The sequence below is a fragment of the Dunckerocampus dactyliophorus genome, chromosome 10 (genome assembly GCF_027744805.1).
Source record: "Dunckerocampus dactyliophorus isolate RoL2022-P2 chromosome 10, RoL_Ddac_1.1, whole genome shotgun sequence".
Taxonomy (NCBI): domain Eukaryota; kingdom Metazoa; phylum Chordata; class Actinopteri; order Syngnathiformes; family Syngnathidae; genus Dunckerocampus; species Dunckerocampus dactyliophorus.
The window spans coordinates 13,246,698-13,823,413 of NC_072828.1; the positions used below are offsets into that span (position 1 = coordinate 13,246,698).

Consider the following 576,716-nt stretch of genomic DNA (forward strand, 5'->3'; position numbering starts at 1 on the left):
AAACGTATTTCTGACTATTCATTTATTTGTGTTGCTGAAAATGGTACGAACACAGCAGTAATTGTCCACTCACCCAGTGGGTGTTTTGGGTTGCATTTTACTGTACTTCTCGGTGTGAACAGTTATGCGTTCAAAGTACTACGTGTAAGTGCGGAAGTGTACGAAATTGCATGGAATCTCTCTCAAATAATTCTCAAACTGTGGTACAAGTACCATTGGTGGTACGTGGGCTCCATCTAGTGGTACGCAGGAACGGCATGTTGAAAAAAAAAGAAGAAAATAATGTTAAAACTACATAGTATGTGAAACAGGTCTGAAATACATCAAAGATTTGCATTTTATTAAAACTCTCCTACTATGCCACAAGCCAATTACCTGCAAGTGTAATTGTACCATTTATGTTCAAAACTACATGTGATTGCAAGCGGAGGAAGCAAAAAACTGGTACTTGCAATACCAAAAAAATGTTTCAGAGGTGGTACTTGGGGTAAAAAGAACCACTGCTTCATAGCATGTGAGGAACTCCAAAAACTGCAGTACAGTACACATAATATAAAATAACTATAACACTTTACCAGAGCATCATTTTACAGATATTTTAAATTGCATTTATTGATTTTTTTGGGGTCATCTTTTAATGAATTGTCTCTTATGCAATAAAAAAGTAGTCTGTTCTTGTATGACGTACTGTATATAGTAAAGACTATAGGAATTTTTGTAATACAAAGCAGAGTTAATGAAATTGCGACAAAGGTTTCACTTTCATTGTAAAAAGAATTTTATTACATTCTTAAATCCACAAAGCATATCACCATTGTGCAATAACACTTTCTTGTGTTAATAACCTCTCAGGCTCTTTTTTTAAAATCCATGACGTGTCATAAATTAGTTCTCACTTAAGTCTAGAATGATTCAATAATAATAATAATAATAACAATAATAATCTTAAAATAGAATGAACATATCATGAACAGAAGGATCATGACAAAAGAGAAACTTTTAGGGAGACATGTTTAAAAACGCTCTTTAAAAAAAAATAGAATTACATCTCTCCAAAAAGACAAAAAAGAACACTAAACCGATGAGGAAAATATCATAGTACATATCAGGGCAAAATTGAAGATCACAACAAAACCAAGACAAGAATCAGAGATTATAATTAATCTTTTATACATTTTTTTTGTTTTTTTTTTAAACATTTTCTTGTATGAATATCCTATTTAGTCTATGAAGTCAAAAAGTCTTGAAATAGCAATATTGAAAAGGGTAAAATCTTTGATACTTTCTGTAATCATTCACAAGAACATGTACTGTACACAGTGATGAAGGTTTGAAGGTCTTCTACAGTTAGTAGGTGCCTTGTGGACACAGCGGGACATAGGACAGAGAGCCAAGCTATCTCCCTGAGGAACGTGAGTGCCGGGCTTCCAGACTGCTCTTTCATCCCGATAAACTGCGTAGTGAATGACTGGAACTATTGAAAAGCGGCGTGCTAAACATTCTAAGACAAAGTATTGCACCTTGTTACAATCTGGCCGACCCTGTGGAGCAGTCGGCCTTGAGTTTGTTAAATTCGAGAATCACCTGTTGATACCCTTAACTAAATCTATGCTACTTAAAATGGGAAAGACAATATTGCACAATCCCACCGTGCCATTAAGTACCCGACAAGGGCGGCACCCCTTTTTGCGCTACGTGAGATCATACTGTACGCTGTGTGGCCATCAGCACTGTCCCAGCAGTGCGGTCTCAAATATGAACATCCATAATATCCTTGTGATTGTCTCCATATGCTACAATAAAACAAAACATATATATTTTTTAAGAATACTGGCAGCATGAAAAGAGGAAATCTATGTAGGCCTTCCACAATAGCATTCCAGCGACAATAGAAGCAGCCATTTTTGTCCTCTGTACAAGTGCCATTACAATATAGTTATAATAATGTAGCAGAAGCTCTTCGGCATGATGCTAATATGAGCTCGACAGTTCTGTTTGCTGCACCGTGTGTGGCGTTTGAGAGGGGTGAGGTAGTGAGGGAGAGAGACGGACGAGCAGGTTCTCGAAATCAGGACCTCTTTAGGTAGTGAGAGTCGGCGCGGGTAATAAATCCCACTCTAACTGATGTCTATGGAGCTTAAGTAACACGGCGGCCCATCTGTCCACTCGTAATCCTTCAGCCTCAGGACTGGTTCCACCATTCCAAACATGCAGTGGGCAAATTTGTACTTCTCAGGTCATTACTATTTTACCTCTCGCTGTAAAGATGAGGTGCGGAGGTGTGACAGGTCCAGGCTGTTCACACAGCTGGGTTCTTCAGCAGACGTTCTGCAGAATGGGGGCGTCAAAGATGGCAGCCTAAGTGCGAACCCGCAAAAAAATGAGTGCCAGCAGTTGGTTTTGGAGCCCAAAAGAGGCTCATGTATAAGTGCTAATTATCTCCTATACAATCAAAGTATGGGTGCATTCACACTTGTGGTTTGGTACTCTGTTCTGTTCTTGGCATGCAGTTTAGTGCGGCTCGCTTAGCGTTCACACTTTATATTTTTGTCATGTGACCAAAAGCTGTGCAGTAAACACACACACACAAAGTAAGAACTTGATTGGGCATCTTTTCTGGCATGTGTCATAACTCAAATATTACAAACCAAAATGTCATCGGCTGGGTTGAATGTGAAGGTTATTGTGATATTTACCAGCTTAGATTTCACAAAAAGCTCTTAAAATATACTTTTAAAGAGCACCACACACAAAAGAAGAAAGCAGAGCAGAGACAACACTTCAGACATATTTGCTCTTACTTATTTGTCATTTCTGCATGCAGTAATTTGCTGTCATTTCAACACTGGTCCGCGTCTTTGGTCTGTGCAGTGTTCACATTTGAACTGAGCTGCACCAGAGTTCACTCGGTAGCGGACCGAGACCCATCTTTCAAACAGTCTCGGTCCGCATACCTGGGTTCAAATGATCACATTCACACTTGACCAAACGACCCAGGAAAAAGCACCAGAGCTCCTTTAAAGCAAACCAAACCAAACATGACAAGTGTGATCGCACCCTGAGAGACATTTGTCTCCTTCGTACAGCCATATAGGTGCTATAAATCTTTATATATATAATATAATTGTCACAATATCACTGTGACTTCTCTCTAAGTGGCATATGCAAAGGGAAAGGGCACTGGGACTGAGGTAATGACTGCATTAAAAAAAGAGCCCACTTATATCAGTGTTTTCAGGGCATGCTAGTAAAGAAAAAATATATAATATTTATATATCTAAAAAACCCTGGTTGTGAAATTGATTTGATCATGGTCCCTTTGAACGCTTTGTTCACATGCAGCAAAACTGCAAAAAAGCGGGCACTGCTAGATAGATATGCTAGAAGATAGTGAGTGAAAAATGGTGGATTTTTACCAGACTCACAACTGAAGCATTTCGATAAGAAAAAAAACACTTTGAGGTAAGTAAGGATTGTTAAGTGTGTACATTCGGAATTGGGCCTACAGGCTGTGCTGAACCTTTAAGCAGTGTGGGCGGGGATACATTCAACCGTAGCTTACAGGATCTGTGAGAGGTGTCGTCGTAGAAAGAACTTATAAAAATAAATTTGGACAATACAAATCGTTGAGGCCACTCTTTAGTGTCTTGGAGAAGAGAGCTACCGAGCATCCTTCCCGCGCTGGTAAAACTGAGCGGCCCGAGGGGCACTGTGAGCGACTCCACAAGGGTGGGAGAGGGGCGTTCAGAGGTGAGAGAGGAGTGTGTCCTAAAGTGTAGCGTGCAGGATTGTCAATGAGCGGCTGCTTCGCCTTCGCCTCATCTTGTTGCCACATGTTTTATCTCTCCCTCTGCCTATGCCTCGCAAATTCTCGGCAGAAATCTCTGTATTTTTTTGTTTTATTTTTTTTTGGGTAACGTCGCTTAGCCCTCTGTAGAGTCTGGGAAAGTGATTTCGCTGCCAAACACCTCCCTGTACAGCGGCGGGAAGGTGTACGCAGTCTCGGGGTGGACCAGACGGAAAAACTCCAGTTTGTCAATGTGAAGCTTGCAAATGGACTTCATTATGGGAAGTTTGGAGACCATCTGGAGGAGGAGCCGAAAACATGAATTCATTAGTCGTCATTCATTCATTCATTAGGCGGGACATTAATGTGTCAGTCACATCTGCTGCCTTACCTTTGCAAGTTTCTCCTCTGATGAGCCCCCTTTTTGTAGGCAGCGCTGGAGGGCGACGTACAGCTTCTCCTGCAACTTCTGGATCTGCTGCACATCCGTTAGCCATGGTCGGTCTGAGAGGAACAGAAGTGGTAATGGTTTAATTTATTTTGAACATACATACAAGTTACATTGGAATACATCACACAGTACAATTCACAGTTCTACAGGTCCAAAAAGTGGGGAAACAGTTTCAAGGATGTCCAAAGTGTATGTTGGACATTTTTATTGGCCCACGGCGCATTCTAAAAATATATAATAAAAGAAAAGGAAAAAACAAAAAACAAACAGCAAAAATGGAAAAATCAGCAGTAATTTTACAAGAATGAAGTCAAAATATTAAGAGAAAAAAAATTGTAATCTAGTGAGAAAAAGTCATAATTTTACGAGAATCACGTCATAATATTATGAGGAAAAATAACATCTTTTTCAGCATAAAACTGAAATATTAAAGAAAGACGTTATTTTTAAAAAGTCAGAATACTATGAGAAACAAACAAAACAACAAATAAACTAAAAACATTCTGGGAATAAATGTATAATTACGAGAAGAAAATCTACAAGAAGGAATTGGAAATAGTTGGAATTTATAATTTTTTTTTTTTTTTTTAAAACAGATGTAATTTTTATGAGACTAAAGTAAAAATACTATGAGAAAAAAAGTCGTATTCTAACAAGAAAAAAGGCGCAATTTTGCAAAAATAAACTTGTAATATTATGAGGAAAAATTGTCATTTTAGTAGCATAGAGTTGAAATATTAAAGAAAAAATGCCATAATATTATGAGAAACAAACAAAATAAAATAAAGTTGTGATTTTTTTATTATTAGGTTGGGGAAAAATGGGAATAAAGTCATAATATTACAAGATGAAAATTTACAAAGATTATTTAAGTAGAAAGTTGAAATATTTGGAAATTTAAAAAAAAAAAACAGCGAATATTTGGAAAAAAAAGAGGAACGACTGAAGTTCATACTAATAATGTCCTTTTTCACGTACGGTATCTCACAAAGCTGAAATTCAGTTTTAATAATATATTTTAATAATATATAACCTCTTAGCACAGGGGTCACCAACGTTTTTCCTTGTGAGAGCTACTTTTACAAAATGAAAATGGCCAAGACCTACTCATTTTTGTCACATTTATTTTCAGAGCTTATTTTAAACCCAAACAAAGCGAATATGCTTGTTTTACCAGAACATTAACAAAATGCTGGTGTCCACAACTCACATTTTGTATTTCAAAATTCATTTATTTCTACTGTTCTTTCATTATTAACTGAAAACCTGAATGAAAAGCAGGCTTGCGGGCACCTCATGTGGTCGTGGGGGGCTACCTGGTGCCCGCGGGCACCACGTTGGTGACCCCCGTCTTAGCATATCTACAAAATATCAACTTAGCCCTTGCATCCTTTCATTTTTAAGTATGTGGCCCCTGGTGGAAAACGTTTGGACACCCCTGGTCTATTTAATACCAATGCACTGACCGTTTCCAGTCAGATACAGGTACATACTGTAAATAAATATTCTCAGGGTGTCTGGTAGTATTTCAATTCAGGGGGTGTGTGAAAATTCTGTCCCCACTGGCATATAGCAATTAGAACATCACCTGGTGAGAGGAGTACAGCAGCAGTGAAGAGGGCCATCTCTTCGTCAGACATCTGGATACGACTCAAGCTTTTGGCCAAGTCAAACACCGCAGCCACAAGGTCATCACAGCCTGGAAAGGAAATACAGGGTCGTCATGGATCGCCTGTGACTTTACTGCAACAAGACGCATCATAAAGCGATAATAGAGAAAGAAGGAGCGAGGAAAGAAGATGCCACTCACCAAGTGCTTTAAAAAAGTGAGCAGGGGCAAACCTTCCATCAAAGAGCAAAGTGTTATTGATGGGGTTGTATGCCCGACACATTCGAATCAGAAGAACGTCCATGCAGCCTGGGGATACAAGACAAAAGAAAAACCTATTAATACAGCGCTACTGTTATCAATTTATAACTAATGCCAAACCTTAAATTATTCAGTCGTGGAAAAAATGGCATGAGTGTAAATGACATTTGTGGGTTGTGGTGAAAATGCTTTGGAAGACATTCTACCATATACTGTATATGTAAAACAGATATTGTCAAAGTTTTATAACCATTAGATAAATGGCAATGACTGGTGGGCAATTAGTTGCCAAGTCCTGTCCACGTCCATGCACAGCCATGTTTTTAAACTAATCTTGCTCAAATTGTACACACATGTGCTTGTCAGTCCTCTAAAGGTGTGTACCAAATTTTGTGACGATCCAGATGAACACTGTAAGTTACAGTGGGTGTTATGTAGAGCTTTGTCCAAAATTTAATGTCAATGCGACTCAGAAGTGTTTAATACAAGCGCCACCGTGCGGTGTATTTGTCATGAAAACAATAGCACAGGCAACACAGCAGAGGTGCATGTTTTGCCATCTTTTAATCCTTTTGTGTGGAGTGGCTCAGGAGAAAAGAGTTATACAATTTTTTCAAATGCCAATTTTGAAGTTAAAGGGATAGTTTGGGTTTTTTGACATTAAGTTGTATGACACCCCCATCAGCAGTGTAGTACATCAACAGTGACTTATCCCCGCATTTGGTCCCACGAGTCCAGTGCTGGTCGGATTTCCGTGATGAGGTAGTTCCGCTTAGTTGCTGTGTCATTTAAGTAAAGAGTTTGGCTTCTCAAAACAATACTGTATGTGTTCAAAACAGTAATACTTTTGCACCATAAAAATTCCCCTCAAAAAAAAAAAAAAAAAGAGACCTCACAAATCGCTCAGTGTTATATTTGTCTCCCGCTGTATCCCTGCGCACTGTCGCCTCTCCATTCTTGTGCATGTGATGAAGACACTGGCATCTTCTTCCGCGACGGAGCGCCACATCCATCTTGTTTACGTGTGTGTTCCACAGCAGAAGATGTGAGCATCTTCGTCACATACGAACGAATGCACGGGCGAAGGTGCGCAGGTATACGGCGGGAGACAAATATAACACCAAGTGGTTTGTGAGGTCTGATTTTTTTGAGGAGGCGTTTTTGTGAAGCCAAACTCTTTACTGAAATGGCCCAACAACTAAGCGGAACTATGTGCTTCGTCCAGAACCAGACTCACAAGACCTATTGGGGGAGTAAGTCACTGTTGATGTACTACACTGCTGATGCGGATGTCATAAAACTATCCCTTTAAAGAGAGGTTTTGGATATGTTTTTGTTGGAAATTACCCATGGCACAATGTGTTACACGATAGTATTTAATTAATTTTTAAAAAATTTGGTAAATAAAAATTGGGTTTCCTCAATTTGCCTTTAACATTAAAAGGTATCAATATTTTTCAAAATGTAAAAAAAAAAAAAAAAAAAAGAAAACGCTCAATATTTTTAAATTATGACCACTTTAGCAGTATGTGTAAATATGTTCGCGTGCATTCATCTTCAAACAGGGAGTGGTGCAAAGTTGTGGTTTGACTGGTTTGCAGTAGAAGTAAATCTAAACAAAGAGATCACACATAATGTAAAACATTCTTCACAACATGAGGGTTGACCGCACAAGGCCCACCATTCTTCAGACAGAGAGCAGATGTGCACTTTGAGTCACTCCAGATGCATGTGATTGTCGAACTCCTGTGAAGTCAGCCACCCCTCGAGGCTAATATACCGCGCATGCACTTCCATGTGACAATAACGATTGCTATCACAACTAAGAGGCTGAGAAGCAATAAACACGCACGCCAAGGGTGTCAGCGATATCCCCAGAGGCCCATTTCTTTGCGACAACATCCCCCAGCTGTACTGTGGCTAAACACAAGATGTACAAGCGATTTATTTTTATGTTTGAAGGTTACTGACCTGCTTTGAGGAGGATAATCTGATCGTTCTGACACAGGTCCATGAACCCAGAGATGCGCTTGGCAAACTCCACCACATACTGGATGACGTTGGTGATGTGAATGGCACACTGTTGCCACATTACCTCAGCTGACTGAGAGAAGTAAAAAAACAGAAAAGACTTAGTTGCATAAGCAGGGAAGAATAATGCAGATTGTGTTTGCACTCATCTGTTGATTGTGTTCATTGGCAATCAATGCTTTTCTGCTGGTTGGATTTTCACCAAAGACACACTGACCTACATTCTGGCTGGTAGATTAACACAACTATTTTGATCCTCTTGTTATTTATTTGTTATTAAGATCCCTTGACATCATGAAGGAAAAACCTAATTCTTTATGGACATGACACCACTTTTGACCCACCCCGAGCTCGATGAGCCCGCCCTGTGTATACGCCCACCACTTCACAGAAGATGGCTTTGTAAAAAAAAAAAAAAAAAAAAAGAAAAAAAGGCTTTGCTACACATCTTAAAATAAAGCATGGCACTCAGTCAGCTACAAACGTATGAGCTGTTAGTTTGATCATGTTTTTTTTGTCAAAGAATAGGCTAACCTAGCATAATAATGAGACTTAAAATTGCTGAAAAATCGTATAAGGGAGCTTTACTTTAAATACAGTACTAAGTGAGCGTAACACGGTTAGCTCCCCCTACAACTGTGTAAATGACAGTATTGCTTTCACTTTTTACTACTAGCAGATACTGTATTTTACACTTGTATGACAGTAAAGACTGCTCTGATGTTACTGTAAAATAGTCTGCACAGTTAATAAAGGTATTATGACCCTAAAATGCAATATTTGTATTTCTAAAAAAAAAAATGGACCCAATCAGCATCCTGGGACGCATTTGGCTGAGTAACAGACATACCTTGGTTTGATACATGCGAGTCTCTTCCAGGCCGTACGTGGACCACGCCATTCTCTTCAGCTCCTCTGTAGTGTACTGGCATGTCTCTATATGGGACTTCACCACACACTGTGTTATGTGCTCTGAGTAAGAAAGAATATTGGATTTAAGATGATTGCCATTCCCAGGACTGATGCATTCACGTGTTACCAAAGTCGCACCTACCAAGCTCAAGCAGGGAGCATCCGTCGGGCAGTGGGTTGAGGATAGCATGCGAAAAAAGCCCAGAGTCGTGCAACAGCTGGTACTCGTGCTTAATGCTGTGGTTGCCATCTACAAAGTCCAAGTTGGTCTGTTCCGGTGAACTTTGCGAGGATGAGGTGCTGCCTGCGCTGCCGGCCAGCATGTCCAGGTTCCTGTATTCGCCCCCTGCATCCTCCGGAGTCAGCGGCAGGTCGAAGAGTAGGCCTTCAGGCAGCGTGGTGAAGTCATCCAGATCGCTAAGTGCTGTGCTGGACACTCTTCTGTAGGTGCGGCTGTGGTCACCCATGTTGCCGCTCTCTTCCCGGGCTACAAACCCAGCGCACTCCTGAGACTGCTGGTGCTTCTGGACCTCTGCGTACAGGCTGTCGCGCTGCTTCTTGGACATGCGACCAAACTTCACCGCTGTAGCAACAGCAAATGTACATTTATTACATAACATAATAATGGAATTCAAATTATTTTGATCGCTGATGTTAGAAAACTGCTGCTTGACTTCCTAACTAATTCTGTTCCGTAATTTTACTCCACATATTGATTTGCTAAAAGCTGTATAACCAGTGTGTACTACAACACATTTTGGCACCTCTGGGTTATGGGTCAGACTGATACCATTTGGTGGAAACCTGGTATAACCGAATGCTTGGACTCACCGTCACGGCTCATGCCCAGAGCGAGACATTTCTGCAGCCGGCAGTGCTGACAGCGGTTTCGATTGGTCCGATCAATCAGGCAGTTTCTCTGTCGTGAGCAGGAGTACATAGCATTGTTCTGCTGGCTACGTCGGAAGAAACCCTACAGGCGGAAAGAATGTAAAAAGACGGGTGGGCTTTAAAAAAAAAAATACTTGCAGACTTATACGGACTGAGATTAATGACATAACACATCATAAACGTACATTTTTTCTCTACATGCCAACTCCTTTACGAAGCATGAGAAGAGAGCTCACCTTGCAGCCTTCACATGTGATGACGCCGTAGTGAATCCCTGATGATTTGTCCCCGCAAATTTTACAGGGTATGACTTCTATTTGAGCTGCAGAAAGAGAAAAAATGCAAAAAGACATGAAATACAGACAAATGGGTATTATTTATACAACAATGAGTCAGTGTGACTGGAAGAAGTGAAACATCAGATATCGTTCCAGTCAGGAACACAGCTGCTCATTTTCTGAGGGGCATATACAAGTAGACGCATTACAGGTGACCCCCAGGGCCTAATGTTTTTCTTATTTTTTTTAATGTTTACCTGTATGAATCTTATTTATTCATGAACTTATAAAATGTAAGACTTATTACAGACTTTTATTTGAAGTGACATATTCATAGCAGGCGATCAACTCAATCAAAAACAAAAAATAACGTAGAAATTATAAATTAATTAATCACTGAACATACACTAATATTAGAATTACAATTAAATACAGAAAATGCTGACTGTGTACGTTCGTGGAAATGCATTTGCTTTTTGGGCAGTCCTTATTTGACATAGTTATGCATGCGTTTCTAAATTGACCTGGACTATAATCTGTCAATATTTATCCAGCAATAGTTGTGCAACCAAAATGATGTCAAGGCATGCCAAGTGCCACGCTGCGGGTATTAAAAAACCCCTCCAAAAAACAGGTACAATCGCATCCCAAGAACTGCAGATTACCTCATGTCAGTTTCAATGTATTTGAAGCACAATATCGGAAACCAAAGCATCCTGTGATTGACATAGGAGCTGGTCGATACATTATGCACCTTGGTCTCATTGTGGCAGCCTGAGCCTTCTTACCAAGGAACAGCATGTTCTTTTCATTATGTTGTTTATCTAAGAAGCTGGGCCTCCTCGGGCCCAGAATAGCAGGTCAATTGCATTAGCTGAAGCCTAAGGTTATAAAGTTTCATGGCTGCCCCTCCTTCTCCCTCCTCCATGAAGAAGAATATGCCTGCAGGCTGGATCCAGGAAAACAACCATATTAAACTTCTGAGGATCTCGAATAAGAAAACGACAATAGATAAAAGTGACTGCGACTGTGCTGACTGAGTGCTCGATTCCATTCTGTCACAATTCCTCATAGCTAGGTCATGCAGGTAAGGTTGGAGAATGGCGGCTTCTTTGGGGAATGTATCCGTCTTGTAAATGTTCTTTTATATAATATTTGTAATTGACCACACATGCTGCCTTGCATGGGGAGAGAGCTGCGTCACACACTCAACCAAAAAATTTGTGTGAGTGGAGTGACTACATCCTCTACACTTTCTGTGCAGTACAGGTGACATATTGTATTAAGTGTCTACGCTGACCAGCGAAACGCATCAGAAGGATATAAATAAATAAAGGGCAGTGGAAAAAAAAAAAGAAGTCCCTTTCTCCTTCTCTCTCTCCTCTCCAAGGCCTCCTGCCCCTCCCGTCAGCCTGTTATATAACTGTAGTCTGGCCGCATTCCACAAACGCAGGCATTCAAAGGTGGTTGTCCCGGCAACCAGCATGTGACACTCCTCCCTCTCTCGCTTCCAGCCGCTCCCATTGGCTGCCACCAGAGTAACTTTTGTGTTCCAACTCGGCAACTCACCTGCCAGTCAGCTGAGCGGCAAAGTCAGGCCCATGGAGCAGAAGCTGCTCCACTGACACACTTTCCCATTTAAGCAAAAAGGAGGAGGCGCCTGTTGCTTTTTGCTCGCAAGCTTTTAGGTGGATCCCGGTTTGACTAAAGACTCCGTAAACCGAGGCGAAGGGTGGAGTGCAACCTTTGCTTTGGAAGCAAAACATAATATACGGCAGATGACAGATTTACTGTAGCTTGGCAAAGGCCCAACAGCAGCCGGTGGTTGTTTCCAAACATGTTTAACATCTGGATATATTAAAAACGTCAAGTACAGTAACCCCTCCACCACCTCGCTCGGCCCCCCACTGGTAATAACAGCTGTAGCTAATAGTGGCTCCCGACTTGTTGCAGCACGTCGAGCATTTGAGTGAAATTTCAGCTGCGTTGAAGCGAGACCATAAATCTATTTTTGCTGTGCTTGCAGCCAGCGGGGCCACAAATAAATGTGTCTTTAATGATCACATACAAGCAATAAGAGCACACTTATTAGTGTAAATAGCTATTTATGACAATGCTCTCACGCAGATTAATTTTTTTTTTATTATTACACAAAACTGATTCCCATAAACTTTGTGGTAAAGTTGAGCATGGAGATTGGGAGAAATTTAAAAATTTTATGCAGATTATGAAAAATGTGCAAACACAGTTTCTTTGAATTTCTGTTTATTTTCTTGAGGGTATACTGCATCTGTATGAACCTTAGGAGTACAATTACAGGGCAACCAGCCCGTCTTTACACAGGACTTAGAAACTAACCGTCCATAAGACGTTGACTATTTTTGTAATCATTATAAAACTTTGAGAATATCTGTACTCCATGTATGCGAGTGTGTCTTCCCATGTTTTTCCATCACAACCCAGAGGGGCTGCCACAAATGACATGACTGTATGTTACAAGGTACGGAAGACGTCTTTGTGGCTTACCTTCCTATAAGTATTCTTTACAAAACAAACTAGTTGATTAGCTCTTAACAATCAAGTATTGCATTCCATTTTCAGTTGTTGGAGACAAAATTACCAAACAATTCCAGATCACTGACAGATCACTGACAGATAATCAACATGCCCATCCGTAGTTTTACCTGTCAAGTGGCTTGGTGACAGCCTTTGCATATCACACTGTTTTCTAGAGATATCATAGTGTGGAAAGACATAAAACAATGCATCACTGCGTCACTGCATCAGTCTGTGTCGCTCAGCACTTTTTCTCGCCGTAAAAGCTCATTTGCTCAGACTTTGCCCTCTCATCCCAGCTAATCAAACAGTCCAAGGTCCTGTTTACCTGCACTTTACATTTACCTGACATACTGTACTTAACCTACTTTCTGGCTGAAAGGATATACAATTTATTGCTGGATAATTATTATATATTACAGCACACATATTTAAAATGCTAGAATTTCTCACTCTCAGTAGTTCCCAATGATTCGGGGGCCTCGAGTGACACCTATCTATAAAAGTACTCAGCGTTTTTAAGGCCTCTCGAGCTACATTGAAAAGTGAAAAATGGCCTGACACTCACCGACCATTAAAAAATGCAAGCAATTACTCTGCAGATGCAACCGCCAAGGAATGAGAGGTTAATATACAACCAGCCCATTGCAGCATCCTGCAAAATGCCTTAACTGTAGGGATGCCTTACAAGCATTAAAAAAAAGAGAGACATTGCGGAGGAATTTTGACATTTACAGCCTTGTTTTGCCGTGAAAAGAGACTCGATAGGGCTTGCTGGGATATGCATGTACAGTATACATCATTTACAAGGAGGCCAAATCAGACACAAGATCGTCTTACATGTGTGGCAGAGAATGTTTCCATACGAGTCTAATCTGACTGTGGTCACAACACACTGCTGCCGACCACAAAAAGGCTAAAAACTATATTTCCATCAGCACACATTCTAAAAAGAAGTGTTGTATATTTATATGCTAAGAATTCTATGACTAAAAAAAGTAACACAAAAAACAAACCCATCAACATAATGAAATCATGTAAGAAATCAGCAAAGTTGCACAAGATTTCAACAAATCTCAAACAGTGACAAAAGTGGTAGACTGTCCTGGCGACAGTACAATCTGGTCAAAGCAATAATGAGCTCACAATAACAATAAGGCGCTCCAAAGTTAAGGAACGCAGGGCCAAGTCGATTGAATCTACAGTATCTTATTTAAATTAGCCAGTTTGTAGCTCGGCATATGAGTCTCTGTCTAGGCTGCTCAGCACAGTACGGCTGACTTAATGACAATTCAACAATAATAAGAAAAGACTTGATGCACAGCTACTTCTCAAAGGATGAATACACATATTGTTTCTATGTTTTAACAGCTGTTAGCGTCTTTTTACACTTGACATTTGATCATGTTAAAACTGTTAAAGCGTTCGGTTTACAGTTAAAACAGGTTTTATGGTTGACTCTGGACCGGATTAATTTAATTGACATTCTCTATGGGAAAATATAGTTTTGAAACAGAACAAATTGTCTTGGAACACCTTATTTAGACCTTATAGGTTCCACTTCTGAATTTTGTTACACATAAGCGTTCTCCATTTGTACCACAACACACCACCAGGCCTGATGCGCTTTCTCTTCATGGCGTTCATTTTAAACGCAAAGCGGGCCTGTGCCACACAAGAAAAACCAGACTGAGGAATTCGGTTCAGCAGCATCAACTTTGCACACTCTCCGAGCTCTCGCACACAAATGAAAGACATTTTCACAGCAATCACAGTCGCCTTGAGTTTTAAATCTCATTTACGTCTGTTTAGATGTCATTTATCCGTCTGCAAAAGCGGGACAAGCAGCAGATATTGGCTATCAGGCCACCTCAAGATACTGCTGAGTCCAAATAAAGCAAAATATTATTTTTGAGTCTCTCTTTGTGTACATTTGTGCTCTCACAAATTGATATATAGGTTTATAATAAGCAAAAGCGGGGAGCCATGCAGGCGCTATTCACACACTCAAGGCGAAGAATTGAAGCTGGAGAGTTAATGGTGGCATGGAATCTTTGCGTGCAGTTGAGAAAGGGCACCTTGACACATACTGAGGCTCGCTGTGAACTTCTCCAAGGCTGTACATTTAACAGATAGCGGCTTTGAGCCCAAGCTCCACACAGCGGGCGACCTTTCTACTTTATAGCTTTCGGACCTTTTGATCTTCAGTTAGGTGAGACCTCCGATTTGCTGATTCCACTGCTGTGCACGCAAGTCGGTAAAAAGAGTGCAGCGGTTGTGATTTGACTGAAAATAACTTTTGATACAAAGTGCAACAATACCTCCACATTTGAATGTACATGTTCATTTTTCCCAAATTACCCGCAAAAAGACATACATAGAGGCGTTTCTATCACGAAATACAAAAACTAAATACAGTCAAACCTCAGTTTTTGAGCACCTCAGTTTTCGACAAAAAAAATTGACTTGGTTCTCGTAAACTCTTTTGGATATCGTAAAACAGTGCCCATAACAAACTATTGTATTTTACACCTTGGCACTCACAGCATGTCTTGTTTATTCAGCCATCGGGGATCACACACCCACCCGCAATACTTAGTTTACACAATACTACGGTATCCTGTAAGGCACACTCATTTGACAAACTCAAAAGAGAATGTTAAATGTTAACTAGTCTGTGTGCTGCATCATCAACAAGGTCCAGCCTGGCAATGAAGTATGAAATCAAGAAAGCTAATGTTATGAAAGAAGTAAAGGTGTCAAGAAAACAGATCATAAGCGATGGAAGGTGTTGAGAAGTTATTGGTGCGTATACCTTCCCCTCCTCGCCGTCTTCCCCAACAAGAGTCTTCAATAAAAGGTAAAAGTGATGTTTAAACGTTTGTTTATTACTTACATTCATTTCTAATTATTTAAACATTGTTTCTACATGCAAAACTATAATTATTCTCAATAAAAAAAATTCTGTTTGTGTCTGTAACAATGCAATTGGATTTACATGACTTCTTATGGGCAAAATTGCTTTGATTTCTGTACGTTTCGTTTAGCTTTTGTCAAACCTTTTGGATTTAATTAATTACAAAAACCAAAATACCACTGTTAATCCAACTGTCCAGTCAGGCCCTGAGTGGCATTGCCTCTTGTTGATGTCAGTAACCCAAGCTGACAGAGGAAACTGAGCTTAACCGAAGCCTGCTGTGCCTCATGGTTAAATGTGGGCTTGCTGTGCCCATATCCGGCTTTGTCACAGCGGTGCTGCACGCTGACATCATAACAGTTACGTCTGCACAATGTATACACTTATATGTATGCAAAATAGCTGACAACACAGAAACAAAATCTCAAATGCATTTTTGTTTGCATTACTTCTACTTTGTTTGGTTAGTTTATGTTTGTGCAAGTTACTGGTGTTCCAAAGTACATTTAAAGTACAAAGAATGTCAAAGATGAGCTTTACCCCTTAAAGGGTGATTTCAACAAAAGATTACAGAGCGCGCGCGCACACACACACACACACACACACACAATAATCGCACTCAATGACAGAAGTAGGTCAATGGAGCACCTCCTATCGCTCTCCCCCTCACCCCCACATAACACACCACTGTCCGCCATAATGCGAAAAAAACACCACACTTGACAAAGCAACAAAAAGCAAAACAAATAATGCAAAAAAAACTGTCATTTTTAACAGGTTAGCAAATAACAACGTCTTTGCACACGTTTATAGTACTTCACACATTATTTATAGTGCTTCTTGTTGGCTCTCTGCAAGGCAAAGTGTCAAAAAATATTATTCTTCTAAAGGAAATCGTAAAAAAACGACATTTTCTCCAACACCAAGTGTTTTTTCATAACGTTTGAATCAGCCTGCTCGCTCCCTCCCTTCCTTCCTTCCCTCGCTCTTACATAACTGCAGCCAGTCAGCCGAAGGGCACCAACGCACTGCTCTCCTTAGTAGAAAAATAAAACCCATAATAATGCACAACATAACACGTTACTATTGGTGTGTTTATAGAAGTCGATGTAAATATTCAACGTACAGGTTCTGCAAATAATACAACACTTTTGACTGTTTTATCAAAACTTGTGCTTATTTATTAGATTAAAATATTTATAGAGGAATACATTTTGTAGTTGTTAATATTTGTCATTTCCTACAGTTTACCCATTGATGCGTTCAAATTCTCACCGAAAAACTTCGGACTTTGGACGCTACTTCGTCACGCGACTGCCAACTTTTGTTTTAATTGCAAAAAAACACACACAAGTAAACTCACCTCTCATGTCGGCGGTTGAGTCTAGCCAATTCTTCTTTTAGTCATACAATTCCGTGTAGAAATGAAATGGAACCGAGCAAGAAGCGAAGGCGTGCGTACTTTCTCCGAGCTGTCAAACAGCAACTCCTCATATGTCTTGTCGAGCTCCTCTTCCCACGTAAAGACGGACAATAATGGCGACACGGTGCCGGTGTTGGGCTACTTTCTATCGGCTTCCCTGCGGGTTTGGGGACGCTGTTTTGGCTGCGGTGCAGGTGACAGAACAAGAAGCGCTGTACCCACGCGTGGTGTCCGCTCCTTCCTGCTCTGCTGCTCTTGCTAACCTACTTTCGGCGCATGGACTACACATGATCTCACCAGAGGCCCGCCCGCCGCGTGGCGCGCGCTTAAGGAGGCTCTCACGCGTGCGTGAGAAAGTGTGGCAGTGTGTCAGTGCACGACGGCGGTCACACAGCGTGGGAACTACAAGTATTACATGCGGCAAGCATAACTATCTTAATGTCTATCTATCTGTCTGTCTGCCTGTCGTAAGAGATTAGGAAAAAACATTTGGTCTGATCGCAGTTCCGTGGTTGACTATGGCCTATTATTAGTGAAAAATATTGAAAGGTAAGTTATATCTACAAGTTATATATAGTGTTCTAGTCACTAGTCGTCGGTAAGGTTACATCGATGAGACATGACATTCTCCTCAATGTTCTCCTCCCAGTCCATGTGGAAGTGGTATGTTTTTGGCTCTGTTTGAAACCCTTTCTTAAGGAGGCTAACTAGTTAGCTTGGTAGCATGCTGTGTTTAAAACAGCGGCTGTCTTTTATGTCCCTGCAGTGATCCCGTAGCCTGCGCATTGCAAATGGGCAATGTGGTGCAAACAAATAATAATAGGAGTGGAGGCCTGTCACGATAACAAATTTAGTTGTACGATAATTATCTTACAAATGAGTCAATAATCAATCAATAATCAATATTATTGACAACATTTTTTGAGACCTTTTTTCCATTTATTATATGGCATAATAATGCGAGTACGTCATATCAAAAGCAATAAACATTAATTTCTCAAGCGTATTTAAGATTGTTATTGGAATGTCAAGAGCTTTTAAATAAAATTGCAAATGCAATTGCAATAGCTTTATTAATGAAAGCTATTTTATGACACCCTTACTTAATTACCACTATTAGACAGGATGTGCGCCACTCTTATTTGGAAGGCCGGATGTGTGATGAAAATGTGTTTTCACTATAGCTAAGTGAGATAGCCATCGAGTGTCTCTTGAAGCCGTGGCTGTTGTCCCTATTTCACACACAACTTGCACAAAGTCAGCGGCCAATTTAAAATGCTGGGTTAGATTAACAAGCACTAAAGCACAACTCATTCAGCCTGAGTGGCACACACAGCTGCATTAGCATGCTCCTCTAAACCAAGCTACCCAGTTAGCTTAAACTGACTATTGCTGTATGTGAGCTTATGCTCCCGTTCAGTGGCTAGTATGAAAGTTTTTTCGCTGACTTAGCCGATGTTGCCGCCTCGACATGTTTAGTTCATGACAGGACTGGTTAGTGTTTCTGACGACATGCTGCTGTGAATGAGCGGTTGGCTGGGGAAATAATTCCACACTCTGTTGCTGTGGTGCTGAAAAGCCAACTGCCAAAGTGAAATTTAAGACGAATATCAAACATCCAACATCCAACATGAAACTAACGTCACGAATGTGCAGAGTGGACCCTCTTGTCATCCAGCCTGTGTGGTAAAGAGAGAGGAAATAGAGGAAAACAAACACACATGCACATGTCAATTTATCGAGGCCAAAAAAAATGACCAATGTTTTTTTGTTTTTTTTTATTGTTGGATTTATCGATTTTTGTGACAGGCCTATAGGAGTGTAAAGATAACTATTGGGGTGTTACAGGGCTCTAATAATGGTAAGAAAAAATCTTATTTAGAAAGTCATAAACAGGTTTTCTGTGCTCAAACAACAAAACAATTTCTATTTATTCATATTGAATGCTACTTTTCGAAAATTCACAAACGTATTAAGAAAAAGTACAAATCAGCTAAATGTAAACAAGACTGCATCAGGCAAGGTGTTGTGCAGTATAATGTGCTTTCAGCATTTTGGCATTTTACCTAATTTAATGCCGTTCGATGCACTGTGTCATTAAATAGCATGAGCAAGAGTAGCAAGAGTAATCTGTGGTACTGTCAGCCAGCAATGTTCCATGAGAGATTATGATGTGTATTATTTAGCATTATTTACTTTTTTTTTTTTAAGTAAGACAATCACATAATGATACAATAGCCCTGCTGACTTTAATGGGTTTACAGAGGCATCCATACATACATGCGCTGGAACCCAATATATGGGGAAAGATAGAAATCAAATTAAATCGTTAATCAAATATAAATTAATTCAATAAAATGTGGAGCAATACATTAAATTTTCCATGATTACATTTTCCATGAATTAATCCAAATGTGAAAACCTTTCATTATTTATTTCATGACCTTTTTAATGAATATTTTCTTGAATGACATTTTATTTCCTGATGTGAAACACAAAACACAACTACCGGTAAATTTATTTTTAGTGGACGCAACAATGAAGGAAGTCGATTATATCACCGGATTAACAGACTCTAATCTCGGTTGAGGAATTATGTGAGGCAACAGGCTGTTGTGTTGTGTTGTTTTGAGAACTTGTAAACATATAGATTTTCTCTATCATCATGCTCATTTTTTTTTCTAACACAGTGTGATGGAACATCTTGCTAGTTTGAAATAAATGCATTTCTTATGTTTTTCCCATGTGCAGTTACACTGTGTACTGCAAACACAGCAAAAGAGTATGAGCAAAAAATAGACCAAAATGCAATCATTATTAATAACAATGAACGAATAATTGATTGGCTGACGTGAGGACGATGACGAGCATATCATGTAATTTGGGCACAGTTATGAAATGAGGAGAGAGATTATGGTACTTGTAAGTAGGTTAGTGGAGCAACGCTGAGCTTGGATGGCCCTCCCTCCATTCTCGGACGCTCATGCGCACTGAGACTGTGTTAAAGTCGCTGCCTTTTTACAAATTGCATGTTACCGAAATAAAAGTGTTCCTCTATGCTCTCAAGCACGTAGGTTCCTTTATTTTGCATGCGTGTTTACTTTCTATACAGTATGTGCCATCTGTGGTTTTGTGCAAAGCATGTGAGACGTTCCCCTTTCTTGTTTAGAAGCACACAATGATGGGAAATGGTGCTGTTTGCTTTATTCTATTCTCCCTCCCGCGGTAAACTTCCACTTCCTCCCCCGTCTCGTGTTTCCTTCCTGATCTTCATCTTCCATGTTACTGGGATTATATTATGTCGCTACAAAGCAGCGACACAACCATCCGGTGTTTGCTTGCCGTGTTGCTGACCCCCTGATCCTGAAACTTATGTAACCATGGCGATGCCTGAAATGGAACATGGAAAAAGGGCAGTGCGGTACAAGACGAGTTGCCTTCAACCGTGCAGATTAAGTCTCCATCCTTTTGCAGGCTGTTCATGATCACGTTTAATACCCACAACATTGTTGAGCATGCTGGGGTGTCCAAAGTCTGTCCAAAAGTCACTTTGTAGTGGCCTTCAGTATATTCTCAACATAAAATGGAGCAAACAGTGAACCCGCTTAACTGGATAACCTGTCTTTGTCGACCAACTCATTTAAGTACTGGTCCATCGTGTTCTTAAAACGAAAAAGAGTTATTGTCATTGTCATCAAGACATGCAATGAAACTTGCGCAGCACCTTTAGGATTGCCATAAATTCAAAAATCCTTTAATATTGCCTATTCTCCTTATGTCTCACAAGTAAATGTGCAAGCAATGGCTAGTTTCGATTTTGGTTATGTCGACAATCGCTTATGCTGCTTATGTCAGCCGCCCAGTCTGATAGTCAACATAAACCGGTTCCACTGTACGAACTATTTGCGTTGTCACGTCTAACACAAAGCTGATACATAGCTTTTTCTTTAATGATGTTTAATTGCAAAACAGTGCATATCTATGCATTTTTTGGACTGAAGTAAACATGAAGAATATCACATAAGTGGAGCTCACATCAATTTTTCTGTATTTAACCCTCGGTGGAATAAGTTTGGACACCCCTGACATACAGTACATGATGTGTGCATGTGCACATTAATGGCACATGTTAATACGCAAAACCTAGCTAAAGCCCGCTATACGGAGAGGATTATTTTGGGATCCAGGCACCATAATCCTCTCTTCTTTCCCTCATCCGACTAAATCCCTCTCTCCCTTCTCCTCTTTCAAATGCCTGCTAAACTCTCTCACTTCGGCTCTATATGCTGTAATCTGGTTTGCACCGCTCTATACTTCACCTGCACAAAGGTTCAATAGGTCAGTGTGCCGCAGGCCTGCAGGCACAATGTGTTTCTTCCTCCTCTTGGTCGTCGTCATGTACACACATGTTGCTATCGTAAATATTGTCTGGATGTCTTTTCCCTGTATCATTTTGCATTGAATTACTGCTGGTGATGTTTGCGTGTTTGTGGAAGGTGGAGTCAGTCAGTCTAAAGCAGGGCATGATTGTTCATGTGTGGTCACATGCGAGCGTGCTCCGTAACCGCGTCATAGAATGAATGAATGTATAATCGCACTTAGTAACCGACACATTTCATGACAAATGCACGATAATTATCGGCCCGATAATTATTATGACATCATACGCATCATACCAATAAATCTGATAACATTAACAAATACCTACGATTACCATTAAAAAAAACTTCAAGGAGGCGAGATTAGGTGGTTAGTGTGAGCAAATCAAGGGCTCCTTTTCTGTGACATGCGAGAGAATCTGACGGTATGATAACCTTGGTCAAAAATATCACAGTTTGACAGTTTCATGGTATATAACAAAACAAAACAAAATAACTGAATTATTTTCAAATAAATAAAATGCAGTTCTCAATGCAGTCTATTGTGGCTAATTCTGCAACTCAAGTCACAACACAATATTTCCTTAAATATAAAAAAAACTGAGACATTGTCAAGGGGTTGTTGCTCGTTGTTCAGTGGAGAGTAGACAGTTTATACCACTTACCCTCGACTCCTATCTCGTTCGGAATCACATCTAAGTATAAAAGTATTTGCGCCCTTCCTGATTTCTTATTTTTTTGCATGTTTGTCACACTTAAATGTTTCAGATCCATCCATGTATGCTGGAGCCTATCCCAGCTGACTTCGGGCGACAGGCGGGTTACACCCTGGACTGGTCGCCAGCCAATCGCACGCCACATATAGACAAACAACCATTCACACTCACATTCATACCTATGGTCAATTTAGAGTCACCAATTAACCTACAGTAACATGTTCTTGGAATGTGGGAGGAAACCGGAGTACCCGGAGAAAACCCACGCACGTACGGGGAGAACATTCAAACTCCACACCGAGATGCCCTTCCTGATCTCCAGACTGTGTGGCCAACATGCTAACCACTCGGCCACCGTCATCGTCAAAGTTCTTGTCACCGTAAATAATTTACAGTCAAACTTGTCTATAGCGGCCACTAGAGGGAGTCTGCAAAAGTGGCCACTATAGACAGGTGGCCTCTATAGACAGGTTGGCGTCCAGTTTGAATGTTGACCAGTAGAGGGAAAAAAAAGAAAAAAAAGGGAAAAAAAATAATAATAATATTGTTGACCAGTAGAGGGCACTGCGGATAAAAGTTGTACAGCACTACTAGGCTTGTTATTATCATGGTTCATGGTTCATGGTTTTAATTCATCCTGAACATGCATATGAGTCAAACAGTAGCACATCACATAGTACAATTCACAATTTTGCATGTCCAAAAAGGAGTAGGAAGAAGCAAAGCTTATTTAATCCTACCCCTCATCAGTTTCACATCAGTTGCAATACATTTATTCACCTCTTGTTCTTCCAAGTGTACTTTGTAGGTCTACATGACAATGTAGTGCAATCATAGCCAAGGTTTTTACTTACTAAAAGGAAGCTAGAGGCTTAATAATAACTGATAGAATATATCCACGACCCACAGAACAAAGCTGTGCTAGTAATGTCTTACGCTTGTTTTTAATATTTTACTTTTTATGCGGCAGAGTTGTCATTACAGCTTTAGTTCATCAGGAAGTGACGGGAAGTTACGGTGGGCGTCCCGAGCAGGAGAGCTAGGCTCAGCGCTAGCTGTGAGTTTCGAGAGAGTTGGGAAGTGTGTTTATGTTGGCGTGGATGTAAAGTCCTGCAGTGTTCTCCGCTATTAATAAAGCCATTAAAGTGCATCGGCGACGTGAGTCTCTCCTTCCCCACAACAAGCGGCATTACAGTATTGACCGGTGCACACCAGGAAATAAACGGTGTCATTTCTTACAGGCATTGGCTGGACAGCTATGTAGTGGGGCTTGTTTAACCTTTGCCTTGTGGGCAAGCAGGAAGGAGAGACGATGCTGAGAGATGTGTGTGTGTTCTGAGCTGCTGTCTGGTGGCCGCGTTCAGTAAATAAAGTTGGCAGAAGCAACAGGAGAAGTTTCCTTCTTTGCTTCAGAGCTGAATAACACTGACAAGTTAACAGACTAGTAGCGAACGGAAAAGAAGACGGCTTTTTTTTGTGTCGAATACAGAAGATGAGGACTTTGATGGATTTGTGGATGAGGTTGATGAAAAATAACGTGAGTACATTCTAAAATACTTCAATTAAGTACAACCGAATTCATTTTTGCTCCCGCTGCCGCATGCATGCTCGCGTATGTTTTTTTATTATTGTAGCGTCGCTGGGAGCACGTCCTGTTCCCACTTTACTTTGCGGTAATGTTTTGGTGCAAATGCTCTTAAAGTTACATGTTTGACCAGGAAATAGCAAGCTCAAAAGAAGACGGCTTTTTTGTGTGGAACAACTGACAGTTTGTGTGGATCTTGTGAATGATTGTGACTGAGCTAGGACTCAGTAATTAAAGTCTACACACGACGGCTTCATTGATTGAAAAACGAAACTTTTTCGTGCATGAAGCTTCGACTTGAGTTGGTAATTTGGCCGCTATATGCAGTCAGATATTGACCAAGGGAGACAAAATGGGTGGCCGCAGGCTGCGTTAGACAGGTGACTGCTATAGACAGGGTCTATAACATGTAAATTTGCTGGGGGGGGATTTTTCAGTGGCTGCTATAGGGAGGTGGCTGTTCTATAAAGGTGGCCGCTAAGACAGGTTTGACTGTATATAAGCACCGCTCAATGCTAAAAAGGTAGCCATTGCCATGTGTGCCAAACTTTAGGCAATACAGCACACACGTGTGGTTTCAACACATCAAACCCCAGTTCCGACTGCGAGGAGCAACAGTTATCATTCAAAACTTGAAAGGAGCAATCGCAACACAGTCATTCTATGTATCGGCTACGTTGCGCGCGTGCATTCGTACTGTGCCCTGTGCCCACCTAGTCCTAATTGTGCGAAAAGAAGGGGAAGTGTACCAATCTTGACCATGGATCAGGGCACTCACACTAGCCAAAAGTGCCATGCTTTAAGCCTGGATTATGCTTCCAACGCCATCTTGATCCTTTTATAACTCTTCGCCAGGGTTGAGTGTGTGATGTGCAATTGTGCGCCAAAATGCTAGGATTGGTATTTTCCAGAGAGTAAACTCAGTGAGCAACCACTTGTCAACGATTCAGCTTGTTAGCTTCCTTCATCGTGAGTGAAAAATGGCAAGTGAGACGGGGAGTGTTACTGGGGCTGGAACTGGAACTAATCGATGTGTTACAACTAGGAGTGTCTTAGAATAGTCGACTATTCGACGATTCGATTCAGAGGAGTCTGATTCGACTATCAATCTCGTAGTCGAATCATTTGAATGAAAATATTGTGATCAATATTTTAGCATTCTGACTACATGCGGGTGCCCAAGGCTGCTACTGAGCGTACATTTTTACATAGAATGTCTTTGTTTTTGTTATAAATAGCATATTTTGATACAAATTCAGCCTCATTTGTTTTAATAAAGAAGTGAAAATTACATGTGTGTTTAACAGAAGACCTACTGTATATATACACAAGATGGCGGCGCATACACACAGTGAGGCCCAGCGTGTCTTCCAGATTTGCAATTTTTCAGTTATTATGTTGCTCATATCGGGTCTGGTTTAACATCTTACACTCAACATGAGCTTTTGGTTTTATCACTGATCTTCAACTTGTCCCTGAGATGTCCAGAGTGCCGTGGTCTACACACACCACTGAGATGGACGGAACTTGGGTTCTGCAACAGGACAATGATCCAAGACACACCAGCAAGTCCACCTCTGAATGTTGAGTTGGTCGTCATTGATTACTTGGGAGAGGAGGGATCACATAAATGAAATGACACATCTTTATAGCACACATGAATGTAGTCGTGGGTGGGTGAGCAATCTGTGGGTTTTGACTTGTGGATGATTTTGAGTCTATTCATTTCTGTAATGAAATATGTTGGTTATCATTGAGTACTTTTGAGGAGTGATCGCATTCCAAATATACACCCTCTTCTGTTGGTTTGTCACCTCTATCCTGTAATTAAGGTCACTTATAGCGAAGGTGATTTTAAATATGACTCATCCAATGAGGCAAACAAACTAACCTTCAGTTCACTTTTAACTGTGTGAGTGCGTGTGTGTGTGTGTGTGTGTGTTTTTGTGTCTTGCTACCACACCAGCTGTTGATACCAGAGATGGGTGGATGGATGAAGTATAAACCCCCGCCCCCCCAACGCCCATATGTCACTGTTTGCCATATTTAAATGACCGTGCCTCCAATTAAAGTTGACATTTACTGTATCATAGGGGTCTCAAACTCAATTTCACTGGGGGCCACTGGGGGTAGAGTCTGGGTGAGGCTGGGCCACATCAAGTATTGGGAATAGGGCTGGCAATCTCAGGGTACCGCATGATACGATACAATTCACATTACACGACTCAGCGAAAGGGTGACACAAAAAAATAAAGGAATAATTTCATATTTTGTATTTTGCTGCATTTAGCTGCGATATGCTCCAGTTTACCCACGACCCGGTGATAAAAAAAATGGATGGAATTTTTACAGCATTTAACCAGAATACAAGCAGCAATGCTGCAAAAGAATGAGATCGTTTTAGTGCAACATAAGTGGAAACAGGATTTTAGTATTCTGCTAGGCGAGTTTAGTCTGTTAGCGAGCTGTGTTGAGTGGGAAGCCGGACTTGACTGTTCAGCGAAGATACAGTAGTTCTCTTTTAAAGCAGCTGTATCACTATGGAAACTTAGGATAAACTCATAACCTGGTACTGACCAGGTTATGTTCAGACTTTGAGCTTAAAATCGGCTATGAAAGCGCCGCTGTTTGACTGCGTAACTCATTTGGAGATAGCGTCACCATTTATTGAGAACTCGGTCACTTACCTGTCAGTGTGTCAGAGCGTGTGATGGTCAAGTAGTCCTAACTACAAGATAAAAGGTGGAGACTGGAAATCCGGATGTAATTATTACACTGTCTAGACTTTGGGAGGCGCTAGCCAAGATAAAATATTAAAATTATTTCATTTCGATGAAGTGATGGCCAATTTTAAATTAACAAACTAAGGATCAAGTTTATTTGTAGTTGTAAACATAATTAAGGTGTTTTTACTCACTTTTTTGTCTCTCCTACGAGGTTCTGCTTTTTTCCTACAATCGGTTACAACATCATATGCAAATAATATGCGAATAACCGATGATGTCATCTAAAGACCTCTGGCGACTTCTAGGACCGCCAATAGCTCCTTTTCTTACTGAGGAATTGGCAATAGTGGTTGGTGTTTACTTGCCCTTGTAAGTAACACTGAACTTGCCCGGATGTCGCGGGTTGCAATTACACTACTCTTTGATGTCAAGTCGCGGGCCGCAAGGTGTAATTCGGCATGCCGTGAGTTTGAGACACCTGGACATTTGTTTCCCAAAGAACAGTAATCTACTCAGCCACCCAAAAGCGATTAAGTAAACTGAAAAACGTGACATATTAAATCAGAGTCTATAAAATAAGAGTGCCTCATTTTTATCTGAGTAGAATGATATAATGTATTCAGCGTAATACACCTGCAGAAATCATGGCTTTTATGCTATTCTCCACCTCCATAAACAGCCACTAATATACTCCAACAACAACTGTAAAGCTGGGGTGATAATTACCTTGCGTTGTGTACACTTTCCATCTGCTGTTTTTCCCCTTCATAGTTAATTAAGTGCTAATCCTGTCGCCGTGTCCTCATGACACATGCTGCAATAATGGAGTCATCATTCCATTGAACACAGAAAAAGAAGAAGTAAATAAGGCGTCAATAGAAGGATTTTTACGTTAAACCCAAGTGTCAGTTCTTATGAACCACACAATGGTCGCCTTAAATCCTGCAAGGTTTTGTTGCGCTATGAGAAAATAGATGTGGTAAAAACAAAGACCAATGGAAAAACTATGTCAGGTCCGAGCATATACAATGTGTGTGTGTGCATACTCTGGTGTGTTTATTCAATGCAGATTGTTATACTTGCAAGCAGGAGCATGTTGAATCAGACAGTCCATTGTGGAGTTCTTTTGAAAGACGACCTCACAAGTAAAAAAAAGTTTTGTTTGTTCTAGTCCAGGGCAGGACTATTCAACTGGCGGCTGGCGGGCTACCTGCAGCCCGTGAATGGCATCAGAGCGGCCAGCGACTTCAGCTCAAAGCATTTTTGCAGCAGATTCCTAAAAGCATCACAGCGCTCCTGTCATACAGAGCCTAGGTTCCCAAAGTGCTTACCCCCAGGGGTGCACTAATTGTAATAGGGGGTACGTGAATAAAAATAAAGAGCAAATAGCATCTAACACAATTATGAGTGCGCCAGAAGCATGAAGTTGTTCATTGTTCTGTTTGCATCATATGAACAAAGTAAGTTTGATGATCATTTTGTGCATTAAGAGTGTTTAATCTTAAATATTTCATTTATTTATTTATTTATTTACAGTATTAGTGTTCCAATCCCTGCACGGCCCAGCGGTGAACACCTGTCACTGTGAGTGGGGATTCCTCAAAAAATTAGGCTGCATCGTTGGTTGCATGAATTTTTGTACTTCGGATACTGCTTTATTGTGGTTGTTAAACCTTCCCCGTCAATTTGGTATTAAATGAATATTTAGACTTAAACCATAGCCATTGTAAGTGGACAAAAAAGTGAAGCACAAATTCAACCCATTCAAGTGGAAGGATGCCAACATCAGACTGGAATAAAATATATGTAGGATGATTACTTATGTATTTATCAGTGCTAATGTGAAACCTTATAAAAATGTCACCGTGCAAAATACATATTTTTGACCTAGAATTACGATAAAGTTAATTACACAATTAATTAATTAAGATAAAAAAGTGTAGTTTTCCTTTAACAATGTTTACTGCCAGTTATTAAAGATAACCACCCCCTGACATAACAAAAGTAAACAAAAGGACAAACATAATACAGAGCACTGATCCAGTTGTCTTCAGTAAATTTGGTCCATTGGGCCTGGTGGACATCCATCCATTTTCTATACCGCTTGTTCTCATTAGGGTATGCTGGAGCCTATTCCAGCTGTTTTAGGGTGAGAGGCGGAGTACACCCTGGACTGTTGCCAGCCAATCGCAGGGCAGATATAGACAAACAACTATTCACACTCCCATTCATACCTATGGACAAGTTAGAACCCACGCATGGGGAGAACATACAACCTCCTCACAGATGTTCCAACGAAGTTACAAACCATGATCTCCCGACTATGAGGCCAGCCACTTGGGCTCACGGCCCCTATGGGGCAGTTATGACTGAGCCCGATGAACTAAGCAGAGCAACAAGTGTCAGAGAAAGAAACAGAGCTATATTCTGTTGATGCACATCGCCGTGCCTTTGCTAAATAGCTAAAATGTCATTATAGCTGTACAGAATACATGTACTGTAAATATCCAAGTAAAAGAGACTTGGAGTGAAATACGAACAAGTGGAAAGCCAAGTGGATGTCTCAACAATCTGAAGATGATACTGAAAGCAGATCTGCTGTTTCCAGCTCTCGCTTCCATGACAACAGCGATGCAGGGCCCCTGACCCTGTCGCTTGTCTGCAATGAATCATCAGGCCGGAGGGTGAGGTAACACCCACAAACGCACGCATATACGCATCCAAACACACACATACATTATACGGGCACACACACAGTCTTGTCACGTCAGGCTGTTTACCGCACAGTCTTGTTTACATGAAGAGGATTGTTTTTCAAGGGCCGGCTGATTGATGACCTATCTACCGAACACTTATTTACAACCACACCTGGAAACCGTTCGTGTGTCAACATATGCAACATGTGCATACACACATATATATGCACAAAAAAATGTGTGACCTATTTGATCTTGACAGCTGGGAGATTGAGTGCGTGCGACGACAGTCAATCGCACCTCTCGAGCCGCAGCAGGAAGACACAACCAGGCGCTTGTGTTACATTTACAACATGTTGCGCCTTTGCATTTGATTTTTTTTTCTTGACATGTGTTTTGGTGGGTGAGTTGACCCAAATGAAAGTTTTCATATGTCATTCATACATGGAAAATTTTACATCATACCCATAAATGACAAAAAAATGACCAAAAAAATCTTAGAAATACACTACATCTGACGCCAAGGGTTGCGTAAGACCACATCAAGCAGCTCATTTCAATTTTAACCAGGATGAAGAAAATTGAACAAATAGCTTCAACAATGCCAGCTCATTGTTTTTGTGTTATCTACTTGTCTTTGTCTATTTACGTCAGGGCTGTCCAGCTGTCCTTTGATATTTATAATAAAGCATTTATCATTAAAAAAAACATTATAAATATATTTAAAGACAAATCTTTGTGTTTTTATGAGTTATTAGTAGCATCATTTTACCTTTTTGTAGTTACATTATGCCTTTTTGCTGTATTTTTCCACTTTTTCTGGGTTTTTGTTTATTTTATTTCTGCATTGAGCCACGTTCCACAGATGACCCCTGCGCCACACTTTGGACACCCATGCATGTTTCCCCAGGAAGGCGAGGTGTTGCCAGGCAACGGGGGAGTCTGTCCAAGCCCTGCCTTTTTGACTCTCTATCGCCTGTCCATTGTTGTGTATGTGATGAAGATGGCTGCGACGCCATCTTGTTTACGGATGTGTTTCACAGCGGATGAAGATGCGAGCGTCGTAGCCATCTTCATCACATACACAACAATGGACAGGTGATTGCATGCATTGATATGAACGGAGAGAAAGTAACGCCAAGCGATTTGTGAGTTCTGATTTTTTCGAGGAGGCATTTTTGTGATGCAAATGTATTACTCTTTTGAACTCATATTGTTTTGAGAAGAGAAACTCTTTACTTAAGTGGCCCCAGCAACTAATCGGAACTTCCTCATCGCAGAAATCCAACCAGAACTCGGCTCACGGGACCAAGTGGGGGGTAAGTCACTGTTGATGCACTACATTGCTGATGGGGATGTCATACAACTTCATGTCAAAAAATCCAAACTATCCCTTTCAGTATCTTTGATCAAATGTATAACTACTACAGCTGTTCAACAATGATGGAAAATACAGCGACACGTCATTCGCTGACGCTGGGAACACCGTTTTAAATCGCATAAATCGCATAAATCACTTAATGTGCGGTTCCAATCGTGCCTCGCACACTGCCACTGTCCTGTTCTTGCGAGACAACTGTCTCCAAATGAAAAATCTCATCAAGTTTTAATTTCACAATAACAATAAATTCCTGTATTTGCACCTTTATCCAGATTTTCGACTATGTTGCGTTTAGCTGTATGCTAGTACACCCTTGCTGTTATTTACATCAACATTTAAGCAACAGTGACCAAACGACAACACAAGACACAGACGCACACACACAAAGTGTGCCCGTGTCCTAAATTCTCCTTTGTGTTGTCAACAACATGCAGCGAGAGGAGCGGGCGCAGCAGCTTGCATATCGGGCGCCACCATGCTGTTGAGGATTTACTCATCGCAGATGAATCAGCATGATACGCTGCATGCTTGTGACCTACTTAGCCTGGTGTGACCCATGTAGTGTACTGTATACAAGCTCGGTACTGTGCACGCACTAAAAAAAAATCAAAGCACGGCCTCACCTTCGCCGCTGCCATCAGGAGAGTCTCACATATGTCAACACTGCATAAGTGCTCGATCAAATTATGTTTTTTTTCTTCTGCGGAATAAAACCTAAAATGTTTGAGACATTATTGGATTATTTTACTTGGAAACATTGTGTCTCTCACAACAGGAGAAATGTGCTTTTGGTTATGGACTGTCTGCTTCTTCCTTCACTGGGTTTAGTTGAGTCATGCGGTGGTGAGTATGATTGTTCACACACATAGGCTTCAGGGAAACTACACCCCCTGCTGGTGAGACGTGTGAAGGCACGTAAAGTTCTTATGTAATGGACGTAAATGAGAACACACACTGTGTAGGTAATGGTAACCTGAGGATTCTATCAAGGCTCAGCTGTTTAGTAGTAATTATGAAATGATAATTCAAGTTAAGTCAATGAGTTAGTGCAGTGACATTAAGACCATAGCTAAAAAAACCTGAAATCCCCCCTAAAATGTTAAATAAAAAAAGGACTCAGTAATGAGTAGCTGCGCCATTTTTGTGAATCACCTCAAAATTTGGTTTGGGCATGCTTGATGCTAGTGTTTCCTGGAGGCTGGTGGAAATGTTGCTCCATCCTTGCCATCCATCCCCAAATGTTCTCAGTTGGATTTAGATCAGGGGAAGAGTGAGGTTCCTCTGGAAGAAGTCCTTTTTCAGGTGGACATTATGAATTTCAGAGTTGTCCTGTTGAAAAAGCCAATCATTACCACACAGATGAGGGTCTTCAGTCATGAGGGATGCCCAATGCAACATCTCCACATAGCCAGCTGCCGTTTGACACCCCTCCACAACCTGAAGCAGCATTGATCCATTGAAGGAAAAAGCATCCCAGATCATGGTGGTGCCCCCTCCACTGTTCCGTGTGGGATCTCCTTGTCATGCCAGTAACGTTGGAAGCCCCTCAAGGTTACATTATTTCTCATCAGAGAATAAAACTTTCTTCCATCTTTCAATATCCCATGTTTGGTGCTCTCATGCAAATTCCAAACAGGCAATTTTGCGTTGTTGAAGGAGACGAGGCCCTTGAAGATGTTTTTTGTTCTTAAAAATCTTCTCTCGTAGATGCCGGCTGATGACTATTGGACTGCACTCGGCACCAGTAACAACCTTCATTTTGGCCGAGGATCGTCCCGTGTCTATCGGATGCTCCGGCTAAGGGCTGGTGACATTTTCTTGGGTCTACCACTTGACTTTTTTGTTCCATAACTTTCAGAATCTTTTAAAAAGTTTAAAATGACTAACCTCAGGAGAAATGGGGCTCTGCGAGAGGCATGCAGCTCAACAATCCCACTGCGTTCAAAGAGAGAAAGCTTTTTTGCCTTTGCCATCAAAATATCACGACAGTGTGAATACCTGACAGAAAATGACATTGAATCCACATTTTTGCCAAGATTTTGGCTTTTAAAGTTTTAAACTTTTGCGAGATAACGCATCTTATTTCACTTGACTGGTTGGTTGCGAAAAAAAATTGCTTACTGACATTTTTTTTTGTCTCACTCCCATTTCTTCTTTTGCATTTTGAAGTTAGAACCTCCTTAAGCTCAAACAGTGGGAACTGAATTCATGCAATTTTTCAACTGTTCTTAAAATTATGATCAGGTTATGATCAGGAGTGTGTCACATACAAGAACATAACATTAAGGAGAGGGGCACAAATGTTAGCAACACTAGCATAGCTATGTTAGCTACAGTGCGAACATTATATATCTCATTTTAACAACAACATCATGGGCTAGGTTAGCCCATTCGCTGAAGAAAAATAAAAGACCAATTTTACAGCTCCCACATCTGTAGTTGACTGGCAGTTGGCAAAGCTCCAGGTGTCATTTTAAGATGTGTAGTGAAGCTTGGATTTGATTTAATTAATTTTTTTACAGTTGACAGACTCGAGGCCTCCTACCGGTCTGATGTGCCATTAACACCTCCCCAGGGAGGCGTCCAGGAGGCATCCTGACCAAACCACCTCATCTGGCTTCTCTCGATGCAGAGGAACAGCAGTTCTACGTCAAGGTTCTCCTGGATGACAGTGCTTCTCACCCTATCTCTAAGGCAGTACCCACAATCTTATCCTTTCAGTCACTACCCAAAGGTCATGACCATAGGTGAGGGTAGGAACGTAGATCTACCGGTAAATTGAGAGCTTTGCCTTTCGGCTCAGCTTCCTCTTCACCACAACGGACCGATGCAGAGTCCGCATCACTGCAAACGCCGCATCAATCCGCCTGTCAATCTTGCGTTCCATCCTTCCCTCACTTGTGAAGAAGACCCCAAGGTACTTAAACTCCTCCACTTGGGGCAGGATCTCATCCCCGACCTAGAGATGGCACGCCACCCTTTTCCGGACGAGCACCATGAACTCACACTTGGAGGTGCTGATTCTCATCCCAGCTGCTTCACACTCAGCTGTGCATAAACCACCATTTGTCACCATTCATTTATTATGAACAACAAATAAGCAGCACAGTTGATTTGTCAAATAAATTGGATTAGCTGGACAATTTGGAATTCATTATTCCTGTCTTGCCCCCACACATCTATTCAGTGTGATGCCCACTGGTTCTAATTTCATCTAGGAGCCACATTTAATACATCTTACAGCAAATGAGATCAGTACGGCCACTCTTTATGGAGTTTTACTTCATCTAGGTTATCTTTAATGCTGCAGCTCTCAGCACTATTTCCTATTAGACAATGCCACTTTCGTTATTGTCGGAATACTGACAAAAAAACGGAAATACTCTGAAGTTCGCATTGTGTGTCAATGCAGACGTCAGCTCATTTGCATATACACTTCCTTGGTTGACTTTTAGCATCATTGTGTGTGGAATATGTTGTTTACGTTTAATGAGGTACAGTATAACATCTTGTTGGAGTTTGGTCAAAGTGCATGTTTTGGATGCAGCAAAATGCGTTTGGTGCACAATGCGGAAATCATGGCAGCTGAAATGTAAGTTCCACCGTTTTGTAATATCTATTTGTCTTTGTCACAAAAGCAAAAAAGTGTGTGCACTCGCCAGCGGCCCGTCTCTCCCCACTCAGACAAAGAGACTGAATGACTGAGGGCTCACTCACTCCGTTCATTCCACTATCGAACCAGCGTGCCAGGTTGTTGAGATACTGCAGATGCAGAGTGAACCCTCTTGTCAACCTGCCCATTTGGCAGAGAGAGAGGAGGAAAACAAACATGCATGCATATGTCAGTATATCAAGGACAGCAAAATTATCCACTTTGTTTTTATTTAATTGATTGATTTATTGAGCAAGACAGAGTAACAATGAGATATTTTATAGTCCAATTATCACTTTAATCCAAAACACCATTTTCTGCTGTGTTAAAGGAGGGCTAGTTTCAATTGAGCCCATTTGCAGAGGAAAAGAAAGAGAAAGAAAAAAGAAGAAGAGTTTGTGTAAAGTGATGTCAGGAATGAAGACACAGACAAGACAGTCCTGTTCTGCCCACATACATGCACACACTGTGATGCTTGCGCATCTTGTGATCGCTTGCGCAAAAACTGCAGATAAAAGCAGTCAATGGATTAGGGACGCTCACAGGAATGAGTGTGTGTCAGTGCTTTGAGATTTGTCATTATATAATTCTATATTTGTTGCTGTTTGATGAGCAACAATGTGCACTCAGTAACACTGAGAATTTAGCACGTTTTAATCTGTCCTATCATGCTTCATTGCATTATGATCATTTTTTAAATTTGACTGGCTGGAACTTTCAGATTAGAACGTTCAGAAAAACAATGCTTTTGTACTGCACACGGCATATCCTATATTATATCACACAGACAAGCAGCCACCTATCTGCTAATCCGTTGGCATGGTGATAGGTGTGGCTCAGGGAGAACATGGCCTCTCTTTTTTCATCTAGCCTATGTGAACAAAAGCATTGGAAATGAGGTAACACTATGTTCACTCATCTTCAGCTGTGGCAGGGAAAATAGACAAATATAATAGAAAATATAAATAAAATAATAGAAAAATAAATAAATAAAATAAAATACCGTTATTATATACAGTCCTGGAAAACATGATTAGACCACCCTGGTTTCTTCAGTTTCTTGTTCATTTTAATGTCTGATACAACTAAAGGTACCTTTGTTTGGACAAATATAACGATGAGAACAAAAATAGCTCATAAGAGTTACATTGTTTGGCAGTGCAATGCTATAGCTATCATGTAAGAACTTAAGTGATTTTGGTTATCATCAAGAAAACCATGGAAGTTTCTAGATATCAGCTCTTCAATTCAACTCTTATGAGCTATATTTGTTATCATCATTATATTTGTCCAAACAAATGTACCTTTAGTTGTACCAGGCATTCAAATGCATCCATAAACTGAAGAAACAAGGGTGGTCATCATTTTTCCCATGACTGCACATTGCGGCCTTCTTTTAGCTTTTCCGCTGAGAGGGTCGGAATGGGTCCTCTTGATGACGTGCTTGTGCAGAGACGCTGAACAGAAGCTGGCGTGGTGCAGGTTTAAGCTTATTAATGGTAATGGTTTAATTTATTTTGAACATGCATACAAGTTACATGAGAATACATTGCAATTCACAGTTGTACATGTCCACAAAAGAGTAGGAAGAGGCTGAGTTTATTTAATCCTACCCCCCCCCCCCGCATCCGTTTCATATCAACTGCAATACATTTGTCCACTTCCTGTATTTCAAATGTACTCTTTGGCAATTTCAATACATAGGAAAATGGTAAGGTAGTACAACATTGTGATAAATAATCATGATAAATGATGATAAATATATAATAATGATAGTTGATGAAAGGTTAATAGTTGACAGAAACGTAGAAGCTTTAATAATGATCAGACCAAACCGGGATAGCAAACAGATACTTTGCATGTGAAGCTGATGGCTGCAGCAGTGTAAGGAAATGTGGCAATGTGAATGTAAATGTGGAACAAAACACTCGACAAAAATGACAGCTTCCCAGCTCTTCTCCTTTCTCCCGGAACGAGCACATGTGCGTCATTTATGGCTTCCGTGTACGTAAGCATGCACACCCACCTGTGCCCATGAGACCACGCCCCTCTACACCCGTGCAGCCTAAACACACAAACTCATAACCTGTCTCCTACACACCAGCTCCTAATTAACTAGACGTTTTTTTCTTCAGGTCACCATGGCCGAATAATGCAAAGTCAACTGAGACAAAAAAAACTGTCCCAATATAATAAAGGAAAAAGGGAAAAATATGGAGGCCAGCAACGTCCTCATGTTGCCTCAAGGGTAGTAGTAGTAGTATAGTAGTAGTAGTATAGTAGTAGTACAGTATCGTAGTAGTAAGGGAAAAGGTAATATTACCAATGATATAGGTACTACATGTACGTGTATACATATATACAGTATATGTGTATGTATGTAAATATGAGTTTGGATGCAGTAGTAATATTAAACGAGGATAATTAATGAAAAAAACAATAATAAAAGTGATATAATAATACGTAATGATAAATGTTATTTACCTTAGAAGAGGAGTGGTCCAGCATACTTCGTTGTGGTGGAGTTGGAGGCGGAGTTATTGGAAAAAAGGACAAATGGTCGTCGTCGTTAGACTCTTCTAAAAGAGGTAGTGTTCTATGGGTGGTGTAGAATTATTAATTAACTCTATTAACTCATTATAAACTTTAATCACACGCTCTGTCCGTGTTGTACAATTTAGCTTTCCATTTAGCTTTACACTGTATCTCCCCAGCGTCTAACTCTTCCTCTGTTGGTCTCATTAGCTCTAAGGCTGCATTAGCAGTGTCACAGTGCCCTCTACTGGTCAAGCATGTACAGTAGCAGTATAAATACTGATTGAGCGACTGACTACAAGGTGAAATAAAATAAAATATAGACCAGTCCACTTGTGTTCGTATCCGCGAATGTTCGCTAGTCGGGTGTTCGTAAGTTGGGGACCTAGTGTATATCGAGGACGGCAAAATGATTGAGTTCGTTTTTATTTGATTGATTGATTTATTGATTTATTGGCAGGCCTAGGCACCAGTGAAGTTCAAAGAGGAAACGTGATGATAATCATAGAACTGGAATTGAACATTGTCCTGTTCTCCAGCCCCTGTAAGATTACTTGTTGTCCACAGATGCAATGTTTTGGTCTGATCAGAATTATCTACAGTGTCTTTGTGTAGAACGTTTGGGTGCTTCAAGCTGCACTTGTTCATCCTGTAGGTTCTGTGCGTTGGGTGAGAAAGGCACTGGAGGATGCTCTGAATTACTGCACAATTGGGTGCTTGGTCTGAATGCTCATTTATTGGGTTTGAGTTTTCCTTTATCCACACCTTGACATATTCCATATTCCATATTACTGTAGTCCATAATGATTATGAACCATTCCTCTTGCTTTTCCATTTCATCATCAGGGAGGTATTAGACTTCGAGGTATTAATTCACTGTGCAGGTCATTGGCATTTTTACACAATGAAACAATGTCATCCAGCAGTGAGGATATTTCAGGAGCATTTTCCTTTGATTTCATGTGCACTTTTATTTGTAGAATGAGCGCTTTGTTCTTATTGACGGCATTTTTGCGTTCTCGCTGTAACTGTGCAATCTTATTTTCCAAGGCTGTAGCTGTCAATTTAACGTAACTTTTTCCTGTTTCCATGTTGAACATTGAACATCACAGATGTTCGCAATGCACATCGGATAATCAGAAAAAACCCCAACATGCCATATTCATACATCAGTGCTGCGGCCTGTAGCGGCCCTACCACCAAGTCACACCAGCAAGTACACTGCTCCAAAAAATTAAAGGAACACTTGGAAAACACATCAGATCTAAACTGGGGGAAAAATGATCTTGAATATCTTTCCTGATAATAAGTGGGTGATGTATTAGTAACAAAACGATGCCACATAATTTGATAGAAATGAAAATGATCACCCTATAGAGGGGGGAAATCAAAGACACCCCAAAAATGAAAGTGAAAAAATGACGCAGCAGACTGGTCCATTTTGCTAAAATGTCATTGTAGCAACTCAAAATGATTCTCAGTAGTTTGTGAAGCTTTGTGAAATGGGGTATAAAATCAATAACCATTTGCAGATATTCAACGTCTCTCTAGTCCAAGCAGTCATCCCGTACTGCCTGAAATCAGCCACCATCATTCCAGTACCGAAAAATCTCTCATAACCAGCCTCAATGATTATCGTCCCGCGGCCCCAACTGTGGAAACCATGAAGTGTGGAGGGAATGGTGCTCCAATATGGGTATTGGGATTTTTCCCCATAATGAAAGTCGATAGCAAACATAATGCTGTATATAGGCCTATGGGCTACCGTATTTTCCAGCGCGCAAATGACCTCATCAAACCGCCTCTCAAGCATGTCAACAAGCGTGGGTGGCTAGTAGCAAACTGGCTCGCTCCATCCATTCCTATGCCACATATCCTCACTAGTAGGAATGTTACAATTCCCAGAAGTAAGCGACGGTAAAATCTGACAGCGTGTGTGCTGGATTAGGAGAGTCAGTGGAAATGCTGCTTTTTCGTATGATATCGGGTGTATTTTCATTCGTATACACTTTTGTTAGGTAGATTACTTCTTCCTCTTCAATTTTGTTGTTGGACCACCTCGACTCATACGACAGCTTTGAATGCTAAGCCCAACTTTAAGCCTTTCAAACTCATGGATCGGAGCTTCAGGACAAGATCAATGGTATGTAGGATAGAATTTGACTTAAATATCTATCTACAGATGAAATTTCATTCAAATCTGATGGTGCCAAATGTGTTCATTTTGACCTGGAATTACTGTGTACATGCAATTTGTAGTGTGGCGTGGAAACGAATACAGCGTGCCGCTGCACGAGAGTGCTCGGCATACATGAAAATTGTGACACATGATTTTCTTCCCTGGACTTTTTGATGATGATGATGATTGAAAATGTGAATAGTTACTCAGTTGACTTTTTAAACAAATGTCACAGCCTCAGCCTAATAGCAAGTATTTCTCAGATGTCTTACAATGTTGTACAAGGTTGTTTACAGCCACGTTGAGAAGCTAATTGCTGATGTTGTATCAATTAGCTTCACAACAAATGTGTGTTAATTCCACGACAGGAGATATGTGTGTTACACATATCGCTAGATATCGGTATCGGAAATTGAGAATTTGACAATATCGGCATATCGGATATCGGCAAAAAAGCAGATATCGGACATCCGTAATATTATATCTCTAATTGACCTTTATTTTAGTTATTCAATCAATGTATATTTGAAATTTGAAAGCGTTTAAGTACAACCACCGTGGACCAAAGTGCTGTACACAATAATGCCACAAACCACAATTAAAACAGATAAAAATGAAATTTAAAACTAAACTAAACTAAATAAAATACAATCAATAACATCAACTCAAATAGTGTGAGGACCAGATAAAAGAAATTGGGATTAAGCAAAACCAGAGAAGGAAGAGGCTTGTTTAATATTAAGGGCATTTTGTCTCAAAGTGCTTTATTATATATAAACCTGTAAACACAGGAAGAAATAAAGCTAAAGCGTGGAATAAGTTAGCTTCCTTACGATGATATCATACTGATCCCAATATCACACTGCCCATATTTTTCAAGACGTGTTTTTGGAAAAATCTAAAACAAAGAAAGACAAAATGAATCTGTTTTGTAAAATTGTGTCTTCAACAACCAATAGGTTGCAAAAAAACAATTTTTTAGCAGCTCAACGGTTGTTGACGCTGCAATCGCCATTATCTTAAAATGAGCATCATGACTCCTCCTCTGTTGTTTGCTAACTTGCTAACAACCTTTGGGACACTTCCAGCTGGTCTCGCTTATGTCATGGCTGAATCTGTCCAGGTCACAAGAAGAAAAGATCAGCGTGACCTTGGGGAGAAGTGGTTTCCCGCCATTTATTGGTTTGCATGTATAAATACTGTATCCAGACAAGACGTTTATTGTGGTTAATTGGTTACAGATCTGACCGTGATAAGTGAATTTCAGCAAAGTAGGATTCCTTATTTAAAAAGAAATATTTTTGTAGTTTGTGCATAGAAAACCTGTTTGGCCTTCTAAATACAGTTTTTAACATGATTAGAGCCCCCATAACATAACATAACATCCTATAGTCACCCCCATAGTCACCTTTACACATGTACGGCCCCATATAGTAGACATAATAGTAAAAGATAAGACATAATATAGACTCACACATGTTAGCATTGGGATAGCATTGTTGCAGTTCCTTTTTTTTGGCACAGTCCTGCCTACCTGGCTGTACTCTCATCAATGTAACGTGACTGACACCTAGTGCCCAGTGTAGAATACTACATATCACGTCTTTGAATGTGTCTTCTGAATGCCTTATCCTGTATTTGTATTTGTCGTTTTTATACTTGCTTAATTTAAGCCAGAAATACGTAGGGTTTGCTGAAATATGAATATTTTTGTAACAGGCCGTGGTCAACAACAAAACAGCGATTATTTATTAATATACTATGAAAAGGCGTGATAGAGTGAAGCCGTGAAATTCAGAGCGTGATGTGGCAAGGGATTATTGGATTGGATCAACTTTTTCAGACTTTTTCTGGGGGAAAAAGGACAAAAAAGAGCTGTGTTTGGATGTTTTGTTGGTGTAAGACAAATGATTGAGTGGCTTAAAAAGAGTGAATTATACTTCACAGTTGTAGGGGGCGCCCTTGAGCACAGACAAACGCTTCTTCCCGCAGGAAGATAAAAATGGAGCCGTCGTGTTTGTGTCTCTTTTCTTAATTTGCTTCCAGGAAGATTGTCTTTAATAGGATGAGGAAACAACACATCACGGACATTACGGACTCAACTATGAGTCTCCTCACGTCGCATCAATTTACAGAATTTTTTACATCCTGGCGGCAGAACATGTCGGAAATATATTAACCTTTGAAACGCGTTGCCTAGGTAACGCCTAGTTCCTGCAACAAAGTGCTCAGCTGGACAATGGTGGTGGCAGATGTAATTGGGTCTCACACAATGCAGACAAACACTTTTGTGTGCAGAGGGAACACACAAAAATGAGGACATTTAGCGGAGAAAATAATGGCGGATGGGACAAAAGGATTCGTAACAGTGTGCTGCTCCACTGCCCTGATAAACTCTGACATCTACAAGTATGGCGGCTTTGTTGCGTGAAGCTGGAGCCTACCTCAGCTAACTTTCACACCACCACTCACGCCCATGGACTATTTGGAGTCTCCGGTCGGAAACTAGTAGAACATGCAAAGTCCACACAGAGAGCTGAGATTTAACCCTGAACTTTTCTGTCGTCAAACAACAAGTCTCTTTTAGAGTACGTTGTGAACATGCACACGACCACATGTCGCCGTGAATTTTAAACAGCTGAGGTCAACGTAATGTTTGGCAGGCAAAGGAGAACAACATGTAATAGCTTGGGAGCGTTCACTCTGCATCTGTCTGTGCGTGTTGGTGCTCCAGTGGAACGAACAGAGAGAGCGAACCCTCCTCTCAGCTATCTGTGAGATATGAGCCTTGTCCAGGTACGTGGCGGTGGGGCCAGCTTTGCTAGCATACGCTAACATTAATTAAGGCACAAACGTGGTAGTTTCTGAGGCGAATGTCACAGCCCCAGAGCGGGAATATTTCGGTTTTAAACAGAATGAACAAGTTGAGTGCATGAACACCGACGAACCGATATGTCGCGTTTGTTCTACAGTAGTGACGAGGAAAAAGAGGAATACGACAAGTGCAGCGGAGCTTTGTCCCGACAGTCAATGCTGACTGAGGCGTTTGCCTGGGAGAACGTACAGTACAGTACATGTCACAAACAGCAATTCCTGAACTGGATAACTAAGTGAAAGAAAACGTGTTAAAGGACATCAGAAACATTGCATTTTACTCCGCCACCACACATATGTGGTCCAGCTCAAATACGACTCCTTACATTAGTTTAACAATACACTGTATAACTGCGCGTGTGGGTTTTATTGGAGTGTTTTTTTTCTTAACTGAGACAGAGCCCATTTTATTTTCAGAGATTTTTTTTGTCTTTTTTTGTTTGTTTAATTTATTATGTTGTTTGTTTGTTTACTTTATTTAACATCTCTTGACGTTCCAGTTACAATGTTAAATACTCTTGAGAAATTGAAGTCCATTGCTTTTGATAGCATGTACTCTCGTTATGAATGCCATATAATTAATGACAAAAATGATCTCAAATAATGTTTTCAATGATATCGATTATCGACAATAATTTGAAAGACAATTATCTTCCAGCAAAATTTGTTATTGGGATGGGCCTACTTCCCACTTATTAAAGATGACCTCCACCTCGGATAATAACAAAGAACAGAAAGACTCAAAATAATACACAAAGTCAAAGCCTGTGATATGCTCGTTCACGGTGGTAAACTCTATCAAAGCACTGACTGACATTTTCAACTTCAATTCTCGTGTTTGTTCCATGAAATTGTATTATTTTATTCCTAACAGTCTATTATCTTCATTTAGTAGCATGTCTTTTGGCTGCACTGCTTCCAGTAGCGTATGTGTATATTAGATTTTTTTGACCAATCACATTTCAGCCTCTATGTGTTGCCATATCAATGTAATCTGCCCAGGGCCAGGAATCAGGAGAGCTGGCCCATGTCACGTACCTCTCAGGGCCACAGACATATCCTATAATTAATGCTCCTCTCGCTCATTAATGAAAACTGCCACCGTGCATGATAGAAATAAACAGAAAGACTCAAAACAATGGACAGAGTCAAAGCCCATAAAATGCTCGCCCACAAACGATAGGATGAATCCACGAGTAGGAAGAAACTAGAACAAAACAACGACGGTAAAGCTAAACAACAAGCAGAGCTTACTGGATAGCAAGCATAGAAAGACTAAAGGCTGGGAGGAAAAATACTCTGACAAACACGAGAGGGAGTGAAGCCACTAAATAGTGCGAGTCTGATTATAAAAATGGCAACAGCTGCTGATCGTGGCTCCGCCCAGAGCCCGACTCCCTCAGGTCTGCGGGCACAGAGAAAACAGGAAGTAGCAGGAACGTACCCGCACGCAAATGAAAGGATACAGATCTTGATGTAACACCTCTCGACGGTAATAAATGATAACCACCACCTTGCACAATAGTAATAAACAGAACAGCTTGAATAAAAATCCACACAGTCAAAGCCTACGATGTGCATGCATGGAAAGTAAACATGTCATATCATTTATTATATCTTTCCTCCTGCCAGTTATTAATTCAACCGCCACTTTGCAGAATAGAAATAAGATGAAAAACCCACAACATCAAAGCCTGTGATATGCTTGCTCCCAGCAATCACTCCTGCCAGTTATTAATGATAACCGCCAACTTCCATCCGTTCAATTTTCTATGCCACTTATCCTCATTAGGGTTGCGGGTATGCTGGACTTCGGGTGACAGGCGGGGTACACCCTGGACTGGTCGCCAGCCAATCGCAGGGCACATATAGACAAACAACCATTCACACTCACATTCATACCTATGGACAATTTAGAGTCGCCCGTTAACCTAACATGCATGTTTTTGGAATGTGGGAGTACCCGGAGAAAACCCACGCACGCACGGGAGAGAACATGCAAACTCCACAAAGAGATGCCCAACGGAGATTCTTCCCGATCTCCTGACTGTGTGGCCCACATGCTAACCACTAGGCCACCGTGCGGCCTATAACCGCCAACTTGCGCAATAGAAATAAACAGAAAAACTGGAAATAATCCACAAAGTAAGGAAAGTTGCACTATTACGGTGTTGTGTAGCACTAAAGTATTGTAGGTGTAATGCGTCCCAACATTTTAGTCCACAAAGCGTACCTGTTATGTCACTGTTCTTATAAGTACATCCTGATCATTTGCCAATTAGAGCCTACACATTGCCTTGGCCCATCCTGCTGATTATCCCAAGTACACCTCCGCAGCCAAGACAAGCTGCTGGCAGATGAATCAGACACACGCTCGCTCCCTGCAAAGCACAGATGTGCTCGTCGTGTACTGTAACTGCTCAGGACCTCATAATGTGGACAGATGCCACTTAGACTTCAATAAAATGTGGACAGATGTAGTAACTAGACATTCAGTACATTCTGTAGCAGACGGAGATGCACTGATGAGACACTTCATGAGGGGCACAATCTAATAATACCTTAATAATATGTCAGAACTCCTTAAAATGTACATTCTAAAGCATTACGGCCCCACTGTGAGTATCTTATCTTACCCTCAGTGATGATGTATGCAGCAGCTGCAGGGCTTCACACATCATATGACCTCCACCTAGAGGTGCCAGCTGGATGTTTTCCCAAAATATGACTTGTTTTCTTACACAATCACCAGCATGCAACAAAAAGACAGGCTGCTTGTCCCCAGTCCATCTGCACGATATCAGCATGTATATATTCGTTTTACACACCTCCAACCTGCATGGTGCAACAGCTTGGAGGCCTATTTTCTGTATTGTATTTTATGATGTGAGGACTGCAGATGGAAATTAGCTCTGAGCTAAATCTGGTGCAGACATCTTTTTAATGAAACTGCACACTGTCCTTAATAAACTAAACTAAACTAAACTAAACTAAAAGCTTGCATCTAGCATATACTGTACAATAAATGACCTGTGCCGTTTCTATTTTTGCCCACAAGAGGGCGCAAAACATCTACCATTCAATATGTTTACTTTCTCCTTTCAGAATTCACGTGTAACTACGTGTAAAGAACACATCAGAGCAGTATTAAAACAAGACATACATGCGTAAAAATAAATAAATAAATAAATAAATCAATGTATAAAACTGACCTCGCAGAGACCAACTGGAAAATAAACAGGACAGTGTCTACACTGGCACGTGTTTAAAATTGGTATTGTAGCACATTAGTTTTCACACTTGTTTATGAAAACAGACAACATAGGCTAACTCGTCACAGTAAATCAGTTGTCGTGCTGCAATTGCCAAAGTTAGATATATACATATATTTTCCATGTTTATTAGTTATGTCAAGGCGTGTGACGAGCTCCCTCTCGTGGATATTGGTCGTATTACAACGGCAGCTGGAGGACGAAATACATTGATGGTTTTCCCTACATTTCTAAAAATGCAGTATGATAATGCTGAATGATCTGCAATAAAGCAGAAGTTTTTACACTGACACTTGCTTTGACCGTTTCATGGAATATAATCCAACAAATGTGCAGTCGTATCTCGTGTTTTGGAAGTTGAAGGATGACAACTGAAAGGTTAACGTTTGAGTGATTTATTTAGAATAAAAAAAAGTGACACAGCAAGGTCTCCATGCGGAGTGGTGGCTGGCAGAGCTCGCAACAATGTGGACAATGGTACACAAAATGTGTGTGACCGTAGTGTAGTGTGGCATACTGTAGTACTACTGTATAGTGTAACGCTGTAGTGTAGTAAAGTGTAATGTAGCCTAGTGTAGTGACATGTCAAATAGTGTAATTAACGTCACGTGGCGCAGTATGACGTAATGTAGTGTTATTTAATGCAATGCAATGTAGTGTACTGCGAAGTGATGTGATGCAGTGTTATGTAATGCAGTGTACTGTAATTTGATGTAGTTTCAAGTAATGTAATGTAGTGTAGTGTAGTGTAATGTAATGTGAAGTGTTGTAATGTAATGTAGTGTAATGTAATGTAAAGTATTGTGCTTGAAGGCGAGATCGATGGGTGGATTGGTGTGGCCTCTGCAGACTCTGCATCGGTCCGTTGTGGTGAAGAGGGAGCTTAGGTGAAAGGGAAAGCTCTCAGTTTACTGGTCACTCTACGTTCCTACCCTCACCTATGGTCATGAGCTTTGGTTAGTGACCGAAAGGACAAGATCGCCAGTACGAGCGGCCGAAATGAGTTTTCTTCGTAGGGTGGCTGGGCTATACCTTAGAGATAAGGTGAGAAGCACTGTCATCCGGGGGAAACTCGGAGTAGAACCGCTACTCCTCCACATTGAGAGGAGCCAGATGAGGTGGCTTGGGCATCTGGTCAGGATGCCTCCCGGACGCCTCCCTGGGGAGGTGTTCAGGGCACGTCCGACCTGTAGGAGGCCTCGGGGAAGACTCAGGACACGTTGGAGAGACTACGTCTCTCAACTAGCCTGGGAACGCCTCAGGATGCGCCGGGAGGGGCTGGACGAAGTGGCTGGGGAGAGGGAAGTCTGGGCTTCCCTGCTTAGGCTGCTGCCCCCGCGACTCGACCTTGGATAAGCGATAGAAGATGGATGGATGTATTGTACTGTAGTTTAGTGTAATGTATTGTAATGTAATATAATGTCATGTAATGTAGTATGTGTGAAGTGATGTAATGTAGTGTCGTGTACTATACTGTAGTGTAATGTCATTAAGTGAAGTGTAAGCGTGCACGGTGCAATTGTGGTGGATGGTGCATGCACGTGTGGCTTTTGCGAACACAAGCACGCACTTACATGTACTGTACAATTTGTACGCAGTGTACAAATTCACATGTGGCTACATCTGTACACACACACACACACACACACACACGCACACGCACACCCACACAAACAGGTCGTGTGGTCATGCAGCTACTGCACATAAGTTACACAAAAGAATCAAGGTTATGTACATGTCATTGTCATGTGACTGTAAAGGTCACGGCGGTCACCACCTTTCACAGTAGCAGGACACCAACCTCTTTTTGGAGGAGTCCGTCTTTGATGCTCAGTCTGTGGGAGTTCATCCATCAGTGCTGTCACAGCGTAACATGATAGTCTTCACCTTCATTGTCGACCATAATAATAACAAAATATCACAACAGTTCACAAACCATAGAAAAGCAAACATGACAAAAAAGGGGACCATTGCTGACTAAATACAACTTCACATGAAAAAAATGCCAATTTCAATCTCACCTCGCTCATGTGCTTTAACGCCTCTCCTGTAGACTAACCCTTTTTTTTGGATGCTGGGGCAGAGAACACGCATACTGGCAAGCGCCGCGATGCCGAAATGGCCACGCACACGGCGAAAACAACCCCAACACGCTGCACACACACACTAGCACACGATGACAACGCAGACAAGACACGGTGGGTCAAGACCACAATGTTTGTTTTTTTTCGAAGGACATCGCACGGGCGACACACAAGAAGAACATTCTTGTATGTGCACAATGCAATACAAGCAAAGCAATTTAGCACACAAAAGGCTATGAACACGCCTGACATTTTGTCAGAGAGGTGAATGAAAATGCTTTATTTTGTGGTGAATGTTTGGGATGTACAGTTTTATCGACAAATGATTGGATAAGAGTGGACTTATTGTGGGTGTGCAATACAGGTGGCGGCAGGGGAATAATATTAAACAGGAAGTGGGTGGGGGAAGAGGAAGTATGATGTTTTTTCTAACTACATGAAATGTGAAAAATGAAACGATGATCGGTTTTCTAAATAGACTTCCTTGAAAAAATAGAAAAGAAAATAGATTTAAAAAATGAATTGTATTTTTTAAAAATAAAAAATGTTTTGATGAATTTTTCAGGTGGTTACAGCGGAACGAGGACAAACAGGAAGAAGGGGGGAAATACGAATTGTTTTTTTTTGTATTTTTTTTTTTTAAAACACATTTAAAGTACATAAGACTACAATTTAAGTTGTAAGTAACTTTGACGTCTAAAATGTAAATAACCTAAAACAAAGAATAGAAAAATATAATTCAAAATATTTTTTTTAACAAATTGAAATATTCTTTTAGGTTTTTATATATAATTAAATATAATTTTCATGCTGGGAGCGGTTTGTAATATTTTGTGTAATATTTTGTTCCTCTGATGTAATCTAAACATGAGAAACAGCTGTCATAATATGACACACAGCTCTACATTGCTATAAACACAAATGAAACACAAACATTAACATGATGGATTTAATTGAATGAAATTAGCTTGTAGAACGAACCTAATTCCTAAGATACACACCTCCTGTAATGTATGCAAGCGTGATTTGCTATGTATTAAAATGTATGCATTATTGCTGAGAAATTCTGAGTATTATGAATCTGGACAAAGATTTTGTATTTTTCCCTTCGCCCTCAAAAAATCAGCTGAGTTGTTTTTTTGAGTAATCCTGCCATCAAACAAACAAACAGAACTGAAAATGTAACATTATCTTTGTAAAGGCAGAATTCTTTTGTGTACCTATTGTGCATCTTAAAGTGCAGCAGCAGAACCTTTCCTTGAGTCAGCCACTGCTGACCTGTTTGTCTCTTTGTGTCATCTTAATTTAATGGCATCCTGAATTTGGTTAAAGGGCTTCTATATATAACAAGTGTGTGTGTTTTGTCACTCGTGCCCGCCTGGTGTCTCGGTGGGGGGTTGACGTGTCTCTAGTGATCGTCTCAGAGGCTCATCAGGCCATTAGAGGGCCTCGCCATGATGTACTTTGAGCTAATTGAGCATGTTTTAGTGGCGATGTGGTGCCAGGACACGGCTGGCTGAGCACGCCTCATTCACACTCAGGCCACGCTGGCATGAGACGCAGAGAGCTCAATGCTAATGACCTGTTTCGGGGCCGAGAACACTAATGTGGCGACTTAAACATTCTCGCAAAGCCTGACCTCCTCCTTCTCTGTCCTTGCTTTCATGAAACTCAGACAGCACCGCCGGCTATGGCTGCTGAACTTTGAGACATCTTTGTACGTGAGAAAAATAGCATTTATTTTAAAATAAATAACCAAATACACGGGTGTATCACAAGAGGCTAAAATAAAACCAGAACATACATAATATATTTAATTTGTGGCAATTTTGAGAGATTTGTTTTAATAGAGTTTAATATAAAAAAAAAAATCATGTGCCATTCTTGCCTATCGTTGTATGGCTCTTATGTGTATTTTGGGAATGAAAAGTATAGATAAAATATCATTTTTGGCTGTACTTTAAAAAAATATTTTAAAAAAAATTAAATAATTTATTGTATTTTTATTATTTCACAAATATATTCAACAAAAACATCTATTTTGCTTTTCTTTGTTCCATGTTATTGCTTGCAAAAGTTGGCCTATGAATGTGTTTTGTATGAATGAAATTATATTATTCTTCTTAAATTATTATATTATAAAATAAGTTTTCTTCAATTTTTGTCACAAAAAATATGAAATTTCATTTTTCTGTGTTTCAAAGATTGTTTTAATGCTATTAATTTACCCAAGTGACCACTAGGGGCACCATCTCCCTTGCTTATGTTACAAGAAGGTGTCTGAAGTCAGTCAGTTGGTTGGTTTTTATTTTGAATTTTAGGACCCTTTTTTGACACAACAAACTTTTTTACAGTCAGAAGAGAATCTCTCGCTTGTTGCCGGGGGAAGCATTTGGCAAAGAAGGAAGTCACGCCTCGATAATAATTAATAATAGATCTGATATCAGATAGCAGGGCTTTGTGTTGCACAGCATTGAATAGTGAAGAAAATGGGACGAGTTACGCTGCTTCCTGCGCACACCAACAAAGAAAGTCACATAACATCGTGACCCAAATGAACTGAAGCTATGTGTGGATGCAAACAAAACATCAGGGAGCAGCAAAAAAGCCCCCATTGTTGTGGGGAGAGGACAGTATGAGTGCTAAAGCCACACGGGGTGACACACTTAGCAGCGACCTCCTGCGTTGGCAAACCAGTGAATCACCAGAGTGGATGAAGCATACGCCGGCCGGGCCGGGTGAGGTCTTATCAGCCGTGATGGATGGAGCTGCTGTCCTCCTCATTGACATTCAGCGAGGCTTGTCTCCCTGACTCTTAGCTGCTATTTGTTAGCCGCACAAAGAGGCTCAGTGTTGTCAACAAGTGGCCTGCATGGAGCTCGGACCAGCACGGCTCACGTTTCCTCCTATAGGGTGGACGTCGAGGCATTTAGGGTCAGACCAGACAAGGAAAGGATGGAGGGGAAAGAGGGGCTTTGTTCCTTCAGCGTCAGCTTGTTGATAAAACAGTGAAATGGGAAAATAAAGTTGTCTTTATTCCCCGTTTTATTCTTGTTCATTATTGCTCTGTTTTTCTCACGTCCACCGGTCGGCCATGTAAAGCTCACACTTTAAACATGCGTGATGAATTTCTTTGAACTTCTCATAAACAGCGAACACAATAATCCCTTTCACGCGGTCCTTAAAATACGGTACATTCACTGCTTATTTTTTGCCACAGTGTTCCTCTCTGTGTGAACAACACTGTGACGAACTGGGAGGGATTACAGTCAAACCGGCAATTTCCCGGCTTCCGAGGTAGTATCAGAACCGAAACAGAGGCGCCTCAGCACCTGTGTGAAAAAGGAGCGTAGCTTGACTCACTTCTCCCGCCCTGTTGCGTTGAAAGCGCAAAGTGTTTTATACACGCCACGAGCTGGCGCTAAACGTCGTTACGCATCTAATTATCCGGTAGCTGGATTCGTTGTTGCTTTTTCACACAGTTACAGCAGGGCCCTGCTTCGCTGTGTGGAATGCACGGACAAATACTGCTGTTACGGCTCTGATGCTGCAAAGTTGCGGTTAATGTGTCCTACTTTCTTCATTGGGTGGGCTTGGGCGCTGCCTGTTGCTGATTGCGTCTTGTAGCTATTGTCAAAACGGAGTACACTACTTGGCTGCGACCAGCACAGGTGCTGTTAAATTCAGTCTCAACGGTCTAAGGATGCGACCTCAGGACTAATTTGCCCAGTACACTCGCATGGAAACAGGAGTTCAGAAGAGTCTGAGAAATTCGCCAAGTCCATGAAAAAAATTTAGTCGATTTAATATTAATTTTCCTCTTTGTTGAGATGTGGCCTAATGCCCATCCCTAAGTCCTTCCTTTTAAGGAAACTTCATGATATAGGGACACTTCACAGTTAAGACAGGACACTTGTTAGGGTTGTTAAGGCCATTCTCACACACACACACACACACACACACACACACACACACACACACACACACACACACACACACACACACATTTACCCCATGATGCACTGCTCTCTGGAACAGCTACAACAATTAGCCAAAAAGGGAGTGAGGAGGCAAGGAAAGCACAAAAATCAGAAGTAAATTGTCCACTTGAAGTAAATCCAAGATGTCCAAAGTCAGTGTGGTGAAGGAGGCCTCACTTTGGCCAAGTGAAATAGTCTTTCATTGTCTTCACGCTGTCATTGTCTTCACCTTTGCTGTCTGCACTGTGCTCTGTGGATTGCACCACTAAAGCCAGGGGGGGTGCACCAAACAGGACAGGAGTGGGCACATTTTTTTTTTCTGAACCGCCCCTTGCTTCTCGTCTCTCTCTGAATGACGTCAGGACATTGAATGACGGTGAGAGAGGACATTCGGGGTAAGCAGGACTGTCTAAATGGATGCATTGGTTTATTCCAGTTCACTGTTGGAGAGCACTTCACCTCACTGGCCACTAGGGGTTCTCTCTCCCATGTTCTTTACCAAAAGGTGGCTAAAGTCGGCCAGCTGTCCGAGCCCCCGAGGCGGGTGCATTTCGGGCCTGATGAGGCCCTGGCGCTGGGGGTGGTACGACACACCGTTGTTGCCGTTGTAGCTGTTGAGGGCCTCGTGGCTCCAGCGAGACTCCCCATAGTCCATGTAGGGTGTGGGGGCAGAGACCACCTGCCGCCGGTCGGGAGAGTCCTGCGGTGTGGCGGGGTAGATGTAGTCTCCCGCTGAGTTCCTCATGGTGCCCGCGGGACGGCTGCTGCCGTGCTCCCCCCGTTGGGTGGAAAGGATCAGGTAACGCTGCCGCTCTGCATGCGGGGGCAGCAGAACCTCGCCTGGCTCATCTATTCGGACCATCCCGCCTCCTCCACCGCCCTGCAGGAACTTGGAGCTCAGGTAGATGACGGAGTTGTTTGGGCAAGGGGTCCCCACGGCTGTGAGGAAGGTCTGGCTCTGGTCCCAGTCGGTGTCAGGCAGACGCATAAGCCGCTTTTGCTGGAGCGGGGTCTGCTCAGGTGTGGGTAGCAAGCCGGGGTCCATGTCTCCTTTGGGCCACCCATTGACTGTGACGAACGGATTGTCCACTTGTGAGTTGCGACGCTCACCGCCGCTGGTTCTCGTTACGCTCATGACCGAGCCGCTGCGGCCTTGGCCCAGCATGTTCTGCTCCTTGTCGCTTTTGCGGCGGGCCCCCTTGGTGCCGGCTCCTCGGGCGTGGCGGTGCCGGTGGCTCATGATCCAACAGACGGCGAGGCCGGAGAAGAGGGCACCTGTCGCGAAAGCAGACACGGCAGACACGACAAGGAGGTTGACCGACACCAGGCCATCTGGCTCCTTGATGAATGTCTCTTGAAGCAATCCTAGCGACACACAAAAAAGGTCATCAGTTAACTTATTCGGTCATGTAGTTAACTCTGCTGCACACTAAAGGGTGAACATTTGTCAAAATATGCACCCTCACTGTTTTGCATGTGTTATTATCTGTGTGACAAGTACACCGCATGATAGTGCTGTTATAAATTCAGAACAGAATCGGTGACAAAGGGCACCCTCGGTGGAGGCCAACGTTCACCGGACACAGACTCGACTTATTGCTGGCAATGTGGACCAGGCTCCTGCTCCGGTTGTACAAGGACCGAATGGCACGTAGTAGCACGCCACCAATCCCGTACTCCCGGAGCACGTCCCCACAGGACACCGCGAGGGACACGGTCCAAGACCACAAAGCACATGTAGACCGGTTGGACAAACTCCCATGTGCCCTCCAGTACTCTTGCAAGGGTTTAGAGCTGGTCCAGTGTTACACAACCGGGATGAGAACCACATTTCACCTCCTGTAGCCGAGGTCGTACCCTTCTCTCCAGCACCCTGGAATAGACTTTCCCAGGAAGGCTGAGGAATGTGATCCCCCAGTGGCAACTGATGTATTGTACCAAAAAATGTAAGAATTTTTGCATTGAATTAATTGACATTTTATTCACTAACCCTAAAAGCACACACTCTATGCTGCTAAAATAAGTGTAAAGGATAAAAAAAAAATAATTAAAAGAACTTCAAACGGAAAACACAGAATTTGGAAAAAATAAAACAGATTTCATAGGACCCTACTAATGTCATTTCCAGTCAAAAATGATGACACTCCATATTTGGTCAATAGAAGCATCCCAATGGCATCATTGCCTGCATTTGTCACACCGCTCTGTGGGTGGGGGTGGTTGCATCCTGTCCAGCCAAGGCAACGCTAGTTAATGACCTTCATTACGTAAAGTGGAGAGTGATTCTAATAGCCACTATAACCGTCTTCCTGATTGAGAGTCGCTGTTTACATTAAGCCGTGTTTCACAACATTAGCTTTATAAGGCGCACACAGAATTGTGGCATTAATTGGTAGTACCACGTTTTCCTACTTTATGTCAATATAAAAAAAACTTCTAGGATAAACAGAAGGCTCTCTGTTCTGAGATGAATAACACTGTTGTATACAACGTGGAGCTGAATCCCCCCTGATAATTATTGAAGATAAATGAATAAAAATGCCACCGCAGGACAGTATGCCTAGGATCAATTACGAACATGCCTGAAGAGAAGAACTCGTGGGACTGAGAATAACATCAACAATAATAAAATTGCGCCAAAGGAAGCAGAAGTCCCAGACGAAAGTTGCCGGAAGAACATTTAAACACATGAGGCCTTCGACAAACACATTAATAGTTGTTGGATTACTTGACAAAACACAGGAAGAGAAACAAAACGCCGATTACAAAAATGCCATTTTTGATCCCACATTTATCTTAACTAATGCGTTCCTTTCTGTTAAGATTTGAATTTGGCTTTCAATTTTTTGTTGTATGTTTGTCCAACAGATGTTTCCCATTCAAAGCATTCAGCAAAATGTCTCATCTTTTACTGTCTCCTGCAATAGTGCCTTGTTACTGAAGTTGCGTTTCACTGACAAAGAACAACTCATTTGGAATGGAAAAAAAATATATATACATTTTTTATAGCAGTTTTTGGGAAGCTGACAACATTGTTTTGTCCTCAGTGTCAAATGTGTGAACAAATTAAAGGACCTCTTAAGGCAGAGGTGTCCAAACCTTTTCCAGCAAGGGCTGCATACTGAAGAATCAAACAATGCACGTGGCCAATGCGATACATTCACAATATATATTTTAGACAAAGCATTGTTTTATTTTCTCCTTTTTGCCATTTTTGCTGGGTTTTTTTCATGTTATATTTTATCAGTTTGTTATTTTAAAAAATGAGCTGTGGTTTACAAATGGCCTCCATGCCGCACTTTGGACACCCCTGTTTTAATTAAGGGTTAAATGTATGTATATATCGTATATTCATTGTGCCGTTTCCTCTAATAAAAATAGACACACTGCTGCATAAGCAACATTTGGTACGAATTTGCCAATTGAGTGAAACAGCCTTAAAAAATGTATAATATTACAGTGGAACCTTGGTTAGCGTAATTAATTAGTTCCAGAAGGCTTTAACCAAAACGTATGCTAACCAAATACATTTTTCCCATAAGAAATAATGTAAATCCAATTAATCCTTTCCAAAAAAACAAAACAAAAACACAGTTTTACAGTTATATTTTTACATACAGAAAACTATTCAAAATCCATATCAATCCATATAAATGATGAATGAAAGGGATAAATGAACATTTAAGGTTACCTTCACTGAAGACATGATCGTTAAATACACGATGTGGCAGTGATGTCAACACAGACACCACCTTCGTGTTATTTCTTGAATTCAATTTCTCACCAAGTCTCTGATTTTCTTTTGATCACAGCAAAATAACCCAAAATGAAGCCAAAGAAAGCTTCAAGTGCCAGAATTTTGATGAAGAAGGTGAGAAATCTTATTTTATTGAAGAAATAACTCTTGGCAAAACACGAAGGTTGTGTCTGTGTTGATCTCGCTGCCACATGTCTTTGTCAATACCATCACATCTTCAATGAAGGTAAAAGTAACCTTAAATGTTCATTTAACCTTTTCATTCCTCATTTATATGCATTTATGCAACTGTTTTACACTTTTAAAACGCTGAAAATGTTTTGTATTAACACTTTTGAGACTTGTGCCGTACAGTAACTGTGTTAGTTAGCAAAGAACTACAGGATCACCAGCTGATGACATCATTGACGGCTGACGGAGCTGATTTCTGGTTCCTGTTTCCATATATTAGCAAGCTGCTAACAAGGACATTTTGTGATAAGAATACATTAAGAACTTTCAGCCATATTCCATTGGACAGCTCTGTCAATATGGGTCCACGACACTTCTGACGCTGCCAGTCTCTATCGACCACATTGTCAAATAATCAAATGCCCTAGTTCGTCAATCAATGTTCTCTTGTGCTTTAATTAACAACTCAGTGGAGCCCAGTGACACATGTGGGCGCAGTCAGAGTCCATTGTTGTGACATGCACATGTCAATGGACGTCATTATTACGCTTTCCAAGTTTTTGCAAATTATTTTACTTTTGTCACTTTTTCTGCATGCGTCCCTCTTTGAAAAGTTTAATAATGTTTGGACACCTAAGGAGAAGACAAATGGGACCAGGAATTACCTTTGCATTACATCTTTGTTGTTATTTAAGACTGACTTTTTCAAAATTATTGATAGTAAAAGTGGTTAACTTCTTTAGACACTTGTATGGCAGTTCTTTTTTTTAATAAAGGCTTTACGAATTATTTCTCATTATATAATTTGTGGCGCCCCCTATGGGTTCCGGTCAAAATGATTTGGAAGACAGGCTGGTATACATGTAATATATCCTCAAACTTTTATCATCATTAGACAAATGGTCAATGATAATAATTTGCTACAAGTCCCATCCACCTCCACCATGCAAAGACATTTTTCTTGATGGCGGCCATCTTGCTCAAATGTTACACACTTGTGCTTCTCAGTCCCCAAAAGGTGTGTACCAAATTTTGCGCTGACTTGGATAAAGATCCTACAGTTACAGTGGGTCAAGTCCATTTCACTTTAAGGGTCTAATAACAGCGCTACCATGTGGTGTATTTGTGAGAAAAATAATAGCACAGGCAACACAGTAGGGGTGCATGTTTTGACAAATGTTCACCCTTTTGTGTGTAGTGGTACAGGAGTAGAAGAGTGTTAAAAAGTAAAAGATGAAGGTGGTTTCCCTGTATTCTACGTGCAGTGTGGCAGTGAAGGCAGCAGGTTGCACTCTCCTCCCTCCTTCAACTAACTCTCCTAGCCTTGTCCGACAATGAGAGGAGAGGAAGTTTAGATTGTGAATGTAGAGAAGATAATCCTCTTTTGTTAGGCATTAATCCTCTCTCTCTCTTTCCACGTGGCCTTTATTAACCACCCCTGCTTTGATCAGCAGCGTGACGAAGGCGGTAATGGCTTATCATTTCTAAAAGAAAGGGAAACTTGTGTACACCTTTAAAGCAAGCAATAGCTGTGGTGGAGTTATGGTTTTCTTCCCGTTGTGTCCTCCGTCGGAAATTAAACGGAAAGGCCCACAAGCACATTTTTGCTGCTTATTTAACATTCTTGCTGGTGTTGAGGGCAGACGGAAAACTGCTGTCTGCAGTTTGTCTGCATGAGATGGAAGGATGATACTGAATCAGTAAAATGTAGATGTATACTATCAGCATACGGTGTTTACAAGCCATATGGAAGAAGAAGGCTGAAAACCATACCATTCATTCATCTATGATTATTAAATAAATCATAAGACTTTATTGCAGTCTACAGTAATCCCTTGTTGTGAATTTCCACAAAGTAGGATTCCTTATTTATAAATGGGATATTTTTGTACAAAACCTGTTTACAACCTTGCAAATACGGCCCTCTAGCCGTGAAATAACACCCCTATAATCACGTTTACACTCATATTACCCAATATAGTAGATTATTCTAAGAGTAAATGAGCCATTTAAGAATAAATAACACTCATTCTTGTGTGTGTTGCTATAAATGTGTTCCAATTTGGGATAGATGAGTGGTGGGCAGACAGGAAGTGACGTCGGGGGTTCAGAGTTGAGTTTCAGCTTGGTGTGGGTTACAGCTGCAACAGTAGCCCAACTTTTTTTTATTAGAGATTTTTTATTATGAATTATTGTGCCTGTTGTGAGATAATTCAAATCTGCAATAAAAGCCTGATGTTTTGGTGATCAAGGTGTGTGTGTCTCATCCACCATTATAGTAACATTACTGAGACCTAATGACTAGTGTAGAATACTACATATTATTCACAATGTTCTTGAATATGTCTTCTGAATGCCGTATATTTTTATTTTAGTTAATTTAGCCATTTTTTTGCTTGCAAATGCTAAAAGGGGACCTATTATACTAATTGTGGGGCCTTTGTATTGAGTTCTGGATTCCTATAGACCAGCTACACACGGTAACCCGCACAGAAAGCTTTCTAGATCTTCCAGACTCTGCACCTCCTCCTGCAGTGTTTCCTGCCTCCCGCCCCAACAGTTTGTGTAATTTACTCCACCGCCGGCCCTCCTCCAGGTACACCTCCCGCAGAGCCTATTGCGCTGTGATTGGTCATACTCCCACACCATGCAATTTACTTCTGATTTGAAGCGTGGTGAGGGATTTCTTTATATCCTGCATTTATTTATACATATTTTACACCTGTATTTATTTCTTTAATATCTTTATTTCAATCTATTTTCTATTTGTGTAGTATATCTTAATGTAACCATTATATACTAGGGGTTTCACGAGACACTCAGTTCACGAGATGAGGCGATATACAACATTGGGTCTACGAGAACAAGACGAGACAAGATTTTAACTTTACTCTTAAGAAAAGTACAATGAAAAAATATACAAATATGACAATATATTGCAACCTACTCATTTCATTTCTACTACGTTACACTCTTTTGCACTCTGTGTGTATGCTACCGGCCAAGCCTCCACTCACCAAGACAAAGAGACTGTATGACTGACAAAAGGGCTCACTCCATTCATGCCGTTGTTCTGTGAAAGAAATGCGCCAAGGTGCTGAAAAAAAATGTGGATCCTCTTCTTGCCTGTTTGGAGGCGGGAGATGAGGAAAACAGACAAACATGCACATGGCAGGCTTTTTGCCCATTTTTCTGAACAAGAATTGTTGTCACTTTTTCTTTGTTCTTTTTTCATTTTTCTTCCATCACTGCATAAGCTATCTACTGTTACACATTATCTTTTCTTTTATTAGAAATTGAGAAAACTCTACAATATATTTCTACAAGAAAATGTTGAATGGTCCAAGTGTAAACCTATGATGTTCCTTAAATTGTTACGCATGTCCAAACCCATGACCACACATAGAAAATACAGAAAACCGATAAAATCCCTCCTTTTTGTGGGCCAATTTTCTCAAACTGAATTTGAGTCTATTTTTCAAATAGATAAGCTCCTTCAAAGTAAAATACTTGGGGGTACGTTTGAAAGTGAGCCGATGTTGGTAATAATCTGGCTTTTGTAAAAGGAAACCAGTATGATTGGTCCAAATTAACAGTGGGTGCATTCATACCGGGGAAAATAATGTCACAGCAGGGTGTCCAACACAGTGCTGATGGGCGTCAAAGACCATTTGAAAGCAATTTCCTGACTACTGAGATGCTGCTAAACTGCCTCCAGAATAGATCCTTTTATGGAAGACAGCCATTACTGGAAAACTTGATGTCTTATTATGGAACTTCTTGGAATAAGCGCCTCCTTGGAGGTGGTATGAGGCTGCATTGCACTGCAGGCAATGTCAAACCCAGATTTAGTTAATATTGTTTTTGACGGCTATTTACATGTATGTCAACGTGATCAATATCTGATATCTGTGCGTTTACATTTAGCAAATGTAACATATAAAGACCATAATTCATAGTCTGTAATCACTGCAGTTTTCATTTATCACAGGTGTTTATTTACTGTGAGTATGTCGTGTGGCTCACATAAAGTATATCACATATACTGTATTTGTCAGTTTATCCTGCTGTTGCTTTGACGGATTTTTGATCTGTTATATGTAAGACCTTATTCCTATCTGACGATGTCGTATTCCAAGTGTACTTATTTTTTTATGCTAACATATCCAAACTGTGCCACGTGAGAAAAAAAATGTGTTACTTTAAACTCGAGTGACACTTTAAGGGATAGTTTGGATTTGTTGACATAAAGTTGTATGACATCTCCATCAGCAGTGTAGTGCATCAAATGTGACTTACCCCCCACTTTGTCCTGTGAGCAGAGTTCTGGTTGATTTTTGGTTTTTAAGAAAGTAGTTCCGGCTAGTTGGTGGGGTCACTAAATTAAAGCATGTTGCTTTAGCCGCTACATAACATAACATTATATGATGACTGTTATTATTATAGTCAGCTACGTGGAGGTGTGGTCGTCCATGTTTCTATGAGTATGTTTCCAATCACGTTACATAGCTGAATGTGAGTTTCTAAAAAAACAAAAAAACAGACATAGATGTCCAGTGTCATCAGGAAAAAAGTCAAAAGAAGATGGAAACAAGTGAGTATAGATATAGTCTACTCACAGCTTACAGCTGTGGGTCCAGCTTCAGCACTTTCCGTTCCTCCTCTGTCTCGCTTTCTCTCTGCTTGTTCTAAATCCATCTGACGAAGTTCGGCATCAGTGTATTCCGGTTCATAAAGGTACCCCTTTGGACTTGTTCTAAAAAGAATGTCGCCATCACTGGTTTCATAGTTAGATATGTTTTCTTTCACTATCCCAGCAATAAACACTGTGAAACAGGTGATGGAAATGTGCAGTTGACAGCTGGCGGCAACGCACAGTGATACGAAGGGAGAGGAAATAAAGCAGATCAATTGCAAGGTCTGACGTTTTTGTGGACAACGGTTTTGTCATGCAAATGTCTTTTGAACGCATATTGTTTTGAGAAGAACGCTTTACTTTAGTTCCCCCTCCATCTAGCCGGAACTACTTTCTTCAACACCAAAAACTGACCAGAACTCGTCTCATGTAAAAAATCCGAACTATTCCTTTAAGAATGCCATATTGGGAAATAACTGTCAAAAACTGAAATCTAAACAAGATGAAATTTTACAATCAAAGTCAAAAATACTTATTTTTCTTACCAGGCACTTTTCTACGCCAGACCAATTTGCTTATTTTACCTAATGTGCGGTAAAATCTGAGCTACACATTCGTGCCTCGCCACTTTGTGCTTAGAATTTTGCGGTTTCACTATAACAGCTTTTAAAATAAATATATGAATTACGGTATGAATCATGGCAAGGCGAGGCAAGTTTAAGTATAGAGCACAATTTGTACACAAGGTAATTCAAAGTAATTTACAGAAAAGGATACAATTACTTCATAAAACAAACCATTCATTCCATAAAACGTAAAAGTAAAAATCTACTAAAAAGTGAAGAGTGCAGATAAAATAGTTTCAGTTGTCATATGCACAGTTGAATGGAAGTGTTTACAGTCTGGATTTGAACTTTGCCAAAGTTGAGGATTGCATCGCACATCTTCTGGAAGACCGTTGTGGATTTTGGCAGCATAAAATTTCAACGCAGCCTCAACGTGTTTAGTCCTGACTATGGACACCCGCAGGAGACCAATCCCTGGGCTTCTCAGAGTCTGAGATGGTTCTTGTGGCTCTGACAGGTCAGCAATGCACTTTGGCAAATGACCATGAAAAGATTTGTACACAAGCAGAGCTGTTCAAAAGTCTATTCTCGGAGCAACAGGAAGCCAGTGCGGAGACCTGAGCAGTGGAGCATCATATTGTTTCGTGGTTTAATACTTAGCATTGTCAGGCAAAAATGGCTACATGAAGTAAAATATAGTAAATAAGGCATTGAAAAGATGCCTTCAAAGACGTTGTTGAAATGTAGTATTCTACAATCGTCACTAGATGTCAATAGTGTTACTGTAATGTTCGGTGAGAGACACAAGGAGCCGGAACTTTTATTGCAGGTTTGAATAATCTCACAACAGGTACAATCATCCCCAATAAAAAACTGGCTACTTTTGCGGGTGTGACCCACGCAAAGCTAAAACTAAACTCTGAACCCTCTACATCACTTCCTGTCTGCTTTCCTTTCAGGTCTCCTAGGGAACGTTTTTATAGCACCACACACGAGTCTTTTTTATTTCTTAAGTGGTTTATTTATTTGTAATTTGTCTACTATATTGGTCATTACGAACGTAAAGCTGACTCTAGGGGTGTTACTTTCATGTCGAGAGGGCTCTAATAATATTAAAAAAACGTATTTAGAAGGTCGTGAACACGTTTTCTATGCTCTAACTACAAAAATATTCCATTGATAAATTGGGAATCCTACTTTGCTTGGTTGTGTCTGGAACCAATTGTAGGGATTATTGTACTTTTTAAAATAATGAACAACACAAGAAAAATGACTCACCAACATGCCGTTTTACTTCTGTTTCAAGCGTTTTATAGAGTCAATTCATTTTTAATTCTACGTAATACAGCAAATCAGATTTTCGTACATATTAAGAAAAGCAAACATCGTAAAAGAAACTATCTTGTTAGTAAAAAAGAAATACTTTTCACCTTGATTTTTGTTTTGTGTTCTTTTTTTGCAGTGCACTTACCGCATGAATCACAGTTTACTAAAAACTACTACAATACTATGTGCCGAGTGAGAACAGAGTACATTTCAATAAGGATCTGACTAAAGATATGGATACTAAAATTGATGTTCACTTTTTGCTGTTGCAGTCCACTTGCATGGGGGGCAAGAGGTGCAACGACAAAACCAATCAAGCAAATATAGGCTTGCACATCACTATTTTTAAGTGTATTTGTATATTTTGTGCTATATCTCTATTATGTGGTATATGCTCTGCGGTATAATGTATGCTATAAAAAGAAAGTGTTATTTATTTGTTACATTTATGTTGCATTACCAGTAAAAACTTGACTCATTTTAAGTTATGTACATACTGTGACATATCTTATGCTTTCCTCCCCCCCAACATATCAATTATTGCATTGTATTGTGATACGATTGCCATTGTTGCCAACATATCAGGATGATATCATCTTCTTTTGTATTATTCTGTGATGTCCACCCCTATTATTAATACAGAGCAGAGAAATGTGGACACCTCAGCAGCTGAAAGATTCATCAGGTGTGCAGCTGGCAGACTCACCGTGTGCACTGAATGCAGACACCTGTGATCCCGAAATGAATATTTCAACAACAGTACTGACAACCACACAGGACACAGGGAATTAACTTGGCAAGTACGACTCTATAATTTCTAAAGCGAGCCAAGGCTCAGCCTGTAACAGGCTGATTGCTGAAAAACTAGCCAAAAATATTTTTCCTCTTCCTTCCTTTTTAAAATAAAACTGTAATAGCAGCGTCGTCATGTCAGTGGATCCAAACTCATTAAAAAAACAAAATGTGCATCTAGTTCTGGAAACCTATTCTGAGCCTCAAAAACAAATAAGTTGTAAAATAGAGGGTTTTTTTCTGTAAAGAGGTCAGAACCTCAGAGCCTCAAAGCACTTACTAAGCATCCAGTCAGACTGTACCTACGATGCTCACACGAGACACGAGAGGGCATATGTGCATGGTACCAGTGGACTTCCATGATATGCTATGAACACGCAATCAGCATGCAAAGGCATCACCATTTCACAACAAATTCAAACCCATTCAAAGACAAAATGTCAGGCTTGTTCGGGATTTGTTCACTGCAATTTTTCCCACGCCACAAACACTTATTGATCCTGGAATATTTAATCTTTTCTGGAAGAAGATCAAATACAGTGGATACTCGCACAGTCGCTGATTTTTGGTTAAAAAGAAATATTATCTTTTTTTTCTCTGAAAATTGGCTGTTTTTTTTCACAGAAACACCTAATTCACCCCAAGACTGATTAGACTGAATCTAAAAGTGTAACAATAATATCTAACGTCAATGTTAAACTACAAGAGGAGGGTTTGGAGGTGGGATGAGCAGAGTGTTAAAAATTTTTTATGGGCGTCTCAATTACGCACAGATTTTGTCATTCGCTGGTTGTCCTAGAAGGTAACCCCTGTGAAAAGTAGGGATCTACTGTATTAGATCAAGACCACACAAGCAATGATATAATATGATAGAAGCAATGATGACCATAGCACATAACAGATCAATTAGATTGTCCCAATGCTGCTTATTTGCATGGTATATTTGCATTCATTGCTTTTAAATGCATTTAGACATAACATTGCAGCTTTGAGTTGTTATTATGAATGTTTAAAATCTCATTAATCTCTCAACAAATTCAAAATCAATCAAAAACAAAATGACCGGTTCATTCAAGACGAGTGTGCTATTATTTTTCCCAGGCCACATCACTTATTGGTCCCAAAATATTGGGCATTTTCTATAAGAAGATCAAAGATTAGACCAAGGCCACACAAACAATGATGCTAGTACTAAACGTGCAATCAAGATGTTCTGATGCCGCATATGCTGTATTTTCATGGCTTCTGGTGATTGCTATAATATGCTGCGATACATTAGCATTACAGTCCTCAATAGTTGCATTCATGCCTTTTCAGCATTATCAGCCTTGGTTGGCAACATCTAAGGGAATTGCAAAAGAAAAGTGCTGCTTGTCTGGATGTATTTGCAATTTTAATGTTACACTTTGGGAACTGTTTGTAGCTGACTGGAGTAAAAAAAAAAAAAAACTCTTCATTAAAAAGCTGAAAAACAGCAACTTTTATGCACTGTGAGGATTGTGTTTCATGTTTCAAGACATATGTGGACATCAAAACCACACCAAAGGAGGCTTGGAAGCTTCCCAGAGGAGGTGGCGATGTCACACACTCCTCAGCTTGATGGGTTATGACTGTGTCAGCGTACCGACAGTGATCTGAGGAGCTTTTCATCCCCACCAGAACCCCCTGGTTCCTCTGCATGTTAATGTGTTTACACAAATGCATGTGGAAATGCATGTGCACCCTGATAAAAAATTACATACTGTGTGACTTGCTATGCCCATGGATCAGTGATTTTTGGTCGTTATTCTCCTTTCCTGCACTATGGACTATTTGTGGACTATTTGTGTCTTGTTTCAAGCACATTCGTATTTTTTTTTTTAAACCATTACTTCCTTGAGAACATACTGTGGCTGTATAAGGAAGACAACTAGTTAAAAAAAAGTATCAATGCAGTAATTCTCCTTACTTGGACTAAAACTTCCTCAGCCTCGTAAAGCGTGTTTACCCTCAGGACGGCTGTAAAATCTTTACAGCCTCTCCCCGACAGGCTTTCTCAGAGTGTTCTGGATCTCTCCGAGAGATAGTGTGTATATAGAATGAAAATAAAACCGACCTCCGCTGCACAGGGCCAGTCGGATGTGGCTGATTTGCTGACCGAGTGATTGAACTGTTAAAACATTTATGCGCACCAACCGCATGTTTGCAATTAAAAGTCCATAAAAACCACCACCAAAAAAATATGCTGAATAATTACTACTCTCATGAAGTCAATGCATAATTCTCTTCCCAATCTTACCCTTGAGCGAGCCTCATTTGAAAGGTTTACACCACAACAATCTACCAATAATTTTTCCTTTGGATTACAGCAACAATCATAGAAAAAAACAACAGAAAATGTAGTAGTATCCATGCCATGCCAGTGGCTGGACCCTCTGCACCAACTGCACCAGCAAGCATTGTATTACATCTTCTCAAGTGACAACACTATAGAAATTAAACTTGGATATACTTTAGAGTAGTCTGCGTACAGCTTGTATCGCAGTATAGATTTACTATCCACTGAAAAAGAGTCAACACACAGCCATTATTGACTAAATAGCTAGTAGCACAAGTGAGTACAACTCACAATAAACATGTCCAATGTGAAACTGTTTAGTGTGAGTACCATTGTTATCTTGCACAGCCTTAATCCTCTTGTACAATAGAATTCACCAGAGCTACACAGGTTGTTGCCATGATGACATCACTGGTGGAGCCGGTGGATGTTAGACACCTTGCACTCCTCCACCCATCTTCCTTCAGTTTGAGGTTGCTCAAGTGGGTTCAGGTCTGGAGGAGACATACTTGGCCACTCCATCACCTTCAGCTTCCTCAGCAAGGCACTTGTCATTCTGGAGGTGTGTTTAGGCTCCTTATCATGCCATGGAGGGGATCATGGTCTTCAGAATGTTGGAATTCATGTTTCCCGTCAATGAAACGCAGGTCCTCCAGTGCTGGCAGCACTCGTGCAGCCCCAGACCATGATGCTGCCACCATGCTTGACTGTAGACAACACACAATTATCTTGCTACTCACATGCGTTGCCAGCTACTTAAACAATGTGTTGACTCATTATTACATGATTATGTAATTAGTAATGCCTTTCATTGTGAGTTACTGTAATGGCGTAACTCCCTACACTGTGTGTCAGCGCTCACTTAACAAATCAATTCAGCAGATGTAGTATTGGTGCGTCACCCAGATGGAAAACAGCTCTCTTCTGCATGAAGCGTACTTTCCTATTTTTCCACAGCACATCAATAAAGCTGCACTCTCTCTCTGCATCTCAATCTTCCTTGTCACTTATCTATGGCTGCTCCCTCCATTTTCACTTCTCACCCTTCAATTTCACCATACAATTTCTCACGTTTTGTTGTCGGATATGGCTCGTCCGTTCTTTCACCGTCTGGTGCCTCCATATTGATCGATTCGTGCTCTCTCGTCCGCCTGCTGCCAATGCAGGCGATCTTTCCACTTGGGGACATGGCCCAGGCCTCCCCTCCACCTACAGGGGGCAGCATGGCCCGTCCTCACGGCGGAGACATTTCATTAAGGGGGAGGTCTGTGAATTGCCACAACAGGTGTGCTGCTGCTACGAGTATAGGGGGTGTGGAGGGGTAAGGCCTGTCTCAATCATCTACACAGATGGCGTCCAATCCCGACAGGCGGCCTGATGGTTTAATCATTCCGTTTTACCTTCCGATATGTCTACTGGGAACTAACCCAACACTTCAGTGTCGGGGGTGTTAACATAGAAATTGGCATGTGTTTTCAGCTGGTGGGCGTGATGTGATATATGGATCTGGCCTGTTAGAAGGATTAAGACCATCGATTTGGTGGATGAAGAGATGAACCTTCTGGCAGATTGCTTTATAGCCTATGACATGTTTGTCTATATTACTACTCTACACACATGCATGTATGGACTCCCTACTGAAGTATACACTACCCTGTCAAAGTACCTAGCTTTAAGTGCAAGTAATTAGATAAATAGCCCAGGTGATCAACAGGTGATGGTAAACAGATAATAAATAAAGTGCAGGATATTGTCATGTCCCGCAGGAGCGGAGCGAGTACTTCCTGTCCTGTGCCCTTATTGTGGCGATCTGTGCTTCCGGCATGGTGGATGGGACAGCTGCTCCACGCCTGGTGGCCGCATAGCTGCGGACAATCTTCATTAGCGGCAGTTAAAAGACCAGCGCCGTCGAATGCGCGGCGCTGGTTCATTGTTATGGTCGGCTTTGCACTCTTGGCCGCACAGCTGCTTCCGGAGCTGGTTGAAGGCATGACAGTTCGCCAGACCGAGGTCAGGTCACCTCCGGTGCCTGCTATCCTTCCACGCGCGGCCGAGGTTGGATCACCTCTGGTTCTGGCTCCACCTGCGGCCGAGAGTAAGTCTCCATCCTACGCAGCTGTCCCTCCAGCTGAGAGCAGCGCGCCATTCGCCGCAGCCCTTCCTCCAGCCGAGAGCAAGCCGCCAGTCGCCTCAACTCTTCTGTCGGCCAAGAGCAAGCCTTCGACCGCCGCAAGCCTTCCCTCGGCCGAGAGCGAGCCACTACTCTCCGCAGTCCTTCTGTCTGCCGGGACCAAACAGTCACCCGGACCCGGTCACCCCTGCCGCCTACCATGCCGTCGCCGCGGACCCGGCTGCTCCATTCGCCACTCACGGGGCAACCTTGTCTGCCACGCTCGCCGGCGGCACCGTTGAGCGACCCTCCGTCGCCACCTGACACCTTCTCACCGGCGGTGGGGGATGCTGGTGCGACATCACCGGTCGTCAGGTGGTGGGGGGCGTGCAAGGCCGGCGACCCTCCGCCAATCCTCCCTCCACCCACCCTGGAAGGCATGGACTTATGGAACGTCTGGTATCCGTTCCATGGGGGGACGTACTGTCATGTTCTGTAGGACAGGAGCGAGTACTTCCTGTCCTGCGCCCTTATTCTGGCGATCTGTGCTTCCGGCGTGGTGGATGGGACAGCCGCTCCACGCCTGGTGGCCGCACAGCTGCGGACAATCTTCATTAGCAGCAATAAAAAGACCAGCGCCGTCGAATGCGCGGCGCTGGTTCATTGTTATTGTGACTGTTGATGGACCTCGTTACTTGACCGGTGCCGTCACCTGAGGAAATAGACTTACCTGTTTAGAGCACTCTGGTATTAGTTTTTCACAGAGCCTTTCCTCTGTCACTGTTGTTTTTTGTTCTCTGGTGATTACATGCATCTGTGCAATAAAGAGACCTTTATTTGCACTTCACCGCCTCATCTCTGCATACCGGGGGTCAAGCCTTCGACAGCAATACCCAATCGTGACAGATATATAATAAACATCACCTTAATTACACAACAAATGAATACAGAATAAATAATGAGTAAATAAGTGAAAACTGACAGAAGCATTGTGTAATGAAGTAGAAGTAAGGCCATTTGCACCACACTTTGCCAATAGAACTCATAACATAGTGATTAAACAGCTGCATAGCCTTAAACGACACCAAACAAACACCAAATGGAGAAGTAAGGCTTCAATTTGTTAATGAGTGTAACAATTGTATCCTGGAACAATGGAAAAAGGATCATGTGGTCTGATGTGACGTACCCTGATGATGGGCTCGTATGCCAAGATACCGATTAGCTAACATTTGTCCAATTCTGCCACTGTTGATATAAAATCTTAAAAGGTGCTAACTGTCATGGTTAGGTACTGCAATGAGGCTGCTAGCGTTCAAACGCACTATATCCCGCCCTTTTCCTGCTCAGACATGACTGCTAATTGTCAATAGATTCTCTGAGACTGCATGTACTGTCCAGTACAGAGTGCTAGCAAGCACCTTTAAAATAAACCACTTTTTCCCATAATTAAAATTAGAGTGTGTGACTTCTTTCTTTGGCTGTCTTGTGCATACTGTTGCATTGTTTGGATAGGATACAGGCACAGATTTGCCCTCCATAATCTGCTTTTCACTACAGGTCGACTGGATTTGCAGGAAAACAAAGTCTCTAGTCATAATTGAATCCGTAAAATTAATTGGGAACATTCTTGACAGCAACACGCGTGCACAGGCTGCGAGAATAAACTATTCATGGAGGAAGCCAAACAAAGCTTCTGATTACATGGCAGCAGGAAGGAGTGGAGTGGCGCTGATTTTAACACACAGTTTCCCCTCTTCTCTCCCCTATTGCTAATCTGGACTTGTTCACTTGTCAAGCAGAGAAAAGTGCACGTTTGAAAATTCAGTAGATGTTTTTTTAAAACGTTGTTTTTCCTGTATACAATATGTGACAAATTAGTACACTCCCTACAGTGTATTTCTCAAAAGGTATTACAATAGAAGTGAAACTTGGATATACTTTATAGAGTAGTCAGCGTACAGCTTGTGTAGCAGAACAGATTTACTATCGACTGAAAATGAGTCAACAAACAGCCATTATTGTCTAAATAGCTAGCAACACAAGTGAGTACCAAGATAATTGTGCCTGGCCTACAGTCAAACATGGTGGTGGTAGCATCATGGTCTGGGGTTGCACGAGTGCTGCCAGCACTAGGGAGATGTGTTTCATAGAGGGAAGCATGAATTCCAACATTTACTGTGACATTCTGAAGAAGAACATGACCCCCTCGCATGGCAATGATTTCAAACACAACTCCAAGGTGACACACAAAGTCATTATTCTCTAAATAGGGGTGGTAGCATCATAGTCTGGGGCTGAATGATTGCACCAGCACCTAGGAAGTGAGGTTCTTTGAGGAGGAACATGTACTGTGATCCCCTCACTTGGAAAACTGGGCCATATGACAGTTTTCCAACATGATAAGAAGCCTTTAAGCAACTGTGTGGCATCCTCAAGCAGAAGCTCCACCAGTGATGTCATCACGGAAGAGTGGAAGAGGAAGAATACCATTGCCCAAGAGGATTAAGGCAGTGCTGACACTAAATATTGATACTTTGGACAATGTGAGGTGGACTCACTTGTGTTGGAATTCATGTTTCCCTCTATGAATCACAGCTGGACTATGGGTGAAGCACAATTATCTTACTACTCACTTGTGTTGCCAGATGTTTAGAAAATAAGTGTGTGTTGACTTATGTGAAAGTGGAGACTGTGTTACATTAACTGACTATTTTTATCCCTCCTGTCTGGTTTTCTGTTCGTGTCTGTTGTGAGCAACATATTCATCATGAGCGGACGTGAGACCCTCTGTGTGAGCCAGCCATCATCAATATACTGTAAAAGCACATTGTCGCCTTTATGGGGCCTCGCTCTGTCAGGCTTGCCTCCAAAAACCGCAGCCATTAAAAGTGGAATTAGACCGCAACTGTAAATTTGTCAACAAATTTTCCCTTTCCTGCGCAAAAAAAGCTGCATGCAGCCAAACGAGAAAAAAACAAGGAATCTCCCATCTCCACTGCGTCTTCCTCAATTAGGCAAGTGATTGCATCCCACTGTTGCAGCAGTCAAAACACTGTGGCCTTTCGTCAGGAAATATTTTCACGGCGTCCTTAATTGTTCCCATATGCAGGCGCGCTGTGGCAACACTTAGCCAGTCATTGCGGCTGAAAGGTTACAGCGTGATGGGTGAGCGCTTTGGGAGGCTAGCTTCCACGTTTCCAGAGCAGTGTGTGTGATAAAGCGGCTCATAGTAGTACATTGCTTTTCAGTCTCTACTCAGTTTGTTACATAATTTTTACTTTTTAATGTTTTAAATTACATTTTGTCCTCCTCTCTTGTTGAAAAAATGTTCTACATTATCAAGGAGCAGGTTGTTATATGCTTTGTGCATGATTTTAGCTGTTTGAAAATTTACCAGTAATGTTCAGTATTTTCCATTTTAGTAATAGAGGGCCTCTATTACAGTCATAAGTAGGGGTGGGAATCCACTGTGGACTACTAAAACAAAGCATATTTGTAATGAGCCACAATTGAAATAAACATAAAACATTTAATTTACTTCCATTATCTTTTAAAAATTGGAAGGTCACATCTACGAACATATTTCCCATTGCAGTGCACCAGTGGCAGCATGTATAAAACTAACAAACTTCAGCATATTCTGAGTGTTCACAAATAAATAATAGACTTCTGAATTCAACAACAACCGAATACGACCACAAATCGTTTGCAATAAAAGTGTTTCAAGCAGAAACACTTTTCCGAGTTGGGTGGAAAATTAGTTACCACCTGCTTGATGGCAACAACTTTAGCTGGCTGTTGTTCGGGTGGAAACATGCTATGTGGTTTCTCATATTTGTCATGTTCCCAAAATATTTTAATCCTGTATGACAAAGCTTGCATATTTTCTGGCTCTTGTCCAGCTCATTTTTACCTTCAACTGCGTGAAAGCCAAAGTGCTTCCAGACGCTCACTTTAAATCCATCGGGTGCGGGTCGGAGTTTACGCTTAGCCATTCTGGTAGTGTCTTTCACTTAGATGCACCACCATAAACTGTCCGGGCGGCACTTCCGCTTTCCGTCTTTTTGTTCTGTTTTTTTTGTTACGTCAGCATCGATTATTGACATTTATGAATCGATTAATAATCGTCAATGTCTGCATCGCGATGCATCTCAGAATTTATTATTTACCCCACCCCTAGTCATAAAGTATTATTCTAATTACTGTTTTGCAGTATAGTTAGTGATTGTAGTGTACTTGTATAATTATTCCCCCATATCTTATAAAACAACACACGCTTAGCCAAAATATAGCCCACCTTCTTGATTCTAATTGCAGGCTGCTTTAACAGCTGATGAAATGTCTGTGCTAACACAACATGCTTCATTTCCCCCCAAAAGACACACAAGCATCTGAGCCAGACGGATACCGATGAAAATTCCCGGTGGCAGATTGAAAGCGTGGAGCTGAAGGCTTCATTGAGCAAGTTTACGCCAGAACTGATATGTATGTCAGCTAAGGGTCATGACCAGGCCGATCGTCACCTGGCGACAACCTGCCCTAAGTGGAGCCGACGTCTCGTAGCATCTGTCCACGGCTGAGTCAAATCGGAGTCATTACGCTTGCTTGCGCGGGCGGTTTTGTGTTACACACAGAAAAACAGATGCCTCGGACAAACAGAAAAACAGCAGTTGGGAGTCAATCAGTCAACTCAAACATCATTATAGTACATTTTGTCAGGGTTTGGCAGGAACGGGACGGTTGTCCACTGCCAGGACTGGCTGCTAATAGAGGGCAAACACACACGCACCCACGAACACACACACACACACACACACACACACACACACACACACACACACACTTGGTACTGCAATTAAAACCCAAATGAGGCTCATATAACAACACTTGCGCAACCTAATGAGATTCAAAACAGGAGCTGGACCACAAATTCTGCCTTTACAAAGATAATAATGCTGCACATTATCATAAAGCTATTCATAACATTTTAATTATTGGTTTCTTATAACCTTTCAGAGTGCGTTCACACTTTTATTTAGTTAAAAGGAACTCTGGTGCATTTACTCTGCTATTATGGTTTGCTTGGTCAAGTGTGAATGCCATCACTTGAACCCTGATGTGCACCAAACAACTGGACCAAGATTGCTTGAGAAATGGGTCTCGGTCACCTTGCAAGTGAACTTTGGTATGGTTCCGTTCACTCAAATCTGAACAGAACACCGACCAAAGACACGGGCTAGTGTTGAAAAGGCCGCAGTATGCAGAAATGACAAATATGTAAGAGAAAATGTGTTGGAAGTGCTATCTCTCTACTCTGCTCTCTCCCTCTGTGTGTATGACACCTGTGCGCTTGAAAAGTATATTTTCGAAGCTTTGTGAAATCTAATATGGCAAATATAGCAGAATACAAAAATAACCTTTGTATTCCACCCAGCAGATGGCATTTTAGTTTGGAATATTTGAGTTATGCCACTTAATATGACATGAAAGCTCATTTCATGCACAGCCTTTGGTCACATGACAAAAATTCCAGTGTGAACCACAGTCGGCACCAAGTATTTTTGGTTTTTGAAATTTTGTGGTCTGTAGTAACAAACGCCAAGTGTGAACGCAGCCTCAGTTCAGTGTTGCCCTAATCCTCCTAAGTAAATACAATTTTTACAAATGGGCCAATAAAAAAACTAATTGAGTTCCATTAACAGAACCGGTGCTGGACTTTGAACACCGCTGTAATTAGAAGGTAAATGTATGGTGGAAGTCAAGTGCCCCCGTGGTCATACAATTCATAAGTTGTGCAAAACTTCAAAGCGCCATCATGTATGACATCACGTGACATGTCGGCCAATCACAAGAGATTTCAGCAACTCAGTTCAGCAAGCATTAAAGGATGGACTCAAGTCTGTTTTGTTTTAGACTCACATTCAAAGTAGCACGACGACAACATCACCGCATCAGTCATGACTTCTTCTGTTATGTTGCATGTTACGATTAATAGTGGTTATCTTCTTTTTACACTTTTATGATACTTGCTTTTTTATGCTGTTTTATGATGGCAACAGTTATGACTCTGGAACGTATTTTTTCTGTTTCTGTAATTTTTTTTTTTCCCAAATGGGAAACATTGAAACTAAGCCGGTGTTTTCACATTTTGCAGTTCTTATACGTGTTCTTATACATGTTAAAGTGTGCATTGATCCTTTATCATTAAAGCTACTAACTGTAGGTCTTTTTAAAAAAAATGTTTACTTCTTTTTGTATAAGAATGTTAAAACGTGACTTGTACAGTTAAAAAAAGGGTTTAGAATGACAACATATGGTACTTGTACACTTGTTGTCAAAGTTTAGACAGTCTTACTTCACACTTGTATGACAGTTAAGAATGTGACTTAAAACATTGCCAGGAGTTCTCATGGCAACAATTTGACTCTGGAACAGATTTTTTATTATTTCGTTATTTCCAGTGAGGAAAGACAGATAGAATGGAATGTTTTTGTGATAAAAATTACTTTTTGAAAAGCCAAAAATTACACAAAAATTATTATACTATAACATTTGGCAAGGTTTGATTACTTGGATACTGTTTTACACAGGATTGTGTTTTTCTAATATACAGCATTACTTTTGTAGTCAAATTTGTATCTGTGCAGGTCCAAGAGTGTCTTATGATGTTGATGATTTACACACACAAACACACACGCACACACACACAGACAATCACACACACACACACACACACACACACACACACACACATAGTTGGAGTGAGATACTTTTCTGGCCTCATTTCTTTCATCCAAGTGTCCCTCCTACAAAGCTGAGCTCCCCCTCTGCTTTGATCAGGAGAATTTTAGTAGAACGCTGCATGTCTCGTCTGTTTGAAGTGTGTGTGAGGGCATGCACAATCTTTATTTTAATATACACCAAGAGAACCCAGCAGGGTCATATTTTTTAAAAAGCTTAGGACCTCGAGCGGGACTTCTTCCTTCACTATTATTCTTTTTTTTGGCATATAAAGTCAACATAAGGCTTTGCCATGTCTCAAAACTTTTATGTCACCACATGGTCATCACAAATAAAGTCAAATTTAAACATAAGCACTCTTTAATGTTAGAAAGATCCTCTATATGACAGGAGCGCACTGCTGTTTTTGAAAACCTACTGCAAAAAACACTGAACAAAACTAGGGAATAGCAGAAGTCAAAGCGCAAAAGCTAGCCCCCTCCTAAAATAGCATTTTACAGTATATCCTCTCTTTGCAAAGTAGGAAATTATGCCAGCTTTGGTTTTGTCAGCTTTTCATCAAGTCATTTACTGAAGTTCTTTACTGCTCTCTATAGCTGCACTGTGTCTCTTTAAAGCCTTTTCAGTCCAGACTAGAATGACTCCAGCTCCTTCTTGTCATGACAACTCAAAGGGAGATGGATATGACCTCCCTTAGAGGCCCCGGATAACTGCCTCCCCTCTTCCTCCATGGCCAGAAAGAAAAAGCATGGGCTGGAAGGAGAATCAATTTTCATCTGGTCCTCTGGCCTATGGTGGTTAAATTGATATCAAGGGTGATTCCGCTCGAAGGAGAGAGGAACGTGGAGGGTGGAGGCTTGGTAAATCACATCACGAAGCAAAGCGCCAGAAAGAATGAACGAGAGATCACAAGAACAGGGCCAACTTTGAGGATGTGAAGGGTGAAAGGGTTGTTGAGATCAGACGCGTGGAGTCATGAGGGTGAATGTGGATGTAGGAGAAAAAGAAAGTGGAGGGATCAAACAGGAAGCTGAGAAGAAATCCAGTACCACCCTTTTCATATATCATCATCTCATATGCCGACCTTTTTTTTCTTTCCATCTTACAGAACCCGACAAAAAAACTTAAAACAATTTCATTTTGGGTGAAAGAAGGCAGGGTGTGGGTGTGTTTATTATTACCTTTTGAATCTGATGGCTTCTCTCTGTGTTTATTACAACAAATCCACATCCACACACACACTTCAAATACTCGTATGTAGAGACATGCAGTGCCGTACTAAAACCCTGCTGCCCACAGCAGAAGGTCTGCTCCTGTTATATAAAGTTTCTTTAAAGAAAAAAATTAAATGAACAGTAATAAAATAGAATGAAATCAAAGTTATATATTAATTTGTATTTGATTGGATAAAATAAATACTTTATCCCAATGCACAACGTGGCTTATTATTTGGTGGAGAAACCCTTGTTGGCCAGCACAGAGGTTGTAGCTTGTCACCATGGGTGAACACATCTAAGGAGGGACCCTTCACAGAGAAGCAGCCTCAAAGCAGCCTCAAAGCAGAATGTTTTCACCTCCATGTTGGACAGTAAAGATGGTGTTGTTGGGCTCATATTGAGCATTTCATTGAGTTGATGCCAAAGAGCCCAATCACATTCTTCCAGGTCTGGTCTAAGTCATTCAGGTTCAATGGCAAACCTCAGACGGGCGTGCACTCTCCATGTGTCCATCTTCTCCATTGTAATTCTGGGCTGGTCCCTCATCTTTCTCATCACATCAGATCATCTTTACCCCAAAAGGTGAAATCTTGCGACTGACTGTGATCTTGTATTTCTTTCATTTATGAATTATTGTGCCACTAATTGTCTCTTTTTCACCAAGCATCTTGCTGATGGGTTTGTAGTCTATTCCAGTCTTGTGCAGGTCTACAGTCTTGCCCTTGACGTCCTATGACAGCTCTTTGGTCTTGCCCATGACAGTGGAGAGGTTTGAATGAAAAGTGTTTCGGTGACAGTAGTATTTTTTTCCCCACATACAGAGTTGAGTTTAGGAATACTTCCCTAAAGGGACAGGACTAATATGTGTCCTTCATGGGCTCATAACCGGTCTGTGGGAGTCAGAATGTTTGCTGGTTAGTAGGTGATGAAATACTTATTTCTGTCAATCAAAAACAAATTAATTCATAATAGTATCTAATGTTTATTTTTTTATTTTTCGTTACATTCTGTCTCTACATGTTACAATAAACCTATGATAAAAATGTAACTATTCGAGTCTGTGTAAGGGGCTAAACTTACAAAATCAGCAGGCTATCAAATGCTTATTTTCCCACCTGACCTTTGGCTTGAATTTTTGTAGTAGGTCCTTAAAAACAGAAGACGCTTCTGTCATATAGAGGATCTTTGCCAAGCATTTTTGCAGCAGATCGTAAAACAGCAGAGCGTTCCTGTCCTAAGGGTATTGACTAGCTTTTTAGCTATAGATTCTAAAAACAGCAGAGCACTTCTTTCATGTAAAAGATCTTTGACTAGCATTTTTGAAGGAGGTTCTTCAAAACAGCAGAGCGCTCCTGGCAAATAGAGGATCTTTGAGTAGCGTTTATGCAGTAGATCCTTAAAAACAGCAAAGCGCTCCTGTCATGTACAGGATCTGTCACAAGTATTCTCTACTTTCTCTTCTCAGAACATTCTTTTCTTCCTTTTTGGAGGAAGCTAATTCCCCACTGGCTACAATAATCAACAGTCAAGAACAAACAAGTATATTTTTAATGACAAAACACTGCCTATGAAAACAGCGCTTCAGGTTAAGGTTAAATAAGGACCATCAGTATGAAAAAACCTCAAAAAGTAACACATCTTATTAAAGGCAGAGTGGGTGTCATTATTTAGAAACTGCTAGAAAGTAATTATTTTCTTCACCTCCAGCACTTAAGGCATTTTTAATAAAGTAGGCCATCTACTTTGTACCCCATTTGACCAACTGACCTCTGTGTGAGCACTACTTGTATATTTAAACATTCAGCAACTTCAGAATAAATTCAATGTTTTTGTTTGCTTTTTATGGCTTGTTTCATTTCTCCAAAATAAGTAGCTTGGTAGAAAGGTGTTTATATCAACTATGTCTCAACACTCATCTTTGGATCCACATTTTCCCATGGTCTTTAATTAAGTTGTAATACACCGCTCTGACTAAGCAGCTCATACCACGCCCCAGGTGTTGTATTTTTGGGTGTTTTTTGTGGAGCTATACCATACATAAATGTAATTTCTATCTCTTTAAGTGCAATCCAATGAAATTCATTTCAGGTTTTTTAAAAAATTATACTGGATCCCAGTGGGACACAATAGTACAATTATTTGAATAAAACATTCCATAAATCTCAAGTTGTGTACAGGGCAAATGGCAAATGCTCAGATTTGGGAGCTCCCTCCCTCAACCACACCTACTTTGTTGTGATTGGTCAGGGATCGAGGGTCAGCTCTAGCCCCCACAGCTCCACCTCTGCTCAGAGCTGCCGAGAGACATGCCCCCCCTCGAGCGGTTATGTGCTACCGGTTATCAGAAAACAGTATAAAGAGTTGGACGTTGGATATAACTGGATCAATGTTGGCGAATCTATGCTTTGTTCACAGAACAGCTCTCTGTGAAGTGGAGAGAAGCAGTGACTGTGCGGTAGATCTTTAGTTCCCCCAAAACAAAAAATCTTCCCATTGCTGGCTTACTGCAGTTTCCTTGGGCCCATGGAAAAACACACAATTCTTACACTCGAAAAAAACGGCAAAATGCAACAAAATGGAGTGCAGTGAAGCATACAAGCATATTTAAGAGTCAAATTGCATGCCGAGTATGACAATTTCACACATGTCGGCTGGTATACATACACCATCCACATGATATAGCATAGCCACATGTACAACAATGCAGAGTACAACATTTAAACAAATACATAAGTTTGAAAAGTTGGAAATGTAGGATAGGTTTTAAGAACCTACTGCTACCAATCCGAGCTAAATTGGAAGTTCTTAAAATCCTAACATTGCCAGTGACCGTTTGTCATAACGATTGTCATCCTTTGACTGTCTTATAGCCAGAGACACTTTGAAAGCTAAAACAGGAAGCAGCGGATAGTCAAATAAAGACATCAAAAAGACAGATGATGAAAAGGCAGCAGCAAAAGTCGATCAGATAATGAAGACAAAACAAAATGCTGTCTACGCGTTTGATGGCTGGGCTTCCTGCCACACCAAGCCATTGATAAAAGCCAAAAAACAATCTTTGGTGACAGGGCAGAAACTAAGGCAAACATGGACATGTCCATCAAACCAAGTGGACAGCACAGTAGACAGCGAGTCACCGGAGGGTTACGACTTCCATCAGTGTGACGTTGAACTGTGTGATGAGTGCAACTCTGTCATTGTGTGTCAAAGTCAATATGACCAACAGCACGTCAGGTAGCAAGCCATGCGGTATTTCAGTAACGTCCTCTGCTGCTCTGATGCACTGAAAGATACTCAGGCACAATACTCTAAATGCACAACATTGAAACAATTGTTTTTTATAAATCCTTTAGGGCACACTCACACTGCTCTACAGCAGGGGTACAGTTGCGTACCCCTTCAGACATTTGACTTGAAGCCATGTACTCCCTACTGCTGCACACTTAAAAAACATAAAACAATTTTACATTTCATTAAATTGAAATATTAAACATGATTAATCGGTTAATTAATTTTATAGTAAGTAATTCTGGTTCAAAAATTTGTATTGTGCATGGTCAAATTTTGATAAAGGTTTCCATGATCATTGATACAAAGACAAGATGTGAATTTCTCTTGGTGATGAACGAAGTATCTAAGAATTCGTCCTACACATCTTTTATTTTAGCCAAATGTTGGGATCCTTTCCTCTTTGAACTTGAGCTTCACTTTTGTCCGCATGCAATCGCTATGATTTAAATCTGCATACTCATTTGATACCAAATTGAAAGGGAAAGTTGAACAAATATGATAAAGCAGCATCCAAAGTACAAAAATACATACAAGCAGCGGTAAAAACCTCATTTTCAGGGGAATCACCACTCTCTCATCCTGACACGCACATACATTGACAGGTTTTCACAGTGCGGGGACTGGAACACCAATATAAATTAAACCTTCAAGATTAAACACTCTTAATACACAACATAATCATCAAACTTACTTACTTATTCATATAACTCACACAGAGCAATGCAGAACTTCATGCTGTGTCTCCTTCCTTCTTTCTGCTATGACGGTGCGCTCTGCGCTATGAGGCCTACAGGTGCACTCGTAATTGCGAGTGTTAGGCACTAATTGTTTTTCATTTTTATTCACGTACCCCCAATGACAATTGGCGTACCCTGGGGCTACAAGTACCCCACTTTGGGAAGCATTCAGCCTTTGGGGTGTTAATGTGTGTCATCACTTCATTATACAACATGCTATCACTGCAACTTTGTTGACTTTGTGGCTTATTGTGAGTTGTTCAATTTATTTTTAGTATGCAAGGTGGCGGTTATGTTTAATAACTGGTTGGAGAGGCGATTCCATTAATTATACGGGCGGGTAGGCATGTCACTGTGCATGAGTCTGTGGATTATTTAAAATCTTTCCATTCATTTTTATTATGCTCGGTGGCAGCTATCAGTAATAATTGGTGGGTTTATGTTTATGTGGCCCGGTTGTCCAGGCCCACCAATTCCAAGTCTGCTGGGGTCAGGGCGCGTACGGTGCTTGAGTACATATGAGATTGGAGCACTCACATTTGTCAAATGAACTGGACTTCTGTCAAGTGTGCCTTGTGTGGTCTTCCCACCAATTATCAATGATAACTGCCAAATTAACAACTTCACATAACAGAAATAAACAGAACAGCTCAAAATAATACCCAAACTCAAAGCCCATAATATGTTCAATCATTCACGGGCATGCACACGATGTAGAGATGTCATACAATCAATGCAATTGCTCCTCCCGCCAGTTATCAATGATAATCTCCAACCTGCATAATACAAATCAATAGAAAAACTTGAAATAATCAACAAAGTCAAGGCCCGCATTAGCCTCGCTCATGCGCAGGCATGCAGACATATCATACAATTAATGTGGTCACTCCTCCACCTTTTATTAATGATCATCACCACCACCTTGCATAATAGAAATAAGCAAAAAGACTAAAAATATTACACAAACTCAAAACCCGAGGTACAAGCATGGGATATGTATGCACAACATACGTGTCATATAATTACACTCACACTAACTTTGCCAGTTATTAATGATAGCCTCCAATTTGCATAATATAAATAAATACAAAGACAGGAAAGTGCTAATGTAAAATTATGAATTGTAAAAATATGACCACAACTATTTTTAATACTGCTACTTTCTATTATGTCGCCATTGTGGATTGACATTTCAATCCTTGGGTTTTCCCATTTGGCTAGAATTAAGAGCAGGATTGTAGGTTTCTATTTGTAGTAACTTGCCAAAATGGTCTAATAAAGTGCCACATGTAATTAGAAGTGCTTTGCTTTACTCTGTGGAATACATATTAAGCATTGGCCATCCCCTGGAGGGCCCCTGGGAGTTTTTAGAGCAATCTGAAGACATGAAGATGAGATGAGAGTGTAACATCAAACAGGGTGCTGATCTCCAACAGGATTTTGTGTGGTGATTATGCAATATTTATCTTTTATTTTCACGGGGAGCACGGCACATGAACTTGGGCAACTTTTCAGAAGCAAGGATTAATTTGCACGCACTGGAATTAGCACTTACATGAAAGAGGAGGAAAAGAGGGGGGTGTCATGGGAGTATCCAAAAAAAAATAAAAAATTGTGCACATCTTAATGTTACGTCCACCCACTTCTATTTCCATAAGTTAGATGAAAAAAGTTCACATGAAGGGGAAAAGTGGAGCCTGAGGAGAAGATAATTATCCACAAGTTGATGGAACAAAAGCTAGCAGAGCAAAAGCAAAGAGAGCGTACAAGTAAGGACGGAGTAAACAGCCAGAAGAAGAAAGTCAGCTAAAACACACACTGGGAATCTGCTGCCAGCTGACAAAATGAGACGAGAAGCCAGTCTTTGTGCCGGATCACGGCGTTGACTCTCATGAGAGGAGTGGAAGGGAGAAATACTGAGGGATGCTTCGCTGTGTTTATTTGCGCATTTGATCGGTATGAAATGGAGACTAGCAAACGCTTCCTAGCTTTTGCTGTGTTTGCTTTGGTGCAACAAAGACAATAGCGATATTAGCTTCAGCAGCTTGTGGAAAAGATGCAAATGCACAAAATGACACAATTAAGACACCTCCCACCAATTATTCATGATAACTGTCACTTTGTACAATAGAAATGAACAGAACAACTAAAAATAATCCACAAAGTCAAAGCTCTCTGTATGCTCGCACACGCACGGGCATGCACACAGTGTTGACGTGTCATATAAGTAATGTCGCAGCAGGTGATACGCTGGCTCACACACGAGAAATAAGAACATAGAAATAGAACACAGAAATAACATAGAAATAAGTGCACTGACCATCGCAGTCGCCCAAGTGAGCCACGTTTCCCTGCTCGACATCTTGCTCAAATGGCAGTCTGGAGAGAGAAAACAAAAACCCAACAATTGTTAAATACAGTAATTGTATTTATCAATGTCCCTTTTTTTGTATTTTTGCATACATACACAAAAAAATGCATATTTGTATTTGTAACTGCGTATATTGCACATTTTTATAAATTGGATATGTATTTTTATTTAATTTTATACTTTTATACTTAATTTAAATTTATTAAATTATTGACACCGGTAAATACTAAAATACTAAAGAAAAATATCTCTTGCAAAAGGTAATTATATTCCAACAAGCATCCTAAAAAAGTCGATTTTTTTTTAAAGTGAGTCTAAATAAGCAAGTCTAAATAATAGGATAGTGAAGCCTGAAGCTCAGCACTAAACCTCCTTACACAAACAAGTAACAGCAGCCAGCAGTCAGTCCATTATCTAAAAAGGATGCAGTAGGCATCTTAACCACACTGTAGAACCACATTCCATTCACCATTCTTTATTATACTTAATGTGTAAACATCCATTTATTCATTTTATAATTAGGGTTGCGGGGGGTATGCTGGAGCCTATCCCAGCTAACTTCGGGCGAGAGGCGGGGTACACCCTGGACTGCTCGCCAACCAATCGCGGGGCACGTACTGTATAAACAAACAACCATTCACACTCACATTCATACCTATGGACAATTTAGTGTCTCCAATTAACCTAACATGCATGTTTGTTTTTTTAGAATGTGGGAGGAAACCGGAGCACTCGGAGAAAACCGACGCAGGCACGGGGAGAACATGCAAACTCCAAGCGGAGATTTGAACTCAGGTCTTCCCAATCTCCTGACTGTGTGGCCAACATTGCTAACCACTCGGCCCCCGTGCGGCCGAAGGTGCAAACAGTATTGGTATGTTAACAACAGACCCATAGGTGGTCAACTAGGTTTAGGTCTGAAAGAAGACTCAGCTTCCTCAGCCAGACACTTATCATCGTGGCGCTGCAGCTCCCCGTGCTGGCAGCACTCATGCAGCCCCAGACCATGACATTACCACCACCATGCTTGACTGTAGTGTAGGCAAGACACAATCATCTTGCTACTCACTTATGGTGCTGTTGCCAGCTAATTAGACAACAAATACTGTGTAATTAAGTAATTTTCAGTGGCTAGTAAATCTAAACTGTACACTGACTACTGTAAAGTATATCCATGTTTCATTTCTATTGCATTGCCACTGTGAAGATAGACAAAATGCTTGCTGAAACGTGACACTTTTGTTCTAATGTTGTATATTATGACAAGGCCTTCTTCTGGTGTTGCTTTGCATCATGCTGCCAAGAGGAAATCCACGGTAACGCGATGCGGAATTGATTGGCGACTCGAGCACCCTCGGTAAATCAAATCAGGCCTGACACAAAGCCTCTAAGAGCGTACACCTGAGGTGGTCTTTAAAGGCTGGGTGTTGTGTGTTTTCTTGGCTCTACGTCTGTGTTTTTGGAGCTCTAATTCAATGAGCTTCCCGACTTTAAGGGAGATGCGATCTGAACGCTGGAGGTGAGCGAGGAGTGGAGCACACACAGTGGTAAGTGAAAGAAGATGGTATTGTGAGGCAGTAGCAGCAGACATCTTGAAGCAATAATAAACTGTGACAGGCCACTTAGACAGCGCACACATGTTCCTCGCAGGCCTCCTTCAAAGCAGATAAATGAGAAATGGACTTGCAGGTGCTACACCAGAAAATAAACTTGACAAAGACAGAAAAGAAAATAATCCCCAATGACGCAGAGTGGCGTGGGGAGTCATTTTACCTGGTCCCTGGTCGCAGGAAAGAGCAGGTGCTTCCTCTGGTCCAGCCACAGTATGGGTCCCTGGAGGCAATGCAGTTCCTGCAGAAAAAACAAAGAGGAAAAAAAAAAGAAATCACAAAAGTACACCCAAAAGTTGGATTATACTAATAGACTTGCTTTTATAGCTGGTGAGTGTTTTAGCTTCATTATCCTTTTCCAAGCATGAAATGAATTTTTGGACTGATTTCCTGCTTCATGGGAATTTGTACTCTTTTCTTTTAACACCTGCACAGTTCTGACACTCACCTTAAGCTACGGTTAGAATACAAATGTCAGCCAACGCAGTTTAAATAATTAATGGAAACAATTATTATTTCAAAGGTGCTCCTTTTCTTTATTTATATATATAAAAAAACAATATCAAGCAAAAATATTGGCCCAAATAAATATGTGCTTGTTTAAGTGAATTTAGATTCACACTTCATCCTGCAAGAACAAAAACATAATTTACTTGTTTAATTTTGCACGTCCATGACTATATCAGTCCAGTATTCAAAAGTTGTCTGATGGGCAAAGGTTGAACCACAGATATATATTATAAACAATATATCTAAATAAATTTGGTGTCCAAGTTGCAGGGGTCTCCAACTTTCATCAACTGTCAACTATTGTGTTTTATTTATGACTGGCAACATTTAAATTGTACACTACTTTATTTACCAAGCAGATGTCCACTCAAACAGGGTGGCCATCGTCTTTATGCTGTTTAGTGCTCATTTGTCATCATATAAAGGCATAAAATTTGAATTATTTGACAGTTTTAAGAAAAAAACCTACTAAGAGTTACCATAAGAAAAGATAAGCTATGTCTTTATTAGTCCAACAAGGGAAAATTTCAGGTTTACAGCAATGAAAGTACAAGAGCACACAAGAGCAGATAAAGTGCAAAAAACAGGGTAATACAAATCAGAGGTTATATACACTATATACAGTACAGCTATATACATGTTGACCAAGTCACAGGTTTACAGCATTTCACGATTATTGCACTTGTTTATTGCATGGTTAATTAATGGAGTCAAAATCACCTGGCGAGATAAGAGACCCCTGTGATAGTATCACCATCATAAGGCTGGACACACTATGTGTTTATGTTCATTAAACAACCACATACAAATAGTGTTTTGAGGACATGACCAAATTAGTTTAACAACAAGATAATAGTAAAGTTGTTCAGTGACACTTGGAAAAGTTAGTACGTACCCGATGAATGTGATATCCACTTCCCCATGGGGCAAAAACAAGCTCCAAATTAATCACATTGCTCGTTTGTTTTAAAAACTAAATGTCACTGTGGTAAAAAGTCACATTTGGAGTCCAAATACCAGACGCTAGGCGGATAACTCTAGCTAGGTTGCTAGCTAGCTAGCAGCCCCCAAGCAAAGTACAGCCAGTGACAGCTAGGCAAAGCGTGTAAACAAAGATGCAAGAAGAAGGTCACCAACGTTTTTTCTTGTGAGAGCTACTTTTAGAAAATGAAAATGGCCACGAGCTACTCATTTTTGTAGAAATGATTTTCATACCTTATTTCAACCCAAACAAAGCAAATATGCTTGTTTTACCAAAACATTCACAAAATGCTGGTACCCACAACTCACATTTGATGTTTCAGAATACCTTTCTTTCTAGTGTTCTCACATTATTAACTGAAAGCCTGAATGAAGCAGGCTTGCGGGCACCTCATGTGGTCGTGGGGGGCTACCTGGTGCCCGTGGGCACTGTGTTGGTGACCCCTGGTGTAGCCTGTGTCAAGCTCAATACATGAGGCATCATTTTGTTGGCAACCCCATGTGACACAGCAGACATGTAAGATTTGCGGCTGCACGCCAATCATTTTTTTGTGATCGGCTTTGAAAGGCGTTTATCGGCAAACGCCCATTACACGTTTTTTACAGAAACCAGCCGATATTGATCGGTGGCCGATCAGTCGGAGCATACCATAAAGCATTGCCTCTGTCAAGGATGGTGACAGTTTGACCCTGGAAATGATGATATAAAGAATATGGTATAGACTTACTTCATGCAGCGTGAGTAGAGGTGACATCGCGCCACTGGGATTCGGACCACGCAGGAGGGGAATGCAAGGATGAGAGTGTGGCTGGCCCGGTCCAGAGTCAGGGACAAAAGCTGTCTGGCTTGCGGAAAGTCTCCGGCACACCTGCAACAATAAAACACACAGTGCAAAAATATGCATTAGGTAATGTCAGTTAGTGAGAGTTAAACCTTTGACCTCAACATGCGCATTAGTGAGGAGTAAAAACACATTACCCAAGAGTCCATTGACAAAAATACTGCACTAATGAGCAGCTGGTTACATGTGCATTATGCTGAGAGGAGAAGAGCATAATGTCACTTAACTGCTCTTATGTACATTTGTATTATATGCTATTTAAAGTTAATAACAGGGCCAATAGTCATGAGGAGGAGATCTTTTCATTCTGCCCAGGCCGACATGAGGAAAAAGGCAAGCGAGAGGATGTTATTTGCTATGCTCCCTAATAATAAGAAGGCTAATCATGCTTGTAAATGTAAAGTGAGGCTACAGTGAAAAGGACGACCTGGCCAGTAAGAAATGATGTTATTATCGGCTGCAACAACTACAATTTTGTTGGAAATTGTAAGAAAAAGTTAAACATTACAGAAATAGACTATTTTCCCCCAACTCATGCAACATGCCATAAAGTTCCAATTAACACCTCTATTCAGTTGATCGCAGAGTCTACTATAGACACAGACAACACACAAAAATTGCACACACACACACAAAAAAAAAAACAGCGAAACAGCGAGTCCGCAAAAGGTGAATCGCGATGGAGCGAGGGAACACTGCACTGACCTCCTGCAATTTCCAATGGGTTGACAAGCTCGTTGTGAGTTTTTCATAGCTCATGATTGGCTCCTGTCAAATAAAGAGCTGCCTGTGCCGCACGGACTAATGCGTGCCACAATATGTCATTTTATGATGTGGACATGTGCAGCTTACAGTCTGGTGTGGATTATATGTACATTATATGTACATATCTGTTTTTTCCTCTAAATTTAGTGGGTGTGGCTTATACACCGGTGTTGTTTATAAACCGGAAATTACGGTATATAATACAGTGTCAGGGGTAACGTAACAAAGTTTTACTTTTCTGGGTTGAAGCCCTCCAGTTCCTCCAAAAAGGTGTTGCTGCTGCTGACTGTGTTGTCCTGGTTGGGCATGATGAGGAACTTGAGGATGGTCCCCCTGCTGGAGCCCAGGAAGAGGACGGTGCGGTTCTTATGCGGCCCGGCCTCCGAATCCACCACAATCTTATTCAGCTGGTACCTGACAATAAACAATCAGCAGTTCCATGTTTTTTTACTTCTTCAATAACTTTTTATTAGTGACAAGCTTTGTAACGTACCTTGTTTTTAAACCTACATCCAGTGTTGCACCTCTAAGGAAAATAAAAGGAAGAGTAATAATTTGAGTTCAATGCTTGTAATGCATCCTAACAAGACGTTGTAAATGCTTGGTAGAGTTGCTTTTAGGGAATGTTAGCGATGCTACACCAATATGTAGTTGAAGTGCTATTCACATAAACAAAGTAATGGTAGTTACGGAGTACCATGCAAAAGTCAGAGGCCATCCTTAGTTTTGCCGTTTTACTGATGTTTTTGACATAATACAGGATTGCAGTATTGCACTAAAATAGCAAAACATATTTCCTTAAATGTTTGCAGACGGTTGGTGATGGGCCAAGCGAGAACCCAATAAATTATGGCGATGATCTGGATAAAGGTGCAGATACAAGTTTGCAAATACCACCCAGGTACAACCTATCTCTTTGTCACGCTCCATGAACCAGGAAGTAGCCTGCTAACCAACAAATAAAGCTCACTTTTTTGCCTTGGTGGAGTCCTGCGCTCAATTGAGTGACATTCAGTATCTCAAAGTACCAACCCATTTAAAAAAAAAAATCTTAAACCTTTTGAAGGTGCAATACAAAAACTCAATTGAGCTGAACGTTGGAATTGGAAGGTAAATGTTACCCCTCAATAAACCGAGCTCCCACAGTCCCGGCAGCACTTGTGCAGCCCCAGACCTTGTGCGACAACCACCATGCTTTACAGTCGGTAATTATCTTGCTACTTGCTGTATCTGGCTACTGTGCTGCCAGCCATTTAGACAACAATGGCTGTGTGTAGACTCATTTTCAGTGGATAGTAAATCTATACTGCTGTACGAGCTTTACCCTAACTACTCTAAAGCATATTCAAGTTTTACTTTGAAGTTTACTGAAGTGTAAGCAGGCATACTCACAAACCTACAGAGATGTTTACAAGGATCTTCTATTCTATGTACATTTTGAAATTGTTAGCTGTAGGTGAAATAAAAATTCCATGACTATAATTGTTATATTATTGAGGGATAGTGATGATAAAATAAATCCAATAACAATAGTTACTTTTTGTGTCCACCACAATCACACGGGTTTATTGGGGTGGCAAGCACCTTGAACGCCTTCTGTGTCTTTTGTCCTTTGTTTGTAACAGCAGCAAAACTAGGATCTCGGCGATAGTTATTGGGCCAAATTACTTCACATGATATCTTAAAATCATGTTTCCAGTCATCACGATTGTCATCAATGACATGAATGTTTTGTGAGTGCAAAGTTTTATTGATCACTATTTCCAGTTCCATGAACTTTGTGCAGTTATTTTTTACATGTTTTTTTGAGATGTTGCGGTGACTGAACACTGAAAATAATAAGTTTGGAGTGCACCTCAACTTTGAATTTTGACTCCTTTGTCAGGTTTTTAGTCAGCAGGTTTGGCGAACGTGTCATATATGTTTACAGTCTCAGTACAACAACACATCTAAAGAGAGGGCACTCTAATCTCACCTGATCATGGTCTTGACGATCCACGGTCTTTGCCCAAGCGACGGCACAGCCTCGTCCATCAAGGGATGAGTCTTGACAAAGTTCAGCATCTCATCAGGGAAAGAGGTGGAGGAATTGAACCTGGAACCCTGAATGGCACAACCTCCGGGCCTGAGGGATCAGAGGATTTTATCATGTGACAGCTGATGTTGGATAAAAAATATAAATCTCACTTTATTATGAATGCTACTGGTTGACATATGTGTAATGTGCACTTATTAATTTCAGCTGTGTGCACCTGGGCTTGGGGATGACCTCATCGGGGACAGGCGTCCAAATGGACTCCGGTGATTTCTGCTCTTTGAACCTGCCATCGAACACGGACGCCAACTGCTCCATGTCGAAGGCGCACACCGCAGAGCCCGGGATGCTGCACAGAAAGATGTTGGACATGTCATATGATTGTGTGGGTGAATGAGCGACAGAAAATAAAACTACTGAAGGAAAGTAGAATTTCCAACCTAGAAATTGGCTCATGTGCAGAATAAAAAGGACAGAAACCATGCAAAAGGAGACAAATTGGATTTCGGCTTTTCATATTTTTACCGTGCTTGAAAACAAAAGAAAATCATTACAAAGAGCAAAAGAATGACAGCCAAAAGAACGAAGCTGTCAAGTCTGTGGCTGATGAAAAGAAACGGATGCAATAGCCAGATTAGACTTAGCTTGGAGGAAGAAAAAAAAAAATGATGTAAATTTCTGGAAAATAAAAATGAGTCACTAATTTCATGAAGTGGGGAAGTAAATGATGCATACAACTGTGTTCTGGTAAAAATTAAAAAAAAAAAAAAAAAAAGACCCGCTGCATAATGGGGGCGGTTTAACTGACGGTGAACCCTGCCATGGGGGAGCAGGAACATCTGCTCAGTTCTGAGAAGTCAGTGTCCACAGCCCACACACACACACGCATAGCAAACACATGAAGCACTACAGACCACCAGAGACAACAAGTAGTGAAAGTTAGACCACCTTGTGTGAGGGATAACGTACGGAACAGAGATACTGATAATTAACTCCAACTGTGTCCTCTCAGATGACTAATGGTGTATGCGTGGTGTGGCTTTCGGTGACTAAGTGCCAAAAGCACAATGATACAGTACAAAAACATGCCAGGCTGAGTCACCTGCAACCTGTCACTACCCACACAACCTCCATGCCTTGTTTAAGATATTTGCCAGTGGTGAAACGATATGGCATAATCACGGCTCAATACATATCTTAGTTCTAAGTTCACAATTTGGTTAATTGTTAGAACAGTAAAAGAACAAATGCATAACATAAAACTGCTTAGCTTTTGCGTAAACAGCTTTAATGATTTCGACCAGTGAGAGGGCTTGGGGAAGACCCAGGACACCTTTGAGAAACTACAGTATGTCTCTCAACTGGCCTGGGAACGCCTCAGGATCCACTGAGAGGAACTAGACAAAGCAGCCAGAGAGAAATCTGGGCTTCTCATTTTAGGCTACTGCCCCCGCGATCTGACCTCAGATAAGCAGAAGATGGATGGATGGAAAATATAAGCATTTACACCATTTGTTATTACGAAAGTGCAAGTGCAACAGTTTGAACAGTCCACCGTAAATTCCCATATAAGCCACTACTTTTTTCTTAAACTTTGAATCCTGCGGCTTATACAGCGGTGAGGCTAATCTATGGCCAAATTCTAATCTCGTGACATCTCCTTTACTTCAGAACAACTACTAATTGTTGCCTCAGCAACTGCCAAAGCCGTAGACCGCTTGGCCTACTGATACCCGTCACCTGCAAGTTGAAAAAGGAGTCCCACGAGCCAATAAGGCCCGATGGGACCCTCCTCCAGGTCTGGCTCCCGAGGGGGGCCCCGGTGACCCACATCTGGGCAAGGGAAAACGTGGTCCAATGGCTTGTTTCATCACACGGGTCTATTGAACCACTCTTTGACTGGTCCCTGACCTAGGACCTGTTTGTCGTGGGTGACCCAACCAGGGGCATAAAACCCCCCGACAACTTAGCTCCTAGGATCATCGGGACATGCAAACTCCTCAATCCACGATAAGGTGGTAGTTCAGGGAGGAGACACTCAAAAGATATACCTGAGTAATACACAAATGTGTACCAATATGAGTTTAGAATAAAAAAATAACTCTTTTAAAGTTTTCCCGTAATGCATTGCGTCTGAGCAGCGCATTCATTGGGGTGATGCAATGGCGTCAGCTTCCCTCTGGGCTGCTCTGGCTCCCTCTGGTGGACAGAGGCAGGATTGCAGTGTCATCCATCCGTTTTCTCTGTTGCTTGTCCTCCAATGAACTGCTTTTTGGCAGCAATGGATTATGGGTAGATGGTAAAATAGCTGCTGTTTGTTGTAGGGAATATTTCCTAGGTACCTTTTGAGTGTTAAGTTGCTGTGTGATGATTTTAGTGTTCTGTGTGAGATGAACCCGTGAGTCAGACTGTTATATTGAGTAATGATCTCCTGCAATTTCAATGGGTTGGCAAACTCATGAGTTTCATAGCTCATGATTGGCTCCTGTCAAATAAAGAGCTGCCTAGTCCTCACTGACTTGTGTGTGCCACAATATGTCATTTTATGACATGGACACGTGCTGCTTACACACTGTTGCAGCTTATATGTCAACAAATCTGTTTTTCCTTTAATTTAGTGGGTGAGGTTTATACACCGGTGTGGCTTATACACCAGAATTTACGGTGAATTATTATGTTTTTTTTTTTATTATTAAAGTGCCTTTGGTGCACTAGTTCCAGCTTATAGCATACTACTTTCGTCTTGTCCACTTGTCTTTGTCCATTTACATGTTTCACCAGTCAAGGCCAAGTGTTCCAAAACAGGAGATTTTAATGACAGGATAGGGTTTTTCAAGCTCTGGCTTCTCCTTGGCACACTCTCTATCCATGACTCACCATTAGCTAAAGGCTGGCTGGGCTGCACTGTATTTGTTTACGGCAGGGGTGTTTACGGCAGCCATTTTCAGGGCTCATTTTTGGCCCGCAGCTAGTTTTGAATGCGGTTGCATTGTTGAGGTGCATAAGCACGGCCTCTCACAGCGCAACATTGCTGCTGAGGTTGTACACAGTGCGACAGTCATTTTAAACTTCTTAAAAGATCCTGAGGGTTGTGGAACAAAAAAGTCAAGTGGTAGACCCAAAAAAATGCCTTTTATAATGTTACCACTTTTGAACATAGTCGGCATACTGGCTCATTCGTGTGGATGGGCTCACCTTGCTCATTAACATTCCAGCATTGTTCCTCACGAGGCTCCACTCTTTTTCTGTGTTTATGCTAGTGGCCCCACCTCCCTCATAGAGACAAAGAGACTGTATGACTGACAAGTGACCATTGCTTTGTGAAGCCTGCGGGTCAGGGGTCTCAAACACAATTTACCTGGGGGCCGCTGGAGGTAGAGTTTGAGTGAGGCTGAGCCGCATGAAGTATTGGGAGTAGGGATGGGAATCTCAGGGTACCTCACAATACGACACACGATACATGGCTCACAATAACAATAATATCTTGATACAGTAATAGGGTGAATCAAATAAATAAATAATTTCACAGTTTATATTTTGCTGCATTCAGCTAGGATAGGCTCCAGCTTACCCGTGACCCTAATGAAGACAAGCGGTATAGAAAATGGGTGGAATTTAGGCTGTATTACAGTAATCTTTGAGTGTCCTGCGGTAGGTGCTGAACCAATGCACAGTATGAAAACTCTTTCTGTGTGTTTGGAGGCGAGAGACATAGAAAACAGACACGCAAGCACATGACAATATATGGTTGCCGGCAAAATCTTCATTTATGTAATGATTAATTAATTTAGATAATTTTTTTCTCTGAACAAGAAATCTGGTCATGTTTTTATCTCATTACATGACACACTTAGTAATAAATACTTTTGTACCAATAAAGTGAAATTGGATAATTTCTCTGATTAATTACAAGTATTATCTCTCAAATATGCGGAGACACAGTGGTTGGAATTCATTGATTTACAACAATGCGATATTTTTAACTTCCAAATCTTTCCATCCACTGTCATCAAGGCTATCAGATTAACTAACAATACCATCCTTTTTATGGCATGGCTACTATAGCATACATGACATTCACATTTTACGTGACATTGATGCACCCTACCATGATACCCTGTTCTCCACCCGCTCCTTGCTCTCCTCTGCTGTGTTTTCACACAGAGACATCACGCTGCCTGACCTGGTCACATGGTATTCTATGGCCCCGCATGCAAACATGGCCTAGCATTCTTAGGGCGCAGCAGAATTTGCTTTGTTTTGTTGTGTTTTTTGTGTTCCTTTACATCACAGCACGGCTCCATCGAGCTTCACACAAGCATTTAGTTCACTTTCAGCTGAGCAAACATTAGTAAAGAAATAACAACAGTGGTCTGTTTTCACTACTGCTGCCATCCTCAGACTTCTTTGACCTCCTTGCATCAGAACTTTTATTTGAAGCGTTCAGTAAGACCCTCAGTAATCTTTTCCTCCATAATGCATGCTTGTTTGTAATTGAGAGTGGCATCTTGTAGCATGTGTGCAGCTGGTCTACACCGTACTGTAAATGTTTTTTATCTGGAATCCATTGTAAGTGTGTTGAAAGCGTTTGTGTGCGTGTGTGCGCCTCTGTAGGCAGCAATAGCGCTTCTTAAGCAGGAGATAAGATGCAGCTGATGAAACACTTTTCCTAGAGCTTGGGAAGCATGTGTTGTCCATTATTGACTTCCTTGTCCTTGACTTACTCAGCCGTCTCCAAACAAACCCCCTAATCACCAAACCTTCTTCACTGTAGTTTCCTTACTCTCTTCTTCGCTTTGTGCATGTTGCTGACACTGCCGCAAAAACTACAAATTCCTAGAACTTTAGATCACTAGATCACTTTTCTTGCATACGCAATATTATCCAACATCTACAAACACACGTTTATCATTTCAGCAGTAAGGCACCCTTTGCGGAAAACAGTAAAAAGCATACATTTTGCTGCGTACTTTGACTGGGAAAAAGTAGTAACATCTAGTGGACAAATCCACAAATTATTACAAATACACAAAAAATACACAAAGGCAGTACAGTAATCCCTCATTTATCGCGGTTAATTGGTTCCAAACCCGACTGCAGTCCAAAGTGAAACTTTAACAAGTGTGACTTTTTGCATTCAAGTATATGAAAAAAATCAAATGGCCACAGCATTAGGTACACCTGCAAAACAGAAGTGGTTTGCAGTGGTGTAGAACTGCACCGCCTCATACTGAGGAATGTTTCTAATATTTTGGTTACCTTATTGAACTACATGAATGAGGAAAACATGCATGCGACCGAGCCCATGTCTTACCTGTTAGGCGGCGTTGAGAACACCCCCAGGATTATGTCCCGACCGTGCATGTTGATTACGGGACTGGTGGAGTGCAGCAGATTGAAATAGAAGTGTGAATCTCCCGGAACTGAGCAGTTGAGACGTGCCTTCAGGAAGGAAGTCCACTGCTTCTCCAGGACTCGTTGGGATCCGCCCTGGTCCCGTTTGCACACCCGTGCCACACGAGACACCACCACCTGATGTTAAAAAAGAAAAAGATGCATCGGTGCATAGTGCGCATAGTGTGCATACACACACTTTCATACTTTTGTTATATACAAGCCCTGTTTTGTCATCGTTTCCCTAAGCTAACATCAATACATGAAGTTCATGAATTCACCAAACTTCCTCTTTCAACACACGATGTGCATTTTCCATTCAATCTCAATGGGCTTTACAGATGCCAATATTTCATTGAAGCCGCATCAGTGCAAGAGAAACTCAGGTAATATTAAACAAGGATTTTCCTCCAGAGTTGTTTACTCAAACAGTGATTTGTTCAATGAGATGCGTACAAAACATTCAATAAGATGAAAGGTCAGTTTGGCTGTCGGGGGAAAATAATGGGCAACGTTCATCAATAATTCTTTGGAATTAACGATACTGAATCATTTTTATGCACTTTTTTTTTTTAAACTTCTGTAGTGTTTACAGTTTACAAATAGAATTTTATTTTTTAAATATATTTTCAAATAGGTTGCCAAATCTGTTGCATTTCATTTTATTTCAATTTTTTTTTTCAAATTTCTCGCAGTTAGTTAGGAACACTCAACATATTACACTCTCATCCAATGATTCAGCAAGATAATTCTCACAGACCTCACTGTCACCACGATGTACCACCTCCTACTCATGATATGATATGATAATATTACATTGTCTTTACCTTCTCCAGGTAGTTAAACTCCATGGCTATCTCTCTGAAGAAGAAGTAGATGTGAGGCCCCCACTCCACAGCGCTGACAAAATAAGGCTCTGCGTCGGGTACAAAAATGAAGAAGAAAATAAAGAAGGTGTGTATGAACGGCAAAGAAGAACCTTAAGAGAACCATGAGAAAGCATGGAACCTTTCCAAATTCACCATTCAGGCGTGGGCTGAGCGTGGAAAAGACATAGCCCATGTGGAGCGTGTAACAACGCACTGATGTTTTACTAGATTTATGCTGGTGCTGTTCTACCTGCTAGGAGCCTGATAGCATGTCTTTTTACTGTCTTATCATGCAAGTGATGTGGGAAGGGAGGCGCTTGTCTAGTAAAGGGAGCATAAAGTTGTCAGGCTGGGACATGGTGGTTGGCCAGTATTCAGAATATCATGATTCGTCGTGAAATTACACTCAACATTGATTCACATTCGCTCACACTCCCAATTTACCACAGACCTTTTACCACCTTTTTTCAGCACCATTTCTCTTGTATTGGTCTCAATTTCTCACATCTTTGGGTCATGCTGTACTTGCCGACCATCCGGATTGACCTGAGAGATTTCCATATTTTTTTTCCAGGATCAGATATCTCCTGTATTCCTCCTGATTTTGGGAGTTGCCACTGGCAACTGACACGGCTACAGTAACTCAAAATCACGTAATCCCGGAAGCACGCACCACATATACTTCCTGCGGTACTTGCCAACCCTTCTGATTTCCCCAGGAGAGTCCTGTATTTCACTGCCCTCTCCCGTCGTTCTCGTTTTGTGAGTTGCCAATAGTTTCTTCAATGCTACTATTTCCATCCAGAAAACAAACAAATAGTTGGACGAGATAGGTCACATAGTCTCGAAAGAGCATACTCATACTGTACTTGCCGATCCTTGCGATTTCCCTGGGGGACTCCATTATTTACCACTTCATTGGGTCATGGCAACCCTCCCAATTTCCCCGCAAGGTTTGCTGTATTTAAATTTCCTCTCCTGTCGTTATCCCAAGTTCACATTTCTCCCGATTTTGAGAGCTTCCACTGGTTTCTTAATGGCACTATTTCCACCCAGAAAAAAGACTGTTGGACCAGGTACAACACATAATCCCGGATGGGTACACTACACCATCTCTTTGTGTTGTACCCCATTTGCCAACCCTTCTGATTCCACCAGGAGACTCCCACATTGTTCTCCCTTCTCACGGCATTCTTCGACAGCACTCCTACTCCTTCTCATAAAATTTTCCTGCTTATTTTGAAGTGTTATGGTTGCCAAGTATGCTTTGGCTTACCTCGGAACCACTTGGAGTCATGCTTGATGGTGCGAAGAGCTGGACTGTCCCCAAGGCTGCGGTAGATGACCGCGTCAATGGCCAGAAAGTCTGTCACTGTGGCTGTGAACAGATTGCCCCCTGACACACACACACACGCAGACAGAAGACACACAGGTTAGTTATTTGGTGTACACACTGAAGCATGATGCAGAAAACGGTGCATGTTTTACCTGCAAAGAGAGCTACGTTGGCATGTTTGGGGTCGTACGGGCATCTGGCCATGCCACTGACTTGGTCTCCAGCCATCTCTAGAGTGTCACCCTGTTACACACACACACACACACACACACACACACACACACACACACACACACGCACACGCACACACGCACACAGACAAACAAACACATTAAAGTCTTCAATCAGTACCAGTGCCAACAATATGAATGCATCCACCATCACATTATGAAAACAAGTCACTGGAGAACGACAATTAGGGAGTGTTAGCGTAAGTGCAAACTAATGATTCACTGGTGGCAATTAGGCGCAGTAACAACACAACAAGAGATTCGCACGCTCATGCATGAATAACGGACTGACACACACACGCACGGACACAAGCACACACACACACACCCCTGCACGAACACAAAGAAAACACTTCATTTTGATTTCCAATGTTTTCCAAATATTTATATGGTTGCTGCCTTGCGACTACTTCACAAGTCCAATTTAGTGACGATCATATGTAATTCTCCATACTATTGTACACATTCTGTCACTTTGTAGCTGAATAACAAAAAAAAAAGAAGACTTTTTCATGCGTAAAAATATATGCACATGCTGACAATAAAAAGGGGCATTCTGATTAGTAAATCTCATGTATTAGATGCCTGTAATTTGTACAGTCATGCTGACTTCCCAGGAGCCTCTGGGTTAAATTGTGAGGATTGATATCAATGTAACTATACTATGTTGCGTTTAGAACAGTATCGCCACTGGTTGCAAAAAGTGCCCATCAAACATGAAACGCCAGTAGAGGGTAGAGTTTTGCGTGGGAGAACGAAGAGTAAGGATAATGTTGATTAAGAGACTACAAATTCTTTCTATTGTATGCATTTGATTGATGAGTAATCATGTCCTGAAGCAACTGAGTCAAAGTGGAGTGTACTACTTGGCTACAACCTGTATATGCAGTTGATTTGGTCTAAACCGGTGTGCTGCCTAAAGAAGCTCAACATGACGTCAGCTATGGGAACTATTCCTGTTCACCTCTAAATAACCCCAGGATCACAACAGGAGTTCAGAATGTTCTCCCATCCCTTTAAAATTAATATTTAAAAACACAATTATTCAACACATTGATCTGTAATTCTTCATATAGTTCATCAAAGAAATGTAGTCAAGTGCCCATCCCTAGCGACAGAATGATAAAAACAGGAACTGATTACATTGTTTTAGTATTTTGAGTTGATGACTGACATTAAATGTGAAATAAATGACACAGAATGTGTTGTTTCATTAAGACACAGAAATAAGGCGATAATGAACTCATCCAACACTTAATGTTCCCACAGAACAACATTAAATCATTCATATTTATGTCTTGTTTCTTTCCACCGGTTTGAAGCAGCAATTGAGCGGAGCAAGAGGTGGCTTTGGGAGAAGGGGAGTGAATTCAGCAACACAGTGATGGATTGAGCGTTGCCATTGCAGCTTCTGTTGTAAGGTGAACTGTGGAGTGTTTGACAAATGGCCAGAGAAGGAAATAATTAAAGGCCAAATTGGTGGAGTCAGGTCAGTCAACGCTTGTTAGCTGGAACCTTTGTTGACTTTTTATGTTTTTTCTCTCCCAGTGATAAATGATTTTGCTTTCTTAACACAGAGAGGTACAAATGAACCTCATCTTCACTCTTGCAGAGTGACATGTTTCATTCTTCAACACCCTTTTGTGTTTTTTTGTCATTTCTCTCCCAACACGGGTGACAGACTGCAAAGGTTAAAGCAATAATATGTAGTAATTCCACCTATTAAAAAAATAACAAGATTGTTAGGCAACTGGGAATAAGGAGAATAGCATCTCTTGTTGGTGGTGACCCCATATCACATCATTTTGTTTTTTCTAATACATAGCCAGGACACATTTCATGTTGTGTTAACACAAGACACAAATTTAAAACACAGACTAATTTGGTGTAAGCATGGTATAAATGAGACATAAAAATGACCAATTTGTGATCTTTACAATGTGGAATCTCAAAGGGATGGACCTAATTATTGAGACATGCATCGTTGTGCTGAATTGATTGTTGAAGCAGTCGATTTAGTCTCAAACTACGCTGATAGACGTGAATAGTGCAATAATAATAGTGAATGCAGTGCAAAGTGGAGTGTGTACCCAGGTTGGGGAAGTTAGTGCATTGGATATGTCAAATGTTACTGCGCATTTTCTGCTCCAACATTTTGCTTTCTTCTTAGAATAACTATTGTTTTTTAAGCATCAAAACTCAAAATTGAAATAAAAATACTATTATATTGACTACTTACCAACGATTGATCAAGTTAATTTATTCAAAATAAATTTCCTGAGAATGGTGTAGTAGTACCCAATGTTAATTTGTATTTATGACAGTGCTGTCAAAAATAGATCGTTAACTAATTTATTTTATTAATTACGTTACATTTTTTTTGCGTTATTAACGCATATGTGTCATGGCAAGCCACGGCTGTTATGACAACAGACGGCGGCACATTGTAGCTGCCCCCAGAGTCACGCAGAGTCTGACACTCGTTTATAACTTTATTCTGACCTGAACACATCAACAGCAGTGCAGTTCTAACACCATATATTAGGGATGCTCCGATCAGGGTTTTATGCTTCCGATACCGATCATCCATGAGTGAAATTGGCCGATACCAATCACATAGCTTAAGTGTATACATTATTAAATTTACTATTGGCTACGTGAGGGGTCACCAACGTTTTTTCTTGTCAGAGCTACTTTTACAACAGCTACTCCTTTTTGTAACATTTATTTTCATAGCTTATTTCAGCACAAACAAGGACGCGGCAGTTTCATTGATCGACCAATGGACAGGATGCTTATCAGTACGCTCTCGCCAGTAAACATGGATTAATACTTGCCCTGTCAGATTTCCCGGAGCTAGTTGACATTTCTAAAAAAAGAATATAGTGATATTATTTGCATTAAAGTATGCTTGGAAATCCCAGAAAATTCACTCATGTGATTTAACTTAAATTGTTCATAATAACACAGTTAAGGCTGATTCAAATATTCTGCTATTAAAGAAAGCAGTGTTAGGTAAATACATTTTCAGACATGTGTGCCATCTCTTAACTTGATTTAAATTTTCAGTTAATTTGGTGCTGTTAATACATACAAAAATATATGTAATCATGACCTGTCATTTATCTTTCTTTCAATAAAATATAGTAAAAATGGGCATATTTCAGACAGTGGGACATTGTGATTAATCATGATTAATTCATTTGAAAACCATGATTAATCTGATTACAAATTTTAATCATTTGACAGCCGTAATTTATGATAGTGGTTTAGAGGTCAGTTATACTGTACAAAAGTAGGGGGTGCCCGGGAGCCCATAAGCCAAAATACAACTTATACTTTGAACATGATGGGTGTACTTTCAGAACACACTCTACCGGAACTGCCTGACAGCTACGACGATTAAAAACTAACTCTCAGGGAAGAAGAATATCACTGTTGCCACAGGCACTGCACAAACGATGTGCATTTTCAACTGAGCAAGCCTACTAATTGTGTCTTGGAAGCGCGGGAAGAATAGATTTATCAACAAACATCAAAGCCACACGCTCATACAGGTGTTTAGACTTACAGTGTAGTTGGCGCAGAGCGGGTTGAAGGCGTTGGTGCCGCACACAAACAGGCCGCCATGCCTGCTGAGAAGCACCTTCATGAAATTGCGGCATTCATCCTGCAGGCGGAAGACAAAACAAAACAAAAAATACTTGATCGTCAACTGTGGTGACAGAGTGAAAAAGCTTTCGTTTTTGCAGAGTGATTATCTAAACAGCTCGGTGAAATGAAGCTTTTCACTCGCCTGATGTGTGGAATTATTTCACCATTAAAGCTGTCAGTCAAACTTAGAGAGTCTGAATGCGGCCTGTCGAGACTTAAAGTGTGTATTAACACATTCACAAACACACAGACAAATGCAAACACGCATGCAGCAGCAGTTGATTGACAGACCGTAATCTAAACCAGCCTGGGGATCTTAAAACAAACGGCACATTGAGGGCTAATTTCTTCGCCGTGACACTTCAAAGTAGATCAAGTCAGGCGACAAAAATGGAGCGTGCTTTTGAAATGAAAAGTCAAGCGTGTGTGCTGCAGCACAAGGCTCACGCAGTGCCGCAATAGTCAACAGTACCTAATGGAGACGAATGACTGCCAGCATGTTCGTATTACAGAGTGCTAAACCTACGCAACGTCTGGAATGCAATCTGCATTTTGATGTACCAACAAACACATCGTTACAATGCAGGATGTCATTACTAGAAGGCACCAGTGGATGTTGGACTCATGTACTGAGGAATATTAAACCAGTGAATAACCAATTCAACTTGCAGCATTTTCACTTCCAAATGGTTGAACGCACAACCACAAAAACCTTACTTTTCTGCATGTTGGCAAATATTTTGAAAGAATTTAATTCAAGTGGAGACTCACAGCAAAGTGGAGACTGTGGAGCATACCACTGGAGCACCTTAAGGTAAGGCACAAGGTAAGGTAATATTACTGTGATTGCTTATTTTTTATCATTTCTAGCTGTGTATACTCACAAGTAAAAATTAGGCGAAATTCACTCTCAAGGACCTTGAGTGCAGCAAGAAAAAGGGGCTGCTGCAGCAAAGATGTGTCTGTGGCAAATAACACTGCAGCGTCCACAGCTAATGCATATCAACAGGGTAAGCTCATGTATTATATGTTTTCAAGAGGAGCGTGAGGGCAGCAAGAAAACGGGCCACTGGAGCAAAGTGTAGAGTACAATACTGCAGCGTCCAGGGCTGAAGCACAGCAACAACATAAGCCAAAGTTAGCATGGGTGTGTATTTTTATTATTTCTATCTGTGTATCCTTAATGTTCTAACGTTAATGTTACAATGAGGAGACTGAGGGCTGCGAGACAGCAAACTACTGCAGCAAACTGGTCACAGTGTTAATACTGCAGCGTCAACAACAATGGCACAGCAACAAACTTTGAACACTGAGGCCGATTGTGAGGCGGTCTGTAAAAAGGTAAAAAAATCGTCTCAGGAAACTGGCTGTTTTTAACACTGACAGGAGTCTTATGACTATGTTTAATCACACTTTTATTGAATCACTTTATGAAACCACTCTCAATCAGATCATCAAATGATCTGGCAAGCGGATTGGACACTCACAAATGAGCTTGGAGTCACTTTACACCAAGCAGCTGCAGAGACTTAGCGCTAGCATTATGCAGGACCCTCTGCACCCCTTGAAACACCTCTTCCAGTATCTGCCATCGGGACAGAGACTGGTGGTCCCAAAATGCAGAAGCAAGAGATACAATACAGTTTTATCCCAGCAGCGATTGTCTTTCTTAACAGCATGCCCCGTCGTTAATAAGGACAACGGACTCACACCTTTTAATGTTTTATCTTTATTTATGAATTTTAACTGTGTGTTGTATGTGTGCCGTTGATATGATGCCCCTCTTGCACTGCACACTCATTTACCTATGGGTGAAGAAACCTGACCTGACAAGGGTAAGCTAATGTTAAAGTGTTATTTATTTTTGTCATTTCAAGCCGTGTACCCTCAAAACTTACAACAATATCACACATATGGTATCAACTCAGCTGCCCCCCCAAAATAGTACCTTGTAGTGCCTGCTTTTCATTACAGTAAACATCTTCAACAACAATGAAGTTCAACTGCTTTGCATTCAGCCATCATATATTATTATTACCTCAATGGCTAAGAATCTCCAGGTCAACATAATATTTTTCCATAAATTTCCATTTTTTTCCCTCAACAATCTTTAAAGCTAAATTCCAGCCATGACCTTTAACTTACAGGCAACAGTAATGCGTTTGTGCAGTGTGAGTGTTGTACACTAAATCACTGGAGGACAACACCCTGCCCCCCCCTTGCCTCCCAGTCTGGATGGCACCAGCCTTCGAACACGCTCATGCACACATCCGTTGATGACCACCCTCAGTGATGAGGGTGGTCATACTGAGGACCCCCCCACACCAGTGGGGGGGATAAAAGGGGGAAATTGTAGCAAGCAGATTGCTCCTGCCTTCAGTACTGACATCAACCCACGCTCCCACCCCTAAACTTCTTTCTTCACTCCCGTCGAGGGTTCTCGTTTTCAACAGTAAAAAAAAAAAAAAAAGTGTGAGCAATGTGTGCGATGCCGGTGTGCGGTGTGAATGGAGAAGTGTAAGTTACACAAGTGACACATTGAGGAGTGACAGCGATGTGATACGCCCCCGCGCCCCTCTGTTAACACACACTGCATGTTTTCCTGTTTTAACGTCTTTAACTGAAAATGCATGTGTCATTTCAGCAATAGCTTTACAGAAGAATGACGCTGTAGAGACTCAAAATGCTTGAAAATGCATCTCAAAGTGAAAGTTCTCATAAATCCAAAGCTACGCATGGTTCACCCAACTTCGGGGACAATCACACTGGGCTCACCTGCCCAACGGATTTTCAAATGGCAGTTAGATAAGAATCCCAATTCTGACTAATTAAACTGGAGTCTGTTGGTTGGAAACCCATAGATGGACCTCAACACCAATGATTTAAGCTCTTTTGCACTGGCCAATTGCCACAATCATGCTTGCATTTTTTGCCTCAGACATTGCAAGGGTCAATAAGAGAGGGCTCACCTGCCCAAGGGTCCTTTAAATTGGCAGTTAGTGGATCCCACTTCTTACACCATTTCTCCCACACTTAACCAAGATTTAAACCAGAGTCTGCTGGGTTGAAACCTGTTTCCTGAGCATAACCATCAATCTCTTTGGCATAAGCAGCGCGTCGACACAACAGAATGACTTCCTCCAACTTCACACATGTGCCACAATCTGAGTCTACACTAGTGCATCACACAGAGGCCTCATCTGCCTAATAGCTGTTTGAATTGGCAGTTAGAAGTGTAACTTGTAACATTTCTGCACACCTAGATTTAAACCCAATAGAAATACATTTCCTGGGTCAATCGCACAAGGGGTCAACTGCTATTAATGTCTTTTAAAGTGGGTACCTCATGGAGGGCCTTAATATTAAAGATCCCACTTCTGACACCATTTGTGATAGAACTCTAAGCCACAGGTTGGACTGATATTACAGTTTTTTCAGTCATTTCTCAGGTCTGTGTGAACAGGCACGATTTTGACACTAATGTGTAAAAGTGTAAAAGTAAAAGAAGTGGGTTTTTGATGGTTCATTTTGCACAAAATAAAGGATGAAAATACAGGTTGGGGTCCTTTATGGAATACAGCAACAGGATTTTTTGATTTACATTTGCCCTTTATGGAGCTCGGCAAAAATCATCTGCTGCTGCTGCATGAATTTATTTCATTAACTAGCATTCATCTATTCCGGGAAGCAATTTGGCACTTGCACGTGTGAGCTTTATTCAAAGACAAATTAAGTCAGGAGGATTAGCGTTTCACTGGGGTTTATGCCTAAAAACACATATACACACACACGCACACACACACAGAGCAGATGATCAAGCCATGAACGACTGAATGATAAAATGTATATAGATCAAAATGTTTATTATACTTATGCCTCATCCTCCCTTCTGTGTCTGCTCTCTGCTCCTTCCCTGTCTTTTACTGGGCTGCGTCCAGACAAAAACGCCACCTGTGCTGGCTGGCAAGCCTTTCCTGATACCCAGACGACGGCAAAAAAAAAAACAAAAAAACCCTCCTCCTCTCCACCAACCCCCGCGTCCTCCTGCTCTTCAAACGGACACTGGCAGTGCTGCAAGGCCTCTGAAAAATTAATATCCTATATTCAGATGAAGCTCACAGGAGCAGGTGGCGCAGTGCAAATATTACCACGTAGTTGTGAATGAGAAGGGGAGAGTTGAACAGGGATAGATGTTATGCATCATATGCATACACAAATGTACAGGAAGCTTTTCAAATGACAATTGGTTTTCTCCACAACAAAATAGCACATGATATATAATGTTGGGTTGCTTGTTGAATTTTCCTTCGGAATGGAGGTCCAAAGATGCTGCATGTAACGTAAATGATAGAGTTACAATTGAAAACAGGTGATTGGCTGTTATGTCAATAATGTGAAACAATATAAATATAAATATAAACATAAATATATTGAAAAATATAACAAATGTTGCAATTTTGTAATTATTTGGAATGCAGGGAAAGTGAAAAGGAAAACGTCGCTCTCTTTGACCACATGGTCATTCATTAACAATTACATTCCTTGTACACAGCACGGCAGCAACAGAACCAATGTTGCAACTGCAGTAAGGAGCAAACTGCTCAGACATAATACCGCTGATGACCTCATTGTAAACAATAGTATGGCAAGTATAACATGTTTGAGCTAAGTAGTGCAATCAGCATTTTAAGCGCATACAGAGGTAGATAAAGCTGCTGGACGCTTGCGATACTTCAAATGCACAACTACCATCTTGTGGAGTGAATAAAAACCACATCAGGAGGTTGCCTACAGCTACAGCTTTTAATGGCAATGTTTTTTGACCTGGGGCTCGTTGCACAAAAGTAGGATTCAGATTTCCAGGATAAATGACTGAGCTGAGCTCACACACCCCAAAACAAGAGTGTCTGGGATTAATTGGTTGCACAAAACCCAAGCCAGGCTGAGTAGACACTGATTAATCAAGCCAGGTAAAACCAATCCCGAATCAGTGTGCGTACGCGGCTACCTTTCGCACTTTCCCTCGACGGAAGCGGAAATCCTCATGGAGGCTTACAAGGACACAAAAGAACAATTTAAAAAAAAGGCAACAACGCCACAGTCATAAACCAAAGACAGAAAGCGTGGCAAAGTATTGCAGAGGCGATTTGCAATACTTTGTGCATAAGTAGTGCACACGTACACACTCACCACTCCGCTGAAACCATCATAATTAAAATGCAAATAGTTAATTAATGTTGTTTGCTGCTTGTTTAACAAGTCAAGAACAGTAATATGAACTCTTTATTCGCACATCACGTCACCATTATTCGCTCGTAGCTTCAACAGCGTGTAAACTTCCGGTTTCCGCTCGAGCGCTAAGGCTTTTGAGGACTGCACTACACATTCACATTAACCAACACAATTAACATCTCCGAAAAGACAGTCGCACTGTGATTATGAATACGCTGAAATTGTTGGTGACTGCAGATGTGAGTGACATTGTGTAAATGTAACTCCATCAAACTGTATAACTCTTTTATCTTGTAGATGTGTATTTCTATTTATATAGGATGTGTATTTTATATATAGTATGTGTAAATTATCTAATAAATGATCTAATGATTGCAACATTATCTAACATCCTTTATGTACAATGATTGAAATGAATGGTGACAAATGTTGAAATAATGACAGTGGGTGTAGTTGAATGTGATAATGTGTAGTGGGCAGTGGAATAATTATTGTTTTCCATTTATGGTGACTACTAATCAAGACAAGGGATGAGATTAATTAGATCCTGGACCTTAGCCTGGTCTTGATGCAGGCTACCTCCACAGAATAAATGGTAATTTATGTCAGAACATAGTCCACTTTCCACTATCGCACTTTTGTACAACCGGTTCATGGATAAGTTGAGAAAGGACAACCAAGAAATCCCGGCTTAATCTCTTATCCTAGTTTTGGTGCGAATCAGTGGCGTTTAACATTTGTGTTTTATTTTAATTTTTTTTATTAGGGACAATGCCTATTAATGAACATCTGCAACCAATACAGACGTAAATATGCCAGATTATAGCACAACTGCTACTTTCCATCTGTAGTCCCCAGGCAGGTAACAGAGAAATAACAATAAACAATATAATAACACACAATAAACAATAAAAGACAAAAATAAACACAGAACAGCTAAAAAAAGGCTAAAAGTGGTCACAGATGTGGTTTCGTTTCATCCACTTTTTGAGATTGGTTTTGAAGATTGTGTATGTCTGAGAATCTCTTCTTGTTAATGGTGGGCTGTTCCAATATTTTGTTCCTTTTACTGTCCGAAAGTGGTACCTCACAGTCCACACGAGCTGTGGCCCTAGTTCCAATCCCGCTCATGGCCTTCACTTTAATAAAATTCCGTAAGGGTGGTGGGGCAAGTCCATGCAAAACTTAAAAACAAAACATGCATTTTTTAAATTAACAAAGTTATGAAAGTTAAAAAATGTACGTTTTTTTGTGCAGTGATAAAAATGGCTTTTTAAGCAAAAACTTTAACTCATTCAATACCAAAGATGTAGTTACAGACATGGAAAAAATGATTAGATTGTTTCTTCAGTTTCTTATTCATTTTAATGCCATTTTAACGCAACTCTCCACTCATGCATTCCACTTCAGAGCAATTTTAAGCCATAAAAACCACCCACAAGGTGGCAGAAGTGCATTTGATAAGAGCACGCCAGCGATCAATTGGACGGTAAAAACACACATGACAGGAAGGAGGAAGTGAGAAAGCGTGGAGGAGTGCAGCGTGAAGAAGGTTACGCACTGTCGGGAAACTTCAACGCATGCAGACGCAAACACACGCGCACACGCACGTTTGTGCACACGCGCGCACACACATAGTTCAGTTGCCAAATGTGAAAATTAGAAACAGTTTATGTTGTTATATTCGTAAATAGTTATTTTGATATGAAACAACACCGTTTTGTGTTATTTATGTTGGTATAGTTGTTCAGATACTGTATTTCAGCTGTCACAAAAGCAAAAAATATTTGTATCAAAGTGAAGTTATGATTGAAATATATCTTTTCACGAAAAGCTGGTTTTCTCCCTTTTCTAGTCAGGAACTGATATTTTCCAGAAACTTACCTATGTTCTACTGCTGATTACTACAGAACGGAAAAAGGTAGAAACAAACATTTTTTTTCTGATGAAAGATGTCTAATCTTTCTTTTGGTAGGTTCCATGTTTATATAGCCATACAACACTATATTCTGTGTGCCTTGAAAAATCAGTCAAAATCATCTAAAATGGCCGGTATTGAAGGGGTTGGCTTTTTAAAAATGGCTGGGATTGAATGAGTCAATAGTCTTAAAAAAAAAAAAAACATTCTATGGATTTAATTGTTGTGCCAGCAGTTTCACGCCGGTTCAAGGGACTGTATGCAACGAGCTCAGGGCTACATTTTTTTCAAGCAAAAAATATCAATAGTGCTTTAAAAGAACATACTCTGCAAATAAATGTCCATAATTTTCACAATTACAAGTTAAGCTGCATAAAAATGGTCGTAAATTTCCGTCCAGCACAGATAACATAATGGCTGTCGATGGCTGTCACTCATGGCTGTCTGGTATTCATGTAAATGTCTTATCGCATACACTCACATACACGAGCAGTCTCAGAGAGGTGACCAACAATTTACATTCATGTTGTTGTCGGGGTATGCATTCAATGATAGCTAAACGTTACCAAATCACTATAATTTGCTGACAATAAATATAACTAATGTGCGTGGGTGTATTCAAAGCATGAAGAGGATGGAACATAATGCTTGCAGAACGTTTCTATGTTGGCGCCCTCTAGGCAGCCAGGAATCCTGTTGCATATAGTCCCTTTAATTGAATACAGGTGATAAATTGAACAATTATGGCATGAAATAATGAAAACTGCATCCAAAAACAAAAAAATTAAAGTTGCATAAGACATGTTTTTCATTAAGAAGATATAATGAATTATGATTTCATGGATATTGTCTCTTTTGTCTTTGAATTAGTTCTGAAAGATACTTTTCTGAAAACGTGTCTTGAAAAAAAGGGGTCATCTAGTATTCGGGTCAATACGGCCATTTTTGAGTACAAAAACAAGCTAAAACGCAACCTACTTCCTTGTAGGTGGTAGCAAAACATACTAATTACAGTGCATTACGTTTTGTATAAAATCGTGCTAAATTCTCGTGAGAACAGGATCTTAATAAAAACGCCAAACAATCATGGAGCAGTAAAAGCGATGAGTCGCCATCTTCTGCATCTGTTTCCCATCACCACAAATGATAAACAAGCTTTTCATGAGGCTTTATGTCCGAATGAACGCCAAAAATGTTTTACCTTCCGGCTACAATCAACATTCCTCGCTCGGATGACAACACAAAACAAGCCGGTGCCGTCGTAAACTCTCCCTGCTAGGGTCCCGCTTTAGGGGCAGCCTTATCGTGATTCATGCGCTCGTAAAATATTGGTTATCACCCGGTGCGACCCGCTATGTTCATGTTGGGTTCAATAGCCATGTAAGGCAGCAGTATGTCTTTAGCAAAGCTGCTCCTCTAAATCTCCAAAGTTTCCATTACTTGCCTGGCTGTCTTCCTGATGCTAGCGACCAGGGACAAGCTTCAACACACACACCTACACGAACAAGGATATGTTAAAAAACAAACAAACATACACACGCACATTTTCCACACTCTGGTGTAAAAAAAAAAAAATCTCCATCCACCGAGTGGCATTTTAAAACAAATCTCTGTCCACATAAACAGATGGTCATTTATTAACAAGTACAGTATATTGCACTACACAGCAGCAACATAACCAAGCTGCTCATCTGGCATTAAAAGCTGAAGGTTGATAAAAGTTGAATGAATTGTAAACAACAGCTTGGCAAAAGTAGGTGTAGGAGTTGAGTACAACAACCAACACCAGGCAGAAAGGCAGAAAAAACAACAGCTGACTTGGTCGTGCATTATAACACCTCTGCTGGTCAAGATGGTGATATATTAGATGTACAATGACATGTAGTCTTTGTTTCTTTTTTAAATGCACGTTATAAGTGTTATTCACTGCACGAAATGAAATCAGCTCAAGTCAACAATGTTTGTTAATTAATTGTTAATTGTTAATTAGGGTTTAAATACATTCAAATACATTAAATTGGGGTGTCCAAACATTTTCCACCAACTGGCAATTCAAAGAATGCCATTTATTGATGTATTTAATTTTGTAAAAAATTTTTTTTAAAAAGACGTGATATCCATTCTTTGCGTCAGCTTGATCAGCATACATAGCTTTTTCTCTTTACATTAAGCCTTTTTGTTCTTCCCCCCACACATTTGCTTTTGTTTTTATGTTCTTTTTTTTTTTAAAGTTGTATTTCTACAATGTGTCGCGGGCCAATAAAAAACAAACTGCAGCCCACTAATGGCCCCGAGGACACACTTTGGACACCCCTGCATTAGCCAATGTTGCACATTTCTTATGACATAAGCTAAAAAAAGCTCTGTTTTACCCATCCATACGCAAACGCAGAAGTTGTCTTTTTTCTCCGGCAAGCCCACTTCTCAACTAATTAACAAAAGCCCCAAAAGAAGAATCCCTGACGCACAATTTGGACTGATCCATGACAGGATGAAAGGGTGTGGATGTTAGCGCGCATGTGGGAGGGGGATTAATTCACAGCAGCACCAAAAGCAGCACTAGCATGTTAAAACTAATCCACATCCCTCCGGCTTGCAACTCTTCATCTCAGCTTTGATGGTAATTGTCACTGAGCACACACCACAGGACACAAACAAATTAGAGAGAAGTAGCTAGATTGAGGACAAATAATACAGTATTTCAGGGTGAAATGACTGTCGGTGGTGTACATAAACATATGTACCTAGCATACTGAACTGGGCCATACCATTTGGTGGAAACATGAACGCACCACTGCGGTTAGTACACAAAAAGGATGTCAAAAAGTGGCAACAATCCAAACATTACTTCAGAAACTGTAAGTTGAGTTTTACATAAAAAAAAAAAATGGAATCGTGTTTGAATAGTCATGAAAACGCTACATTTTTAGGGCACGCTGTATTACATTCCATTTATGTGCAATAGCTCCATTAACCCAAATACAGTGGAACCTGTTTTGTCGACACCCTTCGGACTGACTGACTCACGTCAACATAAGCGGTTGTCGATGTAGCTGAAATTAAAACCGAAACTAGTCATTGCTTACACATTTACTTGTGACTTTGGCCAGAAAAATGGGCGGACAATAAATGATTTCTGAACCTACCTTACAACATTTGCATTATAACATAATGGAAATGTTCCAGAAAAATAGGGAAAATGAGGGAAAATAAAAGATATTCCAGAAGAATTTCCACCTGCACCAACCCCCCAGTTTTCATAAAAATGACCCTTTGGGTCTCAAGCCTTATGTCAACAAAAGCACTGGACCACGTATGTCGACATCGACTTAAGCAGGCACTTTTTAGTAATAAGAACACGATGGGCCAGCAGGTGGTGTGCTGGTCGACGTAGACGGGTTGACGAGAAAGGCGGGATCAGATTAAGCAGGTCCCATTTTATGGACAATATTTTCTCCGCTAGGGAAACAGAGAAGCCATCTTATACTTAATATCTACAGATTTATACATGCAAACAAACAGGTGGCGTCATACGACTTCCAAGCCCAAGTGAGTCAGCGCTTTTCTCCTCATCACTCACACACCAGTAACACAGAGACCTGCTGTAATTAAAAAAAAAAAGTGTCTCACAGATGGTTAGCAAGTTATCAAACAACATGAGGCTATTTTTAGATAATGGTGATCAATGAAAAAAGTCATCAAACGACTGTTCAGCGGGTAAGGTAGGGAGGATTGCTACATACATACAGCTGCACATACACCAGGCATTCACATCATAAAACACACAAAATGTCGAAATTTGCTTTCCCTAACTTCAAATAAAGAGAACAGAAGGCCACACATTTGCCTGAGGAATCACCATCACCATCTGGGCTAATTTTACTGACTCATTAATCATAAATCATTGCCTAGACGTCCTTATTTGTGCAATTCTGAGGACACAACTAAGAGGACACCTGGCTATTATAACGTCAGGGAGTGAAAATGACAGAAAAAGGATGGTCCTTCCACGATCTAGTTTCTCCCAAAAGAGACGAGGTTGAGATCGGACTATGTTTAAGTTCTTCTACACCAAACGTACGTGTGCCATCATTACAAGGGCCTTCCATTTACGATTGTTATAAAGTAACTTAACATTGAAATTCCAATGTAATTCTTGTAATTTAAGACTCAACAACAGATTTGATTTATTCTTGAAAAATTAAGCTTCTCAAATTAATACAACTGAATGCAACTTTATTCTCATTTATTCTCATGACTTTTTCTAGAAATAAAAATACTCTAATCTCTTAAGATTATGGCTTTTTCTTGAAAATACTGACTTCTTTTCACTTATGACTTCACTTAAAAATACAGTTTTATTTTTAAAATATGTTTACAGGGCCACACGGTGGCCGAGTGGTTAGCATGTTGGCCACACAGTCAGGAGATGGGAAGACCTGGGTTTGAATCTCCGCTTGGGCATCTCTTTGTGGCGTTTGCATGTTCTCCCTGTGCGTGCGTGGGTTTTCTCCGGGTACTCCGGTTTCCTCCCACATTCCAAAAAAAAAACCCATGCAAGTTAATTGGAGTTAATTGGAGACTTTAAATTGTATGAATAGGTGTGAATGGTTGTTTGTTTATGTGTCCTGCGATTGGCTGGTGAACAGTCCAGGGTGTACCCCGCCTCTCCTTTGGGGCTAGGTTCCAGCATACCCCCTAATTAGGATAAGCAGCATAGACAATGGATGAATGGACGTATGTTTACCATGAAAAGTATGACTTTGTTTATCACAAAATACATTTTACTACTTTTAATCGTGTTCTAGTACCATTAAAACTTTATTCTCTTGCGGTTACATTTTTTTCTTGAATAAAATGCAACTTTATTCATGTTAGATTACAACTTTATTCTCATTATATCACAACTTTTTCTAAAAAAACAAAACAAACATTGCTGCCATGAATTGGACTGGTGAGCATTGCGCTTTCACTGTGGAAACGTTTATCAAAACAAACGAATCTGTAACTGCAACACAACAAGCGTTCCGTTTGCACTTCAATCTTGGTAGACATGATCCCGTACCAGCTCGAAACACCATCTTGTTATGGGTTACCAACTTCAGAGCTACTGGATCTGCATTGAGTGTGTGGACAATAATGGATCCCATTTGATTGATTTAATTTTTAAAACATAATGAAACAGAATGGCAATATATGTACTTTTCAAAAATAAAAACACTTTCTTGTTTCTTTACTTTATTTGCCTTTTATTTAACCTACAAATGTGTCAGATCATTTTGCCTGACCCTGTATATATACAATTTTATTCCCATTAGACAACCACTTTTTTTTCTCAAAAAAAAAAAAACAAACTTTGACTTTCAACTTGTAGCACTATGACTTGATTGGGGGAAAATGTCCTTGAAATATGTCTTTTTTTTCTTTTAAAAAAAACAAACAAACCCTGACTTAACTCTCAAAATATTATGAATGAATTATTGTATAATCAAATAAAGGCTTCAACTATAATGAATACTTTACCCCCAAAAGATGCCTGGACCTCTCTGCAGTTGAGTAAATAAACACCCAATATGACACAATGCGGTAATGTCAATATTTTCACAAAGAGTAGTTGTTTCACCATATGTTGAGAAGAAGCCAATAAGAAGCCAACAATCACTGTGCAATTTACTAAATGGTTTATTTGTACTAAGAGGGCCCCCAGGGTCCAGTCCAGCCAAACAAGAAGATGCAAAGTAGACTATGAGTTTGGATGAGGCTAAATCAAAGTGAGTCCACATGTGGTTATTCAAAGAGATTTAATAAGAGCTGTGAAACCACATCTTATGGAAAAGCCCGCGCTCCTCAGAGAGCTCAATCAACGCAATATTGATCAAACAATTTCGCTAAGTGACCCCCCGCCATCACCAGCCTCTGCTCTTGTAAAGTGCTCGATGTGGAATGGCCTGTTTGCACCATCATGTGATGCTGCCTGATGATGCTGGCACACGGCCACCTCCTCATCCTCCTTCTCTTCCTCCTCTTTTTTAATAAGAGGAGTTAAGGCGAGCCGAAAGAGTGACAGAACAATACAACAAAGAGACGGTGACGAGCAAAGGACAAAGGCAACCATGACGGGGAATATGCAAATTGCGTGGCCTGTCACTGTCCTCAACAATGGTTTGGACAGCACCAGGGGAAAGAAAACGAGGCAAAAATCAGGATATTGAATTTTCAGCCTAATTAGGGAGGAATACTGTGTCCTTTGTGATCAACCAGGCGGAAACATTTAATTACAAAACCAATTATAAGGTGGCAAATGTATCACATCTGACACATTCTCACCACCCCCACCCCAAGCGGAACATTTGCGGGAGGCGAAGAGTGTGCTGCGATGTAGGAGTGTTTGCTTGAGATTTTCCTTGTTAATTGCATTGGTCGTTAATGCATGTGTGGGAGCCAAACAAAGAGACTGCAGGTAAAAGAAAAAAAATCATTTCTAGTCAGGTTCCTTTAGTTAAGTGTCAACGTCATCCGAACCCTGGTCCGCTTTCAAGTGAACTGGTAAACTCTGGCGCGGTTTGGTTCACTGTAGCTCAAATGCTTCACGGACCAAAGACCCCATCAGTGTTAAAATGACAGCTAAAAGGATGTAGGAATGTGAGACATTATCTCACGAGCTGTCCAATCAAGCTCTTTCATTATGCATATGTTCTTTACTGTGCAGCCATAAATACCAGTGTGAACGCTCAGCAAACCATATCAAGTATCTTTTTCTTAAATTATTTTCGGTCCGGACCATAGTAGAGAACCACAAGTGTGGATGCAACCTAAAAAAACATACTGATTATCAGCTAACAATAGCATAAAAAGAAACGCATTAACTTTTGTTTCCCCTCCAATACTAAATCTCTCATCTTATGTCCCCCACTTTAGATCAAAATTTGCATTTTTACAAGATCACCACCCTCCTATCATGATATTAAAAGTATGAGGGTCTAAGAGGAACCATTATTAAAAAGAGGAAAGTGCTTGTTTCGCCCGTTCAGCATCGTAACAAACCTCGTGACAAAACAAAGGGAACAGCATGGACAAGGTCACAAAGAACCTATTAGTTGTATTACGAATGTGTATTATTTATATAAAAAATACAGCTGGCACATTCCTAAACTGTGATGTAAGTCAAGCTTTAGTTGGAACTTATACCTAAGCATAAGTACACAGAACACATGAAAGACATAAAATAGCGTACTAAAGATGAAATACAAGAATGAAATGAACCAGTAATAAAAAGAGAACAACTGCGTACTTTATCCCTGTGGTTGTCCTACCTTCTTAAAATATTATAATGTCCCTTGCTAGTCTGGAAAGATAACCTTTTCTTCTCCCAGATCTCCTTGTAACAGCAAACGGAATCCATGACCCCTATAGTATTCATTAGCATTCAATAATCTTTTATCCTTAATGATGGTCCAGACAGTCAAGCAGTTGGAACCAAAAGAGCGGCCAATATTGTTTTCTCCTCTCTCTCAGCTTTTTATGATGTTCATTTTCATTTCCATGGTGATGGCTTTCTTTTTCTTTCACGCACTTGAGAGACATAATGAAGTCCAAAAAGTTACCTAATACGCAACATTATTCTTCCTGAGTGTGGCTACGCAGGCACACACTGTATTCTTCTGCCGGCTAAGTAGTTCTCGAGCCAGTCTAGTGTTTACTAGAGGTTTCACGAGACACCCAACTCACAAGACGATACATGAGATTGGGTCCACGAGAACCAGACAGGAGAATTTAAAATAAATTTTAAGAAAAGTATAATGGAAACAAACGTCTTTATCGAACTGCATCACAAAACAATGCCGGTGCATTTTGAAATGTTTATTGTCCCACAAATGTCAACATTTTTGGAGACCACTATTATATAATATATAATAAATAATAATAATATAATCATAAAACTGCAATATTTCCTTTAGATGTCACCTTTCACAATTGTAAAATTGTGGAATTGCCGTTTGTGACATGTATTTTCTCACACGCAATTCGTACTGTCTAACGTTTGCAGCATTTCTTGAAATGCTGGCTTTTCAACTGTATTAAAGAGCAGTATTCCTTTTGCGATAACTTTCTGTTAAAACACAACATTCTGTGCTGTTCCAGGTGTTTACATTGTCGACCAAACGTCTCAGTGAGTGATGACTGTCGGGACGAAGTGCTTTGCATCTTGACGTGTAGTTTTTTTCACAGAAGGGAAAACTGGATCGGGTGGACAAGTTTGAGGCAAGTTGGTTTTGTTGGCTTTCATGTTGCTACCACTTTCAAATAAATTCGGCATACTGGCTCATTCATGTTGATGAGCTCACCTTGCTCATTATTACTATTCCCACACTGGGAGCTGTGGCATTTGGCTTTGCAATGATGGCACCCTCCTAACCACTACTACAAACCTTGTATTGCTCCTCAAGAAGCTCCACTCTTTTGAACCAATGCACAGAGTGAGCACTCTTAGGACTCCTATGAAATCTTTATTTATTTATTATCACAAGAAAGATTTTTTCTGAACGACAAATCTTGTCACGTTTTAATCTTGCGAGATCCTGTGACACAGGCTCTTGTGACATCCCTTGTATTTACAGACCAAAATTAAGTTGTTAATTGGGAGCTAGTTGTAACACGGAACATCGTAAACTGAAGACTACCTGTATTTTGAAAAAGATGCCTGGAACAAGAGTGTAGCAAAAAAATGGTTAGCTTTTTTTTTTGTATGAATATTCTTAACAAATGGCAAAGTGTTCTTAAAGGTCCCCTATTATGCAAACATGACTTTTTAATGATGATCTAACATTAATGTGTCCCTAGAGCCTGTTTATGAGAAACAAACATGAAAAAAGCTACCATCTCCCTCACTTGTTTGCTCCACTTTTGAGAGAAGAGGCACTCAAAGAGGCTGCTTTAGAAGGTTTTGAAGCAGGCTTCACTACACATCTTAAAACACAATCTGGTGCTCTTCCAACTATATGTCAGTCAGCTACAGACATGGGAGCTGTAAGTTTGATCATTAAATTTTTCTCCAAATGTTGCATAAATTCCTGTATTGGCATGTTTATCCAAATCCTCATCAATATGTAATGACTTTTTCCTAGGTCCATGTATAGACCCTTGAGAAAAATGTTTGTATTTTTGGTATTAAGTGTAAAAGCATTTGTTCTACTATTTATCAAAATGATTGCTGTGAAAAAAGGGACTGAACTGAGCTTCGAAAATACATCGAAAATAAAAGGGGCTGTATGGTTCATGTTTGGATTTGGCAGAAACAACCCTTTATAATCCTTCATAATTTGCCTTTTAGCAAGAAATGATTATATGTGACAATGTACCTATACTGTACATGATATGTTACTTTTTATTGCGTGTGAATTTCAGTGACGTCTACATTTTATGAGTAAGTTTTATATCTTTTTGTCCCTAAAAAAATAAATACATATAATAATAAAACAAAATTTTGGATGAAATACTACAAACTATCATTATTGTTTTTTATTATGCTTATCTGCTAATAAAACAATATAAAATCTTTTTAAAAATTGCTGCTATTTGGCGGTCAAGAGATGTTTTCCATTCCACTGTAGCAGAATACCAGTCATGTTTAAATTGACCTGTATTCATCTTTTTTGTTTTGAAATGTCTCTGAAAGTACTTTAAAATTATGTGAGAAAGAGACAATTTAACCGTTTGCATTAGGGGTATCCAAAGTGCGGCCCGGCACAGAGCCAATTTTTCTTTTGGCCCTGGGCATATTCTAAAAATAAAATTAATGATATATATTATTACATGTTACACTGCTTTGCTTCATCATTTATAAACACAAAGCTAAAATGTTTTGGCTGCTATTTACCGACATCGGATTGGTTTTAGCATCTTTAATGCATAATAAAATTTTTCTGCATGCAGCCCTTGGTGGAAAAAGAGGGACACCCGTGGTTAAAGTAGAAGGTCTTACCTCATGTTTGCCCTTCATCCTGCAGATCCTGATGTCGTTCTTGTTTGACTCCCATGTTCTCTTCTACACACACACACACACACACACACACACATACACACACAAACATACACATACGCACACAGTAGGTAACAATTTAACACATTGACAACACGATAAGGTCATAAGACAAGTTGAAATTCCTGGGAGGTCCACGTAGGACGCTGCAGCCACAGGCCAGGAGGATGCTCACCTTGCTGTAGAACATCTCATCTCCGGCCACGATGTCCAGCTCCACACGGTAAAGGTCATCCCTGCAGAGAAGGAGAAGCAGCAGCAGTGTGGCAGTCAGCCAAGCAAACAAAGTCAAAGATAAAGAAGCAATGAGTTGAGTACAACTTGCATTTTATTGCTGGCTTGAGACAACGTAAGCCGCTAAAGTTTTTGTTTTTGGATGATGTCCAGGCAGCTCACTTATTACACCCAACCTTTCCTGAATATATTTATTTTAAACTGAATGGTTTTAGCCCACACAGCTATGTAATACATATTAAAAAAAACTTGAACACACATTATTGGAAACAGCTTTTCCATATGCCCAAATATATATATTGTATAGAGGACCCTTGAGTTTTGCTGTAGGTTCTTAAAAACAGGAGACACACCTGAGTCATTAATACAGCTGCACAAGCTAATTAGAGCCAATACAAGAGTTGTATTGAAAATTGGGCCGTTTTAAAGTAAAAAAGGTACTAAATCAACAACATATTTCATATTGTTGTTGTCGGAATATTTTGACAAGGTAACAGAAAAACAGAATTAGAAGCACCTCTCAGTATGACATAGCACAGTTTTAAACAACCACAATAACAAGTAATTGGTTTCAATTCACACGCTGTCTTTGCAAAGGCCTATTTTTTTAGTCCAGGTCTTGTATTGCCTCTCATTAGATGGTGCAGCTGTATCGAATGTAGAGCTCGGTGTTGTCTCACATATCTTCTGCTCTTATTAAACTCAATTGGCTGCTTTAAAATTCCCTTCATGGCCCAAAGATTCTGTGAGTTTTATTTTAAAAGAAGAAATGAAAAAGGAAAACAAATTGAATTAATGATGGTTAAATCAAGTTGTTATGCTGATAATTGCACACTCCCACACACGCTGCCTACATACCTTCATTGTTATGCTACTTTTCCCCGAATGGCTAATCTTCAGCTAATTCAGTGGTAACCTTGGATATTCCCGTGAAAATGCAAGATGCTGATGTTTGCATAAAGATGAAGGGCTTGATAGCCACCCAGGATGGCTCCGACAGGGCGATGGGTCGAGATCCGAATTTGCTAATGTGTGAATCAGTATGTTATTGGAGCAGTACTGATCCCATCTTTGAGCTGGCTTCAAGCTCCCATCTGTGATGCACAGCATGCAAGTGTTCTGCATGCTGTGGAGTCTACTCCAGTGTTGCCCAAACTGTAGTCTGTGGACCACGTGAACCCCAAGTGGTCATTGTATTTTAGGTAAATTTCCAACTTGTTCAACTGCCAAACTATAAGAGTTCTGGCAGTCCACAGTATACTGTTGGCAGTGGCGGTTCTAGCTATGGGCCATATTGGCAATTGCCCTGGACGGCATTCTCTTTAGGGCCGCGCGATGCGGAAAGAAAAAAAAATCCCATTTATTTGTGTTCAGCGCTCATCAAGTCAGAATGTGTGGCAGATGGGCGCCCTCTACAGGCAGGATACTCGCTCCCCCATGCTGCTGGGGGGGTGGGGTGGGGTGGGGTGGGGGGTGTTATGTGGTCACGTCACCACTGTGCCTCAGCCCACAGGTTGTACGATAAAAAAAAGTAACAAGTAATATGTGAAATAAAAAGGTGGCAATTGTTAGTCAATATAAGTCAGTTTAGCCTTGACTGTGACGGTGGGAGAAAGTCAAAGCCATCAGATGCACAATTTAGAAAGAACAGGAAAGAAGAAGAGAAGAAACGGGCCAAAGATAAAGGTATGGAGCTATAGCATCACTCTATGTACACCACATTATGCAATATGTCCGCCCAGGGCGTCATTCAAGCCAGAACCGCCTCTGACTGTTAGAGTAGGAAGCAGCCTTATTGGATATCCGGAGAATAGCTGGCCTGCATTTTTTGTTGTTTTGTTTTGCATCGCTCTTGTCTACTCCCATTTAGTGGGATTTTGTCCAAAAACGAATGGGTAGATTAAAAAACATAGAAGTTATGAAAATATTTTATTCATTTTTTTTTTTTCAGTGGGTTTAATTCAGGATGATTCTGTACAAACAAAATAATGCCCTATAATTTAAATGAACTAAAGTAATGATTTACGTCAAAAAAGCTTTGTTGCGCGCTTGGGGGGGATTCAGCAGTCTCCGGGGGGCGGTGTCCATGCTACTGGTGGCCTGCATACCGCAGTGGTGGCTTGCAGTTGCGGGGTGGGGGGTTGGGGGGGAGAGCGTGCGCCTTGGGGCCGGGCCTGCCGGGGGTGTGGTGCTCTGCCGGGCGCTTGGGCGTTTGTTGCCGCCGCTCTTTGTGCTTTACTGGGCTGCTGTCTGCATCTTTGCCTCCCCCGGGTTAGTCTGCGGGCTTGTCGGGAGTGTTTCTCCGGTGCGTGGGTGGTGCACCGTCGGTTCTGGGGGCGAGAGGGTGGTCTGCCTTCCGGAGGCTTGTGGGGTCTGATGCTGGTCTCGACATCTCGGCTCTGGTGCTCGGCCTCCCCGCGGCTTGGGGGTGCAGTACTCCCTCTCTGGGTATTTGCTGCACTGTGGGTGTCGGCTGGCGATGTGTGGTGGGTTGCCTTGCTGCTCGCCCGTTTGCCCGCCTGCTTGCTCATTTGCTGGCTTTCCTCCTCGCCTGCTCCTCTGTCTGCCTTGCTGGCAACGTCCTGCCGTTGGGATGGGGGGGCCTGGGATTTTCTTGCTCCATAGTGGTCCGCGTTTTCCACAGCTTGGGATCTGGGCAGTGGGTCTGAGACCCCAGGGGTCCCCTACTCCGCTGCGCCCAGGGTCCCCAGCGGGGGATGTCTTGCGACGAGGCTTCCGGGTGTCGGGCAGTCGACCACGGTCGATGTGTGTGTGCTTTTATTTATTTATTTTTTAAATGTTCTTTTTTTTAAATTATTTTTTAAATAGGGATACACAGGGGTTTGCTCCGTGAGGGCTGGTGCTGGGTGTTACATCTCTGCTGCCGGGGCCTCGGTTGGGTGTCTCCTTCGTCCCTGGGCGGGGCAGTCCTGTGTCGGAGGTCAGGCATGGGGTGGCCTGGGGCGGGCCGGGCTCCGCTCCCTGGGGGTGTGGGGTGGTGTGGGGGGCTGGCGCTTCCGCCGTGGGTTGCAGGGGCGTCTCTGGGCCTGCTGGTGTGTGGCCCCCGGTGCCTGTCTGCCCTTGTGCAGATCTCTCGCCGGTCTCGGAGGTTGGCTGTCCCCCGGCCTTCCAGCACCCTGTTTCTGGCAGATTGCCTGTCTGCGGCCCCTTGCTGGTCTTCCTGAGAGGGAGAGCTCTGTGGGCTGGCTCTTGGGGGACTGGTCTTGGTGCTGCCTGCCCCTGTGGGCCCGGTGGCTTTCTGGTGGTGGGGGCTCGGCCTGGCTGGAGCTTGCTGGGTGGTGGGGGGCAGTCCATCTCCTTTCATGCATTTTCAGTGACAATTACACGCTCACACATTCGCGCATATTTATATACATGAAGACTTGCACACATAGCCGTCACAGACATTTGCTGATGTAGTCCTTGTCACTCTCTTTATTGTCATCGTCTTGTCCCCCCACTGTCCCTCCTGTTTTCTTCTCTCTTCTTCTCTATCCCCTCCTGCTCTAGTCACTCCAAATTTGCATAACAACAAAACATTAAAGTCAAATAAATTCGGTATAGAGTAGAGTAGAAGTAGAGTAGAAGAATAGGCTATCTCGCACTTTTCCCTGGCAGAGCAAATCTGTTGAACACGTAAGGGCATTTAGATCAACAATACTATCTGCCCTAATGGAAAAGCTTTCTTGTTGTTTTTTCTTTAATAATCAAAGTTATAAAAGTAATGTTAATGTTAAAATAATATTGCAGTCAAATTATTGTTTCCCTTATTGGTATAGTCTATTCTAAATTCAGTAGGATTTTGTACAATCGGGTATGTTGTAGAAATGAATAGGGGTGTCACGATACACTGAGCTCATGAGACAATATTGGGTTCACGAGAACGACTTGAGACGATATTTTATCATTACTTTTAAGAAAACTACAATGACAAAATATTGGACTGGACAAACACACTTTTTTAAATTTAACTGAGTCACAAAACAATGCAGCTACATTTTGAAATGCTTTATAACTTTGCATGAATGACTTAAGAATGATCATTTTAACCGTTTTTCCACAAGTTGAAACAAAAACTACCACTAATCTTTTATGTTTATGTATAGTTATGTAAAGACACATATAAAATAGATTGCAGTAGATTAGCTTTATGTTTACTCTACAAGAACTGCAGTTCCCATGATGCTTTGAGTGTGGAAGCAGGAACAGTAAGATAGCAAAGATAGAAGTCATATACAGCAATCGTGTTTAGATCTGACAAATCTTAAGTAACTTTGATCAAACGCAGAATTACTACAGCTTCAAAAAACAGTTACACGTTGCAAGAGTGACGCTGGGAACACAGAGTGTAGATAGGACTGCAAGGATTATGGTGTGCGTAAAGCACTAATGTGTGGTTCCAATCCTGCCTGGCGCACTGCCACTTCCATATTACGTGTATTATCATTCACAGTAGCGATGTCATTACTCACAGTCTGACACATCTGGCAGCCCTCTTTTTCGTAAGACAGATTTTGTAGAAAAAGTAAGGCAACTTTTTAAAAATACATTAAAAGAAATCAATAAATAAAGACAAATATGATTTGAGAAAAAATTGAATAAAAATGGAAAAAAATAAGAACCCACTATTGCTGTCCAATTACAGTTTTTTAACTGATGTAAACTATTCTCAATTTAGCAAGATTTTGCACAAAACGTAATACAACATACTTAAACCTAAAAAAAGAAAAAAAAGGGATTTAAAAAAAATAATTGTTTAATATTGCATTTTTATATATTTCACCTTATGTTAAAACTTTCCATGAAGTGGACATACGTGGTTTTCAATGTACAGCAAACATATGCTCATTGATTTGGGAGTGTGGCAAAATATTCATGTTTTGATGACAAAATATATTTTCTTTAGCATGTCTGACACATGGATGCTGCATTGGAGATCTTTTATAATTCATTACTTATTTTTAGGTATGGAAAGGAATATCCATCCATCCATTTTCTATACCGCTTCTCCTCATTAGGGTCGCGGGGGTATGCTGCAGTCTATCCCAGCTAACTACGGGCGACAGGTGGGGTACACCCTGGACTGGTCGCCAGCCAATCGCAGGTGTAAAAGAATAGTGATGATTATATCTCTTTATGTTATGAGTGATATCCTACTAATGTGCCAAGCAAGACCAGCTTCACGAGTCAGGAGTGTCTGGCAACCAAAAATGACTCAGAGAGTTCACAGAGGAGAAAATGATTTATGCTGCTTTTTCTTCACCCACTTCTTTAGGCAATGCCAATGTTGCTTGAATGATGCAAAGAGTGTGTGGCCCGCATATGTTATGAGGCTAAGATTGAGGGTGTGTGAAATGTGTCAAGATTTTATAGCTATTTATGTTTCAGGTACAGCCTTGAACGGTCCCTCTGGCTCGTAACTCTCCACATAGGCGCCTCCACCTAAACAACCTTACTTTCAAGACCTACAAATCAAGCGTCATCTTTCTCAGCCTTTGGATCTTGTGCATAAATTCTGGCTATGGGGGTCTATGGATTTGCACGCGCCCAAGGTATTATTTTAGGAATACCTCAGACGCTTTTATACCCTTGAGAAACATCCATTTTCCTTCATGCATGACCGGCTTGTGAACTTTCACCTTGTGGTTTTCCAAACAGCACAAGGTTAAGAGCTCTTCAGCCTCCATCTTTTGCTAGTCTTCTTCTTCTCGCTCGATTCTGTATCGAGGTTTGGAATGTTGTCGAGCTCCAGAAGTAAACTAGCAATATGTTGGTTAAAAGAAAGTTACAAAAATTAACCATCATAGTTTGTTCAGTGTGGACTATATTCCAGTTTTAGTGCATAAATATAAAGTACAGTGGAACCTTTAAGGTCGAACCATTCCATTCGTAACAGCATGCTAGTGTAAAATGAAGTTCACCACTGTTAACATTAAGTTGAAATGGGGGTTTTCTGCTGTAGAAGTAATTACTTTCTATGAAATGTATTTGTTGTTGTTGTGGGTGTCTGGAAGGGATTAATTGGATTTACGTACATGATTTCCTTTGAGAAAAATGTCCTTGTTTTTTATACATTTCGATTTTTGTCTGACCTTTTGGAACGGATTAAACCAAGATACCACTGTATATCCATTTCCTACTAACTATAGAACATCGTTTTTTGTACAAAATCCTACTAAAGTGAGTAAAGGCTTCTGTTTATGTAACAGGGGTCCATGTTATGGGTTCAGGGTGGGTGTCCACCAGTGTTCAACTTTCTCATCCATCTCAACTACATGTCTGTCTGCTGTAAGGCATTTGACCTGCCTACTGACCTCTAGTGTGTGTGTGTGTGTGTGTGTGTGTGTGTGTGTGTGTGTGTGTGTGCCTGTGGGCTGATAAGCGCAGCCTTCTCCCTCCTTTGTGAAGCGTCAGCTGCATACGCAATGTGTATATAAAAGTCTCTGATTGGTTTATATTCATGAGGATCAGCCCTTTGGATCTTTCCAAGGGCTGAAAAACTGACTTGGCAGCAGTGACGCAGGGAGCTTAACACAGGGAGGTGCTGACTCCACCTGCAAAGCACCCAAACTCACGTTAATACTTTTCATTTAGGGAAGATGGGCTCTTGAGAGGTGTGTGTGTGCACTCAGCAGGTGCTCGGGGGGCAGGGATTTATGGGACTCTTGAGGGAGCAGCAATGCTAATGGTGACAGGATTTAGGAGGACTGAGCGAGGCATTTTTATCGAGGCGCACACTCGGCAGCAAGGCGCGTGGGCTCGTCATAACTGCCATTGCGCAGGTACTTATTTTAAAACGCCGTCACCCCTGCTGCGCTGTGGCTTGGGCTCATGTCACATTTACACACAGGATCTGTTTCGTTGTAGACATATCACCGCCTGTCAGGTAGCCGCAAACACTGTTTGCCTTATTAAACTTATAGAAGCTCCACTTTCACAATCTGGTGGTTTGCATTTTATTTGCATCCGCTTGGCTGAGACATGCCATACCAGTTAACCTCTCCTATTTGGAGTCCATTTCAGGAAATGGAAACCTTTTGGAAATGGTTTTAGTTATACTGACGACCATCGGAAGTCACTGAATCTCTTGCAGTCGACCCATTGAACTTCAGTTTGTCCCCTATTATGCAAAAATTGACTTTTTAATGATGTTCTACCAGTAATGTGCGTCCCTAGGGTCAGTTTATGAGCACCAATCGTGAGAAAAATCTATCATATCCCTCACACTTGCTCCACTTTTGAGAGAAGAGGCACTCAAACGGTCGCTTTTGAAGTTGTGGCTTTTCATGAAGGAAAAACCTCCTTCCACATGGACATTACACCGCCTCTTAAAAAATAGCACGTTAACAGCAGTAACTAATTTATCATGGCAAGCCATGCCTCTCTGTTTTTACGACAGACGGAGGCACAGTGTAGCGTCCTCACAGAATCACACAGAGTCTGATGCTCTTTTATAACTTTATTCTGACCTGAACACAACAACAGCAGTGCAATTCCAGCACCATATATGTATGTATCTCCAACTCACAAACACGTCTCTAGTCCCTTCCCTTCTCGAAACTTCCTCATTGTCACTAGACGACCGCAAGATGCATTCACAGACACTCCTAACATCACCAGAACATCTTTATTATGTGTGTATGTGTGGTCTAAAAAAACACAAATACAAAGAAAAACAAGAAGTGGATAATCTTATCACTCACTTTGTAACTGTTAATGCGGAAGTACAATTTAAGCATGCTCGGAAATCCCAAAATATATACTCAAAACATGTGAATTCAACTTAAATGACGTGATGTCTTTGAAGGCAGCCCCTCATTTTAATTTAGCTCTTAATACTTACAAACATATATAATCCTGTCCTGTCATTTATTTTTGTTTCAATAACATACAATAAAATAATTTCAGACATAGTTGCAAATAGTGATTAATCATGACTAATGTATTTGAAAACTGTGATTCATCTGATTAAAAATTGTAATCATTTGACAGCCCTAAAAACTAAACAAAAAAAACAGGTTTCATTAAACATTTTAAATGTAAACATCAGTCTATAAGTCAGCTACATATGTGAAAGCTCGAAGTTTGACCATTTTGTTTTTCTTCAGCAAAATCGGCTAATGTTAGCACCGTAGCTCACATAGCTATGCTAATGTTTGTGTCCTCCTTAATGTTACGTAGCTCAGGGGTGTCCAAACTTCTTCCACGTACTAAAAAAATGAAAGGATGTCACTTGTTACTGTAATGTTCGGTGAGACACACAAATGCCAAACTTGCTCGCCGGAACAACAGGCTTTTATTGCAGGTGTGAATGATCTCACAACAGGCACAATAATCGCAAATAAATATCTTAAAACACAGGCTGCTGTTGCTGCGGTAACCCATGCCAAGCTAAAACTCAACTCTGAACTTCCTGTCCGCCTGCCACTCTTCCCCGCTAAGGAACACATTTATACTAACACAACTAAACGCAAGTCTTATTTATGTCTTAAATGGCTTATTCACTCTTATTATGTCTGCTAAATTAGGTAATATGAGTATAAAGGTGACTATAGGGGAGTTAGTTCATTTCTGGAGGGCTCTAATAATGTTGAAACACGTGTTTAAATTAATTATCTATGCTCTAACTACAAAAATATTTGATTTATAAATAAAGAATCTACTTCACAGAAATTCACATATCGCAGTAGGGTCTGGAACCAATTAACCACAATAAACGAGGGATTACTGTACTGTATACTATATAGTATGTTAAAGATGACCCACAGACTGCTGGAGCCATACTTGTCCGAAAGCAGTTTTATTACCAGGCTATGAGCATGTATGTCATTATAGCGTAGACAGAAAGACTGGAACAATCCTACATGGTTTGATGTATTTACTACTTCACTTCTCAGTAGTGAGGTTGAACGAGCTGAGGGAGGCCAGCAATTGGGTCATTTCCTGGACCTTTTCCTCTTATTGGAAACTGCTCTGAGGTTTGACAGACAATAACCAGCACCACATGCGCGGGCGGGTGTGATCGCCACTGACGGATTTTTAGCACGTTTTGAGCTAAATTAAAATTTGGAAAACATGTGCAGTAAATCTGGAGTTTTGAGGTTCGGCTGCTGAAAAAGCCTCCAGGGAGCGACAAATGCTGTTTAACAGTCTAAACCTGATGCAGCTGAGCAGGCGCTTTTAGTCCGACACCACCACTCCCCACACACCGCTAGTCTGTCCAGGATCAGCAAATTTATCAGGGTGACGGACAAACTGGACCATGGTGCTGACAGCATTTTTGCTGTGGCGCGCTACTTACAGTTACCATCAGGAGCGTAATAAAGAAACAACATGAAAATGTGTCCAAAATTGATTTTGGTGATTTCTAGATGTACAGGGGTACATGTGTTAGAAATCGGATTTTTCAGTCCAAAACATGTGGTATGCCACAGAGTAGGAATGTGCGATACACAATATACGATAGGAACTATAAATTTGGCCTACGGAAGAGATTTTAATTCTATCGCGTTAATGCATATTGACGACGCAACCTAGCTCTGTCCTGCAAAATTGAGAGTGATAAGTTGCAACAAGTCGTCAATATAATGTAGCTCTGTAGCTAGCGTGGCTAAAGTATGTGCGGAACCGCTCCTCTGAGTTACTACACCTCGCCTCCGTGGTGGCAAACCAACTGCATTTCTTCCAAGTTTCATTATCACTAAGGACAGAGAAGCCATGCTAACCACTCAGGTAGCATGAATGTAAAGTACCAAAGAAGATGTGCTTAGTGCAGAGAGTAACCTGCTATGAATAGGAAATTAGCAAGTACTTGTATATGAATAAGAGCCTCAAGCTAGAATAATACAATAACGACTCAGAAGTACTACATTGTTACCCATGCTGGAAAAACCAGCATAGACCAGCATATGTAGTGTTTTCGTGCTGGTGACCAGCATAACAACATGGTCCACCAGCATAGAACAGCATGGTGCACAGTGGCGGTTCTAGCTATGGGCCACATTGGCAATTGCCCAGGGCAGCATTCTCCAGGGGGCGCCGCAGCAAGGGAAAGAAAAAAAAAAATCCTATTTACTAATGCTCAGCGCTCATCAAATCCTCATCAAGTCAGCACATATGTGTGGCAGATGGGCGCCCTCTACAGGCGTGATACTCACTGGTCAAACGTGAGCAAACGTCCACCAAGTGATGTGGATCAAACCAAAGAAGAAGCGAGGGGTGCTTCTGGGCCTCAGCCATCAGATTAGTTACAAGGTAAAAAATGTAAATTACAACAGTAATTGCTCAAAAATAAAACATATTTAATTTTTAATATTATATGAATTATATCGGAGACCAATAGTCTCAAACTTGTTATTTCACTAGGAAAATGTGAAATAAAAGGGAGGGAACTGTGAGTGGATATGAGTTGGTTTAGCCTTGACTGCTAGTTGGTTGACGGTGGGAGACGATGATAAAAGTGGGGGCGCCACAGCTTCGATCCGCCCAGGGCGTCATTCAAGCCAGAACCGTCACTGATGGTGCACCAGCGTAGACCAGCACTGACCAGCATAGACCAGCAAGGTCCACCATTTTAACCAGGACCAAACCAGCATAGACCAGCACTGATCAGCATGGAAATTATGCTGGTCTTTTTCATTTATGCTGTTTTTTTTTCAGCAGGGACCCCTTTTCCACTGCAGTGAACGTTTGTGCTGGTGCAGATTTAGTTCAGAGCTGGAGTTGAATCAGTGTTGGCTGTGGACAGGTTCCACTCCAGATTAAATTTCCATTGTCCTGGGGAGCCGTGTTATTACATCACAAGGGTTACGCCTCATTTTAAAAATCATTCAAACTGTTTACATAAAAGCTAAGCAGTTTTGTTTTGGATTTTGTTCCCTTACAGTACCCAAAATGAACTGAACCATGACCTTAAAAATCGAGGCAGGTACCAAACCATGATTATGGTGTACCGTTCCAACCCATATGACTTCATATCCCAACTGTCTAAAATGGCTGTGCTGTAACACTGTGGGGTCATCTAGAGTCTCCCGCATTTCACTTGAACCAAATCTTCATAAATTCACAGTACCTGGCTCCGATGTACAACGTTCGGTTGACTTGAAGGATCCTCTGGATATGGAGAGGCTCCTGTCTCAGCCACGTACGGTGAGGTCGGCCCAGAAACACCGGATAGCGCCTTGACACTATTACAAGATGGAAGACACAAACATATAATTACTGATCCCAATCTGGCATTCATTCTTGGCAAGTTTATGTTGAGCCACATCTCATTTTAGAGACACTAGTGTCATTTAGAATAGCCTCTTTCACACGGAAATCCTGCAGAACTGTCACATCACAGCAATGTAAACAGAAAATCTCACCTTTGCCCTTTTACTCAGATCGGAGACATCTGATGTCAAGTATTGTTATTGCTGTCCAACAAGTATTCTGTACGTGATGAAAGACGTTGGCACTAATGATCTGTTATCAGACTGTCGGTGTGTGAAAGTGCACACAATTACAACAACATCCCACTTTGCTGGGCAAAGGCAAAAGGTGGACAAATGACGGATCCTCTGTCATCTGCTTTCAACACAACAGGGCAAAAGAAATGAGTCCTGGGTGTTCAACTTCACACCCGTTATCTGGCATTGCTGCATTCCCATACATGTATTCCTGTCTCTGTTACTACTTCCAAAGACAGACCGGGTTGCTTTACAATGTTTTTCCCCCCATTCAGTGTCAGTGCCGATTAAAAAGCCTGTAAATGGCACAAACACTGAAAAAAGGTGGAAAAGGGCAGTTTAAAAGGGGCTACTACGATCCAGCGGGAATTCCTTCATCATCCCCTCCCTTGTACGACCTCTAATACTACCCCTAAAGGCAGTAGTACACTGTTGGGTTGACTTTGTCTCCTCCAGTTTGTGTTGACGTTTAAAAAGTGTGTAACAGTTGCCATTTTCTCTGTGTCTCTGTTCTGTGTAAATGGCACCGACATAGAATAAAGGAAACATGTTCTGAGCATTTGCAAGTATGTTCAACACCAAAACAGAAATGGCTGTTGTACTGTCCGGGACTTTAAATCTCCAGCAAAGTGTACTTTTACTACAAAACTCTAGAGTCACATTACATACAAACGTCAAATTGTAAACCACATTTTTCGCCGGCATAGGGTATATAAAAAAAGGCTGTCAAAGTGACATCGGAAACTATTGGTATGGAATACATATTACAACAAGGCCCTTAAAGAAAAATAAGAATTTTCTTACAAGATCGTGGCTGTTTAAATGTACCCTCAGATGGATGACCGCTGATGGCCGCATGTCCGAATGTGTAACTGTCTAATCTCCTCCCGTCATTACTTCTTTATAGCCCACATTTATCCGATCTCCTCTTCGACGTCTATATTTAGTTGTCAGAGCCCGTTTCCTATGCTAATTCATTTCATTCATATTAATCCATCCTGATCTGATAACATTAATCCTTCTTCTTCCTGTCTAACCTTCTCACACCATAAGCATCCCAGATTATTTGCACGCTGCGTCCATCAAGATGAGGCTGCCTCATTGTGTGTGTGTTTTTTTTGTAGCAATACCTGCTTCAAATTTGTCATGTTGGGTTCGGTCAAAAGGAACTCTGGTGCGGTTGCTCTTCTAGTACGGTTCGTTTGGTCAATCAAGTGTGAAAGTGATCATCCGAACTCTGGTTGCACCAAACAAGCGGACAGAGATCCAGCTACACTTGCAGGTGAATCCTGGTACGGTTCGGTTCATTTAGGCTTAAAATGCTACACAGACCAAAGGCAAGGACGGCAAAAAGCAATAAGAAATGACACATATGAAAGTGTAAATGTGTTGGACGTTCTGCCTCTCTGCTCTGCGCTCTCCCTCTGTGTGTGTGTGACACTGGTGCTCTTTAAAAGTATATTTTAGAAGCTTTTTGTGAAATCTAATCTAACCAACATATTCAACCCCGGAGACGCCATTTTAATGCTTCCTAATTTTAGTGAGGCTTCTTTACTGCACACACTTTGATCACATGACAAAAATACCGGTAATACTAAAGGTGCGTTCACAATCGGTGGATCAGTGCTCTGGCCCAGACCAATAATTAAAAAAAGATACTTGGTGCGCACTTTGATGTAGTTCGCTTTGTGTTTGCATTTGAGCTCAAGTGACCCAAACCGCACCAGAATTCACTAGCAAGTGGACCGAAACGCATCTCTAGCACTAGAGTTCCTTTTAACCATACATGACAAGTGTGAATGCACCCTTAAACTACTAAAGAACTGCTTGCTATTGATACATTAAGCAGGCTGGGAAGCCATCGGTCAATATTATTGAACCACAATCAGTAGAGGTCTGTCCTGCCAAGCTGATATGGAGACTCAAAGTCTGAGAGTGTGGAAAGAGCTGCATCTCCAGAGACCCTCGAAGTAAGTGTGTGGGAAAGTCACAAATGCAACTCCAACACCTTCTCTTCATTTCCGAACCGTGGCAGCACCCTTCGTGTGGGAGCATGTCTGACCTCCACAGCCCACTCTGTGACCTCTCTGCACCTCCCAATTCAACACCGTATGTGTGACGGTGAGACCCCCAGGCACCTCACATGTCATGACCTTGGTGAAAGAGCGAGGTGTTCAGGAGTGTGTGATGAAAGAAAGTCCATACCGTCTGTGGGGATGAAGTTTAGGGGGCCCGGTTCCTCAGGGAATGCGGAGCAGGCTATTTGGAGGAGCCAGCACAGCAGGAGGAAGAGGAAGGGAGGGGCCGCTGTCACCATGGCAACAGAATAGCAGAGTCTGTGCAAAGACAGAAAGAGGCATGATTGTTAAGCAGAAACATTAACTCAATCAGGCTCATTTCAATTTACATACAGTACCTCACAATGATGAGTACACCCCTCACATTATATTATAAAAAGTAAACTTGCATATACTTTAGAGTAGTCCGTGTGCAGCTTGTTTAGCGGTAAATAATTATTACCCACTGACTCAACACACATTATTGTTGAAACAGCTGGTAACAAAAGATAATGGTGTCTATACAGTCTGTACACTGACTACTCTATATATCAATGTTTTCAACTTTAAAAAAAAATCTCCAATCAGGTTAGGGTTGGGCTTCGTTTGAATTTGAAAGATTCTGGTTTCAATTCCGATCGTTCTGATACCAGTTCCTAACGATTCGTGATTCAGGGGCAGAGGCAGGGTCATAAAAGTTTGCATGGCCTAAATGAGGGTGCTAATCACAGCTCTTTTTGTTTGAAATGCCTGAACTTCTTCATGATTTTTAAAATATATTAACTTATCAACTTTACCATGAATTTCTCACAAGGCTATTTTCAACCAGTATATAAATATCAAACCATATAAATGGTATGAAGTTTCTTTTTACTGGAGTACACTTTCACAAAAGATGTTTGAAAAGTGGCATGCTTTGTCTGCTGCCTCAAAGTTGGTGTAAGCAATTTTTTATCCATCCATTCATTTTCTATGCTGCTTCTCCTCACTCGGGTTGCAGAGGTATGCTTGAGGCTATCCCAGATGACTTTAGGCAAGAGGACTGGACTAGTCGCCAGCCAATCGCAGGTCACATATAGACAACCAGTCACACTCACATTCATACCTATGGACAATTTACAGTCTCCAATTAACCTAACATGCATGTTTTGGAATGTGGGAGGAAACCGGAGAAAACCCACACACGCATGGGGAGAACATGAGTACTCCACACAGAGATGTCCAAACGGAGATTTGAACCCCGATCTTCCTAATCTCCTGACTGTGTGGCCAACATGCTAACCACTAGGCCACCATGCAGCTGCAATTTTTTATGACCCCCTTATTATTTTGTTGCCACAAGTAAACAGGATGTAGCCCAAAGCGCTCTCATTTTGAAGGCCGGATGTGTGTTGTGTGTGTTGAGAATGTCACATGACGGTTGCTAATAGAGATGAACTGTGTACTTGAATAAACTTGCCTCGCCGTAGCTCCCGTCCTTTATTTTCACCAAACTTCTACGACATCAGCGAGCATCCTGAAACCCTCGGTTATACTGGCATGAGACAGACATCGTTTGTTTGAATTCCCTGATCCCTGCTTAGAAGAAGTCCGACATAGTCGTCACTAATGATGTACTACAATGCTGATGGGGGGATGTCATACAACGTCATGTCAAAAAATTCCAACTATCCCTTTAAGGTGCACTGTAATAGAGCGGTTGCTGGAATGTGAGCGGTAAGGGGTGTACTGACAGACACTATATATTCAAGATTTTTAAATTAGGGTGACTTGAACCTTATAATAGGGATCCACCGATCCACATTTTTTCCACCTCCGATCATTCAGATACCTCTTTGTTTGCTTTAATATGCACCCGCGGCAAAAAGAATATCATCAAATGTAGCTAGAAAAATATCAGCCAACGTAGCTGTCTCCACACATAGCGGCAATCACACAGAGAAGCGCTGAGCCTGACGCATTCACAGCTTCACAGTTGGATAACACAGAACTCTTGTCGTATATAACCACCGAGTCGCTACATTATCATTATTGTTGATTTTATATGACTTTGTAAGAAACTCCTCTCCACAGCTAAATATGATATTGTAGTGACGCGGATGCTTTGTGTAGTGTTAACAGTTTGTGAGATTCGACTGTTTTGTGTGGCCGTGAACGCATCAGGCGTAGAACTTGTGTGTGTGTGTGTGTGCGTGTGTGTGTGTGTACTGTGAGTGAGGAGAACGGCTACAATGCTGGTGTGGAGACAACTACATTCCCTGATACTCTTTTGGCTATGTTTGCTAATATTTTTCTACATATGTTTGCTGACAACATTCAAGCACAAACATGGCTCACGGATTGGAAATTTTCGCCGGTGGTAAAGAAAATTCCCGATATGTAAATTACGCTGGTATCGAAACTGATACTGGATGGGATGGGCCACATCCCTACCTAGTAGTGTAAAATCCATCAGCAACATTGGATATGAAAGAGTCAAAAAGTTGCATGCAAGCAAGCCACAAAAGTTGCCAGACCTATTCTTATCCAGCTAGGACTAACATCAACCGAATCTTTATTAGTTAAACAACAATCCTCTACAGGCTTTGTGCTGGATTGTCTCATTTGTAACGATCAGTCATGTTTGCACGTTATGGAAATAAAGTGTATTTCCAAAAACCTCATTAAAAAATCCCCAACATCTTGTTTGAATGAACTCTGTATGAGTCACCATGTAATCTTTCGCTTTGAGAATCAAGTGGCTTCCACTCTGACCTGCCAACATGAAACACTTTAGCTGCTTTTCCGGCCACGCACAATTGAAGCGCCTCACATTTCAATATCCACGTTTGGATCTCCTCATGTATTTGACTGCGGTCACAGATGCCCACTGCATGATACAACGCATAAACAAACACATTGTGAACATATGGCATCCACTATGCACGCCATCTCTCTCCATATTGGTGCCTACTTTCCAAAGACTTGCTACATCTGTCACTCATTCAAGTTCATTTTAGCAGAGCTACAATTATACTGACGCAAATTACATTGAGCTGTAAGTACATTAACTGTAATCTAATCCCACTATCTAACTAATCCAAGCATAAAAAAAAATTTCCAAATTTAAAAATGTCTGAAAACAACACACTGTGATTTGTAGCGCAATTAGCCTTTACCTTTAACCTTAAGCTATTAGTTTTTGTGTAAAACTATGTTTGTGGTGAAGAAAAGTAAGTACACAAAATGAGATCATGTATTTAATTATTCATTGTTGTATTTGACCACAATGTTTGTTCATGTTTGTTTATGCATTCAAACAGTATAATCCTCATATTAAATTGTTAACAGAGGCCTCTTTCACACAAAAATCAAAGAGACTACCTGAGAACCCAGAGATGCCGGACATTTCGAGAATGTATTGCAGCGAGGGAGGGAAAAATTATGATCGGGTCTTCAGAAGAGGCGGAAGTTCTATGTCTTGGCAAAAACTTCTTTGTACACTTGCGTGACAACAAGAAAAGTGAGACACAAATTCCCTTGCATTATGCCTTTGTCATTAAACTTGAGGTTTTATTGTTTTGTTTAATATCACCATTAGTTCATTTATTTTTATACTTTACAGATGGCCTGCATAATTAAGTATATCGGTTTTATCCAGGAATAGAATATTTCTATTTCCATGATTTCCTGTACAACATATTGTTTGAAAGAGGAGGTCAACCAGCATGTTCTCCAAGCAAAGTTCCGCTGTATGTTTACAAAAAAAATAAAAATCTAGCAATGATGTAAACTGATCTATTGTACTCTACACACTCAACCAACTTCATTTCCAGGCACACAATCTCACACAGTTTTCCTCCCAAAGGACACAAAGCAGCACCATTGTGCCGCACGTCTTCTTAATGGAGTCTCCGACATAACCTTATCAGGGCTCATAATCTTTATGGGGGTGCATTTCTCAAATTCCCTGCTCCGACATTGGAGGGATGCTAATTACTCAGCACCAACGAGCACGACCAAGTGAGGTGAAGTCACCGGAAAGGAGAAGAAAGAGCGAGAGATGCGGTGAGAGATAAGCGCGAGAGAAGATGAGAAGGCAGTGTTTCCAATCTGAGATTCTATTGTTGCTGTTATTAATAATGCACGAATAAATGTCACGCCATTGGTATAATTACACACCACGGGCTGTGCTGTTTCGAAGCACTGCAGAATAAGTAGCTACACATTAGGTTGAGTATAAAATCAAGTGTGTGTATTGTGGTAATTATGACAAATGGCTACAGCAGAGGCCATTGGGGAAGCTCGGCGCGTAGAACAAGCTGTACAACAGTATGCTATTATCCTCAAATGAGGCGTATACATTTTACTATTTGGAGTAGACGCTATGGACACGACAGCACTGGAATCTTGTCACTTAGAGCAAAGGTGAGCAATCTATGGTCCATGGGCCTTAAACAGCCCGACAAGAGCATGTGGATTGGCCTGTCTTACAATTTTTATCGTCATGCTAAAAATAAACTGTATGCCACAAATTACAAATCATTTTTAGCTTTCTAATCGCCAGCATACAGTAGTTGCATTTTGTTAAGGTCCTGTTTTTGTTTGGGACTGGACATTTTGTGTAGAAAGGGACTTTGGTTTGGAGCTTCTACAAGTATAACTGGTGTTGTGCATTTGAGTGATGTCTGTTCGTGCTCTGTGCAGACATGAAGATGTAGACCGCTGCGTTTCTTCCTCATGGTAGCTAGCTAGCTAGTCGCTGACTGGCTATGGTCAAGTGTTTTAGTTGCGCCAAAATGTATCTGAAAAATATGTGTAAAATTTTAAGAAGTTTGAAACGTCATCACACTTCACCCATTTTCTACTTCCTATTTTTAGTCCATTCTTTTTGCTTGATAGGACGCTGAGAAGGTATGGGGCAGCTTTTTGTGTACAAAAAACTTGATTATGGCTCTTCTGTGCATTTGAGGCCTGTCTGTTTTGCCCAAAATTGATGTCGAAAAATGTGCCACAAAAAAATAAATAATAAATTTAGACTTTGACTCGTCACATGTTAGTAGTGTCGGTCCATTCCTGTTGGCTTGCTGGGACTCTGAGCAGGTATGGAGCAGATTTTTGCATACAAAGGACTTTGATTCGAATCATCTGCCCCAACCCTGCCTTCAATAATATTAGATAAAAAGGTTCTTGACAGACATATTCTGGGATTGATTGCAATCGGGCCTGCCAACTTAATACAGATGGCTAGTGATGAGAGCGTAGGGAAATCTCCAAAAACCGCAGCTGAGCTTTTAGCATCCCAGCCTCAGAGACTGTGCGTGTGTGTGTGTGTGTGTGTGTGTGTGTGTGCATGCGTGTGTATACAACTAATGAAATTGGACTTGTAAAAGCACCAACATGCTCAGCTTTGCTTCCAACGGGATTTGCTCATTAATTTCCTCCAATTCCTGGCAAAGTCATTTAGGAAACATTGCGCTGTCACCACTATAATAAAGTTGAACAGCAAAGACATCAAATCACAGACCAATCTCAATTTGATGTGTAATGTCTTCATGCAGGTTCTAGTTCAAGGTGATTGTCTTGCAGCTTGACAGCAGAGGTTTCAAAGAGCCAAATAATTTATAATCCAGTGACCCTCTGCTTGCAGGAGTTTTGGATGCTTTGCATTCAAATGGAACACCTCATCATCCAATGAAGCCGCTAATACTTCATGAAAGGTTTTCGTCCCATTTTACGGTTGCCATGGCACTCATTTTCTCTTCTCCTCAGTCTACCTATTCCCATTCAGCCTCTCGTCATGCTTCACTTTTTATACAGCTTCATTCTTCCCCGTAAGTACTTACATTTAAATGCAAACTAAAAGAAAACACAAGATTATAAGTGGCCTATATACAGTTCTGTCACATGTCATGATGATTTGTCGTTGCAAAACATTTTACCCACAGACTCAACTGAATTTCCACCGTCATAAAATGTTTAGGTCTACAGGCAATGTTTTAAGTAACATTTTAACTGTCATGCAATTGTTAAAAGAAGTTAACTACTGTGATAACAAAATAAAACACACTAAAACACCCCAAAATAAAACACCCAGAACAGCAGCTAGCCAGTTGGCCGCTAGCTAGCAGCTATCTTAACAACGGTTATCGATATTTACCCACTTACTCGGGTTGCGGGGGTAACTCTCAGTCGGCACCATAAATTCTCCAATTAACACCCTTATTGATTTAACTGCAGAAACACCTTTTGTTGGCAGGTGCGTGGTCTACGAAAGCAAATAACCTCCCAGGGTCTCATGTTAACACCATGTTAAGCTATCTGCAATGGTGTGGCTGTAAGTAAGCTCCTAGTTTTTTTTGATGAAATCCACAAAATGGCAGTGGCTGCATTTGAAGAATCAAGAGCGGTCAGCATAAAGCAGCTTTATCTACCTCTGCATGTGCTTTAAAATGTTGGTTGCGCTACTAGTCTGTTGTTGTGATACTCATGCGAGTTACCCTTGCCGTACTTTTGTTTACAATTAACTCATCAGTGGTAATAATGCTAGATGAGCAGTTTGCTCCTTGGAGCTATTACAACATTCGTTCTGTTCTTGTGTTATGTAAAATATATGTTACCACTTCTCTTGCACTCCCATTCATCAATAAAGGTAAAAAAATAAGTTCTTACATATAATGTAATACAGTCGTCCCTCACTACAGCATGGTTTGAACATTGCTCCCTCCTCACTCTCGCCTTTTAAAAAAAAAAAAACAATTATTCAATTATCACTGTTTCATCAGCCACAAAACAGTGACCATTAGTCAAAAAATGTGTCAAAAAATATTGAAAGGAAGGTTATATGCAGTATTGTGGTCACTAGGCGTCAGTAATGACACAAAACATTGATGAGACATGACATTATATTATATTACCTTCACACTGCATGGAGTCAGCCATGGCATGTCCGACATGATAAGAGTGAAAAAAAAACAGTTCTTGTCTAATTCAATGTGGAAGTGGTAAGTTTTTGGCTTTTTACTTTGTCCTTCTTCCCCACTCCGTTTGAAACAATTTTCTTACATTTAAAATACGTAAATTGGGGAGGCTAACTAGTTAGCTTGGTAGCTTGCTATGCTAGTGGTGACTGCCTCATGTCCTTGCAGTGATCCCGTAGCCTGCGCAATGTGGTGTAAACAAAGAATAATAGGAGGGTTAAGGTGACTATAGGGGTCTTATTACATGTCTACAGGATGTAATATACTGAAGTCACACTAAAGCCACGCATTATGACAGCTCAATGTCCAAAATTTAGGGCCTATTTTTTTTTTCCATCAGGAACCAAGTTTTACAAGCTTAAGGCATTCAAGTGTTGAGTTTAAAAGGGGACAGAGTAGAAGGGAATTTCTGATGAAATGATGTGACAGAGGGGTTGCCAAGCATTACACGGATGTGAGTACAGGTAGAAGTACTTTGTCTTGATAAACCCTGTTCACACTTCCAAAGAAAGCCTACACTCCAATGGGAATTTAAACTTGTTCCATCTTACACTCAGATCCTTTTAGCAACACGCCTTATAAGTGTATACAAGATGGTGCTGAAATCAATGTTTTACGATTGTCAATGGATGTGGAATGGGTGGTGCTTGTCAGTATTAGGGGACAGTGCATTGTTGTACAGTTCAGAATTACACACATCAGTTCACGAGGATATAAAGCAATCTGTACATAGATGTTCAATTGTTCCATTGGCTTTATGTGTGCTTGAAGACACCCCACTGATTTGGCCAGACCCTAGCTTAATTATCATGTTAGCAAGAGAGGGGTAGAGGCTTCTTAATGGAGAATTACTGACAGATGATAGCCGGATGCTACTTGGATCAGAGATAACAAATGATGCGATGAGCAGCAGGGACGTGAGGAGGAGGACAAAGGAATGAAATGTGCCGACGATGTCTAGGAGGGAGGATTCAGGAGGATTTAAGGCAAAGATGCGGTGTGAGAATAGGGAGAGGGCCAGAGAGGAAAATGGAAATGACAAAAACAATGCAATACAGGGAGTGATGAAGAGAAACAGAGGTGAGAGAGAGAAACAAAGTGATGCATTGACAAGGAGGGAGCGAGTCACACCGGATATATATAGAGAGTGAGGCCAAAGAATGCACGGAATGAATGAAGCAGAAAGACAAAGAAAGACTGCATCTTGTGCTCCCAGTTTGTCTGCAGTGAGTCATAGAGAGAAGGCAAGAAGTGCAAGGGAAGGGCCTTAATAGTTTTATGGCTTGTCTGCAACTTGCTCTATTTAAAGTGAGAACATTTTGATTTGCATCTTGACATATGAAGTGTACCTCATGCATCCCTACTTGGACCATTTCTGTTCTGTACCAGTTGGCAACAAGTTAGTTGTTATGCAAATTATGTCCTCTGGACTTTCGAAGCTCAAACAGAACGGAACTCAAGAGAACGGCACATAACGGCATATAAGCTACACAGCGTCCCACTTCACTTCATGCTTCCATGCAGGATTTCCAGGGGCTCATACATTCACAAGTTAATGTCTTCATTAAAATCATTCTGAAAATGTTCCAAGTCATGTATTTAGTTGCAATTTGATATATTGCATGTTTTGACAGCAGCTACATTGTTACATAAAATGTAGCTTAGTCCCTTGAATTAAGTCCAGTAACCTTTTTTCCCCACTTGTTAATGTTTACGTATTTGCATTTCTTTTTGAAAACTCAGCGGCTGCAGATAGAACTTTTCAATAGCTAGTAAATATGACTAATTGATATTGGTATGTTTTTGCAAATAAGCCTTTTATAAACACATAATGTAGTAGTTTAAAAACACCTCACATTGTCTTCGGCATTTCAACCAAAATGTTATGGGTTCTTCCTCCCTGCTTCCTCAACCCCTGCTCAATGACACACCATATTCACTGTAACTTGTAACAAAAACATGTACACTAGGTCCCCAACTTACGAACACCCGACTAGCGAACATTCGCGGATACGAACACAAGCCGACTGTTCTATATTTTATTTTATTTTGCCTTGTAGTTGTTCAATCAGTATTTATACTGCTACTGTACATGCTTGACCAGTAGAGGGCACTGTGACACTGCTAATGGGACCAACAGAGGAAGCGTTGGGACCAACAGAGGAAGAGTTAGACGCTGGGGAGATACAGTGTAAAGCTAAATGGAAAGCTAAATTGTACAACCCGGAATGAGTGTGTGATTAAAGTTTATGAAGAGTTAATAGGCCTGCTTAATTCTACACCACCCACAGAACACTACCTCTTTTAGAAGAGTCTAACGACGACTTGTCCTTTTTTTCAATATCTCCTCCTCCAACTCCACCACGACGACGTATGCTGGACCACTCCTCTTCAAAGGTAAATAACATTTATCATTACGTATTATTATATCACTTTTATTATTGTTTTTTTCATTAATTATCCTTGTTTAATATTACTACTGCATCCAAGCTCATATTTACATACATACACATATACTGTATGTGTATGTACATGTACATACATGTACATGTATATACATGTACGTGTAGAACCTATATCATTGGTAATATTACCTTTTCCCCCACTTAAGAACAATTCAACATAAGAACAGTCGTCTGGAACCAGTTGTGTTCGTTAGTTGGGGACCTAGTGTACTGTCCAAAAGCTTATCTCCTCAGCATCATTGTAAAAAAAAACCAACAAAAAAAACAACTCCCTCCCTTGAACACATGTGCCCACATGATTTAATTGTCTTTTGCATGTGACTTCAGTGAACCAGGTTAGTTTACTTCATATTTGCATCACCGTGAGCCTCCCAAAACATCACACATATTTAGCGTTACGAGGGCGAGGGAGAGGGAGAGAGGCAGGATGGGAAAATTAAGGGTGGGTGGAAAAAAAAAAAAAGTAGGCGTGCGCTCAAGATGAAAAATGAGGAGTGACCTTTCGCTGTTCAGTCCGTTGATTTTCCCATGCAGCGCCACATCAGCGCATGACGGGGAAAATATTTGCAGCATGTACAACAGGACAAAAAACACATAACTCACAATAAATTCCCTGAATCCTTTCCCCCCCCCCCCCCATGTGTCCCGTGGTTATACAATTTCAGCGGACTTAAAGGTCGACGTTGGAATAAGATAATGGCCATCTCAGGTTGACGTCCTCTTTAAGTGTTGTGAACACCACTGCCGTAATGTAATGCCTATAATAACTTACTGTTGATGAATGGATATCTTGCAGCATTAGTGGTGCTCGCCCTGGAGTTGTATGACTGTCATTAACCTTCACAGACCTCCAGATTATAGCTGCTAAGGTACAGAGCGACAAAGCATCTGTAGTCGCAATCTAAAAGACAGTCGAACAAAGATTTTCTGCCCGGGTCTCAGTTAATTATCGCTTTCAGAGTGCAGCTGAGGTCAGGCTTTTATTCTTTTATATCTTTTACCCTCCATATGACTTTCATATGATGATTCATTCATCTTGAAAGGCTTCCCAACATGGCTGGCTTTGATTCCAATGCGTGAAAGAGCTACCAAGTACCACGTGAGCATTACTTTCTTGAAAAAACGGAAATTAAAAAATAATGAAAGATATTTCTTTTTTTTTTCTTTTTTTTTTTTTTTACTTTTTCTTGAAAACAGAATTATTTCTCAAAAGTATGCATCATTATATGACTTTATTAGACTTTGGAATTAAAGGTACTTGTCTCATAAGTGCAAAGAAAGCATTTTTTAAAAAGTCAGACTTTTCATAAGACTAAAATTTTTTCTTTAAAAAAAAAAATGACATATTCTTAAAAACAGGCAACTGTTATCCTATCTTATCTTAAAAATATACAACTTCATAAAAAAAAATCCAATTAAAATGCGACTTCTTTCTTGAAAAGTATTTCTTTTATTTATAATGATAAGAACAGATCAAGATTGCTATGTGACACTTGAACACTTATCCCATGAACGTGAGAGCCACTTGTACCTCGCCTGTGGGACAAAAATGAGCTAGCTAGCTGCTACCAGAGAGCTGGTGAGAACCAGGCAAAATGTGTAAACAAAGATGCCAGAAAATGGAATGAGATTGAAACATGAGCGATCACACACGCTGGCATAGATAAACTTAGCCTGTGACACGCTGTTGTCAATTGACTACACATTTTATGGACTATTTTTCATTCTCTCGATAACAAAAGTTCCCATGCATGTTTATCAAATTAAAGCACAGTGAAAAATGTTTATATTTAACAATTTATATATATATATATAAAAAACTCATAAATATATAAAAAAAACTTATTTTGAAGGTGTGGTGGCTTTTATTTTGTTGTGGCACTGCGCCACGATCAATTACATGTAGCAGAAACCCTGCATATGATGATTCATTCATTGGCTATGATCCAATCGCAATGCGTGAGAGATCTACCAAGCATCATGTGACATCACTAAAGCAGAGATAGGACTGACCTTTGGCGTCTTACTAGTTTACAACCATCATTACCAGGGCAGGGTTCAGGGGCCAAGGCCATAAATCACTCTTCAAACCAGCCATGCAGGAGGAACCCAGCTCCACTGCATTAAAAATGAAAAGAAAACACGCTCGGAGACTGACGAGGAGGCTGAAAGCAACTCCATCCATCACTAGCGGGAGAGGGGGGAGGGGGGGCGGTGAAGTCAACGAGGGAAAACACACCAGGCGATAATCTCCAACGTGGTTATAAATAATACAGAAAGCTCGCTAATGCAATGAAAACAATTGTGGAGGAGGACAGAACCACTCTTGATATTATTATTGCACTAAAACATCCCCTGAGGACATGAGGTATGAATACTGCCGGAATACGTCAATCATATATGTGATATGATAAGTTCCTTGTTGCTTGGGAATCAGCAGTGATGATTTTAATGGAATGAGGCTCTTCTGGATAGGTCATGAGGTCGGCTGGCGGTCAAGGAGAAGTTTAAATGGAAAATGAAGGCTAGCATTCTTCTTGGAACTTTCTCAGAAATTGAATGGGAATACTGAGAGTCGCTGTCATCAAGCCAAAACACCAAAGAAAGAATGAAGGGCTACATTTTTTAATCCAGTTAAACAACAAAAAGCACTCATGAGCCTCTATAGCATTTAAGCTAACTTGCTTCATCACTTAATACCAGGTATGTGAAACACTACACTAATCCAATGACAACATCCAGAGAGACAGGTAGAACACCATTTTTCGTCATGACACATGACATTTGTGGCACCCCCTATGGGTTGTTGTCAAAATGCTTTGGAAGGCATGTTGGCAAACATGTAATACAGATATCCTCAAAGGTGCATAATCATTAAACAAATGGTTAATGACTTATGGGAAATTAGTTGCTAAGTTTTGAAGACATTTTACTTGATGGCGGCCATGTTTTTCCAACCAATTTTGCTTGTGCTTGTCAGTGCCCAAAATGTTATTTCAACTTAAGGGGTTTAAGGGCAGTGCTATCATGTGGTGTATTTGTCAGTTAAATAATAGCACAGGCAATACAGTAGAGGTTTAATGTTTTGACAAATGCTCACCCTTTTGTGTGCAGCAACTGAAGAGTAGAAGATTTTTTTCCATCTTCACTGACCAGCTCCTCCATTCTATTCCATTGTAAAAATTCCAACTCTGTCCTCTTCTCTCTTTTTCCCGCTTTATTGCTTCCTTTGAATGTCACATCTGATATGGCATACAGACAAACGCAATCACACACTGTGGTGTCAATCACACACACACTCACTATGCGCGTGCGTGTGTGCGTGTGTATGTCTGTGAAAACAAACAGGAATAAAGACATATGCACAGTAGAATTGGATTGCAGGCAGGACTCCCAGGCCTGGCTGTGTGCGAGTTTGATCCCCTTCACCGTGTCTGAGGAGCATGTTAATCAAAGAGAGAGCCTGGCAGCCAGCTCAGCCAAATACTGTATGTCTCTATCTTCAGCATCCACATGCATCTCGTCTCTGAGACTGCGTCAAACCATCTTTTCATTCACGACGCTCTCTACAGCCCTCAAAGCATCACAGCAATTACTCCTAATGTCTTTCTTTCTCTTACATTTAATGCAATACTACCATTGAGACTGACTGATGAAATGTAAGACATTGAAGACAGTTATTTGGTATGAAAGAGTATTAAAGCCAAACTGACAAAAAGACTATATTTATCCTCCTCGAAAACTATTGACAAATCGCTCAAATCTTCGCTGTAATCACTGTAAACATCCCTTGTCTCGTACAACGCCATGTTTGTTTACCTGAGTGATATTACCCCAAGGACATCACTTGCAGGAATGATACTGAGATGCGAGCTAGTTTGTCATGTAATTTTTGCCAATTTACCGTTTGCTTTCAAAAATCAAACAATGTAGAACATATTTAAGCAAAGTTGATGAATCATGTCGGGGACCCTTTAACATTTTGGCTTTGTTTTTTGTTGTTGTATGCATGTATTTTATAGAAAAAATAGCTTTATTTTTAAGAAAAACGTGGCAATCCTTCGATAACACATTCATATATTTTATATTTAAATATTACTATTTCCCCCCCAAAAAAATCTGCCTTTTCTCAAAGCTTTCATTTCCACCTAAAATACCAACTTTTTTCATTGAAAAAAGACAGTTTTCTCCAAAAAATGACTTACTTCTAATTTTTTTTATTCTCATAGCCATTTCTTTACCATTATTGTTTGTGTGTCCCTAACACTGCTTCATAATTTAGAAAGGGTCATGCATTATTTTCTCTACATGCCGATTGCCCCACATTTCCCCCTCCTCCCAGCACTCCCTTCTCCGATCCCTCAGCTTTAGGATGCATTTGTAAAGTGGATTATGTTGTGTGTTTCTTATTTGTTTTTTGCATTGGGGTGGGTGGATGGGGCTGCATGAATTCGAGAGAATGGGCTTGAAAAGACGGAGATCTGAAAAGCTGAAGGGCAAAGAAGGAAGGTGATGGGCAAAGCGTCTGTGGGGAGCGAGAGCTATAGCGATTAGGTTTTCAAAGACTGCAACACCCGGAAGGAAGGAAGGAAGGATTTCTCCAGCTGAGGGAGAGATGGAACGTGGTTGATGAGGAAATTGAAGGGAACGGAGACAGAAGAGTAAATTAGGTTACCCTGTAATCTGCAAGAAGGTGGAGGTAGACACTGTTGTATATTGACTTCGGTTGCATTCGTACTTGTGGTACGGTATTCTGGTCTGGACCAAAAAAAGAAACACACTTTGGTACGGTTCACAATGGTATTTTTGCCATGTGATCAAAGGCTGCACAGTAAAGAACATATACATAAAGTAAACACTTGACTGGGCAGCTTCCGTGACATATTACGTGACGTAATTCAAATATTCCAAACCAAAACAACGTCTGCTGGGTTGAACACAGAGGTTATTTTGAAATTCTGCTATATTTACAAGCTTAAATTTCAAGAAAATGCATTTTTTCTTACATACCGTCACTTTAACACCTATTTATGAAATGTACTACCCGCGCAAATGCACTAAAGTTTCTTTTAACCGAACCAAACATAACAGTTGTGAACGCACCCCAAGTCTAGCATTCCAAACTGTCCCATGGTGTCCATTGAATGAATCTCCACTCCCCATTCAATGGTTGCACAAGCGACAAGCACCGGCACAAAAGAGGCCTTTGGCTTCTTTGAGACAATGGCGTGAGGTCGACACACAAATTAAAAAGAGATGTCGCCCACTCGACCTGAATGACCGTGGCAGCAAGTCAAAGAAAGCGCGTCATGCTTGATGGACTCTTTTCTTTCTTTTCATCGTCATCTGTCGCGTTGTACTTAAAAATGTATAAATGTGTCAACATGACACACTTGAAAGATAATATCTCAATGGTGTCTGAGGCCTCAGTCATCCAGGAACATACATCCTCTGTCAATCTGCATAAAACAAGCTGAGCGTAAAGCCTCCTAAGCTGTCTGCGGTCGCCAGTCTGTTTCCACCATGCCGCTTATAAGTAGCTCTCTTCTTGGAGGGGATGTCACCAATAAAAGCTGTTTCCACTGGAAGTCAATGGAGCCTGCTCTGTGTCTTCTTCATCCAATAAGCAAAAAGAAGGGTAAGATACGATGAAATGTTAGGTGAGATATTCAGGATGTTTCTGCTATAGCATTGACTTGGAAGAGACACATCTCCGCCACATTCATGGCTGACGACTAAAATAATAAATAAAAGGTGGGCGCTCTGTGGGCTGTTGAGCAGCAAGGCCAAGCACATCCAACCACATGCTGTGTCTATGCTGACAGACGACAAAGTGAAAGAAACCCTGCTTGATTTCGCCAGAATGCCCCCCCCCCCCCCAGAGTTTCTTCCGCAGTGGTCTAATAAAATGACCAAAAAGTAAAATGAAATTGGAACGTTTCGGGCTACTGTCGTGTCTGCATAAAAGGAATGCTTTTTTTTTCTTTAAAAAATATTACTTTTCATTTAAAGAAAAAACACAAAAAAAAACTATGACCTTGTTGAATTTTTTTTTTTAAAGACAAAAAAATTCTTTAAAAAAAGTTTTCTTAAATGACTTTCCTTGAAAAAAGGCAAATTTAAAATTTTCTCAAATTTCAATTTCTAACACACATATAGGCATGAGCCGGTTACCGGTTTCAAGGTATACCACGGTATGACAAAGTCGCGATTTCAAAACCGATAAAGTAGTCCATCATACCGTCATACCGTCCTACGGTATGAGAGAAAGTAGAGGTCCAGCGCGGCCACTATGTGGAAATACTTTGTCATGTTCTGTGTTATTCCTCGCAGTTAGAACTGGGATTCGATGTGCTGAAACCACAGGCATGAGCTGTGTTGCCAAAAGTCAGGCAACATAAACATTGCGGCATAGTTACCACTGACATAAGCTGCCATTAGCATCAACTGGCGCCGGTGTGACAAGACGTGTCCTCGTAGAGTTTTGCATCCCATAGCGTGCGGCTGTAGTGTGTATTTCATATGGCTTTGCAACTATCGAACTAATGCGTAAGCACATAACACTATTTAAGTACATTTGCGACATGTTAACGTGAATATCATAACCTAATAAGTCGCAAATGTCATCGTTTAATTGCCTGTAGCGTATACACATACTGACACTACACGTTGCAGCTTAACACATATACTAAATGACAAAACACACTAATATAGCATTATTAACTAAAAACATTGTACTAATGTGAAAGATTCCTTCAAAGGGATGAACATTCAGAAGATTTACTCCATTTACAACAGGTTTCCTTGTAGTACGCATGCAGAAACTTGCAGAATTTCATACCTGTCCATGCCAACACACATCTATACAGAAATATGAAAATAAAATAAATATTTTTGTTTTAAAAAATAAGACTACATTCTCAAATGATTAGAACTTTTCCCTTTTAACAATAGATGACAATATGTAAAAATGTGATTTCATTAATTGTAATTCATGCAATTTGTGGCCCTAAAAACTTTTCTACACTGAAAGTGTACAGATTTTTGCATACCCTGTCATTCCAAGAGATATTCACTTTGCTTAAAATCCTCTTCATCCACTACAGCTTGAATTTTCCTACATTTATGCAACCTCTCGCCCAAAGTCAGCTGGGATAGGCTACAGCATACCCCCGCGACCCTAAGTGGCATAGAAAATGGACGGATGGACGTAGCACACAAAAATGTGGAATATAACCAACACAAACAATGTGGCCTGAGGCTGTGGCTTATTGGCAAGAATCAATAGATTAGATTTGATTAGATATAATATTTTTGCAACGCTTTTGCTTACATTGGATCAGCAGTCATTCTCTCAAAAGATATTCTGGTCATGGTTTAATTTTTGAAGTCAATTAAGGATGAATGCAAGTCTTCAAGGCAGCCCATTTAAGCAGCTCTCGCTTGACAAAAACAGATCAATGCCACAGGAATCAAATGAATTAGATTCATAGTTAAAGATTCATTTATAGCTCACAATGAGGTCACTGTGGTCTGGTGATGTGCTGAACATTTCCACATCCCTGCCTCAACAAGCATCAACTGCTTTTAAAGCAGCTTCAACACACCGGGCAGAAAAAATCTTGACAGTAATAATACAAATTTGAAAAATTAAAAAAATATAACGCCAGAAAATATGACTTTTTTTTAATATATTATATATATATATATATTATATAAAGGCTTTTACAAAAAATATGTAACTTTTTTTTTCTTTTTTGTAAGTAAAATAGGATCATTTTTTCCTTAAAAATACATTTTTTAAATAAAATATGACTTTTTCCACTCTGAAAAACAAGCTTTAAAAAAAATATATATATATATTATTTTTATTCTCAAAAAATTTAAGTATTTCTTGAAAAAAAACAACATAACCATTAGCTCCAAAATGAGACATCTTTGTCAGAATAAACACGACTGCAAAAACAATGTTTCCGCCCCCACCCCCCTGAAAATATGACTCTTGATGTGACCCCCCCCCCGCAAAAATCTTTTTTTCCACTAAGAAGAATAAAAAAAAATATTTCCTGACATTGAAAGACTCATTTAGAACTCAAAATGAGGCCTCAACATGCATCAGCTGCTATTAAATCAGCTACTACACATCACGATGCAAACACCTGATAAATGTTGACTGTAACAATACAAAAAAAGGTGTTGTTTTATTAATTAAAAAAAAGAAACACTTCATGTGCAAACATGAAAGCAGAGAGTGTGTTGCAGACTGCCAGCACCACATAGCAATTAAAAAGTGAAAAGCATTGCTCCGGGTCAGCATTGATCCAGCTACAACATCCCTGGCTGTTTATTGACAGGTCTGCAGGGTTGTTCTGCTGTACAGAAACCCAGAGGCCACTTTTCTGGGCACCATGAGCTCGCTTTATTATATCTCAGCATGCAATATTGCCTCAACGCCACGACTAGCACTTTTGCCATCAACAAAGTGTATGAAAAGTGTAATATTAATAAGTCTTGGTCTGGTCTGCGAGTCCGACAAAGATCTGCCTTCGCCATCTTGTCTGCAGGTTGATGCGTTTGACTCGCAGTCTTTAATGCAAAATACAACAAACAACAAGATTTTATGCAATATGCCACCTAAAAACAGCTAATTGTAACTGAGCAAAGAGGACAGTTATTTCTGAAACTCGTTATACACAGTATGACAATTTCTTTTTCTGACCTTTAATATGGTTTTGGAGTGCATGAGAGAGTGAAACGCAAAATATAACTCTCTTGGACCACATGGTTATTTATTTTTAACACAGCAGCAATAGAACCATTGTTGTCATAGCTGTATGCAGTAAACTGCTCAGCCAGCGTTAATACCACGGATGAGTATGAAATGAACAGTACGGCAAGTGTAATGCCAACAGCTGAGTTTTTATTAGCATGTATTAGCATACATATACAGTATATATATAGTATATATAGTATATATATTGGCGTTCTTTCAGTGAGTTTCATGAGGTAGTCACCTGAAATGGTTTTCACTTAACAGGTGTGCCTTAACAGGGCTACCTTTCAGGGCTAATTTCTTGAAATATTAGTCAATGGCAACACAATTGAACACAAAATGTAGTTTTTTAATTATTAATGGAGGAAAAATATCCAAACCTAAATGGCCCTATGTGATAAAGTGATTGTCCCCTGTTTAAAATAACTTAATTGAGATTGAAACCTATCAGCCTGGTAAGGGTTATAAAGCAACCAGAACCGGAACTTACAGTATACTCTCAAAAATGTTAACATAAAACACTTTTTTTTTTTACAGTTTAACAATTATTGTTTTACATGCATAAATCTATTCTTAATTCATATTAATGATGAATGAATGGGATAAATGAACATTTCAGATTACTTTTATCTTCATTGAAGACGTGACTGTTCCAACGGCACGATGTGGCAGCGAGATCAACCGCCGGCACCTTCTTGTTTTCAGTCATGTCAAAATCATGTCTTCAATGAAGGTAACCTTCAATGTTCATGTATCCCTTTCAGTCATCATCTATATGCACTGTATTTCTATGCATTTCAAATTGTTTTCTGCATGTAGAACTGTAATTGTAAAACTACAAAAAAGGTGTTTTGTGTGGCTTTCTGGAACAGATTGATTTGGTTCACGTATGTTTTGGTTAGAGTCGGACCTTCTGGAACAAATTAATCACGCTAACGAAGGTTCCTCTGTATAGAAACCAAAACGGCTTGAAGAGGTGGTCTTGGTTTTCTTGCAAGTGCGGTTCAGGTCAAGTGAGAACGCTACAAAGACAGACCACTATTGAAATGACAGCAAAAAGCATACAAAAACAAAACACTCAGAATCTCAGTTTATACACAGCTCAATTCCCACTTTGCTAAACACTGTCCATCTGTAGCCAATATAAGCCGGAACACAACACAACTGAAGGACAGCTGTCAAGTCTGCAATTAAAGTGAAAATCAACCAAAACAGACATCGTTGAGATCCATTATGGCCGTCATGATGCTGTAAAACATGACGCACAGTGGAGAGGGTGAGGCAATCTGGCCTTAATGAATTTTAGAGCCGGAACAGAACAAGATGACATGACCAGATAAGAAGGAGAAAACAACGGCTTGGCCTGGAATGGCTGAAGACAAATGGAAAGATAGCGGAAAGGCAGCCTCTCTTGCTGGGACTGGCTCATGACAAATAAGGACAGCCAGCTGCCGCTTCAACCTGCCAATGCTCTTAATTTTTTTTTACCACATCCCTTATCAACACATAGAGACACAAAAACACAAACTAGTTCCATTAAACTCCTAGCTTTATGAGTCACACACCTTCTTCTTTGCTCCACTGCAGTATAGGTCATACGTCACAGCCTGAATGGGGCTTTGGAGTGGCTCCTAATCACAATAAGTGCTTCTGCAAAATCCCAGTATTCAAAAAAAGCAGGCTGAAGCATCAATGCAAGGTTGAAATAGCCTGACATTAAGCATTATGTTTGGTCACTAACCTTGACATCACCTTGATGTTTGCCTTCATTGCGACTTGTTTCTTTACTGCGGAGATCCTCAACCCATAGCCGCTATGGTACCAAGGCATTCATTGTGGTAAATGTGAAATTTAAAGCCGCCACATCACAGAAGGTTGCTTAAAACGCAGCCTGTGCAATTGCTGCACTGACCCCAACGCAGGCAGTACTCAGGTTACGTGATGCAAGTCGAGTTTTGGTGCAAGTAGGGCCTTATACCTAACTTATATTATACCTACAGTGTATTAACACCTGTCAGTCACACAGCTTACACCACTTATCCTCGACTCCTGTCTCGTTCTGAATCACATCTCCACATTTTTGTTGACCTTTGATGCTAAGCGACAACGGCGACAACAGCGCGGCGGTACCGGCGCCAATGCTAACAAGGTAGCTAACGTTTGGCAACACATCGAAGCCCAGTTCCAACTGCGAGGAATAACACAGGACTTATTTATTGTGACTTATTTCATAGGCGCAGATCCTTTCGCATGTTCAAATATATACAGTGGTGTGAAAAAGTGTTTGCCCCTTTCCCGATTTCTTATTTTTTGCATGGTTGTCACACTTAAATGTTTCAGATCATCAAGCAAATTTAAATATTAGTCAATGACTAATGCCAATTGATGGTTGCTGGACTGCACTCAGCACCAGTAACAATCTTCATTGGGGCAAGGATGGTCCCGTGTCTTAACAGACAGCCAATTGGATCCTCCTGCTCAGGGTCGGAGACATTTTTTTTTTTTGTATCTACCACTTAACTTTTTTGTTCCATAACCGTCAGGATCTTTGAAGAAGTTTAAAACGACTGTCGTACAGCAACCAACCTCTGCAACAATGGCACTCTGCGGGAGGGCTTGCATATGCAGCTCAACAATTTGACCGCGTTCAAAGAAGGAACATTTTATTGCCTTTGCCACAAAGAGATCATGACTGTGTGAATATCTGACACAACTGAACGCAAAATGGAGTTTTTAAATGAAACTTTTTAATATTAAGAGAGAAAAAAATCCAAACCTACATGGCCCTGTGTGAAAAAGTGATTGGTCTGGAAGTCTGGAAAATGTTATGAAGCCATTTCTAAAGCTAAAGCAGTGAGAGCCATTATCCACAAATGGCGAAAACATGGAACAGTGGTGAACCTTCCCAGGAGTGGCCGGCCAACCAAAATCACCCCAAGAGCGCAACCACGACTCCTCCAAGAGGTCACATAAGACCCCACAACAACATCCAAAGAACTGCAGGCCTCACTTTCCTCAGTCAAGGTCAGCGTTCATGAGTCCACCACAAGAAAGACACTGGACAAAAACGGCCTGCATGGCAGACTTCCAAGACAAAAACCACTGCTGAACAAAAGGAACATTAAAGCTTGTCTCAATTTTTGCAGAAAACATCTTGATGATCCCACAGACGTTTGGGAAAATACTCTCTGGTCTGATGAGATAAAAGTTGAACTTGTTGGAAGGTGTGTGTCCCATTACCAAAGAAGAAAACAAAATGAAGACTTTGGAGTGGCCTGACCTGAATCCTATTTCGATGCTGTGGCATGACCTTAAAAAGACGCTTCATGCTGGAAAACCCTCCAATGTGGCTGAATTACAACAATTTTGCAAAGATGAGTGGGCCAAAATTCCTCCACAGCGCTGTCAGAGATTCATTGCAACCTCATTGCAAACGCTTGTTTGCAGTTGTTGCTGCTAAGCGTGGCCCAACCAGTTATCACGTTTTAGGGGGCAATCACTTTTTCACACAGGGCCATGTAGGTTGGGATTTTTTTTCGCCCTTAATAATAAAAAGGTTCATTGAAAAACTGCATTGTGTTCAGTTATGTTGTCATTGACTAATATTTACATTTGTTTGATGATCTGAAACATTTAAGTTGCCAAAATGCGAAAAAATAACAAATAAGGAAGGGGGCAAACACTTTTTCACACCAACATAATATAATATTCTTCCATCATGATGGTTGAAATCAGCATGCAACCAAATGTTGATTTTCTCACTGAGCATCTTATGATGTCTAATTTGACTTTCACTTTCATGCGCTGCCACCAGACGAGTCTGCCTCACCGCCTGGGGAGTCATAATGGAGACTAAAGTTTGCTCAAAAAAACAAAAGTGATGTTGTCCTTCCTCTCAGTGTAGCGACACAAATACGTGTTACTCCATCAGTTTGCCAGTGTATTCATACGCCTACATATTACTCCGCCGAGCGCACATAACTGGTTCTCTTCTAACCTCAAAACGGTGAAACTTGGAACACTATAAACCGAGGACCACCTGTGTAAGACGACACTGACTAGAAATCTTAGCTGCTCGACAGTTATTTAATGACAAATACAAATTGGCCTGCAACTGGCAATAAAAATTTTAAAAATGCATAAAAAAAATATATACTATACTGACCTGAATATAAGATGACACTTCATATAAGATGACAAAATGAATGTTTATACATTGTGTTTTCATTATCAGTGAAATAACAACTGGTTGTTTACAATAAAAACAGTTGTTGCTTCATTGATTAGCATTATGTTCAAATTAGCATCATCACAATTTCTTGCATACTTGCTAACAACCTTTAACGTACTTTTTTGTGTCTGCATCCTTTCATGTCATTGGTAAATGTGAGTTGGCAGGAAGAAAAGCTCTATTTCGCTTGGTGAGAAGTTGTGTGGAGACACCTGTTGGTTTGCATGTATAAAGGCTCTATAAATACTGTATGAGACAACCCATCTTTTTTTTTAATTTTCACTGGGGGGGGAAAAAAAAAACATGTTTCTAGATAAACAGCTGGCAAGTAAGAGAATAAGAATTGGCTTCCTATTTCGGTAACCGCAAGCCAATAAATGTGTTTCAAAGCTCCATTGTTCCATTCTATTTGGTTTGGGACTCAACTTTCCCAAACCTTCAAATATTAACCTCTCATTATAATAAGTAGTATTATTGTTACTACAGGGAGCGCTTGGAGAGATCATTGTGCAACAAGCGGTAAAAATCAGTGGCAATCCTGCAGCAAGAGGCTTTTTTTTATCCTCAGCTTGATTTGTGTTGTTTTGGAACAAAGTGTACGTACAGTTCACAAAGCAAAGCCATTTGTTTAGATGAAGGCAGCCATTTGGAGGGGGTCTTGAATGCGCAAACCTTTGAAACACCACCCACTTTGTTGTCATGCCAACTTGCAAATAAATGCATAGACCGTGCTCTGTCTTACAATATTTCAACAGAAGGACATCAAGGTACACATCTTTTCATCTCTAAGTGTCTTGTAAATATTCCCTGAGATAAGGTAAAGTAAGGTAGATTAAGATAAGATTTGATCATCACCATCATTGTATAACACGCTCAGAAAAATACAGAGGATATGTAGTCACTCTGAGGAAGGACGTCACTTTTGTTCTTTTTGTTTAACTTTTTTCTCCATCATTTCGTCTCCCAAGTGTGAGACAGACTCTTCTGAAAATCAAAGGAAAGGAGAGTGAGAGTGAAAAGTGAAGTGAAATTAGATACAGAAAGGAGAGAAACGCAGATCAACAGAGGCTGCATGTAGCAACTATCATCAACGGGAAAAATTGTATCATTGAACATGTGAAAGGATCTGCTCCTATGAAAATGATAACTAAGTGGCGTGGTGGTTTCATTATTGAGACTTTCTCCTCCCATTAAGATTGTCTTTCCCTCCCTTGCAACGCCCCTTCCAATGTGCAAGGCAACCACAGGGATAAAAGTCAGGAAATGTTGTTTTCTTTAGTACGGTTATTTATTTCTTTGTATTTCTGGTACCGTGTACATGTATCCTTGCTGTCAAAGGAATGGAACTCTTACATATGCCGAGGACCTCCTGTAAAGTATGAACATGTTTTTAGAATGTTATGTAAATGTGGTGCGTGGCTGAACTCACAATACCAGCTCAGGCAGTCCACCAAATGCTGTTTTTATTACACAGTTGGCTTGAACTTCAAGGCTCCTTCTACCACTACCACTACTACTAAGAGGGGGTGACACGTGGGAGGCCAGACAAGCCCCTATGTTCCAAGACAGTTGGCGTGGTTTGTCTGTGAGTGTGCAATCCCTGGCTGACGGTAGCCTGGGCTCAAACTCAAAGACGAGCTGTGCTGTCAAATTTCAACCGCAGCACTACAAGCATCATTGAAGGAATAAAGGAGGCACTAACTAGTGATTTTGCATGAGGGGCAAATTAGGTCATGCCCCACCAGATCCAGCAGATGAGTGCTATGAGTGAGTTTTTTTAGTACAGCAGTAGCATTTTTTGTTTTGTTTTTTGAGCAATTGGGTGTGCTTCTCTGTCTGACTGTGTCCTTTCTCTGCGTGCACAGTGTGCATGGGGGCACAAATGAGAATGCCCCACATATTACATAAAAACAAACAATGGAAAAACTCAATTTAAATATGAATGCAACTAAAAAAAATGTAATAACACTTCAAATATGTCGAAAAGGTGTCAATAGCATTCATGCTTTCAGTGCAGTTGTACCGCAATGATGATGCCCCACAATTTTCTGCCTAGCAACACGTGGCCACGCCTCCATTTGTGAGACCAGTTAAAAGCTCAGCTTGTCATAGACGACCACTATGTATCCCACCAATCGCAGGGGGCATTTGCGGCCCGCAGCTCATTTGTTATAGGCCCGTGGCACAGTGTAGGAATAAAATCCATTTTAAACAGCCCCAGACAATGACACGACCACAGCCATGCTTGACTGGAGGCAAGACCCAATAATCACTGTACTCCCATAATAGCAATAACGGCTTTCCGTTGACTCTTTTCAGTGAATAGTAAATCCATACTGCAAAACAAGCTGTACACTGACTATTCTAAAGTGCATCCAAGACATAGTGTAATAAAAACAGTTGCTGAAATGTGAAGGGTGTGCTCACTCGTGCCCCTCTGTAGTTGTTCCATAGAAAAAGAAGAAGGAACACTAGAATCAGTGATGTGCGTGGGTGACATAATGATGGAGGCAGACTGATGGCGAGGCTTTCCCACCTTGTTGATGATGCCACATAAAAAGTTCACACTCCAACGCACAAACACTTGGCTTTCATACCTCCCACATTCGAAATCATCCGGCAACTTCAATACCAAGAGTCTGTTATCTCAATGTCGGTCCTTCTTCTCCATATTTTTTATTTTATTCATCTGCTGTGCCCCTCTCTTAACAGGTCTCTATTGATCACACTATTTCCTCTTTATCTTTAATCAAAAGGCTGAGAAACTGTGTTGTTTAATTTATGAGGCACTATGAGTGGGCCCACTCGCTGGCTGGCCCCGCAGAAGCAGCTCTTATTCATAATTAATAAACTACCGCTAATTATCCGAGCGCGGGCTTCGCATCGTTGTGATCGTCCTAAATAGGAAGAGAGAGAGGAGAGGAGAAGAAACAGAAGGAAAGATTTAAAAATTTGGTAATGCTTTTATTTGGTTCTCTTACATTGAGGAACGTCATATGTTCAGATATGCACAGGTCAAAATGTCCAAAAATAAGTAGAAAGAAAAAAAAAAAAACAAGTGTTAAATAAATATATATATATATATATATATAAAATATTTAACACATATACACACTCCTGATCAAAATCTTAGGATGAGTTAAGCAAGAAGGGGGAGTGAGACAAGAAGCACTTTGAAAAAGTAATTTATTGAAAACAGTAATGAAACTGAAATATGCTGTTTATCAGCTGATCAAAAGTTTAAGACCATCGCTCAAAAAAATAACAAAAAAAACCTCTCCAAACCAGAAAAAAAATGTTCTCAGTGGGACTCAGTAATGAGTAGCTCCACCGTTTTTGTTAATCACTTCAAAAATTGCTTTGGGCATGTTTGATGTGAGTGTTTCCAGGAGGCTAGTGGGAACATTGCTCCAAGTGGTGAAGATGGCTTCACCAAGGGCATCAACTGTCTGGAACTGATGGCCATTTTTATAAACTTCCCTTGCCATCCATCCCCAAATATTCTCTATGGGATTTAAATAAGGGGAACATGCAGGATAGTCCAAAAGAGTGATGTTAGAATAAGTCCTTGGTCAAGCGAGCATTGTGAACTGCAGCGTTGTCCTGTTGAAAAACCCAGCTGTTACCACACAGACGAGGGCCCTCAGTCATGAGGGATGCCCGCTGCAACATCTGCACGTAAGCAGATGTTTGACGTTTGACGACCCTGCACCACCTGAAGCTCCAGTGTTCCACTGAATGAAAAAGCACCCCAGATCATGATGGACTCCCTCCACTGTGCTGGGTAGAAAACATCTCAGGTGGGATCTCCTTGTAATGCCAGTAACGTTGGAAGCCATCTGGACCGTCAAGGTTACATTTTTTCTCATCAGAAAATAAAATTTTCCACCTTTCAATGTCCCATGTTTGATGCTCCCTGGCAAAGTCTAAACGGGCAGTTTTGTGGCGTTGGTCTTTGAATTTTTTTTTTTTTTTTACCCTTTTCCCGCAGATGCCGCCTGATGGTTATTGCGCTGCAAAATACTGTGCCACTAGTGAGTCAGTGAGCCATTGCAGGAGGTCATTACTCAATATAACAGTCTGAATCTGTGTCATCTAAAAAAAAAATCATCACACAGCAACTTAACACTCAAAAGGTAGGTAAGAAATATACAAGACAAGTACCAATACTAATACTATACCAAAACTATTTTAACGGCTTCCCATCATGCATTGCTTCCCAGCAAAGCAGTTCAGCACAGCTGCTGGGGTTTTCTCATAGCTCATGATTGGCTCATGTCAAATAAAGAGCTACCTGGTCCTCAGACTCGTGTGCGCCACAGTATGCTATTTTATGCCGTGGACATGTGCGGCTTAGTCTGGTGCGGCTTATTTATGTACAAATCTGTTTTTCTCTCCAAATTTAGTGGGGGAGGCTAAAAGACCAGTGCGTCTTATACACCAGTAATTATAGTAAATATAATTTTAAAGAAGGCCGCACGGTGGCCTAGTGTTTAGCATGTTAGCCACACAGTCAGGAGAGCTGAAAGATCTGGGTTCAAATCTCAGTTCGGGCATCTCTGTGTGGAGTTTGCATGTTCTCCCCGTGTGTGTGTGTGGTTTCGGCTTCCTCCCGCATTCCAAAAACATGAATGTTAGGTTCATTGGTGACTCTAAATTGTCCATAAGTATGAATGTGAGTGTGAATGGTGGTTTGTCTATACTGTATGTGCCCAGCAATTGGGTCCAGGGTGTACCCCACCTCTCGCTTGAAGTCAGCTGGGATAGGCTCCAGCATACCCCCGCGACCCTAAAGAGGATTAAGCGGCATAGAAAAATCAATGAATGAATGAATGAATGAATAATATCCAAAAAAATGAAAATATAACAAATTAAAGCTTAATAAGAATGGATTTGATTTTAATGGATTTGGATGCAAGGACAGAGAGGGAGTGAAGGGAGGATGCAACTTGCAGTACCCGTCTACGTCCAATTCATCTAACATTTCAACATTTTTCATCTGCTTTTCATCTTCAGTAACTTTCATAGGCTACGGGGGAAAACAGGAGGAGTGAGACGGAGCGACTGTTTGGTGACAATGAGAGGGATTTGAGAGGGAATAATAGATTTGTGGCCTTGTATATTTGTTTATCCCCCCCGCATTAAACGCTCCACCAAATGTCTCGAGTAAAAACTGGTGATGAAGTGTTTCATATCCTGCTGAGGTTTTCTTAAATGGAGCAAGTGAAGCCCTGGATGTGGGTGGTTGGTTCAGGCTAAGAAGCATGGAGCAGATGTCTCCACACAGCCTGTTTGCATCAAGTTTGGTAGGACTCGCAATTTGTGAGCATTTTCGTTCATAAAACTAGAAAGAGTCTACATCACCCAGAGTAAGTCTTTTAGACTGCAACATCTAAATTTTCACAGAGACAGGACTAAACAGCGGCGTACCGGACAATGATATTACGTTAGCCCACCGCCACACTTCGGGGCGGACTGTGCATCAATGTGAACTGCTTTCAGTGTGACTAAATAAATAAAAGGTACTGTTGTTGCACAGTTACCATGTTAGGTTGTTTATATGAGTGTTTCAGACTCGCAAATGAGATCTGTTTATTTGTAGGGATCGCCATTAGCTGTGCTCTTAAAACCCAATCCAACACCACAAATAGATTCCAGTCCAGTGGGAAGCATTGGAAAGGTTACTACCAAAAACATGTTTTCAACAACTAAACATTGTTGCTTGTGTAAAGGAAGTGCATTACATATGCAAGCACTCGCAGTGCTCTGCACTCACATGGACTGAAGCATGTTCACTTCATAACGCAACACAGCATAACTGCAAATTGAGTGACTTTTTGGATTATTTTGAGTTGTGTTTACTGACATTGTTCAAGGTGACAGTTACCATTAACTGGTAGCAGCTGCGTTCATTCTACAACACGTCTGTGTTGCATATCAGTGTCCTTTGACTTTGTGGATTATGGTGATTGCAAATTACGTTATTGTTCATTATAACCTCTTTCTATACTATGCAAAGTGATGATTAATAACTGGCGGGAAGAGGAGGAGCGGGTTTTCTGCATGCTATCAGGCAGGACTGTACCAAGTCTGGTAAATATGTATTCTTCTTCTTCAGTTTTCCTTTCTTCAGTTACATAAGATAGTTTTCTTTCTCTATATCGATTATTGTATAATCATTCTTACATAAGCCTACTGGGGGGAATATTGAGGTTGGTACAAAGTAAAAAAGTAAACTACTGTGTGCATGCAAAGATTTGGAATGTTAAAATTTTAATTGCAGTGTGTAAATCAATAATGCAAATAAAAACAAACCAATAAATCGATGCACATATAAACTCCAGAGTCTCCACTCTTTTAATTGGTCTCTTGTGTGTGTGTTTTGGGGTTGCTGCTTTTTTACATCAACATTATCTCACTTAAGGTTGTTCTAATAGAACACTTTGGCTGCACACAAACCAATTCAGTTGGATTCCCTTAGCCTATAAAAGCACATGGAAAAACACAAGTTGAACATTATGCAGACAAGCTAAAAATGAAATAATGGACAAAATACTTCTGAGCCCAGTAAAAAGTAGATCCTCATAGATGACAACAATGTATCCCACCAGGCATTATTGTTGATGACAGTCGCTGCCCATTTTAGCAGAAGACTCTCTAATACACAAGCAGAATGCATGACATGTGCTGTATAATCAATGTAATTGCTCCTCCTACCCGTTAATAATAACAGCCACCTTAGCAACACAATATAAACAAACAACTCAAAATAATCCAAACAGTCAGGGATGCTGCAGTTATGCAGTGCTATATTATGTTATCAAGTGATAGCACAAAATACACACGCTGAAGTCCATATGAGTACGGCCATTTTTCTAAATGAATTCACTTTTAATTTGGGAGCCAAACATTTGTTTCACGTTTCAAACTGCCAGAAATTGGAAATACATGCTTTTCAGTCGACAGTGGCAATAAGCACCATTAGAGTGGTTTTCCAGTTAAGTTCAGCTCAAATGAATTAGGGGTGTAAGGGCACGTGTACAGCGTATTTGAAATCTGATTTTTGGGTACAGTGCAGAGGCGTATGGAGTTCCCACATGGAACACATTGAGAGACAGCGACAGGAAGGATAACTGCCCGGACATATAGTCACGTGTCTACTCAATAAACAAATACAGTGCCAAGGAGAAGCAAGAGCTTGAAAACCCTCTTAACCCCGTCGGTAAAGTCTCCTGTTTGGGAACACTTAGCCTTCCCTCACTCACCTGTACTTATAAAACATAATGGCTCTTCAGTCCTTTTCTAAGAAAAACTGTGCTCATTTGAGGGGCAAACTATCCAGAAAGTGAAAGCAAAGTGGTGCCAATCATCTCAAGCGATGCTCAAATGAACACACATTTCATTTGAACTGACCCATTTCCCTTAAAAATTGCTAAAGCCTTAAATGCCCCCTTCTTCCTCTTCCATCATCTTGGCACTGCTCCATGTTTTTCTTAGCCTTGGGCAGCTTAGACCTCCACTAGCCTACATTTCCCCAAACTCCTCCTACCCACCATCTTTCCTTGTTAACCAGGGGCTATCACAGTTTACCCAGAATGCAAAGCATCTTCACTACAACGCCTCAAGTCATGGTAACCTTGTCTTTATGAACAAAATTGAAGACAGATCACGAATATTGAAAAATATCTAAATCCGCCTCCCAACTCCATCACCACCCACACTGGCAAGCCTTATACTCTCAAATGACACTAATGGTTTCAATGGTGCGTACCCTGTGAGATCAAGGACGGACTGGGGGGCAAGGGTGAAGGGTCCAGCTGGCAATTTATGAGTCACCTAAAGGTGAATGCAGCCCAATCATGAAGCCTCACTTAGCAACAGTAAACACAGCACAACTTACTTGTGGAGCCCTTTAATCATAAACTCTTCTTAGAAATTCCCCTCACACAAGCGTGAAGGCGAGTTTTTCCGCAGCAGGCCCGACATCAAACGGTCCGAATAATTATTCGTCTGTTGCAATCTGCGGCAAGCAGGCAGGGTTGTTGGATAAAATGCTATCTCTGCTGACATTCTGCATCCTCGACTGAGCCGTTCACTATTCGGCACCGCAATAAATACATGTTAAAAAGAGGAAAAAAATACATTAAATAACTGGGCAAGTTCATGAAAGACACATTTGGCTAATTTACCGCTGTTAAAATGATTGTTGTCCCTGCGTACGATGGAAAGAGCCAAAGTTCGAGCGTCTGCTTCTGCTCAGTGGGGCCTTGCTCCCATTGTGAACTCCACAAGCATTATTAGAGCAGTGTGTTATTAGTTATCAGGGGCTGTCTGTTCCACTGCTTTGGTTTACATCACGCCAACAACAACAATGGAAGAAGAACAAGGAGACAAATTGTATCCAAGAGGAGACTAAGGGGCGGCAAAAAAATGAACCACTGCAGAAAAGTTGAGTGAAATACTGCTAGAGTAAGCTAACCAACGACCGCTAACCAAGTGCATCATATACTATAGTACCTGTTTTGGCCAGTGGAAGTGCATCAATGGTGAGTAGAGCCGTGCCCATCTAATCTCTCATCTCTGATCTTAATACAATGAAAAGGTCCCATATTATTGTATTTTTCAACCATTTTAAAATTCCTCTCAAAAAGGACCCACAATAGTGTTTTGGGAGCGTGTTAGCCAAAAGCCTTGATGCTGGTATTTAGACAGTTTTATAGTGTTTGTAGTAAGCCCTGTTGGGAACATGTTTTGTGTGTCTGTAGCTTTAATGCTAATGATTTGTTTGTAGCACTAGCACAGCTATGTGAGTTCCAGTGCTAACATTACAGTCACATCTTCGTTAGCCTCGTCGCTGAAGAAAAACGACATGATCAAACTTACAGCTCCCACATTTGTAGCTGACTGATGGATAGTTGGCAGAGCTTTATTTGAAAATGGTGAGCAAAGTCTATCTATCTATCTATCTATCTTGTTTTTAACAAAGCTGTATGTGAATTGGTGAGTGTGTGCACGGCTAGCTATGTGTGTGTCAGAGGCTGTATCGTGTCCATCAGGAAGAATGTTTTTCCTTCATGACATGATGAAAACCCACAACTACTGTTCACGCACATCAGCTTCAACTTTGGAAAACAGTGATCAGCATTTTTGCCTTTTTTCTGATATGTTGCGGCATATGTTTGGTGCTCATGAACAGACTCTCGGGACACGTACAGTATTATCGTTAGAACATCATTAAAAAGCTACTTTTGCAGAATAACTGAAAAATGTATATCACAGATAGCAGTGTCTATCTTCTTTGACTTTAAAAAATCCTGCAGACGCACTTCAAAAACTGTTAGAAAGTCTTCCCAGAAAAGTGAAAGTTGTCATAGCTGGAGAGGTGAAGGAAAACATACACTCCTGCATTCTCACTTCCTCATGGAAGTCACCATGGTAGTCAGCATGGCCAAATAGTTTTGTCTGTCATGTGCTTTTATTCTCCCTCAAAGCAATCGAGCCATCCTCCTCTTGTCCACATGATAGACTCCACTTGATGCGTGACAGCTCGTGTTTGTTTTTGTTTTTCTGCTGAGCGACAAGCATCGCAACACTTGATAGGAAAAAAAATGTTTTCATTTACATTGTTATCTCTACTTTCAATTTATCTTCCAAAACGGAATGGTTTCCATGCCTGCAGTGATAAGCTTCAGATAGACAGACGATGAGGTAGCATCTCTTCAGGGTCGTATCAGCAACCAGTGGCGTTGGGGCACCCACGTAGAAGCAAAAACACGTGGTGCATACTGCATTGGCAGATGTTCAAGGTAACCTGGAAGACGTCTCACACTTGTGTTGTGTTGATGCTACAGGTCAGAAACACTTCTATGATCGGCTCGCACGGCCTCAGCTCGAACACACAATGTCATCTTCAAACAGATGACGGTCTCCCTAGAAACAGCTTTGCCACAATCCAGTCCCTTCCCACGCACTTTTTTCTTTACCTTGAAGTCTGCAACTATTTGCTCACTTAAAAACACACACACACGCTCTCTTGAGAATTTTGGATTGCAGAAAAAAAACGGACATATTTTTGGTTCATAATATAAAATGTTTAATAAAAATGTTTGCTGCTCTGAAATCCTGGCATGATAAAGCATTTTTTTGATACTACCATAAAAACGTCATGTTTCTTTTTGTGTTTTTTGAAATACATTACTGTGTTTTTGGGGTTTTTTTTGGCTACATTCAAGAAAACTTGGAGAGATCTGCCTTCCAACAAGTCAAAGTTGTTTCTCACAAAGTTGAGACAACGCGATGTACGCAGATCTGACGGACATGAGGGAACTTGAAGTCACACTACGATGCTGGCGCCATATTTAATCAGCGAAACCTGCAGAGGCGCTGCCCAATCTAAAATAGTTGTTTAAAAAAAGAGAAAATGATGTCAGCAATGGGAACTTAGCTATACCCAAATCATCCATTATTCTGTAACGTTAGTCTGTTCAATACAACACTAGCATTGGAACAGGGGTTCAGGACATTAAGGAATATATATCTACACCCCCCCCACCACCACACAACTTCTTGTATGATTTATGATGTGGCACATAAAGGTGTAGGTACTGTGTATATCTCAGATGGGAGCTAAATATAGGCAGTGAGGTGAGGCCATAGGTAGATGTCAGATGAGCTCCCATTATCGGCCCACTGACTGTGAAGTTCTTCTGTTCTTCTATAATGACCGGACCCCCTGCACCTGTCTCCCTGCATGCCCGCCACCCAAACCTCCCCGGCATGGCCACTCAGGTCAGGCTAAATATAGCTGTTGCCCCACACAGCAGCACCCTAACTCCATCCACCATCTCCTCCTAATGTGGAGCAAACTATGCAGAGTTTATAGAAACATGATGACCCTACTACAGGAATCTTTTGGCACTGAGCAGGCAGCCATTAAATATCCTCACTGATTAGTGGTGCACTATGCTTGGCGGGTGGCTATTACTTCAGTGAATGTGATGAAGTGATCACTTGATTCAACTCAAAATCAATGCACGAAACGAGTTTGGAGGGGGGAAAAAAACCCAGAGCACTTCAATGACAAGATGACAGACAAATACAGTCATGGAAAAAATGATGAGACCATCCTTGTGATCCATTTGAATGCCTGGTACAACTAAAGGTACATTTGTTTGGACAAATATAATGATGATAACAAATACAGCTCATAAGAGTTGAATTTAAGAGCTGATATCTAGAAACTTCCATGGTTTTCTTGATGATAACCAAAATCACTTCAGTTCTTACATGATAGCTATAGCATTGTACTGCCAAACAATGTCACTCTTATGAGCTATTTTTGTTCTCATCGTTATATTTGTCCAAACAAAGGTACCTTTAGTTGTATCGGGCATTAAAATGAACACTTTTCATCCATATTCCTGAATATTTAAGATGATTACATCAGAGCAGTCCATCCTTGCTTAGCTCTAAAAACTCTAAAGGGTGACAGATGTCATATTTTCTTAAATGTATTTTCAGACCTGTGAGGATTTGTTGCAACTTTAGGCCATGAAAAATGTAATTCCCGGCAGCAAAAAAAGGAGAATACTACTGACAGTTTTGTGATTGCCAGTCTCTCCTATGCTGTCCAATACTGCAGGCGGTAGAAGCGTCTGTCTGCAGTGGCAGCACACCGCAGCAGGACGACTTTCCAGGGTAATAAAAGATAAGATTAAGTGATTAGGGAAATGCGGGTGAATGGCTGCGAGGCCTCGAGGCTCGCCTGTTCCTTCTTACAAATGCAAGTCAGAGCCTCCTTCTGACAACAGATAATGCATCACCGGCTCAACCTCCAAAAGAACGCAACATCAGCTAATGTTTAACTCATTCTGACAAAGCAGATACGAGCACATGAATAGAAACATTGCTGTCCATCACTGTCACGACCAAACGCAACTGTGAAGGACGATAGCGTGTATCAGGAAGCGGCTAGCAGCATTCCGGTGATAGCGCTCTCACAACGTCCTGTCTCTGTTGCCCTGGAAACGGTTGTCCATGTCGGGAGAGGCAATTCTATTAGAGCAACTGGGCCAGACAGCCAATAGAACTATAAAACATGACTTAACAGTTATAGGCTGAGAGGAAGGAAGGGGCTAAGGAAACATATGGGCCAATGAGAGGGAAGCAGGCGCAGGGGGACCACGTCAAGGAAGGAGGCACAGCAGGACAGATGATATAAAACATACTGTAGGTTGCCAGCACATCAGGCAAGTCAAGTAGTTCTGCCCCGTAACCCGTGGACCTGTCACTCTCATTGGATTTTCCACCAGTCCAGTATTGACCCTTTAGGGTCACGGTAGATCCTAATGAAATGAGCCCAAACAGGTCCTCGTTTACCAAGTTTACAAAGTTAGTGTCAAATAACTGTGGTCCACATTTTGAAGACGTGAGCGCGTGCTACTGCCATATGGAGAATAGAGCAAAACATTAAGATGACAGAAAATTAGGACCACTTAGGATTAGGACAAATTAGGGTCTATTTTTATCTTTTTTGAAATTTTGCACCACCCAAAATGTTATCCCGAAGGGTGACACCCCTTGCTCCAGAAGATGCGTCCAGCGGAAAAACCGTGCCAAAAAAAATTATACGATTGACTTAAAAACTAGAGTCATCACTACCAATACATATCTATTGATGACCTTTGAAATTTTAGGCCACCCAAAATTGCTTTAAGTGTGACTGCCTCCCTCATCTCCCCAAACTACATCACTTTTCAAGAGTGAGAAGATAAGCTCAGAATATCGAGGCTTATTTCAAGTCTTGTGACGTTAAATTGTAGATTGAGGATCTCAGATATTTAAAAGGATTGAAGAATCTGCCCGGCAACAACATTAGAGGAGTCTGCTAACGCACACTTGGCACCGTTTGATAACGACTGCTATCAAAGTACGTCTGATTACACGCACGTTCAACTTGCGTACATCAATCTATTTTTATCTTTTGAAATCTGGCCCCGGTTGCTTGCCCCATGTTATGCAGAATAGCTGACAATATTGTGGGTTAATTCAAGTCTTACAACGTACAACAGAACTTATCTGAAGCCACCAACGAAACCCCACATGAGCAAGCACTTTGGCGACAGAGACAAGTAAAAACTCTCACAAAGGAAGAACCCTCGAAAAGAACTCAGACTAACTGAGGGCCTGCCATCTGCCTTGGCCTTTTGGGTTGAAATAAAGAGATAGCAATAAAGCGAAAACGGGACAGTCCTGTGACTTCATGACTTATTAGAAGAAGAGTGAAGAATCTTCCCAGCAACAACATGAGAGGAGACTGCTTATGAACGCTTGGTCCCATTTGATCACAGCTGCAGAGATAATCCAGAGTTACTTCCAAGTCAAGTCAATTGTATTTATTTATTTATTTATTTTAATTTAATTTTTTTTTTTTTCACCCCTGTCCTGTCCAGCCTTTAAAGCAGATAGAATTGTAGATCTAAATGCCATCAAGTGCTCAACAGATTTACTCTGCCAGGGAGAAGTGTGATATACACTTCCCCTGTCATACAAAATTTATTCGACCTTGATGCTTGTTATAAAGCACATTTGGAGCGACCGGACCGGAGCAGGAGGGGACAGAGAAGAAGAGAAAAGGAAACAGTGGGGGGTGGGGGTGGGGGACGAGAGGGGGGCAAAAACAAAAAGAGACAAGAGACAAGGACAACAGCAGCAACAACAACAATAGTGACAGAACAACAGAAAAATACAGAACGACATCAGCAAATAAATGTCTGTGACAACTATAAAAACGAACAAGGACATAAGGACAAAACAATATCAACAACCACAATGACAAAGCTGTCAATGACAATCACACATAATAGCAGTCATGAAATGATGAACTATGATAGTGATCACAATGACAATACTGCATTGAAACAGTCACACATAATAGCGGTCATGAAATGATGAACTATGATAGTGATCACAATGATAATACCGCATTGAAACAGTCAATTGTATTTAAATAGCACCAATTCAAAACAGAAGTCATCTCAACCCCGCTTGAGCAAATGCAAAAAAATTAATAAATAATTGATGACCGAGGCAAGGAAACTCTTTCCTTGAAGAGAACTGAGACTAAGTGAGGGTCTGCCTCGGCTGGCAGAAAACTTGAGAAACCAGGATGACCTCAAATGATAGACTGAGGAACTCATATTAGAAGAGTTTAGAGTCTGCCCGGTAACAACATTAGAGGAGACTGCTAATGCACAGTTGGCATCGTTTTATAAACGACTGCTATGAAAGTATGTCTGATTACACGCACAAAGTGTGCGAGGACAGAGGCTATGGACCGGCGCCAGAAGCCTTAAGTTGCTTAGACAGACCGAGGCTTCCCTAAATGTATTCACATGCTCCCAAAGCTTCGTCTCCGACATCTATCCCCTCCGCCCTCCACTCATAATGGACCTTTTGAGTCACTCCATTTGTCTTCCATCACTTGCCCAAAGCCAAATCCTTTCTTTATACTCCCTTTTGTTTTCTTTTTCCACCCACCCCCACGCCATCGCTGTGTGTGAAGGGTAAGTTATCACGCGTGTGCCAAGCGACAACGTTATATTATGATTGTGATTGGGTGTGTGTGTGTGTTTGTGCACAGACAGTCAGTGAAGGTCAATGCGGAGCCTGCAGGGAGTTACAGGAGAACAGCGACTGGCAGGGATCAAATACTAATCAATACTGAACACACACTCACTCTCTCTTGACTTTTCACACTCTGGTGCATGCGTGTGTTGGTGTCAAAGTGCAGTTAGCCTATCAAATTTCTCGTCCTCCATCCACGCTGCTGTGCTGTGTCGTCGGTGTGTGTGTGACCTCGGCATGTCTGGGAATCATTGGAGGGCATATTGCGTTACGAGCCGGCTTACTTTGTTCTAAGGTAAACCACACCGGCTAGTGAAGAACTACAAGGGCTCAAGTTACTCCTTCGCAACCCGTGTCAGCGCTTTTGTGTGATGGACTGACATTGCACAATGGAAGCACAAGTCCGGAGGCCTTGGGACACGCCCACCCTGTGTGCATGGTCGACCCTGCCACACAAAACGTTGTTCCCTTGTGCGTCACATTACCAACATTGCTGCAAGGCTACGGCATCAAAGTCCGTGCTAGGAAACGTGAGCTTCTTATTGTTTTGTAGCCTAGTCAACGAAATGATAATCAAGAGAGTTTAGTCATTGCATGAAAAAGTGAAAATGGAAAAAAAACCTCATTCGGCTTGGGTTCTCGTGCGTACATCAGGTTACTGGAGTGTTTAGTGAGTAAACCACACATCTGTTGTAGTTACACTTCAGTATTTTCCAGAAGATGACAGCACAGACACAAACAAGCATGACTTAATGTACTAAAAATGATGATCTGATTGATACCGTCAGAGGTATTCATTTAACGGCGTGTTTATTATTGTGGTTGCAACATGAAGCAGTGCAGTTAAACACCACTGCAACCACAATAATAAACATATGAATCTGTGGATGGCAATCAGAACTGAGCCCCATCTAATTGTATTTGTGCAGGTGTCTTTAAGATTGAATGAGAGGACCAGATGACATAATAGTGTACTCTAAATAAAATTAAAGTCTTTGCAAAGGTGACGTCAGGGGTAAATAAAAACAGCACATTTTCCAATAGGGAACACGTTTGATCCCCGTTTTCAAACATGAAGAGCAGCATCAAGAGGTCTTTGAACTGTGGAAAGTGTGTCGCTTTGCCACCACAAACTTACACTTTTCCAAATGTCACTCTAGATTAAAATGAGGATTTTTCCCCATAAATGCAACCACTTGTGCTGCTTTTCCACGGAAGTTATCAGTAACAAGATTAAGATTTATCCAAGAGAAGACTGAGGGCAACAAAAAAATAGGCTTCAGCAGCAAAGCAAATACTGTGACTATAATAGTGCGCATCCAGAGCTAGAGCACAGCAACAGGGTAAGCTAACATTAGCATCTACAGTACTGTGTTTTATTATTGTTTACCTGTTGTTTTATTATTTCCAGAAGAGGAAGTACTTCTAATCGATTAATCAATCAATCAATTGCTTTAGAACTGTAACTGTGGTCATCCAGAGTTGAACACGCTAGCCAGTAGCCAGGCTACCAACCCACTGACCAGAGCGGCTCTTGAGGAGTCGGGGAGTGAGGTTTACTTAACATTCCAGGGCATAGCTAATAACTGGTATCTGTTACACAACCACTTTCACTTTTCAAAGGCCAATCTAATATTAAACCCAAGATATAAACACCCCCCATGACGGATTTTACGCCACAGTTTTATCCAAGAGGAGATTGAGGGCAACATGCAGCAGAGTGGATGCTGTGGTATGATACTCCACAGCTCAGGCAAGCTAATGTTTCCAACTACCTCATCTATATACAGTACATATCATCGTTTCTACATGCTTGGAACCCAGGCTGTCCAGGTACTCCAATTAGAACCCCACAGAACCTGGTGATACTTTTCCTGGGGCTAAAACAAACTCAAATAAGTGTGGTCACTCGAAGTCTGTTACTTCTGATGACTTGTTGGGCAATATTACATGGAGGACACTGATCTGTGCCGTTTAGCTTGCCAGGAAGGTAAATTTTGGTTATACAATCTCACTTTTCAATGATAAGTCAGATGCCATTCGGAAGAAGACACCAATTACAACCGTTTGTTTCATTGTGATATGCATAAATCTCAACTGCGGATGACATTTTGAGGGAATAAAAGACCTCCGTCTATGTATGAGGGAGTATGGAAATGTCAGCAGGAGACTAGTTAGACTGATAGAAAGATAGACCGTGTGTAAGTGAAAAGGTGGCACATAGAGGAGAAAGAAAGAACTTCAGCAGCCTCCTCTCGAGAGACTTTCTCTCTAACCTCCTTTCCCAACTTCAACTTCAACTTTTGCGTGTTGGTGAAAACGAGTGGGGAGGTGAGGAGGAAAAAGTTTGAGAGAATTTGTTTCTTGACTAATGAACACCTATCTGCCGCTTGCAGCCTACATGTCACTTTGGTCCGATACGATGTACGACTTCCAGCTTATAGCCCGGCTCTTCAGTGGCCCACATTAGCGTCTCGGTGCTCGCCTCGCGGACCCTGCCTCTTACTGTCACATTAACTAGCGTACCTCTCATTGCACCTGTGCTGGCACCGACTGGAAAGTCCCGAAACCAGGTCATTTTCTCAAACTACTGTTTCAGCACTCGTGTAGTCATCCAGAAGCCACATACAGTAAAGTACTAATAGTTAGGGCTTCATATATTTGGGGCAGATAATCAATAACAGTGGATTGAGAGAGTGACAACTGCAACGTCTTGAAAAGGACATGACACTTGAATGAATGACACTTTTCTCTGCATCTGCAAGGTTTACGTGCATGATTTTGGCATCAAAGCCAAGGGAAGACTTTGGTGGTGAAATTTTACACGTCTATGCTGCTGGTGAAGTGTACATGAAGCTGGAACTTGATCAACTTTTTTCTGATTTGCCCATTTTAACTGCAAATGGTTTGAATTGTCTACTGTTTTCCTGAAATTGGTTTTGTTGAGCTTGAAGCTGGGGATCTCCTTTGCAGTTAAGTGGATGTATAGCATTTGCTTATTGATACAGTAGTGTAGCAATTACCATACGTAGTAACACAGATGCAACCCAGCATCAGGTCCATCAGGTTGAATCGATTAAACAGAGTATCCTTGTATACTCCGGCTTCCTCCCACATGCATGTTTAATTGAAGATTCTAAATTGCCCATAGGTGTAAATGTGAGTGTGAATGGTTGTCTAAATGTTCCATGTGATTGGCTGGCAACCGGTCCACGGTGTACCCCTCCTCTCGCCTGAAGCCCGCTGGGATAGGTTCTAACTCATGAATGACTCTAATGAGGACAAGTTGGTATAGAAAACGGATGGAGTATCTATGTAGTCATTGCAAATGTTGATTGCTGGGTTGTCATTAGCTTCCTTAAATCAAAAAAAATCCACCATGCATTGATCCATCATTTATACTGCTCATTCTCTGCAGCGAGGAGCTAAAGCCTGCTCGTCTTTAACCTGTTGATCCTCAGTGAAGGGGGGGGAAATGGAAAAACATAGCCCATCTTTTTCCTCCTACACACCTTCCCCTAATGGAGGGCTTTGCAAGGTCTAAACAACACTCCCACGGAATATAGAAGAGATAGAAGGCACAATCAGTAAGAGAGAAAGAGGGACCTAAAAGGAAAAGACATGGCCCTAGCTAATAATCTCTTGTTATCCCACTTGAATCCTGACAGCGCTAACCTGTTTTTATTGAAGGAAATGGGTAGAAAGGCAATATACCGACACACATAATAGCACTGCTGCCTTCGGTGTATCACTTAGTGGATGTTCGTGCATTAATCTCGATAAAAATAGTCTTAAGAATCAATATTTACAATACACACCTGTTAAAATGAGCTCCGTCTCCACATTTTTCAGACACACTGAACATTCAGACATGAGTCTATTAAGTGCCAAATATATTTAAACTTGCAGAAAAAAACATTTACAAAATAAACACATTTATGCCTTCGGACTACTGCCTTTGACTCTCTTGGTCGGTTTTCAGTGTAGCACTGCTTCAGTAGTCCCGGGAAACTGTGGACACCATGCCTCATTGAACGCACCAGTCTGAACAAGACAAGCAGGAGAATGAGGGACTCTCGTATTTACAGTTGGCAACGTTTGGGGAGACACATTTTATCCAAGGGCAGGCAGAAAACGGAGCACTGTAGCAAAGTGGAGACTGTGGAGTAGAACATTGCCGTGTCCAGAACTAACAGGGTGAGCTAACGTTAGCGTGTGTGTTTACTGTTGTCATTTAGTTGGCTAATATTATAATAACGGGACTCAGGGCAGCAAAAAAAGGAGCACTCTTGCAGCAATGTGGAGACTGGAGTATAATACTTCTAAGACAAAACAACAAGGTCAGCTAATGGCTTATCCAAGGTAAACTTTTCACGCCACTTCAAAAACATTTGACTTTCCACCACGTTTACTACCTCCACATCAAGGTTTAGCTTGGAATGTGTGGCTTATCTGGGATATGAGGAGACAATTTCAATTTTAATTACAGTTCAGCAAATTGTTTAGTCATATCTTTACAAATCATATATTTACAATTATTTCATGTATGCTGTATGCCTCTAATGTATTTTTATAAACAAAACTTGCGAGTGTGTTTGCAGAACATTCGAGTAGGTCATGTGGGTCAAGACCGGACTTTGTAACTGAACACTGGTCGTCCACATCCAGCCGGTCAAGACCGGTCTGCAATCACATGTTGGACAGCTGCTCAATGGCTCTTGCCAAGTGCAAATGTGTGAGGCCACTGACCAAGTGTCGGCATACGATTTGTTAGGAGTCATCTTTCTTAGTTAGAGTTGAGCAGTGCAGTAAATGCTGTAGATTGGCTATGAGCAGTTCTTTCGGGGATGGGATGCAGAATTTTAATAGGGAAAGCAGCCATCAGAGCCTGACAGTTTGAAAGGTTGCACTTGTTTATGTAATCATTCTGCTCATTAAAAAAAAAAAAATCAGTCTGATCCAAAGTTCTATTGAAATGCATGTTATTCTGCTCCCAGAGAACCTTGTGTTAACCACTCACGACCACCTGCCTAGCACACGTCCAGCACACAATGCCCATTTCTGAAAGTGTCAACGGGGCGCTTCATTCCGTCTAAGACGAGCGAAGAGGGGGGATGAACAGTGTGACATCTTGTGTTTACTTCACTCAGAAGTCATGGCATGAGGAGGAGGAGGAGAGAGGAGGCGGAGGAGTGAGATGATGGACTACCCGGAGCATAAATGGCGACGAGAAGGATGGAGGCAAAGTCTGATTGCTTCGCTAGACCGTGATTAGGCTCCATGTCTGTGGAGGATGCGGTGTGGCTGTCGGAGTAGGGGGGTGAGGGTGAGACTGGAGCAGAGGAGCAGGAAAGAGTTGGTAACCATCATCATGAAGATCAAAGGCTTGTCTGCTTGTTCCGCCTGCAGCTCTACTCTAAAGTTTGCAACAAGGGATGAGTGGGAAGAAAGAGAAGGAGTGGGTCTGCATCAAGAAACTTTTTGGAGCTCGGCTTTACTAGTCTTTATCCTGACGTTGTCATCCGCAACAATGCGGGTGTATAACCATATTTATAAGCATAGAGCATTACACCATAGCAGCACCAGTTACCGTATTGACCTACAGTACAGGCCAACAATCCCAACCCCATTAATAAGGCAGGAAATTCCACTAAGTAACCCCGGCAGGGCACACCTGTCAAGTGAAAACCATTTCAGGTGACTACATCATGAAGATCATTGAGAGAACACCAAGGGTTTGCAGCGCTATCAAAAAGAATGATAAGACATCAAATATAGGGTATGTCTAAAATATAAGACATATTTAGAGTTATTTCACACTTTTTGTTAAGTACATAATTCCATGTGTTCATTCATAGTTTTTAGAATCTACAATGTAAACAGTCATGAAAATAAAGAAAACACATTGAATGAGAAGGTGTGTCCAAACTTTTGGCCTGTACTGTGAAGAAAAGAAGTATTTTTTACCTAGCTAAAAAGTCTGGTCGTCTTATGTACAGGGTGGTGCCAAACAATTTACCCAAGAAAGTCAGAGATTTTCTTCTTGTCACTTACAGACAACAGTGACCTGGTGACACAAGAGACCCGCTCAGGGGGAAAAAGTGTCTCAAAAGTTCTTCGATTAGTAAACAAAGACAACAGTGATCAATGAAGCAGAGTCATCAAACAACTGTCCAGCAGCTAAGAAATATGAAGGCGCACATCCTATTTTCCGTAATCAAAACGCACAACTGAAGTAACATTTCACTTTTTCACTGGTAATAACACTCGCCATCAGTCAGCACTATATTATTTGAAAGCCAATTATATAATTTATTGTCTACATTTCCCGGCTAAGCTATGATAGATAATCAATAGCTTCTCAAAACATATGGAAGAGAGATCGGAATCGATCTAGCATTCTTAATAACAAGGCTAGTTTGCTGAAAATCCTGTCAAAATCCAAGTAAACAAGGCAAAACCAACAGACCCCAAGGACGAGCCACGAGCAAATTTGGTAGGTTCGTTATCTGGTTTCTCCCTAACTACTGCAGAAGAATCACTCAGTCCATTGTTGCCTGCACATGCACAAAGAGACAACCTTCTCCTCCTGAACCTGAAAGGGATTAAAGTGGAGGGAATCATAGATATTCTCTGTAATCTCCAATGCTGAGCTCGGCTGCATTTCAGAACAGCCGAGTGGAGAAAGTGACAAAAAAATAAAAAATAAAACTTTCATGCCCCGACTTTCTCTGAAAGCCTGCTTTTAGAAGACATTCTTTGCAGTCATCTCCGAGGCTGCCTGAAATTCTAACATCTGCCGGTGCCAAAGCGCCACCAGCGAAACGTAGACCATTGCCAGTGGCATTACGGTATTTCCAATGAGCTTTGCGAGCACAGCAGAGGAAGTCATTCAGGGAACACAGGCATCGGCAGCGTGGAAATCAATCATCACAGCTCTTTATCATATCAGGTTCCATGAATCCTTTGAGAAGTGGGGGGGAAAAAGGGGGTTGAAGGTGGAATTCTTTAACAGGATCTTCTCACTCCTTCACTCAATTTAAATGCTAATATTAATGTTATCTGCAATGTATATGGAAATGTATGTAGCCCAGAGTAGTTAGCAAGTGACAAATAACGCCGACGTCCTCCATTACAAGTTGGTGACTGCAAATCGAGAGAGAGTGTTTTTCCTGTAAACAACAACTTTGACCCCCTTTTTTTCCCCGATTAACAATCAGGAACTACCCTACATCCTCTCACAAGATAGTTTCAATGAGGTCTTCTCAGGCTGTGTGTCACTCTTTTGATGGGAAAAAGGCGAAGGTTGAGGACTCCCGTCAACATCAAAAGTATAACAGCTGTGAGACAAACTCAGTTTCTCTGAGATGATTTAATGTTCTTGTTCTCTAGACGCTGCAGTATTTTACTCCACAGTCTACACTTTGCAGTAGCTGCCCTCAGCTTCCTCTTTGTGTAGTCATAGAAATAAGAGAAGAAGCATTGGCACGATACAACATTGAACATGCAAGGCACTGTTAACTCAAACCCTAACCCAAAATCAGGTACAGTCATCCCTCGCTGAATTGCAGTTCAAGCATCGCTACCTCGCTCTACTGCGATTTTTCAAAAATTCATTTATAAATGATCGCTGTTTCGTGGTTGACTATGGACTATTATTAGTGAAACAATATTGAAAGACAAGTCATACAGTACAAGCCAAAAGTTTGGCCCCAAACAATATAACCCCATGGTCCCAACCCCATTAATAAGGCAAGAAATTCCACTAAGTAACCCAGACAAGGCACAGCCATGTAGCCTTGCAGTCTGATATGACATAGTGAAAAAAAAAGTTCTCCTCCCAGTCCCTGTGGAAGTGGTTTTTGGCTTCTTACTTCCTTGTGCCCCACTCAGTTTCAAGCCTATTCTTAAGTTTTGAGTAAATAAAAGAAGGCTAACTAGTTAGCTCGGTGTATTGCTATGTTTAGAGTGGGGGCCGTCTCTTGTGTCATTTCAGGAGCTCCTGTAGCCTGCGTATAAGAGCTAGCAGTATTGTCGGTGGGTACGTCTGCGTATGCTAGATTCATGTCAGACTGGCTGCAGCTGTGTATCAATCAAGTGACAAACGTCATAGTGAGGATGGATGATAGGCTGAGGTCTTTTTTTTTTATGCCATGCAATCAACCCGCATTACTTTCGAGATACTACAACATGGGACTTTCCTAATGCTAATGGTGAGTTATTATGTCTTATTATTACTTACCATGTCTACTATTTTAGGTAATATGAGTATAATGGTGAGTCTAGGGGTGTTATTTCATGTCTACAGCGCTCTAATAATGTTTAAAAAATGTTTTAGAAGGTCATAAACACGTATTTTATGCTCTAACGACAAAAATATTACATTTATTAATATTGAATCCTACTTCGCTGAAATTCACTTATCGCAAACGGGTCTGAAACCAATTAAACGCGATAAACGAGGGACGGCTGTACTACCAAGTACTATGAGGTACTATTTATGGTACCTGGTCAGCCAGGGTTGTGCCAAGCAGATACCACAGACTGCTAAAAAGGACAAAAATAAAACACACACTAGCTTACCCTGTTGCTGTGCCTTGGCTCGGAACACTGCAGTATTTTACTCCACAGTATCCATTTTGTAACAGCAGCCCTCAATCTCCTCTTGAAGTTGTTTAGCCATGGAAACAATGGAAATAACCATCATACTTTTCAGTTAAAAGCTCTGCTTTTTTTCTACTCCTCTTTGTGGATGTAACTTGTTAAGCATGTTTGGAAATGAACTGAACCATTACCATTATCATTACAAAGGGATGTGTTCATGGCACATGGTTTTCACAGTTGCAAGCGTGCACCTGCGTATGCCTTAAGAGTGAAAATTCAGTACAGAAAAATTCAGTAGGGATTGAAGGAAATTGTCAAAAAACGCTACACAAAAGTACACATAAACTCCTAGAATCGTCCAAAAATGTAAGGGGTTCTACAGTGCTTGATGGAAATGGGATGATAAACAGTCCGGTGCTGTTGCACTCCTTTAGCTCTGTGGTATTTCTTTGGCATCGGCCCCAACACTTTAGCTCCTGAGCCGCGGCCAAACACAACACAACCTCCAACCAAGAGAAATTCCACAGAGCGGAATCTGACCTGCCCAGGATGACTTCAGTTTTCCTTCTTTGTGTCATACTGTGAGGTGAAAAGACTCTCTCAAAGCCTTAGAAGCAGCTCTCACAGTGCTGCAGTGCAGCTCTGCAACACTGCAAACTACAACCACAATAATAAATGGGGGTGTAACAGCACAAGCATTCCTAATCGGATTTTTTGGTGTGGAATATTAAGATACCAATTACCCCGCACGGAACACATCGCGTCAGGGAAGTGTAACTGCCTCGTCATATACAGTAGTCTGTAAATAAATACAGTGCAGCCAAGACTTGCTGTACTGGCTAGTGCAAGTCTGCTAGCCTCCAGTCTGGGAATACTTTACTTTCCCGGTGAAATACGCAAACGGACAAAGCAAAGAGGAAAGCGGTGTTCAATAGAGGGCGGGAACAAGGCTACAGGCGGGAACTATTAATGCTGCACTTAAGGCTATAAAAGAACTTTAATACAGTTGTCCCTCATTTATCGAGATGAATTGGTTCCAGACCTGACTGCGAAAATGAATTTCTGCGAAGTAGTGTTCAATATTAATAAACTGAATATTTCCTAGAGCATAGAAAACCTGTTTATGACCTTCTACATACGACTTTTACCATTAGAGCCCTGTAGACATTAAATAACACCCCTATAGTCACCTTTACACTCTATGCGCAGGGTACGGGATCACTGCAGGGACCCAAGAGACGGCCGCCGTTTAAACATAGCATGTTACCGAGCTAACTAGTTAGCCTCCCATTTATTCTGGACTTAAGAAAGGGTTTCAAATGGAAGAAGGACAAAGTAAGAAGCCAAAAACTTCCTACTTCCAGAAGAACTTTTTTTTCCCCACTCATGTCGGACATGCCATGGCTGACTCAATGCACTGTTAAGGTTTTATAATCTAAGGTAATGTATCATCAATGTAACATTACTGACACCTAGTGACCAACAATGACTAATAATAAGCCATAGTCAACCACAAAACAGCGATCAGTTATTATTTTTGAAAACGCGCAACAGAGTGAGGGAGCGATGTTCGAACTGTGATCATAAAACACAAAAAAGACCATAAAAATACAATAAGCCATGTGAAAATAAAGATATTTAATCAATTAAATATCTAACTAAATGTTTACATTATACGTTAAATAATTCAAACTGTTGCTGTTGCACTGTTCTGCATCGTTATTTATTTATTTGAGAATTGTATTCATACCTAAGTAAATGCTTACAGTTCATCATTTAAAAAAATCATGAAAAGGTGTTCACACTAAAGCTCGGCACTTTCGTGTTTTGCATTTTGTTCCCTTACTACACCGAAAATGAACCGAACCGCTACCCCCCTGATATGAAATGATCAGCTCTCTGACAGGATGCCATAAAGCTGCAAGATACCGAATGTCAAGACTTTCGGCGAGACTGTTTTCGAGTTGAACATGAGATGATGACTACAACTCTGCCGGTTGTCAGTGCATCAATAAAAAGCTACAAATCATCTATTGTTAGCCCTTTTAAAATGATAAGTACTTCCTCTTAATAACTCTACTGGGCGGCCAACGGATCCTCTTAGAAACCTGAGCCAGGAATAATGCCTTATGATGATATACATACATATATATACTGTATATATATGGAGAGCGTCCTAAATGGATCTCAAAGCGGTGTCGCCATGTTTATATCTCTGTCTCGCCTGTGAGGTGTTTAATAAAAAACACTCACCCCATGTTAAACTGTCTGCCGCTGGAGTGTCTCCATTCCCAGTGTAAATTGCATTGAGACTTAAAGTGGTGAAGTATCGGCCTCTCCTGATGCCACCTGCAGATGATGTGTTTGTAAGGAAACAAGAAGTGTGCTGGAAGTCAAACAGTCTATGTGTGTGTCGTGATAATTCGCTGAGGGCTCTCTGCGCTACGCAGATATACGCCTTGTTTTTTTGTTTTTTTTGGAAGTTTGGGAGGCATGACACCTTTTAAATGCCTTTTAAATGCCTGAGTCGAAGCCACGGTGTGACAGATGAGAAGTGAAAAGACCTTAATCTTCTGGAAGTGCATCTCATTATCACGCCACGCCGTTTACAGCATTTTTTAAAAAGATGACGAAGAAGTGAAGAAACGCTATGATCTGTCTAAACTTCACCAGAAGCCAAGACACCTCTTCTTAACTTTAAAGGCGGTAAGTACTTTTCACTCGCCTGACTTTAAATGTCATCATTTAGACAACACGCTGGCTTGTATTAAATGTGAAGAAAAGCTGTGTTCTTGCCATGGCAGACACAGATCGTCTCCTTTTGTGGGCCAAGACAGCTCACATACTTTGTTTATTAAAGTTCAGACTTGTGTGCAGTACTTGTACAACCTGTACTTGCTGTATTATTACAGTAATGTGATGCTTATTTATTTATTATGTGTTGCGTATAAAACAAAGACAAGCAAAATGTAAGCAATGGTCTTCTAAAGATGACCACTGATGTTGTGAAAGCTTAACATGAAGGATAACAGCCATGAACTTGAAAGGTACTTTACTGACACACAGCTTCGTTTTGCCGCGGAAGAAGATGCAAGTGTCTTCATCACATTCACGAGAATGCACAGGCGACAGGGCGCAGGGGTACAGAGGAAGACGAATATAACGCAGAGCGATTTGTGAGGTCTGGTTCTTTTGAGGAGGCATTTTTGTGATGCAAATGTACTACTCTTTTGAACGCGTAATGTTTTGAGAAGCCAAACTCTTTACTTAAATGGCCCCAGCAACTAAGCGGAACTACGTTCCTTGTCACGGATCTCCGACCAGAACTACACTCACAGGACCAATTAGGGGGGGTAAGTCACAGTTGATGTAGTACACTGCTGATGGGGATGTCATACAACTTCATGTCAAAAAATATAAACTATCCCTTTACAAAAACAGGGGTCTTATATTCAGGGTGGTCTTATATCCAGGTTAATACGTATTTGTGTCACAGAGCTTCACTCTCAGACTAAATAAATAATTGCACCTTTAGGGGGTACAGTGGCCTTTCACTGGGGTGGTAACCTTCAAAGGTAAGACTTGTACACCCTTGACACTTGACTTTTACTCCTTACCTGCAGTTCAATAATTAGCCCTATGGGACACATTCTCCAACAGCTTGAGAGGCAGCAGTAGACTCCGAGTGCACCCCTATTATCTGAAGACACTCAAAGTGAAGACGACAAAATGTGCGACTGAGGTGAGTGTTAAAACGGCACGCAAAAAGAAAGTGACAGTCGCACCTGTGGAAAGAAAGAAATAAAAAAAAAAGTGAGAGCAATTTAAGAGGCTGATGACACATGGTGTCCCATCTTTGTTTTGTCCCATTATTTCTCCATTCCCACCGTCTCAATTACCTTTGTGTGGGGAGACAAGCTTGCTTTTGTTTTGTTGTTTGTTTTGAGGCCAATTTGCGGAATAACCTCAACACGTCTCTAATGAAGGGGAATTTTAAAGATCAACAGTCGTGCAGGGAGCGGATTGGAGATCCGCTTAAGAAACACCGAAAGTGACAAAGTGTTTAGACTGCCAACTGTACAAGCTGTGATTAAAAACAAGGGCGAAGCACGCACACGCACACGCACACGCACACGCACACACACACACGCACACACAGAAAGGCTGGATCACGGCTTGAGGCGAGAGAGCAAGGCTTGCTGAAAGAGCCATTGTGCCAGCGATGGACACCTCATAATGAGAAGGGACAGGGCAAATACGAGGGCAAAGCTGAAATGTCAGGGTGCAGGGCACAATGTGATTCGCGGGGCCAGCAAGGCATGGAGGGATGCAGGGAGGGAGAATAGCGGGGGGGGCACTGAATTTTGGCAGGTTGTGCTCCAAAATCAGCAACTATGGTCTAAAACAACAAACGCCCTCGTCATCTTGGAGGTTTGTTTGGGCTCGTTATCACGCTGGAAACCTGCCATGTGGCTCAGTTCCTGCTTCAAATGTCACAATACATTTCAATTCATGTTTCTACACATTGAACCGCAGCTCCCTAGTGCCGGCAGCACTCATGCAGCCCCCCCAGACCACAACACTATCGACACTATCATTTTGACTGTAGGCAAAACACTATTTCTTGCTACTCACTTGTGTTGCCGGCTATTTAGACAATAATGGCTGTGTGTCCAGTAAGTCTAGACTGCTCTACAAGCTGTACACTGACTACTCTAAAGTATATCCAAATTTCCTTTCTTTTATTATAGAAATATATCCCTTGAGAAAATACTGTATGTTGTAATAAAAATGTGAGTAGGAGAAGTTATGGGACTCCGCTGGTCACAATATTGATGTGGTAAAAGTACTCCTTGGTGTGGAAGTCAAATAATTCTGAACGCCCTTTGGACTGCCAGTGTTATTTTGACAGTGACTTAGTCACCCAAGTACCGTAAATTCTGGACTATAAGCTGCTACTTTTTTCACACGCTTTGAACTCCGCGGTTTAAACAATCGTGCTGCTGAAAGAACTACAGTTCCCATGATGCTTAGAGTGCAGATTCTGGAAGTAGTGAATTGGACTAGTGAAGTGGACGCTAATATGTTTTGAAGTCTTGTGCAGTGATTGTGTTTTTAAGCTGACAAATCTTAATTAAGTTTGATCAAGTGTAGAATTACTCCAGCTTCTGCCTGGACTGCTTGGACCGCGGCAGCTGTTGATGGAAAAAGCATCTCACGTCTCACTCATTGGCGCTAACGAGTGACGCTGGGAACATTGAGTGGAGGTAGGATTGCAAGGTTTATAGTGTGTCTTTCTGTGTAAATGTCCCATGTGACTACATGGACACCTGCGGCTTATTGACAAGTGCGGCCTACATATACCTGTATAAATGTTTTCTTTAAATTTGGGGGGTGTATCTTATATTCAGGTGCGCGCCGGGATTTACAGCAGTTGCTCCATAACTAAAACCCTAGTAAACAAAGGTTGGGCGTCCTCAAGCAATCAATGAATCCGTTGTTGTGTGTTGTGTTATGAACTCCTGTTTCCTAATATTTTCACTGAGTCTGATTGATGCATGTGTGGTTAAAATCTCATGAGTGATCCGCTCCAAATTAGATTTTTCTTCTCTATTTATTACGGCTGAGAGAAACATGAAATATTGGCGTGTACACATTCTGAAGTCATTTTTTTCCAACATTTTTGTACAAAAGAAAATTTATCTTGACACATCATGTCTGTAAACAACAAACTAACTATTAATGCAAATATTATGGAAGAAAACGTATTCCTGTATCATACAACTTGATTTCTTTGACATTTGTAATAAATGTGTTTCTACTAGGGATGCTCCGATCCATCGGCCACCGATCAAAATCGTCCAAATTCGGTGAAAGAGCATGTGATCGGCATATGCCAATAAATGCCTTTAAACGGCAATCACAAAAGCCAATCACCTCTCGCTCGTACTACAGCAGCATGCGGCCTGGAACGAGCATCTCCCGGCTACTTGCCATCACACCGCGCAGGCGTGACAAACCCAAAACAATCACACCTGCCGTGTGGGACTGTCGTTTGTAAGAGTGACATACATTTTAAACCCTGCAAAGCATGTCACTAAAAATATCTCGCCGGGGTAGCACGTTAAAAAGCTTTCATTTAATACAATTTTTGAAGAACGCTTAACAGAGTATGGTGAGTTTTCGGGGCTCATGATATGATCATCAAACGCTAGCTAATGTAGCTAACATTAGCTGCCGCCCGTATGTGCGTGACAGTAAGAAGTCTAAAGCAAATAACCCAAAAAATAATCGAAATCATCAGACGAGATGACCAATCCTTCATCAGCGGTGGAAGACACCGGGTTTGCCAGCTGCTTCATAACTAATTCATAACTAATTTTCCTTCAATATTTCACATAATTGTTGTGTTGTTCTTCTTATTATTATTATGTTTGTAAAACAGCAAGTTATTGCATGGATGTTGTTCTTTGGACCACAAAGTAGTTGACTACGGAATCAACACTGCCTCTGCTGGTTTCAGCCAAGTAGTGCACTCCATTTTGGCTCAAATGCTTCAAGACACAATTAATCAATTAATCAAATGGGCAGTAAATTCCTGTGTGATATGGTAATTGTAATGGACAAAGGGAGATTGGGATGGATTGTTCCATTAAAACCTATTCCATAATCGCCCAAGTGGAAACGAGGTGGTCAGACTGAGACAGTCTGAGTGCTAATGACTTCATGTCGGGGGGAGGGGGGAGGGGGGGAGAGGGGGGTGTCACACATGTGAATCATTGCCACCGCTGCTTTACAAGAGTTCGACGTGCCTCGTCTGCGGTTTATTTAGGCGGACTCATCAACAATCCCTGTCTGCTGCGTGAAGACAGACTGGCACAGCAATGTATGACACTGCAAATAAACAAGCAAGGCAAATGGCCAATTCGTATGCAAAACCCACACGGGACACCATCCTATTTGTTTGGATAAACTATTAGGCATGCTTGAATCTGTTCCGCAAAAGGTCCATATAATATGTCCACAGAGACAAGCATAAACCACAACAAAATTAATACCTTTATCTTCAGCCTGTTTTGTTTTGGAAGAAAAGCAAACAAGTCATCTCTTCACTGCTGTTTCAGACCGGCCAACCTCGAAGACATTTTCCCAGGAGACTCTTCTTTTATTTTGACTATTTTTTCCATATTCGTTTTTATTTTGTAAAATTGTAAAAAAAATAAAATAACAAAAAACTTTTGAAACTTTGTATTACCATCAACATTTTAGCTTTTTCTCATGTCAGTCGCCCCTCGCCACTTCCCGGTTCGAACATGGCTCCCTCACTCTAACGTGGTTTTTCACAAGTTAATTAATTCATGATCGCTGTTTGGTGGTTGACTGTGGCCTATTGTTAGTCTACAAAAACTGAAAGACAAGTCATGTAGTATTGTACACTGGTCACTAGGCGTAAGTCATGTTACATTGAAGGGACATTACCTTAGATTACATTACCTTAACTTGCACTGCGTGGAGTCAGCCATGGATACAGAGTGGAAAAAAAGTTCTCCTCCCATTCCCGTTTTTTGATTCTTTGTTTGTGCTTCTTCCCAACTAAGTTTCAAAACCTCTTAAGTTTAGAATAAATGAAATGGAGGCTAACTAGTTAGCTCGGTAGCTCACTATGCTTAAGGTGGTGGCCGTCTCTCGTGTCCCTGTCAAGTTCTGGCATCCCTGTACATCAATCAAGTGACAAACGTCATCGTGAAGATGAATGATCGACTGACTTTTTTTTTTGCGATCGACCCGCATTATGTTTGAGATACTACAATAAGGAGCTTCCCCAATGCCACTATTTGGGTTATTATACTGTATCTTATTACTGCACTGCAAAATCCATTAGTTAACCTTACTTTAAACAAAAAAAACATGCAAACCGATTGCCTTGAAAAAAACAAGTAAATGAAACTTCATAGTTATAGTTGACCGCAACAGATGTTTACTTTTGACTTGGCACACTCGAGTAAAATGAACTTTTTTTGTTTGTTCTGCTTATTTATCTGATTTGACCGTGCTATTGGATGTTACAGTGTGCTTACCACGTCTACTGTTTCAGGTAATACAAGTGTAAAGGTGACCGGGGGTGTTATTTACAGGGTAAAAACAATGGTAAAAAACATATTTAGAAGGTCAAATATGTCTTCTATGTTCTTACTACAAAAATATTCCATTTATTGATATTGAATCCTGATTCGCAGAAATTCACTTATCACTGTCGGGGCTGGAACCAATTAACCGCGATAAACGAGGGGCGACTGTACATTGTCTTTTGCTCTGTCGTTCCCATTTTAACAGGGACCGCAAATGACCACTGGGCCGCACTTTGGACACCCCTGTTTTTATTCCTCCGTCAGGGTGTGACGTGACATCACATCTGTGAGCGACTACAACTGTGATCAACCATGCTTGTTAGCTTCCTTTGTAGCAACCAACTGATGGTAATTAACGAGAGAAGGGAGGTGTGGTTGCAGTTAGAACTAATCGAAGTTATGTGGTTTTTATTGCAAATGTTGATCTGAAATCGGAGCACAAGGCGTTCACGGAGGTGAATTCTGAAAGAGTCGTGTACACACAGAAAATAATATTCTACAATCCGACCAATCACAGCTTTTACGGTATGTGTTGCGGCAGCTCCAACATTTTTTGGAGGTGCATGTCACCGTAGGGAAGAGGGGTTTGCAGGGGGAAGAGTGAGCTCGTGTAGCGTACTCTGGTGCCGCGACACAGGATCATAATCCGGGTTTCACTGACTTTCACTGACTTCATTGACACAAACGCAACAAAATGCATACCTGGTGAGCAACAAAGCATACAAACATATTCAAGGGTCAAAATGCGTGCAGGGTACAAAAAAATGTGTACGTTGGCAGGCCTGCTGTTTATCAGTCTTAAGGATCATTTTCATTCTTTTTGGGGGATTAATTAACTAAATGGTCTCGGCTCCAGGCTCTGGACTGCATGCCGCTTGATGCCAACCTCCCATCATAGCAGCTAAAGCCTTTAAGAGCACTCGAACTTCAGGAAGCGTGCCGCTGGCTGCAGGATGTTAATTGCTCGAGCAACAGGGGATAACAATTTGCAACCCCTCACCCCACTCCCCGAAACATAAAATGCAAACGAGAGGAGATTTGTCTTGCCTGTAGCTCTTATTTTCTCCAGCCTGGCGCCACCTCATTTGACTGTCTTTCTCACATCTCCAGGTGTTGATTTTTATTTCATTAAGAAGTATAAAGAGATCCACCAGTGAGAATGTTCTATCTTCCAAAGATGAAATTTTGATGAATGTTCTTTTTCATCTGCCAAAAATTGGACTGTAAAGGTACGGGAGCTATCGCGTTGCTGGTGTGCAACGCACTGTATCCAAATGACTTTGAAGAATTGAGGCGCTTTGTTAGTTTGGACAAAAAAACACTTTAATGATGTTCTGTGTGACACAGAAAACTGAAAGCATGTGCCCAAATGTACCAAATTAGCTTCAACGATTTTTAACAATTTTAATTCATTCCATTCCATTCCATTTTCCTCTGCTTATCCGGGTCCGGGTCGCATAGATGCGTAGATCAAAAGGTAAATTGAGAGCTTTGCCTTCCGGCTCAGCTCTCTCTTCACCACGACGGTCCGGTACAGAACCGCATGACTGCAGACGTTGCGCCGATCCGCCTATCGACCTCACGCTCCAACCTTCCCTCAGTCGTGAACAAGACCCTGAGATACTTGAACTCCTCCACCTGGGGCAGGACCTCATTCCTAACCCGGAGGGAGCAATCCACCCTTTTCCGACTAAGAGCCATGGCCTCAGATTTGGAATTTTAATTCATCTCATTTTTAAATCAATCTTTAATGAATGATTTTTAAATCACAGAACAGCCCAGAAAATGTGGGAAATAAAATTACATTTTAATTATTACTCATAAGCATTTTTTTTAACTTATTATTTTAAAAAGCTACATTTTACAAGAATAAAGTCAATATATTAAGGGAAAAAAAGTTGTAATCTAATGAGAAAGTCATAATTTGAAAAGAAAAACATAATATTACGAAAAAAATCATGTAATTTTTAGCAACATAATGTTGAAATATAATATATAGGTGTAATATAATAATGGGGGTGTTCACCTTACCAAAAAACTGGACTGGTCCGTCAACACCCACGCCCTCTACAAGAAGGGCCAGAGTCGCCTCCACCTGCTGAGGAGACTGAGGTCCTTTGGTGTGTGCAGGACTCTCTTACGGACCTTCTATGACTCTGTGGTGGCCTCAGCCATCTTCTACGCTGTGGGCTGCTGGAGAGGGGGCAGCACGGACAGGGACAGGAGCAGGATAAATAGACTGATCAGGAGAGCGAGCTCTGTCCTGGACGGTCCTCTGGACTCCGTGGAGGAAGTGGGGGAGAGAAGGATGTTGGCTAAGCTGACGTCCATCATGGACAACACCTCTCACCCGCTACATGACACTGTTGTTTCCCTGGGCAGCTCCTTCAGCACCAGACTGTTACACCCACGGTGTAAGAAGGAGAGGTTCCGCAGGTCCTTCATACCGACCGCTGTCAGGCTCTACAACACCTGCACCATTTTGTATTCACTATGTCTATGCATTGCATGCATTGTCTATGACTATGCATTCTTTACTTGTGTACATACTTGTGTATCTTGCTTGCTGCTGTAACAGATGAATTTCCCTGCTGTGGGATTAATAAAGTACTACTACTACTAAAGACCTAAGTTCATACTAATAATACGCTTTTTCACCTATATCCTCACACAGCTGAGATGCTGTTTTTTCTTGAAATATATATGTATATAACTTCTTGGCATATCTACTGTACATGTGTTGGTTTACAAAATATCAAAGCGGCCTTTGCTTCCTTTCATTTTTCAATAAGTGGCCCTCACACTCCTGCTCTGCAGCAACACGGCAGCTCGCTGAACGCAACAAAAACAATACATTTGAAAGGTGGAGGATCCCTTTCTGGCTGCATTCACACGTGTGGTTCAGTACTCCGGTCTGGACTGAAAATTAAAAATAAACAAACAAACATACTCGGTGTGCACTTTGTTGCAATTCCCTTAACATTCACGCCGTTTTTTTTTGTCACGTGACCAAAGGCTGCGCAATAACGTGCATATGCATAAAGTAAAGACGTGACTGGGCAGCTTTCATAACGTCTGACATGTTGTAAATGAAATATTGCAAACTAAAATGCTGTCTGCTAGGTTGAATATGCTATTTTTACCATCTTAGATTTCACAAAAAGCTTCTAAAATATCACATTTGAGATCAAGTGAACCAATTCCTGTCTCAGCCCACTACTTTGGTGCACATCAGGATTGGGATGATTGCATTCTCACTTGACCATACGAACCGTACGAGCAGAGCAAATGCACCAGAGTTCCTTTTAAGCAAACCAAACCAGCAAAGTGTGCTCACACCCTAACACAGTGGTCCCCAACCACCGGGTCATTTGGTAATTTCCAATTTCCATTATTTCATTTTTTTTATGTTTTATTTTGAAATGTGGCCGGATTCTCTCTGTTACATCCATCTGACTTGACGCATGTCCATTGTGCGTGTGCTAACTTTATCTCATGCCGCACAGATAGACTACTACTGTATTTTTACCATTTTTCTTTCACCTCATATTTGGTCTCAAATGCTGATACTATGTGGGAATGCATAAAGGTAAGTTTTGATGACTTATTGAGTGCTAATGTGCACATTTGTCTCAAGCTAATTCATGCTAGCGCACTGCCTTTTACCACACGTCAAACAGTGATGTAATAATCTCTCTGGAAAAACTTGGCTGGAACTTGAACTGGTGGATGGTGGGTCGGCATTCATTTTGTGCTTTTAATTTGATGTTATTCATGTCTTAGTTTTACACAATACATAAGAAATAAGATAAATTACATTGCTATAATGTATGTATGTGGGTCAAAAAAGGTTGGGGACCACTGCCCTAACAGAGTACCCCCCCACACATACTAACTAACCAATACTTCAGGTCAGCACAATCACATCTCAGGTGTGGCCTGCAACAATCTGCAGCAATCCACTCCACTCGAACACTCGAAATTCAATCCCTGGTCCGTGGCAAGAGGCAATCACCTCCTACTCTTCTTCTTCCTCACTCAGGCCAAACTTCCATTGGCCCACATCAAGCGCTCACTCTACGGTCATTTCTTCTTTTTTTTTTTTCCATCCTTGGCATGAATCAAGTTGCATTCCTCCACAGGCTCTTCTTGTGCAACAGAGGAAAAAAACAAATATCTTGGAGGTGACCCAAGCTATCCGCCTTTTGTGGCCTAGCTGACACCCACAGGAAAAGAAAAGCTTTTTGGAGCACCTCCAGGTCAGCTGGACTGTGCTGTGAGCTGTTAAACTCACGCAGAGTCAAACACTGAGCTTTGTTTCTTGTCAAAAAGCTTCACTACTGGTGCAAACATACCCTGTGGAGAGGCGCATCGCTTCTGTGGCCGGGCTTCATATTCCACAGTTGCTGTATTAAAAGAAGCCCATTAGCGCTCATTCACTCGCACTGACCTGAGACTTTCACTGGGAGGCTTTCTTCACCTTCTGGGCCGGCTCGATTGAAACAAACCGGATAAGTGGTTCTGACAGCCTGTGGCTTCCTTTGGGTCAACAGGCAGCAAAGCCTGTCAGACACTGAAATGCACTGGAGTACATTGGAGGTGCATCATTTACTGTCAAGATAGCACTGGGGGTTATTCAGTAGCCAGTTGTTGGTTTTGTATCCAGTACGACTTTGACCAAATGCATCCTGTCACATTTTGACACGCCTTCAAATGGACGTTGATGGTGGAAAAAACAAACAAACAACAACAACAACAACAAAAAACACTCCATAGCAACTCAAAGTTGAACGCTTCTGAGAAGGTACAATTTAGATTTGAACCAAAAATGTAATATCAAGAAAAATACGCCTGTAAAGTTTGAATGCAAAAATCTCAGGATGAACTGCAAAACTTCCTAAAGGAAGGACAAGCCTCACAAGACCAGATGGGAAACATAAGAATATACTGCAAATAAACTCCCCAAAAGTAGTTTGAATTTAGAGATCATAAACAAAAAAAATATTCTTCCAAAGTCAAAGAAAACTCTCAAAATTCAAGATGTCATGTGTGATGTCACACGGCATACAGTACATACTACAGTACAAGGCTTTACTAAGCCAAGCAACTATAAAACGCCACTAAGTGACGATGGGAATAAAGGGCCAGTAGTTTTGCTTTATATTAGTTTTATTTACTGTTGTTACGCAGTGGTTAATTTTAGGGGTGTCCTGATCCAATACTGATATCACATATCACGACGATATCAGCAAAAAAAACGAGTCGAATCGGATTATATCGGCCTGCATCTAAAATCTGCGATATTGGCTCTCCGATATGAGTAGTCGATGGATGATAGGCTGATGTCGACCTTTTTATTCAGTGCCATGCGATCGACCTACATTGCGTTCGAGATACTAAAACACGAAACTTTCCCAATGCTAACGGTGCGTTACTATGTCTACTATATTAACACAGATATAATGGTGACTAAAGGGGTGTCATCTACAGGGCTCTAAAATGGTTTTAGAAGGTCATAAGCAGGTTTTCTATGCTCTAACTATGAAAATATTACATGTATTATATATTGAATCGGACTTAGCGTAAATTCATCAAATCACGGTCGGGCCTGTAACCAATTGACCGCGATAAACAAGGGAAGGCTGTCTAGCAATCAGGCAGTGGCTTATTTCCTTTTACACTTGAGTGACCATGAAGGAAAAATGAGACGACTGAGGCGCGTGAAGCCTTCTTTAAAGGTAAGACTGGGTGTTTCATTGTTTCCTCGTTTTAATAACTGCAGTGGTTAACTTATTTTTATACATGTATGCCAGTCAAGGCTAATAAAACATTGCCTGTATAGCTTTTTTTTTTTTTAAGTCAAAATCCCCTGAAACTCACTGTACAGCAGAAGAGAGACAAGAGAAACTGGTTCTCTAGTGATTTCAAATAAAAGAGCTCAACAGCAGCAACAGACAAAACAGAGAAGCGGATCCTAAGCCATCCAATCCTCATCCTGTGTTATGGCTTCAAGTGACTGCTTTATCTTTCCGTCTTAAAACTGAGTAAATAGAGAAGTGGGATTGAATTAAGAAGATGGGATCTCTCTTCTATATTGGTAGATCCCGTGGTGATAAGAGGCGATGGAGTATGTACAAAAAAAAAAAAAAGGGACAACGCTGATTAAATAAAAATAAACCGCAACGGCATCTATCAGCGCTACTGCGGGGAGCGAACCGTGATGGTGCACCTTTCGACAACAACAAAGCTATGCGTGTTGCGTTCCGGCTTGTAATGAAACATTTAATGTGTGTCATAGGGATACTGTGATGGTCCCTCAAATTGTGTGGCGGCCGGGGCCTTGACGACTGGAACGCAATTATCACACAAATGGCTCACAATGGGATTATGTTTTTTGCAGACTGGGCTGCAGAGAAGAGACCTTGTAACATTCTGTAGGTATAAAAGACCCAAAATATAGCCCCTTTTACTACCACTGTGAGAGAAAGAGCCCTCTCACAATTTAAAAGGTCAATTCAAAGCTCTTACTTTGTTGCGATCATGTGCATTCGAATAAGCCTCACTGTAGTTTCAAACCAAATGTAAGCACCGTTAGAGAGAAAATGCAGACAACAATGCAGAGAAGCTACAGTGGGACTGTCATTTATCAGAGGGTCTGATTACAAGATTCAGTGGGTGCTGCTTTTTTAGATGGCAACATAAATCAAAATGGGCTCAGCAGTTAACCATTAAAATGACAACAGCGTCTAATAACTACAAATTACAGTTACTGGGGGGGGGAAGAAGGTGTCTGTTGGAAATAGGTGTTTACTTGTGGTTGACACACCCCGTAATTAATTGGGGCATGGCCACTAACAGTTAACAGTTGAGTAGCGCAACCAATATTTTAATGTGCATGTAGAGGTAGATAATGCTTCCGGATGGTGCAACTATTGCCACCTTGTTGAGTTAATAAACGAACTGCATCAGGAGGTTTCCTACAGCCACAGCTGTTAAGACCAATGTTTGTTTTTTGACTCTGTGTGGTTTGCCTTTGTAGACCACCCAGCAAGTGACTAGAGGAGACCATCTAGGGCTCGGTAGAATGGACCAAAACTGATATCCCAATATTTTTAGGCTGAACATCAACATATGACATATTGTACCACGTATTTAAGTCAAAGCCAAATATGCGTGTCAACTTGTTTGATTGAAACAAATCCTTAATGACGAGTGGAAATTTGAAAGCTTCATGCAACCCGCACACTAAAAAGACATAGCCGCTAACATAAAAAATAGGCCATTCTCTTCTCAAAATAAATATAGGAAAAGGAAAATATACTTTTTTAACAAAGCTTTAGCTACACATTGCTGGTCACCGCAAAATGGGTCACTGCAGTGAGATGGTTAGCAACTATGTGATGTTCTTGTACATTGGTGCTCGTGCTTCTTGTGCAAAACAGTTGCGACTAAGAGTCAATTGTTTTCAGCAGCTTTTTAAATCTTTTTTTGCCCCGCCGTTGCAGCGTGGACCATATCTTAGCAATGTGCTACGACACCTCTTTAGCAATACCACACCACTTTGCATTTATCCTTCCATTAGGCACGCAACAGGAAACAGCTAGCAGCGAGCTTTGTGTTGTAGTAGGTGCTTTGTGTGGTTGTGCAACTCGGGCTTGTGGTGTCACCATGCTTTCATTTTAAAGACCGGACTTCACCGGAGACAGGAAGTGTCGCGCGAGTTGGCCCGAGTGTCGCCGAACAGGTCGGAAGATTGCGGTTGATGCAGCGAGTTGTGAATAAAGGAAGTTTGCATGTGGAAAACGCCTTGCGGTCTGCTTAAAGCCACATAGAAGAAAGGGCTGTAGCTTCACACACTCCTCCTACTGGACTTGGTGCCACGCTTTAAGGTGGTGAAAAAGATTTGTAGTTCTTCTAATATAATTTCATTTTGTTGCTCATCCAATGCCCTGGATGAAGTACCTCCAAATTACTGAGCCACTGCTTTTTCTTGTACTGATCAGTTTCTCCACCGCAGATGAGGGGGGCAGGGCAATGTGAGCAATATGTTTGTTACATTGTGCTTGAAAAAATAGCAATATATTCATAATATGCATATATCGTCCAGCCCCCTCACGGTGGTCTAGTGGTTAGCATGTTGGCCACACAGTAACAGTCTGGAGATCGGGAAAACCTGGGTTCAATTCTCCCTTGGGCATTTCTGTGTGGAGTTTGCATGTTCTCCCCGTGAGTGCGTTCCAAAAACATGCATGTTAAGTTAATTGGCGACTCTAAATTGTCCATAGGTATGAATGTGCCGAATGGTGTGAATGGTTGTTTGTCTATACCTGTATAGACCGAAGGCAGCTGGGATAGGCTCCAGCACGCCCCCGTGACCCTAATGAGGAGAAGCGGCATATAAAATCAAACCCAGACTTCCCACTCGACGGCTACTTCGTCCAACTCATGCTGGGGCATTCCCAGACCAGCTGAGAGACAGTGTCCCCAACACGAGGCCTCCTGCCATTCGGACGTGCCGTGAACACCTCCCCAGGGAGGCGTCCAGGAGGCATGGTCATCTCTACAGGAAGGGCCCAGCCACCCAACGGAGGAGGGGGCTTTTACATGCTATCTTGTCCTTTCCGTCACTACCCAAAGCTTACACTATAAGTGAGCGTTATGGCAAAAAGTCAGCTAACCATACCAAATAGACTGTAGGTCGCTACACCACCATTTTGTCCAGTGTTCAGTTGCAAGCTTCCACAAATGTGTCACACATAAACAGCACGAAAAGGATACAGTACACCTACTGCACAGAACACAAGTGCAAGAAGAAGATAATAATCCATTCCTGAAAGCGACTGAGATGTCAAAGTTGTTTTGTTTTTTATCCGCGCAGCCGACAGGATGATCTGAGACACAAATGACTCAACGCGAGTGGGCACTGTGATTCTTCACAACAGCGTGCCAGTAAACACTATGGCCGCTTCTTGGCTCACGACTGCAGGCCTACTGCTGCTGCTGCCAAAAGCATAATCAGACCCATTAATGAGAACGGTAATGTGATGCAGGGGAATTATGCCGGGCTCCTTGGGGTTGAGCCTTGGAGGAGAAACTCGCTGAGCCTTTAAAAAAATGAAATAAAATAAAAATGAGCGCTGCTGCGCCGTGAGCTTTTTTTCTAGAGCATGGCTAAAGAGACGCCTGACAACAATAACAAAATGTCCTGTCACATACACAGACAGCAATATTTCGCCTGTGACAAAATCAATATTGCTCTCCTGATAATCACGCTGACGATGCCAGCTGTCTCGGGAGGATGAGAAAGGACTCAAAAGACACAGTAGATAGGTTTCAACGAGGTCGGCGTCGTGTTTATGTACACAAAGCCAAGCTATTTCTATAACTCCCCTGTGTGTGTGTGTGTGTGTGTGTGTGTGCGCGCCTGTGTGCGTGGGCGTGGGTGTGTGTGTGTGTGTGTCCCCTGGCAACTAGACGGAGAAGAACTAGTTCACCAAAATACAGAGCGTGTTCTGCAGTTTCACTACATCACTTCTTAGCCTGAAGTCTAAATTAATATCAGCTCCTCGGAGGAAACATTGATCGTTAGCGGCGCTCTGTTAACGGGTTCTCTGTCCTTGACTCGGCTTACGACAGCGGTGGGTAATGAGCTACACAGTCTGACCTCCTTGATGAATCAATATTGACTTACAGGCCACTACATTAGGCACACTTAGAATACTATACAAGGGCTGTACCAGAAATGACCATAGACCGTATAATCCTAAACTCCAGTCCTATGGGTGGCAGTAATAACATTACACTGTAAGATTTTTCCACAGAAGATCCATCTGCTGGACCTAGAGGATTACTGCCTCACTCAGCCCCAATACAAGTGGACTGCAACAGCATATTTCTTGATCTGCAACACCAAAATGTAAGCGATTCTTCCTTGGATCACGCATTCCTCAAATAACGCTATGGCTCAATTAACAACCAACAAATAAGTGCCTCTGCCAGGCCTGTCACGATAACAAATTTTGCTGGACGATAATTGCCCTACAAATCATTGGCGATAATCGATATTATTGACAATATTTTTTTAGACCATTTTTAAAATTAATTACAGTATATGGCATAATAATGAGTACGTGTATCAAAAGCAATAAACCATAATTTCTCAAGGGTATTTAACATTGTAATTGGAATGTCAAGAAATTGTAAATAAATGAAACAAAAAAAACTCAATGACAATAAAACGGACTCTCTCTTTTAGCAAAAATTGCACATCTAATATCACAATCATAACCAAAAACAATTTTGAAAACCCTGTCCCCCCACCCCCCGTTAAGAAGTTTTTCATTCATATTGGAAGGTTGCATTTCTTTTGCAATGTAGCGAGTGACACTGTCTGAGAACACGCACCATTTTGCACTGTTTGTTTATATTTACTTTGCCAACCAAAAGCCTCATTAAGCGTTGGTCATATCGCCTTCTTCCTCGTCACGACTCTCAAAAAATGCGACATATCGGTTTGTCTGTGTTAATGCGCTCACTTTGTTCCTTCTGTTTAAAACCGAAATATTCCCACATTGGGGCTGTGGCATTCGCCTTAGAAACCATCGCTTCTGTGCCTTCATTCATGTTAGCGTATGTTGGCTCACAGGTTAACTTGCTGCTAGCACTCTGTATCCACTCACTAGTAGCCCGCCTACACGTAAAGTCTGAGAGGAGGGTTCTCTCTCTCCGTTCATTCTTCTGGGGCACCAACAAGCACAGACAGATGCACAGTAAACCCTCTTGTGATTTATCAAGGCTGGCAAAATTCGACTTTGTTCGATTTATCGATTATCGTGACAGGCCTAGCCTCTGTCCTAATTTATGCCATTCTTTCCCCCTACCACATTAAAAGAGCAACTACAGAGCAGCAACTACAGAGCCCAACTGAGCTTGTTGCTACCCAAAACCGCAGCACCTACATAAGCTTGTAAACAGTCTGTATTAACATGTGAGCTAGTTGTATTAGTTATCACATTCTCATCAAGTTTTTAACTACTTGAAATATACTAATAGTAATGCTCTTATTTGTTATGAACCGTATGAACAAGTTACAAGGAACATCACCTGTTTGCTGGAGGTGGGAATCTCTGGCCACCTCACGATTCAATGCCATTACGATGCCGAGGCCTGCGATGCGATGATAAAACGATTATCGATTCATCTCGATGCTTTTTTGTGATCAATTGTTTGTCAATTTTTTCATGCATAATTTGTTTCTCTATATAATGTCTTTTTACTCACTGTGTACTACTAAAACAAAGCATATTTGTAACGATCCACAATTAAAATAAACATGAAACAGATGAACTTACTTCCATTATCTAAGGTTACATATACCAACATATTTCCCATTGCACAGAACCAGCAGGCAAAGTCAAGTGCACCAGTAGCAGCATGTATGAAATAAACAAACTTCAGCATATTCTGAGTAACCAACATAAAAAAATCTGCCATTATTCACAAATAAATGATAGACTTCTGAATTCAAGCTAAAATCCTGAGCATAGAATCTCTGACAAAATAATATTTTTGCTGGATAGCAAAGTCAAAAACAGTTTCATACAAAATATAGATTTCTGCTCTCATGCAAGAATAATGCTTGCAGATGTCAGTATATTATGAATAACCCAAAAAAACTAGGCTGCCCTTATTCACAATTGCAGTGTCAATGATATAACGTTGCGATGGGACGTTGTATCTGGGTTCCAAAGTGCGCGACAAAGCACGAAAGCCCTGCTTCTCAACAATCGAATATGGCAATCCTTTGCAATAAAAGTTGCGATTGACTTTGTGATTCGTTTCGCCTTTTCTGAGTTGGGTGGAAAATTAGTTATCACCTGCTTGATGGCTCTCCGGTTGGCAGCAACTTCACCTGGCTGTTTTTCCTCCTGGCTCGGGTGGAAAAGTGCTATGTGGTTTCTCATATTTGCCGTGTTCCCAAAATATTTTAATCCTGTATGACAAAGCTTGCATGTTGTCTGACTCTTGTCCAGCTCATTTTCACCTTCAACTACGTGAAAGTCAAAGTGCTTCCAGACGCTCGCTTTAAATCCAGCGGGTGCGGGTCGGACTTTACACACAGCCATTCTGGTAGCGTCTTTCACTTAGGTGCACCACCATAAACTGTCCGGGCAGCACTTCCGCTTTCCGTCTTTTTGTTCCGTCAGCATCGATTATTAACATTTATGAATTGATTAATAACCGTCAATGTCCGTGCATTTAAGAATTGATTATTTCCTCCACCCCTAATGTTTACACTTACACAACCAATCGGTCTTGGAAGTCCCACACTAGTGTATTGGAAGTGTATTGTCGTGTAGCTGACTGACGGACACTTGGCAGAGGTTTAGGCTTTATTCTATGATGTGTAGCGAAGCCTGTTCCCCCCCCCCCCCACAAAGCTGTCCTCTGAGAAGTGGTGGGTGTATACAGTACATGGGGCGGTCTCATTTAACTTGGCATAGGTCATGTCCATATACACTAAAAAGATAGCTGCTCTTTTCCGCAGTTGAGTAAATAAATACTGTATGTTGTTTTTGTGTAATTCTTACAATTCTTGCCTTGCATGATTTCTAACTGTCAGTCCAAAGTAAGCATTCTTATCTGTGTAAAGACAGACTGTTTGATACAACTTTTGTACTAGTTTTTAACAGTTTTGTTGCCTAAGCCCTCAATTCCACACTTAAAGGTTTGTTATTTAGCCTCAGCACGTTAGCCTCGGGAGAGTTCAACAAATTTCAGGAGCACAATAAGCAGATTATCAGATGCAAACCCTCTACCTTCCAGACAAAGATATCAATGTAGAACACACAAAAAAATTCTTGAGGCTCATATTCAGCCTGCGACGCAAGTCAACCATCCTGCTAATTATTCCTTATCTTTGCAGGGGAACGAACTTGACAATAAGAAATGCTGAGCGGACGGTCCCTAAAACACAAGCAGTTAAAGAATATGCAGAGCATAATTAGCTCCCCCCTTTGTTGGGAATTGGTGGATGACAAATGTAAATAAGGAGCGAAGAGAACAGATAAGGAGGATCCAGATAAGGTTTCCTTGTAGATGTGTTTGTGCTACATACAGTAGACTGTGAAACATGCAAGCTGTTTCTTTTTGTTTTGTTTTTTTTAAACAAGAGGTGTTTTATATATTCATACACACATACACACATACATGTATGTACATATATGTATATACACATGTACACACACACACCCACACCCACACACACACACATATGTATGTTTTCCCAAAAGAAAATAATGTAAATCCAATTAATCTGTTCCGTACAACCAAACATATTAACACAAAACATGTTTTTATAGTTTTACAATTATAGTCTTACATGCAGGAATAAATTCTAAATGCATATAAATGCACATGAATATGGAATTAAAGGGATAAATGAACATATTATGTCACTTTCACTTTGACTGTTGACAAAGACGGCTACGAGGCAGCAAGATCCACACGGACGCCACCTTCGTGTTTTGCTATGGGTTATTTCTTGAATTGAATAGTGTTTATCAGCTTCTTTATCCCAATGCTGGCACTTGCAACTTCATTTGGCTCCATGGCGGTTTATTTTGCAACCATGAGCAATAAGAAATGCAGAGACTTGTGGCCTAATTGTGTTAGTTAGCATCGAACTACACAGTCAACAGCTGATCATGTCGTAGATAGGCAGTGGAGCAGGGGGACAACAACTTCCGGTTGTTCCGGCATGTGTTACCCATTAATAATAAGCAATTTACTGTACATTCTGACCCGCTTTCCTAGCTTGATTCCTAGCCATGATTAGTCTGTTGTATATTATTTACTTAGGACTAGATTAGTAGATATTATTATCTAGAATGTTTATGCTTCGCTCTTTGTCATTATAATACGTGAATAGAACTAATGTAGGACATGATTTTATCTTTCAATAGCTTCCTGTTAGTTAGCCCCTCACAATGCAGTCACGATTGAATTTGATGTACTGTACAGTATTTGTCAAATGTACATGCACATATGTACTTATTGAGCAGCAGTGGGGGAAAAAAAAAAAAAAAAAAAAAAAAAAAAACTGTCCATGGGCACACAGTGAAGGAGAGAGTGAGCCTCCATTACAGTACATCCTACAGTATATTACAGCCAGATCCCTGCTGAGGGCTTCAAAGCCACTTTGTTGAGGCTGTTAATGGGACAGCCAAAAGAGTGAAAGATTGAGGAATAGAAACACCACATCTAGCTGTAAAAAAAACTGCCTTTGCAAAGATAAAATTGTGTGACAGCAGCTTGTTGTTATATTTTGGGTCGTATTGGAAGTGCCCCACAGAAAAGCGATGCGTTATTAAAATCAAAAATCGTACTCAAGAATAAATACCATCATTCCGGTAAATAGCCACTCAGCTTGCCCCCTTCAGGGCACGGCGCAATTAAAGGAGCATTCATTCACCAGTCCTCAATAACAAAAAAAAAAAAAAAATGGAGAAAATCCATTACTCGCTCGAAGCCAGGAGGCAGATGCGATTGCTTATTTAGTTTAGCTTCAAGTTTCTGTGATAATGTGAGTTATTTTGTTTACATGCTTTCATAGCAACAACAAGGCTTTCATTCATCATTTATTGCTCCTGCTAAAATGAACACCACTGGAAAAAGTTAGACAAATTATTAATTTCTTTTTCCTCATAAAAGATGACATGTCATGCCACAACCAGCTGGCCTGCAGTGTTGGTTATCACACTTCTGAGGCGGTCAGATTTTGAAAAGAAAAACGTACAGAAGGAGCAAGGTTAGTTAAAGGCGCCAGGCGGGTGATTGTTGAAAAGGTTACAGCAGCGGCAAGTAACAAGTCAGCAGCTGAAGAGGATGCAGCGTTGAAATGTTGTGGTAAAGTACAGCGTCAAAATGCTGAAACCAGTAATAAAACAGATGTTCACATAGCATCAAATAAAATATGTTATGCCAAACGTCTTAGGATACACCACTTAAATTGATGAATTACCATAAGTACTCTAATTAATACCTCTATTCAATTAACTACAAGACTACTTCTTCCTTAATCACAAGCATGGACATTACAGTTTGTTGAAGACTTTGTAGCAATGTGTGCAGAGGTTGACATCCCATTAGAAAAGTTAGCCAGGCTACATCCATTTGTCACATGGATTTGTGACAAATCCATGTTGTCCGTGAACGCACACCATTTTGCACTGTTCCATTTGAATTTACTTTGCCAATCAAATATTTCAGCAAGTGTTCACTGTTTGTGTGTAGTTTTTTTGTGCAAATGTTCAGGTGAGCAAGTTTGTTTTGTTTATGTTGGCACTACTTTCGAACAAATTCGGCAGACTGGCTCATTCGTGTTAATGGGCTCAACTTGTTCATTTAATAATATTCCCACACGGGGGCTGTGGCACGTGGCTTCATAATCTTTTTTCCTCCCAATTTCTACAACCTTGCATTGCTCCTCACGAGGCGCCACTCGTTTACTGTACGTATGCTAGCAGCCCCTCATCTCCCCACAGAGACAAAGCAACTGCATGACTGACAAAGAGGTCTCACCCCATCTCACAACGTCTCTGTGCTGATCCAATGCACGGAGTGAACCCTCTTCCTGCCCGTTTGGAGGTGAGAGACTAGGAAAACAGTCACGCTCATGGCAATATATGGAGGCCGTCAAAATGATCCAGTTAATTTAGATTTATCCTGTGATTTTTACCCCTACCTTCCAGTATAGCTTATCGCAGCTCCTTGTGCTATATTTACAGCAGCAGCTAACACACACCTGTACAAAGCAACGCAATACAGCAACAAAACAAAAGAGTATTTCTCCTCAGCACGCTAACCAGACATGGCATAATTGTGGTGAAGCTACAATGTCAAAGGGGTGGATTAGAGGGATGTTTGGAGCATTGTCACATCAAACAGCATAAATTGGAAAATTTCACCAACAGTTATTTGGATAGCGCGCACAGTTAACTCCCCACTCTCCTCCCAAGCTCAGACAAAGACTCCAGAGAGCTCAACTAATTATTTCACTGTTGTTTACTTGTGTGTTTCAGCCACCGCTTCCTTTCTATCTTTCTTTGTGAATTCGCTCAACGTCCCTGCTGTGCGATTTACAGCAGCCGTTGAATCGCTGGATGACAAGAGGCTGACAGATGCCTGACACGGTGCCAAACTCTGGGATGTGCAACACGAGTCAAGCGAGAACATCACGTCCTCCATCATGCAGTCAGACGTGCACACCGACTCATCATCACCACGTGGGAGGTAGTTTGTGAGCTACGTTACGGTTTTTTGCTACGGAGGATGAGAAAAGCTGTGGAAATGTCCCCCTGAGCGTGGGGTGACAGAGGAGGGAGTCCGAGGCAGGGTGATGAGGTTGGAGAGGATCCAGCATAGCATAGCATAGCATAACTAGTTGCCAAAGCATCACTGTTGACCTTTTTATTTTAAGTGAAAAGCTACCGTAAATTCCGGTGTATAAGCCGCACCCACTCAATCTAGAGGAAAAAACAGCGTTTGTTCATATATAAGCCGCACCTGTGTATAAGCCGCACGTGTCCACGTCATAAAGACATATTGTAGCATGCACAAGTCTGTGAGAACCAGTCAGCTCTTTATTTGACAGGAGCCAATCATGTCAACCCATTGGAAATTGCAGGAGGTCCTGATCAATGACAGTCTGACTCACGGTTTCATCTTACAAACATCATTAAACTCATCACACAGCAACTTAACACTCAAACGTTATACATCAGAAATATAGAAACATGTACCAATACGAGTTTAATATGAAAAAAATCTACCATTTTAAAGTTTTCCCATAATGCATTTCTTTTGAGAAAACATTTAATTAGAGGAGCATAGAAAGCATAGAAAATGGTGGATGGCGCTGAAATGTAGCTTCTGTCCACCAGAGGGGGCCAGAGGACCCGGAGCACAAAGCCCAGAGAGAAGCTGATGTCATTGCAGCGCCCCAATGAATCCGCACTCCATGCCTTATGGGCAAACGTTAAAAGGTTTAGTTTTTGTTGTTTTAATCTAAAATCATATTGGGACATATTTGTCAGGTAAACATTTAGCGTGTTAAGTTGCTGTGTGATGAATTTAGTGTTTGTAACGTGTTCTTTGAAAGATGGCACCGTGACTCAGACTGTTAATGTTGTTCTACTGGTATATATAATGACACCCGTTGATTTCTACTGGTTGACAAGCTTGGTGTGAGTGCACTGACAGCTCGTGATTGGCTCCTGCCAGGCCCGTCGCAATAAATTTATTAATGGAACGATTAAAAAAAAAACAAAGTCGATAATTTTGGTGGCCTTGATAAATTGATATGTGCATGCATGCATGTTTGTTTGTTTCGTCTCTCTTTACCACACAGGCTGGATGACGAGGGTTCACTCTGCATCTGTCTGTGCATGTTGGTGCCCCAGTGGAACGAACAGAGAGAGCGAACCCTCCTCTCGGACATTACATGAAGCGAGGTCACTACTGAGCGGACACACAGAGTGCTAGCAGCAAGTTAGCCTCATGAGCCAGCATATGCTAGCATGAATGAAGGCACAGAAGCGATAGTTTCTACGGCAAACTCCATAGCCCAAGTGTGGGAACATCTCAGTTTTAAACAGAATGAACAAAGTGAGCGCATGAACACCAACGAAACCGATATGTCGCATTTATTCTCAAGTAGTGACGGGGAAGAAGGGAGATACGACCAACGCTTGCTGAGGTGCTTGGCAAATTAAATAAAAACAAACAGCACAAAATGGTGCGCGCTCACAGACAGTGTCGCTCGCTACATTGCAAAACAAATGCAACCTTTCAATATGGTTGAAACATGAACATTTCAGGAAATGTTAGATATGTGTGATGACCGTACAAATTGCCCGGGAGAACGTACAGTACAGTACATGTCACAAACAGCAATTCCTAAACTGGATAACTAAGTGAAAGAAAACGTGTTAAAGGACATCAGAAACATTGCATTTCACTCCGCCACCACACATATGTGGTCCAGCTCAAATACGACCCCTTACATTAGTTTAACAATACACTGTATAACTGCGCGTGTGTGTGTGTTGTGTGTGTGGTTTTTATTGGAGTGTTATTTTTTTCTTAACAGCGACAGGTTCTATTTTTTTTTATTGTTTTTGGTTATGAATGTGATTTTTGAAGTGCAATTTTTGTCCATTTTTTTGGTCTTTTTTTGTTTGTATATTTAATATGTTTGTTTAATTTATTAAGCCCTTGACAACAACAATGTTAAGTACTCCTGGGAAATTCAACTTTTATTGCTTTTGATACAATGTGCTCATTATCATGCCACATAATTAATGAAAAAAATGGTCTCAAAAAATGTTGTCAATAATGTTGATTATCAACAATAATTTGTAGGACAATTATTGCAGAGCAAAATTTGCTATCGTGACAGGCCGAGCTCCTGCCAAAGAAAAAAAGAAAGTAGTAGTAGAAAGTAGTTCTGAAGAAAAGGAGATGTTACGAGATTAGAATTTAGCCATAATTTAGCTGCACCACTGTACAAGCCGCAGGGTCCAAAGTTCAACAAAAAGGTAGCGGCTTATACACCAGAATTTACAGTACATGAACTACATTAGTAATTTCCATGAAACTTTGGACAGATAGGGTAAGTTGTTTGAGTCATGATGGAACCCCCAACCTAGAATGCAAATGGTAGAGTCCTGTCCATAGCTTCTTATCACGTCATGAACCAGGAAGTAGCCTGCTCACTAACAAAAAAATGGAAAACCAAACAACTTTTATTTGAGGCATTTATTTCGCCGACCGAGAAGTTTTAAACCACACACCAGAATGGAAATGGTAGACACCTGTCCATAGGAATTAGCCTGCTAACTACAAAAAAACCTGAAAATAAAATAAAAATATTTATTAGACTGATTAATTTTGCAGATTGAGACATTAATCTCACCCCAGAATTCAAATAGTAATTAACTTTTTTGCTCAATCTGTTTTCTTAAACTACGATTGGTAACACATGCTAGCCGGTGGTGGTGATTTTTTTGTATTTTTATGGTTGAAAAAAAATCTTGATCCGGTGACATGCAGCAGCTTTAATGGCATATGTTGCCTAAAACATTTCCATCACCCGCGGGAACCCCGTTATCATTTCTCTCCCCTAGCAATGAACGTTTGAGAAAGTGAAAGGGGTGAAGCCTGGGCTTGCTTGTTGAATGTCACAACCGGCGAGTGAAGCCTCGGTGTAAGTGACACAGACTTACAGCCATTCTGATTGCCGAACCAGTCACGTCGAGAGGTGAAAAACATTTACATGCAAATACAAATGAAGCACTCTCTACCGTGAGGATGCTAGCGATGGGCTACTCTGAATGCAGCAGGAGCGCAGAAAAGCCGTCGCAGAGGACGCGTCAATCACCGCCTCTTTGTGTAACGAGCACACAAGGCTTTGGAAGCGGTGGCTCTGTGTGGAGGATATCAATTATCTTTTTTTTGCAGTGGCTTACTCGTTTGTGACAGCTTTTACTGCTTCTCATTTGGTGTGGAAGTTATGGCAATTACTTCTGATTTGGACATAAGGGAGTGCATGAACAAACTTTCTAAGAAGATTCCATCCCTTCTACTTGTATAATCCCAGACATCGTCATCATCACCATCATCCATCTCTTCCATCAGCAATGATCAAGTTTTATCAATTATAATGGAAAGTAAGTTTGGAAACTACTACTACTACTCGGAGCTAAAATGCTAAAGAAATCTACTTTGGCCCTATAATGCTGGTTAATACATCACAGCAAATCATAGCAGAGGCAGATCTTGAATGCATTCATTCCAGGAAGCAGTTCTACCTTCAATATGTTCAGATTTGGAGCGATTTTCCACATAAAGGCAATTAATCTGTTCCTATGTAGCCCTCATAAAATGGCAAACTGGGATGTCCTATTTACACCCCCGCCCCCCATCGGTTGTGATCAAAATGCTTCGGAAGACATATACTAGCATATATGCAATACAGAGACCGTCGAAGTTTTTGAAATTTTTGACAAATGGCCAATGACTTATTTACTTGCTAAGTCATGCCAGTTCCCGTACAAATATGTTTTGCTTGATGGCGGCCATGTTTTTCAACCAATCTTGTTAAAATTTTACACACGCGTGCTTATCAGTCCTCTAAAGCTGTGTGCCAAATTTCGCGGTGATGCGGCAAAACGGCCCAAAGTTAAAGTGGATATTATGTAGGAGAGGGCTGAGAAATTGCAGGTCAACCCGACTATGGGGTTTAGTAACAGCACCACTCTGTCACTGTACTGGATGGACAGCCACAACTGCTTTAAACACAATACAAGTGACAATCTTACGTACAAACGATGTCCCACAGCTCTGATACAATCTCCAATGGCAGAAAACTGCATGGATGGTTTTGTAACACTTAAGACTTGAGAATGGACCCATCCTGGCTCTGGTCCCAATGTGGACAGGCGCTAAAACAGTCTTAAACAGTCTACCTAAACAGGGACACAGTCTGTCTTCTCTTGCCCTGTCCTTCACTGCCTTCTTTCATCTCCTCTCCTCACATCGCATCAAATTGACCTTCCCTTCTTCATCATCTCGCCGCTAATCAACGGAGCGCGACCCGCCTTTCCTTTTGTTCTCTTGACCCCTGACATTCAACCTTAAAGCTCAAGCGTGCACACTTTCATCTCACTGGCGGCTTTAAGGCCGAGATAAGAAGACGCCGTGCACAGCACTTCTTTGATTCAGCCCGGCAGAGAGACCCGAAGTGAGGCTGCACATTAATTGGTGCTTGTGAGGCATTCACTTAGGCCGACCATTCAAGGACCTGCTTTGCAATGGCATCCTCTCAAGGCTTTTTCCCCAATGACATTATAGCTGGGCTTCATCCAGGATGTTTCACCGCGTGATCGCACCTTCTGCCCTCGCAAACCCTACGTGAAGCGAGTCGGCAGGTTAAAAGGTCTTTGCATGCAGCAACCTTTTTGTTTTTCAACTTGACTAACTCCCTCCCGGGTCAGCGAACGCATTAAGATGTTAATTACATCAAAAGGACAAAAGACACAGCCGATTGGCAGCAGTGTTCACCAAAGACCTGCGTGTGTGCTTCGTCCCATTTGCGTGTCCCATCCCTTCTATTCTGCTGTATTGCTGCAATTTCCATGATTTGAGGATTATTTCCAGTCTTATTTCCAGTCGTTTTGGTTATTTCTATTGTCCAATGTGGTGGCTGTCATGAATGACTTGCGAGAGGAGCAATAAACTCTTTACTCCACACACGACCATAGTCGCAGGTGAGCGAGCATGCCCTGGGTTTTAGCTTTTGGAATATTTTGAGTCTTTCTATTATAATGTTTGAGCCGTGTTCAAGGTGTTAATTGTTCATGCAAACGGTAGAGTCTCGTCTCGTCCATCTATTCTTGCCTTGGGTTTTTACGTCAGTTTTACATGTCAGTTACCAGTGTCAGACGTCCCAGCTTTTTCCACTAGAAGCTAACACTGACAGTTTTCAAAATGTGCGATATTTTTAACCCTTTTCATTGGTTATTGAAAAGGCGATAAAAATCTAATGTAGCTCAATATATACTCAGCAATTACATATATTTACGCCACATCTGAGCTTTGTCTTATAGGTGACAAAGTGTTTTTGGTATTAGTGTGGCATTATTTAAACTATTTGCCATAATCTTTTACTTTGGTTGTTGTTTTGTTGTCAGTGAGGCCCTTCATAATGTTCTGATGCAGGTCGTGTTTAATTGTATTTCTACAAAATGCCACGGACCAATGAAAACAAGCTGTGGGCCACAAATGGGACGCCATTCGCCAAGCGTGAATTCACCCAAAGTTACAGCCTGATGGGATACACACACACACACACACACAGCGAGGGCACAATACTGTCAATGAGAACCTTCTCATTTCATTTTAACAGCTTCCCTGTAACCATAAAAGTCCAGGTAGGAGCACTCCGTTCCCCCCACCTCCTCCTGAGAAATGAATCAGCTATAAAACAACAGCACCAGTCTGATGAGGAGAGATTGGAGGTGGTCTTTTCACAATCCCGCTGTGCTCATGGATGAAGGGGGGGGATGATTCGGGATGAACGTCAGCGCCTCCCTACGTAGTTAACAGAGCGCTATTAGTCACCTTGCCATCATAGCAGCATATAGCGTGGGAAATAAAACAGAGAAGGATGCACAAAATGAGATAAGTGTTGCTATTTATAACATGTCAGAGGACGGGGGGAAAATAATATAATAACCGCAGTATTGCTGTGTGAAAGTGCTGCCCCAGTCTTTGGTATTTATGGAAGCTTGTTAATGAAGCCCTGCGTTTCCACTAAGCTGTGCAACTAAATTCTGTGTCCTGCGCTTTTTGTCTGTGCGTGAGCTCATTGTGCTCAGGAAATCATACCCTCTACAACTTTCGGGGGTCTTGCAGACAACACGTGAGGATTTGAAGACGTGCTTGGGTTTGTCATCATGTTGGAAAACTACATGCAGCCCAGTTTCCCATGGAATGGGATTATGCTAGTTTTCCGAATGACCAGTACATGTTGGAATTCATGTTTCACCTCAGATCCCCCAGCACTCATGCAGCCCCCAGACCAGCGGTCAGCAACCTTTAGCATCAAGAGAGCCATTTTGGCCCATTTACACCGAATTAAAACCCACTTGTAGTCACAAAATCCATTTGACCACTAAATTGAAGGTAATGCCACATACAGTAGTTGACTCAACAGAAAAACACTTCCCCTAGCACTTCGACACACAGGACTTTGAAAGGCTCGTGACGGCGTCAGAAGAGACGGCATACGAACTACACAAAAGCATAAACTAGCTGGAGCCACAAGAAAAGGATAAAAAGACAGCATGCGACGCCGGAGCCTTGGGTGGCAGACCCCAGCCGTAGACTTTGTTGCTACCGCCTCCATTATGGTCATCATCTTGGGACTCAGCTATTTAGACAATAACAGCTGGCTTGAGTCGTCATTGGCGCATCATTTTAACTTAAGCTACAAATGACAATAATTAAACACACATGCTAAACTTAGAATAGCCCGGAGTGCCTTCGCTTTGGACGCTGCAGTGTCTCCACTTGGTGTTTGTCATTTGTTAGCAAGTCTCATTCCGACTGCTGCGGTTTTTATAGTTGAGTAATGTTTTGAAGTGGAAAACCAGCCGCACCAATCGAGGCTGGTTCTCTACAGCGGAAAAGCATCAGTGGCACAAATGGTCCCATTGGGTTGAGGCTCTTACTGCAATTTAATTGGCTGGAGGGCTGGATAAACTTTGACCCGGTGTGCAACACCTTGCCTTAAATGAAGCTGCCAGCCTTAACGGAGCGCCATGTAAGGCATCTGGACCCCGGGAATGAGGTGTGTTTTGTGTGTGTGTGTGTGTGTGTGTGTGTGTGTGTGTGTGCGTGTGTGTGTGAAAAGGCTTTTAGGGTCACAGGCAAAAGTGTTTATCCTGCTGCTATGGCAACTCCATCAGCACAGCCTTGGGCAAATAACAACAAATAAAACCATGTGTGAGAAAAACGCAGCGCGCAGGCTACGATGTGCACTGACGGGCCACAACATTAGGTGTGTCTTCACAATCGAAGAGGGAAAAAAAAAAACATCCTGCCTTTACAAAGATAATAATGCCATTCTTATGACTTTGACACATTCCATTCCAAAAAGGCTCCCCCCCTTCTATGCGGCTGTCCTACCCCTCAATCATCATGTCCCTCCTTTTCACCTCCTCTCACTACTCCCAGCTCCACATGCTAAGTGGGAACATTGTTATGGTCAATTTGCCCCATTCAGAGTCCCAGTGGGCAAGTGTCCCCCTTCTACCCACCCACCCTGACAGCCAGCAGACAGGGACCACACTGCATGGGAGGCCTTGACATCAAGGCCTAGGGGCGAGAGGAAGGGGGGAGGTGAGAAGAGGTGGGAAACAGGAAAAGAGAGGTAATGACGGACAGTGTGAAGGTAGACGAGGAAGCAATGGGAAAGAAGGAAGCTGTGGTGGCAGGTTTAACATAACCATAGAGATTCTGCAGCTCAGCCTTGTCAATCTCAAATCGTCAATATGTAAGTATTAATCCATTCACTAAATGGACATTTTGGACAATTCTATGGTTCCAACTTTGTGGAAAGAGCTTGGAGAAGATTATTATGTTGCCAAAGTCCTTTCCAGCATGCTCGCTGGTATGGAAGAACACCATCAAGCACCTTTTGGAGGAACTAGAAGAAACGCAAACAAATGTCTTGACTTCAAGCCAAGTATCCCAATACTGTCCTTACAATGTTTCTGGGTAACCTCTATTGCAGGAAATGCTGACATTGAAGCCTAGGGATGATCCACAATAGAAATGGATACATCCATCCATCTTCTATCTATGACGCTTATCCTCACTAGGGTCGCGGGTATGCTGGAGCCTATCCCAGCTACACCCTGGACTGATCGAAAGCCAATGGCAGGGCACATATAGACAAACAACCATTCACACTCACATTCATACCTATGGACAATTTAGAGTCACCAATTAACCTAACATGCATGTTTTTGGAATGTGGGAGGAAACCGGAGTACCCGGAGAAAACCCACGCACGCACGGGGAGAACATGCAAACTCCACACAGAAATGCCCAACAGAGATTCAAACCCAGGTCTTCCCATCTCCTGACTCTGCGGCCAACATGCTAGCAACACTGGAATTTTTAACGGCATTTTAAAATGAAAAGACAACCAAAACTCTCTGCATGACTTTATATACTGTGGATAAAAGAAATGTGTATTTTGGATGGGACTAGCGCTAATATGTTTAGGGAAGCCAAAGACGAGCTGTAAAGTGGACTAAAAGGAGCTGGTGCGGGCAGAATTCAATCAATAAAGGCACTCAAGGGAAGCTCTTCACAACATTTACAAGAACACGAATCTGCTGCCATGAGGTTTGTAAAGGATCTTTGTTTCACTAACTGGCGCAGTGCATCTGGACACCTGTCTTTACGGCACATCAGTTGCAACATTTGGTCCGTGGCTAAAGGCTGCAGGGTCACTGCCTGTGTCCATAAAATTATAAGCGTCCATTCAAAAAGACTCCTGGGTCCCACTTGTGATCCACATATGCACACGCTGTCCAAACAGGACACGTGTCTCTCCCGGACAGACATTGACGACCTCTTGCTGACGGCGCAGTGGAACTCCATGAAGGTCCTACAATTTGGAAATGAGCAAAGTTTTCAGGAAGAATACGCCCTTTAATGTCAAACAAAACTTTGAGTGGAAAAGACCTCAGTACAGGGAGCACCAAAGAATTCGCCGTGTGTGTGTGTGTGTGTGTGTGTGAGTGTGTGTGTGTGTAGACTGCAGGTCTAAGTGTAGGTCTATGGTATTAAGTGTGGCTGAGCATTTTGTACCTTACCGCAATTACAACATTGGTTCTATTGCTGCTGTGCATGTGTGAAAGCATTATGCTTGTTAAAAACGACCATGTGGCTAAAGAGAACTATGTTTTCCTTTCCACTTGCTCATGCACTCCAAATCGTTATTAGTTAAATTATTGCCTCCTTCCAATTAATGCCCCAGATTCCGTTTAAAGACGTTTGCATTTTTACTCACAAAATGCAGTTATAGTGTAAATGAGTGACCAAAACAACTGTTTTTATGCATTTGCAATTTTAAAAAGCTCCTGTATCACTATGCGTTTCATCGCTTATCAACGAAGTGTTTTTATGTTGTCAACTGTGGTTGCCTTCTTTTTACACTTGTATGACAGTTAAGAATATGAGAATGTTACTAAAAGCGACGCCTGCACAGTTAGTTAATGTGGGGAAGGGAAAAAAGTAGGGAAAAATGTTGAAATCCGGACAAATTGGATGTCCTATAGCAGATTTTCTTCAGCTGTCCAGCTACGTTTAATTGACCGATGCATACTTCACACTAAAGGAAAAGTGTGATCTGTCAAGAGGCGAGGAGGGCAGTTACATTAAACCACTGGGCACTGCTTGGCCCGGATTAGCCAAGCTCCACTGAGCGGTTTGTTAAGATGTGAAGAAGAAGCACAAGGTAATTGCCACCAAAAACTGGCATCAGCACTGGAAAAGTACGCCTGGAGCATCCTGGTCTATTCTGTTCTCTCCTTATTTGTGCTTATCAGTTCTAACATCCAGTACACTGTGCCTTTAATTGCTCTCCACAGTGTAATCTTGCCCACCCCTGAGTCATTTCTTTTGGCAGAATCACAGCATCCTACTGACTGATTATTTATACACTTCATGGAACGAAAACAATAATCCTCCTAACACACACACTTTCCCATCAGTGCCTGTGAGACAAAATTGAACCCTTCAAAAAGGTCCTATATTATTTTATTTTACAACAATTCTAATAAGTGTCATAGGTCCTACAATAGTGCATGGAAGTGTGTTGTCCAAAAAAAAAGTTTGATTCTGGAATTTAAACAGTTTGAAAGTGCTTTAACCAAGCCCTACTGGGAACACGCCGTTTTCTGTGTCTGTGACTTTAATGCTAATGAGCTGCGTTTGTCCACGCCCACTGCCAGTATTTACATATACACTGTACAGGCTGAATTATGCTAAGTCACTACGCCAGCCCTTCTCGTAACATCATGATCCATTCATAGCTCTCTGACCCACGGCGAGAGCTTGACATGCGATTCTCCACCAAAACACGAGTTACTTAGCTTCTGGTGTCGTAGCAAACAATGGTGAATTTTCAAGTAGAGAATATTTGGATCAATGAGAGGACATATTATATCGGTGTACTTTGCTCAGACGTTCCTCAACATGCCCCGTTACTGAGAGAAATGAAAAGAACCAAAAGTGACGTACACAGAAAAGCCGACCAATCGCAGTTCAGCGGTCCGCGTCGCCGTTGGCGCGCAGTTAGAATTTTTTGGAAGCGCTTGCTCCGTGGGAAGGTCTGGACGGGGCGGAGCCAGCCACCTTTGTATAATTCAGGCTTTTTGCGTCCAACGTGATAGATGCCCTATATGACATACAACAATGTAGCATTGAGGAGTGGGATTAGAGGACACAAACACGAGCATAGCTACTGTATGTGAGCTCCAGTGCTAACATTACAGTCACATTTTAGCAGCAACATCTTGCTAGGTTAGCCTATTCATTGTAGGGTTTTTTTTTTCCCCTTTTTAACAAAGCTTTCCTCGGTGAAGTGGTGGGTGTATACATGGGACGGGGTCATCTAGCTAAGAGCGGGTCAGACATGGTATCATGTCCATGAGGAAGGAGGTTTTTCCTTAATGACTCCATGAAAACCCAGGACTTCAAAAGCAACCTTTTGTCTCAGTAGAGAAGCAAACAAGTGAAGGATATGATAGATTTGACTCATGTCTGGTGTGCATAAACAGGCTCTAGGGATACATATTAGTCTTAAAATATCGTTAAAAAGTCAATTTTACATAACAGAGAACCTTTAATGATAACAAAGGGCTACAATTCTATGATTTTGCTCTCTCCGGGGACATTTAAAAAGGTGCGCTTGCTTAAAAACAGGGGTTAAAATATCATATCAGAATTTCCTCTTCATGCACTGCATTGTGCCTTCTTGGTTTTAAACAAATTAAAACCCTGCCACAGTGAAATAGATCAGAGATGCTATCCGCCAGGTATTTGCCTCTGTTGTCTATTAATTCATCCCCTCTGATAGCACGTCGCTTGTAATTACTGCTGAGGAAATAGTGTACCACTCCTGCTCTGAAAATATGCTCCTATATGCATGAGTGTGTGTGGGTGTGTGTGCGTGTGCGTGCGCGTGATGAGGGGTGAAAAAAAGAATCTTGTTCAGGGCTGATTGACGCAGTCCGAGCGACAGAATGCTCGGTTCAGGCGGCGTCATTCTCTCACACTCAACCACCGACCCCGACCCTTTGGGGACTCCACTTTTTTCCTCCTCTTGTCTGCCTTTTTTTCCAGTCCACAAACCTCAGGGATGCACAAACAAAAAAGCCAAGGCTGAAAGGCCATTTGAATTTGAAACGGAGAGGCACAACAACCATGAAAAAAAAAAAAAAAACACCAATGGAAGAACTTAGAATAGATGAGAAGGAGCTAGTTTCTGGTCACAGAAAAAGCTAAATAAAGTCATGTAATAATGTAACATACTGTATGTACACTCACAGCCTACAACATTAGGTACTTTTTTTTTTTTATTCTGCAGCAAAGCTCAGTTACTTGTTTTTTTGTGGTTTCAGTATGTGGATCACTGCACTGCATCATAAAAGTGCTAATATTTTGGTCACCACAATAAACTGTTAATGGCATGTTAAGGGGGATGACATATTATCCACTTGTACAGATTTCTTGTGTACTGACGAACCATTCCTTGCATGTTTACTGCATTACTGGAGCACTATTTTAACATTTTACATATTTAGTTTACTTTAGGCAGGACGGTGGCCGAGTGTTTAGCATGTTGGCCACACAGTCAGAAGATTGGGAAGATCTGGGTTCGAATCTCCGCTTGGGCATCTCTGTGTGGCGTTTTCCTTCCATATTTCAAAAACATGCATGTTATTAACTGTGATTGACTGGCGATCAGTCCAGGGTGTACCCCGCCTCTCGCCCGAAGTCAGCTGGGATAGGTTCCAGCATACCCGCGCGACCCTAATGAGGATAAGCGGCATGGAAAATGGATGGATGGTTTATTGCATTTACGCTCACACTGGAGTACGAGTGCCACTGGTGGTACACGGGCTCTATCTAGTGGTACGCAATAGATAAACTCAAAATAAGAAAAAAATTTAAATATATGCATGCGTATGAATGTGTGTGAAATAAAAATACACATTTCTTAACCAAAATGTTGCTGAAATCGAATTCAAAGGCAATTACATGCCAGTACAAGCCATGTTTGATGCTAAACTGGCATGCGGGAGGTGGTAAAAACGGTGGTACTTGCAAGGCTACATATTCTTGAGATGTTCAAAGTTTGCAACCACTGCTTTAGTATATCGATCAATGCACTACACTTTTATGTTGCGTGTTTGATACACAGTGTTCCCCACAGGAAACAAACTCTTCCGGGTTACACATCTTGCGCATTGTGATGTTTTTGTGTTGATATAAAATACTGTAGCTTTCGCGTGGACATTAACAGTCACTTCATTGAAACGAACAACCACGGCAAAACAACCAGTCCTATATCCGCCGACATCGGAAAGAATTCTCAAGCAGGAATGAACAGACACAAAAAAATTCGCATTTCCCCCACTCTGATGTAAAAAAAAAAAAAAAAAAAAAGTCCATCCACACGAGTGAAGCTTTAAAATTTTTTGGTATGAATAATACGAAAGATAAAAAACTGGGGGCGTGGTACTGTCCAGTTCAGCCCACAACCTAAAGTAGGATTTCAGTTTTGGCTCCCTGCGCTATTGACCCCTGATCCAGAGGGTCTGAATACGCAGTAAATAAATTGGCAACACTGATCCCTCATGCTACGTCTTCTTATTCTCTGGCAGACCAGGTGCGTATGAAGTGTGTTAAGAAGTACAGTTACAATGCCAGCTACTGTGCGGAATTGCAACGACAAGCTATGTTCAGGCAATTCCTTTATAATGAGTTGGTGTAGCGCCAAATCTATCTGTGGTGGTCAAAATGTATTTGTGGCAACCCATATGGGAAATTATCCTACTGTACTTTAATCCCGCTTACACAGACTAGTGTTCCGAGTCCCTTCAGTACAGCTTCCCCCTTTTGTTTAATAAAAATACAATTATATTAGAATTATATATATGAAATCATTGCGCAAATACAAATTTAATAACCAAAGACGATTTCCTTTGAGTACAAGCCTCATGCTTGGCAGCGGCAGGTAGCAATAAGATCCGGTACTTGCAAGGCCCAATATTTCTAAAGTGACACTCGAAGAAGACTTAAGAACCACTCCTTTAACATATAGATGAACACATTAAACGCCTGCATTATTGACCTTCATCTCCATTCATTTTACGATTGATAAAGGGCATGTATGTCCAATGCATGAAAATATCAATCAAAACTGAGCATTTGTATCTTTGTAAAGGTGAATATTTGGGTACAGCTCTTACGTTGGACTTAATTTTGTGGCCAGCGATTGCAGCAGTGCAAGATGGAAACAAGCAACTCACCAGGGGGCCAGAAGGCATTGTCAACAACATCCACAACACACGAGATAAGCCAGAAGGAGGCAACAATTCAGAGAATTCAAACTCAATCGGCTCAATTATGCGAGTTAGAGATGTTTAATTGAGCAGATTTCATGTAATATAAAGGGGAAAGGGCAGGCACTGCAGGTGAAATCCCGAGTGTCCCAATTAAGAAGCCACTGAAGTGTGTTACCATGACACATATTAAATAAATCACACTAGGAGAGTCCATTGAGAGGATCTAGACTTGTTTAGTGCGGGGCTGCAAGCTACGCAGTAAGAAATTGTGAAATACTGTAGTGCACCGCACAGTTAGTAATATTGGACAGCCTTAAAAGGAGTCCAAAACAACTAAACACACCAGAATCTGCAGCACAGAACCACGCCGAATACTTCATCTCACTTACCTTTACGAATCTGGAGTGAAAGCGAAGCTTGTGAGAGTTGTTGTGATGATGTTCGCCACTGTGTTCAGGAAAATCCGTGAGATTACCAAGGGAGTTCGGAGTTCGGATCCAAACGCCTGTCGCACCTGTCCATGCATCCCCCGCCCCCAAAGACAACTGGGGGTTATGTGTCCGAGCCTCCTCCTCTGTCCTCTGTCCCTGCCTCAGCACAGGCGGCACCACCTGTCCCTGTCCCCGGTGCGAAACAACCCACAAAGAAGCGTCTTATTATGTCACGTAGCGACACATGGCCGTTGGTGGACACCCCAGTAAAGTGTCGGCGAAGATTAAAAGGAGATCTGGTAAGAAGTGCCAGTTGGTATCCCCTTGCTTACCGGTCCGGTTCTGTAACGACTGTTATAATTGCTCCGTCCCTTCTCGTGCTGCTGTGTCTCTCCCGTCCATCCAGAGTGAACATGCCGCCGCGTCGGCTCATTCAAATGAGCTCCAACAGCAGCCCTCCCCGAGCCCAGCCAGCTGGGGTTGTTAGGCGGAGGAGGTGGGAGGAACCTAGACAAGATTTCTTCTGGCTCCCTTTTGGGGGAGATCCAAATATTGATCCTATCCACAGCAAGAGTCGTATCAGTATCGGGCCGATATTAATGTGAAAAGCTGGCCATTTTTCATTTCTCTTCTACGTTTATTTTCACAAATAGCTCTGTTTTGCCTTGTTCATATAGTGTTACATTGTTGATATTGCTAGATTTTTACAAACTCGCGGAATAAGTTCTTGGCCAAAGCAGGACTCTGGAGGCAAAAAAAAAAAAAAGGATTTGAGAGTCAATAGTATTTTTTGATGTTTATTTTACACTATTTACTTTATTTTTGATCAAACAATAGTAAGGAATAAGAAAGAATAAAGGAATATTTATCTTATTTTGTTGATAGTTCCCTTCTCTAATATTGTTTACACAGTATACCAGTCAGAAGTTTGAAAACGTTTGAAATCTCTTTTGTCTCCAAACCTTTGACTTGTACTGTATACACTCCTGATTAACATTTTAAGACCAGTTGAAAAATTGCAAGAATATCCATGTTTGCACTGTTGGATCTGAAGGAGGTATACAGTACAAGTTCAAAATGAAAAAAGAACAAATGGGAGTGAGACAATCAAAAAGTTGAGTAAGCAATTTATTTCAAACAACCATTAAACTGAAATAGGCTGGGAATGGTCGCCAGCCAACCGCAGGGCACATATAGACAAACAATCAGTCACGCTCACATTCATACCTATGGACAATTTAGAGTCGTCAATTAACCTAACTGTGCCAGAAACCACACCGTTCTTATTAAATACCTCAAAAATGGCTTTGGGCATACTTGATGCCAGTGTTTCCAGGAGGCTAGTGGGAATGTTGTTCCAGGTGCATGGCGAAGATGGCTTCATGGAGGGCATCCACTGTTTTGAACTGTTGTCCAGTTTGGTAAACTTTCCTTGCCATCCATCCCTAAATGTTCTCAATTGGATTTAGATCAGGGGAACACGCAGGATGTTCCAAAAGAGTGAGGTTATTCCTCTGGAAGAAGTCCTTTGTCAGGTGGGAATTGTGAACTGCAGCGTTGTCCTGTTGACAGGACAAGATCATTACCACACAGACGAGGGTCTTCAGTCATGAGAGATGCCCCATGCAACATCTCCACATGGCCAGCTGCTGTTTGACGCCCCTGCACAACCTGATGCTCCATTGTTCCATTGAAGGGAAAAGCACCCCAGATCATGATGGTGCCTTGTGGGAAACATCTCAGGTGGGATCTCCTTGTCATGCCAGTAACGCTGGCATGACGCTGTTTTTTTTTTTAATCATCAGAGAATAAAACTTTCTTCCACCTTTCAATGTCCCAATTTGTGGCGTTGAGGAGATGACGCCTTTGAAGACATTTTTTGCTCTACAAGTACACTGTTTTAACTGTAACACCGTACTTGGCTATTTCCGAATGTAGTTTATTCACGTTCTTGTTGGTGCTGCTGTGAAAACAGACATGGGGGTGATACTAGAATTGATTCACACTTTTGCTGTTACAGTCCAATTGCATTGGGACCAAGGGATGCAGTGACCACCCAGATCCAGCAGATGAAACTGTAACCTACAGGACATGGAAGTGGAACGCTGACATGTTTAATAGTTGAGACTCACTTTTACTCTATTTTGGCTGTCTGACCTTTTCCAAACAGTTTCTAAAACCATTTTCCTGATGATTGAACAGAGAGAAGGTTGTATGAATGCATGAAAAGGAAATGAAAACACCACTGTGGTTCAGCTATATTTTTAATCATAGAAAAGCACAACTATTAAGTAAACATAAGCAGACGGTTATGAAGTACATTCATAATGCAAGCACCTAAATTCTAATGAAGACCAGGGGAACATGTGGCCCACTTTTCGTGTGCGTAAGAACTGCACTTTGCAAGATATTTGTGTTTCAAATAGTCTAAAAAAAAACCCTCAATTTTCTTAGTTACCTCACATGTTTGCAATGCAAACTTGTTGCCAGGGAGAATTTGTGGGGGCATAATTACTGATTTATTTAACAGTTCAAGTTTGTTTTAGTTAAGAATGTTAAAATCTTAATGTTAAAAACATTGCTCATACAGTTAAACGTTTTATGATGGATAAGTTTCTATTTCCATTGTTTCTAATGGGGAAAATGCTTTGAAATAAGAACCCTTTAGGTGTTCAACCTTAGAAGTTCCACTGTACATTCATTTCTCAACCCCTATGTTGCATTAAATATACAATATTAGTGTTTCCCACCCACAGGCCTGCAATCTATTTGTGGCCGTGTGGGTTGTGTGTTGGGTTGTGATGTAATGACATCACCATCTAATTTGCATAACTCTCCATGATGCTTTTGCATGTACAGTAGTACCTCGCATAACATAAACCTCCTTTTACATAAATTCCACTGAACGTAAAGAATTTATGTAAAGCTTTTGCATCGTATTACAGAAGAAATTCCATATAACGTAATGCCTCAAGTCGGTGCAAGTTCAGACTAACACTTGGTGACGCCTTCTGACGCTTCACGCTCTCATTGGCTGATTTTCGGGGCACCGCCTACGCTCATCTCATTGGCTGATTATCGGGGCACCGCCTACGCTCTCATCTCATTGGCTGAGTTATACAGCACGTACGTGAGTTTGTGTGAGAGACAGGCTTGTCCCTTCAAACTCCTTCCTCTTCGTAGTCCCCCTGAAACTAACTTAAACAATTAAGTTAAGTTACAAATTAAAATTTTGCACACAGCATTATCGTGTAGTGCGTGTGCGTTTGTCTGTGAGACCAGCTGACTCTTAGACTCTTTGAGTCCCGTTTCGACTCAGGCTAGTCCTCCTCCTCCTTCCTGCCTCCACTTGCGCTCCTGATCAAGACATCTCGTGAACGGTAGGATTGTTTTTGTTTTTCAGTTTTATTCATTTACAGTAATCTTCTTTATTGCCTTATTTTAGGTTGGAATGTTACTGTACTATGTTTATGCTAACGTTTTCTTATATTTTCCCACCCTATTTGGTGGACTTTGAATATTTTGAAGGGCCAAAGGGGTGAGTTTGGGAAGATCTTGGAACGGATTAGGCTATTTACATGTATTTTACGCTTCGTATAACATAAAATCCCTTTGACATAAAGGTTCTCGGAACGGATTATTTACGTTGTAGGGGCGTCTACTGTAATTGTAATGGACGCTGTAGGACAGACAATCTTGAGGGAGACATAAAATGAGTTTAAAAAAATGCACAATAAATATATTTAGAATTATAAATAACCTTTCTTATGTCGCTTTTTGTCGTCTTAAAGAAGCACCCTTTTGCCATCCTAAAAAATGCCACTGTTTATATGTCAAACATGTACTTTGTGCAATCTAAATGACTCAAGAGCAAAAACAACAAATACACTAAATTTAAAATTCAAATGGATCAAGACAAGTGGTGGCTCAGAATGACCACTTGTAATATTTCACATAAAACCTTTAAAATCCTGTGCTATAAATACAAATTACCCAAATGTTGGAGCTTGACATCATTCTCCAGCTGTGCTTTGCAACATAAAAAGTCTAAAGCGACACACCACAGCTGTGGTTACACAGTAGTGTGATCGTTCTTTATAGTTTGCCAGCCATCGTAAAATGTGTAAAGAACAGGCAAGACAAACGTGTTGAGGTTAAAGGCAACTACCATGGAGGGTGTTGAGTGTTGCAAGAACCTGAGAAAAAAATTGTAAAAATCAGCAGGAGGTACACCAGAGAAAAGTATACGCCCCTACACAGGTGGTAGTTTGTCTATCTATCTAGAGTCACGTGTCAGTAACCGTACGAAGCAGCAGAGGTCGCTGTTGCAACTACTTCTGAATGGTCACCTCTGTCACATTACATACAGTTACAAATAAAGTCATGAAAGTGCATTTTTAGCTGGAAATGACAATGGAAGTGGCAAGGACAGTAAGACATTAAATCTATTTGCTATTTTCACTATTTTTAACACTATTTTTAACACTTTCATGCCCAAAATTATCCAACATTCAAAGATTATAGCAGTTGATTAGAATGTTCTAGAGTTTACATAAGACTGCATTATATAATTTCAAAAAAGGCAAATATTTTTTATTAATGACACAGTCTTTGATCACTTTCGTGTGTCATTTCCACCCAAAACATACCAGTAGCCTCCTGTTTTCCCTGGGAAACTCTCGTATTATCACTTTCTTTACCGTCGCTCTCCCATTAAATAGTTTTCTGTAATTCCACATATATGAAATTATATTTTGGTGGCGGTATCCAAGCTTGAGGGATGGCAATCTGCGAGGACAATGGTGCAGCGCATTGGCACTCGGGTCATTCCATCCAAATTTTTAAAATAATATAAACAATAACAAATTTGAGCATGTTGGCCACACAGTCACAGTCAGGACATCAGGAAGACCTGGGTTTGAATCTCCGTTGGGCATTTCTGTGTGGAGTTTGCATGTTCTCCCCGTGCGTGCATGGGTTTTCGCCGGGTACTCCGGTTTCCTCCCACATTCCAAAAACATGCATGTTAGGTTAATTGGAGACTCTAAATTCTCCATAGGTATGAATGTGAGTGTGAATGATTGTTTGTCTATATGTGCCCTGCGATTGGCTGACGACCAGTCCAGGGTGTACCCCGCTTGTCGCCCGAAGTCAGCTGGGATAGGCTCCAGCATGCCCCCACGACCGGAATGAGGATAAGCGGCATAGAAAACAGATGGATGGAATAACAAATTTGTAAAAACATAATATACACATCCTGTATAGCTATTTATATTTATCCAGCTTGATATGAACAGAATCCCTGAGATTATATTTCCTTATTGCATTCCATATTATATGCGTCGGTCACTTGTCGCTATGCATAATTCATATATACTGCAACGTTGCTATTACTATTGATATACATTTTTAATATTATTTATATATTTATGTATTAAATATCAACGCAATCACTTTGTTTTTCCTCATCACGTCACATTTTTACATGGGTCACTCATTGCCAGCCATAGTTGATAGTGCTAAGGTTGGAAGACAGACGTACTTACCTTAAAAATATATGTGGCAAGTTTATTTATACATGTATACATTCAGTCATGGAAAAAATTATTAGACCACCCTTGTTTCTGCATTTTATGGATCCATTTTGATTGCCTGCTACAACTAAAGGTACATTTGTTTGGACAAATATAAAGATGATAACAAATATAGCTCATAAGAGTTGAATTTAAGAGCTGATATCTAGAAACTTCTATGGTTTTCTTGATGATAACCAAAATCACTTGAGTTCTTACATGATAGCTATAGCATTGCACAGCCAAACAATGTAACTCTTTTGAGCGATTTTTGTTGTCATTGTTATATTTGTCCAAACAAAGGTACCTTTAGTTGTATCAGGCATTAAAATGGACAAGAAACTGAAGAAACAAGGGTGGTCTAATCATGTTTTCCATGACTGTATTTTATCTCTCAATTGAATCACCACTCTGTATTAAATGTAAAATACAAGTCAGTAAAATACAAAAAGCAGGACCATCTGCTGGATCTGCTGGGGCACTGTGCTCTCTGCCCCTAACGCAGAGTTGAGTCACAATTGCAAATGCTTGAATTAGTTTTGTATGTCTGCACATATACATTGTTATTTTTAGCAATATAGCTATTAAGAGGCCGACAGAATCGGTCAAATTATTTTTCCTCATTAGGTCACGTATTTGCAGGGCTACTCGTTACTAGGCAGAATTCACAAGTCAAGTAAAAGAGATACATACTAAAGAAATGACGATAAAAAATAGCATTACATGGGAAACTCACATATTCAAACTCATTTCCCAATTGAATCAGTACTCAGTATAAAATATAAACTAGATAAATTGGATAGACACTATTCCTAATGTCCCACGTTGAAACTATACAGGCAACCTCTAAAAGTGTGCAAGATTATATTTTGGTTGAGTCGTTCCATCTGGGGACACAAACTTCCCGCGTGAATGTTGTAAAGAAGTGAAAAAAGCTCGTTAAAATAATGAAAGTCGTTACCTTTAAGATGAAACTTGCTGCAAAGTGAGGATCTTTAATCTTCCAGTAAAATTGCCCTGCGAGGAAATAAAATCCAGACGTTTTATGACTACTGCGCCTTTTGGCTTTAAAGGTTATTGCTCAAGTGATTTGTGGGGGACCCCATGCAAGACCCCCCCCCCAAAAAACATAGTATCTTTCAAACATAAGAGGAACTGACAAATATTACGGGCAAAAAGCATTGGAAATGAAAAACAATGTTTTAATGTTCAGTATGGGCAGCCTGTTTCACACCAGCGTGGGGTCAGATGCTCTACGACAGTAGAAAGATACGAGGCGACAGGTTCTGAAATATTGATGTTTTTCTTACACTGTGATTGGATGATTTTTGACAGCGTCTTACTGTGACCTTACTGACCGTTGTGACATCCTGAGGACAAATGCTTCCTCTTCTTGTGCCTATTATTTTCTTGTGCCTATGCTGTATGGACACAAATATTGGGTCATCTGACACTTGCATTCCTACCGGAAGTGAAAATGGGAAAAAAATATGGAGTCAGCCCGCACTTTCCAAACTACTTTCCCATAGGAAATAATGGAATAGTAAATAATCTGTTGCAGGGTCAAACTGCCACCATCATAAAGCTATTATTAACTGTACAGGCAATGTTCTTCAAAGTACGTAAGGTAGCATTCTTAACTGAAATGTGTAAAAAGCTTAAAAGAAGTCAAACACGAATGCGATGCAAAACATTAAAAATAAGAAACAGGTCTACAACAACATGGCCTGCCAGTCAGTATAGTGGTTATTGATTGGATTTACATCCGTTTCAGTTAGAGTCGGACCTTCTGGACGAATTAATGACGCTAACCAAGGTTTCACTGTAGATGCTAATGCTAGCAGTCGACTACACTGCCTGGACTTTGATAATAATAGTGACGATTAGGGCAGCTATAACCAGTTGGCGACAACCTACCAAGCAGCTAGCAAACAAATGACAGAACTGTCCGAACAGTTGGTGGCCATATAGCGAGTAGCTAGCACTAGCACCTAATGTTAACCACTCACTGTGCTGCTGAGACTATGATAACTAGTGACGAAGCGTGTAGCAACTAGCCAGTCGGGGCTATGAAAGTACAAGTTCATCGAGGCAATGAAAGTGCAAGACTCTATAGCGCAAATGAGGCAAGAGCTAAAAGGCCTGCAAACAAAGATTGGAAATGTACAATCACAGAATAACAGCCTCAAGAAGAGCCTCTCTGAGATCCATGATGAGGTCATAGACCTCAAGAAGGAAATAGAGCACTGCATAATGATACCAAGGCACTACGGGATGATATCAAGGTGCTACGAGATGATAATACTGCCTTACGCGCTGCTCTTAAGGAGGTTAAAAACCCTATGGAGGAAAATAGAGCACTAGGCATCGATAAAGGTACTACAGGATGTTATCAAGGTGCTACTGGATGATAACGCCGCCTTGCACCACTGTTGAGGAAGATAAAGGAGCAAAGGAAAAACATTATTGGGCAAATGAAAAATACAATTGATGAGATGGATCAGAATGCACAAAGGATAACCATAAATTAAACCATGGACTTTGACAGAATGAGACACAGCACATAGCAGCTTGCCAAATGACAGGCAGCTAGTAAGCGGCTAGCGCTAGCAGCCCACAGTCGCAGTCAACTACATTTTCTGGACTTTGATAAGTGACGACACGTATAGTGTATAAAAGCTAGCTACACTGCCAGGACTACATGTGAGGACATGTGAGGCAGCTAGCCAGTCAGCTGCTAACGTTAGCAATCGACTACACCTGCCATGAATACAATAACATGTGACAACACGTGTAGCAGCTAGCCAGTCAGCTGCTATGAAGGCGCTAACGCTAGCAGCTAACACTAGCAATCAACTACACTCCCTGGTCTTCACGTTTCATCATTATCTTCAAGAACATTCCCTAAACTGTTCTACAAACACAAAAACTGCCACACAAAAAAATGCCCCCACAAAATGTGTAATTTATGCGTCCAAGTTTTACTTGCTCAGTTTGCTACTTCAGTACACTCTAATCCCAGATTGATGGTGTTGCTGCCGTAGCTCACACTAATAATTCAGTAATAACACAAGCAGCTGATGAGTTGTGTTTACGATGCGCTGTACTTCATTTCACTTTTCGTGTCTTTAAATCCCTGTGCTCATCAGCGCTTCAAATTCTGCTGCTTTTTGGAGAGGATTGATGACACAATCACATCTGGACTACAAAGCAGCTAAAAGTGTAAAGAAGCACAGAGCAAACTACTTCACAGATAGTGTCAATGCTCGTTCTTTATCATCCAAGTATAAAAAGAAGTTGACCACTGGCGTCACGTCAAATACTAAATATCTGCAGACATCACGCGGTAAGACTTTTGTTCTTTTTTGGTCTGGTGGTTAACTTCTTTTTAAGCTTGCGTGACAAGAACGCTAAAAGACGACAAGCGGTGTAGATCTTGGTTATTAAACTGGGTGTTATGCTGTTTTTGCATTTTAAACATTACAAATAGCAGTGGTAAACGTCTTTTTACACTTCAAACATGGGACACTTTGACCCTGGAACTGACTATTTCTAATGAAATTATTTCTTGTGACCCAAAACACCCCTGAGCATCAAAGCATTAACTTTAGGTGTGTGTCTGTTTTGCTTTTTCTTTGGCTTTTTGAGACAACAGCCTCAACAAAAGAATAATAACATTCCGCTGTTTTTTGTTGTTGGGTTTTTTTTCCAACCAATCAGACTTCAGATTTACCTCGCAGGGCCAGCTTGCAGGCCCACAGTTCTGATTGGCTGATCAGAGCAAAGAAGAAAGGACCTCAGTCCTGCTTGGTTGATCAGAGCAAAACTGTTCAACAAACTATGTTACGCACACAACTGCTGACTGAGGAGGAAAGTAGACTCTGGTGAGTCGATGTATTTCATTTAAACGTTTTATGTTGTTGTTTACACTTACACAGTTTGACCCTTGAACTATTTCTAATTATATTCTTTTTTGTGGTAAAAACAGGACTGTCTTCTACAGTGGTGTGACCCAAAACACCCCCCAGTGCAGCCAACATCAAAGCATGAACTTCAGGTGTGTGTGTGTGTCCGTGTGTGTTTTGCTTTTCTTTGCCTTTTTGAGACACAGCAGCCTCAACATGATAAATGATATTATATACAGAGTAAGACTCATTAAAAGTAGGAACACTCCAGCGTAGCCACAATTTACACTAGACTTCGCTTTTGACTAATAAGCAAAAAATGTTTCTTAAAACAAGGGCTATGTGGTTTTGACGTATTGTGACAGTGATTAATCAGTTAAAATGCAACTTAAAACATGACCTGTGGTAACAGTTTGACCCTGGAACTGACCATTTCTATTTATATTATTTCCTATGGGACACACTAGAGGTCCATGGTAATTATACAGGCTGTATTTAACCCAAAAGACGTGTGGGGAAAAGTATCTCCACAAATAGGCTTTGTTTTCGACAACGCACTTTTGTTTGTATTGGGTTTTTCAGAAGAATTTTTAGTATTTTGCATCCAGACACACATTTGCAGCTACTTGTTGACAGGAAATGATGCCATCTTGTGTTGTTGATTAGCAAGAACCAATAGCATTAGTTGGATCGCCTGTTGTCACACCACAATTCATCTGTGGTTCTTCTGGTTTAGACAAAGAAGAACTGGAGTGTCTCATTTTTGTGACCGTGTCACCAGACATGGTTACACTGGAGGAGATGGAGCAAGCTAACGAAGAAGCGAGGAGGGAAGGCTAAGGCTAAAAACAAAACTCACCGTGGCCAGTGGTGACAGAAATGCACACAAAAGGAGAGTAAACCCTGCTACTGTATCAGGAAACGTGCTAACAGGGATGCAAATGGGTTGCACACAAGTACAGGAGTGCAAGACATTTTCGGCCGAAAAACAACACATAAGCAATGAACCAACAGCTAAAGAGCCCAGCTGAGCTCAATAGGAAACTAATTACAAATGAAAGGCAGTTGTGCTCCCGGGCGAGCTGTGCAAGTCTTCAACAAGTCATTCAAAACAAGTTTTTCACTAAATCAGGACTCACTTGTTCGCTTACTCACCCCTGCTATCGGTGCTCGACGAAGACGTGGGTTTCGAGAACCCAATTCGCTTCACTGAGGTTACTGAATCAGGAACAGGAATCAAGTTTGCCATCACTAATATAAAGGAAGAGGGGTGATGATGGTGCGAACGAAAATAACACAACAGGCTAACACATGTGACACATATCGTAACGTATGTACGTAGGTACACACTGCAGGGTGAGCAACAAAATTAGAGCCCTGTGGATTCCACGTTGATGGAATCGCAGACGGAATCACGCAATTGGCCAATAAAAACGCAATCTACTGTTAAATGCGGAATCTCTCAGAAATTGTCATCATGAGAATGAAATGCTGCCATCGTGCGGAGAAGGAAGGTGTGCGTGGGGAAGTACAGTATGCCCGCCGACGTCGAGTGAAATAAAAACGAGAGGCACCGTTATTCTTGCTCCCAGCTCGTCTTAACCGTCAAGAGACATTCTCAACACACACAACACACTTCCGGCCTTCAAAATAAGAGCGCTGTTTTGTCTGATTGTGTGAGCAAAATAAGGGTGTCATAAAAAATATCTTATATTAATAACGCAATTGGAATTAGTAGTAGTAGTAGTAGTAGCAGTAGTAGTAGTAGTAGTACACACGCTATTCTGTTAAAATAAGTGTTAAAAGGTAAAAAAAAAACTTAATTCCAAAAAATTTAAATGGGAAAAACGGATTTTGGGAAAAAATAAAATGGATTTTATAGGGCCCTACAAAATAAACGCTATATTATACTCATAAGAAGGCATGCCGGGTCACTTGTGGTACTCTCCTCTAACACATTACAATATATTGTTAAATAGGGATGCTTATTCCTACATTTTTTTGTCCTGTGTTATTGTGATTATAATCACGATCAACAAATTAACGGCAAACTCACTCAAAGATGTTGAAAATTCTCAGGTCGAAACATTCAGCATTGGCACTACCGGCCCTGTGTTTACTTGGTATCAAACTGATACCAAAATGTGCAGTATCAGCCAACCTTAACTCTGATTCTGACTCTCTTATTCAGCTCAGGTCTGCTCCATGTAGGATGAGAAGGGGAAAGGGATGAAATACTTATTATTTATTTATTGCCGTCACAGCAACTTTGACAGGAGATAAAAAAGCACAAGTTACTTTGTTGACTCCAAAGTTTCTTTGCTGAAACAGAATAGTAAAGTTACGCGCGGGACTTAGGGGAAAAAGCATTTTGGGGAAACTAAATATTAGAGTAGATGATAGAAGCGCGGAGGATGCATCGTGACAAAGGATGAAGAGACGATGATGTGACTGACATGATGTAATACTTCATGTAGCCACAGCATTGTGCCTCATTGGGTGACGTGTGGCATCACATGTACTGTTTCAAACCACAGACGACTTGTAGCTGTGTCGTATGTTACTGATACTTTTTGTTGCGAGGCGGCTCAGGAAATGTGCAGCAGGATGTTGGAAATAAGATTCCCGTCAATGAAGCACAGATGTGACCAAGCTTGGCTATTAATGTGGTGGAAGGAGGGGGCTCATTGCTCCAATTTCAAGGCTGCTCAAGATGAAAAGGGGGAGGGAGAACGCGATACAAACAGGCGATGTTTCAAGTAATAACGTAATAAAGAAAGCCACTGGATTAAAAAAATAACTAAGAGAAAGTATAAGTACTCATCCCTTGAAGAAACTACACAGACATGTAATGGAAGTGGAACAGGAAGGTGTTTGCAGAGCCATGCTGCCATCTAGTGGCCTTTTATACGTATTCCTGTTCTATGATTATCATCACACTTTCTCCTTTTGCCGTCATTGGTATTCTTGTAAATTAAAAAAAGAGCTGAACATTGACTTTTGAGTCAGGTTTTCCCCGAAATCTTTCATTTAGTCCTTTCAACTTTTAGCGACGCTATCATGTATCCATACTCGACTCATCTGAGCCCCATTACGCACGTTTATTTCCTGCTGAAGCCTCTAAAAAGACTTCTGTGTAATTACGATTTGCTAAATACTGCTAATTGGTGGCTCTTTATCTTGCAAGGTATGTCCCCAGGCAGGGAAAAGAATGAGCGAGGGAGGGGCATAGAGGAGCGATCATCTTACCCTGAGGGACAAGTGAGTTTCCTGTTATCTCCTAATCTCCAATTACTCAATATCCACAACAATTTGGGCCTCAATCAACACATTCAGTCAAGTAGAGCTAAGTAAGAACAGATGAAAGCCTTCAGGGAATACATTGCAGGCTGTGCAGGGTTTCTTATTTTGAATGTAAAGAGCACAAACAATACTTATGTCTAAAATTTGTACCCTGCAGTTGGCTGGCGACCAGTCCGGGGTGTACCCCGCCTCTCGCCTGAAGTCAGCCGGGTTAGGCTCCACCATACCCATGACGCTAATGAGGACAAGCAATAAACAGGAGAAAATGGATGGATGGATGTCAAAGTACTAAAGAAAAAAAATAATAATAATTTGTAAGAAAAAGTTGCAATCTTACAAGAATAAAGACATATATTTTCCAAAAAAAAAGTAATTTTTGTCCAAGATAAAAATCCTGTTTTTCAAAAAAATATACATTTTCCAAGAAAAAAAAATGCTTTTTAAAAAACAAATTCTCTGTAGAAATAAAAATCATGTTTTTTCAAGAATATGTCCATATTTTTCAAGAAAAACATGTTTTTTCCAACAGTATAGTAATGTTTTTTCAAAAAGTACAGTCATGGGGTATACCAATTGTAATAGGGGGTACGTGAATAAAAATTAAAAACAATTAGCATCTAATTAATTAAACGCTAGACTAGACTTAACAATTCCAAGTGCCTGTACGCCTCACGACGCAAGGGAAACGGAGCAGAAAGGAGACAGAACATAAAGTTGTTCATTGATCTGTGCTCTATGTGCATCATAGGGACAAATAAGTTTGATCATTATTTTGTGCATTACAAGTGTTTAATCTTGAAGTTTTCATTTATATGGGTGATCCAATCCTCGCACGGCCCATCAGTGAAAACTCTGTCACTATGAGTGAGGATTCCCCTGAAAATGAGGCTTTATCGTTGGTTGTATGTATTTTTGTACTTTGGAAACTGCTTTGTCGTGATCGTTAAACATTCCTCTTGGTATTAAAAGAATATAAAGACTTATGGGCGCGACATCGCCTCGACTCCATTAATTTTCAATGGAATCTGCGCGATAGGGCAATGATCGTGTGTCACCGTCCAGCCAAGCGACACGTGAAATTCGTGCGTGTGAAAGTTTGTGCTTGTGCGTGTCATGCGACGCGATCACGGAAAGTTGAAAAATTTTCCACTGTTTATTGCTGTCGCCCAGACGAGGACCAATCAGCGAGAGTTTCACTGATTGACCAATCAGCGAACAGGATGCTAATCTGTATGCTATTCTTGCCGTGTCAGATTTCCCGGAGCTATTTGACATTTGTAAAAAAGAATATAGAGATATAAAGAAAAAAGCGGCGTGGGAACTCATTGGCGCCAAAGTAAACATATCTAATAAGTTTACATTAATTTACACGGACATTTATGTCAGTTTATCTTCAATACTAGCAAGATCCGGTACTAGCAAGAGCACTCGATCAATACCAGCCGCTTCTCCTCCTCTGAACTACTTTGATACCCCCAAATCCCTCCACATTTGACAGCCAATCAAACCGTGGGAGACTTGTAGAATTCGCTCTGGATGTGAATGCGTCGCTCACCTGTGTAGCTGGTCACAATAGCTTGTTAACGGGAGGCGACGAACGTCGAGAAACCTGACACCGCAAGCATAGCGTCCTGATTAGCATCCTGTCCGCTCATTGGTCAATCAATGAAACTCCCACTGATTGGTCCTCGTCTGGGCGACCGCGATGAAAAGTTGAACATTTTGCAACTTCCTGGGATCGTGTCACATGACACGCACGAGCACAAACTTTCACATGCACGACTTTCGGGTGTTGCTTGGCTCGTAAGTGGAGAAAAAAAATGGAGCTCAAATTCAACCCATTCATATGGAAGGATGCCAACATCAGACTGAAATAACAGATACGTAGGATGATTACTTATCTATTTATCAGTGCTCATGTCAAACTTTATCAAAAAGCGACCACGCAAAATACACATTACCATCCTGAAATTACCATACCCGAAGGGGTACGACTGTAAATAATTTGGGAACCAATTGTCTAATTCACACATTACAAAATGTGTAATCTATCATGATCGTATAGACTTCCCTCCCTTCTCATGGCGTGAACTATTCCATGATACTGCGCATGTGCAGATTGATTCTGGAAAACTGTAGAAAAGAAAACCTGTTGCAGCTGTTTGGAGAAAATGAGTTACCCCAGTGGAAAGGAGAAGAGAAGAAGGTGAGGTGAAAGTGTCAACCTTTTTCACAGTCACAACAAACGTTGATGTTGCTTCATGTTCTTATCAATTACAGTAAAAGCATTGAGATGATTCACTCGTAGGTAATAATAATGACTTTGTCTAGCTCAGGACATAGGCGATTTTTGTCATATTCACACTTGTTCGTAGATGATAAACATTCATATTTACAATCGGGTTTTTTGGTGCTTTTTCGTGCCAAGTGTGACGTGGGCTTTAATATTTCATATTTTACTCTGCTCAAAATGTGAGCAAATGTAGCGTATTCCCTCGGCTGAAATCGTTTCTCTTATAAAGAATGTCATCAGGGAATGCTAGCAGATCAGTGTGATCTCGAAGAAGCCCCTCCCGTCTAGTGCTGCCCAAATTATTCCTTCTCCCAGGTCCACCGGGTTCTCAATAAATGGTGACGCCATCTCTGAATGAGTAACAGTGAAACAGCGACACTTTCATAGCAGATTGTAAACTGAAAGTCTCGACATAACCTGAGTCTAGCGTGAGTTACCATGGTGATTTAGCCGCTTTAAAAGAGAGCTACCTTCATAGTACGTGCAAGCCTGGCTTTACTCAACAGACCTCGCTAACCCACTAAAGTCATTTTGCTGTATACCCCCCAGATAGGCTGAAGGAAGTAAAAAATGATCAACTTTAGTTTTTACGTTAGTATTATTCTAACGTTTTTTGAGAAGTACCCAAATAAGTGGACATTTGACAACAGCCAACATGATCTTTTATTAGCTTGTACGCAAATGCAGTGACAAAAATGTCAAAATGTAGATGAGAATCAGTGCAAACTAGAAAATAAACCACACTATTCTGAGATTTTAGTGGAGGGCTTTAACGTCTGTACAAGCTCCCTGCACCAAAAAGCAGCTTTAAAAAGTATTGCAGCATTCATTGTGTGCACAATGTGGAGTGTTAAAAAGAACAATAATAATAAACTTTACCTCTGAAAAGAACAATAACTTCAATTATATGTATTTAATTCACATTCATAACATAACTCAACTGTCCTGGACTTTAAAACTGGCTGTCACGCTCCATATTTGCATAACAATAAACCAATCTATCCATTTTCTTCTCCTCTTTAGGGTCGCGAGGGCATGCTGGAGCCTATCCCAGCTGACTTCGGGCGACAGGCGGGGTACAGCCTGGACTGGTCGCCAGCCAATCGCAGGCCACATATAGACAAACAACCATTCACACTCACATTCATACATATGAACAATTTAGAGTCTCCAATCTATATAACAGGGGAAGAGTATCTCACACTTTTCCCTGGCAGAGCAAATCAGTTTAGCATGTAAGGGCATTTAGATCAACAATACTCTCTGCCCGAATGGCTGGACAGGACAAAAAAATCAAATAAAAAAATAATAATAATAAAACTGGCTGTCAGACAAAGATTAAGAAAAGACAGTTTTGAGGTAGAAGACTTGAAGTCTTTTCCATAACTGCAGTTGATGTTGCAGACACTTGAGGGCGCCAATATTCCCTGACAGCTATGATGCTAAAACATCTTGATATTGTAACCTGAGAAACATGAATAGAACAATTATTAAACGTATCTTAACAGTTTTTCCAATACATATACAGTACCGGTCAGAATTTGGATACACTTACTCATGCTACTGGATGAGAAAGTGAGTCAGAACTTCTGACTGGTAAAGTAGGTGACCAGAATAGACTTCAGTCTGATGCTTTTTCCTGAGGGAAAAAAAGAACCACTGTATTTATTCAGAGAAGATCCTAATATGAGAATAGTCATATTTTTCTTTTTTTAATTTAATCTTCCATAAACAGTCATGTTTTTGCCCCAAAAGGTGCTTCGGGGATTTTTTCCCCAAGAAAGTCAAAACCTTAAAGCATATTAAACCTTGCATGAATAAAATATGAATAAGAAATTCATATCCAAGATAATATTAAGGAAAAAAGTGACATTTTCAGGAAAAATGTAAAAAAAAAAAAAAAAAAAAAGATTTTTTAAAAGAAAAAAACTAAAAAAAAATGTAAATATGTTTTTCTCCAAGAAATATATAACATAAATATTTAAAAAATAATAAAAAATAATCATGTTTTTGAAGAAATAAAGTTGGACTTTTTCTTGAGGGAAAAAAGTATTTTGTCTTAAAAGTCTATAGTTTATATCAGTTTGACAATAAAGTCAAACTCTTTCCAGAAAAAGTCATTATCTTAGGAGAAACAAGTCATATTTATGTGAAAAAAGTTCTTTCTTCCCCCCGAGAGAACAAGCAAAGCAAACCAAAGCCTTCATAAAATAAACTTGTTGTGATGCTGTTTATACAATGTATTACCGTAATATGAAAATCCCTAACACCATTGGAAAAAGAGAATCTAGCAGCTGGTGGAGTTCTTGGAGCCATGACAAAATAAAAATCATGCCGTCAGGTGTGTGGCAAGGTGAGTTCTTGTCCTATAAAGCGTCGTAGGCGTTCCAGGTACTGACTGTACAGTTCAATGTCGTTGTGTCCGGCCCCCTCCACCCAGAGGGGTTCCACAGCCTTGGGGCAGCGCTCGAACAGAGCCAGGCCGTGGGAGAAGTCGATCACTTCGTCTTCCGTCCCGTGGATGATGAGCACCGGGGTTGTGATTTTGGACACTTTCTCGATGCTAAGAGGGAGACTTAAGTTTACTCAACTGCAGAGAGTCGCTAACATCTGTTAGAGGTAAGGTGTTTGTCCCTTTGTTTTTTTTAATTCCGACTTCATCGCAGGCCAAAATGCTCTCACTTGCTCTTTAAACCCCACAGTATACTTAGCTTTACAGATGCCATGTGTACTGTATTCTATACTGTACATATATCATAGTACCATCCAGTCACCAGCACCAAAGTGTAAGACTAGCTGTGTTAAGGCTAATGAAGAAATCTAACGAACAACCAACAGTAGACTTACTTTGGGAAAGCGTCAAAACAGTAGGTCTTCTTTGTGTCGGGAAAAGCCACCCTCATGCCAGACGTTAATGGCGAATGAAGGACCACAGCAGCACACTCATACCGGGAAGCCAAGTCCACAGTGGGAACTGTACCGATGCTCTGTCCGTACAGGATGATGTTCTCTGGGCTGACACCATACCTGGTGGACACCACACACGGAGGAAAACATTGTGCTTTTTAACCAGTGATGGCAAAGCAGAAAAGTGTGATGATAACCACAGAACCGGAAACAAAACTGAAATGGTGACATAGTAAAAGCTCTGGCTGCTCCTAGAATAGCCAAGACTGATAGAACAAGTATAGTCCTACAAATTAGAACAACTTGGAAGTCAACCACCATCATGTGATGCGATTTTGTTCCATTTAAGAAGCTCCGCTGAAAAACTTGAAAATTCATAATACACAGCCTGACTTTGTAAGTGCTATGATCTTTCAGTGATGCCATGACATTCAGTTTTAAGTAAAGGGTTTTCTGTCCATGATGTTGCTTTTGATTCTCCGTGTGGAATAACAAAGTTAGAAAAGAAAGCAGTATTTGGAAAAGGCCCATTTTTTTCCCTAGAGAAAAAGTAGCTATCTTAGAGAATAAAAGTGTTTTTAATTAAAGTAATATTTTTCAATAGAAAAATTGTTTTTAAATTTTAAAAAATTCTTGTGAGAATAAAATTGTATTGTAAGACGTCATTTTTTTCCAATAAAAAAAAAAATCTTATCAGAGTTGTATGTTTTCAGGATTTTTTATTTTATCACTTGAAAATTGTAGTATTCTCCAAGAAAGTCGTTTTTATTTATTTACTTTTAAAGTTTTCTACAAGAGAAAAAAACATTTTTATAGTTTTTTTTTTCCCCAGAATCTGTTTCAACAAAACCACCGTTTTTTTTTTAAGATGTTTTTCAAGAAAGGCTTTTTTTTTTTTTTTTTTTTAAGAAAGACATATTTCAAGAAAAAAAAGTTAAGATATTGGAGAAATAAAATCTGAAAAAGAAAAGTTGTCTACTTGTAAATATAATAGCTCGCCCATTCCGACTGAGCCACACATTTTATTCTAAGATGTAATGTTTGTAAAGTGAGCGTGATGTGATGATGAACTACATGAACATACGTGCATGAATGCACCTCCACTTTCACTAATGAGAGTCCTGATCGCAACACAGTGTTTGGCCCCCCAGGGGTCTCTCTGCCTCCACGCTATCTCACTCTTTTCTAGTCTCCAAGCATCTGTTCCCTTTGCCAACCTGATGTCTTTATGTACAACATGTCGCTACATCACCACTATCATGGCTCCAACATACCGTGTGCGTAGGGTGTGCCATGCGGCGTCGATGTCCGTATAGAGATCTTTCTCAGAGGGCTTCCCACTACTGACACCGTAGCCCGAGTAGTCGTAGGAGAAGATGTTACAGTTGATGCGTGTGCCGAGGCCGATGTAGAAGCTGCTCATCTGGCCCAGGTCCACGGCATTACCGTGGGAAAACAGCACTGTGAATCTGACAGTGAGGGACACACAAAAGGTTCATACATTGTGGAAGCAAATCACCAAATCTTTAAAGAAAACATTCAGAAGGTTAGTTGGATTCGGCTCCCATGACTTTATCTAAGAAGGTCACATCAAAAGAAGATTAGATTTCTAAGAGGTGTCCAAATGTCAGATGACTCATGTGGAGAAATGTAGACTACCTGAGGATGGACACACACACACACACACACACACACACACAAACACTTTTGTTACGAAGCCACATTAGCCCATGGAGAGGTGGCATGTTTGAAATGTTATATGATATACAAGAGTTACAGACTGAAATCAAAGTACGTTAGTTTTTTCTTTTTAGCATATTGAGGCAAATAGCTTTAAATAAATTCCTTTAAATAATGTGGTGAAACAAAACTGGCAGCCACACAACTCAAAGACAAACTAAGATAGAACACGTAAGACCTATTCCTCATAACGTCTACCTTATTTGACCATATTTTTATCTCGTTAATAATTACCACACATTTGTCAAGTTTTTAAAAATCATACGTAGCTGATTTGTTATCATCTATTCATACATGTCGCACAAGAACAGAGCATACCACGAAAACTCGGTTCAGAGAGCATCAATGGATTATTTAGCGCTGTTTGCTTTTACTTTGGCTTTAATATTCCAAAAGGAGAAATGACCACAACAGCTGTAAAGAGAAGCAGCAGATAAGAAAGAAAGTTACATGAAATTATTGAAGTTAGATTGTTTTGCTTTACTTCTTTTTACACTTAAGAATGTTACAAAAAGAACTTAAAAATTGCCTGCACAGTTAAAGGAACGGATCATTTTCTGTCATGACAATTAGTAAGTGGAGTGAATTTTGTTGAGAACAATGTGGGTTGTCATTTCTGTAACACTTTTTATAATGTGAGGCACCATGAAGCGTGCTAAACAAAGAAAGTAATGAAAGCAGTAATGTATTAATTGTAATGGCAGGAAGAGACAATCTTAGACTGAGTCAACAGATGTGGAGCTTAGTGGACAGACAAGAAAAGCAGGTGTAGAAAAGCCCTGTGAGCAAGTGTGACGCTACGTCGGTAAGAGGATATGAAAGGTCAGCACATTTAGGCTGCGTAGAGGTTCTCTTTTCTGGTCTGAACCAAAAATTTAAAAAATGAAATTTAAAAAAGGACAAAAAGACACTTTGTGCACACTTTGGTGGTGTTCACTTATTTTTGTCTTGGAATCAAAAGCTGTGCACTAAAGAACAAAGGAAATACTTGATTGGCAGCTTTTCTGATAAATTAGGTGAAGTAACTCAAATATTCCAAACAAAAATGCCGTCTGATGTGTTGAATACCTAGGTTATTTTTAGATTCTGCTATATTTATAAGCTTACGATTCATGAAACGCTTCTAAAATATTATTGACAGGCAGAGCAGAGCGACAGCACTTCCAACCCATTTTCTCTTACATATTTGTCCTTTGCGTATGCTTTTTGTCTTTTGTCTGTGTGACGTTCACATTTGAACTCAAATGAACTGAACCGTACCAGAGTTCACTTGCACTCGTTTGTTTGGAGCACAACAGAGTTCACGGTCACGCTTGATGAAACCAACCATACTGGCGGAGCAAACCGAACCGAACAAGAGCGAAGTGTTAGAAATACTTCATCCAACACACCTGGAACTAGGAGCACAGCGGATGTACATGCAGCCGACTTTGTTCCCTCGGCTGGATTGAGCAAGCACCACCTCAATGTTGTCGAGCTCCCTCTGCGAGTACTGAAACTCAGCACGCTCTGTCAGATGAAGTTTCCATCTTCCCTCTGACACGACACTACCAGCGACGGCCACGCCACTTCTCGTCCGCAGGCTCGATGCCATCGTCGCCCCTGGTGCATTGTCGCCTGGGTCTGGGTCTGGGATGAAGGTGTACGTGGGCTCTGGTGGCAGGAAGGCTAGCTTGGCTGCAATACGGCTGGGACAAGGCGGGCAGCAGAACAGGCCACATAGCTCACTTATGGAGAGGCCATTCATCCTTCACTGTGTGGCAAGAAGACATGATCATTGTAGCACTTCACGCACAGTGCAGCACATGATGAATACATTTGTACAAACATTTGACTACTTACCTTTGATCGACTGTGGAGAAAATTAATGATCAATCAATTAGATTGTTTAAGAGAGGACTCATATTTCAATATTTATGTCATATTAAGCAGAATAGTAATGGCTGGAGGCATTGTGCCATACCTGACGCCATGTTGTTTCTGTTTACATAGCAAACTAGTTGAGTCTAAACAGCACGGTTGCTGGTTGCAACCAAGTAATGCACTCCATTTCGCCACCTTAAAGGAGAACTGCACTTTTTTTGCAATTCTGCCCATCATCCACAATCCTTATGTGAGACATGAACACACACCTTTCTCTTTTCTGTGCATTCTAAAGATATAAAAACAGCTAAAAAAAAAGAGGCAGCTCATTAATGCACGCAATGAGACACCTCCAAAAACCTCAAACAACGTTTTATGGTTTTATATCCATGCTGTAACAATGTAGCAACAGGCGCATTCACGATAACATGTAGTACTTACAGTATTTTGCCGTACTTTGGTCGTTTTAAGCATTCCCGGAACTTCCTTCCTGGGCGCATTGATTTCCCATAGCAACGGAGAAATGAATGCTACACCTTGCGTTAACTTTTCCAAACCCAAAAACAAAAACACAGAAGCAGTGGCGGCCTTTCGGTAGTGACCTCTTCCTGCTTTGAGTTTTTAAACTACGCCCTACCCTAGTTATGTTTGTTATCAGCTACTGATAGTGTTTTGATAAAAGTTTAGCTACCAGCGTGACTGTATAGTGTGTGTGGCCGCATTACCGACATGTACAAAAATTGTCACCAATTTTAATGCATAATTGTGGAACAATATGGAATTTTTTTTGTTCAGTCTGTCCTTTTAAACCGCTATTGGTAACATATAACGCCAGTGGGGGTGGTCTTATATTTTTTGGTTGAAAAATGTTGAGCCAGTGACATAGAGCAGCTTTAAGTAACATTAACCAATTGCATTCAGTTTAATTCAGCTATAAACTGATTTTGACTGCTTTTAAACTGACAACACACACACACACACACAATCAACTCATTAAATGAAGTGCTTAGCGAAAAGAGATATCCAACATACATAACAGTTTGTAAACATTTTTTTTTGTTCTGTTAAAAAAAATCTTGCTTCTACACTAATTTTATGTACATATTTTATATTTATTTGTGTCATTTGTTTCAGTAACAGCTGCTCTGTGTGCCTGCCGGGGACAAATCAAGAATTAATTTGCATTTAACGTAAAAAAAAAAAAAAAAAAAAAAAAAGTACACCTACCTGTTGAGAAGAGTTTCCAAATTCAAGTTTTGCTGTAAATTTAAAACGTCTTCTTCCCGAATTCAAGGCCGGTGGTTAGTCGGCCAAACACTCGATCAGCAAGAAGAGGAAGAAGCTGTGGTTCCAACCAGCTGACGTGTAAATGTTATTTACTGAATAATATGACTTAAGTCCAGCTCTTCGTCCATTTCGTCGACAGATAAACGGAAAAGGGGGAATTTTAAAAAACTATAAACTCAAGGAGGTGTATTACAGTTACCGTGTGTTAACGGCGCACCTCTTCCAGTTAAGAGAAAAATAAAACGCATTAATGGTTCTCTCCCGATGAGAATGATGTCGTTGGCAACAAGTCAACAATGGAGAGGAGATAATGCTAATTTGTCCTAGCGTGCCTGCTAACGCCTAGCCGGCTGCCGGGTGTTCAAGCTAGAAAGACGGCTATCCTGTTAAAAAAACAACAACACAGTTTTAGAGTAAACTCTGTCACTCTCGACGAATCCACAAGTGAAGCTGAAATGATCTCCTGTGTGCTTAAAAGCCGTGTCTCGGGGTTTTAATTAATCCATAGTCGCGCTGTGTATTGCCTGTTACTGCACACGGAAATGACAGCTGGCTGGAAGTGACGTCAGTGTTTCCACGGGATAATTAAGGGAAACCTATCATCAGAAGAGAATGACATTTGAATTCATTGTTCACGTTACATCTTTACAACAATAGATAAAAGGCGTGACGTAATTTGTGAACGACTGGGACAGAGGTTTATGTAGTATATCAAAAAGTCACAATTTAAAGTTCAGTACAGGCGTCTGTAACTAGAATTTTTAACTCATCTCAGGAAGTTCACAGAAGTATTTGCAGAAAGGGCAGGGCCCCAGTTTACAGTACAAGCTAATAATACTGTACATACTTGACAATGGTATATATATATATATATATATATATATATATTTATTTATTTTTTATATTATATATATATATTAATATATTATATTTTTTTATTAAATGATCCAGATGTGTACAGTAATTTGCGTTCTCCTCTTGGCAGAGATGGGATTCCACAGCCTCCCGTGTGGAATATATGCATCACCTAAGTTTGAAAAGTGGGAAATGTAGTCTAACTCCTCTTTACGGCAAAATGTATTTTTAGATCCTTCAGGGAACAGAATGAATGGCTGAGCAGAAAACGCCCAAAAATATGCTGCAGAAAATGTTTTTCGGGAATTAGCATTGGCCCACAGCTGTATTCTAATATTCTCTAAGGGACAACAGCCAACAGCCAACAAAGACACTTGGAAAACCGTTGCAGCAGAACAAATAAACATAAGCCTATGACTAGAATATTAAGCGACAACAAGAAGACAACACACAAAAGAACAAGTCATTTAAAATAAACTTTGTGATTTTATTTTTGTACTTTTAACATGTCATACAATCCTAAATCTTGAAAAGTAAATCAAAATAAAAAATAAAAATGATCTGGTGGTATTTCTGGAGGGGGTGGTGGCCTGGAGTGCCAATAGGATGAGGAAAAACTACTGCTCATTGTCAGTATTGAAGATTTCAATAAGATCATTTTCAGGGAACAAAAATCAACCTCAAATCAATCAGTCTTCCTGTATCTTCACTTCTGTCATCAGTTTTGCCATTATCATCAATTATAGCTCTGCATGATTTAAACTACTAAAAAGGAACAGAACAGAAAGGAAAATTCATATTTAAGTATGAAATGCTTAACAGTCATGTGTAGCTCAAGGTAAAAAAAAAAAAGAAAAAAAAAAGGTGTCCATCCTTTACTCAAAGACAGTCAATATCAGGGCTTACTTAGTATGACTAAATACACAATAGTGTAGTTTAATGTATAAATTGCGGCGGTTTACATTCAAACTACTCTTTCATATATCTTTTTTTTTTTTTTTTTTTTTAATAAATGAACCCCATAGGCAAGCTTGGACCAAATTATTTTAGAAAATGTCCAAAAGGCCAACTCCTGAACTTCCTGTATTAGATACAGCTGGTCCCCCAAGACATCCAGCATTGGCTTGTTGGAAAAATGCATTATACATTTTGACACAATAAAGAATGAAACCTCAAACTGGCAGCATCATGATGCTACAAACAGAATAAAAGGCATGGTCACAAAAGTTAAGAGGGATTATTTGAATATTATTGTAGTCACTTTAGGGGCAAAGCAGTGCTAAAAGTGAGATTAGTGCTTGTAGAGTTATGCAAAGCACTTTTACACACCAGAGTACTTATTCTTCACTTGAACCCCTTCCACTCTTTATTCTATGAGCTGTAGGTTATTTACATGTGGGGGACATTACTTTCAAATGGACCTCCAAGTTGCAGCCATGCATTGTGCTACAGCTGTGTGGCTCTTCAGTAACTCCTATGTTAGGCGGCACACATGCATAATTATTTCAAATTGTTCAAGAAGCAACAGTAGCGACAATCTGAATGACTGCGGCGACCCAGGTCAGTTTTCATTCAGCATGTGTCAGTGGTCTGCTGGTGCTTGGAGCTTCACACAAAACAAGAGAAGGCCATTCGAGATAGCCTCTAAGGATCAAGTAGAAACTGAAAATGACCCAGATGCTGAACAAAACTGAGCAGGTGCAACACACACACACACACACACACGCACGCACGCACGCACGCACGCACACTTTTCTATGTCTGCAGTTTGTTGTGCTTCATTTCCCAATTCTGACAAGCTCACATCTCTGGTCACAAATAATCATGATGGAATTCAGTTTAAAAAGTGCAAACCTCACGATTTGCCGACATGCCGCCCATCCTCCAGCAGAACCCACCAAAATGATAAAAAATAAATAGAATGCAATCACACGAGCTAACTACAATATATTAATATAGATCTTCTGAAGTCATACGCTCATTAAAACAGGAGGGGGGGGAACATACATATTCAATCACTCCTTTACCCCCCCTCTAATAACTGTTCATGCACCTGGTATAAGTCAATATATCAAAGAGTGAACATTGGCTGAAAAATGCTTGAGAAAGTCCAAAGTGTGGCGACCCTATTGAGAAATGGGAGGTGGTGGTGGGGGGAGTCAATTTCACAAGAAGTTGACATCATTTTTAAAGTCGGAGCAAAGAAATAACCTGAAGCCCTTAAAAAGGTCTCACGGATGTGATGGACGACATCCTCCTTGTTAGTTGCTGGATGGTTCTAAATTGACCTCATCAGTGACCTCACAGGGATGGTATGAAAACACAAAAAAGGGGGGAAATTGAAATGCCTACCCGCCCCACAGCAAGTCCGCTTTCTGCTCTCTCCACACACTTGCATACACACAATCATGCAGAAACCACTCATCCGCAAACAGTCACGAGTGGAGGAAGAGAGATGCTAGTAAGGGAAACGTTTGGACACTGGCTGCAGCTTAATCACCTCCCCACCCTGCTTTTAAGATGAACAAATGAAGCCATGATATTCAGGTGTCACCATTCTTGTTAATTGTAAAAAAAAAAAAAAAAAAAAAAAAAGGGAAAAAAAAAATCTGCGTGTTCTTTTTTCCGTACTCAAAGTCTTCATAACTTCTGGATTTTCTCAGCTACCACGATGGGGTTCTCCTTGCGTATGCGATCTGCCGCCGCGCTCCGGTAATCGTAGGGACAGTCATGTTTGTCGGAGTAACGGTGGATGGCACAAAACAGGTTGCCACAGCGACAGTCAAAACCTTGCAGAGAGAAAACACATTCAAGACATGCATGAAGCCAACGATACAGTATCTCATTTCTGTGAGCATTTTCACTATAGCATATCTACTCAAGGGACAATACTATAGAAATGTCTATACTTAAGAGTAGTCAGCGTACCTCTTGTATAGCAGTATAGGTTTACTATGCATTGAAAATGACACATTCATTAGTCTAATTTAGCAGGCAACACAAGCGTGTTGCAAGATTATGTCTTGCCTACAGTCAACCATGGTGCATAAAAGCTCATCGGTTCGATGAGGGGAAACATGAATTCCAGCATATACTGTAGCATTCTGATGATTCGCTCACTTGGTGGTGGCGGTGGTAGTGTAATGGTCTGGGGCTGCATGAGTGCTGCAGTTCAGTTAGGCGACACATAAATTCCAACATGTATTATGACTTTGTGAAGCAGCATGTGAACCATCCCTTGGGAAACTGGGCCACAAAGTGATAAGGAGCCCAAACACATCTCCAAGATGACAAGTGCCTTGCTGAGGAAGGTGAAGATAATAGAGTGGACAAGTATATCTCCTCCAGATCCACCAGCTCCACCTGGGACGTCATCATAGAGGAGTGGAAGAGTATTCCTGTGCAGCTCTGGTGAATTGCATGCCCAAGAAGATTAAGCTAGTGCTAGATAACATCAGCACTACTAGGGGTACAATGGTACAGGTAACCCGCGGTACCTCGGTATTTGGGCTACAGTGTATGTGTATATCGGTCTGTAAAAACAACTTTTTTTCCTCCCAAAATGCTTTATTATTTATTATTAAATGAAGCATAAAAATGAAAATTAAATTCCAATCTAATGGCAGGTAATACAAATCTAATAAATAACATTTTTGCCTATAGTGTACAGGAAAATTGATGTGGCGGCCACTTTGATGTGTACATTAAAGATGCTAAAAGCAATCCAATGTAGGCCATTATAATGTGCAGTCATCCCTCGTTCAATGTGGTTAATTGGTTCCAGACCGAGCCGCGATAAGTCAATTTCCGCAAAGTAGGATTCAATATTAACAAACGAAATATTTCCTGACGTTATAAAAAACCTGTTTACGATCTTCTAAATACACTTTAACATATTAGAGCCATGTAGACATGAAATAACACCCATATAATCACCTTTACATTTGTATTACCCAATATTGTAGATATAAACACAGCAAATAAGACATATTACACATAAATAAGACTTACACATTAGCTTCTTCTTGTTTTTTTCTGGACAGCGTATTTCCTGCGGTGGCTATTGTCTCCTCAATGTATTGTAATGGCGGCTTTAAGTGTTTTGGGGGGGGGGTTATGTTTTTTTTTTTTTTTTTTTTTACCTTTTTTTCCTCCCCACACACCCTTTACACTCATATTAGCCAATATAGCAGACATAAGAGGAAAACGCCATTTAAGATGTAAATAAAACTCTTGCACGTGTTCCCTGGCGGGCAGAAAGTGACGGGAGATTCCGAGTTGAGTTTTAGCTTGTAATGGGTTATGGCCCCAACAGTAGCCCGTGTTATTGTTATTATTAATATAGTTATTAATATGGAGATGATGGGGGTACATGGCCAAAGTGGCTCCACAAACCCAGGCTTTGTGCTCAAGATGCAATTCGACAAAACCTAACATCCACAATCAGACTCAATTGGTCCCGCGACGGCAGTTATCAAAGTACTTTGTCAAGTCCGGCTTTCGGCTTTGTGCAAGTGCGCGTTCAAATGAAAGGGGGCGTTTGACATCATATTATTCTACTTCCACTGAAACACGATGCAATCCCAGCCAGTGTATTTGACAAAAAATGAGTATGTAATTATTATGGGGAGTTATGAGGAGTTTCCAAAAGATTATGACTGCTAAAAGAAACACTGTCGCAGCCCGTACAGCGACGGAGGACCGCCGGCATGCCAGCATGCAGCATGTGAATGTGCAAGTTAACACTGATTAATATAAAAACTATACTAGTCTTTTCATTTATCAACGCTCAACATTGCACAACTTTTACATATTAACACTTGTCCATTAAAAAAATACACACACTGGCCCAACAACTTTCGTTTATAATGTTTAGTTTAATGAAATATTAACTGCTGTATCTCATTGTAACCACTAGATGGCAGTGTTTTGTGGTGACTTCTTAAATTTCCTTTTTATAATAAAACAAGTGTTTTAATGCAGTTGATTAATGCCTCAGAGTGTTTATTCCCCCAGCAAATATTGGAATATAAGAACTCTAACAGGCTCAGTACTCATGCAAGGACTCCTATGACATTTACATCCGCTAACATGAATTATTATATTTCATATTGAATTTTATTTCTGGTGCTCGCGTGAGCATATCTAGCGTATTCCCTCGGCTTAAAATCTATCTCACTTATAGATGGATAATATCATCAGGGAATGCTATTTTTTTTTCTCCTCATGTCCCCTCGGGAACCTCATAGGTTCTAAATAAATGGTGACGCCATCTCCAAATTAGTTCAACAGTGAAACAGTGGCACTTTCATAGCTGATTTTAAGCTGAAAGCCTGGACATAACCTGGTCCTGGCCAGGTTACGAGTTTAGCCTAAATTATCATGGTGATACAGCTGCTTTAAAGGAGAGATACCTTTACTGATCACGCAAGTCCGGCTTCCACTCAACACAGCTTGCTAAACCACTAAATTCGCTTCGCAGAATATCCCCCTCCGAGTTGAGTTTTAGCTTGTCATGGGTTATGGCCCCAACAGTAGCCCGTGTTATTGTTATTACCATTGCATTATTATTATGATATTATTGTATTATTATTATTATTTTGCGTGTGATTTAAACCTACAATAACTGCCTGTTTTGGCAATGAAAAGAATAAGATTTTCATTGCATGGTATAACTGCTGTTTTACCATGCACATGACAATAAAACTCTTGAATCTTGAATCACGTTTCACATTGTGGCGACACCTAGTGGCCAATATAGAATACTACATTCATAAGTAGAACATTTCTTCTGCCTTATTGTGTTTTAGTTAATATAGTTCAGGGGTGCCCATTACGTCGATCGCGAGCTACCAGTAGATCGGCAAGGTAGTTTGGGTCAACCACGTAAACGTCACTTTGTAGCTGTCATAGGACATCAGTCAGCTGACATTAAGCTTCCCTCCTGATTCGCTCTTGCTCCGCCAGCGGCATTTCAAGCTACACACTGAGATGCAACTTCCATCTTTATTATTCTGTTACGGATAAACTAGCACAGCGGTAAGATGCTTATATCTATAACAAAGGTTATCTGTTCACTTGTAGCGGCTAGTTATGTAGAAAAAAAAAAATTAAATTCTTTGATGGCTTTGCGTCATGAACTCCGCTACAGAAATCAGTATTTTCTACATGTCCGCTTCTTAAACTATTATTTCATGATGAAATGGAAAATGCGCTCATTGCTGAAATAATATGTTTATATATTATTAATATGAATTAAGATGTTGCCTTGACTTCCGCGGCATTGTCTTTTGCATAAACATTTTAAATTCTTGTATATGGGTAATGTTTGACAGCAAATGCTAACTGGATGTAATACATGAACTGTGTGTCCTAATGAACGTTACATTGCTATTTTGACTGACATATTAGCGGTACTCAAGTTATGTACACAACTAGTGAGGAATTATGACTCTCTTTATGGCCATATTGAATATAATTCTGATATAAACTACTTTTACCTGTAAACTTAAAAAATGGGAGTGTGAAATACTAATGAATAAATATTTACAATAGTATTTCAAAGTTTACCGGTTAGATTTTATATATGTTATGTGTTTTATAACAAGCGGTAGATCATTCTGACTTGTAACTTGATGAAAAAGTACATGCACCCCTGATATACATGTACATACTCTTTTTTTTTTTTTTTTTTTTTTACAAATAATATAAATATTCTCTATATTTATAGTAGGAGGTAGTCCTTTGGGACTTGGACATTTTAAAAGTAGCTCGCAGGCTGAAAAAGTGTGAGCATCCTTGATCTATTTAGTCAATTTTGCCATTTTTATTATTGATGAGGAATTTAGGCCTAGAATATGTACATTTTCCTTCAATGTGCTTTTTTTTTTTTGCTAATTGGCCGTATTCAACCACTAGAGCTATCATTTATTAATTATTTTTGTAAAAACCATGATAGTGAGGGAGCGATATTCGAACAGTGATACAGCAAGGGACGACTGTACTATAAGTCAAAAGCTTACTGTTCTACTGTAGGTTACAAAGCAAATTAGTGTCACATCTAATATATGTCATTAGAAAAAACAAAGAACAAGCTGCGGGCCGAAAATAGCTCCTGGGCTTCACTTCGGACACCCCTGGTTCAGCGTTTCCCTTTAGGAAGGTGCAAATGCAACAGTAAGAGTTTATATGCGGTGATGTTTTATTTTTAGTAAAGTTCCTTACCTGAAGTGCAGAGTTAAAAGTTGCAGCGTGAGAACCGGTCTCATCTTTACCGAACAATGTCAGCACACTGCTTCCATCTTATGCATTCATTTTTTCCCATTTACGGCGGTGAAGTGTTCAAAACCAGGTGCCTCGACGCTGGGGCCAGGAGGCGGGGAGCCCGGCGGGCATTGCCGACATGCGGGCGGAGCCGCGCGCTGTTGTTGCATATACTCTCCAATATTTACTGTAAATTCCAGTGTATAAGCCGCACCCACTAAATTTAGAGGAAAAAAAGATTTGTCATAAAATGGCATATCGCGGCGTGCACGAGTCCTTGAGGACCAGGCAGCTCTTTGACAGGAGCTAATCATGAGCTATGAAAAAATTCAGAACAAACTTGTCAACCCATTGGAAATTGCAGGAGGTCACTACTCAATGTAACACTCACGGTGTCATTTTGCAAACACTAAACTCATCACACAGCAACTAAACACTCAAAAGGGATACCCAATATACAAATATGTACCAATACGAGTTTTAAATAAAAAACACATTTTGAAAGTTTTTTCATAACACATTTCATCTGAGCAAAGCATTTCATTGGAGGACAAGCGGCATTTAATGGATGGATGGGGCCCAGAGGGAGGCTGAGGTCATTGCAGTGCCCCGTCAGGCACCAATGAATGTGTTGCTCAGAGACGATGCATTATGGGAAAACTTTAGAAGAGTTGTTTTTCACCCATTTGAAACGTGTTCTTTGTAAGATGACACTGTGTGTCAGACTGTTATATTGTTATACTGTTATATATGACCTCCTGCGATTTCCAATAGGTTGACAAGCTCGTGAGTGCACTGATAGCTCGTGATTGGCTCCTGCCAGAGAATGAGCTACTGTTTCCTCACTGACTCACGAGAGGCACAGTATTTAAACAATTAGTAGTAGTTCTGAAGTAATGTGATGTCATGAGATTAGAACTCAACCATAATTTAGCCGCACTGCTGTATAAGCCGCAGGGTTCAAAGTTTAAGAAAAAGTAGCAGCTTATACACCGGAAATTACAAAATTGTTGCCAATTATCTCGCCTTTTCATGTTCTTTTCTGCAGATTGTCCTACACTTGTAATATGTACAGTTTGGGAAATGGGACATTACGTCACGGCGATGGCTTTTCGCAGGCCTGGACAGGCACGTGCACACACACACGCACAGTCAAAAAGTATTTTTAAAATGCCGGCCCATAAGGTGGCTTGTCCAATGAAGGGCGGACCATACGGTCTACTGTAAATCACTGCTCAGAACAATATTGATACTTAATTTGGACATGTTCGCTGTGAGGTGAGCATCACCCAGATGGTCTGGAAACACATTTATTGCTGTAACAGGGGGAGTGGATATTAGCAAATGGGGGGAGAGAAAAACCACACAAAATGATTCAGGCTTAAAGGAAGCATAGCAACATTTGAATGCACTTTTCTAGTTCATTGTTCTGATGTGGTTTAAAGCTCAGCTCCTGTTTGTACTTCAGGTGTAGTACAATTGTTCATTCACATTTTTAATGTCCTTACATTAATTAAAATTGTATTTTTTATAGACTACAGTAACTACTACAACTATAACAGTTGTAATAACTACAGTATAGTACAGTAACTAGTTTGTTTATTGTATATATCTTTTCTATATTGCTAAAATGTTCTAGTGTGGAAAATGGAGTAGTTTTGCATGGAAGTTAAAAAGCGGCCTGCGTTTTACAGTTTTTATTGTGCCACAAAGTTTGTTAGATGAAGGACATTTTGCATAATTTTTTCACTTTCTTTTTTGGGGTGTCTTTGATTTCCCCCCTCTATAGGGTGATCATTTTCATTTCGATCAAATTATGTGGCATCATTTTGTTACTAATACATCACCGACTTATTATCAAGAAAGATATTCAAGATAATTTTTCCCCCAGTTTAAATCTGATGTGTTTTCGAAGTGTTCCTCTAATTTTTTTGAGCAGTATATATGTTTTATAGCAGGGGTCACCAACGTGGTGCCCGCGGGCACCAGGTAGCCCCCCCACGACCACGTGAGGTGCCTGCAGGCCTGCTTTTCATTCAGGTTTTCAGTTAATAATGAAAGAACAGAAGAAATGCATTCTGAAATACAAAATGTGAGTTGTGGACACCAGTATTTTGTTAATGTTCTAGTAAAACAAGCATATTCGCTTTGTTTGGGTTTAAAATAAGCTCTGAAAATAAATGTTACAAAAATGAGTAGGTCTTGGCCATTTTCATTTTGTAAAAGTAGCTCTCACAAGGAAAAACGTTGGTGACCCCTGTTTTATAGTAAGAGATAAATCATGCGGACTTGTAACTTGCATGCTGAAAAGGTGTGTTCACCCGTTATACACGTACATACATATACACACACACCTGATCAAAATCCGAAGACCAAGAAGAGAAAAAAAAATTATAATATACACACACACACACACACACACACACACAACAGCCTGACTCACGGTGTCATCTTACAAAGAACTCATCACACAGCAACTTAACACTGAAAAGGTATACCTGAGAAATATAAAAGGTACCAATACGATTTTAAAATGAAAATAAACAACTCCCATAATGCATTGCTTCTGAGCAAAACATTTATTGGTGCCTGGGGGCGCTGCAATGATGTCAGCCTCCCTCTGGGCTCCTCTGGCTCCCGCTGGTCGACAGAGGCAGCATTGCAGCGCTATCCATCCATTTTCTATGCTGCTTGTCCTCAATGAAACACTTTGCTCAGACGAAATGCATTATTGGCTTTAAAATGGTTTTTTTTTTCCATATTCAAAGTGTCATTCCTATAGTACTGTCCCATGAGAAGATATAATCATATGGGTGCTGAAAGATAAGGGCTGCACTCACTGTAAGCAACAATTCAGTCTTACCGGTGAGGCCGACTTTCTTCCGGCAAGAAAAGCAGCGGTTCTTTTTCTTGTTTTTGTCAGGAGTTTGCTCTCCATCAGAGGTCTGTGCCGCTTCTCCTGCTGGATCTGTGGAAACACAATGAGCTCAGTTATTCTATAGTGAAAGTTAAGGAGAACAAATGCAAAAACAACTAAAATCAACCTGATAGTTATCAGGAATGATCTTGCAGTTTCCGCAACGCAAGTCACAAGTGAGCCAGCGTGCTTAATCTGATACAAGGGCTGGTCATGAATTCAGAATGTGAACATTGTGTGAAATCACTGCTGAGAAGTTAATAAGCAACAGTCTTTACTAGACATACGTTGTAGACCTCTGGTTACAAGATCTATAAAGGTTTACATAAGCATGGGCTGATTTGTATTCCACTTCCTGTTTATGGTTTTTGATTTATGGGTGTTTTGTGATAGGCGGATTCATTGATGTCACAGGGTTGATGCAATGGCCACATCACCCTTGACCTCCGCCTTGTTATGTTCCAGAGTTAGTTTTATTGACATTATTTCTGTCCAAGTTTTCACAAACAACCTTTTACCCCTGACGAGAAACAAGACGGTGATTAATCAAAACAAATGCAAATCCACCCAAACTACGACAATAAACAGACACGTTCATCAACAAAAACAAGATGAAAAGGTTGACAGAAATTAAATCCAATCATATCTAATTTCATTTTGTAGATGGTAGGGACAAATTAGGAATATATCCAATCACAGCTATTTTATCTGCATGTCAGAAGGAAAGGGGGGCGAGTTAAGGAGGAGAACCCATCAGAATGACTGTCTATGTGGGGTAGGGCTGTTGACATTTTCCACCGCAAAAGATTACCATATGCTGCAATATTGTAGAGAGTTACAGTACATGCCACAATGTCCACACCTGGGAGGAGAAAAAGAGTAGACATACGGACACATTTCACCTTTGAGGCTATGGAGAACAAGATGCTGTAACCCATGTGGAGAGATTATCGCAGCCAAAGACTGCCGTAATTTCTGGTGTATAAGCCGTTACTTTTTTCTCAGATACTGAACCCAGCGGCTTATGCATCGGTGCGAGGCTAAATTCTAATCTTGTGACATCTTCGATACTTCAGAACTACTACTAATCGTTTAAATACAGTCAAACCTGTCTTAGCGGCCACCTGTACAGAACGGCCACTGAAAAATCCCCTGCAGAAAGTTTACGTGTTGTAGACCCTGTGTATAGCAGTCACCCGTCTAACGCAGCCAGCGGCCACCCATTTTGTATCCCTTGGTCAATATCTGACCACATATAGCGACCAAATTACCGACTCAAGCAGAAGCTTCATGCACGAAAAAGTTTCGTTTTTTTAATCAATGAAGCCATCGTGCGTAGACTTTAATTACCGAGTCCCGTCGCCGATGCACTTTAATCGCTTTATTAACAGCAGAGTACACTGCAGGACTTTACATCCACACACTTCCCAACGCTCTCGACACTCACAGCTAGCACTCAGCCTAGCTCTCCTGCTCGTGACGTCGCACCGCCACTTCCTGATGAACTAAAGCTGTAATGACACTCTGCCGTATAAATAGTAGCACAGCTTTGTTCTGTGGGTGGTGTAGAATAACAAGCCTAGTTGTTCTTTACAACTTTTATCCGCAATCCCACAGTGCCCTCTACTAGTCAACATGTAACAGTATAATTATATGTATCTGCAAACACAAGCTTCTAATCACAGACATGTTAATATGTGTGCACACAAATTCAAAATGGCCACCAACCTGTCTATAACGGCCACTTTTGCCGTTTCCCTTTAGTGGGCGCTATAGACAGGTTTGACTGTATGTATTTCAGAAAACACTATTACGAAGATAGTCCATCATAAGGGCAAAAAAAAAAAAGTTCAGCAAAACACAGAAGCCACCATTCCCTGTGTTTGCGAACAACCCTGTCGCTCTGAGTGGAGCCGGGTATGCACACACTCAGTGAGCAATACTAAAATCAAATGTACAACATTGATGGATTTTATTGTTTGTTGTTTTCAATAAACACCATAAATATACACTCCTGATCAAAATCTTAGGACCAGTTGAAAAATTGCTCAAATTTGCATTTTGCACATTTGGATACATTTTTTCCTCAGAGAATAAAACTTTTTTCCACCTTTCAATGTCCCATGTTTGATGCTCCCTGGCAAAGTCTAAACGGGCAGTTTTGTGGCGTTGAAGGGGACGAGGTCTTCCAATTCCTTTTTTTTTTTCAACCATTTTCCCGCAGATGCCGTCTATGGTTATTGCGCTGCAGTCGGCACCAGTAAGGCCTTAATGAGGGTCGAAGACCGCATTGTGTCTTGATCCTGCAGAACAGCGCAGGTGTGATTTTATTTTGGGTCTACCCCTTAACTTTTGTTCCATAATCCTCAGTATCTTTCAAAAAAATGTAAAATGACAGATTTACTGCACCCAACCTCAGCTTCAATGGCACGCTGCGAGAGGCCTTGCATATGCAGCTCGACAATCCGTCCACATTCAAAAGGAGAAAGCTTCTTAGCTTTAGCCATCAGGAGGACATGACAGTGTGAATGCCTGACAGAAAATGAAAATTTTAAGCAGATTTTGGCTTTTATAGCCTGTGGTCTTAAACTTTTGATCAGCTGATAAACAGCCTATTTCAGTTTAATTGTTGTTTTCAATAAATTACTTTTTCAAAATGCTTTTTGTCTCACTCCCCTTTCTTGTTTTTGCATATTGTAGCTCTACTTAAATCCTCATTAAGATCCAAATGTGCAAAATGCAAATTCTAGCAATTTTTCAACTGGTCTTAAGATTTTGATCAAGAGTGTACCGCCAAGATTGCAAAGCCTGTTATGTTGAATGAAAACACACACACACACACACAAAAAGAGGGGAGGTATTGGAATTTGTGCAACAACCGCGTTGACACATACCTGTTCCCGTGTGGACAGGGCCTTATTGCCATTAATTGACAGGTCTACTTTTTGTTGTCAACTTTGTTCGTACTCTGCAGGTAGCCTACTTTAAAGACGCATTACTCTTTATACTTTATATTTCAGCTGACTAAGTTCATAAAACTATGACTAAGAACAAATTTAAAAGTGCCGTCAAAATTAACACGGTTGTGTTCCTCAGTCATTTTATGCCACTTGATAGAAAAATGGTGAACAGGCTTTGTGATTCCTACCCGAGGTGCTAGATGGTCCCTCGTCTTCGGCGTCCTCGGCCTCTGCTCGATCCGAGTCGACGGCTCCAGAATCCTGGGAAATACTCATGGCCGTCATCTGTTGAGTTACTGGGCTGGGAGAACTGGGACTGACACTAGGCGGACAGAAAACAATGCATTTAGAAACACTCATTAACACCTTGTGCGACAAGGTTTATGGAAGAATCAAAATGTTAGTATACAGCAGCTCTATTCAACTGGCGCCATATCCAGCACTTATGGCACCAGACTGGACCGTGTGTTTCTTTCAGAAAGATTAACATTTTTGCAGCAGAGTCTTACAGACAGAGTTCCTGCCATTTAGATGATCTTAGACCAGCGTTTCTTGCAGAAGACTCCTTAAAAACAGACGGTTCCTGCCATATTGAAGATATTTGACTAGCATTTTTGCAGCAGATTCCTAAGAACAGCAGAGCGTTCCAATATTATAGAATAGTGCTTCTCAACCTTTTTCAGTGAAGGACCCGTTGTAGAATATTTTTTTCCAGAGCTATAGCACTACAATCTGATTTATTAATGTCCAAAACAGTGCTCATCTGTAATGGTCATGTTTGAAAAAATTTGGAAGAAAAAATACATCCATCCATCTTCTATGCCACTTATTCTCACTGGGGTCACGGGTATGCTGGAGCCTATCCCAGCTGACTTTGGGCGAGAGGCGGGGTACACCCTGAACTGGGCGCCAGACGAATCGCAGGGCACATATAGACAAACAACCATTCACACTCACATTGAAACTGAAGGATAATTTAGTGTCTCCAATTAAACTAACATGAATGTTTTTGTCATGTGGGAGGAAACCGAAGTTCCCGGAGAAAACCCACGCATGCATGGGGAGAACATGCAAACTCCACACAGAGATGCAAAATAAAAAACACCTTAAATTGTAAACTAAAAAATAGTTAAATTGCATAAAGCTTTGTGCACGTCAAATAAGTATCAACTTTAAGTGTCCTTTTTTGGGGATTTTATAAAGATGTGGTATTAAATTAATTATTTAAAACTAACCGTAATGTTTTTTCTGGATTTATTTTTTTTTTTACATTCTGTCTCAAAGTTACAATAAGCATACTATAAAAATGGTATACTGCTCATCTATGCACGCACACACACAACATATTTCTTTTTGCAACCACGGAACGTCGGAAAATGAGGACCGCCTGTAGTGAAGTGAGATGTCCAGCTCCCCCCAGTCCTTAGCTTTCTTGAATAATTTCGGTGAACAGCCACGAGGTATGCAAGTACAAAAAGCTCACCTGGATGTTGGTTCCTCGGGCGAGGTTCGCCCTGCCTCCATGCTGGGCGCTGGTTCTGTGCTCTCTGCCATGACGTCAGAGGAGCCTGGCATTCCCGCAGGTGATGTTGTAGCTGTGTGGGGACAGAAATAACATCAGTCATCAGTACCCACTTTGGGTGTTACAATACACTCTGCTCACAAGATGACAATGCACAACATTGGGTTCACACGGACGAGACAAGATATTTTAACATAAATTAAACAAAAATATAGGACCGGACAAAAACTTTTTATTTAACCGAGTCATCAAACAATGCAGGTACATTATGAAATGTTTTATAACTTTGCATGCATGACCTAAGCATGTTTTTAACTGTTGAACTAAAAATGTAACAAGTTAAAATAATGACAGCAGTTGTAGCTGCTACTACTAATCATTTATGTTGACGGGTAGTTAGGAAAAGACACGTACAATAGACTGCAGTAGATTAGCTTTGTACGCTAAAAGAACTACAGTTCCCATGCTTAGCGTGCTGTAGTGCAGTAGTAGTGCATTTTTTACATTTTGATAGAAATCATATGCAGCAATCTCATGTTGATCTGACAAATCTTACGTAACTTTGATCAAATGTAGAATTACTACAGCTTGTGTTTGGACATAAACACCGCCGCAGCTGTTGAAACATGATGAAAATAGCACCTGTTGAGTGACGCTGGGAACATCAAGGTGGATTGGATTTCAAGGTTTATAGAAGGGATGTCCCGAGCCGCTATTCACGATCGGGAGCCAGTCCGTTGTATTTTGAAGATCGGATAATATCGGCTTCCGCCACAAGATTGGGCCGAACCGGTTGCCGTGTAACGTTCGTACCTCTGGGCCACATACCAACATAGTAGGTGCGGTAACACGCCTCAAAGCTGGTTGCCACTCGACTCCCGCCACCCACAAGGAGGAGGAAACGCAACACCACCATGCAGATATGTCCGCGGTGCACCGTGGTGAAGTTAGTTTCACGTTGGATATTCGGCTTCGTAGCTACAGCAGTAGTTCTACCTCACTGTTGTGTCATGGTGCAAGGAGCTCAGTCAGGAAGTGCCCCTCTAACCGCTGGTTGTTTAGGACCGTCAATATATTACTACCGTGTTGATGAGAGTCAGGCCCTATGATTTCCGCATGAACAGAATCATGGACAGAGTTGAGAAATTGGCCAATAAAAACGGAATCTTCTGTTAAACACGACATCTCGTGAAAAGTAACGTGAATTAAATTATGTCATCGTGAGAAGAGGGAAAGTTCGTGTGGGGGAATATTTCCCCGGCTGGCCGCTCAATCGTGGCGGAATCTCAAACACTAAACATGTCAAAATGGCGGCGAATAACCTTGGAAACTCCTGTTATGGAGCGTGAATGGAAGCTAGTGGGGTTAACTTAGTTTAGCAGAGCGTACTAGTGCAGCTGTGTATGTGTGTGCGCGCACGCTGAATGAGTATATTTTCACCGTGTTGTGTTTTACCGCTTTAATGTAAGGACCATTTTACAAAACTCCACTGACTACGTGCAGGTTCTGATTGAAAAAAAGACAAGGCACGTTTATTCTTGCACTTAGCACGTATCAACCGTCAAATGCCATTCTCAACACATACAACACACTTCCGGCCTTCAAAATAAGAGCACTGTTACATTTGTCTAATTGTGTACACAAAATAAGGGTGTCATAAAAATATTACATTAATAACATGATTGGAATTATATCTGACAACATCTTCCTTAACCACAAGCACCACAAATTCATCTATAACCATGTCAAAGGATTAGTTCTACCCTAAAAGTATTTTGCAAACCCTTTTTTTTAAAAAAAAAAATCTTTTTTATTGGACGGACTTTCATTGGATTAGACTTTCATTTTAATGCTCAAGAGCTATTTTCAGAACCATATTGAACTCAACAAATTCATGTTTGTAACTAAATCGTATATTAAAAAAAAAAAGCATCAGTAGCAGATCGGATTGGCAAGACTATAAAATAAATCCAATCTTATGCCAAAAAATGTGGATCAGGATATCCTTAGTTTATTATAGTGTCTAAAGCGCTTAATGTGTTGCTCCAATTCTGCCTTGCGCACTGCCATGTATTATCATTCTCAGTAGTCAGTCATAGTTCAGTCTGACAGAATTCTGGATATAACCTGTTCCCACGAGACAGCTTTTCTCTAAGTGAGAAATATCACGTTTTAATTTCATGACACCCCTAGTACACACCCTTGCACTTTTGTCAAGGCCACACCTCTTTCACAGCCATACCTTTCTCCCCTGGGGGACTTGATCTCCCCCCTCCCTGTTGTCTCTGTAGGTGTTCCTTGTAGCAGACTGAGCACATGCCATTGGTGCGGGGGTTACCGTAGAAACCGCATCCCATCGTGCAAAGCATGGGCACCTGGGTCTGATTGGTCTCCTGAGCCATGCTCCAACAGAGAGGGTAAGGGGGGATGGGAGAGGACTTTCCTGGGAATAAAAATTTGGGTTAGCAAGAAAGAGTTAGTCAAAGTGATAAAATAATTCAGTGGCTGCCTTTGGAGCTTTGACAATAGGAAATAGACAAAAAGTAGCCAAAAAAAAAGGTTCACCAAGTCCACCACCATTCCAAATTCTCATACAACTTAACTTTGCACACAAAAAAAATAACGCTCCTTAATAGCAACAACACAAAGACGCTAATTTCAGGCGAGAGTACGCTTCACTCCAGCACGATTTGTACGGCAAGCAATGCAAATTTGCCAAGTGTATGTTTGCCACTTTGTACAGGCTAATTGAGGAGTCGGCGGCGGCGGCGGCGTGCAAGCTAGCCCGCAGCACCCCCACCCCATCACTGCACTGAACTCAACCCGCAGTGTGCGGCCGCGCAGACGGATATAAAGTGTGTGCACCAATCCTGTTAGTCAGTGTCGGTCCACACGTTACACTTTACCTCGTTATCTGTGTCACTTTGTCATACACTAACAAGCGCATCGGTAGCTAGCAAGAGGGTACTGGCGCTGCTGTTGTTAAGTGACGTCATCAAAACGCAACGACTTTGGTCGATGGGGACGGCACAAGCCAAGAAAATGATAGGGAAAATGAACACGTCGTTACCTCGCTATAAAGTCTTGGCTTTCTGATTAAAAGAGGTCAACAAACCGCAAATAAAGTTATATAAAGTGGTGTGAATTATATTAATCACACGCAATATCGTGCGTAAAAAGGTTTCTTTAACAACAGCTTATGCTTTCTAAGTAAATATATACAATTTGTCAGAACATTACGTAGAATTTAACTCTTCTTCTAAAAGGGGTGATTCTAAACCAATTGCAATTTTAGTGTTCAATCGGAATAATCGGTAACACCGCAGGTATTTAATGAATTGGCAAGGGTTCAATAAAAAGAAATCAAAGTAAGTGGTGTAATCAGGTATTAAAAGTAGTGTTTCCTCGGACGACAGCCGACACAAACGCCAAACAATCTTAGCATTGAGCTGTCATGGGCAATGAAAAACAAAAAAGGGACAAAATCAACACCCAAAAAGGGCACGTTAGTTCGCTCAACTAGATTATTTCTTCTTCGGCTGTACGAGATGGCTTAAAAACTGCACAAAAGGAATGCCAAAGCCATGTTAAAATTATCACCAAACTATTAAAATGCATACTTTTAAGTAAAAAGGTTAAAAACAACAAAAAGTCCCAATTTAGAAGGCAGCAGGAAACAATTGTCCTATGGCTGCATAGCTCAAAGCAAAACAACCTCGCCATACAAATGGTCTACATTTTAACACAATAAAAGGGAAAACAACATTTTAGTGGCGTTTTAGCACAACTAGTAACCGTAAGAAACTCCGAGTAATCTATAAAAGCTCCTCATGTCGAAAATCGAACAAAAGCTAAGTGTTAGCATGCTAGCGTTAGCATACATGCTAGCATAAGCAAGCAGACAACGGGTCAGTCTTTTCAAATAAAACAAGAACAGAGTAAGGACTATCATACTACATATGTAGGACGGCGGTACCTGAGCGTCACTGTACCGGCAGGCTATCGACGACCTTTGGGCTGTGGAGAAGTTTTGTAGTCCCGATCAGCGCAAAGCGGCCTCCGACCGTGCTGGAGCAGCCGACATTCGAAACAACGAGCATGACGTCATCCTGAAGCAACACAGCAAATTGCAACCACCCCACGGAAACCCTTCACTCTTTCACTGATGTTTGACCAATTTCAATTTATTCACTCAGTTATCTGCTTAGATACATAATACTGCAATTAAAACAGCATAAAACAGCAAAAGGTCAGTAAATTAGTGTGGTGGCACGTGTTGTGCTTAAAACGAAAAGGCAGAGAATCTGGTTTAAATAATGTGGACTAAGTATTTCAAGGCTGTCATTAATACCAATTAAGTGCATAGGAAAGCTGGGAGATGCACAACAATCCTCCCATACTCAATGGAGAATAGACTTCAACTTTAGCTATGTGACCCTGCGTCCTGCTCTGCCGCCCTCTCGGTGATCATTGGGGCAAAAGGCCCCACCAGCCAGTTGAGTGGGGTGTTGTTGAGTAAATATTCCATCACGCCGTCCAGAGACTGTTGAACCTACGGAAATATGGACAATATACATCAATGTAACATAATATAACCCGTTTCATGCATGCATATAAAAGGTGGAGATACTTATGAGGATCATATACTGTATTATGTATTGTAGTGGAACCTCCAACAGTGATACCAATTATGATTTAAACTAAAATTAGCTGAAAAATATGCTTCAGGGTCCAAAAAAAGTATGATGATAACCATAGAAGCAAAATTGGAACCTATTGCAACATAGGAAATGGTCTCGAGGCACATTTTTCATTCTTCCATTCCATTCTCTTCGGCTTATCCAGGTCCGGGTCACGGGGGCAGCAGTCTCAGTACGGAAGCCCAGACTTCCCGGTCCCTGGGCACCTGCTCCAGTTCCACCAGCGGAGACAACAAGGCGTTACAAGACAAGCTGTGAGGCATAATCCCTCCAGCGAGTCCTTGGTTTGCCGCGAGGCTTCCTCTCGGCTGGGCATGCCCGGAACACCTCACCAGGGAGGCGTCCAGGAGGCATCCGGCCTAGATGCCCGACCCACCTCAACTGGCTTCTCTCGATGTGAAGGAGCAGTCGCTCTACTCTGACCCTCTCCCGGAAGACCGAGCTCCTCACCCTCTCTTTTAGGTTGAGTCCAGCCAGCCTACGGAGGAAACCTATTTCAGCCGTTTGTATCCGCTCATGACCATAGGTGAGGGTGGGAACATAGATCGACCGGTAAATTGAGACCTTTGCCTTCCTGCTCAGCTCTGTCTTTGCCACGATAGTCCGGTACAGCGACCGCATTACTGCAGATGCTGCGCCAAGCCGCCTGTCAACCTGACACTCCAACCTTCCCTCACTCGTGAACAAGCCCCAAGATACTTGAACTCCTCCACCTGGAGCAGGACCTCATTCCGAACCCGGAGGGTGGAATTCAACCTTTTCTGATTGAGAACCATGGCCTCAGATTTGGAGGTGCTAAGTCTCATCCCAGAAGCTTCACACTCAACTGCAAACCGCCGCAGTAAAGGTTGAAGGTCACAGCCCGATGAGGCCATCAGGACCACAATGTCTGCAAATAACAGACGAGATCCTAAGCCCCCCAAACCGGACCCACTCAATTGCTTGGCTACGCCTACAAATTATGTCAATAAAAATTACCAACCGAACAATGACAAAGGGCAGCCTTGGAGAAGGCCAACGTTCACCTGGAACAGCCTCGACTTACAGTACTGCTGGCAATGCGAACCAGGCTCCCCTGCTCTGGTTGTACAAAGACCGAATGGCACGTAGTAGCGTGCCACCAATCCCGTACGAGGGACATGGTCAAATGCCTTTTTCAAGTCCACAAAGCACATGTAGACCGGTTGAACAAACTCCCATGTATCCTCGAGTACCCTTGCAAGAGTGTACAGCTGGTCTGGTGTTCCGCAACCGGGACGAACACCACATTGCACCTCCTGTAGCAGAGGTTCAACCAATGGTCGCACCCTTCTCCAGCACTCTGGAATAGACTTTTCCAGGGAGGCTGAGGAGTGTATAGTTGGGGTTGTATAGTGTATATTCCTCTATAGTTGGAACACACCCTCTGGTCACCCTTCTTAAAAAGGGGGACCACCACCCCAGTCTGCCAATCCAGAAGTACTGTTCCTCATCAGACAGTCCCTCATCATCAAGAGCCTTGAGGAATTCAGGGTGAAAGTCATCCACCTCTAGAGTTTTGCCACTGAAGAGTTTTTTACCCTACCCTAGATATCTCAGCACACCACAGTGACGGATCTGTCCGCATTCGTGTCCTCAGACTCTGCTTCCTCTATGGAAGGTATGTCAGCGGGATTGAGAAGGGCCTCAAAGTATTCCATCCATCGCCCGACTATATCCTCAGTTAAAGTCAGCAGGCATCCGTCCCCACTGTAAACAATGTGGACCGGGCACCGCTTCCCCTTCTGAAGCGTTGAATGGTTTGCAAGAACCTCTTCGAGGCCAACCAAAAATTGTGCTCGGCCTCACCGAATGCCTTCCACACCACAGTTTTTGCCTTGACCACCGCCAGATCCGGGCGCTGCTTGGCCTGCCCGTACCCATCAGCTGCTTCAGGAGTCCCACAAGCCATCCTTGCTTGACACAACTCCTTCGGTGTGACGGCAGCCCTAGCCTCTGGTGTCCACCATCTGGTTCGGGGTTTGCCTCCATAACTGGCACGACCACCTTGCGGCCGCAGCTCCTATCAGCTACCTCAGCAATGAAGGCACGGAATACGGCTCTTTAGACTTTATATCCTCCTCCTCCTCCTCCCCCAGAATGCAGGCGAAGCTCTGCCAGAGGTGGAAGTTGAAGACTCGACGAACAGGAGACTCTCCCGGATGTTCCCAAGACACCCTCACTACACGTTTAGGTCTCCCAGGTCTGTTCGGCATCCTCCCCCGCCATCTAATCCATCTCATCACCAGGTGGTGATCAGTTGACAGTTCAGCCCCTCTCGTGTCCAGAACCTACGGACGTAGGTCTGATGATACGACCACAAAGTCTATCTTAGACCTGTGGCCTAGGGTGTCCTGGTGCCAGGTGCACTTATGGACTTCCTTATGTTAGAATATGGTGTTTGTTATCGACTGTGGTTCGCACAGAAGTCCAATAACATTACAATACACGGGTTCAGGTCGGGGAGGCCGTTCCTCCCAATCACGCCCCTTCAGGTCACACGGTCATTGCCCACATGGGCGTTGAAGTCTCTCAGTAGAACTACGGAGTCACCAGCAGGGATGCTCTACAGTACCCCTCTGATGGACTCCAAGCAGGCTGGGTTTATATTTCATTCATTTTTCATTGTCAACATAGAAAAGGGTCCGGCTGCTCATTTTTCTTTGTGTTTTAACTTTTGTGATGCCAACACTGAACAGCGGCAGTCGGGGCAAAGAGGAAATGTGTGATGATAACCATAGAACCAAAAATGGTACCTATTGCAACATAGGAAAGGGTCTGGCTGCTCACTTTTCTTTGGCTTTTTTTTGTTTGTTTTTTTACTTTTGTGATGCCAACACAGAAGGATAGCAGGGCAAAGTATGTGATAACCATAGAACCAAAAAAGTAAGTACTCGACATACGGAAGGGCCTGGTTGCTCATTACAATATGAGCAACACAGTTAATATCTAACATCAATACACCACACTACAAACTATAGGACCTGAGAAATTGAACTTGCTGCAACATAGAAAGGCTATGGATGCTTGGTACAATTAAAAATGATATAAAAAACACGTATTGTGCAATATGCGACGCTTGTTACTTTCATGCAATACATACACTATAAAATGCCGCTAGATGACAGTATTACTCTGCAAACATCTTTCTTCTTCCTGTTATGCTTGTCAGGCATCAAAAGGGCGAACAATTTTACTTTTATGATACAGCCTTTTACATTTAAAATGTTCAAACATTGCACATGCAAGAAGATGCTAATATACAATAGCATGTAACTGAAAGCATAATGGCTAACGGCTAACATGACCAGCCTTTGTGGTCACAACAAATGGTTGAGGGAGTAATTTTGGGTTAGTTTAGTTGCATTATACAGTGGAATGTTCAAATGTTACTTAAAAGCTAAGAATGGTTTTATGACAGTTTGACTCCAGAACAGATTAATTCATTTACTTAAATTCCATTCCGTTCCCAAGGGAAAAATTACTTACAATACATGGAAAGACAAAAATCTGCTGTCCAAAAAAACACTAGAGTAATTGTTTGGGGGAAAAAAAACACAAAAATACGCAATGTTGAGTCACCCAGACAAAGTGTGGTGAAATTCATACTTGGGTCAAGTGGTGACGGCTCCTATCCAGGAGGAGGGGGGTGAGCGTGCTGGTGTCGCCCAGTGAGGAGTGCAGCTCTTCGGCCGACTGCCTCGCCCTCGTCAGCTGGTCCTGGACTGCCCCTGGCAGACCCTGAGCGCTTGACACTACATTGGAGCTGGCCGAACGAAGCTGTTCGCTTAGACCTCGCACCATGGAGAGCACCCGCCACTCCAAGCACTGTAAGAGAAGGGAAACATAGTAACTGAAATGGTCCTTTGTTACAGACCTGATCAAAATCTTAAGACCAGTTGAAAAATTGCTAAAATTTGCATTTTGCACATTTGGACCTTAACGAGGTTTTAAGTAGAGATACAATATCCAATGCAAGAAGGAGTAGTGAGACAAAAAACATTTGGAACTTGTCATTTAATAAAAAAAAAAATAAAAAAAAAACTGAAATAGGTTGTTTATCACCTGACCAAAAGTTTAAGACCACAGGCTATAACAGCCAAAATCTGCTGAAAATGTTCATTTTCTGTCAGGCATTCACACTGTCATGCCCTCCTGATGGCTAAAGCTAAGAAGCTTTCTCTTTTTCAATGTGGTTGGATTGTCGAGCTGCATGAGCAAGGCCTCTCACAGCGTGCCATTGCTGCTGAGGCGCAGGGTCGTCAAATGGCGGGTTACGTGCAGATGTTGCAGCGGGCATCCCTCATGACGGAGGGCCCTCGTCTGTGTGGTAACAGCTGGGTTTTTCAACAGGACAACGCTGAAGTTCACACTGCTCACTTAACCAAGGACTTCAGGGAGAATAACATCACTCTTTTGGACCATCCTGCATGTTCCCCTCATTTAAATCCCATAGATACCATTTGGGGATGGATGGCAAGGGAAGTTTATAAAAATGGCCATCAGTTCCAGACAGTTGATGCCCGTCGCGAAGCCATCTTCACCACTTGGAGCAATGTTCCCACTAGCCTCCTGGAAACACTCGTATCAAGCAGAACGGTGGAGCTACCCATTACTGAGTTCTACTGAGAAAATTTTTTGTTCTGGTTTGGAGGGTTTTTTGTTATTTTTTTTGAGCGATGGTCTTAAACCTTTGATCAGCTGATAAACAGCCTATTTCAGTTTAATTGTTGTTTTCAATAAATTACTTTTTTTAAGTGTTTTTTGTCTCACTCCCCCTTCTTGTTTTTGCATATTGTAGCTCTACTTAAAAGCTCATTAAGATCCAAATGTGCAAAATGCAAATTGTAGCAATTTTTAGCAGTTTTAAGATTTTGATCAGGAGTGTATATAAATATATAAAAGCAAAACCTCAGTCTCATCTTTGGACTCTGAATCAGTTTGCCCACTTCCAGCCTGCTTCTGATTCCACTCAGTCCATCGCTGCTGCAGCTGCTCCATGGCGCCACCTATCTGGTTGCCACCTGCACGCAAACTGCTCCGGGTACTCTCGAACAGATCCAGTGTACTGGTCATCTGGGCCACCGCGGCGTGCGTGGCATCTCTGGCTTGTCGTGCGCGAACCAGGGACTGCTGGAGGGCTCGCTCTTGCACTTTGGCTGAGAGTTTGCCCAGACGGACAAAGTAGCTGGGGGTGGCTGCTGATGAGGCGGTTACCTCGCCTGTGGCAGGCTCAGCCACAGCAGCTGGAAACAAGATTCCAGGGCTAAAGTTGCAGTTGTAACATTTTTTTCGTAACTACAGTATCTAGTAATGTCATGTTTTTTATTGTGATACAAGGGAAAGACAAAATACCCCAGTTTTAACTTAAAACATTATGATGTAATGCAGGGTTGTCCAAAGTGTGGCCCGCAGGTCCATTCTTTTTGGCCCCAGGGGTATATTCTAGAAATAATAATAATTTAAAATATATGTAACAGCGTAACATATCTTGACCTACACTAGAGTGGTTTAAACTGTACTTATACTGTATTTAACTAAGAAAAACGAAAAGTGAATAATATCAAAGTGGTTTCTGCATCCTTCAATTTGTCTTGATGTGACCCTTGCCGAAAAAAGTTTGGACACCCCTAGTGTAATGCAAAGGCCATTTGGACGCAGAAGCACCGCACATCATTTGTAAGTGTAAAAATAGATTCAGTTCTACTAGTATTAAGATCTAAAAACAGTAACACTTTAACTTTGACAAAGGTGTCAAGGCGTCACGAGTGCACATCACATAATTGTTTTTTCTTTTACATTAATTTTCACAAAAAGTGTAAAAAGTTAAGCACAGCTAATATTAAGATGTAATAACAAAAACCATTCACTTTTAGCTTTGATGAAGGCAAAGCTGATTCGTGCCACGAGTGCACATGATGTTTTTTTTTACATTAATTTTCAAGTGTAATAATAATGTAATAATTCAGGTGTAAAAAGAAGTTAACTACTGCCAAGACGTGAAAGCAATAAAACATTCAGTTGAATAACAAAAGATGAAGGCAGGATACAAAGATAATTTGTGTTGCAGATTCAGCTTGTGTACCTTATTTTTCATTCTGTAACATTAATTGTCATACAAGTGTAAAAAGAAGTTAACTACTGCTAATATTAAGAATAAAACACTCGGTTTTGGCTTGCATGACAAAGAATGAGGGCATGATGCAAAGACGATTTGTATCACAAGTGTACCTTGAGTTCTTATTTTGATGTTCTAACATTGTCATGCAAGTGTAGAAATAAGTTCATCACTGCTCATACCGGGCGCGGTTTTAGAGGGGGGCGTATACCCGGACATGCATCTGACATGCATCTGAATTGTGGGCGCGTGGTGGACGCATATGCCAGAATGCAACCGAGACGCATGCTATTCCTGAACCCACTGTCAGGCTGATAATTTACATTGGACATTGAACGTGTGCTGTACAGGTACATGGCTGTTCAGGTGGAGGTGCAAAATAAAGGTTCTGGCATCATGACTATAAGGAAAACTGTTGTCTATTCTCAATGAAAATTAACCAGAAAAGCGATCCCCAGTAACATAAAATTATACTCAAATCCTCGGAATTTACAGCTGCTTCAAATTGGAAAATATTTCAGGAAATTGAGCTAAAATGGTTTTCTCCTAGTACTGGTCATTTTATAAATACAATGTTTTGGCTTAAACGATATATTCCAAGGATAAAAATAACAACAAATTTTGAAATTAAGGACATAAAATTGGCCTGAGATATCACCAGCTTGCAGGAAACGAGGTCTAATTTTAAACATTTTTCTGGGAGAGGGACCCCAGACCCCCCCCCCCCGCTGCATTTCCAGCGCCTCGGCCTACAGCCTCGGCCACACCCCCCCTTTTCAAAAAAGCTAGATCCGCCCCTGCATACTGAGATGTAAAAACAATAAAAACCCGAGTTTTAGCATTGATGATGGCGTAAAGGTGATTCATGTCACAGATGCACCTCACGTATTATCTTCTTTTTCATGTCAATATTGTCATGCAAGTGTAAAAAGAAGTTGACCACTGTTAATATTGAGATGTAAAAATAAAATACTCAGTTTTAGATTGAATGACAAAGTATATTAAGTTTTTATTTAATTATTGTTCTTAATTGTTACGCAAGTGTAAAAAGAAGTTAACCGCTGTAAAGCATAAAAACTACAGATGGTCCGATCAGGGTTTTATGCTACCGATTCCGATTATCCATGACTGATACCAATCACATGGATTAACTGTAGATATTTATTTATGATGAGTGCTATTGGCCAGGAGCACTGTGAGACAATTCCAAGGGCCCCTGGCAAATAGGTAATTTAAAAAATAAACGTTTGGGCAAATTGTCTTTTTTTTTTTTGTTGCCTTTATTTGTGTGAAATCATTTTTGTACCATTAGACACAAAACTGAATTAAATTTGATGCATGTTTTGGAGTAATATGAATACATGGGAAATAAATTGTTCAATAATTATATTTTAGCTCAAGATTACAAAATTAACAGAATAAAATAATACCAATAAATGTTTTTACTAAGCAGAGATTTTTTGGGATCGGCTTGGAAGGGTGTTTATCGGCAAGGTCTTATTAAGGTCTTATTCTTCTTCTCTTATGTTTTCCTTCTCTTGGTGAGGCTCATTCAGCTATTGTTAAAAAAATAACTGCTCTTGTGAGGTCTCATGTTCACACTTTAGATATATTTACATAGTTAACCTCCAAATTTTGGAAAAATTCTGAATTTAGGGGTACTGTATTCAACTTTAGAGGTACCACTGTCATGAAAGCCATTGCGGAAGATGCACTTAAAATTCTGGGGGGGAAAAAAAAAATACTCAAGCCGGTAAAAAACAAAGCACTGCAATAATAAGCATTGCAATTTGGTTACTTGTTTGTGATATATAATCATAATTAGAGAAGAGGACCAGGGGGCTGTTGCACAAAACTAGGATAAGGGATTAAGCCTGAACATCTTGGTTATCCTGGGGCAATTTACCCGCCATCCGGTTGCACAAAAGTGGGCTAGTGGAGAGTGGGATATGTTCGGACATAAGTTAGTTAATGGAGATTTATTCTGTGGAGCTAGCCTGCTCCAGACCAGGCTAAAGTCCAGCATCTATTTAATCTCATCCCTTATTTCAGTCAGCAGTCACCATAAACAGAAAACAATAATTATTCCACTGCCCACTACACATTGTTATCACATTCAACTACACCCACTGTCATTATTGAAACATTTGTCATCATTCTTTTCAATTATTGTAGATAGTTTTAGATGTTGCAGTCATTAGATGATTGATTAGATAATTGACAGTCTACCACAAACTATATATAAAATACACACCCCATATAAATAGAACAATACATATACAGTACATGGGGAAAAAAAAAAAAAGTTGTACTGTCTGATGGCGCTACGTTTGCACAATTTAAACGGAATCATAATCACAGTGCTACTACGTTTTTGGAGATGTTCATTGTGTTGATTAATGCAGATGTGTATTGCATTACCCAGAAGGCTTTGTGCTCGAGGGGAAACCGGAAATATACACGCTGTTGAAGCTATGAGCGAGTAATAGTGATGTGCTAATGATCAATAGCGGGGTCTATTTAAGGAAGCCACATGCACACACTGATCCGGAATTGGTTTAACCTGGCTTGATTAATCAGTGTCTGCTCATCCTGGCTTGGGCTTTTGTGCAATTAAGCCTAGATACTCTTGTTTTGGATTGGTTGAACTCAGCTCAGTCATTTATTCTGGATATCTGAATCCTACTAGCCCCAGATTTTATGTAATCTGGCATATGGTGTGTTATGACAGCACAGGTGATGGTGTCATAGCTGTGAGTGCTGGATATTATAGCAAGTAGACAGTTTACAGGCCAACTAACATAAGGCAGGTTCATTGGAAGGCTTTCCCAGTATGACCAACTTCCCTCAACTCTAAAGCCAACCTACCCAGCTCCCTCTCAGTGAGTGGCAGGTTCTGGTCAACCCAGTTCTCGGACCGGCTGAGGGCCAGGCCCATCCCGCTGCTGACCATCTGGCCCACGCTGCTGCCCATCACGGTGCTGATGCCTTCACTGACAGCTGCCCGAGTCCGCTCCACACCGCCTATCACAACCCCCACCATGGTGTCTTTGGCCCCCGTCACTGACTGGCACACCATTCCCACTGTGTCCGACACCACCTGGAAGAGGAAGTTGCCATTCAGTTAATAAGAGTGGAATGGTTCCCCTGGTACACCCTGGACTGGTCGCCAGCCAATCGCAGGACACATATAGACAAATATTAATACCTATGGACAATTTAGACTCCCCAGTTAACCTAACCCTGGGAGGAAATCGGAGTACCCTGAGAAAACCCACAAGAGAGAACATGCAAACTCCACACAGAGATGCCCAACAGAGATTCGAACACAGATCTCCTGACTGTGTGGCAAACATGCTCACCACTAGGCCACCACCGTGCGGCCCATTTAGCAATATTGCTTTGATAAATGTCAATCATAACAGGGAAGGGACAAAAATCACATAGTTAAAAGTGTTTGCGTGCATGGTTTCACCCTGACCTTTTCTGCTGGCTGCTGAAGAATAGGCAGCTTCTCTTCCATCTTGTCCAGACCTTTCATGGCGTATTCATTCACTGTAGCCACTGGAACAAGTACACAACAGCAGTAATTTTCACTCAACATTGGTGATAGATAGTAACTGTAAAGGTCGTTCATCCATCTAATGACCATCTATTCTCAAAAGTGCTTGTCCTCATTAGGGTCAAGGGTGAGCTGGAGTCTGTCCTAGCTGACCTTTTGGGGCAAGAGGTGGGGTACACACTGTGGTTGCCAGTCAATCACAGACAATAAACCATTCACACCTACGAATAATTTAGAGTCACCGATTAGCCTAACGTGCATGTTTGGTGAGGCGGGAGATTTCAACCCACAATCTCCTGTTTGTGAGGCTGACACAGTAACCACTAGGCCATCATGCAGCAAAAATGTCATAAAGTAAAAAAAAAAAAAACAACACAAAAACTGCCCTTCAGTCAGAGAGAAAAAAGACCTACACTGTGGTTCAATAATGTTCAAAAGAGGTTTGGATCCTGTGGCCGCAGCTGCTCCCAGTGTCCGAATACCGCTTTCGGCAGCCCCCATCACTCCTTTCAGCAATGGCATGCTGTCTTTGGTGGAGCTGTAGGCAGTAGCAACAGCCCCACATGCTGAACTGACCAGCGGCAAGTTGCTCACACGAGAAACAACAGTCTAGGAAATGAAAAAAAAAAAAAACATTGTCATACATTAGCACTTTAAAAAACAAAAAACAATATATTTTAGTTCTATTTATTATTATTTTAGTTACGAATGTTAAAATGTTACTTAAAACACCGCCTGTACAGTTTATACTGATAACAGTTTGACCCTGGGACAGAATAAATCGATTAAAGCAATACAACAGACGTGAGTGTTTATGTAAATAGTGTCATGGTGGGTCAGGGTGCACTTCACCTGCTGGTCTCCATTAGTGGCTTCTGCTGCTGCAGCTCCGCTCTCATTAGTCTTCTCTGTGTCTGCCATTGTGGCTGCTGAATTCAGTGTCTGACAGAGGTGAAAAAAGAGAAATTGCTTGGTATTCACCATGAGAAAAACTTTAATGGTAATATGGAAGGCTGCAAACTAATATCATATAATCCATGTGATTAGGGCTGCAACTAACGATTATTTTCTTTGACGATTAATCTGAAGCTTGTTGTTTTGATTAACCAAGTAATCGGTTATGCCCTAGACCAGGGGTCGGCAACCTTTACAATCAAAAGAGCCATTTAAAGAGCCAAAATAAAAACAAATGATTAAATAACCATTATTACTTTTCTTTTCTTGTGTTAAGCTCAAAGGGAGCACCAACAAAGAGGCTGAAGAACTGCAATAGGCTCCAGAGCCACGGGTTGCCGACCTCTACCCCTTCCCCAGACGGACCAAAACAATATGAACCAAACGCAAACAGTTAGTGGCTGACTTTGGGCAAGAGAAAAAGAGATCATATCTCACCTGTACTAGTGTCACTGCACTGGTTACCTGTCAAATTTAGAAGTGAGTTTAAAATGATCCTTCTTTCATATAAAGCGCTACATGGTCAGGCACCAGTATATCTTAAAAGACCTCCTAGAACCCTATCAACCCAGTACAACACTGCGCTCTCTGAACCTACAATTACTTGCCATTCCTACATACTGTATATGTTTTGACCTGGACAGGCCGCGCTGGATGATGACGTCACTAAGCATCACTGCTACTGGACTGTAAACTACCGTCCAGAGGCGTACAAAATGTCCTTACTTTGCATATTGTCCCCATAAATGTCACTTAAGAGTTCCAAATAAGGCCAGATGAATTAAATATAATTACTGAATGAAGTAAATGAACAGCCCAAAAGAAAAAGAAGCAAATCAACTGTATTTCACAGGTCAACTACAACTCCCAAGACCACCACATACCCGGAAGACAATGACGTCCCCGACAGGCAGAATGGAACGTTTAACATCTTTATCATTAAAAGTGCATTATCATAAAAAAAAGGCACATCTATATAAAGCCTGCCGCGCTTAAATCCAATGCACAGATGTCATTCCAATCGCATTATTAATGTAGTATATTTTAATGACACCTTTATTTTGTTTACACAATGAGACAAATGTGACAAAGAGAGATAAACGTGCCTCTCGTCTTTTTCCACTCAGCACCTGCACATCATCAGTGGGCAATGTAAAATGGTCCTTACATTAAAGTAGTAAAACACAACACATTGAGAATATACTCATCCAGCCTGAGTCGCGTGCACACACACAGCTGCACTAGCTAAACTAAGCGAACCCCGCAAGCTTCCATTCACGCTCCGTAATAGGAGTTTCCAAGGTTTTTTGCCGCCGTTTCGATGTGTTTAGTAGTGTTTGTGCGGTCCGTATTATCAACCAGCGGTTGAGATGGAACTACCGCTGTGGCTACAGAGTCGAACATCCGACGTGAAACTAGCTTCGCCACGGTACACCGTGGACATGTCTACATGTTGGTGTTGCGTTTTCTTCTTCTTGCGGGTGGCGCTAGTCGAATGGCAACCAGCTTTGCGGTGCATTACTGCACTTACCATGTTGGAGTGTTGCTCAGAGTTACGAACGTGAAACGGCAACCGGATCGGTCCGATCACGTGGTGGAAACCGATGTTATCCGATCTTTACAAATACAGCGGATCGACAGCTGATCCTGATCCTGAAGATCAGATCAGGACATCCCTAATGGAAACTACACACAGAGATGCTCCAACGGAGATACGAGCCCAGATCTTCCAGATCTCCTGACTGTGCGGTCAGCATGCAAACTCTAGGCCAGTGGTCCCCAACCCCCGGTCATTTGGTACCGGGCCGCACAGAAAGAAAAAATCATTTCCTCCCCCCCCCCACATAATTTGTAGTTTTACTGATGTTTTATTTTGAAAAGTGGCCGGATTCTCTTCGTTACATCCGTCTCACTTGACGCATGTCCATTGTGCGTGTGCTAACTTTACCTCATGCCGCACAGATAGACTACTACTGTATTTTTACCATTTTCATTTCACCTCATATTTGGTGTCAAATGCTGATACTATGTGGGAATGCATAAAGATAAGTTTTGATGACTTATTGAGTGCTAATGTGCACATTTGTCTCACGTTAATTCATGCTAGCCCACTGCCTTTTACCACACGTCAAACAGTGATGTAATAATCTCTCTGGAAAAACTCAAGGCTTGAACCTGTGGATGGTGGGTCGGCATTCATTTTGTGCTTTTAATGTGATGTTGTTCATGTCTTAGTTTAAATAAGATACATTAAATTAGATCGCTTGGGAACGCAAGCCGGTCCGTGGGTCAAAAAAGGTTGGGTACCATGGCTCTAGTCCTGCATGTGAATTTTTTTTTTTTTTTTTTTTTTAAACCGACAACAACAAGGTCTACTTTCATGGATGATTAAGGAAATTTAAAAAATCTTCACATGTGAGCGCCTGAAATCAGAGGAAATGTACACCTTTTAAAATTAAAACTATTAATTAATGAATTAATTAAACAATTAATTTAATACCAAATCAGTTGTCAATTATTTGGATCATCAATTTGTCATCAATTAATTGTTGCAGCTCTAGGAATATGATAAAAGCAGGTTTGTTACAGTATTTCAATGACTCTTTAGAAAAATTGTCAGATCATGCCATAAATCTAGATAAATAAATCTACATTCCGGAGTCTAAAATTTGAGATAAGCAGATGATTCACACTCAAGGGCAAAAAAGAAAAAAGAAAATATGGTATTGCTGACACCTCCCAGACAGTGCTGTGTATGACTGTAAAATGTAATGTTGTTGCAACGTCTCAGTTGGGCAACATGCCCCGACAGGCAGTGCTTGACATCTTCTCTAGTTTTACAACTCCCTGATAAACTTTTTAATCATTTATGGAGAAAAGCTGCATATGTTACATGGAATACTGTTATCACTTACAGCAGAGGTGTCCAAAGTGTGGCCTGGGGGCCATTTTCGTCCTACAGCTTGTTTTTGCGTTGACTCTCAGCATATTTGAAAAATACATTTAATTCATGAATGAGATATATTATTACATATAACACTGTTTTGCTTTGTCATCAAAGCTAAGATGCCAGTGTTTTGTTGCCGTCTTAGCTTATATTGACATACATTTAATTGGTTTTAGCATCATGTTTTCTTCTTTTTTGACCGATAAATGTTACAATGTTATATTCTCGTGTTAAACTATGCCATCGCATCAGATGAGGTTTGCGCATTTGGAAGTGAGACCTGAAAGCAGTTTTGGATGGCTCTGCAGGCTGTGTTTTACAGGTTGTTGTTGTTTTTTTTTTTAAACACCTAGTCGCATTGTCCTGCTGCAGAACCCAACTTAGTTTCAGCTTGAGGTCACGAACAGCTGGCCGGACATCCTCCTTCAGGACTTTTTGGTAGACAGCAGCATTCATGGCTCCATTTATCACAGAAAGTCTTCCAGGTCCTGAAGCAGCAAAACAGCCCCAGACCATCACACTACCACCACCATACTTTACTCCTGGTGTGATGTTCTTTTTATGAACTACACCGTTACACCTGATGTCCAAAAAGTTCAACTATTGTCTCGTCAGACCACAGAGTATTTTCCCAAAGGTCTCAGGAATCATCAAGGTGTTTTCTGTCAAACTTGAGACAAGCCTTAATGTTGTTTTTGTTCAGCAGTGGTTTTCATCTTGGAACTCTGACATGCAGGCCGTTTTTGCCCACTGTCTTTCTTATGGTGGAGTCATGAACACTGACCTGAACTAAGGCATGTGAGGCCTGCAGTTCTTTGGATGTTGTTGTGGGATCTTTTGTGACCTCTTGGAAGAGTCGTTGCTGTGCTCTTGGGTTAATTTTGGTTGGGTCGGCCACTCCTGGGAAGGTTCACCACTGTTCCATGCTTTCTCTATTTGTGGATAATGGCTCTCACTGTGGTTCGCTGGAGTCCCAAAGCTTTATAATTGGCTTTATGACCTTTTCCAGACTGATATATCACTTTTTCCACAAAGGGCCACGTATGTTTGGATTTTTTCTCCCTTAATTATGAAGTTTCATTTTCAAACTGCATTTTGTGTTATATTTGAATTTGTTTGACGATCTGAAACATTCAAGCGTGACAAACAAAAATAAAAATAAGGGGGCAAATACAATTTCACACCGCTGTATGTGAGACTTTTTACACAATCTGTCTTCTATTGAAGACAAGATCAATTGCAAGATGTTACGATGAAATGCAATGTGACCTTTGATATGTGTGGGACCTATCGGCATGACAGGATACCTGAGAGATACCTGAAGTAGTGGCATTGTAAAAACACATCACAGCTTCCGCAAAAGTTGAATCAAGGCGACTGCACTTCTTAGTTGAAAACGGTTTCACTTTTAAAACAAACTCTTGCCATCTTAAATTGTGCAACTGTCCTGGTCTTGGCATACAAGTGTAAAAGGAATCCCAATTATGGTCACACGAGTGTGTAACACTAATGTAAAATTTTAAATCAATTAAACACTTAAACTTTTACAACAATGCGTACAACTGCTAGCTAGTTGGAGGCTCAAGCGTAATTTCCAGTATTTCTTTTTCTCTTGTCACGCTCCTCGCTTCTATGCTGGTTCTTGCAAAAAGTCGCTGCTCACTGAACTGAAAAAAAAATGTTTTCGTTTTCTAGGATTCAATGTGAAAACGTCATCAACAAACGAGATGAACTTCATTTACCGCGACACAGTTTTTGCGAATTATCATGACCTGGACGACTGAGAACCTACACCGACAGTATTGTGATTTGTTCATTAATTGGCCAATTGATCCAAAATAAATTCATCTTGATAGTGGTTGAAGGCAATTTGAAACTATCTGAGCAAATGTGAAAGGACAAACAAAAATACCATTTAAAAGTCTATTTTATATCTTAGATTTGTCATACATTCTCTAAATAAAAGAAAAGGACAGTGTTTGCACTGTGGACATAAAGTTTCCTGAAGAGGACGCAGCGCTACAGCAGGAGTGACATAGCAACTGGGCTAACTTTTAGTCCACTTTCTGGATGGCGAACTTTGCCCCACATGACTCACTAACTACCCGGTGAATTACATTTCCCCTGGTTTTGATTATGACATAGGTAGCCCTAAACATTTTCTATAACGTGTAAAAAATATTAGTTACAATGAGGGCATATAATACAAATCGAGGGAGGGCAGGTGAAATAAGTTTAGCTACGGTAGTTAGCAACGCGTCTACTTAAAATGTAGTACTAAAAACGTTTAAAATAAACACATACGAGCTTTCAAATGGAAGACTGACCTTTCTTTTAGACAATGGGACTTCTCGTCCTGGGTGACCCAACTGTTGAGATGGTTATGGGCACGATTAAAGCGCTTCTAGACGAAACATTGGTCATATTAATCCAGCCACGAAGGCGGAGTGTCGGGTTGTGCAATGAACTTTTGACCAATCAAATCACTACTTATTGACAGGTCAAAGGTTACGTCAGAGAAACAGAAAGAACTACAAGCCCGCCTCCTTCCTGGTCACGACACGTTTACAGTAGCGCACACAATAAACGAATATGGCATTAATCTAAATATGATACATGTTTATTAATTACACGTTTACATTCAATATAAATATATTTATAATTCATGATCATACCAACTTCTAAACAAAATATATAAAAAATAAAGTAAGACAATAGCTCTAAAGTTGAATAAAGCTAATCATTGGCTCATGCTGAACAGGCAGACTGACGTGTTGGGAGCAATAGAAACGGTTGTCCTCTGTGAGATTCTGCTTAAGATTAGAAATACAATATATTTAAAATTCAAATTAATGCATGTATAAATATAAATGTGTTTTTGTTGGCAAAACACGCAGGCAGGGCAGTCTTTCCCCCCTTGGACCTTTGTAAATCACATTGACATACTGTATCCATTGAACTGAAGCAGATCTGTTATCTTACAATTAAGAAAAAATACAAAATGTACATTGATAAAAGTGAATATTAAGAGGCCACTAATAGTGATAATAATTTATTGATGCAGGTAGAGGAAGAGTCTTTGGCAATGAAGAACATTGAAGAAGAACTGAGATTGACATTTGTTAGGTGTTTTTTGATGACACATTTAAGTGCTGCCAACATGTGATTTCACTCACACAGAGTGACTTTGGTTGTAATGGATCTTTCAACACCAGTGTTAACACAGGGAAGAGGCAATGCAGTGAAATAACAAAATATCAAAACAAACAGGCTCAAATGATCAAGCAGCACTTTCAAAAGTGAGTTCGCAGCACATCCTTGGACACTTTAGGACTTCTGGGTTTGACACAGCAGCTTGGATTTATTTACTTTTTTTTAAAAGCCATTAGGCTAACTTCAGCTAACCATCAAAAAACAAGATTTGTTTAATGTGCACATTAATTTATCTTTTTGGTGTCAAACCCCACAGATATGTTCAAATTGGCATTAAATTTTGTTGTATATTCAGTGAGGGCATGCTGATTTTGTCCCACTTTAGAAAGTGCTGCAAAGGCATCACATTATCTGTTTCTTTTCTGTGGACATCCTGAATTCATTAACATTTCTGCAGAAAAAAAATCCTCCATCAACCCTCCAAATGACTGACATTACAAAACAAAAACAAACATATAAAAAAGCAACACTGACGAAGAAGTCATATTTCATTGGTGTATTCACATCCCATTGGCATCTTCTTACCAAGTGACAAGTGCAACGCTGTGGTTCATATCATAAAAGACACATGAATAAGGCCAAAAGACTTTTTTAAAACAAAGTAAAGGGAACCAATCAGAACGCAGCACATGCATTCGTCACACAGCTCACAGTTAACACACAAGGGTTTTTGTTTTTAACATGAATACTGTTTGAGGTCCACTAATTGGTCAGTAAAGGGTTGCTTCTCATTGAGCTACACAGGATAAAGTTTGCTTCTATAGAAGAATACTGGTTCAGGAGCTTTGCAGACTCCCTTTTTTTGTACATGTGCAAAACCCTGCTGCAGTAGCAAGAGGAGGCCACACGGCGTCGCTGTCGCTCACTAGTCAAGTCACAGAAGCCTGCTATACAGGGCAGGAAGAGGCACACTTCAGGGCCGTAAAAAAGAGCTTTGGGGTGAGCAGTGGGCCAGTATTTCAGGGTCACAGTGTGACTTTGCTAAGTCTGAGCGAGAGGCTAGAGCGGTGCTGCTGAGCCCGGGGCAGCGTGGAGCTACAGCGACTACGCAGCTGCACTGGACGACCCAAAGAACCTCGCACACGCAGCAAGAAGTCGAAGTTGGCCGAGGTGTTCATGGCGTAGAAGACGTTTGCGTTGTCCGGAATTATCAGCTCTGAAGAGAAAAACGTAAACAACAACACTAAGAAAAAGCCTGTGAACATGGTATATCTGATTTGAAATAATTTTGATCAAAATTGGGCTGACATTACAATTTTTTGACAATGTGTAAGTCTAACAGAAATCCTATATTTTATAAATCCTTTTTTTCATTTTTAAAAAGCTTTTCATTTTTAAAATACATTTTGTACATATTTACATAAACTGCTCAAAAAATGAAGGGAACACTCAAACGCAATGTCAAACACACTTCTGTGAAATAAAGCTGTCATCTTAGAAGCAACACACACAACATCTGTTGTTACATAATGTTTTAGTAAAAATATGCCAAATCTAAATAATACAGACTAGATCAATTTTAATGAACTGTGACTTTCTGAATGTTTATTTGTAACTGTTATAAAATGTTGCCATCATTAATATACTTTTGAAAATCTTAATTATTAACAATATATTTTAATAACACCCCCCTCTCGCCCGAAGTCAGCTGGGATAAGCTCCAGCATACCCCCGTGACCCTAATTAGGATAAGCGGCATAGAAAATGGATTGGATGGATATTTTAATTAATAGGGAACGTGAGCTGGTCTTTGGCGGCCAAATCTGGTTCTTGGGACATGAAACTTCTCCGGTGGGGAAGGAGCCCGAGCTTGTGCAGTAAGTTGAGACATTCCGACTAGACATAGTTGGATTCACTTTGACCCCCAGTTTTCCTTCTACAACCAAACTCCTTGAGAGGGGCTGCACCTTGTTGTACTCTGGAGTTGCTGCAGTGTAGAGGCGGTAAGCTGGTGTCATCTTATTAATAGCCCCCGATGCTCGTCATCCTCGGTGAATGAGAGGGTCATTTCCCTTGAGTTGGGGTGAAGGGTCCTGACCATTTGTGCATATGCACTAAACAGTAGTACCCAGCCTTCTTAGAGTCTGTAAGAGGGGTACTAAGGAGCACTCTAGCTGGTGACTCCATGGCACCCTTGCTGGTGACTCCATAGTTCTACTGGGAGACTTCAATACCCATGTGGGCATTGACAGTGTGACCTGGAGGGGCGTGATTGGGAGGAATGGCCTCCCCGATCTGAACCCGTGCGGCAATGTTATTGGACTTCTGTGCAAAACACAGTTTGTCCATAACAAACACCATGTTCGAACATATGTCCACAAGTGCACCTGGCACCAGGACACCCTAGGCTGCAGGTTTATCATCGACTTTGTAGTCATATCATCAGAACTGCATCCACATGTTCTGGACACGCGGGTGAACAGAGGGTGTAGCGAGGGTGTGCTGGGAACATCTGGCAGGGAACATCTCCCGTTCACCGAGTCTTCAACTCTCACCTCTAGCAGAGCTTCGCCTGCATCCTGGGGAAGGACGTGGATATCGAGTCCGAATAGGCGTATTGGTAAAAACTGAGGCAAAAACTGTGGGGGACGAGTTCGGTGAGACCATGGAGCACGACTTTTGGTCGGCCGAGAAAAGGTTCTGGCAAACCATCTGACGCTTCACAAAAGGGAAGCAGTGCTCAGTAAGCACTGTTCACAGAGGGAAGTACAGACAGAAGCCTGCTGACCTCGACTCAGGATATAGTCCAACGGTGGAAGGAATACTTTGAGACCCGTCTCAATCCCACTGACATACTGTACCTTCCATACAGGAAGCAGAGTCTGGGGACCTTCTCAATCCCACTGACATACCTTCCATAGAGGAAGCAGAGTCTGAGGACAAGAATCATCAGAAGACAGATCCATCACCATGGCTGGGCTATCTGGGTAGTCAAAAAAGTCCCCATTGGCAAAGTTCAAGGCTCTGGATGTTGAGGGACTGTCTTGGCTGACACGTCTCCTGAACATTGCATGGAGGTCGAGAGCAGTACCTCTGGATTGACTGACCGGGGTTGTGGTCCGCGTTTTCAAGAAGGGTGTGTTGCAGAAAATGGAGAAAGAAAATGGAATGGAACATTTGGATTTTAGATTTAATTTCCATTTTTTTCTAAACATAATAAAATATCAATTTTTTTAAACTATTTTTTGGAGGGGAATATGTGTGAAATGAAATTAATGTACGATTTTTTATTGAGGTGTTTATATATATTTGCTTAATTTAATTTTCATATTTGTCAAGACATGTTCAATTTTATCCAAAAATATAAAACCTAAGAAAACAAAAAAAAGATTAATACTGCCAAAAATATAAAACTATATTAAAAGTGAACAAAAATCTGTTTATGGGGGTCTAATTATTAATATTAATTTATTTAAAAAATATATTTTATACAATTCATTTGTCAATTTGAATATCCACTTGTTTGTTTCTGACCAAGATTAAACAAACCATTACCAAACTCCTACCTCTCTCCTCAGAGATGACCTGGACCAACTCATAGCCTTCCTCTGGTTCCTCCTCTAGGTTGTGTTTGGCCATGGCTCTGGAAATGACCGCTCTCGTCTTGTCTTGACTGGTCAGCTACCATGGTGACAGGATTACTTTTAGTTTATTCACAAAATAATACAATAATACTCTTAAAAGTGACAGATAAAAAGTAATTAAAGACGCACCAGTATGCTCTTGTAGAGGTTGCCGTTGCCGTGTTCCAGGCTCACTCTGATGATACAAGCGTCCTGGGCCTGCGTGTTGTATGCCGGAGTTTGGCTTGGGGAGGACGAAGACATGGGGGTCAGGGACACGGAGCGTCTGTGGGTGCATGGGGGTCCGGAAATCGAGGGAGACACGGGCGTCATGGAGACACTGGTGGTGGATGAGCCTGTGTCCATGGAGTGTAGGGAAGTGCAAGAAGAAGACTCGGACAGCTGAAAAGTACACACATCTAAAGTTAATACAGAAGAAAACAAATGTGGTGGTATGATTAAACAACAGATTCAGATGGATGTCCACCTTGTTTTGCTGGAGGTCCGAGCTGTGGATGGGGGTCAGTCCCTCACTGTCTGAGGGGCTGCTGGAGTCACTGGAAGACACGCTGACAGAGTCCATGCTTTCCCCTGAGCTGCCAGTAGGGGGCGAGCGTGGTGTCTCTCTGACTGGAGAACTGGATGCACTGCTGTCTGTCCCCAGGAAGAGCCTAGAGCAGAGGTCTTCAATTAAAATTCGTTTATGCAAATTTTTTCACAGCAAAGGTCTGAACCTCATTTTCCCTTAAATTGCGTCATCTCATATGAATATCAAATATTAATGAAACCCTGCACAATTAACTTGAAACCTACATGGCGTTTTAAAGAAAACAGGACCAATTTCACATCAATAAAACGTTTGACTGTACAAACAATGAAATTAACACAAGCGGCTTACATTTTAAGTTTAATAAAACTGCACCGGTTTCTCTGAAATACTAATAATAAATAACAAACTTGTTTAAAAAACAAGAAAAGCTTCAATAGTATATCCTCTATTAAGTTTCAGATTTCTCTTGTTATTGTTGTAGCTGACATTGGGATTTGCTTGGTTTTGTCACACAATTCCTCTTTTTTAAGTAAGGTCTCTGCGGCAGAAGCACTCCTTCACAACTCTCTCGTCAGTGAAGGATGTTTTGTTTTTCCCCAATATCAATACAATCCTTAGGGATCACTCATTTGCACGTTGCTAAGATGTAAATGAAAGCGACTTACGTAGATTTTTCATTAAGGGCTTAGGTACATTACATGGTTTCCCCTAGGATTTTTTGAAGTTGTGGTGGTGGGCTGCATGGGAGGCAGACTGCCGCCGCTGTGTCATGCCATTAGGGTCGTTTTCACAGACTTGAACAACAAATGCTTTAATTTACTTTAAATGCATTTCTCTCAGCCTTTTCTTCTACTCCTTGTTTCTCAAGTTTTAACAGGGAAGACAGGTGATTCCGGTGCATGTTTTTAAAAATAAAGTGTAGTGAAATGTTTTTATGATATTTGACAGATATTTTATTTCAAATTAATTGTGGTCAATATGTAAATAATAGGCTATAGATATATCTATATAACACAGGGGTGCTCACACTTGTTCAGCCTGTGGGCTACTTGGTCCCAAAGATCTAACTTCCACTATAAACAGAGAGAGAATATATATAGGTACATCTTTTTTTATTAAATGTATAAATATGAGTATTTATGTACATGTACATGTACATCAGGGGTGCACACAATCAAAATGATCTACCTCTTACTATAAAAACATATAGCATATATAAAATCTAAGTGATAAACTTTGCAACTACTATACTAAATACTAATGATTAGTATTTCACATTCACAGTGTCAAAGTTTATAGGTCATCAAAATTGTTGATATCATTCACAAATAATTTACAATTAAATTCAATGTGGCAATAAAGATAATTACACATAATTTCTCTGTAGCTGTGTACATAAACTGAGTAGTATGTCAGTGAAAATAGATACGTAGCGTTCATGTATTTCATCCAGTTAGCATTTGCTATACAACATTATAGATACTGTATATGAGAAATTATTATGCAAAAGACAATTCAGCAATGGGCACATTTTTCAATATATTGTGAAACAGTAGAGTTATGATGTGAAGCAGAGCCGTGTAACAATTGACTTTTTTCAACATTAATAACCGCTACAAGTGAACAGGTAAATTTTGTTATAGATGTAGGCATCTTACCGCTGCGTTACTTTATCCGTAATTGGAAAATAATAAAGATGAACGTTGCATTATCCGTGTGTGGCTGTTTGTTCTCCACTTTTTTATGTGGGCGCCATGGGACGAGAGCGAATCAGGAGGGGGTTTAATGTCAGCTGACTGATGTCACATGACATCTACGAAGTGACGGTAATGATGCAGGTGACCCGGAACCCACACTACCTTTGCGATCACTGTAATGGGCACCCCTGATGTACCATATATGTCCATCCATACACAGTATTACTTAACATTGTTTTCACGTAAAAAAAACAAACCCCAATTTCCAATGAGTTGCGCCTTTTTACTGAGCCGTGACACCCCGCCACGATCCATTACATGTAGTGGAAACCCTGCGTTATTTTCCGCGCTTTCGCATCAGACTTCGGTGGATACTTCCACTCAAATGATTTGTGTTTTGTCAGGCAATGGCGCGTTACAATTGCACTTTAGAGCATCACTACAGTTTCAGAGCACATGAGACACAGCGGTTTGGCAGTGGATTCTGGAAGAATTTAACATATATTGTTACGGCCATTCACTTGTAAATGTTCGGTTTTCTCTATCAATGTCTTATTTGAGCAAACCATGGTTTGCTCGTTCACTTCTCAGCAAATGAGTGATGTCACCACCTTTGCCGTAACCCAACTGTAATAACTCAAGTAATTATGCCAGCAATCTGCCGATGCAATCGGTCCGCGAGCATGATTATGTTAATATTATTGTAAAATAGTTTCCATTCACTTTAATTTGTCACGGGTTTGTAAAGGGCCATCACTGGGTCCGTATCCGGACCGAGGTCCGCCATTTGGTGATGGCTGGCCTAGAGAATAAGTTATCATGTCTCATTAATATCCATCTACCTATCTATAGAATATGTATTTATGTTGATGTACTTACAGGCTCAGTCTCTTCACCATGCTTTTTCGAGGCTTGGGCGATGTCGGGCTGCTATCTCCAAGACCTTCGATTTCACATGACAAGACGTAGCTGTAAAAATGTAAACATAACAAATGATCAATGTTGTAAAGCAAAGATACAATGAGGAGACAAAGGATAGTCTAATGACGACAACAGGGAAGTAGAAGTGTCAGAATAAGGAGCGCAGAGAAAGGACAACAAGAATAGTACATTGTGTGTGTGTGCGCGCATGTGTGTGAACAAGAGATTCACTCAGCTATGACTTCATGCACTAATTTTAGTGATGTGGAATGGCTAAGTAGAATAGCACTCAAACCTCCACCAAGGTTTAACTGCTAACAGTTGGTTACAAGACAGACATACAAGACAGCTTGTCTGACCATGGCTGATGACAATTTCTGCAAATCGGCAGCATGTGCTCTGACAAGAACGAGGCAGTACGAAGCAGTAAGAAAACACAAACTACACTAGGTCCCAACTTACGAACATCCGACTTGCGAACATGCGGAGATACGAACGCAAGCTGACTGGTCTATATTTTCATGTATTTTGCCTTTTGGAATTCCATATTTATACTGCTACATGCTTGACCAGTAGGGGGCACTGTCACACTGCTAATGGGACCACAACAGTTAGAGGAGAATGTAAAGGAGAAATGGACAGCTAAATTGTAGCTGTATGATGCAACCTGGACAGAGCGTGTGATTAAAGTTTATGAAGAGTTAATAGGCCTGCTTAATTCTACACCACCCACAGAACACTACCTCTTTTAGAAGAGTCTAACGACAACGACGATTTGTCCTTTTTTCAATATCTCCTCCTCCTCCACCAACGACGTATGCTCGACCACTTCTTTTCAAAGGTAAATAACATTTATCATTACGTATTATTAAATCATTTTTATTATTGTTTTTTTCATTAATTATCCTCGTTTAATATTACTACTGCATCCAAACTCATATTTACATACATACACATATACTGTATATGTATACACGTTCATGTAGTACCTATATCATTGGTAATATTACCTTTAGTTGGACTTACGAACAATTGACTTGCGAACGGATGTCTGGAACCAATTGTGTTCGTAAGTTGGGGACCTAGTTTACAGTCCTTTGTGTCCCGCTTACAAGAGTGAAAAATGCTAGCAGGTTGATGTTTTACTTAACGATTAGATGGATGGGACCATTGGCATTCTAGGGCAAGGGTAACGCCTCAGTTTGCACCAAAATCAAATTGGTTCCTGTTCAGCACATCCACAAAGTATCAAGTAAAACAGTATTTACCTTTCCTCCTCACTGAGCTGAGTTTGGCTCTTGAACCAGCTAAGGAACACCTTTTCTGGAGTCAGACAGTAGCTGTTGCAGGCCGACTGGAGCAGCTTGATCTGGGCAATCACCTCAAACTCCTGTACAATTCATTCAACGTGAATTAATTTAGCTTCCAAACTGGAGCCTCATGTCAAGATATTCCACTACTAGACTCTTACCCTGCGTCTCTTCTCAAAGTTGATCAGACCACCCTGCGGAAAAACACAAAGAACACGCTGTGAGGGACCCCCAGCACATCACACATACCCGGCGTAGACAAACAACCTTTACTGTAGGCAGACCACTCACAAAAACAGGCTCAGGAAAAAAAATTCTCACACACACTCACGGAAAGTTGCGTCCTAGTTTTTAACAGATGTCTCTCACATGAGCAGTAAATACACTAGACACTTCATTAGGTACACCTACACAACCTAACAAAGTTAGCTAATACACGTTAATTTGTACCACTCCAATTATACTACTACTAACAGTGCTAGCACTTTATGAGTGTATTATTTGAACACGATTGATGTCCAATACCATGACAATTATAATGTGTAATTTATGAATGATATCCTGAGTAAAATCCACAGCGAAAGGCTCTTAAATTTGCAGGTGTACCTAATGTCCTCTGATTCGTGCACACATACTTAGCATTGATCATGTGTTGTAGTTTGTTTACCTCCACTAGGTCAGGAAGTGCTGTATCGAGCATGGTCAAGTCCGTTAGAAAAGTCCCCAAATAGGGAATGGTTCCCTGCATGGCTCCCTATGGATGAAACACAATGAGGAATGTGTCGTTCAAAAATATCCACCGAAAGCACAGTTTTAGCTTCAGCATTCAGTCTTTTGTCTCACCATTTCCTTCTGCAGCTGAAGTCTCTTGTGGGTACGTTTCTGATGCTCCTTGGCACAACTCTCCAGACTGGCAAACTTTGAAGTACCTTCCTGTGTGGGGGGGTCAAAGAGGAGAAGAAAAAAATAACTTTGGTTATGGAAATTCTAGACAGTGACCTACGGAATGTGTGTTTCAAGTCTATTTTAAGAGGCATTTAATCTGCTTTATAAACCGAGGCAAGTGATCACTAAGTGAATGCTCAGGGTAAACACTGATGACTTTATGAAGACAACTCTTTATTAGTCTCATAATTTAGGATTTGGGATACATTTACACTGATTATGTTAGACATGTTGCATAAACTGAGTAGGGGTAAAATACCCAATAAAAGATCCTACAGACATGCACTAATGGAAAGCAACGTCAACAGGATGCAGTAAGTGCTTTCATACGAGCGCCCTTTGTCCCTTTTAACAAAAATCTAAACACCATAATGTGAACGTGACTACAAGTATTCGAGCGCGTCTCCGGTTTAGCATGTCGTCACCACTGAAGACAAGAATTTACTGGCCGTGTCCCCTTAAAATTCACTTGTCTGTTTGCTGGTGCACTATGATCTGTTAGATTGCCCATACAATTATTTAAGTTAATAAAAAAAACATTTTTTGTCTGTGTTGTTTGTTCAGTACGACTCGTGACATGCGACACTACTCTGATCTACTTCTTATTTACGTTCTTGCGCCACCGCTGACCAATGAGCGAAGAGAGCAATACCATATAGCTTGCTGTGACGCATTTACGTGAGCTGGGAACGCACTAGAGGGAAACAAAATCTACAAACATAAAAAGTTACACTTAAATTTGCCAAAAGAAAAGTATGTTATACTGACATCATTTTTTTAGAAACAAATACATATTGTTATGTAGTCCAATAATGTATTTGTCTTCGTGTGGGCAATTACAATTATAGCAACAATTGGAACTAACCCTCATGAGCAGCTCTCTGCTGGTCAGGTAGTTGTTGTGATCAGAAAAGATGTCAGACAGCTCCTCGAACGTCTGCATGCTGTCTCTGTGGAGCACAGGCACAAGTCAGTCAAGTGCAAAACATGTGACGCAATCTTTTTTTTTTTTTTTTAAGAACAAGAGGACTTACTTATGAACGCAGTTCCACGCTCTCTTCAGCCTGTACAGAGGGTTGGACTGCAGCGCGGACACAATGGCTCGCAAGGAGGAGAAATTCTTACGTATGCGACACTCCTGTTAGGAGAAAGGTAACACAAGCGCAGTCGTAACTTGGGGAGTCATTGGGCATAAGCTGATGACATCCAATACAAGAGATGTATTCCTTAACAAGTGAATGTGTGCCAACCTGAGCGATGTCTATCCAGCGTTGGATGACACGCGCTCTGACATGCGGTCGTATCTGTCGATGTCTTAGCACCGTGCTGACCACACAAGCTGCCACCGCGTTGAACTGAGTGATGGTGGCTCGAACGGTGGGGGCGCTGTGCTTGTTGTGCTTTTTGTCCCTCTGGGACCAGATGGAGCCCAGGCAGTGGTGTGGCACCACTTTTTTAAACAGCAGCTGCAGCAAAAAAAACAGGATAGCATTACACACCCTTTTCCTTTCAGTACAACAACCTCCAAGTTGGTGCTGTCCCTTTCCACTTACTGCGTCCATGTAGGTTAGTTGCTCGGCCACCAGGTCAGACTCAAAGGACATGAAGTCCTCCTGGACTTCCATGACCACTTCATCCTCCTCCCCCAGGCAGTAGGAGATGGTGCCATGGAAGCCAGCTGAAAGCAAACAGTTAAATACAATGTATTTTTAAAGATGACACAATGTTTTTTTTTCTTTTTTTTAGAAACAATAGTTCTGAAAGTGAAGAGCATTTTAAGGATGTTACCATCGGATTCGTCCATGTTGGCTTGTATCTGCAGCTGTTCCAGCAGACCCTCCGCCCGTCGCAGGGCCTCAGAGCCGGGTAGGGCCCTACGGAGGTAATCCATAAGCCTGTGAAGGCAGGGGTAGTCTGGAGGCTCCTGGAAGTCTTCAGGACACTGGTCCAGCCAGGCACGCAGGATAGAGGCTAAGGCACTGTGAGGACAGACAGACATGTTTAGACACAGACTTCAAAGATTGCAGCGGCAAGTCAATCACATCTCACTTTCTGATGGCTCCATTGCTTTCAGACACTTGGCTTCTCTTGGCATCTAGCTGTTTTTCTTCCACACTTCCATACCTGCAGCAGAGAATACAGCAAATAAAAATCTTGGCATGCTGAATCATCCTTTTAGTCACACCGAAATAGGGTTAGACTGCACGGACACTGCCTGTTCATATTCACATCCTGTTTATGTACTGTATGTGTAATAGTAGCATTACGTCACCATTGGATATCATTAATACATTGTTGTACAAAAGGCTTGGGCCACCACTAGTTTTGTTGCTTTAATGTATTTTTATAAATAACTAGGATTCCATTTAGATTTAAGAAAGGCAGCAATCCTGCAATTATGCCATTGTAAAGGGAGGTCATCCTAAATATAAGAAACCTTTGCAAAGTATTGTATATAATAGACCTTTCCAAATTTGGAATTGGGTTAAGTTTTTATTGGGTCGCCAATACAAGATGCAAGTAATTTTATTTATCATCAAGCAGGCAGGCATAATTTCTTGAAGGGAACTTTGGAATTCATGTTTAATGTGTATATATAATTAAAAAAAAAACTAAACTATTTGAAAAATATTACTGTAATTAACAAATATAATGTATATATTTGAAGCGCTACTTCTTTATTTTATTTATAGGTTACATAAGTGGAAAACAAATCATGGCGATCTCTGCATGGATGATGAAGAAAAGATGGGCAAGTGGACTCTTCCATTAATGCCAGAGTGGAAATAAATTCTTCTATTTGCACTTTCATCCAGTTTAAAAATTAAATAGTTTATTTTTACCTGTATGTAACTGTTTTACTATGTTAAAATGACTACTGGTGACATTGAATGTTTGCACAGTACTGTAAATAAAATGGATTTGAACCTGCAGCAGCTCCAAATCTAGTGTGGCTGCATCTTACCTGTCGAGCAGCAGCTGTAGTACCGTCTGTGTGCTGGCAAAGGCTCTGTAGGTGGACAGGAAAATGGAGGTGTACGTGAGGTCATTGTCGCCGAATGCCGTCAATAGCGTCTCCACCAGACGCTCCAGGGTTCCGGCACGGATGCTTCGAATCTTGCACGTCTCTAGCTGGCTCACTGTGTGGCCTGGAGGCAAGCGGTCACCCTCCGCCTAATCATTAAAATACACATACATGGAAGATTACACCATTTGAGAAGTTGTAATTTAGTGTCTTGTGTTTGTTATGGAGTTTAGGAGGTGAAGTAATTATATTAAACAAGGAGAGCGAAAGAGGGAGGACCAACTGTGACCTATATTCCTTTTTTAAAAATTCATCCAGATGTGTCCTACTATTGCAGGGTGAAACTGAGCAGTTGCAGAGCATCCAGGAGAGAGAAGTAGAAGAAGAAGTGGCACAGACAAAGAAGGAGGGCGGGAGCGTTAGCACGCTAGGGCAGGAAACTCTCCAATCTGCTTTCAATCAAGGCAGACCCCTCCTCCATCGCCCTCTGAGTTCTCCCACCACTCCCCTCTGACAGCAAGTCAAGAAAAACACTTATCTGTCACCGTGGCTGAGAGTTTCAATTCTAATGTGCAAAAGGACTTGCACAGGCAATGACTGTGCAAAGCAAAACCCACAACTGGCATCTAAATAAACACTGATCCTGCAGAATGGCTGTAAAGCTCTTGTTCACTGGCAGACAACTGCTTATAATAAATACGCCATGTGGAATAATTATTGGGACACCTGCAGGAAGTGGAAATGGAAGAAAATGTTGAGTGTTGGGGAGCACTCACGCAGACTTTCCTGCCTTTTTACTCACACTGGTCCACAGCCTGTTCATGTACAATTACTTCATTACATTATATTACATTAACATTGTATGAGTGCGACCGTCCAGACTTGGCTTATTAGTTGTTTTTTTATTTCGGTTATGCAAATTGTTTCCTTAAACAATCACATTTACAACTGCAACACTTAATCGATGATTAATTGATTATACAATTAATTGACAACTACTTTGGTATTCGATTAATAGTTTTTTTATTTTAAAATGTAAATATCCTCTGATTTCACGTAGTATGTTACATATTTGGTTAGTCATCCATGACTTAATCTTTGTGTATTAGGCAAAAACAAGATATTTACACGAGCTTTTCTTTGGAAAACAGTGATCTACATTTTTGCCTCGTTTCTGATATGTTGCAGACCAAACCACTAACTTAAGTGTTTGGTTCATATTGATTTGGCCCATCTAGGGCTGGTGGAGGCAACCCACGGCTCCAGAGTTGCATGCAGCTCTTCAGCCCCTTTGTTGTAGCCCCTTTCGGCCATGACAAAAAAAAGTTTTAGTTAGTGAATTAATTACAGTACTTAGTCAATTGTTTTTGTCGTTCTGTTTATTTCTATTATAACATGTGGTGTTATAATGGAATGTATATTTTTCCCTAGAAAACTGACAGGAATAGGGAGATTGTCTTACATTCGCGGTCTAGCGGTCTGTAAACCTACAGGTGGTGCCAACGACTTCTCCCCTTATGGAGTCAGAGCTTTTCTTCCTGTCACTCACACACGCACACAACAGTCACCTGGAGAGATGCTGCTGCACCACAAGAGAGACCCATTGGAAAAAAAAGGTCTCAAAGGTTGTTAGCACGTTATCAAACAGGAGGTGTTATGATGCTCACGCATGACCCATATGATGGATCAGTATGCTAATAACCTGTGGGAGGAACATTCACATTGATTATACGAGGTTGGGCGCTCGTGCATATGCTCATGCATGACCTGTATACTCCCGCTGAGCAAGTGCACTGTGTTTTGAGTAGCGGCCACATCACTCGCACTAGCCAAACAAACTGGACTTTAGGTATCAAGTGTGCCCAAGCAGTGATTGAGTGCACCATTAGAGAGCCATCTACCTAAATTAAACACACTTTCTCATTTTGGCTTGACTACAGCTGGCTTCTTATTCAGTGACCATTACAGTGTCCTCTAGCCAAAGTTTTTCCCCTTGCATAAAAGGCTACAAAATACACAAGATCCAGCTTTCTCATGTAAACAATAGACTAATCATTTGTGTTAATTCCACCAATGACGCGTGTTCCTGCACTCCTGCCGCTAAATCGCCTCACACCCTCAACGCAAATGCTCGCGGTTTTACTGAAATACTGCTGAGCATGTCACAATGCGTGCGGCGTAAACAACATCGTTTAGGAAACAGAGGTGTCTTGTGGGTAACAGACGTGAAATGCACAACTCAAGGAAAAGCCCTTAATGCCTTTTAATGCCAGAGCAGCGTTTCATCAAACTGCTCCTGCAAAATGGAAAGGGGGGTAAAAGTGAGCAGTGGAGGGGGGAGCAGTTTGCTTGCCAAGCTTGGAAAGTCAGGAAATCACATGCTTTGGCTAAAAAAGAGAGAGAGTGCAGCGTCGGATACTGTTAAAGGTGAAATCCAGAGTGGGAGATTTATAGCTGTGATGTTAAAACAACACAATGGTTTGTGCTGGAAACAATGGAGATGAGTTCTCTCTGCACAAATAACCGGATGTCTTAAACGTGTATACACATGATAATTCACTTGGAATGCACATTTGTCACCAAGAGAGTGGAAAATGCATTAAGTTACGAAACAGACATGAGATACACATTGCCACAGTGCTGCTGCTGCTGTTGTTAAAGTATTGAGTTCACACACTCACCCCCAGCCATCTTGCACCCTTGTTGGCCGCCTGTTGAATCTGAACCCTCTTCAGCGTCACATTGTAGATGGCTCCTTCCGCCACTTCCTCCCCCCAGTCCTGCACGGAGCTCTGCACAGAAGGAAAACCATCACGTATTACCATTACATCAATACATACAGAATATAAACAAATGATAAGCATCATTAATATTCCATAATTTTTAGACATTTTCCTTAATTTATCATCAAATAATGAATGATCAAGGTTAGGATGGTTCATCCTTGGTGGAGGTTTGCACACTACTGAGAGCCATCTTGACCTGCAGAAGGAAGACTTGCATATCACTGCATTTTTATCAGTTTCTTTATTAGGTTAAGCAGGCTTTAGCGAAAAAGTGCTTCACCAATTTCCACTTAAGAGTTACTGTTGACATGGAGCGACTGTTTTGGACATTTATTATAAAACAATGCCAGAATCCCATCAGAAAGCAACCAAAAGTAAAACAATTTTCCTCAAAATCAAGACCAAAAGTCAAGACACATGTTACCTTAGCAAAAGAGGTTTTCATCACACTTTTTGGTTTTTGAGCAAAAGTGAGCAAAAACTGCTTGACTAGGAGGGTCATGCACCTCAGAAGAACCCATTATAAATTTATTTTCTTTCATGCGTCATCCAATAACGCATCAACACCTAATGACAAAATTTGGATATTCTGTATGCAGTAGGTATAATGTATTAGGTTAAATTGTCTTTCGTTTAATTAATGCACACTTTGAAACAACACAAGCCAATTTGATGCAGATCCAAAGATTGTTAGGCCTTAACTGAAGTCACACTCTAGTTCAGCAGAATCTGAAGCTGTGCACGCAACTACATTAGCAAGGACAAAAGTGCTGTAAAGCATCCAGAACTTCCCAACCCCCAACGCTGCAGCATGCCAGGCCACCCTGCCTCTCTCTCTCCCTCCCTTGCCTGCACTCCCTTTAATTCCCCATCCATCTCTTTTACTGTGTCCCTGTCTTGGTGGAGGTGAAGCCGGAGCTGCACAACCTTCAGGGAGCGATGAAAGGTTGACGAGGAGAGACGGAATGTGTGCAGACTCCCAAATGAGCCCCCTATGCGACAGCTCTGCATCAGACCTTTATTGCAGTGCTCAGCTAGGAATTAACATATGCGAGGACTTTAGGTGTGCAATGGCACAGCTCAGGGCACTTTTTGTACTCTCGACACATCACTTTTACAAATCAGGAACAACATTCTGCACCTTTTTGGCCTAGGTAAAAGTCCAAACATTTACCTTGGAGTCCAATAATTAGCCAAATTGTACAGATTGTACCGCCACTTCTACCAGTCTACATCCATTAAACCTACTTCACATGTCGGTGCATTTTACACAGAACCCAAGTGCGACCAGCATCTGGCAATCAAGACAATTAGCTTTCAACACAACACAACGTGAGTCCAGGGTGTTAAACTTCACACCGGAGTTCCATGTTTCCATTATTCCTTTGACACAGTTGCCATCCCACCTCTGTTACACCCCTGAAGTATGAACAGCACCGACAAGGAACAGAAGGTCGAAATGAACTTGAGAATTTTTCGGCTTCAGAGGTCATATCAGAAGAAGAATGGTGCTTGTGTGAAAGTGTAAAGCTCATGTCAGCTCATGTCTCCCCCTGCTCTGTTGAAAGCAATTGTCCAGCAAGTATTTTATATGTATAGCAGGCACTGGCAATGTCACGCATGTACTTCTCTTATAGTGGGACCCTATGGGTACTGTGTGAAATGCGCATACAATTAAAAGCAGTATCTACTGCCATGGCTGTGATGCGCCAATATTGCATCATTATTTCTGTGTTAAAAAACCTTGATTTCACCTCTGAAGCCAAAAAATGTCCAGGTTGTAAGTACGTTACTTGTTCCTTTCACACTGCCTATAAAAGAAGGCATTTTCCCCTATTTGTGATCTGTGTGAGCTGAACTGATTTGGTGATCGGAGCCAACCTTGGAACAAGCCCTTTTCAAACACCAAAGCACCATCCCACCTCTGTTAGTACCCTCAAAGGTGGAAAACTCATGTTGACTCTGATACCCCATTCCGGGTAATTTTACGGTTCTGTGGTAAGGCGCTCACTCACTTAAATTCTCTTGTCCTGTTGTGTTGAAAGCAGTTGTTGGAACTTCAGTCTGTGCTGTTCACACAGAAAAAAATGGGAAAGAGCCGGCTTTTATGAGCAGTGCGAAAGGGGGCTAGTAACTCACGGGCACACAGCAGCGTCTATACACAGACCGAGTGGGGTGTGAATGAATGACAATGCAGACACAGAAAAAAAAGACTGCCAACAGAGGATTCAAAAGCTAGCTAGCTGAATCTTGCTGACACATCAACATGTGGAGACAAAAACAGAAGCGCCGGGCCGGATCCAAACACCACGCATGCAACATGACGGCCAAGTCCTCTCACACACACACACACACACACACACAGCCGCAGCCTGAATTGCACACATGCCTTTAAAGTCCAAAAAGGAGGGTACAAAAAGGTCAACTGATGCACACTCTGTTTCTATGCAGTGATGGATAACTTTCTAAGCAGGACTGTGTGTTGTATTTGTTGGGGGGACCGCTCCCCACCCTCATGGTCAGCAACATGTCTCCCCTCTCCAGCTGCAATGAGTCATGCACACTCCCAAAACAATAGCCGGCATGCTTTGTGTCAAGCACTTTGTGTCCACTGCCAATCACTGCATTTCTTTAATAATCATGAACACTGTTTTATCACATGACCCTGAGTAGATGTAAACAAGGGGCCTGGCGGTTAACTAAAGAGAAGACCGTTTATTATAACAGTAAACAGTATTTTTCAAAGACGGGAGTCTAATCTGCTCCTTTAAAACAATTCAGGCAACATAACAACTTGCTTTATACTAGCCTGGAAGTTGCTGGCCCCTCTTTAGAAGAAAGCTCAACTGCTGTCCCCTTTCCCTTTGTTTCACATAAAAGTTGATGTCCATCATTAATACCATCAAGGGAGCAAACGGCGCTATTTTATGCTTTGAAACAACATTTAAAAGTCAATGAAAAGCTATCACAACATTAAACCAACCCCTCCCCCTCTTTATCCCCCACTTTCCCAAGCTTGCAATCGCCTCCCCACGTTAGCTCCCCCCCACCTTCCTTTCCCTCAAAGTTATAGACAAACGTATTTAGGGTTTTCTGTTTTTACCATTTTAGTCTTCCAGGCGAACTTCATAGTGAGTCCTTCTCTCATGGTCCGGGGACAGCATCAGCGCCCGCCAAAAGTCCCCCGAGGAACAACAAAGATGGCGCCTTTTGAAACACAACCACCTGCTCTGCTTTATTGTCTTTATGTTTTAAGTCAGTCTCCCTCTTTGACGCGTCACTACTAGAAAACTGTCTCCAACTGTCAGTTAAGTCCGAGGCTCTTCTAGTGAATGAGCAAACTCCTCCTACTTGCACTCACAACATTCACGCTATAAACTCCTCCTCCTTCCTTCCGCCCTCCTCCGCCATCTTTGCCCTGCCCAAGCCCTTGTCACTTCAATCATCAAGGAGAGAGCTGTGATCTCTTTCATTACCTTTAAGCCGTTACAAAGTTGTTTTTTGAGCTGCCTTTTGTGCAAAAATGTCTATAACTAATACTAGTACTATAATATAGTATATACAGTATAAGAGGTTTTTAAAGTGAAAGGGGGGCTAGAAGACTTGAGGGGAGGTGCAACAGCTTGAGAAAGAAGAGCATCTTTTGCCAACTAACTTCAATCAGTACAGTATATTATGAGTGCCACACTTGAGAAACCCCTGGCATACATAAAATGGGTGTTTAACAAAAAAAAGCATTAAATTTATTTCTAAACATAAATTCATGTATATTTTGAATAGACGTAATTATAGTACATTTGATTCATTTTTATTTTGAAAATGTCAATAAGTATATGAGCAATTAATACTGATGATGACTAATTTCTGCTACTTTTTAATTTATTTTTGTTTGTTTGGCCAGTAAGGTTGGATATTTTTGAATACATTTAACAAATGAATTAGAATGAGTGTATCCATCCATCCATCTTCTATGCCGCTTATCCTCACTAGGGTCACAGGTATGCTGGAGCCTATACCAGCTGACTTCGGGCGAGAGGCGGGGTACACCCTGGACTGGTCGCCAGCCAATCGTAAGGCACACACTGCAAAAAAGTGCTGGCCAAATATAAGAAAAAAAAGACTAGATTTTTGGAAAAAAACTACTTAAAACTAGTGAAATTATCTTCCCCATCTCCTGGCTAGGCCAACATGCTAACCACTAGGCCACCGTGCGTGCGAGTATGAAAGTAATTAATTTAAATTTCATATTTTCATTTTAGATTCATATAAATGACCAAGATACAGTACATAAGAGATGTTTTTGGACCTGCCTTTTGTTCAGAAATTAGTATAAAATATAAGTATTATAGTTGTTTAGTTTGTTTAGTTACATTAATTTATTTGCCAATTGTTTTTTTTCATAAAAAAATGGAAATATAGATTGTGTATCATAATAGTTTCAAAAAATAATGATGATTATGCTGCTCCTTTTTTAATTTTCATTTTATTTTTGTTTCCTCTTCATGTGGATAGTCTATACTAGAGTAGCCAGACGCAAAATATTAGGTACACCTGCACAATTTTATGCAGTGTGTATCATGGAAAAATAATATTACAATATTTGGATTGAAGTATTCATTTAACAATATGTTGCAGTGGTGTACAATTTCACTGCAGTGCTGTTCATAATACTTTGTTACCTCATTTTGGCTGCATGAGAGGGTCAGAATATTATAAACAGCTCTCGGAATGGTGCAGATGAAGCTTTGAAATGTACTGATTCGACCTTTCTCCCCAGCTACCTAAATATTTTGATATGATTCCTCATTGAGTCATCATTCTTTGCTTTAATAATGAACTATAATCTATAGGTTCTGTGTTTGATATGGTTAAAGACTACTAGTTGCAACAATCATCTTACAAGACTTACAAGACTTCAGCAAAAATATGGCATTTACTGTATTTTTTCAGGCCATTTCCACACAATACATGATTAAGATGGAACATGTTCTAGCTGTCATGCATGTGAATGATAAGCGTGTCTTGTGAGTGAAGCAGCTGTGGCCTAAGGCTCCCTGTGTGGGACAATACAAGGAAGGCGGTGCATGGCGTCATCAGGGCTGTGTATTGTCAGCGCGTGAAGAGGAGAATGGTTCGAGTGTGTGAGAAAGGCAGACGCTATTCCACTGCTGCAACCCGTAGTCAACACAGCCCACACATGTGAATAAACGGGAAGATTTGAATCAAACATTGGTCTTGTGGTGGATTGTTCATTATGGCCAAAGGTTGTATTGTAAACATTGCAATGGTGAACTTTCACTGGTTTCTAAGTTAATTCAATGATAAATCAAGTTAGAATGGCTCTTAGTAGAGTGCAAACAACCTTCATAGATATCCACTTCATTCATTGTGGAATCAGGTTCAATAATCTGACACCAATGGAACCACAACTTTCATGGTGGAGGTTAACTGACAAGTAAACACTGATTAAAAGCGGAGGTCATCACCAAACAAACAAGTCATAAGTGATGAAAAAGTTACCTTGGCAAAGGTAACTAGCAAAGACCAATGAAGATATAACCAAGGAAATTAACAAATAATGGAACTATAACTTCCTTGGTGGAGGTAAATGACAAACAAGTGTTGACGAAAAAAGAACCTCTTTGGCAGCGGTAACTGACAAACAAGCAAACAGCAAAGTAACCATAATGCCTTTGCGTAGGTAACAAACAGACAACATAACCTTCTTGGTGGAGGCAATTAACAAACAACAAACAAATCATGTTAATAACATAAGTTTTTTGCTGGAGGTACCAAACAAACAGAAAACATGACTTCCTTGATTGAGGTAATTACGAAACAAACAGCAATTAAAACAATATCTCCTTGGTGGGACTAACAAACAAATGTCAATGACAACATTACTTCCTTTGTGGAGGTAACAAAGAAAGAATGTCAAAGATAATATCATTTATTTGGTGGAGGTAATCTGCAAACAAGCAAAACAAAGAAACAAAGCATTTCTTCCTTTGTGGAACACAAAAAAACATGTCAATAGCAACAAATCTTCCATGGTGGAGGTAATTCCCAAACAAACAGTAATGAAAACATAACTTCCTTGGTGGAGGTCATTGCTGTTTCAGAGTCATAAAAGTGGTCAGGAACCACTCAGAGACATTTAAGATTGTCATCAATTTCTGTGGGAGAGATGCTATTCTTGGGACTGTGTGTGTGCATGGCTAACTGACGCACTCATTAGGAACCCCCAATGTCACACATAGCGTCATTGAGCCATCATACACACATACAAGGTTGTCACGTATGAAGGTGAGGGCACGTCAGTGTGTCATAGTGGCGTTCAGACCTCACATCTGGCCTGTCTCCAGTTCCCAGGCTGAGCCGCCCCACTGTCCAATAGAGTCTCCAGAGTTCTGGGAAGCCCACAAGGGCAGTGGGAAGGTTACGACCTCAAATGACCCCCAGCTATGCCCCGAGCAGATCAGAGTGTCGCTCTCACAGTGGGAGTGATGTCATATCGCAGAGCAAACAAGGCGTCGGGTGAATGTGATGGACATGGAGACGTGGAGAACATCTTTCAACTTGACTTGTGTGAGATGTTCTATGTCAACTCATCCATTACAACACTTGCACGGGTCTTTTGTTGGATGCAAGTTTGCAGTGTGTCATTTTACAAACTAAATGTGCGATTTAGCTTGAGTGTATTATCCATGGTTTACATACACTGTAACTCTGCACTTACCATATATCACATACAGCAACGTAACATTAAGGAGTGGGAGGACACAAATGTTAGCAACACTAGCATAGCTATGTGAGCTACAGCCCACAGTCACATTTTAATAGGCACGTCATGCAAGTTAGCCTATTCGCTGAAGAAAAACAAAATAATCAATCATTGATGATCCCACATCTGCAGCTGACTGACAGTTGGTTAGTTGGCAGAGCTATAATTTAAGATGTGTTGTGAAGCCTGCTTTTTTCCCCCTTTTTTCTTTTTTATTTCTTTTTACAAACTGTTCTCTTGTGAAGTGATGGGCTTAAACATGTGGCGGGCTCATCTAGCTACGGGCAGGTCAGAGGTGGTATCATGTCCATGAGGAAGGAGGCTTTTCATTCATGACGTCATGCAAAACTTAAAAGTGGCCGCTGTAGCATACAAGTGAGGCAGACTTTTCTCGTGGTTGGTTCTCATAAATGCTAAGGAGACTTAATACAGTTGTCGCTTGCTACATCACAGTTCGAACATCGCGCCCTCACTCATTGCGGTCTTTTGAAAAATTAATTACTCAATGAATGATTGCTGTTTCGTGGTTGAATATGGTCTATTATTAGTAAGAAAAAAATGCATATTTAAACAAATTGTACCGATGCATGGCCTAAATTAAGCATTTTCAAGAATAACATGAACAAAAAATGAACACAAATACAAATATAAGGCATTCAAAAGACATGATATGAAGTGTAACTGAGAATCTGTGAGTTGTGTGCGCCTTTAAGAAGCGGGTCCTGGGAAGTAACGTGCTTGACATCAGCTAGCTAGAGTTGACTATTAGCTGAGTGCTAGCAGCAGGTTAACAGTTTAGAGAGTGACCGACAGCAGCTCCTGTGTGAATGTTCACTGTATGTGTTCTCTGTTTGTTAATAAATTGATTGAAGTGCATTGTGAGCCTCTCCTTAACCATAAACAGCAGCAGTAGAGTGGTATTCTACACTGGTCTTTAGGTATCAGTAACATTGATGAGACAATAGCCACCTATTGCTAATGCTAACGTGTGAGTCTATCTTATCTTTTTATAAGACAATGTATTTTCTATTACTATGTCTACTATATTAGGTAATACAAGTGTAAAAGTGACTACAGGGGTGTTATTTCATGTCTACAGGGCTCTAATAATGGTAAAAAAAAAAAACGTATTCAGAAGGTCATAACTACGAAAATATTCCATTTATTAATATTCAATCCTACTTCACGAAAATTCTCTTATCACGGTCGGGTCTGGAACCAATCAACCACAATAAACAAGGAACAACTGGTTAGTTCAAAACTAAGCATGTTAAGTAACACCAACAATATGTGTGCTATCTACTAATTACAGTAGATATTTGTAAGAAATTCTACTAATTCTAAACATTTATGGCCTCTAACTTGTTATTTCAAAGAAAAAAGAAAAAAACTGTATCAGCATTTTTCAAGTTTTTTTCCCCCTTGCACATAAGGTTAACACTCCGAGAGAAGTCTAATGACAAGCAAAAAAACCCAAATGGACAGAGTTGATGTTTTTTTGATACAGTCGATTCCTGCCCGTATTCAACTTCCCGAGACGGCGCTTCTCTATAACTGGGATCATGGAGCTACAGTGCAGACCCAAACGGGACAAAAACAGGCGGAGCGTTGCTCACAGTGTTATTGCACCACACGGTGGAGGGGGGAAAAAAAAACATACATTCCAGGAAATCTCCCGCTTCCTGCCTCCAGCTCCCCCCTGACTCCAACCAGGCTGCTGCTGTCCTCATACCTGACTAGCTGGTCCACAGCCCCTCCAACATAAAAGTCCACCAGGGCCTGGAGAGAGGGTGTTTTGGGCAGCCTGTGTTTACATCATAGATAAGACAGTAGTCGTATATCAGAGAAAGTGTAGGAGATTAACATGAAAGGGGGCATTATCTCCACTTTGTGACTGAGAGCGAGAGAAGAGTTCACAGGACAGACAGAACCTGAGAAGGTCCACACGAGATCATGACAAGTGTGATGTAACCGGAGCTTCTTGCACGGCCTTCCAGAAAAAATATTACTAAATGAAGCCGCCCACGTAGGATACATAGACGAGTCCTGCTTTGCCTTTGAGCAGGATACACGATCGCAATATCAAAGTTGTTGTGTCACGCTGGGAGGAACCTTTCCCACTGCCAAAAGGTTTGAAAGGTTTGTTCTTGTTTTCGCTCTCCTCAGATTACCAGAGCAGAAGGTTTGTGTGCTTCGGTTCAGGACGAGCAACATCAACAGAATGGTTTATAGCTGCCCGTCTAAGCAGGAGGATTGGGACGCTGTCCGCATTTCTGTCCATACCATAGTTGCAGTAACAGGGAAAACCTGTGGGGGCAGTTTTGCAAACCAAAGACCATCAACCAAAACAGCAAAGGCAGACAACGGACAACAGTCTTGGTTTGTTAACCCTGTTCTAGCACAGCGTACAATTACTACATTCCTACTGTAACAAGTAGGCATTGGTGATACCTGCAATGTTCTTATGCACTAACACTGATACCTGATACGTACTGATACTTTGGCAAAGCAACAGGTTAGGTAAGGGAATAACATACTACCAATATCAGTGGTCAAATCAAACATAAAAACACCATAATTGTTTACGCTAAAATAGATGCTTAGTTAGATTCCTTAGTAACCCTGACGTCATACATACTCTTACTTACACGAGCAGCAAACCACAAGTTACATTTTAAACACACACATACAAAAACAAAGGGTGTTCAAAAATAAACTTTTGCACAAAACCCAGGAGGAAAAGCATTTGGTGCACAGGTGCACCTTGTTCTTACAATGTGACATCGCCTACTACTGGCCTTGCATTGCAGTGCTTTTAATACTCTTTCTCTAAACATACACTGAATGCTGGCTCTTTCCGAGGTTTCTTCCTCAGACGGGAGTTTTTCTTTCATCACAAGGGGGTTTCCTGTCAGGTCTCTTTATTGTATGAGGCGTTGGGCCCTAAACTTGTTCCATATGAGGTAACTTTTGTTGTGATTTGCTGCTATACGTTGGCTTGAGTAAGCCAGTAAAGCTGTTCATTGGATAGATGTGTGGCGGTTCCAGTGGTGACGACCATCCAAACACTGATGAATAATAACAAGGACTCGCACAGCTGCATTTCTCTCTCTAGATCTGCTCAACTGGAGCCTTTGTTCAAACCACATTAAAGCGTCGTCTCGGCCCCTCGATCTCTCGCTTATTATGTCACTTCTCTGCTGCTCTCCCATCTATTGTCCTCATTCCCTCTCTGGCTTTTCTTTCTTTCTCCAGAGAACTGACATCATTTCCAGTAAAGGGCCAGAGCTTGGAAGCTTAGACCCCTCCTCCTTCACATCCCACACTCGTATCGCAGCTGACCCAGCTGGGAGGAAAGTTTCTCTGGAGTTTCATAACCGCTGAATATGACGAATCACTTTTATGCATGGTGATGTTTCTAACAGTTGTTTTTTCAGCCTACTTTTTGGGGTCAGTGGGGCTAAAACCGGGATAATCCAGATCATTGTTGTACTTTCAGGTGTATTCAGCCACAGAGGTCCTCTAAATCACACACGCACACACATGCACATACACACACACGTACACACATATATGTATGCACACAACCCCCATTCTTGGCCCTTTAGTCATGACACACACCCCCTCTTCTTGCAATCTAAGCCTTGCTAAGCCTTGAATGAGTCAGTCTGGACATGCTCGCTTGTCTGTCTGACCTGCTGCTAATGAGACCATGGACCATCTGTTGCCTGACAGACACATGCAACCACCAGGTTGTCACATACGCAACAAAAACAACACATACACTGGATGGACTGGTGCGCACACTGTAAAGTCACACCTATTTGCGCACTTTAACGCAAACTGCGAGGACAAAGTAGCACAGTTGGCAAGCTGTTACAGTATGTGCTGCAATGTAAGGAAATGAAACTGACAGAGTGACGCTCACATGAACGGACAAAAGCCACAAAAAAATGGCAAATGCGTGAGGGAGAGATGACTCACATTATTACGCGAACAATAATGCACACTAATGTTGGACATGCATAGACACGCATCGTCTCACAAATCAAATCAAAGCTGATTTTTTATAGCACCTTACAACATCCCAATGGTGCCCAAGGTGCTTCACAAGAGTAAAAACAGGCTATAGCAAATAAGAACAGGATAAGATGGAATAAGATAAAAACAACTAAAACAAAATAAAAGTACAAGCACAGAATCACATCCAAAATACATATAACCATCATGTGTCAAATACAGTCAAACCTTAAAGTGGAACGCCTACAAAAGTTGGACAATGTGTAAGTCAAACAAAATGTTCACAGTCAAATAAATGTGTGATTTATCTGCTTTTTCTTTGGCTTTTTGTGGTGCTAGTGATGGCAAAGCAAAGTGTGATGATAACCTTAGAACCAGAAATGGAACATAATGTAACAGATGGTCCAATATGATGCCTATAAAACGCCACGAGCTGGCAGTATCGCTATGCAAACACCACCCTGTTCCCTCTCCATTTAACAGGTGAAGGGTGAGTTGTTGTTGTTGTTTTTTTGTTGTTGTTTTTTTTTACTTTATTTTAGTTTTATTATATAGTGATTTTTTTGACAGCACAAAAAGTTTTTAAAATTGTACGACAGTTAATCCAATAATGTTAAAATGTTACTTAAAACACAGAAAATAGGACACAAAAACACTTTAAAAGTTATAGCGGGTGTTTCATAGCACCAGTTGAGCTGAGTGAGAAATTTCAAGCCAATTTAAAGCCAAGCATGTTTTGACACATTTTCATCCTTTTGTGTGAGCAGAAGCGTTGGCTTGCACAAATAAATATATGCGGTGTGTGTAAGCTAATGCTTCTACTCATGACCTTATTTTACATGATCTCCTATAGGAGTATTAAATTATTAATTTAGAACCATTTTGGAAGTCAACAGGCATTGCAATGCAAGCTTGATCCCTGTCATGTGTCCTGGCTAATACCAACAGAGCTGAACACACACACACACACACACACACACACACACACACACACACACACACACAGTCATCTAATTGAAAAACCACAAAAACAAAAATCAAAGACCTGCAGCTGCACATATAGCCTGCTGCTTCTGCTTGACTGGAGCACACCCATCACCATATGGTAGCATGATGACTTTCTGCCCCAGTTGAGCGAGTTGCTGCTGCTGGAATGAACACTCGGGATACAGGGACAATACCCACACTTATTGACTTTTCACACCAGTCCTATTATGTGACCTAATTAAGGGCCAGAGTCACAACAACATGGAGCTCTGCAAAACAGAGCCTGAGGCAGCCAGACAACTTGACACATCCGGGAGGTCACCGGAGTGTGTAAACAGCATCTTAAGTGGTTGATTGACTAAGAGGGGCCTAGCTTTTGGAGAAAAAAGAGGTCTGGTTCTTCACTGAGAGACACAGATGTGCAATTTAGGTAAAAAGTACATAACTCACTAATAATGGGCTGTAAAACAGTGATGAATTATTAATTAATATATTTAGAAAAAACATGACAAAAGTGAAGCCGCAAAATTTGAAGCGCGGAGTGGCGAGGGACGACTGTAAACAGAAAGACTCAAAATAACAACACTCCACATTAGAAATGAAAAGAAAGATTCTAAATTCAAAAAGTTGCAGTACTACAGGGTTATATAATAAAGTGATGGAACACCGGTTGAAGTCCGAATGCTGCAGAAGTAGTGTGAGTGCAGGCCTGCATGTAATTTTAATAGATTTCATTCCGTGACACCCACAGAAATGTAAGCCGATGCTGTGCAATCATGATACTCCATGTACTATTGTATATGTACTATTTTTTTTGGAACAAAGGGTGAGACACTAATAACTGAAAGAGCACACACCATCAAAAACATATTGTTCTCTTTCAGCAAAACAGCCGCACGTGATGAACAAATATGAAACCGGATGCAAACACCAGAAGCTGTCTTTCCTTCGCTTACTGTCCAAAGCATGTTGTCAAGTCATCAAAACACACCACCATCGAGTTTGGGAAGGGAAACACTGAGACGTCACCAAGCATCAGCCTCAAATGTACACTTCTCTGTTCATTAAAGAAGAAAGAGGAAGGAGGAGTGCTCGGTCAGCTTTCTTCATCAGTTTTGTTCAATGATCAACGCACCATTGTGGAAATTCTTCACCGCCCCCCTTCCTTTCTTTCTTGCTTTCTCTGCCAACTGTCACTTCTGCATTTCCAGCTCATGACCTTTTGAGGTTATTGAACTACCTTGCCGGCAGTGCTCATATTGCCTCTTCTGAGCCAATTAATTAATTGGTCGGCCCCCTTAATGCACCAGTAAGAAGGATATGAGGAACAAAAACTTGACTGTGAAATGCTGTGCGGTGAACCACAGTTTACTGTCGCAGCTCGGTTTAAACTCGGTCATGAGCTTTGTCAGTGCAGCTTGTGTCTGCTGACGTTAAAACAGTGATTCTGTGGTGGGGCAGGAGGAAAAGTGCCCTACCAGATCCAGAACCAAATGGTGCTGTTGTCCCCCAATATATAAATTGACATTAAGGTGGATTAATGTCACAGTCACAACAACAAAAATAGTACAAAAAGGGCATAATATTACGGGCAAGGCCATTAAAAAAATAAAGTAGTCTTGCTACTAGAAAAAGGCGGAGTATTATAAGAGAAAATGTTTTAATTGTACAAGAAAAAGCATAATACTACAAGGAAAAATTTTAGATTACAAACGTGTAATACTATTGACAAAAAAAAACATGCTGTCGCGAGAATAACTTTAAATTGTAATGTTAATGTGAAAAAGTTGTGACATAACAAGAAAAAACAATTGTAACTTATCAGAAAAAGGCGCAATATGACAACAGAAGAAATGGCAATGTTGATCAGAATAGGGCGTAAGCAATTAGGAAAAAAAAGGAATGTTAAGCAAATAACGTTACAAGAAAAAGCTGTAATAGTACAAGACAAAAAAATCATTGCGTGATGAGAAAAAGGCATTTTATGTGAATAGACATAATGTTATGAAAATAAAGTTGGAATGTTACAAGAAAAACGTGTAATGTTATGTGAGAAAAAAAATTTGTGTTATGAGGGGAAAAAAGCGTAATTTTATTAGAAAAAAGCCACAAAGAGAATAAAGTTGTGGTGTCGTGAGAAAAAGGCGTAACGTATTTGGTGTTACGAGAAAAAGTTGCAATCTGTTTGAGAAAAAAATGTTTCAATGAAAAGGTGCATTATCAGAAAAAAATCATACGAAAAACGTATACTATTACAAGAAAAAAAACAAAAGAAAAACAAGACAAAAAGCTGTGTTATGAGGAAAAGGTGAAATACTATGAGAAAAATAATATTGTAGGTTACAAGAAAAAGTTGTAATATTACAAGAAAAAAAGTGTTAAAAAGTGAGAAATAGTGTTCCCTCGTTTAACGCGGGGGTTAGGTTCCAAAAAATACCAGCGTTAAGTGAAATCCGTGTAATAGAAGTTGATTTTTTTTCGTTTTTTATGTACTGTATGTTTTTTTTCGTTTATTATATATTTTTTTGTTTATAGGATGTTTTTTCATTTATTATATATGTTTTTTTATTACAGTGCATGTTTTTTTGTTTATTGTATATGTTTTTTCGTTTACAGTATATGGTTTTTCATTTACAGGATATGTTTTTTCGTTTATTATATGTTTTAAGGCTGTAAAACCCCTCACAACGCACTTAATACACTTTTCTCAGACATGACAAAATATACAGTATATGTTGCGCATACAGAGGGTCTTGAAGGCGCGGATCACGCCTTGGTCTTTGGGTTGATTCAGCGATGTAGTGTTTCCAAAATAAGTCTGTCTCATTCATATTAAAAACTTGTTCAGGCTTATATCCCCCTTCCTCGATGATGGCTTTAAATTTGTTCATGTATGCCTCTGCACCGGCATCCGCAGAGGCGGCCTCTCCATTGTCTTGTTGCGGACAGTTAAAGCCCTTTTTGCATCCTTGTTAAAATGTATTGCTGCTGTCGTCCTTATGCTATTTTCCTCCTTCTTTATGGTACGAACCAAAGATTCATTTATTCTGTAATGGAGCCCTACAGCTGCTAAGTTCTACCTTCCTTCGGCATGTCCAGAATTCCAACTTTTTGTGCATCTTCCTCTGCCTTTTGGGTACAACTGCAGGTGCCTTTGTTGGCACAGAGCGTTTAGTCGACATTGTGAGTTTTGTCGGGGAGAAAACTTGCAAACATACAGCACTAAAGAACCACACTGCTAGCGATAGAACAATTATGTAAATTAGTAAAAAAAAAATCTGTGTTATAGCGAGGCCATGTAAAGTGAACCGTGTTATAGCGAGAGAACACTGTATTTACATTTTTCAAGAAATAAGTAAAGTAAAGTCACTGCCAATCACATTAAAATGCACATCAGACAGTACCAGGGAGGTTTGCTGGTATGCAGCCTGTCTAAATGGTTGGCACCCTCCAATAATTTTCATCCATAAAAAGGCCACGGTTTTACAAGCTACATTTTGACCTGCATTTGTGAAAAACAACTTGCGTGCTCCTGTGGGAGTCTCATTATAATCACTGGACTCTTTGATAAAGGAGCGACACCTCAGCACTCCCACATCATCTCTGACCTGAACTGTTGGACCAGGCAGGCACGGTGATTACAGACAGCAGCAATCAGGCACCAGCGCCGCCTTTTTTACGACTGGCAGGGTTTCATAACATCTTCTACGGTAAGTGGGGCAAATGTCAAAGTGACTGGCCGGGAGAAACGCTCTCTCAAGAAAGAGGCGACTGTGTCTTATTGAGAACTACATAACAGCGGTCATTTGTTCATTCATTAATTGAAAAAAAAATACGATAGAGTGATGGACAACTGTACAATCCTTTATGTTAAGAGTTCAATTTGGGCTACAGGCCTTCAATGTTGAATGTTTGTATTTGTCCACCAGATAGCGCTACTTTTCCCATTTGAAGCATGCAGCGAAATGTCTGCTTGAAGGGTACAGTGCTACTGAAATGGCCTTTTTAACCCTCAAATATAATTCATACTAGATATGTACAGTATATTCCAGGCAGAAGTATTTTTAAGAGATTTACTTGTTTAAAGTGGAAAAAAAATTAATGTGTAATACTTTTACAGTTTTTGTGAAGGTGACATTTTTTGCCATTAGGGCAGAATGTGTGATTTAACATTTTTATTTAAAAAACATAACATCATAGCAGCATCAGCATGTAAATCTTTAAATACCATGCCCTAGTATGCCCTCTGTAGGTAGTGACCAGTAAGGTCTTTGGTGAGTCTTACTGGGTGTTTAGAATATGTAACCGCATATCACATGCAAAAAAAAAAAAACCTTTTTTTTTATGACCACCTTCTACTGTTTTGGAACATACACATGCAAGGTCAATAGGCAGACGACATTTACACACACAGTATAGCACTTAAGCTTTATTTGTTACGTAATTGTTTTACTGACGTCCTCATGCACTTTCTTTATAATGAACTTTATTGCCATCCAGCTGTTATAACACTAAAAGTCACAAGGCTAACATGAAGCTGATAGATGCATTAAATGAACTCTCACCTCCCTCCCGGCGGGAAACAATGGGCGGAAAGAGTGCAGCGAGCAGCGGAGGATACCAGAGCCAGGATGTTTGACAGGCGACATGAAGAAACCATCTCCACAAACACACACACACACTGTACTGTGACTGACACTTTTGACACTTGAGGGTCTCATCAGCAGCAGTGTGCACGTGCACGTCGCCGCATGACAAAACTCAGATGCTGACAGGCGACAAAAAGCTCAGATGTAGACTCTGACACACATTATAAGAGTCATTAAGACTTCTCGGATTTTGCCGCTAGAGTAGGTGAGTAATGGCTTCTCTCTAATGTGAGGTCAGCGCTCCTCCCGTTGGGTGTTACCAGGGGTCACTGGTCTGTTTTGTCTTGTTGAATGGAACCAAACAGAGGAAGGAAGATGTTGGTTAAGGAAGTAAAGCTGCATTCACACTTGTGGTTCGGGATTCCAAAAATAAAAAATGGGGGTTCACTTAGCGTTCACGCTGGCATGTTGGTCATGTGACCAAAGGCTGCACAGTAAATAATTTATGTGGATAAAGAAAGGACAGCTTTTGGGACATATTATGTGACAAAAGTCAAGATTGCAAACTACAATGCCATCTGCTGGGTTGAATATGTAGATTGTTTTTATATTCTGCCATATTTACAAGGTGAGATTTCACAAAAAGCTTGTATAATATACTTTTAAAGAGCGTTGTCACAGACACAGAGGGTTAGAGCAGAGAGATAGCACAACCAATGTATTTTCCCTTACATATGATTTCGGCATGCTTTTTGCTGTCATTTTAACACTAGTCCATGTTTTTGGTCTGCGTAGCGTTCACATTTGAGCTCAAGTGAACCATACCGCACCAGGGTTCACCTGCAAGAGGACCGAGACCCACCTCTCAAGCGGTCTCGGTCCTCTTGTTTGGTGGACACCATGGTCACACATGACGATATGAACGCACCCTGAGTGTTGCATGTGAATTCACTTCTTTGTCTTCCATTCCCATCCTTGTATCTAGCAAAAGTGCAAAACAATACGGACGAGAAGGCCAACATCTGCAGGATTGTTTACCAAGGCTGGAAGTACCAAGGGTTCCCTGCCAATAAAAACACACAAGAAGCAGACTAAACAAGTGTGTTAATGTGTACTTACCCAGTGTCGCGGGCTTCCTTCTGGGGAGCGAGCCTGATACCTCTGCAGGGCCACCCCTCCGTCGCCTTCCAGCAGCAGGCTGCAGTCCAAGTCGGGGTAGTGGTGGCTGGGGGATGGAGGCCAAGGCAAGATGGTGGCCAGAGGGTAGTGTGAGATCATGCTGGTCGTCTGGATGACGGTTCAGCACATGCCTGGATGTCAGATGTGGACAGGAGCTCTTTCAACAATAGAACCAATCCTCTGTGTTTCTGACTCCCTTCTGCTGGAAGTTGGTTGAGGCCAACACTATTCAAGCACATGAGTGATTAAAACTCTGTTGTCTCTCCTTTTTTCCCTCCCTCACCATTCATCCTAGGCAGATGAGGAAGGGAGGGGAGGAGCCTTTACGTGGTGGACCGCCCCCTCCCCCCCACCCCCTCCCTCCTTCCCCCCACGACTTGTTTTGAAGACCTACGACCCACACACAAAAACCAGGGAGGAAATTTAAAGACAGGAAAGCTGAGATAGACAAGAGGATGTTGTGGCAGAGCTTCTAAGAATCGACAACAATGAGGCGCTTTTTCCACACTTGATTTTTGTACACTCACAGGACACTTCATTAGGTACACCAATACTAGTTGAATGACTTTTAATCATCACTTCCACAGTCAAGCTATCATAAACAATTAGTAACTTTACACGCAATGTTTGAAGTAACACTTTAACATACAAGTGTAATAATAAGTGAACCAGGACAATCCTCTATTAAAATATTCTTTGATGTTTATTGATACCATTAAACAGCTGCATGGTATAAACAACTCAATGAAAATAATCAATATACTGTCCACCAAATGCTCTATTTAACGCCTCTATTCAATTAACCGCCTACTTCCCTTTCCCTGTAGCTGCCGGGTGCGTGGTCTACAGAAGCAAATATCTGATGAAACCGGCACTAACAGCTGTGGCTGTAGACAACCTTGTGATGTTTTTTTTCATTTTACATTGCACTTAAAGCAGTGTAAAATATTGCAAATGTTTATGCACATTCTGTGTGTTCTGTATTGCTGTGGTAATTATGACAATTTGTTGTGAATTGGAGTTTGTATTGGTGAATGTATTCCTGTTATCCAATTATTTAAATGAATATTCTGTTCCACTTGCATGTCACAAAAGTCAGTATAAGTTTTTTTCCCTTTCTTTCAGTACTGGTTTGAGAACTGTTTAAGCACCGACAGAATGACCAATTTGGCATCAGATAATATCTAAACAACACTCAACTCAAATCATGATGTGGTCAAAGTGAGCTACGTGACACTTTCCACTTTCTCATGCACTCCAAATCATTATTATCATTGAAAAATGTAGTTGTTATATAAACTGAGTTCCAAAAATAACAACCACTCTCAAATTAACGGCTGCTTCCAAATAACACCTCAGCTATAATTACAGCATTCATGATATTATACAGTATGTGTTGTGGTGGGGTGTCCAAACAGCGACGCAGGGGCCATTTGTGGCCTGTGACTCGTGACTCGCCCGCGGCACGTTGTAGAAATAAAATTAAACACTAAAAAACACAGCAAAAATGGGAAAAATACAGCAAAAAAGGCACAATGTAAAGAGAAAAAGCTGAAATGAAAGTGGAAAACGTTTTTTTTTTTTAGCATTTTTACAAAATAATTAAAAAAAATATACACTAGGTTCCCAGCTTACGAACACAATTGGTTCCAGACAACCGTTCGCAAGTCGATTTGTTCGTAAGTCCAACAAAAGGTAATATTACCAATGATATAGGTACTACATGTACGTGTATACATATACAGTATATGTGTATGTATGTAAATATGAGTTTGGATGCAGTAGTAATATTAAACGAGAATAATTAATGAAAAAAGCAATAATAAAAGTGGTATAATAATACGTAATGATAAATGTTATTTACCTTTGAAGAGGAGTGGTCGAGCATATGTCGTTGTGGTGGAGGAGGAGTTATTGAAAAAAGGACAAATCGTCGTTGTCGTTAGACTCTTCTAAAAGAGGTAGTGTTCTGTGGGTGGTGTAGAATTAAGCAGGCCTATTAACTCTTCATAAACTTTAATCACACACTCTGTCCGGGGTGCATCATACAGCTAGGAGGAGTTATTGAAAAAAGTAAAAATCATCGTCGTCGGTAGACTCTTCTAAAGAGGTAGTTCAGGCGAAACTACTGAGGTGGAAGGAATTGGCGACGAAGGTGTAGGCATTGGTGGCGAGTCACTTGGTGACGACGGTGCAGGAGTAGCAGATCTACGTTTGAAGAAGCTTTCAATGGAAGTTTGTATGGTCTTCCTTTTCTTCTCCTCGTAGATGATACGGTAGCACTGTCGAGCGCCATTTACGAACAAATTCAAATGACAAAATATCGCAATCTTTGACAAAATACATGAAAATATAGACCAGTCAGCTTGCGTTCATATCTCCGAATGTTCGCAAGTCGGATGTTCGTAAGTAGAGAACCCAGTGTATATAAAAATATCAAAGTGGCCCCCCACATCCTTTGATTTTTCTGCGTGCGGTCCTCGGTGGAAAAAGTTTGGACACCCCTGGTTTAGAACCAGTGGCCGTGGCCACCCCAGTCACTCTCCGGCCACCCCAATGGCCATCAAAACATTTCCGGTATCTACTTATTGTCACCCCTATGTGAGTAATGGTCTCAACTTGGCCACCACAATGAAAAATGTCTGGCTTCGCCACTGTTTAGAACTCCTCTGCCTCATTCTGAGAGCTATTCCTAAAATTTTGACTTACTCGTGTAGCCTAATTTGTGGAGTAAAAATATTAGAAATAGCTCTCATGGTGATGCAGTGCACAACAAAAAACGTAGTGTTAAATGAATCCCAATCAGAAGTGAGCATTATTATCTTTATAAAGGCGAAATTGTACCAGCGTATACAGTAAAGAGTAAAGAGTTTGCCTTGTCTTTAGATGACTTCTTACTTATTCAGTCTGTCAACAAGGAGCATGCACAGCGACAATAAGTGACAGTGTGCAAAGGTCAAACCGTCACGAATATGATCAATGTGTAACATTTTTTGCTGAAACAAGACTCTCATGGCTATGTTGGGACCGGTCATGTGTAAAACCCTGCTGCAGTTGTTCTGAGTAGGATTATTATACAGAAGCTGGCAGTGCATTGAAACACATAAAAGGATGTAGATTCAGCATTTCTAAGATGCTACACACAGTCAGACTGAGTGTCCGGTTGTTTGTTTTTTACAGTAAATAAACAACCCGCACGGCAGAGCAGCATGAGTTGCCCTGCGTGAACATGCTGTGGCAGCAACTTGTGTTCCATTGCAGCCATGACTCACAACTTGACTCAGCCACAGTGACAAAATTCCTCTGGATGCTTAATGCAATGTTTATATATAGTGAGTGACTCACAGCGGGAGCTCTTAAGAAACATATCAATCATTAAAATGCCTCCGTAATGGGAGCTGATAGCTGGAAGTGTCTGAGGGAAAAAAATAAATCACTGAATAAAAGAGAGCGCCTGACGGACTTCTACTGAAGTGGTCTCCTTCCTCTACTTCCTGTGCCAGCAGCTCAAAAACATCACACGGCGGACATTGCTGGACATCCTGATGTTGTCTGACAAGGCCTTTTGACAAAAAGACAGAAATGGAAAGTATGACTGACCCGTAAATCATGCAGAATGTTGATGGGCCTCAGCTGCCGAGTGGGGGGAATGACTTAATTATTTGTACTACTTCATACTTGCCCAACTATTTTCAAGGCAGGGGGCATAGTCCCATTGTATTATTGTATTTATACAATTTTGCATTTTCTCCACGGGCTAAAATCAAAGTATATCACTTCCGGGATCACGTGATCTATTTGTTGACCCGTTTTAGTAGTCCGGGTGAATTGGTGCCAGTCTTTGGTCCAAAATTAGGGAGAAAGGTAGAGTAAGGGAGGGCATTTAAAAAAATGGGGGCGTGTCTGAGGAGTATGATCAGTAAAAGTCAGATCTAGCCACTATAACCCCCCGAATATAACCACATCATTCCGATTTAATAAAAATATACATTATCTTGTATTAATATCTTGTTGATTGTCTTTATTTATATGATTTACCAGCAAAACAGTAGCGTGTATAGTCATCCGGTAATGTAACCCCCCGAATACTTGGTATTACCCAACCCGCTTTCTTACCTAATGTTCACTATTTGCTGTATGCTTGGCATGAATTGAGGTAGAGCACTAAAAGGCGGACAAACAGCAATTTTTCATTGTTGCTCGACACCTAAACCTAATATAAAAGAAAGAAATCCTTACCAAAAAGAGGTAAATACCCGTAAGTTAAGTTAGGTGATGATTTGTGACTGGAGTTAACAAGCTAGTTGTTCGATTGCCAGGTGAGATGAAGCCAGAAGGTGTCAGGGATGTACTGCGAAGGACCAATGTAAGTTTTGCTGACTTTGCTCCAATACAGTGTTGGGTAGCGGCGTTACTAGTTTACCTACATTTCTCGATTGAGTGATCGTAACGTCGCTGTTCTCCACGTCAAATATCTCGTCAGTAGTTGTTTCACTCTTGTCCGTTACTTCCTGAACCATAAAGAGTGGACGGTTAGAGCAGTACACTTGCTCACTTGGAACTTTACTCGGAACTTCACAGCAGGGATCATTCGCACATGTAACTAGCCCCGACCGTCTTCCTGTACCGTGTTCCTTCCCCACACCAAACATTCCCCCTGCAACTTGTGCTAAGTCTACACATTCCCATTACAATGCTATTGTAACAGTAGTGACGGTATTTTACTGATCAAATAACGCGATAGCCTACACAGACGCTACAAGAACGTGATTGCCGAACATGTGACCAAAGAGAAGGAAATGACCAAGGAGGCACAGCCTAATCACAGTTAAAACATCACAGCGTATTTCTAATACAGGCACGGCAAATTACCCTGACTCCTTTTTAAAAAGCAAACGATTCAATAAATAAATAAAAAAGCAAACGATTCAATAAATAAATAAACAGGCAAAGATTTTAACCCCCCGATGTTAGACCCAAAGTTACGCCCTAGGCTTCAATACAAAGTCGACACTACCATCTGCTGGTTGAAACAGGAACACAAACAACAGTCTACTTCAGCAGAGAGGCATTCATATTACAATTGTGCTGTGTTTTTCAAAATGTACGTATAATAATGTGCACTAAAACATCAATAAACTGGCAATACCAAAGGCATGTACGCAAAAGCAATTTAAAAAAACGGGGTTTTGGTTGTGTAATGACAACTATCAGCCAGCAGATGACAGTACTACGCTCCAAAGGCCTGTCAGGTTCTAGGACTAGACTCATTTTAAAAGGAACTAATTGTCCACAAAGACAAGTTTAATAAGAAAAAAAACACGAGTTTTACTGCCTGTAATGAAAAAGTGAAGTGAAATCTCTCCTCAATGCGTCTCTTTGTTTCCCTACCTCACCACATCACCCTTTCTTGCTCACCTTAAACCCCAGGACCTCATCATTTGCTCTGTCAGGTCTTCCTGCTTGCAGGAAGTGTAAAACAGTAAGTATCCCACAGTTGGTGGTCCTCTAACATAAAAACCTCCAATTCATTAGAAGGCTGCTTGTTGCTTTCAAGTGTGTTGTTTTAAGTGTCAGCATGTTGTGTAACACTACCGGAGGCCTCCGAAAGCTGCTGAGACGCTTGTCTGCGGACTCTTCAGCAGGTCATGGGAACAACTGCAGTGTGTTTGTGCCGTGTGGATAAACATAAATATACTGTGACTTAATACTAAATCACAAATAATGATGTTCTGTGGTACTGCTCACAGCGCAGGATGATGACAGTCACAATATTTAAATAAACAGTTTAGGTCCCTTATACTGGAAATACATAAAATGTTTAAATACATCTGACCTAGAAATGGGGCTATTTTTCAAAATAATAATAAACTGATAATAATAATAATAATAATATATATATATTCGTACAAGTTTACAAATGTTTGCTAAATATGTTTTTGTTATTATTGTGTGAATGCTGGAGCCAATATGTGAGTGAAGAAGAAGAGATTCAGGAAGTGTTTCCACATAGATTACATCAATGCAGAATAAATGCTCATGTTATTTCGGACGCTCTAGAGTACTAATTCATTACTAATAATTGTAAATGTGGTTATGTTTGATATGAGTGACTCCTTTGGTGTTTGATTGGCTCCACAAAAGACTCCTATTGCATTGGCTGCCTGCACGCTTGAATGATACACAACCTTCGAGCTAAGCGAGAAACTTGTGTAGCTAACATTGGCATGTTAACGAGCACGCTAGGTGTTAGCATGTTAGCTTTTCTGTTTTTTTTTTTCAAATATAAAAACATACATTTACTGTTTTCAGGTTAGGTGTTAGCTTGCTATTAGTGTGTTAGCATTGTTATCATGCTAACATTAGCATTTTAGCATTTCTGCTATTTAGAAATGTATAAACTTTATATGGACAGTTTTCATCTTCAATTTTAAAATGCTAACTGTAGTATGATAGTATGTGCAAATTTGAATATTAGCATTGTATCCATTTCTGGTATTATTGCAGTTAGCAGCTAACAGTTAGCATGTTAGCACTGCTAATCTGCTCATGTTAACATTTAAGCCATTTTCATATGTGTAAACTTCCATAATGTGTAAGTGCTATTATACTAGGTGTTACTATGGTAAGAGTTAGCATGTTAGCATTTTTGTCATTATTAAATGGTTAAACTTGGTGTTTTAATGTTAGCATGTTAACAGCTAGCAAGTTAGCAATACTAGCATGCTAACTAACATCTAACATTCGATTTTTCTGCTGTTTTCAAAAGTATAAACTTACATAGACAGTGGTTTTGTGTTAGGTGCTAGCATGCTAACAGTTTCTGTGTTAGCAATGCTAGTGTGCTATCATTAGCATGTTAGCCATTTTTCAGGTTTTATCTTCCATTGACAGCGCTATCATGCTTTGTGTTAACATGCTAATACTTAGCATGCTAGCTGCTAGTCCGGCGTCAGGGCTAGGTGTTAGCATGCTAGCTACAGCATTTCAGTCTGGCAAGTTGAAAAATATTAACAAGTACTGAGCAGAAATGGACAAAGGGTATTTTGATTGGCAAGTTTAGCTTCAAAGCCCTGGCAGGTGTCTCTCTCGACAGGACCAAAGTTGAGCTGTGAGTTGAATTGTCACCAGAGTATGTTAAGTCTCAACTGCCACTCGCTGGACTCAGATGGAGAAACCGAAAAGCATGTGCTGGAACACTGCAGGTATTTTTTATTGTCAGTTAAGTAGTGCTACCTTGGCATACGAGTGTCCCTGCTAATGAGTGTTTTTTATTTACGAGCCGTCTCTCGGCTGCGAGCTGCTAGGCAGGCATTGTCAAAGACAGCTATTTGGAGGGCTTGTGTCACAATATACAATAAATCATCAATTGACAGCCCTAGTATCGACATGTTTATATAAAAACGTTAAATAAAACTAAACAAAAAAAACTATTTGGCTTATACTGTTATCGATAAAAAAGATGAATTAATGTCTTATTTCTAACACATACAGTATTATAACATCTACAGCTGTAATAAGCTAAATATGTAGCTAACAAATATGAAGTATTCCATTATATTATATTCCAAATACCAGTACCAGTCAAAATTTAGGCACATTTTGAAATTCAAAAGCATGATAGTGTTATAAGTTTTGACTGGCGCTGTACTGTGTTGATATACTGTTTAGACGACCATGCATTATGCTTCAACTGTATTTTAGATAAACACATGTATGCTTGTTTTTGTATTTTTGTACAGGGGGAGTGACAAAGCTGATACGAGGAAGTCGTTTTATTGGTTCAACAGCACAAAGGAAGGACACAAACAGGGAAGGTGCCAGTGTGTTTGCTAAAGAAATTCATGATACAGTTTCATTCACTAAAGTAGCCTGTCAGCTGCTTTACCAAGGACGTGTGAGCTTTGCTCATACTGTACCTGTCAGGACCAGCCTGCAGTGCGTGGCAAGAAAGGGCTGTGCTTGATGTGTGTGCGTTTGCTCCGCTCGTACGTTTTGTTTGGTCACGTGTGAACACGATCATCCGAACCCTGGCGTGCATCAAACGTAAGCAATTTGTTCCATTTTTGAGGACCGAACCACACTCGTGAACGTATCCTTGAACACGTCTTTGATTCCGTGGCTGTTTAATCGAAAACGTTAGCTTTTGAATGTGAGAAACAACAGATGTCTGATTTGTGAGTTTAGACGGCGACACACACTAAGGATGCTCACTGTCGTCCACATGTTGGGAATAAATTAAGGCACTTCCTCCTACGTACATACTGGATGTGTACAGTATCTCTGCTTCAAGTGTCTTTTCAAGTGTGCACACGCGCAGTCTGCTTTCTCTTTTGATCAGAGTTCATCCCGTGACGCCCTCGCCGCAGGTTGCGGCGAGTCCCCCGTGACGCTGTTCTGGGCTACGCTGCGTATGCGGCCCTGCTGGGCGGTCTTGCGGGCGTTCTGCCGGTCCCAGTCGGTAGCCACGGCCTCGTCGTCCCAGATGGTGGAGGTCTCGGTGTCGCTGATGTAGCCTGGCTCCCCGGTGTAGTGGGTGGGGTAGATGAGCAGCGGCTCCACCGAGAAGGCCTTCAGGTTTCTGGGATTGAAGTGGGACATGTACTCCACACTGATGAAGAGGAAAACAAAAAGTTACTACAAAAAACTATGCTAGTCAAAGATCCTCCAAATGTAAGGAGGGCTCAGCTGTTTTTAAGGATTTACTGCAAACACATGAGGCAAAGCTCTTGACAAGAGCGGTCTGCTGTTTTTAAGAACCTACTGCAAAAACACTAGTCAAACATCCTCTATATGACAGGACTGCTCTGCTGTTTTTAAGGATCTACTGCAAAATCACTAATCAAAGATCCTCTAAATTACAGAAGCGCTCAGCTGTTTTTAAGTATCTGCTGCAAAAACACTAAGCGAACATCCTCTACATGGCAGAAGTGCTCTGCTGTTTTTAAGAATTTACTGCAAAAACATGAAGCACAGCTCTTGACAAGAGCGGTCTGCTGTTTTTAAGAACCTACTGCAAAAACACTAGCTAAAAATCCTTTATATGACAGAACTGCTCTGCTGTTTTTAAGGATCTACTGCAAAAACATTAAGCAAAGATCTTGACAAGACCGGTCTGCTGTTTTTAACAACCTATTGCAAAAACACTCGTCAAAGATCCTCTACATGACAGGAGTGCTCTGGAGTTTTTCAGGATCTACTGCAAAAGCACTATTCAAAGATCCTGTAAATGACAAGAGCGCTCTGCTGTTTTTAAGGATTTGCTGCAAAAACATGAAGCAAAGCTCTTGACGAGAGTGCTCTGCTGTTTTTAAGAACCTACTGCAAAAACACCAGTCAAAGATCCTCTATATGAAAGGACTGCTCTGCTGTTTAAGGATTTACTGCAAAAACATGTAGCAAAGCTTCTTGACAAGAGCGGTCTGCTGTTTTTAAGAACCTACTGTAAAAACATTAGCCAAAAATCCTCTGTATGACAGGACTGCTCTGTTGTTTTTAAGGATCTACTGCAAAAACACTAGTCAAAGATCCTCTAAATTACAGAAGCGCTCTGCTGTTTTTAAGTATCTGCTGCAAAAACATTAAGCAAAGATCTTGTCAAGACCGGTCTGCTCTTTTTAACAACCTACTGCAAAAACACTCGTCAAAGATCCTCTACATGACAGGAGTGCTCAGTTGTTTTTAAGGATTTGCTGCAAAAACATGTAGCAAAGCTTCTTGACAAGAGCGGTCTGCTGTTTTTAAGAACCTACTGCAAAAACATTAGCCAAAAATCCTCTGTATGACAGGACTGCTCTGTTGTTTAAGTATCTACTGCAAAAACACTAGTCAAAGATCCTCTAAATGACAAGAGCGCTCTGCTGTTTTTAAGGACCAATAGCAACAATGCTAAGGTAGGTCTCCACCCACAGGATGGAAAAAAGAAAAAAAGACACTTAAAAAAATAATTCTACATAAGATTTTGGAAGGAAGGGCTATTATTTTATTGAAAAACTAATATACAGTTAGAAATCCCTCAGTTTTTGTCAGTTTATGTTGTTGTGTTTCATTGTGTTTTGGCGAGCAGCAACCCTTTCCACTTTGTCTGACGGTCCTTGAACGCACCATAGTTGTGTTCTCTGACATTGCACAGATAAGACTTCTCCTTCCCGGTCGTCTTTCACCTCATATTTGTTCCCACATGCTGCTACTGTGTGGGGAAGGCGTAAAGGTCAAATTTGATGACGTTATTGTGTGTTAATGTGCATATTTGTCACATCATACAACAACGTTATAATCTTCTCTCTGACAAACACCAGACTCCATGTTCGTACTGACGTTGCATGGTCTGTATTCATCCATCCCGCTTCTCCTCATTAGGGTCGTGGGGGCATGCTGGAGTCTATCCCAGCTGACTTCGGGCGACAGGCGGGGTACACCCTGGACTGGTCGCCAGCCGATCGCAGGGCACATATAGACAAACAACCATTCACTCTCACATTCATACCTATGGACAATTTAGAGTCACCAATTAACCTAACCTGCATGTTTTTGGGAATGTGGGAGGAAACCGGAGTACCCGGAGAAAACCCACGCACACACGGGGAGAACATGCAAACTCCACACAGAAATGCCCAACGGAGATTCGAATCCGATCTCCAGACTGTGACTGTGTGGCCAACATGCTAACCGCTAGACCACCGTGCGGCCCTGGTCTGTATTCAATAACATTAAGTCGCTACCACGTACAACCCCTGCTGTTCCTGACAGGAGCACTCTGCTGTTTGAAAACTCTACAGTCCAAGATCCTCTATATGACAAGAGCACTCTACTGATTTTAGGACTGTGCAGCAAAAACGCGAGTCGCCCCCAAGTTTCCAAGTGAACTTGTGGGCCGGTCTCTGGCTGTCATGGGCCTAATTTGGCCCACGAGCCACTAGTTGCATAAACCTGGCTTAAAGGATTAAAACTCCAAATTCTCCGCATTTCCATGCAGTTCCTTTCCAGTTGAAGGTATGTTGAAGGTGGCACACAGAGACAGAAGACACTTTTACACAAGGTGGAGTAAGAACAGACAAATATTTACTGAGGACTACAAATAGATGTCTGCAGGTGCAGCATAATGAATGTAATCGTCCTTTCTTCCTTCCACTATTTTTTGGGCATTTTTCGCAGCACTACCCCCATCTTCACACAAACACACACACACACACACACACACAGTGCTCACATTGTTCTTCAGGCTGCATGTTGCCATGCGGAGGGCGCACAATGCCTCTTTTTATGACCTATGGAGGACAAGGACGTTGTGCCCTCATCTCCTTGCCTCCTCCCTCATGTCCGCTACCTTTCATGCACGTCTTTCTCATTTTGACATGACTTTCCTCAACAAACCTTTGACTTTGTGTCACCTCCTCCTCCCCCCTTTCCTCTTTATGAGGAATGTGGGCCAGCAAGGCTCTTCCTGCTGCTTGGAGAAGGGGACAGGATTCCCATTGATAGCAGCATGGATGTGGGGGTGGGGTTAGGATGGATGGACGCTGCATGTGTGTGTGTGTGTGTGTTCCCATGTAAATACATGGAGATGTGTGTCCAGTGTTCCTTGTATAGATTACTACATAAATACACTGTGTGCGTATTCAACATTCATTCATTCAACAGCGAGAGAAATGGGAATTTAGCATGTTGTTGATTACGTATGGTTAAATCCGACATTGTTCAGATTCTGGACACATTTGAGTGAGAGAGAGGTGTTTATTTTAAAGATATGTTTGCTGGTTTTTAGCATAAAAGTTGAGCATATAGCAGAGCAGCCCCTGTCGTATCAAAGATCCTTGACGATAGTGTTTTTGCAGTAGGTCCTTAAAAACAGCAGCACACTCCCGTCATACATACAAGACCTTAGACCAGCATTTTTGCGGCAGATTCCCAAAAACAGCAGTGCACTCCTGTCATCTAGAGGATCTTTGACATGTGTTTTTGCAGTAGGTCCTTCAAAACAGCAGAAGGCTCCTGTCATACAGGAACTCTTTGACCAGTGTTTTTGCAGTAAAAAAAAACGCAGAGCACTCCTGTCGCATAGAGGATCTTTGATCAGTGTTTTTGCAGCAGCTCTTTATATATAGCTGAGCGCTCTTGTCATGTAGAAGATCTTCGATTCGTGTTTTTTGTAGCGTATCCTTAAAAACAAAGAAATGCTACATAATGCATCACAGCACATCATGGCAATTCCCAGATGCCATCAGTGATGATGCCCACCAGTGGCTGCAGAAGGGGTGGTATCACTTTTAAGGTATGTCGGAATTGACTGCCTAAACAACATAACCAACTAACTTGGGGTGTTTGTTGAACATGACGGGCAGAAACTCATCGACGGGCAGCATCCTGGAGAAAGGATCCGCAGCCAGGAGCTTCGTGGCTCCCTGCAGCGACAGCACGTAGCCCAGCGTCCAGTACGAGTAGTCGGCCACGACCAGGTTGTTGACGCCGTCCACCGAGCGCTCTGGCTGCTGCACCTGCATGCGCTTACGGCCCACGTAGCTGAGCAGGAAGATGGAAGAAAATCAGACCTTTATTCACACACCACATTAGGCACACCTGAGGAATAACACCATAGTTCCGCAAATATAAGACATGATTTTTCACCTAGTTCAAGTCTTAAAGACAGAACGTCTTATATTTGGGGTCTGGAGATTTATACATGCAGCCTTGAAGGTGTTGCCAACATTTTTTAGAAAATATTTTTCCAGAGAGCGTGTCTTGAAAAAGAGGGGTCGTTTTACATTGGGGTCAATGTGGTTTTTTAATGTTAATCCAGGTTGTTCATTAAGAGGATAACAAGAAAAAGAAGAGAAGACTTCACTTTTGTTTAAAAAATGTCTTAAAATTGTTTTCAAATACTTCTTAGACCCATTTATTTAACTATTTATGAACTGGAGAAGTTGTGATACTTTGTTGCAAAAGTCTGATCACCTCCCGGTGAGCTTGGGTGTCCTCCATCTTGGCAGTCAAATTCTTTCATTCATTCAGCAGAGCATCAACTTATCTTGAATCATTTGACTTTCTGCTAGCTAAGTTGCTGTTGTCAAAGAAAAAAAAAAAAACACTGTCTTTTCCGCTGTGGAAGAACTTCAGTGACAAGCGCCTTCCGGCTCACGCATGCCTGACCCCTGCAGGATGCTGCGTTACTGCAAGTGCCTCCCTTAGAACATTTCTATTTATTTTATTGTCCGATTAGCAAGAATAATGACGGCAGTAGAAAGTCATAGTGTATAATACTGTAGATGTTTCTGCAACATCATATTACTGGTGACATGCTGGCAAACAGAACCAGGCAGGCGCCAGTGTGCCTGCAAATGGACAACTGTTAGTATTTTATGTGATCATCATTCATTTATTGTTCATCATGACTGGTGACGCTACACGTCACTGATGCGGTAGAGATTGTGCTTCCTTTAGGAAAAATAAGCTAAACAAAGACAAGGACTATAAGAGATGGTGTGGTCTTAAATGCCCTGTGTTCTGGTTGTATACATGCAAACCAGAAGGTGGCGCCAAAATGTTATCTTTTTTGTCTTTGATGTAGTATTTTTTTTTATCTTCAGTATATCTGAAGAATAATGCCATATTGACCTTAATATAAGACGTTACTCTTTCAAGGAAGAAGTCTCAAAGGCAGGTTACATACATTTTTTTTTGTCTTAAAAAATATTTCTTCAAAAACAGATCCTGTCTATCCCAGAACAATACGTCATCTAAGTCTAAGTCTACTCGGTATTAACCATCGACTGCAATCCCATCAGGAAAAAACAAGTTAAAGAAGGACTTGACAATTTTGAGTCGTCTTATATTCAGGGACGAGAGACTTATATACGTGCAAACCACCAGGTGGCACCAGAATTTTGTGTACAAAATATTTTCCCAATAACTGGTCTTGAAAAAGAGGGGTCGTCTTATATTTAAAGCTGTCTAATAGTCACGTCCATCAATAGAGATTGCAGTCCCCTATTGAAAACCAAGCTAAAGTGATAAGCACGATGAGTGATGGCGGGTCTTTAGATGACTAGAGTCATCTAGAGTCGTGGCATTGAGATTTATATAAGCAAACCAGCAGGTGGCGCCAAAATATTGTCTTTTGTTTGTTTTTGATTTGGTCTTTAAAAAAGGTGTTGTCGTCCTATATTCAGACTCGTCGTATATTGACGGTAATAGCTAGAGATTTGGATTCCTTCAGAAAAACCAAGCCAAAAAAAGACTTGCGGACTATGAAATATTTTCTTACATGAGGTCCCAGTCCAGCTGGGCTTTGTCTACGTCATCCATGATGGCCCGTAGCCGCCGTTTAAACCGGGGCTCAAACCTCACGTCGTCCTCTAAAACAAGAACTTTCTGCAGGCCACGTTCCACCACCTGTAGATCCAAAAAAACCAAAACACCGTCCTGTTTTTGTCTCATCTTGACAAGACACGCAAAACAGTGGTTAATGCTCTCAATGATGAACATGCTTTGACGTGTTGTAGCTTCAAGGTGCTAAAGGAGCTGTGACAACCACCTGTCTCCATATGGAGTGATGGCTGAGGAAGCAGCCGATCTCGCCTCTGGTCAGGACCCGGCCTGAGTATGGGTCCTTGTAGCCCGGCATCATTTCTATTCCGAGCGCCTGCAGCTGGGACGTGTTCAGAGCTCTGGGAGAGGCAGATATGAAGTCAGCGTTCGCTCTAAAAACTCTTAGTCATCTACAGCAAGTTACCGCATGTCGCTACGAAAGGCTGCCAGGTTGGGGAAGAGGGATTAGGACTTTCTCAGCAGGATTAAAGTGAGTACAGTGCAAAGGAAGTGAAGTCAAACTGGGGGTTTGGTTAAGAACGTGAGACACAACAAAACATTTCCATTACTGAACATTTTAAGGGCATTTGCTATGGCTAAATTGTATTTTACAACCAATATAATGCTTCTATAACCACATTGTCATCTGTCTGTCCATTCACATATAGTACACATATCCATAATTCTGTCTCTCCACTCACATACACACATACAATATTGTAATGTAAGCATCTGTCCTTTCATATACAAACCTAATGTGAAAATCTTTCAATTTAAGTAATCATGCAAACATTGTGTTTGCACGTTCACCAATCATAATACCAAATCAGTCTGTCAATTCACATACACACACACAAAGAATAAACACCCGTCTGTCCATTCACATACACACATAATGCAAACATATGGCAGTCAGTTAACATGCAAATTGAATGTCAACATCAGTTTGCCCAGTCACATACAGGCATCATGTCAACACGTCTGTCAATTCACATACAAACACATAAGGTAGACATCGCTCTGTCCATTCATTCTGTCCATTCACATACAAAAAATATAAACACAAGTCATTGAAATTCACATCTACACATAATGCTCATTCTCATGCACACATTTACTGCAAACATCTGCCTGTCCATTCATATACAAACATCTGTCAGTCCATTCAAGTACACACATAATGTAAAAAGGTGTCTGTCAAGTCAGATACACAGCCATAAGGTAAACACCTCTTCCCATTCAGATACACATAATGTAAACACCATCAGTCTGTCCATTTCCATATACATAATGCAAACATGTCTGTCCATTCACATACATATGTATGTCAGTTCACATACACACACATAAGGTACCTTTCTAAGAAAATGCAATTATTTATTATTTGTTCTTTCACATCCACGGGAGTCTGTTCAGTCATATACATACATACTGTCTGTCCATTCACACAATGCAAGCTTAGGTAAGATGAGCTATTCACATACACACATGACGCAAACATGTGTCTACACAAAAAGTATTTCCACTGAAAAACACACGAGACATTGAAAGGGCGAAACATTAGAGATAATGATGTACACCTACTTGCCGTCCACTGCGTCTGTCAGCGTGGCGTGCAGGCCCAGTGAGGTCATTGTTTTCAACATCCGGCTTCTTCTTTCCAGCCGACGCTTCAGGTTTATCAGGAACACCTAAAAATAAACCAATTACATATGTCATGAGGCAGAAAGGAAAAAAGGCAAAACGGGAAGACTAACTAAGACAGGCAGAGGCTACAGAATGATTTTCATTAGTCAAGTTTTATGTGAGTGAAGTTCAGATAATTTAAGGTAACTCACGTTATTCAAGCCCAAGGTGTCCTGTGGCGATGGCGGCAAGTATAGGTGCTCAGAAGGCTCAATATTGTGGTCAACTGTGGGCAGCAAGACAGAAAACAGTTCAAACAAGATCATTTAACGTGAAAAAAGGGGGAAGAGAGCCAGTAGGTGGAAAGGAAAGAACAGAAAGATTGGCTGATTCAGCCAAGGAGGGCTGACAGGATGCAATCAGAGACGCCAGTGGAGGTCAAGGGGAACAGGCCGGCGAGGCAAGATTGCTGGAAAGCATTTGTATTCCTATATATCTCTGAGTGTGTGTGTGTGTGTGTGTGTGTGTGTGTGTCTGTGTCTTAGTGAGTACTTACTCAAGGCCTCCGTGATGGTGTGTATGAAACTCTCGTGCTCGTCCTCGATATTCTGCTGGGGCTTAAGGGGGACGGGAAGGAAGCCATAGTGCTCTCTGTTGCACACAAACATCTGCACACCTGGAAGACACACAAACAAACACACTCACACACACACATTTGGACTTGGATCAGGAAATAAAACTAACCAAAATAAATGTTTATGTATTTTTTTCCTCATTATGTCTCATTGACATAAGTATGAAAAAATACTATGCAACAAATGCTTACAAACTAATTTCGCCCTAATAATAACTCTTCAGTGGGTACCTATTAGTTGAGACAGAAAGTTGAAGCAGTTTATATTCAAAGCACTTTATCTAAAATAAAATAAAATAAAATAAAACTGAATTGAATTGAATTGAATCAGTGGGGTAGCGATTGGTTGTGACAGACATTTGAAGCATTTTAAAACCAAAGCAATTCAAGTTAAATCACTTTTTATCATTTTATTTAATTTCATTTGATGTTTTATTCATTCTCTAGCATGCAAACTATTCAGTGGGATGGCTGCTGGTTGTGAGAGACATTTCAAGCACTTTATCTAAAGGTAAAGCCTTGAAAAACGATAAGGTCATTAAAACAACCTTGCTCTATGCAGCATACAGTCCACGACATTGATATGTAGACATAAGGATGGACCCAACTCCTGAGCAATTTTTGCGGAGGTTCAAGAAGCAGACAGGCATTTCTCCAGCAACCACGGCCTGAAGTGGGTCTCAAACCTGTCACCTTCTGCTTTGGCCACTGGCATTGTGGCGCTGGCAGGCAAACGCAACACATTCTTATCAAGTCTATCAACGGGTTTGCACCCTGAACAGCATCCACACACCATATGTACATGCTTCTCCTATCCCTCATTATAAAAAGTCCGCACACAATAAAACCAGCTCACTATTGCTCAGAACCTGATGTTTGCATCCCTGCTACAAATCTGCTAGTTTGCCCTGAGCTTCAAACTGACCCGCTTGACGTGCCGAGAATGCAAAAACCATGATGTCATCAAAGGACCAGCTGTAGTCGGGGTGAGGAGGGTAGAAGGCCAAATCCCTGCTAGCCTGGCGACGCAGGTCCAATAGGAAGGTGCTGTGCACCATGGGAACCGGGATGCAGCCCAGACGCTTCCACTGCCTGATTGGCTGGTAGTCAGGCGTTCGCTTGTAGTAGCCCTATAAGACAGCATGTTTTTGGCATAAGAGAAGAAGAGTATGGATGAATGGATGCCATGTGATGTACCTGAGGGGTCATGCCACACCAGAAGTTGGAGTACAGAGAGCGGGACTCCAACATGGGGGCCACCAGGGTCACGTTCTCAGCGATGAGAAGGTTGAGCACACGAGGGTTGGTCAGGAGGTTGTCGCTGTCTACAAACTACAACACAATGCAATCTATAGAACTTATTTTCTTCAAAGCATACTGCATAATAACCATGGCTGGCTGTGGTCAGCTACTATGTAAATATTACCAGTATAAAGTCGGCCCATCGTTTCCTGGCAGTCCTGAGCGCCGCTTGTCTCAGCTTCATCACATGGTTAAACCTGGATGGAGGCCAGTGCTTTGGACCCCACTCGTCTGTGTAGGACCTTGACAGAGACCAATCTCAGCATCACTCATTCCTTAACTGATGGATTCATGTAATCAACCACTCATAATCAATAGGACTGACTTGGGCTCATCCATTGGCCTCCACTCCACGTAATGGTAGAGACGCTGGGCGTTCTTCAGCCACTCTCTCAACATGGACGTAGTGTTGTCCACATTGTGGTCACTTGCTGCCCTGGAACACCACAAGTACAAGGTGACCTTTGGACAACGGCACTGTATGCATCCAAAGTATTGGAAGCCTTTACACAACACAACCAATGTTGTCTTCACAGTAAGGAGCAGCCTGCTCATGGTGATGAGTTCATTGTAAACGACAGCATGGTAAGTGTAACACACATGATTTTCACACCAACAGCTGCGTGAAAGCGCAACCCAACATTTTAAAGCGCATGCAGAGGTAGATAAAAGCTGCTGGGTGTTGACCACTCATAATACCATAATTTCCAGTGTATAAGCTGCTACTTTTTTCTCACACTTTGCAGCTTAGATTCTGGAAGCAGTGAATTAGGCAAGTGAAATGGACGCTAATATCATGATCGTGATCATGTTTTGATTTGACAAATCTTAAGTAAGTTTGATCAAGTCTAGAATTATACTACAGCTTCTGTTTGGAATGCTCGGACCACGGCAAATGTTGAACTCTGATGAAAAAAAGTGTCTCACGTCTCATCATCGGAGCTAACGAGTGACGCTGGAGGTAGCATAGGTAGGATTGCAAGGTTTACAGTGTGTCTTTCTTTATATTGTGTCCAAAAACCCACTATCGCCAACAGGTTTCGGAAGGCTGGACTACTATGTGATAGAGACGACAGCTCAAGCTAAAGGGCTAATTTGCCTCAAGACGAAAGTGACACAGAGAGCGTCAATGAAAGAGAGAGAGAGACTGACGAAGTGTGTGACAAAGGAATTATGAGGCTGTTCAATTCTGACGCAGGAGGAGGATGAAGGAGGATGAAGACAGTGATGAATGACTTTTCTGGTGGGCTGTTGTTCAACTAGCCATGTTACACGCACTGTTGGCACTGTTTTAACGCATTGTTCAGCGCTGCTTGGAAAAAAGCATTTAATGGGTATCATTTCTGAAATTACAGTACATCAAATGCAGCTCCTGTCAAGTAATAAACTCTACCAGTGTACTTTGAAGAGGCGCTTATTTGCTTTTGAAGACCATGCACTCGGCGCTAAAGGAGAGTGGGTGGTTAATTCAGTCGAGGCGTTAATTGCATATTTATGGTAGCTCATCGTTTCCCAAACTGTGGCTTCCGTACTTTACACTCATGCTTAACAAGAGTCATCAATAAGGCTCCACTAACTTTTATTTTGTGAACTGGTACAGTGGCATCGTTTTGTGTGTCACATTGCACAAATGTCTGTCCATTTGCGCACACACAAACGCTGTCAAGCCACTGCCAACAGGAAGTGGAATATTTTGTCTGTGTCAATTTTAGGGGCGCATTTGTGAGGTCAGAGGTCACTGATGTGGAAAGCTATTACAGCATACTCTGTGTTGTGTGTAGGCAAGGCCTTGGGACACACATGTTGTCCATACTTTGAGACAGCAAAAAAAGGGGGCAGGGGACCTAGCAAAAGCACACCAGGGAGCAAAATAATGAGGCTGCAGTTTACCGTAAAACCATATAAATCAACAGTGAAGGACTTCCGGAATGCCATCAGAGGGCGCTCTGATGCGTGCTCTAGTTTGGCTCACTTGGGTTATGGCACAGCACGATTGCATGCATATGCACATGCGTACCGCAGTCAAGTCATAGAATGACAGTCATGCAATCGCTCTTTGCAAGTTTTTCATGATCACCAATACAATTCAGAGTAGAAATTAAACACAAAGATGCAAAATAACCCTAAATTCAAAGCCGTGCCTGCTCTCTCACCTGTGACTACATTAATATGCATAGTATGAAGACGTGTCGTTTAATTCATGTGATTGCTCCTCTTGGTAATTATTGACAGCCACCACCTTGCACAATAAAAATAATCACAATGTCAAATACAGTAATAAACGATATATAGGGATGCACAATATATTTTATAAAGCCGATACCGATAACTTCCTGCTTCTCAAGATCGATACCAATATCGATAACTGATAACTTGTAGGATACATTTGCAATTTTAATGAGGCTTCTTAATTCTTTGTATTTGAGTTTATTTAGCCTTTTTATGCTTGACAATGCTTGATTTAGGCATAAAATAAATCACATTTATTTCAATATGCATATTTTTGGACTAGCAGGCCGTATTCAACCATAAAACATGATTTATTAATTGATACATGTTTGTATCAAGCCATGGTAGAGCGAAGCCGCGAAATTCAAACCGCGACGTGGCGTGAGGCGTCTGTATTTCCTCTGTTTTTGTGCTTCCCATCTTCATGAAGTCTCACACATCCACAAAAGCAGCAGGAAGGCTAAGTTATGTCACGTTAGTCATGGAAAGTCACCGTGTACTCAGAGAGAGTACAAGGGGCGGGGCCATGGGAGGGGCTCCCATGCATGCGTGGATACAAGCAGGGTGTGCTTGAGAAAAACACAAGAGAAGTGAGTAAATCCTAAACTCTGATCGTATTATCCTCAGTTCCTTTTTGCCATTTTAGAAAAACACCCATCCACAAGTAAGCACGCTTAAGATATCGTCCCTCTCTATCCATCAGTCTATCTAATTAGCTAGCAAGCTAAAGATGTTTCCTATCAATTTTTAGCTACATGAGTACACATGCGCTATTTCCATTTTGCTGCCAACTTTCCTGTCTTGTTTGCCAAAAGATGAGTGTGTCATTTGCCTTGTAGGCTTGCAGCAACAACATTTATGTGGTATCCTGATGTGCGGTTTTAGCGTTTGAAGAAGGAGCGTAAATATGTGTAAATATGTGCTGTGCACGTCTACTCATTACTACAGCTTCAGGTGTACAATAAAATAACAACTGGTCATCAAGCAGCGGCGGCTTCCTCTTTTATGACCGCCACGGGCTGATAACACACTCACATGCACATGCTTGCCCGCACATGCTTTTCATTTTAAAATACAAACCCGACGACTGTACACGCACACTTGCAAACAAGTGGTTTGCGTTTGTGCAACATCAAAATCCGACACATTTTTTCAACCACGATTGTCTGATATGTCTTCTTTTAATCACACTGGATGTGTGATGAAAGGTGTGTGATAACTGACGATGGAGACACTGTTATCTTTTTAGATGAGGAAGTATGAGTGTGTACGTCTATGTAGACACTAAAGTACTCCAAACAAGGTTTTTTCCCCAAACCATTTACACACTAAATCTAAACAATAACCTAATAAAACCTGCTGCCATCATTTTGCATGCATGATATTTCCATGATATGACAATAAAGGTTGACTGGCAACCAGTCCAGGGTGTACCCCGCCTCTCGGCCAAAGTCAGCTGGGATATGCACACCCAGCATAACCCTGCCACGTTAGTGAGGACAAGCGACATAGAAATGGACGGATGGCAAGACTTTGGCGAGAGGAATATTACAGCCAGCAGTGGAAAAGTCCACTTTACTAAATCAGTGCATGTGTGTGTTTCTGAGTGTGTGTGTGTGTGTGTGTGCACACTTTCAGGTAAAGAGCATCAAAAAGAGAGGAAAGCAGAGGGCAGCCGTCACTAAGAGTTACTGGCAGCAGCTGCTTCGCACTGATATTACTTATTTGTAAGTGTGTAAGTGTGAGTAATATGCCGCAAACTAGTAAAGAGGATGGGTGCCTCACTAACTGCTGTCTCCTGTGAGTCTTTAAGTGTGTGTCTTATGCAATATCCTTGACTTGACAAATGTCTTTGGATCGTCACCATTAGGCCCTTTCTTGGGTCACATCAGATCAATTTTGCATGAAAAACCATCACACAACACTATTGCATACATCTACAACTACAAAACACATTAAAGCTACACTATGCGATAATGGCAACCTAAAACAGCAGCTTCACTATATTGTTTGTTGACAGTAGGCTGGTTTGTAATAGGATGACTGATGTGCATCTGTAATTGCCCCATTACAGCTAATATTGGTGGACCAGCCAGGACACCGCTCATGCTCAGTTTGCGTGGTATTCATTAAATACCCATCACTTATGTAAAGCACTCCTTTACTGTACCTCTGTCATAATTTTATTCAACAATGCAGCATTACGGCATCATGTTCTCATTAAAGGTGAACGTGTGGAGGTGGTTCACACCTACAAACAGCTGGGATCTGCATCTGGATGATAAACTGGACTGGACTGCCAACATAGATGCTCGGTGCAGGAAAGGGCAGCGCAGTCTGTACTTCAGGTTATCATTAATAACTGGCGGACCGAGGACCAGTCACATTAATTATAGACCATGTTCAGTTTCTGTGCGCACATGACAGTGTGCGCAATCATTTCAAAGCTTTTGATTCATTGATATTACAGAAGATGGCAGTTGTCATTAATAACTGGTGGGCGGAGCAATCGCATGAATTACATGTGACGTACATTGCGCATGTGTGCTTGTGCTGACTTTACGTTAGCCTTTAAAGTGCTCATGACACCAAAGCACATGTTCATTTTGTTATTTTTGCCATGCAAAATAACATGGAAAGGCATATTTCCTGTGTTAGACGTGCGCTCGAATGTTGACATAGTTACCCGTTTTTACGTTTTTCGCCACTAAAAAACAAACCGCTCAGAGACTGGAGATAATAATCACAACTTCATTTCACTCATATTTTAGAGTCGTTTACTGGTGGATGACAGCAGTATGACAAAGACATTTTATTAAGTGAATTTTTTTTTCTTGCTTTTGCAAACATTTTTTGGTGTCACGTGCACTTTAATCTTCAGTGCTGTGGTTTAAAAGTAAATAACACTTCATTTTTGTGTGATCATAACAGTAACAAACATCACATTACTGCTCATCATGCCGTGGTCAAGCCGTCATTATGGCACCACTTCATCCCTCTCCATCCTACCTGGCGGGGTTAATTGTAGCAGGAGTGTGTCAGATGACAGCGAGTGCTGGTGCGGCGTGAAGAAAATCATCTGGAGGCTGACATCTGGCTTTTAACACATACACACACGCGCGCGCATGTGTCTTAGATGAGTTCATTTAGATAAACACACGTCTGAAAGAACCCTGTGGGCTAGCACCTGTTGATCCAACAAACCATCTCCTAACACTGCCAATAATGATGGCATGTAATTAAATAATTAACATGGAAGAAAAGACGACGCTAGTAAGTTCAGTAGAGCTGGTAGAGGCCGAAAAAAAAGAAGAAAAAAGAACAACAAATTCCTCATGGGTCTCAGCGTCAACAAAAGTCCACTCGCACTCATGTGTGACATTCTGTATTCATATTCAAGGTTATTGGGAGGCAGGAGTCTTTGACCAAACTGGACTAAAAAGCTCCTGAGGTTGTCCAATTCAACCAAAAAGATGAAGAAAAATATGCCTTTAAAGTCGCACAAAATGTCAAGACTTTGTGACTTATTTTGAGATATTCTGTTTATTTCTACTGCCCAATATGGTGGTTACCGTTCAGCAGACTCATTTCATCTGAGAGGAGACTGAGGGCAGCAAAAACACAGACTGCTACATCAAAGTGGAGACTGTGGAGTACATCTCATGGATAAAAATGATAAACCTGCGTGACCAATGAGCAACCAACAGTCATCCATATGATATCTTCTAAGTACACTTGGAACCCTGCCTGATTAGATACTGGAAATAGTACTTCATAGTACCTGCTTTTTGCAGTGGAAAGGCGTCAATAATGACTAGCAGTGGCACAATATTGATGTATTAACTTGCGGCTGTTGGAAATGGTGAGAAAGACTGATATTCTTTGTGTGGAGTTTGCGTGTTCTCCCCGTGCGTACCTGGGTTCTCCCCGGGTAGTCCAGCTTACTCACATTCCAAAAATAGGCATGTTAGGTTAATAAGAGACTCTAAATAGTCCATAGGTGTTAATATGAGTGTGAATGGTTGCTAATGGTGCGCCTCATCTTGTGCACCCAGTCCAGGGTGTACCTAAAGACAACTGGGATAGGTTCCACAGCCCACGGCGCTAGTATGGACAAGCGTTACAGAAAATGGAGAAAATGGATGAGGATTAAGGGCAGCAAAAAAAAAACTGCTTTGAGCGACAACTGCAAATTTATGCAACCAGTGAGATTTATGTTATATCGTCTGGGCACGCTTGGAACCCCGGCGGGCACGGTAGAAGAAATAGTACCCCGCAGTACCAGTGCAAGTACAGCCGTGGTGAGTAGCAGTAGCAGAAGTAGCGGTAGTGGAAAACGGGGCTGTCACTTGTTCTGAATGCTTGGCTACAGCGTTGTTACATTTTACAGTGGTTAACTTCTTTTTACCCTTGTGAGAGAAACATGGGTAGTTTGAGGTACAAAAACAGTGCAAACATTCATATAGTCACATTCAAGTTGGCTCTTTTGACTCACAGGGAGAAAGAGAAAACAAGGCAACTTTTGAGGAAACCCCAAAACCAAATGAAAGGAGTGACACATGATAACAAAGACATAACGATGAAACAATCTCCGCTCACCAAATGATCCATTTTTCAAACCTTAGTGTTTGTTACTGTTTACCGCCTCTGTATTTTTGCCAACAAAGGGCATTTAAGCAATAACATTGTTTAGAAGCACAAACCACTGTTTGCCCCTCAAGGGCAGCAAGACAGAGCGACACCTCTAATCAAGGTCTGGGATCAGGCCATCAGTTGTCTTTGTTTACACCACTCCATCCAATACATGCATATAAAACTTTCCCATGAACGTGAACTCTCCCTAGGGGGCTGTTGGCAGAAACAAGTAACAACAGGCCGATTACGCTCTGAAGCCACACAATGATTCAGTTACTGCATTGGGATAAAAAAAATAACAAGCATTTCAAGATGAGGTGTACTATTAGCATTAGCATCCTCACCCTTAAATCACCAAAACTGGTGTCCAAACTACAGCACACCGGCCATTTGTGACAATCTCTTTTTTTTTTTAATCAGCATCCTCAGGTTTAACAATAAACTGAATCAATTAATTAGGGAAAATTTACTGTAAATTGACTAATATTTTTACTACATTGCTCAATAACTAGTAGGACTTCAGCATGTCTGCTGGTTGAAAGCAAGTCGTGCACGCTCAAAATGTGAAGAATGAAGAACTGGTTCCACAGTTATTAATCCCATTCCTGCCTCTGCCAGTTGAATTTGTAGCATATAATGTAAAGTTGCACCACTTTTTGCACATCTTACTAAGAAAAGTACTCATTCTCAAGCACAGCAGTCCCTCATGTATTGCGGTTAATTGATTCCAGACCCGACCGTGATGAGTTCATTTCCGCAAAGTAGGATTCCTTTTTTATAAATCAAGTAGTTTCGTAGTTTGAGCATAGAAAACCTGTTTACAACCTTTTTTAACATCATTAGAAACCTGTAGACATGAAATAACACCCCTATAGTCACTTTTACTCTCGAATTACCAAATATAGTAGACATACTGCAATCAAATCACAGAAAATAAGCCCTTTAAGACATAAATAAGACTTGTGCTTGTGTGTGTGTTGCTATAAATGTGTTCCAAATGTGTGGAGGACAGGAAGTGACATCAGGGGTTCAGAGTAGAGTTTTAACTTGATGTTGGTTACGGTCACAAGAATATCCCGTTATTATTATGACGATTATTATTGATTATTATGTTAGTATTATTGTGACTGTTGTGAGATAACTCAAACCTGCATTAAAAGCCTGTTGTTCTGGCAATCAAGTCTGAGGCGTGTGTGCCTCACCAAACATTACAGTAACCTTACTGACACCGAGTGACCAGTGTAGAACACTACATATCATTCACAGCGCCTTTTAATGCATTTTTTGAGTGCCGTATGCTGTATTTTTGCATTATAGTTCGTTTAGCCATTTTTATGCATAAATTGGGCATAAACTGGCGAGGGACGACTGTACAACACTTTCTAACTCGCAGCAAGGGTGTATCTAGAGAGATCCAGGGCCACAGGCCAATCCTAAAATCCTGAAAAAAAGCCCCACACATCTAAAACACAGGAGTGTAAGACTGCAGGGTGTGATTCCACAGGTGTTGGCAGCTGCGAGGCAGTTCCTCTGCATATGCACAAGCTCTGGTCCGCTCAGGGTCAGATGGACTAACTAGAAAATTGAATGGAAAACAGACACGGATGCCAGAGGAGCAGAAGCGTGTGTATACTTGTGCAAATATATCCAAACACACATGCATATAGCCAACTCCACGGAGCAAGACTGTGACGTAACAGACAATTACACATACCCCAGCGACTTGTTGACAAACAGTCACAACATACAAAACGAAGGCAAACCGTCGGACAACTGGGTCCTCTCTCTCTCTGTCTTTGGTGTCTGGAGGCAACACACCTGGCATGAAGGAACAAACAGCAAATTTCTAAGCCGTTAGTCAGACGGAATTAAATAATTACACATCTGCTCTGTAAATAACAATGAAGAAAAAGCAGGCATAGGCTGTCAAAGTCGTCTGAATGTCTCCAGAGGTGGAAAAAAGGATGTGTGTAAAGTAATACAGATGAATTTACGCTAACTTGGATAAAAACTAATGCTGAATTAAAATAAAATCCAAAATAAATCTAGCCACGATGCTAGGACTTGTGCTCCAAGAAGCACTTTATCCATGTTTTACATATCCACTGTAACTCTTCACTTCCAGCCAAAGAGATGCCATATTTCACATATAACAACATAACATGAAGGAGCGGGACAGGAGGACATAGCAACACTAGCATAGCTATGTCAGTTATAGTGCTAACATTACGCTAGCAGCAACATCATGCATGGTTAGCCGTTTTATTCACTGAAGGTCAACAAAATGATCAAACTTACAGCTCCCATGTCTGTAGTCGACTGACAGATGGTTGCCAGAGCACCAAACTGCGTTTTAAGATATGTAGCGAAGCCTTCTGTTTGTTTTTTACACATCTGTGCTTTGGCTGTGGTATACAAGGAAGGAGGTTTTTCCTTCATGATGTCATGAAAATCCACAACTTCAAAAGCAACATTTTGAGTGCCTCTTCTCTCAGAAGAAGAGCTAACAAGTGAAGGAGATGTTTGTCAAGTTTGGTTTCACAAACGGGCTGCAGGGACACACATTAACTGTTATAAGAGCAATAAAAAGTAACTTTTACGTAATAGGGGACCCTTACCTAAAATAGCAAACCAACAAATTGTGCTTTGAATCACTTGGAATACATACAAACAATCCAGAACATGTCCAGTATTGGGATACATTGTGGTCATCTATGATTTCCAATGTAGTTTTATTCTGACTGCACACATCTGGCTTGCATGTTTGTCGGTTGTGTGACTTGGTAAACTAATTGTTTTCATTCTCTGGGAGTGTTCCATATGCCATGATCTGCTGTGTGTGTGAACCATCTGAAGTCTGAGCTTGAATGCAAATCCGTTTGAAATGAAAGATTGAAGCATCTCTATGAGCAGCAGGCTGGAGTAAAGGCTGCTTTTGAAAAATTGATTTTTTTTATGCCTCTGATATCTTATACGGATGCACGTTGCATTATTTGCTTTATGACATCAGTGTAAACTAACGTCAGGCACAAATACTGTCCTCATTAAAGCACTTTGCAGCATGTTCATGTTATAGTCATGCTGATTAGGCTGGCAACGACAATAATCAACATATGTTAAATGAATACTTCTCTCTGGTGCCAATCAACTAAGCATTTTTATCTCTATCCGGCATAAAGGCCAGATTACGGTACTATTGGTTTGATTGTAGTGTTGACTCGCTAGTATGCTAACTAGTTAGAGCAGGGGTGGGCAAACTTTTTGACTCGCGGGCTGCACTGAGTTAACAAAATTGGGCGGGGGGCCAGACTATACACATGCACTCTATTTTACGCTTAGAATTCTAACAGTCCAGCTGGAATTATAGTGTCATACAATCTGCTATATGTATGTGCTTGTGTCCCTTTTTTCAGGAGCACTTTAAATATCAAACCATATCAAATAACAAAATTACATTATTATTTATAATTAAATAATAAATATTCTTAAATGATTACAGGTTGTTTTTTTTTTTACTGAATAAGACACCCGCAATGTAAATGATTAAGGATGTGATATACAATATGAACTACTGTATGAATGCTAAAACATTGACTATTAAAGAGTATGTGAATGTCCCTCCGTTTTACTTCCCAGACAGTGCAGTGGGTAGGTTACGTTGTGGTACACAATTTTTTTTTACTTGTTTGCTTGGCTCCGTGGGTGAGGTAGTTGTCTGTATCGCTGCATGTGAAAAGCTACTTAAACCATCAAAAGGTTGTCTCAGGTTAACTCTGACTACTGGCAGGTCATGTTGCCAGCTTGTATGTTAAAGGTTTAATTACTTTGGAAGCAACTGGCGGGCCGGATTCAAATGCTTGGTGGGCCGCATGTGGCCCCCGGGCCGTAGTTTGCCCACCCCCGAGTTAGAGTGATATATTTAATTAAGTATGTAAATATACTTACTACAGGTTGGTTAGTTAATGAATTAGATGAAGAGTAGCTACCTTGCTGGAGGTTATTTAGTTAGTTCGATAGTAGGGATGAGAGCATCCGTTACGGATAATGCATTTTTGCCGAGTACGAGCATGAAACGAGTACTGCTCGTCATTATCCATAATCGTGATGAAGGAAAATCCTCATTGGGTAACTACTTATGTATTCACTCTTCACGCTCTGTGATTGGCCAGTCACACACAGCCACCGGCCCTCCCTAGACAGACTCCCTCCAGCCTGAGAGAGGAGTACGCGGTGCGTTTGCATTGAAAACGGCTCAAGCCACGTTGGTCACTGCCTCCACTCCAGACAGGTTTTTCTTTGGGTTTTCCTCAGCTCAGCTCATATCCAAAGTTACTTGGTAAACTTGTTTCGTTACGTACGCAGTGCATTTGACAAGACAGAGCTGTAAACGGCTCGTGTTGCGTCGGTGACTGCCGGTGGCGTTTTTTCCCCGTCTGCTTGTTTCTAATTTGGCTGGTGATATACAGTCATGGACATACACAGTACAACTGGTGCAACTGTACAACTGGCTGATGAAGGCATCTGGGATGGCATAAAACGCGGTCTCACATGCCTTCCACAGGTCATCTAGATTCTATGGCTTTGTCTTCCAGGTGTCTTCCTTCATTTTTGCCCAAACGTGCTCAATAATGTTCATGTCTGGGGACTGTGCGGGCCACTTTTCGAGAACTTTGATCTTCTTCTGCTGAAGATATTTCTTGGTGGAGACCAATGCATGGCATGGAGCGCCATCCTGCTGGAAGATCTGACCCCTCTTGTGTTCTGGTGTTCTGGAAGGCTGTATTGCAGCACAGAAGCCAGCACTGAAGAAGAAGCAGCTGACTAATCGAGTTGTGTTTGCTAAAGACCACACCCCTGAGAAAGGCTGGACCAAAATGTGGGGAAAAGTTGACTTTTCAGATGAATCTTCAGTAGAATTGCACCCTAAGCGTCGCCAGTACTGTCGCAGACCTACAGGAACCCGCCTAAATCCAAGGTACACCCAGAAAACGGTTGAATTCGGAGGAGGGAAGATAATAGTGTGGGGGTTAATACGACATGGAGGAGGAAGGAAGGAAGATCTGCAAAGTAGATGGAAACATCAACAGCATCAAATATCAACAGAGTCTTGCTTCCCACTACATTCCAGAACACAAGAGGGGTCAAATCTTCCAGCAGGATGGCGCTCCATGCCATACATCGGTCTCTACCAAGAAATTTCTGCAGCAGCAGAAGATCAAAGTTCTTGAAAAGTGGCCCGCACAGTCCCCAGACATGAACATTATTGAGCACGTTTGGGCAAAAATGAAGGAAGACAGCTGGAAGACAAAGCCAAAGAATCTAGATGACCTGTGGAAGGCATGTGAGGCCGCGTTTTATGCCATCCCAGATGCCTTCATCAACCAGTTGTACGAGTCCATGCCCAGCCGAATGTCAACCGTCATCCAAGCAAAGGGAAGCCACAGCCAATACTGAAATGATTAAATCTCTCATGGTAAAAATGTTCAACATGCTTGTTGCTGTGATGCTTTGATGTTGTTCTGAAACAAAGAAATGTTTGTTAATAAATTTCAATAAAGTGTAAAACGTGACAAGACTTTTGTCCAGCTAGTAACCTGTCTATTTGTGACTGTTACGTAACTGATTCAAGACGGTTCAAAGACACGTCGTGTCATTTTTACCAGAGAATGCCAAGACTAAAATGCTTCATATGAACCACAGTTCTCAACAATAGGAGGATTAGTTAGGGAGATATGAGGTTTTTACTTCATACTGTCTACCTATGACAAGACTTTTGTCCATGAATGTAGAGTCAGTTGGACAACTTTGCTCGAAGTACTGAATGCGGTGCTTTTGAGAAAACTACAGTGAACAAGGCTGACAGGTTATTTCCCTGTTTGCCATCACTGGATGTTTGCATGAATCACCAATTTCACACAGATCATTAAAAAATATCAAGTCTTACAGGTCACTTCCACACATACACAGTACACATATAGCTAATAACAAACAATAAATATAGCAACTTCTGATCAGTCCATGTCAATTTCAGACTTAAAATAATGGACAGATTTAAGCCCCACCTATTTCCGGTGAAACCACACACACTTCCCGTTTATGCCTTACCCACTCCGAGTACAGATACGGATACAGATCATTTACATAACATCCTCTTTGACCCAGAAAGAGCTTGTTAGCACAAAGATGGACAAAGAAACACAAATAAGGCCCCTTTTTTTTTGTTGTTTTACCATTTATGTTAACATTTCAACCTTGGAGGAATTACTTTGATCTCCTCTATTGACTGGCAAAGCGTACATATCGTTCAGGATAAGATGCCATATAGGGGTTTGAAGGGTGATACATACAGTACAATACAGATAAAGCAGCCATGTTGAGGCCTTTCTTGTGATATGACACCACATAATACCAAAATGGAAGCCGTATTGACACTTTTGCATGTGAGAAAAGCACATTTAACCTGTTGTCTACAACATAATGCTTTCCCGCCTCTCAGAATGTGGGCCAAGCTTCAGTCACGCAGAGGAAAAGCTTTATTTTTCTGACCTCATTCATTATTAAGACTTCAGCAAGATATTAGCCACTGCAAACTACAACCACAATAATAAATCGTGCAGTGTGCGACCACAATGTCTCCCGCCCGACATCTTTAGAGATTTCAACAGTCCGTGGTATCGCCTCCTCATATATAGTCAAACTCCTCAAATTCTTTCATTCTTTTAACAGCACCGTGAGAGGGCTTTCTCACGTCTCTGTCACTTTCCCTGTTAAAGACGCGGACAGAAAAACACAGACGGCACCACCTCCTCAAGCTGGAAGGTTGCGCTAAGATGAGATGGCAAGACTCAACTGGCAGAAACCCAAAATACTGACTGTTAGGCTTATGTTTGACTTGACAGCTTAGTAATTAATGACAGCAGCTGTCATCATGAAGGATGCACGTGCATTTAAGAGAGAAATAGATCAGAATGTAATGTATTTTAAAAACACAAGCGTACCATATTGAACAAAAATAGGGCAATTGGGCATCGAATGATTTCCTTCACCACAGTTTTCAGGGTTTTTTTTTAATACTCTTTCTCAAAGTACAGTATAGTCGTCCCTCACCACATCATGATTCGAGTTTTGCAGCTTCACTCTATCAGTTTTTCCAAAATATATTAATAGATGAATAAATCATGCTGTTTTGTGGTTGAATACGACCTATAGTAAAAAAATATGCATATTTAAGCAAATGTTACACAGTTTTTGCCTAAATGAAGCATTTTGCAGTTGAAATTCACTTATCACGATCGGGTCTGGAACCAATACTGATAATAATGCGAAAAGTGGAAAATTGTGACGATAACCAAAGAGCTATAAAGAACTGACGACAAGCCAGCCTGCCCTTGTACCACCACCTGTTTATACTCTGCATTATGGTAAAAAGCGCACGTTTTCAAGTACAATGTCACCAAAAATAAAAGGTTTTCTCCACATTTTATTGTTTGAAGTATATTTAACAGTTACTTGTACAATGTCTTTTTGTGCGCTAACTTTATATGACTTACTACTACTACTTTATATGACTTACTATCTCAAAGGATTAGAATGGCGACCCCTGGAATGGATGTGGTTCTATTTCCATTAGGGACAGGCTTTTCACTACACTTTGGTGATTATGTTTTTATATGAATATTACATATCAGGGTTGACACTTCTTTTATCATAATTTTATATTAATTTGAACATTTTCTGTCTTTTTTTTTTTTTTTTTACAATTTTTTAAATGTACTTTCATTATAAGTCATGACAACCGTTTTATTACTATTACAATTCTTTTTTAGTCTGATTAGACTATTTTATATTGGCAGGAAAAAAAAACATGTATTCTACTTTTTAAATCATTTTAAGAGTTGCTATTTGTATTATTATCTTTATAGTTCTCCTAACTTCAGATTGGCCTGGAGGAATCACATGGTTCTACTGTCTTTGAAGTTTGCAAATTTCTTTTGCCAAGTTCTTTTTGCCTTAAAGAGCGCTATTTTTACAATTGGGCTTCCTACAAACACAATAATGAACACATATGACAAAAATGATCACCTGACTGTGTGGCCCACATGCGAACCTAGAGGGTTCTAATGTTTAAATAAATTACAAGGTCGTACACAGTCATACAAAGTGTACAATAATAAACACATACGACAAAAATGAGCATTATTATAATAATAAAGGTATATTTTTGATGCATTGTGCAGGTGTACCTAGTGTTGTGGCCATCCCATGTGAACTCCGATGTAAGCTGCACACATTTTTTTACACGCATGACTTCCTTGAAGCTTCCACCCCCCACTTTAATCCTGCTGTCAAAGCAACTTAAGGTCTCCTTTCAACTTGCCTTCACCTGCAGGCTCCATCCGTTATGTTTTTATACTGTCTATATTCTCTCTCTCTCACACACACACACACGAGAGTTACCTGCACACCCCTGCTGCTTTAAAGTCCCCGTTTGTACACAACGGAGACATGATCATTGGCGTTAATGAATGCCCTTTCATCTCCACACTTCACTGTTAAGTGCATGGGTTCACTCGCGCTGACACGTTCCGACTATCATGCACTATCGCTTCTCTCACCAGATGGCGATGCGCTCCTTGGGGTAGTCCAGTCTCTCGATGCAACCCAGGTAGTGCGGCAGGCTGTGCGCCGCGTTCCGCGCCACGATGGCAATGAGAACCTTGGGCTTGAGCAAAGGGGACTCGGCCGTGGCAGGCTCCTGCTGCACCAGCGTCACGAGCTCGGACTCCACGCCAGGCCTCGCAGCGGCCAGAAGCGCGCACAGCACGGCCCACGGTGCCCGCATCTCGTCCTAAACCCGAATCCCACGATCCGAACTTGAGTGTGGAGTGGATGGTGAGTGAGCCTCACACACTGTGGGGAGGGGGGACGACAAGCAGGAAGATAGTGGGAAGGGGCGGGGAGGGTTTTGACCACGCCCACATCTTCATAGTACCTGCAGAATCCTTTTACTCTCTTGAATTTGCTTTAATTGACGTCATTCTTTCATAAAAGTCACTTTGGAGCGACACTTTAGTCACCCCAGCACAATAGAATGAGATGAGCGCAAAAAAATAACAATAATGCCACAGAGTGAAAGTCAAGTCAAGAACAATATGTTTAATTGTGGCTGTAGTTTGCAGTAGTGTACGACTACACTATGGGGTATATATATGGATGGATGTTTTTTGTTGTTTTTTGAGCGACGGTCTTAAACTTTTGATCAGCTGATAAACAGCCTATTTCAGTTTAATTCTTGTTTACAATAAATTTTTGTCTCACTCCCCCTTCTTGCTTTTGTTGTAGTGTACAGTATATACACACACATATATACAACCCCTGGCAAAAATGATGGAATCACCAGTCTCGGAGGATGTTCATTCAGTTGTTTAATTTTGTAGAAAAAAAGCAGATCACAGACATGACACAAAACTAAAGTCATTTCAAATGGCAACTTTCTGGCTTTAAGAAACACTAAAAGAAATCAAGAAAAAAAGATGTGGTAGTCAGTAACAGTTACTTTTTTAGACCAATCAGAGGGAAAAAATTATGGAATCACTCAATTCTGAGGAAAAAATTATGGAATCATGAAAAAACAACAACAAAAGAATACTTCAAACACACCACTAGTACTTTGTTGCACCACCTCTGGCTTTTATAACAGCTCGCAGTCTCAGAGGCATGGACTTAATGAGTGACAAACAGTACTCTTCATCAATCTGGCTCCAACTTTCTCTGATTGCTTTTGCCAGATCAGCTTTGCAGGTTGGACCATTTTCTTCAACTTCCACCACAGGTTTTCAATTGGATTGAGATCCGGACTATTTGCAGGCCATGACATTGACCTTATGTGTCTTTCTTCAAGGAATGTTTTCACAGTTTTTGCTCTATGGCAAGATGCATTATCATCCCCAAACGCCCTTTCAATTGATGGGATAAGAAAAATGTCCAAAATGTCAACGTAAACTTGTGCATTTATTGAAGATGTAATGACAGCCATCTCCCCAGTGCCTTTACCTGACATGCAGCCCCATATCATCAATGACTGTGGAAATTTGCATGTTTTCTTCAGGCAGTCGTCTTCAAAAATCTCATTGGAACGGCACCAAACAAAAGTTCCAGCATCATCACCTTGTCCAATACAGATTCACGATTCATCACTGAATATGATTTTCATCCAGTCATCCACAGTCCACGATTGCTTTTCCTTAGCCCATTGTAACCTTGTTTTTTTCTGTTTAGGTGTTAATGATGGCTTTCGTTTAGCTTCCCTGTATGTAAATCCCATTTCCTTTAGGCGGTTTCTTACAGTTCGGTCACAGACGTTGACTCCAGTTTCCTCCCATTTGTTCCTCATTTGTTTTGCTGTGCATTTTCTGTTTTCAAGACATATTGCTTGAAGTTTTCTGTCTTGACGCTTTGATGTCTTCCTTGATCTACCAGTATGCTTGCCTTTAACAACCTTCCCATGTTGTTTGTACTTGGTCCAGATCTTAGACACAGCTGACTGTGAACAACCAACTTCTTTTGCAACATTGCGTGATGATTTACCTTCTTTAAGAAGTTTGATAATCCTCTCCTTTGTTTCAATTGACATCTCTTGTGTTGGAGCCATGATTCATGTCAGTCTACTTGGTGCAACAGATCTCCAAGGTGTGATCACTCCTGTTTAACTGCAGACTAATGAGCAGATCTAATCTGATGCAGATATTAGTTTTGGGAATGGAAATTTACAGGGTGATTCCATAATTTTTTCCTCAGAATTGAGTGATTCCGTAATTTTTTCCCTCGGATTGGTCTAAAAAAGTAACTGTTACTGACTACCACATCTTTTTTTCTTGATTTCTTTTAGTGTTTCTTAAAGCCAGAAAGTTGCCATTTGAAATGACTTTAGTTTTGTGTCATGTCTGTGATCTGCTTTTTTTCTACAAATTTAAACAACTGAATGAACATCCTCCGAGACTGGTGATTCCATCATTTTTGCCAGGGGTTGCATACACACATATGTGTACACACATATATATACATACATACATATATACAGTCATGGACAAAAGTCTTGTCATAGGTAGACAGTATGAAGTAAAAACCTCATATCTCCCTAACTAATCCTCCTATTGTTGAGAACTGTGGTTCATATGAAGCATTTTAGTCTTGGCATTCTCTGGTAAAAATGACACGACGTGTCTTCAAACCGTCTTGAATCAGTTACGTAACAGTCACAAATAGACAGGTTACTAGCTGGACAAAAGTCTTGTCACGTTTTACACTTTATTGAAATTTATTAACAAACATTTCTTTGTTTCAGAACAACATCAAAGCATCACAGCAACAAGCATGTGGAACATTTTTACCATGAGAGATTTGATCATTTCAGTATCGGCTGTGGCTTCCCTTTTTTAACAAAAAAAATATTGGGAAAAAAAAAAAATCTTTAATGTCAAAGTGAAAACAGATTTCTATAAAGTAATGTTAATCAAAGAAAATTATATAATTGTTTGCATAATTATTCACTCCCTTCAAGTCAGTATTTAGTAGATGCACCTTTGGCTGCAATCACAGCAGTGAGTCTGTGTGGATAGGTCTCAGTCTTGCACATCTGCCCACTGCAATTTTGCTCCATTCTCCTTTGCAAAACTGCTCAAGCTCTGTCAGGTTGTGCGGGTATCGGGCATGAACAGCCCTTTTCACATCCAGCCACAAATTCTCTATGGGATTGAGGTCTGGGCTTTGACTCGGCCACTCCAGAACATTTACCTGGTTCTTTTTTTAACCATTCCTGTGTAGCTTTTGCAGTATGTTTTGGATTATTGTCTTGCTGGAAAATAAATCTTCTCCCAAGACGTAGTTCTCTTGCAGACTGAAAAAGATTGTCCCCCAGGATTTCAGTGTATTTTGCAGCATTCATTCTGCCCTCTATCTTTACAAGCCTTCCAGGTCCGGTTGCTGAGAAACATCCCCACAGCATGATGCTGCCACCACCATGCTTCACAGTGGGGATGGTGTCTTTTTGGTGATGTGCAGTGTTTGACGTCTTGTCTGATGGCCAAAAAGCTCAATTTTGGTCTCATCAGACCAAAGAATCTTCTTCCACTTGACCATGGAGTCTTCCACGTGCTTTTAATATGACTTTTCTTCAACAGTGGCTTTCTCATTGCCACTCTCCCATAAAGCTTTGACTTTGAAGAACCCAGGAAGCAGTTGCTACATGCACAGTCTCTCCCATGTCAGCAGCTGAAGCTTGTAACTCCTTCAGGGTAGTTGTAGGGGTCTTGGTGGCTTCTCTCACTAGTCTCCTACTTGCGCGGTCACTCAGTTTACGAGGGCGGCCTGATCTAGGCAGATTCACACAAGTGCCATATTCCTTCCATCTCTTGACAATTATTTTCATTTATATAATTTTCTTTCATTAACATTACTTTATAGAAATCTGTTTTCACTCTGACATTAAAGAGTTTTTTTCCCAATATTTTTTTGTTAAAAAAGCTAAATTTTTTTTACCATGATTGATTTATGAAAGCAACAAAAAGGTAAACCATCAAAGGGGGTGAATACTTATGATAGGCACTGTACATACAGTATATATACACACATATATATACACACACACACATATATACATATACATACATATATACACACACACACACATATATATATATATATATATGTATACATATATATATATATATACATACATTTATATATATATATATACATACATATATATATATATACATACATATATATATATATACATACATACATATATATATATACATACATATATATATATATACATACATACATATATATATATACATACATACATATATATATATACATACATACATATATATACATACATACATATATATATATACATACATACATATATATATATATATATATATATATATATATATATATATATATAAAGCATGATGTTAAAAGGACTTCAGTGACATTAAAAGGATTTCAAATATTTAAAAATTCGCCCATGAAGCACTTTAATCCCACCTAAATAATTAAAAACTAAATAAAGAGTAATTTCAACATTTTAAATATTGCTTTTTTCCCCAGGTATTATGTCATTTATGGACTAATTACACTGATGGCCCCTGAGACACCAGTCAAGAGGCTGCACTAAGTACCGTATGCGTGCGTGCATGTGTGCTATCGTTTTTACCACAATGTGTGCATGAAACGACTGTAGTAACCCTTCTTTTTTTGTTGTTAAATGACAGAGCTAAGATGCACACAAAATGTGGACGATGGGGCTTTGTTTATTTGAGCTGGAAGCTCTGCTAGTGAGGAAAATGTTTTTCCTCCTTGCTGAGGTAATGAGACTTTTCTGCCATGTTGCTGGATGCTCTTAGTCACCACACAGGAGACAGTCTCAGCTACCTCCAGCACTTTGCCAGACAGAAAAACTACTATTTTAAAAATGTGCTGAGAGTTGAATGGATGGATGCCCTCTAACATGTGCATGTGCATGTGCATAAACAAAGGTCATAGGTCGCAGCATGCATGGAAACATTAATGTGTTAGCTCTCCATTCAAATTTTATCTACATTTTATAGAACAGCCTCACCCTGCTGGCCCACAGTCAGTTCATGAGCACATTTTCATGGTCCAAGTGGCTCCGGCTGGAAACAGCGGCACGTCTGCTTTGTAATTTTGGTCGCCCGTCGTCTTGCAGCAGTACATCTTCTGTGGATGACAGACAGCGTGTCATTTTTCAATTGCACCCACTGGAATTGCAGTGAAAAGCTATAGTTTGAAGCACAGAATATGCACAACTTCTCCTATTAAAGATAAAAAAAAAACTGGTTGCCATTGCAGAGTACAACCAATAAACATATGCCAGTATCATTCAAAACTGCATTATTATCTTTGCAAAGGCAGCATTTTTGATATCGTGTCTCATAAGATTGCACCAGCAGACACACACCAGCATGCTACACGTACATGTGTGTCACAGGCTCAGACTGTTTGAAGTTTTCATTTACCACAGAAGCTTTTCATGTGGGGCATATAGACATAGTGCATGCTGCCATTTAGTGGACAGATGGTGTCATTGCAGGCAGTTCAAGCTGCGGCTGTATAGCGCAGTGGTCCCCAACCTTTTTTGACCCACGGACCGGCTTGTGTTCCCACATAGCATTATAACGACCTAATTTATCTTATTTATTATGTATTGTGTAAAACTCAGACATGAATAACATCAAATTAAAAGCACAAAATGAATGCCGACCCACCATCCACCAGTTCAAGTTCCAGCCAAGTTTTTCCAGAGAGATTATTACATCGCTGTTTGACGTGTGTGGTAAAAGGCAGTGGGCTAGCATGAATTAATTTGAGACAAATATGCACATTAGCACTCAATAAGTCATCAAAACTTACCTTTATGCATTCCCACATAGTATCAGCATTTGAGACCAAATATGAGGTGAAAGAAAAATGGTAAAAATACAGTAGTAGTCTATCTGTGCGGCATGAGATAAAGTTAGCACATGCACAATGGACATGCGTCAAGTGAGACGGATGTAACAGAGAGAATCTGGCCACCTTTCAAAATAAAACATAACAAAAATGAAATAATGGAAATATTTTTTTCTGTGCAGCCCGGTACCAAATGACCCACGGCCCTGTACCGGGCCGCGGCCCGGAGGTTGGGGACCACTAGTATAGCGTACCACCGGTACTTCATCCTGATGGAGTTGACTGTAAGTAAAAGACCATAGACAGGACACACAGGACAATTGGAACAAAAATTTGCTAATGCAACTCATATGTTGAAATGATGGTTTAAGTTTGCAAAGACAGTTTTCGGAACAAGTTTCATTGAGATTTTTTCATACATTATTCTTACATTGTTAAGAGACTTTGCGAACACCCTGCGTCACATTTTGTAATTCCAAATGCATTCCTTCAACACTGTGACTGTTCTATATCATTTGGACGTGTAACTTAATTTATTGTCTCCCATATCGCAACGATTTTTCTAGAAATAACCAGGCTGTATTCTCGTCAAATTGACTTTTTTCTTGTAACAATACAACTTAGGTCTTAGGTTATAATTCTTGTAATATTGTGAGTATCTTTCTCATTTCAAAATATCACATTGTAATGTCATTACGATTACATTGCAATTTATTTTCATCTAATATTATGCCTTTTGTCTCACACTAGAAATGTATTCTTATGACAGTATGACTTTTCTCGCAATTTTACTATTTTTACTCAATTGATTTTAAAAAATGGTTCTTTCTAATTTGAAAATACGACTCAGTGGTGCCTCTTGTGGTGTAAAGTGGAAACACAGGACCGATACAGCATTTACTGACAGCACCTTTTAAATCTAAGTAAATCACTTAAAACTGTATTCTTTTAAATGTACCGTACCAAGAAAGGCTAGAAATGGCTTAGAGTGACATATTTAATACTCATACTTTATAATAAACTCGAGCAAGTGAAACACGTTATTTTGATGAGATTGTCTGTGCAAATTTCACTGCAGGCAGAAGAAGACAGCACAGGGAAGATGTTTATTCTAGCTGGATAGAAAGTGGGTTGATTTATGTGTGTGTGTGTGTGTTGATTGGTTTGTGTCTTTCCACCTCACCTCTCTGTCAAGTCAATGTAGGAGTGTAATAAATCTCCGCAGAAGGGAGAACTTTGACCAGCAGAGGGCGCTCTTGCGTCAGTCTTGAATCTTAAATCACACGCGCATACCCTTAAAACACACGTCTCGACCTGGTCTAGACAGTGTGAGATAAATCCTCTCATCCTCTTCAGAGTAGAAGAGGAGATTATTAAGACGGTCTCATGTCATGGTGCATTCACTGTCTCCTCGGTAGCAACTGGACTCATTCCACCCGCTCCAGGCTCTGTGTCAGCTAATGACAATCCTGCACTCTAGTAAAAAATCATGCAAGTGCAATATGTGCAATACCGAATAGCCAACAAACAGCGCCAAAAACACACGAGTTGCGGCAACGCACAATTAGGCATGCATAAATATAAATATAGTTTGCTTACATTGACTAAGTAGGTCATTACGTGTGTGGGTGCAGCATGAATGCAAATGCATCTAATTGTACCTTCCCACTCGTGTGTAATCCACACCATGCATGGAAAGGCTTTACATACAAATGGGCATTACGGCGAGAGACACAGCCGCAGGAGCATCCAGTGTCGAGATAACCACATGGGTGAGGGAGGGAGGGTGTTGGTAATGTGTTTGGAGCTAAAGGAGGTCCAAAAGCAGGCAGGAAGCGGCGCTACAGTTAAAGGCGGCACGCATCACCTCGACTCCCAGTTGAGTCATCATCCGAGTGGGCAATGAGTGTATGCACTAAATACACACACAGCATATTGCACAATCTAAACTGTCATCATTACAAAAAAAATATTTGTAAACTGTCCAGGTAATGTTATAAGTAACATTTTAACTCGAAGTGTAAAAAGAAGCGAACCACTCCTGAGATGGAAGTAGAAATTCACTGAAATGACGACACTGCTGAGTCACATCTCAGACGCATCTTGTTTGTTTTTTTTTTTAATCACTGTCAACTGCTGGTAATAAGTGTCAAATGAAGTTAACCACAGTCAAAATGTAAAAACAAAATAGTAGTCGCCATTATTTTGTTATCGGCCATTTGTATGTGCTTTCCATGCAGGAAGACTCCCGCTTTGAAAGCAAAAGTAGAGCCAGCAATGAAACGTAACAACACTTTCCTTTTGGGTGGAAAAAAACGCTTGTCATCAATCAATCGATCAAAGCAAATAGCTGTCGTTTGGTTGCAGGGGGCCGGGGGTGGTGGTCAGCCAACACTGCCATTCAGTGGCCAATGAAATTCCTCCACAGGTGTCACTCTTGAATGATGTTATAGTCCACAAGTATTTAACTACATTTACCTTTGTTGTTTACTAAATTTGTACAAGAGTGTTTGAATTATATATGTTACTGTACTGTAGATGCTTTGAGGCAGATTCAAAGGGAAAATATGCCGTCTTACTGGAAATGACGTAATAATGATCAAGTTAGTTGAATACTTTGAATAGGGACGCATTTTACTCCAGACATTAACTGAAAATCTCAAGTATTTTCAAGTCATCAGACTAAAGTCCGACTCACATCCCGATTCATTGATGGCAAAGTCCAGTCTTTGGTGATATTGTCAAGTCCAACGTCATCAAAATTGTGAACTCGAGTCCAAGTCGCGAGTCCACACCGTCATTATTAATAAACTGTCAAAATGAAAAAATGACAATGTGCAGTCACACACGTGAGGTTATACTGAAAAAAGGAAAGGAACCAAAGAAAGATAAACCATTTTTAAAGTGGAATATAAAAGAAAAAAAATGCAAAATCATATAACCTGGACTTCTAAGTGTTTTTGTCCTGCAAGTGTAAAAATAAGTCAACCATCATTCATTTTAAAATGTAAAAAAAAAACAAAAAACAATAAAACGCTTCAACTTAATGACAAAGGTGAAATGCAATGGTGACCCCATCAATTGTCCCACATGTGTAAAAATAAGTGAACCACAACAATAAAAACTGGCCAAAAGTATCAGGATACCTGAAGCATGACGGCGAACCCTACCTTAGAGGGTGTATTGTTTCAGAATTTTTTGGTAAAATTCCCAACTCCCAACAATCTCAGGGGCGTTAGACTTTAGCATCTCTGCTGTTTGTCTGTAGAACAGATGAATTCAATTCACATTATTGCATATGGGGAAAGCTGAAACACAAACCAGGTTGGTGCATCATGAGAGTGCTCCCACATCTGTAGTATTATTTTAATAACATGTTTACTAAAGCAGTTCATGTTGGTTGGAAACTAAAAAACAACAAAAAGACAACTCATGGGCTCGATAATGCAATCCTATAGCTACTGTATGTTGAGGAAAGGACAATTAGATGACAGTGGTGCAGTTAGTAAATAATAGCAACACCAGTGTCTGGTACTGTTTGTATTGGTACTGCACTGTACTGGAGTTAAGCTGTTTGCCGTCTTGACTATTTATCGTTCTGTTTGTATGCTGAAGCTGTAAGATAGAAACATCTAGTATACAGTAGCAACACGAGCTAGCGTTCAAATGTTTAAATAAAATATTTTTATAGTGGCTGAAGTGCATTTTTGACCTTCGACTGCTGTCGATATCAGTGTTGGCTATTCTGACTGGATCAGCTCAGAGTGACTGCATGGCTTCAGGTAAATAGACTTGACTTCACACTCTGTCTGGCAGCATGACGCCACTCCATTAGTCAGCACAGTAACACACACACACACACACACACACACACTACACTCTAAGAGCTTTGCCGTTTTTATTTTAATAGAAAAAAAAGTATCCAAATAATACAATTGGAAGTCTCCAGTAAACATGTCAAGAAAATTGTGATCAGATCTTCGTCTCCACGGCAACCCCCAGCATCCTCCAACCCGCTTGAGCTCTCAGCCCTGCTTGCTGCTACAGTGCCCGAGTGTGTGTGTATAACAATAAAAAAAAAAGAAACGTTGACAGAATGAATGTCTGCTGGTGAAATGAAAAAGGATGCGTGTTGAGAGGCTGAGAAACTCTGAATGATGCTGATGAGGAGCAACAACATCACGTTTGCTAAAAAAAAAAATAATAATAAAAAATGAAGAAAAAACAACAAGTGGCTGGGATAAAAAATAAAAAGGTGGTCGACCTTAGAAGGCAGGAGAGCTCCTGACTCAGACTCATATTAAAATATCACAAAATGTTCCCTCTTCCTTGTCCACTTCTCCGGCCCTGCTGCCCAAAAGAGTCCAATGCGGCATCACATCACCCCTCAGTCCTCAGTCGGTCCCCAGTGGGCGGCAATTTTTGGAGTTGATTGTTGGCAATTCGTTGAAAGGGACACATGAAGGGTCCTGGAACCATCTCCCTCCATCATCTGTTTGTGAACTCTGGGGTAGGAGGGGCCTGGCATGATTGGGGCGGGGCTACAGTCTCTGAAGAAAGTGTCCTTTTGTCCCGTTCTCTCTTGTTAAAATACTATCTTTGCCATATGACGATCGGAAAATCCCAGCACATGCACGACCCCATTGCTAAAACACTGATTCAACTCTCACACTCCCACACACACACACACACACACTTTGTGAGGGTTTTAGTTGGTGTAATTTCAAAGGGGGGGGCCGCTGTGCTATGTCCCATCCTCCTCTTCAGAGCAGTAGTCTCTCCCCTGGAAACAATTCAAAATAAATTGTTACTACTGTGTATCTAACAAAGTCACCTTTCATCACTTCAAATAAATAAACACCAGATCATTATATTATATTATATTATATTATATTATATTATATTATATTATATTATATTATATTGTATGGCGCGTATGCTGTGCCACCGGATGTGCTCATGTACGAGCGAACATGCCGGGGACTTAGACGTTGTGGATTATTTTGAGGCGCTCTGATTATGCCAGGTGGCAGTTATCATTAATAACTGGCGGGAGGAGAGATCGCATTAATTACATTACATATGTTACGACATGGCTTTGTGGATGATTTGGCGTCGCACTGCATGTTTTAATGGAGCAAGGTGGTGGTTATTACTGATAACTGGCTGGAGGAATGATGACGCCAATTACAGTGCAAGACATGTCCACATTGCACACTTGATGTGCTCCTGCGTGAGCGAGCGTATCATGGGCTTTGACTTTGTGGATTATCAGTCATTTTGTTATTTTCTATTAAGCAAGGTGGTGTTTGTCATTAACTAGCGAGAGGAGCAATCCTATAAATTATATGACACATCTACTGTACCTCGTGCACCAGATGGCTTTGACTTTGTGGATTATTTTGATTCTTTCAATTTATTACGGACTTGATAACCTAGTGTGAGTGTAACCTCGAATAAAATTTTGGTGCAGTTTGAGAAATATATTTACATTTTACCGTTACAACCCACTTCGGCCAAGTGGAGGCAGTGACCCACCAGATCCAACAAATGGAGCTGCAGTTAAAAATGCTTGCAATGTGTGTTGCAGTTGACACTTAATGATGCACTGAATGAGTTGTAACGCTGCGCCTTACTGCCACCTATAGGATCAGAGAGGTCACATTTTGTAGTTTTTGGACAGGACTTTTAAACAATAGCTATAGTTTTTAGCATTTACCTTAAGTGGACACATTTGATGGATCAGTGTGTGACTTTTTTGTGTGTGTTACTTCTATGTTGTCATTTAGTGTCTGTCCAGCAACGACTACTTGACCACGTCTTTTTAAACATTGAGGGCATGTTGTTTCTTTAAGAGATCCGAGGTGCCATCTAATGCCCTTTCATATAAATACTCCAAATCCCACCCACCTGGCTTTCTATAAATCATGAACAAAACAAACGCCCCACGTTGCCTCCCTCACCTTCTCAATCTTCTCATCCAGCATCCTGAAGAATTCCTGTTGGCTCTCTGACGAGTGAATACTGGCCGAGAGAGGGAGAGGGAGAGGGAGAGGGTGAGGGAGAGAGGAAGTTGGAGGATGGAGACGAGGAGGAGGAGGTAGGCAACAAATACATCATGAGAATTTTCCATTACAACCTCCCACACCCCCCTCAGTCTTTCCTTCTACACACACAAGCACACCCACACACACATCCTCAGTGCAGTCTGAGAACTCCTCAGCCCCGGAAGGAATTGTAATATCTGTTTAACAAGACTTCACAGGCCACACCATGAAGTACACCTACACCATCTAATGAGACCCTACTGTATATGACAGATTATGATGGACACAATATTAGAAACGACCCCCCCCATGATACAGTGCAAACTACAACCACAACGACATTATTCTGACAGTGTTTTCTGGACACTTACTTTGATTTAATGTTTGCCGTAGTCATTTCTTTCTGCTGCTTGCCCTTGTGCTGCACGTTACTTTTTTCCTGAAACAGACATCCAAAGGCGTCATTATTTAACATCTCTTTTTTTTCTGAATTGAATTGAAATTCATTTTAGTGTCCACATTATTCTGTAGCATACCTGTATTACTTCATTACTATTTCACATTGTTTGCTACTAGGTACTTTAAGGATGAAGATATTACACACCAGAGTGTTTGAACTATAATGAAGGAAGCTGGTCTTCGATATTTTGTGATTCTCATGTGTTCATAATGACATGTCATTAGGGTCATATTTTAAATCAATGAAAATGAAAAAAACCCCCACACAAATTATAAAAAAAAAAAATCAATAGTTAATAAAATAATAAGAATGACAATAATAATTGTTACTCAGAAATAAATATATGCTGTATACACATACACACACACACACACACACACACACACCAATAACAATAACACATAAAATAGAAAAATAAAAAATAACAATTAAATAAAATGTAAAACATAAAATACAATAATGAACCAGAAATAATAATTGTAATTTATGACTTTATTTAACATGTTTAATATGTAAATCTTGGACGTCAATCCATGCATAATAATAAAAAAAAAATCCAATGTACTACATCAGGGGTCACCAACGTTTTTCCGTGTGAGAGCTACTTTTACAAAATGAAAATGTCCAAGAGCTACTCATTTTTGTCACATTTATTTTCAGAGCTTATTTTAAACCCAAACAAAGCGAATATGCTTGTTTTACCAGAACATTAACAAAATGCTGGTGTCCACAACTCACATTTTGTATTTCAGAATGCATTTCTTTCTGCTGTTCTTTCATTATTAACTGAAAACCTGAATGAAAAGCAGGCTTGCGGGCACCTCATGTGGTCGAATGGGGGCTACCTGATGCCCGCGGGCACCACGTTGGTGACCCCAGTACTACACAGTTTAATGAATAATGAATGCTGTATAGGCAGTATATATAATAAATAATGAATGCTGTATAAAATCTTACACAGATAATGAATTTCCTTGGTGATAGAATAGAAACACCATAATAAACATAAAAAAATAAATAAATAAAATGAATACCTCTCTGATAGTATCAGTGTCAATCAAAAATGAGCATTATTATCTTTGTAAAGACATTTCTGATACAATTTTCAATGAAACTTTTGTATTGGCTCTCAGACTGTGCGGGTGTACCTAATGTTAAGGCCGATAAGTGTGTAATGTGTGAAAGGTAAGGTTGGTTGTATTAAACACAAGTGAAACGCAAATTTCTTTTTGGCGAGAAGCATTTGTCTCAGGTCCATGTTATGCATATTGTATATGTTGTGAAGCTGCGCTGATACAAAACAGTGGCTGCCGCGGTTCGGCTATGATTTATACTTCCATTAGTACATGTTTAGAAGCTGGACAAGACAGTAGACAGGCCTACCTCAGCTGCAGCCACCATATTAAACATAGTTACATGAACACCTGAGCATTATTATCTTTGTAAGTGTATCTAATTAAGTGGCCCATGAGTGTATAGTATGTAAATAAAAAGGCATGAAAAATAGGTTGCTGCAAAGAAGTCATTCTTGCAGAATGTGGGCTGTACCTGCCTGTGCAGCACTGTGTGCACGCATACACTGCGTCCACAATTATTAGGCAATTTGCATTATTGTTTATTAGTTTTATTATTTAACAATAACAGTGCTCTTGGTCAATACAAAATGTTAATAAACCTCTAACTTGAATATTTAAGGAAGTGAAAGTGAGGTTTTGGCTTTTGTTGAGAATGTCTCTGTGTGCACAATTATTAGGCAACTCAAAGAAAAACAAAACTATTCCCATCTCACTACTTTATTTTCTTTTCTTTTTTTTACACAACACAAACTTTACAAATATTTCTGACATTTCCAAAAATAAATCAGTGACCAGTATAGCCACCCTTCTTTTCAATAAAACGGAAAAGCATTCCATCCATGGAGTCTGTCAGTTTCTTGATCATTTCACCGTCAACTTTTTGTGCAGCAGCAACCAAAGCCTCCCAGACACTGTTCAGAGAGGTGTACCTTTTTTCTTCACTGTAAATCTTATGTTTAAGGACCCACAAGTACTCAATGGGGTTTAGGTCAGGTGAGCAAGGAGGTCATGTCATCATTTTTTCAGCCATTTTAAAGACCTTTACTAGCTAGCCAAACAGTGGAGTACTGTACTTGAGATGGATGCATTGCATTGTCCTACATTAAAAATCATAGTCTTCTTAAAAGATGCACAGTTTATCCTCTACCACCGTGTGAAAAAAGTGGCAGTATGTTTGCGGGTTGAGTTTGAGTCTATCTTCAACCTGAAAAGGCCCAACAAGATCAGCTTTTAAAGGGGACCTATTATGCTTTTCCTCTTTTGTGGCCTATAAATGTTGTTACAATGTTTCTTTTTAACACTGACTTCCATTCACATCAGTGCAACCCGGACTTCCTTATATTGGCATGCCCAGCACGCCCCTCTGCTTTGCTCTGTTCACGGTGTTAGCACGTCGAGCAACGGCTCCCAGGAAATGTTAGTTCAGGTGTGCCTAAAGAGGCAAGCATCAGGCAGAGGTGGTTGGAGTTGCTGATTCCCGGCCAGCAAGAGAAAAATATGCTCATCTGTCAACAGCATTTCGCATGGGTCTGTTTTGTGAACATGGGCCAATACGAAGCTGGACTATCCGCCAAACTGTTGCTGAAGTCCGACGCCTTTCCAACGTTACTTGGTCGTGTTGAAGAGTCAGAAGAGCAAGCTGTATGTAACAATGTATCAGTGTCCTAACTGTTTATTTTGTGTAAGTAATCGGGCAAAAGGGGTTTGGCACCTGTCCGGAAATCCTCGGGAGCGCTTGGGAGTGTGACCAATCACAGCAGAGTGGGCTCGGCGGGAGGCGTACCTGGAGGAGGGCCAGGGGTGGAGTAAATTACACAAACCGTTTGGGCGGAAAGCAGAAAACACTGCAAAAAGAGGTGCAGAGTCTGGAAGGTCTAGAAAGCTTTCTATGCGGGTTATCGTGTGTAGCTGCTCTATAGGAGTCCAGAAATCAATACAAAGGCCCGAAAATTAATATAATAGGTCCCCTTTTAGCATTCCAGTCCTTACCAGTACCCAACCTCCACCTTGCTGGCGTCTGAGTTGGACTGGAGCTCTCTGCCCATTGCCCATTCTGGTCCATCAAGAGTCACTCTCGTCATCAGTCCATAAAACTTTTTAAAAATCAGTCTTCAGATATTTCTTGGCCAAGTCATAGCCTTTCAACTTACGTGTCTTGTTCAGTGGTGGTCGGTTTTCAGCATTTTTTTTTTAATCTTAGCCATGTCTCTGAGCATTGAACACCATGTACTGCACTTCTGGACACTCCAGGTAGATTACAGTTCTGGAATATGACAGCACTGGAGGATAATGGGTTCCTGGGATCGTCATGTTCGATTTTTCTCAAATATTTGGCAGTCAATTTGCATGTCTCTCTCGACACGTTTCTTGCGACCCTTTTGTGCACTTGCAACAACACATTTAATGGTTCTGTGGTCACGTCCTAATATCTTGGCAATTTCAAGAGTGCTGCATCCCAGTGAAAGATGTTTTACAGTTCTTGACTTTTCAGAGTCTGTTAAATCTGCTTTCTGGCCCATTTTGGAGGAAAAGCGGAAAAGAAGCTGCCTAATAATTGTGCACACCTAATAAAGGGTGTTGATCTCCAAAGGCCACACCCTCCCTCAGTACACACATGCACATCACCTGGTATGCTTAAACCCAATAGGCATTCAGGTTTATTTAGCTTGGGGTTGGAAAATATCCATAAAAATGAGAATATGGTCAAAATACTGACTTGCCTAATAATTGTGCACACAGTGTGTGTGTGTGTGTGTGTGTGTGTGTGTGTGTGTGTGAGAGACAATTCGTGTTTATGCAGAGGATGAGGAGGCCGATGGAGCCACTTTTGGATGTAAGCTGATGAAGTGTCAGGAAAAGGTCTGTGTGCAGCTGACGGCCTGTCACAAGTCATGCTGTGTGTGTGTGTGTGTGTGTGTGTGTGTGTGTGTGTGTGTGTGTGTGTGTGTCTCACCAGGTTCTCCTGGTTGCGTGCGTTCACCCGGTTTTCCTCCCCTCTCATATACTTCACCTCCTCCACTCCCTTCATCTTGTATTCATCTGGAGGTGACAGACAGAGACTAGCATGTTTAAAGGTTTATCTAAAAATCCATAATAAAAGCCATAACCCTGAAACGCTGAAAAGCTGAAACTCAACTCATTAAGAATCCTACCTCACACAAATTCACTTATCACGGACCGGTCTGGAACCATATTCAGAATTTGGTCGCCAACCCATCAATCGTGAGCGACTAGTCGATCTTTGGGATGTTGCCGGTCGATCGCGAGAACATTTTGAAAAGAATGTATTATCATATCAGTGCCCTCACCTCCTGGAGAGCGACCAACAAGCACGCATTTTGTCCACTATCCAGGCAGCAACCCAAGGAGCCCAGTCCCCAAAACCAGGCCGGAAGTACACTAGTACACCGGCTCGCCCCCCGGTGCTAGCAAAAAGGTCGAGCGAGAGAGGGAGGGAGTGACAGCGCACTGCAGCGATGTGCTTGCGCACACAACAGTAATTATTGCACGTTAATGGGACTCGAAGTCTGCCTTTGCTACCTCAAATTTAGGGCACAAATTTAACTCCATAGACGTGCACCTCCAAAAAAATCTTTTGAGCCACGACGACGCTCGTTAAGTGCTGGCTTGGGGGGTGTTTGGTAGATCACCAACCCCACCCCAGATTCACGGCCGAGCCGAGACCAGGGATCTTGGTCTCAAAAAGGTTGGTGACCACTGCTCTAAAGTAGATTTGAGGTGCCCTATATGGGTTGTGGACAAAATGCTTTGAAAAACATGCGAGCATAAGCACATTATACAGATGTTCTCATCATTAGACAAATTGTCATGACTACAGTAGTAGACAGTTAGTTGCCAAGTCCTGCAAAGATGCTGGCTTGAGGCGGCCATATTTTTCAGCCACTTTTTTGTTGACGGACATGTCTTTGAGATAAAACTCAAATAAAACTCTCACTTCCAACATGATACCAATATTGTAGCCTTGAGTATAAGCAGATACTGTATTGATCCGAAATGAGCACGAATCATACATACTTTTATTACTTGTTTTTTTTGTGTGGAACGTTAGAACAGGCTTGATAGTCAGCAACAGTAGGTATGAGAAAAACTCGTTTACTTCTTTATGCATCTGGGATATAGTTTTATCCACAATGTAGTGTATTGCTCAATGAAGCCTTTAAACCTGACTTTACACGCCACCGACAGAGGCTGGCTCTTTTCTCTTGTAGCCAATGATTTTTTGCCGTCCAGTGGGAGTTTCTCATGGTTTGCAAATGTTTCAGACAGCTTTGGATGATTGAGGGAGCTGTGGTCTTGCAGAAATCATGCAGTTTTTTGCGACGTTGCTTCAAATGCGTGTGGAAGTTGGTCGTATTAATTAATTTCCCCAGTTCTGTGCCAAGTTAGTCTTTTTCCAGACTTTGAAACGAAAAATACTGTCACACTACCGGCATCACTCCCTTTCCTTGCGATTAACTTGTTAGCACACGTGATCAGGAGGGCTGTATCTGGATGGAAATGTTGAGGCGGAGTCTGGATTGGACTGTTTGTATCGGAGTGCCAATACCGCACCAATATCAATATTGGATCAGGACACCCCAAGTCTTTTGCAGATGTAGCTTAACTTCTCATAGCTGCCGTCCAATCTCACTTCACGTATCATGTTGTGTTCCTTCTTTAGACAGAAAAGACTAAGAATAAAACAACAGCGCCTCTGTTGGTTGCATTCAAGTAGTGCACTCCATTTTGCCTCAGTTGCTTCAAGATGTGATGAATCAACAATCAGCTCTGAAGAGTTAAAAAAAAAAAAAAAAGTCCAAAACGATCACTGTTGCACAGCCACTTGCTCTGAGTGACATCTCCCTAAATCGGAGATGACAAAGACAATTATTTATTTATTTATTATACTTATTTTTTTAAACGGAGGGCTTCTCAAAAATAGGCGCTCCCCCCTTTCATCTTCATCTTTTCTTCTGTGACAACTCCTCTCCCGCGCTTCTTCCGCGTCGGCGTGATGAAACCCCCGTTTCATGCCGAGTGACAACTGTCGCACACACACTGGCAGACGGCGTGAACACTTTTTGATCCCATCTAAATTGCTGCAAAGCATGTGATGTGATGCCCCTTGATTGACATAAGCTCACTTTGATCCAACTGTAGCCTTCACATCCGGCTCTCACACTATTTCAGGCGGTCGCTACTTCAAGAAAAGATCATTTTAGATGGTGTTGATGCAGCCTACAGGGGCCAACTCATCTGCACCCTCCCCAGGCTGCGGAATATGAAACATGAAATTCATGTGGATCACCCCCCACAGTGAATAGATCTTAATTGTGGTGACCTTAGCCTGTTCAGTGTTATCACGCCCTGTGTGTGTGTGTGTGTACGTGCGCATGCTGAGACACGAGACGCCTCGCTCTCACTGGTTTACATTCCTCAGACAAACAGCAGCAAAAGACTCTCTTATTGTCTATCTTTTCATCTCAGCCGCTTTCCATGTAATTTCTCCTCCCTCGTCTCCCATCAGCTGACATTTTAAGGCCGCCGTTTTGGGTGACGCACAAGATGATGACAAAGCATGACATGAAGCACATGTGAGGGTCAGGGCGAGAAACAGCTAGCAAAGCAAGCAAAGACGGCTGATGGCAAACAGGGCAAAATGCAAAGTGTACATGTGATAAAATAGTAAATCACATGTGGGAAGATAGTAAAGGTATACAGTAGCGCCCACTCTGTCACAGAGGAACAATACAGTATCTCACAAAAGTGACAACACCTCACATTTCAGCAACAATTTTACTATCGTAAATCTTCTCTATACTATAGAAAGTAAACGTTGATATACTTTAGTAGTCAGTGTACAGCGTGTTTAGCAGTATAGATTTACTAGCCACTGAAAATGAATCAACACACTGTCATTATTGTCACCACAGCCGGCAACACGAGTGAGTACACTTCAGAGCGAACATGTCTAAATTGTTTCCAAAGTGTCAATATTTAGTGTTTTGTGCGCCATTATCATCTTGCACTGCCTTAATCCTCTTGGGCATGGAATTCACCAAGGTTGCACAGGTTGTTACTGGAATCCTCTTCCACTCTTCCATGATGACGCCACTGATGGAGCTGGTGGATGTTAGACACTTTTCCCCTCCACCACTTTCCTTCCTTTCACTTGACGATGCCCCACTGGTGCTCAATTCAATTCAAGTCTGGAGGAGATATACTTGGCCACTCCATCTCCTTCACCTTCAGCTTCCTCAGCAAGGCCCTTGTCATCTTGGAGGTGTGTTTGGGTTTATGTTTCACAGTAAATGTTGGAATTCATGTTTCCTCTCAGTGAGTCACAGTTCCTCAATGCCGGCAGCACCCATGCTGCCCCAGACCATGAGGCTACCACCACTATTTAGACAATAACGACTGTGTGTGTCATCTTGGAGATGTGCTTCGGCTTGTTAGTATGTTGGAAAGAGCCATGGATGGGATCGTGCTCTTTTTGTTGGAATTCATGTTCCCCTCAATGAACCTCAGCTTCCCACTTGTGCAGTTCCGGGCCATGATGCTACCACCACCGTGCTTGACTGTAGGCCAGACACAATTATCCTGCTACTCACTTGTCTTATCAGTAGGGATATCCAATGTTGGCTTTTTTGCCGAAAACCGATATGTCGATATTGTCCAACTCTTAATTTCTGATATCAACCGATACCAATACCGATATGTATACCATCACATTTCTTTTTCTTGAATAAAATTGTTGTAAAGTAACAATACTCTTAAATGACTACGTTAGTGTAGTTGGCTACTCCACCCATCTCTGAGTAGATAATTCATGAATTACATATTTTATATAAGAATATATTTGTGTTTCTTGTGCCTTGTTTTATGATATTTTGGGAAAGATTGAATTTATTTTTAGTTAAAAGGGGTATCGTTTAAAATACATGAATTTGCTGATTATTTTGATTGATAACTTTCATGTTCTTATTTTATATTCTTACTTTATTGCATTAAAACTACTACATGTACAGTATACTGTGTATGGTTTTTCGGCTGATGTAAAGTGAATTACTACTGTGTGGGATCATTTGAGAAGATAAAAGACACTGTTTTTGGTGCCTAACTGTTTCCCAAGTATATTAGTGCGTGTGTGAATGTATAAACGATATGGCCACAATATGGCAGCGATGCTGACGTACGGCTCAGCGAAGCAGCATCTACGTATATATGGTTTTGACAGCAGAGCTTCCTGTTTCCCAGCATGCTTTGCTGTACTGTTGCTGTAAATAGCCGCTGAGTTACATGTTTGGAACTCACATAGTTGTCGGTTATTCTATAATACTCGTTGGTAGTGTCTTGTCTGTTGTTATCTACCTATTACGTTGCTGTGTGATGTTTTTTTTTTTTTAGCTCTTTGTTTAAAAATCACCGTAAAACCAGTTTGTGGAATGGTAACCCCCACACGATTTTAAAGGAGCTGTTAAGTTCATTGTGAGCTTTGTTGTTACTCTGTTTGTTTAAATGTAGAGTAACCATATTCTCACAGACTTGTGAGCAGCACAGTATTAACTTCATGATACAGCAAGTTCAGCAGAGTTGCAAATTTGAGAGCTTGGCGCTAAAAGCTCTGTATCTGCTTTTATTCTCGGGGGAAAAAACATACCGATGTTGGCCGACATCATGTTTTTATGCTAGTATCGGCCCGAATATAGGCCATCTCTCGTTGCCAGCTATTTAGACAATAATGACTTTCTCATTTCCAGAGGCTAGTAAATATACATTGCTGTACAAGCTGTACTATGACCACTCTGAAATATATCCATTTCTATACTATTGTCCTTTGAGAAGCTATAATAAAAATGCGTGAGGGCGAGTGCGTGTACTATATGCTATCGCCTCTCCCCATCTCCTTATTGCCCACATCAATGGCACAACGCCGCGGACAGTGTTGCCATTTTCCGGCGTCCTTCTGTATTTGCGTAATGGAGCTCAGCCTTTTCCGGTTATTGTGTGAGAGCGAGAGCAGGGGGGAGGAGGGGGTCGTTAGGATTTAGGGACTAGAATCTGACAGCATCAGACAATATCTGGGACATGTTTAGAGAGGGTTGGCAATCTGTTGGCTGCTGTAGTACACAAATACAATACGTGTGGGCAGGACCAGCAAAGTCCATGAGAGGTACAACGGATGGCGCTAAGTGGGAAAGAATGACGACACAACTTCCAGTGTAGGCTCGCAGAAACAACAATAATGCGGATGGTGATAAGATAAAGAAAAGGAGGGCTGGGATCATTCTAATCCAGACTATCCAGGTCAGCGGTCGCCTTGACTTACACAAACACACACACACGCTGACATGCTCAAACAGTAGTCCGCCACAAAATTCCCTGTTAAGCTACTGACTCATGGAGAGAGGGATAGCGATGGGAGGGAGGAAGGAGGTGAAAGGACGTGAGGTTGTGACCAGAGGAGGAGAATAAACACTGAAGGCAGGAAGAGAGGGAGGCCCAAATAGAGAGAGGGAGGAAGACAGAGAGGAGGAGGAAGGCCTTGAGCACAGGAAAGGACAGTTGAAGACCAACGTCATTCCTCCCATCTCTTGTTGCCAGGTTGGGTAGCTCCCATGAGGAGGGAAGCGAGAGGTCGGACACAACAGGGATGACAGGACCCCCTGTGGCTCATCATCAGCTGCCACAGCTAGAGTGTTGCTCCTAATTCCTAATCGTTGGTAATCCCTCATCGACCCATCATCATCATCATTATCATCAACTGTCTTTCTGCCATCTTCGTCCATCAGAGCACGCACACTAATCAGACCTTAGATGTCGGTTGTGCAGTATGGTCGTTTGCAGAAACGGTGGGTGTTGACGTGTCCCTAGGCACCCAAAATAGGCTTTTTCAATAAAGTCAAGAAAAAACACTTGCATGTGGCAATTTATGGTGGAATGGAAGTGGATTTTATTAACATGGACTCACTATTTACAGGAGTAACAAATCATTTTTTAATTGGCCTACGGCATATTCTAAAAACAAAATTAATTATTCAAGATGTACCAGAAGAAAAAACACAAATTTGCTTTGTCCAAGTCCATGTTTTGTTCAGATAGTTTTGCATATGTTGACCTCACCTGGATTAGGTTTCACATCTTTAAATGTTCAAAATGTATGAAAGAGCTCCCGCATCCTTCAATTTTTCTGTATGCCGCCCTCGGTGGAAAATGTTTGGACACCCCTGTGCCCAAGAAGATACACACAGCGCATGTGGACAATAATGGGTGCATTCTTATTAGTAAACCGGAAGGGGAGAAGCTATAAGAGAGCCCATGAGTCGTAATCATTTTCCAAGAACCTCCCACCAAAATCATGAGTTAGGCTATGTTTACACTGCAGGGTATGATGCCCAATTTGGATTTTTTGTTCAAATCCAATTTTTTATGCGGCCATTATTACATTACCAGAAAAATGTGACTTGTCGATGTGAACGCAAAGTGTCCAGGAAGTGACACGCATACGCAAAATCATGACGTCACACACATTGCTGTGTGTTTACGGAAGTAAATGTCGCTGCAGTGTGTACACTCCTTCGCGCGTTTGTGGCAATTTCAAGGATTTTGTGAAATGGGAGTCAGTATTTTCTTAACCAAATGATAGGAGATTAAGAAGATAGAGGGCAAGAATTTTGGCTATGGCAATTTGTGAAGGACTTGAAGTGGCTGTTGGAGCCACGAGTGGTGGGACAATTTTCAGATGGCAAGAAGAACTTATGCCTACAGCCACGCCTTTCAATGACGTATAGGTTGGATATATGTGACCTGATCGTTCAGACTGCAGTAGATTGAATACATATCGGATGTATATCTACATACTGTATGAACGAGGTCTGAGCCGCATTTGAAAAGATCGTAATTGTACTATTTACACTGGCATGAAAAAAAAAAAATACTTATAGGTCACATATGACCCAAAAAATTGGAATGTAGCCTTTGTTCGCCCTTACTGTACATATTTGCCAACGCGCACAATTTTCCTGGGAAGACTCCCCTATTTTACTTCCGTCTCCCAGCGTTATCCTGGCGTCACTTTTCTTCCTTATATCTCCTGAGTTATCGGGTTGCCACTTTGGATTTAGGAATGGAGCAGAAGTAGCAGCTTAAGCGAATGGAAACAAAACATCCAAGGTAATTTCAGCCTTCTGAGCGAAAGGTTTTAAAGGCGAGGAGCTTGCCGACTGCAAAATTTGCCTAGTCGACTTCTGAGAATGTTTTTTTTTCCCGTGTCATTGATTGTCACAGATTGTGTCTGCATTGCAGGTTATGTCAGTCCGTCATTAGCATGCCTGTGATGTTGACACTTATAGACACTTCTATTCAGGCCACAGGATTACAAGCTATAATAAAGAGAGTATATGGAGAGGCCACATAGGCCAGTGGGTCTTGCAAGAGGGATTAAGACATGAAATGGAGTTGTGATATATTAACGTGTGTATGTGTGGGTGCAGAAACTGACCAGCAAAGAGGTCTCCATTGCTGTAGGCCTTGCCACGTCCCTCCTCATCGTTGGGCACGGCCGACACCTGCTTGGCCGAGGTGCAGCCCATGGCCTCACACTGGAAAAGCTCTCCTCATCGCACTCTCACCTACACATCAGTGACACAATGGAGACATGTGAAGATTATAAAATGCTCTAAGTCAGAGCAATGGGTGCACAGTATGATGGCATACGTTGAGAAAAAGACCATCATAGGAGTACTGCCTATGGCCAAGTCAACATCTGACATGTTTGAAGCTGACACCAGGACATTGTGTCCTGTGATGTGTTATGCTGTGTTGTGGCTACAGCCAGGCCAGCCTCCGTTTGTGTGGACGTGACATGCAGCACCAGGTGTGCAGGGTGTGGCGACGAGATCTTTGTGTTAGGGTACAATAGGGCGCTTAACCACATTCACCTTTCATGTTCATGTTTGTCTTATTCCAGCTAATTTCAGATCTAAACTGCAATCACTGGCGTCCTTTACAGTGAGGCTAGACTGACACTGCATGGTTCAAGACATACACTAAACCTAACCCCAACCATAACTGTAACTTAACTAGCGTAATTGTAGCCCAACTAGGGGTGTCCAAACTGTGAAGAAAACTAACAAAAATGAGGGGAAATTAAAAAAAAAAAAATACTAATTTTACACAATAATACAATAAAGTAATAATATTTAGAAAAAAGGTTGTAATACTTTAAGAAAAAACATTTAATTTTTGAAGCATAAAGTTGAAATACTGAACAAATTTTTAACTCTTAATGTTAGAAAGAAACTGATGTGCTCAACGGTCAATCGCAACTACGATGAATGTATTCGCCCAACACTTGCGGTTGACTTGGGATGATTCAGTGGGCCAAACACTGCTTTCTTTAGGGACATCTCCCAGCGGCAACAGCAGCTCAGGATAAAGTAATCCATCTATGAATCTCCGTCTGTGAGTCAAGTGGAGATTTCACAGGAGACACGAGATTTTGGTGTGTGTGGTCACCTGAGGATCTCGGAGTGAGGCAACAGTCCATTGCAGGCCTTTGTGGTACACCTACTAGTACTACTACACCTACTACTACTAAAACGACAACACCACTGCCACTCAGGGTGCTACTCCCACGCATAAAGACCCATACAAAGCTTCAAGATATTCTTGGCGTGATGTGCCGTGAGCAGAGAGGACTCATCAACTGTGTGAAACTTAGATCAGAAAAGCACAAGAGACATCCTCATAAAGGCGCTTATTGAAAAACAGGAGTGGAAGTCAGAAATGGTCGTCAAAGCGGCATGCATTGGAAGGCCTCTCATTTGTGTGTATTGAAACATCAATTTGTGAGTAGGAACACTCTAAAAATAGACATGCGGCGGCCCCAGAGCTTTTGTTGTGAGCGGCGATAATACTAGGCTGTGTGAATCTGGAAGCCGGGACGCTCTAATTCGGGTTGTGCATGGAGGAGCAACAGGCCAGCTATTACCACACCAGTCATATACAATTAGAAATAAATAGCAATAAGGACATGTTATTAAAACACACACTCATGTCTGCACACTAACTCAATAGAGAAAAAGTTGGGACACGGTCAAGCTACTTTTTTTTCGTGGTTTTGAATGAGGGGTTCAGTCGGTGGCTACTTTTTCCATAGCTGTGCTAAACTCCATCTGCAAACACCTTTTTTTTTAATGCAGGTGAAAACTGGAGTGACTCCTGTCCTTGGAGCTAATTTACTGAGAGGTCCGTAATAAAAAAATAATTTATGCTCCACAACACCATATTAACTATACAGGGGGAAAGTATTGGGACACCTGGTCATTAAATGTTCCCACATTCTATTTTTCAACTATTTTAAATAAGTCTCAGTGGTGCAACAATAGTGTATTGAAGCGTGTTGTCCAAAAGTTAGCCTTGATGCTGGAATTTAGACAACTGAAACGTGCTTTCAGTAAACCCTACTGGGAACAGTTTAACGTTAATAAGTCCATGCCGAGTGTGTGGCTCCAAGAAGTTCTATTGTGCACTTTATCACGTTTTTATTGTACATATGACATAGGCCTGGGCGATAAACTGAAAATGTTACCGAAATTTACCAGGTTAACCGACGTCATTTCGCCCGTGTCGGTAAAGTCGGTCTTTTAATAAAAACAAAAATAAGTATTTTTTTGTCTGTTTTGACTGTGTGTGCTGGTATGCTATGTTCATTCCCCTTTTAGACGAGGTACAGCGTGTGTAGTCACGTGACTCCACCCATCCAAGGGAAACAGACGATGAGGGAACGGCTGATGGTTCAAATGAAGAAGCGGCAGTACAGTGCCAGCATTTCACTCGCATATGCGCCTAGAAATAGACTGTGCGAGTAGAAAAAATAAAAAGGGAGCACACGTGCGACTATGTTTTTCAACCCTTTCATTCGCATTTTGCTCCTGAAAGAAGTCCATACAAAGTGAATCAAAGTAGAGTAACATTTTGGTGCATCTGTATATACTATAACTGTAGGTTAGTCTATTCACTTAGTAAAAACTAAATTATTAAATCCTGCTTTTTTTTTTTTTTTTTTTTTTACAAAGCTGTCCTCCGTGAAGTGGTGGGAGTATACATGGGCCCGGCTCATCTAGCTAGGGGTGGAACAGAAGCGGTATCATGTCCATGAGGAAGGAGGTTTTCCTTATGATGTCACGAAAAGACGCGACTTCAAAACAGCGTAGGAGCGCCTCTCAAAAGTGGAGCAAACACGTGATTTGTTTTTCTCATGTTGGTTGCTCATAAACAGGAGCAAAGAACACATGACTTTCAACATCAATGAAAAGTCCATTTTGCATAAGAGGGGACCTTACAGGAAGTGGAAAATGGAATCAAATATGCAGCTCCACACTCTTTTGAGAAGACTTTCTACTAGATTTTAGAGTGTGTCAACTAATTGACTACTATGCTCGTTCCTTTTAATGGCCCAACACTTTTGCACAGTACTGTAGGCCAAATGCCAAAATGTCACAATGCAGGCGAAACAATGATGAGGTATGTTTTTTATGTAATTTACTGTCCTGATTCTTCCACAAAGCCTTGCCTTGCATTCATTGTCAAAATGAAACAGCCGGGGTGAGGAAAATTACTCGTTCATTGAACTGCTCATGCCTCACACAGTTATTCATGCTGAGCAAAAATGAGCCCAAAAGGAAGGAACCTCAGATATTTCTTGGATTCACTGCGGTGACTGCAGCATGAGTGAGTCTTGAGAGCACTGTCGCCTGTGAGCGCAACACACAAGACCACAGTGGGGCGTTGCTCCGTGTTGACTTAACCCGCGGGACAGTTGGACTGCCTTGAAGTGTGTCAATAGGACAAGCTTAGTCAGCAAAGAGCCGTAAAACAAGCGTCAGTAAAGTCATCGCACACGCTCATCTCATAAACGTCAAATTTTGGTAGGTCGATGAGAATTTTCCGCCTTTTTCCTAAACCGCTGCTCTGTGTGAACAGCCCTGACACAGAATGAAGTCAACCTGCAAAATCTTCAGGCTTTGGTAGTATCAGAGGCAGGACGGCATCTGAGCCAACGGGAAATCGAAACAAAGGGAGTGACGTTGAACGCCAGACACTCACTTCTCCTGCCCTGTTGTGTTGAAAGCAATGGTCACTATGTTTTACATCGGCCATACCCTGTGTGCGTCTGAAACGCTAGATGGCACTTATGCTCCTTTCAGCGCTGGTAAACGTACAGCACTATGGTAAAAATGTCCTTGGTTGTTGTACATTTTGGTTTTGGCCGGCCTTTTACTGTAAAACAAATTAAGAACGAGGTTCCACTTAGGGACAGGCGATTATATGATCAAGATAAATTTGAGGTCGGTTACGGTGATCAAGCGTGGCGGAAATGTCTGTGACAACAGCCAATCAGAGTCGACCTTTTCCTGCTCCATTTCCATTTAGAAGTTGCCGGAGAAGTAAGTAGAATGACCGAACGTGGCACTAAATGCGGAGCTGAGGACAGCAAAATTGGGCAGTATGAGTGTATTGGTGCATATAGGGATGTTAGTGCATGTCTAGAGGGCTCTAATTATGTTAAAAAACATATTTAGAAGATCGTAAACTAATTTTCTAACTATGAAAATATTCCATTTATAAATAAGGAATCCAACTTCGGAAATTCACTTAGCACGGTCGGTCATGGAACCAGTAAACCGCGATAAACGAGGGATTACTGTTGTGTTAAAGTTGTGTGCCAACTCCACAACAAATAGAAGAAGAAGAGAGTCAGCCAGAGTATAAGCATTACCTCACATTTGCTACAACAAAATGTGGCGAAGGTCAATCAATTGACAACGGTCAAGATATTTATGGGGCAAAGACAACTAAGGCCAAGTAGGGGCATACGTTGGGTTCTTGTGACAATGGAAATAAAAGAATGAAGAGGACTTACATAAAGTATCTGCAGAACAGCGTGAAGACAATACAAAGGGAAGGAACACAGGTGGATAAATACCGACAACTGTTACGTCACGTATTTTGCGGCATCTGCATGAAAGAGGCTGCAGCAGATGGGCACAAGCAGCAGCAGCCATTTCCCATTTACCAGAACAGGAAGGAGTAGTTTCCATAGCAAAGCCTTATTTAGAGCTGAAAAGTCTTGTCATGATGTCATCAAGTAATAGTCTGAAATGCCAGGCAGCGCAAACAAAAACAACAAGCTAAAGCCAAAAAGTCATTCTAAACAGAAGGTAATTAACCAAATGCAATTTGGCAAAAAAAAAAAAAAAGGCCTGGGCTTTCCCTCATTCTGCAGACGTGGACTTTGGGTGGTGAACTCGTCTTGTGGCTAGTGTGAACAAGCCTCCTTTTAAAGTTGGTTTGTCCAAGGAGGAACTACTGGAGAGAGAAAGAGAAGAGAGAGAGAGGGAGAGACGGCAGTGTGCATGCATGCTTGCTGGCTTGCACAAACAGGCGTCATGCAAACAGGCTGAGCAGTGTGTGAGCTGGTAGGGTCCTCAGACGCCAGAGTCGAGCCATCGCAGAGCCTGAAAAACGGGCTAGGCCAAAAGCGAACAAGAGCGAGAACACGACCAGGAAGTGTCATCGGGAGGAAGGCTTGTCTCTACTGTGCACCTTGCACCACCAAAGCATTTGTAACTGACTGATTCAGCTTCCTCATTTGGAGGGAAAAAACAAAAATCCTGGTACTGGAAAGGGAAGTGGTGATTTCAGTGATCCTCTGCCACTGTGCTCTTTCATGTATTCTTCCTTTTTCACATAAACGTGCACAAGCGGGTTCATCACACAGTCCAGTATGTCAACATGTGGGAAAAACTTAAGACATCATCTTAGGCTACGAAAGAGCAAAACACTACATTAAACTGCACTGGATTGGACATGATGCACTGAAAACAATATACTTTGTCCTAAAATTAAACAATATTACCATTGTTTTTTTAATTTAATCTGCAAATTTTTCTCCCCCAAAAGTGTAGGGTAGGCATGTAGGGTAGCCATTTTTGTGATCAACTTTGTGGAAAAGCGGCACGGTGTGTGGAAAAGCCGCACGGTGGCCAAGTGGTTAGCATGTTGGCCATCTGGGTTTGAATCTCTGTTGGGGATTTCTGTGTGGAGTTTGCATGTTCTACCTGTGCGTGCGAGGGTTTTTTCCGGGTACTCCGGTTTCCTCCCACATTCCAAAACATGCATGTTAGGTTAATCGGTGACTCTAAATTGTCCATAGGTATGAATGTGAGTGTGAATGGTTGTTTGTCTATATGTGCCCTGTGATTGGCTGGCGACCAGTCCAGGGTGTACCCCACCTCTCACCCGAAATCAGCTGGGATAGGCTCCAGCATAACCGCGGCCCTAGCGAGGATAAGCGGCATAGAAGATGGCTGGATGGAACTATGCGGAAAAAAAATAATAAAAGAATAATTGATTTTATTCAAATATTTTTTTCTCCCCTCAGAATGTTCTGAACAACTGTTTTAACACCAGCGTTGAGCAGACAACGTGTTGTAAGTAGTACACAGGCCGCGCCATGTTGTGATTCTTTAGACGGCAAACTATTAGAGACTGAACCAACAGAGCCTCTGCTGGTTGCAGACAAGTAGTGCATCCCGGTAATCAATTCCACACAAATCCTGAACTCAATTCTTCTTCTGCCAGTTAGTTGCTTCAATTAATGAAGCTCTGCATGCTGAAGCATGAACATTTGTCAAAATATGAATCCCCACTGTGAGGGCTGCTGTCACATTTCTTAGCAATCCGTATGGTGGTGCTGTTGCTAGGCAACAAAATTACAGTTTGGTTCAGTTTCCAACTAATTGCAGTGTAATTTTTTTGTACAACATCCTACTATATTTTAAATGCAGACATTACACAAAGGTTGAACTTGTAAACGTTTTTTTCCTTTTGAAAATACAACTTTATTCTTGTAACAGTTTCTTTCTTTCTTTCTTTCTTTCTTTCTTTCTTCTTTCGTACTTTTATTACTTGATTCTTTGCATAGTACAACTTAACTAAGACTTAACTAATATTACTTTTTCTTCATCAAGGACAACATTATTCTTGCAACATACTGATTTTTTTCCTCATAATACCCTTCTTTTATCATACGACGACTTAATTCTTTGTATTTTGGTCTCAGTGTAGCCCTAATACTCCTTAGAACGTACAAAATGTTATGTAGTGTTCACACACACAGATCGAGTGATTTTCTTTTGCCAGTCAAACAAACCCATTGAGAAAGGCAAGAAAGAAAAATATGTGACGATGCTCCAACAAGGATGATGTGTTGTTGGCTGCCAAAAAACAAGGGATTTAATTCATCACAATGACGTCTCAGTCCAAACAACCTTGCGCGTTGACAAATCATTTTCGCGGCAGACACCGTGACCCGACTTGCCTCTGGGAAAAAAAAACTGTTTGTCACAAACAGCAATAATGATGGCTGCATTATGTCGCGACAATGAGCCAACGAGGCACAAGGGCCCTGAGGAAAGCTAAATGGAATCTAGCCAAAGGGCCTGACAGCGGTCCAGAGATATCCCACTGATAGCCATCATGGGGAGAACAGCTGACACCAAATTAATCTCGTGTTAGGGTTGAAACAAGGTCATATGCTGGTCATAAGCCATTTTGCTATGAAAGACTGGGGTTAAAGACTGGTATCCGAAAAGTGCATTTGGCTCTGTTAGTACTGGGGATGTCCCGATTCGATCAGGATCGGGATCGGCTGCCAAGCCGCTGTATTTATGAAGATCGGATAATATCGGCTTCCGCCACGAGATCGGGCCGATCCGGTTGCCGTATCACGTTCGTAACTCTGAGCCACACTCCAACATGGTAGGTGCAGTAAAGCGCCTCAAAACTGGTTGCCACTCGACGCCCGCCACCCACAAGAAGCAGCAAACGCAACACCACTATGCAGACAAGTCCGTGGTGTACCGTGGTGAAGTTAGTTAGTGGTAGTTCCCGCTCAGTACAAATTTTTGCATTTTATTTACTAACCCAAATAGCAGGAAACGAAATTTGGGAAAAACTAATACGGATTTCATATGGCCCTGAGAGAGTTTGTTTAAAAAAAAAAAAAAAAAAGTCACATATTCTAAATCACACCATAAATTGATCTATAACCATGTCAAATGATTAGGACTACCCTAAAAGTATTTTTTTAAGTATTTTTTTTCCACTTTTATTGGATTATGGACCTGACTCACAGAGGTTTGTTACAAAAGCCAAACAATATTGTTGGTCATGCTGTGTAATAAAAAAGTTAATTCAGCAATACTTTGGTTGCATTATTTTTAATGTTTTGAAGAAGTATTTTCATAACCATATTCAATTCCACAAATTCATGTTTGTAACAAAAGCTTATTATTATTAAAAAACAAACAAAAACTAAATCGGTACTACGTCGGATCGGAAAGACTTAAAAAAAATCGGATCGGAAGCCAAAAACTGTGGATTGGGACATCCCTGGCTAGTACGGGTCGTTTCGTCAAGTGTGAACACAATTATCCAAACTTTGGTGTGCACCAAGTAAGCAGACTGAAACACATCTCTCCATCCGCTTGCAGGTTCGGTTCACTTGAGTTCAAATGTGAATGGTACCCGAACCAACGACATGGACCAGTGTTAAAATGAAATGCAGAAAAGACAAATGTACAGTGGTGTGAACAAAAGTTTGACTCCTTCCTCACTTCTTATTTATTTGCATGTTTGTCACACTTAAATGTTTCAGATCATCAAACATATTTAAGTATTAGTCAGTAACAACACAACTGAAATCGTGAATCCCCACTTTATTGTGGTGGAGGGGTTTGAGTGCCTGAGTGATCCTAGGAGCTATGTTGTCTGGGCCTAAATGCCCCTGGTAGGGTCTCCCAAGGCAAACAGGTCTTATGTGACGGGCCAAGAGGAGGGCCCGCAACACAGGCCGCAGGTCTATGATAGACTTTGTAGTCATATCATCAGACTTGCGTCCGCATGTTCTGGGCACACGGATGAAGAGAGTGGCTGAGCTGTCAACTGATCAGCACCTGGTAATGAATTGCATTCGATGGCGGGGGAGGATAATTTTAACAGAATATTCAAACCGCAAACTGGTCCGTCAGTTCAAATCTGCTATTTCTGAATAACGAGGTGGAAATTAAAAATGTGTTTTTTAAAAATTTGATTCATCGATTAATCCCCCCAAAAAATCGACGATTAATCGGTTATCAAAATAATTATTAGTTGCAGCCCTAGTTCTGCAGCAGGACAACGATCAAAAACACACCAGCAAGTCCACCCCTGAATGGCTGAAGAAAAACAAAATGAAGAATTTGGAGTGGCCTAGTCAAAGTCCTGACCTGAATCCTATTGAGATGCTGTGGCGTGACCTTTAAAAGGTGGTTCATGCTTGAAAACCCTCCGATGTGGCTGAGTTATAACAATTCTGCAAAAATTAGTGGGCAAAAATTCTTCCACAGCGCTGTAAAAGTCTCATTGCTAGTTATCGCAAACGCTTGATTGCAGTTGTTGCTGCTAAGGGTGGCCCAACTAGTTATTTGGTTTAGGAGGCAATCGCTTTTTCACACAGGGCCATGTAGGTTTGGATTTTTTTCCTCCCTTAATAAAAAAAAGTTTAATTTAAAAACTGCATTTTGTGTTGTGTTAGACTAATATTTAAATTTGTTTGATGATCTTATTTAAGTGTGACAAACATAAGAAATCGGGACGCAAACACTTTTCCACGCCACTGTATCTGCATTTTGGTTTGGAATATTTGTGTTACCTCATACATTGGAACCAGTTTCTCGCGAGACCCCTAAGACCGCTTCACTGACGTCGACACAAGTGGTTGGTCGACATAACTGAAAATAGCCATGGCTTGCACATTTACTTGTAACTTTTTCCAAAGACATGAGAATGGGGGATTAAGGATTGTTTAACCTACTGCGGTTTGTTGTTGTTGTTTTCCTCCATTTGTGTATATTCTTATTTTATTCTTCTGTGTTCGTGTTACATTTCATTGTATGTTGACTACAGTGACAATAAAGCTTTGGCACAAATCTTTCTTCCGGTAGCTAACAAACTAAAAAAGTGTTAGGTTAGTTTGTCAGTAGAATCCAGGGTAATACTACCACGTTTTTTATTTTGAAGTTTACTTTGCACTGAACAGGAAGTCAATGTGTGCAAGTTTTAATGCTGTGTAACTGGATAATAGTTATGTTGCTGTTTCCGTTATACACTGCTTCATGATAACGAGTAAGGTGGCAATACTACAACATGTGGATGTAACTGGAGCCATTTTTCATAGAAATTGCTCCTTTGGGTCTGAAATTTGATGTCGACTTAAGCGGGCACTTTTAAGTAAAAAGAAGAACACTGGGGACCAGGACTTGAGTTGTTCAACATAGACGAGTTGTCCACATAAGCGGGTTCCATTGTACGTCACAAAGGCTTTCCAGTCAAGTCCCTACTTTATGCATGTGTCCTTTACTGCGCAACCTTTGGTCCCATGACAAAAATGCCAGTGTGAACGTTAAGTGAACCGCACCAAAGTGTGAACCATACCAAGTACCTTTTTTAAATCTTTGGTCCGGACCAGAGTGCGGGACCACAAGTGTCAACACAGCCTGAATCTTTCTCTCTTTGGCCTGTGTGCAGCGCCATCATATTTACTCAAGCCAGGCGGCAAATGCTGCAGCACTCCTCTTGTCCCGCTTTAAGACCTCCATCAGCCTGACAAGCAATGGGAGCTTGCCAACGCACACAAGTTGGACAGTAACGGCTTCTCCTGACTGGGTGGACTCTAAGACTGCAGCTCCCTGTGTCATCGTCCCCTTGCTTTAACAACAAGCGAGACAAGGGATCAAGGATTGAGGGGAGGGGAGGAAGGGAGAGTAGACAGGCACTCCTCTGTTTTCACACAGTGATTGACAGCATGGGACTTGTTGCATAGCTGTGGCATGTGCTACAGAGAATTGTCAAGTTGTTACACACACACACTTTGGCCCGATGCCTGTGTTTTCACTCAAGGCCTGTAAAAACCGGTTGTGCTGAAATAGACGAGTCTACTATGCATGGCTAGTAGTAGTGAGTTACTGTATAAAGACAGGAGTCAGACAGATGATACATGCACACATGGATCACTTTATGACTAGTAAAGCCCTTCCACCTAATACAAATGAAGAGTTTGGCACCCCGGGTCAGTGTTTCCCTGACCTATTTTGTCTTGTGTACCCCCAGAGCATTTTTGGCAAAAAAAGTTCAGGAAACAAGCAAAAAATGCAAAGCAGCCACCTTTCTCGATTTTTGCTAACCCTGTCGCTGTCGTTGAGTGGAGCCAGCCGGGTATGCATGCACACGCCAAAGTTTACAGTGAGCAACAGCAAGCACAATTTATACTAAAATCAAATGTAAAACATTGTTGGATTTGGATTAGTCAATAAACACCATAAATATACTTCCAAGATTGCAAAGCCTTTTATGGTGAATGAAAACAAAAACGGAATGTAACACATAAAAGGGGGACGTATTGGAATTTTTGCAGCAATCGCGTTGTTGACACATACCTGCATCCACCGGGACGCACTATGATGACTCAAAAGCGGATCATGGTATCCCTGGTCCCACTGTACTGTGGTTCTTATGAAGTCCAGAGCGATAACTCCAACAGAAATAGTGTGTAATATCCAGCAATTCCCCAAGTGACCCTACGTAAAACTTAGGCAATGTACATAGAACCACAGGCATACACGTCATATCCGCTCACATACTATACATCAATAAATAGAAATACAGAAACAATTAACCATATAAAACAAAACAAAATGCTGTGTTGTTCTCTTAGAGATTAATAAAGTTTCTATCCATCCATCTAACACTGACTGCCGAAAACTAGGCGACCAGATGTAGACGTGTTCTTCTTTTATGTTTATGGCAGGGTCGCAACCAACATTTAGGTGCATACCACCCCCTACTGTACCGGAATGTAGATGCGTTGTGCCCATGCGCAGTGACAACCCGGTTGTCACAATCTTCCATTATATAAAACATACAAAGAAATGGGTATGATGCTGCTTTCAAGTTGAAGGCAATGGATTTGGCTGTCAGAGAAGGAACTGTGCAACTTTTGTACATCTGTTTGTGGATCCTTACAGCGTGGAGCAGAAAAAAACACTATCATAAACGGGTTTCGCAAGGCCGGGCTACTGCCAGATGAAAAGGAGGACACCAAGAGCACACTGAAAGAGACTGACGACGTGTGTGACGAAGGAATTATGACGCTTTTCAATTCTGACACGGAAGAGGAAGACTTCTGTCGTTTTAGTTCCCAAGAAGATGGTGATGAATGACTTTTCTGGTACACTACTGTTCTCTATGTTACATTCACGATTCAGCGCTGTTTAAATAGCGGCCTTGCACCACTGTTTGGCACGCATTGTTTTGAAAAAAAAAAAAACATTTATTAAAGTTTTAAAAAATTCTGTGTAACGTATTTCTGTGCACTAAATATCCAATTTTATGACGTGGACACCTGCGGCTTATAGTCTGGTGTGGCTTATACTGTATACAGCAGGGGTCACCAACGTTTTTCCTTGTGAGAGCTACTTTTACAAAATGAAAATGGTCAAGAGCTACTCATTTTTGTAACATTTATTTTCAGAGCTTATTTTAAACCCAAACAAAGCGAATATGCTTGTTTTACCAGAACATTAACACAATGCTGGTGTCCACAACTCACATTTTGTATTTCAGAATGCATTTATTTCTACTGTTCTTTCATTATTAACTGAAAACCTGAATGAAAAGCAGGCTTGCGGGCACCTCATGTGGTCGTGGGGGGCTACCTGGTGCCCGCGGGCACCACGTTGGTGACCCCTGGTATACAGTATGCACAAATCTGTTTTTTCCTCTAACTTTAGTGGGTGCGGCTTATACACTGGAATTTATGGTATAAATGTACTGTATGTGAGTGTGTGCATGCATCATGTTCAAGCTGGACAAGGCAGACACACACAAGGTCAAACATATTTTTCTCTTCCCAAGACGTTTGAATTGTAAGCAACTTCAGGCAAAACACGATAGTTAAGATAGTCAAACAAATTAATATCCATTAAAATATATTCTCATCTGCAGGAAATCTGTGAGTTAATTAGCAAGCAAGATGTCGTTAGGAAGGATTCAAGGCCTTAACAGCCCTGTAGACGAGTGGCTGGTCTTCATATTTCAACACAACAATATTATTATAATTACACAGGTTCATATTCATCATAAGCTGCTGAGGTGGTAAATCCCCCTGTTCATTTTTCTGGCTGTATTGAAACACTCCAAAAGATGCTGTTGTTGTGCTTGTGGGCAAGGCCAGCTGAATGGCACACAATGTTGTGGGGTCATGTTAATGCTGACTTCAGGGTTAGTTAGCTAGTTAAGAAAAAAAAGTTAATTGTGACATGGAAGGGATAAATCAGCACTTTCTCACAAATTCTTTGTTTTCTAGTTAGTCAAGAAAGAACACATTATTTTGTAGTATGGAATGGACTGTATAAAATGTCAGTAGATCCAGGATTTTCTCTATTGTTTTGCTGTTTAGTTAGCAATGAAATAACACAGTATATTGTATATATTATGGGACTCTCTGAAAAAGGTACAGATTCAGGATTTTTTTTCCATTCTGTTGCCGATTTACTGCTTGCGTGTGGGCAAGGCCAGTTGAATGGCACACAATGTTGTGGGATCATGTTAATACTAACTTTAGTTAGTTAAGAAAGAACACAGTATATTGTGTCATGGGACTGTAAAAAAAAAAAAAAAAAAAGAGGTAGATCCAGGATTTTTTTCTATTCTTTTGCTAAACTCGTGTATGGGTGAGACCAGCTGAATGGCACACAATGTTGTGGGATCATGTCAATGCTGACTTTAGTTAGCTAGTTAGTTTGCTCGTATATTGTTGTATGGATTTTTTTCCCCCATTCTTTTGCTGATTTATTGGCTGCGTGTGGACAAGGCCAGCTGAATGGCGCACAATGTTGGAGGATCATGTTAATGCTTAGTTAGTTACTTCAGAAATAACAGTATACTGTGGTATGGGATTGTATAAAAGGTGTAGCTTCAGGATTGTTTCGATTCTTTTTAGGGCTGTCAAATGATTTTAATCAGATGAATCACAGTTGTAAAATTAATCAGGATTAACCACCATTAGCAACAGTGCTTGAAATATGCCCATTTTTAGTGTGTTTAATTAACAGAAAGATAAATGACAGGACAGGATTATATATATATATATATTTGTATGTATTAACAGCTCCAAATGAACTGAACATGTCTATCAAGTTAAAAGATACCACAAGTCTAAAAATCGATTTGTCTAACACTAGTCTCTTCAATAGCAGCAGAACATTTGAATCACACTTTAAAACATGTTATTATGAGCAATGAGGGGTTGTATTCAAAGACATCACGTAATTTCAGGTAAATACATTTTTTTCAGTGTAATTTCAGCATACTTTCCAGCAAACTTAAATTAAGAGTTACACATGGAGTGATAAGAATATCCACTTCATGTTTTTCTTTATCTTCCTGTTTATTTACGCACACGCACACACATTCGGCCTATCCCTGAATGTATTTCGCGTTCTTGTATTGAGAATGAGGAAGTGCCGTTCCCAGGTTGAACTGACTAGATACATACAGTAGGGTGTTGGAATTGTACTGCTGTTGATGTGTTCAGGTCAGAATGAAGTTATAAAAGAGAGTCAGGCTGCGTGTGACTGTCTGGGGACGCTCCACTGTGATTCCGTCTGCCGTCATAACAGAGGCATGCTTGCTCTGGTGTGCATGTGTTAATTACATTAAAAATCTAACATAATTAATTAAATAAATTACCGGTAGTTACAGCCCATTATTTCCCGTTTCCTATTATTTTGCTGGTTGTATGTCTGCAAGGCCAGTTGAACGGCACACAGCATTGTGGGATCAAGTCAATGGTGAATTTAATGAGTTAGTTAAGAAAGTACGGAAGAGACAGGATAAAGATGTATATCCAGGTTGTTTTTTTCCCCCCATTCTTTTGCTGGCTGTGTGTGGGTGAGGCCAGTTGAATGGCACACAATGTTGTGGGATCATGTTAATGCTGACTTCAGTTAGATAGTTAAAGAACACAGTATATTGTGTCACGGAAGAGACCTGATGAAGATGTAGATCCAGGATTTTGTCAATTCTTTTGCTGCTCGCATGTGGGCGAGACGAGCACAACGTTGTGTGATGTTAATACCGACTTTAGTTGGTAAGAAAGAACACAGTACTGTATATTGTGGTATAGAAGAGATGGGATAAAGATGTGGATCCAGGATTTTCCACACTAGGGCTACGTTCACACTGTAGGTCAATTCTATTTTTTTGCTCATGTGACGTGTATCTGATTTTTTCATGTCAGTATGAACAGTACAATTCAGATTTTTTTCAAATGCGACTCAGGCCTCGTTCATATGTAGATATAAATCCCATATGTACCCAATCTACTACAGTCTGAACGGTCAGCTCGCATATATGTGACCTATAAGTCATCAAAAGGCGTGATTTACGGTGCAAGACTTAAAAAAAGGTACTCACCGACGTAGGCAAGTTCTTGTCATCCGAAAATGATTTTTAAAAAGTGTCAGTGAAGGAGTTAACGGCAATCTCACGCCACTCCTAGCTCCGACATCCACCCACACGAGATATACATTCATAAAAGAGCCGATATAGAAGTTAAGTTAGTTAGCCAGTCATGAAAGGAGACAGTAAATTATGATATGGTGGGATAAAGGTGTGAATTTTTACCACTTTTGCTGATTAGTTAGTCAAGAAGTAAATAGTGGTTATGGAACAGGTTAAAGGTGTGGATCCAGTGTGAAAACAAAAGATAAGGAGGGACAGGAATTAATTGCCTGGGTCTGACGGGGACTGGACTCTGGACACGCGTTGTAAACACATCCACGTGACAAAAACAGACTACTGACTCAATCTGCCCTCTCAAATAAAAAGGAGGAGCGACACAAGTGCAGTTTGGATGGTTCCTTCAAGCTCTTATTGTGGTTATGGTGCGGGCGAGGCCAGCTGAAGGGCAGAGACACACAACACTGTGAGATCATGTTACGCTGACCTCAAGGTTCGCCTGCGCTGCAAAAATATACGACCACCTCATCACACCTGACTGCTCCCACCTCAGCAGAGTCATCAAGCAGCCTGCGAGCAAAGTGACATCATTCACCTTTATGGATGACGATTAGCTCAAAGTTGGCAGGAGGGTCAAACAGTGAGAGGATACAGACAGGAAGATATGAAGAGGTTGAACCACTAGTGAGCACACTCCATCACTCAGACACAGAAAGAGTCAGCTGGTTACATCAGTACTGTTTGTGCATAAGTCGGCATCCTGGCCACGACAACCTACTTTCACGCCAAGCGGGTCGCAGCAGAGCCACCAAACGGATGTTGTAATCTGGCGCTGATCGCATTCGGATATCTAGAGAGCCCTAATGGCCACGCTGCATCCTTAAATACATCAGCCAGCTGCCGTAATCTATCTAATGGACACATAGGGATTCATTCTGTATACTGTACTGGAACTTTTACCTACACACAGCAGACTCTTCATTAGGTACACATCCAAGATACAAACGTGGTTAGTTAGCTCAGTTTGCCATGAATAGGGTATGGAATGGGATGGGATATAGGCACGGAGATGAGATTTTTGAAGAATTGTGTTGGTTAGTTTCGTTTGTAGGTTAGTTAGTTATAAAGCTACACAGTAAATGATGGTATTGACTGGACAAGCTAAAAGGTGTGGATTTTTCTCAGTTGTGTTGCTTGGTTGGTTGGTTAGCCAACAGAGGACTGTAAATTGTGGTATTGAATGGGATACAGGGAATCCAGGACTTTTTTCCGTTGATTAATTAGCAAATTAGTCATAAAAGAACACAGTAATTTGTTGTATGGGCGTACTAGATAAAGGTGTGGATTTTTGTGTCGTTTAGGGTTATTTAAGCAGTGTAGGTCAACACAAACATGCTATGCTATTCAAACTTTTTTCTTGTGATGTTCCATGTGAGCTTGAATTGTATTCTTTGAGTATAAAACAAATTTTTTAAAAAGCTGCGGGCTGCAATTTGGACACCCCCACCATAGAGTTCCTGACATCTAGCTCTAAGTGTGTCTAAACAAACACACGTATGCAGTGTTGTCTTGTGGCTTTAAACAGATGTGTCCAGCTGTCTGACGAGGACAGTGGACACTTTGTCCCCCACAGTGTCAACATATACATACATTCTGTAGATACATTCATAGTGTGGCGTTAGTAGTTTCATTTCCACTCTCGCGGACTTCCATCTGTTGAGTGCCTCTCCCCGGCGAAAGGGCCTTTGTAGTGAGGAGAGGTGTTCTTACTGCGGGTTGAAGCGGGCAGGGTCGCCGTGAAAAGATAACTACAAATGGAGGCTTTCTTTTGCGTCTTTTTAGCCGTTTAGTGTTCTTCCTCCTCCTCCTTGTCGGCAGCAATGCAACAACACAACCCAACGTGCAGGAAGCACAGAAACAACAACAAAAGCGTAACGAGAGAAGGAAGCTACTTTGGGGGTAAACGGCGGACAACAAGGGACTACTTACTGGAAGAGGCGCCGGTTCCGTTCGGTCCGCTGGAGAGGCTAGTAGCCGGTCCGTCTTCCGGGCCGCTCGGTGGGAATCTGCGCTATGGAGAGTGGAGCCTCGGAGGACTGAAGGAGAGCTGTGAGGCTTGCGTCATTTCACCAGGATGCCGCTATTGACTGCGGCGCCAACGCAGCCATCTTGCCGCGGAGCAAACCCACCAATCACCGCCGGAGCCGAGCCATACCGAACCCTCCTCCCCTACCTCCAAGTCCCGGTTCCAGCTGTGAAAACGATCCAAGAAGATGAGCTCCTCACCAGACCTTTAAAGGTCGTGTATTTATAATGTATACAGCGTAAATCATTAACGTGATGCTGGTCACTTTCTATTCTCCTTATTTACCTTGAAGGACCTTTCCATCCTTTACTAAATTATAATAAAATGTTTAAAAAGACAAATAATTAAAAATGTTCTTCTTTTAAATGTCATGTACAGCTAATTCAGTAATCAGCAGAGCCGAATTCGTGTGCTCTGGAGCCCTGGAGCAACATTCAAACCTCAACATAAAAAAATTAATTAAAATTCTATTCATAATCAAAACATTCAAAAGAAAACATATACAAAGATTAAAATCTACATGAAAATATACAGTAAATGACAGCATACATCAATAAATGAAATAAATACAAAATATAAAAAAATATATTTAATTTATGAAATCTAAGATATACAAAGACTTTTAAAAATGTCAGATAAAAATAAATGGATGAATAAAATCGCATTAGAATGGGAAACATATAAAAATGAATAAATAAATTTCCTTGAAGGGATTTATGAATTATGTCTATCTGTCCATGGGGTTTATCAATCATAGCTATACTGTATATATTCTTAAAATCTAAATACAGTACATTTAATTATTTTTTAAAAGTAATAAAAAAAGATCTAATGTAATGATAATGAAAAACTATAAAACAAAAATATATTAAAAAAATACGTAATATCTAGCTATTTTCTTTGGGGGTTTAAGAGTTTAAGTAGTAGAAATAAAATGTGAAAATCTATGAATTAACATAATTATATTATTATAATAATTATTATTTTAATTTGATTGCATCTTTCTACAGGTATCAATCTAGTCATCGGATGATAGACTATGATAAAATAGCAGACTAGGCTGTATGAAAAAAAGTTTTGGTACACCTACAGAAAGCGGCCATTGAAACAAATAGCTATTTTCTCAAACACAATATGGCTCAAAATGTTATCTATCGAAAACATATACCTAAACATACTAACAATTGCAAACGAAAACCCTTGTGTTGTATTAATCACCTCACTCAACATCTACACACATTACCATTGCTCAAACAGATCAATGACAGTCTTCACAATTCACTTCCCAACTTTTATTAATTTAATCGCGATAATTCATCATTAATTCTGCTCCTGTTTGTTTGAACGACAGATCCTTTAGCACCCCCCTGTGGCCAACACAGGCATGGCACGCTGCTGGGAGGGGCATGTACAGCACGTATGGGACAACTTGGCCGGACACCTGAGCAAACGGTTTTTGTATTATTTCAGTCAATAAATATCGACAAATACATATTTATATTGTCAGGTGACGTACTGTATGTTTGGTTTAAAGTCTGCCACAAAGAAGACTTGCAAAGTTGTATTAGAACCACACCCTTGAATTTATAATCATCATCATCATCATCTTCTATGCCGCCTATCCTCACTAGGGTCGCAGTTGTGCTGGAGCCTATCCCACCTGACTTCAGGTGAGAGGCATGGTTGCCAGCCAATCGCAGGGCACATTTAGACAAACAACCATTCACACTCACATTCATACCTATGGACAATTTCAGGCGTCTCCAATTAACCTAACACGCATGTTTTTGGAATGTGGGAGGAAACCGGAGTACCCGGAGAAAACCCACGCACGGGGACAACATGCAAACTCCACACAGAGATGCCCAACATAGATTCGAACCCAGATCTTCCCGATCTCCTGACTGTGTGGCCAACATGCTAACAACTCGGCCTGGGAAAATAATTAAATAAGATTGGTAGACCATGTTGGTCTGACAGTAATTTTACATTAAAAGAAGTCTCAGAAATGCATAGAAGACAGTGGAGGTAATAATTTGCACTAAATTAAGAGGATTAAGCACAAAAAAATGTTGCGCCAGGAATTGGTGCTGGTTTTTCCACTTTTGTTACCAGTGGGGGATTTTTCGGCCAGTTTCCATAATTACTCAGTAGATATCAGTGGAAGATGCACAAAAGCTGCTTCTTGATAACAATTAGTTAACAAGTGTTAAAAAGAAATGTCTGACAAAATGAGGTAAGAATCCTGGTGTCTCATCTGTCATCAACCAGGCTTAAGAGGACTCCACTATGGTCCGCTAATGCATTTGCGTGGCCAGCCTTGGCACTGCATGCCGCCCGCACACAGCAAGAGAGGAAGATAAAGATTATGGTCACAACCACTAAATGTTCATGTTGGACTACGGGTGATGTCAAAGCTCGTCTTTCTCCATCTGCCGAAACGCCTCCAGGTCCTCGTGCCAATCGGCTAGCAGTTCGTCCACCGATTGGCTGTTGGAGTCTGCGTCATTTTCAGGCTCCACTTTCTTTTCAGAGTCCTCTGTTACCCGTTCAGCGGATGTCGTAGGATTGACATCCTCTGCTGGACTTGTGTCTGGATCTTCCTTTGATGAAATCACCTTTGATCCGTCCGACTCTGCCGTGCTCGACTGCGATTGGCCAATGGGTGCGAAAGAAGTGGGAGTCGTGGCCTCCATTTGGCAGTCCTCCTCTGCCTCATGAACGACGTCTGCACCTGAAAAGAAAGCAAGCGGTGGTGGGTGGAGAGACGTGCTGTACACTAGTGCAATGTTTCCTCCTCTTGGTCGAAAAATAGAGCGGTGTTGACAAAGAGGCTGCCAGCTATAGCAGCATGATGCCTGTGGTGACTCACAGGATGAAATCTCTCATTTTGTTACACAACCAAATGGGAGGAGAAAAAAACTGGCAAAAAATAGCTAGGAATTTGGCAGAGATGGAAATTATTATTCAATTGAAATGTTGTTTCTATAAATACACATCACTAGAAAGACATGGCTGTAGGTGACAACAGTGTATCCTGGAAGGCATGTTTGAGCTGACCGATTCTATGAGGTCATAAGTTCAGCTCAAATCAAACTATTAACTTGTCTTTTGAATGACAAATAAAATGTCATCAAATTGAACAAACATATAAGTACTATTTTTGGACAAGTACAGTACCAGCTCGGCTCTACTAGAATGTGCTAGTACTGCTTGTACCGCATTGAACGCATTAATCAGAACGATACATGCTAACAAACAACAGCAACAGAGAAGAATGATGGTCTCCTGTGGTTACTTTTTAACATGTCGCTGTTTGTAAGGGACCAATTTTATTCAAGAGGAGACTGAGGGCCACTGCAGCAAACCACCAACATTAACATGCATGTTTATTCCATTTATAGCAGTGTATAGTCGTCCCTCGCCACTTTTCAAACATCGCTGCCTTACTCTATTGCGTTTTTTCAAAAATTCATTAATAAATAAATTATTGCTGTTTGGTGGTTGACTATGACCTATTATTAGTAAAAAAAATATTGAAAGACAAGTTATATGTAGTATTCTGGTCACTAAGTGTCAGTAATGTTACATTGAAGAGACGTAAATTCTCCTCCCACTCTGCATGGAAGTGGTACATTTTTTGAAACCCTTTCTTAAGTTTAGAGTAAATAAATTGGAGGCTAGCTAGTTCGGTCTGTATTATGCTAATGCTTAAAGTGGTGACCGTATTTAGAAAGCCATAAACAGGTCTTCTATGCTCTGACTTCCAATTTTTAACATTGAATCCTATTTCGCGGAAATTCACTTATTGCAGTCGGGTCTGGAACCAATTAACCGCGCTAAACGAGGGACGACTATCCTCTAAAGTTACAAAGAAGTGAATTTTACTGCGAAGTACACTGGAAGCAGTAAGAAAATGGCGTGGCGCAGCAAAGTGGAGACTATGGTGTAAGTATACAATACTACTTCTGCCAGTGGAAATACAGAACCGTGAAGGTATCGCTCAGTAGAAAAGGGGCCTATGAATTAATTTTGAGTACCTCAGGAATAATGCAGCTATATAAACATTATAATAGTCCTGACTTGCAACATATGAACTACAGATTGGTGAGAAACCAACATGAGGCATGAATGAGTCAGAAGGGAATATCACAAATGACACAATTAGCGGCCAGGAAGTCGCAGTCTTAAGGAGGGAGGTGCATGTGGATGAAGAGGAAGAATACTCACTGCCCTCAAACAGGCTTCCAGGAAGAGCTTTACCTTTGAATATGGCTGCTGTTTGTCCACAAGATGAGAAGGGAGGAAAGAGAAAGGAGAAAGGAAAATAATGAGGCAGAGGAGAGAAAGCGCGTTGGTGTAATATTGATAAACTGCCACCATGACGTAACCAAAGCTGGTGGGGCTTGGAGAGTGAGTCACTGACAATTGCTCCACCTCATCTTTAATTCATGATGAAGACGATGAACAGTGAGAACCAGAAGACGCAAACGAGCAAGAGCAGAGGAATATGAAAGGGAGTGGCACACCTCTGTCCCGGGCTTTGTCGCTCAGCAGGACCTCCACCTCTCGATATTCCTTCAGCGCCTCCTGGAGGATATTGCCCTCCTTGTGGAAGAGGAAGAGGAGGGGCAGGGTGATGTCCTCCGTGCTGCGGCCGTCGCCGGCCATCTGGAATAGAGGGGCTGTGTCGCTGCTGCTTCCCTCATTGTCGTCTAGGAGACAGGGACACAATTCAAAGCGCATTTCATATAATTCATTAATTATTAATCCATATTACCTTGGAAACACTGCACGTAATATCACTTTGGTCATTTAAAGCAACAATATGTCGGATTTAACCATTAGTATCTAATTGACAGCACACTGACTTGTAATAAGGAGGATAAGAGCATTTGTCATTGCCACAGCAACCCACAAATGCCTATTAGGTACGCGACGATGCAAAAGTGACTTATGTCCGTAGGGTTTGTTTATTGGCACCAATTGTGAGAAAAATCTATCATCTCCCTCACTTGTTTGCTCCACTTTTGATAAAAGAGGCGTTCAAACAGTTGCAGGTTTTCATGACATCATGAAAAACATCCTTCCTCATGGATATAATACCGCCTCTGAACTGCCCCTAGCTAAGATGAGCGTGCTCCGTGTATACGCCCTTCCTTTCACAAATGACAGCCTTGTAAAAATAAATAAATAAAAACAACAGGCTTCGCTACACATCTTAAAAATAAACCCTTGAGCTCAGTCAGCTACAGACGAGGGACCTGTAAGTTTTTCTTCAGCGAAAAGGCTAATCTGGCATAAGGTTGCCGTTAAAATGTGAGTGAGTTGTTCACGTCTGTGTGCCCTCGTCTCACTCTGTAACGTTATGTTGTTGTATGTGATATATGGCATCTATTACGTTGGACAAGTGCAGAGTTACAGTGTACATGTATATGTAAAAAGTGGAAAGAGCCCACAATAGCGCTTCTTGGAGACACACACACTGTCGGAGGCAGGTGTCGACAAACACAGCTCGTCAGCATGAAAGCTAATTTAAGCTTAAACACACTTCCAATACACTATTGTGAGGCCTCTGAGATTTACTTAAATTGTTGAAAAAAAGTATAAAAATACATTTAAAGGTCCCACCTTTAAATGTACATTAAAATACATTTAAAGGTCCCATCTTTAATTGTATTTTGGTTTCGGGCAGGTTTTTCTTAATACAAGGCAGAAAAAAATTGTGATTAATTTATACGTCAGAGTACATTTCTCATACAATAATGGACGACAACAATGAAGGTGGTTGTTATGGAAGATAATTACATGGCACAGACAAAACTCAATTGACTTACCCGACTGGCTGTCTTCGAAGTAATCTTATTTACGCACCGTTAACCTAATCAACAGGTTCTTCATCCTCCTTTGTGTAGTCAAGCAGCTCGCTCGCACACTCACCGATGACAATGCCTCCGATGGCACCGGCCTTCTGGATGTGGCGGGCCTTCTCCGCAAACATACACTGGCCCCTCTGGAGCAAAGCGATGTGGCCCTGCATGTACTCGGCATTGGTAATCTCACTGCAGCCGGTGTAAGGCTCGGCAACCGTCACAAAGCCACGAACCTACATGTTGGAAGGATTAATATTATAGTAGGAACAGATGTATACAGTATATTGATTTCAGTGAGAAGGCTTGTCAAGAATGCTCACCCCTGTTGTGCTTTTGGACAAATCTGTGCCAAACTGTGCTGGGCCGGCGGTCAGCACCACCCTGCCAAAGAAGGGATGCGAGACAATCTGAATGGCTCGGGGTGGCAGCTGCTCTTTTTGCTGCTGGCTGGAAAGCTCCATCATCTCCTGCATGAAGCGTATGCCATCCTCTGCTGCTATGGGGCTCACTGCCTGCAAGGGAAGGAAGCAGGGAAGTGAAAAAGTTACTCATCCAGGATGGGAAAAAGATTGATAGTTATCATTGTTGAGTGAATGGCTATTGTGGATACAGGACAAGTTTGGAGACACTTCCCCACACTATTGAATAAGAAGGTGTCTCCAAACGTTTGACTGAGACTACATCACAAATCTGACAAGGTACAGTACATTCTTAATCAATTTAAGGTTTGTATTGACCAAGTTAAAATGTTTGGTTGCTTAAGCCAGTATTCCCAACCTTGTATTGCGCCAAGGCACATAATTTACATTAAAATTCCTCACAGCACACCACCAAACAAATGTCAGAAAAAGTATATATATAGTCAAATGATGATCTTGTCTCAATTTACTCACAAATTTACTTACTCAGTGTGAAATCTGTACCTGTTTAGTTGAACACAAACATTATTTGTGGAAAATAAATAATTTTCTGACCAATTAAATGAAATTGGATAGACACTAAGGTACCACACAGTGGGAGGGCATCACTGGCTAAAGCAATGGCAGTTTGATGGACTGCACTGCTTGGCAGCAACCAACAGAGGGCGCAATCAATTCAGGCCCAACTAGGGTCTTGAAAGAGATCAAGGAGAGATAAATACAGGTTTGCTGCAGTAAGATTTCAAAGTAAAACAGAAAAAAAGTTTATACAATTTCTTGCCCCTATGCAAACCCACACAATCGCAAGACATCACCAATGAGCCATTCTCTTCATTAGTAACGACTACGGTTGTAAATCTCTTTGTGATAGACGATTCAATACGCATCGAGATACTGTGTTCCCTTCGTTTATAGCGGAGGATAGGTTCCCAAAATATCCCACAATAAGTGAATTCTGCAAAGTAGCCAACTTTATTTGTTTATAGTTATTACATATGTTTTAAGGCTGTAAAACCCCTCATAATACACTTTTCTCAGACAGGAATTAACATTTTCTCACATTTTAAACACTCTCAAGGATCAAATTTCATTACAATTTTAATGATCAAGCTACTTGGATGGACACAGTAAATTGTTAAGTGACTCATGCGTATTCACTCCTCTGACTGTGCTTCGTCCTGGCGCCGTTAGGCTATAGCGTTTTTGTATCCTTGTTATTGCTCCTGTTGTCCTCCTCCTCGTCCTACTCCTTGAAACAAAGTTTCATTTAGCCAGTTAGCTGCTTCTTCTTTTCTATTGTTTATTGGTGCTTAACAAGCAGCTCATGCGGTTAGCTAGTTTGCTAGCGACAACACAAAGGAGATTGACTGACAGTGGTGTACACCCAGTCAGGACGCAGACCACGATGGGTGGGTTCTCCTTAGCCAATAAGGACTGTTGTGGCTCTATATTTAGCCAGCTATTGTCTACTGTGGGTTCCTAATATGCTAGTACAGGCACGTAAACACACTGAGAGAGGTGGAGCTGCACACGTCTTCAACATGAATATATAACACCCTCTACTGGGAGCAGTAGTAAATACAATAACAGAGACATACAACAGGGCACCGACAGACTGCTCTAATACACCACAAAGACACAGAACACAATGTGCGTTCATATGCTGTTAAAAAAATATATGCAAAATTGCACTTAAAAAAACCTGCCAACCTGCGAAAAAGAAAGAACTACCGTTTCCTCACTGACTCGCGAGCGGCACAGTATTTAAACAAATAGTAGTTGTTCTGAAGCAAAAAAAGATGTCACAAGATTATAATTTAGCCATAGATTAACCGCACCGCTGTACAAGCCAAAGTTTAAGAAAAAAGTAGTGGCTTACACAACGGATTTTACGGTATATATATAAATGTGTAAATATGCATAATATTATAAAATAAATGTCAATAAAAACCTGAGCAGCAGTATGAAATAAACTTCTTTCTTCTTTATTTGAATTTTGTCCTTCCTTACAGTGCCACCAATGCTTAACAATCAGCATACAAAATAATAATACTTATACTACATGGGTAATTAACTGACCAATCTGGTCAGTTGTGCCATCTATTAGAGCAATTATTGGCTGAGAAGTGTGCAGAGGACATGTTCACAATGCAATGTTTCTGGATTCTGCTCATCATCATGGCGGCCAAACCCGCAGGGAAACTACAGAAGTGGATGCCGAGTTGACAGTCCTATTCAATTCTAGTGTCCCTGATGCTCTGTTAGGTTGGAAAAGCAAACAATCCCATACTCCCATAATGTCATAACAATAGTAATTGTGCCAAAGTGTGTTTTCAACACTGCAAAAGGGTGCCATACTCTGTTGGTCTAATTTGTCAAGATTTGTTGTGCTATATAATTCAGAGCTGCTCTACATAGATGACAAATGCCGTGGCTTTGGTGAGTTTTCCGTCCTTCTTGTAAAATCCAAAGACGTTCCAAACTTGACACTTTTTTTTTGCTGATGTGTTAAAAAATCTTTTGCGGTGACTAGCTAGTGATAGCCCTGCTACTATTTACATCTATTCTCCTCTTCAGTCATGGTAGCTATAGAGCAAGCATGAAAATCGTATCGCTGGTCGATTGCTTGTCTCGCGAAACCCGGTGCATGTCTCTCCTGTCGATTAATCAGGATTTATGGATGATTCTTATCAAACCAGGATGCTACTACCGACACAGCCGTCTATTATCAAACTGGATATCTGGTTGTATCGGCTTATCGCTCGCTCAGTAACAACTGACTCGAAATATGGCAACACATTTTTTAAAGCCGCAAATTAGAGCATGTGGTAATTTCCTTGTGTACCTGCGTAGCATGCTGCACCAGCTGCACCCTGCCATCTTTCAGATGGATCAGGCTGACACCCATCCTTCTCAGCAGCTCCAGATGCTCTGGGTTGTTCGCCATGAAGTCCTGCGCTCTCAGAGGAGGGGTTCCCATGCCGGGCTCCCTGGATGGAGGAAGAAACAAGATAGGGATCTTTCATGGTGATACACAAAACAAATGCAGTATTATCAAGCACGCAGGCAAGCATTACCTGTGAGGAGCAGGACGCGGGCAACTCTTGTCCACCACGCTACGAATCGGTTCCCTCAGATTACGGGGAAAGGCGGGGTCAGGGAACAAGAGACGTGTGTTGGGGCAGGTCCAGTCAAAGTTTGAATCATCCAGCTCTTCTGATGATTGAGGTATCTTGAGCACATAGAATGTTCTATTAGAACATGTCTGTTTTGATGCGGATGCGATGGTGGCACAATTACCGTTCTATTTGAGGGAACTAAAGAGGAAGAGCGAGGAGCCCTGGAGAGTGACAGAGGCAAGAGATGTGCCTCGGTCGTAAAGACGTAGTCCTCCACATCAAAGGGTAGGTCCACCCCATCGGCAAAGAGCAGGAAAAGGTACTTAAACATCTCGGCAAGGAAGAAAGAGTCCATACTAAGGAGAAAATATTATTGTTATTGAATTTAGCAACAATGTTCTAATATTTCACAACTATTAATTAGTGTCATCTCAGATTTTTCCATCTATTCCAGTGTCCAAAGTGCAGGCCATTTTCAGGCCGCAGCTTGTGTTTTTATTGGCCTTGGGCATATTGTAAAAATAAATAATTTACGATAATTTTTAACATGCTTTGTCACCTACTGTATAGCGCAAAACTGAGAGGTAGATGTTTTGCACCAATAGCTTAGCATACAGTCAGGGAAAACATTATTAGACCACACTTGTTTCTTCAGTTTCTTGTTCATTTTAATAGAACAATGACAACAAAAATAGCTCATAAGGGTTCCATTTTTTGGCAGTACAATGCTATAGCTATTCATGTAAGAACTTAAGTGATTTTGGCTATTATCAAGAAAACCATGGCAACTGCTAGATATCAGCTCTTAAATTCAACTCTGATGAGCCATATTTGATATCATCCTTATATTTGTCCAAGCAAATGTACCTTTAGTTGTACCAAGCATTAAAATGGATCAATAAACTGAAGAAACAAGGGTGGTCTAATCATTTTTTCCATCACTATATATTGAACTCCATTGGACTCCATTGGTTTTAGCATCGTTAACGCACTAAATGTACCAAAATGGCTCCCGCAGCCTTAAATTTTTCTGTATGTGGCCCTTGGTGGAAAAAGTTTGGACACCCCTCATCTATTCTATTCTCACCGGTCTTCATGGCTACCGGTGCGCACGTCCTTCATAGCAGCAAAGCCACAGGGAACGCGAGCAAAGCGGTTAAGGTTGTCCAGGATGGTGCGACCTGCTTCCAGGTAGTACGAGTCACCTGTTGCCTAGAGTGAGAAGACAATGGCAATCATTACAATGGCAGAGTGATTATTTTATATAAAGAATGTTTTATGATGAATAATTACTACTTTTCTGGTCTTCAATAAGTTTAATGCATATAACATTTTTGTGTACCTGCAAAAAACAGCAGTTGACCTGCACTGTTATATAGATTAGTTACCTTGTAAAGGAAATAGGTGCTCTCTGCAAATTCTGGCCTTAGAGGATGCTGGGCCCAGTGTACCCTGAAATCTGTAGTGAAAGCCTAGGGGACACACGAGGTAGAGTGAAAGGATCTATGGACAACTACAGCACTGGAAGCTACATAACAGGTGACATTTACATGTGTCACAAATAGTCTTACCTATCCCTTAAGTTAAATTGTATTTGAACATGATTCTGTGTGTTCAAGAAAGTAGAACAACATCTGATTACCTCTGGAAGGAAGTTGTGTTTCTTGGTAACTTGATACAACATTTCATGAGTCTCAATGGCTGGACGGATGTCCCCCTTCAACACCTATGGTGACAAGAGTAGCAACACTGAATGAAATAGCATTAAAAAAAACATTCCAATCAAATGACCTAATTTGACCTGGAGGCCAGGAAAGAAAGCCAGCAGAGAGTCCATCCAGGTCCGAGCTGGAAGCAGAGGTTTGTGGATGTGGACATCCAGCAGCAGCGGAGGCTGGCTAATGTACTTCATTATGGATGCATAGTGCTGAGTGTGAAGAACACAGTCCAATAATGAATGCTTTAATAGACACCCACAAAGTTGAGCATCTGAACATTTGAACTAGAACACATCTATAGCATGCATTATACTGAATTATCCAGTAACTTATCTACTTCAGCAAGTGTGTGTGTATGTGTGCTCACAATATTGAAGCGATGCAGAAACTGGTCATCTCCCAGGAGAACGTAGGCCTTCAGTAGGTATTCATAGTACGAGTCAATTCCTGCTCCAACTCCACTATCTGGAAACACAGCATACATGAATCATAACACAAATCAATGTTGACTCCTCCAATGTAAAAATATTCCCTTGACAACAGAGTTTGTATATTATTATTATATTCCCATCAACCTTGTTCCTTGTCCTTTCCAGCTGCCTTCTCATCACATCCACACTAGTGGTTGACATTTCGGCTGTTTTTACAAAGCCGGTTCTTTTGGCTCGGCTCACTAAAAAGAGATGGCTTTTTCGGCTCCCATGTGGCTCCTCAGATGTTTTTGCTGTCTTAATTTATTACCAAATGATGTGTATTGTGTAAAATGAAATATCAATGTAAAAAATACACTATATCAAATTATTATTATTTTAATATTATACAAAACTATCCATCCATCCATACATTTTCTATACCGCTTCTCCTAATTAGGGTCACTTGGGCATGCTGGAGCCTATCCCAGCTGACTTCGGGCAACAGGCGGGGTACACCCTGGACTGGTCGCCAGACAATTGCAGATTATACAAAACTAGAGGAAGCAATTTCAACTTTGTAGAAATTGCGTGTGAATGCCAATTTGAAATGCAGAAGCGCAACTGAAATGCTGTAGAAATGGTTGAATTTTGAAATGTAGAATGACTGTTGGAATAGTTTGGAAGATGAGCTGAAGCTGTACTGAAATGCTGCTGAAATATATGAACGTTCGAATGAAGCATGAATGTCTAAATTTGTTGAAAAAAGGTAGAAATGTATAGAAATGTGTTGAGTGTAGAAAGAATTGGAAAACAGAAGAGTAGTAGAATGGAGTAGTAGTAGTAGTAGTAGTAGAAGAATGTAGCATGCTAACAAGCTAACATTAGCATGCTAACACCTAGATGAGAGTGCCAAGTGTTTATACAAGTATATGTGTGTACTCATGGAAATAGCAAAAAATGCTAGTATGCTAATTTTGGCTTGTTAAAAATGCTAACATGCCAATGTTAGCATGCTAACACCCAGCATGACAGTGCTAAGTGTTTGTATATGTGTCTACCAATAAAAATGGCTGAAAATGCTAATATGCTAATGTTAGCATGCTAACATTAAGACGGGAAAAAACTAATCGGCTACGAATTGGCTCCTAACGACGCCAACTGGCTCCTGTCGTTCATTTCAAAGAGCCGGCTCTGAGAGCTGATTCGTTCGCGACCCGCACATCACTAATCCACACTCCTCTCACCCCTGCGAACCCACTCTCCTGAGTGGATGTTGATGGTTGTTCCCACCAAATTGCTGTTCCTCTGCCTCTTCTCCCAGAGAAAGTCCAGGGCTCTCCGGGCATGGGCCTGTGCAGTAAAGAAGAATTATGAATTTGTTTTAATCAAGTAATCAATTATTAATCACCAAATAATAAACAGTGATTTTGTAGTAGTGACAAACAGCAAATACTTATTTTTGGCATATGATGACAGTGATTCTAATTAAATGAGTCAAAATGCTCTGACATCATAAATGTTAATGTTGCTGATGAGAGTCCAACCTCAAATACAGGATCCCCAGTAAAGCGACTTAACGCAGCAAACTCCAGGATGATGGTCCCCGCGCATGCTGTGCAGGTGTCCGTCTCTGTGCCCGTCCTCGTCTCAGGACCCCTGACGCCGTATTTCAAGTTCACCTGTTAAGAATCAGAATCATATTAAATATTTACTATAATAAATTAAGATATTTAAGAAGGAAGCGGATACAGCGGAACCTTGGTTAGCTTTAACATTTTTGGGTGTCTACAACAAAATAATTGGATTTACATTATGTCATATGGAAAAGATGGAAGATGGATAAGCATCATGGATGATTACACCACCAGGGCATATATAATATTACCATAAAAATGCATTTTGTGGCAATAAAGGTCTTCTACCAATAATGTCATACCTCTCATAGACGGCTGGTTCTCCCTGCATTTGAATACATGAATGCCTTGGCCACTATATAAAGGAATTAAAGTATGCCCATATACTGCAATAGTGCAACAGTCCAAAATAACCATGAAGGCATGCATTTAAAATTCACATTTCTATTCAGAAAGACCAAACACAAGCGTCACACAAGACCGAGTGTGTGCGTTTCTCACCCTGGGGTAAGGAAGGCCGCTGCTGGTGTTGAAGGCTGGCAGCAGACGCAGGCCCAGGTCTTTAGCCATGTGCAGCAGCTCATCCCGGTACCACTGCATGTGTTGACCTTCTTCTTTCAGCATCACAGCCATAGAGTGGCCGCCCAACAGACCTCTGAAGAGCAGAACACCAAATATGTCACACATCCTCTCGATAAAGCATTTTTAAGTACCGTCTTACCCGAGGACACGAATGTTGGTTTCAAAGACAGACACCACAATGTCATTGTCCAACCTCACGTCTGACAGGACTCTCCTGACTGCTGCCTCGAACTCTGTTGTCTTGTTCAAAAGCTGGTAGAGACACTTGGTATTAAAAGGCTTGACTACACGCATAACCAAAAGGAGTAAGAAACGAATGCAATATCTTTCTTTATTCCTGCAGTTTTATCACTTATCAGTAAAAGAAAACTCACCACAAGAGTATCCAGAGTGTCTATGAGGGTCAAAGAGAACCTAGAGGTGACAAACAACTGTTAAAGGGACATCAGTAAAAACTATGCATTCTTTCTGCACTCTCTTTATGTCATTTGTACTAATAGGACACAATGCTGCTACCCTAGCAGCTCACACTAAAGATGGTGGCATTCTCTAGTTGTTTTTGAGTCTTGCTGTAAATATGCTGTCCGTACTGGTTACAAAGTATATATGAAAATGAAGGATAAATGTGAATAACACAGGCAGTACAGTACTCACTTTCCCAGCGCGTCATCTACATCGCCCCGACTGGGTTCCAGTCCACGCACTCTTCCTCTGCATGTTAGAGGCATCAGCTCATCGGCTGGATATGCATGGTCCTTGGAACAATGAACAATCACATTACATACAGTAACGTCACTCATGTTTTATTAGATATTCAATCATTTGCTACTACACGTAAATATTCGCCATGTTGAATTGTTGGTTGTCGCGAGTTATAACTTGCCGGCTAACACCGATATCTAACTTCACTACAATCTACTGCATTTCATACATGATTAGACAATGATTGTCTAAGTGAGCTAAATAAAAGATGTACACAACATGGCCGTATGTGGACAGCACACCAGATTATGGAAGTTTATTCAACTTTTGGAATCTAACGTCCCATCTATGTTTTGTTTTTTTACCATTGCTCTATATTTGTTTTCAGCACACTATTGCTATACTACTATTACTATTATTATTGCATTTACAACGACTTATTAGTTGTAGCTCATCAATCATGCATATGTGTCATTCCTGCAGGAGATGCTAAGACAACTGAAGTCAGCCCTCTGCTACATCACACAGTACCCCAGGATCATTCAAAAGCTGCCATCCCAGTGTGGGATAGAAAGTAAAACGTTACAGAAATCACAGTGTTAAAAATAACGCTCAAAATATAAAACTTTATGAGACATTTGAATCCATCCATCCATCTATTTTCTACACCAGTGTGGGTAGCCAGAGCCAATGCCAGCTGTCCTTTCGATATTTTAAGGGCCAGACACCAAAACTTGATTATTATTGGATAATGCGGTAGCCTAACTGGGTCACTGAGATGTCAAGAAGTAAACGTCCCTCCTAATCAAATAGCTAATTCTGCAGAGCCTACCCTTTTGATAAAAAAGATGGCGAAAAGAAAGAAAGATACCGAGTACGTTGCAAAACCATGCAGCACCAGAAGTGTCATTGATGGTAAGAAGTATTTTATTTATTATTGGATCGGATAGCTTCAGTATCACAATGTTAATAAAAACAATAAATTCAGAGACTTATCATATTTTTAAATTGTTGGTCTTGCTTCAAAATTCACGCATTTAGTTGTATTCGTTGTTGACATGGCTCTCATGGAAATACATTTTCAAATACAGCATGTGCCTTTCATGTCTCTATTAGCCAAAAAGGTTCCTGACCCATGGTGTAGCCATTCACTCCTTTTTACACTTGTACTAAAAATGCTCAGAAGTGCCATGCATGAAGTCTGTTGCTTCTGTTGTGCATCATCAAAGTGTGAGTCGTTTTGTAATGCAACACTTAGCTTCATTTTACACTTGTATGGTAATAAAGAACGTTAAAATCGTACTCAAAACATTGTCCTATCCAGTGAAGTATAAAGGGGCTTTTGATGGTGAGAGTTTGATTCTGGAACAAATTATTTGTATTTACAAAATGTGTTATGACAAAGATTACTTACCATGTAATTTTGGTATGCATGGTCAAACATCTCAACTACTTGAGCCCTTTTGAGAAGAGAGAACAGACAGCCCACATCAACATCTTTACTAACAATCAATGATGTTGTGACTATATAGTTTTAGTTTTCTCAAACTTACCTCAACTTTTGTTTCTCCTCCCGTGACATGGCACATCCCAGGCTACATAAGGCTGCGAGCAGTGCCAAGACGAAAAGTGCGGATGGCATTGTGGCAGATGTGGAGCAAAGTATACCTAAACTATACTAAGCACCCCTCCCTTATCACTTCAACGCAAATCTAACAAGACGGCACCTTTAAAATCATGCTCAAATGGAAGGTAATGCAGGTTTACATAGTGAAGTCCAGGCCACTTGCACTCAATCTTCTGTCAAAAAATGAATAGCAATATGTATCACATGTCATTGGTTAGTTAGGCTGTTTGTTTACTTTTCCCAAACAGGATCTACTGAAATCAGGATGTGACACGTTGACACTATATAGGCCCCCAAAATGTATTCAGTTAAGCTAATGTATTAATGAATTCATGAGTGTGTCAATTTACGTGTCCTTCCCTTGGCAACATTTGCAACTTTTCTAAACTTTATCACTAAAAAACAAATGCTGTTAACTTAAGCAAACATCCGAAAGGCCCACTCCCCTCTTAGTAAATTAAATAACCCAACAGTCCTTGTAAATCCATATTGCCTAATAATTAGGTTAATAATCCCGCACTGTTAACAAATGTGTTTCGTCATCTTTGGGGAGAAGGAGCCGAGCACTTGCCATGGTTTCATGAGCGAGCTAGCCACCCGGTATGCTCTCTCACCGAGCTGTTCTCCACACTGACACGACAAAACTATAAGACGATTGAAAATAACTCCATTGGCTAAGAGAAGCCATTGTTCGTAAAACACTGTCTGTCCATTAAATTACATGAAAAAGGAGGTCAAACGAGCCGTCTTCTGCTTTTTCGGGGTTAGCCTGCCATTAAAACCGGAAGTAGTTGAAACGAAGCCGTCAACAACATCCGCTTCCTGGTAATGGTGCGTCCGCTCGGGTAGACTCGTTGGAAATCGTTATGGTAAACCTTCAAGAAAATGACAGTGGAACACTATGAGCAGCACATTTAATTAAAATATGAACACACCCAGACAAGTAACTGTCAATACAAAGCCAGGGTATACCTATGTCCAGTTTGAGGCAACTGTAAAAGATAACTGTCAATACAAAGCCAGGTTATACCTATGTCCAGTTTGAGGCAACTCTAAAAGAGTTACGTTAAATAAATAAAATCAAGTATGTGTATTCACGCAATAAATGCAGCTCTAGTGTGTTCGAAATATCACTCCTATCTACATAGGAATACAACCTTTCTGAGTTGTTATGAGGAAAAAGAAGAACCAATTCAGCAAGTCCTGTTAGTATTTGCTCTAAATTGAGTGTCAGCACTGAAAAGGGATTTAAATGACTATTCATCAGGCCCTAAAATTAACAAAAACATTCTGTAGTGGCGTGAGAATGTTTAACATAACATTTTACGTTTACAGTGGACACGTGGAAAAATGGCAATGTATTTTTTAAAATAGTAACAGCATATTATCTCAACTATTAGTATAGTGTGTGTTTGCCTTGTTATGACCGCGCTTGCGTAAACTCCATTTCCCATGACGCTTGGTATGTAACGCCGTCATGTGACCGGATCATCACAAACCTACTGACTGACTGACTCCAACCAGTAGAAAATAAGCCACCAAGTTAAACCATGGTTAAAAGCCGGACTCGATTTCCCCGAAAGTAAAATTGACTTGCGCTCACAGGGGAAGGGGCGAGTTTTTACGGAAGCTATTATGGCTCAAGCTGTTGGGAAAAAATTGACAGGGCTTGTTGCGGCTACATTCACTCCATTCACCTCGCAAGGGTACGTAACTTTTATACATTTTCGGTTTAGTTGTACATATATCAATGTTTACAGTACAGTAAGTAAAACGTTATTTCCTCTTGCAAGATAGAAAAATGCCTGTTCAGATACAGACAGATGGCCAAATAAAGGGAAAAGGCAGAAGAATCAAGCATCTGCATGTTTTTGAAAGTTAAACATCTTTGGAGCTTAGAAAGGTGCTCCTTTTACTTTGCCTGTACCTGCAAGAGAGGAAAATGTATGTAGTGTCATGTTGCCAAATATGGAGGTGTATTTGTTTCCCCCAAAACAGTGAAGTCAACCTATCAGAGATTGGACCTTATATTGACTACTTGACAGAGAAGCAAGGTGTAAATAGCATATTTGGTAAGTTTTACAAGTGGGTTCTTCCTTTCAATATTTTGTCCTTGTTCACACCTCAGTCAGCATGTGCTAACCTTATTAACATAACCCGTTTTCCTGATGAGAGATCTGTTGAACAACGTAGAACCACCCTAGACTGTAATATGTTCACCTAGGGTACCGTAGCTGCGGGAGGGGATTTTTTAACAACCGCAGCGAGTCCAAGGCATCAATAATGCTGGTCGACTGACAGAGCCTGATGTCATCAAAATTCAACAATCAATACAGTAAAATCATTTAATAATGGCATAGTATCGCATGTTACTGGTGCACAGACCGTTAAATAGTCGGTCCAGGCCAGCAAAATTGTGTGTTACATTTAATATTTGTATTATTAACTTCCATGTTGTCGCTTGACACCGGTGTAGTCGTTTACTAGTATTTTGGCCGTGTGCAGCTTGTGTAAGATGTTCAACAGATGTAACCACAATGATACACTCCTGATTGAAACTCTTAAGACCAGTTGAAAAATTGCTAGAATTTGGATTTTGCACATTTGGATCTTAATGAGGTTTTGAGTAGAGCTACAATATGCAAAAACTAGAAGGAGTGAGACAAAAAGCATTTTGAAAAAGTAATTTATTGAAAACAACAGTTAAACTGAAATATGCTGTTTATCAGCTGATCAATAGTTTAAGAACATCACTCAAAAAATAACAAAAAAACTCTCCAAACCAGAACAAAAAATGTTCTCAGTAGGACTTAGTAATGAGTAGCTCCACCGTTCCTATTAATCACTTCAAAAATTGCTTTGGGCATGTTTGATGCGAGTGTTTCCAGGAGGCTAGTGGGAACATTACTCCAAGTGGTGAAGTTGGCTTCACCAGGGGCATCAACTGTCTGGAACTGACGGCCATTTTTATAAACGTCCCTTGCCATCCATCCATAACATCCAAATGTGCAAAATGCAAATTCTAACAATTTTTAAACTGGTCTTAAGATTTTGATCAGGAGTGTATCAGATGGGTCACATGAAAATACATCCATCCATCCATTTTCTATACCGCTTCTTCCTCATTAGGGTTGCGGGGGCATGCTGGAGCCTATCCCAGCTGATTTCGGGCGACAGGTGGGGTACACCCTGGACTGGTCGCCAGCCAATCGCAGGGCACATATAGACAAACAACCATTCACACTCACATTCATACCTATGGACAATTTAGAGTCGCCAATTAACCTCACCTGCATGTTTTTGGAATGTGGGAGGAAGCCAGAGTACCCGGAGAGAACCCATGCGCACACGGGGAGAACATGCAAACTCCACACAGAATTGCCCAGGGGAGAATCAAACCCAGGTCTTCCCGATCTCCAAGCTGTTACTGTGTTGGCAACGTGCTAACCACTAGACCACCGTGCAGCCCACATGAAAATACAGAATGCAATTAAGCATTTAATATACACAAAATAACAAGTATAGCAATAGCAAAAATACCAATTATACCGTAAACAGCAATTGTTATACCCAGAATATTATTCAAATGACAATAATCATGTTATGTATGGGTCTGTTGACGTTTATTCCTATGATTTGATTGTTTTGACTTCAACTAATCTCTTTATCTGAACTTCCTTACAAAGATGCTGACTGTCATCCTACAGCCTTCCTGACACTGTAACAAAATGTAAACCGTCAACATTGAGAAACAGTGTTGCAGCCAAAAAAGACCAGTCAGCTTTTTCATCTGTGTGGGTCAAATGTGATTCCTGCTAAATGTCACTTATCCTAAAACTTCCTTGTTTCAGACAGTTGTGTTGGTGTTTCCATGAGAACCTTGTTGCTGATGGCAAAGAAATGTCGTAGACGAGGTTCATCATTGACCACTGGATAATGTTTTGTTCCCAAAAGCCACTTTTCGTTGTTGCTTTTTGAGATATGTTCTTGAATTCCCCCACTAATGTTATAAAAAATGTAACAAGACCCTGCTTGTTCACAGTAAATGGCACCACAGGAGAGGGCATGTCTCTCAGCGTTGCAGAGAGGAAGTTACTGGCGGAGGACTGGTGTCGGAAAGCCAAGGGCAAGTAAGTCATCACACAGAATTCCCATATTTCTTCCAGCAGTTACTGTACTGTATGTACCAATCCACACTGACAACAGTACATATTGGAACAAAAGAATAGCATAACCAGAAGTTAGTGGGGTGCGAGCACACTTGCCCCTAATGCAAAACTGCCATTCATGTGTTAATATAAAATAAAAACAGATAAGTTTAAGATAAGTTTAAGTCTGTAGTGTAGTGTTGCTTACTGCATGTTTTCATGTACAGAATGGAGCAGGTGATCGTGCACGTCGGCTGCACGAGTCTCAAAGATTCCCAAGAACTGGTGAGTTCCTGTTTGCAGTGATACAGTGCAGATTACGACAGGGATGTCTGCGACAAAGGGTTTTCAAAGTTGAATCTGATTTGCTAGATTTTGTCTAAAAACAGGCTTAAACGCTCAGATAAACAAATATATGTGCTAAGTGTTCAACTACAGTAACTTAATTTATTTAGTGACACAGAAAGCAAGACACGGTCACTGTCGGCAAGTGGGCATATCACACATCAGCAAAGTGCACATAAAGTACGAACAACTTGGCTTGAAAAACAACAACTTGCCGAAACTCTGTTAGCAGTCTAATTTCTTGGATTAATATCAACAGTCGGGATATAAAATGAAGTCGGCAAAATAACCTTACTTGTTTTAAGTGATGTGCGTGTGTGATATGTACGAAGCTGTGTCAAAATAGGTTATGTATAACAAAAGCAAAGACTTTCTGTGTAAAAATGTGTGCTCGGCATCAGCCGTGGGCACCCCCATGTAGGCAGAATGGTACAGTCTTGATCACACGACATTTTCATGCATTTGATGGCTAGATTTATAGTTGAATCAGACCCCTCTGAATCAAATCATTTAATAGTAGATTATCCTAAGACACACCGAGAATACTAACACTAATAATGTTCAGGCAACACCTGCCAGATTCACAAAATCCTTTCAGCAGTTGTTCTCAATCTTTTTAACACCAAGTACCACCTCAAAAATACTTAGCTCTGCGAGTAACACAGTTTTTTCTCCCTCTGCTGACCATCGCTTACCATCGTTTAGCTTGGAATATTTGACTACTACTTGCAGATAACTGGCTTGTGAGTTGAGTTAATAAGTAAAATTACATTTTGATTCAATTTGTTTAAATTTCATACATATTTCTTAAAAAAAAAAAGAAAAGTATAAAATAGTATAAAAAAAAAAGCGTATTTGGAACCTGTGTACCACTAGTGGCACAGTTTGAGAAGAATTGTCATAGCTCATTAATAAAATTAATATAAATAAAGATATAATAAAAAATTACTAACGAAAAAAATCTAAATTGTAATTGTTGTGTAAATGATAAAAAAAAATGTTGTGAAATGTATAACTTGGTCATTAAATAAACAATTGTTTCAATAGAATTATTGAAGATTATAATTCACAATTAAATTATTAATCAATGGACAATTAAAAAAATTATATAACATTAATTCATATACATCTATTTAATTAGCATCACGTTTATTTAATTTACAGTAGCTCCTCGTTGATCGCGGTTAACTGGTTCCAGTGAATTTCCAGTAAGTAGGATTCCTTCTTTTATGAATACGATATTTTTGTAGGTAGAGCATAGAAAGCTGTTTACAACCTTCTAAGTATGGGTTTGAACATTACTAGAGCCATCTGGACATGAAATAACACCCATATAGTCGCCTTTACACTCATATTACACAATATAGTAGATATAATCAGAGAAAATAAGCCATTTTTAAGACTTCAGAGTTGAGTTTTAGCTGGATTACAGCCACAACAGTAGTACATCATAATCATATTATTATTGTTATGATTATGATGTTATAAGGCTGTAGCTTGTATCTTTCACATACTGAAACCAAGTGGCCAGTGTCGAATACTACATATCACAATTTGAATGCGTCTTCTTAAAGCATTACATTTGTATTTTAGTTCAATAAGCCATTTTTATCCTTGCAAATGCTCCATTTACGCAAGTAAAATTTGCTTAAACGGTACTTTTTGTGCCTATTTTGTACTAATAGGCCATATTCAACCACGCAGCAGCACAATTTATTAATATATATTTTGAAAAACCGTGAGAGTGAAACCACAACATGAAAACTGATGTAGCGAGGGACGATTGTATAGCACTTCGAAAACCCCCCGATTAAAATAAATAAATACATACATATATAAACAAGATTTACTATAGTTATGCTGTAGTTATTGACAATGCACTGCATGCATGACTGCACTTGGTTATGATTTGTCCAGGCTCGCCATGCAGTAGAGATCAGTGCGGATGGGATCGCTGTCATTGCTCCCTCCTTCTTCAAACCACGCTCTGCAGGTATGTTATGTCTTTAAAAGGTGGGAGGAAAAACATGTATCTCCACGTTCAAGTTGTTCAAAACAGAAGAATGACATACTAGTGTCATCTCAGAGGCACTGAGGACGTACCTCCAGGCAGTGGCTTCAGTCGCCCCCACTGTGCCCTTCTATTATTACCATATTCCAGCTCTTACTGGTGTTACTGGTCAGTGCCATTAATAATTGCTTTCCAACATGGCAAGAGCATGCTGTACTTATTCCTTTTATTCCTGTCTGTAAGTACCTGCGAGAGACTTACTGGAAGGAATCGAAACACTCATCCCCTCCTTCAGGGGTGTGAAGTTCTCAGGAAGTGACCTGATGGACTTTGGCCAGTGCATCAGCCACATTCAGCCCCACTGGTCAATCCTGTACGGCGTGGATGAGGTGTGGTGATCATGCTGCATGAGGACATACTGTGCTTTGACCTATGACCTCCACGGTTATGTCACTTTACACACTTCTCTTTTCTAGCAACTGCTGGCAGCCCTCGTGTTGGGTGCCCACGGAGCAGTCGGCAGGTTGGTGGTTTTGTTTTAGTTTGGTAGCTGGATTACAAAAATAACACACATCGTAACATGTTATGTCATCCCTCAGTGAACTAGGAAGTAGCCTGAGTGACCTTGTTAGTTGGTTTGTTAGCAGGATTACGTAAAAACGACCAAGCTAATTTCCTCCAAACTTTTGTATACCTCTTAAGTCATCATTCAGTGAACCAGGAAGTAGCCTGAGTGACATTGTTAGCTGGTTAGTTAAGAGGATTATGTAAGAACGGCCAAGCCAATCTCCTCAAAACTTGACAGAGGAATGGCCCATGGACCAAGGAAGAACCCATAAAGTTTTGGTGTAGGTCCATCAGCCAGCTTTATAGTAACATCACATCGTAACATCCACTATCATCCTCCATGAACCAGGAAGTAGCCAGGGTGACATTGTTAGTTGGTTAGTGAGCACGTTTACATAAAAACCACCTAGCCAATTTCCTTAAAAATTCATAGGGTCGTACATGGACTGATGAAGCACATGTTATGTATTGGCGCAGATCCATTTAAACATCCAAAGTAACATAATGTACCATGAAGCAGGAACTAGCCTGCTCACTAGCAACCAGATGAGCAAACAAAGTTTAAATCCGATTTATTTTTCAATTTTTTGTTGTCATTCATACTTACGTATTAATGTCTCTGCCCGCAGCACGTACAACTATCTGGGAAGTCACATGAACAAGCTGGTGTCTGAGTTTGACAATGGAAACCTTGCACAAGCAAGGAACATTCAGGTAGCTAACACATTTTATTTCTGTCCCATTTTTATCCATTTCAAATGTTTTAATCTATTTTATGTTGTTTGTTTTCGTGCAGTTCAAGATGCAAGAGCTCATCAGCTTTGCCATAAAAGTTGGTGAGTGTGCTTTAACCAAATTCAATACAAACACAGTCTTTTCTGGGCCGTTTTCTGATTAGTTTTTTCCCATCGGTAGGATTCGATGTGGGCGTGAACAAGCAGCTGATGATGGAGGTATCCGGCCTGCACCTCGGCCCCCCTCGTCTCCCTGTGATGCCGTGCACTAAAGAACACGCTCTGTCCATCAAGCAGAAGTATCAGCACCTCTTCCCTGTACACCCATAGGGGCCTACCTTTCGTTAAGCATTTATGTACTGTATCTGTGTATTATCCCTTCAAAGAAACCCATTGTTTAAAAGGACACAAATTAGGAACATGTGTAATTTTCCAACTGAATGTATACAAGGCTAGTAATTCACTTACACTCCTTTGGGGGCTAATAAAGGGCTTTCTTAACCTTTCTTTCCTGTGTGTGTTTTTTTTATTTTTTACTTTTTACTGCACATTCAGGCTGTGTCCAATTTAAGAATCTGCAGCCGACAAGGCCAGTAGCCTACTTGGTTGATGAAGGGCATAAGTTCGGAGGTCCCTCCTCAAGCCGCGACCAGCCTTGTGAATTTAGATGGTCGAGCCCAAGGACACTAGACTTACACAGGACTGCCCATTTGCATCCACTTCCATAGTAAGCCCTGCGTGTTTTTGGCAGCCATGATGGTGAGCAGAATCGAGAAACATTGCATTGTAAACATGTCATCTGAACACTGCTCAGCCATTAATTGCACGAATAGACGGTCCAAAAGATCAGATATGTCATTTCTCAAGTTCCCCAAGAACAAAGACAGGTATTTGTCCTAATTATGTAGATTTATAACGCTGGTTGTTGTCAAAAACAGGACAGTGGCCAAGACTCACAAAGTGTATATTGTGTGGGACTCCCACACAATATAGCTTAAAACTAATTTGTTCCTCTGAGTGATTAGTTCAATTCATGATAAGTCAGTGATGATAATGATGATTTAGACCAGGGGTGTCCAAAGTGCAGCCCGGGGAATCTGGCCCTCCCTGCTTAGGCTGCTGCCCCCGCGACCCAATCTTGGATAAGCGATAGAAGATAGATGGATGGATGGATGGATGGCACTGAGATAGGAGCATGTTGACACTTTAAACACTTGAACTCTGCAGGTGACATGATTGGGGGGTGTCATTATAGGTAGAAATGATTACAAAGTGTAAAAATAGCAGATGTACATGCTCAAAACACATATTGCAACATGTGACTTGTAAGCTTGTGCAATGTTGCATCCTTTGATGAAAGCATCACTTAAGTGCTTCATAAAAGCAACTGATCAATGAATCAGTACAGTATGCTTATCGCTTTTCAATACTTTAGAGCAGGGGCGTCAAACTCGTTTTCACCATGGGCCACATCGCAGTTATGGTTATCCTCAGAGGGCCACTTTTTATAATTCTATTTTAGACATTTATTAATTAATTATGACATTAATTTTTCGTTAATAACTAATAAAAAAATAGTCATTTTACATTAGATTTGACAACAAAAATATTGTCAATATTGACAACAAATACATTTAGCAAGAAAGATTGTCTTTTTGATTTAAAAAATATATATTTTTAAGTTTTTTTGTTAGTAATATTTTGTTTTTACTTTAATATATTATTTTATTATTTATAGTAAACATAACGGTAAATGTTAATTATTGTAAAAGCAATTTTTAAATATTACAATTTTTACTTTAAATATATTAAATATATTAAATATATATATTTATATTAAGTAAAAAAAATATTAAATTACAGCATACAGCATACATATAAAAATACAATAGTGTAAATATAATTTTACAATAGTATAAAAGTAAAAGAATGAAAAATAAAGCGTAAAAAAGTAAAGACAAAATTTATATTAATAACAAAATTAAAATATATATATATATTGATATATATATATAAATATTTTTTTAAATTATATTAAAATAAGTGTCCTTTTGACATGCATTATTTCAAGGCTTTCGCGGGCCACATACAATGATATGGTGGGCCAAATCTGGCCCCCGGGCCTTGAGTTTGACACCTGTGCTTTAGAGCACAACCCGGTGGTTGGCGCATTTTTGTTGATCCCAGGTCGGGACCTTACTGCCTAGCTCATCTCCCTCTACTTTCCAGGCACTCGTTACTCATGTTTGGGCATGGGACACAGACTCAGGCTTGATCACGCTGTAGTTGACCGCCTTTGATGAGGGTGTCTCGTGTTGAAAGGTACACTACTGATGATGTGTCCCAAAATGTACATCCTTCCCATTGCTGAGATAAAGTTCCCACACCACTCTCAACATCCACGCCTCATGTGATTACCATCTATTGGCAGAAAGGACATTTTCCATCAAGTCCTGTGTATTTATGAACCCAGATAACTAGATTTAGCCTGTTGTTTTCTATGTATTATGTCAAGTCAAGTTCATAGAAGGTTAGAAGAAAGCGTTCTGAACCATTTACAGTGGCAGCTCGGTTTTCCCCACCAAGCACACAGATTCAAATTTTAATGTAAATAAAACGTCTGATATTAAAATCAGTTTAGTTTACGTGACCTAGGCATAACAAACGGCCAAAATGTTAATAACTTACAGAGAGTGAGATGAAGGCGAACTGCTGGCCAACGAGCAAAACACCGTGAGTGACAGCGGGGATGGGCAATCACGCGTTAGCAAGACACAGAGTCGGTCGACGAGCTTGTGGGCGGTCTTCGACTTGAGTGACCGTTTTCCGCTTGGTTTTAGTGCCTGGCATCTATCAATTTCCATTTATTTCTAGCGTAACAGTAAAGCGCAGCAATAAATAAGTAAATAAACGGTCGTCCATTGGCCCCACAGGATGGCCAATCCACCCCTGAGCGTTGACAACACTGTAAAGAAGGAAAAAAGTAAAACGTAGGAAATAGTTTCTTTCATACTGCTGCTCAAGTTTTTATTGATATCTACATGTAGATCATATTTCTGCAGTATAACATATTTTTATATACGAATAGATAAATTCATTGTGTTGAGTAAATATCATTCATCCATTTCATCAAAGTGTATGCACAGTGTCGAACTATTTTATACTCAGCTCAGCGCTAGGGAATATACACTCCTAATGAAAATCTTAAGACCAGTTGAAAAATTGCTAGAATTTGCATTTTGCACATTTGGATCTGAATGATGTTTTAAGTAGAGCTACAATATGCAAACACAAGAAGGGGGAGTGAGACAAAAAAATTTGGAGCTTGTAATCTAAACAAAAAAACCCAAACTGAAATAGGTTGTTCATCACCTGATTAAAACTTTAAGTCTATAAAAGCCAAAATCTGCTCAATATTTTCATTTTCTGTCAGGCATTCACACTGTCATGCCCTCCTGATGACTAAAGCTAAGAAGCTTTCTCTTTTTGAACGTGGTCGGATTGCATAAGCAAGGCCTCTTGCAGCGTGCCATTGCTGCTGAGGTTGGGAGCAGTAAGACATTCATTCTACATTTTTTCTTGAAAGTTTATGGAACAAAAAAGTCAAGTGCTAGACAAAGAAATCACACGTGCGCTGTGCCGGAGGATCCGATTGGCTGTCCATCAGACACAGGGCGGTCTTTGACCCAAATTAAGGCCCTTACTGGTGCTGACTGCAGCGCAATAACCATCAGACGGCATCTGCGGGAAAAGGGTTTAAAAAAACAAAAACTAATTCGAAGACCTCGTCTCCTTCAATGCCACAAAACTGCCCGTTTAGACTTTGCCAGTCCCAAACATGGGACATTGAAAGGTGGAAAAAAGTTGTATTTTCTGATGGGAAAAAATGTAACCTTGACGGTCCAGATGGCTTCCAACGTTACTGGCATGACAAAGAGATCCCACCTGAGGACAGGGAGAATAACATCACTGTAAGTCTCCAGTAAGTCTCTCGCAGGTACTTACAGACAGCAATAAAAACAAAAAAAACCCATCCTGCATGTTCCCCTGATTTAAATCCCATAGAGAACATTTGGGGATGGATGGCAAGGGAAGTTTATAAAAATGGCCATCAGTTCCAGACAGTTGATGCCCTTCGTGAAGCTATCGTCACCACTTGGAGCAATGTTCCCACTAGCCTCCTGGAAACACTCGCATGTCCAAAGCAATTTTTGAAGCGATAAACAAGAACCGTGGAGCTACTCATTACTGAGTCCTCCCGACAACATTTTTTGTTCTGGTTTGGAGAGTTTTTTGTTTTTTTTCGAGCGGTCTTAAACTTTTGATCAGCTGATAAACACTCTATTTCAGTTTAATTGTTGCTTTCAATAAATTCCATCCATTTTCTATACTGGTTCTTTTTCAAAATGCTTTTTGTCTCACTCCCCCTTCTTCTTTTTGCATATCGTAGCTCTACTTAAAACCTCATTAAGATCCAAAGGTTAATTGGCGACTCTAAATTGTCCATAGGTATGAATGAATGAAGTGTGCGAATGTTTTTTTGTCTATATGTGCCCAGCGATTGGCTGGCGACCAGTCCAGGTGTACCCCGCCTCTCGCCCGAAGTCAGCCGGGATTGGCTCCAGCATACACCCGCGACCCTAATCAGGATAAGAGGCATAGAAAATGAATGGATGGATGGATGTTCAAAATCAAAATTCTAGCAATTTTTCAACTGGTCTTAGGATTTTGATCAGGAGTGTACGTTGTACATTATTGCTCGCCTAACCCCGCCCACCGTCACAGTGGACTTCCTGCGCCATCGCGTACTACATTCTGTTCAATTAATTTGCGGGGGAGCCAGCAGTTCCCTTTAGGTCTCGGGTCCTTGGTCTCGACAGTCTAAATTCGCAAAGCTGGTCGCGGCCGGAGGAGGAGCGACGACTGGCTTTCGTCGACCGAGTAGGCCTTGTCGGCTGAAGAACCCTAAATTGGACTAGTCAATATGAAAAACGGGACGGAACCCTTTTTTGGTTCCAAACGGCTGCAAACGGTTGCAAAGGTTCCGGGTGGCAACGTGACGGAATGACCAAGCCGACGTACACAAAAAGCTGACGCTCTTCCGGCCAGCTCAGCGTCAGTCCTGTCTGTCTCCGGGCTGTCCGTATACTCACCTCCAGCATTTCTTTTATTGATATCATAGGTGGGCAGAGATGGTGCTCCTGACCATGATCGCCCGGCTGGCTGACGGCCTGCCGCTGGCCGCCTCGATGCAGGAGGACGAGCAGGTTTTATGTCCATCTATATTTTGATTACATATTAACGTCTGTGTGGTCACACTGACATGCGTATAATACACTGTATATAGGCGCTTCTCTGATTTGTTTAGTCCAGTACAGTACAGTGAGGAAATGCTTCACCGATGTGAAGGACACTATTTTTTAATGTTGCATGTGTCCTGATACAGGCCTGTCTCCTATTTATTAGTAGACTAATACTAGTGTCTCACTGCCAATGCTTAAATGTTATATAGCCTATCTCCCTTCGAGTAATAGACAATTATTACAATTACAATTGGCCTGCATTATTATGCATAACGAATAATATTTATTTATGGTGTTACACATTGTCCTTTTTGAAGTATAAAATGACAAAACTGTGCAAAAGTTTGAGTAAATTATGTGTTCTTCCCATCACAGTTTCAAATCAAATTATGTTTACGTTAATTGATGAGGAATGTAACATTTGTTATCTTTATTATGATAAATATAATTTTTTTAAGCAATTGTATCATTTTTGACTTTTATTATTTTATTTTTTAATTGAGGTGGATTTTTTTTAAGAATGATTTTTTTCCCGGTTACCCAAAGAGGGGTGATATCAATGTGGTATTCAATCAGCATTTAGTATTTTCCTCCCCGAGTAGTTGATTTAAGTAATTTTTTTCATGCAAATTTAATTTAATATGGAATATTATTAAAATTATCTAAATATGTGGATTATACCATCCCAAAATGTGCCAAAAGTAAGTTAGAAAATATAGGTCAAATACTTTTTTTCCCCATCGTAGTTTAAGATAAATTGTTCCTGATGTTAATTGATGAGAAATGTATTTCCATTTCTTTTATTTCCATTTTTTAATTAGTATTATTATATTTATTAATTTTGGCATATTTACCATTTAACTTGCCATAGTATTTTTCAATTGATATGGATCATTTCTGGTCATTTGTTTTCTGCACGTGTAATTTAAACAGCATTTAATGTTGTTCAACTATCCAAATACTTATTTTTGTCCTGTGGTGAAATATAATACTTTTTTTATTTTAAAAATCAGCACCATTAAATGTTAGCTCATGGGCAAAAAGTGATGTATTGTGACTAGATCGCTTGTCATCCATTTCTGTATAACACCAATCTTAATCTAACATTCTTTAAACATTCTCTCCTTGCTTTTCTTGCTCTCAAAAAAGGGAAGCGAAAAGGTTTGTTGTGTTTGTGTACACCAATGTTGTGTTGATGTGATGCTACAGTGTTGCATTCAAGGACATTCATGCCAACACCACACTTATTAGTGGCTAAAAAGTACTTTATACAGTACATACACCACTCATTAGTCTTCACGTGTCACCCTGTTGTGTTTTGTGGCTGCAAACATGTTTACTGTATGTGTTTTGTTAACCATCTCCTTGCTTGTGTGTTTTAAGTTGGGCCGGGACCTGCAGCAGTACCAGAGTCAAGCCAAGCAGCTCTTCAGAAAACTCAACGAACAGAGTCCCACACGCTGCACTTTAGAGGCGGGCTCTATGTCGTTTCAGTGAGTGACAAACTTTGGATGATTGTGGTCCGTCATCAGTCGTAGTTACAGTATCTTCTCGTCTTCTCTGCAGCTATTTTATTGAGAAAGGGGTGTGCTACCTCGTCTTGTGTGAAGCTAGCTTTCCCAAGAAGCTGGCCTTCGCTTACCTGGAGGACCTGCAGGCTGAGTTTCATGAGCAGCACGGGAAGAGAGTACCCACCGTGTCCCGGCCTTACTCCTTTATTGAGTTTGGTAAGCAGAAAGGTTTACTTTTCTGTACTTTATTGGGCTGAAATCTGAATACTGTATAGAACACTGTCCCATCCACAGCATCAGTTAGACATACAGCTAGCCTAGTATGAGGGATACAAGACGATATGTCCTTCACAAGAGGAAGCCAGAAGATGGCAGCACTCGTTTATAGTACCATGTAGCATCGAGTGCCATTCATACAATATAGCATAGGTTATTATTTTATTATAAAATTTATTTGAAAATATTGGAAAAACAAATAAATACATCTGTAAACTGCCAATATATTTCTATATTTTTTAAATATTTAAAAATATGTATTAAATAACTTCAAAGACTATTTTACAAAAAAGGAACACAAAAGCACATAATGGTTGTCCCTCATGACTTTGCGCTTGGAAGTTCATGGCTTCACTTTATCACGGTTTTTCAAAAAACATGAATTGATAAATCATGCTGTTTAGTGGTTGAATACAGCCTATTATTAGTCAAAACATATGTATATTTTACTTATTTTTTGTCTAAAGTAAGAATTTCAAGCCTAAAAATAGCTAAATCAACTAAAATACAACTATAAGACATTCAATAGACGCATTTAAAGACGGTGATGAAATGTACTCTACACTGGTCACGAGGTGTCAGTAATGTTACTGTAATGTTTTAATGAGATACACAAGGACCAGACTTGATCACCGGAGCAACAGGCCTTTATTGCAGGTTTGAATTATCTCACAACAGGCGCAATAAGCCCGAATAAAAACATGGGCTACTGTTGTGGCCCTTTACTCATGCTGTAACAACTCTGAACCCCTGATGTCACTTCCTGTCCGCCCCAGAGGGGAACACATTTATAGTAACTGTTGGAGATTAAATTCTCCACAACCTACTAAAGGTCGAAGGACCACTTTAGAAAATTAATTCAGCCAATTTCACCTCCCCCTCACGTGTTCATTAATCTCCAGTTATGAGAAGAAAATAACACCAGATTAGATTTACAAAATGACAAAAAGACGAATGGGCCCTATTCTATGTCTCCATTGCCGAGGCAACCGATCAGAGCTGTGGCTGCAAGGTGGTTGGTGCCATTCGTGGTGGAAAACTCAGAACCCGATGGCTGACGCTGGAGGTTAGGGCTGCCGTCAAGCTGAAGTAGTCTTATCGAAGAAGGATGGCTTGTGGGACTTCTGAAGCAGCTGACAGGGACTGGCAGGCCAAGCAGCACACAGCTTCGGCGGTAGTCGAAGTAAATACCCGAGTGTGGGAGGAATTCAATGAGGCCATGGACCACGATTTTAGGTCTGCCTCGAAGGGGTTGTGGCAAACCATTCAGCACCTCCGAAACGGGAAGCAGCGCCCAGTCCACACTGTTTACAATAGGGACGGAGGCCTGCTGACCTCAACTGAGTATATAGTCGGGAGGTGGAAGGAATACTTTGAGGCTCTTCTCAATCCCACAGACATACCTTCCATGGAGGAAGCAGAGTCTGAGGACACAAAGCGGACAGGTCAATCAACGTGTCTGAGGTAGTCAAAAAATTCCTCATTGACAAAGCTCCGGTGGGTGGCAGAGTTTCGCCCCGAATTCCTCAATGCTCTGGATTTTTAGGGACTGTCTTGGTTGACACGTCTCAATATTGCGTGAAAGTCTGGAACAGTACCTCTGGATTGGTAGACCAGGGTGGTGGTCCCTCTTTTCAAGAAGGGTGACCGGAGAATGTGTTCCAACTACACTGTCTGCACAATTATTAGGCAAGTCAGTATTTTGACCATATTCTCATTTTTATGCATATTTTCCAACCCCAAGCTGAATAAACTTGAATGCCTATGGGGTTTAAGCATACCAGATGATGTGCATGTGCGTGTGTGTACTGAGGGAGTGTGTGGCCATAGGAGATGAACACTATTAGGTGTGCACAATTGACTTGGCCATATGACTTGAAATATATAAATATATGAAATATCTGAAGACAGATTTTTCAAAAGTTTAATGGACTGATGAGATGAGAGTGACTCAGAGCTCCAGTCCAACTCAGACGCCAGCAAGGTGGTAAGGGCTGGAACTATTAAAAGATGAGCTTGTTGGGCCTTTTCCAGTTGAAGATGGACTTAAACACAACTCCCAAACCTACTGCCACTTTTTTCACACAGCGGTACAAGGAAAAAGTGTGCATCTTTCAAGAATACCATCATTTTTATTTCATAACAAGACGAGCTCAAATAACACAAATCAAAACACATCTGCTATGGTTACATATGTTATTGTACACTGCTCAAAAAAATGACCGCAGTGATGCCCTGGTCCAGATCTGGGAGGAGATCCCCCAGGACACCATCCGTAGTCTCATTAGGAGCATGCCCCGACGTTGTCAGGCATGCGTACAAGGACGTGGGGGCCACACAAACTACTGAGAATCGTTTTGAGTTGCTACAATGACATTTTGGCAAAATGGACCAGTGTGCTGCATCATTTTTTCACTTTCATTTTTGGGGTGTCTTTGATTTCCCCCCTCTATAGGGTGATCATTTTCATTTCTATCAAATTATGTGGCATCATTTTGTTACTAATACATCACCCACTTATTATCAGGAAAGATATTCAAGATCATTTTTCCTCCAGCTTAGATCTGATGTGTTTTCCAAGTGTTCCTTTAATTTTTTTGAGCAGTATATTTAATTGTTGTTGTTGTATTTAATGTGCAAAATGTGTCACTCCCATGATGCTTTGTGTGCATTTGGCCTCTGGGACCAGCCAGAAAGACAAGTTGTCACAATATCTTATTGACTGCATTTTTCATCCATCTATTTTCTATGCCGCTTATCCTAATTAGGGTCGTGAGGGTATGCAGGAGCTTTTCCCAGCTGACTTTGGGCGTGAGGCGGGGTACACCCTGGACTGGTCGCCAGCCAATCGCAGGGCACATATAGACAAACAACCATTCACACTCACATTCATACCTATGGACAATTTAGAGTCACCAATTAACCTAACATGCATGTTTTTGGAATGTGGGAGGAAACCCGAGTACCCGGAGGAAACCCACGCACGCACGGAGAGAACATGCAAACTTCACACAGAAATGCCCAAGCGGAGATTCAAACCCAGGTCTTCCCGATCTCCTGACTGTGTGGCCAACATGCTAACCACTCAGCCACCATGCGCGCCCTATTGACTGCGTTTTTCTCAAAGAAAAAAAGTCCAAACCAACAGGTGGCGCCAAACGACTTCCCTGTCACTCACACATACCAGACAATATATCATTTTTATTGCATTATTGTCTACCAGTTGTTATATCATTTTTTCTGAAACGGGTCTTGAAAAAGGGGGCTTGTATTTAAGGTCGTCTTATATTTGGGTCACTATGGTCGTTCCTGTTAACTGTCACAATCTGGATCCCCTCCCTTGACCAGACACCTACATCCAAAAAACCAAGAAGGCCTACATAGACAGCCGAGCCAGAAGGAATCTGGGCAGCATCAACACAGAGCTGCAGGACGTGCAGAGGATCATGGTGGCCAATATAGAAGAGGTGCTGCAGAGAGGAGAGGCCCTCTCTGGTAAGACATACCTTATTTACCTCAGTCAGAATGTAATGTTGCCTTCCTGTTCATGCAGTCTTTGAGCGGTCTATATGTCCATCAATTCTGTCGCTTGCGTGAACTTTATTAATCGCATCTTGAAGCAAATGAGTTCAAATTGAGTGCATTGGTTGATGTCATGGCTATACAGGAAGTTGGGCTACATCCACGCAGTTGGCATGTATTACGGTTATGTTTAAAGTCCAGCCTTCCAGCATGATCTTCACTGTCACTGGCCGACTTTTCAGTCAGTGTTCATGCAGTCATTGACCAGCCTATATGTCATTTTACATAAATTATGTCGATTTTGTGGACATCTTGAAGCAGTTGTGGCCAAATGGAGTGCACTACTCTGCTCGAACTGGCAGAGGCGTTTTTTTGCTGTCTAAAGGACAACGTGGTATATAGGCCTGGGAACACCTTGGTGTCCTCCCAGTGTAACTGGAAGAGGTGGCCAGAGACCGGGAGGGCTGGACTTCCCTACTGAGACGACCCGGACCCGGATAAGCAGAAGAAAATGGAATGAAATGGCTAACTGGTTAGCTCGCTAACTTGCTAGCTAGTGGCTGTATTGAGTTCCTGCAGCATAAGAGTGGAGCAATGTGTTGTAAACAAAGAATAATGAGAGCGTAAAAGTGACTATAGGGGTGTTATTTCATGTCTACAGAGTCAGGTTATCGATGCTCTAACTACAAAAATATTCCATTTATTAACATTGAATCCTATTCAATGTTAATAAATGGAATAATTAACATTGTAATTCATTTAACGCGGTCGGGTCTGGAACCAGTTAACCGCTATAAAGGAGGGAAGACTGTAATACGCTTTTTCGCCTACATCACAAAGCTGAGATGCAGTTTTTTTCTTGAACTGTATGTTCTTCGCATATCTACATTTACAAAATATCAAAGTGGCCCTTGCATCCTTTCATTTTTCGTATGTGGCCCTTGCTGGAAAAAGTTTGGACGCTCCTGACTTGAGCCATATTTTCCCCTGGACATGTTCATCTATTGGGACCAAGTGTCCTGTGTGGATTAAAAATGGTAAAATACTGTGTTTAATGTTTTATCAATGTAATTATTATTATTATTATTTTTTACTCTCTTATATTTTCACGTTCCTGCATTGGCCGACTTTTCAGTCATGTGTCAATCATTTAACGCAGTATGATGATCGCGTCTATTCGGTTAACTGCTGAGTCACCTGTAGTTGCCGGGTGCATGGTCTACAAAAGCAAAGCATTTGAGGTATCATGACTTTCCAGCATCCGGCAGCTTTATCTACCTCTGCATGCGCTTTACAGTAAAATGTTACAACTCAGCTGTTGGTGTGAAAATCATGCGTGTTACTCTTACCATGTTGTTTGCAATGAATTCATCTACGCTGTTAATGCTGGCTGAACAGTTTGCGCCCTAGCGCCACTACAATATTGGTTCTGTTGCTGCTGTGTTGTGCACTATAAAGTTGTTTTGTGTATTGACTTTTCACATTCTCCTGCTTTAGCACTAGACTCCAAGGCCAGCAACTTGGCCAGCCTGTCCAAGAAGTACCGCAGCGACGCCAAGTACCTGAACACCCGCTCCACTTATGCCAAGCTGGCCGCCGGCGGCGTCTTTTTCATCATGCTCATCGTCTACGTGCGCTTCTGGTGGCTCTGAAAACGTAAGGGAGGGAAGTATGCAAGTGAGGCCGCATTGGGTCGACAGACACTACAAAAACCACCTTTGACTAAAAACGGCATCCTTAATGACTTTTCAAACAATATTACCTCCCGTTTTGTTGTCTGCAGATGACAGCCTATTGCATTACACTTTCATAATTAATTGCCCCCGGTTGAGGAAATGCAACCAGTGGACGTTTTTGAAGGCAATCGCGTGTAAAAGTAGAGGAAAAATGAAGGGACTTTTGTTGTAAGTTTCCACACCTTTACAGGGGCAGCGTTACCCACAGTAGATTCTTCAGAGCGGGTATTGACATTTATTATAGACCCAATTTGACTGACATACCATTAATCAGCCCACAACACAGTTTAATAGAGGTGTTTTTTTATTTTAAAGATTCTTTGTGGCAGATTATTTTTTTCGCCATAGTGACATTTGTAAGTATCCTTTGCTCTGCGTGGATCAGCAACTTTCCTGTTTGTTGGCAAGCACGTAGAAACAAAGCATGATAAAAAAAAATAATAATAATAATATATGCCCTATGTCCAGGCTCTTTTTATCTTGTACAAAGTTTACTCATGTAAATGTAAAAGTGGCTTCAGGCTGAGCAGCAGAGCTGCAAACAAGACACAAACCAGCTCAGTTTTTTCTGTTTCTGTCTGCTAGCAGTTAATAAAATGGTTTGCACAGCACAAACGACTCCATTCTGTCAGAGTCCCATTCAAGTTTAGTTTTAGTTCTTGAAAATGTGCTAATTTTGGTTTATTTTTATAAAAATGTTGCATGTTAAAAAAAAAGGTCTACCTTTAAATGAGTCTGTGTAGGCTCTCAGTCGTACAGGAGTTGTCCATCGAGGAAAAGGCTTCTTGAGACGTCATCTGTACTTCTGTGAAGAAAGTGTCGGACGTTTCGCTCCTCATCCGAAGAGCTTCGTCAGCGAACAAATAAGTGCTGGTAGCCTAGGCCTTAAATACAGTAAGAGTGGGCGGAATTGGTGTGCCAACACCCTCCTCCTATTGGTTCCTTACACTAAACCTGGGCGGAGTAGTGGTATAGTCCTATCCTGCTATTAACACCTCCGATAAAAGGGAAGCGTTGCTCCCTGAGTTTGGTATGAACGACTCTGATACTGGCTCGTTAGCATCTATTGTTCTGGCTCGGCCCTGGCTTCACCTCATTTGCAAGACTAAGAGCTGTGGGTTTTGGCACACCAATTCCGCCCACTCTTACTGTATTTAAGGCCTAGGCTACCAGCACTTATTAGTTCACTGACGAAGCTTTTCGGATGAGGAGCGAAACGTCCGACACCTTTGTCACAGAAGTACAGATGACGTCTCAAGAAGCCTTTTCCTCGATACCTTTAAATGAGTTTATTATTAATCATTTTACAACAAAGTGTTGTCTGACTACACTGTTTGCTTGGAAATATTACAAAAAAATAATAGGAATAAACCTATACATATAATATATTATTTTCATAATTTGCATCGGGTTTTTTTTGTTTTTTTTGTACTTTATCCACTCTAAAAAAAAAATTGTACTTGAAAATGTCTTTCATGGAAGTTATGTTATGAATAAATAATAATCATGATAATACATTACTTTACACAATGGATGTTTTTATAAAATCAAAACATGCTATAATAACACGCCAATAACATCAGTATGCAACTTGAAAAAATATTAAAGGTAATACATTTAAATACTAAAATTATTAATATTTAAAAAAAATGCATCTACTATGTGATCTACTACAGTATCTACAGTAATCATGGCAACAAACTAATAATGAAAGAATTGTAATTCTGAGAAATAATTGTAAAAATGTCAAATAAGAATTCAAATAAGAATATTATAATGAATACTATTATTTTGTAAGTGTAAATAATTGTATTATGGCTATAACAAATAATACATTTTAAGTAATATCGCTCAACTATTACATTTAAGTTGTATATGTTTATAAAAAAATAATGGATCATTATTTTATGTTATTACATATTTTAAATAAAATCTCGAATCATTAAATATTTAAAACTAATACTTTTTTATTTGCGTTTTTTATACACATTTCACTAGTATCGCTGTTTATAGCTTTGGAAGGTTTAAAATAAACTAACGGTGTGTAATGAAGCAATGTACAGGGTTGTAGTCACACTAAAGCTTTGACTGTATAGAAGTAAAGAGAGGGTCTGTTGTACCACTTTAGGCCAGCAGGAGGTGCCTTTTGACTACTGTTAACAGTGGAAAAAGTGCTGCTCAATAATGCTCATAGCTTGACCTAAAGTTACGTTTCTAAAAAAGTCGTCAGCAGTATCCGGTGCTAGAGAAACAAAGTTGCTGAACACAGCATTTACAAGCAAGAGCCAACACGATGAAGAAGAACATGTAATACCAGAAGGGGAGGAAGAAGGGGAAAAAATGCAAGTGAGAAGCAGAAGGGGGTAAAAAGTGTGCCAAAAACCAATCAACCGCAGGGCACAGGCTCAACTTTTCACCTCTGCAGAGAGGGGAAGTAGGTTTTGATGATATGTCTCACTTCTGTCTACTTAATCTGCCTTTGAGATCTTTTGTTTCACTGCAGTGGTTTTGATGATCAGAACCGCGCCGTCCTTTTAATAGCACGGCTCGCCATTGTTGCAGTTCAACCTTGCTATTACTTTGGACATCAGGGTGAACTGCAACCTTTCAAAAATATGTTTTCTGGAAAAGAAATAGCCTTAAAAGTTCAAACAAATCTTGTGAGACTTCTGATCAGTGACCAACTAAAGGATTATGTTTTGGGTTTTTATTTGATTTGATCTAATTTCATTTCATTTTACTGTATTTTTATACAGTTTGGCTTCCAAGAAAGGATTTCTGTAAAAAATCTGCCTCAAAAGTCTGCAGATCAGTGAACAGCTAAAGGATTAACCCCAAAACTCTTGTTTTTATTTTCTTTTCTTATTTAATATTACTATATATTGTATTTTATTTTGCACATAGTGAATCATCACCTGCACCGTATCCAGAATGTATTTTTATTTTATTTTTTACGTTTCGGCCTGCTTAATTTAGTCTATTTTTAACATTTACTGACTCATCAGCTGGAAATAATATTGTGAAATATATTTTTTGTCAGAAAACACTGTCGCATACATTTGCTTTTGCTTTGGCTTTATCTGTTGAAAGAAGCCAGTGATGGCCAAGGGGGATAACTGTGACGATAACCATAGAATCAGAAATTGAACTTGACAAACAATTGTAACATGCCTAAAATAGAAGCAATACGATGCGTTAAATGTCGCTTGCATCGACAAAGTAAATTTACCAAACGGATGCTAACCTAATTAGCATGTAGCGTAGCATGACTAGCATGGTAAGTGACCATAGAAGCAGTTATTTTTGAGAACAGTTTTGGGGGAAGGCCCTTTTCTGTTCCCAAGTGCACAGGGCGAGGGCCACAAAGGCATGTTCGGAAGAGTATGGTGTGGAAGAAGTGAGTTTATGAGCCAGGGTGTCTCGACTGCAAGTGAGTATGCGCTTGTCTCTTTAAAACTATTTCAAATGCGCTTGTGGAGCTAACGCGACAAAACGAGGAAGTGGTAGTCAACTGTAGCGTATACAAAAGTGTACATACGTTGCTGTGTGTGTGTACACATACTGTGTGTGTATGTGTGTGTGTTTAAATGTCACGGTGATTGCAGCCCCTCGCTCTCGTTTTTTCCTTCCTCTCGACAGGTTGCCATGGCAGCGGCCAGTGTGTGACAGTCATGTGAAAACGATGCTGATTGGATTAAAATACTTGGAGGGATCAGGGGGTCAGCGACACAGCGCATGTACTAAACACACACACACACACACACATTTGTGTGTATATATATATATATATATATATATATATATATAAAGCTAGGCAGCGCTTCCTTTTATTCTTTCATTTTTCACTTCTCAAGAAGCAAAAAAAAAAAAGTCACAAGATAAATTTCCTGTCAAAGACACAAGCACCGCCGCCAAACGTCCGTCCACCCACCCGCAGACAGACAGGCGCGTCTTGTGCAACCGTAAAGACACAGGCTGCCAACACAGTGTGACCTTGACAGTGACCTTTACCTTCAAAGTGGAAAAGTCCAGCATGCAGATTAGAAGGCATGTGGAATTTTTTGGTTTTTTTACCTGTCAAAAATCCTGACTGTGCTCTTAGATGCTCATTATGAGTGTTCATGTCAAAAAATGCAGTTAGTTTATTCTAGCAAGTAAAAATAAGTCATAGTTACACCGGAATCTCACTTTAACATTGCGCTACACTACGTTACTTTAAGTTGCTTTACTTTATTTTGCACATATTCAATCATCAACTGGACACAAAGTGGGGAAATCAACTTTTGACCAGAATGTTACACTATGCTGTCTAACGTTACATAACATAACTTTACGTTACAAAGGGTGTCCCTTTAGAAGTTTCTACTGTGCATTGATACTTGTCCACTAAGCTACGGTACTCTGCGTTATGCTATACTACGCTTTTGTTATGAAAGAAATTGTATCTCTTTAGGAGATTGTACAGTACATTAATACTAATCCACTACGCTACGCTACAGTACACCATGTTGTGCAGTACTGTTGACCAGAACGTTAACATTACACTACGTTGTGCTGCATTACAAACGGCTTCACTTTAGGCGTTTCTACCACACATGAATGCTAGTCCACTACATTACGCCACCTTATGCTACGTTGTGCTGTACTATATACCACAGGGGTGTCCAAACTTTGTCCACATACTGAAAAATGAAAGGACGCGAGGGCCACTTGGATTTTTTGTAAAGCAGCACGTGTACAGGTAGATATGCTGAGAAGCTACAGTACACGTAGCGCGAGAAAAAAACTGCATTTCACCAAAAATGATGTTTTTTTCCATCATAATACCAGTTTAATCTGGGAAAATTGCGACTTTTGCCCTTCGATTATGACTTGTTCATTTTCCAACTATTTCATTTCGGCTTTCCTCTTTCCAAGTTTATTCTCATAAAATTGTAACTTTTTTTCTCATCAGAAAACTTTTTTTTTTTCTCTTAATAATTTGACTTTTCTCTGGTAAAATTTCTGCGGTTGATTTAAAAAAATAACTTTCCAAATATTTCAACTTTCTTGTATATTTTCTTCTCTTAATATTTTCACGTTATACATTTTCCCCCCAACCTAAACTTACAACCAATAATACTTTTTCTTGACTATTTCAGCTTCATGCTACTAAAATGACATTCTTCCTCATACTACGACTTTATTCTTGTGAAATGATGGCTTTATTATCTTGCTAGATGACAACTCTTCCTCTCATATTTTTACTTTGATTGCTTTTCCCATTTTTGCTGCTGCTGTTCTTTTTTTTTTTTTTTAACGAAGTTTCCTTGTTAAATTATATTTTTAGACTGTGCTGCGGGCCGATCAAATCACAGCCGAGGGCCGCAATTGGCCCCCGGGCCGCACTTTGGACGCCCATCATATACCAGAACATTACGTTATGTTGCATTACGTTACAAATTGTATCACTTTTGGAGTTTCTACTGTACATTAACACTAATCCACTATGCTATGGTACCCTACATTATGCTATAATACGCTTTTGTTATGATAGAAATGGTATCACTTTTGGAGATTCTCCTGTACATGAATACCAGTGCACTACGTTACGTTACGCTACGCTACCGCACACCATGTTGTGCTATACTATTGACCAGAACGTTGCATTACATTACGTCACACGGCCATTGCAAATTGAATCACTGTAGGTGTTTCTCCAGTTCATTCATACTAGTCCACGATGTTACGCTACGGTATGCTACGTCATGCTATGCTATGCAACATTAAGTTACATTGCACATATTGACTTATCAACTGGACATAAAATGCGGACCAGAACGTCATGTCACATGACGTTACATTATGTTATGTGAGGTGAGGCTACATTACGTTGCAAACTGGACCACTTTAGGAGTTTCCACTGTACATTAATACGAGTGCACTCTTACTACGTGTTTCTCTTTAGTCATCTGTGGTGGCCGTGATTTAAAAAAAAAACTTCCCACCTCATCCCGGCCGCATCCTCCTCCCTCCTGCTCGCTTCTGTCCAATGGCAGCAGTGGGAAGCTGAGAAGACGGCAGATGCGCGGCAGAGGAGCGGATCATAAAAATAAAAAAATAAAAAAAAGTCAGAGGGCCGAAAGAGGAAGTGAAGGGGACCTGGTGAGTTATTGCCCCCCAAACGTACACACGCTGGGTCCTGGGAACAGGGAACTTCTCACAGGAGAGATGGGGGGCGGGGGGGAGTGTAATACACAAGCCAGGACCTGCTCTCCAGTCTGTCTTGCAGTCTGTGTGCTCTTTATCACCTCATCACACCTTGCTGTCATAAGTCTGCGCCACTATATTAAACAAAAACAGCAGATCTTTAACTGTAATAAAAGCATTGAGATACATTATCGTTGTTTCCCATCACTGCATGTTTGCTTAAAGCTCATGTTGGTGTCGTAGATAACTAGAAGGACACTCGCTAGGGAACACACACACACACACACACACACACACACCTAAAGCCTAAACAAGTTGTACACCTTCATAAGTAACATAACATCCCACATGTATTTTTTCATGGTGATCCATGCGTTATTCATGCAAAATGAAACCTTGGTACATGGCAGTGGTTCTCTATTATTTTCTTTCATGCCCCAACTGAAGGACAGAAATGTTTTCGTGGCCCCCGATTTGAAATACTATTGAGAAATTGATCATTTCTTTGTATTTATTTGTGCTGTACAGACTGAACTCAAATGAAACCAGCGAAATGCAACAAAATGGAGAGCAGTGAAGCATACAAGCGTATTCAAGAGTCACATTGCATGCCGAGTACGACAAACTCAGACATATTGGCACGTCTGCGCTATATTGAAAGTCCTCCCGGCCTCTCACGCAACCTCCCCAAGGGGGGCCTGTCCCACTACTTGAGAAGCACTGGTATATGGTGATATTTGGGGGGGGGGTAGATCCAGGCTTTTATCCAGATTGGCTCACCAGAATGAACGTGGGTACAGGCTAGTTTTCCATGATCCTGCTAAATAACCAACAAACAATGAAAACATAACCTTGTAACGACTTGAATGCAACAAAGTCAATCAAACATGGCGAGAAGCAGTACTTGAATTTATTTTTATACTAGTTTGATGCTATTTTATTCGATTTTGACGATTTTTATTTTTTACGATTATTTACACAATTATTTACAATGATTTTTTTTATAATCCTTGCAGGCTTTTTGTGTACATTTTTAAATTCAGAATTAAAATATTTGTAATCCATTAATTATACATTTACCTTTTTATTTCAATTAAATATGTAATTTTCTTTAATTGTAATTAATAAAATGTTTTTTTTAAATATAGACAAGAACAAACCAACAAAGAGACAAATAATGAAAAAAGCGACATAAGATTGTATTGTTATTTTATTTTATCTACACTATTACACTTAGAATAAAACATTCCCGCTTATTATTAGCATTACATTTTTTACAACATTTGTTTTACATTTTACTTTAATTTTTTTTTAATTATTACAATATTTTTTATAAATTTTTTATAACCCCTTTATTTTATGCAGTTTTATTTCAATATAAATTATTTTTTTTATTAATTATTTTTCACACTGTGCTTACTGTGTAGTTATTATAATAGACCTTTGTGTTACCTGGCTTTTCATTAGCGTCACATTTTATTTTTAGCTATTTTTTTTTATAGCTATTACGTATATACTGTATATATTGTAGCTATTTTTAAATAAATTCCAAAATTATTTTTTGAATTATGTTACTTTTCCAAACATTTTTTTTTACACTATTATTATTTTATATTTTATATTATTTATATTTTGACTGGACCTTTTTTTCCACCGCCTTTCACTCCAGTCCGTCAGCTGGCTTATTATGATCATCCTATGTGACACACAAGCCCACACGCACACCCAGACTGGTGTGCAGCCTGTGAGAAAGAGAAGGTTGAAGTGTAAATTCCTGCCGTGCCTGTCTTTTAGCAGCCTGTGAATTTATGATACAATTATCCCCAGGAGATATACGCGGCGCACACTCACTTTGCACTCTGCAACTTGGAGCGCGACACTGAGCTACACGTACGCACTGCAAACCGCTCTGCGGCCAACAAGAGCACCTCTCACTCTTCTAGCTGACAAAATTGGCACCAGATGATGTGATTTAGTTAAGCTGCAGCGTGTTTTTATTGTCCATTCTTCCCACCCTGTCCATGTGGTAAACATCTACGGCAGATTAGTCTGTCCTCTCGCGCCGCCGTATGACGGAAGAAGGCCCCGAGAGTGCGTGTCAGTGCTTTTGCGTGTTTATGTTTTGGCATTAGCCACTGCGTGCCTGTTAATGTAAGGGGGAAATAGCAGCGTGAACATGTGTGGACGACGACACGGACCTTTTCCTCCATCCAAATATGTCCAGGGAACAGAATGTGTCCATTTGCTACGGTGGGTTGCTCCCTGGGAGAGGTCACAATGGTAACTTTAGGTCTCTTCTGCAGGTAAATGACTTACAGGAGACGGGGGGGTGGGGAGGGACGTATGAAAGGAACAACCTAAATGCATGAATGGATGGACGTATTTGAGGTCAAACGTGTGACGGATCCAATAGATTCAGAACCTTCTACAAAACAGTAAACATATGATTTGTTTGTAGTTCTAATTTCCCATAGGAAACAATGGAACTCGGATTCATCTGTTCCCATGTCAAACTGTGTCCATCAAAACACCTTTTTGAACAACACTGTACACCTGTTTAACGTTCAACCGTGTAAAAAGAAGTGAAGCACTTCTGTTAGGAGAACGTACAATCCAAAAAACAGTCGTAGCATCAGTGTGAAATAGACAAAAATATGCTAGCCATTAGCCATTTTGCCTTCAGCAACATGCTAGTTATGTTTGCATCTGTTTGTGTATGTCATCCATATTGAATTCATTGCAGTGCTCATATTGTACTGAGCAGTCAGGACAGAGACATGTGTCCCACTTTTCTTCTAAATTCGATTCTCTCTATGGCTATCATCACTTTTCCTTTTTGCCACGGCATACTGAGCTGAGGTCTTCAAATTGTACAACTTTTGGGCCTCTTGATGCTATTGGCACGTGTTAGCATGTTCATTTTAGTTTCCTGCAGGCGGTTTTCTAAAAAAAACAACAAAAAAAAAGTATTTGCACTTCTCGCTTCAAGCAAATCAAACCTTTGCATGCACGAGTGCTCGCTGTCTAGCTCAGGTGCGTATGTTGAAAATCCTGTCAGGTTGTTCTCAAATCTGTTACCATGTAGTCGCCTCGGGTCTTTTTTTTTTTTTTTTACTGAAAAGTTGCAATGTTTTGAATGCTGGGGCGTGGGCGGGGATTTTACACTTTGCGGGAACTTTGCTGGTGTCGTGGGCTGTTCTTTTCCCACAGTGCAGTATAAATAGCTGGCGAGTGTGGGGTGACAGTGGGCAGGCAGAGGCGCTCCCAAGGAGGATCCCATCCCTCACACGACGCCACATTCCAAGTCCACCTGGCGCTGCCCATGACATAGGTCACCTGGCAGGATGTGTTCGGGTACACACGTTCCTCTGCCTTCTCACGCCTTTGCTCCCTCATCTCAACCCTTGAACCTGCCCCACCAGGACCCCAGAGGTGGAGGTCTCCGTGTGTGCTACATGTGTGGAAGCCTAAAATTTAATGGCCACTTCCTAGTTCACAGAGGGAAATGGGTCGTACCATTTCCATTCTGATTCAAATGGAACAAATGGTGAACAAATTCCATCAATGTTTGCCACTTTCAGACTGCTTTGCAGGCTATTTTCTTGTAAAACCAGAAGAGCTGACAACTGAGACTCTACCGAGTCGGGGGAAAGGTTCTATTATGACTCACTAGCCACATATTTACCAGAATTTCCACCAAAAATGAAACGGGTTCTTCCTCAGAACAAGCAATACTGCAAAGTGTGATGGAGAGTGATTATGCAAATTAACCACAAATGACAATGAATCAAAACAATACTCGTACTCCGGGATTATGTCGGTTTCCTGCTAACGATAGTGCATTCATTTTGTTTGAAATCCTAAATGACATAATATCACATGATGTCACGTTTATAAGAGATATTACATATTTAAAAAAGGTTATGTTATCTTGTGTCAAACTGACTACTTGTTAAGATAAGAAAACAACGACATTAAATTAAATCAAATTAAATAACATTCTATTCAAATGTGTGTAAATGTAACTTATTAGTATAATAAATAAAAACAATAAAAGATATGTAATATATCTCAAGGTAATGCATGCAACTGAATCAGTACTCTGCATTAATAATAAAATTAATACAATTAAATGTTTATAAAATGTGTAAAATACAATTACATTTGAATAAAATGTGTACAACAGCAGCGTATAAATTGTATTTTTATTCATATCAATTTAAAAAATGAGGATGAAATATAAGGAATATGTCTACCGATAATCTCTGCAAATGATTCAATACTCTGCCTTAAAAGTAAAACAAAAACAGCAGTCTGTCAATTTAACTTGTATTAATATAATAAATAAAAAATAATAAAAGATATAGAATATATCTGAAGATAATGTAGGCAACTGAATTTAAAATTACATTTAAAAAAATGTGCACAACAGTGTGTAAAATACAATTTTGTTGGTATAAATAAAAAATAATAACAATATATATTACATATCTCAAGATAATGTATGTATGGAATCAGTACTATTACATTTGAAATGACAAATTTAATTCAATAATGTAACAGAATGTGTACAACTGCAGTGTGTAAAATCTAATTTCATGAGTGTACTGTGTGAAGAATAAAAATAACATGTAAAGATTCTGTCTGAAGGTCATGGATGCAACCGAACTGTCAAAATAAGGCAGACTGTTTCAAAGAACTGCAGTGGACCTCAAGGACATCACCTCTCATGATGATGTAATGATGTAATTTACCCACAGATCAGTGGTATAGAATACGTAAAAGCCCCTATGGCAGGGGTCAGCAACCTTTTTGAAACCGAGAGCTACTTGTTAATGTGAAGGGCTACCTATTGGATACACACTTCTGAAATAGCCAATTTGCTCAATTTACCTTGAGCTATATATTAGTATCAGGGCTGTCAAAAATAACGCGTTAACGACAGTAACAAATTCATTTCATGAATTACGTTAAATCTTTTAGTGAAATGAACGCCTGCGCACCAGAGCAAGCACACCTCTCTGTTATGACGGCGGACGGGTCCGTCGTCATAAGCACGGTGGAGCGTCCTCACACAGTCACACAGAGCCTGACTCTGTTTTCCAACTTCATTGTGACCTGAACACACACAGCAGTACAATTCCCACACCATGTACTGTATGTATCTCCAACTCACACACATCTCTAGTTTGTTCAATATTTCTCATTCTCATTACAGGAACGCTCCCCGTGTGCACGTGGGTTTTCTCCGGGTACTCCGGCTTCCTCCCACATTCCAAAAACATGCATGTTAGGTTAATTGGCGACTCTAAATTGTCCATAGGTATGAATGTGAGTGTGAATGGTTGTTTGTCTATATGTGCCCTGCGATTGGCTGGCGACCAGTCCAGGGTGTACCCCGCCTGTCGCCCGAAGTCAGCTGGGATAGGCTCCAGCATGCCCCCGCGACCCTAATGAGGAAGAAGCGGTATAGAAAATGGATGGATGGATGGATTACAGGAACGGGAGATGCATTCAGGGACACTCCGGACATCACAAAAATGGCTTTATAATGTGCGCGTATAAATAAACAGGAAGCTAAAGAAAAACATGAAGTGGATATTCTTAGCACTCACTTCGTAACTCTTAAGGGGTTTGATGAGTTTATCCTGTTGGTTGTCGTGGAGACAGGTCTCTGACTATTTCTGAGCCTGGTGACGTCATAATATGCAAATTAGATGAGTGAATTTACCCCCATCACAAACTTTGGGTCATACGGATGATTTTTGCTTATTTACAGTATGCCTTTATGGCTAACCTATTTTCAAGCTACAACCGTTTGAAATAGTCATATCAAAACGGAACATTTTCTTGAAAAAAACTGTGGCGCCTAAAGGGTTCGTTCAGATGTCAAATTTGCTACACTTGAGTGTGCTGTAAATGACACTGAAAAAATTCTGTTGACCTTAAATGACATGATGTCTTTTCATTGCGCATAATAACGAGGTTTAAAGTGTCATTCCAATGTTCTACTACTAACAATATCAACCGGTCAGCAAACATGCATAATGTTAATTGTGTTTGTTATTATTTATTATGAATATTTCTATTTGTATTTTTGTTGAATTTGGTTTAATTTGATCATATTTTTATTCATCTTATTTTATTTTCATTTACATTTTCATTATTATACACATAAGTGCAATTTTTTTCCCTCTTCAATACAGCACAACTACTTGACTACTATGTATTAGTATCTTGTTCCCCCCACCCTTACTGTATATTTATTAATAGTCTTTTGTTAGTCTACAGGCCATTTCGCATTCTGTCACATCTCTTGACATCGCACAAAACCTCCCTTCCATTTCTTACCTGTCCTATGTCTTGTGTAATGTATTCTATAACCTCCACACGTATGTTATATATGCACTCCACATGTCTATCACTGTTCTATTACTATTAAAGACACTAGTGCTCGACAAATACATTTTTCGACTTGTGTGGTCTCTTTTGGCTTGATCGACATATTAAGTTCATCTGGAGCTGTTAATACATACAAATATATATAATCCTGTCCTGTTATTTATCTTTCTCTTCATTAAATACAGCAAAAATGGGTATATTTCACACATAGTTGCTAATGGTGATTAATCATGATTAATTAATTTAAAAACAGATTAATCTGATTAAAAATTGTCATCATTTGACAGCCCTAGTTATTGTTAAACATGAATGATATTCATCTATTTATCTATATATGACACTGATCATGTTAGTGTTTTCTGACAGTAAATATCAACAATGATTTAATAGAAGAAACAGATAAATATCAGTGTGCAACACTTTTTTTCTATCTTTTCTCTAAGTGCAAGTGTTTTTCAAACTGAACATTTCCAAATGATCACTTCTACAACAGTTATAGGAAATCACAATGCCCCATTTTCAGGAGCCACTAATATTTTTTCCCAAATCATGAATGACTTTGCACCATGTATCTACAAATAATAAATCATGTAAAACATCGCCGACACTCTCCTTACTATTGTAGCTGAAGACCGGAGAGAGTGGAGATTACACCGATTCCATATTTCTCGTCTTCAAGTACAGTTTTAGCAATTAGCATTATTGCTTCCTTGGCAACCTCCCCGTCTGAAAAAGGCCTTCTTCTTAATCAAGAGTTGTGTCGCTCAAAATGAGGTTGCTTTTTGGGTGTTTTTAACTGGTCTTGTGAAAAAAGGTTGCTGTTTGCTGTCGGCAGGTCGTGCGCTTCCTTGCGGGTAGTTAGCGTTGTAGCTTGTGTGACACGTTGTGAAATATCTGTCCACATTGTGCCGTATTTGTTTTCTTTTTCTTTTTTATGACATTTTTGGGGGTCGGTCATCTCCTCATTCTTCTTCCCACCATGTTTGTGTGTCTCCACAAACGCTACATTTTGGTCATGCGCACAATACTGGCCTTTAAACCATACTAGGTCAGAGTTCATTTATGTTTAACATTCTTTAGAGTGTTTTTTTAAATACATATTGTCATTTCCAGTTTATGTGTGAGTGCAACGCTATTTGAGCTATTTTTAAAACAGGCTGGCGGGCGACTCATGGGGCCCTAAGGGGCGACCTGGAGCCCGCGGGCACCGTGTTGGTGACACCTGCCTTATGGGATGTACCGTATATGTTTTCTTGCAGTCGAAACAGGTCAGTGAGAAGGCAGGAGGTGATAATCAGCCCTAAATATACCCCCTGTAGTTTCCTGTCACCCAGATCTGCTTACACGGTGAAGACGATGTTTCATAGTTCATGCTGACACCCACTGTTTCAGCTTCTTCAGGACAAAATCCCTGCTGGTCAACTTAGCCTCACTTAACACTGAATTCAGGTGTTTTGTTTTAAAGGTAGTGTCACCACAAAGGGATGCACAAAAGTACATGTGTACATGACATGAAAAGTGAATACTAATTATAGCAAGGCGTCATGTATACGGTACGCTCCACACGGTTCCTCCCTGAGTGACAGGTGCTGATTTGGTTTCCCATGGCTATCATGGCATAGGGGAAGATGTCGTGTTTATGGTTGGGGGCTTGTGTACACGTACATGTGCACACTCCCTCCCGCTTGCGGTGTAATCACTCACTCCTATCTGGTCCTGTTCTGCAGCATAAATCTGCCTGTCTGACAGCTGGAGGCGCTGTGACTGATGAGCTCCAAATTAGGGTGAAGAATATTAGCTTGGATGAGCGTGACCTCACTGCTGTGCGCAAAATATTGTACGGACAAACAAACCAAAAAAAACAAAACGGGTTGACTTCTGATAAATAATAGATAATAAATAATTGATATCATATGTTCCAGGGTCAAATCGTTGCCCCCCAAAAAATGCATGTGTAAAAATAAGTTAAAATTAAGAAATAAAAACAGTAAACACTGTAGTGCATGGGTCTCAAACTCGTGGCCCGCGGGCCGCGACTTGACAGGGAAGACTACTGTAAATGCGGCACGCACAGTCTAAGTCAGGGGTCTCAAACTCGTGGCCCGTGGGCCATTTGTGGCCCGCCGAGTCACATTTTGCGGCCCGCGACTTGTCTTCAAAGAAGCCTACACTGAACTAAGAGTGAGTGAGCCACTTAAAAAATGTGGTAAAAAAATTTCACACATTTTCTATACCGCTTGTCTTCATGAGGGTCACGGGTAAGCTGGAGCCTATCCCAGCTGAATGCAGCAAAATATAAACTGTGAAATTACTTATTTATTTATTTGATTCAGCCTATTACTGTATCAAGATATTATTGTTATTGTGAGCCATGTATCGTATCATATCATGAGGTACCCTGAGATTCCCAGCCCTACTCCCAATACTTCATGCGGCCCAGCCTCACTCAGACTCTACCTCCAGCGGCCCCCAGGTGAATTGTGTTTGAGACCCCTGCTGTAGTGCATGTCTGTGAAGCGTAAAAAGAAGTTAACCACTGTAAAACATCAAATCCAATCCACTTTTCCCCATTGTTTGTGTAGCACATTTGAGCAGCATCGTGCTGCCCAGAGCTACACTTCTAAAATATAAAGTAGACAAAATGATGAAATATACTCATAAAACTCAGTAAAATATCACAACATCAGAATCTATGAGTAAATATAAAAGCAAAACCCCAGCGCTAACCCTTTGCTCTGAACTGATCATTTTGCATAACAGCAATTCAATCTCCAATTTTTCTCTTGTGAAACTTTAGAGACATACTTTTGCAGGCAATTTTGGTCCGGTTACAAACTGTACCCAACTGCAAATAAAACTAGAAATGTGTGTCATAGACAAACACAATGTATCCCTGGAATATCTTCGGGATTTTCTCATGCATTCCAAAAGGCAAGTTGATACAAACACTAATACTGCGTATACAGTAGCTCACAATAATGATTACACCCTTCATATTTCAGCAACCAATCTTGTTTTTCTTCTCATGGGACAATACTATAGAACAGGCCCTTTTGGCTAAAAGCGGCCATGAAAGCCACAAATTTTAAAATTGATTTCCGTTAGAGCCATGTAATATGTTTTAACACTCAATAGAACTAAATGTGTGCATTTTTAAGCAAGACCAACAATTTTAGAATATAATAAGTCTCTGAACATTCTTCCAATAATAAATAAAATACTTTTTACCATTAATGCGACTTCTGGTGCTGCGTGGTTTTGCACCGTACTTCGTATCTTTCTTTCCTTTCGCCATCTTCTTCAAAAATGTTTGCTCTGCACAATTAGCTAGCTGACAGTTTGATTAAAGGAGGGAAGTTTCCTTCTTGACCTCTCGATGACCCGGGTAGGCTACCACGTTATCCAGTAATAATCAAGTTTTGGTGTCTGACCCCGGAAAATATCGGAAAGACAGCTGGCATTGGCTCTAGCCACCCGCATTGTGGTGGAAAATGCATGGTAATTAGGGTTTTATGCTGCCGATTCCAATCATCCAGGACTGAAATCGAACCGATACCCATCACATGGATTAATTATGACTTTTTACTTGTACATTTTTCAATTAATTTTGGCCAGGAGTGCTGTATAAGTGGGAAAAGTCAGGACAATTCCAAGGTCCCTTGGCTGCCAGGGTCCCAAAAAAATTACTAATAAAGTTAGTAATTAATAATTAATTAATAAAAGGAGGGGGCAATGTGATTTTTTTTCATGGGACCCAGAATTCCTGGCTTCATCCCTGCTACTGGCTATATGATATATATGAAAAAGGAACCATAAAATCACCTTAATTTAGACAAAAACATATTTTGTTTACCTTTTAAAGACAACATGTATCACCCGTTTAACCTCCAGGGAATGAGACGCCTTTTTTAAGGAGTCTTTGGCAAACCCGGTGTCTTCCACCACTGAGAAAGGTTGCTCTCGTCCGATGAACTCAATTATTTTTCAGGTTATTATCGTAGCCGTCTGACAGTCACACACAAACGGGTGAGTGTTAGCCACATGGCTGGTGATCACACCGTGAGCCTCCAAAACTCACCATACTCTGTCAAGTGTTGTTCTTCAAATGCCGTATTAAAGCTTTTTAACGTGCTACCCCCGCAAGACAGTTTTCGTGGCAGGTTTTAACAGTTAGGTTCTACACGGCAGAGTTGGAAAACGACGCTGCCCAAGATGTTAGTTAGGGCAAGAAAGGGTTATTATTATTATTATTATTTTTAACACTGTGATTTCTGTAACGTTTTACTTTAAAATGTTCATCCATCCATCCCTCTTCTATGCCGCTTACCGTCATTAGGGTCGCGGGTATGCTGGAGCCTATCCCAGCCGACTTCGGGCGAAAGGCGGGGTACACCCTGGACTGGTCGCCAGCCAATCGCAGCTTTAAAATGCCATTTAAAAAATGAAAAATAAATAAACGTAATCACGTTAATAAATGTTGGCGAGCCAGATGCAGTAATCAAAAGAGCCACGTCTGGCCCCCGAGCCATACCTCTGCTATAGAAAGTAACTTGGATATACTTTGAGTAGTCAGTGTACAGCTTGTATATCAGTATAGAGTTACTATCCACTGAAAATGAGTCATCACACAACCCTTGTTCTGTGAATATTTAGTGTCGTAGCTCTACTTGCGTACAAGTTTCTTCATGGTCTTCAAGTAGTGTACATCTCTGATATGTTAGAGCCACATAAACCATCTCGGACTGTGAGACGCTCAGGGAGTACTCTCCTGCGGGTGCCCGGAGTCAGGACTGAACACGATGAGGCTGTGTTTCAGTTTTATGCTGTCAAAATCTGGAACAGTCTTCCGGAAGATGTGCGACAATCTTCAACTTTGCAATGTTGGAATCCAGGCTGAAAACACTTCCATCCAAATGTGCATTTGACAACTGAAAGTATTTCATCTTCAATTTCATTGTTTTTGTTTTATGGAATGATTTATGGAATTTTATGTAATGATTTTAGAATGATTTTACTTGTCTTCTCTGTAAAGCACTTTGAATTCCCTGGTGTATGAATTGTGCTCTATAAATAAACTTGCCTTGCCTTGTGAGCACCATGGTTATCTAGCACTGCCTTAATCCTCTTGGGCATGGAATTCACCAGAGCTACACAGGTTGTTACTGGAATCCTCTTCCACTCCTCCATGATGACATCGCTGGTGGATGTTAGACACCTTGGGCTCCTCCACCTTCATTCCTTGTAAATCCCCCATTGGTGCTCAGTTGGGTTCAGGTCTGGAGGAGACATACTCGGACGCTCAAACACCTTCATCTTCAGCTTCTCAGCAAGCCACTTGTCACCTTGGCGGTGTGTTTGGGGTCCTTATCGTGTTGGAAGACTGCCATGCAGCTCACTTTTGGCTTCGGATTGTCACAGTACATGTTGGAATTCATCTTTGCCTCAATGAACCACAGCTCCATGGTGCCGGCAGCCCTCATGCAGCCCCAGACAATGACACGGCTACTATTGCTCACTTGTATTACCAGCTATTTAGACAACAATGGCTGCGTGTTGACTCATTTTCAGTGGACAGTAAATCTGTACAGTCGTCCCTCGCCCCATCGCTGTTTGAACATTGCTCCCTCACTCTGTTAGTTAAAAAAAAATGTTATTAATTCATAAATGATGACTGTTTCTTGGTTGACTATGGCCTATTATTAATCCAAAAATGCATATTTAAGCAAATTGTACATATTCTTGGCTTAAATTAAGCATTTAAAAGCATAAAAATGTTCTAAATGAACTAAAATGCAAACACAGTTTAAGGTAGAATAGAAGACTTTGATGACGTCATTTCCTGCCCACACGTCCGGAAGACATTTATTGAAACACGCACGAGCAAGAGTCTTATTTATGTCTAAAATGGTTTATTTTCTCTGATTATGTTTCTATTGGGTAATATGAGCATAAAGGTGACTATAGGTGCGTTATTTCATGTCTGCAGGGCTCTAATAATATTCAGAAACATATGTAAAAGGTCATACACGGGTTTCATATGCCCTAACTACAAAAATATTTAATATATTATTAAGATTGAATCCTACTCACGGAAATTCACTTATCACTGTCGGAACTGGAACCAACTAATTGCCTTAAACGAGGGATTACTGTACTGCTGTACAAGCTGTACACTGACTACTCTAAAGTATATCCAAATTTCATTTGTGTAGACTTGTGCCTTGTGATGATATACTATGATAAAAAATGTCTACATGTGAGGGATGTGCTGACTTTTGTGAGATCCTATAAGATAAAAATGTGTCCTATCAAAGCCTTATTTCCACTTGCGTTGCTTGTCATGCTTGTCATTTCTTCTCTGAAACTTTTGCGGTCGGGAGTCTTTAATCAGCGTAGATGTAGAGATGGAACTAATGTGAGTTTTCTGCACACAAGATGCCGACCCACGCCCTTTCCCAAGCCACAGAAGCCCACATCTGGAGTGACATCATTAAAAAAGCAGGGCTGTAGACAGAATCATCATCCTAAGTGATCACATGACTACTGTTATCGTATGATCTTGTGACTAGAAATGCACCGCTATACTGACAAAGCAATGCATCTGTCTGACTGGGGGTTCCATGTTTTTTGTTTGTTTGTTTTTTTTAAGTTTTGAATGCCAGGAATGCCAAGCCAACACGAGATGACGTTTCAGCAGAATGCTAGCAAATGAGTGCCTGTTTGTTGTCCTGCCACCACCTGACACCCAGCCATGCGTGGAGAGCTTGACATTGGCCACAGCAAGACAAAGCTTCAACACAAAGCACACACACACGCACACACACACACGCGCCCACACCCCCGAGGAGATCAATTTGCTCCCTCTGGTCCCCACAGGCCTTTCAGCTGAGTTGAATAGAGGACAGCAGCGGGAGGCCTGCCAATGTTTCTCTTATGGGGTGTAAAGACAAACAATTAGCAGGATGAGACGCTGATTTACACCTGGATCGTTCTCACTGATGGGGGATAATTAGCGTGGGCTTGCTAACAGTTTATGTAGATACTGTGAATACATGTGTGAGAGTATGAAGAGAGACATGTTGATTATTGGTGGAAGAATAAAACAGCCGAACATTACGTTTAAGCATAAAAGTTGCAGTTCACGCCCAAAAATCTACTTGATTGCATTTGGTGTTTCTGTTATCTTTATTGCACCTCAATGGATTCAAAATGATATACAGTAGATCCCCGCTATTTGTGGGGGACACATTCCAGGTCTAGCTTGATGTTAGCATTCTCCTCTGATTTCAGATCAACATTTGCAATCAAAGAGACTGTTGTCAGCTCCAGAACCCTTCCCACTATTGTTTGCTCGTGACAAAGGATGCTAACAAGCTAACTGCAAAGAAGCACAATCCAGATTTAAGATCTAAATATGCTTCACACACATTTTAAATTAGAAGATGTATAGGTACTAACCGCTAATGAATAATAATGAAAAATGATCAACAGAACAGATGGAAGCTGAGTCACGGTCAAGCCTTCAGCTTTGTCATCAAGCTAGCGCCTGCTATGACAGCATCTTTCTCCCTCGAAAGCGACTCGGGGTGGTATGCGGCTTCGCTGCTGCGCAGGCCGCTGGGTAGTCCTGGCTAACTGTGGGAAAAGGCATTTCACCAAGCTGCATGTACATAATCCACACTGCTTGCCTGTTGTAATTCCAGTAACGTGTTATGATCATATATGAACTTGTGGTTTTGGATATGTTTTTTTGCTCTCTTTTCTATTTATTGCACCTGAATGAATTCAGCATTAGATTATTCACCCATTTTTCCTTAGTTTTTACACTATTTTATTGTCCCAATGTACTGCCATCTAGAGTCAAATTTCCAACGTATGTTCCTATGCACACATTATTGGCAATAAAGGCAAAATTAATTATGATAATGTTTAGGCATCCAGTGCAAACTGCATTTTCCTCGCAGCTGCAAAAGATACCCTTAATTTCCCCTAAATCCACTCTTGGCAGTTTGGAATTTGGGATTTGGCACGTTTATGTATTCATACCTGGAAATGACAAAACTATATATGAAGTAGCTACTGTCCTAGAAAAGTACCGGACTGGGACCTCCTGCATTAAATAATGCCTAATTTAAGACTTGCCCCAACTTTTTTGCAGTATACTCCTTAAAAGTAACCTTTACTCTGAGTGAGAGTTTTGAAAGTTACTTATTTTATTTTTACTTTATTAGTTACACCCATACTTTTACTTACTTTGGCACTGCGTGTGGTGTTTTTGTTTTGTATTTTGTTATCTTTATTGCGTATATTAGAAATCCTTATAATAATTTACAGATTTTCTGCACCTATTTTTACTTGCACTTTTACTTGTACTTGAGTAAAATTTCAGCAACTGTACTTATGTTCGATATTTTAGTACTATTACCACGTTTTTTTTTAAATAACTGTGTAGAGTTTGAACGCTTAGATTCAATGAACGGGTTAATTTTGAGTCATTCGCCAAGCACCAAGAAGTGGAAGAAAAATGAGAAAATAAAATTCCTCCGCTGCGGCGACACATAGGGAGCAGGACTTTCCATAAAAAAAATTGTATACATACAGTACATAGCCCAATAAGTGAATCTATTAGATAGAGGGAATTGTGTCCTGATGTTTAAAGCACACATGCGTAGTAAAAGGGGGTTTATGGCTGTTTAAAAAACATCTTTTGAGTCAGACTATAGATCCAGTTTGACTTGGGCGGAAGGATCCACTGCGTCGTGTCACTCCTTGACTTCAGTACAGAGGTAGAGAGGTGCGACGCAGCGTGTGACCGATTCAAGTCAAAGTAGTCACTTTTTAAAACCACAAACTGTTAAGTAGGATCTGACCAGATTTACAGATAACACTAAAATGGCGGAATAAGTTGATTTCGGTTTTATGTACTAATTACGAGTCAATTCCCCGCTGCCCCCACTTTTTTTTTTTTTTTTTTTTTTTAGAAGAAGTCACCGTCCAGGGAGCTCTCAACTTTTGGTGCTCTTATGTGGATTTTACAGCAAACATGGAGCAAATACCCGGTTTCTCCTCGGGAAAGTCACTAGTCCTCATCCTGGGTTTCATCCACCTCTCTCTGGGTAAGTCTTGTTTCACACGATAGAGCTAATAATTCACAAGTTGTCAGTTTTTCGGTCTTTTTTTTTTTTTTTTTTTTTACCTCCACCTTCTGCGGCTCTCTCATAGCATCACATAACATGCGTGCTCCTGTAAAGCTAACGAGAGTCTTTGAACGACGGTAAAGCTTCAACTGTTAAAACAATCGGATTAATATAATGAGTCAACGACATCGTATTTTTTAAATTAATCTAGTTAGTCTAGTCTAATCTAGTTCACATGAAGCTAGTTGAGTGTTATGGTAGCATCCTGCATTTTAGAACTGAACTTTTGTAACGTCCCTAACCTAACACATTGTGTATTTTCTGACTATACTGCTGTTATATTTCCTTATTGAGTACGTGGGCTATGTAATTAAAGCCAAATGTCGAATTTGTGTCTAATATTGACCTGTGTGTTATAATTGGTAACACACATCTGGCCGGGTGTTCAACAACGATCACTTAAAACATTTAAAATGGACATTTTCTGCGAGTTATACCACTGTAAAGGGTGTTATCTTAATTTTACTCATTGACTGTTTGTGTTGTGGGCGACAAGTCTGTTAGTTGTTGTATAAATGTGACACAATGGGGGTTTAATAATTGATTACCTGTTAAGATTGTTGACAAATGGCGCCATGAAGCAAGGAAAGCAGCAAATTGGTCAATTTGCTGTCTTAGGAAGACCATTACATCCTCTGTGGCAACTCCTCTATATAGTGCTCAGTATGACGTTGGCATTGAAGCAGGAGTTTGGAACTTTCGGAGAGACAGTCTCCCATTCTGTTGAGAATGGGGTTGCAACTAACGATTTTTTTTCTTAGTTGATTAATCTGAGGGCAGCATGGTGGCCTAGTGGTTAGCATGTTGGCCACACAGTCAGGAGATCGGAAAGATCTGGGTTTGTTTGGAGTTTGCATGTTCTCCCTGTGCGGGCGTGGTTTTTCTCCGGGTACTCCGGTTTCCTCCCACATTCCAAAAACATGCATGTTAAGTTAATTGGCAACTTTAAATTGTCCACAGGTATGAGTATGAGACTGAATGGTTGTTTCTCTATATGTGCCCTGTGATTGGCTGGCGACCAGTCCAGGGTGTACCCCGCCTCTCGCCCGAAGTCAGCTGGGATAGGCTCCAGCATACAATAATCAGTTAGGCCCTAGATGGACCAAATCAATATGAACCAAACACAAATAGTTGGTGGTTTGGTCCGCAACATATCAGAAAAGAGGCAAAAATGTCCATCACTGTTTTCCTAAGTCAAAGCTGATGTGTGGAATATCTTGTTTTGCCTAAAACACAAACATAATAGGTCTGCTTTCATAAGTAGCTAAGGAAATTTTAAAAATCACATTTAAGAGGCTGAAATAATAATAAGTCAAAAAATTATTAATCAAATCCAAAAAATAGTTGTCGATTAATTGGATAATTGATCATCGCTTCATCAATTAGTTGATGCAGCTCTAGTTGAGAATAACAATTAAATGTCCCATATTACAGAATTTTTCAACAATTTAAATAAGTGTCAGGTCCCACAGTGTATTGGAAGTGTGTTGACCAAAACACAGTCTTGATTCACATAGTTACAAAGTGCTTTTAGTAAGCTCTCCTGAGAACACACTGTTTGTGTGTCTGTTTGTGTGTCTGAAACATTCGCAACACTAGCATATCTATGTGAGCTACAGTGCTGAAATTACAGTCACATTAAAAAAAAAAAAAAAAAGAAATTTACAGTTCCCACATCAGTAGCTGACTGACGGATGGTTGGCAGCGCTCCAGTTATTAGTTCAAGGAGTGTAGCAAAGCCTGCTTTTTTTCAGCCCTATATCAGAAAAAAAGAGTATCGGATTATATTGGCCTGCATCTAAAATCTCCAATATTGGCACTCCGATACAAGCAGTCGTTTGCAGACTCCGCTCCAGCACCTCTATCCAGAAGCGACCGGATAGAGCCCACGTGATCACATCAACAGTGTATGTTGTTAACAACGTAGCAAGGAGTAGGAGTGATGTTGGCTGTGTGGCAGCATTTTTTGTTAATGCCCGAAAAAGATGTTGCAGATGAGTGCACGTGTTCCCTATGGTGGCACAGAGCCGGGGAAGTTTATTACGACCAACCTCATCGCATTTAATACAGCAGCACACAGGAAACTCCCACAGGACAGCAAAAAGTCACGAACTATAACAGAACAGAGCCAGCCCCTTTTTGAGTAATGTCGGGTTGCAATGAGCTTCATTCACCTCGAAGCTCGCTATATTATACCTAGCTGCCACTACATTGCCAATAAAACTAATCCCACATGCATAAAGAAGTAAACGGGTCAGTTTTTCTCATACCTACTGTTGTTGACTATTGTCCTCTGTTTGAGTAATGTCACTTGATTAAGCCTTTTCTAATTGTGCTGATATCGGATTGATATAGTATCGGCGCCGATATTAACATAAATTATAAAAATTGTATCGGAACACCCCTAGCAACTGCCTGTAATAATAAATGTTACATTTATTAAATTAATTTGTGGTTGTCTTTAGTTGATTATCTTTGGACCGTTTTTAGCATGCTTCATTAGCACTGATGATGATGCAGGTAATGCATCATTGGTCACAAACTTGGCTACTATAAATAGGTCCCCAATAAGCGAAAGTGATTTTTTTTTTTTTAAGCTCAATTTGGATACATGTATTTCTACGATGAATGCTCAATGACTGGAAATTACACAAAAGGAGAAAGACAATGTGAAAGTGCTGCAGGCAGTGCAAGGAGGAGCAGTGGAATGTTGTTGGTGTTTGACATTCCACCACCCCCCTTTTCTCTCTCTCTCTCGCTCTCGCTCTCTCTCACACGCACGCGCACACACACACTCACACACACTCTGAAGTAACCGTAATATAGCAGGATGGTTCCTATCGATCATGATCCGTATTCCTTACGGCTCCAAAATACTGTAATACTGAGGTTGACCCCACTTGCTTTAATAAAAGGCTTATCAAGGTTTAGGTAACTTAGTTGTTTCCAAACTGGGGTGTCCAGGCTCCCTTTTTATAGAGGCGCCAAAGATCACAGGGGAGGTGCAAAAAGGCTTTGTCAGGTCCAGCACTCTCAAACTTTTATGTGCACGCGTTCAATAAAATCGCAACCAAAACATTTACAAGACAATTTACTACCTTTTAGAAAGTAAAATGTGAAATGTCTGCATGTTATGTCAACAAGTGCCTCACAGCTTGGTCTTACATGTTTTTAGCTGCTGTGACACAAACAATAAAAGCCTGCCAGATGTTTTGCCATATGTGTGTTGAAAGTAGCAGGTGAGCATTAGCTCAGATTTCAATCAATCATGGTGACAGTAACAAAAATAGATAATAGTTATGCCTAAAAAAAATTGCACAAAAACTTGGAAGTCAACACCATCATCTAAGACTTTAGTGAGCATCTAAAGGAGTAGCTCCACTCGTGTTTTGGTTTTTCTTTGACTTTTTTTGTATAGTTTGTGATGCCCCCCAGAAAAAAGGTAACCGTAAGGGAAAAGTGTGATGATGACCGTAGGAAAGGAAATGAATGTATTGCAAAACAGACACCTGTCAGTTCTGACTGCGTGTCATCAGCTCTTTTTAGTATTCATGTGAAGAGACTCACCTCCCAGGCACACACAAAAGTCTCTCTCTCTGCAGGTTTGTCAGCATGTCATGTGTCCAAGCACATATAATTTGTTGTTTATCAGATTGTACTGAACAGCAATTAACTTACTTTTACACTTGTTTGACATGTAACAGTGTTAATAATGTTACTTAAAAAGATGTTTTACTCTGGAACGATGCATTTAATTTCTATGATTTGTCACTGGAAAAATAAAAGAAAAAGAACCACGTCAACTTGAAAATTTGGCCAATTTTGATTTGTCTGTCACAGTAGCACTATGTTCAAATTGTTCTAGAAAAAATTGTTCAGACTTCGGAAAACGCGTGCCCTTTGTCATGACCTACTTCTGTTACTCTTGAATTCTCTACATCTCAACTCATGGGCTGTTGATTGAAATACAAAATACATTAACGGTCTGGGCCGGTTTGATCTCACAGACTCCCATTTTCGCTCCAATAGGTTAATTTTGTCTTTTTGTTGAGTATGTGTTTAGTTTCATATATTCAGATGTGTTTCTTTAGGTATATTTGATGGAGTTTTACCATGACATGTTTTGACTATCATCTGCAATCTTTGACAGGAAGTTTGAAACATGTCCAGAAGGTGAAACTCCCTTTAATGTACCAAAATAAACGTGCGTGAATGCAAGAAACTCACATTTTTCACTTTTACTGTAACCCTGATTTCTTATATTGCTTTCCCCAGGAATACCAAATAAATCTCAAGCCTCTACCTTTAAAAATAAAGGGAAAATAGGTGTTAGAGGTGATGACCCACCCCCACTCTTACAATCAGCATAGCTTAATGACATAAAGTTCTCATTTATGGTTAGTTTTTAAGTTTTTAACAAGAGTTGTGTGGAAAAAATGTTAAATGACATTTTTCTGAGACTGTTGAAAGGGGACAGTTTTTAGACCAAAGGGGAACAAATATGCCTTCATTTTACGGGGGATGTCTTGAACCAGTGATTTTCCTTCTCGTGGTGAAAAGAAGACTTGTTGCTATCAGGTGAAATGCCAACTGCATACAAAACCGCCTACATTCCAAACCGAAGATGTGTTCTGTAAGAGGAGTTTCATCTGTTTACACGTGACTACTATGCTATTGAGAGTCAGATCTGATTTGTCACCAGGTTGGAATTAATTTAAAACGGGTTAACTGGTTGACTTGGTCTGCACCCGAGCTTGATTCCTGTGCTCACACCTGACAAAACAAACTGGACTCAAGGGGCATAATAAACTAGAGTTCAGGAACTAAACCCATGAAAGACACTAATTTTGCATGTGTGCATCTGGCTCAAGCTTGTGCTATGCAATATGCTATGTTACACTCCTTACCCTTGGGACCAATTTGGTCCCATTGACTCCCATTGTAGCTACATATTTTTGATATACTGTAATCCTGATTTATGTGGCTCAAGCTTGTGCCTGGTGTGAAATGTGATTTATTTGTGCAATGCTTCAGCCCTGCCCTCTGAAGACAAAGCAATTTGTTGAGCGACCCACAACACTGCATTATTTACTGTCCCCCCCTGCCCACTGCCCTTTGGCTTTGTTATTGATGTGCCATCTCAGATTTCTGTCATGTCTGTTTTCTTTTGTCTCAGTGAAATTAACTTTGGCTAAACCAAAAGCCCAACCCTCTTCCACTGGCAGTGTTATAAAACCTGATCTCCACATGCGTACCATGCACGGTAGTGGAGACCTGGGTGAATTACAGGGTGAAGATATGTGGGACTCTGCTCCAGATGTTACTGCCTTTTCATGCACATTCGCAACAGTGATTTTGTGGTATGGGATGTGACCGTTTGAACTTGGAAGTTCTTGTCTGATAACAGTCCCGAGTTGTACATGCACCACAGACATGCTTCAAGTTTGTCTCCATTTTCGCCTCCAATCCTGCATTAAGGCATTAAATGAATGCCATGTCATAATGTGAACAAACCAAGGTGCCAGCAGCTACCTAGGCCGCATTCCCCACTACTGTAGGAGGCGGTGTCTGTGCCTGTGAAGGTTGAGGGAATTACAGAGCGTTGGGTCTGCCCCGTTCAATGGGTTAGAAAATTAACAGGGAATTACTGTGGCCTGCATTCCTAAGCCAAACAGGCCCGTAAGCCTGGAGACAGGTAGGCAGGGAACATATAGTTAGTACAAGACACATCACTGAGTAATACGTTTATGTAGGTGTTAATGTGAAGACTATGTATCTTCAATCTTGTTTTTTTAAGAATTGTAACATCTTTTTTTTTACAATATGACCAAGCTAATATACAACAACAAAATCATGAAATATGTGAAAATGGTATTTTAAATAATAAAACCATATAATACGTAAAATAATAAAATCATTAAAATAAATAATTATTTAGAACTTTATTCCAAGTTCACACATGGCTCTGTTTACGATTGGCCATCGTTTCAACAGCCTGAGATTGACAGAAGCAGAATCAAATTTTGAGCATAAAGAGCTGCTATTGAAAGCATCAATATTTGAATGTCGATCCGCACATCACTATACGCAGGCTACGGGATCACTGCAGGGACACAAGAGACGGCTACTGCTTTCAGCATAGCATGTTACCGAGCTAGCTATTTAGCCTTCTTTTTTATTCTAAACTTGAAGTGTGGGAAGAAGAACAAAGTAAGAAACCAAAAAGTTACCACTTCCGCACAGAATGGGAGGAAAACTTTTTTTTCACTGTCATGTTGGACATGCCATGGCCGACAGTGCAGTGCTAAGGTAAGGTAATGTAAGGTAATGTCTCATCAGTGTAACACTATCGATGTCTAGTGACCAGAATACTACATATGAATTGTCTTTCAATATTTTTTTTCTAATAATAGGCCATAGTCAAACACATTTAATAATTAATGAATTTTTGAAAAAAAATGCAATAGAGAGAGGGAGTGATGTTCGAAACCGCAAAGTGGCGAGGGATGACTATATACTATTTAGATGCCATTTGTGGCACCCTGCATGCCCCTGCAAAGACGTTTTGCTTGATGTTGGCCATTTTATTCAACCACACTTGTTCAAATGTGCTTGTCAGTCTTCTAAAGGTGTCTACCAAATTCCATGGTGATTCATCAACCACTGTAAAAGTTACAGCGGGTGGTTTATTAGAGTGCATTGAGCTGTGTGAGAAATTTCAAGTCAGTCTGACTTATGGGGGTCAAATATGGGGTGTAACAAAAGCACCACCGTGTGGTATATTCGTTGGAAAAATAATAGCACAGGCAACACAGAAGGGGTGCATGTTTTGACACATTTTTACCCTGTTGTGTGCTGTAGTTCAGGAGGAGAAGAGTTACACCATGACGTGTCCTAATTTTTCAGGTGATTGTACATGGGTGGTCAGTCATAGAGTTTTGTAATCTGAGAATGATTACATATAGCATGGATCTTTTTTTATTTAAACCCCCCCCCAAACAGACAAAAACTTTGGTCCTGAGTGAGCACAGGGAAAGTCCCTGGTCTGTTCTCACTTTTGGACTTTTTCTTCCAGAAAAAACACATTGCAGACTGACTAATTTCCCCCTCCACACCCTCTCTCCCAGCTCCTCCATGTAATTACAAATGCAAATGGACCATCTCAGGTGGGAGCTCAGTAGTGTAATAATGTGATTGTTTTGTCATTACTTGCATTACCGGCTGCTTTGATCCTACCTTGATCTGGTCTGTGCGTAACTATTTTGAATGCATTGCATTGAGATTTGTGTTTTGGGACTATAATGACTAATGTCCTAAATGTGTACTGTACATTGAAGACATATTCTCACCTCACGTTGCTGTTTTCTGTCACCACTCTCAATTTGACTTGATCAAGAGGATAAAATATTTCATCTGTGCTGTTTGTGTGGGCCAGGCAGGCTTCCCTTGGGGCGATGGTGTTTAGTTTTAGCCCCATCTCCCTCCTTCCATGCTGAGTTAAGAGTATTTTATTGCAGGTTTCCATGACAACAGTTGGTGCACTGGATCTAGTAGGCTTGTGCAGCAATTCCAGGAAATGGGTCTACTTCCTCACTTAGTGTGAACAACTTCCTGTCCGCCGCTGTATGGACGTGTGCCAGGGCTCAGGGACAGCCATTTGTGTTTAGTCTTTGCATGTACTTTTGTAATTACTTCCTCCCTCTCCCCCTCTTAGGTCAATCACTCTCTCTTGTTCTCTAGTCCGCTCCCTCCTTCGACATTGTCTGTTTTTCCTCTTCTTGGTTCTCTGTGGAGGCCTGCTGTGATGTCAAGTGACAAAGAACTGGCGAGTGCTGAGGGTTCAGACTTTGATATGTATATTGATATTTTATATGTCCACTGATGTTATGTTTTGTATATTTTAACTGATTTTTTTTTTTTTTTTTTTACAGAAAATACTTAAGGGTACAGGGATTTAGGGTTGTTTTATATCCTAAAAATACTCACGTTAACACAATGCGTCAGTATTCGGGTCATCTTCACAAAGCATTTGTTATATACTGTACCTGTACAGCCAATATTTTTAAGTACCATTATAGCATTTTTCACTGCTTGATGTGTGTAAATGTGAAAATTAGTCAACCACAGTAGTATGAATACATTTAAACCAATAAAACACTCTCTTAACTTGAATGGAGTAGGGCGTAATAAGTCTTGCAGGGTTTCATGTAATTGATCGCGGTTCAGCGCCACGAAAAAATAAAAGCCACCACACCAAAACAATGTTACTTAATATATTGTATGAATGGATATACAGTACAGGGTTTCTGCTACATGTAATGGACTGTGGGGACAAATTTCTGTAACAAAACTATTAAACTACTACTAACTATTGAATTGTTATTTTGTTAATTGTGTTATTTTTAAGTAAAAAATATATTGAACAATTCATTTCCCATGTATTCGTGTTACTCTAAAACAGGCATCAAATTCAATTTGGGTTTGTCAAATAGTACAAAATTTTATACGTTTGTGCTAGTCACATCGTACTATTGAACTAAATAAGTTGAACTTTAAGTTGTCTCAGCAACTTTGCCATTAAATTAACAGTTTTGCAATGGTCTCGGTTCATGTTGTGCTTGTTGTTGATAAAAGTTAAATAACTTAACAAATAAGACGCAGCAGTGGCACGACACAGCAGTGGCAGTCCGCCCTCCCATTTAGCCCACCACCACAGCTTCAAAAAATCCTAGGGGAAACCCTGGCATGGTTTCTGAGTTTCCAAAATTAGCATTCGTTTTTTGTATTATTGCACATTATGCACAATTTTTTTCTGAATGACTTTCTGTAATGTGTACATTTGTTTAAATATCCAAAATGTATGTATCTTATATGCACTTGACACAGCAACAGATTAGAATATTACAGTCGTCCCTCGCTGCATCGTGGTTCCCTCACTCTCATGCGGTTTTTAAAAAATTAATTAATAAATTATCACTATTTCGTGGTTGACTATGGCCCGTTATTAGTCAAATAATATTGACAAGTCATATGTAGTATTCTGGTCACCGGGCGTCAGTAATGACACAAATCATTGCTGAGACACGACATTAGATTGCATTACCTTAGAACTGCATGAAGTCAGCCATGGCACGTCCAACATGACATTGTGAAAAAAAAGTTTTCCTCCCATTACGTGTGTAAATTGTAAGTTTTTGGCTTTCTCCCCACTCTGTTTGAAATGCTTTTTAAAGTTGAGGATAAATAAATTAGATAGGATGTATTAGTCCCACAAGGGGAAATTCCAGACTATGGTATGTACACATGCTGCAAGTCAACTAACTAGCTAACTAATTAGCTCGTTAGCATGCTACGCTTTAAGCCGTGGCCGTCTCTTGTGTCCCTGCAGTAATCCTGTAGCCTACGCAATAGCAATGTGGCGTAAACAAAGAATAGTGTAAATAGTGTAAAAGGTGACTGTAGGGGTGTTCATGTCTACAGGGCTCTAATAATTCAAGAGAGATTCAAGAGAGTTTTATTGTCATGTGCATGGTAAAACAGCAGTTATACCATGCAATGAAAATCTTATTCTGTTCATGGTAAAAAATGGTCATAAACAGGTTTCTCTGTTCTAACTACATAAATAATTAATTTATTAATATTGAATCCTACTTTGTGGAAATTCACTTACCGCGGTCGGGTCTGGAATCAATTAACAATTAACAATGGATGACTGTATATGACAATACAGATGATTTTTGGACATTTTTCACAGTCATTTTTAAGTCTGTTCAAAAGAGTACGATGGAATGATATGTTATTTTTTTTACATTCAAACTCTACATTCTGAACATCTACTAGTCTTAATTGATTAGCCCTGCTAAAATCGCTTGACCCAAGTGTGACAGAGAAACACGCATAGAAATGGAAGTCTCTCTATATACGTAGCTGTATGTTGAAAGGAAGTGTTGAAATAGGACAAGGATGCAGTGCTAAATGACTAACTCTCAATAGCAAGCTATCTGTTATGCGGACTAATGTTAATTTGAATGATAAAATGTATAAATTGTGAGTGTTTTATTGTTTTTTACTTTTTAGTGTCCTGTCCTGTAATTGCTCTGTGTGTGGTGTAACAAGAGGCAGGATGTCCCAAATCTTGCAAGATTATTGCATCAAACCAGTCTGGAGGTCGAAAGCAGTTTTTGTAGCCTGTGATGTCCTAGTAGTGTGTTTTTAATGTTTTCTGCTGCATTTTATGCCATGTAGCTCAGATGTACTACAGTAATAAAGTTTTCCCCTGTTTATGGTTTGCAAAATGTATGGTCCAACCAAATCATCCATCTTTCACATTTGCTCTCTGTGTTGTATCACAGAGTTGACTTGCAGCATGTATACATACCATAAGTTACTGTATGTCCGCTCTGTGAAGATACAATTCCGAAATAGCTCAATGTTCCCTGCGGACTGTACTGTAGTCTGATATAGCTACGTGTGTGTGCGTGTCAGCATGTGTGCATGCTAGGATTATGAATTTCACGGTGGTTTATGTATGGGCATCCCCATGTCTAATGGACTATGTCTGTGAGACTGTCTCTAAGACATTAGTCACTTGTCGTACACCATTTGAGAGCCAGCTAGCTGTGTGTTTTTATTGCCACCATTGCAAATTCGAGCATGTCTGCTTTGAGACACAGATGCTCTTGAACTTAAATGACAGTGTGATTAATTGTTGGCACAGGAAGTAACACTACTACCTCAGCGTACTTCCTGTATTGCTATGACTATACCTTGTTGCCGTTTCATTCAAATCAGCTGATCCTGCCTCTTGTCAAATGATCTCTAGATTTGTGATAAACCGCATTTACCAATTGCGAATATGAAAGAAAATGTTAACACAGAAACACTCGGACAGCTCTTATGTTCATATGATTTATGGCAGTTGTAGTCAAATCTCGCAGTCCTCGCAGTGTCTTTCCTCATTTGGCTGTTGTGTTGCATTGATAAGTAAATCCGAGAACACTACATGTCTTTTTGGTATGTTGTGCTGGCTTGGTGTCCATAAAGACCACTTGAGCTGTGGCCCAGGGGGACCACACAATGGTCGGTGTGTCTGGCTATGAGTGTTTCATTGGCAGGGAGATAGTCGGGCTTTGTTTTCTTTTCCTCAAGGCTCATTTCTGTCTGCCAGCCCATCCGGCGGCCCTGTGACCATTCGCTAATCTGAGGCCAACCTTACAAACTTAGATAGGAGGCTATCCCTCTGCTTTATCTCACTCTGGGAAACAGGGGAATGAAGACAACTCTATAGAAGATACCTCTTTTAATGTCAATATTTGAAAAATGGGTTTCAGAATTGAGGTTTTTTGATAAACATTATTGTTTCAATTTAAATGCCAAAAAAGTGTTTAGTTTGAGCATGCTTAAGTACATCACAGCCAAAACAACAATGGAAGACCACAGTGGTGTACTTGTAACGTGTTTCCAGCAATGAGTACATTTGCTTCACTGCTACTCAAGATTTTTTTCAGTCTTGACCGAGGTCTTGATTCTGGGGGTGGGGATAATTTGGACAAACATTGACACAAACACGAGTAGCCGAGTCGTAGAGTTTCTGTAATGTGATCGCTCCTCGCCAGTTATATGTGACGACCGTCACATTTCATAAAATAATTCAATACAAAGACTCTAACCCTATCTGCAGCAGGCTCTCTCAAATAAAGACGCGTCATATTATTAATGCGATCATTCCTCACCAGTTATATATAGCCTCTTTTCCACCACATGTCCAGAAACTTGTAGTTCCTGGTAACGATGGTTCCTGTGGCCCAGTGTGGTTTGCCTTTCCACCGCACTTTTCACTTTCCACAAGTTTAGGGTAACTGATTCAAATCAGGCTGATGATGTATAGGAGAGCGGTATATTTCTATAATGGTGCCATGTAAATAAACAGACAATTTAGGTCAGATTTTTAAATGAAGTGTAAGTACGTCAAATATAAAGTAATTACTAAACAAGATGCTTTAAAGTGCCTTGACAAAAAGTGTGCCTTGACACTTTTACACAAAAAAAGGCAGCGAAAGGTTAAGGCTTTCTTTCCAAGTGTCTACAAGGCTGTACACAGTGTCCAGCACAGTCAGAAAGACATGCTCTACGTAAGTTAGTGGTTCACAACTGGTGGTTCGGGACCGAAAAACCACTGCAAGTTAAAAATCAACTTGTGAGGGTCAGGTAAGTCTTCATTGTCCAAAACACAAACACATAAATAAAATAGGAATAGGAAAGTTCTAATACAATTAACTTGACCATCTAGGGGAAACACTGAACAAAGTCAAGTTAGGTCTGAAAACCCTACATCCGTACATCCGTTTTATGTTTCTAACTTGTCTCTTGTCTCTTGTCTCTTGCAGCTCTTCAGTGCGTGGATAATAAAGCACCATGTGTTAACAACGCTACCTGTCAGACCTTCAGCAACGGCACAGGATATTGCAGGTAAGATTGGACTAAAGCTGACTAAAAACATGTAACATTGGATTCAAGATTCAAGAGTTTTATTGTCATATGCACAGTAAAACAGGTAGTTCTGCTATGCAATGAAATTCTTGTTCTGTTCATTCTCCCCCAAAAAAGAAAGAAAACACAAGAAAATGAATAAGAACATCAGAAACATAAATACCTGGATTGCATGTGAAAGGCAGTAGAGAAATGAGGGTTTTTAGATCAATCTCACCTTGTCCTTGCAACCATCAGATTTCATTCACACACAGAGTGGAGAATAATGGACTGCTGTGTGTGAGAAAGCGCACCGCTACTGGGAACAATACCAACACACACATTTTGCCTTCCAACTTGTTATTTGGTACATTTAAAGGTTGGTCTTATGTTACTATAGCTGTAATAGATTTTGGCTTTGCCAACGTTTTCTACTATTTTTCCCCAGGTGCTTTCATGTCAGTATTCCCTTAGTATGTAATGTATGTATGTTTCCAACATGACTCAAACTTTACCCAATGTCAATGAAGCCTTTGTGGATGTGTGTGAAATGTAATGATTTTGGATGTAGGATGTAGTAAAAATGGAATATTGTTAAAACTCTCAAGCTGAAGCTGAAGATGAGGGACATTACCACCACCTAACGTTGCTCTACCTTGCAATTAAAACTGAGCAAATTCAATTACAGTGACACATACTTGAACAGGTGTACTGTGAATCACGCCAAGCTGTGGTTCCCAGCAGACTTTTGAGAATCCTAACATTCTGCCGCTTCTACAAAAAGGGAGAAGGGGAAAGCCACATATCTTATTCACTGTTTGACATTGTTACTGTCTTCTAGAAGGTCAGATAGTGTGTTGGAAGTGTACTCATTCTTGTGTGCGTGGTTCTGCTGCCCTGAGAGACGGGCATACAATGTTTGAATTTTCTCCACAGTCAGTCCTACACTTCACTCCATTGGTTAAGGATTTAAAATGTGTTGTTGTTTAAGGTCTCATATTATACTGTTTTTCAACCATTTCAAATACGTCTCATAGGTGCTACAATAGAAGTGTGTTGACCAAAATCCATACTTCATTCTGCTTTTAGCAAACCTGACAGGGAACCTGACTGTGCCATTTTGTGTCTGTAGCTTGAATGCTATTGTGCACTTTATCCACTGTTTAAATATGCAATACACCAAGTCCCCAACTAACGAACACAATTGGTTTCAGACGACCGTTCTTATGTCGAATCGTTCTTAAGTAGGGGAAAAGGTAATATTACCAATGATATAGGTGCTACATGTACGTGTATACATATACTGTATACAGTATTTGTGTATGTATGTAAATATGAGTTTGGATGCAGTAGTAATATTAAACGAGGATAATTAATGAAAAAAACAATAATAAAAATGATATAATAATACGTAATGATAAATGTTATTTACCTTTGAAGAGAGTGGTCCAGCATACGTCGTTGTGGTGTAGGAGGAGGACTTATTGGAAAAAAAGGACAAATGGTCGTCGTCGTTAGACTCTTCTAAAAGAGGTAGTGTTCTGTGGGTGGTGTAGAATTAAGCAGGCCTATTAACTCTTCATAAACTTTTATCACACGCTCTGTCCGGGTTGTATCATAAAACTCTTCCTCTCTCGTCTTCCTCTCTTCCTGTATCTGTTGGTCCCATTAGCAGTGTCACAGTGCCCTCTGCTGGTCAAGCATGTACCAGTATAAATATGGACTTATAAGGCAAAACACATGAAAAAATAGACCAGTCGGCTTGTGTTTGTATCTCCGAATGTTCGCACGTCGGATGTTCGTTAGTAGGGGACTTAGTGTAGTTCAATGTTACCGGTCAAAAGTTTTAGAACAACCCAATTTCTCTATAGAAAAAACCTACATTTTTAAGTGTTGCGATTGTTTGTCTGTCTCTCTTCTAACACTGGGCGATATATCGATATTTTGGAAGTATCAACATTTACTGTAAGCACGATATCAAAACCAACCATATTGTTGATATCAATATAGACTGGATTTGCACTGTATCTCTCTCATCCCTGCACGTCCAGTGGTTCCAGTTGAAGCGACAGCGTCTATGGTGGAAGAATTAGCCAACAAGGTGCAAAGTGGTGTGTTGTTGTAAAGCGGTGTCTTATCACATTGGTACGATATGGTCGCCGTTGCAACAGTGGAAAAAAACGGCTTTAAAAACCTGCTGAAAACAATGGACTCACTATGTCCAGCGAGCTTTGCAGTCACAATTATTTAGCACGACAAGCTCTACCACAAATGAACAAGGAAGTCAGACAGACAGTTGCTAAGACTGATGCAGTTGATAAGTTGGTGTTCTTGGCACAAAATAAGGACATGCTTGTGTCCACTAAAAATGTTTACCTGAAAAAAATACTACTGTTCAATTTAAAGTATTTTTGAGTTGCAGCCATTTAAAATTTTCCTGTTAAACCGGGCACTCCTTCATATATTGTTCTTTTGTTTTTAGCTGAGGATTTGAGCATAGCTAAAGTTTGTTATAAAAAAGATTATATTTGATTTTTTCTATATTTATTTTAAAGAAAATGGCCTATTATTTTACAGGCTATTTTTTAGATATGTTTTTTTATGTCCATCTTGCCTGAATCCTTAAAATTTCAAAAAACATCCTCATGTTAAGTATTAGGGATGTCCCGATCCATATTTTTTTGGCTTCCGATTCGATCTGATTTTTTTTTTATTGTCTTGCCGATGCGATCTTTTGACCGGTAGTGTATATCAGATAAAACAAGAGACAAGAGGACGCAACTGTTCACTAGCGTAGGTACTGTATGTGAGCTACAGTACAGTGCTGCTAACATTACAGTCCCATTTTAACAGTAACATTATGCCCGCTGGGCAAAAAAAAACTTAAAATAACAAAATTTAGAGCAGAGCTCCTAGCTTTATTTTTAGATGTGTAGCGAAGCCTGCTCTTTTTTTCACTTACAAAGCTGTCTTCATGGAAGACAGCTTTAGTATAGGCTGTATATGCTGTCTTTAGTATATGCTTTAGTATATGCATGGGGCAGGCTCATCTAGCTAGCGATCAGAGGGGATATCATGTTTATAAGGAAGGATCCTTCATGACGCCATGAAAAACCTGGAAAAACGAACGTTCGAGCGCCTATTTTCTCAAGATGATAGATTTTTCTCACGTGTGTTACTCATAAACAGGCCCCAGGGACAACATTAAAATGCAACAAGAAAATACCATGAGAGCGCAGAACTGGAATGTTCAGCATCATCTTCACAAATAAAAATGTCCAACTTTGATATATGAGGATTTACCCAGAATCATAAGGTTTTCAGCTGATCATCAATGTCAGAAGAGGACTTTGGTCCAATTAAACTTTCCTGTTATTCCCACTTGCACTTGAATTGTGAACACTGAGCTCATTTATTTATTTAATGATGATGCAAATGATAAAAAAGGGGCGTCTATCCCTAACGCCACACAGAAAAGACTATTTTAGTTAAGAGTCAGCTGACAAAGCGCAGGCCTACTGATATACTCATTAACTAATTTCTTTTCCCCTGCTATGTACACGGACTGATGGACTGACATGTTAACAATTGTACACTCTCTCCCGTCTTCTGTGTGCTGCCTCTCAAAAGGCTGATTGTTAACAGAAAATCTAATTTTGTATTTGCTTGTCTTCTCTGTGAATTAAGGCAGTCGCTTGTAAGTAAACAGTCACTCAGGCCTTTTGACCCAGACTGGCCTGATTATGTCACATGGATTGCCTTTGGGATCAGACTGGGTTAACTGTATTCTATTAAAGCAGAAACAACGTTAAGTGTCTTACCGGAGCTTTGATGTAATATTACATTGAGTTGGATGATCGTTTCCAAAGATTGTCTCTCTTTTGGTCTGTATTCTGTTTTGATATCACAATTGCGGCGTGCATTTTAAAATAAATAAATACTACTCCTCTTTGTCCATTTGATAGTTTCTAAACTACCTTCTAGTGCCTCCCCTGAAAAACAGAACTATACAACTCCTATGTATGCATCTGTTTTTTTTAATCATGTATCTTCTATTTGCCATGCCTCGAAAGCTCACAGATTGTAATTTTTGCCAGCAAGAATGTTATCTGAGAGAGGAAAAGACAATATAAAATAGACAACAGGCAAGCTTGCCAGGCTACCTTGCAGGGCAGGGCTCAGAGAAGCTGCTGAACCAGTGTCACTGCAAGCCATCAGTATGGGCGTGCTTGGTATGCCGCTCACCTCGTCTCTCTTGCTCAAGAAGCGACCCATATTCTACATTACTTGCAGTACATATTTCACAATGTCATACGAGCTATGAAAGGTTGATTTTTGTATGTTAGCTAATGAGGATTCCTACTTGTAGAAGTTGTGTATTAAATTACTCAAATAAGTCGTAGTACATTTTGAAATTCATGTTATCCCTTAAATATACCGCAGCATTCAAGCAAACAAACCATGACTTTTTCATCACCACAGTACATGTTGGAATTCATGTTTCCCCTCAATGGACCACAGCTCCCCCAGTGCCGGCAGCACTCAAGCAGCCCCCGGAGCATGACGCTGCCATCACTACAGTCGGATGTCGGAGTTTATTTTGCCTCAATGCATTACCACCATATGGGAGGAAAATTCCAATGACCCCTGAGTGACAGCCACCCCAAAAAACACAGATGAGGTACATGTTGGAATTCATGCTCGCCTTAATGAACCACAACTCCCCCAGTGCTAAAAGCATTCATGGAGTCCCAGACCATGATGCTACCCCCATCATCCTTGACATGCATGACCGAGCTGAACCGTGCCACTCTGTAGGGAAAAAGTGGCAAGAGTCAATCAGTCAACGTCAGAAAAGGAACGGCTATAATGTGTTGTTGAAAGGTGACAATCTGCCACATACCATGCATACTTAACACTCCACCATCGATGTAGTCCTTATTCCAGTGTGTCATGCTGCAAAGCAGACTACTTGTAGCTGTATGTGGTGGGACAAAAAGTGCCTGTTGAATTTAGCCCAATCTCTCTCAATTTTGTGGTGATGACAGACTGATGGAGCTGACTTTACCTTCTGCATAGTACAACTTTTTCCAGTCATGTTCCATGAAAAAAAAAAAAACAACTGTGTTGTTGTGTGGAACTGCTGCCTGTTTGATCTGACAGGGAGAATTTGCCCGTGGGGCTGACAGAGGAAGAGAAAGAGTCAAAAAGAAAAGAGGATGTCTCATTTCTAGTAATTTGAGAAGAACTATCCCCAAAGCACAAGTTTTTACTGATGAGAGAGAAACAAGGCAAAGGAAAGGAAGACAAGGGGGGACTATGGACAACAAGCACTGTGGCTGTCGGCTGTCCATTGTTGTGTGTGTGATGAAGATACATCCGCTGTGACATCGCAGCCATCTTGTTTAAGTATGTGTTCCACAGCGGATGAAGATGTGAGGGTCTCAGCCATTTTCAAGAGTTTGGCTTCTGAAAACAATATAAGTTCAAAAGAGTATACATTTGCATCACAAAAATGCCTCCTTGAAAAAAATCAAACCTCACAAATGCTCGTCGCTACTTTCTCGCTTCCGTCGTATCACTGCACGCAGAGGCTTCTCGCATCTTCATCCGCGCATGTTAACACTGTGGAACACATACACAACAATGGACAGGTGACAGTGCGCAGTGATACGACAGGAGAGAAAGTAACGCACAGTGGTTTGTCACACTTAAATGTTTCAGATCATCACACAAAATTAAATGTTAGTCAATGACAACAAAACTGAACATAAAAGGCAGTTTTTAAATGAAGTTTTTGTTATTAAGGGAGGAAAAAATACAAACTACATGACCCGGTGTGAAAAAGAGATTCCCCACCCCCAAATAAAGTAATTGAGATCTATTCATCTGGAAAAGGTTATAAAGCCATTTCTTAAGCTTTGGGTCTCGAGCGAACCGCAGTGAGAGCCATTATCCACAAATGGCGAAATCATGGAACAGTGGCCGGCCAAACAAAATCACCCAAGAGCGCAGCCACGAATCATCCAAGAGGTCACAAAAGACCCCACAACATCCAACATCCAAAGAACGACAGACCTCACTTGCCTCAGTTAAGGTCAGTGTTCATGACTCCACCATAAGAACGACACTGGGCAAAAACGGCCTGCATGGCAGACTTCCAAGACGAAAACCACCCAATTTTGCCAAATACAACTTGTGGTCTGACGAGACAAAAGTTTAACTTATGGAAGGTATGTGTCCCATTCCACACACCTGGTGTTAGTGTGATGTCTGGGGCAGTTTTGCTGCTTCAGGGCCTGGAAGACTTGCTGTGATCAATGGAAGCATGAATTCTGCTGTCTATCAAAAATCCTGAAGGAGAAAATCCTGTCCGGCTATCTGTTCATGACCTCAAGCTGAAATGAACTTGGTTTCTGCAGCAGGAAAATGACCGAAAACACACCAGCAAGTCCACCTCTCAGTGGCTGAAGAAAAACAAAATGAAGACATTGGAGTGGCCGAGTCCTGACCTGGATCCTATTGAGATGCTGTGGCATGACCTTAAAAAGGTGCTTCATACTGGGAAACCCGCCAATGTGGCTGAATTACAACAATTCTGAAAAGATGAGTGGGCCAAAATTCCTCGACAGCGCTGTAAGACTCATTGCCAGTTATCACTTGATTGCAGTTGTTACTGCTAAGGGTGTCCCAAACCAGTTATTAGGTTTAGGGGGCAATCACTTTTTCACACACGGCCATGTAGGTATTGTTTTTTTTTCGGCCTTAATAATAAAAAGTTTCATATTAAGAACTGCATTCTGTGTTCAGTCGTGTTGTCATTGACTAATATTTAAATTTGTTTGATCATCTGAAACTTTTAAGTGTGACAAACATGCAAAGAAATCAGGAAGGAGGCAAACACTTTATCACACCAATGTATTTGTTTTATATGACAGCCAACATTTAGATTTTTCTTTGTTTACAAAGCACATCTCCACTCAGTGTGCTCATTTGTCATTAAATAGACGTCATGTTTAAATAGAACACTTGTAAAAATACTAAGAGATGAAGTAAATATTCTTTGGTGTACTACTCAACATCAGCTGGTGAGCTACTGCTAGCTTATTGGAGACCCCTGTGATAGCATCACTATCCTAAAGCTGGATACACTTTGTGTTTATGTTGAACAATTAAGACACACAACTAGGTTTTGAAGACAAGCCACAAGTATTATAATGATAACAAGAGAGCAAGATTGTTAAGTGACACTTTAAAAAAAGCAAGTTAGCATGTATACAATGAAAGTGATAGCCACTTGTAGCTTGCCCGTGGGACAAAAACAAGCTAGCTAGCTAGCTGCCACCAGAGAGGCAGTGACAGCCAGGCAAAATGTGTAAAAGATGCCAGAAAGCCAAAAGAGATTGAAACATGAGCGATCACACTCGCTGGCGTAGATAGGCTTAGCCTTTGACAAGCTGTCATCAATTGACTACACATTTTTCATTCTCTCGATAATAAGAAACAATGTGAACATCTATGTGGTCACACATGCTCAAGTGCCAACAGGGCAGACAGGCCATTCCGGGGCATGTTTATCAAAATAAAGCGCAGTGAAACATTTTTATGATATTTTAAATTGTTTTCAAACCAATTGTGGTCAGTATGTGCGTAAATAATAAGCTATGTATGTATAGTATCTATATAGCAGGGGTAGGGAACCTATGGCTCGGGAGCCAGATGTGGCTCTTTTGATGCCTGCATCTGGCTCTCAAACATGTCTTAACACGATAAAAATGTATTTTTGTTTTTTTGTTCGCTGACCTTTTATTGTACATTACAGAAATCACAGTGTTAAAAATAACACTCAAAATATAAAACTTTGTTATGCATTTTAGTCCATCCATCCATTTTCTACCACAATGCGGGTGGCCAGAGCCAGTGCCAGCTGTCCTTCCAATATTTTCCGGGTCAAACACCAAAATTTGATTATCACTAGATAATGCGGTAGCCTATTCGCGGTAGCCTATTCGCATGAACTTCCCTTCCTTAAACCAAATAGTCAGATCGCTAATTCTGGAAAAAGAAAAAGATACGGAGTACGGTGCAAAAGCACGCAGCACCAGAAGTCGCATTAATGGTAAGAAGTAATTTATTTATTATTGGATTGCTTCAGTGTAACAATGTTAATAAAAAGAATAACTTTAGAGGTCCTCCTTAAAAATGCCCACATTTACTTGTACTCAATGTTAAAAAATATTATATGGCTCTCAAGGAAATCCATTTTAAAATATGTGGCTTTTATGGCTCTCTTAGCCAAAAAGGTTCCCGACCCCTGCTATATAGCATACATATCCATTCATACAATACAGTATATTACTGAACATTGTTTTAAAGTTGGGAAAAAAACAACTCATTTTTAAGGTGTGGCGGCTTTTATTTTGTCATGGTGCTGCACCACGATCAATTACATGTAGGAAACCCTGGTATTTCATTTAAAGTTTTAATGTATCTTTACCGGTAATACATCATTAAAGGTCCCCTATTATGCAAAATTGACTTTTTACAGGTGTTCTAATAGTAATGCAGTCCTCCTTTATCGCGGTTAACTGGTTCCAGACCTGACCGCGATAAGTCAATTTCTACGAAGTAGGATTCAATATTAATAAACAAAATATTTTTGTAGTTAGAGCATAGAAAAGCTGTTTGACTTTCTAAGTACGGATTTTAACATTATTAGAGCTCTTTAGACATGAAATAACACCCCTACAGTCACCTTTACGTTCTTTTTATTCTTTGTTTACATCACATTGCGCAGGCTACGGGAACACTGCAGAGACATAAGAGACAGCTAGCATAGCAAACTACTGAGCAAACTAGTTAGCCTCTCCAATTTACTTATTCTTAACTTTAAGTGTTTCAGACAGAGTGGGGTAGAAGGACAACATAAGAAGGCAAAAACTTACCACTTACTTTTAGGCCCTAGTTAACCATGAAACAGTGGTCCTGTATTAATCAATTAACTAATGAATTAAATAACTAATGGGAATCACATTACTGAGTTAGTTTATTTAAGATATCTTTTGGTTAAGTAATGAAAAGGATTGTTTATGTTTGAAGCACTATAGTCTCAACCGCTACGACAAGATAATGACTGACTTGACCAACCATGGTGAGTTCCTATAGCTGCCGCCCACAGTTTCTTACATACAGTCTTTTTGAACCACGTCTCTAAAAGAGTCTGAGATTTTACCACACAAGCCTGCTCTGCTCTCCACCCACTTTTGACTTCATATTCTGGTCACTATGTTGATTTTTTTTCAGCAAGACTGCACGGCTTCCTGCTTTCTTTGTACGACGTTTTTTTTTGGTTTTTTTTTTTACCTGATTCTTTGTTATTTTATGTCATACACTACTAAAATCTATGAGGCACATAACAAATACATTGGCGTGTTTAATACACAGTTTCAGGTACATTGCTTTCTTTTGCTACGCACACCAAAGCAGCTGTTTTGTTTGCATGTAGGCAACCATGAACTTTTGATGGCCAAACATGCACACATAGGGCAATAATACACTGAACAGGCTTTGGTCAACCCAGAGACACATTCACGGTTTGAAATGCGAGCCGGCTTAAACACACTCTTCTTATATTCTCACACTGCTTTCCTGTAATTGCCGCGGGGGGAAGAGCACGATGGAGTTATTAGGCTTCAGTGAGACTAGATTACGGGGACTGGAAGTTCTGGATTTGAGGACTGAACTTTGGAGACTTGACCTCAGGTCGAAATCGGCACAGACTAAAAGTGGATGGGACACTGTGGAGAGACTGGTATGTGAATTAGAAATGGGGGATGTTCTATGTGAGATTCAGCCCAACTCTGCACATTGAAGCTCAATGGCCAGCCAGTCAGCCAGCCAGGACAGGCAGAGGTCAGCATGAGGTAGAGGGGAAGGGAGGAGTGTGTGTGCGAGATGGAGGCGCTAATGTGAACCAGCTGTAGAAACCTGACACCTTGAGTGGGCTAAAAATGCGAGGTGGAGGAGTGAGAAAGAGGTAAAAAGAAGGGCTGCAGAAAGCTGCAAGGGAAAAGCCGAACAAGGAAAAAAAGCATTCATAGGATAAAGAATATCATAAAGGAGTTGATCACACAAACTGTAGATAAACGTGCAGCTCACTTTTCCAGGCGTATTGATGTGTGAAAAATCAAACAAATCTGGAGTAATGACACACCGCTCCATGTGTTGCATTCATTGATAGAATGCCTCTTCCCCAATGAGATACCACTCCCTGACAATAATGTGAATCATGCACAGCCTTGTCTGTTTGCCAGGGGCTGCAGCGATACTTCCCCAGGCCTAGAAAGAGCTCTCTGTCTGGCGCTGGAACCTAAAGCACAGGGTGTTATCATTTCCTGACGCTATGGCATTTGGTTCTGCGATGTAATTTAACAGTTGAATACAAAAAACCCAACTATGCATCTGGTATGAAAACTATATTAGCTTTTTCAGTAGCTAGAGTGGCCTCTGCTGCCAAAGGATGTCTAACATTTGCTGTTTGATCAGAGTGGCAAGGATGGCAGGGAACGTACAGTGCCTTAGAACTCTTTAATACTACTACTGTAAATGCTGTAATTACAGTGGAGGTTCAATTGTAAGTTATTTTACAATTTTTGACCTTCAGTAACAATGATTTGGAGTGTATGACAAAATGGAAAGAATAATGTAGCTGTCTTTGACCACATGGTCTTTTATCAACCAGCATATTGCACAACACAGAGAGAACCAGTGTTGTGATAGAGGTAAGGCTCAAACTGCTCGGCCAGCTTTAATACTGCTGATGAGTTCATTGTAAAGAACAGTACAGCAAGTGTAACACGCATGAGTTTTGCATATAGCTCAGCATTTTAAAGCACATGCAGAGGTGGCTGAAGCTGCTGGATGCTGACCACTTGTGATGTATGCAACTGGAGCTACTGTCATCTTGTGGAGTTAATAAAAATGTATTTTAAAAAATGCATCAGTTTGCCTACAGCCACAGCTCTTCATGCCAATGTTTTTCAAGTGGTGCTAATGAAAGACACTGGCAGTTACTGTATTTGCTTTGGTAGCCCAAGCACCTGGCTGCTAAAGGAGACTCAGCAGTTACCAGTAATTAAATACAGGTGTTAATTGGAGCATTTTCTGTCACATGTCTGCAAACGTCTCAAAATGGAATTTCGAGGGTTTTTTTTCTTATACTTACTCGCCACTCAGTAAATATCTCTCACATTCCCCTTAGTTTTACAGTGTTTAAATGTAAGGCAAGTGAAATGTGAACTTGGCATTAACGCCTACTTTTTTTGTGTTGCTAAAGTGTTGTGTGTCACAGGGCAGAGAGGGCCCTGTCATTACTTTGAAAGGGAGGGTGGAAGGATTATACTGGTGGAAGGGGGAAAAAAAGAGCATTCTTAATTCTCCAAAAGACCATCTTCTTGTTATGATATCTTGACTAGGCTGTGTTTTTGTTTAGTTTTCTGGGCATCATAATAGATGAAAAAATGAGCTGGAAATCTCACATCAAAAATATACAACATAAGGTGGCGAGAAATACTTCAATATTAAATAAAGCAAAATTTGTTCTTGATCAAAAATCACTCCACATTATTTACTGTTCTCTGGTATTACCATATCTAACTTATTGTGTGGAGATGTGGGGTAATAACTATGAAAGCAATCTTCACTCGCTAATTGTACTGCAAAAAAGATCAGTGAGGATAATTCATAATGCCGCGTATAGAGAACACACAAATCCCTTATTTTTAAAATCACAAATATTAAAGTTCCCTGATTTAGTACATTTTCAAACCGCTAAAATAAAGACAATAAAGTTAACAATAACCTGCTACCCAAAAATGTCATATAATACTTTTCTACAAGAGAGGAAAAATATGATCTTAGGGGAAAACTAAACTTGAAACACTTATATGCAAGAACAACGCTAAAAACCTACAGCATTTCAGTATGTGGAATTCAGTTATGGAATGGATTGAGCAAGGAACTCAAACAGTGCACTGAGATGAACGAATTCAAAAAACAATACAAGCACTTGATGGAAATACATATGGAATACAGGAAGTGAATAAAATGTACTGCATAAGATGTAGAACGAATGGGGGGTAGGATTAAATAAGCTTTTCTTCTTCCTACTCCTTTTGGACATGTGGAACTGTGAATTGAATTATGTGATGTATTCCATTGTAACTTGCATGCATGTTCAAATAAAAGTAAACCCTTACCATTACCAGATTTGAGAGGGACTTTGTTATGAGTGTGTTATGTGCATGGGAGAGTGTGTTGCTCCGCAGATATGCTGATGTAAGGAGTTCAGGTGGGCATTTCTAATTAAACAAATTTTGGTCAAATTCTGATTTGTGTGTGATATCAAATGTATTGGACTTTTTATAGCAACCTTTTGATTGATCTTTCTGTTTCCTCTGGAATATGTTTTTATGCCGACTCTCCAGTTATGTTACCTGAGCCCATCCTGGGAGGCAGGTTTGTAGGAGGCCATTGTAGAAGGCAGCAGGTTTGCTCTAACAGCCCAAAGTCCCAAGACAGTGTGTCTGCCATGTGCCTTTACACAATGCAACAATGCAAAACCATGTTTTCAACAAATGGTATTATTGTAAATGTGCCAACACTCTTTATGCTGTTACATAGGCAGAAATGGTTTGAGAAAATAGAAAAGACTAAGAAAAAAATACCTAAATAGATGATAGTAACTGGAACATTGTGTCTGATGCTCTGTGTTGTGTAATATTGTAATTTCCTTACTGAAATGTTGCAAAAAACACCAAAAATAAGCACTGGGTGATGAATAAGCAGAGAGAGGGGAATAAACAGGCCCTTTTCAGGCTACAAAATTCTGAGACCAAATGTGGTCATAAAATGATAGAGTGGCTTTTTTCAGTCTTCCAGCATGCTTTTCTTTGAACACTTTGCAATGCAGCATTTTGTGCTACCCACAATGTAATATCTTTATGGAAACCCAAAAAGCTACACTGGTTAAAGTGGCATGGGCACCCCCCATTATCTGATGTGGTAAGCATTTCAACGTCAGGATTCAAACGGCCACTCGGCAAATAGCACTGTACAACACTCTTTTAGCTGCAAGGGTTTTGGATGGAAGAGATGGCGTGCCCTTTTGGGAGTGGCCTAAGCAGGAGTGGCTGTCTGTGGCTTTATGCAGTGCAGTCTAGTGACTTTGAGCAAGACTATTTTGCTGTCTGCAACACAAAAGTATTTACCACTGATAGTTTCTACCTCAGTCAACAACTTCCAGATAACTCCGCCTCACATCCTTCTGCTTTTGAACTACTTCTTCTTCCACATTACTGACCTTAGCTTTACCTTTCCACCAAGCTCAGCTTCCCCTTTATTTTTGTTTTTGGTGCAAAAAACAGTTTGGTGATTATCTTTTACATCTTCTCAGAACACATTAAATTGGCCTTAAAGTGACAGACTCATTCTGGTGATGTTCGATGTGTATGTTAATATACTGTTTGCATCACTACACAGATGTGCACCAGGCTTCCTGGGAGAATATTGCCACCATAAGGACCCCTGCCATCCCGGCTTCTGCCTGAATGGTGGGAATTGCTCCGTGTCCATGCTAGCTGGCGTACCTATACCCGGCAGCGCCACCTGTATGTGCCCACTCGGCTTTATCGGACAGCACTGCCACATTCCTCAGAACTCCACATGCTACCCCAACAACCCCTGTGCCAACAAAGGCGTCTGCACATTGCTGTCCCTCGACAAATACATTTGCAACTGCGTCAGAGGATGGACAGGTGACAGACATCCCTTCTATTCACTTGCTTCTATTCACTCCTCTACTTGAATGCAGTTACAGTTGGTAAAAGTACTGCAAAAAATAAAACAGTTTTTAAATGAAAGTTTTTATTGAGGGAGAAAAAAAAGTCAAACCTACATGGCCCTGTGTGAAAAAGTTATTGCCCCCCCTGTTAAAACATAACTTAACTGTGGTTTATCACACCCGACTTCAAGTGGAAAAGGTTATAAAGCCATTTGTAAAGCTTTGGGACTCCAACGAACCACAGTGAGAGGAAAACATGGAACACTGGTGAACCTTCCAAGGAGTGGCCGGCCAACCAAAATTACCCCAAGAGCGCAGCCACGACTCATCCAAGAGGTCACAAAAGACCAACAACATCCCAAGAACTGCAAGCCTCACTTGCTTCAGTTAAGGTCAGTGTTCATGACTCGACCGTTAGAAAGACACCGCTGAACAAAAAGAACCTTAAGCCTAGTCTCAATTTTGAAAAAGGAAAACATCTTGATGACCCCCAAGACCTTTGGGAAAATACTCTGACGAGACAAAAGTTTAACTTTTTGGAAGATGTGTGTCCGACTATATCTGGCATAAAAGTAACGGCATATTTCAGAAAAAGACCGTACAATGTGGTGGTAGTGTGATGGTCTGGGGTTGTTTTGTTGCTTCAGAATCTGGAAGAATTCTTCTGTCTACCAAAAAATCCTGAAAGAGAATGTCCGACGTTCTGCTTGTGACCTCAAGCTGATATGAACTTGGGTTCTGCAGCAGAACAATGATCCAAAACACACCATCAAGTCCACCTCTGAATGGCTGAAGAGAAACAAAATGAAGACTTTGGAGTGGCCTAGTCAAAGTCCAGACCTGAATGCTATTGAGATGCTGTGGCATGACCTTAAAGGGCGCTTCATGCTGGAGAACCCTCCAATGTGGCTGAATTACAACAATTCTGCAAAGATGAGTGGGCCAAAGTTCCTCCACAGCGCTGTAAGACTCATTGCAAGTTATCGCTTGATTGCAGTTGTTACTGCTAAGGGTGGCCCACTTATTAGGGTTAGGGGGCAATCACTTTTTCACACAGGATTGGATTTTTTTCCCTCCCCTAATAGTAAAAAGTTTTATTTAAAAACTACATTTTGTGTTCAGTTGCACTGTCATTGATTGATATTTTGATATTATATATCAATATTATATCAGAAACATTGAAGTGTGACAAACATGCAAGAAATCAGGAATGGGCAAACATTTTTTCACACAACTGCACTTACTTTATAATATTACAAATATTCACCTTTTTATTCAATTGAAATTAAATTGAAAGTAAATATATTTCACAATGGGGGTTCAAATGTTTGAGTGCAGCTGTAAGATAACATTATAAAAATGCATATCATTTAGCGTTAGGTCTTCATGAACGGATTAACACTAAAAGATGCCTGCACTCTGCAGTTGACTAAGCAAGTGCTCCCAGGAACTGTACAATTTTATAAAAAAAATAAAAATAATAAAAAAAATAAATAAAAAGATATATTTGCTCACAATATATGTTTGCTCGCAAATCTGGAACATGCAGCCCATGATCCAGTTTGTTTCCTGTAAAGGCAAACATTGATTCATAGTTTTGGTTGCTTCCCTTTCCCAGGACCACGTTGTGAGCACGAAGACAGCTGCCTCTCTAGTCCTTGCGGAAACGGTGGATCGTGTCGCTCTTTGCCAGGCGGTAGCTACATGTGTTACTGCCCACCTGGTTACACAGGTCTTCGCTGCCTCAATGACACAAACGAATGCGCCGCCACACCCTCAATATGTCAGAATGAAGGAGTGTGTGTCAACACCCCTGGCTCTTACAAGTGAGAGTCTGAATTAATGGATATACAAAATCATGTGTTTAAATGTTGGCATTGCTTGATACCGCTGCATTCCACAGGTGTATCTGCGGCCCTGGCTTCACTGGTCGACACTGCGAGAGCTCCTATATTCCTTGTTCTCCTTCCCCGTGTCTGAATGGAGGCACATGCCACCAAAACTCTGAAACCAGCTACTCGTGCCACTGTCTCCCAGGTAATGCTGGACACAGTCTGGTGACATTTTCAAATACCTCCCATTATAGATGCGGCTAGCCTCAAAAGAGAGGAAACGGCACGAGCACAGTGAGTGTTTCATTGTTGTGTTTGACATGCAAACAGTCACATCCTCTTGGCTGTTTTGTATTAAACACACTGTCCTGTCACTCTGCTACAGTTAGCGAGGGGACTCCACACACAAACACACACACAGCTGCTATTTCTACACTATCGGGTTATGTCATAATACTTATGTACACGAGATGTGTGTCTAAATAAAAGCTCCGTCTGTCAATTGCTGCAGTATGTTTAGCTTTTAGTTGTTGTTTTTTTTTTCTTAAATGAGGACTGTCATATTTCATAGTGCAAAGCCTCTCTTTTGACTTTGTATTTATTAGGGGTGTAACAATACTTGTATCTGTATCGAACCGTGACCCCATGTATTGAACAATACGCAGTTTCATATTTATTTTATCGACTTCTGACGCCGCTCTGTGCAGAAAGCTCAGTGTATCTGCGATCAACTACTCTGGCTTAGGTTGCATTGTCAAGCACAGAGCCACTGAGCTCCGCCTCCCACATTCATACCACGCTGAAAATTTTGAAAAATGACAAAAATGTAAAAATGTTGGCAATTTCAATCAAATTAAAATGAAAAAAGGTAAGGTCATTTATTTTTTGTATCGAAAAAATATCCAACTGTAACACAAACCGAACTGTGAATTTTGTGTATCGTTGCACCCCTAGTATTTATGGCATTGTGCTATCCGCGTGAAACATTGATTGCACTTCTAGAGATTATGTATGTGTGAAAGTGAGCTATTTATGTATACCAAATGACTGCATTGTACTGTTCCCTCCGGGGACAATGAAGTTAATGCATGTCTGATTTAAGGCTGTCATTACCCTGAAGGACATGCACATAGCCACACAAATCTTTTTACATATATGGTACTCAGTTTTCTGTTTGTTTCCATGGTATCTACAGGGAGTAAACATGTTATTTCTGCCTACAGGGAAGGGGCATAACCTCCTAAAGGAGTTCTGAAGCTGCTGCTGCTGCTTTGAGTATGTGTTGTCAGGCTAAGTCATTAACTTGTTTCCACTGTATGTGTGCCAGGATTCAATGGGACCAACTGTGAGAACAACATTGATGACTGCCCAGGTCATCAATGTGAAAACGGTGGAACCTGCATGGATGGAGTCAACACATACAACTGCCAGTGCCCTCCCGAGTGGACTGGTAATGTTGCACTAATGCCTGTGTTTTGTATGTGGATGTGATATTTTGTACACTGGTGGGGTTGTCAAACCATGTGATGAATGCAGCCTACAGGATACTCATTCATCTCTCACAATTCTTCTCCCAAATTTTAGTCCATTCCAGGTTGCCGCAGATATTTAGTTTTATTAACAAACAGTATACCATTAATAGTTGACTTGGAAACTACATAAAAGACAAAAAACTTGTGTAATATGATAAATAATGCAAATATAAAGTAATATAAACCAGTGAATGCAATAGCAGTGTATTTAAAAATGAGTGCTTTAAATTGATAGTTTCTCAAAGTTGACAGTCAATTTGCCACCATCTCATGCAATAAATGTTTAAAGTTACACTGTTTGAAAGTTGCACTACATGCAGTAAATCTTTTTTTCTCCAAACTACAGGTCAGCACTGCACAGAAGATGTGGACGAATGTCGCCTACAACCCAACACTTGCCAGAACGGCGGCACCTGCAACAACCTCGCTGGTGGCTATGTATGTGTGTGTGTCAATGGCTGGAGCGGACCAGACTGCTCAGAAAATATAGACGACTGTGCTACGGCGGCGTGCACCCAAGGCTCCACGTGCTTTGATCGCGTTGCCTCTTTTATTTGCTTCTGCCCTGAAGGAAAAACAGGTGAGCCAGTCAAGAGACACTAGTATAATTAATATGCACAACACCTTGAATAGATGCCTTCATTTTCCTTTCTCTCTGATCAAAACAGGTGGTTAAACTATCTGTCTATAATTGGTAGTGATACAAATTAGGCCAAATTTCTGGGTGATATGCAAACCTGCCAACATGTATGAAATACACGTTTGAGCCTTAAAGGAAAACTGCGCTTTTTGGGGGGAATTTCACCATCACCCACAATACTTGTAAGACATGAAGATAAAAAGAGACAGCTCATTACTGCACATAATGGGACACACCTATGCCGCCTAAAGACCGCTATTAAAACACCTCCAAAAACCTCCAACAAGGTTTTATATACATGCTGTGAGGGTAGTAACAGGTACATTCTTGATAACATGTTATACTAATAGTATTTTGCCGTATTTTGGTTCTAGGTGGGATAAGTGTTGCCCATTATGTGCAGTAATGAGCTGTCTCTTTTTATCTGTTTTTATATCTTGAGAACGCACAGAAAAAAGAGACAAATGTGTTCATGTCTCACGTGAGGATTGTGGATGATGGGCAAAATTCCAAAAAAGTGCAGTTTTCTTTTAAATACGCTTGTACGCTTTGCTGTTCTCATTTTATTGCATTTAGCTGGTTTCAGCTTCCTTGTTCAGTCACTGCACTTAGCATGACGTGCGCCTCCAAACAAAAATCCTTGAGCTATGGCGACGCTGACCGTTAAGGCTGTGATTTGTCGGCTTGTAGCACATTATTTCCTGTGTGTATACATGTTCAGAGGGCAGAGAGCCCACCTCCGCGAACGCCTTCTTCGATTTGAAATCTCCTGTTGTCGCGCATCAATTAGTTCCAACTGCAATAACACTCCCTTCTCTCTTAAATTAACGTTGTTTGCTCGTGAGAGGAAGCCTGAGAAGATAAGGCTATGCCCACACAAACACAGATATTTTCAAAAATGCTAATTTCTCCCACTTCGGTGTTGAAAAACACGGAAGTGTCCATCCACATGAGTGTAGTTTTAAAAAAAAACCTGTCATGTGCATTTTGGCCAATGGGAAGCCTTAAAATCAACCACAGCTGACTCTGTCGCACATTATAATGCTTCTGTTCATCAATATAGTGAGATATTAGATGTGCAAAGTTAAAATAAAATATTTGTTTATAAAATATTTCAAAATGTACTTGCATTGTTTTGTGACTCAGTTAAATAAAAACATCTGTTTGTCTAGTCCTATATTTTGTCTTTGTAGTTTTCTTAAAAGTAATGTTAAAATATCGTCTTGTCTCATTCTTGTGAGTCCAGTATCCTGTATTGTCTCGTTTCATGAGCTGAGTGTATCGTGACACCCCTACAATATAAAATATTCGCATTCCCTTTTGAAGACTTTCCTTTGTAGAGCAAGTCTAACCAGAAGTAATAAAGTCTGCTGCCTTGATGTCTCCCTTCAGGCGGGGGCTGCGGCTGCGCTCCCTGGGAATTGGCCTCATTTGATAACAACAGACTATTTTGGTGCATCTAGCATGTAGAGAATGATGATGTCATTCATATTGTAATGATGTGTTATTTGGAAAGTCAAGACTCACCACTTGTCTGTTTCTTCAGGTTTACTTTGCCATATAGATGACGCCTGCATCAGCAATCCTTGTAGGGAGGGCTCCCAATGTGACACAAACCCCATCAGTGGCATGTTCAACTGTAACTGTCCGCCAGGGTATGTTGGCAGCACCTGCAACGTGGACAGAGACGAGTGCAGCATCGGTGAGAAACATCTTCTGTATTTACCATCTGCAAAGTTCCTTCGCTCCAACATTGACCCTGTCCCTATTTCTTTCTCAGGAAGCAACCCTTGCGAGCATGGTGGTCAGTGTGTGAACACCGACGGATCCTTTACTTGTAATTGTGTGAGGGGTTACACCGGGCCACGCTGTGAACAAGATGTCAACGAGTGCGCATCCAACCCCTGCCAGAACGATGGCACTTGTTTGGACCGCATTGGAGACTACACTTGCATCTGTATGCCTGGTACGCTGCTGGAAATCTTACAAATGTGCATGTACAATAGTGGTATTCATGATTTACACAGATTGACTTATCAAGTGCTGACATCATGCAGGATTTGAGGGCACTCACTGTGAGACGGAGGTGAATGAGTGTCTCAGCTCTCCCTGCTTGAACCAGGGTAAATGCCTGGACCAAGTCAGCCGCTTTATTTGCGAGTGTCCAGCAGGTTGGTACATGAGGCCTTGCTTTCCAGCAAATCCATTTTTGTACAATGTTTTACATGATTCATTCTTGTTGTCTTTTCAGGTTTCAGCGGTGAAATGTGCCAGATAGACATTGATGAATGTTCAAGCACACCCTGTCTAAATGGAGCCAAGTGCATCGACCGACCTAATGGATACGACTGTGAATGTGCTGAAGGTAAGACCTAATCCTCGGACTTCATGTGTTGGATAAAAGGACACTCAACCCCACTCCCACCCTACCAGGCTTCACAGGTCTACTTTGTGAAGAGAACATCAATGACTGCCAGCCGGAGCCGTGTCACCACGGTGTGTGTAAGGACGGCATCGCCACCTTCTCCTGTGAGTGCCAGCCAGGATACATGGGCTCTATCTGTAACATCCAAGTCCAGGAGTGCCACAGCAACCCTTGTCAGAACCGAGGACGCTGCATTGACCTGGTCAACGCCTACCAATGTAACTGTCCGCCTGGAACTGCAGGTAAATCCACATCCACACACGATGAATGGTATTTTAAAAAAAAGTTGATCATTATTCATATTATCATTATCCCATATTATATTACTTTTAAACCATTTAAAGTAAGTCTTGGCTGAAGACAACTGAATTTCATAATGCACTTAATAAAATAGAAGAAAATAAAAGAGCACCTGGTCCTGATGGCTTCCCTGCTGAGTTGTATAAACATTTCTGGTCCACCCTCTCAACCCTATTTCTCAGAATTATTGATGAATTCCTCATAACCAACACTATACCTCAGACAATGAATACAGCCACAATTACTCTGCTTTTAAAACCTGACAAAGACCCCACTCACCTATCTAGTTACCGACCCCTTTCATTAATTAACACAGACATTAAAAGCATAAGCAAAGCAGTGTCAAACAGAATTGGATCAATATCCACAGAACACAAAATAATCCTCTATGCATATGATGTGTTGATCCTCCTCCAGGAACCCCGCTCATCACTACAATAATGTCTGTCAGTTATTAAATCATTCTCATCCCTATTTAATTATCAATCAATCAATCAAAGTTTATTTATATAGCACTTTACAATAGCCCACAGGCTCCCAAAGTGCTTTACAATAAGACGATACATAAGAACACAGCATAAAAGCAGAACATAAACACAAAGTAAACACAAAATAAAAACTCTATATGAAAGTGTTTCAGTGCTGCAGAGTGCTAAAAGCCTTTAAAAGTACGTAAAATGGAAGTCAACAAGAACTAAATATGTATAAAATGAAAATAAATACAAGACCGCCCTAGTCGGTGTTGAACGCCTGTTTAAATAAATGAGTTTTCAATTTCGATTTAAAAAGGCCGACTTCAGTAGTGGTGCGAATATCAGTGGGCAGTTTGTTCCACAGTCTGGGAATTATAACATCGATTTATCCAAATCTACTACTCTAACCCTCTTCATGGACCAAAGGAATGCGGCAGCCCTCATCTCACAGTTTCTCCTTGCCATAGGACACATAAAATATTTAGGAATCCACATATCCCCCAAGCTGTCAGAGCTGTTCAATCTAAATTAAACACCACTACGTAAAAAATACAAAACAACCTCAGTCGCTGAACGAATCTACAAATCTCACTGTCAGAAAGAATCTCAAAAATAAAAATGTCAGTTCTTCCTAAAAAATATTTATTTACCTTGATCCTTTCACTTCCAAATTTACCCTTAACTCCCTTAACAATAGCAATATAAAAATAGCAAAATAGAACACCACGTATAAAATCAACATTACAAAAACCCACTCAAGGAGGATTAGATGCACCCAACTTCTAACTATATCACCTCAAGTCAGCTACAATACTTAAAACAATGACTCGCCCCTTCACATCGTCACTCACACTGGTTAGAAACTGAACGGGCACTCTGCAGTAATATAAAGACCTCCATTCATCACCCAAACAATTAAAAAGGACACCTACTTTCAAAACATCTCCATAGCTTCAGCTCTGATAGCTTGGTGGAAAACATTTCGTATCAAAGGCCCCACAGTTGCACTATCCACTTACTCACCAATATGGAACAACCCAGACATCACAATAAATAGGAAACCATTATACTTCATATCTTGGAAACACAAATGCATCCCACATCTCCACCATATTGTACAAGACTCCAAGGTCATCCGTTGTCAAGAATTAATCCAGAAGTTCTCCAATGTTTACAGCTTAAATCAACCATCCTACCCCAACTTAACAACCCACTCAACTCACAAAACCAAACAATCATCATAGAGGATTTTTTTTTAAAGATCCCTAACATAGATAAAGTACTTTCAAGGTTATATACAGTACATTTCTAAACACTACTGACACTCCATCACCCAATTATAGATTTTTGGCCTCAAATATGGAAAAACAAAACATTCACTGCAAAAACCCAAATTTAAAATTCAAGGTTATCCACAGAGTACACTACACGCGTGAGAGATTATATAAAATGGGTTTCACAACACCAGATCAATGCACTTATTGCTCACACCACAGGCAATTACAGTAGTACCTCACATAACGTAAACCTCCTTTTACATAAATTCCACTGAACATAAAGAATTTATGTAAAGTTTTTGCATCGTATTATGTAAGGAATTCCATATAACATAAAGCGTCAAGTCGGTGCAAGCGACAGAGAGACTAACACTTGGTACACTTGGTGATGCCTTCTGACGCTTTATGCTCTCATTGGCTTATTATCAGGGCATCGCCTACGCTCTCATCTCATTGGCTGTTTATCGGGGCACCGCCTACGCTCTTATCTCATTGGCTGACTTATCCAGTGCGTCCATGTTTGTATGTGAGCTCCCTTCCTCATTGTAGTCGCCCTTAAACTAGTTTGCACCACTGATCTAAAAAAAAGACTGGATCGAGCAACCTATTGTTTTCACGCGCCAAAATTTGAAGCCAGATTTTTTCGATCGCCGCCATCTTGGTGAGACCACCTTACGCGCCACAGCTTTGTGATTGTGCTGGTATACGAACGCAGAATTAGTGAAAAATCATCAAAAACATCAGGAGTGCCAGTGAAGGAAGCGAGGATGAGGAAACACAACTTAAAAAGCACTTCCCAAGAACCTTCCACTCGTAAGTACTTTTACTTGGCACCTTTTTTTGACCTGATATATGTGCCACTACTTGAACGGCTTTGCTTTGAAAAGTTCTCGAAATGTAACCAAAAGTTAAAGTATGAACTTTGATGGGTGGTTTTGCAAGAATTTTCTAGTTACACCTTCCTGTAACAACTAGGCCTTTTTTTGGTGCCTAGCCTAGCAATCAATGATAAAATTATTTCTATGCAGTTTTTTACAGTAGGCTTTGAGTATTTGCACTTATCTAATGTCTTTTTGTACCAAAAAACAGCTTTTTTAAAAGCTACCACAACTACCAAGTTACATTAATTCTGATACCACACATGATTCACGCAAAGGTAGAAGACATGTGACAAAATTTCTGCTTTCTTCCTGCCTTAACCTTATCCTGAGATAAAAAAAAAATAATGGTTTACCGTAGGAAAATAATTAGACAAAGATAGACTTTAAATTCCGTACGTAAACAATGTTTGCAGGCTGCCACACAGCCAATTTTTCGTCCGTCCCGAAGCTAAAATACATCTTACTAGCTTGATAAATGACACAAAAGCGTATAAATCTGAGTAGTTATAACCTTTAGCAGTTGATTTTGGTGGCTATACGATCAATCGAAGTTTTACCAGTGCGTTGCCATACTGTTGTCTCACAGCAAAGTGGTCTCACCAAGATGGCCGCCACAAATTTCCATTGGCTTCAAAAATAAAACAATAGAAGCTCGATCCAGTCTTTTTTTTAGATCAGTGGTTTGCACGCATTGAAATCTCTTCTTAATTTCTTTACCTTTCTTTGTGTTAAAATCACCGTAGTCATGGGCCCTAAACCACGTCTAAGGGATAAGAAAAAAGGGAAAAGTTGTCGATCGCAACGAAGCAGGAAGTTATCCACAAATTCTGACGCTTCATGCTCTCATTGGCTGATTATCGGAGCACCGCCTACGCTCTCATCTCATTGGCTAATTATCGGGGTCACCGCCTACGCTCTCATCTCATTGGCTGACGTATCCAGCGCTTCCGTGTTTGTGTGTGATAGACAGGCTGCTCCCTTCAAGCTCCCTTTGTCTTTGTAGTCGCCCTTAAACTAACTTAAACAATTAAGTTAAGTTACAAATTAAAATTTTGCATACAGCATTATCGAGTAGTGCGTGTGCGTTTGTCTGTGAGACCAGCTGACTCTTACACTCTTTGAGTCGCGTTTCGACTCAGGCTCCCCTGAGTCGAATCTTGTTAACAGATCAACTTTCAATTGAAAAAATGTCAGCATCAATTAATCACATCACACCCCGTTTCAACAAAATATGGTCCACATTTATTCCCACATGTACATCCACAAATGTCTGATCTCAGTTCCACAGAATTTTCAGAATATTTTTTTTTCTTTTGAAGTCATTTTATTTATTCATTTATTCCTCTTTTTTTTTCTTTCATTTGGAACATTCAAGTTTTAAGATGTCTTAATGTTGCAAGAAATGGAAGTGGAGCCACCAAACTAAGTTTTGTTGTATACTGTGTGCAATGACAATAAACATCCATCAATCTATACAAAATATAACAATGAAAATATAAAAGTCTTAGCCTTCAGTCCAATCAATAAGACACAAATAAATTGTGCGAAGTCCCGTAAATAATGACACATCTCTTCCAAGCACAGATAAGTAAATAGAACTATTTGTCACATGGGTGCAATGAAAATGCTGTGTTAGCTTGGAAAAGTACCATACTCAAAATGTCATAACAATAATGATAATAATAAAATAATACTGTAATAGTGTCATAACAATGTGCAATATTTCAGACTGTTTTTTCAACATTCCAGGTAGGTAACAAAGGTCCAACATTTCCAAGTAAACAAGTTACAAAGCAAATAATTGACCATACTTTTGGTCTAGCTGGTCAAGTTTTGCGCCCTTCTTGTAAAGACGTTCTGAACTTTTGTTTTTTGTTTTTGGTGATGTGTTGAAAATATGTCATGCCTGCTACTATTTACATCCATTCTCGTCTTCAGACATGGCAAACTGTAGAGCACACGCGACAATCCTTTCACCGGCAGCCCAGGCTCTCGCGTTGTTGATAAGACTGTCAACCGATTGCTTCTCTTGCGTAATGATGTAAGATGTAATGATTAATGTAATGTAATGTAAGATTTATGGCTGATACTTATTGATACAGGAGGCTTCTACCGGCGCGGCCGAATCATTTGCTCGTCAAACTGGATATCTGGTAACATCGGTTTATTGTTCACAATCCTAATATTCAGATACTTAAATTCAAAATTAGGGGGAACATTGCTTGGCAGAGCTCCGTTTTTTATTTTAAGATGTGTAGGGAAGCCTGATTATTAATATAACATATTTCCATACAATTTATAGCCCAACAACCACACCTTCTTATTTGCGTTTTATTTTATTACAAAACAGCTCCTGTAAGGTTGCATGGTTGCACTGCAGCAACTATGAGTTCATGTGCATGAGCATGTTGCAGTCACAAATCTGGGTCAATTGGCATTACATTTCCCTGGATTAGTACATTCAGGTCTGTGCAATGCACCAACTCCAGCTTGTAGAGCGCCTGCACTGTCCCGACTTGACCAAAAGTAGACTTAAATTTCACTTTCCATTGTCATACTCACACTTCCTCTCTTCCGATGTTCCTCCCTGGAAAGTTTGCTTTGTGTCTCACATGCTCATTTGCGCGTCCCTTGAGCTCTGTCACGGTGTGACACACTCCAGTTGTATTCAACCTTTTGCTGAATGGCAGGTTTTTTCACATTTTTTCACTTCCTGTTCATGGCAGTTGGGTGCACTGTTGGGCAAAAGGTGCACTGGAGCACCCTCTGGAGGATAACTGTCTGTAGTCCATAAAAAGATATTTGCAAATATACAGTACTGTAGTTGATAGTCTGCATTTTGCTTTTCTCAGGGGTGAATTGTGAGATCAATGAAGATGACTGTGCCAGCAACCCATGCGAGTACGGAGAGTGCCAGGACGGCATTAATGAGTACAAGTGTGTGTGCTCCCCAGGATACACAGGTATGCTTTGGTGTACACCAGTAAGATAAACATCATGTCACTTAATCCTGACGTGGAATTTATTCTCTAATAGGAATCAAATGTGACGTGGATATCAACGAGTGTAACTCCAATCCGTGTATGAGTGGGGGGACCTGCATTGACAAGATTAATGCGTTCCATTGCCTGTGCCCACCCAGCACTCACGGCCCCCTGTGTCTCTCGGGGATCGACCACTGTGAACATCAGCCATGCGTGCATGGAGAATGTATTGAACAGCAACATGGGTAGGATGTCCGATATGTACTCTATTCTTATTCCTCATTTCGGTCTTCTTTCCAGTAATGGATCTCATTTAGGTGATTGTGGTTACGTTCATGTTTTGATCCCCTTTTGTCTGTGCTTCAAGCTACCACTGCGAGTGTGAAGCCGGCTGGATAGGACAACACTGCGAGCAGGAAAAGGACGAGTGCCAGCCTAATCCGTGCCAAAATGGTGGCTCTTGTGTGGACCGACATAATGGCTACACCTGTGTGTGCCAACCAGGATTCAGAGGTAGAAATAATTACAATCAAAGATATGTTTTGTTAATGACGTATTTTTTTAACAAAAATTGTCTTACCCTCTGCTCTCAGGTGTGAACTGTGAGAAGAACATAGATGAATGCGCGTCCAATCCCTGTCAAAATCAAGGCATTTGTATCGACAGAGTCAACGGTTACACTTGCCAGTGTAGTCCACCATTCACAGGTTAGTTTTCAAGTTTGCATCTGGCATGTAGTCCATCATTCGCCTTTTCCACTGCTTTTCCACTGCTGTTACCTTCACAGATCCACTTATTATGGGCAAGGGCTGTTTTTTAAAAAAGCACACACATGCAATTTATTACCTGGTCAGCCAGGGTTCCAGGCAGCACCATGTACTTGTTGCTCATTGATTGAGCAACAAGACTTAGCTATGACTTAGCTCTGGACACTGCAGTATTATGCCCCACAATCTCCACTGTACTGCAGTGGTCCGGTCTAGTCCGTTCTCCTTTATAAATAAAAATTGTTAGCTTGTCATGGAGGTCCGCATTCTCAATTGGGCCTCCATCGGTTCTTTTTTCAACCCTCTGCAAGCTAAAATCTCTATGTGATCATTAAAGACAGATTGTAATGTCCCCGTAGGTAAAAACTGCAAAGAAGAGCTTGCCCCTTGTGCCTCTCATCCCTGCGAGAGGGGGGGAGTGTGTCGTCCAACTGCAGACTATACCTCCTACACCTGTCGATGTCCTGCTGGATGGCAAGGTATGTGTGCACTTCATGAGAGAAAATGTTTTTTTTTTTATGTTAACACTGTGGAGTAAATGTTTCTCCATTCATTTCCAGGGCCACGGTGCACTGAGGATGTAAATGAATGCAAAAAGAATCCTTGCAGGAACGGCGGTCGCTGTGTGAACAGCCCAGGCAGCTACATGTGTAAATGTGAGCCTGGATACAGCGGACACAACTGTCAGACAGATGTGGACGATTGTTCACCCAGTGAGTTTGCCCTCTAAAATACAAGTAAATCTCATGGATGATCTGCATTGAATCCATCTTCTTCTCCTCCCCAGACCCATGCTTAAATGGAGGCTCTTGCGTGGATGATGTTGGAGGTTTCGCCTGCGAGTGCCATCCGGGATTTGAAGGGGGTCGGTGCGAGACTGAGATTGACGAGTGTGCCAGCCAACCCTGTTGGAACGGAGCCAACTGCCGGGATTACGTCAACAGCTTTGTTTGCGAGTGTCGGCCAGGCTTCGATGGAATCCTGTGTGAACACAATATCCAGGAATGCACAGAGAGGTGAACAGCTTAATGTTATTTCCGTTCAGGGATGGTCACTTTGAGCGTACTCACACTAGGCCAATCGTACCATGCTTGGGCCCACTTACGTAAGGCACATTTGGCTAGTGTGAATGCACAGATCCACCCCCAAGTAGACACATTTTCCCTACTTCGGCACGATTAATGTCGCCAAATTATAGAATGACAGGAATGGAATCTCTACTTGCAAGTTCTTAATGAAAACCAATACATAATAAACATGAAATGCGAAGACAAATGGTCAAACCCGTGGCACGCTTGATCACCTGCAACGACAATGTGTGTGATAATGACATATCATTCAATTAATGCAATTGCTCCTTTCGCAAGCAATAGTGACCTTTCATAAAAGAAATTATCAGAATGACTCGAAATAAGAGGAAATAATCCACAAAGTCAGGTAAACTGCAGTAATACAGCAGAATGAAGTGACAAGCAAATGGGCTGAAGCTTGAATGCTCAGTGTCAGTGCAGGAATCACGCTCAAGCACAGTACGATTGGCTGAGTGTGAGTACCCCATTAAAAATGAGTCACAACTGATTTTACCCTCAGCACAGTTAGAGGCATATTTTAATTAATAATTCCTACTTTTTTCCCTCCAGCTCTTGCCTGAATAACGGGTCATGTATTGATGACATCAACACCTTTACATGCCGCTGCCGCCCTGGTTTCTACGGCACGTTCTGCGAGTATGAGCAGAACGAATGCGACTCCCAACCTTGCAAGAATGGCGGCATCTGCACCGACGGCCTGGGCACCTACCGATGCACCTGCCCCGTGGGCTACAGTGGATACAACTGCCTGGTAACTGGCATTAGAAGTGATACCCTATTGACTAGAATATAAAACGGTATAAATCTGAAACAAAGGTTGTCTTATATTCAGGGTTGTCTTATATTTGGGCCAATAGGGCATTTTTGCAAGGTGATGCATTTTTGCAATACTGCAAAATAACTTACTCCTACCCTGACCCATAATATATTTTAATGTGTGCAGAATTTTGTGAACTTGTGCAGCCGGGTGCGCTGTCACAACGGTGGCTCCTGCTCTCAGACAGCAACCTCTTGGACCTGTCATTGTCAAATGGGATGGACAGGGCGTTACTGTGACGTGCCCAATATGTCTTGCCAGGACTTTGCTGCCAGGAATGGTGAGTGAATATGCTATTTTACACCACATATGTGGTTTAAATTGTACACATTATTTTAATAATTGAAAATCTTTTCCTGGAATCCTGTAGGTCTGGAAGTGGAGAATGTTTGTAAAAATGCAGGGCGGTGTGTGAACGTGGGGAACTCCCACCAGTGTCAGTGCCAGCCAGGATACACGGGCAGCTTCTGTGAAGATATGGTTGACGAATGCCAGTCCAATCCTTGCCGTAATGGAGCGACATGCAAGGACTATCAGAGCACATATGAATGTATTGTAAGTAGCTATTTTTGTCTTTTGTAGTTGTGCTTTCATCATGGATTTAAGTGAGTAACTGATTTTGTGTCTCTAGTGTAAGCCAGGCTACCAGGGGGTGAACTGTGAGTATGATGTTGACGAATGCCACTCAAAGCCCTGTCTCCATGGGGGAACGTGCATCAACCTCATCAACCGCTTCACCTGTGCCTGCCCACCTGGAACACAGGGTTAGCACACACATTGAGAAACAAACACTTGTTTTTGGTTTCAAACTAACTTTCCATAATGAATGACATTATCTGCTTGTTGTACAGGGCTGCAGTGTGAAGTGAACGTGGATGACTGTGCACCCAAGCCTGGCTCATGGGAGCCCCGCTGTCTGAATGGGGGGCAGTGTGTCGATGGCATAGGACGCTATGCATGCTCCTGCCCTCCAGGATTTGAGGGGGAACACTGTGAGGGTGATGTGAACGAGTGCCTGTCTGCACCCTGCCATGCCCCTGGAAGCCTCGACTGTGTACAACTTATCAATGATTATCAGTGCCGCTGCCGCCTTGGATACACGGGTATATTCATTTTTTAGCATCTTCAGGCTGTTGCATTAATTTTCCTCTAATGCAATGAGTCCCTTTCTGTCTTTCCTCAGGTCGTCATTGTGAATCCATGGTGGATTTGTGTCTGTCCAAACCGTGCCATAACACTGGCATCTGCTCCATGAACATGAGCTCTGTCCATGGCTACACCTGCTCCTGTCCTCCTGTAAGTTTTATAATGGCACTTTTTCCCAAAAGCCACCAAAGTCGAGTGACAACAATAACTAGTGATGGGTGTCGCCTGTGGCCACAGTTAGCAATCAGTTAATCGACTGTTATTGTAAACATACAGACTACATCAAATCTAGTGGTTAGCATGTTGGACACACAGTCAGGAGAACTGGAAGATGAGGGTTCGAATCTCTGTTGGGCATCTCTGTGTGGAGTTTGCATGTTCTCTCTGTGCGTGCGTGGTTTTCTCTAGGTACTCCGGTTCCCTCCCACATTTGAAAAACATGCACGTTAGATTAATTGGCGACTCTAAATTGTCCATAGGCATGAATGTGAGTGTGAATGGTTGTCTATATGTGCCCTACGATTGGCTGGCAACCAGTTTAGGGTATAACCCACCTCTTGCCCAAAGTCAGCTGGGATAGGCTCCAGCATACCCCCGCTACCCTAGTGAGGACAAGTGGCATAGAAAATGAATGAATGAATGATCAATGCCCCATTCCTAGGGAAAAATATTAAATATTGCAGTTACTGTATGTAACAGTGACTTGCCTTGGTCTGACTCACTCAATGCTTGTTTTTCTCTTGGCTAACCTCTTCCACCTTTTAATTCTCATGCTTGCTTCAGAGGGTCACACCACAGCAGAGGTATAGTTTTGTTTTGTTTTTTATTTAAATTGAAGTAAAATAGTAACAATAACGGTAGAGGAACAGTAGGTGTAGTAGACAAGCTATTGATTTTTAGCAAATCTTTTACCTTTTTTCCTACAAGGCGTTATTTTGCAAATGTGTAAAAAGTTGGATTTTCTATTTTTAGGGCTTTGCTGGCTTCAACTGTGGTGAACTGGAAGGCTACAGCTGTGCGAAGCTCTACTGTCAGAATGGTGGCAGCTGCGTGGAGTCACCAGTCGGCCAGCTCTACTGCCAGTGCCAGCCAGGCTTTAGCGGGCCACACTGCGAGGACAAGCAGACATGCCCAACTCCCTGCCAAAACGGTGGGACCTGCATTAGCGACCCTTCCAACCCATACCTGTACAGCTGCCGCTGCCGCACACACTTCTCCGGACGATACTGTGAGAACAAAGTGGCCGTACCTCGCACACCTTCCTGCCCGTATCTTCAGTGTGAGCATCAGTCAGGGGATAAAGTGTGTGACACTCAGTGTAACAACCATGAATGTCAGTGGGATGGAGGAGACTGCTCCTTGAACTGGAACCAGCCTTGGGTGAACTGCACCGCCAACGTTCCTTGCTGGGATTACTTTAAAAATGGACGTTGTGACAAGGAATGCGACAACCCCGGCTGCCTCTTTGACAGCTTTGAGTGTCAGGACAACACGCAGAGCACCTGCAAGTATGTAATACTCAATTGATGCCACCAACTGTAGCACCCAACCAACCACCATTTTACTGTCACTTCTCAGGTATGACAAGTACTGTGCGGACCACTACGGTAACCTCGTCTGCGACAGGAGCTGCAACACAGAGGCCTGTGGCTGGGACGGCCTGGACTGTGCCAGTGATACCCCAGCCAAAGTGATAGACGGCACCCTTGTTATTGTGGTTCGACTGCAGCCTAAGGAGCTGATTGAGGACTTGGGTGGTTTCTTGCGGTCCCTGGGAGCCCTGCTCCACACCAACCTGAAGGTGAAGCTTGATGAAAATAAGGAGCCAATGGTGTACCCATTCTACGGGCTGGAAGATGAGCACGGGCGGCGCCTGCAGAAGAGCAGAAGCAAGCGTGAGATGGAGAGAGAGGTTATTGGGTAAGGATGGTCTTAATTTTCGTATCTTGCATTTATTGTTATTTGGAACTCATTCATTCACCTTTTTTTTTTTTTAATTAGTTCTGTGGTGCACCTGCAAATTGACAACCGAGAATGTTCGCAAAAATCCGAAAACTGTTTCTCCAACACCAATGAAGCTGCTTCCTTCATTGCAGCGGCACACATCAAGGCTGACCTGCCTTACCCTCTCGTGTCTGTGAACAGTATGTACAGTAGGGCTGTCATCCAGTTCTCATTGGAACTACTATTTTGTTTTTTGTGGGGGTAAAACATGACAGATCATTTCACTTAGACTGTTGTTAATCCACAGGTGACCTGACGGGTACACCAGTCAAATTGTTTCCCATGTACGTGGTTGGAGTTGCAGTTGTTATCATTCTGCTTATTCTGGTGTTGGGGATGCTCGCTGCCAAGAGGAAGCATAAACATGGTCTGCTGTGGCTACCCGATGGCTTCATGGCCAATAAAAATGACAAGAGGAGAGAACCTGTTGGGCAAGATGACTTTGACATGACGTGAGTGGATGCACGATGTATTGTAATTGTTTGTGTTGTTGTGGTTATGGCCCCTGCATTTCACCAACCATTTTGTTACATCCTCTCAAGGGTCAGTACGATGGGAAAGTAAACTTGGATATACTTTAGAGTAGGCAGCAAGCCGCTTGTATAGCAGTATAGATTAACTATCCAATGAAAACGAGTCAACGCCATTGTTGAAATAGCTGGCAATATACGTACAGGTATAGGTGGGTACAACTCCGAGTGAACATGTCCAAATTGTGTCCAAAGTGTGAATATTTATTGTGAGCACCATTGTTATCTAGCACTACCTTAATCCTTTTGGGCATGGAATTCACCAGAGCTGCACAGGTTGTTACTGGAATCCTATTCCATGTTGACATCACTGGTGGAGCTGGTGGATGTTAGACACCCTGCGGTTCTCCACCTTTCTTTCCGCTCGAGCATTCCCCACTGCTGCTGAATCGGAATCACAGTCACATACCTGGCCACTCCATCACCTTCACCTTCCTCAGCAAGGCACATGTCATCTTGGGGGTGCACTGGAAAACTAACAAGTGGCCCAGTTTGCTTCAGAATGTCACAGTACATGCTGGAATTTATGGGTCCCTCAATGGACCGCAGTTCCCCAGTGCTAACACTCATGCAGCCCCAGACCACCACCACCATGCTTGACTGTAGGCGAGACACATTTATATTGCTACTCATTTGGTGTTGCCAGCTATTTACAGTAGAACACTGGTTCCCAAACCCTTTACAGTTGCGTTTCTCTTCAGACATGTACCCCCTACTGCTGCACTTAAAAAAAAATGTTTTTTGGCATTTCATTAAATTGAAATATTAATCATGATTAATTGGTTAATTAATTTTATAGAAAGTAATTCTGGTTCAAAAATTTGTATTGTGCATGGTCAAATTTTGATAAAAGTTTTACATGATCACTGATACATAAATAAGATGAGAATTTCTCTTGGTGATGAACAAAGTATCTAAGTATTCGTCCTACACATCTTTTATTTTAGCCAAATGTTGGAGTCCTTCCCTCTTTTGAGCTTCAGCTTCACTTTTGTCCGCATGCAATCGCTATGATTTAAATCTGTATATGAATTTGATACCAAATTGAAAGGGAAAGTTGAACAAACATGACAAAGCAGTATCCAAAGTAAAAAAAAAAAAAAAAAATACATACAAGCAGCGATAAAACCTCATTTTCAGGGGAATCTCCACTCTGTCATCCTGACAAGCACATACATTGACAGGTTTGGAATTGGATTGGAACACCGATAAAAGTTCAACCTTAAAGATTAAACAGTCTTAATACACAACATCATCATCAAACTTACTTACTTATTCATATAACTCACACAGAGCAATGATGAACTTCATGCTGTGTCTCCTTCCTTCTTTCTGCTATGACGGTGCGCTCGTAATTGTGAGTGTTAGGCGCTAATTGTTTTTCATTTTTATTCACGTACCCCACTTTGGGAACCTAGGCAGTGGACAATAATGGCTGTGTATTGACTCATTTTCAGTGACTAGTAAGTCTGTACTGCTATAGTTTCATTTCTTTTGTGTTGTTCTTTGAGAAGATATACTGTGCTGCTGAAATCTGACTTTTCTTATGTACTGTATATATAAACTATGGGAGAAACAAATCTATAGGCTTAAATGAGCGTTTTCCCTCACACCAGAAACTTCAAGACTCAGGATGGAGCCATTGATGGATGTCAGGGTCAGAGGTGGTTGGAGGATGAGGCTCCAGCAAAGATTCCAAGGGTAAGAAACTGTTTTAAAAAACATGAAGGGCAAAGTCAGTTGGGATTGGTGCGGACAATCACTTTTTTCATGTTGCATTTTTGTAGACTGAAGGCAAGCCCTTGCTATCCATTTCTCCGGATGGAGGAGTTGATCAAAGGGAGTGGACCCTGCAACACCGCAAGGCTGCTGATGTCATTCTAACCCCACCACAGGCAGACATGGATACAGACTGTCTGGATGTCAACGTCAAGGGGCCTGGTAAGAAAGGTTTGAAGTCTTAAAGCCAGCTATAGTCACCAATACCTTTTCATAATTTCTAACATTGCTCCTCTCCTAGATGGCTTCACCCCTCTGATGCTGGCTTCTCTGCGCAATGGCGGAGGTCCTGACTGCTCGATGCACTTAGATGAGGAGGAGGAGAGTGGAGGAGATGAACCAGGGCCGAGTGTCATCTCTGACCTGATCGCTCAGGGCGCTTCACTCATGGCTCAGACTGATCGTACTGGAGAGACGGCACTCCACCTGGCCGCACGCTATGCAAGGGCCGATGCCGCCAAGAGGCTGCTGGATGCTGGTGCTGATCCCAACGCCCATGACAACATGGGAAGAACCCCCTTGCATGCTGCTGTGGCTGCAGATGCACAGGGAGTCTTTCAGGTGAGACGCAGGAGATGACTTACTCAAAATACAACTGTACACTGAATGTCTGTTACTCAATCATTTCTCTGTCTTCATCCTAGATTCTAATTCGCAATCGTGCAACAGATCTGGATGCCCGAATGAATGATGGCACCACTCCGCTAGTGCTGGCAGCCAGATTGGCTGTGGAAGGCATGGTAGAAGAGTTGATCCATTGCCATGCTGACATCAATGCTGTAGATGACCATGGTCAGTAATACACAAGTCAAGCTGAGATTTGTATGATTTCCCTTATTTGCTTGGCAGGCATTGAAGTGTTCTCAACATGCTGTTATTTCAGGCAAGTCCGCTCTTCACTGGGCCGCAGCAGTTAACAACGTAGAGGCCACTCTTGTGCTCTTGAAGAATGGAGCCAACCGTGACATGCAAGACAATAAGGTCTGTTCAAAAATAATTTTGTGGTGTCTTCATGTCCACACATAAACTATTCACTATCTCATGCATGACAAAGCAATAGTTGGGGAAATCTCAAAGGCTGTAAGCAAAATCAGTTAATCAATTCCATGCAATTGGCTGAATATATATTTTTGATATGATCTTATCTCGTCTGTGTTAAATAAAATGTGGTGTTTCATAACACATATTGATGGAAATAAACACAATGTCATGGATTTTTTTTATTTAGGAGGAGACCCCACTGTTTCTGGCAGCCAGAGAGGGCAGCTTCGAAGCAGCTCAGGTACTCCTTGACCACTACTCCAATCGTGACATCACCGATCACCTGGATCGGCTGCCCAGAGACACAGCTCAAGAAAGAATGCATCACGACATCGTTCGCCTACTGGACCAGTACAATTTGGTTCACAGCCCCCACAACGGGCCCAATCACATGGGAGGAAACTCCTCGGTGATGTGCGGAGCCAATGGAGCTGGCTTTATCGGTGTGCGTCCTGGGCCGCAGGGAAAAAAGAGCCGCAGGGGCGGGGCAAAGATGGGAGGTGTTGGCGGGGGAGCCAAGGAGCCGAAAGACATGAAGGCAAAGCGAAGAAAGAAGCCTGCCGGTGGGGAGGGGGCAGCTGCGGGTGCTGTAGCAGGAAATGGCGGTGGTGGTGGCGGCGGCGTAAACGGTGTGAAGGCGGCAATTCCAGAGAGCTCTGTCACCATGTCGCCCGTTGACTCCCTGGAATCGCCACACTCGTACACAGGCGACGTGTCTGCCTCCGCCTCCACCGCTGCCAACTCGCCTCCCCTCCTGAGCAGCCCCAGCACCCGACCAATGCTGCCCCCTGTCAGCCACATGCTGGGCCAGCAGCAGCAGGCCTGGGTAGGCATGACCAAGCACAGCTACAGCGGCCACATGTTTGGCCTCGTGCCTCACCAAATAGGGGGATCCCACCGCGGCATGGCCCAGCACCACGGCCAGGGCCCCATGCTGACCCCGATGAATGTCACCATGAGCAGGGAGCAGCTGCCCCCCATTGTCACCTTCCAGATGATGGCGCCAGGGGGAGGTCAGGCAATTCTGAAGCAGTCTCAGCAGGGCCGCTTGCAGGTTACCCAGGCGCAGCCGCAGAACCCCAATGCGGGACACTCCCAGCCGGGGCCAGGCCACCTCCACTGCAGCCAGGGTATGATGTACCAGATGCCTGAGCAGATGAGCATGGCGCACGGGCTTTCCCACACTATGCAGCACCCCCACACCGTCACCCATGGGGGGCTTGAGGGCCAACCTCGACCACTGCCTTCATATCCACCCATGCAGAGCCCAGTGGATAAGTACCCCACTCCACCTTCCCAGCACAGCTTCACCCCGGCCGGCTCCGAGGGCACCACCCCTGGCCACTCTGCGCACCCTCCCAGCGAGCACCCCTATCTCACCCCCTCTCCTGAATCTCCCGACCCTTGGTCATCCTCTTCGCCGCACTCCAACTCGGACTGGTCTGACGTCACCACTAGCCCTACCCCTCTGGGGAATGCCCACCACACACTGCCCTCGGCCCACCATACACACATTCCAGAGCAGGTACAGCTGCAGGCGCAGTCGCAGCAGCAGCAAGTGCAGCAGACGTCCCAGCAGCCTGCGCTTGGAAGCAGGCAAGTGTTTGCATAAGCTGGAAAAGGCAAGACAGTGACTTTGGGGTTCCGTGTGCTTTGACACAGAATCGTTTTTGTTCCCCTTGTATGTTAGCCTTCTCTTTTTGCACTTACAAAAACTTGTGTATAGTTCTTAAAATTTCACTGAGCGAGAAATCAAATGTCGATACCAAAAAGAAAGCATTGACGCAAGCTAAAATCTCATCTCTGCCTTCTGATGGCTTACTGAAGTTACCTTTCACACTTGAGAATGAGCTTCATTAAGGACCCCATGATGACATCATGCACATTTATGGACATTTATGCCTTGATACTATTTGCTTCTTCCTGTGCTATGATATTTAATGCCAATATTTTGAAACCACTCTCTGTTGGCCACTTTAAAACTCAAGAACTGTTCCTTCTAAAAATGTTACCATCTTCCATGCACACAAAGAAAAGTTACAGATTAGCTTGAAATACAACGCTACAGCTGGTTACGTTATGTTTATGTTCACCAGTGTATTTTTGATGGATTGTTACTCATCACTATTATCAAAATTTACACAGAAAAGGTTGATTTACTTGCATGATGATGCTTGGATGTTGATATTTTATTTTCTGTTACAAAAATAACAATACACTAAGTCCCCAACTAACGAACACAAATGGTTCCAGACAACCGTTCTTCAGTCGAATTGTTAAGTAGGGGAAAAAGTAATGATATAGGTACTACATGTACATGTATACATATACAGTATATGTGTATGTATGTAAATATGAGTTTGGATGCAGTAGTAATATTAAACGAGGATAATTAATGAAAAAAACAATAATAAAAATGATATAATAATACGTAATGATAAATGTTATTTACCTTAGAAGAGGAGTGGTCGTGCATACGTCGTTGTGGTGGAGGAGGAGGAGTTATTGGGGAAAAAAAGGACAAATGGTCGTCGTCGTTAGACTCTTCTAAAAGAGGTAGTGTTCTGTGGGTGGTGTAGAATTAAGCAGGCCTTTTAACTCTTCATAAACTTTAATCACACGCTCTGTCCAGGTTGTATTGTAAAACTCTTAGCCTTCCTCTCTCTCTTCCTCGTCTTCTTGTATGTGTTGGTCCCATTAGCAGTGTCACAGTGCCCTCTGCTGGTCAAGCATGTACCAGTATAAATATGGCCTTATAAGGCAAAACACATGAAACTATAGACCAGTCCGCTTGTGTTCATATCTCCGAATGTTCGTTAGTAGAGGACTTAGTGTATTAGTTGCAAAGCTTCATGGGCTTTATGAAGAAAAAAAAAAAAAGAATCTTCACAGCTTTAGTGTGTTTATACACAGACGCACAGCACATTCTGCTTGTAAAGTCTGAGATTTTCCCTGGCAAAGACTTGTGAGAAAATATCAGTGTCTTATGTTTTTGTCAGAATACTGTACACACTTCTAGAATGATTCTGAATGTTACTAAAATGCATGTTTTTTTTTTACTGCCTGTTTTTTCTACATGTTTCTTCTTACAAATTTATATAATCTATTTTTTGTTTGCTCAAATACAATCATTGTATCTGCTTCTTTTTTTGTTGTTGTAATGATACACAGTAAGCCAAGTCTGGAAGCTAAAATCAAAGTATTTTGTGACTTTGTGCGACTTAAACACAAATCATTCGTGGTTAAACTTGAGCCAACCAAATTTTAATTTTGCTCAGCCAAAAAAAAGTGCCTTTAGTCAGTAAATTGTGACCTCACACATTTTTATACAATTGATGCCGTCTTTAAAAGAGTGACACACTTTGCAGTTTTACAAAACACATAAATTGAGTTTCTTATTTTTGCACATATCTCAAGCAAATGTGTGTTTATAAGATCTGTATATAAATGTTTCTTTTTGTTACGTACATACCATATGAAGTAGTTGTCGCCGTTGTTTTTGTAAGTTAGAACTAAAACTATTGTTGGAAAAAGAGTATGATCAACCAAGTATGTCTTCTGAAATAAAGCTCAGATCATCATAGATTTGTACATATTCCTTGTTTTTTCATTATCTCACGGTCTTCATGTACTCATTCATTTCGTACATTCTATGCCCTTGTTCCACAGATTGGAAGTTTGCAATACAAATGTCCAATGACCAATGTCTGGCAGGAATAACAGGAATAACACCTGCCGTCGTCATCATCAAAGAGGGGATAGCTACGAAAGTGGCTCAAGAAACCCGGGCTTTGTGCTCAAGATGCAGCTCAACAAACCTAAGTTCCCCAAACAAAGTTAAATGGTACTGCAATGGTGGTTATCACCTTACTTTGTCAAGTCCCGTTCTCAGCTTTGTGCTTAGTGCACGTTCACATAAAAGATGGCGTTCGACGTATTATTCTACTTCCGCTCAAAAGCGAAGCGATTCCAGCCATTGTATTTTACACAAGATGAGCAGGTAATTATTATGGAGCGTTATGAGGAAAAAGAAAAGACATTACTGACAAAAAGCAAAACTTGCCGCCAATACAGAGAGAGGACCGCTGGCAGATGCGCACGTTAACACTCATTATTATACTAACTATACCCTAGTCTTTTCACTTATGAACCCTCAAAATTGTACAACTTTGGCATATTAACACTTAACCATTTATCCATGTATTCCTCCAGGAAATATTGTAATGTAATAAGACTAACGGGCTGAGTACTCGCGCAAGGACTGCTCTGACATATACAGTACAGGCCAAAAGTATGGACATGCCGCGTTTTCTTTATTTTCATGACTATTTATATTGTAGATTCTCACTGAAGGCATCAAAATTATGTACTTAACAAAAAAACGTGTGAAACAACTCCACAACGATTCCACAAAGTACACAGACACCCTTTGCTTTTTTGACAGCTGTAGGATAATATTGTTTTAAGTGTGTAAATAATGATTACAAGCAGGCATTGAAGTCTATTGATTGAATTATTAACCGACTGCCTTAATATAAGCACAGTATAAATATAACTGTTTTATGATTAACTGAATGAGTAATTACAAGTACGTTATCGAAATAATGCTTTGTTAAATCATTAGCTGAGTAGATGAACATCTGTTTGTGTGTCAAAGGTTAAACAGAAATAAGTGAGTGCTCACACAGTGAAGGCCAGCCGGGACCAGCAGCCAGATAAGGGCACAAACAAGTCAGTAAGCCTTGAGATAGACTGGGGGAAAGTATGTGTTTATGCTACATGTGTCAACAACTCAACGACTATCACCTGCTGGCGTCACACAACTTTGTCGAAGAATCCGGGAGAAAGTTATCTTTGGAGAGACTGGCCCCAATGGCCTGAGGAAACGATTATAAAAAGGCAGAAGAGATCACCGATCAGGACTTGTTTCTCTTCCCTCGAAGAGGAGGCGGAAGGCGTCCATGAGAAGAGAAATAGTCTGGAACTCTGAGTTGCTAAAATATTCTGTCTGACTTCTTTTTCAATAGATTTTGTAAAGCTAATCTGGTGTGTGAGTCTTCTTTCCTTCTCATAACTGGAGATTAACAAACACGTAAGGGGGAGGTGAAATTGGCTTAGTTAGTTTTCTAAAGTGGTCCTTTGACTTTGCACAGGTTGTGGAGAATTTCATCTCTAACATAGCGCTGCAAACCCTTGGTGTTCTCTCAATGAGCTTCATGCGGTAGTCACCTGAAATAGTTTTCACTTCACAGGTGTGCCTTGTCAGGGCTACTTAGTAGAACTTCTTGCCTGATTAATGGGGTTGGGACCATCACTTGTGTTGTGTGTGTCCAAATTTTTGGCCTGTGCAGTATGACTGCTAACATTGGCCGAGTTAATATTTCATGCTGCCTTTTATCCCTGATGCATGGCTCAAAAGGTGAGCAAATGTAGCGTATTCGCTCGGGTGAAAATCTATTATCTCTTGTAGAGAATTTAATGAGGGAACTCTAATGAATCAGTGTGATCGCAAAGTAACCATTCCTGTCGTACTGCTCAAATTATTCTTGCTCCCACGTCCACCGGTTTCCCAATAAATGGCAACACCATCTCTGAATGAGTGATATGCCAGTTTGTGATAGTCAAACTTTTCATTCAAAGCTCATGTCAACAAAGTGTGTATAAAAAAAAATCAAGTTTATAACCTTGCAAATTTTCACTCAGTCAGAAATATGTCAACTCAGGTGGCAAAAATCTTTTTACATTCAATTATGTTTAGTCATTTCAACTACTGTATAACTAGTTGGTCTCTGTCAAGTCATACTACAATGGGGCCACTAGAAATACATTCTAAAAGTTATGACAAAAAAACGCGGCCATCTTGTTTACGTGTGTGTTCCACAGCGGAAGAAGATGCGAGCGTCTTCATCATATACACAAGATTGGAGAGGCTACAGTGCGCAGGGATACGGCAGGAGATGTTTTTTAGTCCCTTTTCTTAACGCTGCACAATGTTTATAGTATCATTATATATAAAAGTGCCACTGTTTCACTGTTTAACTAATTCGGATATGGCGTCACCATTTATTTAGAACCTACGAAGTTCCCGAAGGGACGGGGAAAATAAAAATTAAAAAAGAGCATTCCCTGATGATATTATCCATCTATAATGTTAATATGTCAGAGTTGTACAATGTTAAGCTTTGATAAATGAAAAGACTAGTAGGGTATAGTTTTTATAATAATCAGTGTTAACTTAAGCATTCACACGCTGCATGCTGGCATGCCAGCGGTCCTCCGTCGCTATACTGGCGGCGACGGTGTTGCCTTTAGCAGTCACAATCTTTTGGAAACTCCACATCACGCTCCATAATAATTACGTACTCACTTTTTGTAAAATACGCTTGGTGTTATCGCCTCACATTTCAGCGGAAGTATGATAATATGACTTCAAACGCCCCCTTTCATGTGAACGCGGACGTAGGACAAAGAGGAAAACCGGACTTGACAAAGGAAGTTGACAACCACCGTCGCGGGACCAATTAAGTCTGATTGCGGATGTTAGGTTTTGTCGAGTTGCATCTTGAGCACAAAGCCTGGGTTTGTGGAGCCACTTTCCCTGTAATACAGTGTCTCCCGAGTTCATGGCTGTTGTCATACGCGAGGAGAGAGTGACAGCCAGCGGTTTTTCTTGGTGGTCTTTAAGGCGCTGGTCATGTTTTTTACGCGCGCGAAGACTGATTTTAAGACTGATTTGACGTCATACACCAGGGGTGTCAAACCCGTGCCATGGAGGGCCGAGACACTGCAGATTTTCTTTCCAGCCAGTCACTAAAGCAGGTGATTTTAATGATCAACACCTTCAGTTTGAGGGAAGGAGCTCATCAATTAAATCACCTGCTGAAGAAACTGGTTGGAGAGAAAACCTGTAGCGTCTCGGCCCTCCAGAGCACGAGTTTGACACATGTGCCATACACTAGCAATAAACACATGAGTTGTGCAGTTCGCTAACCAACCAGCAGGTGGTGCCCTACAGACAAGGAGCAACGAAGAAGAATCTGTACACGGAAGCGATTCTGACTTTTCCTAAGCCATTGTACCCGTCCAGTCCGCAGTTTATTACAATGGTAAGATAAGTTAAAATGCCGTTTAACTACATGAGGGTAATAATGTGCCTTTTCCCGCGGATGGTCGATACCCAGCACCCGGTCGACGGACGACAAGACGTGAAAGCGTGGCTGTTTTGACAGCTGAAGCTCCAATAGCTGTCTGTTGTGTGGGCACTTGCTGAGGGCAAGACAAGAACTAAGATTGCATTTATCCACAAGGATTACGTTTTGTCCCCATCTACGTCGTTTCGGGAATAAACGAAGAAATTAAAGGTAAGAGTACATTCCTCCCTTTTAAAATACCCGCTTTAAGCAAGTCAGCAACACTTCTAATCATTGTGCCCCTTTTCCGCTTCCTACAGAGCGGCGACCATGGCTACTTTCCGCCTAAAGTACCTCTCTCTGGGGGTGCTGGTGTTCCAGACCACCTCCTTGGTGCTCATCATGCGCTACTCCCGAACCCTGCAGGCCGATGGCCCTCGATACCTGGCCTCCTCTGCAGTGGTGGTGGCCGAGGTTATGAAGCTTATCATCTGTCTGCTGCTCGTCTTTAAAGAACATAGTGAGTGCATATATGTTATCACATCTTATCATAACAAGTGCCCTTGAGAGGAACAGTTTTCCATTAAAACATGCAAACAGTACTGACAAAAACAATAGAACAAAATGACCTTACCTCAGCTACTACAAATGTCTTATGATACAATGCGGTGCATGTGACGGTTTAGTAGTATTCATAGATGCGAGAACGTCAGTGTTTTGTAAGTCTCGGGTACGGCTCCAGTCTTTAATTCCAAGTCACAAGTCAAGTCTCAAGTAAAGACGTGCAAGACAGGAGAGTTCAAGTCTGAAGTCATAGGCTTGACATTTTTAAGTCCTTTCGAGGCATAAGCAATGTTTAGTGTTTACCAAATAAAATGTCATACCAAAATTTCATCTCTGCTTGTTCTTGTAGACCCAATCTCGTGTATCGTCTCGTCCCGTGTCGTGAACTGAGTGTCTCGTGACACCCCGAGTAGTGAATGTAATAGTAGTTTCGGAGTATGGTGTATGGTTATGTTATACATATACATGTTATACTATTATTACATGATGTAGCAGAGAATGTATTAGTAGTATTTCAGTTCACTCTGTAGTAATAGTTGAGGGTGTAGAAGCAAATGGTGTTGTAGTTGAAGGTCTAGCATTGTATACTGTAGTAGAGAGTCACATCTGTCCTCAGCTATATCAGTCATTGAATGACAAAAAAAATCACTTGAAAGTCATCCACAAAGGGATTTGAATGTGTGACAGTCCTCATTTTGCAATGTCCCTCTTTAGGCTACAGCGTGCGAGCTTTAAACAGCGTCCTGCGGCAGGAAATTGCCTACAAACCTGTAGAAACACTGAAGCTGGCCATTCCCTCTGGCATCTACACCCTGCAGAACAACCTGCTCTACGTCGCCCTGTCCAACCTGGATGCCGCCACCTACCAGGTACCACATCCGGCCTGTCCAGTCCTAACACGTTATTATTATCTTTGCTCACATGTAGCGCTTTCTCTCACCAGGTCACCTACCAGCTGAAGATCCTGACCACAGCTCTGTTCTCTGTGTCCATGCTGGGCCGCAGGCTGGGCGTCTACCAGTGGCTGTCTCTGCTAATCCTCATGGCCGGAGTGGCTCTTGTGCAGGTAAAGTACAAATTTATATATTTTCAGCCCCATTTTCATCGAGCTCTGCGACTAATTGGGGCACATCAATTGTATGGTATTTTGCAGTGGCCGTCTGAATCATCACTGGTCCCGGAGAAGGAGGCTGTCATGTCCTCTAGCTCCCAGTTTGTGGGCGTCACAGCGGTTCTGGTGGCGTGTTGCTCCAGTGGCTTTGCTGGCGTCTACTTTGAAAAGATCCTAAAGGAGAGCAAACAGAGCGTCTGGATCCGCAACATTCAGCTAGGTCAGTGAAAGTCAGGCCAGAAAATGCAGCTTCACTTCGCTTTTTTCTTTTTTATAAGTATACGTAGACATGTCCATACAAGAATGGTTTTGCTCTTTTGTGGTGCCAAATGACTGCCGTTAAGATACGATGGAGTGGGTCCTCCATTCCATGCCGGTATAACAATGATAATGGACACACCTGAAACCAAGGTGGCTATGTTTTGTTTATTTGTTAGGAGCTAAATTATTGAATCTCTCAGGAAGGGATGAAAGGACAGCATTGTATGTGGGGGAGAGGCGGTGTCGTAGACCTCCCCATCTGTTTAGAGATGGTTTCTCAACTTTGACGTAGATGTCCGCCGTCGAATTAAACCATAGTTTCATTTTTGTCCAGTTTTAAGTTTGACTTTTTTGACAAAGTCCATTGAGTCTTGGACGTGATGTGGTGTTTTGCCTACCAGGGGTGCAAAGATGTTGGGCACATACTTAGCAGTATTGTAAGTCACCAAGTTAATGTTGCCGACGTGGGTCTAAGATTCACTTTTCTACAGTAAAAAATGTTTTGGAATTAGAACAACTTGGAAGTCGACCAGTATCAAGAAACAGGTTGACTTTGGAGGTTCCACTTTATAGATAAATTAAGCAAAGTTAGCATATTTCCCTTAGCAGCTCCTTCAGCAGCAGACTGTTACACCCATGGTGTAAGAAGGAGAGGTTCCGCAGGTCCTTCATACCGACCGCTGTCAGGCTCTACAACACCTGCACCACCTGAACCATGTTGTAGTCACTATGTATTCTTTACTTGCGTATCTTGCTTGCTGCTGTAACAAGTGAATTTCCCTGCTGTGGGATAAATAAAGTACAATACAAAATACAAATATTTATACTTACATTTGTTTTGTTTTTTATTTCAGGGATGTTTGGCCTAGTGTTTGGCTTGGCTGGGATGCTGTCCTTTGAAGGCGATAAAGTAATGGAATCGGGAATGTTTCAGGGATACAGCACAGTCACCTGGACTGTAGTCACGCTGCAGGTCAGTCTCAACCCGACAACTGTCATGGAGTGTTTTACTCCACGCATCCGCCCACAGGGTAGGCCTCCACACGGGCCCCTCTTGTTTGTTTTCTCTTAGGCGCTGGGCGGTCTGATCGTAGCGGCGGTCATCAAGTATGCCGACAATATTCTCAAAGGCTTCGCCACGTCGCTCTCCATCATACTGTCCACGCTTATTTCATACTTTTGGCTGCAGGACTTTGAGCCCACCGGGTACAGGAAGCACCCCATCGCCACCATGTTTTCCCTTTTTAGTTTAGTTTTCGCTGTCTGATATCTTTTGTCATATTTTGCCAGCGTTTTCTTCTCCGGAGCCGTCCTCGTCATTGTGGCAACATTCCTCTATGGCTATGAAGGCAAGGTGGCCCCCAATCCCAGCAGGGCGTGAGACGGGACAGCAGGACTTCATGCTGAAGAAGGCAAAATGAGGTTGAAGGAAGTGGTGAGGGGAAAGAGGGGGGAATGTCTTGTGTTTTGTTGTTGCTGTTTTTGTTAGATGCTGCAGGATTTAGCAGGTTGGAGAGGAAGAGTTTAAAAGAAACAAAAAGCACAATGCTGTTTACACCCAAAGTGCCTCTTCTACTCAAACAGCCGACCAGTTTGAGCATCAGTCACTTTACTGTCACGTCATTCCATCATTTGCAATAAAAACTTGCTAGCCCCGGCAGCCTTATTTATGCTGAACAGAGAGGACCTGTTAAACCAATGCAGCTTGAGCTCTGCAGACAACTGTGAGGCATAGCAACTCCACAAGGGGGCGCTCCAGAACTTTTAAAAGTAAAAGTAAATAGAACTATATAAAAGTATTAACACCTTAGCGTTCCAATGGCCCGCCAACAGTTGGTAACATTAACCTGTGTTTTATATTTGGGTGTAAAGGGGGGTTATACATAATTGTAAAGCTTGTTTGGCTGCAATTTGACAGATATACAGCATTCCGGGATATAATTTTAACTTCAGGCACACACAACACTAATGTTAGAACAGTCGCACACATACAGTAAAAGTACAGGTGTCAATCGCTATATCGAGGTTCGAATATTGCTCCCTCACCCTATTGCATTTTTTTCCAAAAATAAGTAATAAATTATCACTGTTTTGTGGTTGACTGTGTCCTTTTTATTAGCCAAAAATAGTTGAAAGGGAGTGTCGTATTCTGGTCACTTGGCATCAGTAATGTTATGAGACATTGCGTTAGATTACATTACCTTTCACCAAGAATGGCCTGGGACAAAAAATTGGCCCTGGCCTTTTTGGTCCAGACCGGCCCACTACAATTCGCGCGCATATACTGTGCCAACTCGCCCCATTGATGTACATGTAAACACACAAGTCCTTAATAATACCACTATACTAAACAATATCCCTCTACTGTATATTCTGGAGCCGTGAATCCATAAATGAGTGAAATCGTTTATGCTTGGGTCTCTGTTGAGATCATGTCCACAGGAGCTCACAAATCTGGGCATGAAAAGCATAGGAATAATGTGGAATAGTTCTCAACAAGATTGCATGCAAAAAAGTCTGCACGCAATCAGAACTTTGACTAGTTGACAATAATATAACCATCGGATTTTCTGTTGTTATTGTAACAGTAGTGATTTAGTCATTGTAACTGTCAAGGACCATAAACACCGACTGAAAAAATGTCAAGCGTAGATATTGTTTAAATTGTTACATCAATGTCTTTCATGATGGAAGCGTTCTGAACCATTTGCAGTGTCGGATGCCCACAGATTCAAATATTAATGTAAATAAAAGGTCTGATATTAAAATAAGTTCAGTTTACGTGACCCAGGCAGAACAAACGGCCAACATGTTATTAACTTACAGAGTGAGATGAACGCGAACTCCTGGCCAGCTAGCAAAACACCGTGGAGAACGTCCAAGCGCTCACAGACAGACACAGATTCAAATATTAATGTAAATAAAACGGCTGGTATTAGCGGACCTGTAAAGTGCAGCAATATATAATTAAATAAACGGTCGTTCATTGGCCCTTTTTGGCCGAGGTTATGTTTGTAACACGAGGCTCTTCCGTCCCCTCTCCTCCTCCCTCCACTCATCAGTGTTCACCAACAAGTCGACAGTCAAGGTGAAAGTAATGGTAAATGTTCATTTATCCATTTCATGTTGTGCATTTTGGGTTTTCGTCGGGCCTTTTGGAGGATTAATACAAAACAATCCATATATAATACATATTGAAGCAAATTGTACGTATCTTTTGCCTAAATTAAGCATTTTCAAGCATAAAATTGGCTAAATGCACTAAAATACAAATATAAACCATTAAGAATACATTCAAATTGTGAGTGCAGTATTCAAAATTAGTCACTAGGTGTCAGTAAGTGTTTGGTGAGACCAGCACCAGACTTCATTGCCAGAAGAACAGGCTTTTATTGCAGGTTTAAATGATCTCACAACAGGCACAATAATAATAACATAATAATAATCATAATAATAACACGGGCTACTGTTGCGGCAATAACCCACCGCTACACATTCTTCTCCCCTACTAGCACCGGAACGCATTTAGTGCGACACACATGAATTCTATTTGGCTTTTTTTTGGGGGGGGGGGGCTTTTTCTTTCATTATATATGCTATTTTGGGTAATAAGAATGTAAAGGTGCCTATATGGGTGTTATTTAATGTCTAAAGTGTTCTAATAATGTTAAACATTTAGAAGATGGTAAACAGGTTTTCTATGCTCTAACTATGAAAATATTCAATTTACAAAGAAGGGATCCCACTTTGCAGAAATTCACTTATCACGGTCGGGCCTGGAACCAATTAACCACAATAAACGAAAGATTACTCGCTATATATATATAGGCCAGTGGTCCCCAACCTTTTTTGAACCACGGACCGGCTTGTGTTCCCACAAATCTCCAACGGACCGGGCGGGAGGGGGGATGGGGTGTCATACATTATAGCGATCTAATTTATCTTATTTCTTATGTATTGTGTAAAACTAAGACATGAATAACATCAAATTAAAAGAACAAAATGAATGCCATCCACCAGTTCAAGTTCCAGCCAAGTTTTTCCAGAGAGATTATTACATCGCTGTTTGACGTGTGTGGTAAAAGGCAGTGCGCTAGCATGAATTAACTTGAGACAAATGTGCACATTAGCACTCAATAAGTCATCAAAACTTACCTTTATGCATTCCCACATAGTATCAGCATTTGAGACCAAATATGAGGTGAAAGAAAAATGGTAAAAATACAGTAGTAGTCTATCTGTGCGGCATGAGATAAAGTTAGCACACGCACAATGGACATGCGTCAAATCAGACGGATGTAACAGAGAGAATCCGGCCACTCCTCAAAATAAAACATAACAAAAATGAAATAATGGAAATGCCCGGTACCGGGTCGCGGCCCGGGGGTTGGGGACCACTGATATAGGTGAATCTAAAAGGATAAAATTCTGCTTGTTGCCTTTCAACAGAGCTCAAAACATGACTTCAAATAGTTCAAAGACTTTTTTACACTTACTTTGGGTGTGACTTTTTTTTTTTTCGGCAATTTAGCACAAAAAAAATCCCGGAATTCTAAGGGGTTAATTAAAATGTACAATGTCACATTTGATGTAAATAATGGCACATTTAAGGTATAGCATTAATGACTATACCTTAATGACTATACTATACCTGAAACAGGCACTGATCAGATCTTTTATTTCTGTTAAAGGGGACAAAATAGTAAAATGTAACTATGTAGTCCAGCTACATCTGAAATTCACTGGCTTTTTGTTGCCGATCAGAGATTTGAGTTGAATTGTATGATTTTTTTTTGACTGTTATTCTTCTTCGGAAACAACTTTGTTTTTTGTTTGTTTGCTAAAAAAGCGGGTATGGTTACATTGTCAATGAAATCACTACTAAGAGAATATTTTTATAAAGTGAACCAAAAATCTTTCTGAATGTTGTGCTGCTTGTATCTTATCTTCCATATATTTTTCCCTAAAAACATAATTTTCACCCTCTTACTATAAGGAAAAAAACACAATTGAAGGAATTAATTCACACTTAAAATAAATGTAGGCATTTGTTTTAATGAATTAAAAACACTGCATGCAAATGCTTGAGAAGAACTTGTTTGTTGTCCTTCCACATGTAACACGATGGAACGCTACACGAGTGTACCCCCTTTTGTACCATTCACTTTTTAAACGGGGTCTGCCTCCTTGTAAAACAGCCTCTGCCTTGCAGTCCTTAGGCACATCTGTAACTGGGAAAGACACTAACGGCCCTGATACACACTAATGGCAGACTCAAGTAGAAATGTTTCCCTCGCTAAATACATGCTCCTGCTATGTTAAAAGTCTGGATGTTTCCCATGATTGTCAGCGGGGGGGGGCTCAAACGCCTCATAAATGGCTCCAGTGTCACAGCTACAATTAAGGTCCACACCTCTGCTTGGCGAGGTTGTCAACAGTGTATGGGAGCGTGAAGGCTTATTATAGACTCGTAGCAAGTGGCGTGGTTACAGAAATGCAGCAGATAGAGCTGCTCTTTCGCTCAATGACATTTTCACAATACAGGCCTGTAAAAGCTCATAATTGCTCACAATCACCTAACACTTTTTAGTTCACCAACATTATATAAATATGTTTGGTTTTGTTCATTGACAATCACCCTACTTCATTTCCATTTCCTCAAATAGATACGGGGCTCCAATTATTAATAATAATAACAGGAAAGAATTAGGGAATTGAGGGAAAAAGTAGAGAAGAGGAATATTCTGGTATGTCCACTGATTAGAGCAGGCGGAAAAAAAGTTGCCGATTTATTGCGTGCGGGATGAACAGAACCAAATAATATAGTGTATTATAATGCATATCATATTGTTGTATGTATTGTTGATTAGTCGTAATGTTTGTTTGTGGCAAAAATTCTAAATAAAAAAAACAAAGACAAGACAAATAAAGGTCTTTCCTCTCTAATAAACGCCTTACTACTAATAAATGACTAGTACGCTCTGCAGTTGAGTAAGTTAATGCCCCCTCCAGCAAAATTATACGACACATTTTTTCTACTGATTCAAACAAAACCCAACCAATCATTTCTAAAATGTAGCATTTTTTCTAGATCTATATAGATAAGGGGCTTATAATCCATCTTTTTTTCCCCCCATGTAAATAACACGCTAGTGCCATGGTCCTCAGAACACAGTCGCACGTGGAGAGGTATATTTTTCTCAGTGTAAACATCAAATCTTTGTCAGTCGTGATACAACACACAGACCTCATACATTACTATTTGTAAACATACATTGTCTTGTCCTCTTACATGCCATCTCTCAGTTTTGATGAGATAAAACACAAAAAAACGACACAGTCCTGTTAAGGTGTATATGAGAAGGTCTAAGCTTTCTAAAGACGGGTTGGGAGAAGCAAGGTAGCTGTAAGTGAGCATTTTATGACTTTTTTTGTCCTCATTTGTCCCAATTACTCATCACTTAAAGGTCCCAGTATTTTTCACCAATTTAAAAAATAGTGTATTGGAAGTATATTGTCCAAAATGTAGCCTTGACGCTGGACGTGATGGAGTTTAAAAGTGCTTTTAGGTAGCCCTTCTGGGACCACGCCATATTGTGTGTCTGCAGCTTTAATGCTAATGTGCTGTGTTTGTGCACGAGTGTGTGGCTCCAAGAAGTGCTATTGTGCACTTTATCTACATACATCTTTAAGCCAACATATCATTAAGGAGTGAAACAGGAGGGCACACATGTTAGCAACAGTAGCATAGCTACAGTCCGTGAGTTACAGTGCTAACTTTACGCTCACATTTCAATAGCATCATCATGCTGAGGAGAAACAAAATGATCAAACTAGACGGATACAGAATCATTTTTGTCATAGTTTTCGTCAACGGCTCTTTTTCCCTGACAAAAAAACCCCAGATGATAATGAATCAAAACAAAGGCACTTTGACAAAAAACTATGATAAAATGAACTGACAGTTTTGTCAATGGAAAAAAAAAAACGGGATGAAAATGTGAACAGAAATGAAATCTTGTAGACAGGTGGGTGAGATTTAGGATTGCATTGGGAATATATCCAGCCACAGCTATTTTAGCTGCGTGTGGGAGAGGGCGCGGGCCCGGTGGGGGATGAGATCCAATCAGAGCTACTGTCTTTGTGAGGTAGGGCTGTTGGGAGTATTACTTTATGCTTTATGCTGAAATATTGTAACAAGTTACATGCTGCATCATGTCTACGCCTGGAAGAAAGAGAAGACCGGACATACTGACATGTCACGTTTGATACTATGGAGAACACGACACAGTGTAAACCATGTGGAGTGATTTATCACCGCTAAAAACCCAACTAACTTGAAGTCGTCCTGACAAGTGAAGCGAAGAGAAGTGACAATTTTCACAATCATGTATTATTTCCATATGTCAGTTGCATTATAGATGCCGAGTGCGTTATGCAGAGTTGATTTATTACTTCGTACAGTAGCCATATTATCATATGTGTCTTATTATTTCTATTTTTTAATTTCAGGTAAAATATAACACTAAGGCTAGGGTGAAATTCTTAACTTATTGATATATTCATTGACAGCAGATCTACAGTACTTTTTTTCTGTGAATTTTATGTATTTGAGATGCTTTGCAGGTAGTCTAAAGGTGGTTTCAAGGAAACTTTAAAGATGCCTTATTCTTCAGACTTTATATTTTAGCTGATTCAATTTACTGTCATTTTAGTGGACAAAAGTTACAGTACACTCATCCCTCACAATATCGCAGTTTCATTATTGCTCCCTCACTATATCATATTTTTTCAGAAATTAATTGATAAATGATCGCTGTTTTGTGGTAGATTAGTCAAAACATATTAAAATACAAGCGATATGAAGTATTCTGGTCACTAGGCGGTAGTAATGACACAAAACGTTGAGTCATGACCTTAACACTGCATGAAGTCGGCCATGGCATGTCAACATGATAGAGTGAAGGTTCTCCTCCCATTTCACGTGGAAGTGGTAAGAGAAGTGGTCGGTTTTTGGCTTCTTGAGTTTTGAAGAAATTTAGGCTAGCTGGTTAGCTCGCTAGCCTGTTAGCTCGCTAGCTATCGGCTGTCTGTGGAGTCCCTGCATCATAAGAGTTGAGCAGTGTGTTGTAAAGAAAGAATAGGAGTGTAAAGGTGACTATATGGGTGTTATTTCATGTCTATAGGGCCCTAATGATGTTAAAAATTGTATTTAGAAAGTGATAAACAGATTTTCTATGCTTTAACTATGAAAATATTCTATTAACATTGACTCCTATATCGCGGAAATTCATTTGTCGCGGTCGGGTGTGGAACCAATAAACCACTATAAACAAAGGACAACTTCGTTTATAGTATGACTAAAATTAAAACATGTTTTAGTAAATAAACAGGAGTAAAAGTAAACTAGGCTTTATTTTAAGATGTGTAGTGAAGCCTGAAGTAGTGGGTTTATACACGGGGTGTGCACATCTAGCTAGGACTAGGTCAGAAGTTGTATCATGTCCATGAGGAGTGACCATTGAAGTGCCTTTTTCCTCAAAACTGTAGCAAACAAGTGAGCGAAATCAGATTTTTCTCATGTATGGTGTTCATGAAGAGGCTCAAGGGACACATTACTCTTTTTAACTATTTTTTTTAAAAGCCCATTTTGCACCAGGGGACCTTTTTAAGGTTTAATCTGATGGGGGTTTTTTTGTTCGTTATTCAAAAGTGTGTCTCCATTAAATGAAGATTGTCACATAAAAATGAAATACAGGTGAAAACAATCCTCAAATTTCTTATGATAATATGTAAACATAAGTGTAGGTTGAGGCAGTCTCGTGTAACAAATCAGCAGCAATCTGGACCCATTATAGAAAACGTACAAACACGCATATCTTCACGCATTTAAAAATGCACTGTGCCGCCACATTTTGATTGATACAGCGGTGACTTCTACATCACGGCATGGCTCTCAGTGAACGCCATCAGCAGCCCCAGTGTTAGGTAAGTATCTTAAGGCTGCAGTTTCATTGTCTTTATTAATATTTAGTTTGTTTTCTGAGCCGTGGTAGCTACAGTCCATCTATTTTGAGTTTGTTTGCTCAGTTGTGCTGTGCCAAGAGACTTTCTGGATGATCGAAGGCAGCGGTAGGGAATTAAGGCGGTTGTCCCCTCCCCCTCAGGATGATAAGTGGAGAAAGGCTGTAACTGTGATGTTGTGCCAACAGTATGAACTCTACTTGGGTGGTATGACTACAAGTGGAGGACCTCTCCTGGGCCTCCACATTAGAACCTGTGCGTCATTAGCGTTGGGCCTCCCCATGGCGTTGGTCGGGATCTGCTCCATGTGGCTCAACACCCGCGGCTGTTCCTGGTGCAGCCGGCCCACCAGCCTGGCCCTGTAGCCCAGAGGCCGAGAGGGCTCCACGGCGATGTCCACCCTCATCCTCCACTTGATTGTGTGCAGCAAGATCTTCTCCCTGGAGGCGGCGTTGAGGGCCACCAGCCAGGTGGTGAAACTCTGATCTCGCTTGATGTTGGTCAGCAAAGGAGTGTTGGATTCGCTCACCGGCACGGCCCAGGTGACGCTCGGGTAGAAGTTGTCGTTCATACTAACGGTGAAGCGGGACGGCTTGGAGGTGGGGCCCACGATGGTGACTGTCTCGGTGGTGTTACCGTACCAGGGGTAGCTGACACCATCTGAGTCGCTGATGGCCCTCACCAGGCCTTCTCGCAGCTGAGGTAGCTCCCAGCTTGACCTGGAATCAAAGATACTTGACAGCTCTCACATTTTAGGAGGAAATCCCACTGAAATTGTAAGTATATTCAAATCATAACTGGACGTTTTTCTAGAAACGCAATATTTATCTGTCAGATAGTACAAAATATTTATGTTTGGTAATACAGTGAAACATCCAAAGTAAAATGCCTCAAAACCTGTCCAATTTGGAGTTCAACCAACATTTTATGGAAACATTTGTTGTTAAAACCATCATGCATGACGCTCAGTGAGCATCCCAAGGATCAACTGCACAAGTGCTTTTTCTTAGGCTTTTTTTGAGATACCAACTGCTACTACCGGTGAAGGCAAACAGGAAAAGTGTGATGACAACCATAGAACAGGAAATGGCACTTTTGCCAACATCTGGCTGCTGATTTGACAGGTATATTAACAGCATGTTTTGCTGTTGTGGTAGTGAGCAGTCTAATCAGTTGACTTAATTGAACGGATTGAAACCAATTAGCATCAGTGGCACAGCAATGATTGCTGGTTCCATCTCGCTGAGAATTTGTATACGCAAATGGACAAATACTAGAGGTGTCACGTGACGAGGCGATACACGAGATTGGGCCTACAAGAACAAGACGAGATTTTACCATTACTTTAAGGAAAAGTACAATAAAAAAACTATATGACAATATATTGCAATCGACTACTGTAATATAATTTATTTATTTATTTAATTTATTTTTTATCACTATGTTACACTCTTCTGCATTGAGTGTGTATGCTACCGGTCCCGCCTCCACCCACTGAGACAAAAAGACTGACTGAGGAGGGCTCACTCTGTTCATGCTGTTCTATGGAACAACTGCATCACGGTGCTGAAAGCAATGCACATGGTGAAATCCGTTTGCGTGAGATGAGGAAAACAGACACGCATGCACCTGGCAATATATATTGAGGCTGGAAAAATGATTGAGTTCATTCTCATTTATTGTGTGATTAATGAATTTATTATCATCTCAGGCCTCTGAATGAGAAATCTTGTAATGTTTTAATCTCACAAGATCTTGTGATACACAAACTTTTAGCTGAGCGCTCTATCATAGAAGAGTTGATTAAGGTGACATTGTGCATGCTGCAAATTATGCTATGTTTAAAAAGCCGCAATCTCGTAAAACCCGGAACATTTATATTTGATGTGCACAAAAAGTATGGTGGCCCTAAAGAGACAAAAAGGTAGCATTTTGGCTAAGTGTTCCATTATGACAGTTTATCATCCGTTTACATGACGTTTACAAGCCCAGTAAAAAAACAACTTTTTCTCTTTTGTGTTGATAAAGTGCGGAACAATGTAATGATAACCGTGGAACAGGAAATTTGACTTTTGACTACTCGAAAGGCAGCAACCACATGTTAATTGTTGTGAGCTGCCGTGTACGTTCTAATCAGTCACCACAATGTTATGGGTTTGAATATTGTAGATAGTCATCAGTAATCAAGCAGTAATTGCTGGTTCAATCCATCTGACAGACATCTCAGGCCTTTCTCTGTTTTGAAAACAATTTTACGACGTAAACATGGGCGGCCCAGACATTTTTATACGCTAAATAATTCATGGATTAATGGCGCTAATAGGATGACAATTCCTCTTGCTGCATCTGATCCCACACACTGACTGACTCGCAGCCTGAAAATGCTCTTAACGGATTGTCATCGCTTTGTTGTGTTCCCCAGCAGACTATCTAGATCTACTGTTGTCGTCCTGCGACCGATCTGATGACACTCTGGGGCCGCCAGCCAGGCCCACATCCCCCCACAGTCCATCACCCACCACCATCACTACCGAGGATTTAAAAAAAAAAAAACATCCTGCAAATGAGGCTGCACGAGTGAGTGTGTGTGTGTGTGTGTGTGAGCAGCAACTGTTTCCACTTTCTATTTGCAGCTTTTTTTCTATTTAGGTGCCAAAGTCACAGGAACAGAATCTTTCGGTGGGCGTCTTGATGTGCATGCTTCACCTGCTGGGTGCAAAAACTGCTGCTCTGAGTTTTATGTGCCACAATTCTTAAAGCCACCATAAAAAGGCCATTAACGGTTCTATTTGTTTGTTGCTTGTGTGTATGTGAATGGACATACCGATGTGTGTTACAACAAGCATAATGCTGTCATGCTGTTCCAAAGACAAAAAGTATATGTTTCGGCTCAGCGCTCTATTGCTGGGTTGCAACCATGTGATCTAGAGCAGTGGTTCTCAACTGGTGGGTCGGGACCCAAAAGTGGATCGCGGATCCATTCTGGATGGGTTGCAGACAGAGTAAAAAATTACATTAAAATGTGTACCATTTAAAGCATAAATACAATAAATACATGTATTTATAAATGTAAATGAAAGCATAAATAAACATTAAATAATTTAAAATGACTTTAAAAAAGGGTAAAATAATTAACAATATATTTTTAAAATGACTTAAATAAAAGTGTAAAAATTAATTAAAATAAATAAATATAGGGCCACGCGGTGGCCGAGTGGTGAGCATGTTGGCCACCCACTCATGAGATCGGGAAGATCTGGGTTTGAATTTCCGTTGTGCATCTCACGCATGTACAGTGGTTCTCCCTATGCATGCGTGGGTTTTCTCCGGGTACTCCCACATTCCAAAAACATGCGTGTTAGGTGAATTGGTGACTCTAAATTGTCCATAGGTATACCCACGACCCTAGTGAGGATAAGTGGCATAGAAGATGGATGGATAAATATAAAAATAAAGAATGGGTCTTAACTAAATGACCTTTGAATGTAGGTCCCAGGTTGAGACCAGCTGAGGACCCCTGATCTAGAGGCAGTCCGCATCACTTCTGGTGATGGGTCGGATGGGGGTGAAGCATTAAATACAGATACACACTCGGTGTCTTCGTACAATGTTAGCCGATTAAAACAAATAACGGTGCATGGCATTGAACATATGGTGGCTTGCATAAAACATAAAGCATGAAATAGTTGAAAACACGGCGATCAAACAGCCAAACAAAGCTTATCTTCCACGTCAGACATAATGAATGTAGCAGATGAAAATAATGCTTCAAACATGTCTATGCGCTCCTACACCAGGTTGGTCTGCATGAATAAATTCTTGTTTGGCTGCGCTGTTTTTCCATGAAGGTGTAGCTATGAGCATTAATTTGATGGAAACAATGCAATTGCGACCCTGTTAAGTTGCTTCCCAGTAGCCATGAGCGGTCCATGTTTGCTGTACTAGCTTGTATCGCTCTACAAGAACACCGGGTTAGTTATAGAAAAACAAATTGAAGAGGTGAAGGTGTGTGTTCTTGTAGTCTAGTGATAATGAAGAGAGCATTGTGGGTGTAACTTTATTACTTTGCGTGGTTTCAATTATACCTGGTGCAAACTTTCCCCTCCTCTTTATATGTTACATTTCCATCTTATTTTCTTGCAACAGAGCAGGCTTTGTAATCTTGGTGGAATATTTGTTTGGTACATTTAGATGAAGCGGCATGAGGCAATGACCAAGCTATGTTATACTTTTCTGCTGTGCCCATTTTCATGCGCATTTTGGAGTTGCAGCAATATTTTAACTTTGGTTTAGTATAAATTTAGCTTGTTGTTGGTCACTGCAAACTGGAGCGTGTTCCTACTCAGCTCCACTTGACGAGAGAGACGGGTTCAGCAGCGACATTTCTCTGTGTTTCTTCATTGTTTCTTTTTCCTTTTCACTTTTTCCCAAATCACTATTTGCACACATGCAAGAACACTGCATGGATGTGGTATTAACGCTCTGACTTTACATCAGTGATTCACAACTGGTGGGTCGTGGGGTCTTTTCCAAAGAAATAATGTCATTTTGACCCTATGCTTGTGAATGCACTTTGGGTCTGTGCTATTCACTTGCTATGCCACCACGGGGCGCGTGCTATGTTGGCGACTTGGTGAAGCTTGAGGGGGAAGGCAAGGACGTGGAGGGTGGACTTTAACGTGCTGTCTGTCCGACACGCAGGTGTAAATATGAGCTACTTTGCTGAGAAGAGGGCAGTGCTGCAGCTCACATTGTGTTTCGTGGAGGAATTCCGCCAATAATGAAGACTGTCGGGTACAGTATGACAGGAGTGGGAGGCGTTGCATGGCCATTTTGATCTATTAACCCAGGCAGAGGGGTGGTTTACAGAAAAAATGGTCTTCCTATTATTAAACAGTGTTTGAATCAGAGCAACTGGCCTTGCTTGATTTGATGTTTCACCTCTCATCCAGGTCCCTCTGCAAATGTTCTGATTCACCTCCCCAGATACCATGTACTAAAAGCCTTCACGGACACGCTTTGTTCCAATCATTTTTGAATTTGTGGATAAAACTTATGCATATAATATGGGGCTCTCAAAGGCAATTCTTGGTTCTTTGTTGCCAAGAACAAATAAATACGGGGGCTGTCAAAGGTCTCAAAGGTGGCTTTTTGGTTCTTTGTTGTGCACAAACAAAAAGTATAGGGACCTTAAAAGGTCAAAGAAGATGCTTTTTTTGTAAAAGGGTAAAAACTTGACTATAAAAGTTGATGTAAAAAAAACAGTACATCCAGCAGGCTTTTACATGGCAACCAACAGGAAAAGCAAACAAAAGGTATGGTGGTCTTAAAGGTTAAAAAATGCAATGAGATTGATATACAGTATAACTTAATGAACCACAAAAGTGGCATTGTTTTGCAACAATTAAAATGAAGTGTTGATGATTACGTTTGGCAATTGATAAAATACTTTACAATTTTACTTTGAACCAACAAAAATGCCCATAGTATTGGTAAAGCAGTACATTCTGTAACACAAACGATCAAGGCTATTATTGTTTAATTTGGAGCAAATGGGGGGCCTGGGTGAAATTAGATAGAACTGTATATTATCTTTAATAAACAAAAAACGAAAATGGCTCAAAGGACAATAACGACCGTCTTAAAGGCATAAACTGCACAAAACACAAATGTCTGAGACGAATTTACCAGAGTTTCTCGTGGGGTTTGGGGCCAACTTCACGCATGGGTTGCCATTTTGGGTCTCAAACCACAGTCTGGGAAGCAGTACAATAGTTGAAAAAGCCCCATACGGCTTTGCAAGTGGTGGTGTTTGATGCAAGAAGTGTAAACTCACATGCCAATGTTTCCATAGGTGTTGTAGAACTCCATCTGGGTGCACGCCTGGATCCAGCCCACCACCCACGTCTCGTTGCGCGGAATGGGCGGCATGACGACCCGCGCCGATGCTTTGAAATAGGGGGTCTTGTAGCGAAGCACAATGGGCGACTCCTCCTCTATGGCCGTGGGGCAGTGGTCGATGGTGGCCGCCAGCTCGCACACCGCGATGTTCTCCCTCCGGATGCGCGACTTGTTGCAGGCGATGCTCTGGATGCAGCCCATGACGGTGAGGAGCTGCCTGAAGACCGGCCGGGAGATTTGCAGATGCACCGCGGACTGGGAGTAGACCTGCTGCGGCGCGACGAGGTCCGGGCATCCGGTGGGGGTGGAAGAGAAGGTGGGTGATCACCACACTCTCAAAGCCACCAGCCAGTCTTCAGTCTGAGGGGGCCGCAGGTGGGTCCCTGTGTGGACCAGTCAAGTTCTGTCCCTGGTTGATCCAATCCTACCCCGTGACTTCCTCTTTCTTCCCGGAGCTGTCATGTCACAAGAGGCGAAGGAGGCACCGGGGCGACGGCATGGGGACCTGCAGGTCGGGCGTCGGTGCTTGTCGATGCGGCAGAAGAGCACATCAGAGGCTGCTGCTTGTAACCTGAGAGGTGGTTTTACGATCCAGGCCACTCGGTGAACAGTCCACTAATCTCAATCCACAACCATCTTCCGACTGTACACATTTGCCAAACACCGGTGGTCCATTAGGTACAGCCCAGCGTCCTGAACCATCCTGGTGCATCCTGCGTGTCGCTGTTCATTCTGCGTGGTGCTGAACATGATGATGCCCAATGGACCAATGAACGCCACACACACTGCGTGGGAGTGCCCGCGTCTGCACACTATTGAGTGGCTTTAAACCCTCCCCAATTCCTCTTCCTTATGCTTATTAACCACCTCACCATCCTAAATGCAGGTAAGTGATGTCTATTGCTCTTCTTTGCTTAATTTATGTGTCTCATAATTCAAATGCTATCTCACAAACTGCTGTTATATACAATACTAAATATTCTCAAACGAGATGTAATTTAATCAATAGGTCAATTGGCTTTTAGACTAGCTTTTTGCATTTTAACACTAACTTTACGATTTTATTCATGACAATGAAAAACATTTTACCTTGTCCTGGAAGAATGTGATGGTCATGAGTTATCTTATTTCGAATATGCTGTTAAAAACTTACATTAAAATACATCATATGTTTACACGTGCACAATTCAATATGTAGCCTACGGAACGGAGTAGGAAAAAAACAGAGCTTATTTAATCATACCCCTTCTCCATGTCTCAGCCATGACTGACAATGTTTAACTGTCTTTTTATTTGTAAAATAAAACGATAAAAGTGTAGTGGTAATGTTAATAGGGTTTGTAGATGCTTTTGCTTGTTCAATATTTTTTTAATGAATACAATAAATTAGAGAACAAAAAAGAAAACAAAAGGAAAAAAAATCGACTCATGGTTTTAACAAATAAATTTTACAATACTTCTGTTGAAGCGTGTACTGCTTTGATTGCATTCTTATGAAACCTACGCCATGTAACAATGTTTTTTTTTTGGTCTTTTTTTTTTTTTAGCTGTCTCCTTCCTTCACCTTTTGCATTTATTTCTCTGACAGACTCATTAGCATTGTTCCTGATATGTAATTTTTATGAATGAAGTTACTTTGAGTGATGCTTCATAAACATCCAGTTGTTATAAATAAGCGATGATAGTGTATAATTCATTCAGCCGGGATTGCCTCCTTTCAAAATAAAAATATATAAAATGTTGTACGATTTCAACCACCCTCCTTCTCCATTTATAAAGCACGCTGTCAAACACACTGTAAACACACAGAATATTTGCCCCTCAAATTGGCACTTCATTGTGTACATTCGCAATCCAAAAAGAAAGACCCGAATTAAAAGCCACAAATGTGACCCGTATTTTGAAGCCTACACAACTGCCCATTTTGTGACGTAATTTCCATGCGGAAATGCGCGGAGGAGGATACCCAATTGACGCACTAGAAACAAAAACAACGTGGTATTTAATTATGTCTTTTTGATAAGCAACGAAATGTTTCATTAATAAGTTAAAATGGTAAGTACCTTTTTATATTAAGTAACTTTTAAATCGACATGCTAAGCTAGGCTAACGCAGTGGTGTAATGATTTCCCAGGTGACGTTACAATGAGTTAACCGCTTAACTCTAAAACAACGTGAAAGAGCTCAAAATAAACATGTTTTGAGGAAGTATTATATTCCATTATGTCTTCCCATGTGGCATAACAAAACAAAACATGTATAACAGCACCTTTACATTATGACGAGGCTATTTCTAACCACAGTTGTAGTGCAACAATGTTACAAAATTTTTTACATTTGTAGAATCAAATCTGTGATTAATTCTGTCAGATAAAGCATGCCTTGAACTTTAATTTGATACCTCATTCACTTCTCTACCCCAAATATTAAATAAGTTAGAGCCAATTTCATGGCGGAAAATAGTGCCTGTGGTCCCCATTGCTTTAACATCGAGTCAGGACAAAAGCAGTGATCGACCTTGGCAAGTACAACCATACTACAAATTATATAATAACTTAGGCTTTGTAAAAATCAACAGAGTAGCCATTTACATTTTTTTTTGATAATCAGAAAGTCCAGGGAAGAAAATCAAGTGTCATATTTTTCATGTAGGCCTCGCACTGCAGTGCAGCAGCAAGCTTTGTACTGTATTCGTTTTCACCCCACACTAACCACAAGAAATACCTAGCTAACATCGATGACAGGAATGCATAAAAGCCACCAACATCCACTCCATATTTGAGAAAATCAATATTTTTTTAAGCATGATTGTGTCACAATGAAGCGGCTTAGAAAATGGATGGATATCTAAATTATCCATGTTTTATTTGCTTTTATGTTTAAAATCAAGGCATCCACATTGAAAATAGGACAACAATGCAAACGCGACATGTAGTAATTTCGGGTTAAAAAAAACATTTGGCACAATCAGATTTTAATGAAATTTTGTTTGCAGATACATATTAAAGTGTATTAATATCCTAAATACATGTTTGAAAGGCTTAAAGTTGTAGGTAACTTTTGACTTAATGTGGTTCAAGACTCAATATAAATCCGATACGAAACTGAAGATGAGGTTATCTACCTAACAAATATGTATACGAATGAAAATACACCTGATATCATATGAAAAAAATTGCATTTTTAAGGACGTCCTCATGGACTCTCCTGACAGAGCGTGCATGTTCAGTGTCAGATTTTTGCACCGCTAAAATACTGGTTTTGGAACATTGCTATGTAGTGTATAGTTCTTACTGAGTGCGTTACTCCACTTCCTCCCTACAGGTGTCCACAGATTTTAAAGCCCTGATCCAGAGGTTTTACCAGCTTCAGTCGGAGCGTCTGGAAACATATAGACTCTTTGAGGAGTAAGTTTATGTTTACTAATGCTCCAAAATACAACCCGTCTTGCCATGTCGTATGAACTCTTTGCTTTAAGAACATATTCTTTTCAACTTCCGTCCAGAGGACACGAGGCCTACCTGAGGACAGGCCCCCAGTATGACTTTGACCACTACAAGCAGCTGGTCCACGAGATAACCAAGGCCTTCAGTGGCATCTCTCTGGAGGTGCTGGACATCAAGGAGAAGTTTCACCAGCAGTTGGACCGACCGGACCTCTCGGAGCACATCGAGAAGCTGCAGTGCAAAGAGAAGCAGAAGCTCGAACTGGTAAATAAAATCTTTAAAGTGAGATGGTTTTCTTTGCATCACAAGGTTGCTGGTTAATTCGATGAATAATACAATTGTACAGCTTTATAGTAAGACGTGGGTTAGGGTATAGGCTACCCTATAAAGAGCTATGGATACGTGCTTTACAGTAACGTAGATGATTCGATCCACTTTGGTTCCAAACGACACTTTTTTTCAACCAAAAAAAATATAAGAACACCACCATTGGCTAGAAGATGTTACAGCAATGAACAAATGTCTTTCGATTTGAAGTTAAACTTTGTAAAAATTTAGTTGGACCCGAATAAGAGGATTGGCGTGCACAACTGTCACAACTGCTACTAGTTGATCTTTGGGACTTTGCCACGAGATCGCGAGAACATTTTGAAATAAATGTATTATCATAACATTGCCCTCACCTCCCGGAGAGTGACCAAAAGGCATGCATTTAGTCCACTGAACACACCTGTACGCCTCGCCGCTGTCCAGGCAGCAACCCGAGAGCCCCAGCAAGGAGCCCGGTCCCCAAAACTCGGCCGGAGGTACACTAGTACACTGACTCGCACCCCCGTGCTAGCAAAAAGGTCGAGCGAGAGGGAGGGAGTGACAGCGCACTGCAGTGATGTGCTTGCGCACACAACAGTAATTATTGCACCGTAATGGGACTCAAAGTCTGCCTTTGCTACCTCAAAGTTAAGGCACAAATACAACTCCATCGACGCGCACCTCCAAATAAAATCTTTGAGCCGCGCCGCCGTCACCCATTAAGGGCTGACTGTTGTAGCGCATTGACCAGCCCCTTTCTCCTCAATCTGCATCACTTGTCTAAGACACTGAGCCAACAAGCCAAATAGTTGTGGTTTGCTCATGAAGCCGACGCCACAAAAGTAGGGGTGCCCAAAGTGCAGCTCAGGGGCCATCTACGATCTGTGGCTCGTTCGTCATTGCATCACTGCAGAAACAAAATAAAATAAAAAAAATTGGGAGGGGTCTTGTGCAGGTTCACGGCCGAGACCACGGATCTTGGTCTCAAAAAGGTTGGTGACCACTGACGTACGTGATAGCACATCAACACAAACAGTCTCAGAGAAGCAACTGACAATTTAGAGTCATTATGCAGCTATCATAGGCTATAGAGTCACTGATGGCTAATGTTAGTAGCTAATGTTAGTAGCTAATGTCAGTAGCCAAATCTCTTATTGTTAGCTGACAACAAACATGCTTTATGTGTGTGCATTTGTGTTACATGGGGCATGGCTTGGGTGGAATATGCAGTCATTGAGGGATAGCGCCCCTATGCAGTACCTAACCAAGGCAGACCACCTTTGAATAGCAGCGCTATTATTTACACCTTGATGCAATTTTGCTTTTTCACCACAAGAGGGAAGAAGTATTCAAAATATCCTCGAAATACATTCATGAGCAAGACGTTTTCATACTTTATAGCAAGGGTGTCCAAAAGTTCCCACCGAGGGCCGCACATTGAAAAAAATCAAAGGACGCGGGGGGGTCAGGGTTGTATTTGTCAAGATTTAATGGTTTAATTTTATTTGGACATGCATACGTTTTACTTTGGTGTACACCACATATTACCATTTGCAATTCCACATGACCAAAAGGAGTAGAAAGAAACAGAGCGTATTCAATTCAATTTACTCCTTCACCCTCTTCACTTCACATCAATTGCTAATACATTTGTTCACTTCCTATTCAACACGTGTCCCTTGCCAGTTCAGAAGCACCATAAGAAAATGATAAAAACAATACAACAGTGTGTTACAATGAAGACGAGGTTTGTTAAATCAATATAAGTAAATTGTATAGCACTCAAAAAAAAGGATGAAGTTAATATTTGACACATACAGTACTCTGTTGGATGATAAGTACAAACAATGTAGTACTTCAGATAGTCCTATAAGAAATGGAAAATGAGGACTAAATGCAGTTGTCATTTGACATAGCATTATCCAAATATTTCCCAGATTCTTCTTCCTTATACAGTAGACGCCCCTACAACGTAAATAATCCGTTCCGACAACTTTTACGTTATAGGGTTTTTACGTTATACCAAGTGTAAAATACATGTAAATAGCCTAATCCGTTCCAAGATCTTCCCAAACTCACTCACCCCTTTGGGCCTTCAAAATATTCAAAGTCCACCAAATATGGTGGGAAAATATAAGAAAACATTAGCATAAACATAGTAGAGTAAATATAAAATAAGGTAATAAATAAGATTACTGTAAATGAATAAAACTGTAAAACAAAAACAATCAACTAGTTAAAGGGCGACTACGATGAGGAAGGGAGGTTGAAGGGAGAAGCTTGTCTCTCACACAAACTCACGTACGCGCTGTATAAGTCAGCCAATGAGATGAGAGAGTAGGCGGTGCCCCGATAATCAGCCAATGAGATGAGAGCGTAGGCGGTGCCCCGATAATCAGCCAATGAAAGCGTGTAGCGTCAGAAGACGTCACCAAGTGTACTCTGTTAGTCATGGAAAATGTTTCCCTCCCTCTCTCTGTCGCGTGAGCTATTCAAATCGAATTTCTGAACTTGCACCGACTTGACGCTTTACGTTATATGGAATTTCTTACGTAATACGATGCAAATACTTTAAATAAATTCTTTACGTTCAGTGGAATTTACGTAAAAGGAGGTTTACGTTATGCGAGGTACTACTGTACTTGGAAAACATCAACTGCTTGTACTGTTTCTTGAAATGGCTCATTTTAGTGCATTGTTTGGGTTCTTTGCTCAGTCCATTCCATAATTTGATCCCACATACTGATATGCTAAAGATTTTTAGTGTTTTAAGTTAAATTATTTCCAAAGATCATATTTTTCCTCTCCGGATGAGAATAATTGCATTATGTTTATGGGTAGCTGGTTATTTTTTGCTTTATGCATAATTTTAGCTGTTTGAAAGGTTACTGTATTTATGTATTTTTTTTCACAAATTCATATATACACTATATATTTGTATAAGCACATTTTATATTCCTTTTTTCTGACTTAAAAATAAATACTGGAACAACTAAATGTATGTTTTCACTGTCACATTTTTTCTGAAATGTTTTATACGTGAATTGTACAAGAATGTTGTACAATTTATTGGTGGTAAATGTTGACATTAATTAAGATTCAAAGAACTTTATTATACTAGATATGGAAGGTATTTTGAAGAGCTTGTACATGATAAACATGCAGGTATGTGGGACATGGATCGATATAAAATACCAGCAAATCCCAATGAATTAGGAGGTTTTGGAATAAATACATGATGGCAGGGAGGTTAAGACAGTTCAAAGTAATTATCCAAGGCAAAAAAAGTATTGAAGTTGCGTTTAGGCTAAGCATTTGGAATAAAATGCAAAACAAACAAATTGAGTAAGCACATTGAATGTATGGTAGTCATTCAACTTCCTGTCTGCCTGTAAGGTGACAAAGCTTCTTTGAGTTCACTCGCTTGTCCCTCTTTGCATCTTTTATCCGTTTAGACAGCCCAGCTGCAGCTGGCCAAGCAGCGTGCTCAGGATCACCCTGAAGACGACGCCTGTCAAGAGAAGATCCGCGAGCTCAAACACGAGTAAGAATGACGAATGTGTTGTGTGTCCCTAATAAACCGATTAGTTTTTACCGTGGTGGACAGATGTGTAACAAACATGTTCCTCACCATCCAGGCTCATCACGAACAAAGAGGCGCTAAGTGACATCATGCAGGACTTTAAGTACGACTCAGAGGAGTGTGATTGACAGGACAGCTGACGTTGATACGTCCTCTTTGGACAGGATAGCTGCATGTATTGATCCTGCTCTGGCTCCGCCCCCCTTTCTGCTGCAGTCTCATTCCACGTACTGTACATTCAGCCTTTCTTTTTCTGGATGGTGTTTTTTTGTGTTACGGCAGGTCAGGTCTAATGTGTAAGTATTTGCAACCTTTTAGCATTAAATACTTGTCCAACAATATACATTTAATCTACTACATTGTTTTCATTAACTGTCATACAAGTATGAAAAGAACCACCACTGTTACTATTAAGATTAAACAAAAAAGGGAGTTCATTCTTTGATGTTCACTGAGCTGAGGTCTGGTGTTTATTGTATCTGTTTGTTGGTTGGTTAGTAACACCAGGCTCTCAGTTCAAACTACAACCCCAGTAATAAACATGTTGATATCTCTGACAGTGTAAATCCAAATTGAGCGTTGTTGCTGTTGTCAAGGCAGAATTTTTCCTTCTTAGATGTGGGAGCGTACTTTGTGTTGTTTTGTTTTCCTACGTTTACTTATTTTTCAATTATTTAGTTTTTAATGTCTTTTTTTTTATGGAAATATATATTTCAGGTTCATGACACAAAGATGCTCAAAACCGCATGTGAGTATATACTGTATATGTACTTTATTTAAATTGACAGTGTTATTTATATATGCTTTTTATAGGAAGTGTCTAGTGAGTATTTGATCAATTCTGCTATTTCTGGTATCAGGAAAGAGACAAAGATGCTAAATAGGTGAATGTGTACATTAGAGATACATGTCAATAGCAACCGTGTTCACTAATATATTCTTCGTCATCATCTCTGCACTTCCTACCCACGTAGAGACATGCAGGACTCATCCAGGACTCATTCATGTCCATCTGCTGCGTGACACACCAGGTTGTCTACAGACTGCTACCTCTGCTGTGCGTTGCAGAGGCCTTGAAGGGTGACACTGAGGGTGTGGGCACTCAACACCACCGCTGTGCTGTGGGCGCTGCTTGTGGACGACCTGTTCACAGTCCAGAACAAGGTCCTGATGTGGAGGTCCAGCTCAGGGATAAGGGTGAATGAGGTTTTCAAGCTGGACACAATAGGCAGGACGGGTGCCCTGAGGGAAGACGACTACCACCTCCATGTGATGTATGCACACACACACAAACACAGAGTTCATTGCCTGACATGAATATACAGTATATACAGTAATAGCAGCACAGATGTTTTTAAAACTAAACATAATACACTCCTGATTAAAATTTTAAGTCGAATTGAAAAATTGCAAGAATTTACATTTTACACTGATGGATCTTAAGGAGGTTCGAAGTCGAGCTTCAAAATGCAAAAAGGAGAAATGGAATTCGATGTCAATTTCTGTGAGGTATTCACCCTGTCATGATCTCTTGATAGCAAAGACAAGAAGCATTCTCTCTTTGAACACTGTCAGATTGTTGGGCTGCATAAACAAGGCCTTTTGCGGTAGGCCGTTGCCTTTGTTGGACGCAGTAGTCATTTTAAACTTCTTCAAACATCCTGAGGGTTATGGAACAAAAAAGTCAAATGGTAGACCCAAGGAAATTTCGGCATCACTGAGCCAGAAGATCTAATTGGCTGTCCGTCAAGACACGGGACGATCCTCGGCCCAAATAAAGGTTCTCACTGGTGCCGAGTGCAGTCCAATAATTTCTTCTTCAGTGGAACAATGGAGCTTCAGGATGTGCAGGGGCGTCAAACCGCAGCTGGCTATGTGGAGATGTTGCAGGGGGGCATCCCTCATGACTGCAGGCCCTCATCTGTGTGGTAATTACTGGCTTTTTCAACAGGACAACGCTGCAGCTCACAATGCCCGCCTGACAAAGGACTTCTTTCAGAGGAATAACCTCACTCTTTTGGAGCATCCTGCGTGTTCCCCTGATCTAAATCCAATTTAGACATCTAAATCCAGTTTAGAACATTTGGGGCTGGATTGCAAGGGAAGTTTACAAAAATGGACATCAGTTCCAGACAGTGAAGTCGTGAAGCCATCTTCACCCAGTGTTGCCCCCCTTGATGACATATTTTCTCAAAGGCGACTAGCGATAAAAATCTAGAGATGTTTTCTGGCATCGTTGGAGAGTTTTCTAGTATTTGGGTACTGAAAAGAGAAAGCAGGTATTGTTTGCGTTTTGTGTTCTCACTGAGCAACAGCGGGTGCTGTTGACAGGCCCGCCCTGCCCAAAGGTAGTGACAAGCTGGCAGCGTACAGTCAGCTTCCACGGCACACTGAGAGCATGATGTGGAGTTCTACGCGTCAAAAGTGCAAATGAATCACGCCTGTGTGAGCCGCGATGCCGTGCACGGTGTTTTACACAGCGAGATCTAAGAAACAGATGTTTCTTCATCTTCTGTAAGCCTGGATAAAAGAGGTGGGTGTGTTTATATTTTATTGTTTTTCTATTGCTACTCGTTCAGTAAAATGAAGTGGATTATCTTACAATTCTTTGGATAAATGTAAGTAATTGACAAGCCTACTGTATTGCCTGTATTTGTGAAGCTCAGTTGCTATTACATATATTCTGTGCTACCACACTCCGTCATGTTAATGTGAGCCATAGAATAAACACAGCATAATCTGTTATTCACTGTTCAATTGTGCTAATTAAATTTCTCAATAGCTGGTGTATGATGTGAGAACTTTGAGAGGTGCTGGCCAATGTAAAATATTAAAGTTATTTTATTTTAATGAGATGGACTATTTTAATTGAACAAACCCAGAATCAAGTCTATTTGTAGTTAAATGTAATTAAGATGTTTTTCTCACTTTTCTTGTCCGTCCTATGAGGTTATGCTTTTTTCCTACAGCATTTTACGACATCATATTCAAATTATATGCAAATTAGACCATGTTTTTACAACATCATATTCAGATGATATGCAAACTAGACAATGACATCATCTAGTGACTTCCAGGAGAGCCAATAGGTACTTTTCTTAACGAAAACTTGGCAACAGCGTCTTCACCACCTGGAGCAACATTCCCACTACTCAGTGGTGGTTCTGGCTTGAATGACGCCCTGGGCGGGCCGATGCTGTAACCCCGGCCCCCTTCCACGGTGCCAGCACTCAAGGCTAAACGAACACACATTGACACACAGTTCCACAGCCTAAGCAGGGAAGCCCGGACTTCCCTCTCCCTGGCCACTTTGTCCAGCTCCTCCCGGCGGATTCCGAGGCATTCCCAGGCCATTTGAGAGACATAGTCTCTCCAACGTGTCCTGGGTCTTCCCCAAGGCTTCCTACTGGTCGGACGTGCCCTGAACACCTCCCCAGGGAGGCGTCCGGGAGGCATCTTGACCAGATGCCCAAGCCAGCTCATCTGGTTCCTCTCAATGTGGAGGAGCAGCGGTTCTACAACAAGTTTCTCCTGGATGACGGTGCTTCTCACCTTATCTCTAAGGGAGGTGATGGTAGGAACGTAGCTCGACCGCAAAATTGATCACTGCAGACGCCGCACCAATTCGCCTGTCGATCTCGTGCTCCATCCTTCCCTCACTTGTGAACAAGACCCCAAGGTACTTAAACTTCTCCACTTGGGGCAGGCTCTCATCCCTGACCCGGAGATGGTACTCCACCCTTTTCTGGGCGAAAACCATGGACTCGGACTTGGAGGTGCTGATTCTCATCCCGGCCACTTCGCACTCGGATGTGAACCGATCCAGTGAGAGTTGAAGGTCACGGCTCGATGAAGCCAGCAGGACCTCATCATCTGCAAAAAGCAAAGACCCAATCCTGCAGCCACCAGAACGGAACAACGCCTTCTCCAAGTCCCCTAATCCCCTCCATGCGTTTGGGCCTGCCAGTTCTGACTGGCATCCTCCCTCACCATCAAAGCCAATTCACAATCTGTGACGAGCACAGAAGTCCAATAACAGCGCACCGCTCGGGTTCAGATCAGATCTTCCCAATCACGCCTCTCCAGGTCTCACTGTCGCTGCCAACATGAGCTTTGAAGTCCCCCAGCAGAACAAGGGAATCCCCTGAAGGTGCATTCTCCAGTAGTCCCTCCAGGGACTCCAAAAAAGAGCAGATATTCTGAACTGCTGTTTGGCGCATGAGCGCAAACAACAGTCAGAACCTGTCCCTCCCCCCCCCGTACGTAGAGGGAAACTACCTACTCGTTCACTGGGTTAAACTCCAACGTACAGGCCACGAGCCGGGGCGCAACAAGAATTGCCACCCCTGGCCATCGCCTCTCACTGCTGGCAACGCCAGAGTGGAGTAAAGTCCAGCCCCTCCAGGGAGGACTGGTTCCAGAGGTCTTGCTGTGCGTTGAGGTGAGTCCGACTATATCTAGCCGGAACTTCACCTTGCACACCAGCTCAGGCTCCTTCCCCACCATAGAGGTGACATTCTGCAGCCAAGGATCGGACCGTCAAGGTCCCCGCTCTCAGCTGCCACCCAGCTCGATCTGCACCCGACCCCCTTTGGCCCATCCCTTCGGGCTGTGCCCAGCCAGGCCCCATGGGTGTAGACTCGGCCACCAGGTGCTCGCCATTGTGCCCCGCCTCCAGGCGTGGCTCCAGAGGGGTGCCCCGGTGACCTGTGTCCGGGTGAAGGAAAACTAGGTCCAAAATTTTGTCTCTTCATTAGGGTCTTTTGAGACACTCTTTGTCTCACATAGGACCTGTTTGTCGTGGGTGACCCTACCAGGGGCATAAGAGCCCAACAACAACTTGGCTCCTAGGAGGTTTTTGGTCTGTGATATAATGTATATAATATGATATTAAGAATGAAATGTTTTATTTTTGAGCAATTACTGTTGTAATTTACTCTTTTTTTTTGTTGAAAATATATAATTAACTTGAAAGCTGAGGCACAGTGATGAAGTGAACCCCCCCATACTGTTTGATTTGGTCATGTGGTGGATATTTGATAGCGTCTGAGCAGCCTGGGGGCGTGACTTGGTAAGCACTGAACACAAATGGGATTTTTGCTCAATTTTTGAAAGCAAGATGTAATTTTGCAAAAACTACATTTACAGTTCATGGTGCCAGCCATATTGAAGATTTGAGTGATGTGTCAGTAGTTTTTGAGGAGGAAGAAACATTTTGAGATGAAATAGAGAACTGGCAGAACATGGACCTAAGCCTTCGGACATGGAGATGAAGATTGGTCGCCTTCAGAACACAGAATGGTAAGTGTAAATTACTCTGGAGTCACTTAGCCATCAATCATTGTTTTAAATTGGCTTCTTAATGAAGTTTTTGTAGCCTGTTTTATTGTATATGTGTAACCCGCCTGCTTCACACTGCCCGCTCCGGAGCTCGAACACACGACCTTCGTAGTGGGAGACGAGAGCGCTGACTGCTCGGCCAAAAGGTTGGACTGTCGACAGTGCGTTCAGCGCAGCCCTTAAGGCTGAGGGAGTGAGGTTTTACCAACGTACACTTGCACAGCTGCACAGGCTGGCATTCCTTACATATGTAGCATTGCATCGAGGATAAATGTTCGCCACCCTTACCCCACAGTAAACATATCGCTGTCAAAAGATGTTTATATAACATAACATGTATAATGCTTTGCAGCCTGGTCACTATCGTGGAACAGTATTTAAAATATATTATGTAAACATGACATGACTTACTCTCTTGTGCCAACTTTTGCCGTTCTTATTGTCTTTTTTCCTCTGTACCGGCAGAACAGCATCCTTTTTCAAAATGCGTTTATACTCCAAATGCTTCTTGTAAAGGTGTTCCTCAAAAAGTAGTCATCAGTGAAATGATCACTGCAAAATACAGAAATCGAGGTGGGTGTCCATCTGTCTGTTGTTCTCTGCACTTAAACCTTCCTCTTTTGGAAAAGAAAAAGTTACAGTGTTACTTGAATACTGTGAACATCCAGGTGCAACACGTTTTGGCATGAGTACTATTTTGATGAAAAATGTACTGAACCAGGTCACCTTGAGAAGCGTTTGTTGTCTCTGAGAGGTGTTACCTGAAGATGTCACTTCCGGAAATGAGGCTGAGCTAAGAGGTATTTGGTCATGGCTGGTGCCATCAACTATAAATGTAATTTTTTTTAGAAATTTACAGTTCACGTTCAAAAATCAAGCCATGTAGAACATAATTACAAACAATATATAACAAATTTAAGCAACGTTGATGAATCATGTCAGGGACCCAAAAGAACTTTTAAAATTAATGTGAGTACAATAAATCCAGGCTAAATAATACAATAAGAATTGAATCAATCCACATAATTAGTTTTTTGTACAGTTGGACATGGAACAAATCCAGCAAGATGTCAGGAGAAGTAATGTGATGGTTATTGCTGCAACAAACGGGTCATCAGCCTTCATGCACACTTTCATGGATGCCAGATTATACACTGCAGTTTGCAGGCTTTTGTGGGGGAGGAATGGGGGGGGGTCAATATGTGCGTGATGATGATGATGCGCGTGACGCGTGCACGAGCACCCAGACAGCAGCAGTAGCAGTAGAGCCACATTGAAGCATCTTCCTCCTCCTCCTCAGCCTGAGCGCCGCCGAACCCTCGACTATCTTCGCCACTCCAGTCCGTTCGCAAGGCTCTCTGCTTCAGCCCAAGCATGCTCGGCTCTTCGGCCCTGCTCGCGGTGCTCCTGGCGGGCCTCGCGGCTGCAGCGTCCTCTGTGGAAGTGTTCGATAACCAGCTGGGCGACATCAGCTACTGCAAGAAGCAATGTCAGCTCGCGATCAGAAACAGAAGCCCCGCTAAAGTAAGTTGCACCCCGTATACCTTTTTTGAATACAACCCGATGTCCTTTAAAAAAAAAAGGCTTAAATAGTCAAGCTTTTTTGTTTTTGCTGAACCCTCATGCATGTTTCTGCGCATCATAAAGGCCAATAATGGAGCCTTTAATTACATGCATCCTTGCCGCGAATGAGTCCACAATTAAGACATGCAAGGTCAGGCTAAAAAAAAGCTGTGCATTAGTAAGAATTCTCTGTATTGCGAAATCAAACCAACAACCGTCTACAGGCGAGTATTACGTGTGTGTCAGAGGGGGTGTAGATAGAAGCGTGGAGCACAAAGGTTTGCAGCATTGGATGTTTTTTTTTTATTCGCCCCTCAGGTGTGGCCCTGACATCCTGCAGTAGGACAATGGCTGCAAACAAGCGGACCACACGGCCGTGACTCTAAAAATATACATGACGATTTCATGTTTAAAACATTCTTTTTTTAATGTGGGTTGTTTGTCGAAAGCGTTGTCTTCGTTGTAAGTAAACACGGAAATGCAGCGGCAGCCGAGGTGATGACAAGGCTGTTATGAGCCTGGCTGTGTATGGCTTGTGTCGGCCACCAGAGGCCGCTGTTTCCTGTCTGATTGTGCATTCGTCGCAAGGAAGAAATGTTTTCTGTTTGCTACTATTTTTTGTATTGCCTTTTACATTTAAAGTTATCTCTCAACCCCCACCCCTCCCGCATACTTTTGCTAATCAAGAGAGATATTTTTGGATATTATTTCAGTTAGTAACGCATTATTATATATTATAAAAGCCTCAGTTGTATGAGTCCAAAGAGACTGGAACTTTATTATATTTTCAACCTACAGTAAATGTCCTTTAGTGTTTTAAAAGGTGCCTATGTATATATTTATTGGAATATATATGTTTCATGTTTACATATGGTTTTTAGATGGTATTATACGTGACAAATGACTGTCTAGTGCTGTTTATTATTGATTATTATTGTTTATTTAGTTGGTTTTTTTTCCTTGTTATCCCCTGCTATGATCTAGTGATGACATATGATGACTGGTGTATATGGATATATTTTATCTTGTAACCTGTTTTTGTAGAGGGTCTTTGGGGAAGGTACGCTGTAAAATCCTCTAGCACTCTCAACTCAGATAAATTAAGTAGAACAAACTTATTTTTTTTAATCAAAAAAGTTAATCTAAGTAAAATGTAAACATTTATTGTGGTATAAGTATAACTATTAAGTTCCATTTACTTGTTTTTTCCAATGTTTGCATGTTTTTTAAAGTAAGGTTTTTAAGTAAGGTTAACTAATTGATTTTGCAGTGTACTGAATAAATAAATCTAAATAAAATGTATTGTTATTATAGTATGTAGTCTATAGTATATAGTATATAATCTTTTTCGAAGGAATCTATTTTTAATATTATTATGTTGTGTTTTATATTATAATAAATGTTATGTCGTTTTTTTTCTCCTGATACTTGATACTTTCCTTTTTTAAATTGTGTTTTGGTTGTTTTAAAAGGTGCTTATAAATGAAATGTGTTATTATTATTATTATTATTATTATTGCATGTGGTGGTTTTCTTGTAGGATTCCATAATGAATGCGTGCCACCGCGGGTGTCGCCTGTACTCCATCTGCCAGTTTGTCAACGGCAACGCTGGTTTCAACACCAGCAAGGACGAGTGTCAGGGAGGTGGGTGGCTGCTCTCACTGCTGAAGGGAACATTAATAACATAATAGTAATAGCTTTGGCTGTCTCTTCCTGGGCCTTCAGCCCTCCATTGTCGTCATTCCCCTTCTAGTCGTCTTCTCTTTTCATGCGTTCCATCTGTGTCTCTGCAGCCTGCCAGGAGGCTTATGTTAAACTTCTGGAGCAGGAAGCCTGCAGCACCGGCTGCTCAAGCCAGCCCTCTGAGCCCGAGATCAAGAGGAGAAAGGTAGGAGAATCTTCACGCTTATGCACACCAGCCAAAAACACTTTCAAGCAAGTGGTGGAGACTTTGATCCGCCCTTCCCAGCTTAAGGCCATGACTCTGCGCCCCAAGCCACCCTCCGTCATGGAGGCCGTGTCCAGTTGGTGCAACGACATCGTCAGCTCCGCCCAGAGTTTCATCTCCTCCACTTGGACCTTCTACCTGCAGGCGGACGACGGCAAGGTTGTCGTCTTTCAGGTAAGACTGATGTTGTAACATTACGGTCATACAAGCGTAAAAAGAAGTTGACCACTGTAGAATAAAGTAAAACGACTCAACTTGTTTTAAGATGCCTCAAAGGCGTACTGGAGAGGGAACAGGAAGGTATGACTGTAACCTTCCTGACTCTGTGGCATATTTCAAGTTGCCTGTTTAGATCTATTGTGCAAGATGGCGGTTATCATGAATAACTGGCAGGAGGAGCAACTGCATTAATTATGACACATCTATGTCTGTTGCTTTCGTCAACGATGACGATAACGACATGATTTCATTGATTAAGCTTTTTTTTCATGACAAAACCAAGTCGGTGAAGAGCTAAACATGGCTCTTTGGTGACTAAAACATGACGAGTCGTGCGTGACTTCTCGTTGATGAGACGAGACAGACGAAAATGCTAGTGGGCGGTCCATCAGACGTTTAAAATGCATGACATTTCTGCCTATTTTGGATGTAATCTTTCAGTTCAAAACTAAAACGTAGCAGTGCATCCTATCTTAGCGTGCTGCGGACCCCCCGCTCAACACACCGGTGGCCGGTGACGTGGGAAACAACGCACTGATTTGTGGATATATTGTACTTAAAATAAAGTCTATCCGAAAGAAAGACTAAATGCATTGTGCAGAGAGACGGCGGTAAACGTGGCTGCAATCTCAAGCAGCACCGGACGGCTCATCACTCTGGTATTCTTCTGAAGGTAAGTGTCACGTTGAAACATGGATGTGGAGGGAAATGTAGCATTTCAGACCTGTTGCTGTTCCCCATGTGTTTTAATGGACACACCATTTAGTTTACATTGAGTGACGGTGTGGCCATCTCTTTGTGTGTTGATGTTCTTTCAGCACGTTGTGATATGCTAAACAGGTGGAGTTTATGTGCTTTGTTATCATACGTATAGGGTCTGCTAGCTTTGGGCCATAAGTCACAGGGGTATGTCAATGACGTCATGCAACCCCTACCATGGTGCGCTTACAGTAACGTTGGGACACACACGCAAAACACACTCAACAGTACAGATACATTATCATTTTGGCCATTGCTCATAAAAAAGGAAAAGACAGAAGGCTTCAGTGCTGCGTGGGTGCCAGTCAAGTGGTTAATAAGCTATTAAAACCTATTTTTGTTTTGCTCGTTTGATAGCTGAAGGAAAACTGCACTTTTTTTTTTATTTTGCCCATCATCCACAATCCTTATGTGAGACATGAACACACTTGGCTTTCTCTTTTCTGTGTATTCTAAAGATATGAAAACAGATAACAAGAGACAGCTTGTTACTGCACGTAATGGGGCACACCTATGCCGCCTAAAGACTGCTATTAAAACACCTCCAAAAACCTCAAAACAAGGTTTTATGGTTTTGTGTACATACTGTAACCATGTAGTAACAGGTACATTCATGGTAACATGTAATACTGACAGTATTTTGCTGTATTTTGGTCCTTTTAAGCTTTATCGGAACATAAATATGTATACATGTGTAATATATATAATACATACGCACACACACGTGCATATTATGTTTTTTAACATATGCTATACCTACATTTGATTTTGTAACTTTGTATACAGATAATAATTGTATCCCCTCTTAATTTCCTCCTCAAATTTCCAATACTTAGACCTAATTTTTATTTTTTATTTTGACTAAAACGAAAAAAACTAAAACTAGACGAAAACGTAGTTTTAATTCACTAAGCTAGACTACAATGTTTTACGTTTTTGTCGACTGAAACTGGACTATCTCATATAGAAGTGACTAAAAGGTGACTAAAACAAGAAGCATTTCATCCAAAAGACTTGGACTAAGACTAAAAATAAAATGGCTGCAAAAAACAACACTGATGTAGGTGCTCATGCTTGAGAGTGTACTCTGGGCTTTGACTTTGTAGATTATTTCGAGTCATTCTGTTTGTTTCTATTATAAAAAGTGGTTGTCATTAGTAACTGGTGGGAGGAGCAATGACATTAAGACTTAATTACAGTGTTCCCTCATTTATCGCAGGGAATAGGTTCCCAAAATAGCCCGCAAAAAGTGAAATCCGCGACGTAGCGAACTTTATTTGTTTACAGTTTACAGTGTAAACTGCAACTGTAAAAGCCCTCACCATACACTTTCTAGACTTTTCTCAGACAGGCATGAACATTTTCTCACATTTCTCTCTTGTTTAAACACTCTCAAAGTTCAAATTGTGTTTGAATTTTAATGATCAATCTACTAAGTTGGACACAAGAAGTTAAAGTGACTCACGTGTACTCACTCCTCTGATTGTGCCTCGTCCTGGCGCCGTTTGGCCGTAGCGTTTTTGTATCCTTGCTAAAACATATTGCTCCTGCCGTCGTCTTCCTCCTCGTCCTACTCCTTGAACTGAAGATTCATTTAGCCGGTTAGCTTCTTCTTCTTCTTCTTCTATTGTTTATTGGCGATTAGCAAACAGCTCACACAGTTAGCTAGTTTGCTAGCGACTATTGACCACAACAGGAAACTACCTGAAGGAGATTGATTGAGTGACAATGGTCTATAGCCAATCAAGGTGCAGAACACAATGGGCGAATTGTCCCTTAGCCAATAAGGACTGTTGTGGCTCTATATTTATCCGGCTATTGTCTACTGTGGGTTCCTACAGGCACATAAATACCTACTGACACATACACATACTGCACTGATAGATCGCTCTAATGCACCACAAGGACAAAGAGCACAATGGTGTGCATACGCTGTTTAAAAACATATGCAAAATTGCCCTTAAAAAAATCTGCGAAACAGCGAATTTGCAAAAGGTGAACCGCGATATAGCGAGGGAACTGTACATTGCATGTGCTCATGTGTACTAATGCCTGAGTTAGTGTACCATGGGCTTATTATTTAGAGTCTCCTCTTGTTAATTACTGGCAAGAGGAGCGATTGTATTACTTATACAACATGTTCGGGTGAGCAATCGTGAGGAATCATAAGCTACTAAATTAGGTGATGAGGGTTTGCATGGTAACGACAGAGGTGCTACCATCCTTATTACAAGCTTGCGTGCATCACAGTTATATTGCCGGTCAAATGATTACTGCTTTTTCTTCAAGCGTACACTTCCTCTCAGACTTTGGTTCAGTGTCAAAACTTCTCAGTGCATATTTTGGATTTATAAAAGGTTGCGTGAACCAGCAAGGACACAGCAGGCTGAGAACGCCACGTTTTTCTCCAACTAAATCACCGCTCATAAATGTTATTTTAAGAGATGTTGCTGCCCTCGTAGTCGCACGGCTTGAGAAAGTCGTCCACTGTGGCCTTTATTTTCGTCATCGTTTTTTCCATAGAATCTATATCTAGACCAACAACAAACATTGTCTATTGCTGAAATAGCAAATGAAGAGGTTTGGCAGGCCAGCGTGTTCTCAAGAGCTCTTTCTTATTGTGCGCTCTCACAGCACGTGAACCACCTATCGTAAAATTCGGTCTCTCTCACCCGCCACATCACCCAACCGCAGCCTCGCAAACTGGCCGTCTGCATCCTCCGTCTCTCCTTTGGAGAATGTGACTCTGCAAGGCAATTTGGGCCGCATAATTAAAGGACTGCGTGGGCAACTGACAGTATTTATGCACATTTAAGCCTTACAGGAGCGACTGTAATGACATGGTGAAATGCAGCGTCCTCTCAGGAGAAGCTTTACCTCATATAGAGAGGCTGGGGGGTTTTTTTTTGGACTGCATGATGGATGTTTGCTTCCTCCGGTGGTGACGTACAGGCTGAAGCAGCTAGGAGGAAATCAGGCTCTAGAGGTTTGCAAGTGTGTGGTGGTGTGAAGTGAAGAAAAAGTACTCGGTGGCAGTGGAGACCAGCCAAAGTTTCCTGTCGGATAAACAGTGTGCACATTGTGTTACTGTGCAGTACACGCTTGAAAGAGGTGGGCCTGGGGAATAGTCATGTTGCTCCTCCCACCAGGTATTCATGATAACTCCCATCTTGCATAGTTAGAAATAAACACAACAATGCACAATTGCTCGTTCTAGCTCATCTATGATAACCACCACCAAAGTCCACAGAGTCAAAGCCCACAGTACGCCTGCTCATACACGAGCACATGCTGGCGCGCCACATCCATGTCCTATAATGAATGCGTTCGCTCCTCTCTATTAATCGTAACCGCCATCTCGCACAATAGAAATACAGGTGAACAGAGCAACTCGAAGTTATCCACAAAGTTAGGAAAGGTGCATGAATACAGCGTCGTGTAGGCCTGTACTCTGCTATGACGACCCATCGCCTCCTTTAGCTCCACTCCTTACTTATTAATGGTAGTATTACTTATTAATTGTTACAATGATCGTGTGTCAAGGACTGGACCACCTTTTCACCACAGGATCAGACATTTAACAATACAATTTAACAACACTAGCTTGAACTCTGCATTTATATTGGAACATTGATATTGATAGATGTTGCTGAACAATTAAGACCATGTTGAACAGGATGGAAGACTGCATTGTTTCCATAGAGCAGGGGTGTCCAAAGTGCGGCCCGGGGTCCATTTGTGGCATATGATAAAAATTGTACGTAGCCCTGGCCTAAATTAAGCATTTTCCAGCATAAAAATTAGTAAAATACAAACACCGTTTATGGGATTAAACTAGGATCTCACAACAGGAACAATAATAATAATCATCATCCTCATCATAATTAAATGGGTTACTGTACTCGTACTCCAGCAAAAACTCAAACCCGAATCCCTGACGTCACTTCCTGTCCACACGTCTGGCAGGCATTTATTAAAACACACACAAGCACAAGTCTTATTTATGTCTTAAATGGCTTATTTTCGCTGATTATACTCTATTGGTTAGTATGAGTGTGAAGGCGACTATAGGGGTGTTATTCGATGTCTAGAGGGCTCTAATAATATTAAAAACAGGTGTTCTATGCTCCAACTACCAAAATATTTGATTTTTAAATAAGGACTCCTGCTTTGCGGTAATTCATTTAACACGGTTGGGTGTGGAACAAATGAACCACGATAAACAAGGGATAAGTATGTTCCTGTGCTTTGATGTTACGGTACGGTACAGTATATGCAGGTTGTAGACTGACCATATTGACTTGTTCTTCTTCCTCAGAGCCAACCAGAGATGGAGTACGCTCTACCCGAGCTGCAGGCTCCTCGCTCCAACGTGGCTGATGGTCCTTGGCCTCAGGTGCGCTCCCACACGCAGAAGCCCCACGGTGAGACACACAAAAACATTTCTTGTTCGTGTGTTGCATATTTCTTCCATAAGATATCATTGGTTGTCGACTTGACAGGCGTTAGGGGGCGTGGCGAGAAGGGAGGAGCCAAAGCAGGAAGCAGGGGTAAACACCAGGCGCAGCACGTCGACGACACGGCGTCTGAACACGACTTCCTCGGCTGCATGTCAAGGTGAGTACATGTTATTGTCAGCACTCGGTAGGCTTTCCTCACTGCTGATCATCAGCCTCCATCTTGTTTCCAGACGTTCGGGTCTTCCTCGGTGGATTTTAGCGGCGTGCCTGTTCTTGTCTATCATGGTCATGTTGTGGCTCAGCTGTGCCAGCCTGGTGACCGCGCCAGATCAGCACATCAAGACGCAGGTACACCTAAGGACACGAACACGCTGCATCAGGAATTCTGCCAAAAGAAACAAAAAAGTGCATTACTTGTCTGCAGCCAGCAGAGGCGCTGTTGACCAGTTGGGACGTAACGAAGAACAACCAGACATCAGCTATGCTCTTAACTATTCAACTATTAACTATTAAAAGAGTTCAAAAAATATTATCTTGAAAATAAGTATTTTTTTTTATTTTCTATCATTTAAAAGAAATAATAATTGATCATAAATTCATGCATAGTAATACAGTAATTTGGTGTCCCTCCCTAACCTGCACAGATAAAATTGACTTGTGTATGAGGCTGACTTTGAATATGGTTTGTTCTTTTGGCAGTATGATACGAAAAGCACCCTACATCATACGCTGTCGTGCCGAGGAGATTAGATCTTGGTGCAAATCTGGATAAAAATGCGGATATGAGGCAGGATGTGGCCTGCTAACTGACAAATGTGCAAACACTTTCTCACCGTATCAAAAATGGTACAGTCCCGTCATCTTCCATCATCTCGTGCGAACCAGGAAGTGTTCCGCTAACGATGTAATTTTTAGGTTGGATAGTGGTTAGCTTCTTTTTACACTTTTGATAATGGACCGTTAAGAATGTAGTTGGGCATCGGTGAGAACCCAGGATCCAGGATCGTTCAACTGCTTTTATTTCGATTCCAAGTTTCGATGCCCACTTTGCCGACCGTAAGAAATAGCCGCAAACACCAATGACAACGTCACGGTCATCACTCTTTGTTTTGTTTTCCTCTCTCTTTTTTTCCTAGCTGAGCATCAACGGGGATAAGGATTTCCTGGACAATGGCCGCCACAAGGTGAACCCGTACCACCTGAGTCCTCTGCTGGCTGTCAGCGTCAAGCAGGTGCCGGAGGAGGAGGACGGCCAGGAGGCAGGACCGCTGCCGGTGAAGGTGGACCTCAACAAGACACGCGTGTAAGAAGAGGATGTTTTAAAACATGAGGAAGACTCACTCGATCACTGGATTTTTTAAAATGATTTTTAAAGAGCATGGCACCCTACAGTTGATTGAACAGACTTTATAGAGTTAATCTCGTCAATCCCTGCTGACATAAAGATAACGGCGCGCTTCAACGTCTTTTCTCTCATTAATTTAATCCACTTGAAATGAAGCAGTAGACTGAAATGAAAGTGTATTTATTATGACTAAAGGGTGTGATTGAAGTGCCATGCATTGCCTGTTAAATACATTGTAACTTAAACTTACTATCGTATTATTATTATTATTATTATTATTATTATTATTATTCCCATCATGTTATTGCTCTTACAGCAGTTTCAAGTATACTGTATGTGCCATGTGCTTTCTTAAAATAAATAGCTGACTATTTTGTATGTACCAGGAGCACATACTGTACTAAATATACAAAGCATTTTTTTTATTTTTATGAAGGAGCAGAGTTGCACAGTCGTAGAAACTTTTTAGTTTGTGCGTTTTTGCCGTATTGTACGCTTTTTTTTTTTTTTTTTTAAGATGGGCAGGCTGTGTGCCAACAAATAAACCGTGCATGCAAGAGTGAAGCTTCTTCAGCAGTTCCATCCTTCTCCTGTGGACTCTTACTGTAGCTTTGTGACTTTATAGTGCTCCTATTTGCTGTTAAAACATGGCTAGAATGTGTAACATAATAACAATGAATGCCAATATCCTCACAAGGACTTTTCAAGAAGAAGAAGAAGAAAAAAAGAAGCCAATCAGTCAATATCCAGAGGTATATCACGAAATATGATGTATTGTTTCCTTTTTACTGCTCTGTTCATTTTCAAGGAGACCATCATCGCAACATAATAAAGTGTTTTCATCGTTTTTTGTTTTTGCACCTTTTTATTCCAGGCAAAGTTTGCTTTTTTCTGTTGTCACCATTGATGGAAAAGAGGACTAGTGTGACAATAACCATAGAACAGGAAATGGACCTCACTGTGACACAGGAAATATTTGACCCTGCTTGATGGTGGTAATATCTACAGAACCGTATAAAACGCCAGTAAGTGACAGTATGCTTCCTTTCTGGGTGTGTCCGGCTTCCTCAAAGGGTGAGTAGTTTGACTTCATGTTAGTTTTGTTTGGTGTGTAACTTCTTTTTATACTCGCATGACAGTTAAAAACATTGTGTTGACCTAAAGCGGATTTGATGAAAAGTGGTATATGCAATAAAAATGAACATCCTTGCTAGTTATAGCCAATGTTATAGCTAATGTTCATCTACATAATTAGAATGTACTTCTTTTACTCATTCTTCGAAATGCTTCAAAAAGTATCACAACTACAAACTCATTGACAGCCGTTTTGGGTGCAATTTCTATTTTGCCCACTTGATGGCGGCATAGGTCGTCAGTTTCTCTCGTGCCAACGTCATCAAGTTCACAGTTACTAACGAGTAACCAAAATACGTTAGTGGAGGCATACTGACAAGTCATGACAGACTATGTTCTTTAGTGTGTTTACTATTACTACTAGTATTGCAGGAGTAATCAGTAGTGAGTGGACAAGTACTCACTAGGAAGCCGTGAGTAAAGGTAACACGTAATCATTTTTCGGTGTGTACTTAGAAGTGACGACTTCGTTGTTGTTCCATGAGTGCTCAGTACTAATTATTACATTATTACATGAGTATTCAGTGTTGATTACTGCATTATTGCATGAGTGCTCAGTTTAATTATTGCATTACTACTGCATGAGTGCTCAGTATAATTACAACATTGCATTAATAAGTCTGAATTACTACATTATTACATACTGTAGACGCTCAGAATCAATTACTGCATTCTTACATGAATGCTCAGTCTTAATGATTGCACCATTACTTAGTATTCAGTATGAAGTATTGCATTGTTTTTACACGAGTACTCAGCATTATTTATTGCGTTATTATTACATGAATACTCACTCAGTATTAATAATTGCATTACTATGACATGAGTGTTCAGTCCTAATGACTGCATTATTACACGAGTGCTCAGTAAGAATTACTTGATTGTTACATGAGTGCTTCTAAATGCTTTGATGAATGGATGAATCGGTGCATTATTTAGGGCTGGCCAAGTGACTGTGCCTGTTCAGGTGAACTGTGGCAAGTGAAAGTTCTTGTGGTTTCATGAAGGTATCATCTGCCAGTGGAAGACCTCCTGTGATGACAACAGCCGCGATGGAGTAAGGACACGACATGACCCATGACTCTGATGTTCTGCTGTAGTACACACGGTACACTCACTTATGGTAACGAGAGACCAATTGCCTTGTGTAGCACCTCTTCAGTATCTTGACCCGCTTGGCCTGCTCTCAGCATGCCGTCAACGACGCACGCTGGCGTCACTTTGCAAACAAGTTGCAGCGAGACACAGGACGTTTCTACCTGAGCGGACTGAAAGGGACTAAAGGGCCTCCTGACCTTTTTTAAAAAAAAAAAAGAAAAAAAAACTGCAACTGTTTCATCAGCATGATTTTTCCCACCACAGCCAATCAGAAATATTGTTTAAAATATTAGGAATAATAATAATATATATTAATGACAAGAAATACATATATTTAAATAAATATATAACATATCATAAAAAAGTAAATATGTAAATCAACTCAAGACAACTCAAACTAAAATGGGGAGAATGATGGAAAAAAATTATGAAAATATAATAACATTTTGAAAATATATGAAATATGTTAAATAAAATAAAATGTATGATACAAATAAAATGTAATTCATTCAGTGTTTTGTTTTATTCTTAATTAATTAAGAATAAAACAAAAACTGTAAGAAATGGAAAAGAAAATGCAAAAAAATATAAACATATTACATGAGTATATTAAATAAAGAGATTTAATATACTGTATATGTACTGCTATAATATAAAAGTATTAAACTAAAAAAGTAAAACACAGAAAAAAGTATTAAAGCATAGATTCATTAATAATGATAATAATAATAATAAACAATTTCAATAAATATAATTTAATTAAATGATCATTTTTAATTACATGAAAAATTCAGAAAGTCATAATTAAATGTTTTTTAATCCAAAAGAAAAAGAGCTGCATGTACAGTGCTGCTGTAATTATCAAGCTTTCCAGTTTTTTGAAATATAACTTTTATTTAACCAGATGAATCCAATGGAGATCAGGATGTCATTTACAAGGGCGACCTGGCCAAGAGGTCAGCAGCACACGTCATCATAAATACAAAATTCAAGAACGTTTCAGGCAATAAAGTACATGATATGTGGCACGATATGCTCTAAGCTCTATGAAGCTCCACTACGGAAGTAGACTCATTACTAGTGTTTGTAAACGCATTCAAAGTGTCCTGAATATCAAGAAGTGCAACATATAGGAAAGAGGACGTGGAGAAGGTAATAAAGGTGACACACGTGGACACAAGGGGGGGATATATTAAACACCAAATCGAGAAATCGGCAGAAAAAAAGATGATATCAAAGTAAGATCTATAATATGACACATAAAACCATAACATGAATTTAATGCTGACTATGGAGGTTTTGTGTTGTGACCTTCAGGCGCTGACTAACATACATGGAAAAAATGATTAGATCGCTCTTGTTTCTTCAGTTTATGGATGCATTTGAATGCCTGGTACAACTAAAGGTACATTTGTTTGGACAAATATAATGATGATAACAATTATAGCTCATAAGAGTTGAATTTAAGAGCTGATATCTAGAAACTTCCATGGTTTTCTTGATGATAACCAAAATCACTTCAGTTCTTACATGAATAGCTTTAGCATTGTACTGCCAAACAATGTCACTCTTATGAGCTATTTTTGTTTCCGTTGTTATATTTGTCTTTAGTTGTATCAGACATTAAAATGGACAAGAAACTGAAGAAACCAGGGTGGTCTAATCATGTTTTCCATGACTGTATATGTACTATCTCTTCTTTTGTAGCCACACGAATAGAATCTGTGACTAAATAGTTGCTAGATAGTTACGATGATAAAGAAGGTGGAGTTGAACTAGTAAAGATTGTTAAGATGCACAACAATGCCTGCCGGGGGTCTTGGCGCTACCGCTAGTTATCCACAGGGGGCGCTATGCCTCCAGGGTTGGCAGCCCCACTATTATCATTATGATGATGAAGATGATGATGATGATGATGACAATGTGCAAGACAGAGTCATGTGATGCTCTTATCGGGACAGACCTGCTGCAGGAGCCGTGACACACACACACACGCGCGCGCGCGCACACACAGTAGTTTGCTGCATCACACTGAGAGTTATTTCTAATATTTTGGTTTCCTGAGAGGGTCAAAATATTAGGCACAACTCCCCAGTATGATGCAGTGCATTTCTACACCACTGGAAAGGACACACACGACAATGAACACACAACAGTATCAATGAGTGCTTAATTGTGCTGGTGTACTTACGGCCTGTGGGTGTACATGCAGAAATGCTGTACATTAATACAAATATAATGGGATTATGATCAATTAAGGGGGTGGGGGTGGAATTCTATCAAAAAAATGAAATGAGTGGAAAGGCTTTGTGATATATTATTAAAAATATACGTTTAAGAAAATGATAAAATTGTATTCGTGTAGTCAATAAGGAACTTTTACAAATAATATTACAAAAAATATTACACCCATAAAGTAAAAAGGAAGGTAAATGAATATTTACAAAGTAAGATTGAAAGAAATAGATTCATACTTAATTTAATATTCCTGCAGAAATTGACATTATAATGAATGAATACTAGGCACACCTCAGTATGATGCAGTGCCGTTCTGCAAACTACTATAATAATAATAATGTGTATTCATACTTAAATGAAATAAAATAGTGCAGTAATGTGTGTATATTTAAAAATACTGGCACTGTCATATTTTGGCCATTTAGTCGAGGCAGCTAGTCGCCCTCTCTGATGGTCCTGCAATTAATGGCACTGAATGAGTTAAATGACATTTTATATGAGAAGTGGTCCTTTAAAAATGCATTTCCGTCACTTTGATCGTGAAAGTGACGATGCAAACATAGTAGGATCCACACGTGGACAACTTTTACTGTGCTAAATATCAGCTAAAACAACAAGAAGAGGCAATCAGCCAAGTTAGTGAGTGTTTAACAGGCGTGGACAGACATGTACACACAGCCCGGATGCTACCCCCGGACTATTAAAACTCGTAGCCGGCCAACACGCCACTCTCTCCGGCGTGTTGGCCGGTTTCAAGCTGCCCTCTCTGTGAATTGATTCTACTATGAGGCCACACCACGCTCCTCTGCGACGGCGAGGGGTGGACGTTTGGAAATAGCGTTACAATTGAATCATAAAACACCACAAATCAAGCAAAATCAGAACCCTACGTGAAGTACAAGTTTATTCTCCGTTTAGATCGATAACATCAACCTAAAACATGTTTTAAAGCTAGCTAAATGTGGTGCGTAGTACCACCCACCCCTTTGCCAAAGGGTGGTACAGTCCACAATTTATTCCAGGGAAAGACTGACAGTTTTTTGGGTCATGAAGCAGCTGTTCAAGTCAGGCGCCTGTCCCCCCTCCGCTAGAATAAGAAATGAGTCCATTTTGAAGTAAATAACTACAGCTTCTGACCGATAAGAAGGAATTATCCAATGAAAATAGTTATATCCAATAAATATCAGCTACCCACACCAAAGTTATTATGAAAACATGATGGGAGTCTACATCATATGAGCAATGTCCTGCTGTTATTTACCATAAACTGCCCTATATGTACCAGTAAAAATGTTAAAATGAATATCATTTGTGTATAAATGCTAATAAATGTTAGAGTCTTGTAGAGGTGATGCAGAAAATGATCTACTAATAACATCATGCTTATGTTACTTCTGTTTCTATTCAATTCAAACTGCACTTGATGGCATGAAAGAATAGTTTCAAGCTTCATTAAAGGAACAATCAGTAATCCATCTTTTATTGTTTTTTTAAATTTATTTTGGTACTATACTGGCTTGTAATAAGGACAACAGAAGCTTTATCTTTTTTTTTTTTTTTTGCTGTTGTTTAATATTGGTGGACCAGCCAGGACACCAGTGTGTGTTGTGTTAGCTTTAGCATTGGTGCGAATGTTGCTGAGTCAGAATGGGGAACAATAAATGTCATCACTACAAGACGAGAACGATATTGCAAATAAAAGTAGATTTAAGAAGAATAAATAAAATAATATAAATTCAATTAAACATTTTTTGGGGAGATGACCCATGTGTTGTGCTAGCCTTCGCATTGGTGCTAACATTGCAATGCTTTATTAATCACACAAAACGCTGGAGTAAGACGTTGCAAATAAAAGTAAACCAAAATTAAATTAAATACATTTTTTTAAGTATACATATCCTGGGTATGATAGGGAATACAAGTACAAAATAATAAATAAATACAAGTGTATATCAATATAAGTATTTTGGCCACCCGTGTGTTGTGTTAGCATTAGCATTGGTGCTAGCATTATCATAATAATTGTCTAATCATAATCAGAATACTTTATTGATCCCAAAAAGGAGTCAAACACAACACAGTAATAAAATAGTGTAATTTTTTAAAAATCAAATCAAATGAATTGGAGTGAATTGCAGCACATTGCATCGTAAGTTGCTTTATACGTATCGTAAATGTATCCTATAGACGTCAGAGATGCACGTCCTCGTTGGACGGCCGCCACAAGTGTTAGCTTTAGCATTGACGCTCACACCACTGTTGTGTGACAAACGCTCATTTTATTACTGCTGCATGTAACCCAATCTGACTGTAGGAGGAGCACAAAATGTTCCTGACTGTCGCTTAAATGTCTGACTTAGTCGATCCATGAATAATGTGGACGTGTAAAGAAGTTTCATGAGGCGCTCTCTGTATCCCATCAGTGTTGTGTACGCTCAGCTAATAGTTGTTTTGGTGTCATTTTGGTGTTGTGCGGAGATGAGCATCCTCCTCCTCCTCCTCATCCTTTTAGGAGCTGCTGGCTCATAAAGTTTATTGTGTGATGAAATATGTTGACACTTTGATTAAAAAAGACGGCGCCAGAGTTCCTCACAGATACAGTTTTGTAAAAATGGATGTCAGTGGTACTATAAATAAAACTTACACCGCACTGAACTGTAATATGTACTTATTATGGTATGTAGGATTTCAAGTTTATTATCACGTTTATTAAGCAAGCGTCTTAATTAAAATAGGAAGCTTCGACTGAGTGCAAGTCAGTGAAGATGTGCATACAGGTGTACATTTCATTAGGTACCACTGCACCATTAAATCCAACACCGACGTGCTTATTTTTGCTGCATGGCCTCCTGAGCTGACATCAAATGGACGAAATGTTAGCACAAAACTGCAATATAGCGTATAATTGTTTACTTATTTCACACATAATGATTAGCATGTTGGCTGCACAGTCTGGAGATCGAGGGTTCGGACCTCCATTTGTGCATCTCTGTGTGGAGTTTGCATGTTCTTCCCGTGTTCGGATTTTCTCCGGATAGTCCGACTTCCTCCCACACCCCAAAAACATGCATGTTAGGTTCATCGGAGACTCTAAATTGTACATGAGTGTGAATAGTTGTTATCTACAGTAGGTATATGTGTCCTGTGATTGGCTGGCGACCAGATAGGCTGCAGTTTACCCTTAACCTTAACCCCTATGAAGACAAGCCGGTGTAGAAAATGGATGCAATGATCATTTTTCTTATTAGAATAATCAGAATTATTATTATTAGTAGTAGCAATAATATTAATATTAATGACAACAATTGATAATATAAAAAAAATCCCAAATATATTAAAACCTAAACGATAAATATTAAACTTTGAAAAAGTGTAATTATTTAATTATATTGATATCTTAAAGTCACACTCGTCTGCAAATAAAGTTCATAAGAAAAAGTCAAATACTATAGTCCTATTTTGTCTTACGGGGAAAGTATATATTTTCACAGTCTTACTGGAATAGTGTCATCTACTGCAGGGAAAAAAGTTGCCGTCTTTCGAGAATAAAGTTGCATTTTTTTAAAATGAAAATATTCATTCATGAATAGCGTCGATTGTGACTTACAGTGGTGTGAACAAGTCTCCGCCCCCTCCCTGATTTCTTATTTTTTTTGCATGTTTGTCACACTTAAATGTTTCAGATCAACAAACGAGATGAAATATTAGTGAACTGAACACAAAATGCAGATTTTAAATGAAATTTTTTGTTATTAAGGGAGAAAAAAAATCCAAACCTACATGGCCCTGTGTGAAAAAGTGATTGCCCCCCCTGAAAAAGGTTCTAAAGCCAATTCTAAAGCAAAGCCCACAGTGAGAGCCATTATCCACAAATGGCGAAATCATGGAACAGTGGTGAACCTCTCCAGGAGTGGCCGGCCAACCAAAATCACCTCAAGAGCGCAGCGCCGACTCATCCATGAGGTCACGAAAGACCCCACAACAACATCCAAAGAACTGCAGCCCTCACTTGCCTCAGTTAAGGTCAGTGTTCATGACTCCACCATAAGAACGACACTGGGCAAAAACGGCCTGCATGGCAGAGTTCCAAGACAAAAAACACTGCTGAACAAAAAGAACATTAAGTACTCGTCTCAATTTTGCCAGAAAACATTTTGATGATGATTCCCAAGACCTTTGGGAAAATACTCTGTGGTCTGATGAGATAAAAGTTGAACTTTTTGGAAGGTGTGTGTCCCATTACATCCGGAATAAAAGTAACGTCATATTTCAGAAAAAGAACATCATACCAGCAGTAAAATATGGTGGTGGTAGTGTGATGGTCTGGGGCTGTTTTGCTGCTTGCTGCTGTGATAAATGGAACCATAAATTCTACAGTCTACCAAAAAATCCTGAAGGAGAATGTCCGGCCATCTGTTTGTGACCTCAACCTTCGGTTGAAGAATGATCCAAAATGGTTGACAATGATCCAAAACACACCAGCAAGTCCACCTCTGAGTGGCTGAAGAAAAACAAAATGAAGACTTTGGAGGTAGGGTAATCACTTAGGGGGTAATCACTTTTTTACACAGGGCCATGTAGGTTTGGATTTGTTTTCTCCCTTAATAGTAAAAAGTTTCATTAAAAAACTGCATTTTGTGATCAGTTGTGTTGTCATTGACAAATATTTACATTTGTTTGATGATCTGAAACATATAAGTGTGACAAACATGCAAAAAAATAAGAACTCAGGGAGGGGGCAAACACTTTTTCGCACCACTGTTTACCAAATAATATTACTATTTATTGTATTGATCATAGCATTAATTCTAATAATACCTTTGAATTATATAGTGCCTTCTGAAGTTACCCAAGGATGCATATTATTGTTAAAGACGGAATTTTTGGCACAGCTCTTGTCTTGAACTGTGCAGGTGTACCTAATGTTGTGTCCCATGAGTGTGCTGTGTGAGGTGAAGAGCAAGGAGTGGTGGCCAACGATACTTTCAATGTATTTAATCCAATCCATCCTTCCCCTCATTCTTCTTCCTCACCCACTTGATCCATTATTGCTCTGCCCGCCGCCACACTTCCACACCACTCTCCATCTGTTGGCCTCACTCCATCTCTCCTTCCCCACCCCTCCTCCTCTCCTCGTCCACCATTCATCCACCAAGCGTGCCTTCCTCCTCCCTCGATCATAATGGAGATCATATGTTGAAGCCAGCGTGCTGAAACCCAACACGGGACGTCCACATCAAATAAAACCTGCTGTCAGCAAGCGAGGCCCGGCTCCGCCAAAGGGGAATGAAACTATATCTGAGCGTGCCTCAGCGACACGCCGTAAAATGGAAACCCAAAAGAGACGCACCGACAGACAGACCGAGGGACCACACCTCAACCAGAGACATTCCATTCCTCTTCAACAAAGCTACACTTTCTGTCACATAGCTGCCCAAGTGCCGATACAAAGGCTGATCATACAGATGAACACAGTTCCCATCATCAAATCTCTATTCATTGCACAGGCGGTGTTTTAAGTAACAACATCACTCAAGTGTGCACACGAGTTAACCAGTCTAATGTTGAAAACAATAAGACACTCCTAAAACTCACTCTGACCTTTAGCGACAAATTACAAACACTTGCATTGCTAGAAAGTCACATATAGTCGATTTTAATAGTCCATTTTTTAACCAGAATTGAGTATTTTTTGGAGAAAAAAAAGTCATATTCTGATGAGAATGAAGTTAGTCATGTTTGTCAGTTTTTTCGGGAAAATGTAGTATTTTTTAGAACAAAGATGTATAATTTGAATTAAACAGTCACAGTCTTAGGAGAAAAAAAAATGTTTTTTTTCAAGAAAAATGTATTTATTTTCCAAGAAAAAGGTCAGATAATTTTGAGGAAAAAAAAAATACAAAAATCTCAATCTTACGGGAATAAAGTTGCGCACTCGCGGAAAAATGCTACTTTTTTGGGGGGAAAAAATGTCACAATTTTGAGAGAACAAAGTTGTATTTTTTTCGAACAAGTTTGCAATCTTATGAGAAAAAAGGTGCAATCTTATCACAATTAAGTGTTTTTTCAAGAAAAATGTAGTATATTTTCACAAAAAATGTATTATTTTTCAAGAAAAAAGTTATATTTTGGAGAAGAGGTGTGGAGACTTGAGGAAACAAGTGCAAGCATATGGAAATAAAGTAACAATGGTAACAAATGGAATATAGTTAGGGCAGCGAAAACCTGTTTAGGACTTTCTAACTTTCTTTTGTAACATTAGTAGAGCCCTGTAGACATGAAATAACACCCCTATGCTCACTTTAACTCTCCTATTATTCTTTGTTTACTCCACATAGAGCAACTCTTATGCTGTAGGGACTCCAGATGGCCACTAGCTAGCAAGCTAGCTCGCTAACAAGCTAAACAGTTAGCCTCAAATGTATTTCTTCTCAACTCAAGTAGCCAAAAACTTACCACTTTCACACAGAATGGGAGGATAACTTTTTTTCACTCTGTCATGTCGGACATGCTATGGCTGACTTCATGCAGTGTTAAGGTAATGTAATGTAAGGTAATGTCTCAATGTTTTGTGTCATTATTTCCACCTAGTGACCAGAATACTACATATCACTTGTATTTCAATATGTTTTTACTAATAGACCATAGTGTATCACGAAACAACCAACATTTATGAATTAACTAATTTAAGAAAAAACGATATATGCAGCCAGGGAGCGATAATTGAACCGCGATATTGCGAGGGACGACTGTATTTTGGGTAATGGTAGGAGTGTAAAGGTGACTAAAGAGGTGTTATTTCATATCTAGAGGGCTCTAATAATGTTAAAAAAACGTATTCAGAAGGTTGTAAACAGGTTTTCTATGCTATAATTACGAAAGTATTTAATTTATAAATAGGGAATCCTACTTCACGTAAAATCACTTATCACGGTCAGGTCTGGAACCAATTAACCGCGATAAAAAAATTACTGGATTACTGTAATCTTACAAAAATAAAGTACAGTGGAACCTTGGTTAGCATCATTCATTTGTTCCAGAAGGTCTGATTCTAACTGAAAGAGATGTTAATTGAATCAAATTTTCCCATGAGAAATAATGTAAATCCTATGAATCCGTTCCAGAAAGCCAAAAATGTTAACACAAAACATGTTTTATAGTTTTACAATTGTATTTTAACATGCAGAAAACAAACAAGTAAAGAATTCCAAAGGCATAAAAATGAGGAATGAAAGAGATAAATGAACATTTAAGTTGACTTTTACTTTCATTGGAGACGTGATTCTTGACGTGACTGTTCCCAAAGACACCATGTGGCAGCGAGATCAACACGGACACCACCTTCCTGTTTGGTCACGAGTTATTTCTTGAATTTAGTAGTGTCTCTCACCTCAATAACCCGCAATAGAGCTAAATAAAGTTTCAGGTGTCAGCATTTTGATTAAGAAGGTGAAAAACATTATTGAATTGAACTGAATTCCAGAAATAACTCATGACAAAACAAGAAGATGGTGTCCGTGTTGTGTCTCGCTGCCACATCGCGTCTTTGGAAGCAGTCGCGTCAAGAATCACGTCTAGAAGGTAAAAGTAACCTCAAATGATCATTTGCCCCTTTCATTTGTCTTTTATATGCATTTACAATTGTTTTTTTGCACGTAAAACTATAAAAACATGTTTTGTGCTAACATTTTTGAGTCAACTGCTGATGGCGTCATAGAGGGGATACGTAGCTGACGCCCGTTCCAGTTGCCATTTTGTTAGCAAGCTAGCTAAGAAACATAACTACATTAAGAACACACTTGAACTCACGCGGTGTATTAATAACACGACAAGTCAAGCATCGTATTGTACGCTAATGGAAAAATGTACGCAAACCGAGGCAAAATGTACATTTTCACTGTTAACTGAAAAATCCGCTAACCAGGGCGGATGCTAACCGAGGTTCCACTGTAATGTTGTGTTCAAACATTATGAGATTCAAGTTGAATTGTAAACAAGACACTGGCCATACATGGTAACAGGTTGGCTAAGTAGTTAGCTATCTGCTAGCCTGAGAAGCTATTGCAAACGGTCCAAATCAAAGTCCTATGTACACAAAAACCCGCTCCATACCTGCTGAGAGTCCTGTCAAGCCAACGCAACTCGAACAAAAACAGGAAGTAGAAACCTATACATCTCATTAACATGAATTGTAGACTCAAACCTTGCATGTCCACCGTTTTTCTCCACGTGATATTTTTGTTATTTACATGGAAATGGTCAGAATCCTTCCATCCATTTTCTATACCGCTTCTCCTATTTAGGGTCGTGGGTAGCTGACTTCGGGCGACAGGCGGGGTACACCGTGTACTGGTCGTCAGCCAATCACAGGGCACATATAGACAAACAAGCATTCACACTCACATTCATACCTATGGACAATTTAGAGTCTCCAATGAAGCTAACATGCATGTTTTTGGAATGTGGGAGGAAACTGGAGTACCCGGAGAAAACCCACACACGCACATGGGGAGAACATGCAAACTCCACACAGAAATGCCCAACGGAGAATCGAACCCAGGTCTTCCCGATGCAGACTGTTACTGTGTTGGCCAACATGCTAACCACTAGACCACCGTGCGGCGTGTCCTAGAATATCGACTGTAAATCATCAGTCTTCTATGTGAGTGATGAAGATGTTCCCCCTGTGTGGTATTACAAACATGTGCTGTGCAGCCCACCCAGCGTATCAGACGGCAACACGGCCATTTCTCAGCACGCGTTACAAAGATGGAGTTGCCCTTCCAGTGCCGACCTGTGATAGGGATCCCGAGCAAGAGCAGGAAGATGGATGAATGTGATGCCGGAGGAAGTCGCAGTGTGTCCTGGTCTTCGTCAAGTAGCTGACGGATCAGATGTTATCCGGCCAGGAGGTGTCCGCTCGACTCAACTCCGCGCCGCCAGCCGCCACAGATAGTTTACATAAAGGATAAACTGTGACCTGAGGGTGTAATCCACCAGCAGGCCAAGCGAGCGGTAGCAGAGCTGGCGTGGATTACTGCAGGCTAACTGCAGCCTCTCCTCTTGTTGGGCATCCTCAAGTGGATCCTAATTGAGCTAAATCTTATTATTTATGGCCACGGTCATTGGAGTGTCTTTAAACAGATCATGCAGGAGCACACAGTCCACGGAGAACAACTCTGGCATTGTGGCGAGCGGCAGGTCCTGCAATTGGAAACGTGTACTATGACAAGAACGAGGCAGTAGATGGCATTTTTCTTTTGTTTTTGTTAGGAATCCAGACTGCCGCAAAGGTTAAGATATTAACAAAAGTATTAAAAAATTGTGACGTAGCATATTTGTCTGTCTACAACTTTGTGGCGAACGGCGGTGTCTGCAATCGGCAGTGTACGCGCTGACAAGAACGAGGCCGCAGATGGCAATGTTTGTTTTTATTGTGAAAGCAGACCTCCGCCAAGGTTGAACTCTTAACAATAGGAAAAAAAGTGCCGCACTTTATTTGTACGTGTGTCAGTGGCAGTTTCTGTCATCAGCAATGTGCACTCTGCCAAGAAAGAGACGGTACATGGCAGGTTTTTGTTTTATTGTGTAACCAGACTGCCACAAACACACAACTATTTAAAAAAATGGAAAGAAAAATATGTTAGTGTGCGACATGGAGCATTTTTTTTTGCGTTTGTTTGCCCAATCACATTGCGGCTCTCTAGAATAGTGTGCACTATGACAAGAATGTGGCAATAGATGGCAATATTTTTTTACAATATTACATTTTGTCCAATCACGATGTGGTGAACGGCAGTTTCTGCAACCAGTAGTGTGTGCTATGAAAAGAAAAAGGCAGTAGAATTAGAATGATTAGACCACCCCGGTTCAGTTTCTTGTTCATTTTAATGCCTGATACAACTAAAGGTACCTTTGTTTGGACAAATATAACAACGGAAACAAAAATAGCTGATAATAGTGACATTGTTTGGCAGTGCAATGCTATAGCTATCATGTCAGAACTGAAGTGATTTGTTATTATCAAGAAAACCATGGAAGTTTCTAGATATCAGCTCTTCAATTAAACTCTTATGAGCTATTTTTGTTATCATCATTATATTTGTCCAAACAAATGTACCTGTAGTTGTACCAGGCAATAAAATGGATCCATAAACTGAAGAAACAAGGGTGGTCTAGTAATTCTTTCCATGACTGTGTATTTAATATACACTGCCAGTCAAACGTTTTAGAACACTCCAACTTCTCTGGAGGAAAAACTACATTTTTAAGTGTTAAGATGGTCTGTCTCTCTTCCACTGTTCATTCCCTTTTTTCTTGCCATTTTTGTAGCAACAACTGACTTTCTCTTTTCAGTACACGGCTGTTCAACTGATGTTCACAAGGGTTTAGTACCACAATGCGTTCCGAATACTGTTTTTATGCAGACAGAGGAGGTAGTAAGTGCTCCAGAACTCGGAGCACCTGTAGGAACACCAGCAGCCAAGGCTTGATCAACCTCCATTTCTGCAGAACAGCTTTAAATTGTTGACCCATTTTGTGGTCCCTGAAGCAGGCCTTTTTGGATCATTCTGAAAGTTTTGGGTAACCTTACGTTTTTTTAACCTCTCGCACTTCACCATTTCAAGCTGTTGACTGGACTTGGATGACTTACATTTCAATAAATAACTGGAAAAATTGGGTAGTTTTAAAACTTTTGGCCCAGAGTGTATATATTTCAATAAAAGTGTAAATAAACGTCCAATACACATAAAATATAATCACTGAGCTGCTGTACTATTTAGATTTGGCAGAGCGGGACACTTCTATCATGAGTCGAACAGCAAAAAACGAAAATTCCACTAACAAAAGCTGGGAACAAAATCATGCATCGTTTGAAAGTTTCATAGAAATCAGTTGTGTAGTTTGGGTGTAACCAAAAAAAAGAAGATACCTCTTGTGCCTTTTTTTTTGCGCTGGGCAGCGGTAAAAAAAAAAAGAAATGTCTCAACATTTTTCCTCTCCATTATTTCTTATGATGTGGTGAATCCAGCTGGTGGTGAAGTATTATTCTCAAGCAGCAATTTCCTGTGTTATTAATATACACAAAGATGGAAAGATAATGTTTCAGTGCAGGCTAGGAATTATGAGCGATGACCCCCCCATGGAACCGCGGCACTGAGGGGCTTCGCTTGTACAAAACAGGCACGATAAACTCCGCAAGCATTACACGTGAACGTCACGCCTGTCAGACTGCTAATACTAATAATAATAACGAAAAAAAAAGCACTAACAATAAAAGCAAGAGAAATCAAATTAGGTAAGAAGAAGACATAAGACGGGCGGGAAAGATTAGTGTGTTAATAGCGGGATTCAGACAAAAGAGACTGATATCATAAAAAATACTGCAAAAGATTTGTCTTTTTTTTTTTGCAAATATTTGGAGACGTGAGGCTCTGGAGCAGGTCCCTTTCTGTCGGCAATAAACATGCAAATGTCGGCAAAGCGATGAGGAGACACATTAGCATGAAGCATGCATGCCTGGCTGGCTTCTCCTTTTGTTTATATCAACAATTATATCGACAAAAATGTTGGGATACAATCCAGACCTATCATTTTCATGAAATGAATATTTGTATCTCTTAAGCCAGGGGTGCTCACACCTTTTCAGCCTGCGAGCTACTTTTAAAATGACCAATTCCCAAAGATCCACCTCCTACTATATATCTATATATCTATATCTGTCTGTTAGTTATACATCTTATACATGTATATCAGGCGTGCACACACTTTTTCAGCATGCAAGTTACAAGTGAAAATGATCCACCTCTTTATAAAACATATCTGTATAACATACTGTATATATGAAATATAACCCGTAAACTGTGAAATACTATGGTACATATTCATGATTAGTATTTCACATTCATATTTTCAAAGTTTACAGGTAATCAAAGTCCTTGATATCATCATTATATTCAATATGGCAATAAAGATAATGATACATAATTCCACAATGGTTGTGTACATAACTTGAGTGACACTAATATGTCAGTCAAAATGACTATGTAGCGTTCATTGGGAGACACACTTCATGTTACGTCCAGTTAGCATGTGCTGTCAAACAATACAGATGTACAAGAAATTCAAATGTTTATGCAAACGACAGTGCAGCCGAAGTGAAGGCAACCTATTCAAAAGGTTTCAGCAACGGGCACATTTTCCATTTCATCATGAAATATTAGTTTAAGAAATGGAAGTGTAGAAACACGCTACACGTGAACGGATAACCTTTGTTTTAGATATAAGCATCTTACTGCTGAGTTAGTTTATCCATAATCAGAATAATAAAGATGAAAGTTGCATTTCTGTGTGTCGCTTGAAACGCAGGGAAGACAGAGTGAATCAAACTCCCTTGGCGATCTACCTGTAGCTCGCGATCGACTTAATGAGCACCCCAGTTTTAAGCCAAATGGCACTGGATAGAATGCTAACATGCTAACAGTTGACCAATATATAGTAACTTACTATAGATAGCGCTAAGGCAGACCCATAACACCCATAAGAATGATACAACATGCCAGTTGCCAGGTTCTTTTCAAATGCCTAATGAGACTGGACAGAATGCTGACATACTAACAGTTACCAGGCTCTAATATAGCAAGTGAGCAACTTCAACAAAGATGGTGCTAAAGCAGATTATGTACAAGGTAGCATTGCAAATGGCCAGGTACTATTTAAAGGCCTCATGAGACTGGATAAAACACTCACATGCTAACAGTTAGTAGATGAGTATATAACAACTTCAGTAAAGATAGCAGCAACGCTGTTGACAGGTGCTAATTTAAAGGCTGAATGACGCTGACTGACATGCTAACAGTTGGTAGATTAGTACACGGTGTTCTCTACATCGTGGATTCGCCGTTTTGTTCATTTTTTAAGTACAGTTGTGCTTTTTTTTAACAGCGTATGAACGTGCATTGTGTTCCGCATCCTTGCGGTGTATTAGAACCATCTATCAGTGCTCTGTTGTATGCGTATGTTATTGTATTTACTGCTGCTACCAGTAGAGGGTGTTGTATGCTCATTTGACAGTTGAAGACGTGTGCCGCCGGAGTAAAGATTTTGTCCGTCCACCTCGTCAGCCGGCTAAATATAGAGCCACAACAGTCCTGATTGGCTAAGGAAGAACCTGCCCATTGTGTTCTGCCTTTCCTGTTTGCTAGCGATCGCTAGGGCGCCATTATGGAATACTGTAAATGAATCTTCTGTTCACGGAGGACTCCGAGGAGGACTGAAATACTACAACAGGAGCAATATGTTTTAACAAGGATACAAAAACCTACAGCCGAACGCCGCCGGGACGAGGCACGTCAGAGGAGTGAATATGGTGAGTCACTTCATCATTTCTTGTGTCCAAGAGATTGATCATTAAAATTCTAACAAAAGAGATAATGTTAATGCCTGTCTGAGAAAAGTGTATGAAGTGTATTGTGAGGGGTTTTACAACCTTAAAACATATACTATAATAATGGCAAACAAATAAAGTTGGCTTCTTCGCGGATCTCACTTTTTGCGCGCCATTTTGGGAACCTATCCCCGCATAAACGAGGAAACACTGTGTCGGAAATTTTCAGTTTTAGCTATTTGAAAGGTCTGCTGAGACTGTATCAAATGATAAGATGTTGGTGTTGTGCAACCTCCATAGTAAAAACAGTACAGCAGAAGCGTAACATCTTGTGCCTTCCTTCTAAAGCCTGATGATGTACCAGAGGCAAAACGCTAACACGTTAACAAAGACCACACTTAGCTTAGCTTACAGTGCAAAAGCTTGACGCTGTTCTCCATGTGGCAATAAAGAGACACAAGCTGTCAGGGGCAGATGATTTACAGTGTCCAGGCACGTGGATGTCTTGAGTGAAGGTTTTACCGACCGTTTTACATGAAAAGGACTCCAGCCAGCAGCGTGATAAATATGGCGGCCCAGGGAGCCGGCTTCTTTTGGCTTGTAAAATGGATGTGTTGTTCTTCCCTGTGTTTTATCCACGGCTACTTGCTATACTCTGTCGAGGATTGAGGGAGGTTAGATTGCAAACAACAAAAAGACTTGCACTAATGAGCAGTATCAAAAATTCTACCTTTACCAAAATAATAATGCTCACACCCAGTTTGTTTATTGTTGTGGTTGCAGTGGGGCTGTTTCTAATTTTCTGCATGCCTGTATGCATGTGTCACTGATTAAATCTCGAATAAGCCAGAGCATCTTCTTTCTTGGATAAATAAGTGCAGCAACATGGCGGTACTGAACCTGTATATACAGTCACAAGATTTATAGCCTGTGTATATACTGTATATATATATATGGTGTGGGTGTGTATGTGTGGGTCATTGGGAGTATAGCTGGCATCAGCTAGCACTCTCCTCCTCTCTCCTGCAGTAATCACTAGCCTCTCTCTTTCTTTCTGCCGGTGCTTTGTTCACATACCGTCTCAGCCCAGCGACTCGGAATGTGTGTGTGTGTGTGTGTGTGTGTGTTAGCATTTGTATGTGTTCTCATGCATCTTTGAAAGAGTGTGAGCGCCCAGACACACACGCACACACGTACACAATGTGGGTGTGTGTGACTGTGTGCAAGAACAAGGGGGTGGAGGATGAAGAGGCCCTGCAAAAGGAGGAGAAGCCAGAAATACTGAAGGTAGTTAGCAGTTAGTTAGCCTTTTCCCTGCAGGAAAGCAGCACACATCAAGCATATTTTAACGGTTAAAGGAAAGCAACCGTGTGTTTAATGTTCTTGTTCTTAACTCACCTGCAGACAGACAGCTTGACTGTTATGTTATGTTAGAAAGATAAATGACAGGGCAGGATTATATACTGTGTATTTGTGTGTATTAACAGCTCCAGATGAACTGGAAATTTAAATCTAGCTAAAAGATAGCACACAGGTCTGAAAATGTCTTTAACCGTGTTATTATGAGCATTTAAGATTCACGAGTTTTATTGTCATACGCACAGTAAGACAGGTAGTTATACTATGCAATGAAATTCTTGTTCTGTTCAGCCATGATGAGTTGCGTATAAAGACACCACGCTGAATTCACATGTGTTTTCTGGGATTTCCGAGCGTACTTAAATGCAGCAAATTGTACTTCCGCAGTAAGACTTAAGATAGTGAGTGATAACAATATAGACTGTTTATTTAGACCACACATACACGCATAACAAAGATGTTGTTGTGATGTTCGGAGTGTTTGTGAATGCCCTTCGCTCGTGTCGGATGAGAGACGTGTTTGTGAGTTGGAGATGCACACTGTATATGGTGTTGGAATTGCACTGCTGTTGATGTGTTCAGGTCAGAATAAAGTTAAAAAAGAGCGTCAGACTGTGTGACGGTGTGGGAACGCTATTGTCCCTCAGTCTGCCATCATAAGAGGGGGTGTGGCTTGACATGATGTGAGGAGCATGCCTTAATGATGCTAAAAATGTTAATGTAAGTAATGAAATGAATTAGTTCCCGTCGTTAACACTGTGTTTTCGACAGCCCTAGTTATTTTATGTCATGTTATATCATTTGATTTCATTTCATTTCATTTCATTTTCATTGTATTGTATTATATTATATTATTTTATAATTGAATTCATGGAAGATTTAACAATTCATTTTAATGACTATAACTCCCATTTTCCCCATTGTTTTTATACTGTGTTGTATGCCACAGGTATGGAGTCATTAATTAAATGATTACAAGTATTGTGTAAATATTAATTCAATACATCTGTAATATATTTCGCATCTAAATTAATTAAAGCACATTTAATAATACATTTTAATCAGAATGAATTCCCATTTAAAAGATTTCTTTCGTTGACTTTACACACTATGTGCAATAGAATATGCAAAGACAATAGCAAATCTAATGGATTAACTCCACAAGTGGGTTTTGCTATTTCTTTGGCTTGTTTGATCTTTTTTTTTTTGTGATGTGTGATGATAAAGGGTCGGACTTGCTGAAGCGTACCAAAAAGCACCAAAAAGCGTCTTTCATTTGATGTTATTTTAGTTTAACTCTACTTATTTTTACACTTGTATGACTGTTAGGAGTGTTTGTCCTGTTTTATGCAGACGTTGCTTGTATCTACCAGCTATCGTGTATGATGTTCTTGGCGTCCTTGTCCTAAGTAAGCATGGGCTGGTTACCGGTTTCAAGGTATACCACGGTATGAAAAAGTCACGGTTTGAAAACCGCTAAAGTAGTCCCTCATGTACCGTCCTACGGTATGAGAGAAAGTAGAGGTCCAGTGCGGCCACTTTGTGGAAATACTTTGTCATGTCCTGTGTTATTCCTCGCAGTTGGAACTGGGCTTCGATGTGCTGAAACCACGGGCACGAGCTGTGTTGCCAAAAGTCGGCCACTTAACCGCATAGCTAGCAGTAACATTAGCTGCCTCGTTAGCATCAAGCGGCGCTGGTGTGACGAGATGTGTACCCTAGTTCTGCATCCTGTAGCATGTGGATTTAGAGCGTATTTCAATGGCTTTGCAGCTATCGAACTAATGCGTAAGCACATAACACTATTTAAGTACGTTTGCGACATGTTAACGTGAATATCATAACCTAATAAGTCGCAAATGTCATCGTTTACTCGCTTGTCATGCAAACAAACACGCGTTGACACTACACATTGCAGCTTAAAACGTATAATAAATGACAAAATACACTAAAATAGCATTATTAAGTGAAAACATTGTGCCCACATGAAAGATTCCTTCGAAGGGATGACCATTCAGAAGATTTACTCCATTTACAACAGGTTTCCTTGTATATGCATGCGCAGTAGCGCTAGCTGGCAGAACTCGTTGAAGGCATACGTGTCGTCATTGCCGCGCTGTTATCGTTGTCGGTCGACATATTATTCACGTCGAGGGCCACCAAATGTGGAGATGCGATTCAAAATGAGAGGATAAGTGGTATAGACCCTTTACAGTGTTTCCCCCGTTTAACGCGAGGGTTAGGTTCCAAAAAATACCAGTGATAAGTAAAATCTGTGTAGTAGAAGTTGATTTAAAAAAAAAAAAATTATATGTTTTTTGTTAAACTATATGTTTTTTTGTGTACAGGATATGTTTTTTCATTTTATTATGAATTTTTTTTTCGTTTACAGTATATGCTTTTTCAGTTACAGGATATGTTTTTTCATTGATTATATATGTTGTAACACAGCTGTAACACTTCATACACTTTTCTCAGACATGAGAAAATATATATGTTGCGCATACAGAGGGCCTTGAAGGCGCGGATCACGCCTTGGTCCTTGGGTTGATTCAGCGATGTAGTGTTTCCAAAATAAGCCTGTCTCATTCATATTAAAAACTTGTTCAGGCTTATATCCCCCTTCCTCGATGATGGCTTTAAATTTGTTCATGTATGCCTCTGCACCGGCATCCGCAGAGGCGGCCTCTCCATTGTCTTGTTGCGGACAGTTAAAGCCCTTTTTGCATCCTTGTTAAAATGTATTGCTGCTGTCGTCCTGATGCTATTTTCCTCCTTCTTTATGGTACGAACCAAAGATTCATTTATTCTGTAATGGAGCCCTTCAGCTGCTAAGTTCTACCTTCCTTCGGCATGTCCAGAATTCCAACTTTTTGTGTAATGGTTAGCAATGGTTAGCCTTTTGGGTGCAACTGCAGGTGCCTTTGTCGGCGCCGAGCGTTTCGTCGACTTGCAAACACACAGCACTAAAGAGCCACACTGCTAGCGATCGAACAATTATGTAAATTAGGCAAGCTGAATGCATTCTGTACTGTACAGAACACATGGCATGGAGGAGATTGATTGATGGTCTACAGTCCCGTAGCCAGTCGGGACGCAGAAGACAATGCGGGTTCTCCCTTTGCGAATCAGGATGCAGAACAAAATGCGTTCATCTGCTGTTAAAAAAAAAAGAAGCATGCCACACTGTAAAAAATGGCACACAAAAAAAATCGGTGCAAAAGCGAGGCTGCGTAAAGTGAACCACGTTATAGCGAGAGAACACTGTACTCTCCACTGAGCAATAGGCAACTACTTAGCAACAGTTGCTAACAATAATCACATGACCTGGAAATGGAAGTGAAACTTGGTGATGCAAGCAAATTAATAAAAAATGCACTATCCAACAATTCCAAAACACTTGTAGTCAAGTTGTGACCGGCCCATTGACCAATATGAGTTTTTTAAATTATTATTTATATTGTGACCTTTTTGACCCACTGATTGAACCGGTGATTGCATTTCCTTGCTTTTTGCTTTGGGTTTTTTTTGTCTATTTTTGTAGATTGCGTCGAAAACTGCATTTTATTTATGATTTATTTATAAATAATTCAGTTCTTTTGTGTTATTTATTTTAAAAACATCCAGTATGTTCCACCTCCATGAATTATTATTATAGTGTTTAAAAATGACGTTTTTTTTCTCTTCTTTTCAATAAAGATATGTCAAAGTAACACATTTTAGACCTGTAATTATAATATCATGAAACCATGATATTTTTGCCCAAGGTTATCATACAGTCAGAATCTCATACCGACCCATCCCTAATCCCAAGAAATGGTGGTTTCGGATCGTTTTTCAGAACCAACAACCACACACGCACACACACGCGTGCGTGCACACACACACACACACACATAAAGGCAGACAGTTTCAAGTTTATTAATGAATTGCAGCTCTTGATGGAGACATCACGCCAGGTTTATATTACACCACAGTGGCATGTCCCCACAGCAGCAGATACTATAATCACAATGTGATGAGAGGCTGCACACATGCACACAGGGAACATTGGGTACTTCTCCAAATGTGTCATGGGCCGGCCATGATAGCCTACTTAACGTGATGTTTGTGAGGACACTTTGTCATGACTGCAACCTGCCTCCATCATGACGAGCATCCATCGCCCGCGACAAGACCATGTGTCAAGGACTGCATGTCACATGACGACACCAATATTCTTGACACTGGGGAAAAATAAAATTCAATACATATTTATAATCAGGAACAATATAATGAATAGTAAACACAATCTAACGATTGCTGTTGTTGATACGGCTGTTTTGTGCCTATTGTTCTCTCCTTCATCCCACAGTCACTAAACCGCTCTGTCTTATATTTCTCTCTATTTACCCTGTGCCCCTCTTCTCTGTCCCTCCATCACAACCTAACTAGTCCAGATAGATGGCCACCCTACAGAGCCTGGGTCGTGTATGAAGTTTCTTCCCAAAAGGGAGTTTTTCCCGTCTCCATCTCCAAGTGCTTGTTGATGTGGGGTTCAGTTGGTTCTCTTCAATGTCGTCTCAACAAAAAAAAATAAATGCACCGCTTTTGTTTTTGCTCCCATCATTCATAACGCCAAAAATGTCAACTTTATCTATGTACACAAAAATAAATATTGTTGACAAATCTGTCTCAATCTGTGTTAGTGAGCACTTTGAGCACTTTGCCTAGATAACACATCCACCTCAAAAGGTGTGGCATCTCAAGATAGTGATGAGACAGAATGATTCTTGCACAAGTGTGCCAAAATAAAAGGGCACTCCAAAATGTGCAGTTGTATCACACAACACAATGTCGCAGATGTCGCAAGTGTTGAGGGAGCGTACAACACACATGCTTACTGCGGGAATGTCCACCAGAATTGTTACCCGTGAATGTTTCATTTCTCTACCATACTCTTCCAACCGGCCTCACAAACGCAGACCACGTGTAACCACATCCAGCATCTTGACCTCCGAGATTGTCTCGGACCAGCTCCTCCAACAACCCGTTTGCATAACCAAAGAATTTTCGCACAAACTGTAAGAAACTGTCTCAGAGAAGCTCATCTGCATCCTTGTTTTCCTCATTGGGGTTTCAACCTGACTGCAGTTCATCGTTGTAACCAACTTGAGTCGGCAAACGGTCACATTCGATGGCGTCAGATGTGTCCTTCCTGGATATCACTGTACAGGGCAGACAGCATGTATGGCGTTGTGTGGGTGAGCGGTTTGCTGAACGCTGTGGATAGAGTGGTTTTCTGTGGCCTTTTATTGTGGCCAGCCTAATCATGCCGTCTAATCAGCATCTTGATATGCCACACCTGTGAGGCATTACACAATAATTTAATAGACATTTCTATCATCCCATGTCAAAGCACAACAGCACTGCTTTAAAATTGAGGACAAACAGAATAAAAGCTCATTTAATCGGAAGCCCTTATTTTGACATGCTTATACAAATGCATGCTGTTAATATTAGGTAGAAAGTCTGGTTAAAGTAACACATTCACATTCATTTTCATCAGTGTGTAATTTGGGAATTACACAAAAATTACGAACGTGATTGCCGCCAAACATTGTAGAGAGGTGGTGCAGATCCCGATAAAGGTACAAATTAGGGAATGTTCTTTTATCCACTGCTTTTTAAGTCATAATGCTGTTACAGTTACCCAATGTAAAAGCAACAGTAGCCTTTTTACTATAACAAACAGACACGTAACTGGCATTCTAACGTATTATCCATGTAAAACAGTATTGACCCAAATATAAGACGACCACAAAATTAATTATATTTTGAAATATATTACATGAAAATATAATAATATTTAAAAATGAGTGAAATCACATTTCATCATCTTTTATTAATCATATTTCTTATCTGTTGTAGAGTTGTTTTATGACTGTGCTTCATTGATCACCATTATTGTAAAATTAGCATCATAACTTCTCCTTTGTTGTTTGCCCACATGCTAACAACCTTCGAGGCTTATTTCCTGGAGGGTGGCTATTGCTATTTCACTGGTGTGTGCGAGTGACGGGAAGAAGAGCTCTGGCTCGACACTTGTTGGTTTGCATGTATAAATCTCTAAAGCCCTACTATAAGAAAACACATGATATTTTCTCAGGAAAATAATTCTGTCTTATATTCTTTTGTGTGTCGCAGTAAATGTGTTCCGGATGTGTGGAGGACAGGAAGTGATGATGGGGGTTCAGGGTTGAGTTTTAGCTTGGCATGGGTTACCTCTACAACAGCAGCTTGTGTTGTTATTATTATTATTATTATTATTATTATTATTATTATTATTATTATTATTATTATTATTATTAGGGTCGGGTGATATGGACCTTAGCATGTATCAGGACATTTTTGGGATGTATCACAATATGACGATATAATAAAATTCAGCAGAATGTGGTATAAAAAAGTACAAAGGTACAAAAGGGATACGGTAGTTGGAATTTTTTGACATGAAGTTGTATGACATCCCCAACAGCAGTGTAGTACATCAACAGCGACATAGTTACTGCCATTTAAGTAAAGAGTTTGGCTTCTCAAAACAATATGAGTTAAAAAGAGCAATAAATTTGCATCACAAAAATGCCTCATCAAAAAAACAGACTTGTGGCATCTGGTGTCATTACTGACACTTACTGGCCATTGTAGAATACTACATTGACAATTTAAATGCGCCTTCTTAAGGCCTTGTAGTTGTATTTTAGTTCATTTAGTCATTTTTATGCACGAGAATGCTTAATTTAGGCAAAAGCTATGTAAAATTTGATTCAATATGCATTGTTTTTACTAATAGACGACAACCACAAAACAGCATTATTTATTAATGAATTTATTTTTTAAAAATCATGATTGAGTGAAGCTGGGAAACGTGAACCGCAATGTGGCGAGGGACAACTCTAAACTGATGTTAACCTTCTTTGCTGCAACCAGCAGCAGCACTGTTGCTTCAGTCTCAACTAGTTTGCTGTCTAAAGACAACATGACATAAACAAATGGCTGTTTTTTAAAAAAAAACTAACTTATTTCAGTACCAAAAATGGAGACAAACTAAACAAGAAGGCAACACATTAAGCTTCAGTCTTTCTCTCCTCTCTTTGAGTCCATCCGCAGCCACCACCCTTCTAATTCCAGCGCCATAAAACGCTGCAGATTCGGTCAGAGTTGGTTTTGTAACCACTCTGTGACTGACCTCTTTAGGATCTTTTCCTCCTGCATCCTCTCCTCCTCCTTCCTGTCACTCATGTTCTATTTTTCTGCTCACCAGTCTGCTGTTTGGCTTTACTCTCTTTTCCAATCTTCCCTATCCCTGCCATCCCTTTTTATGTGCGCTATCTTCACACTCTTTCACCGGCTTTATAAGGTCTAGTTGGAGCTTTAAATTTCACAACTTCAGGGCTCCCAGTATTTTCCTTCTTCTTCTTTTCTTTTTTCACGTCTCACTCTGCTGCTTCCACTGAATTTATTGTTCACTTTGTGTGCTGCAATGACGTATTATGTCACCAACTCTCTTTGTCCAGTGTTTCAACATGGCACCTAAAAATGTATTATAAGATGTGATGTATACATGATCCGGCAGCCATTACATCAACAATAAGATTGATCGGGGAAAAGCTGGTATAAAACGTAAAACACTTGCAAAGTCACAGCCAAAAACGTTTTCACATTTCAGTATGTTCCTTCAAAAGTCACATTATTGACTAGATTGTCTATGCAAGGCATTGTGGTGATACTGCTCTACAGATTTTCATATTTTCCTCTCAAGTCAAGCATTAGGTTAAATCTTAAAGGGCCGGTACCCACATATTATACATGAAGATGAAGCCCCTCCCGTGTTTCTCTCCACTGTTACATAATAATGTTTTGAGGGAGGCTGGTGAAGCTGTCAAGTCTCATAAAATTATTCCTGATTCTGTCATGATGACATCATCCAAGTTCAGCCAAGGTTAAGCGACCATAGCTTCTTGATTTATTTTCTTTGATTTTTCTTTTTACAGGCCACCTTGGTTTTAAATTTGAGTTTGGGTTGAGTTAAAAGAAGTACCTTGTTTAAGACTTCTGCCAAGGCTAAAACAATGGGCACCAAATGATACACCCTCTTATGTACCCACCTCCTATATTGTGTCACTGTCCAGTGAAAACCTGTACTGTATCATTTTTGTTGAAAAATGTCCAAATTTGGGGATCAATGGACAATGATCATATGCTTGAATTGTCTTATTTTGCCAAGAAAGATGCCATTTTCTATGAAATTTAGTCACAATGCACAAAAAAATAACAAAAGTAAATAAGAAAATGCAGCATTTGCACCAGATTTTAAAAGCTTTTTTTTTTTTTTCAACCTGAAAACGGACTGTTGAAATGTTTATTTCTTTACATAATGCTGTCGTGGAGCCAGTAACATGAGCGACTCAAAGTGCTTGACAACTGACCTGTCATGCAAATTGCAGTGTTTTTGATGATTGCAAATACAACCTTTCCTTTTTTCTTTTTTTTTACAAGGTTTTTGTAGAGTTCTTTTTGTTCGTCCATACTGCACAAATATTCTGCATAATCCCACTAACTAAAAACAACATAGCCTCCTTGGCGGATGTAAAATAAACATGACTTCTATCGAATCTACAGTAAATCTGCAATCCGTGATGAAAAAACATGAATAAGAAACTGTCCAATCAGAATGGACAGTGAGATAAAACCACAGCAATAACATACCAGTATTAATGCTAAGCTTGGATAAGACGGGTCAACTAATATACTGTATATAAAGGCCAAGGGGCGTCATGTCAAGTATCACTGTTTAAAGTTTAAAGTGAATATTAGAATTTAATCTGTACTTTCATCTGTTCTAGTATGTGCACAGTGATGGACAGACATACTGGACCATATGAACTATGTGTATGAAAGCATATTGCATCTTGCTTATTATAGTTTACAATATTGTTTTGCTAATGTAGAATTCCCTGATGGATTATCTTGGGGCTCTCGGGTAGTGCTTTCATCACGGATTTTGTGTTTTGGGCCTTAAAATGAATTGATCCCAATCTTCCAGCAACACGTAAAGTAAGAAGGTGAAACCAACACCTTGACTAGCGGGGGCACTCGCGGCCTAATGTTTGGTAATCTTTTAGGTAATTGAATTAGTCGAGAAGGAACGTGATGAATCAAGTCAATTAGATTTCACTATGAAAGCATAAATCATGTTTTCCATGTCTCATTATCAGCCTTGAGGTGTGCATGTTTGTGCAACAGTGAGAAAATGTATGTGTTAAGCTCCCACCATTTGTCAACAGAGCTTAGTCTATGCATATGTTCACATACTGTACATCCCGGGTCTCCTCATTCTTTAACACAAATGATCGAAATGAGCGCCCTGCGATTGGCTGGCGACCAGTCCAGGATTTCCCCCGCCTCTAGCCCGGAGTCAGCTGGGATAGGCTCCAGCATACCCCGCGACCCTAATGAGGATAAGCGGCATAGAAAATGGATAGATGGATGATCTAAATGACATTTAAACAGGCGTTGCCTGTGGGTTGTGGTCAAAATGCATGTAACACAAATATCCTCAAACGTTTTGTCATCATTAGACAAATGGTCAATGACTTATGGACAATTAGTCCCACCTGTGCCCCTGCAAAAAACGTTTTGCTAAATGGCGGCCATGTTTTTAAACCAAACTTGATGACATTTTACGCAAATGTGCTTGCTAGTCCCCCTAAAGGTGTATGCCAAATTTTGTGGTCGTTCAGCTAAATGCCCTAAACTTACAGTGGGTGGTTTGTTGAGCAGTGCATTGAGCTGTGTGAGAAATTTCAAGTCAATACGACTTACAGGGTTCAGTAAGAGTGCCACCATGTGGTGTATTTGTCTGAAAAATAATAGCACAGGCAGGAAAGCCCATAACATGAGTACAGGAGCTAATGTGAATGTATATGTGAAGTTCGACGTGTTTTGCGTCAGTGTGTTTGTGTTAATGCAGCGTACACATGAGAGCTGGAGAGCGTGGAATGAGAGGCATAAGCGTTCACAGGCGGCAATTATGTGTAATTTTCCAACAGCAGTCAAATTAAAGCCGGCCAAAACAAAACAAAGACTGTACAAGTTTGCTCGGCGGATGTGCATATGTGAGAGAAACAGGGAGAGGAGCGTCTTTTTGTTTAAATCCTCTGATTATTAAAATATTAACAAGTGACATTTGGTATTGTGTTGTCAGTTTGGTTTTTCCACTCATTCCACTTGACTAAGAGACGACCTGTTGGCACCGCCATGATGCATTACATATGCCACACTAATCCCACCACACATGTACCTCTTGTACTGTGTAACCATCCACACTAACTAAATGTTCTATGTAATAAATGATAGAGCTACACTGTTGAATATCTACACTAATGCACCATGTAAGGCTAATTAACAGAGGTGGGAGAAAGTCAGTGATTTGCAAGTCTTAAGTAAGTCTCAAATCATTCATCCCAAATCTCGAGTCACATCTCAAGTAAAAAGTCCAAATCAAGTCTCAAGTCAAGACAAGACAGGTCTAGTCAAGTCCCAAGTCATAGGCTTGAAATTTTTGAATGCTTACAAGTCATAAGCACTGTTTAGTGCAGGGGTGTCCAAAGTGCGCCACGGGGGTCATTTGTGGCCCGTGGCTCATATAATATAAAATAGAATTTTAATTATAAATATAATCATAACATATAATTTAACAAGAAAACAAAAAAAAACCCAAGCAAAAATGGAAAAATCAGCAGTAGTTTTATAAGAATAAAGTCAAAATATTAAGAGAAAAACGTTAGAATCTAACGAGGAAAAACTCGTAATTTTACAAAAATAAAGTCAAAATATTAAGAGAAAAAAGTTGGACTCTAACAAGAAAACAATGTAATTGTATTAATATGAGGAAAAATATAATAAAGATAATGTAATTTTTGGAGCATAAAGAAAGATTGTTTAAATTTAAAATTTTTAAATTTTTTAAAAGTCATAATATAACTTTAGGTTGCGGGAAAAGTTATAAAGTTATAAGAAAAAGTCCAAATATTATGGTAATAAAGTCATAATAACAAGAAGAAAATTTACTAGAAAAAAGTTGAAATAGGTGGAGTCAGAAATGAAAAAACAGCTGTAATTTTATGAGAATAAAGTCCAAATATGAAGAGAAAAAGTCACATTCCAACCCAAAAAACGTCACCATTTTACAAGAATAATTATTTAAATAATTAGGAGGAAAAATTATGCTATTTTCGTAGCCTATGCTGCCAGACAGAGGGAGCTCTGGTGGCCAGGCAGACATGGCAGTCATTGGCCAATGAACTGTTCTGCTGGGAATAATGCATTATGGGGACAAGTTAAAATAGCTGTTGTTTTTTATTTCAAACTCGTATTAGTACTTGATTTGTATATTTCTACTAGCTGGCTACCTTTTCAGTGTTAAGTTGCTGTGATGATTTTAGCCTTCTTTCTAAGATGACACCGTGAGTCAGACGGTTATATTGAGTAATGACCTCTTGCGATTTCCGACAGGTTTGTCGTGAGTTTGCTTATGGCTCGTGATTGGCTCCAGCCAAAGAAAGAGCTACCATTTCCTCACTGACTTGCGGGCGGCCAGTATTTAAACGATTAGTAGTTGTTCTGAAGTAAAGGAGCTGTCATGAGATTAGAACATGGTCATAAATTAGCCGCACCACTGTATAAGCCGCAGGGTTCAAAGTTTAAGAAAAAGGTAGTAGCTTATACGCCGGAAATTACGGTAACTAACTTTGTGTGTGTGTGTGTACTCATGTGCAAGTGAATAACTTTCTACCATTCTCCAGCAGTGTGGTGCTCACAGAAAGATAAGCCACACCCTTGTTTGTTCTCAAACCTGACTGGCCGTTACAATGCATTCAAGGTGGCAGATTCTGTGGGAAAAATGATTCACTTGCTAGAAATGATGCAACAATGGTCACGTTAGTTGAATACTTTGAATGGGAACACCTTTTACTCAACACACTCATTGAAAATCTCAAGTATTTTCAAGTCATCAGACTAAAGTCCGAGTCAAGCCCCGAGCCAAGTCCAAGTTTAGTTCCCAGTCTTTGAGTTCCAGTCCAAAAGCAGCAAAATTGTGACTGGCATCCAAGTCCACACCTCTGCTAATTAATGGAGTCGATGTATTAAATATATTTTGCCGTCCATTCATTTTGTCGTTAGGCTCAAGAGTGAGCTGGAGCCTATCACAGCTGACTTTGGACGAGAAGCAGGTGCTGCTCAATAAATTAGAATATGACCAAAACATTATTTATTTCAGTAATTTCATTGAAAAAGTGAAACCTATATATTATATACATTCATTACACACAGGCTGATATATTTGAAATGTTTATTTCTTTTACTTTTGATGATTAGAACTGAAAACTAATGAAAATCCCAAATTCAGGATCTCAGAAAATATGAATGTTACTTATGACCAATAAAAAAAAGTATTTTAGAAATGTCGGCCAACTGAAAAGTATGAACATGAAAAGTATGAACACGTACAACACTCGATACTTGGTCGAGGCTCCTTTTGCCTGAATTACTGCAGCAATACGGCGGCAGTCTGTGGCACTCCTCAGCCCAGGTTGCTCTGATAGTGGCCTTCAGCTCTTTTGCATTGTTGGGTCTGGCGTGTCGCATTTTCCTCTTGACAATACCCCATAGATATTCTTTGGGGTTGAGGTCAGGCGAGTTTGCAGGCCAGTTAAGGACAGGGATACCATGGACCTTAAACCAGGTACTGGTAGTATTGGCCCTGTGTGCAGGTGCCAGGTCCAGTTGGAAAATGAAATCTGCATCTCCATAAAGTTGGTCAGCAGCGGGAAGCATGAAGTGCTCTAAAACCTCCTGGTAGACGGCTGCACTGATCATGGACCTCAGTAAACAAAGTGGACCAACACCAGCAGATGACATGGCACCCCAAACCATCACATCACTTTGGAAACTTTACGCTGGACCTCAAACAACATGGATTCTGTGCTTCTCCTGTCTTCCTCCAGACTCCGGGACCTTGATTTCCAAATCAAACCATTTATGTGAGATCTAGGGATTTCTATACGTTATGTACACAAATCCACATTTGCTTTGAGAGAAGTTAAACTTTTCTAAAAGTTCTGTACAGTTCAGAGAAGGATTCGAATCCTAGCTTTGAGGTAGAAGAGTAAAGTGGTAGGTTGAAGATGGCGGTATTTGTGTGTGTGTGTGTGTGTGTGTGTGTGTGTGTGTGTGTGTGTGTGTGTGTGTGTGTGTGTGTGTGTGTGTGTGTGTGTGCGTGCGTGACTCATCCTGTTTCTCAGAAATTCTAAGCTAGTGTGCATTTCAGCGACAACAGAGCTGCCATGACAACACACAATGATATGAGAATTTCTGTCAGCGTGTCTCATATTTGCACTTGTTTGATTTTCCTACCTTTCTGGTGCATACAGTAACTGTTTTAACTTTCATTATAATGCCGTAGGTGTGGCTGTCATGATGGTAGAAGGTAGCCACAATGTTGGCAGTGCATCTTATCCTTTCCTTTCAATGTTGATGTTGTTCCCAGTGACACCAGAACAACTGTCATTAAACGTCAGCCCGCCCATTGCCCTCAGCGCAGTAATCCTATCAAAACAAAACGTTATAACAACCTCTGCCTAATCCTTCATTAGCCTGGCTCCTCCCACCCATCACATCCACACCCCCATCCAACAAGGTGCTAGTAATTAGCTTAGCACTAACGAGTCGCCGGGGGTAACAACAGTTCATCATGGCTGTAACAATTCTTGATGAAGTTCAAAACCGGCTCACTGGTAATCGCTTCCTGTTACACTCTTAAATTGAACCCTTTAAATCTTCTACTAGAATGAAAACATGCTTTAAAAGTCCCATATTTTTCATCCCTTTTAAATAAGTCTCAGAGGTTCTCACAATAATGTGTTGGAGGTGTATTGGCCAATATCTAGCCTCGATGTTGGAATTGTGAGTGCTTTTAGTAAGCCCTAATGGGAACAAAGCTTTTTGTGTGTCTGTAGCTTTAATGCTAATGAGCTGTGTTTGTCCACGTTTGTCTCCGACAAAAGCGCTATGGTGCACCTTTTTCGCTTTTTACATCAACACTGTAACTCTGTATTTGTCCAACGTAATCGATGCCATACAATAATGTAACATTGAGGAGTGGGACAGGAGGACACCAACGTTAGCAACATTAGCATAGCTATGTGAGCTACAGTGCTAATATTACACTCACATTTTAACAGCAACATCCTGCTGGGATAGCAGATTTCCGTTGAAGAAAAAGTAAATGGTCAAACTTACAAGTTGACCGACAGATAATTCGCAGGTATTTATTAGTAGCATTTATTTTAGGATGGGTAGCGAAGCCTACTTTTTTTTGGTTATAATTAGGACTGTCAATCGATTCAAATATTTAATCGTGATTTATCACATTTTGTCCATGGTTAACTCGTAATTAATCGCAATTAATTGCAGATCAAAGTTTTTATCTATAATAAGTGTACCTTTGAAAGATCATTTTAAAGCTTTTAACACGCCTATCAACATCAGACTGGAAAATGTGTTTGCTTTATGCAAATGTTTGTTTCTTCAACATTCTGTTTTTTTAAACAGCTCATCACAAAATGGACCTCAATGTATAAACAACAAACACAATGTACACCAAATAGACATTGGTAAGGTAAACTGTCCATCACTGTTATATCATTATCCATCCATCCATTTTCTATACCGCTTCTCCTCATTAGGGTCGTGGGGGTATGCTGGAGCCTATCCCAGCTGAGACACTAGACTGGTGGCCAGCCAATCGCAGGCCACATATAGACAAACAACCATTCACACTCACATTCATACCTATGGACAATTTAGAGTCACCAATTAACCTAACATGCATGTTTTTGGAAGGTGGGAGGAAACCGGAGTATCCGGAGAAAACCCACGCACGCACGGGGAGAACATGCAAACTCCACACAGAAATGCCCAACTGAGATTCAAACCCAGGTCTTCCCGACCTCCTGACTGTGACTATGCTAACCACTAGACCACGGTGCGGCCCTTGTTATATCATTATCTACAAGCAAATAATGCCACAAAATATAATTGTGCCTAACATTACAAATAGAGGTGTGCAAAAACACCATCCAACTAAGTGTAATGAAAACAAGGTGCTAAAAACATAAATATTGACAAGTTGCAAAAAATAAAGCCGAAGAACAGTCAGTAATAATAATGGATTTGATTTTATATAGTGCTTTTCGAGGTACCCAAAGCACTTCACATTGAAGTGAAACCATTAGGCTTTCACTCCACAGTCATAAGTGGTAATTTGCATCTGTAGCCACAGCTGCACCGGGGTAGACTGGCGGAAACGGCCAAGTCACACCTCTCTGGCCACCACCAACCATTCATACACCAGTGTAGGCAGCACTGGAGCAAGATGGGTGAAGTGTCTTGCCTAGGGACACAACAACAGCGACTGGGTGGAGAGTGCGAGGAACCACCAACTTTGCGGTTACTGGACGACCTGCTCTACCTCCTGAGCCACTGCTGCAATTAATTTACAGAACTAGGACTGCGCCCATTTCCTATAGTGCAGTCAGACTATAGCTTATAGTTCACTTTGAAACAGCAATATGCTAGTTTTATTCTATCCTCTTTGACAAACACACCAGTTCAATCACAAATTCTAATAAATCACTAATAAATAAGAATAACACTAATAAATAAAACTAGTAATGCCGTCTCATTGAGCGTTGTGTGTGCTCGCTCTCTTCCGCCTTTGTTGCGTTATACTAAGGTGACACAAACCCTCCAATTAGCTGTTTTCAGCTATGCCTGCCAGTAACTAGCAGCTCTTAACCCAAATTTTAACTTTCTGTTCACAGCAAAAAATCAGCCAAGAGATGGCTCGTATCTAAAAAACACTTGTTAGTTGGGACACTTATACGCCAAGGTACTACTGTACAAATGACAATAGAAAATACCTGCAGTGCTCAAGCAGTTTCTCCAGCTGAGTCCAGCAAGTGGCATTTGAGACTTGTTGTACTCCGGTGACAATTCAACTCACAGAGACAAATAACTTTGGCCTTGTTGAGAGAGCCATCTGTCCATTTCTGCTCATTATTTGCTCCCGCTTGTGGCTCAACATCAACTGCAATGGCGCTGCGTTTTCACGAACTACGGTGTGGGCCGAGGTTCGCGTTAATTGCGCGTCAAAAAAATAGTGGTGATAAAGGGAATTTGCATTCACTAATTTTTGCTCTAACTTTGACAGCCCTAGTTATAATGTCATAAAACCCGAAATTTGAAGCTTGAGCGCCTCTTCTCTCAAAAGTGAAAATGTTTCTCACATTTGGTACTCCTAAACTGTTAGTTGTTGTACTGTTAGAACATTATTAAAAACTCCCCTTTGCATAAAAGGATATGTTTTGGAAACAAACTGCCACTTCCATGTGTGTATTTTAGTTTTTTTCCTTCCAAGACACTCTCCTGTAGTGACATTGATAAAATGTTGACAGTTCGAAAAGCTAACAGGCGCGGTGTCCAAATGTGCCAGTACCTTGTTGGCATGGCATAATAGATGCTGATCCAGACAGGAGCAGCTTCTCCTTAGTACATGTCATGATGACACACGAAACCTGACACTCGCTTGTAAAAAGGATAGAACGCTAATAAGAAGAAATCACATTATCACATTGGAGAGTCAGCTTTGCCCCCCTCCCTAAAAAACGATGAAAAACAATTACCCCATGTTGTCTGTTTATTTAGGTGCTGACCCGTGATGACTGAGAGGTGAATGATGTCTGATTGTATTGTGTCGTCAGTGTGGCAACCGAAACTGGGCAATTATTTTTGATTTATCTACTTGGACAAATGCAAGCAGACTAAGGGGAGCTACAGATTGTGTCCTCATTATCAAAACCCTCAATACTGTTTGCTTGCTTGGTGTTGTTCAGGCCCTATCAGGCCGTTTTCTGGGGGCATCATAATAGCAGTTATTATTATGATTATTTATACATTCATGGGTGAATAGGTCATTACAAGGGGCAATTTTCTTCCCCAACCATTTCTCTTCTCAAGGAACAACGCTATCGAAAGTAAACTTGGATATACTTTTGAGTAGTCAGGATTCAAAATTTAAAAAATGAATTCCAACAGGTACCCAAGCATCTATAGTACTGCCCATTGAGAATATACTAACATGGTGAAGGGTGAGGAGCAGAGCTGGCCCTACCCAATGTGCCGCCCTGGGCGAGATTTTGCATGGTGACCCTCCACGATTTACATGCACTTACAAAAGAAAGTGAATGGCATTGTTTTTACCATGGCCTTTCATTTTTAAGATAAAATGTCAACCAATTTTTAAAAGTAAACAAATTACAAAAAATATATATATATTATATAAATACCCTTACCACAAAATAAAAATGTATAGCTCACACTCTAAACGGCAGCTCAGCTCATACAATACGCAATACGCTACAGCAGGGGTCACCAACACAGTGCCCGCGGGCACCAGGTAGCCCCCCACGACCACATGAGGTGCCCGCAAGCCTGCTTTTCATTCAGGTTTTCAGTTAATAATGTGAGAACACTAGAAAGAAAAGTATTCTGAAACATCAAATGTGAGTTGTGGATACCAGCATTTTGTGAATGTTTTGGTAAAATAAGCATATTTGATTTGTTTGGGTTGAAATAAGGTATGAAAATCATTTCTACAAAAATGAGTAGCTCGTGGTCATTTTCATTTTCTAAAAGTAGCTCTCACAAGGAAAAAACGTTGGTGACCCCTGCGCTACAGTAACATTACTGACACCTAGTGACCAATGTGAAATACTACATATGCATTTTATGGACGTCTTATGTTTGTATTTTCATTCATTTAGTCATTTTTATGCTTGAAAATGCTTAATTTAGGCCCAAAATACTTAAAATGTGCTTAAGCATGCATTATTTGGAAAAACATGAGTGAAGCCGCGCAATTCGAAGTGTGACGACTGCATTTGCGATGATAAGAACGGTCATAAACAGTCCATCATTATCAGGTGGAAATCTGTCTAGACGACCTCATTTTAGAGCTGAAAACACGCAAGAATACTCACATTTTGCAAAGGACGTGAAGAAATAGAAACAGGACTAACTGGATTGAGCACTTGGCAGCATTCTCGATCAACTAGATTGTCAACCTACAAGCTGTCGGAAATGTACTTTCGACTTTACTGGAGTTGTGTTACACATATCTATTCCACGGAAGCCTGTGCCACTGTGGCAGTGGCTGTGTTGTTTTCACACTTTCATCGATTAGATATGCAGCACACATCTATGGCGCATACTTAGGTAAAATAGATGACATTGCCGGTGTGCAACGCATCTATCATTTCTGCCTATGATTAATAGTTGTCCTGGGGATGCTGCTCAGCGGCAAAGAGGAAGAGGGGGGGCGAAGTGAGTGATGTGAAGGAGGAGAGAGAGGAAAAGCAGCACAGAGGACTCCGGTGGACTCTGCAACCTGAACTGACGACAAAAAGTGAATAAAAGCAAAATCAAAAATCCAAAGTCATTGTTATGTCATTGCATGGGGAGGGGAGGGTCATGTCGATGACCTCTGACCTCTGACCTCTGGCCACTTGCACTTCAGCGCTGCATCATTGTCAAAAGCAGTACTAATGAACCATAATGTGCACGTGTTTGGTTTTGGCGTGTGTATTTCCTCGAAGTGGATTTCCCTTGATTCCTGTTTAATGTGCTTTAATCCACAAAGACATGTTAAGCACATTGTGCAGCCAGCATGTCTGTCCTGTGTCATCATGGAAATGAAAGCACACCGTCATGAAAATTAGTAGTCATGCAAAATTCAAATGATATTAGGGGGGTCACTTGCATAGGATGTGCGTCTGTGTCCATTTGCTATTAACCATGCTTGTGTGTGTTAGAAAGAGTGCGTGCCATCTGCTCTGGTGTCGAGACGGTTAATGGCAAACAAAGGATACAATGCAAATAATGTAAATAGCCTTCTCTCTCGGCTGTCTCTATGACACAAGTCACTGTTATCTGGCGTGTGTGTGAGTGCGTTTATGTGAATAATAATGTGTGTATGCTAATAAGTAGCCTGGTGGATATGTAGGTCACGCCAATCTATTTTCTGCAGGGGTTTAGCCCCCTTCCCTGCAAACATGTGCCGACATACACACTAAAATGCACGCAGTTTAAAAAAAATAAAATAAAATCCCCAGTCACTTCTTCAGAGCACCTGTTTCCAGTTTGGAACACGATTGTGTGAAGCTTGAAGGGCGAATTGATGCTACACTCTCACCAGAATGCTTGTCTCCTATAGCGCTTAGGTAGCATCTCACCATGCTCACATTTTAGAGTCCCTGCTGTGGTGTGGCTCTGATTTTTAGATTTCTGACTCTCCACAGTGGTGCAGAAGCCTCAGTGTGTTGTCCCTGTTGCCGTTTGTGAGACTTTGTAGTGTGCTGGAGTATAGGTTTGTGTTGGAGACTCACTAAGGAGATGCTGAAGCAAAAGGGAAGCAGATAAACAACAGTATTTGCTCAAATCGCGGTCGGGTTGTTTACTCAACTGCAGAGAGCACCAAGCGAGTTAGTGACGCTACTATTCGTTGATTGGTGGACAGAATTGTTACTTACGTGTTACAGTGGGAATATATTTTATTACTGGTTCCTCAATAATGTAATCGGAGGCACTAACTGTTATCATATATCGGGTGAAGCAACAAGATGTTCATCAGTAGCCCTTTTCACAGAACCAGTACTGTTTTGCTGCTTTTTGTGAATTACACTGACACAGGCAATTTTGTGGAATCTCTGCATCAAAGCACCTTCAGACTGTTGTTGAAAGCAATTGTCGCTGTCCAATACACCAGAGATTAGTGTAGATATCATCTAATTGTACAACTGCAGGATGTCTGTGTGAAAGCGCACAATAACCGATTTCGCCGGCTTCTGTGTAAAAAGACACAGGTGAACTATGAGGCACCAATTTTGCAGAACCTGTGTGAAAGTGGCTTAAAACTTCTCCAATTCTATTGTGTCATACCGGCTGCTGGCACTGCTGTCATCGCCCGTCAAATTTTATGATTGCTATAGATGCTGTGTGAAAGTGCACTCACGATATCTTGCTGGGTTCTCAGGCGCGGATTTAGAGGGCGGTGTGGGGGGTGTACATCCCCCCCGTTTTGAGGCACCCACGATTTTTTTTGCCTGATTCTGATGTATGTCCATAGGGACATGCATCTGACATGCATCTGAATTGTGGGCGCGTGGTGGACGCATATGCCAGAATGCAACCGAGACGCATGCTATTCCTGAACCCACTGTCAGGCTGATAATTTACATTGGACATTGAACGTGTGCTGTACAGGTACATGGCTGTTCAGGTGGAGGTGCAAAATAAAGGTTCTGGCATCATGACTATAAGGAAAACTGTTGACCAGAAAAGCAATCCCCAGTGACATAAAATTATACTCAAATCCTCGGAATTTACAGCTGCTTCAAATTGAAAAAATTTCAGAAAATTTAGCTAAAATAGGTTTCTCCTAGTACTGGTAATTTTATAAATACAATGTTTTGGCTTAAACGATATATTCCAAGGATAAAAATAACAACAAACTCTTGAAATTAAGGACATAAAATTGGCCTCAGATATCACCAGATTGCAGGAAATGAGGTCGAATTTTTTAAAATTTTCTGAGGGAGGGCCCCCAGACCCCGCGCTCCATTTCCAGCCTACGGCCTCGGCCACACCGCCCCTTTTCAAAAAAGCTAGATCCGCCCCTGGTTCTGTGTGAAAGGCACAGGTGATTGAATGCCAGACATTCTGTTTAAGCTCTGATGCGGTCCAAACACAAACTAATGAAATCTAAAAAGAAGTTATTCAAGTTTGATTGAAGTTTGCACTTGCTGCATAAGACCATGCAATGACAATGCAATGTTATTTATTTCAAAACAGATCTCATGGGTTTGGCTTGTCTAAAACCACAGTTCTCAAAGAATTGGAATTTTGGGTCTCTTCCGGTCTCAAAATATATAAAAATATACACTCCACTATACATACACAGTACATAACCTAATGATGATGGACCTACGTGAACCAAAACCAAGCTTGGTGTTTGATATCCACTAAATAAAAAGATGTCCATCCATGCTGCTTTACTAAGAAGATAGGCAGCTGTAAATGTATCATCCCACCGTGGACTATAAATGTCTTCTGGCTCTTCTCTTCTAAAAACCACCATCGCTATTTGCCATTCAACGGGTGAAGGCATGAAGAGTGTTAAGAATGGCTGCTCGCCCTCTCAGCGCTCGCTATTATTCATATGACTGAGCATCCACCCTGCCATCACCATCAAGCACGCATCCTGCCGTGGATGCACACCTCCAGCCATCATGTCAGCTCTTGTCCTTTTCTTGACCCCCCCCGTCCATGCGTCAAACGTGGCGGCTGAAATAAAGAGAATGTGTGTGTTATCTTTTCTCTTTGCATGACGAATTGGCGAGTGTGTCTAATCCTACACATTAATGGGGGCTGAAACTGGCTTCAGTATTATTCTATGCGGTTCAGTTCTACACCACTACAACCACGATATTAAACATATTGTTAAATGACGCTCTTTGACACTGTCAATCAAAAACAAACATTGTTATCTTTGTAAAAGCAGAATGCAAGGAGGTGCAAGGACCCTCATTTCTTCTTATTCTTATTTTTAAAGATTAGCATCATTCCGATTCTGGCAATTAAATATATCTTTATGTAATTTAGGCGACCTGGCTACAAAACGGTACAAATCAACTCGATGGCACCCCCAAAGAGTAACAAAATATTAGCCCTCGCCACCGGTGCACACAAAAAGAACTAATTTCGTAAGATGCACAGGCCATGTTGTTTGTAGGTGCCATTTATCAGGGGTTTGGGCAATTGGTAGTTTATTCAGAATTGTTTTATTTGAACTGATTTTACTGCAGACTTCACTGCAGATATTGTTAACGTCTCATTATTGTGAAGCAGCTTAACATGACTATTGTCTAGTTACACACCATTAAAATGTGCACACAGTGACTTTTTTTTCGAACATGCTTGACTTTTACATTGAAGAGCGTCACGTGTTTACACTTGCACAATTCAACATGTCCAGAAAGGCGTAGGCAGAAGAAAAGATTATTTAATCCTACTACTTCATGGTAGAATAGTAAAAGCCTAGAAATGTTGTTTTAGGATATTATACTTATTAAAATGTCTTATTACCATTTTTAAAAACATTTTTATTAGTAATAAACAGTCTATTTTTTTCATTTGTATTAAGTTCACATATATGTTTTACATCAATTCTAACTTACATTACTTTCATTACAGGCCCAGACTGGCTGGGAGAAATGGCATACAGGTAGTAGTGCTGCCTTATAATGTGGAGTTTGGTGTCCATTTCCACTCAAGTTTAAAGTACAAAATGCCCTTTTAATGTCTGACAATAATGGACAGTTTTAAAAAGATGAATCATGTTATTTTTGTCATTTTATTTGTTGAATCTTTATGGGGTTGGTATTTTGTTTTTTGTCTTCTACCATTTTCTACCATTTCTTCCCCCTGTAGGGCACCAAAGAGCAGACGACCGTCTATCCCCCGACTCCCTGGTGTGACAACCCCCATTAGCTCGTCTGTTTAAAAAAAAAAAAAAAAAACCTTCCCCCCAGCCTGCCAGCTTCATACTCACAGTAGCGCAATAACAGACATGCATAGGGCCACGGGGCAGTGGGAGGTCACAGTGCTGCGTACTGCACGAGGACGCCATGTATGTATGACAATGTACGTCTGAATGTAAAAAGAGCAGACACTAGCGTGGCCATGCTGTTTCTTCCACTGAGGCGTGTTTTTACCATGATGCAATTTCACCGGCTGTCTTCCAATCCCAGATGGAGCATCCTCCTTCCTCCTTATCAGGCGGGAGAGTCAGCGAAGCGAGGACTTGCAGGTCTAGCTGAAGGTCGATCAGGCTAGTCGCCGCTGTCGTGACCTGTGGCCCCCGCCGCCGCCGCCTTCTGCGAGCAGCGTCATGGTAATTTGAC

The 576,716-nt window shown here is 40.8% G+C and overlaps 16 protein-coding genes and 1 long non-coding RNA gene across 30 annotated transcripts; 7 read left to right on the forward strand and 10 right to left on the reverse strand.

The window, feature by feature from the left end:
• Positions 1 to 335: 335 nt before the first annotated feature.
• Positions 336 to 17,411, reverse strand: rorca (RAR-related orphan receptor C a). The gene is made up of 10 exons (XM_054789994.1): positions 17,057 to 17,411; positions 10,179 to 10,264; positions 9,883 to 10,024; positions 9,194 to 9,634; positions 8,990 to 9,111; positions 8,080 to 8,212; positions 6,049 to 6,156; positions 5,827 to 5,937; positions 4,179 to 4,291; positions 336 to 4,085 (listed from the first exon to the last, which is right to left on the reverse strand). Exons 1-10 carry the CDS (start codon positions 17,061 to 17,063, stop codon positions 3,924 to 3,926), a joined length of 1,425 nt encoding a protein of 474 aa, XP_054645969.1. The 5' UTR covers positions 17,064 to 17,411; the 3' UTR covers positions 336 to 3,923.
• A 28,079-nt stretch (positions 17,412 to 45,490) lies between these two features.
• sema6bb (sema domain, transmembrane domain (TM), and cytoplasmic domain, (semaphorin) 6Bb) lies at positions 45,491 to 215,322 on the reverse strand. 3 transcript variants are annotated; one of them, XM_054790187.1, is made up of 19 exons: positions 215,128 to 215,322; positions 214,754 to 214,981; positions 130,515 to 130,645; positions 127,931 to 128,045; positions 116,801 to 116,861; positions 116,569 to 116,631; positions 99,354 to 99,452; positions 95,705 to 95,795; positions 95,493 to 95,612; positions 94,175 to 94,263; positions 93,268 to 93,485; positions 88,171 to 88,302; positions 87,894 to 88,043; positions 86,412 to 86,444; positions 86,153 to 86,332; positions 85,040 to 85,180; positions 82,984 to 83,061; positions 81,160 to 81,218; positions 45,491 to 52,540 (listed from the first exon to the last, which is right to left on the reverse strand). In XM_054790187.1, the coding sequence occupies exons 3-19, from the start codon at positions 130,624 to 130,626 to the stop codon at positions 51,636 to 51,638; spliced, it is 2,646 nt and encodes an 881-aa protein (XP_054646162.1). In that variant the 5' UTR covers positions 130,627 to 130,645; positions 214,754 to 214,981; positions 215,128 to 215,322; the 3' UTR covers positions 45,491 to 51,635. The 3 variants fall into 3 exon arrangements, with proteins under 3 accessions (XP_054646162.1, XP_054646161.1, XP_054646163.1); XM_054790186.1 differs by having other exon boundaries at positions 214,754 to 215,320; XM_054790188.1 differs by lacking the exon at positions 86,412 to 86,444 and having other exon boundaries at positions 214,754 to 215,320.
• Positions 215,323 to 230,523: 15,201 nt separating this feature from the next.
• On the reverse strand, positions 230,524 to 238,209 carry abhd17ab (abhydrolase domain containing 17A, depalmitoylase b). 3 transcript variants are annotated; one of them, XR_008572781.1, is made up of 6 exons: positions 237,607 to 238,209; positions 235,908 to 236,269; positions 234,051 to 234,245; positions 232,717 to 232,896; positions 231,425 to 232,432; positions 230,524 to 231,334 (listed from the first exon to the last, which is right to left on the reverse strand). XR_008572781.1 is itself a non-coding variant. In XM_054790854.1 (5 exons), the coding sequence occupies exons 2-5, from the start codon at positions 236,261 to 236,263 to the stop codon at positions 232,207 to 232,209; spliced, it is 957 nt and encodes a 318-aa protein (XP_054646829.1). In that variant the 5' UTR covers positions 236,264 to 236,269; positions 237,607 to 238,209; the 3' UTR covers positions 230,524 to 232,206. The 3 variants fall into 3 exon arrangements, 2 of the variants coding, with proteins under 2 accessions (XP_054646829.1, XP_054646830.1); XM_054790854.1 differs by having other exon boundaries at positions 230,524 to 232,432; XM_054790855.1 differs by lacking the exon at positions 237,607 to 238,209 and adding an exon at positions 236,821 to 237,369 and having other exon boundaries at positions 230,524 to 232,432.
• A 778-nt stretch (positions 238,210 to 238,987) lies between these two features.
• On the reverse strand, positions 238,988 to 257,303 carry zgc:77486 (uncharacterized protein LOC405808 homolog). The gene is made up of 6 exons (XM_054789383.1): positions 257,160 to 257,303; positions 255,426 to 255,626; positions 253,145 to 253,256; positions 251,850 to 251,983; positions 248,648 to 248,752; positions 238,988 to 241,310 (listed from the first exon to the last, which is right to left on the reverse strand). Exons 2-6 carry the CDS (start codon positions 255,583 to 255,585, stop codon positions 241,162 to 241,164), a joined length of 660 nt encoding a protein of 219 aa, XP_054645358.1. The 5' UTR covers positions 255,586 to 255,626; positions 257,160 to 257,303; the 3' UTR covers positions 238,988 to 241,161.
• Positions 257,304 to 257,346: 43 nt separating this feature from the next.
• plin3 (perilipin 3) lies at positions 257,347 to 273,937 on the reverse strand. Of its 2 annotated transcripts, XM_054789382.1 has the most exons (9): positions 273,810 to 273,930; positions 268,974 to 269,000; positions 268,434 to 268,523; positions 267,995 to 268,190; positions 267,501 to 267,583; positions 266,888 to 267,119; positions 262,813 to 263,147; positions 261,511 to 261,729; positions 257,347 to 257,735 (listed from the first exon to the last, which is right to left on the reverse strand). In XM_054789382.1, exons 3-9 carry the CDS (start codon positions 268,500 to 268,502, stop codon positions 257,607 to 257,609), a joined length of 1,263 nt encoding a protein of 420 aa, XP_054645357.1. In that variant the 5' UTR covers positions 268,503 to 268,523; positions 268,974 to 269,000; positions 273,810 to 273,930; the 3' UTR covers positions 257,347 to 257,606. The 2 variants fall into 2 exon arrangements, with proteins under 2 accessions (XP_054645357.1, XP_054645356.1); XM_054789381.1 differs by lacking the exon at positions 268,974 to 269,000 and having other exon boundaries at positions 273,810 to 273,937.
• Positions 273,938 to 274,208: 271 nt separating this feature from the next.
• On the reverse strand, positions 274,209 to 311,713 carry rgl1 (ral guanine nucleotide dissociation stimulator-like 1). 2 transcript variants are annotated; one of them, XM_054789581.1, is made up of 19 exons: positions 311,479 to 311,713; positions 306,992 to 307,182; positions 289,388 to 289,498; positions 286,647 to 286,855; positions 285,731 to 285,805; positions 285,470 to 285,660; positions 285,235 to 285,359; positions 284,932 to 285,147; positions 284,716 to 284,819; positions 284,547 to 284,631; positions 283,580 to 283,669; positions 283,404 to 283,490; positions 282,898 to 282,930; positions 282,695 to 282,816; positions 281,385 to 281,474; positions 278,746 to 278,929; positions 278,409 to 278,660; positions 278,202 to 278,316; positions 274,209 to 275,851 (listed from the first exon to the last, which is right to left on the reverse strand). In XM_054789581.1, exons 2-19 carry the CDS (start codon positions 307,148 to 307,150, stop codon positions 275,661 to 275,663), a joined length of 2,439 nt encoding a protein of 812 aa, XP_054645556.1. In that variant the 5' UTR covers positions 307,151 to 307,182; positions 311,479 to 311,713; the 3' UTR covers positions 274,209 to 275,660. The 2 variants fall into 2 exon arrangements, with proteins under 2 accessions (XP_054645556.1, XP_054645557.1); XM_054789582.1 differs by lacking the exons at positions 306,992 to 307,182; positions 311,479 to 311,713 and adding an exon at positions 292,596 to 292,860 and having other exon boundaries at positions 274,210 to 275,851.
• Positions 311,192 to 315,767, forward strand: LOC129188688 (uncharacterized). Of its 2 annotated transcripts, XR_008572684.1 has the most exons (5): positions 311,192 to 311,299; positions 311,371 to 311,417; positions 312,482 to 312,533; positions 314,148 to 314,256; positions 314,794 to 315,767. It is a non-coding gene; the product is annotated as an uncharacterized LOC129188688 (long non-coding RNA). The 2 variants fall into 2 exon arrangements; XR_008572685.1 differs by lacking the exon at positions 312,482 to 312,533.
• Positions 314,795 to 340,680, reverse strand: colgalt2b (collagen beta(1-O)galactosyltransferase 2b). Its single transcript, XM_054789583.1, has 12 exons — positions 340,397 to 340,680; positions 325,243 to 325,353; positions 325,042 to 325,159; positions 324,813 to 324,947; positions 324,541 to 324,745; positions 323,538 to 323,657; positions 323,194 to 323,267; positions 322,940 to 323,046; positions 321,582 to 321,714; positions 321,312 to 321,439; positions 319,364 to 319,570; positions 314,795 to 315,662 (listed from the first exon to the last, which is right to left on the reverse strand). Exons 1-12 carry the CDS (start codon positions 340,621 to 340,623, stop codon positions 315,389 to 315,391), a joined length of 1,839 nt encoding a protein of 612 aa, XP_054645558.1. The 5' UTR covers positions 340,624 to 340,680; the 3' UTR covers positions 314,795 to 315,388.
• Positions 340,681 to 350,145: 9,465 nt separating this feature from the next.
• Positions 350,146 to 381,751, reverse strand: zgc:92140 (uncharacterized protein LOC447854 homolog). Its single transcript, XM_054790467.1, has 6 exons — positions 381,461 to 381,751; positions 364,347 to 364,476; positions 356,799 to 356,884; positions 352,681 to 352,748; positions 352,226 to 352,286; positions 350,146 to 351,045 (listed from the first exon to the last, which is right to left on the reverse strand). The coding sequence occupies exons 2-6, from the start codon at positions 364,435 to 364,437 to the stop codon at positions 351,007 to 351,009; spliced, it is 345 nt and encodes a 114-aa protein (XP_054646442.1). The 5' UTR covers positions 364,438 to 364,476; positions 381,461 to 381,751; the 3' UTR covers positions 350,146 to 351,006.
• A 523-nt stretch (positions 381,752 to 382,274) lies between these two features.
• Positions 382,275 to 408,228, reverse strand: edem3 (ER degradation enhancer, mannosidase alpha-like 3). Of its 3 annotated transcripts, none has more exons than XM_054790168.1 (22): positions 408,138 to 408,228; positions 397,571 to 398,519; positions 397,432 to 397,477; positions 395,970 to 396,070; positions 395,690 to 395,729; positions 395,455 to 395,567; positions 395,235 to 395,388; positions 394,644 to 394,778; positions 394,344 to 394,449; positions 393,054 to 393,151; positions 392,770 to 392,895; positions 392,611 to 392,694; positions 392,357 to 392,440; positions 392,056 to 392,180; positions 391,150 to 391,324; positions 390,927 to 391,081; positions 390,695 to 390,839; positions 387,751 to 387,942; positions 387,498 to 387,663; positions 386,087 to 386,272; positions 385,821 to 385,835; positions 382,275 to 384,291 (listed from the first exon to the last, which is right to left on the reverse strand). In XM_054790168.1, the coding sequence occupies exons 2-22, from the start codon at positions 397,657 to 397,659 to the stop codon at positions 383,969 to 383,971; spliced, it is 2,658 nt and encodes an 885-aa protein (XP_054646143.1). In that variant the 5' UTR covers positions 397,660 to 398,519; positions 408,138 to 408,228; the 3' UTR covers positions 382,275 to 383,968. The 3 variants fall into 3 exon arrangements, with proteins under 3 accessions (XP_054646143.1, XP_054646142.1, XP_054646144.1); XM_054790167.1 differs by having other exon boundaries at positions 385,788 to 385,835; XM_054790169.1 differs by lacking the exon at positions 385,821 to 385,835 and having other exon boundaries at positions 382,277 to 384,291.
• On the forward strand, positions 399,109 to 405,956 carry npl (N-acetylneuraminate pyruvate lyase (dihydrodipicolinate synthase)). Of its 2 annotated transcripts, XM_054790170.1 has the most exons (11): positions 399,109 to 399,350; positions 399,643 to 399,716; positions 401,687 to 401,774; positions 402,020 to 402,077; positions 404,055 to 404,130; positions 404,224 to 404,316; positions 404,392 to 404,537; positions 404,625 to 404,671; positions 405,345 to 405,429; positions 405,512 to 405,551; positions 405,631 to 405,956. In XM_054790170.1, exons 1-11 carry the CDS (start codon positions 399,280 to 399,282, stop codon positions 405,777 to 405,779), a joined length of 927 nt encoding a protein of 308 aa, XP_054646145.1. In that variant the 5' UTR covers positions 399,109 to 399,279; the 3' UTR covers positions 405,780 to 405,956. The 2 variants fall into 2 exon arrangements, with proteins under 2 accessions (XP_054646145.1, XP_054646146.1); XM_054790171.1 differs by lacking the exon at positions 404,224 to 404,316 and having other exon boundaries at positions 399,110 to 399,350.
• Positions 408,229 to 410,138: 1,910 nt separating the features above from the next.
• Positions 410,139 to 418,401, forward strand: sec22bb (SEC22 homolog B, vesicle trafficking protein b). Of its 2 annotated transcripts, XM_054790952.1 has the most exons (6): positions 410,139 to 410,716; positions 411,902 to 411,913; positions 412,136 to 412,245; positions 412,319 to 412,479; positions 415,888 to 416,034; positions 417,559 to 418,401. In XM_054790952.1, exons 1-6 carry the CDS (start codon positions 410,642 to 410,644, stop codon positions 417,711 to 417,713), a joined length of 660 nt encoding a protein of 219 aa, XP_054646927.1. In that variant the 5' UTR covers positions 410,139 to 410,641; the 3' UTR covers positions 417,714 to 418,401. The 2 variants fall into 2 exon arrangements, with proteins under 2 accessions (XP_054646927.1, XP_054646928.1); XM_054790953.1 differs by lacking the exon at positions 411,902 to 411,913 and having other exon boundaries at positions 410,141 to 410,716.
• Positions 418,402 to 439,167: 20,766 nt separating this feature from the next.
• Positions 439,168 to 490,993, forward strand: notch2 (notch receptor 2). Its single transcript, XM_054789370.1, has 35 exons — positions 439,168 to 439,504; positions 451,972 to 452,053; positions 465,593 to 465,867; positions 467,512 to 467,719; positions 467,797 to 467,930; positions 469,053 to 469,175; positions 469,604 to 469,837; positions 471,444 to 471,599; positions 471,678 to 471,863; positions 471,955 to 472,068; positions 472,149 to 472,262; positions 472,331 to 472,564; positions 478,106 to 478,216; positions 478,290 to 478,482; positions 478,605 to 478,750; positions 478,831 to 478,944; positions 479,364 to 479,483; positions 479,565 to 479,717; positions 479,792 to 480,020; positions 480,645 to 480,846; positions 481,039 to 481,192; positions 481,283 to 481,467; positions 481,544 to 481,676; positions 481,764 to 482,015; positions 482,096 to 482,208; positions 483,031 to 483,566; positions 483,637 to 483,978; positions 484,060 to 484,202; positions 484,310 to 484,514; positions 486,209 to 486,293; positions 486,380 to 486,533; positions 486,613 to 486,932; positions 487,016 to 487,163; positions 487,255 to 487,352; positions 487,600 to 490,993. The coding sequence occupies exons 1-35, from the start codon at positions 439,432 to 439,434 to the stop codon at positions 489,022 to 489,024; spliced, it is 7,494 nt and encodes a 2,497-aa protein (XP_054645345.1). The 5' UTR covers positions 439,168 to 439,431; the 3' UTR covers positions 489,025 to 490,993.
• A 3,313-nt stretch (positions 490,994 to 494,306) lies between these two features.
• slc35a3a (solute carrier family 35 member A3a) lies at positions 494,307 to 501,394 on the forward strand. Of its 3 annotated transcripts, XM_054789484.1 has the most exons (9): positions 494,307 to 494,518; positions 494,594 to 494,773; positions 494,863 to 495,062; positions 495,821 to 495,975; positions 496,050 to 496,172; positions 496,260 to 496,437; positions 497,333 to 497,451; positions 497,551 to 497,684; positions 497,769 to 501,394. In XM_054789484.1, the coding sequence occupies exons 3-9, from the start codon at positions 494,873 to 494,875 to the stop codon at positions 497,857 to 497,859; spliced, it is 990 nt and encodes a 329-aa protein (XP_054645459.1). In that variant the 5' UTR covers positions 494,307 to 494,518; positions 494,594 to 494,773; positions 494,863 to 494,872; the 3' UTR covers positions 497,860 to 501,394. The 3 variants fall into 3 exon arrangements, with proteins under 3 accessions (XP_054645459.1, XP_054645458.1, XP_054645461.1); XM_054789483.1 differs by having other exon boundaries at positions 494,307 to 494,773; XM_054789486.1 differs by lacking the exon at positions 497,551 to 497,684 and having other exon boundaries at positions 494,307 to 494,773.
• On the reverse strand, positions 499,654 to 512,246 carry fam78bb (family with sequence similarity 78 member Bb). The gene is made up of 2 exons (XM_054789487.1): positions 511,339 to 512,246; positions 499,654 to 506,221 (listed from the first exon to the last, which is right to left on the reverse strand). Exons 1-2 carry the CDS (start codon positions 511,602 to 511,604, stop codon positions 505,699 to 505,701), a joined length of 789 nt encoding a protein of 262 aa, XP_054645462.1. The 5' UTR covers positions 511,605 to 512,246; the 3' UTR covers positions 499,654 to 505,698.
• A 1,087-nt stretch (positions 512,247 to 513,333) lies between these two features.
• On the forward strand, positions 513,334 to 521,591 carry rex1bd (required for excision 1-B domain containing). The gene is made up of 7 exons (XM_054789488.1): positions 513,334 to 513,458; positions 514,728 to 514,810; positions 514,909 to 515,113; positions 518,614 to 518,702; positions 518,797 to 519,037; positions 519,459 to 519,489; positions 519,716 to 521,591. Exons 1-5 carry the CDS (start codon positions 513,456 to 513,458, stop codon positions 518,867 to 518,869), a joined length of 453 nt encoding a protein of 150 aa, XP_054645463.1. The 5' UTR covers positions 513,334 to 513,455; the 3' UTR covers positions 518,870 to 519,037; positions 519,459 to 519,489; positions 519,716 to 521,591.
• A 137-nt stretch (positions 521,592 to 521,728) lies between these two features.
• tmem59l (transmembrane protein 59-like) lies at positions 521,729 to 535,224 on the forward strand. The gene is made up of 10 exons (XM_054789482.1): positions 521,729 to 523,812; positions 523,890 to 524,042; positions 525,382 to 525,605; positions 527,185 to 527,290; positions 527,440 to 527,534; positions 527,616 to 527,768; positions 532,891 to 532,996; positions 533,075 to 533,189; positions 533,263 to 533,380; positions 534,169 to 535,224. The coding sequence occupies exons 3-10, from the start codon at positions 525,456 to 525,458 to the stop codon at positions 534,337 to 534,339; spliced, it is 1,014 nt and encodes a 337-aa protein (XP_054645457.1). The 5' UTR covers positions 521,729 to 523,812; positions 523,890 to 524,042; positions 525,382 to 525,455; the 3' UTR covers positions 534,340 to 535,224.
• Positions 535,225 to 576,716: the final 41,492 nt, after the last annotated feature.

What these genes read in the sequence shown, in the direction of transcription:
- colgalt2b (XM_054789583.1), bottom strand. Translation starts at nt 340,623, where the DNA reads ATGCGGGCACCGTGGGCCGTGCTGTGCGCGCTTCTGGCCGCTGCGAGG. An exon ending in CACCATCACGGAGGCCTTGA is followed by an intron (nt 323,268 to 323,537) that starts GTAAGTACTCAC and finishes TGCTGCCCACAG; the next exon opens with TTGACCACAATATTGAGCCT. An exon ending in ACACCTTGGGCTTGAATAAC is followed by an intron (nt 323,047 to 323,193) that starts GTGAGTTACCTT and finishes GTTTATTTTTAG; the next exon opens with GTGTTCCTGATAAACCTGAA.
- plin3 (XM_054789381.1), bottom strand. Translation starts at nt 268,502, where the DNA reads ATGGCAGACACAGAGAAGACTAATGAGAGCGGAGCTGCAGCAGCAGAA. An exon ending in TTCAGCAGCCAGCAGAAAAG is followed by an intron (nt 267,120 to 267,500) that starts GTCAGGGTGAAA and finishes TTCCTCTTCCAG; the next exon opens with GTGGTGTCGGACACAGTGGG. An exon ending in GCCGTCACCACTTGACCCAA is followed by an intron (nt 257,736 to 261,510) that starts GTATGAATTTCA and finishes ATATTTCCGTAG; the next exon opens with GTTCAACAGTCTCTGGACGG.
- sema6bb (XM_054790187.1), bottom strand. Translation starts at nt 130,626, where the DNA reads ATGGTGACAGCGGCCCCTCCCTTCCTCTTCCTCCTGCTGTGCTGGCTC. An exon ending in ACGTTGTACATCGGAGCCAG is followed by an intron (nt 116,862 to 127,930) that starts GTACTGTGAATT and finishes CCTTCTCTGCAG; the next exon opens with GGATGACCTTTACCGTGTGG. An exon ending in CAACGTAGCTCTCTTTGCAG is followed by an intron (nt 95,613 to 95,704) that starts GTAAAACATGCA and finishes TGTGTGTGTCAG; the next exon opens with GGGGCAATCTGTTCACAGCC.
- abhd17ab (XM_054790854.1), bottom strand. Translation starts at nt 236,263, where the DNA reads ATGAATGGCCTCTCCATAAGTGAGCTATGTGGCCTGTTCTGCTGCCCG. An exon ending in CGCTGTGCTCCTAGTTCCAG is followed by an intron (nt 234,246 to 235,907) that starts GTGTGTTGGATG and finishes CCTCACTGTCAG; the next exon opens with ATTCACAGTGCTGTTTTCCC. An exon ending in TGTTTTGACGCTTTCCCAAA is followed by an intron (nt 232,433 to 232,716) that starts GTAAGTCTACTG and finishes TCTCCCTCTTAG; the next exon opens with CATCGAGAAAGTGTCCAAAA.
- rorca (XM_054789994.1), bottom strand. An exon ending in TCTGGGCATGAGCCGTGACG is followed by an intron (nt 9,635 to 9,882) that starts GTGAGTCCAAGC and finishes CTGTTGCTACAG; the next exon opens with CGGTGAAGTTTGGTCGCATG. An exon ending in GATTATCCTCCTCAAAGCAG is followed by an intron (nt 6,157 to 8,079) that starts GTCAGTAACCTT and finishes TTGTATCCCCAG; the next exon opens with GCTGCATGGACGTTCTTCTG.
- sec22bb (XM_054790952.1), top strand. Translation starts at nt 410,642, where the DNA reads ATGGTGCTCCTGACCATGATCGCCCGGCTGGCTGACGGCCTGCCGCTG. An exon ending in TTACTCCTTTATTGAGTTTG is followed by an intron (nt 412,480 to 415,887) that starts GTAAGCAGAAAG and finishes TCCCTTGACCAG; the next exon opens with ACACCTACATCCAAAAAACC. An exon ending in GAGAGGAGAGGCCCTCTCTG is followed by an intron (nt 416,035 to 417,558) that starts GTAAGACATACC and finishes CTCCTGCTTTAG; the next exon opens with CACTAGACTCCAAGGCCAGC.
- zgc:92140 (XM_054790467.1), bottom strand. Translation starts at nt 364,437, where the DNA reads ATGGGCTGCACCTCGGCCAAGCAGGTGTCGGCCGTGCCCAACGATGAG. An exon ending in CAATGGAGACCTCTTTGCTG is followed by an intron (nt 356,885 to 364,346) that starts GTCAGTTTCTGC and finishes TGTCACCTCCAG; the next exon opens with ATGAATACAAGATGAAGGGA. An exon ending in ACGGCAAACATTAAATCAAA is followed by an intron (nt 352,287 to 352,680) that starts GTAAGTGTCCAG and finishes TCTCTCGGCCAG; the next exon opens with TATTCACTCGTCAGAGAGCC.
- fam78bb (XM_054789487.1), bottom strand. Translation starts at nt 511,604, where the DNA reads ATGGGCTGCATCCAGAGCATCGCCTGCAACAAGTCGCGCATCCGGAGG. An exon ending in ACCTATGGAAACATTGGCAT is followed by an intron (nt 506,222 to 511,338) that starts GTGAGTTTACAC and finishes CTTTGATTCCAG; the next exon opens with GTCAAGCTGGGAGCTACCTC.
- tmem59l (XM_054789482.1), top strand. Translation starts at nt 525,456, where the DNA reads ATGCTCGGCTCTTCGGCCCTGCTCGCGGTGCTCCTGGCGGGCCTCGCG. An exon ending in CCGAGATCAAGAGGAGAAAG is followed by an intron (nt 527,535 to 527,615) that starts GTAGGAGAATCT and finishes CGCCCTTCCCAG; the next exon opens with CTTAAGGCCATGACTCTGCG. An exon ending in CCACACGCAGAAGCCCCACG is followed by an intron (nt 532,997 to 533,074) that starts GTGAGACACACA and finishes TCGACTTGACAG; the next exon opens with GCGTTAGGGGGCGTGGCGAG.
- npl (XM_054790170.1), top strand. Translation starts at nt 399,280, where the DNA reads ATGGCTCAAGCTGTTGGGAAAAAATTGACAGGGCTTGTTGCGGCTACA. An exon ending in AGGTGTAAATAGCATATTTG is followed by an intron (nt 399,717 to 401,686) that starts GTAAGTTTTACA and finishes GCTTGTTCACAG; the next exon opens with TAAATGGCACCACAGGAGAG. An exon ending in GCCCACGGAGCAGTCGGCAG is followed by an intron (nt 404,672 to 405,344) that starts GTTGGTGGTTTT and finishes CTCTGCCCGCAG; the next exon opens with CACGTACAACTATCTGGGAA.
- rex1bd (XM_054789488.1), top strand. An exon ending in ACATATAGACTCTTTGAGGA is followed by an intron (nt 514,811 to 514,908) that starts GTAAGTTTATGT and finishes ACTTCCGTCCAG; the next exon opens with AGGACACGAGGCCTACCTGA. An exon ending in ATCCGCGAGCTCAAACACGA is followed by an intron (nt 518,703 to 518,796) that starts GTAAGAATGACG and finishes CTCACCATCCAG; the next exon opens with GCTCATCACGAACAAAGAGG.
- rgl1 (XM_054789581.1), bottom strand. Translation starts at nt 307,150, where the DNA reads ATGATCTCACACTACCCTCTGGCCACCATCTTGCCTTGGCCTCCATCC. An exon ending in CTACAGCTGCTGCTCGACAG is followed by an intron (nt 285,806 to 286,646) that starts GTAAGATGCAGC and finishes TCTCTGCTGCAG; the next exon opens with GTATGGAAGTGTGGAAGAAA. An exon ending in CAACATGGACGAATCCGATG is followed by an intron (nt 285,360 to 285,469) that starts GTAACATCCTTA and finishes GTTTGCTTTCAG; the next exon opens with CTGGCTTCCATGGCACCATC.
- zgc:77486 (XM_054789383.1), bottom strand. Translation starts at nt 255,585, where the DNA reads ATGGCTCAGGAGACCAATCAGACCCAGGTGCCCATGCTTTGCACGATG. An exon ending in AAGTCCCCCAGGGGAGAAAG is followed by an intron (nt 253,257 to 255,425) that starts GTATGGCTGTGA and finishes GTCCCCACACAG; the next exon opens with CTACAACATCACCTGCGGGA. An exon ending in CCCGAGGAACCAACATCCAG is followed by an intron (nt 251,984 to 253,144) that starts GTGAGCTTTTTG and finishes CTGTCCGCCTAG; the next exon opens with TGTCAGTCCCAGTTCTCCCA.
- notch2 (XM_054789370.1), top strand. Translation starts at nt 439,432, where the DNA reads ATGGAGCAAATACCCGGTTTCTCCTCGGGAAAGTCACTAGTCCTCATC. An exon ending in TGTGGACGATTGTTCACCCA is followed by an intron (nt 479,718 to 479,791) that starts GTGAGTTTGCCC and finishes TCTCCTCCCCAG; the next exon opens with ACCCATGCTTAAATGGAGGC. An exon ending in CTGCCGCCTTGGATACACGG is followed by an intron (nt 482,016 to 482,095) that starts GTATATTCATTT and finishes GTCTTTCCTCAG; the next exon opens with GTCGTCATTGTGAATCCATG.
- slc35a3a (XM_054789483.1), top strand. Translation starts at nt 494,873, where the DNA reads ATGGCTACTTTCCGCCTAAAGTACCTCTCTCTGGGGGTGCTGGTGTTC. An exon ending in CCGGAGTGGCTCTTGTGCAG is followed by an intron (nt 496,173 to 496,259) that starts GTAAAGTACAAA and finishes GGTATTTTGCAG; the next exon opens with TGGCCGTCTGAATCATCACT. An exon ending in GATCCGCAACATTCAGCTAG is followed by an intron (nt 496,438 to 497,332) that starts GTCAGTGAAAGT and finishes TTTTTATTTCAG; the next exon opens with GGATGTTTGGCCTAGTGTTT.
- edem3 (XM_054790167.1), bottom strand. Translation starts at nt 397,659, where the DNA reads ATGCCATCCGCACTTTTCGTCTTGGCACTGCTCGCAGCCTTATGTAGC. An exon ending in ACACTCTGGATACTCTTGTG is followed by an intron (nt 395,568 to 395,689) that starts GTGAGTTTTCTT and finishes TGTCTCTACCAG; the next exon opens with CTTTTGAACAAGACAACAGA. An exon ending in ACCGGTAGCCATGAAGACCG is followed by an intron (nt 391,325 to 392,055) that starts GTGAGAATAGAA and finishes TTTTCTCCTTAG; the next exon opens with TATGGACTCTTTCTTCCTTG.